General features: G+C 47.6%; 10 protein-coding genes, 1 long non-coding RNA gene and 8 other non-coding genes across 37 annotated transcripts; 10 read left to right on the top strand and 9 right to left on the bottom strand.

Moving 5' to 3' along the window:
• Positions 1-43595: 43595 nt before the first annotated feature.
• METTL16 (methyltransferase 16, N6-methyladenosine) lies at positions 43596-111703 on the top strand. 4 transcript variants are annotated; one of them, XM_043903388.1, is made up of 10 exons: positions 43596-43734; positions 49337-49464; positions 64759-64958; positions 70674-70814; positions 73235-73350; positions 76296-76438; positions 93319-93388; positions 94111-94200; positions 103318-103491; positions 103616-111703. In XM_043903388.1, the coding sequence occupies exons 2-10, from the start codon at positions 49337-49339 to the stop codon at positions 104237-104239; spliced, it is 1686 nt and encodes a 561-aa protein (XP_043759323.1). In that variant the 5' UTR covers positions 43596-43734; the 3' UTR covers positions 104240-111703. The 4 variants fall into 4 exon arrangements, with proteins under 4 accessions (XP_043759323.1, XP_043759325.1, XP_043759327.1 ...); XM_043903391.1 differs by lacking the exon at positions 43596-43734 and adding an exon at positions 57265-57386 and having other exon boundaries at positions 49354-49464; XM_043903390.1 differs by lacking the exon at positions 49337-49464.
• Positions 80260-80366, bottom strand: LOC122695734. The gene has a single exon (XR_006341491.1). It is a non-coding gene; the product is annotated as a U6 spliceosomal RNA (small nuclear RNA).
• A 7026-nt stretch (positions 111704-118729) lies between the features above and the next one.
• On the top strand, positions 118730-134854 carry MNT (MAX network transcriptional repressor). 2 transcript variants are annotated; one of them, XM_043903386.1, is made up of 6 exons: positions 118731-119250; positions 124915-125494; positions 126036-126077; positions 126225-126336; positions 130962-131154; positions 131287-134854. In XM_043903386.1, exons 1-6 carry the CDS (start codon positions 119178-119180, stop codon positions 132039-132041), a joined length of 1755 nt encoding a protein of 584 aa, XP_043759321.1. In that variant the 5' UTR covers positions 118731-119177; the 3' UTR covers positions 132042-134854. The 2 variants fall into 2 exon arrangements, with proteins under 2 accessions (XP_043759322.1, XP_043759321.1); XM_043903387.1 differs by lacking the exon at positions 126036-126077 and having other exon boundaries at positions 118730-119250.
• Positions 134855-139913: 5059 nt separating this feature from the next.
• Positions 139914-177142, bottom strand: SGSM2 (small G protein signaling modulator 2). 3 transcript variants are annotated; one of them, XM_043903374.1, is made up of 24 exons: positions 176872-177142; positions 171253-171328; positions 158197-158359; positions 157810-157971; positions 157472-157539; positions 157227-157372; positions 156826-156960; positions 156250-156374; positions 155791-155858; positions 155498-155658; positions 155208-155334; positions 153481-153615; positions 148458-148608; positions 147619-147683; positions 147381-147517; positions 146806-146934; positions 146394-146576; positions 144233-144610; positions 143892-144016; positions 143394-143476; positions 143142-143251; positions 142427-142523; positions 141733-141900; positions 139914-141502 (listed from the first exon to the last, which is right to left on the bottom strand). In XM_043903374.1, the coding sequence occupies exons 1-24, from the start codon at positions 176926-176928 to the stop codon at positions 141414-141416; spliced, it is 3138 nt and encodes a 1045-aa protein (XP_043759309.1). In that variant the 5' UTR covers positions 176929-177142; the 3' UTR covers positions 139914-141413. The 3 variants fall into 3 exon arrangements, with proteins under 3 accessions (XP_043759309.1, XP_043759312.1, XP_043759310.1); XM_043903377.1 differs by lacking the exon at positions 146394-146576; XM_043903375.1 differs by lacking the exon at positions 153481-153615 and having other exon boundaries at positions 176872-177141.
• On the top strand, positions 167030-167102 carry TRNAG-CCC. The gene has a single exon. It is a non-coding gene; the product is annotated as a tRNA-Gly (tRNA).
• A 1095-nt stretch (positions 177143-178237) lies between the features above and the next one.
• On the top strand, positions 178238-188543 carry TSR1 (TSR1 ribosome maturation factor). 3 transcript variants are annotated; one of them, XM_043903379.1, is made up of 15 exons: positions 178238-178397; positions 178585-178688; positions 179006-179225; positions 179343-179477; positions 179856-180280; positions 180995-181154; positions 181522-181679; positions 181936-182132; positions 182846-183005; positions 183364-183474; positions 184631-184763; positions 185865-185981; positions 186371-186511; positions 186616-186690; positions 186818-188543. In XM_043903379.1, exons 1-15 carry the CDS (start codon positions 178301-178303, stop codon positions 186994-186996), a joined length of 2412 nt encoding a protein of 803 aa, XP_043759314.1. In that variant the 5' UTR covers positions 178238-178300; the 3' UTR covers positions 186997-188543. The 3 variants fall into 3 exon arrangements, with proteins under 3 accessions (XP_043759314.1, XP_043759316.1, XP_043759315.1); XM_043903381.1 differs by having other exon boundaries at positions 178268-178405; positions 179006-179056; XM_043903380.1 differs by having other exon boundaries at positions 178268-178405.
• On the top strand, positions 183613-183707 carry LOC122695926. The gene has a single exon (XR_006341656.1). It is a non-coding gene; the product is annotated as a small nucleolar RNA SNORD91 family (small nucleolar RNA).
• On the top strand, positions 184883-184977 carry LOC122695925. The gene has a single exon (XR_006341655.1). It is a non-coding gene; the product is annotated as a small nucleolar RNA SNORD91 family (small nucleolar RNA).
• On the bottom strand, positions 187288-199618 carry SRR (serine racemase). Of its 4 annotated transcripts, none has more exons than XM_043903383.1 (9): positions 199481-199618; positions 196545-196729; positions 191797-191968; positions 190035-190161; positions 189743-189846; positions 188779-188898; positions 188575-188649; positions 187885-188094; positions 187288-187557 (listed from the first exon to the last, which is right to left on the bottom strand). In XM_043903383.1, the coding sequence occupies exons 2-9, from the start codon at positions 196571-196573 to the stop codon at positions 187357-187359; spliced, it is 1038 nt and encodes a 345-aa protein (XP_043759318.1). In that variant the 5' UTR covers positions 196574-196729; positions 199481-199618; the 3' UTR covers positions 187288-187356. The 4 variants fall into 4 exon arrangements, with proteins under 4 accessions (XP_043759318.1, XP_043759319.1, XP_043759320.1 ...); XM_043903384.1 differs by having other exon boundaries at positions 199476-199613; XM_043903385.1 differs by lacking the exon at positions 196545-196729 and having other exon boundaries at positions 199476-199587.
• Positions 199619-199774: 156 nt separating this feature from the next.
• On the top strand, positions 199775-396351 carry SMG6 (SMG6 nonsense mediated mRNA decay factor). Of its 4 annotated transcripts, none has more exons than XM_043903370.1 (19): positions 199775-199906; positions 202060-203794; positions 204347-204539; positions 205168-205278; positions 207859-207965; positions 208189-208267; positions 214859-214969; positions 215347-215559; positions 245401-245462; positions 252321-252466; positions 290284-290400; positions 291961-292129; positions 303810-304011; positions 374042-374218; positions 377919-378065; positions 387940-388093; positions 390974-391185; positions 391435-391516; positions 394670-396351. In XM_043903370.1, the coding sequence occupies exons 1-19, from the start codon at positions 199819-199821 to the stop codon at positions 394798-394800; spliced, it is 4236 nt and encodes a 1411-aa protein (XP_043759305.1). In that variant the 5' UTR covers positions 199775-199818; the 3' UTR covers positions 394801-396351. The 4 variants fall into 4 exon arrangements, with proteins under 4 accessions (XP_043759305.1, XP_043759306.1, XP_043759307.1 ...); XM_043903371.1 differs by lacking the exon at positions 199775-199906 and adding an exon at positions 200023-200169; XM_043903372.1 differs by lacking the exons at positions 199775-199906; positions 202060-203794; positions 204347-204539; ... (5 more) ...; positions 245401-245462; positions 252321-252466 and adding an exon at positions 269803-269869.
• TRNAK-UUU lies at positions 283358-283430 on the top strand. Its single transcript has one exon. It is a non-coding gene; the product is annotated as a tRNA-Lys (tRNA).
• Positions 321534-321606, bottom strand: TRNAG-UCC. Its single transcript has one exon. It is a non-coding gene; the product is annotated as a tRNA-Gly (tRNA).
• On the bottom strand, positions 347935-348043 carry LOC122695844. Its single transcript, XR_006341589.1, has one exon. It is a non-coding gene; the product is annotated as a U6 spliceosomal RNA (small nuclear RNA).
• Positions 396352-396495: 144 nt separating the features above from the next.
• Positions 396496-401152, bottom strand: HIC1 (HIC ZBTB transcriptional repressor 1). Its single transcript, XM_043903378.1, has 2 exons — positions 400980-401152; positions 396496-399512 (listed from the first exon to the last, which is right to left on the bottom strand). The coding sequence occupies exon 2, from the start codon at positions 399490-399492 to the stop codon at positions 397348-397350; it is 2145 nt and encodes a 714-aa protein (XP_043759313.1). The 5' UTR covers positions 399493-399512; positions 400980-401152; the 3' UTR covers positions 396496-397347.
• Positions 401153-409878: 8726 nt separating this feature from the next.
• On the bottom strand, positions 409879-411317 carry OVCA2 (OVCA2 serine hydrolase domain containing). Its single transcript, XM_043903369.1, has 2 exons — positions 411047-411317; positions 409879-410703 (listed from the first exon to the last, which is right to left on the bottom strand). Exons 1-2 carry the CDS (start codon positions 411231-411233, stop codon positions 410204-410206), a joined length of 687 nt encoding a protein of 228 aa, XP_043759304.1. The 5' UTR covers positions 411234-411317; the 3' UTR covers positions 409879-410203.
• DPH1 (diphthamide biosynthesis 1) lies at positions 410567-420179 on the bottom strand. 5 transcript variants are annotated; one of them, XM_043903362.1, is made up of 13 exons: positions 420037-420179; positions 418075-418227; positions 417886-417949; positions 416137-416258; positions 415596-415753; positions 415356-415477; positions 413616-413684; positions 413065-413221; positions 412850-412950; positions 412083-412161; positions 411669-411809; positions 411405-411512; positions 410567-410703 (listed from the first exon to the last, which is right to left on the bottom strand). In XM_043903362.1, the coding sequence occupies exons 1-12, from the start codon at positions 420095-420097 to the stop codon at positions 411423-411425; spliced, it is 1317 nt and encodes a 438-aa protein (XP_043759297.1). In that variant the 5' UTR covers positions 420098-420179; the 3' UTR covers positions 410567-410703; positions 411405-411422. The 5 variants fall into 5 exon arrangements, with proteins under 5 accessions (XP_043759297.1, XP_043759303.1, XP_043759299.1 ...); XM_043903368.1 differs by having other exon boundaries at positions 419994-420114; XM_043903364.1 differs by having other exon boundaries at positions 417886-418227; positions 419994-420120.
• A 3612-nt stretch (positions 420180-423791) lies between these two features.
• On the top strand, positions 423792-496971 carry RTN4RL1 (reticulon 4 receptor like 1). Its single transcript, XM_043903361.1, has 2 exons — positions 423792-424326; positions 493869-496971. Exons 1-2 carry the CDS (start codon positions 424314-424316, stop codon positions 495194-495196), a joined length of 1341 nt encoding a protein of 446 aa, XP_043759296.1. The 5' UTR covers positions 423792-424313; the 3' UTR covers positions 495197-496971.
• LOC122694524 lies at positions 454214-471106 on the top strand. Its single transcript, XR_006341202.1, has 3 exons — positions 454214-454643; positions 460130-460135; positions 471096-471106. It is a non-coding gene; the product is annotated as an uncharacterized LOC122694524 (long non-coding RNA).
• Positions 484529-484601, bottom strand: TRNAG-UCC. The gene has a single exon. It is a non-coding gene; the product is annotated as a tRNA-Gly (tRNA).
• Positions 496972-498873: the final 1902 nt, after the last annotated feature.

The raw sequence follows: 498873 nt of genomic DNA, 5'->3' as shown, positions 1-498873 counted from the left end.
TACATCTGCTCAGCCTTCTAGCTCCCTTGGAACTGTCTTACTCTGGTCTAATTTCTTCCCAACTCTGGATTGCATGTGCCCACAAACATGCTACCCCATCTTTGATTCTACCTGGCGTTTCCATTAAATTGACTGTCTTGGATTAACAATTTCCTTCTAAGTTATTTCCTGAGAGGACTCTGTTAGGTAAAGCTGATCTTTTCCAACCTGGCCACATAAACCACAAATAGCTGACCTGCTGGTGGGTTTACTCTCTTCAGATAATGTTCCTTCTTTGGCTAATCAGCTTTAGTGCCTTACATTTTCTAGTTAGTAGAAGTGAATATTATCATAAAAATCTACCCTGTTAATTTGACACATGAAAAATGAGATTCCACTTTGATTTGCATTTTTTATTAGGAAGACTGAACATTTCCCCCTCTGTTTCTGTATTTGTAATCTCTTTTCGCTTGTTTAATTTTAATGTTCTTAGTGTATTTTTCTGTTGCTCTTCCCATCTTTCCCTTGTTGATTAGTAAGACTATTAACCATTAGTCTATTATATGTACCACAACTATTTCCCCCAGTTTGCCATTTGTATTTTAACTTGGTGGTGGGATTTGGCATTAAAAAGTTTTTGTTTTTTTTTTGTAGTCAGAACTGTTAGCTTTTCCTTCATGTTCCCCACCCTTAGGGTCATATTTAGAGAGTCCCTCTGCTCCCCAAGATTATAACAATACTCATTTACTTTCTTCCTGGAATGTTTATGGTGTCATTTTGTACATTACTTTGCATGTGGGATAGGGTGGATATAATAATAGCTAATATTTAAGAGGCGTATTTTGTATGAAAGGCACCATGTTTTTATTTTCTAACACCCATTATCTCTTTTAATCCTCATAATCATATGAAGTTGTCACTTTTATTACCTCATTTTTAAATATGGGAGAAATGAGGCTTAAGGAGGTTAAATATCTTGCCTACAGTTACACAGCTAATCAGTGGCAAAAATGGCATTCAAACCCTATGTATATTTTCTCATTTCCTCCTGGAATCATTAGTCATTTGTTGTTAAATCCAGCATTTCCTTCACTGATTGAAATGCCACTCTTACCATCTAGTAGTTTTTGCTAAGTTCTTGGGTCTATTTCTGCCCTTTCTTTTCTGTTCTATTGATTGTTCTGTCTATTCCTGTGCCAGTAACATACTGTTCTAGTGACTGTTGCATTATTTATATATTCTATTATCTGGGAGGCCAAGTCATTCTTAGATGGTCCTCTTTTTCAAAGTTTTCTTAACTTTTCTTCATTATTTTGCCTTCCAGTAAAGCTTTAGAATTATGTTGCAAAATCCTCAAGACTTTCCACTGAGATTTTTGCTGAAAATGTTGGGGGCTGGGGGATATCTTGCATGCTGAGTTGAGTTCATTAGATTCCTCAGTTCAGAGTGAACATGGTTCTGTAAGTAAGGCCGTGCTTATTTTAACCTCTCCCTAGGACTTCCCTGGAGGCTCAGACGGTAAAGCGTCTGTCTGCAATGTGGGAGACCTGGGTTCGATCCCTGAGTCAGGAAGATTCCCTGGAGAAGAAAGTGGCAACCCACTCCAGTACTCTTGCCTAGAAAATTCCATGGACGGAGAAGCTTGGTGCAGGCTACTGTCCATGGAGTCGCAAAGAGTCCGGCACGACTGAGCAACTTCACTTTTCACTCACTTATCCTTGGTATACAACCTCCATCCTCTCCCACAGAAATACCCAGAGTCGTGTGTTTGAAATGAGCCCTTGGATATGTATGTATTCTTATAGAGCACATACTGCCGCTCTTATGTGTCTTAAATTTACGTAATTGTATTGGTCTAAGGATCTTTTTCTGTTTCCTTTGTTTCGGTACTCAGCACACACTGCTGCATGTACATCTAACTCATAGATCCCCCTGCTGAGCAGCACTGCACGGGATGCACAAATACTCCAAGAGTGATAGCACCACGGATGACCTCAACACCTCATTTTCACAACATAGCTTCAGTGAACATCTTTGAACATGGTTCTTTATGGACCTGAAATCTCCCTGGAGCACATCCCCCAGGTTGGGATGGCTGGTTGTTGAGTTTTTGCATCCCTGACGTCCCCAGTTCTGCCAGATTTCCTTCCAGAACATCTGCACCAGTTGGCACTCCCAGCATGACAAAAGGATTTTCATTTCTCTGATTCTCCTAATCACCTGCTAATTTCTAACTCTCGTTTTGTCCCTCTGGTGGATATAAAATGATATCTCATTGCTTTAATTTGCCTTTCATTGATTACCGGTGAATTTGAGCATCGCTTCTTACTTTCGTGAGTCACCTACATTTCCCCTTCTGGGAATTACCCACTGACAGTATTTGCCCATTTTTCTAGTTCATTTCCTTCTCTTCCTCCCTCCCCCCATGGTCTCTTGTCTTTCACATACAGATATTTAATTCTTCTGGAGTGTAGATTAGTGTATGGTAGGTGATAGGAATCATATTTTATTTTTCTCCAAATAGTGAGATAGTTCCTCTGACATCATCTACTGAATAATTTGTCCTTTCCATATTGATTTGTGGTGTCATCGTCATCTAATATCAAATTCCCATAGATATATGGGTCTATTTCTGAGCTCTATTCTGTTCCTCTGGTTCATGTATCTAATCTTGCAGCATCACTATCCTGACTTTATGACTATGGCTTTATATTATAGCATAAAAGTTGATTGAGCTAGTTCCCTCTTGTTCTGTTTCCAAAATGAATTTAGTTACTCTGAGAAGAGTGAGTGTGTCCAATTTCTCAAAAAAAAAAAACCTGATGGTATTTTGCATGGAATTGCATTTAATTTATAGATAGACTTTGGGAAGAATTGATTTTTTAAAGTAATATCAGTGCATACATTTAAAAATAAATTAGAACTACAAGGCTTATAACAAGGTTCAGCAATCCCTTGCTCTATCCTCGAATCTCAAGCCACAGTCCCCACAAGCCACCACTTATACCCTCTTAGCTCTTTGTTCTGGTATTTCTCTCCATATCTCTAAACAAGATGGTTACTCTGTCATTTTAAAAATGTTCCTATTTTAGAGATTATCTATTGCTTTCTTGCTATAGAAATAGGATTTTGCTCTATTTTACAGTAGATGTAGACACATAAACACATCCTTTCTCATCCTCCCAATATAGTTTTACAATTTAAAAAATGGGTACCTGGGGCTTAACTTGTTACAACCATGTAATACAGCTGAGTCATGTAGTAATATGCCACGTTGATGTATCCTTTCTTTAACAACTTTCTCTTTTCCCTGACATTAAAACGACCTTGCTTTGCTCCGTTGGTTGGTTTTCCGCGTACTTATCACATGCTCAAAGTCTGCACCAGCTCTCAGACTGCTCTCAGAGAACAGTTTAGAGAGAGTCTAAAACTGTTCTCGGCTTAGTCAAACACAGCTGTCTTGGCGATGTTGCCTCTGAAGCTTTCCATCCTCCTGCTCCAAAATAGATTAGTGATTCTAAGGATCCACTGAAAAACTGGATGTCCTTTCAGGTCCATCCTTGGTCTCTGTTGGAGCCCCTGTTACACAGACCCACGGTATCATCGTGATGGTGGAGATCATCCTCCTGGAGCTTACTGAGAAATTTCCTTCCATGGGAGATATGTTTTTGGAGGTCATGCATATTCAAATGTTTTTATTATCCCTTCACATTTGAATTACGGTTTGTTTAGACTTTTAGTTTGGAAATCAATTTTTCATCAGAATTTTGAAGGCGTTTTGCCACTGTCTTCTATCTGCCAACATTTATGATAATAAATTTAGTATCATTCCAATGCCTGACACTTTGTGTGTGACCTGTCTCATTTCTCTTAAGATTTCCATTGTTTCCAGTGTTTCAAAATATCATGAAGATTGGCTTGAGCTTGGGTCTTTCCTCAATAATCATGAAGGGCAATTGGTCAGCACTTTTTGTTTGAAAACATCCTTTAATTCTCAAAACTTACCTCATGCTTTAATACCTTCTTCCCAATTATTATTCTCTGTTCTCATACTTCCTGAAACTTCTATTATTTAGTTTTGGACCCTTTAAACCAGCAATTTTTCTCTTTCCTCTCCTTAACCCCACCACCCCGTGCCTCCATTTTAGGAGATTTCTTTAACTTTACCTTCCAATGCATTCTGTTCATATATTTTTAATTTAAAGGAATGCTTCTTACTTGCTAAATATTCCTTTAAAAAATCATCCTGTTCTTATTTCATAAATGTGATATTTCTCCAAGCACTTTGGGAATGTTAATCATAGTTGGGTTTTTTGTAAAGTATCTTATCTGCAGTATCTCTGTTTCACTAGAGCTCCACCAAATGTCTGATCCTTGTCTATCTCTTTATTTCTAAGAGTGAGGCAGAGACAAGGTCATTAGGAATTCTGTGAGGAAACAGACTCACAGACGTAGAGAACAGACGTGTGGTTGCCAAGAGAGTAAAGGGCTAGAAGTTTGGGGTTAGCAGATGTAAGCTCTTACATAGGATGTATAAACAACAAGGTCATTGATTTTCTATTTGGTCTTATTGCTAAATTCTATTTACCTCTGAGAACTTGTTGATTCTGTTGGGTTTATATATAGATGATTATACCATCTATAAATAATAATAATTTGGTTTCTTCTGTGGTGTATTGGTATCCTATTCCTGCTATAACAAATTGCCAAAACTTTCGTGGCTTGAAGCAACTAAATTTATTATCTTATTACAAAGTTACACATTTTCCTCTAATTATTTATTTATTTATATATAAATTCAATATATATTGATATGTAAATTCTCCATTGTTGATTTAAAAGATACATCTATTTTCATTCTCCTTTGGTTACCCGTAAATAGTCTAGTGCTGATAAATATTTAACAACTGAGGGGTGGGGGAAGCCCTTATTTGTAATGTTTTTCAATTTCCATGATGTAAATATTTTCATCATGGCCAATTCAAAGCTTCCAATGTGACATCATTGGACATGGAGAAGGGAAGAGAGGAACGACAGGACACAGTTATATATTTTTATCATGCATATTAAAATAGATGTAAATAACCTCACAAGCATAGATAATAGTAAAATGTAGTGAAATTAGTTTTTAGTATTTTTTACTTTTGTTTTTAATATAATATAACATCATAATAAGGGTATATAAATTCATTTGAATGATGTTTGCATTTAACAACTGACTTACTCAAAATGTAACCATCAACTCTCACAAGCTGGATGAGGCAGTTCCAGCACACCGCTGTCCCTAGATTAGTAAAATCTAAGCTTATATTTATATTCCCTATCAAATTTTTGACAGATTTATTGAGGTATAATTGACGTACAATAAGATGCACATATTTAATGTATGAAAATTTATAAGCATTGACATATGTATATATCTGTTAAACATTATCGTCATCAAACCTGTTTTAAGTCACATTACTTCCTGTGTATCTCAAAGCTGCTAAAAGTATTTTGTTATTGTTGCTGGAATGTTTCATCCAGGGATGTTTTCAAGGAGACTTTTTTGTATGATGAACATCTGATGCTTGATTCTTCTACTGGCCTTTCCTGGAGTCATTCATCTATCTGTAGTCATCTGCGGTCTTAACTGGACCGAATGGTCTAAGATGGCCTTATTCATATGGCTGGCAGCTGGCCAGTAGGCAGGCTGCTGACTGGGCATCCTCAGTTCTCCTACCTATGGCCTCTTCATCCAGCCAGCGCAGGCTTGTTCACATCTTGGTCTCAGGGTAATAGCCACAGCCTAAAGTGGGTAAGCCCTTTTGCACAAGCACTTTTCAAGTCTCTGCTTGCTTCATATTTGCTAATGTCTCATTGATCAAGCCCAGACTCAAGAAGTAAAGGACTAATTCCCACTCTTTGATGGGAGGTGCAAAGTCATTTTGCAAATGGACTTGCATGTAGGGATGGGAAAAATTATTGCAGCCATCTTTGTGAACAAATGATCACTCCTACCAGCTATTCAATATATTTTTATTTAGTAAATATCATGTGCCATATGCTAGGGCCCATGTATAAAAAGAAAACAGGAATATTTTCTGTCCTCAAGAAGACGTGGGGCTTCCCTGGTGGCTCAATGGTAAAGAATCCGCCTGCCAGTGCAGGAGACTCAGGTTCGATCCCTGATCTGGAACAATCCCACATGCCGTGGAACAACTAAACCGGTGTGCCACGACCATTTAGCCTGTGCTCTAGAGCCTGGGAACTGTAACTGCTGAGCCCACATGCCACAACGGCTAAAGCCTGCGTGCCCTAGAGCTGGTGCTCTGCAACAACAGAAGCCGCTGCAATAAGAAGCCCAAGTACCACGGCTAGAGAGTCATCCCCGCTCACCTCAACGAGAGAAAAGCCCACACAGCAACCAAGACCCAGCACAGCCAAAAATAAATACAATCATAAAAAAAAAAGAGAGAGATGTGATTTGGCGAAGTAAACAGGCAAACCAACATCATCCTCCGGTGAAGCTGGAGTCGCAACACAGCTTAGAGGATGCTATGCAAGCAGATGGGAGGCCACATGATTCCCACAGGGTGGAGGACATAGGAAGGCTGCCTGGAGAAAGTGACTGGTGTAAAGAGTCTGGAGACCCTCTCTACTTTGCCTTCTCAATGAGTAGAGAGAGAGGGAATGGAATAGGAGAAATGAAGAACTAGCAGCCTTAAAAAAGAAAAGGAAAGGTAAAAAAGGGACTTCCCTGGCAGTCCAGTGTTTCTCTCCACTTCCAGTGCATCGGTTGCAAGTTTGATCCCAGGTCAGGGAACAAGGATCCCGCGTGCTGCAGGGTGCAACCAAAAAAAAGAAGAACCAGCAGCCTTATGCTATAGCACAGGGAACTACATTCACCATCCTGGGATGAACCATAATGGAAAAGAATCTGAAAAAGAATGCATAACTGTGTATAACTTAGTCACTCTGCTTTATAGCAGAAATTAATGTAACATTGAAAATCAAACTTCTATAAAAAACAGATAAAAAAAAAAGGACTAGTAGCTTTAGTCAGGCTTCAGTCTCCAACCATCCTCCTTTTGCACATAAGTATGGAATCATGAAATCACCATGAAAGTCTGAAGTCAAGCAGAACCAAAGAAAAACACAAGACCGTTTTTCCTGGGGCTCCCCAGTCTCTCGAAGTCTCATCAGATTACATTCTCCATAAAAGATCCTTTGTCAAGGTGACTTTCCCAGACCAGGCTTGTAGGCAGAGTGGCCGCTGCTTACAGCTTTGGGTCTGGAGACAGTCTTTGCCGCTTGTTCTCAGTGATGCCACTTGTCCTAAGTTTCTGCAAGAAGGCATTACCAACATTACAGCCATGATGCCCTACAGTTCTACAGGGGAGGGGGGTTGAAAATGTAACAGGGGTACAGAGGACATAAATACTTTCTGCTTGATAAATGATTGTTGAATTTTTTTGAAATATTTAGAAGGAGGAATATATACCTAAAAATTATCTGTGTTTATCTCTCATCTTGTCGCCAGAGTCTAGGGGGAGCAGGAAATTTCATGATTTCCTATATTTGCTTCTTTGTTAGTTGAATGTTTTACAATCAGCAGAGCATACTGCTAGTACTTTATTTATATATTTATTTTACTGCTAATACTTTAAATTAAAACAATTTTGGGGGGTTCGCACGGCTGGTGGGATCCTAGTTTCCCGACCAGGGATCAAATCTGGGTCCCCAGCAGGGGCAGCACAGAGTCCTAATCACTGGATTGCCTGGAAAGTCCCATCTTAGTTTAAAAACTTTTTAAAAAGTCACAGGTCTGAAACATTTCCAACCGATACTACAATTAATACCAGTAATAACGCTTTAAATGAATCCTTGGTATGTGTTAAGCATTTTACAAGTATTGAGCATATAAATAACTCTGAGTTAGATACAGTGATTCTTCTTGTTTTATAGATTAGGAAACAGAGACTCATGATTTCCCCCAAGATATCATAGCTAAGAAGTGTCAGAGAAGAGTCTGACTGTGTGCCGTTTGGCTTAAGAGTCTATTCAAAAACACTGTGATACTAAAATACCACTCTCATCCGGGGAATGGGACAGAGATTCCTGGAAATTGGAGAGTAAGGCCCAAAGAAGTAAATATGATTTCTTTAAAGCTTCCCATTTTACCCTTAAAATGCATCAGAAGTTACTTTCTGTCTCCTAAGACAAGAAATTCATTTAAAAATAAAAGCATGAAAATCATTTCCCATCAAGTCAAGTAAATGCTCCAGGCAGATGTTCTTTGTCTGTCCTGGGGCTTCAAGTGTCCTGGACACACTACTGCATATTGAGAATTGCTTGCCCGAGGTTGATAGACACAGACAAAATCGGTTCTCTGCGTCGCTGGCATTCTCTGGTAGATCAACAAGGGCAGAATGTTTCCCTAAGATCCTGTTGTTGCTGTTGTTTAGTGGCTAAGTCATGTTGACTCCTTTGCAACCCCATGGACTATAGTCATCAGGCTACTCTGTCCATGGGATTTCCCAGGCAAGAATATTGGAGTGGATTGCCATTTCCTTCTCCAGGGGCTCTTCCTGATCCAGGGATCAAACCCACATCTCCTGTACTGGCAGGCGAATTCTTCACCATTGAGCTACCAGGGAGGCCCTAGAAGGGATCAAGCATCAGTTAACTCTGGTCTACCCAGTTCGGAGAAAAAATTCTTCCTCATAAGTAAAGCACACACCAGATGACCCATCTGGTGACAGCTGATGGATTGGCAAACCTGTTGGCTTGGGTGAAACATTCCTCAGGCTGGCCCCAGCTGTCTCAGACTTGGTCAACTCCTCCTCGCAGCCCACAGCCCACTTTCTAGGAATTCACAGACAGTGACTGCTGCAATGATACAATGCAATCCAACAATCGGTTGTTAAATGATTAACAAGTGCAAAAGTTCAACCTTAAAAAAAAAAAGAGAGTTATATATTGGTAATGGTTGCACAACACTGTGAATGTAACTAAAGCTACTAAACTGCACACTTAAAAATAGTTAAAATGGGAGAAGGAAATGGCAATCCACTCCAGTATTCTTGCCTGGAGAATCCCATGGACAGAGGAGCCTGGCAGGCTGCAGTCCAGACTGAGCACACGTGCATGAGGGTGGAAGGAGATGGGTTGGTAGCAAAAAACTGATAGAACTAAAAAAAAAAAAAAAAAAGTTAAAATGGAAAATTTTATGTTATATATTTTCCCACAATAGTAAAATAATAAAAAATAAAACAAAAAAACAAAACCTAAACATATCCACAAGTAAACAACATTTGGTTCTGGCTTCAAGGAAATTCTGGGGTTGTGCTAAGTCACTTCAGTTGTGTCCAGCTCTTTGTGACCCTATGGATTGCAACCCACCAGGCCTCTCTGTCTGTGGAATTCTCCAGGCAAGAATACTGGAGTGGATTGGCATTCTGGGGTTGAGGGGATGAGAACTATATTCCAGGTGAATATAGTTCACCTGGAATTTGCTGGGGGAGAGCAAATCTAATCCCATAATCCCTCACTGAAACCCGTTCAATGGCTCCCTATTACTCTTGGGGTAAATGCCAAAAGCCTTAACTGGCTTATGAGACTCTGCGATGGTCATCTTTCTGACCTCATTTTGTGCCACTTCCCATTTTGCTTTTTCTATCCCAGTCACCCCACAGACTGTAACCTGCCAGGTTCCTCTGTCCATGGAATTTCCCAGGCAAGAATACTGGAGTGGGTTGCTGTTTCCTTCTCCAGGGGATCTTCCTGACCCAGGGATCAATCCCACATCTTGGGTGTTTTCCTTTCAACATACCAAATTCCTTTCCAGTTTGGGGGCTGTGCATGGGATCTTCCCCTTGCTTGAAAACCTTTTCCATTCCACTCTCTTCTTGGCTAACTCAATCCAAGCATCTCTTCCTCTAAGAAAAACCCAGCATGTTACATCTGCTTCTGGAACTGCTTATCTTCCTGCAAATATAGGTGCAAATCACAGAGTTGCATTTGTTTAGAGAAAGAAGCTCTAATTTAGAGAAACTAATGTTTTGCTCAGGGTCACACGGCTGGGAAGAAGCAGAGTGAGGACTCGAACTAGACTCTGGTTCTGATGTCAGTGCCATTAACCATAGCTCAAGTCTGTTTCAGGACAAGACTGCAATGGTAAACCTCATCTCCCCTATTCCTGCCTATCAGTCTCAAGCTAGCTCAGCATCTCCCAACGCAGCCTTGGCATCTCCAGACAGCTCAGTCTAAATCAACACATAATCTTCCATTATAACTAAACCTCTGACATATGGAGAAAGACTAGGAGAGAAGAGGGGGAAAAATCAGTGCTCACATCCATTAGAGTGGCTAATATTATGGGACTTCCCTGGTGGTTCAGTGGTTGACTCTAAGCTTCCAATGCAGGAGCCGTGAGTATGATCCCTGGTTGGGGAACTAAGATCCCACATGCCACGTGGCGCAGCCAAAATAAAAACGGCTGTTAGTGAAAAAAAAGAAAGAAAAGAAAAATCAGAAATAACACATGTTGGATGGGTGTGGAGAAGCTGGGATCCTTCTGTTATTGCTAGTAGGAATGTAAAATGATGTACCTGCTATGGAAAATGATATGGCAATTCCTCAAAAAATTAAATATAGAATTACCTTGTGATTCAGCAATCCCACTTCTGGGTATACACTCAAAGAAAAGTGAAAGTGAAACTGGAACAGATATTTGCACACCCGTGTTCATAGCAGCACTAATTATAATAGCCAAAAGGTGGAAGCAACCCCAGGGTCTGTTGACAGATGAATGGATAAACCAAATGTGGTATATATGTATGATGGAATTATCATTCAGCCTTAAAAAAGGAAAGACTTTCTTCAATATGCTAAACACGAATGAACACATTATGCTAAGTGAAGAAGCCAGTCACAAAAGGACAAACATTGTATGAGTCCACTTATATAAGGCTCCTAGAGTAGTCAGATTCATAGAGACAGATAGAACGATGATTGTCAGAGGCTGGAGGAGGGGAGAATGAAGATGGATGGTGTGATAGTTGTACAACACTCTGAATGTACTTAAGGCCATCAAGCTGCATAATTAAAAATGGTTAAAATGGCAAACTTTATGATACGTGTATTTTCTCTCTCACACACACACACACAAAATCAGTGTTTCCCAGTAGGACTCCTGGGCTAGGCTTCTAGAGGCAAGAAAGTGGAGAAGCAAGAAGGGAGCTCTTTGGAGTTGGAGGGAGGTTCAAGAGAGAGGGAATATATGTAAACATAGAGCTATTCACTTTGTTGTAGAGCAGAAACTAACACAGAATTGTAAACCAATTATACTCCAATTTTAAAACATTGGGAACAAAATTTTTTTAAAAAGCAAATTTCCTTTACAAAAAAGAAGAAAAAGGGGAGCTTTGTCCAGGTACCTGGTCCTGTCTTCCTTAAGTGGTCTGCCTCCAGCAGCGTCAAGGCAAGGACTGGGGGGAACAGAAGGGCTAGGTGGATGTTGTGAACTTGTCCAGGTCCCTGGGTTCTTTGGCAGAGAGCCAATCGAACACTAGGTCCTGTCTGTCTCCCTGAAGCTCTCCCACCTCCAGCTGCAGCTGGCTCACCACTGGGCCCCACTGGGACACGCAGGGTCAAAGTGATGAGCTAACAGAACCACGCCTGGGCTCCTTCCATCCTCTAGTCTCCGGCAGTGTCCTCTGGCCTTCAGGGTCCTCCTGAGGGTGTCTGTCCCGCTGCTGTGTGAGCCTCAACCATTTGATTTTTTTTTTTTTTGTGGAAAGGGCCTCTGCCACGTGGCCGTCAGAGCCACAGGGATGTGTGGGGGAGTCCTTTCCCGCCCGCTTAATCATTCAGCCTGCATGGGCGAGGTGTCGCATCCTGGTCACAGTGCCCAGCAAAAATGTGGCCCAACCAGGCTGAGAGCAGGAAGCAGGGATCCGCTTGACATCACTGGGAGGAGAGGAGCCGAGGTAGAGCCACACCTGTTTTCTGATCATCGAAGGGAATTTTTAAAATTCTATTAAAATTTTTATCTATGATAACATACGTACAGAACTCAAAAGCTAAAAAGTCAAATAAAAGAAAAAGGCCTAAAGGTGAAGCAGCAGTTCTCTGCTCCCGTACTCTCATCCCAAGTCTAGCTCCTCAGACCCAACCACTTTTAATCCATTTCTGTGCTCTGTCAGTCGTGTCCGACTGTTCGTGAGCCCATGGACTGCAGCCTGCCAGGCTCCTCTGTCGATGGAATTCTCCAGGCAAGAATACTGGAGTGGGAAGAGGAGTTAACTCTTCCTTCACCTCTTCTCCCTCCTCAGTGTTTTTTTAAGCCAATTTTGGTTAAAGCCATACCTTGCGTCTTGATTGTTATGATTCTAAATTCCATTCCCTGACGCCCCGCCCCCTTCCCTGCAGCCGGCAGCCCCTCCCCACCTGGACTGGTTGCCCTCTGGGCCCCTCTGAGGTCCACTTCCCGAGGCTTTCCTTTGCTGACCTCCTGGGAACTCCGAAGAGAATTGTTTTATAGCTATTTTTAAATGATTTCAAAAGGCCTGCTCGTTCACTGTAGAAGTTTTTTAAAGGCCCAAGAAAGAAAGATAATATATTCTTCTATTTAAACATAACCATTAACATTTTGGTGTATATCTTCACAATCTTTCCTATATTTCTCCATACATCAAAGAGGGAAAGTGTTGTTTAGAAAATAAAGGCCACGACTGTTGCATTTCTACCCCTAGGAGAGTAGCTTGATTCCTATCTGAGCGATAATTCTTTCGTGGAGGAAAATAGCTTGTTGGACCCCATGAATCTACAAACATAAAAAATGCCACCTCCTCCTGCCCCACCAGAGTATGGTTAAGAAAAGGGAGAAAGTATTTAAAAAACAAACAAACAAAGTGAGCAATAAAATGGTAGGAATTAAGGACTGTAAAATTAAATTTGAAAAAATTAAGGCATGGATCAAATTGAGATGAGAGAGTTTGAGAGAGGAAAAGAGTCTAGAGCCACATCATCCAACACAGTAGGCACTGGTCACACGAGGCTATTTAAGTTTAATAAAGTTAAAAATTCAGTTGCATTTGCCATGTTTCAAGTACTCAACAGATACACATGGCTAGTGGCTACCCTACTGGTCAGCACAGAGAAGGATGTTTCCGTCATCGCAGAAAACTCTATAGGATAGCACTGGTCTCTAAACAAAGAGCAAAAACTTGCAATACATAGGCCAAATTTAGTTCATAGCAGAAAAGCATGGTAGTTTAAGAGGGTGGTCTCTAGAGCCAAATTGTGTTCTGCCATTTATTATCCATATGACTTTGAGCAACCTAACCTCTGCATCTCAGTTTCCTCATCTGTAAAGTGGAGATAATGATAGTAACTACCTAATAGGCTGTTATAAAGATAAAATAATTAATATCTATAAAGTAATTAGGGGACTTCTCTGGTGGTCCAGTGGCTGGGGTTCCCTGCTCCCAGTGCAGGGGGCCCGGGTTCGATCCCTGGTCAGGGAACTAGATCCCACATGCTGCAACTAAAGATCCTGCCTGCTGCAACTAAGACCCCGCTCAGCCAAATAAATAATTTAAAATAAATATATATTTTAAAAATTCAATATATTGATATTGAATATTTTAATATTTAATATATTTTTAAATATATTGTTAAAAATAATAAACAAAGTGCTTAGGGGAGTACCTGCCATATAGGAAGTACTTAATAAATACCTTGATTTGCCTGTTAGTTACTAACAAATGAAGTTGAGGATTTTTAAATAAAAATCTAGGTTTCTGGCTTTTTTTTTTTTTTTTTTCCTGTAATGCCTAGCAACCCTGGCTGGAATTCCTACAATGCTGCAATCGACTGGAATGGAGTAGCAATTGCCCAGTTAAGATGGAGCACAAATCTCCAGTTGCCCACATGTTCTTTTGGGGCATGTTTTACATCAGCTCCACTCAAAGCAGGTATCTTCCTCTTATTCACACAAAGGCACATGGAGGCTAGTGTGCAGCCCTGGGGGAGGTGGCAAACACATAGGGATCAAGAAGTGTATTAAGGAAGGAGAATGCACTGATGTGTAATGTTGGATTTGGAGCTATCACCCAGATTGTAGAGTGATTCTAAACCTCACATCTTTAGTAAAAATCTGCTGCACACAGTTTGAGGTTGGCGAAGCAGTGTTTTTGGAGAAATGCAGGAATGAGGTGGTTGAGCAAGGAACAAAACTGGGGGTGAAAACAAAGCAAAGATAGAATTTTGCAAGTTTTCCAGGAGACTAATGAGCCCCTTGAAAAATCATAGGAGTTTTTTTGAGGATGGTCACTAGAGGACGTGGAATAGAGGCTGGAGTCATTCTATTTGGATAATCAGGAAAGCATGACTCTTGAAGGCTGAAAATAGAGGCAATCTCTCGAGGCAGACATCTGGGTTATAGACTCAAGCACATTAAGGAAGGAGAGCAGAAAATCAGACTACAGTATTGGTAACTTTGTAATTTCCTTTTATCTCTTAGTGTATCCTGAACCATGTCATTATTCTTTTACATCAGTAATTTTCAGGAAGGCAAGAGGTCATATCAGAATTAAACCATATAGGTGCTTCTTTAAGCCACACAGCTGTATCAGTCAGGGATCAGGTGAGCAAACACAATCACTTCCAGTACTTCCCTGATAGCTCAGTTGGTAAAGAATCTGCCTGTAATTCAGGAGACCCCAGTTCGATTCCTGGGTTGGGAAGATCCCCTGGAGAAGGGATAGGCTACCCACTCCAGTATTCTTGGGCTTTCCTTGTGGCTCAGCTGGTAAAGAATCCGCCTGCAATTCAGGAGACCTGGGTTTGATCCCTGGGTTGGGAAAATCCACTGGAGAAGGGAAAGACTACCCACTCCAGTATTCTGGCCTGGAGAATTCCATGGATTATATTGTCCATGGGGTTGAAAAAAGTTGGACACGACTGAGCGACTTTTACATCACTTCATATATATACATATATATATATATATGTAAATGTGGATCATTTTAAGCAACTAATTTATTTATTCTAATAAGGAAAAGCATTTATTGCACCATTTTCAAAAGCTATTATTGCTATTCAATTTCTGATACTTACTGCAGTGCTGGGTGCAGAGTTTGAAGCAGACCATTTTTAAAGTCTTTCATTGAATTTGTTACAATATTGCTTCTGTTTTATATTTTGTTTTTGTTCGTTTGGCTATGAGATATGTGGGATCTTAGCTTCCTGACCAGGGATTGAACCCACAACCCCTGCTTTGGAAGGTGGTCTTAAACACTGGACTGCCAGGGAAAGTTCCCTCCAGTGTTTAAATAGAATGGATTCAGTAAAAAATTAGCAATAACCAAATCCCTGGATGGGCACATGGAATAGGCTCAGGGGAGTCAGTCCGTCTGTCTTCCTTTAGAAGAGTGAGTCCTAAGACATACTTCTCTAGCTAGAATCCAAGTACCAGAAAGCTGAGACCACAGGGCTGTTGCTACTCACCCCAACCAACCTGGACACTGGAACATGGAATTCTGCCATTGTTGCCCCCACAGTTTCCTCTCAACATCTTTGAACCTGGAGACTGGATGTTGGCATCTCATGGCTTTGTTTGCCAGAAACAAACAGTCCAAAGCAACAAGAACATGGCATGACTTCCGCGTCACTTCCGCTTTTCAAATCTCACAGAAATGCATCTAAGTGGCAGGGCTTAATTTGTACCCAGAATCCTTGCTGCATACAATCTGGGAAGTAAATGTAGCTCTGGTTTTTCAGCCTCTGCAACAGAGGAAGGACCACTGGAATAAATGCTGAGGAGTCCATCAACCCTATCTAACACATGGTCATCTCTAGAGACTCATCAATGTCTCTGTTATAGAAAGAGCTATTTTTGCCTGCCCTGCTGTCTACTTCCCCCAATTTTCCTTTGGAGGATCACCTCTCTCACTTTCAATCCATGTGGCTGGGTGAGGCTGATCTCAGACCTCAGTCCCAAAAGAGGTACATGAACTAGCCCTGGGTAATGAGACTATTGCATCTCCTGCTCTTGCTCAGCATGTAATCCTTCAGAGAATATTTGAAGGGATGTGATATTATATCCCTGGAGACATCGGAAAAAGAAAGGACAGTCATTTATATTGGATTGTGGAGACATATACCAGCCTAGAACCTGGAGGCAGAATACTGACTCGTTATTTTTCTGTGCTATGATTTAGCAATTGTCTGTCCTTGGTGATACAGATGAGCAAATCACTCACACATATCTTTCAGAGTTTCAAACTATCTACAAAGAAAAGAATCTTGATTTCAAACATTCTGCCTTTAATTAAATGAAGCATTAGATCACAATCTCAGTAATATTTGAATGAGGGACTTCTGTGGTGGTCCACTGGTTAAGACTCCGACCGAGCTGTCAATACAGGGGACACAGGTTTGATCCCTGGTTTGGGAACTAAGACCCCACATGCCACTCAGTGTGGCAAAAAATGGAAAAGAAATAATAGTTGAAAAATATCGTTCCCATAACACCTTCAGATTCAGCCTAATTTTCCTCCCCAACACACACACATGCACACTTATCCTAGCTCTACTTCTTATCTGCTCTTACTTCTTTCTTCCTAGTTTGGGATCTGCCTTCCTTAGCACCACTATCCACACAAGCTGGGTCATTTATCTTTCCAAGAATTAAAGACAAGGACATGAAACTAAAGGAAGGAGGAAAAAGAAATGGAGAAGAGTTATCTGTTTAAGAAGTTCCTGTTGACTGTGTGTACCTGGAGACACAAGTCTGCTTTCTGTGGGGTCCAGTCCTGTTTGGCTGGACTGTGGAAACAGTTGTGAATGACTCCAGGGGTCTGGCTCCAGACCTGCACAGCCAAGGGATCCTGAGTAATCTCTCTGGGGGAAGAGACAGTTAAGGAGTTTGGGATCAAAACATACACATTGCTATTTTTGTTTTTAATTTCTTTTCTTTTTATTTATTTTTAATTGGAAGATAATTGCTTTACAATATCATATTAGTTTCTGCTGTACATCAACATGCATCAGTCATAGGTACATCACTGCTACGTTTTAAATGGATAACAAACAAGGCCCTGCTGTAGACCACAGGGAACTCTACTCAATGTTATGTGGGAGCCTGAATGGGAGAGGAGTCTGGGGGGGAATGGCCATACATATATGTATGACTGAGTCCCTTTGCTGTCCGCTTGAAACTCACAACATTGTTAATCTGCTATACTCCAATATAAAATCAAAAGTTTAAAAAAATAAAATGACTAGATTGTACTCACTTATTTTCTAGTTTTGGTGGTTCAGTCTCATACTGAGTCAGTGTTGATTTGAGGGTAAGATGACGCAAAGCACAACAGTATTCTTTAGAAATACCCCATTTGCAAAGGAGACAACCAGTACTACAGTGAAGCCAGAGTTCTGAGTTAGGAGTCAGGAAAGCTGGGCTTTGCTACCTGCTGCATCACACACTGAATAGCTCTGGGCACGTGGCTTGTCTTGTCTGTGCTGCAGAGGGAGAGACTTGGAGCAGGTGGTATCTAAGGGCCTTTCTAACTTCGTGGCCCTATATGAGCCCATTGATCTATGGTCAAGAAGATATCAGCCCTAACATTTCACTGTGAAGCAAATCAGAAGGGAAAGTGAATGCCCTCAGCTGGGGGAAGAGGTTTGATGGCCCCCTGAGCTTGTGGGACGCTTCCCTGCTGTTTGTCCCCGCCTCAGTCCCAATGTCCAGATTAAAGGGTAGGGCTGGCCAGCTAAGTGAGCAGGACTTTGAGTTCTGCTGAGTCCTCCCATGACTAGAGTCCAAGGGTTGAAGACCAGGCCTTCTCAGCGACTTATCAGGACCCATTAATGGCCCAGCCCAGGTGATTAGTTGACAATGAACTTTGGTTGACCTATTAAGTGCCCCAGAAGTGCCACTTTGGCTGGCACCCTCGTTCACGCCAGGGCCCCACAATGCAGAGGACTGTGACCTCCAAGTCTGGCTGCAGTGAAGGTCAGTTAAGGACAACTGTCCTTGGAGATTTTCCAGGCTGAACCACTTCAGTGAGGTATCACGTGGATGAGATAGCGCCACTTCTGAAAAGAACATGGAGTAAGGAAGCCTGGTGGGGACAGAACAGGGGCCTGTGGGAGGAGGCAGAGGCAACCAGAGAGGGGGAACAAGGGTGGGGGATTCCGGACTTAATGCCAGAGGAAGAGCAGGGCTTGAATTGAATGAAATGGAAAAAAGTATGAAGTCCAAGGGAACTTCCCTGGCAGTCCAGTGGTTAAGACTGCACTTCCAATGCATTGGGTGCAGGTTCTATCCCTGGTCAGGGAACTAAGATCCATATGCCATGGGGTGTGGACAAAAAAAATAGTATGAAGCCCAAGAAATTAGTGCAGATAGATTCCAGTGCAGATAGGTCATTATGTGAATAGCAAATTAAAATGTATACAATAACATTCCAAGTGGCCTAATTATGTATGCTAGCTTTCAGTGTTTATTTCCCTTGATTTTATTTTTTTTTCTTTTTTTTTCTTCCCTTGACTTTAAAAGTAATGTAATTTAAGGTAAAAAATATGGAAAAGAATAACCAAGAAAAGAAAATAATTCCACCACCTAGTGATAACCACTACTAATATGTTGGTGTGTTTCCTTCTGGTCTTTTATTTTATGCATATGTACACAATGTAAGGAGCTTCCCTGGTGGCTGCTGCAATGCAGGAGACTTGCGTTCAGTCCCAGGGTGAGCAAGATCCCCTGGAGAAGGAAATGGCAACGCACTCCAGTATTCTTTTTTTTTTTTTTTGCACTCCAGCATTCTTGCCTGGAAAATCCCACGGGCAAAGGAACCTGGCGGGCTACAGTCCATGGGGTGGCGAGAGTCGGACATGACTAAGGAGCTACACAACAACAACACAATATAAATTTAAAAGGGATGATACTATGTCAGATTTTTTTTCTAACCTGCTTTTTTCACTGTGCACTATATCTTGAATATATTTTCCTTCTCAGGCAATACTGATTCTTGTCATAATTTTTTTTTAATTCTTGTCATAATTTTTAATGACTGCATGATGTTTGATCATACAGATGTAGGTTTTTTTTTTGTTAATAATCCTTTATCGTTAGATATTTAAACTATGTTTACTTTTAACTATTATACACATGCTTCTTTGAACCTCCTGGCACATACATCCTGTATATCTAATTATTTCTTGCAGATAAATTCCCAAAAGTGGAGTGCTAGGTCAAACTGTGGTACATATATTGACATGCTGACAAATTTCCCTGCAGAAAGACCATACCAATTTATTCTTTACCGCCAGGGTCTGATGCTTGATCCCCTTTGAGTTAACAGTTTTACACTTTTTGTATTAAGACAGCAAATTATATAACATTGGAATTAACCAAGTTTTATCCTTTGACCCAGTAATTTCACTTCTGGGACAATGTTTAAAGGAAATAAAAAACATAAACAAAAACCAAAAAAGAAAAAACCAAAACAGCTGAATCACATACACATAAAGGGTTTATGTAGATTGTTTGATGGATAAGTGAATGACAGATTGTGAGGAGCAGGGACTGCCTGAATAAACTAGTTGTTTTGGGCAATTATCATGGGCCCACACACCTTAAGCCTTCTCCCGGTCTTTATTCACTGAGGGAGGAGGGGCAGACAATTACTCATAGTTCCCGGGATGGTACCGCCATTGTTCCAAGGGTGGACCATATGTTTATATCTTTCTCTCCACCCTTGTTCTCCAGAACCTCCCCTTGTCTTCCTTAATGACCTCAGGCCTTCATTCACACCTCCTCCACCCTATCTGTCAAAGGTGCCATGATGCTGCCCCAGTATTTTTGCAGCATTATCATGAGGCAGGATGACAGTATAAGAGCATAACTGGTGTGTTCTTTCCCTTCCCCAAAATCCCTTTTAGTCCAAGATCACCAACCCTCTATTTTTTTTTCATCCTCACCTACCTCTGCTCCTCCATTCCTCAAGTTTCACTTGGGGACACCTAGAAAACAAAAAAGAGTCCATAAAATTTTGGCTCTTGGGGATCCCCTGGTGATCCAGTGGTTAGAACTCAGTGCTTTCACTGCCGTGGGCCCAGGTTCAATGCCTGGTCTGGGAACTAAGATCCCGCAAGCTGCACAGTGTGGGGCGGGGAGCTGGCTTTTAAACTCAAGTATAAAACCAAAAAATGAAGGAAGAGACATGACAAACTGCAGTCACCTCCACATTAGAGAAAATAAGACCTATTTAGAGAGGAAGGGTAGGTGGAGAGTTTGAAGAGGAAACAGAACAGCAGGAACTGTGTGTCTGACCCCACCTGAAGTTCAGTAAACCTCTTTTATTGTTTCTGAGGCAAGGTTTAGGCAGGCAACAAAAAAGGCTTAGTAGGCAAATCTCCCTCTGTTATGGTGCAGACACCATGGAGTTGAAATGACAGCTTTGGGTGTCTAGGCTTGGGACCGGAAACAGATTCTCCCAGCTTCTATACCCTACTCCTGGCAGGGGTGGGTGGTGGGGACCCCTGGCTGGGTTAGGAGAAGTCACATGGACAGATGAGATGTGGCTACACGTCAGCAGGTTGTCAGGATACTAGGGGCACCCTTCCCAACTCCCATGGGCACAACACCACCACTGCCCCCTGTCTGTGAGTGAGACAGGGAGGGCCCACCTGTTATCCTGGAATAGGAGGCCACCATGGGACAAAGCAGATGAAGATCAAGGAGAGGTTGGCCCCTCTTCATTTATTCCTTCGTGATATTTGCATAATTCCTTCTGAAGCAGAGAGGTGAAGAACAAGAAAGAGTAGAAAGATTCTGATTATGACTGGGTTTACCTAGAAATGATTATGATTACTGATTATCTTTTTTGTTCTAGAGAACTGGGGTTTAAGAAAGAAATTTAGATGGCTGATTCATGTCAATGTATGACAAAACCCACTACAATATTGTAAAGTAATTAGCCTCCAACTAATAAAAATAAATGAAAAAAAATTTTTTAATAAATAAATAAAAGCAAAAAAAAAAGAAAGAAAGAAATTTAGTTCACTTATAGGAAAATAAAGGAAGTTGTATTTTTCTGTACTTGAGTTCATGCAACTGTGAAATTTTAACCTTCTTTTACTTTTTACAATAGTGAAAAATTGCAAAACCTGGAGTATTCGATAAAAGGGGAACAATTTCAGTGTTGTGCAATCATTTAATGTTTGTATTATTATACAAGTACTGTATAAATACTGTATAATAATATAAAATGTTTATTATAAAATAAGTGACAAAGCAGAATATAAAAATATATGTCTTTTTGATCACAACAATGTTTAAAGGAAAAACTTTATAGCACAGGAAACTATAGTTACTATCTTGTAATAACCTATAATGGAAAATAATTTGAAAAGTAATATATGTGTATACGCATAACTGAACCACCTTTTCTGTGCACCTGAAACTTCGTAAGTCAACTGTACTTTAATAAAATATGTATATCAAGAAAAATTAAAATAAAAAAGAGATAAACCTCATAACATATAGTTGAAATCAAATTCAAGAAGTAAATATACAAAAAATATTAAGTGGCTGTCTTTGGATGGGAAAGCAGTTGATAATTTTTTTTCTTCTTTCTACTTTTTCTTAATTCTCCTCCATCAACACCTTCTTCTTACAGTGAAACTTATATATCTAAAAACATACATGTGTGTATTTTTTTAAGCATGGCTTGTTCTACAGCCGAGAGGCTTAAAGAGATTGGAGAAAAGAGGGGGGAAGATAAAAAGGATTTTCCAGGCCTTGTTTAACTGTTCTGCTGAGTGACTGAATAGGTCATGAGTTGTCTCCTTCTTCTTGCCTGGGAAGTAAATGTTGGCTGATGTCATAGCCAGAATGAGCCAAGAAATGACGGGCCATGATGAATGTAAGTCTATGTTCATGAGAAACAGGAAAATTCATATAGTCTCAGTTTTTTGTCAGTGGTTCTCAAAGTGTGATCCACAGATCAGCAGTCTCAGCTCTGATGATTAGAAGCACAATTTCTCTGGACCCACTCCAGACCTACTGAATGAAAACTCTAAGAATAGGGCCCCATAAGGTATATTCCAACAAGCCCTGCAGGCGATTTTGATACCTGCTAAAGTTTGAAAACCGTGTCCTTCTTTTAAGTTTTATTTCCATTTCTTTTTTAAGTTGTTATTTTTTGGTAAAACTTTGAATAGTTTTGCGTTTACAGAAAAACTACAAAGATAGCACAGACTTTCTTTCTTTTTTTTTTTTTTTTAGCACAGAGTTTCTTATGCCACCCCCTTCCCACCTAACATCTATTAGTTACATCTTACATTAAAATGGCACACTTGGAGAACCACTTTTCTAATGAATACTCACCAAACAGCTTGCTTTAGATTCCTTACTGGGGTAGGTATCAGTCCTCAAGCCAGAAGGAGCTAAGAAAGGTGCTTGTCATCGCCATCACCTCTGTTCATATTTAAAATATATATATTTTAATGTAATATTTGTTAATGTTTAATTGAAGGATAATTGCTTTACAATATTGTGTTGATGTCTGACAGACATCAAGATGAATCAGCCATAGGTTTCCACGTATCCTCTCCCTCCTGGTTATTTCATTTGATCCTCAATAGAAGTCTTAAGACAGGCCAAGGAAGTTCCCTACTTTACAGATGAAAAACACTGAAGCTCTGAAAGATTAAATAATTTTCCCAAGGGAAAATCAAGACTCTGCCCTTCCACTGCAGGGGTCACAGGTTCAATCCCTGGTTGGGGAACTAAGATCCTGTATTTTGAGGGTAACAATCTTAAATAAATAAATACATAATTTGCCTAAGATCAGGGGAAAAAAAAAAAAAAAACCCTGATATTTATTGAACTGTTCCAATGGGCCAAGTCTTATTGATAATATATCAAGACTGTCTCTATACGATCTCATTTAAACCTCACACAAATTGTATAAGTACTACTGCTGTATCTTCATTTTGTAGTCAGAGAAACTAAGCATAGAAAAACTACGTAGCTTACTCATGAACACACAGCTTGAAATAAAGGAACTGTGTGTGATTCAAACCTGGGAAGTCTGACTCTAGGGCCTGAGTCCATAACCATTAAGCTATACAGTAAGTACAATGGCTTTGGAATGCATTAACTTTGCTGGGCTGAATTGAATTTCCCAGAATTCCCTTTCTGGTGTGTTCCCAGTTAGCGTGGGCCACCAGGAGCTTCTTGTAGTAGATTTGGAGGGTGGAGTGAAGCAGCAGCCACTTTGTAGCTGACACATCTTGCTGGTTACCTGCTGCCTCGCCTCATCAGCAAGAGGCAGAAGCCATGTGTGTGACGGCCTCACCTTCCCCTTCCTCTTCCTTGAGCTTCTCTGACTCCTGGGTCAGGTGTGTGCATTTGGTTCTGTGCAAAGAGCCCTGGCTTCTGCAGAATGCCTACACCATCAACATTTGAGGCAGTAAGAATCAACTTGGACTTCAGAGGTCCTTGTGGGCTCCAGCTCATGTTGTAAGTTCTAGCTTAGTCTTGCTCTCCTCCACATGACAACCACTTTCCCCTTCCAACTGCCTGCTCTGTGGACTTCAAGCTCCAGCATCAGACGTGAAGACAAAAGCCTTCCAGAAACTGCTTAACCAGCTCCCAAGATTATGTAAGTCCAAATCCCGGTAATAAACATATACAGACAATCTCTGCTTTGCATGGCAAAGCAGGACCATGAAAATGACTGTGAAAGCTGAAATCATGCATAGCAATCTTAATAGTCAGTGAGAAAAAACATCGGTGAGAAAAAGTATAATTGTTCTGTGACCTTTAATTAGTTTGATTAAAACATTAAAAACTCTACTGTCAGTTGTAACTATTTGTGTGTGTTAGTCACTCAGTCATGTCCAACTCTTTGCAACCCCATAGACTGTAGCCCATCAGGCTCTTCTGTCCCCGGGATTCTCCTGGCAACAATACTTCAGTGGGTTTCCATGTCCTTCTCCAGGGGATCTTCCTGACTCAAGGATCAAACCCTGGTCTCTTGCACTGCAGGCAGATTCTTTACCATCTGAGCTACCAGGGAAGCCCATTTTAACTGTTTAGGAAAATGAAAAAAATAGAAGGAAAGCTAACATTTACTCAGTACACTAATTTAAAATACTAGAAACATTGAAAATTAAAATGGTTTATTTCTTTGTAAAAGATTATCAATGTTTGCCTTCTCATATAATTTGTGATACAAGGCAGGCACATTTTCTATGACTTGGCCAATTGTTATACCCCTTTCTAAGTTTGGATCAGCTTCCCACATGTTACCCTTTAAATGTTCGATGTCATGAGATAACCTTGAGACTTCCTTTAATGGGACCAGCCAGTTAACCTCCTCCCAAATTCATAACCTACAGAAACTGTGTAAGACAAATGTTTATTGTTCTTTAAGCTGTTAAGTTTTGGGTAATTTGTAGTGCAGCATTTGATGCTTTTGAACTGTGGTGCTGGAGAAGACTCATGAGAGTCCCTTGGACTGCAAGGAGATCAAACCAGTCAATCCTAAAGGAAATCAACCCTGACTATTCACTGGAAGGACTGATGCTGAAGCTGAAGTTCCAATACTTTGGTCACCTAACTCAAAGAGCTGACTCATTGGAAAAGACCCTGATGTTGGGAAAAATTGAGGGCAGGAGGAGAAGGGGAAAGCAGAGGATGAAATGGTGGATGGCATTATCAACTAAATGGACAGGAGTTTGAGCAAGCTCTGGGAGATAGTGAAGGACAGGGAAGCCTGGCCTGCTGCAGTTCATGGAGTTGCGAAGAGTCAGACATGACTTAGCAACTGAACAATGGATAAAAACTACAATAACAATCACAATTAGACTAAACACTGCAATTAAAAGAATAAGATTCTCAAACGGATTAACAAGGAAGCATATGCTTCTTACAGTAGGCACACCTTAAATATCAGGATGCAGAAAAGATGGATATAAGATAATCCCAAAAGGTATACTACTCAACAACAACAAAAAAACCCCAAACAACCCAATTAAAAAATGGGCAAAGGACTTGAGTAGGCATTTTTCTGAGTAAAATATACAAATGACCAACAAGCTCAAGAAAATGCACTCAACATCATAACCATTAGAGAAATGCAAATCAAGAGTACCAGGAGATACTATCTTACTATCATTATGATGGTTACTATTAAAAAACAACAATAAAAACAAAAACACCCAGAAAGTAAGTATTGGTGAGAGTTGACTGATTTTTCAGTAAAAAGAAGGAGGGTTTCACCATGCATATGCTAATAGTAACAACAAAAAACCTGCCGAAGGTAAATTTTTTTTTCAAGATGCTACTTTATTTTATTTTTAACTTTTTAAAAAACCATCTTGCTTGGACATTATGCTAAATATACTTTATCCCTTCTTTCCGAAGTACAGATGAACAAGTATATATTCTTTAGCTTTTTCTTCAGAATATAGGGTCATAGTGATGAATATTAAATATTGTTAGCTCAGAGAAATCAAAATACATATATTTATTTGCTTCTACACTAATTAAATCTTTCTAATTTTCTGATTTCAGGCTGTTTGCAAACACCTTGGGTATTATAAATGTGTTTTCTTAATAGCAACATTTCCCATTTTGAAATGTACTCTTATTTTTTCTATGAGTCAAAAAATGAGACTCTGAGGTATGTTAGGATTGTTCGAAAACCGTGCTGTGTGGTGTGCTGTCTGCTCAGTCGCTCAGACGTGTCCGACTCTTTGTGACCCCCATGGACTGCGTGGAACCGCCAGTTTCCTCTGTCCATAGGAATTCTCTAGGCAAGAATACTGGAGTGGGTTTTCAAGCCATCCTCCAGGGGATCTTCCCAACCCAGGGATCAATCCCAGGTATCCTGCATTGCAGGTGGATTTTTTTACCATCTGAGCCACCAGGGAAGTGTGTGTAAATTAGGAGTAAATAAACCCTGATGAAAGGAAAGATGGAAAATTTTTGTTAAGATATTAACCTATGCATGTACTTTCTCCTTCAGTCAAGCAGATACCAAGTCTTGTGCTAGTAGTCTCAGGGAGAGTTTGTGACTCCCTCTGAAGAAATGATGCCAAGCAGGGTCCTGTGGGACTCCTGGGCATGGAAGTCTTTTCATCCCCCTGTTCACGGAAGTCTTTTCATCCCCCTGTTCATGGCAAGACTCCAGCCTCCATGACCTTCTCTCAGTTCCAAAGGCAGAACAGTTGCTAATCAAAGAAGAAAAAGCAATGAAACTACCTGCAGCAAGACTAAAGGACCAGAAAAGGAAGTGAAAGTCACTCAGTCATGTCCTACTCTTTTCGACCCCATGGACTATACAGTCCATGGGATTCTCCAGGCCAGAATACTGGAGTGAGTAACCATTCCCTTCTCCAGGGGATCTTCCCAATCCAGGGATTGAACCCAGGTCTCCCGCATTGGAGGCAGATTCTTTAGCAGCTGAGCCACCAGGGAAACCCAAGAATACTGAAGTGGGTAGCCTATCCCTTCTCCAGCAGATCTTCCCAACCCAGGAATGAAACCGGGGTCTCCTGCATTGCAGGCGGATTCTCTACCAGCGGAGCTACCAGGGACGCCCCTGGTTCATCAGGATTAGGAGACTAGACCACTGAAGGCCCTTTGTTGTCATCGTTCAACCACTCGGTCATGTCTGACTCTTTGCGACCCCATGGACTGCAGCATGCCAGGTTTCCCTGGAATGCTTGCCCAAACTCATGTCCTTTGAGTCAGTGATGCCATCCAACTATCTCATCCTCTGTCGCCCCCTCCTCTTCCTGCCCTCAACTTTTCACAGTATCAGGGTCTTTCCTAAGGACCTGCACACACCCTAATCTTGTAGCAACCCCACCCTTTAAAATTTTGCAGAATATAACTGTCACTGCACATATACCTGCCTGACTATAAAACCTTTCCCTACTCACCAGGGAGGGGGGGTCACAGTTCTTGAGGCTCTAGCCTGCTGTGTTCCCCCGTTGCCTGGCAAAGTAATAAAGTCACTTCTTTCCTTTTCCTCCATGACTCTGTCTCCACGTTTCTATTTGGCACAGAGAGCCAAGATTTTGGCAGCGGAAATAAGGATTGAGAAGAGATGAATTTCTTACGACCAAGGTTTCTTATGACCTGGGACCCTTGAACTTGGATGGGAAAAAAATTACATTTTTTATTTTCACTAACCTGTATCTGAAAAATAGCATTTCCTTCAATTATAAGTGTAGGCCACAAATTGCCTTCATTACCAGAGAAATGAGCTGTTTTCAGATCTTTTTATGATTATTGCAATATGTTGAAATATTGTTTATATATATCACTACCTCAAAAGTATGAAATTATTAGATCTGCCACTAGATCTCAGTACTTCATGTGTTTTTGAGAAAACCCATATGTTACTCTATCATGAGTCTTCTAAAAAAATATTCTAATAATCATACATCACTATTTCCCCTCAGGCTGGTGGAAGGAAAGAAGGAAAGAGCTGTGAGACTGAGACCAGGAAGGCTGGGTCCCTGGGGAGGTTGCAGCCGCTCACTGCATCCAGGGACAGAGTCCCAGGTCACCAGGTTGGAATGGAAACAGTTGACAGAGCCACTTCAACCTGTGGGGATCAATGCCTGAGGACCTGGTGGCCCCCCACCCCCACCCCAACAAAAGCCTTCCCCAAACTGTACTTGGGAGTCCCTGATAGCTCAGCATTAAACAATCTACTTGCAACACATGTGAGGCAGGTTGGATCCCTGAACTGGGAAGATCCCCTGGAGAAGAAAATGGCAACCCACTCCAATATTCTTGTCTGGGAAATCCCATGGACAGAGAAGCCTGACGAGTTACAGTCCATGGGGTTGCAAGAGTCAGATACGACTTAGCAACTGAACCACCATCACCGAACTATACATAATCTATGGGAATGGGAGACTTCCCCAAAACTGAGCTCCAGTTCTAATACAATTGAGTTTGGGAGCTGAAGTCTCTGGCAGCTACAAAGACTTCTCTAGTGACTGAAAGGCATGGCTTCAGTTACAGGACTTCTGTGCACTGTAGACAGGAATGGCATAGAAAAGGTTAATACTTTTTCTAGATCTTCAGATTGGAAGATCTAGCCCAGACTTGCTGTGTATACTGTAATTTTAAACGAAAAAAGAACTCCCTTTTGTGCTATAGTCATGTATGACAGCTGAATAATTTTTTAAAAAATAGAAGAGAAAAAACAACTTCTAATTGGATTGCTGAGTGCCTTTGCTGGAATTCCTGAATAGGGCCTCTGTTTCAGACTGGGGCTGAAGTATGGCAGCCTGAACAAGTCCAGGGCTTGGAGAGTCTGTGCACAATCCCGGCCTCCATATTTGCTGCCTCATGGGTCAGGGGGTCAGATGGGACCCCAGACATCTTTGTACCAAGTCCAGTTTCCACTGCCTCCATTAGAGTCCACGCTGGCAGCCTCACAGACCAACTCGGCTCTCTGTCTCACCTCCTCCTCCATTTTGAGATGGAGAATGTCTTAACCTTTCTCCCTTTCGAAGATAAATTTTCAACTCATGGAGTGAAAGCAGGACCAGGCCAAAAGCTTCTTCTTCCTTTCTACCTTGTCCACAAATTTCCTCCCCCAAACAGAAGACCCATTTAGGGGTGAGGAGGAGGACTAGACCTGCCCCCTTTAGCTCACACAGAAAGCTTGCTTTTCCCACTCCTGTTTCCTCTCCTCAGGTCTCTTTTACCCTCAATGTACCACAACCCCTGCAGGGAGTAGGAAGTAGGATCTGAGGGAAATGTAGAGGTAGTATTCACACTTTTTGTTGTTGTTGCTATACCTCATCTTAGTTGTGGCCTGCAGACTCTTAGTTGCAACATGTGGGATCTAGTTCCCAGACCAGAGATTGAACCCAGGCCCTCTGCATTGGGAGCGTGGAGTCTTAACCACTGGACCACCAGGGAAGTCCCCAACTCTTTTGTTGTTCCCTACAACCTGACCCATCCTACAGCTGAGCCTGGTGTGGGAAGGAGAGTCTCAGGCCTCAACTTGCCAAGTTGTGCAATGGAACCAGCTGACAGGTGAGGCAAGCTCTTCCCACCCCCAGATAGTGTTAGTAGTTTGAAAAGCAACATCTTCTAAGGTTGAACACCTGGACCTTGGATGGAGCTGGGGCAGGGCTAGGCAACTGGCTGTAGGTTCCTCCTGCCACACCTCTGTGTCTCAGCAAGTATCAGGGAGGCAAGGTCATGGAGAGGTATGAGACCTGGGTTCTAGGTACCTGCCAATTAAATATCCCTGGTCCATCCAGCTCTCCTCCTCACCTTCAGCTTAGTTTTTCCATTGAAGACAAGTGGGTGAAACTAGATGAACTTTAACATCCTTTCCATCTTTTAATGGTTTCACACATTATCAGCATCCCCAAAGACAAGACTCTCTTGGACTTCCCTAGTCCAACAACTAAGACTCCAAGCTCCCAGTGCAGGGGGGCATGGGTTCAATCCCAGGGAAGGGAATTAGATCCCACATGACACAAGGAAGAATTCCCATGCTATGACTAAAAGATCCTTTGTGTTGCAATTAAGACCTGCTGCTGTTGCTAAGTTGGTTCAATCGTGTCTGACTCTACACAACCCTATGGACCGTAGCCCGCCAGGCTCGTCTTTCCCTGAGATTCTCCAGGCAAGAATCCTGGTATGGATTGCCATGCCCTCCTCCAGGGGATCATCCCGACCCAGGGATCAAACCTGTATCTCTTCTGTCTCCTGCATGGGAAGGCAGGTTCTTTACCACTAGCGCCACCTGGGAAGCCCCAAAACTAAGACCTAGTGCAGTCAAATAAAGAATTTTAAAAAAAAAAGAAGAAAGAAGGAAATCTTTGGGGACTTCCCTCATGGTCCGGTGGTTAGAATTTCATACTTCCCACGCAGGGGGCAGCATTCAAATCCCTAGTCAAGGAAGTAAGATCCCACATGCTGTACAGTGAAACAAACAAACAAAAATGTCTGTCTTACAGGCAAACCAATAGGATCTGTGAAGATAAAGGGCCTACCCCAGGCCACAAAGTCAGGTAGGAGGAAGATGGGGCACCGAAACCCACCTAACCCATTCAACTGCTTTGGTCAAGGCAAAACCTCCTCTCAGGAGCTCTACCCTCTTCTGACAGATGGGTGGTCTTTGAATTAGGAAATGTGGCAGAAGGAGAACAATCAAGGCCTTGGAGAGTTCCAGATGTGCTGAGCTCACAAGCAGGGAAGAAAGGAAGAGAGAAAGCGCCTCATCAGGGACGCAGAAGGAAGCCTAGAGAAGCAGACAGATGTGAAACCAGCAGATTCAATAGAGTGGCTGCTAGGGATGCATTCAGATAAGAAAAGTAGGTGGTAGGATGGCTTGCTTGTTTAGAAGAACAATGTCCCAAATATAGTCCTGCTGTCAGCAGAGAAAAAATGCTCTATTAGCTAAGCATGGAGTCAGCCTGACCAAGTCTGAAAAAAAAAAGTCATTACTTAGTGATAGACACAGTCTATGAGAAACAGGCTGGGAAGGGGCAGAAGAGGGGCTTGCCCTGGTCTCCGAATGGTGAGATGGAAGTGGGTTCCTTTGGTCTCTTTAGGCCTGACATCTTGCTTTCTGGTCTACAGTGCCTGTTGGAGGAGAGATGGGGGGGACCCAAGAATTAAATAACCTTGAGAGAACACAGTAGTGATTAGAGGATTTAATCTTTCTCTTCATTTTTAAAATTTCAAGATGTTTGACATAGCCAAAAGAATATACGTTATAGAGTCATATCTGCTAAGTCGCTTCAGTTGTGTCCGACTCTTTGCAACCCTACAGACTGTAGCCCGTTAGGCTCCTCTCTCCGTGGGATTCTCCAAGCAAGAGCAGTGGCATGAGTTGCTATGCCCCCCTCCAGGGGTTCTTCCCCACCCAGGGATAGAACAAATGTCTCTTATGTCTCCTGCATTGGCAGGCAAATTCTTTGCCACTAGTGCCACCTGGGAAGCCCATAGAGAGTCATATGCATAATAATAAAACAAACACCTGTGAACTCACCACCCAACTTAAGAGCTAGAACACACCACCATTGTTCAAAGCTCTCATCCCCTACCTTGCCCAGAGGGGACCAATAATCTGAATTTATCCTACAATCTTTTTATTTATTTACTTTTGGCTGCACTGGTCTTCATGGGCTGCACATGGTCTTTCTCTGGTCGTGGTGACTTTTCTTGTTGAGGAACATAGGCTCTAGGTCACAGGCTTCAGTAGTTGTGGCACAGGGCTTAGTTGCCCGAAGCAAGTGGTATCTTCTCAGACCAGGGATCGAACCCGTTTCCTCTGCATCAGCAGGCAGGTTCTTAACCACTGGAGCATCAGAGAAGTCCATCCCACAGTCTTTTGCTTTCCTTTATATTTACCCACAAGTAAATCCCCAATGAATTGCATAGTTTTGCTTATTTTTTAATTTAACAAGAATGCATTTTTTTCAGTGATGACTGTTTCCATTTATTATGTTTCCAAGACTCATCCTGATGTGTGTACAGTTCATTTGTCTGAAATATGCAGTGTTCCACTGTGTGACTATGCCACAATTAATACGTCCATTCTTTTGTCCAAGGGCATTTGGATTCTTTCAAGTTTGTTTTTTTTTTCTCTTTTGGAAATTCTGCTGAGAACATCCTGGATATTTATGTTTCCTGGAGTTTAAGCATACGACTTTCTATGGAGTATATACCCTGGAGTGGAGTTACTGGGTCAAATTGTTTTTCTGAATGGTTAGCCCCATTTATGTTTCACTCATTAGGGTTCCTGTTGCACTCTATCCCCTCACTGAGGCTTGGAGGTGTTCTCCCACTTTCCCGCAGCATCCCTAAGCTTGGTTATCTCTGCTGGTGACCATGGGGCACTCACATCTTTCCCAGCCTGAGCCCGTGATCCTTTTAAAGCCCCAGTGAACGTGGTGAGATGTTTCTGTGTATCCCTATGCTCCTAGCTGAGTAACACTGAGCACAAGAGAGGAAATGACAGGTTAGAGACAGACTGGGGGGGTCTCAGGGTCCATGTGACCATCAGAATTCCTGGATCATTTTGGAGAGTGAACGCCGGTGGGTAGATTTGTCAGTTCTGTCCTAAGGCAAAGCACACCGGAGCCCTGGGGTAACTGAAGAAGGCTGATTAATTTCCCTCCCTGTCTGCCCCCCAACAGCCTCTCCTGTTCTCAAGTGAACACTATTTACCTCCCTCCACTTTCTCTTCCACTCTGTCAGTATTTCTCCAGGTATAGTCTACCAGCTAGCTATGTGAGAATCAGCTGGGATGCTTGTTAAAAATGCAGATTCTCAGAATCTAAAAAAGAGTGGGTATATGTATAGGTACAACTGATTCACTTTGCTGTATACCTGAAACTAACACAACATTGTAAACCAACTGTGATTTGTAACATTGGGGTATTTTCTACCCCAATGAAAGTTTTTTAAAAAGTTATTTTAAAAAGCAGATTCTCAGAGCAGTTCTCCTGCTGAAGCAGATTCTCTGGGGTTCAGCTCAGGAACCTACTCTGTAACAAGTTCCCCAGGTGATCTATGTGCACATTGAGGTTTGAGAACCTGCTGTAAGCACTGCCATCAGGGAGGTCAAGCCAAGGTCATCTCTAGGCAAGTTCAGACACTCTCCCAGTGCCTCCTCCAGAAAGACTGAGTTGAGGGACTTCCCTGGTGGTTCAGTGGCTAAGACACCACACTCCCAATGCAGGGGACCCGGGTTCGATTCCTGGTGAGGGAACTCGATCCCACAAGCCACAACCAAGAGTTTGCGTGCCACAACTAAGACCACGTGCAACCAAATAAATAACTAAATAAATGCTGTGCTGTGCTAAGTCGCTTCAGCAGTGTCTGACTCTTTGCGACCCCCATGGACTGTAGCCCACCAGGCTCCTCTGTCCATGGGATTCTCCAGGCAAGAATACTGGAGAATTGGGTTGCCATGCCCTCCTCCAGGAGATCTTCCTGACCCAGGGATGGAACCCCTGTCTCTTATGTCTCTTTCATTGGCAGGTGGGTTCTTTACCACTAGCGCCACCTGGGAAGTCCCAACTAAACAAATATGTAATATTTTTAAAAACAAAGAGTTAAATCCCATCTTCTCATGACCCTTCTACTTCCCACTGTACCCCAGGGCAGTAGGGATAAGACCACTTAAATTGTAGCATCTGTGTGGACCAGATGTGCATCCCACCACTGTTTACAGTAAAGAGAAACTGCAAACGGCTGCCTGTTGGCAGAGGCCCAGTTTCATTGTAGTACGTCTTTCCAGTGGAATGCTATACAATTATTAAGAGTGACTTTATGTCTTTATCATTGCATCTCCACTTTAATGGAACTGAAACTAAGTATTCAGACAAAATCTTGTGCAGGAATAGTTCAGTACTACTCACAATAGCCAAAACACAGAAACAACCCAAATGTCCATCAACCGATGAATGGGTAAATAAAATGCGGTATATCTGTATAGTGGAATATTATTGTTCAGCCATAAGAAGGAATGAAGTTTTGATACCTGCTGCAACATGGATAAAGGTTGAAAACATTACCCTAAAAGAAAGATGCTAGGCACAAAAGGTCACATATTGTATGATTCCATTTATATGAAATGTCCGGAATAGGCAAATCCATAGAGATGGAAAGTATATTAGTGGTTGCCTGGGGCTAGGGGCAGAGGGAGGTGAGGAGTGACTGCTTAAGGTTATGAGGTTTCTCTTGGGGGTGATGAAAATGTTCTGGTAATGGATGTACAATATTGTGAATATAATAAAAACTGAATTGCAGACTTTAAAATGGTCAAATAGCTTTATGTAAATTTGGTCTCAATAAGGACACGTTCAATTGTAACACCCAATTCAAACTGCCTTAAACAATTAAAAAAAGATGTGTTTTGAGTTGAAGGTACTTAAAAACAACCCGATGTGCCCATTTAGTTCCATTCCTCAAGGGCCGCAAACCCACTTTGCTCCAAGACCCTTGCTCATAAGCTCTGGAGAGGTGCTGTGGGGACAGCACATCGTGGAGGTAAATAGATGCCTGAGAGCCAGATGGTCTGGGGTTCCAGCTCTGGTCCCACCACTAACTTACTGCCGCACCTTCTGCAGAATTCTTAGTCTTCCTCCTCTCTAAAATGGGGCAATCACAGTCCCCATCTCATTCGATGCTTGTGAAGGAGAAGAGGGAACGTCTTTGAAACCCCAGACAGCGCCTGGCCGTAATAAACACCTAGATCAGCTGTTTAATATTAGTAGAGGACAGCCTCCTGAACGTAGACGAATGGGAACGCCCCTCCAGCTCCCAGAGTGAGCAGTTTAATTAAGCCTAATAAGCAGAGCAGGTAGGAGAGGATTTCAGAGAAAAGCAACATGAGCTCATCTTTTCTGAGCGCTGTCTCAGCGGCAGGTTCTCAGGCCCTTCCGCGAGTGAGCTTGTCTCGCTACCCACCCCGCCTGCCCTCCCGCCCCCGGCAGAGATGCGCTGGGGACCAGAGACGCGGGCGGCCGCGGCCCCGCCCCAGCGGCAAGGAGGGGGCAGGCTTGGGGCGGAGAATTGCGGGCAGTGGTCTGCGGCCTTGCCGGCCTTCTGGTCCCGGGCCGGGCGGGGAGGGTGGGCGAAGGCCGGGGAGAACCAGAGGCCTTCGCCCGGCGCAGCGCGGTGCGGCCTGCGGGGAAAACCGAGCTTAAGGGCCTGGAGGACGCAGGAGCTGGAGGAACTTGAGGAGGACGGGGCTGAGGCGGGAGGGAATTGGGGGATGCCAGGGCGCGGGGCGAAGGGTGCCGGGACTTGGGGGGCGGGGCGGGGACGAGGAGCCGGAGGAAGCGGGGACCCGAAAGAATCCGGGGGGTGGGGGTGGATTAGAGGGTTAAGCGAACCAAAGGGGAGTTGGAATACGCCGGCCCCGCCTCCACGAAACGCCCTTGACCAAGCTCTGCGCCCTTCCCTTAAAGCCCACACTTTGGGCTCCGTGCGAACCCTCCCTGTTCACAAGGCTACGATAACTCACTTGTCTCTTCCACTGGTCTGCGATTGTTTTCGAAGTTGTTTTTATTTCATTTTAAACGGTGCACACAGGATCAAAACTGTGTCCCTTTTTTGCACTTCAGCAGAGACCTCGGGGCTCCTTGAGAGCAGGCCTGGTCTATTTCTACAACCCCAGTGCCTGGAACAGGGTAACCTCTCCGCTTTTGTTGGTTGAGTACATAATGAATGGTTGCCTGATTGAACTGCTTTTGCTGGGAGGCATATCGCACCCCTGGGGCTCTAGAAGGAGAGGTGGAGGGACTGTGGGGGCGACCCTGGCTCCGAAGTACCAAGAGCTGCTACAATCCCTTACGTGTGTTGTTGTTGTTCAGTGGCAAAGTCGTATCTGACTCTTTGTGACCCCATGGACTGCAACACGCCAGGCTCCTCTGTTCCCCACTGTTTCCTGGAGTTTACTCAAACTCGTTTCCATTGAGTTGGTGATGTCCTCTAACCATCTCATCCTCTGCCCTCCCTTCTCCTTTTGCTTTCAGTCTTTCCCAGCATCAGGATCTTTTCCAATGAATTGGGCTTTTCGCATCAGGTGGCCAAAATATTGCAGCTTCAGCTTCAGCAATAGTCCTTCCAGTGAGTATTCAGAGTTGATTTCCTTTAGGATTGACTGATTTTGATCAATGGCGAGGCAGTAATGAGCAGTGGTGTGAGGTGTGCTCCTACTTTTCTGCCCAGGAATTGAATCTGGGTAGCCTGAATGGTTGGATGGCATCACCGACTCGATGGACGTGAGTTTGAGCAAGCTCTGGGAGCTGGTGATGGCCAGGGAAGCAGCATGCCCCAGTCCGTGGGGTCACAAAGAGGCTGACGCGACTGAGCAACTGAACTGAATTGAGCCTGGATGAAAACCAGGAATCCTAGCCACCAGATGAGCAAGGGTTAGAGGGTAGAAGCTCTTTTCCCCTGGATCTTTGTCCTCAGTGAAAAATGCATTTATCATAGAGGCAAAAATTATAAATGCAGGTACAAAGTTTATTACTAGAGACATAACAGAACAACAAGTGGGAGAGCACATGGACAAACAATTTGTTAAGACAGAAACAAGACAAAGATGCACACCTGGAGAGAAAGGGTAGGAGGAGCACCGTAAAGAGGCTGTTAAGTCATTTATACAGGTCAGCTCTTCTGGGCCTCTGTCTTCCTTTAGGCCAATTATCTATCTGGTTTCTTTTCCCCTGGGATCCTCTTCTGGGTGTGCCAAGATGGATCTTGAAGTGAAGGCTTCTGGGAGGAGCAAGATTCCTGATGGCCTGGCATTATCCCTTGACTTTTTACCTACAAGGAATCTTTCTGCACATGTATAGTGTCTCCCTTGTCCCAAAAGAGGGAGGAGTGGAGATCCCTTAATCCTTTACTCAAATAGGGTTTTGCCCCTCTTTGTCCTTGCTATGACTACTACCTTAAGGTGTTTGGAAGAGATAAACACTGGCTATTTACCCTGTTTCTGTTGTTACATCCATTTTGGAGATCAAACAAGAGGCTAATTGTAAATGCCTTAACTGGAGCCCATCTATCTCTTGTTTCAGGAAATGCTAACAGTTGTTAAGTATCCAGCCTGGAGCCCACTTCTTCATGCCTCCTGAAATGCAAAAAGGAGGCCAGTTGTAAATGTCTAACCTGGAGTCTCTCTATCTCCCCTCAGCTTGATTTCCTTGCTGTCCAAGGGACTCTCAAGAGTATTCTCTGGCAACACAATTTAAAAGCATCAATTCTTCAGTGCTCAGCCTTCTTTATGGTCCAATTCTCACACACCCATACATGACTACTGGAAAAACCACAGCTTTGACTAGGTGAACCTTTGTTAGAAAAGTGATAGCTCTGCTTTTTAACACATTAATTGTGTGTGCCTGTGGACAATGTCAGAGCACACTCACTGTTCTTCCCTCTTCTGAGCCTCACACTATCCTTGGGGAGTAGGTATGGCCAATGCTGTAATTCTCATTTTACAGGTGAGGAAAATGAGGTTCAGAGCCAGAAGTTAGGTAGAACCCAGCCTTGCCTGCTTTCTGAGGCCAGCCTTCCTAGAGCTCCTGCACCAGGCTTGTAGCTACTGATGCCAGGAGGGCTGGCATTTCTCCTGCTTTTCCTTTTGCCTGCTGCAGATTTCAGGGCTGCAGGGTGCAAAGAGGGGGCCCTGGACTGGTGATTATGGTCAATAGTAGATGGGATGTTGGTAAAGATATTAAAGTAGAGCAAAGTTGTCATTTAATACCCATTCAAGCTTGATTCAATGCAGGTGTACTTGCCAACACTTTATAGGGCTATATACTTGGGGAGGAGGGCGGGCTGATGAATGAGACATAGGACTTGCATTCAGGGAGCCAAAACTTGGTAGGACATTAGCTTTAATATTTATATTTATTTATTTGGCTGTGCTGGGTCTTAGTTGCAGGACTCAGGATCTTTAGTTTTGGTATCCCCACTCTTAGTTGCGGCATGTGGGATCTAGTTCCCTGGCCATGGATCAAACCCAGGCTACTTGCATTGGGAATGTGAAGTCTTACCCTAGACCACCAGGTAAGTCCCAGGACATTAGGTTTATATATAGGATATTTAGGAGTTCATGAGGTTTATCTGAAAACAGCTGTTCTCAACCAAAGGTACACAGCATACCTGTGGAAATTTTTAAGAATATCTGCGCAGAATACTGTTGTCAGTCACACCTCAGACCCACTGGATTAGAATTTCCTGGAGTGGGATCAAAGTATGTGGATTTTTAAAAAAGCTTTCCCTGGATTCTGATGTGCACTCCTAGATAAGACCTGTTGCTTTAATACAGTTTTTATTTTTTTAGTGATACATGGAATTCCCTGACAATCCAGTGGTTAGGACTCTGCCCTTCAACTGCCAGGGGCCTGGGTTTGATCCCTGGTGAGGTAACCAAAATTCCCCAAGCTGTGTGGGGAAAAAAGATAAATAGTCACTGGGCCTCCAGGGAAGTCCCTATGCTAAATATTTTATATATGTATTTTTAATTTATTTCTCACAGCAACCCTATGAGATTTGCACAATGAGCAAATCAAGGCTTGAATAGTTTTAAGTAAATTGTCCATTATCAAAGGGTTAGTAAATGGTGGGGGCAGAATTAAAGCCTTGGCTTTAATTTAATTTAAATCCCTGTCTGCAGAGCTATGATCTTTCTGGTTTGACCCACAGAAGAGTTGGCAATCTGTTTGATGCTAACAGAGAAATTCACCAGCAATCCACTTTCAACTTTACTAGCCATACCTCCAAGGCCATTTTCTGTTTTTACCTTTCCAGAAGCAAGCACTAGATAATTTAAAAATAAAAAGTCACTACCAACTAAAGACTTAAAACTTTCTGTAGTATTCTGTTCCACCAGGGGACCCAGTGAACCATACCTTCCAGTAGTGGAAGGTACCCTGACATAGTCCCCTACTCCTGAATTTGGGCTGGCCCTTTGATTTGCTTTAACCAATTAAATATGGGAAAACACCAGTCCTGAGGCTATCTTGCAGCTTCCACTTTTGCCTTTTTTGGAGGCCACCATGGGGGGCTTCCCTGGTGGCTCAGTGGTAAAAAATATCCACCTGCAATGCAGGAGCTACAGGAGACATGGGTTTGATCCCTGGGTCAGGAAGATTCCCTGGAGGATGGCATGGCAACCCACTCCAGCATTCTTTTTTTTTTTTTTTTCCAGCATTCTTGCCTAGAGAATCCCATGGACAGAGGAGCATGGTGGGCTACAATAGGGTCACAAAGAGTTGAACATGACTGAAGCAACTCAGCATGCATGCATGCAATCCAACACATAAGAAATCTGGCTACTCTGTTGGACACATTATGTAGAAAAGTCACATGGAGAAGGAGACAATTTAAGTCTACAGGAAGAGAGAGGCCCAATCATTCCTGCTGAACCAGTCCCCAGCTGATGCTACAACCTGCAGTAAGGCCAGCAGAAAAATGGCAGGGCTAATCCCAGACTAGATTCCACAGTGAGCTAATTATATGGTTGTTGTTTTAAACTTTTTTTTTAAAACTCTCACTGTTTTTATTTTCAGTTATGCTTCTTTCTAGTTTTATTTATATACATACACACATTTTTCACAGTTGATTTACCAGGCTATTGACAATCCCTTTTTCTCCACAGTTAACACTAGAACATAAACATTTTCCCACATCATTTTAAAACATTCTAAGAACACTGTTTTCATGGCTGCGTTACCATGTCCTACCTAACTGGTCTCCATTTACGACCGATCCAGTTCCCTTAGATAAAATATTTACAATGCTATTTTAATTTTAATTTCTTTAAGATTGATTTGTTGTTGTTTAGTTGTGAAGTCGTGTCTGACTCTTTTGCAGCCCCATAGTCCACCAGGCTCCTCTTTGAATGAGATCTGCCAGGGAAGAATACTGGAGTGGCTTTTTTTAAACAATTCTATTTGTTTATGGCTGTGCTGGGTCATCGTTGCTGTGCACTGGCTTCTCTAGGTCTGGGCAAGCGGGGGCTACTCTTTAGTTGCCTTACGTGGGTTGTCATTGCAGTGGTTTCTCTTGTTATAGAGCATGGGCTCTAGGGTAGACAGACTTTAGTAGTTGTGGTTCCTGGGCTCTGGAGCACAGCCTCAATAGTTGTGATGCACAGGCCTACTTGCTTCCTGGCATGTGGGATCTTCCTGGATCAGAGATGGAACTCATGTCTCCTGCTCTGCCAGGCAGACTCTTCAGCACTGAGCCACCAGGAAAACCAGGGTTATTGTTGGTGGATAACCAACAAAAATCTATTGTATAGCACATGGAACTCTGCTCAATGTTCTGTGCCAGCCTGGATGGGAGAGGGAGTTTGGGGGATATTGGATACATGTGTATGTATGGCTGAGTCCCTTCACTGCTCACCTGAAAGTATCACAGCATTTTTAACTGGCTATAATACCCCAGTACAAAATTTTTGGTGTTAAAAATAAAAAGTTTTAATTAAAATAAACTATATGTTTTGGGGTGTTTTGTTACACGACAGATAATGAAAACACTTCTCACGTCTCCTCTAGTGACAACTGATACATTCCGTTATGCATGAAGTTGAAGTCTTCACTGTCTCTCTCAATTGTATTATTAATACAACAGTTTGCCAGAAGCTTTCACATTAATTACTAGGACCCAGGAAAACTTTTTTTCAAAAGAAAGAGGTACTAGGTAGGGGTCCAGAAGCTCAGCCTTTGGCCCTACTTTTGTTACTAGTTGCATGCCTTTTGAAAGTCATTTATCTTTTTGTCTCAATTGTAAAATGGGGAGACGAATGCTCACTCTACTTACCACAGGAGGTAAAAATTAGTAAAGCCGAGTTGAAAAGTAAAACGAATTTTCAAAATATACACACATCTCAATATAAATATACCCAAACAACTCAGTCAAAAAATGGGCAGAAGATCTAAATAGACATTTCTCCAAACGATACATATAAATGGCAAACAAACAACAACAACAACAAAACACACACATGAAAAGATTATCAACATCACTAATTATTAAAGAAATGCAAATAAAAACTAAATGAGGTATCAGATGGCCATCATCAAAACATCTACAAACAATAAATGCTGGAGAGGGTGTGGAAAAAAGGGAACCCTCCTCCATCATTGGTGGGAATGTAAATTAGTTCAGCCACTTCGGAAAACAGTATTGAAGTTCGTTAAAAACAACAACAACAACACTAAAAATAGAGTTACAGTATGATCCAGCAATCCCACTCCTGGGCATATATCCAGAGAAAATTAATTTGAAAAGATACATGTACCCCCAGTGTTCATTGCAGCACTGTTAAAATAGCCAGGACATGGACACAACCTATGTCCCTCAACAGAGAAATGGATAAAGAAAAGGTTGGGAACTTCTTTGGTGGTCCTATGGTTGAGACTTCTTCCAATGTAGAGGGTGTGCACTTAATCCCTAATCAGGGAACTAAGATCCCACATGCCTCATGGCCAAAAAACCACAATATAAACAATAGAAGCAATATTGTAACAAATTCAGTAAAGGCTTTAAAAGTGATACACATCAAGGAGAGGTAGTACTTATACACAAGGGACTATTAGTTATAAAAAGAACAAAATAATGTTATTTGCAGTAACATAGATGGATCTAGAGATTGTCATGATGAAGTCAGAGAAAGAAAAACATGATATCACTTAAATGTGGAATATAAAAATAAAGTACACATAAATTAAAAATAACGTACACATAAATGTACAGAACAGAAATTAGCATTGCAGATGTAAAAAACAAATTTATGGTCACTAGAGGGGGAGGGGGAACAAATTGGGAGATTGGGATTGACATATATACACATTGTTGCTGTTCAGTCACTGAGTTGTGTCTAACTCCTTGCAACCCCATGGACTGCAGCACAGGAGGCTTCACTGAGTCAGTGATACTATCCAACCATCTAATCCTCCGTTGTCCCCTTCTCCTGCTTTCAATCTTTCCCAGCATTAGGCTCTTTCCCATTGAGTCAGTTCTTCACATCAGGTGACCAAAGTATTGGAGCTTCAGTATCAGGCCTCCCAATGAATATTCAGGACTGATTTCCTTGGGGATTGACTGGTTTGATCTCCTTGCAGTCCAAGGAATGCTCAAGAGTCTTCTCCAATGCTACAGTTCAAAAGCATCAATTCTTCTTTAAGCGTTCAACCTACTTTATCGTCCAATTCTCACATCCATACATGACTATTGGAAAAAACATAGCTTTGACTGTACAGACCTTTGTCGGCAAAGTAAAATCTCTGCTTCTTAATATGCTGTCTAGGTTGGTCATATCTTTTCTTCCAAGGAGCAAGTGTCTTTTAATTTCATGGCTGTGGTCACCATCTGCAGTGATTTCAGAGCCCAAGAAAATAAAGTCTGTCATTGTTTCCATTGTTTCCCCATATATTTGCCATGAAGTAATGGGACCGGATGCCATGATCTATTTTTTTGAATGCTGAGTTTTAAGCCAGCTTTTTCACTCTCCTCTTTCACTTTCATCAAGAGGCTCTTTAGTTCCTCTTTGCTTTCTGCCATAAGGGTGGTGTCATCTGAATATCTGAGGTTATTGATATTTCTCCCAGAAATCTTGATTTCAGCTTGTGCTTCATCCAGCCCTGCATTTCACATGATGTATTCTGCATATAAGTTAAATAAGCAAGGTGACAATATACAGCCTTGATGTACTTCTTTAACAATTTGGAACCAGTCTGTTGTTCCATATCTGGTTCTAACTGTTGCTTCTTGACCTGCATCCAGGTTTCTCAGGAGGCAGGTCAGGTGGTCTGGTGTTCCCATCTCTTGAAGAATTTTCCACAGTTTGTTGTGATCCACACAGTCAAAGGCTTTAGCATAGTCAAGGAAGCAGAAGTAGACTTTTTTCTGGAATTCTCTTTTTCTATGACCCAACAGGTGTTGGCAATTTAATCTCTGGTTCCTCTGCCTTTTCTAAATCCAGCTTGTACATCTGGAAGTTCTCGGTTCATGTACTGTTGAAACCTAGCTTGGAGAATTTTGAGCATGACCTTGCTAGCACGTGAAATGAGTGCAATTGTGCGGTAGTTTGAACATTCTTTGGCATTGCCCTTATTTGGGATTGGAATGAAAACTGACCTTTTCCAGTCCTGTGGCCACTGCTGAGTTTTCCAAATTTGATAATATTTTGAGTGCAGCACTTTCACAGCAACATCTCTTAGGATTTGGTCTGTATAGTCAAAGCTATGGTTTTCCCAGCAGTCACGTACAGATGTGACAGTGGACAATAAAAAAGGCTGAGCACCAAAGAAATGATGCTTTTGAACTGTGGTTCTACCTGAATATTCATTGGAAGGACTGATGCTGAAGCTAAAGCTCCAGTACTTTGGCCACCTGATGCAAAGTGCCAACTCATTGGAAAAGACCCTGATTCTGAGAAAGATTGAAGGCAGGAGGAGAAGGGGATGACAGAGGATAAGATGGCTAGATGGCATCATTGACTCAGTGGACATGAGTTTGAGCTAACTCAGGGAGATAGTGAAGGATAGGGAAGCCTGGTGTGCTGCAGTCCGTGGGGTCGCAAACAGCTGGACACAACCTAGCAACAACAGCTGGAATTCCATCACCTCCACTAGCTTTGTTTGTGGTGATGCTTCCAAAGGCCCACTTGACTTCACATGCCAGGATGTCTGGCTCTAGGTGAGTGGTCACACCATCACAGTTATCTGGGGTCATTAACATTTTTTTTTTTTGGTATAGTTCTTCTGTATATTCTTGCCACCTCTGGCTCACACTACTATAGAAAAAATCAATACATAACTAATAAGAACCTATTGTACAGCACAGAGACCTCTACTCAATACTAGGCAATGGCCTATATGCGAAAAGAATCTTAGAAAGAGTAGATATATTTATATGGATAACTGCTTCACTATGCTGTACACCCAAAACGAACAACATTCTGAAAAAACTTGCTAGCACACCCCCCTCCCTCTAACAGAAAGAGCCGCAAACTCCAGGTCTCGCGACAGTTTCTTCTTTCTGCAGAAACTGCTGCAGATCTCGCGAGAATTACTTGTCCAATCACGAAATTTAATGGAGGCCCAAGATGGTGGCGCACTGGGAGCGTAACATCTGCGTTTCTAGGGTCTTCGCACAGCGGGTGGTTAAGACTCTGGGGTTGTAGAGGTCCACACTATACTAGTCGCCTGGCAGGAACTTTGACTTCAGAGGTGAGTCACTTAATATCACTCTTACGGGTTGCGAGTCCACTTAACCTTTGTAGCACCCAGGTTCCCTATTCCCAGTTTCTGGGCCTGTGAGGTGCTGGCTTTGGGATCTAGGGAGAGAGACCTGATTGTGTGTGTGTGTGCGTGCGTGCGTGCGCGGGGGCGTATGTGTGGTGGGATGGGTGGGAGGAGTTGGCAATAGAATGGAGACTAGTATTGTGTAGGAAAGACCCCCTAGGCGGAGGCGGTTTAGAGAGATCCACAAAACTGAGGCGGGAAGACAGTATGAGTGGGTAAGGTGAGGACGTGAAAGGAGTGGAAGAGATGGAGAACTGGCAGTGGCGGAACTATGGAAAAAGTCGGATTTATGAGAAAGGGAGACGAGAGAAAATAGAAATTAGAAGTTGCAGGGATCTGTGCAGAAGGAATTAGAAGTTCTGAGAGCAGAATATAGATTATTTTACAGAATTATGTATTAAGTAACGAATGATAGTTGAAGAGGACTATTAAAGAGTCGGGAGGAACCAAGGAAACAGAAGCATGGAGATGGGAAAGATTAAAGAAAGTGGAAGCGTCAGCGTACTTAAATGAAGGTCTACCACTTTGACTTTCTGCACTGGTAACCCGGAAGAAAAAAGTCCAGTCCTAGGCCTGAGCCTTTTAGAGACTCAAGATGGGGACTGCTTATCAAGAATGAGAGTTCTGTGTTTTAAGTGCCCTGGACAGTGTAGGAGTTCCATCGTGCTTTCAGTCAAAAAACACTTATTGCTTATCTACTCTCCAGGCCCTAATTTAGGCTCTGGGATATCACAGTGTAAAAGATAGACAAAGTGTTTTCCCTCATGAAGCTTACTGGCAAGGCAAAGTTTAAAAAGTAAAATATATGGAATGTCAGATGGGTAAGTTCTATGAAGAAGACTGAAGCAACTAAGGGAGACAAAGGTGTTCACTCGCTGCTCATTGAAATGGGGGTACTCAGAAGAGGTATCAGGAAGAAAGTGAGGTTTGATCAAAGACCTGAACAAACTGAGGGTACCTTGCATGTATGTATTTTTGGGGGAGGAGCAGCCCGTGCAGACCAGACAGCAAGTACAGAACCCCTGAGGCAGGAGTGTGCCAGACTTGATAGGGAAAGGACAAGGAAGCCTGCGTGACTAGAGCAGAATGAGCCAGAAAGAGAAAAGTTTGGAGGGAAGTGGAGAGTGACAACGCTGATGCCAGGTAAGGGCTGACACTCAGTTAAACTCTGAGGAATGGGGTAGATTTAGCTAAGAACCCATTGCCTGTATAGGGAGCTCTGTTAGCAAAGAAGTGGCTTTTTTTGATTCGATGTGTATCTGTTCTGATCAGAAGGGTTGAATAATGAAGGAAGTGATTCTACCATATCTGTAATTTAATTTGTCCCTGTGTGTTCAGAGTGTCATGTGTGTTCCATGATGTTCACCAGACAGGGAGGAGAAAGTGGCAACAAATGAGTTTGGAGGGATAGATTTAAGTGTGCCTTGTTAATTATTTTGAATTTCATCAGCCTAAAAGTTTTAGGAAGCCGCTGAAGGGATTTACCTAGGAATGTTCAGGTTTGCATTGGGGTGGGAGGAGGGGTATGTTGTCACCAGGATGAAGTGGATTGTTGGGGCGAGAGTGGTTAGAGAGACATCAGTTTGAGGCTATTGTAGTCAGCCAAGAAAGAGATGATTATGTTCTCTGGCCTAGAGATGTGGAGTTGCGAAGGGTGAAAAATTGAAAGTGAAGTGAAAATGTTAGTTGCTCAGTCATGTCCGACTCTTTGTGACCCCATGGACTGTAGCTCCCCACGCTCCTGTGTCCAAGGAATTGTCCAGGCAAGAATATTGGAGTGTCTGTAAAGCAATTATCCTTCAATTAAAAAATAAATAAGATTGAAATTTTTAAAAATGAAATAAAATAAAATTCTGGGGGAAAAAAAGGATACTTTGGAAGTATTTTTTGGAGAAGGAAGATATTTCCTTCTCCAAAAAATGGATAGGGCCAAGAAATAATTAGGAGACAGAATATTCAGGACATAGTGTGTTTGGAATGGAGGAGGTGGGGTAGAAAAGGTGCTGAAGATTTCTTGCTTTTGTGCTATGAGGAAGATCTTGGTATCATTCAGCAAATAGGGAGGATTAGAGGAGGACCTATCTGGGGTGGGTAGACATGGTTTCATTTTGGGCATGTTGTGCATGAAGTGCTTTTGAGCCTTTTAAGTGAGTGGTCTGGTGGGCAGTTAGCTGCGTGATTTCGATTGTCTGTAATGAAGACAATTCTTTTTTGAAAATGGTTCTTAAATGTGAAAAGCTATCAAAAACCTGAGTTAGAGTGTTAACATTTATAACTATGTAAAGTTACATCTCTAACAAAGCCTGCAAAGGAAACGTGCTTATTGCTAGGAGATTCTGTTATTGTTTAGTTGCTAAGTCATGTCGACTCATGCAGCCCCTTGGACGGTAGCTTTCACGCTTCTCTATCCATGGGATTTCTTAGGCAAGAATACTGGAGTGGGTTGCCATTTCCATCTCCAGGGGATCCTCCCGACCCAGGGAACGAACCCGTGTTTCCTTCATTGGCCGGTGGATTCTTTAGCAGTGAGCCACCAGGGACACCCTAAGAGTTTACAGTAGCTGCTGTGGCTGACCTGGGGAAATTAAGGAAGGAAAGACCTTCCTGAAGCAGAGATGCTTGAATTGTGGTAGTAAGGATGAGTAGGAATTAATCAGGTGAAGAGGGAGAGAAAAGAACATTACAGACAAAAGGGGTGATCTGTGTAAAGACCCTATTGCCAGAGTGGAGGGAGAGAAAGAAGACCAACGGTGAGACTTCAGCTGATGCTGAAGCCACACTGTGCTGGGTCTTGTGTGTATGCTGAAGTAATGTTTTTTGTTTTTCTCCTAAAAGTAAAGTTTTGAACAACTGGGCATGGGAGGAGGACACAGTGAGATTTGTGTTTAGAAATGATCACTACACGGTGGAAAAAGGCATGGAGAGAAAAAGTGTGGGTTCATGGAGACCAGTTACGAGGCTGCTGTAGCAGTGTGGGCAGACTTGTGTGAGCTGCTGTAGGGGAGCCTGGGGAGAAATAGATGGATCTGAGAGGGATTTAGCAGGTAAAATCCATGTGACTGGTCCTTTTTTGGAATACAAGAGGGATAGAGAACTATCAGGTGACTCTTAGGCTTCTGACTTACATAGTACCATTTGGATGAATGTTTGTTATGAAAAAAGTAGAAAATGCAGAATGATATAAAGAAAAGAAGAAACTCCTACCATCTAGAGATATACACTAAAGTATTTTTAAAATTACCAACTGCTTAGAGATTTACTCAACTACTGCAATGACTTTTCTTCTGGTTTTTATTTCTGGCTATAAATGTGTTAACTTTTTTCCTCTGTGTATTCTCAAGGAAAACAAAATTATTGTGTTTGTTTTCGATTGGTTTTAGCTACCTAGAAATGGCAAGACTGAAACGTATAAAAGAAGTTGAAATAGAAGATGTTTTTTGGTAGAGTTTGAAATCAGGAAGTTAAAAAAAGAAAACGATGCTTTTTGAAACTTTAGTGACTTCATGGTGCACAACCAAATAGTCCGTTCAAGACCACTGTAAAAACTAACCTCTGACTGTGGTATTCTTGGTGATAGATTATATTGCCTTCTGCCACATTGATGCTTTTATTTTCTGTTTATTTGGTTGCATCAGGTCTTAGTTGCAGCATGTGGGATCTGGTTCCCTGACCAGGGATTGAACTTGGGGCCCCTACATTGGGAGCCTGGAGTCTTAGCCACTTGACCACCAGGGAAGTCCCACTTTGATGCTTTTATTTTTTATTTATTTATTTATTTTTCACTTTGATGCTTTTAAAGGGAATAGTTTCAGTTTTCTTCCCTTGGTTTAAAAGAAAAAGATTCATCATGTGTTGCATATATGTTTTTAAAAATTGTGGTAAAATACATATAACAAAATTTACCATTTTAAACTTTCTTAAGTGTACCATTCAGTGGCTTTAAGTATATTCACAGTGTTGTGCAACCATCACTACCATCCATTTCTATAAGTTTTTCATCATCCTAAACACAAACCATATACCATTAAACAGTAATTCACCGTTCCACCATCCTCCCACCCCCAGTAACCTCTATTCTACTCTGTATGAATTTGCCTATTGTTGGCTCTTCATATAAGTGTAATAATATAGTATTTGCCCTCCTCTTTGTGGCTTATTGCCCTTAGCATAATGTTTTTAAGGTTCATAAATGTTGTAGTGTGTGTCTGAATTCATCCCTTTAGGGCTGAATAATATTCCAATGTATATACTTTCCACATTTTGATTATTTGTCTACTTGTGAATATGTGAGGCTGCATCCCACCTTGTAACCATTGTGAACAACTCTGCCATGAACATTCAGTCAGTTCAGTTCAGTCGCTCAGTTGTGTCCAACTCCTTGCGACCCTGTAGACTGCAGCCCACCAGGCTTCCCTGTTCATCCCCAACTCCTGAGGCTTGCTCAAACTCTGGTCCATCTAGTCAGTGATACCATCCAACCATCTCATCCTCTGTCATTCCCTTCATTAAATCTTTCCCAGCATCAGGGTCTTTTCCAATGAGTCAGTTCTTCCCCTCAGGTGGCCAAAGTATTGGAGTTTCAGCTTCAGCATCAGTCCTTCCAGTGAATATTCAGGACTGATTTCCTTGGGGATTGACTGGTTTGATCTCCTTGCTGTTCAAGGGACACTGGAGGGTCTTCTCCAATACCACAGTTCAAAAGCATCAATTCTTTGGTGCTTAGCTTTCTTTATGGTCCAACTCTCACATCCATACATGACTACTGGAAAAACCATAGCTTTGACTAGACAGACCTTTGTTGACAAAGTAATGTCTCTGCTTTTTAATATGCTGTCTAGGTTGGTCATAACTTTTCTTCCAAGGAGCAAGCGTCTTTTAATTTCATGGCTGCAGTCACCATCTGCAGTGATTTTGGAGCCCAAGAAAATAAAGTCTTTCACTGTTTCCATTGTATCCCCATCTATTTGCCATGAAGTGATGGGACTGGATGCCATGATCTTAATTTTTTGAATGTTGAGTTTTAAGCCAGCTTTCCCCCCATGAACAGTGTGGAAAGGCTGGGAACATTCCAAGTACCTATTTGAATCTCTGCTTTCAGTTCCTTTGGATCTATACGTAGGACTGGAATTGCTGGATCATATGGTAATGTTTAATTTTTTAAAGAACCACCAAGCTTTTCCACAGCAGTCATACCATGTTCATTCCCACCCGCAATGCCTGAGGGCTCCAGTTTCTTCGTATGTTCGCCAGTACTTGCTATTTTCTCTTTTTTTCTTTTTTAATAGTAGCCATCCTAATGTGTATGAATTGATATCTTATTATGGTTTTGATTTGTGTTTCCCTAATGACATAGAACATCTTTTCATGTGCTTATTTGTTGTATACTTTTAAAAATATAGCTTCTTTTTTCTCACTTGATTAGCAAAGATGTGTTAGCTGTAACCGTTGACTTGGCAACCACAACTTTTCTTGTTGATTTTAACTAAATATGCTGATTCCCCTCCCCCCCCTTTTTTTCTTTTTAAAGATGGCTCTGAGTAAATCAATGCATGCAAGAAATAGATACAAGGACAAACCTCCTGACTTTGCATATCTGGCAACAAAATATCCAGATTTTAAGCAACATGTTCAGATAAATCTGAATGGAAGAGTGAGGTAGGTAACAGATGAAGAATTCTTGATACAGTATTATTCTAGTGTAATTTGAATGGACCCCGCATAGTGGAAAGCATACTGGACTGATAGTAGACCTGAATACTAATTCTAGACTTTTCCTTAAACTTCTCACCTGACCTTGGACAAATCCCTTCTCTTGGTTTTAGCTTTTTAATCTATTAAATAAGAAGATTGGACCAAAGGCTTTTAAGTTTCCTTCTGAGTAAAAAAACCCAGAAAGCAACAACAAAAAAGACCTCTTGATGTCCAGATTATTGCTTACTCACCAGGGTAACTGCAGAAACCTTAGGATTGTGCCCTAAGACCTGGTGGGGGTCTGAGGTCCTTATTTTAAGTGTATAGCTATTTTGTTATGAGGTAGGAGAATAATAACCAGGACCTCAAAACTGATTTCACATCAGTATTACTTAGGATGTCACTAAATTCAAGTTTAAAATTTAATTATTAAAAATTAAGAAAATAATAGGTATGATGCTTCAGGAAATGGCAGAGATGATGATAATGGTATGGGAATAACTGATGTTTATGTTGAGAAGGAGATCTTTAAATTCTGCCATCCTAAATTCTATGTGAGTTACAGAGGAGGGTGGAAATTTCAAGCCTGCCTGGGGAAAATGTGTTCATTCACCTGTGGGGAGGAAGAAGAGCAGGATTTGGGGAGAAGTGGGAAGGTCAGGAACAATAGGATCAGAAGGCTTGAGGCATTTTGCTGACCTCATCCTTCCTCCTGGCAGACTTCTTATTGAAGGGGAGGCCCCAGGGCAGGACTTAACGTGGGGGCCAAGATATCCTAGAAATCCTAAAACTATATATATATATATATATATATTGTTTTTCTGGGATATAATCCTTGGTTTTTGCCAGTTTCTCAAAGAGCTCTGTGACGCCACTCCCCTACCAATATGCAAGGTTAAGTCACATGCCCTAGAACTGTGATTTCCAAGCTTTAGTGTCTGTTTTACTCAGTGAAAGTTGAGCACAGCTCCATGTCTGAATGCCTGTATTACTTACCATATTACTATATTAAGCATCTTAGAAAACAAACTTCAAACTGGAAATGAAAAATTTATTTAAATAAGAGTTCTAAAGATTCATCTTTGGCACCTTACTTCAGAGATCACCCTGAAGATACTGAATTGGTGTTTCTATGTGTTTAGATCACCTCTACCTTTGTTTTTAAACCTTTATTTCATAATTATGTCTGGAGGCTTATTTATCCTAGTAGCTTTAGAACAAATACAGTTTTGTTATTCTTTGTTTCTTCTCTATACTTATTTTTGTACTTACTTTTTTTTTTTGTACTTAATTTTTTTTTCTTTTGCTTTTTTTTATTATGTACTTAATGATTAAATATCTATTGATTTTTTAACTATTTTGTGCCAAGTTCTAGGAAAGCTGTAGTAAAGAAGAAAGACCTGGTCACGGCCATATTTGGGGTTGACACACTAGTGGAGGAAGTGGACAAATAAACAAGCAGTTAGCCTTCAGTGTGGCTGAGCCTGTGGAGCACACAGTGGAATCGCACAGAAGGGAAACCTGACCCCAACCTTGGGATTTAGAGGATAATTTGAAACAGAAAGGTGGTCTCAGTTGTGTTCTGAAGAATGAGCCAGGTAGAAAGAAGAGTGTTAATAGGCAGAGGGAGTGGCATGTGCGAAGAGCACAGTCGTGGGGACTGGAAAAGCTGCTGGGGTGTGGACACATGACAGGAGGTGAGGCTGAGAGGGTGATGCTTGCAGTGCTGCATAAGGCCGTGAGTTTGGAATTTATCTTAGGCTCATGTGCGGCGAGTTCTTTTGTCTTCAGAATTACCCATCCCCATCCTTATCTACTAAAGTTTTAAAGCAAGCCAGTAGCATTCAGAATTGTTTCCGTTCAGTTCAGTTGCTCAGTCGTGTCCGACTCTTTGTGACCCCATGAACCGCAACACGCCAGGCCTCCCTGTCCATCACCAACTCCCAGAGTCCATCCAAACCCATGTCTGTTGAGTCGGTGATGCCATCCAACCATCTCATCCTCTGTTGTCTCCTTCTCCTCCTGCCCTCAATCTTTCCCAGCCTCAGGGTCTTTTCAAATGAGTCAGTTCTTTGCATCAAGTGGCCAAAGTATTGGAGTTTCAGCTTCAACATCAATCCTACCAATGAACATCCAGGACTGATCTCCTTTAGGTTGGACCAGAATTGTTTAGATAGATGTAATCTAGGAGCCATGTAGAAGATGGATTGCAGGGGGAATTAAGACTGGAAGTATAAGTAAGTAGGGACTGGTTTCAGTAATCCACATTAGATATATTGATGGCCTAACTCTGTAGAGGGGGGAGGGATATAGATCACTGGATGAATTTGAGAGAAATTGATGAATAAGATTAGCAGAACATGGTAGAAATTAAGAATGAGCCAAGTGACCTCAGTTTAGCAAGAGATTAGGTGGTAGTGCTATTTACTGCAGTAAGGAACAAGGCAGATGAGCTGGTTTAGGGGAGATGATATATTTTCATTTGGGGGCACATTGAATCTGAAAAGTCTATGCAGTATCCAAGGTGGGGTATTGGGTAGACAATTGAAAACGGAAGTCTGAAGAGAAGGACCCACAGTGATTTGGAGGTGGTGTTAGTGAAGGCCTTGGTCTTTGAAGTGAATTCTGATGGCTGAATAGAAGGGCGGAAGAGTTCCAAGTGTAGAGAACAGAATTTTGTGAAAGGCCTGGTACATTTGCAGAGCTGCATTAGATGGGGCTGAAGTGGATATAGGATGACAGCTTAGGGAATACTGGGAGATGAGACTGAAAGGAAGACAAAGAACAGGTCACAAAGAGCCTTTCATAGCATGCAAATAAGAATGAACTTGATTGCTCAGACTTTAAGGAACCAGAGGAAGATTTTTTAAATGGTTAGATTTTTAAGATGGCTTTAAGATTTATATTTAAAAAAAAATCACTCAGAGCAGACCACAAGATCTGTTATCACAACATATCTGAATGGTTTAAGGGTGTCTGACAAGTAATATACATTCAATAAATATTTGTTGAATGCATGAGAATAATTCTTTAAAATCTTAACTATCTGCTATTTATAGATGCCATGCTCAAAACTTAAAATTGCCGATAAAAAATAAAGGGATGGGCAAAATCATGCTAGAAATGAGACTTCCCTCCAAATTAAAGAAAAGTAAAATAGAAGACAAAAAGCCTCAATTTATTAAAAAAAGTAAACACATTTGTCTTTTGTCTTCTGAAAGGAATAACTTTCAGAAGACTTAAGTGTTTGATGTAATTCAGAGACATTTTTCTTTGTAGTTCGAACCAAGTAGATAAAAATAAACAACAATGACCTAGGGATTTTCAGAGGATCGGCGAATGCTTCAAAGACAATTAGGCAAAAATACTCTTTAAATATGCTCTTTTTCTTGGAGTTGTTGTCTAGTCGCTAAGTTGTGTCCAGCTCTTTGCGACCCCATGGACTGTAGCCCACCAGGCGCCTCTGTCCATGAAGGGCTTAAAGCTTTAACCTATAATTTAGAACTTCACTTTTAAAAGGGTAGTTGACCCAGAAACGGTTAAGAACTACTGATAGAGAGCCTAAAGTATATAATCAATGGGTTTGACTTAAATGATATGTTTTGAACTTTTGATCTGCAAATATGAACACACATTCTTTTTAAATAGCTGGCACAAGCTTCTAACACTAGAAGGGACTGAGTTGGAACTCTCTAACTCAGTCTCCTGCTTCTCTTATTTATTGAGTTCAAAGATTAGAAAGAAAAAGAATTGCAATTTTACAGATGGCTTGATTATTGTCTACCTGAAGAAACATTTGAGAATCACCTAAAATTTTTCAAATGATTACAGAATAAAATATACATATATATATTTAAATGTATGTAAATAAATAAAGAAAAATTGATAGCTTTCCAGATACTAGTTGGAAAATATAATTACAATAAAAGATCCCGTACACAGTAGCAAAGAGAAATAGGTAGACATTTGGCAAAGAAATACGTTAAGACCATGTGCATAAAAAAAAAAAAAAGACCATGTGCATAAAACAACAGAATTGCTCTCAGGGATTTAGGGGAGACAGTGAATCTAAGGACACGGTATGTTTCTGGATGGGAGAGCTCAATAAAGTTAATATGTCAATTCTTTCCCAAATCAGAATCCTCCTGAGGTTTTTGGGAGAGAAAATGACATGACATTTCTTTTGTTCAAAAAAAAGATGCTCAAAGCAAATGTTCTAAATGGATGATGGAAAGGTGAAGGAGTGTAAACTCTCCCAGATGGGTATTTAATATACTGTGAAGTTCAAGGAATTAAAACATTAGTGAAGTATTGCCACAGGAATGGGCCCCCATTGTCTGGCACAAAGTGGCGTTCAAGTCTAAATAGCATGTGCACGTTAAATAGTGAGTGAGTCCAGCCTGCACTCTACTCGGTACTGAACCTCCCAGAGGGAGTGTAGTGTGGACAGGGTGAATCTGCCTTTCTTAATCAGTCTCGACTCCTGCGTGTTCCTCATGATGTGGGTTACAGTGCTGTGAATGATTAAAGAGATGTCACAGTGTTATTTTGGATTTTCACTTTACATGCTTACTTTAGAACCTGACTCCTAAGTAAGATGCCACCCCACTGTGTAAAGACTATAATGTAGAATAAGAGCATTTCAGGTTGTTAAGGGTGGAACTAGACAGAAATGTTTTTGTTTTTTTTTTTAAGTAATGGATTTTTATTTATTTATTTATTTTAGTAATGGATTTTTAATAGATGCAGTTGAAACAGCTGTGGGGAAAGTGCATTAGATTCCCTTTCCTATGTATTATGCAAACTAAATTCCTGATGGTTTAGTGATTTCAGTATATTTATTTTATTTAAATACTAGGAAAAAACGTATAGGTGAACTGTTGAACGTTGGGTATAGGAATAGTCTTTCTAAGTGAACTCCAAGGATAGAATTCATATAAGAAATTTTATGGATTCAACTACCTAAGAAATAAAAACTTTTACATATCAAGAAGCAGTAAAACGTGACAACACATATAGTCTAAGCATTTATAACATATAGCAAAGAATTAGCTCCCTTAATGTGAAAAACTCTTAGAAGACAATAAGAAAAAGGAAAAAACCTTAATATATAGCTTAAGGATAAAAATAGGCAATTTACAAAAAAAAAAAAAAAGGCAATTTACAAAAAGAAGAAAGACAAAACGGACCAAATTAGCAAAGGTAAAATATACACTATTCATCAATGGCAAAAATGTAGTTGAATAGGCATAGTGATAAAATGCTGGTAGGATTGCAGCTTTGACAGTTCTAAAAGTGTACTTGAATGAAATAATGTATATTTGAAGATGTTTATTCCAAAGATGTTTATAACAAGGAAAATTGAAAATAATTTGTATTTCCAAAATTGTATATTCTTACAGTGCAGTCCCCTACAGTGGAATACCATGTAGTCCAGGGAATGGGTATTGCAGATTATAAAACAAGATTTTGTTTCAGACTGAAACCAAAGTATCTGCAGATATGCTGTGCATAGAAAAGGACTTAAAATCATGAACCTGGTGTTCACAGTGGTGGTTTTGTGACAGGCAAAGGTAATTTTAAAAGTTTTTGCAAGGTGAAGCAAATTTGTCTGTGAGGGGTTGGAAAGAGGATGAAGCGAACTTGAGGAGAACTTCTCTTACTTTACCAGTGGGAGAGTGTGAGTTTATCTGAAGTTGGCAATAAGCACATAAGGGGTCTGTGATTTGGTGGCTCAGATGGTAAAGAGTCTGCCTGCAATGCAGAAGACCCAGGTTTGATCCCTGGGTTGGGAAGGTCCCCTGGAGAAGGGAATGGCAACCCAGTCCAGTATGCTTGCCTGAAGAATTCCATGGACAGAGGAGCCTGGTGGGCTACAGTCCACGGGTCACATAGCATAGGACACAACTGAGTGTCTAACATACACACACACGATAGAAGTAGAAGAGATGTCCTTTTTTTTTTTTAAGGGTAAACGACCTACCTCCTTCAGGACATCACCCCCCTTCCTGCTTTTTTAGGTAAGAGTCATTTATGATTATATGCATCAGTAGCGTGTTCTTTATTTTTATAGTAGCTTTTTAACTTAACGGGCTTCCCTAGTAGCTCAACTGGTAAAGAATCTGCTTGCAGTACAGGAGACCCGGGTTTGATCCCTGGGTTGGGAAGATCCCCTGGAGAAGGAAATGGCAACCCACTCCAGTATTCTTGCCTGGAAAATTTCATGGACACAGGAGCCTGGTGGGCTGCTGTCCATGGGGTCACAAAGAGTCAGGCACAACTGAGCAACTAACACTTACCTGCTTTAACTTAACTCAAGAAGATACACAAAAAAGAATGGCCAAAATGCACATCCAGCTAGTGTTGATAAAGGAATACTGGACAGAGCATTAGACCTAAAATGGATTGAAGTGTCATTTATTTGCTGAGCCCTGAAGTGCTCTCTGAAGGCAACCAGGGTGTGGTGTGGAAAGAGGGGCACTTCTGAATGAGTCATCCTAAGGACTAGTCTTGAGAGTGCTACTTATCAGCTGTGAGGTTTTAGATGATTTTCTTAGCTTTACTAAGACTGAATTTCCTCATCTAAAAAGGAGGGATAAAAGGGCATACTTTGGATGTTTGTCATAAAGGTTAGCAATGACATGTGCAAAGTGACCGAACACATTGGAGAAACTTAGTAAAGGGTATTTATTCTTACTGTTAGTAAGCCTGGTATACTTGATAAAGTATCAAGGATTGCTGGTGTGATCTCTCTCTCTCTTTCTCTCTCTTCCCTGCATCTGTCTCTGCTTTGTTGTAATCATATCTGACCATTGCAATTAGATTTCAGTTTGTGCTTTTCCACAGTAACCAGCCCCATAGGAACATCCTGCAGTCTACTTGAGCCCTGTCAGTTGAGTCTGAATAGAGTATGACACTTAAATGATTTGTTTTCAAAACCAAAGTCCCAGCATTGAAGGGCTGTGGCATAGTTTATGACTGTACCATTTTTAGCACCCCAGTGAAGACCTAATGAATAGAAACCAGTGTTGGAGTAAGGTGGGGAGGCTTCAGCCTCTGTTGTTACCTAAGGTTCAGCCTGTACAGTGTTACAATGCTTGTTACTTTAACCATGGTTACAGAATGTATCTTTCCAAACTCCATCCATAATGGTGATACTGTATTCATCAATACCAGAGCAAGAGTCATCCTGGGGAAATCAGGCATGAGCCTGTTGACAATAGGCTGTTTTGTTTTATGGAGCTGGATGTGTTAAGCGAACAACAAAGACTGATGGAATAAATTGCTAATTTCCACATGAGAGCTAATTTTAGTCCCTGTGCCTCCCCGTGCTCTCAGAAATGAGAATGAAAAAAGATCTTGCCTGTGTTGAGGAATTTTGAATGTCCCAGGGTACTAAAGTGACCTAGATAATTAACTAGAGAAGTCGGATGACTTCACTTCTGTCCTACAAAAAGATTTCCAACCCTCAGATTAGTGTCTGTATTTTCTTAGAAGTAAGTAAACAACCACTCGTGTGGCTCACAAAGTCTGAGAATCAGCTCTTCATTGACTTTTGTTTATTTTCTTCAGTTAGACTAGCTTCTGCTTGATGTCTTATACTTTTTGGTGATTAGGATATAGTTCCTTATTAATAAGTTATATGTTCTATCCCATCAAAGTAAGTACATTCTTTAAAATAATGAGAATTGTTTATATAAACAACAACTCTGTTTGAAGGCACTAAGAAAATATTAATTATACTGCTGTTTCTCTTGCTCCAAGTGTTTCATGAAGCCATGTAATTAATGCTCAAGCTGTGCAACTATCTCTTGGTAATTGCTGTCAGTGTGGGAAATACTCTGGTTTGGTCTCCGGAAGAATTGGCCCACTTTCACAGAAAACAGGTACTCTGGAACCAAGGATCTGTTTTCCATTTTTGAAAAAGATATTTTTAAAATTATTATTATACAAATATTTATATATTATACAAACATTTCACATTACATTAATGGGGAAATTATTTAAATATATCCTTCCTACCTACATTTATAGTGGTAATGTTGCATACATAAAAGAAAAAAGGTCAAAAAAAAGTTCTTCCACCCTAGAGATCAAGTTACTTTGTCTTTTCTTTTCCAAGCCCTGACTTACTAATATATGGTAATATTTTTGGCTGTAATTTTGATACAAGTATAACCAAAGGACTTTTTTTTAACCCCCACTTGACTTAAGCATTTTCCATATAGTTACAGAACACTTGCTGTTGTTTTGAAGGTGATATTATGTGACATGTATGCAGATAATACAACAATATGAGAATGTCCACATCAGAGGTGGTTCTCACCCTTCCAAATCGTTTTCTGTGTGTATTCATATAGAGGGTCTCTTTGTCTTATTTTTATTTTTACAAGAATGTGATTATAATGTACATATGTGCTTTTTCCCAAACTTGGGGTTTTGTTTTTGTTGTTGTTAGTTTAATATGTTAAAGAACCCTCCTCATACAAGACTGTGGGTCAGCCCAGTCTTACTGCTTTTCACGACTGAAAAGTGTTCTCTTATGTGGATGCATTCAGTCAACTCCCCTGTTGACTGCTTTTAGGTTGTTCCTAATTTTTCTGTAAAGCTTAATTATATTTAACTGTTTCCCTTACTCTTGGACTTTTTTTTTCACGTTTCACCAAATTTACAGTAAGTCACTGGCCTTAGCTAGAAAAATTGGAGTACTCTTAACTGTACTTGGAAAGAGCAAATGAGAGTTTGGATGACTAAGTTTTTCTTCCCTGTCATTTGCTCATCAGCTAAAATAGGAATTCGCATTTAAGAGATCAACTTGATTGATCAAGGTAGTTTCTTACTAGTTTGTAAGTAGGAGTTTGGTTCTTTGGCTAATAAAGGGTTAACAGTAAAGGTCATTTATAACTGCTCCAGAATCTTTGATTTTATGTAATCGTACTGTCTCATTGCTTATTTGACCATAGGTGTGATAAGTTAAAAAAATTCTTAAATTTTGTTGTGGGTAGGTATGAGTTGATGGAAACTCAACAAGAGGCCATACATTTGGCTTTTGTTTCTGTTTGACAACCTGTTATTATTTTTATAACTTCTTATTATATTCTAAATCTAATTCAGTTAAATTTGCCCTGTGTACTTTGGCCTCTCTACCCTCCCGCATCTCAAGAACCTTACATAGTCCAGTAAATTCCTTTACTTAAAGTCTGTCAACTAGCTTCTTCCTTTCGAGTTTTAAAAAAATTGAGATATAATTCACATATCATAAAATCATCATTTTAAAGTGTATAGTTCAGTTCTTACTAGGTTCACAGGTTGTGCAAACATCACCGCTATCTAATTCCAGAACACTTTCATCACCCCCAAAAGAAACCCTGTAACACATTGAGCAATCATTCCCCACTACTGTCTCTTCAACCCCTAGAAACCACTAATCTGCTTTCTGTCTCTAAAACTTTGCATGTTTTGGATGTTTCTTATAAATCAAATCAGAGTATGTGGCCTGTGTGACTTTCCATTGACTTTTAAACATGTTTAAGTCTTCCATTAAAAAATTAATAAAGAAACCTCTCCATCAGCCCTGTCCCTGCCCCCTCTCTCCCTTACATAACTCACCTTCTTGAAGAGTTACCTATTTTTCTGGTCTCTATTTTTTCATACCATACTTAATCTTTAGCACATTTCATGGTAGATTCTAAATTCCACCACTCCAAAAGCAGCTTCTGAAAAGGTGTCACAATTACTGAATCCAGTTTCAGTTTTCATTTGGCTTCCGAGAAGCAGTTTTCTCTGCTGACATGCTTACCCTTCATGGACACCTTCTTCCCTTGGTGTCATTGGCATCGCGTCACACTCTCCCGTTTTCCTTCTTCCACCCTCTCTGTCTCCTGATGTAGCTTCCTCTGTAACAGTTGTCCATACAGCCATTAAAGGACTCTTCAGGCTTAGTGGGAAGCTCTTTTCCTCTCACTTTGTGTTTTCTCCTTAGACACTGTCACCTATGCTAGGGTCTCATTTGTTTGTTTGCAAATAGCTCATACATTTGTTTGTGCAGACCAGTTTTCTGAGTTCTATACCTAGAGATCATGTTTACTCAATATCTGCACTGGGATGTCTCAAACATGGCTCTCAAATATGATATGTTTCCTCAAAAATGGTTCTCTGCCAGAGTTCCCAGATTCAGCAATTGGCACTGTCTATCCTGTTGAACAAGCCAGAACTCTAGGAGACATCTGTAAACACATCCTCCCTCACTTTGCGTATCAGTCCATCAGCAGCAAATCTTGTAAGTTTTCTTTCGTGAATGTGTCTAAATTGCTGTCACTTTTCCCTGTCTTTGCCACTGCTGCCATTGTCCAGCCTTTTACGGCAGTAGCTCTCTAATTGGCATCTTTGCTTCCACTCGGTCCATCTTTATTCCATACTAGACCTAACTCCTTAACATAGATTATAATTATCCTGATGTGATTAATAGCTCTTTCACTTTCAGAAGAGTCCTGAATTAATTGATAAAATTATATGGTTACCATAATTATAAGGTCCTCTGTGATCAAGCTTCTCTCTTCCTCTCCAGCCTCATTTTAAACCATGCATGCTTATCTTGCTTTCTGCATGTTAGACACAGTGGCTGTCTCTCAGTACCAGGGATGCCGCGTAAGTTCTCTCCTGCCTCAGGGTCTTTGCACTTGCTCTTCCCTTTACTTAGGACTCTAAGATGCCATCCACGTTCCCTTCTCTCAGTTCTTTCCTTTGTTAAGTTTTTATTCTACTTTTAGTCCTCAGGGAAGCCTTCTTTGACCTTCCCAAGGCAGTTCCACTTACTATGTAGGTTTCATAGCACAGTGTACCTATGCTTTTATAGTATTCATCACAGTGGCAGTTTTATGTATATTTGAATGATTCTGGGAATTAATACCTACCAGACTGTCAGCTTCATGAAGGGAGAGATTGTATTTGCGTACTGCAACATCTCCAGTATTTTGCACAATGGCTGGCACATAGATGACATATAATATCTGTTGAATAAATAAAGGAATGAAGCAATCACAGCCTCTCAATTCTGACCTAAAAAAATAAAAAATTAAAAAAAAAAAAATTCTGACCTGGTCCATATAACTCAGTTGAGCAAAGTAGTATTTAAAAAGAGTGAAACAAAAATAAAATAAAATAAAATAAATAAAAAGAGTGAAACACTATTATACTACTTTAAAAGTACAGAGTAGCCAGGTAACCCAACTTTGTTATTCCGCTCTCTACAGTAGAGGTTGCCACCTTTCAGCCTGTGAATTGTATGAGACTTGCAGTTATTTATTGTCCACATAGATTTTAAGAATCAGAAAAATTTCATTTAAAGATACAGGTTCCTGGTTTCATTTGAAAATTTTAGAGATGTGGCAAAGGTAAGCTGCAAACCCACTTGATATTAATTACCTGGAGCTGCCTGGTGACCATCCCCTTTGAAATGGTGGTCTGTGTCATCGGGCTTAGTGCTGCTAGTGTAGCCATTGGCCTGACTGCTCGACCACAGACTGTCTGTTGCCGACCGCCACGGCCAGGCCCTGCGCCACAGCGTGGCTCAGCAGACACGTCTGCGGTCGTGACTCTGCTCAGTGTGTTGACTTGCATTCTGGCACAAGAACATATCTTGTCAAGGATTGGCATTTTGCGTAGTAGCTGCTAAATATTTCAGTTTGCAGTTCCTGATTTTCACAGTTTTATTCAAAATGCCAGTGCATAATAACATTGAGAAACCTTAGGTTAGCGATTCTATCAGTAGGTACTGCTCTTAGAGAATACTTTTCATCATTTATTTTATAAGGTATCTAGGTTATTGTTGCTTCGATAGAAAAATTCTGAAATTTTGCATTTCAGGTTGTAAGGCTTGGACGTAGACATCAGAATGGGTTTATATTCCTTTTGTGTGTCTAGCAATGATTGGGCTAGATTAGTAATAGATTGGGCTGCTGTTGTAGAATAAAGAACATGAACTTATTTGAATGTTTTTAGTATGGTACTCTGATGTGAACTTCTTTCCATGTGTAAAACTTGACTGTCATCACTGTCATTGAAGGAAGTGGAGTTCAATTCAGTCACTCAGTTGTGTCCAACCCTTTGCGACCCCATGAACCACAGCACACCAGGTCTCCCTGTCAATCATCAACTCCCAGAGTTTACCCAAACTCATGTCCATTGAGTCAGTGATGCCATCCAACCATCTCATCCTCTGTCGTCCCCTTCTCCTCCTGCCCTCAATCTTTCCCAGCATCAGGGTCTTTTCCAGTGAGTCAGCTCTTTGCAACCGGTGACCCAAGTATTGGAATTTCAGCTTCAACATCAGTCCTTCCAGTGAACACCCAGGACTGATCTCCTCTAGGATGGATTGGTTGGATCTCCTTGCAGTCCAAGGGACTCTCAAGAGTCTCCTCCAACACCACAATTCAAAAGCATCAATTCTTCGGTGCTCAGCTTTCTTCACAGTCCAACTCTCACATCCATACATGACTACTGGAAAAACCATAGCCTTGACTAGACGGACCTTTGTTGACAAAGTAGTGCCTCTGCTTTTTAATATGCTGTCTAGGTTGGTCATAACTTTCCTTCCAAGGAGTAAGTGTCTTTTAATTTCATGGCTGTAATCACCATCTGCAGTGATTTTGGAGCCCAAAAAATAAAGTCAGTCACTGTTGCCACTGTTTCCCCATCTGTTTGCCATGAAGTGACGGGACCAGATGCCATGATCTTAGTTTTCTGAATTTGAGGTTTAAGCCAACTTTTTCACTCTCCTCTTTCACTTTGATTAAGAGGCTTTTTAGTTCCTCTTCACTTTCTGCCATAAGGGTGGTATCATCTACATATCTGAGGTTATTGATATTTCTCCCGGCAATTTTGATTCCAGCTTGTGCTTCCTCCAGCCCAGTGTTTCTCATGATGTACTTTGCATAGAAGTTAAATAAACAGGGTGACAATATACAGCCTTGATGTACTCCTTTCCCGATTTGGAACCAGTTTGTTGTTCCATGTTCAGTTCTTTTTTTTTTCCATGTCCAATTCTAACTGTTGCTTCCTAACCTGCATACAGGTTTCTCAAGAGGCAGGTGAGGTGGTCTGGAATTCCCATCTCTTTCAGAATTTCCCACAGTTTATTGTGATCCACACAGTCAAAGGCTGAAGTGGAGTTGGCCCATCTTTTTCGAACACTTGACTGATTTCAAAGGAGTAAAATAGGATATTCTTGTTAGAATTAAAAATTAAGTTTTTATAGATTTATTTTTTAATTTTTTTGCTACATAATTTATCTTGTTGAACCTGCTTTTGTACTGCTTTTCATTAAGGTAGGAATACAAAGGCAGTGCTAGCCTTCTTTTTTATTTTTTAATGTGAAAATTGATTGAGGCAATTGCTGTGCTATTGAGTGAAGCAAAACTGTGTTCATGGTTGCTTGCCCGTGGATTAACTCTCTTTTATCAGCCTCCACAATTGACAAAATTAATATATATGTACCTCTGATGCCTAGGAATAGACCTCATTAATATCCCGTTAAATAGGCTTAATATATTTTAATGAGACTTTTTATTGCTAGCATTTATTTATGCAGCAAACTTCCACTCCTGCTGTTTTATGGAAACTTGTCTTTAAAAGATCATAAATCCCCACCTAATGTAAAGTCAATCACTTTTGAAGTTATTTATCCTCCTGATTTCGCTCCAGCATTTTGTTGCTGCACAATTACTTCTTCATCTCATTTAACACTTTTCCTACCTCTCAAATAGTTACATTGACACCTGTTCTTAAGAAGTTAAACATAAATACAACATATTCCTCCATATCTACCATTATCTAGAGAAATAATAACCCATCCAGTGTGAAGGCTTGTATGTGGATATTTATTAGCAGCATTGTTCATGACAGCCAAAAAGTAGAAACAATTCAAATGGCCATCAAGTGGTAAGTGGGTAAACAAAAAGCCAATGTGGTTATTCATCCAGTACATGAACTGCAATGTGGTCGTCCATACAGTGGAGTATTATTTGGCCATAAAAAGCGATGAGGTACTGATACATGCTTCACCATTGGTGAACCTCACAAACATTGTGCTAAGTGAAAGAATCCAGATGCAGAGACCACATATTATATGATTCATTTGTAAGAAATGTTCACAAAAGGCAAATCTCTGAAGACAGAAGTTACATTAGTGGTTGCCCAGAGCTGAGGGCAGAAATGAGGAATGACTTGCAAATACGTACAGGGTTTCTTTTTGAGGATGATGGCACTGGATTGGGGTGATGGTTGCACAACTCTGTGAATACACGAGAAATGATTTTGTCTTTATAGGTGAATTTATAGTATGTAAATTACTACTCAGGAAGCCTGCTAAAATTAGTCACATTTAAAATTTAATATTTATAATATTTGTTGTATTTAAATATGTTAACCTGTTTTCATTATTAAACATCTTATACTGGTTTCTTTCCACTTTTAAGTATGATTTTCAGAGAATGCTGCTATCGTATCATGTTAATTGGTGATAGTAAAAATAGCCAACATTTGTGAAACAGTTACTATGTAGTAGGCATTATGCTAGTACTTTTCACAGATTATCACACAGCAGCTCTACGTGTAGGTATTATTATCCCCATTTTACAGTGGAGTAAATGGCCTCATAGAGGCTAAATAACTTGTCCAAAGTCACATAACTAAGTAAGGAGACAACTCGGCAGGAACTGGAACTGAGGTATTCTAGTCTTGTATGCTTCATGTATGAGGATGCAGTATTTTTGGAGGAAATTTATGCTGCCTCTCATATACTGTGACTGTTACACAACCATATGTGTTTGCCACTGCCCTGAATGCTCCTGCTGCTGCTAAGTCGCTTCAGTCATGTCCGACTCTGTGCGACCCCATAGATGGCAGCCCCCCAGGCTCTGCCATCCCTGGGATTCTCCAGGCAGGAACACTGGAGTGGGTTGCCATTTCCTTCTCCAGTGCATGAAAGTGAAAAGTGAAAGTGAAGTCGCTCAGTCGTGTCTGACTCTTTGCGACCCCATGGACTGCAGCCTACCAGGCTCCTCCATCCATGGGATTTTCCAGGCAAGAGTACCGGAGTGAGTTGCCACTGCCTTCTCCGATGAATGCTCCTGCATAACTATTTATGCGTGATCTCCTAGGAAATTCAAATGGATGTTTGGTACTGCCTGGTTGCCATAGAGCTTTTGCAGCATAGTGCATCTTACTAATCAGTTTTACTTCTTTTTCTCCACCTTTCAGTCTTAATTTTAAAGACCCCGAAGCAGTCAGAGCTCTGACTTGTACTCTGCTAAGGGAAGATTTTGGACTTTCTATTGATATTCCACTGGAGAGACTGATTCCTACAGTTCCCTTGAGACTCAACTATATTCACTGGGTAGAAGATCTGATTGGTCATCAGAACTCTGACAAAAGTACCCTCCGAAGAGGAATTGACATAGGTACATGGCTTAAAATTCTTTCTTGGCTAACCATCAAGTTTCATAAATTTTGTGAGGTCTTTGCAAGTTCTTTGAAAACTCCTGGGTATTTGTTGTGTAAAAGAAACTGGCTACAGATGTCATTGTCCTTTTTTGGTACACCTGGGATTTTCTGCTGTCAGTCTCTCTGAGAAGGAATTGTCAACCCCAGACAGAGCACAAGGAGGTAAGAGAGTGCAGAATGAAAGTGGGGCTCCTGTTTTCTTAGCTTTTCAGATCACCATGTTTACATCTGTGTCTGTTGGGCACTATTTTTACTATGAATTATTTGGTGTTAGTACAGAAGTTCCGATATTGGGATGTTGTTGTGATGGCCACTTAATAAAAGATCATGTGGGCCTGAATACTTTTAGAAATCTCTTAGATGATTATTCATAGAGAGTATTTAATCCAAAATTAAAAGGAAGGAAAAGGCTTTAAGATGTTCACTTAATTGTAAACTTCTACAATGGAGAAGACTGTCCTGTTTGATTCATTTGGGGAAATAAGTAGAGAAACAGAATGAAATGAAGCCAGGGTGGGTTTTACAATTATAAATACATGTTTGTCATAGCCAGTGTTTTCATTTTGATAGAGTTTAAAATTTGTTAATCTGTTGGACTTTATTAATTTTTTTTGATTAATTCTTTATAGAAAGAATGAAGAATTAAAAACTCTGTACTCTATTTCTAAATATAGTTACTAGGAGACAGTTTCTAGGTGATAGTAAATGTTCAACATTTTCAAGGCTCATAGTACATGACCTTTCCAGCAGCATTTACCTACCTCTCCTTTCTCTTTTAAATGCACTCCTCCATTGGGCTTCCATGACCCCAGACTCCTCTGGTTTTCTCTTTTCAGTTTTAGTCACTCTTTTCCCCTTTTCAGGCTTCCTTTCTTGTATCTGGCTATTAAATATTGAGAATTTCTGAAGCTGAAGCTTAACTCTTTTCTTATTTGGCACTCTACCTCTAGGCAATTTTGTCCATGTCTACGACTTTATTTTCTACCTTCATGCAGATAGCCTACAGATTGTTTATTCCTCCAGCTCAGATTACTTTGCTTGAACTCTGGTCCCAAATATACGAGAAACTTGGATATATCAAAGACATCTCAGATTTTGCAATGTCCAAGACCAAACTCAAATTCTTCCTTCCTAATCTTGGTCCTCTACCTTTGTTCCTTATTTCAACAGCTCCCTCACAGTCCAGCCTGTCGTCCTTGATTTTTGCTTCTCTCCATTCTCACTGACAGTGTCTATCACCTTTTACCCTTAAATAGTTTTCCTTTCTTAAATATTTCTTACATCATCTACTTTTCGTCATCTCAGTTGCCACCATCCCAGTCCAAGTCACCATCATGTCTCCCTATCTACAAAATACCTTTTCAACTACCCTGTTCTCGTCTACTCTGTTGCCTCTCCATTCCAGAAAGTATGTATAAACCTATGTCTAATTATTACAATGACCATTTTAATGACTTTCTATTGCTTCTGTGATAAACACCCAAAACCTTTAGTAGACCTATTAGAATTTTCATTTTCTGATTCTTGCCCCTCTAGGTCTCTCTAACCCTCACCTTATATTCTTTTTCTTTTTTTTTTTATTTCTACACTTGTCTTTAGTTCTTCTAATCAGACATTACGATTCTTTGTACATGTTGTTCCCCCTGCCTGGAGCTTCCCACCTTCACCTTATTATTTCTCATTTCTACTGTACTTGTCAACTCTTCCCCATACTTGTACTTGTCAAGAATATCCCCAAGAAAAAGAAATGCAAAAAGGCAAAATGGTTGTCTGAGGAGGCCTTACAAATAGCAATGAAAAGAAGAGAAGCAAAATGCAAAGGTGAAAAGGAAAGATACACCCATTTGAATGCAGAGTTCCAAGGAATAGCAAGAAGAGATAAGAAAGCCTCCCTCAGTGATCAATGCAAAGAAATAGAGGAAAACAATAGAATAGGAAAGACTAGAGATCTCTTCAAGAAAACTAGAGATACCAAGGGAACATTTCATGCAAGATGGGCACAATAAAGGACAGAAATGGTATGGACCTAACAGAAGCAGAAGATGTTAAGAAGAGGTGGCAAGAATATACAGAAGAACTAGACACAAAAGATCTTCACGACCCAGATAATCACGATGGTGTGATCACTCACCTAGAGCCAGACATCCTGGGATGAAAAGTCAAGTGGGCCTTAGAAAGCATCACTACGATCAAAGCTAGTGGAGGTGATGGAATTCCAGTTGAGCCATTTCAAATGCTAAAAGATGATGCTGTGAAAGTGCTGCACTCAATATGGCAGCAAATTTGAAAATTCAGCAGTGGCCACAGGACTGGAAAAGGTCAGTTTTCATTCTAATACCAAAGAAAGGCATTGCCAAAGAAAGTTCAAACTACTGCACAATTGCACATATCTCACATGCTAACAAAGTAATGCTCAAAATTCTCCAAGCCATGCTTCAATAGTACGTGAACCATGAACTTCCAGATGTTCAAGCTGGATTTAGAAAAGGCAGAGGAACGAGAGATCAAATTGCCAACATTCATTGGATCATAGGAAAAACAAGGGAGTGCCAGAAAAAAAATCTACTTCTGCTTTATTGACTACACCAAAGCTTTTGACTGTGTGGATCACAACAAACTGTGGAAAATTCTAAAAGAGATGGGAATTCCAGACCACCTGACCTGCCTCTGAGAAATCTGTATGCATGTCAGGAAACAACAGTTAGAACTGGGCATGGAACAACAATAACCTCAGATACGCAGATGACACCACCCTTACAGCAGAAAGCGAAGCAGAACTAAAGAGCCTCTTGATGAAAGTGAAAGAGGAGAGTGAAAAAATTGCCTTAAAACTCAACATTTCAGAAAACTAAGGTCATGGCATCTGGTCCCATCACTTCATGGCAAATAGTTGGGGAAATAGTGGGCTCCAAAATCACTGCAGGTGGTGACTGCAGCCATGAAATTAAAAGACACTTGCTCCTTAGAAGAAAAGTTATGACCAACCTAGACAGCATAAAAAGCAGAGACATTACTCTGCCAGAAAAGGTCTGTCTAGTCAAAGCTATGTTTTTTCCAGTAGTCATGTATGGATGTGAGGGTTGGACTGTCAAGAAAGCTGAGCGCCAAAGAATTGATGCTTTTGAACTATGGTGTTGGAGAAGACTTGAGGGTCCCCTGACAGCAAGGCAATCCAACCAGTCAATCCTGAAGGAAATCAGTCCTGAATATTCATTGGAAGGACTGATGCTGAAGCTGAAACTCCAATACTTTGTCTGCCTGATGTGAAGAACTGACTCATTGAAAAAGACCCTGGTGCTGGGAAGGATTGAAGGCGGGAGGAGAAGGGGACGAGAGGATGAGATGGTTGGATGGCATCACTGACTAAAATAGACATGAGTTTGAGTAAACTCTGGGAATTGGTGATGGACATGGCATGCTGCAGTCCATGGGGTCACAAAGAGTCGGACACGACTGAGCAACTGAACTGAACTGTCAACTCAAGCCTTATTTTCTAAGAAAGCCTTCTCTGACTTTCCAGCATAAGATACGTTCCTTGAATATGAACTTTAGAAAACTGTGTATTTTCCAAAAAAAAAAAAAGAAAGAAAACTGTGTATTTTCCTTCATGGAATTTTTTTAAAACCACATTCACTTGTCTGATTGATGTTTTTCTCTGCCACCCGGTTGCAAAGTACCGAGTCTGTTATTAATACTTTAACATTCAAAGTCCTAGCAAAGTTTTTGGCACACAGTAGGTGTTCAGTAAATGATTTGTTGAATGTTGATGGATAAATACATCGTTCTTTCAATACTCAAAATTCTGAACACATGATATGAACTAAGCACTAGGTAAAAATAATGGAGTTTAAAAAAAGTTTCTTTTATGTTCCTCGCAGAAGATTGGCTGATGGGTTATAAAAAGCTTAAAAAGCTTGAGAGCCTATTTAGTACTAATTTATTTTAATTATGCCCCAAACCCTCTAAAATAGCACGTGGGGATATAGGAGGTTAATGGATTTTAGCTCTTCACAAGGGGCACTCTTGCTGAAATCACATTCATTCTAATTAGGGTTTTATATAAATTCTTCCCCCAGACTCCATTAGTTTGCTCTAATTCTATGGTTATACACTTTCCATTTTTATTTATCATTGCAAGGATTATTACCCATTTAAAAATGTCATTCAGCTTTCTGAGGGGATTAGAATGTTAGAATGCAAGTCTTTTGGTCTTAAGAATTGAGAAACTTGATTTTTTTGGCAGAGAGCAGGTCTTTCACCTTTGTTTATTACCCTGATGGCACCTGATCTTTGGACAGCTGAAAGGAGATGTCCTTTTTCTTTTTGCTTTAAATGAAATTGAAGTATGAAGAGAGGGGCCGTTGTGTGAGACTCAAGGGCCTGGGATCTGCTCTGAGTTTTTTTTTCCTACAGAGCTGGAAGTGCTACTTAAATTTCCTTAATTTCCTTATTCTGAGTGACTGCCTTTCCAGAATGGCTAGCAGGGTCTACATCATTGTGGATTCTGAGAGGAGCTTGAGTGGCTTTTACCAGTCCTTCCCTTACCACCTCCCACATCCCCAGAGATGTTTGCCCAGTAGCATCAGGGCCAGGATGTCACTAGTAAACACGACAGTAAATGTAGCACCACCGTGACTGTCAAAAGAGCTTAAATGTTCCGGCTGTCAGTCATTTGCGTGTCTTTTACTAGCCTGTTCTGAGTATTTAATGAGGAAGCAGTGAGAGGACACTCGCTATCCTCTGGGTTAGGCATTTCTCTGGCCTCTAGTTCTTCCTGCCAAATCCTTCTAAGGCTAGACTGGCACCAAAATGTGGTCCTGGAAAGTGGGCTAACTACTGTGAGGCTCTGAGAAAAACACCAGGTTTTCTTCTCTTGAATATACTCTTTAGGATCTCATTGGCCAAGATCAGTCAGTGGCAATTATTTGTGGTTAGTATATGCTTGTCCAATCTATGTTTAGAGGTTCTACATTCAAGTTTAGGACCAAACCCTAATTGTCAGAGAGAGATTTGCCTGGAGCATTTGCCTTTGAAGGTCTCCCTTGAAACTGTAGTGGGACCAGCCAAATGACTGATGTTTTGGACCTGGATCAAATGTTTTTCCATGCTTCCACATCTGAGAAATAAATCCTTTTTACTTCTGGTTTCCTTCAAGTAACAGCTTACAGATAGATATGTAGGAAATTGGGTGATTTAATATTATAAAAATCTTATACTGTATGTATTTTTTCCTGCTTCTGTAGAATGGGATATGTATGTTGATCTATTTAAGATATTCCTGTGCTGTTTTAACAAATTACATTGATTTCTTTCAAGAAAATTAAGTTTCATGAGAGATTTAAAATGAAGACTTTTTATAAAGTAAATTAAATTGTTTTGACAGTTTTCAGTTAGTCAGTCTTCTATTTCTTGATCACCAGCCATACTTCATTTTACATACAGCATACAATGAGGGCAGGAAGGTGTCTCTCCTCTAGGAAATTTGAAACTAATTATGATATAAGATTAACATACATGAAACCAGTAGCTGCAATATGTGTATAATCAGTACCAGCTTGTTGTTCTAAGCTGTTAAGGCTATAAGGATTCTAAGAAAGGAAGAATGGTGTTTTTGCTTATTCTCACCTTCTGCTCAGGTGTGTGCAATGTGTTTTGAATTCTTATTTCACTAGGTACTGGGGCATCCTGCATCTATCCTTTACTTGGAACAACCTTAAACGGCTGGTATTTCCTTGCAACAGAAGTAGATGATATGTGCTTCAACTACGCAAAGAAGAATGTGGAGCAGAATAACTTATCTGATCTTATAAAAGGTTAGCTCTGCAGAATCAATATTCCTTTCAAGTTTTGTTTGTTAACCTGTTTTTCTAATTTAACACATCTCATTATCTTTTGCTTTAATATACAACCTTTGGTAATTTTTAAAAATTTGGTGCAATTGTAATTGGGTTTGCTGCTTTGTTATCAGAATCAACTCAGAAACAGAGTGAATGCAGCCAATCCTCATAATTTGTAGATTCTGTGTTTGTGAATTTGCCTACTTGCTAAAGTTTGCTTGCAAGTGGCTATTTTTAGCCCCCAAATCAATACTAGTGGTTCTTTTGTGGTCGTTCACAGACATGTGCAAAATGGGAAAAAATTTGAATCACCCAGTGTGTGTGTTCCCTGCTGTCTTTTCTTTTTCTTTTCCCTGCTGTCTCCTTTCAACTCTCACACTGTAAACAAGTGTTCTTTTCATGGTCTATTTAGTACCACGTTTTTTGTTGTTGCAATTCTGTGCTTTTTCTCGGTGATTTTGCTGTTTTTAATGGCCCCTAAACATAGTACTTGAACTAGTGTTCCTAAGGAGAAGGCTGTGATGTGCCTTACAGAAAATACATGTGTCAGATAAGTTTTCTTCAGACATATTATAGTACTGTTGGCCATGAGTTCAGTGTTGATGAGTCAGTAATGTATATTAAATAAGGTGTCTTTAAACAGAGATACATAAAATAGGATATATATTGATCGGATGATGAAAATGTGATCAGAGGCTTGAAGCTACCTAACCCTGTATTTCTCTTAGGAGTCAGTGGTTCAGTATTCACTAATTCAGTGTTTGTGGTGACTTTACTGCTAATGAGAACCAACTGTATATGAAGTAACCTGGTTACCAAGATTTTAAAAGGAAGAAAATCCCACTGTTGATTAAACTCTACCATCTTTTTTATTTCCATATATGGAACTGTGCTACAAATAGTCAGATCTCCTTTGTGCTAAGTTGCTCAGTCATTTCTGACTCTGCAACCCCACTGACTATAGCCCGCCAGGCTCCTCTGTTCATGGGATTATCCTGACCAAAGTATTGGAGTGGGTTGCCATTTCCTCCCTCAGGAGATCTTCGCGACCCAGGGGTCAAACCCCTGTCTCCTGTGTTTGCTGCGTTGCAGGCAGGTTCTTAACCGCGGAGCCACTGGGGAAGTCCCTTCAGGTTATGTAAGTGCCATGAGACTGACAGGCGCCCTGACTTAAACAGTGCATTCAAGTAGAGCTTTTACGTTTATTTCTGTGCTTATTGTCTACGTAAAAGGCAGTTCTTTTTTTTTCTTTAGGCATTAAAGAGACTTTATGTCTCTCTTCGGAAGAAATAGGCTTTTCTTTTTATTTATTTATTTATTTATTTTTTTAAGTTATTTATTTTTAATTGAAGGATAACTGCCTTACAGTATTGTGTTGGTTTCTGCCATATAGCAACATGAGTCTGCCATAGGTAAATATATGTCCCCTCTCTCTCGGACCTCCCTGCTATCGCATCCCACCCCTCTAGTTTGCCGCAGAGCCCCAGTTTGAGCTCCCCGAGTCATGCAACAAATTTACACTGGCTATCTAAGAAATAGGCTTTTCTTACTAGTGTTAAACATATCATCAGGGGAGATATTAATATATATATTAAATATTTATGTATTTGACTGCACTGGGTCTTAGCTACAGCTCACAGGATCTTCATTTTTTTTTTTTTTTTTTTTGATCTTCGATCTTTGTTGTGGCATGTGGGTCTTCTGTTGTGGCATGTGAACTCTTAGTTGCAGTTCATTGCAGTATGTGGTATCTAGTTCCCTGACCAGAGATCAAACCTGGGCCCATGGTCACTGGGAGCGTGGAGTTTTAGCCACTAGATCACCAAGGAAGTCTCCTAATATATTATTAATGAATTTTTTAGTTATCCATTCCTCTATTACAAATTACCCCCAAATCTGGCAGTTTAGACAGTAAACATTTATTATCTCATCATTCATGTGGGTCAGGAATTTGGGTGTGGCCTAGCCAAGTGGTTCTGCTTCAGAGTCTCTCATGAGGTTGTAGTCTGAAAGATTGGGGATAGAGATTTGCTTCCAAGATGGCTCACTTACGTGGCTGTAGGCAGGAAGCTTTAGTTCACTGCCATGTGGATCTCTCCTGAGGGCTACTTAAGCATCCTTGGAGCATGTCAGCTGGCTTCTCATAGAGCAAGTTGTTTAAGTGATAGGGCAAGGAGGAAGCCATATTGCTTCTTATGACCTAGCCTCAGAAGTGATACCCTTTTACTTCTATCATATTCTTTTCAATAAAAGCAAGTCATTGAGTGAAGCTGCACTCAAGGAGAGGGAAATCAAATACCACCTCTTGAAGGGACTAGTGTCGAAGAATTTGTGGATATATTTGAAAACTGTCACAGTATTAATAGTAGTTAAGTCTCTCCTTTTTTTTCTCCTAGTGGTTAAAGTACCACAGAAGACACTCCTGATGGATGCTCTTAAAGAAGAATCGGAGATAATTTATGACTTCTGCATGTGCAACCCTCCCTTTTTTGCCAATCAGTTGGAAGCCAAGGTAAAATATCTTCTCCTTTAAAGTAGTTGAATATTTAAGTTTTCCTTGTTTGCAAAGATAAAAGCAACATTTATTTTGGAAGCTGTATCAGTTAGGACACTTCTGGTATCAAGTACCTGAAAATCTAATTCAGGTTGACTTTCCAAAAATGTTTATTGGTTTATGTATCTGAGAAATCCAGCAATAGCATGAACTTCAGGAACAGTTTGATCAAGGAGTTCATCATAATATCAAAGCTGAGACTTTTTTCAAGTTCCCTTTGACTCTGATCTGACCCTTGGTTGTTTCTGTTCTCAAGTTGGTTTACCTGTGGCAGAGTAATATGTGGGGAGGGGGAGAGGGTGAGGAGGGAGCTCTTTTCTTTCTCAAACCATTGAACATTTGGATTTCTTCTGATTGGACCAACTTAGGTTACAGTCTACTCCTGCATTGGACTTTTTGGCCTAAGGAAAGACCGTCTTTATAGCCAGCTATCATTTGATAGTAAACAAATAGCTGATTTAGTGTTCCAACTTGAAATGAGTGTGTTGATTTTATGAAATAAAATATATTTGCTCATGAAAATGGCTAAAAACAGCTCATACATTGGCTGAAAATAGCTAAGCTGTTGAAAATCAATAAAATATTGATTTAACCTAATTTTTCCTCATCTAAAGAAAAGTTACTAGAAATATTAGTCAGAGGAAACAAGGGGTGGTGTGTATGCTTAAAACTTTGAGAGAATAAATTGTTTTTAGAATCACTCAGATGCTCTAAAATACTATTTACATACCTCATAGCAAAATAAATTCCACATAGATCAAATTCGAGTTGGGGGTGAGGTGGACAGAAATTTATTAGAAATAACACATTCTAGATTGGAGCATAAAGTAAAGCAGGATTTAGGAATTTAAATTTTGGCTCTTGATGCAGATAAATTTAAGAACTAAAATAGCCACATCCTAGAGTACATTTTTAAGGAAAATACTGAGATATTCTATATACACATAAAAATACACATGCCATAAGTATAAGCTGGATTTTCCAAAGTGAATATTCTTGTAGAACGAGCTTCCAGATGAAGAAATAGATTGTTACTGGCACCAGATTTAATATCTTTTTACATCAGCTTTACTGAAATGTAATTTTCATGCCATCAGTTCACCTACTTAAAGGGTAGAATTTTATTATTTTTATTATATTCACAGAATTGTGCAACCATTACCCAATTAATTTTAGAACATTTTCATCATTTCCCCCCTGCTCCCCCCCCCAAAAAGCCCCACATCCATTAACAGTTACTCTTGGTTTCCCTGCAGGCCCCTTAGTCCTAGTCTACTTTCTCTTTCTGGAGTTCCCTACTTCGAACATTTCATTAAAATGGAGTTATAAAATCTGTGGTCTTTTGTGGCTGACTTCTTTCACTAAACATAGTATGTCTTCAGGGTTCACACATATCGTAGCATGTGTTAGTTTCTTTCTATTGCTGAATAATATTCTGTTGTATGGAAATACCCCTTTTATCAATCCATTCATTCATCAATGGACATTTGGGTTTTAGGTTACTTTTTGGCTATTATGAACAAAGCTGCTGTGAGTATTCTTGTACAAGTGTTTGCATGAACATGTTTTCACTTCTCTTAGGTATATACCTAGGAGCGGAATTACTAGGTCATCTGGTAATTGTGTGTGTATTTATTTATTTATTTTTGTAACTATGTGTTTAATTGTTTGAGGAACTGCCAGAATGTTTTCCAAAATGGCTGTACCATTTTTTATTATAACTAGTGTGTGGGACTTCCAGTTTGTCCACATCTTTGTCAACACTGGTTATTATCTTCTTGGTTACAGCTATCCTAGGAGGAATGAAGTGGTAGTTCATTGTGGTTTGAATGTGCATATCCCTGATGGCTAATGATGTTGAACATCTTTTCACATACTTTTTGATCATTTGTGTATCTTTGGAGAAAGGCCTGTTCAGATCCTTTGCCCAGTTGAATTGGGCTATTTTTCTTCTGACTATTGTTGTAAGAATTCTTTATTCTGTATGCAAGTCCCTTGGAGTGGGTAGCCTTTCCCTTCTCCAGGGGATCATCCCAACCCAGGGATTGAATCCAGGTCTCCCACATTGCAGGCAGGTTCTTTACCAGCTGAGCCACAAGGGAAGCCCAAGAATACTGGCGTGGGTAGCCTATACCTTCTCCAGAGGATCTTCCCGACTCAGGAATTGAACCAGTGTCTCCTGCATTGCAGGCGGGTTCTTTACTAACTGAGCTATCAGGGGAGCCCCTTATTAGGTATATTATTTGCAAATATTCTCTCCCATTTTGTGGGTTGTCTTTGTACTTTCTTGGCAGTCAGTATCCTTTGCAGCTCGGTAAAAAATTAAAAGTTTTTACTTTTTGTTTTTAACTTTTACCAGTTTATCTGGTTTTTGTTGTTGCTTATGCTTGTGGTATCATAGCTAAAAAGCATATTTACTCCTATATTCTAAGATTTATTGTTTGAGATATTTATATTTAAATCTTTGTTCTACTTGGATTTTTTAAAAATATGGTGTGAGATAGGAGTGGATTAAATATTTAAAATTTAAAAGTGAAACCGTACTAGAAGAAAACAAAATTCAATGTTTTTATAATCTTTCGGCGAAATATTTTCAGGATATAATAATACCAGACAGAAAATGTAAAGAAAAAATGACAGAATTGTTACATTAAAAAGTACAATGTTAGTATGTTTAATCACAAAGATGGAAGGTAAAGACCCTTTAGGGAAGGAATATTGTTGTTTGAAACAATAATGTTGTTTCAAATGCCGTGGTTATATGATTTTTAAATCCTGAGTCTAGCATGATACTTGGGAATTGAAATTATGTCTAAGCATTCTTACTTAGAACTAGGTTACAGAGACCTGGTCTTAAGATGTAAAAATTTTTCACGAGGGTTTTTGTTGTTGTTGTTCTTCAGGGAGTAAATTCTCGAAATCCTCGAAGACCCCCACCCAGTTCTGTAAATACAGGAGGAATCACAGAGATCATGGCAGAAGGAGGTGAATTAGAGTTTGTTAAAAGAATCATCCATGACAGTTTACAGCTTAAAAAAAGATTAAGGTAAGTTGATAAAAATATTCTCCCGTGTGTAATTCAGAAAGAAACCATGTCACTTAGAGGAAATGAATCACTGTGGTCCGAAGAATTAATAGATAAAAATGGAATTGGTTGAAGGTCCTACAGTCTGCAGAGACCCTGTTTCCGAGGGTGCTGTCATGCCTTTAATTGATTTGTGTTTCCCATAATCATGTGTACTACATGGATAGAAAGGAGGAAAATACCATATGATTGTACTGCTCCCATTAGTGTGGTTCTGTGATGGAGCAAAACTGATTCAAATATGGCTTTTGATTAGAAAACAGATGGGTTCAGCTCTGTCCTGTGAACCAGAATTAATTTGTTGCCCAGTCCTCGAAGCAATTTGTGTTCTTGGAATCAGTCTCCCAAACAGTGACAGATGTGAGGACATTGAGCTGTCAGGAACTTAATGAAGGGAAACTGAGATCCCTAACCAGTTCCAAAGGAGAGTTAAGTCTACTCCTTTTTAAAAGCTAATTATTTCGGACAACACACCTGTCATTAAGCAACCTAAGGTACTCAGAGAGAGCTATTTGTCCTGCTTGACTTCTCACCCTGCCAAGTGTTGTTGAAATGATGGATAATGTGCTGGTTCAAACTGAAAGGACTTTCAGCCCTCGGATTTAGCTTTGTGACATAAAGAAGAATTTTTTGAAATTGTGGTAAAATACATATAATGTAAAATTTGCTTTCATAACCATTTTTTAAGTGTACAGTTCAGTAGCATTAAGTACAGTCATATTGTTGTGCAGCTAACCTCCAGAACTCTTTCTTTTTGTAAAACTAAAAAACTAAACTAAAAAAATTCTATACCTATTAACAACTACTCCCTATTCTCTCTCTTCACATAGTGGTTCCCCTGGCAACCACTGCTTTTTTTCTGTCTCTCTGAATTTGACTGTTCTAGGTACCTCATATAAGTGGAATCATATATGATTTATGACTGGCATCTTTTACTTAGCATCATGTCATCAATATGCAGCCATCTTACAGCAGGTTTCAGAATTTCCTTCCTTTTTAGGGCTGAATAATATTAATATTCCTTTGTATGTATATACTACATTTTGTTTATCCATTCATCTGTTGATGGACACTTGGGTTACTTCCATGTTTTGGCTCTCGTGGATAATGTTGCTAGGAACATGAATGTGCAAATATTTCTTAAGACCTGACTTTGAATTCTTCTGGGTGAATACTCAGAACTAGAATTCCTAATTAGGGAAACCTTTTTTTTTTTTTTTCTTTTGGACTTACAGGCATTTAAAGTTGTTTATTTTAGTAGAAGGCCAATTCCAAAATCAGCACATACCCTGATTTGTTAAATGTGATTTTATTTGAACATGGAAGGCAACTGGATTATTGGATGATCTGCCTCTCAGAAAATTGACAATATTAAAGCCAAAGGTTAATATATTTTTGTCTTAATCGATTTCCTCAATGATACATTAGGGTGTGAGGAAGAAAGAGACTTAAGTGATACTGAGTATTGAGAAGAGTGTGAGTGAGTAAATTAAACCTGAAGAAAGTAACAGCACTGAAACTCATGACGGTAGGTAAACAGGGCCATGTGGCCACCTCAGTGTCTGTCAGCTTTTGAGGGACCTGGAGTCACCCAGGAAAATGGGGATGGTCACTTTCAGGAGCCTTTTAGTCAGTAAATTTCTATTCTTTTCAAAGTTCCATTTGAACTACAAGAAGTATGTTGTGAAGGAACGCCATTCTAAGGCAGAGAAATTGGTCAGTATGTTCCAGGTCTGCCTGTACCTGGCTCTGTGGCTGCCCTCAGATTGAATGAAAGGTGAATGTTTGCTGCAAAGGGTAAATGGCTAGTGCCGGATGATTAGATGGCATCACCAACTCAGTGGACTTGAGTTTGAGCAAGCTCCGGGAGATGGTGAAGGACAGGGAAGCCTGGCGTGCTGCAGTCCATGGGGCTGCAAAGAGTCAGACATGACTGAGGGACTGAAAACAACAAATTATGTTTCTAAAGAGTCGACCATTTCAAGGTTGGTGTCATATGTGGGAAAAGTTACCAGTTACAATCCACTTAAAGAAAGGGTTCAGCAGTCTTGTCTGCTCTGTTAGGACTCGGGCAGGTTGAGAGGGAAGATAAAAGGAAGAAAGGTATCAGTTCATGCCCTCTTGCATATTTTTATTGTTGACATAAAGTTTACACCACTATGCAACTCTCAAATTTTAAAATACTGTGGAAACTGCATATTTTGAAGCTATGAGAAAAGGAGAGATTAAAAATAAGTATTTAAACTCCACCATCTTCTTCTTATCCCTCTTCGTGTTCCCGAGAAGTGCAGAAATTAAGCCAAATGTGTAACATTGCAGAGTGAAATAAGTTGTACTTGTCGGACTGACCTCCAGTGGTGGCTCTCCAGGTGCCTCACCTGAGCAACGCTCAGCAGCAACTGCAGTTTTGTATCTGAGGGAATTTTGCGGCTGGGAGGCCCCTGGAGAGAAGGTTATCCAGCCTATTAGTTGCACAGGTTAGAGATCTGGGCCCTAGATCTAATTCTGCTCTTATCCCCTCTCCACCACCCCACGCAGCCACTGTCGCCCAGCCTGCAGTTAGACTTCTTAAGTGCACAGCCTTTTCTTTACTGTTGAGATGTAATTGACATATTGTCATTATTAGACAGCCTTTTTATCGTTGACGAAGATTTACAAGTGCTTGTCATCTTTACCTTTCATTCTTTGTGCCTGCGACTTGAGCTTAATAGCATTTTCCTTTTTAGAGACTCACTCACCTAACATAAATAAATCAGCAGACTTTATCAAACCCCTCATGGCCTGGGTTCCACTCTTATTACTGACTATAGCTGACACCCTTTATGGCAATGATTCTCTGATTTTTCCAGGAACCAGAGTTACAAAGTTCCAACTTAATGCTGGTTTAACGCCCCATTTTTGCTTTTTCCTTTCCATCAGCTGCCCCCTGCCAAATGGTGGGGACTTCTTGGATGTGGGTAAAATCCACTTATCTGGTGATCATCACCAGGTGCTATGTAATAAATTTAACAATCTGGGCCTTTTGAAATGTGGTTCTTTGATTTTTAAAAGTTGTTTTCTCATTGATAAAGTGAAATAATGATAGCTACATCATGCCTCATAGGGTAGTCATATAATTAAATAAATATATATTTGATGTAATTAATAATAATAGTAAATAATAATAATGAATAGTAAATAGGGTAATTTTAACTCTTGTCCGTTTTAGCTATCCATCAGATTTAACTGCTGTGGTCTGCTGTGTTGAAAGGAAACATTAAAAGTACTCTGTTACTTTATTCTAATGTGGGGCCAGCCTCCTTTTCTGTTTTTTTTTTTTCCATTTATTTTTATTAGTTGGAGGCTAATTACTTTACAATATTGTAGTGGGTTTTGCCATACATTGACATGAATCAGCCATGGATTTACATGTATTCCCCATCCCGATCCCCTCTCCCACCTCCCTCTCCAACCCGATCCCTCTGGGTCTTCCCAGTGCACCAGCCCTGAGCACTTGTCTCATGCATCCAACCTGGGATGGTGATCTGTTTCACCATAGATAATATACATGTTTCGATGCTGTTCTCTCGAAACATCCCACCCTTGCCTTCTCCCACAGAGCCCAAAAGTCTGTTCTGTACATCTGTGTCTCTTTTTCTGTTTTGCATATAGGGTTATCGTTACCATCTTTCTAAATTCCATATATATGCGTTAGTATACTGTATTGGTCTTTATCTTTCTGGCTTACTTCACTCTGTATAATGGGCTCCAGTTTCATCCATCTCATTAGAACTGATTCAAATAAAAATATGGAACGCTTCATGAATTTGCGTGTCATCCTTGCGCAGGGGCCATGCTAATCTTCTCTGTATCGTTCCAATTTTAGTATATGTGCTGCCGAAGCGAGCACTCCTTTTCTGGTTTTAAAAACTAGATGCTAGTATAGTTACAAGATGCTATGAGTAGTTGCAAGGAACAACTGGAAATTTTATAACTGAGCTTTTAGTTAATTTTCCAGCTGATAGACTATTCAATTCTATTGCAAACTTTCTACACACTTGCCTTTATAAAAGGGTAAGCCACTTCATTTTCCTTGTGTATAAGCTGGGATAATACCTTTTATGGTATTAAATGTTAAAAGAACATAGAGACAGCTCAAGCAAAATATGGGACAATATAGTGCAAGGTTAGGGTGAATAATGACAATAATGGATTGTAACACATTGAATAAGGTAAACAAATGAAGTACATAAGGGGTAAAGGAAAAGCTCTTTATTACATTAGAATACCAACTAATAAATGTAGAAAGAATAATCAACTTAGAAAAGTCACCATTTTGCAGTCATTGTAGTAATTGATTCGTGGAGGAGTCAACAATGGAGAATTTGTAGAGAGGATATTTTTCATAGTTTCAAAGTATTTCCCTAATCACAAAGCAGTTCTCAATTACAAAGAAATATATAGTAACTTTATAGTGAAGAGATGGAGGGGCACCACCTTGACCGGTCGATCACCTTGTGGTACAGGTTGCCTAGAAGGACACACAGCATCTCTGTGTTCTTCCGGCCCAAAGTGTTTAACCTGAATCTGACTAAGGAAATTTCAGACATACCAAACTTGAGAGATTTTGTAAGACAATTTTTCAAAAATATTAAGGTCATGAAAGTAAAAAAAAAAAAGACCGCAGAACTGTTCCAGATTGAAAGAGACTAAAGAGACTTGACACGTAAATGAAATGCATGATCCTAGATTGGATCTTACATCAGGGGAGAAAATTGACATGAAGGACGTTGTTGGGATAATTGGTGAAATTTGAGTATGGACCATATTCCAGATAATAGTACTGTATGAGTGTTAAAATTTCTCAATTTGGTCGTCGTTCTGTGGTTAAAAGAGAGAATGTCCTTGTTTTTAAAATGTACATGCCAAAATAAATAAATAAATAAAATGTACATGCCAAAATATTTAAGGTTAGGGGCTTGATAATGTCTAACCCTCAAATGGTTTAGAAAAAACACACAGAACAAGCAAATGGGGGAAAGTGCAGTAAATCGGGGTGAATAGTATGCTGGAATTATTTGCGCTAATCTTGCAGTTCCTGTACATTTGAAATAATTTCAAAATAATTTTTCTTGAAACCTGCTGTCCCGAAGGAATTACTAAATGCTGTAATGAGTGGAGTGCTACTTTCATCATTAAAATAGTATAATGGGTTCAAAGTCTCTTGGGTAACTAGATCATCCTTTTCTTTTTTTTTTTTTCTACTTACATTTTGATTAGTTGTCACAAGATGCCTGTTGAGAGTAGTTAGGATCTAACGGGCAGACATTTTTTAAAAAAGTGAAGCTAAGAAAGAGTTTGCCTGCCACAACTGAAGATCCTGTGTACTACAACTAAGACTTGACACAGCCAAATAAATAATTGTTTTTTTTTTTAAGTGAAGCTGAGGGACTTCCTGGCAGGCCAGTGGTTAAGACATCGCACTGCCACTCACTTCAGGGGGTGCAGGTTCGATCCCTGGTTGGGGATGTTCCCTATACCACACCATGCAGCCTGAAAGGGAACAAGAAAAGATTCATGATACAGTATTTATGTTACAGTTTGGTTCAGTTCAGTCACTCAGTTGTGTCTGACTCTTTGTGACCCCATTGACTGCAGCATGCCAGGCTTCCCTGTCTGTTGCCAACTCCTGGAGCTTGCTCAAACTCATGTCCATTGAGTCAGTGATGCCGTCCAACCATCTCATTCTCTCTTGTCCTCTTTTCCTCCTGCCTTCAATCTTTCCCAGCATCAGGGTCTTTTCTAATAAGTCAGTTCTTCACATCAGGTGGCCAAAGTATTGGAGTTTCAGCTTCAGCATCAGTCCTTCCAATGAATATTCAGGACTGATTTCCTTCAGGATAGATTGGTTTGATCTCCTTCCAGTCCAAAGGACTCTCAAGAAGTCTTCTCCAACACCAAAGTTCAAAAGCATCCGTTCTTCGGCGCTCAGCTTTCTTTATAGTCCAACTCTCACATCCATACATGGCTACTGGAAAAACCATAGCTTTGATTAGATGGACCTTTGTTGGCAGAGTAATGTCTCTGCTTTTTAATATGCTGTCTAGGTTTGTCATAGCTTTTCTTGCAAGGAGCAAGCGTCTTTTAATTTCATGGCTGTAGTCACCATCTGCATTGACTTTGGAGCCCAAGAAAATAAAATCTGTCACTGTTCCCATTGTTTCCCCATGTATTTGCCATTTAGTGATGGAACCAGATGCCATGATCTTCGTTTTTTGAATGTTGAGTTTTAAGCCAACTTTTTTACTCTTCTCTTTCACTTTCATCAAGAGGCTCGTCAGTTCTTCGCTTTCTGCCATAAGGGTGGTGTCATCTGCGTATCTGAGGTTATTGATGTTTTCCCAGCAATCTTGATTCCAGCTTGTACTTCATCCAGCCTGGCATTTCACATGATGTACTCTGCATATAAGTTAAATAAACAGGGTGACAATATACAGCCTTGCTGTACTCCTTTCCTGATTTGGAACCAGTCTGTTCCATGTCCAGCTCTGTTCTGTTGCTTCTTGACCTGCGTACACATTTCTGAGAGGCAGGTCAGGTGGTCTGGTATTCCCATCTCTTGAAGATTTTCCACAGTTTGTTGTGATCCACACAGTCAAAAGCTTTGGTGTAGTCAATAAAGCAGAAGTAGATTTTTTTCTGGAACTCTCTTGCTTTTTCTATGATCCAGTGGATGTTGGCAATTTGATCTCTGGTTCCTCTGCCTTTTCTAAATCCAGCTTGAAAATCCTGGAAATTCTCAGTTCACATTTTGTTGAAGCCTGGCTTGGAGAATTTTGAGGACTACTTTGCTAGCATATAAGATGAGTATAGTTGTGTGGTAGTTTGAGCATTCTTTGGCATTGCCTTCCTTTGGGATTAGAATGAAAACTGACCTTTTCCAGTCCTGTGGCCACTGCTGAGTTTTCCAAATTTGCTGGCATATTGAGTGCAGCACTTTCACAGCATCATCTTTTAGGATTTGAAATAGCTCAACTGGAATTCCATCACCTACACTAGCTTTGTTCATAGTGATGCTTCCTAAGGCCCACTTGACTTCGCATTCCAGGATGTCTGGTTCTAGGTGAGTGATCACACCATCGTGGTTATCTGGGTGGGTCATTAGGATCTTTTTTGTATAGTTCTTCTGTGTATTCTTGTATTCATAGTGGAGAGTTCTGACAAAGTGTGGTCCACTGGGGAAGGGAATGGCAAACCACTTCAGTATTCTTGCCTTGAGAACCCCATTTAGGTTACAGTAAGGATTAAAAGAAATATGAACTCTGCCAAGCCTATATGAAGTACCAATGACATATTATAAGCCTTGTCAAGTGTGTTAGTTGCTCAGCCATGTCTGACTCTTTGCGATCCCAAAGATTATATAGCCTGCCGGGTTCCTCTGTCTATGGAATTCTCCAGGCAAGAATACTGGAGTGGGTCACCATTCCCTTCTCCAGGGATCTTCCCAACCCAGGGATCAAACCTGCGTCTCCTGCATTGGCAGGCAGATTCTTTACCATCTATGCCACCAGGGAAGTTGTATTAGCCTTAATTGTTTATAAATACTTGCTTCCTTTCATCACCTGAGGAGGTTTGTAATATCTTTCTTTTGTCTCTGTTGTTAAACTTTTCTTGGCTTCTGGTGATTCTCATCTCATGTCTTAAGGACATGGATGCAACTAGAGAGTACTTCAACTAAGTGAAGTAAGTCAGAAAGACAAATACCATATGATACCGCTTATATGTGAAGTCTAAAATACGGCACAGATGAACCTATTTACGAAACAGAAACAGAGTTACAGACATAGAGAACAGGATGGTGGTTGTCATGGGGGAGGAGGGTGGAGAAGGGATGGAGTGGGAGTTTGGGGACTCCCCAACTCCCACTATTACAGACGGGTAAACAACAAAATACCACTATGTAGCACAGGAAACTATATTCAATATCCTGGGATAAACCATAATGAAAAAGAATGTAAAAAAGAATGTATGTATGTGTAGATGCCAACTATTACAGATGGGTAAACAACAAAATATCACTATATAGCACAGGAAACTATATTCAATATCCTGGGATAAACCATAATGAAAAAGAATATAAAAAAGAGTGTATGTATGTGTATACCTGAGCCACTTTGCTGCACAGCAGAATTGAGACACTGGGGGCTTCTCTGGTGGCTCAGTGGTGAAGACTCTGCCTGACAATGCAGGACACTCAAGCTCGATCCCATACCCAGGAAGACCCCACAGGCCAGAGAGACTTAGCTGGATTAAAAAAAAAAAATTAAGACATTGTAAATCAACTATACTTCAATGAAAAAATTTTTTTAATCTGTTCAGGAATGCTAATTTTAAAGGAAAGGTGTTAATCAACATATTTTATACTATTACTGTGTGAGCACGAAGTGCTTTTAATTTCTCCATCTTACTCCTAACTTACCGAAGGCTTTTAATTCCTGCTTAATGATTTCTCCATTTGTACACTGCCTTCTTAAAGGGACCATATTTTTTTTCTTCCAAACCTTGTAAAGCTGCCAAATGAAATAGATTAGGCTCTAAGTAAATTTACCCAGGTTTGTTTAAAGTAAGTTTAGGTAGAACAATTATTTATTTGTGTTTTCAAATCTGGAAAAGGATTGATGATATAAAAATAAGGATTGTTACCTCTTTTTGAACCCATAAACAATAAAAGCAAATAAAGTACTAATTAATGCACACTACTTCTAAAGCAGTATAATAATATTTGTCATACTTTTGTAATTAAGATTTTCATTCATATTACTTAATGTATTAGGGTGAACCATATACATTAGGGTTGCCAATCTTCAACCATTTTCAACTTATAAAAATGGCAAAAAAAAAAAGACAATTATTTATAGTTTTAACCCGGTATGTGATTTTAGAGGCTTTTAGATCCACTTGAGTTTTAGTGACTATAAAATTCACCTTCATAGTAGCTACTTTCGGAGAAGGCAATGGCAACCCACTCCAGTACTCTTGCCTGGAAAATCCCATGGACAGAGGAGCCTGGTAGGCTGCAGTCCATGGGGTTGCAAAGAATTGGGCACGACTGAGCAACTTCACTTTCACTTTTCACTTTCTTGCATTGGAGAAGGAAATGGCAACCCACTCCATTGTTCTTGCCTGGAGAATCCCAGGGATGGGGGAGCCTGGTGGGCTGCTGTCTATGGGGTTACACAGAGTTGGACACGACTGAAATGACTTGGCAGCAGCAGCAGCAGTAGCTACTTTGCATATAAACAAGTAAATGTTAAATGTGTATCCCCTTAGTCTGAAATTTCTCTTTAAAAATAATGTGCAGTTGGATGAACTTCAAATGACACAGGAGTAATTATGATGCTTGGTGAAAAAGTGAAAAAAGGAGGATACAGATTATGTATTGCTAGTGTAACTAAGCTATGTTATAAAGCAAGAAATAGGCAAAGCGTTACTGCGGTTGTGTACTAGTCTTTATGTTTGAAGATACAAGGTAGATCATATTTAAGTTTGGATATTTAAATAAGCTTTATTGAGGTATAACTTGCATATGGTTACTTTCTCCAATTCAAGTGTATGATTTGATGCATTTTGACAAATGTACACATCACCACCACCACAGTCAACATATAAAACATTTCCATCACCATAAAAAAGTTCCCTAGTGGCCCTTTGCAGTCTCTTCCTACCCTACCCAACCTCTGGTGGTCACTGGTTTTTCTATCATAGTAGTTTTGCCTATTCTAGACATTTTTTTTTCTTTTTTTTTTTTTTATTCTAGACTTTTAAATAAATGGATTTTTGTCTCTAGCTTTGTATTGTAAATATTTTTACTTTTCTATGTATTATGAGGTTTTGACTGATCTTGCTAGGGTAGATTGCCCCTCCCTGGGCTCACCGATCTTAGATACAGCAAAGGACCCAGCCTGCCTGAGTGAGCCTTGGATCTGCAAGGCAGATAGATCCCTACTCTATCTGCCCCCTCAGCCCAGGAAGCCATCTTCCTTTGCCTGATGATTCAAGGGCCAGATGCCAGGTGCCTGGGGACTCCTTCACAGCCCAGAGCCCTTGGAGGTTATTCACACTAGCTGATCCTAAACTGTACCCCATGCCTTGCCTTGCCTGTCCTGAGGAAACCGCAATAGAGGCCGTGGCCTAAGCACTCCCCTCACTCCTGTTGTCTGCTTCCTGACCACCCTAGTGTCTTCCCCATGTGACCCTGCATGGCGATTTCTGCTGGTCTCTGGGATTTGTTAGTACAATAAACTTTTTTTTCTGAGGCTGTTTCCTCATTACTGTAAATGACCCAATGCAAAACAGGCTTTCATATAACATGCATTGTATCCATAGTGTCTCCCTTTGTATTGCTGAGTATGCCATTGTGTGAATCTACCAGAATTGGTTAATCCACTCACCAGTTGATGGACATTTGGACCCTTTTCAGGTTTTGGCTAGTATAGATAACACCACTATGAACATTTGCAAACAAGTCTGCGTGGACTTAAGTTTTCCTCTATCTTGAGTAAAATACCTGGGAATAGGATTCCTGAGTCAGGTTGCCAGGCTGTTCTCAAGTGACTGTACTGATTCCCATTCTCACCAGCCATGTATGAGAGTTCCAGCTGACTCCATTTGATGTTGCCATTACTTTAAAATTTATCCATTCTATTGGTTTTATAGTGATGCCTCGTTCTAGCTGTAAGTTGCATTTTCCTGATGACCAGTGATGTGGGGCATCTTTGCATGTGCTTGTTGGTCATTCCTGTCTCTCTCTCTGTGTTAGACTTTTTTATATATATACATATATATATATATATATATATATTTTACTGGATTCTAGAGAGCTCCTATTTACTCCTGCTCCTATACCTTCCCCACAGTCAGTATCCCTCATCAGATTGGGACATTTGTTAAAATTGATGAGCCTACTTCAACACTTCGTTATCACCCAGAGTCCATCGTTTACATTCAGATTTATCCTCTGTGTTGTATATTCTGTGGGTTTGGACACATGTATATTTATAGTTATCCATCATTACAATATACATAATATTTCTACTGCCTTAAAAAATCCTCTGTGCTCTACCTATTTACCCATCCCTCCCAACTACTGATCTTTTACCATCTCTATAGTTTTGCCTTTTCCAGAATGCCATGTAGTTGGAATCGTACACTATGTAGCATTTTCAGATTGGCTTCTTCAACTTAGTTATGTATATATGTTTTCTCCATGTCTTTTCATGGCTTAACAGCTCATTTCTTTTTAGTGCCAAATAATATTACATTGTCCAAACGCACCACTGCTGAAGGGCATCTTGATTGCTTCCAAGTTTTGACAGTTATGAACAAAGCTGCTATAGACATCTGTGTGCATATCTTTGTGCGGACATAAGTTTTCAGTTTCTTTGAGTAAATACCAAGGAGCACGATTGCTGGATCACGTGGTAAGAGTATATTTGGAAGACTCCCAGAGTGGCTCCACCTTTTTTGTCTTTCGACTGATAGAATGAGAGTTTCTGTTGCTCTGCATGCTCACCAGCGTTTGGTGTTGTCAGTGTTCTGGATTTTTGCGATTCTGGTAGGTGTGTAGGGGTATCTCATTAGTTTCTGTTTCCTTAATGACATATGATAGGGAGCGTCTTTTCAAATGCCTGTTTCTCATTTGTATTTCTTCTTTGATGGGTGTCTTGTTAGAGTCTTTGGCCCATTTTAAAATCAGATTGGTTGTTTTCATATTCTTGAGTTATAAGTGTTCTTTGTATATTTCAGATAACAGATAGGTGTTCCATATTTTCTCCCAGTCTGTGACTTGTCTTTTCACTCTCTTGACATATCTTTCACAAAGCTTAATGAAGTCCAGATTGTCAATTATTTCTTTGATGCATCCTGCCTTTGGTGTTGGTATCTAAATCATTGTTACTGCCAATTCCAAGTTCATCTAGTTTTTTCCTATATTATCTTCTAGGAGTCTTATGTTTTACATTTAGGTCTGTGATCCATTTTGAGTTAATTTTTGTAAATGATACAAGGTTGTGTATAGTTTTGGGTTTGGGGAGTTTTTTTTGCATATGATGTCCAGTTCCAGCACCACTTGTTGAAAAGATTATCTTTGCACCTTTTCATTTCTGATATTAGGAATCTGTGTCCTCTCTTTTTGTTTTTTCTTTTCTCCTTAGTCTGGCTAGAGGCATATTGAATTTATTGGTCTTTTTAAAGGACCAACTTGTGACATAATTGATTTTTCTCTATTGATTTCCTGATTTCAATTTTTATTATTTCTTGTGTTTGCTTTGGATTTAATTTACTCTTTTAGCTTCCTGAGGTAAAAGCTTAGATGATTGATTTTAGATTTTTCTTTTCTAATGTATTCATTCAATGCTATAAATTTCCCTCTAAGTACTGCTTTCACTACACAAACTTTAACAAATTGTATTTTTTGTTTTCATTTAGTTCAAAATGCTGTTTAATTTCTCTTGAGATATCTTCTTTGACCCATGTGTTATATAGAAATATATTGTTTAATCTCTAAGTACTTGGGGATTTTCTAGCTCTCTTTCTGTTATTGAGTTCAAGTTTAATTCCCTTGTGGACTAAGAGCAGATGTTGTATGATTTTTATTCCTTTAAACTTTGTTAAGATGTATTTTATGGCTCAGAGCAGTCTATCTTGGTGAATATTCCGTGTGATCTTGAGAAGATGAATAGTTTATATATGTCAGTTATATCCAATTGATTGATGGTGTTGTTGAGTTCAACTGTGTCTTTACTTATTTTTGCCAGCCAGGATCTGTCCGTTCTGATAGAGGGTTGTTGAAATTTCCATCTCTAATAGAAGATTCATCTATTTCTTCTTGCAGCTCTATCAGTTTTTACCTCATGTAGCTTGATGCTCTGTTAAGTACAAACACATTAAGGATTGTTATGTCTTCTTGGAGGACTGTCCCCATTTTAGCTTAGAATAATGCCCCTCTTTATTCCTGATAACTTGCCTTGCTCCGAAGTCAGCTCTGTCTGAAATAAGTATTTCACTTCTCTCTCTTCTTGCTTGCATAGTTTCTTAACACAAATTGGATGTAATTCTTATTTATAGGTAAGGTATATCTTTTTCTGACTTCTTTGAGGATTTTTTTTTAAGCTTTGATTTTATTCAAAGTCATACACCTAGGTGCAGTTTCTGAATATTTTTTTCTGCTCAGTGTTCTCTCAGCTTTCCGGATCTGTGGTTCAGTATCTGACCAAATTAATTTGGGGAAATTCTCAGTCATTATTGTTTCAGATATTTCTTCTGTTCTTTTCTCTTTCTTTTCCTTCTAGATTTCCATTACACAGATTTTACATCTTTTGTAGTTGTCCCACAGTTCCTGAATATTATATTCTGGTTGTTGTTGTTTTTTTTTTTTTTTTCCTCTCTGCTTTTCACTTTTGGCAGTTTCTATTGAGGTATTCCCAGACTAAAGTCTTTCCTCAAGCTGTCTCTAATCTACTAATCAGCCCATCAAAGGCGTTGTTCCTTTCCATTACAGCGTTTTTGATCTCTTTCATTTTTCTTCGGTTCTTAGAATCTCCTTCTCTCTGCTTACATTATGCATCTGTTCTTGCATGCTGCCTACTTTATCCATTAGGGCCCTTAGCATCTTAATCATAGTTATTATATTCCTAGTTTGATAACATCCAATATCCTTGCCATGTCTGGTTCTGATGCTTTCTCTGCCTCTCAGACTCTTGTGGGGTTTTTTTGCCTTTTAATATATCTTATAATTAAAATAGGAAGACATGATGTACTTGGTGAAAGGAACGGCTCTTATAGGTCTTTAGCAATGCCATGGTAAGGTGTGGAGGAGGGGAAGCATTCTGTAGTCCTCTGAGTAGGTTTTAGCCTTTCAGTGACCCCGTCCCTCTGGGTTGTGAGCTACACACATGCTTCTCTGTTTTTTCCCCTGCTTTGGTGGGAAAGGATGTCTAGAGTAGGCTGGAGTTGAATGATAACCCCTCCTCTGGGTCAGTCAGGCTCTGATAAAACCCCAAGAGGTCAGGCTCTGGCTAATTAGTTTCTCCTGGGGGCAGACTTTTTTAAGAACAGGATGCCCTAGTCTAATTCAAAATGGTTCCTTTTCCTCTCCCCCAGCCAGAAGCATAGGGGACGGTAAGAGCCTGGTCAAGCTCGCAGATGATAGTTACTAAAGCGCGGGGTCCCTGACGAGTGGGCACCCGGGAGGTTTTATTTCTCAGGCTGTCAGGGCCGAGTCTCTGGCACCTGTTAGTTTCAGTCCAGGTTTCTCCACCTCAGCACTGGTTGTTCCTGTGGGGATGTTTGCAGGTGGGCTTCTGCTTTAGTAAGTTGTGATTCTTTGTATTTGTCTGCCTATCTCTAATTTGGGGCCCTATGAATACTTCTGTCATGGATTTAAGAAGAGTTGATTTTTGGTTTGTTCGGCTCTTGTTAAGACAAAGTGGTGACTTCCTGCTTCTTACACATGGCTTATGGGATCTTAGTTCCCCGACCAAGGATTGAACCTTGGGCCCTTGGCAGTGAGAGCGTGGAGTCCTAACCCTGGACCACCAGGGAGTTCCTCCTTTCTGTCCTTTAAAGATGTTGTTCTGTTGTCTTCTGGTTTGCATTATTTCTGATGAGAGGTTGATATTAAATATTTGTGTTTATCTTTCTTCTTTTGAACAAAAAGTGTCTCTACCCTCTCCCTGATTTTAAGATTTCCCTTTTGTCTCTGATTTTTGGTACTTTGATTATGTGGTTTGGTTTGGTTTAATTTTTATTTTATATTTTATAGTTGATTAACAGTGTTATGTTAGTTTCATTGTCAGCAAAGAGATTCCATTATAGGTATCTGTTTTTTTTAAATTCTTTTTCCATTTAGGTTGTTACAGAGTATTGAGCAAAGGTCTTTGTGCTATACAGTGGGTCCTAGTTGGTTATGTATTTTAAATATGGTTTTATTTTATGTTTCTAATGTGTGAAGTTCATTGAACTTATATACGTTTATAGTTTTTATCAGTTTGGGAAAAATTTTGACCTTTTTTTCCAAATACTTTTTGTCCCCCTTCGCCTCTTTTCTGAAACTCAAGTTATGTGTACAGTTTGATACCGTCCCATTGGTCACTGGTGCTATGTTATTTTTTTCATCTTTTTCTTTTTTCCCCCTCTCTGTGCTTTATTTCAGTTTTTGTTTTTGTTTTTTTTTGCTGTGTCTTCAAGTTCATACATCTTTTCTTTTGCAGAGTCTAATATGCTGTTAATCCAATCCAGTGAATTTTTTATTTGAGATATTGTAATTTTCATGTCTTGTAGTTCCGTTTGGTTAGTTTTTATACCTTCCTTCTTTGCCTCATCATGTCCATGTTTTGTTATGGGACATACTTCTAATAGCTGTTTTGATGTCCTCGTCTGCTAATTCCATCATTTCTTATTTGTTTGTCTATTTCTAATGATTGATTTTTAAATCCTGTTTGTGAGTCATTTTCCTGCTTCTTTAATGTCTGGTAGTTTTTGACTAAATGCTGGACACTGTGTCTCTGATGTGTGGGGGTGCTCTGTTTCATTGTATTCCTTTAATGAGTTTTGGACTTTGTTTTGCTGCTTATATTACTTGTGATCAGTAGGATCCTTTTTCAGGTTTTGTTTTTGTAAGCTTTATTAGTGCGGACACGAACAGCCTCTTGCCCCTTTAAAAGCAGCATCCTTTTCAGGATTCTGCTGCTTGCCCCCCCCTTTTTTAACAAGGGCTTTCTGCTGTAGCTAGTAGAACCACAAACTAGCTGTCTAACCACAAAGCCAAGTCCTGGCTGTCTGGAATCCAGGAGTTGTTCAGCTTACTGTTTTCTGAGAGTTCTTTCCCTGGCCTCCACCCCCCAACATAGACCGTTATTCTGCAGAATATTCCAGGGAGCTCCTCTGCAGACATCCAGATTTCTCTCCCTGTGCAGCTCCTCCTTCTTTCTCTTTTGCTCTTCAGATTCTTACTGCCTCAGCCTCTCTGGGCTCCAGTCTGTTTCAACAATTCAGCAGGATTTTTGGGTTCTATTTTAGTTTCCTTTCCCTGCATTGGAGCTTGGAAATTTCCTCCAGGCAGTAAGCTCTGGCAGTTGTGAGGCTTACCTTGTTTTTCTCTCTGAGATCATAGGTCTTCACTGCAGTTGTCAAATCCTGAAAAATTGTTTCATATATTTTGTCCAATTTCCTTTTGGCAGTTTTCTTACTAATTAATCCGCCATAGCCTGAAGCAGAAGCATATAAATTTTATACTCTGCAAACTTTTTAGAATAATCAGAAGAGATAAAGTCTGTCCTTTTATGTTTTAACCAGTTCACTTCATCTTCATATTCCCTCTCCTGTATTTGCTATAGAGAAAACTGATTTCATGTTCTCTTGAAACTTTAGTGCAATATATATTCTTATTTGCAGGTGAGTGCATATCTCAAAGTACAGGTCATACTGGATTTTACAGTTTGTCTTAATATGATGTGGGGGGGTGTGTATCCTTGTTTTTGTTATTTAGTAACTAATTTCTGTCCCATGAATGGCCTTCATTCTGAGCATTGTAAGTGAGACCCCTCTCTGTTTCTACATACATATATCCCTAAATAATTGGAGAAACTAAGTGACTTTTGTTTAAGTTGCTATGGGCATGTTTTCCTTCTCTAGATTTATTCTCTGTCTAAAGACATTATATACAATTCTTGGTTTTGTCACTTGTAACTTAACTCAGTATTTGTTTGCTACTCTTCTCATCTTGTTGGCTTGAGTAATGCTTGGTGTAAAAATGTAACCACATAAACAGTGTTTCACTTGGCTGCTTTTTTTTATTCTCCTAGATGGTATAGCTGCATGCTGGGAAAGAAATGCAGCCTGGCTCCTCTGAAGGAAGAACTTCGCATACAAGGGGTAAGGCTTTGTCATTACTATTCCGGTGTGTCCACTTTTGATGGTACTTGAAAATAGAATTTTCCTGTATACCAAAAAACCCTAAATGTGTTTTTTGTTTTATTTTTGCTTGTCCATTGCTTGTTTGGTTTTTTGAATGATGTAATTTTGGAGCTAACAGGGAATTTTTGCAAATCACCAAAATAAGGCCTTTTTTTTTTTTTTTAAGGCCTTAAAATGGAGACTACATAGCTATGTCTAGCAGGCTTTGGAGGCTCTCTTTCCTAAAAAAGAAAATAAAAGAACATTTGAATCGTTTCACCAGTAGTTCTCTGAAGGGCTGTGTTTTGAGTGTTTCATATATCTAACCTCGAACCCAGAACTGTAAATTGTCTCTCATGTTTCATGGGAGGAAAAAAACTTACAACTTTGTTGAGATGGCTGGACGGCATCACTGATGCAATGAACATGAACTTGGGCAAACCCCAGGAGATGGTGAGGGACAGGGGGGCCTGGCGTGCTGCAGCCCATAGGGTCACAAAGAGTTAGACACTACTGGGCAACTGAACAACAACAACGATTTACTCATTGGTTATTAGGCAGCTAGGCATAGGTGTTTTTGGATGGTAGCATTCGCTAACTGATAAAAAGAAAGACCAAACTATAATTTAAAATGAGGCAGCAGCCAGAAACATATTAGTAGAACTAATAAAATGATTCGATGCTGTGTTTTTTGGTTTCAGGTTCCTAAAGTCACCTATACTGAATTCTGCCAGGGTCGGACAATGAGATGGGCTTTGGCTTGGAGTTTTTATGATGATGTAACAGTACCAGTAAGTTGAGACCTTCCTTTAGCTTTGCTGAAATCCAGTACATGGTGGGTTTTAGTAGGTCATAAATCCACTAAATCTGTACTGTCTTGTTTCCCTGAAGTTTGCCCCAAATGCTTACATCACAACAGAAAGTGGTTGTAAACCAAGCACAGTCCTGGAAGGCTGTCTGTGGTGACCACAAAATCTTTCTCTCTGAATCTGTGCAACTCAGTGATTCTTTTTTTTTTTAAACCTCAGTGATTCTTAATCAGAAAATATAAATGAGTTGGAAAAGGATCTTTTACCAATTAAAAAATTCAAATACAAACACCTGTGGGTATGATTTTTCTGTTGGACATTCCTCAAGAATTGAAATTGAAGTCTATATTCTTTTATCACTGCTGTTTTCCTAGAGTAGCTGTCTCCTAGGGTTCCTGTGGATATAGAAATTGCCATTTGGGATTGCAGGCTTTTGATGTGTAAAACTCAGAAATCATTCGAGTAAAGGATCCTGTCTTGACTTTCAGATGAGCACTAGAATATTGATGAGTTTTGAAGCTGGGTGATATAGTTCATTATCCTATTTTGTCTACTTTGCATGTGCTTGACCGTGAACATTCTTCTGTAATTTTATGATCCACAAAATTCTTATTGTTCTCTGTGCTTGCTGCTATATGCAAAAGAAAAATGTTTCTGAACTGGTTAGCCGGAATAATTTTTCTAGGCTACATAAGAGGTGGTAATAGAATAGCATCTGTTTGTTCTCACTTCTCCCCTGGAAGAAGGATTGACTTCTTGTTCCCTGGAGCGGTCCACCTTAACGTTCATGCACCCGTTGCTCAGCTTGAGCTGTTGCTGCCCCCAGTATTTATGGAGGCCTCGTACCTGGTCCTGTCCACCGTCTCCAGTCCCCTGTCCACACCATAGGCTTGTCCTGGGTGCTCCTCTCCCAAGGTCTTGGCCACACTTTGTCTCCAGAGTCTCTCTCAAGTGTTACAGGCTCTCTTGCGGGCTCTCTCTGTAACTCTGAGCCTCTTTCCTTCTGTAGGGCAGAGGAGTAGAGATGTGCGGAAGTATTAGGGGGCCATTTGAAGATGTTTCTGAATACGTGAGCTCAGATTTGAAACTCAGCCTTCCCTTCCTATGTTCTGCAGCTAGGTGTGCTGCTGGGTTGAAATAAGTTTTCCCAGTCAAGTCTGCATGGCCTGTCTGATGGAAGCCCAGACTGCCTCTGTGCCATGAAGTAGGGTATCCAGAGGTTAGTGTTTGAAATACTCACTGATTACCAAAGATGGTTGTGCTTTTTTTGACCTCCCTTAGGGATTATCCTTTCTGTCGTCTTCTAGAATAAGAATACCAGGGCTTTCCCACCAACTGGTTAAAATCGTTAATAATGCCCTGGCTTATCCCTATGCAGACACTAACAGCTGCAGGCAAATGGAGCTGCACCTGTTTCCGAGTGCTTTCTGTTGAACCTGCTTTCCACACTTGTTGGCACCGCAGGCAGAAGAGCTGATAATGAGCTCTGGCACCCTCCGGGCCATCTCCAGGACCGGTGACACCCTTGCCCTCTTGGATTAGCAGCTATTTCAGATCAGAGTATCAAAGAGCACTGTGTTTCTGTGGTAGTAAAACCAGCTTACTTTGAAAAGGAATCAGCTAAGCCTTCTTCCCTCCCTCCCTGTCTCTTAGGTCATCCTCGAGTCCTGTTCATAGTTTCAGCCATGAAAGAATGCCTCTTGCTAAGGGCCCAGGCTTCTGCCACACCAGAGTACTCATCCCCCCCAACCCAAAGCTGTTAATAATGCATTCCCAAGTGTTCCATTAGGTGCACTTAAACTGCTACGGGGAAAACGGCAGTTTCTGATTTGTGGTAACCCAGCAACAGTTCCTTAGCACTGGTGCCCTCGCTCGGCAGCTGCTTTCCCAAGGGTAGTCCCAGGGCCCTTGGGAGGGCTTCAGTGGGCTGCCCTCTTGGTTCTCCTTCCCGCCACCTGGACCTCTCCCTGCCGTTTGAATCGGTCGTCTCATTTTCTCCTCTTGCTCCTGTCACTACGGTGGGGAGGGAGGAGCATGTGCTGTAGGTGAGGAGAGGAAGCCAAGGACTGGAGCTGGTTAAGCAGAAACATTGACCTACTTCCCCGCCCCACCCCCATTCCCGCCTTTTTAGGGTAAATGTGCAAGTTACTATGGCAACTTCTGTTTCACTTATTTCAGGCCTACTGGCTTGCTTCTGTTGGTGCTGAATGCTGAAAAATTCTAATTTGCTGCTGATTCAAGTGCCCACACTAAGCCCATTGCTCGTCTGGATTTATTTTAACAGCCAAAAGACGAGTCCTACTGTTGATAAAATTGTGTCTGTTCATTTCCGACTGATGACAAATATAAGGAAGCATATCATAAGGACTGTTCCTTACAGAATTTTAACAGGCCACTGAGAATGCCTCTTTGTCCGAGCTTCTTGCATTGCCCAAGGCATTATTTTAGCTTTGCTTTGCTTTCAGAAGTTTGACACTTGTTAAAAGAAAAAGGGGAAATAATGTGACTCTAGTAAATGGTGTGTACTCTTGGTCTGGGCATTGCCCAGGAACTCTGGTTTTAAAAAATGAGCCCCCTCTGCTCAACACATTTCCTCTGAGCCTGGGTCTTTCTTGTTCAGGGAGTCATAACTAGAGGGCTTTCTGGAGAACAGATGGAGGGAAGGGGTCAGATTAATTAGGTAGCCTTGTTAGTGTCAGAATGGGGTTCTTCTGACAGCGCTCCACTGCCTAGTCCACACGCTTTCAACTCATTTCAGATAGAGGAGGGGTTCCGTGTAGGTGCTCAAGGGGTGACTCTTGGAGACAGGTATCAGGCTGGTACCCAGGGCTCTCTTTCATTTTAACCAGAGCTGATCTGCTTTTGTCAGTTTTGTGTATTGATTTTATTTATTGAAAGGATTCTCCTGTTAAGACATGGTTAGAGGGGTTCTCTGGCAGTCCGTGTTTAGAACTCTGCGTTTTTACTGCTGAGGGTGCAGGTTCAGTCCCCTGTTGGGGAACTGAGATCCCATAAGCTGCTCATTGTGGCAAAGGGCCGGGGGTTGGGGCGGGGGGGGGGGGGGGGGGGGGAAGGACATGGTTCAAAAACCAGTACTGTACCAGACTATAAATTATGCTGTAAAACTGATGTGATGGTTAGGGATCTGAACTGTTTAGCAAAACCAAAGCTAAGGCTCCTTCTCTTGTTACTTTTCTTATTGTGACATTCATTGTGATAATACCAAAGAAATAAGATACCATTTCCTATCGCTTACAATGACTAGTTTTACGAATGAGAAGTATGGATACAAAAGTTTATATGAGTGAGTACTTAAATGAATGGTAGGAACCAGAATGGTGGAGAATTAGGGCATTCAGAAAAGAAAATGGTTCAGCCTGGTAGGACTTCATGGAGGAGGAATTGTCAATGTCTGACTCATAGTTGGTGCATAGTGAGTATTTGTTGAGTGTTAAAAGGAATATGATGTAGAACTTCTACTAAGGAACAGCATTGCAAGCATACTGTTAATCGGTATAGTAGATTTCAAGCACCAGAGATAGTCTTTGTTAGAATGTGAATGCTTCACACACATTATGTCATTTTATTCAAACCTGACAGTAATCAAGTGGGTGGTATTATCCCCACTTTCTAGATGAGGAAATTGGAGACTCTAAATTTAAAGTCAGGTTGAAGCCTTGCTTAGTCTGATTTTGCAGCCTAAGCTCGAAGTCACTGTGCTGCCCGGGGACTGCCCTTTGTTCCAGTCTAACGAGGTGTTACCTACTCAGCAGCCCCTCAGCAGCTTGCTATAAACCCATCCCAGCCACTTTCCATGTAACGGTCACCTGGATTCATCCGGAGCTCACCTTTCAAAGAAAGGATGGCTCCTCGTGGCTCCTTGCTCCTCCCAAATCTGTCTTTGACTTCCCTTCCATCCTGATCACTCCCTGTTTTCCTGATTGTGCTGCCTTCTACGGTATTAGAAGTTACACAGTCTTCTCATGATGCCAGGGTCATCGCTGACTGTCATTACAGCCTTTGCTCACAGCCCTTTGATCCTTTCTGTGAACTTCCTTCACTGCAGTCCAGCTCACTTCCAACTTCTGCATAAAGGCTTCTTAACCATGCAGCCCATAGAAATCTCTCTGGACCTGTCTATATATATTTATGTATTTGTCTGTGCTGCTCTTAATTGCGGTATGCAGGATCTTCAGTTGCAGCATTCGGGCTCTTAGCTGCTGGGTGCAGGATCTGGTTCCCCGACCAGTGGTTGAGCCGTGGCACCCTGCATTGGCAGCACAGAGCCTTAGCTGCTGGACCACCAGGGACGCCCCTGGATTTATCTCTTTCAGTCATTTGGATTCTGCATGAACTTACTTCTGACATAGTTTGTACTGGTATTTTGTTTAACGGTGGCATGGTGGATTACCCTAAAACCATTGCAGAGTGTATAGAAACTATCTATCTTTAGGTTGAACAGGTACTTCTCTAAGTTTTTGTTTCTTTATCTGTAAGTTGGGGGTTACTGATAGTACCTGCCACATCAGGTTTTGAGGATTAAATGTACTTAACACAGTGCCTGATATATATAGTAGGTGCTCGGTAAAATATACTGTATTATCATTTCCCACCATTCCTTCTCACTGCTCCTGTATTTGATGTCCCAGTAATGCTGAGCTGCCCTGATGATTCTAAAGCAGATCTTAGAGTGTATTATTTCATCTATAACCATTTTCGCATTTATTTACAAAAGGTGTTTCATTTTACTTTGTGTTTTTAGAGGTTGCCTTTTTGTGTGTGCATTTTAGTTTTGTTTGGTAATCGTGAAAGATACTCACACGTGGTTTCAAAATCAGATCTCAAAAATGACACTGTTGGAAGTCTAGCTTCATTCTCTTGTCTCTTTCACCCCAATCAATTCTTCTTCTCTAATTTATCCTCCCATTGTTTTTAGTTGGGTTGGTTGTTTTAATATAAGAAAATACACATATAGTTATAGCCACCTACTTTCTTAGACAGCGTTCTACATAAACTTTTTTCCTTTTATTTTTTTTTTACTTTGTATTGTTTTTACATATATCTAGGAATGATTACCGGAGAAGGCAATGGCACCCCATTCCAGTACTCTTGCCTGGAAAATCCTGTGGACAGAGGAGCCTGGTAGGCTGCGGTCCATGGGGTCTCTAAGAGTCAGACACGACTGAGCGACTTCACTTTCACTTTTCACTTTCATGCATTGGAGAAGGAAATGGCAACCACTCCAGTGTTCTTGCCTGGAGAATCCCAGGGACAGGGGAGCCTGGTGGGCTGCCGTCTATGGGGTCACACAGAGTCGGACATGACTGAAGTGACTTAGCAGTAGCAGGAATGATTACAGGACATTTTAAAAACAGCAACCAGTCAGATTAGACAACAACAGAAATGACACTGGGCTGTTAATAAAGAATCCATACTTTTAGAGAGCAAAATACTTAGTCCACTTCATGGCAGCAGAGCTGATACACATGTAAAAAAGGTAAGCTGGTCTGACCGTCCGTCCCAGCGTACCTCTTGTGTGTATTCCAGCCATGTGGCAGTGCTGGCCCCTTGGCCTTGTTCTTCCATAAGTAGTAGCCTGTGCTGAGTAACAGCTCACAGACACTCGGCTTGTTCCTGGAGGACCTGGAGCGGCAGCCATTCAGAATGTGGCAGAGCAGGGAAGACCCCTGTGTGGTAGTCAGGAGCACGCCTTTCCCCTCAAGACCATTCTGGAAGCTGCTCTGTCTTATCAAGGAGGCCGTGGCTTCATGCTCAGCAGATCTTAGTGAATGACCCTCTTCTTGTCCTGCAGATATGAGGGAGATGTGTGTTCTACCTTAGCCGCAGTTAGCAGCAGAGCTTCAGCAGAATGGCAAATGCTACACAGATTTGTATCAGGTTACACCTGATTTGAAAGTCTTCTGACTGGTTGTACACTTAGGTCTAGAAATTAAAGGAAGAGTGAAGATTTAAGCAATTTAAAGACAACTGTTAAGACTCCGCACTCCCAATGCACGGGGCCTGGGTTTGATCCCTGGTCAGGGAACTAGATCCCACATGCTGTAAGAATTCGCATGTTACAACTAAGATATGTGTAGCCAAACAAATATTTTAAAAGAAAAAAAAAAGAGCTCTGCTAGGTAAAGCATATTTTTAAAATGTAAGAACTATTTTTGCCCAATTCGTGGTTTCAGTGTGGTAACACTTGAGGCTCCTCCCATACTGATGATTATTCATTGAATCCTTGCAGTGTAAAAGATACAAAGCCTATATTCTCTGCAGAATTTACAACTCCCCACCAAACTGCTTTCACCCTGTAATTTCAGCTGGGTGATACAGTAGTTCATCTTCTAACACAAAATCGGTTGTAAATTCACCTTCTGGTTTTGTACATTAAACTGAATTAATCATTATTGATTTTTTAAAATTGTGCTTTAAAATGTTAAATTGTTACTTTGTCTTCTAAACTATGACAGTTTGAGTATAGCACTCTTCATTGAAAATATTTGTGGTCTGAGATTTAAAAGCATATTCGCAAATTAAGATCATCTCAGTTGGGGAAAAACAGCTTCTATTTACTGGTGTTGTGACAGCAGTTACCTGCTGTTGAACCTGTGTGGGGTTGAATTTAACTATTAATTTATTAGGACCTGCTCCTGTATTTTACTCTGGCCCTGCCTACTGAGAATTTTCAGTATGAGCAAGAAAGGATGAGGAATGATTGCTATAAGCCAGACTTAAGTTAATCTTTAATCACTTATAAAAGCTTTTAGAGTTTCTAAAGTATAAATTATCTGTCTCTTGAGTGCTTACCTAGTTTCTATAATAAAACTAGGGAATTCCCTGGTGGTCCAGTGGTTAGGAATATGCGCTTTCACTGCCAAAGGTGCAGGTTCAATCCCTGATTGGGGGACTAAGATCCCTAACCTGTGTGGCATGGCCAAGAGTAAAACTAAATCCTGAGAATGTGTGTGTGTGTGTGAAAACAATTCACTAAAAATCTTCAGAAACACCAGATTTGTTGATTGACCATTATATATGGAACATTGGAGCCAGGATGCAAGGTGAAGGAGCCATATATGAGATGGAGAAGTTTTCATTTTTGTTCTAGTGTAACAAGGCAACAAACTGTCTGTTTTGCTGTTTCTGAAAGTGGGTCCTTGAGAGAGCTCTTGTTAAGTTTGATGAGGGTGCATTTCTCTCCTTTAAGTTCTAGAAAAGCCCATTCTTACTTTTGGAGGAGAATATTGCAGGAAATGACAGGCACAGCAATATCTTCACATTGCTGGTTGGAATTTGTAAGCACAAATGATTCCGCCTCTGTCCAAAGAGAGATGAGGCGCTATCCTTCCAGCCATATTTGTAGATGCCCATTGGTGTGCTGTCAGGGATGGCCCTGCGACAGTGACCTTTCCATGGTAACAGCCTTGGATGTCAGGAAGCAGAAAGAATAATTTGATTCTTGTTTCCCATCCTCCTCCTACATACCACCGTCTTTTTTCACCCCCAGTTTAATAATCATATCTCAAGCTCCTCAGTGCAAAGTTTAGGCTCTCAGTAACTGGAGAAATTGTGTTTCTTATGTTGGGCAATTGAGTAATAACAGTGCTGCTGTGTTGGTGCCCATATGAATTTGTCTCATCTTGCCTGAAACATAAATTGAGCAAGTTCAGACCTCAGGGCTTAGAGTCTGCCGTTCATTTCTCAAGAGCAGCTTTCTTACTCATACACACACCCTTTGTTTCTGGTCCTTTTCTTTTAAGCTTGTTTTCTATTCTTTAACTTCCCTTTTTTATTAGTTAATATCTGGTATAAAGAGAAAATGTTGATTGTTTCTAGGAAATACCATCTAAGAGTGTTCTAGCATAGAATAAACTGGCTATTTTCTTGTGTGTATGGGCGTAGGGAGTTGCTAGTTAGTTCCTATAAGGCCTCACCCAGTAACTGGACCTCACTGTGTGTGTATTTATGTGCTCTGTCACTGTTTCCAGGGACAGTCGTAGTTCACAGCCACACAATTATCAAATACTTCTTTTTTTTTTTTTAGAAGATCTTCAGAGCTGACTGGGTATTGTCTCTTTTTGAGCCTTTTTATAATCCTGCTCATTTTGATCCTAACTTCAGAATTAGCCTAAACTCTTTTTTTAAAATTTTGATAAAATTTGTCTACAAGTCAGTCTCTTAAAGTGTCCATAATTTATCTGATCTTAGCTAAGAGTCTAACTTAAAAAAAAAAAAAGTTACCTTTTACTTGAAAGAAATAAGCTTTAAATTGAGCAGTGTCATTTGGTGTTTAAAATGGAACTTGAGTCCCTCTAGTGGTAAGAGTGTAGTTCACTTTTCAAGCTTGAAATTTAAAGAAAGACGACAGTCTTGAGTTACGTGGAATCAGCTTTCAAATCCACTGTTCTTGCGGGTGCTCGTGTCCCCTCTCCCCAGCCAGTAGGCAGTGCATAGGTGGGCACTGGCTTGGCCCTGACATGCTTGGATTCAGCGTCCTCTTCAGCCCATGCGATCCTGGTGCCCTGGTCGTTCCTAGCATGTGATTTCACAAACTGCCACTCACCAGCTGCTCTCTTTCAACAAGTCTCAGCACGTATCAACTCGGGCTCCATGGTGGTGATTTTAAGCCATGCATTTTTTTTTTTTTTTTTTAAATAGAAAGGAACACAGTGCCCTTGGGGTCCTTGAGTTGCCTTGAAAGAAATAGTTGCACAGGCCTGTTTTGGGCATAGCAGGTAGATGAAGGACATTTAGTAACCAGAGGAGTTACATACTGATAGAACACAGGCAGAAAGTACCTGGGTTTGGGATTCAAATCCTAACTTTACAAATACTAACCATGTGACCTCAAGCAGATTCCATCGCTGCTCTGTATCTTAGTTTTTCCCATCTATAAAATGGGGAGATGGTAAACCCATTTTGCACAGTTGTTTTAAGTATTAAAAATAAACATGCCAAGGCCTTTGTTCTTTTTTAGGGCTCTGCAGTTGGTAGCAAAGGTCATGGAGATTCCCCCAGCTGAATTCATTATAATGCATGAGATTTGATTATTTGGATGACCTTCCCCTATTCTCCCGTGCCCTCTTTTTCTTTCAGTCACCACCCAGTAAGCGAAGAAAACTAGAGAAGCCAAGGAAGCCCATTACGTTTGTAGTCCTGGGGTCTGTGATGAAAGAACTAGCCCTCAAAGCCTCATCTCTGGGCCCTGAAACAGTGGAAGGCATTGTGGTTGTGACAACATGGATTGAAAAAATCCTCACCGATCTGAAGGTACCTGGTTGATAAGCACACTGAAGAAGTACTTAAAATAATCTTTTTTCTTTTCTTTTTTTTTTTTTAAGGAGTTTTCAGAGGAGAAAAGTGATCTATAAAATTCTGTTTTTCCTCCAAACAGGTCCAGCATAAACGAGTTCCCTGTGGAAAGGAGGAAATCAGCCTTTTCCTAACAGCCATAGAAAACTCCTGGATTCACTTAAGGAGGAAGAAAAGAGACCGAGTGAGACAACTGAGAGAAGTGCCCCTAGCTCCCAAGAATGTGATCGAAGCCCTGGAAGAGAAAAAGTCTCCCCCCAAAGAGTCTGGCAGTAGCCAGGATGTGGCCCAGGGCCCCCAGGAGAGTGCCCTGGGGGGGCCTGCTCCACCAGAAGGCGAGTCTGCCACTGTGGGGGGCCACAGCCCCAGCCAGGACGCGCTTTTCCAGGAGGAAAACCCAGAACCCACGGAGGATGAAAGGAGTGAGGAAAAGGGGGACATGGAGGTCCTGGAAGGTTGTAAAGGCTCTAGTAATGGAGCCCAGGACCACGAGGCTCCTGAGCCCTTCAGCAGCCCAGTGTCTGAAAAAGGGAACCATCTCCAAGGAGTGGCTGGACGTTACTTATTCAAGTGTCTGATAAACGTTAAGAAGGAGGTAGATGACGCCTTAGTTGAAATGCACTGGGTTGAGGGCCAGAACAGGGATTTGATGAACCAGCTTTGTACTTATATACGTAACCAAATTTTCAGGCTTGTTGCTAGTTAACTCCAAAATTCTTGCACAGTTGGGCAAGTTCTGTAAAGCAGCTTGCTTTGAAGAGTGGCCTGGGGTGGGGGTGGCAAGCTGAATTCCATCATTAGCCCACTGTAACATTATGTGGAATTGTCTTAAAAAAACCAGCAGATGAGTCCATTTTTAAACAACCCCCTCCTTAAAAAAAAAAAAACAAAAAACTACAGGGCATTGTAGTATGGTAATTCAGAGAAAGAACTGTGGTGATCAGCATCAACAGAATGCCATTGGTAAACTCATAAGGGATTTAAACCTGACTTAAGCTGATCACCTTGACTTCAGACTGGTTTTCTGAGGCCAAAAGGATTATTTTTGCAGTCTGATCCTGGTCAGAACTTAACAGTGCATCCTGCCTTCTGTGTCAGCCTTGGTTGCTTCCTGAGAAGGGGTGACTTTCTCACCCCTGCCCTCCTCCCTCTCCACCCCATGGAGGTGGTATACCAGGGCAGATAGCCCTATACCCTCTTCTAAAGTCACTTTCAAGACTAAAAACTTCGGGTATATATGATTGATGACCCCTGTGTCAGTCCTGAGAAAGGAACTAGCCTTTTGAGAGTCAGGGAGAGAAAGCTCAGTAATGCCAGGAAGAAGGCCTGATCAGGGAGCGCCTGGGAACATCGGAGACAATCGGCACATTCCTGACTCTGGTCTGTTTTGGATGTTGCTTGTTTCAGAAACAGAATTAGGTAAGCAAAACTGCCGGATGTAACTGCGATGCAGCAGAATGAAGCCATACCCGTGCCTCCAACCTGTTTAAAGAACTGTTTTGTAGCAGTTTGACTGGTGTGGATTTTTTTTTTTAATTTGTTTTGACATTTGAAGTGGAGCTAATATAAGAGTATTCAGAATTGAAAACTGTCAGTCCTGTTTGAATCCTGGGGTTGGGGAAGATCCTCTCTTGGCTTTGGATGGGTGAGTGATTGGTGACGAAAACGAGAAATGGAGCACGATGTACTTACATGTAGTGAGTTGCTTAAGAAAGTCCCAACTATTGGCAGACAAGTTATCGCTGATAAGAGATGGTTTTGGCAGGGGAGTTTGTAATCCCTTCTGTGTTTACCTGTTACCATTGGAGAATTCTGAGGCCAGGGTAACTGTGTTCTTAAAATATGTTTCTAATTGTGGTGTTAGGGCTCAGCAGGAATACCTCTGGGAAAGGCGTCTCTTTTTTGTCCTCTTGGTGTCTCGGTTACCCTCTGCTGTGCTTGACTTTCACTGCTTAATTTTATACCAGCAGCCGAGGGTTCTATTTATCCTGAAATTTTTGTGTATGGTGCCACTGCTCCTCACTGTCTGCAAAGAAGACTGCGGCGGAGTAGTTAAGCCACATTTTTGAAAGGTGGCTGTTGGTTGGGGCATAAAACTGATGACCTTGGCATACTTTGGCAGCAGCTAGACCAGTCCATCTAGAGGAGGCAGTGGCAACCCACTCCGGTTCTCTTGCCTGGAGAATCCCAGGGAGGGTGGAGCCTGGTGGGCTGCCATCTATGGGGTCGCACAGAGTCGGACACGACTGACGCGACTTAGCAGCAGCAGCAGCAGGAGACCAGTCCTTCAGCAAAGATACTGGAGACGGAAATAGGACCATATCATACCTCCCCGTGGCAGTGGAGACAGAGCTGCAGCAGAGAACGTACGAACCAGCCTGTGTTCTAGCCTGGTCCATGGACCTCTGGAGAGCCCAGAGCCTCCTGGGCTATTTCCAGAAGCTCTGTGGACATGTTTGGGTTTTTTCCTGGAGAGAAGGTTCCCCGACTTAAGAGGAGCTACTGACTCACTGGGGGTTAGGAACCGCTATGCTGGTCCAGCCTCGACTTTGACAGGAAAAGGAAACTTAATGCCCAGGGTCCCACAGAGTCCAAGATTCAGCACAGGGCCTTGAATTCCGGTGGTCCAGTCATCTCCTCCATCCACCCACACCATCCTGCTCTCCTCGCCTCTTATGACACATTGGAGTCATATGCTGGACCTAAGGCTAGTTTCTATCTTGATCAAATTTTAGGATAAGTGAGTTAGGTAACAACTCTTCACTCAATAAAGTCGTCACTGTTTGCATGTTTGTTTCACTATAAAGGAATAGTACATGCTCATTAAGGATTTGGAAAGATGAAAGGAGAAAACAGCTTCAGTCACCCCTCGTCTCAACCTTCAGGAGCATAGCCACTGTTGGTATTTCAGTGTTTCCTTCTAGTCACTAATCTCTCTCTGTAGATGGGGTGTGTGAGTGTTTGGGTTCAACTTTGGTTGTGTTCATTCTGTATATTCACCTTACGCTTTTTTCCTCCATGTTGTCACAGGAGTGTATTATTTATACTCCTCACTTGTTCACAATGTATTTCAGCCACAGTATTAGCCTTTGTTAACTCTAGTACTTAGAGATTCCCAGAGAATCCTCTGTGGACCTGGAAGCACAGAAGAGGTGTCTTATGTCTGTGTATGTTTGGACCCCAGGTTTGAGGCCTGGTGCAGTGGAAGGTGTTTTATAGTTTAAGCTGATGCTCTTAGAATTTAAGAAGTATGTGATGACAGAACCTTCCACTGCTGGAACTGTGAGTAAGTGCCATTTTTGCATTTGTGTGTCTTCAGTTCCTTCTCTGAGAAGAATAGTTTATTTCCATCTAATGAAAGAACATTGAAACATTTTTAAAAGACATTTAAAATCCTTTCACTTATGCATATACTTTATAATTGTGTGATATGGGATAGCCTACACCTCTGATAAAAGGGGAAAATGAAATTTTTTTTTTTTTTAAAGAAATAGATTACTGACCTGTGTGTCATAATGTTGAGTGATAACTGCCTAAGTGTCTGGAGGTCAAGTTCATGTTGATGGATTGGTATGAAATTCAGTCTTTGTGGTATTATCTTAAATTCTGTTCTGGTCCCTGGCTGGGCGTCTGATTTCTTGATAACCAAAGTGGGAACAGAAGCAGGACTTGTTTTCCAAGGAGGGGAATAAGCTGCTTTTGTTCTTTGGAATCTGCTTTGCTTCCAGCAGTGGGTTCCTTCACCCCACATCCTTGCCCAGCTATTCACACACCAGAGCATCACTGCTTGTCCTTGCAGGGTCGGTGTCTCTGTGGTGGAGTTTAAGCTAATCTTAAGGGAGTGTGTGGATGATATATACTTAAAATGTTAGTATGTATTTTTAAAAACATAAAACCTGTCAAAAGCTTACCATATGAGTACATCAGCTTCTAAGCTCTGACGTGTAGTAAAATTGCAAGGGGTGGAAGAGATGCAAAGGCCTTTAGAAAATTCTAGGCCTCCTTAAAGAAGCCCCTCCTTCTTACTTAAACCCAGGTGTTTTCCGCTGCGGCCACACGAGGGCGTATTTGGCTTTTTTATCAGCTCCACGGTGGGCGTGGATAAAATTGTGTCCTTGGTATTTTCTTGAAATATCCAGTCACTACTCAGATAAATTGGAGAAGGAAATGGCAACCCACTCCAGTATTCTTGCCTGGAGAATCCCATGGACAGAGGAGCCTGGTGGGCTACAGTCCATGGGGTCGCAAAGAGTCGGACACGACTGAGTGACTGCCAGGCCAGACTCAGATAAATATTTTTATGTAAGCAAGTACATTTTTACGTTAAAAAACTTAGAGAGATGAAAGAAAGAAGGAGAAACTCACCACCCTGTGGTCTGGGCATAAGTTTTCAACCTTTTTATGTTTCTTTATGGTTCCAGATGATTTAAAAAATTTTTTTCTTTCCACCTGTCCGACTACTATAAAATATACCCAGGCTGTGTTAGTCCTTTGGATCAACTTTTTATTGGCCTCTAGTTAATGGGGGTGCTGGAGGGGGACGTTTCATGATTTTACATAGTAACTTTTCTAAAGCTACTATTTGTGTCGCAGGAAGAACAATAGAGCCTTAAGAAAGAAGCTGCTTTCAGCATTCCTAAGGAGTGCTCTGAGAGAAGGAAAGTCCCAAAGGTGCAGCACTTTCACAGCCACATCTCTTTTGGAGAAGTTGGCGCTCAGGAGAATCAGTTTGCTGAATGGGCATTAAGCCCAGTAAAAACCCAGAGGAGGCTTACTAGTGAGGATGGATTGGCCTCTGCCTCCTGGAGCAGGGCGTTGATGGTCTTGAACCTTCTCATGCTCCCGGGTACAAACCTCTTGGTGCTCGTGCCAGCACCATATTAAGGAAACCTGTGGGGGGCTCACCCTGCGAGCAGTGGGACCTCACACACATACCAGAGGGTTCCTGCTCTGCTCTGCAAAGACATTCAGATCCTCTGCTATGACTCACCCAAATGACTAAAACAGCAGTTTATTTTTTTTAATTGCTGGTTGGAACGGCTAATGCTGCCTTTTGGAGGCTTTGCTTTTATTGCAGGGGACCGTGTTGTGACTGAAGGCCTCGCGCCTCTGAATGCTCTCTGAGGTGCAGCCTTTTCTCTGCCCTCTCAGCCCCCAGCAGAACCGTCAACAGAACCGGCAGACTGTCAGGGACTCTGGGCTCTCTTCAGGGAAGCGGGGGATCACGGGTGCTGCTTAGGAGCCAGGGAACTGAGATAAGGCGGAGTGGGCCAGAAGGTGCAGGGACATGGAAAACAAAGAAGGGCACAGACTTCACAGTTCATCAGAGTCTGCATTCCAGTTCCACTTACAGGGTCAGTCATTCTCACTGAGGCTTGACTTCGACATACAAAAGGTGCTGGATTCTCACTTCCAAGAGTCCTAACAGCAGTTAAGTGAGAGGAATACTAAAGCCCCTTGGAAGAGTCTATAAACAAGGGGTAGGCTCATTGCTTCTTAGTCTCTCTTGAATTTTCAGTTTCTGGTCAGAACATCTATCAAGAGACTCAGGTGAAAAAGCCAGGACCTCAAGTGTGTCAGTGCAAGTATAGATTGCCACTCTGACTGAGAGCAGAAATCCAAACTTCGGTGTAGTGGGAGGATAAACGGAACCAATACTGATTGTCAGTCCTCTATGTCAATTGTCTGACTTAATAACCTGGCAAAGAGGCATGCAGTCCCTGTGTGGTTGTGTAAATAGGTGGCAGCTCAGAGAGCTTAAATGACTTGCCGTAAGGTTGTTTACAGGGACTTGACCTCAGGTCCGAGATAGGAGACAGGGATTTCTTTTTTTTTTTTCTCATTTATTTTTATTAGTTGGAGGCTAATTACTTCACAACATTGCAGTGGATTTTGTCATACATTGACATGAATCAGCCATGTAGTTACATGTATTCCTCATCCCTATCCCCGCTCCCACCAGAGACAGGGATTTCATACCAGTCTCAAGATTCCTCACGAGTGCTACACTTAGGATGGAAATGGACTCCTAGGCCCCGTGGACCCATCTCTAGGGAAGGAAGTTTCAATGATACGACACAGGGAAGAGAAAATCAAGTCTTAACCAACTCTGCCATTGAGCATTTGAAGGTCATATTATTTTCCAGCCTTTGATCAATGAGCAAGCTTTAATAAAATGAAATTGCTTATAATTAGTTCTTAACTTACACTACCAAATTTTTATAGAATTTTGTATTTGGCAGTAGTACAGATAATTAAGTCGATAGTGAAACCACAATCTAGTGCAAGCACACATTGGATCAGAATCAATGTAAAATAACTGATAATTAGGTAATGACTCTTTGACAATGCATAATTGTATAATAAGGGGAAGAAGGTTTTTTTAATCTTAGGCAGCATCAAATATTTCACTTACGGAAAGCAAAGCTGATAGACTTTCAAATCTTGCTACAGAAGGGTAACAGTCATAAAAAACAGCAAGTCACCTTCCCCAGGTAAGGGAATGGACTGTGTGAATCTGGAGAAAAGGAAAGGCTGCCTGCCATCTGGTGGGAATTCAAGGAGTGTGGCTGAGAGTGGAGGAAACAGAGCCAGGAAATTCCCAGCTGGGGGAGCCTTGGCCAGCTCCAGCAGCCAGCCCGCCCCCAGGGGAAGCTGTCCTGCGAGCACCGCTGAGCCTGGGACAGTGGGTAACCTGCCCCGCTACGTGTGTGATTCCAGTGGCTCCATGTCTCTTGCTGGGAAGTGGGCATTCCCAGTCTGGTCAGGATCCCTAATTGAAGTCTCTTTGTCCCAGGATTTGCCTTCAGGGGGCCAGATGCGGGGGCTTCTGGAGCAAATGCTGGCCTCTGTTTCGTTAATGGACACTCATTCAAAAGGGAACTATTTCCTCATCTTCTACCCCAGGGGCCAGATAAGAAGGGCTGGAGCTCCCACTCCCACTGGTGGAGCACTGCTGCTATCAAGTAACTTGTGTTCGATGTCTGCTGGTTACTGCCGTGCAGAAGTAGCTGCCCAGTGATGCTGGATCTTATTTCTTGAGGAAAGCCGGAAATCCAGATTTATGAGAAGTTTACTTGATGGTAAATCTTGACAACGAATTCAGTATTTTACAGAAACCTGGTCGACCATCAGTTTGTGGCCTGTTCTACCACCAAGTGGTAGAACTTAACCTAAATATTTGCTGCCTCCACTCTCCTAACTCGTTTATTTCAGCCACTGAAGTCTGGTTGCTGCTTCCCCACCTCTTTAAAGAGTTCTCACCTCGTAACAGGGAGAATCCCGAAGATTCTAGTAGCCATGGGCCTGGTTTGTGCTTTTCTCTCACTCATGGCCAACCTTATCCACTCCATGACTTTATACTGCACTCCTGCATTCTTCACAGGCAAATCTAGGCCTTTCCTGAACTTTCACTTTCCACATGCCACACCTCCTGCCGGACATCACCCCCGGGACCATGGCTGTGCTAACTCAACTGATCTGCACCTGCGTCTCCAGTATTCACCACCATCCAGCCGCCTGTCCAGAATAGAAATCTCTGCTCCTCCCTCTCCTTCACCACTAGGGTCTAAAAATCTTCCACCTGAGAAAGATCCTCCCAATTCCAGCCCAGCCTCTTCCTCCAGCCCTGGTGCCACCACCTTAGTGCCCTTCTGCGTCTCTCACCTGTATTGTGAGGGTCGCCTGAACCGTTTCTGGGGGGTTGCAGAGTTAAGCAGCAGGAAAAGCGGGTTGGGGAGAGGAGTGAAGAAACAAGAAAAACTAGGATGGGAAGTAGACCCAGCGCCACCGGTCAAGTTAGTTGAGATCAAGACTCGTGTGAGGCTCTTCCTGGTCAAGCACGCCAGAACTTTCCCCTGTTTAACATAATTTCATTTTATAAAAGTGATGTTTTCATTAGAAGATATTTAGAAAAGAAGGAATAAAAGTTTTCAATTCCACTACTCAAATGGAGTTGTTTTACATTTTGTTATCGTAGTATTTTTATATACATGTATATTTTTAAACAGCAAATGTGCAATCAGCGGTCTGTGTTACTGTTTCATAAATGTTTTCATTCAGCAATATGTTGTGATAACTTTTTCCTGGTTATAGAATTAACCTGTGTGTCATAAACTTGTGAAAATAAAAGTTACCAGAGGTTGCACTGCCCGAAGACAAGCACCAGTAATATTTTCGTTTATATCCTGTTTTCTTCACATGCCGTATTGTGTCGGCACTTCATGAAACCAGTTGTTCCTTATTGGAAATCGAGATTTTCTGGTTTTCACTTTTGTACGTAATGCTTTAGTGAATATCTTTGTACAGAAATGTTTGTGTGTTTTCTTCCTGCTTTAGGATAAATTTGCCTAAGAATTACTGAAGCAGAAGAGATAATGTGCTTTTAAAGACTTTTCCATATATTACCAGTTGGCTCACTGAAAAAGCTATTCTCCTTTACCATTTCCACAAGTGCTTGTCTTTACCACACATTTGGTAGCACCAGAAGGCTAATTTTTAAAAATCCTTTTATCAACTGATCGGCAAGAATATTTTCATTGTTTTAGTTTTACTATGGTATTTGCAAGGCCAGACATCTTCAGGTATATATTTATGTTCATATAGTTTTTGTTTTATGAATTATAAATTACGTCCTATGTTCTCTTTTCTATCCAGGTGTTCATTTTGTTGTTGAAATTGCAATGGCACAGCTTGCCAGTATCTTCCTCCATCTTGTCATTTACCTTTTCCTTTTGTTTATGGTGGTTTTGTTTTTACAGTCAAGGAGCTTTTAGAAGGTTTATATAATCAAATGTGTCAAGCTGTTCCTTTCATATTCTCTTTGCCTTTATGGATAGATACCTCTTTCACCACCCTTGGAGCCAAAAAATGTTTGCCTATATTTTATTATGGCTCCTTTGACATTTTGTTTTGCATTTAACACTTGTGTTTATGTTGGTGTGTGGTGGAAGTTTTAAGGACCTAGCTGTGTTTAGTGAACGGTTTAGAGTTACCACAGAGTAACTCTTCTGAGAGATGGTTGGTGAGCTCTAGCCCTGCCTGCCATGTGAGGTGCCTGATGGGAACTGGGACTCAAGCGGGCTGGGGGCCGGGGAACTGGTTGAGTCTGTCCTATCCCTTCCTCCAGCCTCGAAGTGGGGGGAGTCACTGGCTGGAACGAGGCTCCTGGAGGGTGTAGGGTGTCCCCAGCACTGCCCCGTATAGACTCTCCTGATGGGCCCTGGTCCCTTGGTAAGAAATCCTATTGTGGGCATGGAGCTGTGCCCTGGATCAGGGTGGTCCAGCCAGTAAGAGGCCACTGCTGCAGGCCTCACACCCTCTTCTGGCTTGAGGGGCACCGGTCACTAGTGCAGGCAGCTGATACCTTGGGTTTTAAAGACTTGATCTGCAGCCTTCCTTTTACCTGTGAGCTGGGATTGGCTGGGACCTAGACGAGAGTCCTTTCTGTGGGGTGCTGATTGCATTCCAGCCCCTCTGCCCTGGGAGGAGCCTTCGGGTCCAGCTGGCTCCTGACTCACATGGCAAAAACTCCGCCTGTCTTTACTAATAACTTTGCCCAGTCCCACTGCCATGACCTGAATTGACTTACTCTCATGAAGCCGCCTCTTTTCTTCTTGCTTCAAAGGAGTAACCGAAGTCCTCGACCTTCCCCATCTGTCTTTCCCCTCTGATCAGCTTCCTCCCTCCCCAGTCATCCCCAGCCCCCATCTCCCTAGCTGCACAGCTTGCCTGCCAGCCGCTTTGGTTTCTCAGAAAAGCGCAGTGTGTGTGGCTCCTCCCTGTTTGCTTCTGAACTGCATTTCTTTCCTTATTACTCAGTGTCCACACCCAGGGCGGCTGCCTGGATAAAAATCTGCCCCTTTCCCCAGTCACCTTTTGAGGCCAGACAGCGCCAGCGAGGAATGGCTAGCTCTCCGTTCGTCAGAGCACCCTGAGGCAGTTCCAGCGTCCCGGAGGTCATCTGAGCTCCTGGATCCTAAGTTTAATTCTCTCCTTGCCTTCTCACTCACCTGCTGAGCAAAGTCAATGATTCTTTCTGTCTTCAGCCAGCTCCCTATCATCAGCCATTGCTGGGAGGTTTTCGGACCCTCTTCCCTATGCTGGGCTGTCCCACATAGAGGAGAACCAAGCCACTCCTCACCCCAGCTGACACTAAGCAGCATTGTGGCCTTGGATAAAACACCACTTGGGAGATTGATTTAGGTGATCGCAACTCTCCTAGCTCTGACATCACGTGAGCCAATGAAGAGGAAGTTGGTGAACGGGAAGGTTGAACTTGACTGTATCTGTTTCTTAGGTTTAGGAGAGGTCCTTTGACAGCTCACCAGAAGTAGAGGAAGGCAGATGAGAACTTAGGTGAAAACCTCCAGCTCCAGGGAGCCCACTTTACTGCAATTGAACGCATGTCCTATAGGATACACCTCCAAGAGAGTAATTCGGAATCCTGCTCATCATTATTCAGACTGATCTCGTCAGGCATCAGGTTCAGTTTGCTAACCCAGCCTTAAATCCACTTAATTCACTTATTAGAAAAATACGATTATCTGGGAAGTAACTTTCTAAAATAGGTAGATCAGTACCCTCACAGATGCTTTTATGGTCCTAGGATCTCTTGTGCTACTATCCAGCTTGGTGGGAAAGAGCAAAGCTTTACTTTTTCCATGTATCACTGTGGGATTGAGCTCAACTCTATGACCTTTTATCCCACTCTGGCTTACCAAAGGTCCCCTGGCCTTGGCTACAAGGAGAGCCCAGTGTCTGGCACACGTTTGACACACAGGATCTGTGAACATCTTGCAGCGTGTCCCTGAGTGTACTTAGTCTTCTTTCTTTCCCTCTTCATTGCACAGCTGACTTTCTCCCTTTGCTCTTGTTTTAACTGTAGTAGGTGAAAAGCTCTCCTAAGACGACGTGCATAGTTTGAGAAGTCAGGCCTGAAGGGTTAGGGCATGTGCAACTTGGGACCTGGTATATTTGTACTTTGGCTTCACACCTGTTCCCCTATCTTATTACTTTTCTGCTTTGTAGGGTCAGAGAACTGATCCTCATAGCTCTTAGATTTGTGTATATATGTAGAGCTTTGTTGGGATGAATGGTGGGGCGATGGAAGACTGTCTCATTAAGGAATGTCACTAGCTCCACATACTAAAAAACTGAGGGGGTTGGGAATTCCCTGGTGGTCTAGTGGTAAGGGGGCTTCCCAGGTGGTGCTAGTGGTAAAGAATCTACTGCCAATGCAAGAGACACGAGACACGGGTTCAGTTCCTGGGTTGGGAAGATCCCCTGGAAGAGGACATGGCAATCCACTCCAGTATTCTTGCCAGGAGAACCAATCCCATGGACAGAGGAGCCTGGTGGGCTACAGTCCATGGGGTTGCAGAGTCAGACACGACTGAAATGACTTAGCATGCATGCATGCCGGTGGTAAGGGCTGGCGCTTTCACTAGCAACGGACCCAGGTTTGATCCCTGGTTGGGGAACTTAAGATCCCGCAAGCTGAGCAGCATGGCCAAAAGAGGAAAATCAAGGGGGCCAAACTGGGCACTGGGGTGCAAAAGACTTCAGGAAGAAGAGTGGAAACAGAAACCCTCTCATGAGAATTACACAATGACAGATGCGCCAGGTTTCCTCCTGCCCCAAAGATACTAAGCACTGGAAGCCATTTAGGAACAGCTTTTTGGAAATGGCTGGGCTTTGGCCTACACCCAAAACATGCTAACCTTTCTGCTGAAACATCAAAAAGACTTCCCCCTGAATGAATACAACAATGGCCAGCTTCTACCTGAGTTCCACCCTCTTGCAACAGGAAGTTGGGCTAAAACATGAAACAGCCCTATTCATTCCTCTCCTTTTACCCTCCCCCTTACTACCTAAATGGTATCTCTCACCCCTACTGTCCATTCCCCAACTAGGGTAACCTTGGTTGATGAGAAACCCTGTCTGGCCGTTTTCAGGCTCCTGCAGGCAGCAACAAGCCCAGGAAAAGCCTTTCTAAACCCTTGCTTTTGCCTAACATCCCCTGGCTGCTGTCCCCACATGACCCAAATAAACAGATGATCATGTGAAGCCGGGAAGGCTGTTTGTTTTAAACAGTGAGCATCTCCACTAATCTCCGGACCAGATGGGTTATTGGGGACAAGGGAGAGGTTGGCATTTGAATTCTGTGTTCACCCCACTTTTACCTCCTGCTTCCCCACCCCTGAAGGCAAAGCTGTCTTCAGAACACTACTTTTCAGAGGGGTGCCTTTGTGATGTGACAGAGCTGGGTCCCTGATGAGTCAGAAGAATTGGACTTCAGCCACCAGAAGAGACTTCAGGACTATAAGAGTGTCATGACCACTTGAGGAAGGCAGAAGGGTACAGCTGGAGGTAGCTCTCTGAGCATCCCGGGCCACTGGGCAGAATGGTACAGTGCTAGCCCCTAACAAAATGAGAACTTGGCCAAAAAAGTTATCTTAAGTCACTTAGATATCTATTAGACTATTTCATGTATACATATATGTGCGTCCATGCTAAGTCGCTTCAGTTGTGTCTGACTTTGCGCCCTCATGGACTGTAGCCCGCCAGGCTTCTCTGTCCATGGGATTCTCCAGGCCAGAACTGAGCCACCTGGGAAGCGTGTGTGTGTGTGTGTGTGTGTGTGTGTGTGTGTGTGTCCAGGCTAGAACTGAGCCACCTGGGAAGTGTGTGTGTGTCCAGGCCAGAACTGAGCCACCTGGGAAGCGTGTGTGTGTGTGTGTGTGTGTGTGTGTCCAGGCTAGAACTGAGCCACCTGGGAAGCGTGTGTGTGTGTGTGTGTGTGTACCCAGTGGGTGAAGAATCAGCCTGCAATACTGGAGAGTGGGAAGCGTGTGTGTGTGTGTGTGTGTGTGTGTGTGTGTGTACCCAGTGGGTGAAGAATCAGCCTGCAATACTGGAGAGTGGGAAGCGTGTGTGTGTGTGTGTGTGTGTGTGTGTGTGTGTACTGGAGAGTGGGAAGCGTGTGTGTGTGTGTGTGTGTGTACCCAGTGGGTGAAGAATCAGCCTGCAATACTGGAGAGTGGGGTTCGAACCCTGGGTCGGGAAGATCCCCTGGAGGGCATGGCAACCACTCCAGTGTTCTTGCCTGGAGAATCATGGATAGAGGAGATTGGCAGACTACAGTCCATGGGGTCCTAAAGAGTCGGACTGACTGAAGCAACTGAGCGTGTGCGCGCGCGTACACACACACACACACACACACACACACACACACACAGAGTCTCAGGTGGCAGATACCTTAAAAGAAGCAATGTTGGGACCAGCACTGATCTAGCCTTCCAAGGAAAGAAGCATTCATCCTGCAAAGAACTTGACTGTTATTTAATGCTCTGATCCCCTGTTGCTTTTCAACTTCGTCATAAATAAAGCCAGTGTCACCCAGTCACTTGTGTGTAATGGCCTCTCTCTGCTCAGCTACAGGTGCTGGGGCAATAACTGGAAAGATAAGAGCCCTCTGTAAACTGGTGCTGGCAAACACCCCTTTCCTCCTGTTTACTAGGTTCTCAATTTCCAGAGTCTGTGCAGACTTTCTTTCCCTGGGATGCATTATGTCCTCAAAGGAAAGGCACGAAGCCAGCAAGCGTCATCTGTACCAGCTTTATATGTGTCTAGCAATGTTAAGCGGTCAGACTCCTCTTTCCCATGTGAGCAGTGTGATACTCCTCCACCACTGTTTTCTAAGTGGGGACCCTGACCCAGAACTGTCTGTAGAAGAGTCGTCTGTGCGGTCTGGGATAAATGCTCCTTCTACCCGGCAAGGAGCAACTGGACTACTGAGTGGCCTTAGACAAGTCCTTTCTCATCTCTGGACCTCAGTTTCCTTAACTGCAAAATGAGAGAATTTGGGTGTTTTGTTGTTTAGTGACTAAGTCGTTTCCGACTCTTTCTGCGATCTAATGGAATGTAGCCCACCAGGCTCTTCGGTCAATGGGATTTCCCAGACAATACTGAAGAGGGTTGCCAATCCCTTCTCCAGGGAATCTTTCCCCACCCAGGGATTCAACTCGGGTCTCCGGCATTGGCAGGTGGGTTCTTTACCCCTCAGCCACCTGTACTGACCTCAAAGGTCTAACTTGTTAACTGTAACCCCAGGCGGCCCCAAACTCTAACACGAGAAGCCACCGCTGGGCGTGCCAGTCCGGGTCCCGCCCTAGCGGCGAGCGCGGTTGTGGCTTGGCGGAGTGGCCCCGCCCCGCGGCCTCAGTAGTCCAGCCATTGCGAGGGCCGGGCTTCCGCCCTCCACGTTGTTGTTCCCGATTTGCGCCACACCCCCTTGGTCTGGGCTGTGGACGCCTAAGTCGTAACCGCCCTGAGCCCGGCCCCAGAGCAAAGGGCGGCCTCTGGGGAGACACAGTCGGACTCTCCACCCGCATCAGACGCGCGTGGACAAAGACGAGAATCTAGGGGAAGGAAGGAAAGAGACTCAGTTTTAACAGGAGGGTGGCGAAAAGTAAACAGCAGGTAGGGCACAACTGTAGAATTTCCCTCTCAGCGTCCTACGCTATACACAGTGGCCCCATCCGCACCCGCGAATGTGACCCTGCTAGACACTGGCCCTTTAAACACAGGGCTGGCGGCGCGGGGTGTCCATGTGGAGCTGCTCCATGCCGTGTTGTCCTGCCCGCCCATTGGCCCGCGGCCCGGTGACGTCGCCTAATAGGATGCGAACGCACTGCGGGGGGAGGAACGGAGACAAAACGCGGAATCGGATTTCCACTCCGCTCCCTTCGCGGCTTCTCTGGCAGCCTCCAGCCGTCAGCTCCGCCCAGGGGCGGATCCCGGGGGAATTGCGACAGCCGGCTGGTTGCAGGAATTAGGTCACGTGTAGGTAGAAAGCGGAGACCCAAGGGTCAGGCCAGTCTTTACCAACCTAGGTTTCCCTGACCTGGAATATTCTTATTTGAGCTAAACTTAAGTCCTGAATTTTTCACCCTCCTTTACCTCCAGCAGGACAAATTTCGTTGTGAATGACCCAAACACGCAGCCGTTGCTCAACTTGTGGCTTGCAATCGGGGCGGGGCGAGGCGGGAGAGCGGAAATGCAGGGCGCGAACCCGTCTGGAGCTTCTCCCACCCCCACCCAGGGCCACGTGTGCGCGCGCGGTCTCGAGTGGGCGGGGCCAGGCAGCCCGGGGCCCCGCCCCTCCCTTCCTGAGACGCCGGGGCCCTACGGGCGGGGGCTCCGGTCCGGGCTTTGGCTGCGGCCCCGGTGTAGTAGCGGGGGCGGCGGCCGGGGGCAGCGCGGCTCCTTCCCTTGTTGTGTGTGTCTGTGCCTCCTCGCCATCTTGTTGCAAAGCCTTTTCTTGTCGGCGGGACTCCTGGGGGCCGCGGGGCGGGAGGCATCAGAAGGGAGGAAGAGAGGGAGGGGAAGGAGGGAGGCAGTGCCGCCTTTTTTTTTTGCATCAGATTTTTTTAAATTTGCAAATTACATTTTGCAAATATCTGGGGAGACATTGATTTTTCTTCCTGTGCTCCCCCGTTCTTCTCTGCGGAGTGCGCTGCGCCGCCCAGTCCTGTCGCCCCCCGGAGGTGATCCCTCCCTCCTGCCTGCCCGCCAGCCTGACCTGTGCCCGGCTCGCGGGCCGCAGTCTCGGCCCCGGCGCGCCCCCGGCAGCTCTCGGAGCGATGAGCATAGAGACGCTACTGGAGGCGGCCCGCTTCCTGGAATGGCAAGCGCAGCAACAACAGAGAGCACGTGGTGAGCGGCCGGGCTGGGCCCCTGGGGCACCAGGGAAGGGGAGGCGAGCGACCCGGGTCCCCGAGCCTACGCGAAACCGCGCGCGGTACCCGCTCCCGGGCGGCCCGCGAAGCCGGGCAGTGCAAAGATCCGCGCAAGAGCCGCCGCCCGGGGAGGAGGTGTTGTGGGCAGTGAAATTAATTAATGAATTCATTAACATGCAGCGAGGAACCCGGCTCCGGTAGGCGCCACCCCAACTGCCTACCACCTCTTGTGCACCTTTCATGGGGGTCTCTTTTCCTGTGGGCCAGCTGTGCCCTCGGTTGGGATGAAGATGTGCGAGCCAGGGGGGTGGGGTGAGGAATGGTGTTGCGTGGGGGTGGTAGACCAGCGCGTGTATGCGTGTATGCACGGGGGTATGTGTGATGCGAACCTGGATGAGAGCGGATGGACGGACGTGTACACGGGCGAGTGTCTAGTGCACACGAGTGGGCGTGTGTGTAACGGAGTGGGGGTGGAATTACTCTACGCGGAGCAGCTCCCTGGCTTCCCTGGCCCTGTGGGGAGGGTGCGGGGGGCGCTCCCGGCAGATCTACGCGCTGCTTGGGGCGGAGGCGGCCTTTGCAGAATGAAATGACATCGCGTGTCTTATGATCCTGGCCAGCCCCGCCTGACCCCGCCTCCCAAAGCTGGGCTGGGTCGCGCGACAGGGGTTTGGGTGAGAGCCGGGCTGATTGGACATCTACGAGACGGCCCGCAGGTCGCCGGGGGCAGACCCCGGGCCCCCCTTGCTGCGCCCCACTTTAGCCGGTGTGGAATGTGGCGTGTCTACGCGTTCCAAACCCGCTCTCGGCTGGAATGTTGCGTGTGCCTGCGTTCCAAGCCCGTTGGTTACACCGGGTGGTGACGTGGACCGGCCCCGCCCCCGACCACGTGCACGGGGGACACTCCCGCTGGGGACAGCGCGGCCCAGCCCCTCCCCGCAGCCTAGCGCTCGGCCGGGGGCGGGGCCGGGGCGGGGCTGACGAGGGGCCTTGCGCCGGGTTGGGCCCTGGCTCTGGCCGCTGGGCATCTGCCTGGTAGAGCCTTTGCCCTACGTGGGAGGAGCCGAGCTCACCTGTCGGTTCTCGCCCCGACCTCCCGTTTTCGCTCCTGGGGCGAGGGAAACCCTCAGAATCGCCGAGCGACAGGATATATAGAGCTCACATGCTCCCACTAACCGCACCCCCCCCCCCCCGCCCCGCCAAAACGTTCTCACCAGGACCCCCTGGCAGCACCCCTGACCGCGAAGTGAAATGAGCCGGGCAAGAAGGGGCAAACTTTGGTGCTCTCTCGATAAGGGGATTTCAGATGCCCTTATCCCCACGCGCCCTTGTTGGTGGCCCCAGCTTCAGGGTGCTGCAGAAATAGGGGCCAGGGGAAGACCTCCGTTTTCCGGACTGCTGCGAGGGTCGCAGCCCTGGATCGGCGGCGTGTGTGCAGTATCCGGGGACTGCTGCCCCCCCCCCCCCCCCCCAGCACTGCCCCCAGCCCCCGGTCGGGTGGGTTGTGGTGGAGAGAGTGCTTCGCCTCCTCTCCTCTCTGCCTATTGTTGCTTCAATGATGAGTCATGCAGGAGGTAGTAGTGTGGTGCGCGCGCGCGCGCCTGCAGCGTGTACCGCCGCCGCGGCGGGCGGGGGGAGTAGCAGCGGGCAGGGGCGGGGGAGCCGCGGGTCCGCCGGCAGAGTCGGTTCGTCTGGCCTCTCAAGGTCAAGAGTCACTTGAGATACGCGAGACTGAGAATGCTTGGGTTTTCGGAACTGAGGGGTCAGGACGTCGGCTCACGCGCCCCTCCCCCTTTCTTCGATGTCCAGATCAGGGTCAGGCGGTGGACAGTGCAGGTGGCGACCGAGACTGTCCTGCGTGCGGGACCAGCGGCTCAGGGAGAAGCGTGCACAAGATTTGGAGAGACTGAGTCACCTGCTACCGCCATCCACAGTGCAATTCAGGAGTCCCTATTGTGTCCATACTGTGTACCGCCCACTGTGCTGGAGGCAGCAGGACTGACCAAAGGAACACTCCCTTCACCCTCGCTTACCCCGCAGGCTGGGTGGCCGTGTGAGGGAGGGGAGAAAACGCTCACTGTCGATGTCTACCACCCTTTCCGAAATAAGTCAGTCCAGAGCTGAGAGTAAGAATCACAAGGATGACGTCTGCAGCACTTGGAAGGAACCTGGGAAGGGCTCTCTGCTGAGAAGTTGTAGCACCCTGCCCCTCCCTCAGGTGGTGAGAACTAGAGGCAGGCAGTTAAGGCTTCTTGTTGGTAGAGCAGGTGGTCTTAAGGGATGGATGGATGGATGCTGGAAAGCCAGATTTACTCCCCAAACTCATGTACAGATAGCTTGACTTGGCTGCAGCAGCCTAATCTCTAGAATTCATGTTTTGCTCCTATAGGAGTTTTGTTCTCTAAGTTGGGGTGGCGAGAAATGGAAGAGAAGTGGGGGTGCTGCTGGGGAGCTTGCTGACCAGAACTGCTTTCCGGGGGATGTGTACCGGATGGGCAGCCCTGAACAGGGATCCTCTTGTCTGGGCCCCCATTCAACTTCAAGCCTCAGGTGACTGTTTTCTGACCTAGACCAGCTATTTTGTTCACATGATGAGTCCAAGGATGTGTGTGCTCCTTCATGTTGGTACATGAGGGGAGAGAGGAAAGGGCGAGGCCATCCTGGTGGCCAGCATGGAGGCCTGGTCATTTCTATCAATTATAGAAGTTGACTCAAATGAGACCCTCTTCTGAGCTGGTCCCACCCTGTGCCTGCCTTCTGCACCAACCTCGTTATTACATGTAGAAGGGAAGAACTCCCCTGAACATTGGGAGGCCCCTGATATGGTCTCCTCTGGCCCCAGCTGTGTGCTGGCTGAGGTCCTGGGCCACAGTGGCTCTGGGGAAGCTCAAAGCCTGTACTCTCCATTGGGGGCTGTAGCCTTGGCCTCCGGGTCACCTAGAAGGGTGGTGCTCAGTTCTCTGGGGGCAGCTTCTGGGCAGAGCCCAGGGAAGGTGCCAGTAGGTGTGTGCATGTATGGGGACGAGAAGAGGGGTGCACCTAAGGGTGCAGCAGAGCATTAAAGAGCTTAAACCCACATTGCTAAAACTCGTTTGCTCTCCCCATTTTGTTTCCCTCTTCCCAGTGCACAGGAGAAGGGTCGATACTGGGCAAGGGATGGGTCAGAACAGGCCAGGAGGAGGCAGGAGGCTTTAGTGGGCTGGATCTGGCCTGGACTGCCCCCCCTCTTCAGCGCCAGTTAAGCTTTTTCATGCTGATTCAGGTGTGATAGAGCTTGGCCATTCACCTGGGCCCTTCCTGGCACCTGTGAGCCTGGCACCTGCCTGGCTCCGGAAGAGAGGGTATATGAGAAGGAGATTGCCATCTTCTGGTGGAGCTTTGGAGTTGCCTTAAAACATGGGGAATACAGGAAAGGAAATACGGGGAATCTGAGGTTTGCCTCCATTCTGGGTTCCTAGAGCGCCTGACCTTGGGGCCTGAGGCCCTGTCTGTCCCCCTGTGGGAGAGGGGCCCACTTGCCCCGAGGCCAGTGAAAGCCCAAGTCCTGCCTCAAAGGAATGGAGGTAGGGCTGTGTTGGGCCCTGAGCTCCCGGACCTTGTCTTGGGCTTGGGGTCTGGGGAGGTGCGGAGTGGACTAGGGGTGTCCTGGGCTGGGCCTGAGAAGGTCTCCTTGACTGAACTCAGCAGGTTTCTTTCCCAGTGTGGAAAGGGGAGCGCAGAGGGGGGGTTTTCTCCAGGGCCGCAAAGGAAGCCAGCGCTGGTGGCGTAAAGGAGCAGGCCGGAGCAGGCCGGGCAGCTTCCCTTCCTGAGGGGCCGGGGGAGACACGGAAGAGGCTGCGCTTGCTGACTCCAGCCCTTGAATGCTGGCTGCTGGGAAACCACTGAGCGCTTCCCCTCTCAGAACACTTCCCCCTACTTCCTCCTGCGCCTCTTCTTCTCGGCAGGAGGGAGGGGCTCTGAGCAGGCCTGGCTCACACACCAGTGGTTGACTGGCCAAAGGGCCCCGAGGCCGCGTGTTTTCTGGGGTCCCTGGCCCAAAGACCTGTGGAGAGGGTGATGCTGTCCTCCCCTACAGGGGCACTTGGCCAACCTTGCCTCCCAGCCCCACCCCTTGTGGGTGGTGGTGTCTTTGGGGCGTGTCCGCCTTGTGCTGTCAGCTCTGTTACTCAGCAGTGTGGTGAATCGGGCAGGCGGGGAGGGCTGGCCTGCTCCCTGGCCCGCGGGGTGGTGGGGCTGCTTCAGTGGCTCCCCAGGGCCCTGGCCCCAGCCTATAGTCAGGGAACTGGAATGGTGGGGCCTGGGAGGGGATGGGGCAGGGGGGGATGGAGAGGGGCGTCTCGATCAGGAGGGGTCTCTCCCTTGGCCCTGTTCTCAGCCCACCGCTGAGCAAGCCTGCCCTTCTGGTGGGACTTTCAGCAGAGATGCTGAATTGAGGTGTGCAAGGTTGTTGGAACTCATTGTCTTGTTCAACCCCTGCTTTCCTTTCTGCTTGCCTCTTCCCTTTCTAGTCTGCTGCTGGTGGTGGTGGAATAAGTTCCAGCACAACCAAGGGCAGAGAAGGACCAGGTGCATTTGGGGTATAGACCTTGATTGAGGAAACAGGCTTTGGGACCTAGCCTGGCAGTCCTGAGTCCCGGGCCTTGTCTCATGTGTGTGGGCTGAAGGTGATGTCCCCACCTTGCTTGCAGTGTGGGGCTCTTGTGAGACAACCGGGTGTAGGGGGTGTGTGTGTGTTTATTTGCAGTATGACCCTCAACAGATCATTTTGCCTCTTAGAGCTAATCCGTCTCATCTGTGAAATGAAGGTAATGCCTGCCCTCTAGAAGGTAGCTCCCCAGAATCTAGGATTTGAGTGCCTCTTCTCTTCTCCTGTGGGGCTTCCTTGATAACTCAGTTGGTAAAGAATCCACCTGCAATATAGGAGACCCCAGTTTGATTCCTGGGTCAGAAAGATCCGCTGGAGAAGGGATAGGCTACCCACTCCAGTATTCTTGGGCTTCCCTTGTGTCTCAGCTGGTAAAGAATCTGCCCACAATGTGGGAGACCTGGGTTCAATCCCTGGGTTGGGAAGATCCCCTGGAGAAGGCAAAGGCTACCTACTCCAGTATTCTGGCCTGGAGAATTCCATGGACTTTATAGTCCATGGGGTTGCAAAGAGTCAGACACGACTGAGCGACTTGCACTTTCTCTTCTCTTGTGGTGGCCTGTGAGATCATTTGTGGACCGGCCTCTCTCCACCTCATCTACCACTCCTTTCCCTCAGCCTTGTTGCCCCTGCCCATCACCTACTTGACACTTCAACCTGCAGTGTGCCAGGCCCCCTCTGGCACCCTCACTGACAGCTTCTGCTCTGTCTTTCCATAGCCCCTCTTCCCACAACCTGGGTTGTTAATCCTGTGATTTGTCCTATGCCCCTCTTCCCCTGGTCTATGAGCTCCTCAACAGCAAGGACTGGGAGTCTGTTTTATTTGTTCACTGCTGTGCCTGGTGCCTGACTGGGTGTGGGTGAGTGTATGTATTTGCGGTGTCATGGGTGCTGCCTGGCGTGGCGTCAGGATGGGTTACAGCTGGAGGACAAGGGGAGCTGGGGCACCCAGGACAGCAGGCCCCGCTGAGAGACCGCTGTGTTCTCTCTGTGCAGAGGAACAGGAGAGGCTTCGCCTGGAGCGGGAGCGGGAACAGGAGCAGAAGAAGGCCAGCAGCCTGGCGCGGCTGGCCCACACCATGCCGGTGGAGGAGCCCCGCACTGAGGCACCACCCTTGCCTCTGTCACCACCGGCCCCTCCGCCGGCCCCCCCACCACCACTGGCCACCCCCACCCCACTGACTGTCATTCCTATTCCAGTAGTGACCAACTCCCCTCAGCCTCTGCCCCCGCCCCCACCACTACCCCCCACGGCCCAGCCTCTGCCCCTGGCGCCTCGCCAGCCAGCCCTGGTCAGCACCCCTGGACTCAGCATTAAGGAGCCTGCCCCCCTTCCCACCAGGCCGCAGGTGCCCACTCCTGCTCCTCTCCTGCCGGACTCCAAGGCCACTGTTCCGCCCACTGGCAGCCCCAAGCCCTTGCAGCCCCTGCCCACCCCCATCCTGACCATTGCGCCACACCCCGGAGTCCAGCCCCAGCTGGCTCCCCCACAGCCACCTCCATCCACGCTTGGGACCCTGAAGCTGGCACCCGCTGAAGAAGTCAAATCCAGCGAACAGAAGAAGAGGCCTGGGGGGTGAGTGAGGTGTGGCAGAGTGGGGGCTGGTGGGATGGAGAGAACTGCCCACAGCTGGGGCTGTGTGTGCAAGAGAAAGTGCCCTCCCAGCTACCCTATCAGAGCCGCACCCTCCTGTATCTGGATATCTTCTCACTGTGCTGGGACCATCCCCACCCTGGGGAGTGGGGAATGGTCATTGCCCTCAGTTGTTCTCAGGCTTCTCTGACCCCTCCAAAGTTGGGGCTAATGGCATCACCAGGCCTTTGGACCTCCTGGGTGAGGGCCAGGGTCCACTGGCTATTTCTCCCAATCCCAGGAGCCCTTCACAGGTGCACGGGTGAGGTGGAATATGAAGGGGTTGTGAATTATGAGCCTACCCGTGCCCTCCAGAGGGTGTATGTACCAGGACACAGGGCCAACAGTTTTCATGGCTGCTTCTCTAGAGAGAGGATGTCAGGGACAAAAAGCCTGTGGCATTTGGGGAGGGGTGGGGGCAGGGGGTGGGAAGGCCACCTAATTGGGCCCTCCTCCCTGAGCTCCCTGTCTGTCTGGATTTCAGAATCGGAACCAGAGAAGTCCACAACAAGCTGGAGAAGAACAGGTGTGTGTGTGTGTGTGTGTGTGAGCTTGTGACTCTGAGCCCGCCCCGCCAGCTACCCGGAAGGTCCCATCCTTGGTCCCCAAGCTCTCTTTGGACCTTCCCTCCAGCCCCTGGCGCTGGCTGACCGGCCCTGCTCCCTTTCCCCAGGAGGGCCCATCTCAAGGAATGCTTTGAGACCCTGAAGCGCAACATCCCCAACGTGGACGACAAGAAGACATCGAATCTGAGCGTGTTGCGGACGGCGCTGCGGTACATTCAGGTATGCGGGGTTGGGGGAGAGAAGCAAGGCCCAGAGCAGGGCGGGAGACCGCCGCGCAGGCTGCCTGCACGCCCCGCCTCCCCCTCCCGCGGCCCCGCCCGCCTCCACGCGGGCGCCGAGCACATGGCCCGGCTGACGTCAGCGGGGCTCCCCACCCGGGTGGAGGCGGCGTGACCAGCGCGCGTGCGCGGGGGACGCGGCGGTGGCGCTCAGCTCCCCTCCCCCGCCGGGCGGCCTTACGGAGCCCCGCCATCAGCACGGCCCCCGCGACTCGGTGTCAGCCCGGAACCCGCCCCGCCTTACCGCCTGCCGCGCGCTACTGCCCAGCGAATGGGAAGGACGTAGGGCGACCGGTGCCTCCATCGCACCCGCAGTGCTGGGCGGGAACCGGATTCGGCCCGAGACTCTACCGTAGGGGGTGAGGGGTGCTGGGCGTGGCTCGTTTCCCATAGTGGAACCCATGAAACATGCCCCACCCCGTCGCGCGTCCCGGACTTTTGGCCCCAAAGGATCAAGATCCTTGCATTGAACGCACATAGATGCCACCTTCCGACTTTGGGGATTAAACCTTGGGGAAGGGGAAATGCGGCACTCTGGATGACAGTAGTCCTGGGGGGGGCGGTGGTTACTGAACCTAAAACCTGACGTTCTGCCTCCCCCAGGATTTAAAAGAAGCCCTTTTTCAAGGGGCCCTCCTTGCCGTGTGTCCCCTGCCTTTGGCATTGGCTCCTCTCGGCCGTACGGGAAAGGGGGGTGCCCGCCAGATAAGACCGTTGCCATGACGGCCCGAGTTTCGGTTTCCCTGGAAACCGGCCGAGGGTTCCGCGTGCCGGGAAGGAGGCTGTGGGGGTGGGGCAGGCGGACACGCTCGGCTGCCGCGGAGCCGGGAGGTAGCCGTTGAGGAGTGGGAGGGACTTAGGCCTCCCGGGCTGCGGGGGCAGTTTCGGGGTCTCCCAGTCGGCGCTCTAGGGAAGCTTAGGAGATGGGCGGCGTCACGGCTCCGGTGGGCCAGGCCTCGACTGCGGGGTCACAGCCCTGAGGTAACCGGAGCCTGACTTGTCGAAGGAGGCGGGCGGAGGCGCCGCCTCGGGACTACTCCCAGCCGGCAGCTCCCTCCCGGCCTCCCGCGAACGCACGCCCTTCCGCCCGCCCTCCGGACGAGGGGGAGGGGCTGGCGCGACTCCAGGCTGCTTCCCGGCACGGGAGGGGCGGGTCCGGGTCCGCGGATTGGCAGGGCTGGGTAGGGGGCGGGACTCCTGTGCGCGCGGAGGGAGGGTGCGGCCAGTGGGGAGTGACGCAGCAAAGCCGGGTCCGCGTGGGTGCGCGCGTGCCCCGGGAGGGGCGGGGCCTCGTTGGTGGCGGGGGCAGGGGAAGGGGGGAGGGGGCCCAGCGTCGAGTTTCAGAGGATCTCGGGGGGGAGGGGGGGGGGGTTTCTGGGATGTTTCTGCAGAACTCAGGCTGGAGACTTAAGTTGCTACTCCTTCAGCTACAGGAAGTCATGTAGCCTGGGAGCAAACTCCTGCCTAAATTCTGCGACATTTTCTGTGAATATCGGTTTCATCTTGTACTGCGATGATGCTAAAGTGGGAAAAAGTAATAGTATCTTTGTGGTAAGGACGTGAGGAGGATTGGCCATTTGTAAATAGTAACTTAATAGCAATTGTTGAGAAGGAAGAAGGATGGAAGGGCGCGTTCCTCTCTGTATAGATGTACTTAGGGCGGAAAGCTTTGATTGCGAGATGGTGGATTTGAAAGTACATCCAGAAATAAGAGACTCAGTAGAACCAGCAGATTTGGGATACGGGCCTGGCCTGAGTGGGAAGCAAGGTGGACCCTAGCTTTCGGTAAAAGATACTTGTCCTGGGGCTGGCAACAGAAGCAGAAATGCTGGGAAACTTAACAAAGTTCTCCATAAAACTTCAACTTCATTTATTCGTTCACTCACTCAGGTTTTTTTGGACAGCCCTGTGTCTGACTGGGCGGATAAAAAGTGGGGAGCAAGGGAAAAAGTGCAGATCTCTGTCTTTAGGTTTGGTCTTGCTGCACATTACAGAATAACCAAGCAGAGGAATCTGCTCCAAGGGCATAGTCTGGACAGGGGTCACAGCATGTGTTCTGGGGAATTGGGGAAGTTGCTGCTGAGGAAAGGGCCTTTGAGCTGGGGCCTGAAGGCCAGGGTGACCAAGACAAGTGCGGAGCAGAGAACCCAGCACAAGCCAGTTTTTACAGTAGGAGGGAGCAAGATGCGTTTTGGAAGTTGAACGTGGTCAGGAGGGTTGCTATGCTGAGATGGGAGTTGGAAGGGGGTACCAGAGAAACCACAGAGGGCGTGGAGACTGAGGACTTTGGTTGTGTGCTGAGGGAGATTGCGTGCTTTGGGAAGGCTGTAGCCCCCAGCCAGAGCCACAGTGCCTTGGAGGTAAAGGATTTGAAGAAAGTTCTCAGAGAAGGGGACAGAAACAGGAAGTAGGGTAGGCAGGTACCAAACAACACATCCAGTCTTCTTAGAAAGGAAATGGCCTTAAAATGAAACAATAGGGACAAAAGTTAGACCTTGGGAAAACTTTCCAGGGACGTCTAGACCTGTGGAGAACTGGACTAGGTGAGAAGTGGGGGGTCTGGCTCCTGATTAATTCTCTCTGAGCCGGCAGTCAGCTGGCCCTGCTAGCGCAGAGTTCAGGACAGGCCTGAGGGCTGACTCACCCCACACCTCGTGATTGTCGTGGCCCCTTCCGACGGCCCGTCTACCACTGGCCTCTCGGAGAAGCCGGGTGTGTGTGGGGGGAGTGGGGCAGTGGGGGAGCTTTCTGGCAGAAATGTTGGGGGGGAGGCAGGTTAATCTCGAAGCCAGGGTGATAGAGGAGGCTGAGTGTGGCCTGGGACTGGCAACAAGTGTAAGAAGTGTAAAGCTGCCGGCTTTCAGGTCAGTGCACGGCACAGCCATTGTCTGGGCTACGTGTCACAGGCACTCATGGCTTGAGGCATCTCTGACCGATGAGGCCAGGAATGCAAGGAGCGTGGCGGGGGGCTGCAGGAGAGAGTGTGGGGCTCAGGAGGGAGCGTGGGGAAGTCGGGCCTAGTCCGTGTGTGGAGCTGACGACCTGCTGTGCCCAGGAGGTCAGGTGAACAGATGGGAAAGGCTGTTGCAAAACTGCCCAAAGGAAATGCAATCAGGGGAAGCTCAAGTATAATGAGAGACTATGATTCTCCTGTGATGATGGGGAGAGATGTGGTAGAGGTGGGGACTGACACCCTCCAGTCCTCACAGGTGCTTGGCCAAGAGGTCACACGTGGCTGTGTCCTGGCCACCCGCAGTGTCACGGGGTGTAAGCTAACCATAGAACAATGTGTACTCCGCTTACGGGGTTGGACTGGGACAGCGTGTGTTGAGATGGAAAAACAAAATGGAAAATATCTAGGGGGTCGTGAGGGCCAGTGTCAGTCTCATTAAGGCTGGCAGTCTCCCTGAACACTTGGGGTGGGGGGCAGTGCAGTGCGGGATGCCACTCCCAAGACAGGCGAGCCTGGGAGCAGGTGGGTATACCCTGAAGGCGTGAGAGGGCTCTGGGCTGTGGAGGATCTCCAGCGGGTGAGACCTGGAGGGGTGAGGAGGGAATAAAGTTTCAGACAGGAGGTCACAGAGAACAAGGAAAGACAGTGCAGAAGGGAGTTGAGGAACAGGACAGGAGCTGGCCTTCCAGAGCTGCTAACAAGCATTGGGCGAAGGGAAACTGGAGACCCTTGTGATGGGGGAGCGTGCCCCAGTCTGGGTGGCGGGCATCCAGTACCTGCGGGAGGGTCAGCCCGAGAGGAGTGGAAGGGGAGATGGGGCGGTGGACAAGGAGCCCTCCGGTGTTCTGAGTGATGTGGATGGCGTCAGCGTCAAGGGGGGAGGAGCCTCTCCAGGGCAACTCAGATGGAGGTTGCGGAGCTGTCCTCCCAAGAGCTGTTTCTCAGTGGCCGATGCCACTCAGGTGCAGGTGGGGAAGGAAGGCCACATCCTGGGGCCTGGGGAGTGTGGGAATAGAGCGGTGTGCGAGGCGGCGCAGATGGGCACCGTGGGGAGGACGTGCGCAAGTCAGCAGCTATTCAGGAGATGGAGGTGGGGGTCTCAGAATCTGCTGGCCGTCCTGCAAGGGTGTTGAAGTTAAGGAGACGAGTGAGTGATAAAGGGACAAAGGGCAGGATCGTCTGGGGAGCCTTAAGGAATGGGTTCCATGGAGGGTAGCTCGTGGTATCCGCATCTATAGCGACAGGATAGTGTGAATGGCAGTGCAGGCCTTGGGCACCGCCTGAGAAGTCTACACTTTCTGCCCTTCTCTGCAGAATAGAGGGAGATGCTCCCAGGAGGGTGGATGGGGTACGAGGCAACAAAGCCCCTCAGGACAGAGTCGATGTGGGGGTAGGGGAGGGACTGCCCTGAATCTACACCTGCCTGAGAGCCCGCAGTCCGTCTCCAGATGCTGGGCCTCCTTAGGTGGAGCCATGGACCAAGAGACTGGTGTGGTCTCCGGCCGCCTGGGCCCCGATCCGCAGATGAGGGTGAGTGAAGGAGATGTTGGCAGTACCATGGGCCCTGTGGCTCCTGCTCAGGGTATCCTGCTGTTACTTGCCCTGTTCTCCAGTCCCTGAAGAGGAAGGAGAAAGAATACGAGCATGAGATGGAGCGGCTGGCGCGGGAGAAGATTGCCACACAGCAGCGGCTGGCGGAGCTCAAGCACGAGCTGAGCCAGTGGATGGACGTGCTGGAGATCGACCGCGTGCTCCGGCAGACGGGCCAGCCTGAGGACGACCAGGCCTCCACCTCCACAGCTTCCGGTGAGCCCCGCCCGCCCCGGATCGCCCCGACCCTCGGCCGGTGACATCCCCAGAGCCCCGGGGGCATCTGCTTCTCCAGGCTCTCATTCCCCAGCCCTTCTGACCCGTCCCTACCTGCGTGTCCCTCCACAGAGGGTGAGGACAACATAGACGAGGACATGGAGGAGGACCAGGCTGGCCTGGGCCCACATAAGCTGAGCCATCGCCCCCACCCGGAGCTGCCGAAGCCACCGCCCAGCACGGCCCCCGCTCCTCTGCCTCCGCACCCACACCCGCACGCCCAGCCTGTGGCCCTGTCTCCTGCCCACCTCCCTGGGCAGCAGCCCCCGCCACAGCAGAAGACACCTCTGCCGGCCCCTCCGCCCCCACCAGCGGCCCCAGCCCAAACACTGGTGCCCGCCCCGGCCCATCTTGTGGCGGCCGGGGGAGGGTCCACGGTCATTGCCCACACCGCCACCACCCATGCCTCAGTCATCCAGACTGTGAACCACGTTCTCCAGGGGCCGGGGGGCAAGCACATTGCCCACATCGCGCCCTCGGCCCCCAGCCCCGCTGTGCAGCTGGCCCCAGCCACGCCCCCCATCAGCCACATCACGGTGCACCCTGCCACCCTCAACCACGTGGCCCACCTTGGCTCCCAGCTGCCCTTGTACCCGCAGCCCGTGGCGGTGAGCCAGCCGGTGGCCGTGAGCCACATCGCCCACACCCTCTCACACCAGCAAGTGAATGGCACAGCCGGGCTGGGGCCCCCGGCCGCGGTCATGGCGAAGCCAGCCGTGGGGGCTCAGGTGGTGCACCACCCGCAGCTGGTGGGCCAGACAGTGCTCAACCCTGTGACCATGGTCACCATGCCCTCCTTCCCGGTCAGCACACTCAAGCTGGCTTGAGGATGAGGCCGCTCAGAGGCCCCCGGCGGGGGCAGGGAGGGAGACCCGTCCCCGACTCTCCCACCCACCAGCTCCACACATTCCAGCCAGGCCCAGGCCCGCCCCACCCATACCCACCCCCAGGCCTCCTAGGGGAAGGGGGTGCAGAGACTCTGAGCCAGGGGAGGGAGGGGGCCCAGGGAGCCGGGCACAGGGCAGGGGTCACCCCGCTGCACTAGGACTTGACAGAGTGCTGAGACATGCTCTGGCCCACGTGCCGCCTGTCCAGCCCGGTGCCCGCTCCAGGGCCGTCCCCGTCCCCCACCCGCCCCCTGACACCAGTGCGATGTGGACGTCGTGTTCTTCCGCCTGCCCCGCCCTGCCCGCCTTCCTCTGCTGCTGCTGCTGCTATCGCTCTGTCTGGCGAGACGGCCGGGCGCCCGGGCCCTCCCCTCCCGAGCCTCAGCCTTCTCCTTCCAGGGTTCTGAAGGGGGACGTGGGGAAGCAGGACTCAAGCAACTTGGCCGTGATATCCAGGGGGACTGGAGAGGGGGCCGTGCTCTGAGTGCAGGGGACAAGTCCTAGGAGGTGGCTTGTGTGGCGTCCCTCCAGACAGGTGGGTGCTCCGGCCTGGGGCTCTCCAGGCTGGTCGCAGTCATTGTGATTGATCATAACGAGCTAGTTAAGACAGTTCTCTACCAATAGTAAACCAAACCCAAGCCCTTGTCAAGCTTCCAAGCCCCCCCAACCGCCCTACCACTGGGCTCCTGACTTCAGGAGGGCAGATTGAGGGCAGGGGCGAGGAAGGAGGGACTTGACTATCTCCCCCAGCCACCCTGTTGACCTCCAGCCAGGTCTGGCCTGGGAGGAGGGTGCGCTGGACCCTGTCCCCATCCCTGGACTTGACTTTGGCTTCCAGAAGATAGAAAGGAGGCCTGGGCTCTGCTCCGTGCTCTGCACTCCCTGGAGGGATGAGTGCGCCTGGACACCTCCTGCTGCCTAGGAGACAGGACCAGCGTCTGGTCTGGGTTCCAGGAACCTGGCGCCGCGTGGGTGAGGTAATCAGGAGGGTACAGTCCAGGGACTCGGCCCTGGGGACCTGTGGGGAGCGGGCATGGCCAGGCCACGGAGGACTGTTGCTTCCGCCCCAGCTTCCCCATCCCTGGGCTCATCTTTGCCCTGAACGCCTGCTGTCTCCGGCAGGCTGTTTTGCATGTGCCCTCCCCCAGGGGGCGCTGCTGTGTGCCACCACCTTCCTGTGAGGGAAGGCCCTCATTTGGGCCGCGGGCAGGGCTGAACTTGGGGTGGGGAGGAGCGAGGGGGCCTGTGTGTGAAGGCCACTGCTCTCCCTGCCTTCGCCTCAGCAGACTGCTTTGGCTGCTCTTTTTATGTGGGTATTTATTACAAGTGGCCTTGTGTCAGACACACTCAGTTACACACGTGCACACTCGGCTCCCCACCTGGACACTCACCAGTGGCCTTTCAGAGTGTGTGGAGGTGGGGGAGCCAGTGATCCTGGGTGTGAAGTTTGCAATGACAGGCTGGGGCGGGGTCAGGGGGTGGGGGTCCCATGGTTCACAGAGGAGGCTGACAAAAGTCTTGGGTAGATTGAGCCACCTCGGAACTCCCTTTCAGTTTCTGGTCCTGGAGACCTCCCTGGAGACTGTTTCTTGTCTCCCAGGGTAGAGAGACTTACGGATACGTTAGAGGTTTCTAGGAGGCGACGCTGTCCCCCGCCTCCCCCCAACACAAATGCAGCTCCCATCTCACAAGCTTGCTGCCTTTCTGCACCTGCAGCTGCTGCCACTATCACCCTGTTTGGGGGGGAGCTGGTTTTCTCTTCCTGGTGTGATGACATTGGAAAGAGCAGAGAGAGGAGGGCAGGCTGGCCCCCAGAAACAGAAGCACTGGCAAGCCGCCCACCTCTCAGGCCTGCTCACCTTGAAATTGTTCTGTTAGCCAGTTGCCCCTCGGGCCTGCACAGATACCTCATCCGCCCGCCGCCCCCGTCCCTCCCCGCCCCCTACTGCAGCAGTGGGGGGCCTTGGAATCTAGTGCCGAATGACTATGTCCAGATTGGTGACGATGGGTGTTGTTGCTGTTGTTTTTGTTGTTGTTCGTGAACGCTGTGATGCTGTGTGCCCGAGAGGGCAGCCGCCACCCAGCCCTTCCTTGGGCCTCTCCCCTCTGAGCGCTGTGGGGACCATATCTGTCCTCACCCCATGGGACCGCCTGCCCCTCCCCTCCCTAGCCCTTCCAGCCTGGGGGACGCACGTGTGTGCATATGCGTGCGCGCGCGTGCACACACACACACACATATCTTACCTCTCATGCGTGTTTTACTTTTTGATGTTCAGAGTGGCTCACTGGCTGGGAGTCTTTACCTCGGGGAGAGGGGGAGGTTGGTTCCTAGGGGGGCCAAAGAAGGGCAGGGAATTCCTGGAAGGGAATTGGGGGGTCACCATAACCCCTGCCCTCTCCAGGAACAGCTTCTTCTCCCCATCCCAGAGTCCCACCCCCACGCCCCGACCCCCACAAAGAGGTGGCCCTTGTTTACAGTGAGGACTTGGTCACTGTGTCTCCGTTTCCTGAAATATAAATTGTAGCGACCCCAGACTGTAGAGATTTTTATGTGTTTGGATACATCTGCTGTGTGGGAAAAAAAAACTACAAAAACCCTAATTTTGTACATATTGTATTTTTACTATGGAACTGTATTCTAGTGGCTGTTCATGCTCCAAGACGTTAGGTATTGAGACATGAATACTATCCATGTAATAAGCACTTGCCTGGAATAAAATATAAAATTGAAATAAACCTGCACTGAAACCCGAGACGGAGCTGCCATCTGCAGCATCTGGGTCGTTCTGTTGCAAAAGGAGGCAGAGACCTTGAGGGAAAGAGCCCCAGCAAGAAGTGGCGGCGTCTTTTTCCTGTTGAGGGGTTGGGGTCTGGTAGGTTCTAGGCTGGTGGGTTTTGCAAAGACGGCGAGGGGCCTTCCAGTTCTGATCCCTTAGGCTCCATCCTCAGCAGGCTCTGAGAACTGCAGCGCTGGTCTTCCTCATACTTGTGCAATACTTTATACTTCCTCAAACCATTTTTCACAAACGCTATCTTGTTTCATCTCTTAACAGCTTGGTGAAGTAAACAGACCAACAGCTAGCAGATAAGGAAACAAGTTTGAGGGTGGCTGAGTGACTTGTTAAGGTCATGTGATCAGCCAGGGCCTGTCTGGAGCTGCCGTCTGATGTCAGCTGGTTCAGAGCTGTCCCCAAGTGCGTGCCACCCTGCCCCTGGGCCTGTCCCTGTCCCTCAGCTGGGGATCCCAAGCTCCAGAAAGTTCCAGGACAAAAGCTGGAGGGTCTGTGCACAGGAGGGCCTGATGCTTCCTGAGAGGGGGCTGCACTCTTGGGGTTGTAGTTAGAACAGGTCATGGGGGAGGCGGTGTGTGCGATCTATAAGGCTGTCCTTACAGGGTAAGGAACAAGAGGAAGTAGGTCAGGGGTCAAAGAGCCATGTTCTAAGCTGGGCCTTGAAGACCTTTGACCCTATAACAACAACTTTTCTCCCCAGTTTAGAAGATGTCAGCCATCTGGCCGGCCAGCAGGTGGGGAGGTAAGGGAGAGGAAGGTCAGGGAGCAGTCAGCTGGGCCAAGCCGTAGGCCAGCTCCATCCGCTCTCCCTGAAACCACAGCCCGCTTCTCTTCCTGGGGTGGGTCTGCCTGAGGTGTGTGGGGGTGTTATCTTGGGGAAGGGCCTAATGGCCATCAATCACTTGAGGTCCCCTTCTCTGAAGACCTAATCTCAGGAAGGGCCAAGCCCAGTGCCCCTCCCCACTACTTTAACAATCCAGCCTGCTCATTTCATTTGTGAAACGTTGGTTCCCTCTGCTGGTAGCTTCAGGAAATGTTTGGTCACTTGCACTTTAGGGAAGGCCCAGGGCTAGGTAACCCTAACACACCTTCTCAGTGTCAGATGCTGTGCCCAACACGAGGGTCAGAGATGAAGACTCTGCCCCTGGCAGTGATGACCCAGTATCCTCAGGACTAGAGTACCCTGCTCATGCTTCCTGCTCTTCCCCTCCCGACACCGAGCCCTCAGCTGACCTATTTTGGCTGTGGGGGTCCCTCTGGCCCTAAAAGCCCAGCCAGGGGTCTGGGAGTGCCAGCACTTCAGGGTTGAGCAGAGACGGGGTGGGAGTGTGTGAAGGAACCAACCACTTCCAGGCTAGTTCTCAGGGGTCTTTGGTGAGTTTTCAGGTGGTGTCAACAGCAGAGGGAATTTTTTCTTCTGTTTTTAAAGGAGTCATCTACAATGCTGTGTTTCTGGTATACAGAAAAGCAATTCAGAGATGTACACACACACACTTTTAATATTCTTTTTCATTCTGATTTATTACAGGATATTGACTATAGTTCTCTATTTTATATATATAGAGAGAATTTGAATCTGCTAATCCCAAACTAGTTTGTCCATCTCCCATGCTCTTTCCCCTTTGGTAACTTAGTTTGTTGTCTGTGAGTCTGTGTTGGTTTTGCACATAAGTTCATTTGTATCATATTTTAAGTTCTGTGTATAAGTGATAGCATATGTTATTCATTTTTCTCTGACTTCAATTAGTATGATAATATCTAGGTCAGTCCATGTTGCTGCAAATGGCATTATTTTCTATGGCTGAGTAGTACTCCATTGTGTACATGCACCACACCTTCTTTATCCACTCATCTGTCGATGGACCTTTAGGTTGCCTCCATGTCTTGGCTGTTGTGAATAGCGCTGCTGGGAACATAGGGGTGCCTGTATCTTTTCAAATTAGAGGTTTTTCTGGATATGTGCCCAGGAGTGAGATGGCTGGATCATATGGCAACTCCACTTTTAGTTTTTTGAGGAATCTGGATACTGTTTTACATAGTGGCAGCACCACATAAAATTATGATTACATCCCCACCAACAGTGTAGGAGGGCTCCCCTTTCTCCATACCCTCTCCAGCAAATTATTTGTAGACTTTTTTAAAAAACTTATTTTTTTGGCTGTGCCTCACTGCTGCGTGCAGGCTTTGTCTGGTTGCAGAGAGCATGGGGCGCTCTCCGCTGCAGGGGTCTGTAGTTGCTGCTCGTGGGCTTAGTATTGCTCGTCAGGATGTGGGATCTTCCCAGACCAGGAACTGAACCCATGTCCCCTGAATTGGCAAGAGGATTTTTTTTTTTAGCAAGCGGATTCTTAACTACTAGACCACCAGGGAAGTCCTATTTGTAGCCTTTTTAATGATGAGCATTCTGCCTGGTGTGAGGTCTCATTGCAGTTTTGATTAGCTTTTCTTGGATACTTAGTGATGTTAAGCATCTTTTCATGTGCCTATTGGCCATATCCGTGTCTTGAAGAAATGTGTATTTAGGTCTTTTGCCCCTTTTTCAATTGGGTTGGCTTTTTTTGTTTGTTTTTTACTTGTGTGAGCTGTTTGTATATTTTGGAGATTAAGCCCTTACTGGTTGCATCATTTGCAAATATTTTTTTTGTTTATGATTTCCTTTGCTGTATAAAAGCTTATAAGTTTGATTAAGTCCTATTTGTTTATTTTGCTTTTATTTCTATTGCCTTGAGAGACTGACCTAAGAAAACATTGGTATGATTTGTGTCGGAGAATATTTTGCTTATGTTCTCTTACAGGAGTTTTATGGTGTCATGTCTTATATTTAAGTCTTTAAGCCATCTGGAGTTTATTTTTGTGTAAAGTGTAAAGGAGTGTTCTAACTTCTTTGATTCACATGTTCTGTCTTGCTTTCCCAAAACCACTTGCTGAAGAAACTGTCTTTTCTCCATTCTCTTGCCTCCTTTATTGAAGATTAATTGACCATAGGTGTGTGGGTTTATTTCTGGGTTCTCTGTTCTGTTTCATTGATCTCTATATATGTTTTTGTGCCAATACCAGGCTATTTTGATTTATTGTAGCTTTGTAGTCTGATGTTTGTAGTCTGAAATCTGGGAGGGTAATGCCTCTAGCTGTGTCCTTTTTTTCTCATTGCTTTGGCAATGCTGGAATTACTTTGGCAATTCTGGGTTATGGTCCATATAAATTTTAGGATTATTTATCCTAGTTCTGTGAAAAATGTCCTGGGAGACTTGATAGCGAGTCCCATTAAATCTATAGATTGCTTTGGCTAGTATGGCCATTTAACAATATTAATTCTTCCAATGCAAGAACATGGGGTATCTTTCCGTTTCTTTGACCCATCTTCAGTTTCCTTTATCAATGTTTTGTAGTTCTCAGCATATAAGTCTTCTACCTCCTTGGTAAGGTTTATTCCTAAATATTTTATTTAATTTTTTTGATGCAATTTTAAAAGGATTTTTCTTTTCTTTTTTTTTTACTTTCTGGTATTTCATTGTTAGTGTAAAGAAATGCAACGGCTTTCTGTATGTTAATCTTGTGCTCTGCTACCTTGCTGAATGTATTTTTGTGTGGAGTCTTTAGGATTCTCTTTATATAGTGATCATGTTATCTGCATATAGTGACAATTTTACCTCTTCTTTTCCAATGTGGGTATGTTTTAAATTTCTTCTGATTGCTGTGGCCAGGATTTCCAGTGCTCTGTTGAATAGAACAGGTGAGAGTGGGCATCTTTTTTCCAGATTTTAGTGGGAAAGCTTTCAGCTTTTCACCACTGAGTATTATGTTGGCTATGGCTTAGTCAAAAATAGATTTTATTATGTTGAGATATATTCCTTCTATGGGCTTCCCTGGTGGCTCAGCTGGTAAAGAATCTGCCTGCAATGCAGGAGACCCCAGTTCGATTCCTGGGTTGGGGAAGATCCGCTAGAGAAGGGATAGGCTACCCACTTCAGTATTCTTGGGCTTCTCTGGTGCTCAGCCGGTAAAGAATCAGCCTGCAATGTGGGAGACCTGGCTGGGTTCAATCCCCTAGGTTGGGAAGATCCCCTGGAGGAGGGCATGGCAACCCACTCCAGTATACTTGCTTGGAGAATCCCTATGGACGGAGGAGCCTGGCAGGCCGCAGTCCACGGGGTCATAAAGAGTTGGACACGACTAAGTATAGCACATATATTCCCTCTATACCCACTTTGGTAAGAGTGTTTATCTGAACAGATGTTTTAACGGGGAATTCTGATCACTCCGGGCTACACGGTCAGCTTGGGGGGTGGGGAATGGTCCCCTTGAGGGGATTATTTATAAGGTCCTGGTCCCAGAGTTACTGATGTCAGCTGGTTTCTTTGCCTGGACAACTCTGACAACTTTGACAGCAGGCCCTAATCCCCAGAAAGCTAGTGTCCCCTACACCAGACGACATGCCCTCTGCCTGGAGCTGTGGGTGACGGGCTGGCCCCCTGAGGTGGGGCAGGTGGACAGGAGCCTGCTGTTTAGTCCAGCTCTTTCCATCCCTGAGTTTGACCTCTCCTTCCACGACCTTCCTCCCCACTCCCGCCTGAAGCAGGCATCCGGAAGACAGTGCTCAGTGGGCAGGAGGCGCCACGGCCAGAGGGGCAGGGGCCTTTCCCACTGGCTAGAGGGGCTGGGAGGTCTTGTAAATTCCCAGTTGAGCTCCAGCTCATCCCTGTAGCCAGTCAGGAGGGCAGGCAGGGACCCACATGCATCCAGAGGCTGGAGAGGCCATTGGTCAGGACTGCTGGCTCTGGGGTGAGGTCCCCCCAAAGGTTCTCTCCGGGTACTTAAGAGTCTGGCTCTCACCTTCAACCATTCCACCACCAGCGTCCCTCACTTCTGGAAACCTTGGTTCTCTTTTTTTTTTTTCACCATCCTGGCCTTGTGGAGCTAGTCCTCTTTACTGTTCAGTCGTGGAGCTTACAGAATTCCCCAGCACACACAGTCACTCACTGTCCAGTGCCAGCCCACAAATAGCCACCAGAGCCTCGAGCATTGCCAAATGCTGTGTTTATTGGTCTGTTACACTGAAGAGTATAGTTTCTGAGCCAAAAAACATACACATTCTGCTCCTCACAAAACCAGAGTCACTAAGGCAGGCACACAATGGCCACCATACTTGGTGGAGGCCAAGGACTCATGAGCGACAGGTGGGCAATGGGGCAGGCTGCCCCTAAACAGGCTGTGCAGTGCCCGGGGCTGGGGAGACTGTGTGGGATGCAGAGGAGTTGCCGGGCTCTTTCCCACGTTTCTCAAACGCAGGAAGTCTCTAGACCTCAGTGATCGCTGGGCAGGCCCAGCCCCTGTGGCAGAGCGGCCTCCTGGCCCCAGAACAAGGACCATCCTGCTTGTACTGACAAGAGGGGCAGTGGGGATGATGGAGCAAGCGGTATGACTAGGCCTGCCTGGGGTCAGGAGCTGGGGCCCCCCTAGCACCTCTGTGAGTGAGGCTCCTCCAAGGGGGTTCCTGGGTCTCTAGCATCCTCGGCATCCTGAGAAGCATGTGGAAGGAAGAGCGAGCCTTGCTTCTTGCCAAGAACAGACTGGGGAGATCCAAGCACCCTCCCTTCCACCTCAGGGACTCAGCAGATGCCGGGGACAGATGGTGGGCTGCCCAGGGCTCCAGAGCCTGTTCCTGAGAGGAGGCCATGAAAGGACCGCCTCCTTAAAAGAATCACCCTGGGGTTCCTGTGCAGGTGCTTCTGCCACACTCCAGGTTGTTCTGCTGGCGAAAGCATCACTCACACACAGTTTTCAGGGATGCATCTAATGCACGAAGCAGGAGCAGGGTGCTGAGTGACACCGTACAGATACACGTGGGTGCACTGTACAGGCTTGGCGGGTGGGGGATGGTGCACGGGGTCACCTCGGGTGGCCAAAGGCAGTGGCAGTGCTGCTAAGGTGGGTTGTTCCCACCAGGGCCCATGTTGTTGGGCTGTCCCGCAGTCTCAGGGGAGGGCCTGGGCTGCAGCCCAGGTCTCCTGCATCCAGGACACACACCCAGACTGGCAGCTGTTCCTCCTGCCCCCGTTGGGGCCGGTGTGTGCACAGGGGCTCTCAGAAGAGATACGGCCCCGGGTCCCCTCAATCCACCCAGCTGGGGCCCAGGCAACCACAGCCCTCCTAAGTCTACAGGGCCTCAGGGAGGCCACAGGGAGCTGTCCAGGCTCAGGATGCCAGTGGCAGTGGGGCTGTCCCCAGGTATTTGGGAGGGGAGCAGAGTAGGTGTCCCCCAAGGCAGTCATTCCCTGAGGCTGACCCCTCCCTTCCCAGCCCTGACCTTAGGGCCTTCTGGCCCCTGCGTTGCCCTACGGGGCCAGCACTGCCCGGAGTCGGATCCCAGGCTCACAAGCACTTTGTTAGAACACAGTGGGGCAGGCGCGGGGGCTGGGGGCTGGGGCAGTCTTGGCTGCACCGCCCCTGCACCTCGCTGCGTGGGGCCCCGGGGCCGGGAGCCCAGGCTCTGGCGGGCGGCTGCCTCCTGGCCGCGGCCTCACTTGTTCTCTATGAGCGTCTGCACCTTGTGGACTAGGTCCCGGGCGATCCTCAGGATCTCCTGGGCGTCGTGATGCTCAGCCCGCTCTGGGGGAGACATGGATAACAGGCAGGGTGGGGGCAGCAATCTGGGAGGAGCCCAGGGTCCACCCACCCGGCTCTATTTCCACCTGGACTCCTGACATTCCCTTACTGGCCGGGCCAGCATTCCTAAGACACCCTCTACCCTGCCCAGACCAGGCGTAGAGGCACCTCCCCCCCACCCCCCGCCCCCAACAGCCCTGCAGGGGCAGCCGGCACAGCTGAGTGGCTCCTACCGTTGAAGAACTTGATGATGTCGGTGAAATCCATGTTGTTGTCGCGGATGATCTCTCGGTAGGCCTCCACCAGGGCCAGGGCGATGAATAGGACAAAGTGCTCCGAGGAGATGCGCCGGGCTGCCCAGATCACCTCCCACACAGCGAACACATCCTCGTACGGCAGCTCTGGGGATGGCGAGGGGGCTGAGGCTGGGCCTGGCCACCACTGGTCGCCCCGTGCGGAGACAGAGCTCCAGGGCCCAGGTTCCAAGACCAGTCCACCGCAGGGCCCGGTGGGGAGGGTGGCTCCCAGGCAAGGCCCCGCCCTTCCTCTTATAGGTACCGCGCACTAACCAATCGCGCCACTGGAGCTGGGTAAGCCCCGCCCTCCTCCGTGGTTGTTCCTGCACCCTGGCCTCCCGTGGAGGCCACATCACACTAGAGTAGCTCTACTTCTATAGGCTTTGGTGCTCAGGAGGACTTGGTTTGAAAACAGTTCTGAAAACCACTGCCTTTGGGTGATTTTCAACCCGGGCTGCACTCTGGATTCACCTAATGGCTTTTAAAGTCACCACACTTAGTAAGTACGGGGCTTGGTGAGGACCTGGGCTCCTCAGAGGGGTTCCACACTGCGGTGTGGGTTGAGAACCAGTGACTCTGGAGATGTCCCACTGCCCCGACCCCAGGCCTGCCCTCCAAGCCCACCTCTCACCTCTCTTAAAATCCAGCAGGAACCAGCGGTAACAGAAGTAGAAGTGGGTGTAGTCTCCATTCTGATGCATGAGTTCAAACAGCTCTGAGTCCAGGATCTGGTTTGAATGGAGAAAGGGCGCTGGACTGAATAGGTGTGGGCACTGTCCCCAGCGCCCTGTGTCCCCCACCCCCAGACCCCTCAGGTGCCCCCCTGGCAGCTGCATCTGCCCCTCCTGTCTCTCTCCCGGGGCAGGGCTCCACCCTGCGGCCCCCACCCAGCTCTCTGGGATGTCCTCTTTGGAATGATGCCATTTTCTGGGTGATTTCATCATTGACCACACTACTCGCCAGAATGCTCACAAGCATAAGCATTCATACATCAACACTCCTCAACTGGTAAGTTTGAAAATGATGGGGTTTTGGGTTTTTATTTTTAGGTATTTTTTTAGTTCTACCAGTTTATTGCTACAACCTGTCTCCCTCCACCCTCATGCATGGCGTGCTCAGTCATGTAACCCCATGGACCGCAGCCCTCCAGGCCCCTCTGTCCATGGACTTTTCCAGGCAGGAATACTGGAGTGGGTTGCCATTTCCTTCTCCTGGTTTTTATTTTTTAATGAAAGAAACTAAGCTTATATGTAAAACACATTTTGGGAGCACTCCCCAGCCTCCCGTGGATAATGAACAAGCCCAGCTCTGCTCCATCACACGTTCCTGCTCGCTGCGGACCTCACCTGGATAAGGGAGCGCATGTTAGCAAAGTGGGCGTCCATGGCACCCCCATTGGGGAAGTTCTGGCTCATCCTCTTCATGAGGTGGCTGAAACAGCTGTAGGCCAGCTGGTCTGTGGGGGAGGTGGGCGTGAGGCTGGCAGGGAGGGGGGCAGAGCTGGCTCACGTTCCCCACCCCCATGCAGACCACACCATCCCCTGTTCCTTTCCCCAGCTTGGATCGGCCCAGGCCCAGTCCCACTGCCCTCTCCTCACCATTGTCCAGGACGACCAGGAGAGGTGCCAGCAGGTCACACATGCCCTGCACGTAGCCCACGTCCAGATGCTCCCACACGTAGCTGAAACAGCAGAGGGTCTCTGTGGCTGTGCACTGTCCTCCCCTCCCCTCAGGGACTCCTGGGGAGACGACCCCTAGACCAGTCGGCTACCCAGAGGTCAGCCTTTCCTCCACCCTGAAGCACTGGAGTGCTATACCGAACCATCCACAGCCACTGTTCTCCAGGCCCTCGGGGAGAGATGGACAAGCCATCACCACCCCCAACGTGCTGGTGGGGACCAGCTGAGCCTTCCTGGAGAAGCATGGTTAAAGCTGAGATCTGAAAGGCCTCAAGAATGACGGGGGCGGGGGGGACACACAGACTAGGGAGCCGATCACGTGAGACGGGCACAGGGCTGGGGAGCAGGGCACTGCCGGACCTAACTTTGCAGAGAGCAGGGTCCCCACCCCCCGCCCAGCCCGGCCCCCACTGGCACCTGCACATGACGTCTCGGAGCCGCTCAAGGTTGGGGGGTGTGAAGTACCAGTAGTTGCGGTCACATCGCTGCACGTCCTTGTCTATGCGATGCAGGTTTAAGGCCACGGTGTCCAGTAATTCTATCTGGAAGAGTGGAGGGCCCTCAGGGGTAAGTCAAGGGCCAGAGGTGATGTCTGAATAAAGGAATACAGCGCGGGCAGGGAGCCAAGGCCTCGGAGCAGAGTCCTGCGTGACTGCTGAGGGAGGGGCCCAGTGCTCCCCTCCAGGACGGCCCAGGCCACCCCGCCGTCCCCTGCCTCTGGGGCCGCTGAGAGCAACACCTGGGGAACGAGCACATACAGTGTAGGCAGCGGCGCACACGGCCGCCAGCTCCTCCCCCGGCTCCAGCTCGCCGGCCCGCGAGGCCTTCTCCTGGCCGGGTTCTTGGGGCTCGGAGACCTGGGCTTCGGGGACCATTCCGGCGGAGCCTTCCTCCCCAGCACCGTCCTCCTCCTCAAAGCCCATCTGGCCCTCGTCTATGCTCGACTGGATGCCCGAGGTCACGGAGTAGTTGCGGGAGGAAGGCAGGCCCGAGTCTGGAGAGTCGAACTCTACCGACTGCTGCTCCACCACGGCCATGCCTGTGGGCCCCGACTCTGCCCCCGGCTCAGCCTCTGGTCTGGGGTCTTCGGGTCCCTGGGGCCTTGGAGGCTCCAGGTCATCCACAGAGACAAACACCTGTTGGACGGGGGGGGGCGTGAAGACAGCTGGGCTCATGCCTGCCCTCCTGCACCACCCTCAGCTCAGCCTCTCTTCCAGGGTCAGAACCAAGAGGGACACAATTCTCCTCACATCCCCACTCCCACCCTATGGCTCCCCAGCACTGCCTCCCCAGGGGGAGTGCCAAACAACCCCAACCCCTCGACCCAGCCGACCAGGCTCCGGGAAAACATGAAAACACCATCTCCAGCCCCATCTGGCCTCATGCTGGTGAGAAAAAGTGTGAAGGGAAGAAGGAGGACGGAGGCCTGGACACTCGATGGCCAGTGTAAGTAAGTGAGCCTCTACAAACACAGCCGTCGTGGGCTGCCTCGGGCCGGGACAGCTTCCACAGTGTCGTGGTGTGGCCTCTGGGGCAGCCCGGGGACGTGGCAGGCTGGAGGTGTTAGGAAAAACAAGTTCTTCCTTATTTTCAGGACTGAGCGTGCAGTAGTAGAACAAGGCAGGAAACCTCTCTAGCAAGTACCTCATCAGTTAGATTAGCTGAGGATAAGCCGAGGAGAAGGAAGAAGGAAAAAAGAAACATGTTCTACTGATTGGGGAACGGTCCACACACTCCCACAGACAAGTCACAGGGAAAAGAAGAGACATATCTGGACGGTTCTGTCTCATTTTTCTATTTGGACTATGGAGGGAAGGGATGCTTAAAAGGAGTTTTCACTTTAGGCAAGAAGCACGAAGTGCTGTTGGGTTAGTGCCCGCGAGAAAGGCTACTTGTGTCCACAAGCTAAGCAGCTGGGGCACTGGTTCAGACTCGGGGTTTAACAAAACCCAAAGCAGAAAGAGAATCTGTTCATAAACATGGGATTCAGAACAAAGACCATGGAAAGGAGAGGATGCCTCGGCAGTTATATTTCTTTTTAAGTCTTGCTCCAACTTGAGTTTTCAGTTAATAGGAGTTAAGTAACAAGAATATACAGTATCTAAACAGGCAGTCTTAAAGAAAAAAAAAATTAGTTAATAAAAGAATGTTCTGAAAACTGAAACTTTTCAGTTCTAGTTGGGCCCAGCAGCCATAGATTGGGACTTGATGTTTACCTACAAGTCAGGGGTGATGTGGGAAGAACCACACAGGCTCTGAACTGGCTTCTCATGGCCATCTCTATGAGATGGGACTGCTCCAAGTGCACACCCACCCCCAGTCTCAGCTCTAGGAGAAGCCTCTACAATCAGAGGAGCTGAGAGGGGGCACCGAGCCCCAGAGATGGGAAGAGAAGTCCCTCATCCTGTCACTAGTGGACTTAGGACTGGAACCCAGGGAGGCCCAATCCTAGCCTTGAGGTCTCTCTACAAAGAGGGAAAAGTGTTGAAGTATTAGTCGCTCAGTCGTATCTGACTCTTTGCAACCACATGGACTACAGACTGCCAGGCTCCTCTGTCCATGGAATTCTCCTGGCCAAGAATACTGGAGTGGGCTGCTATTTCCTTCTCCAAGGGATCACACCTGCGTCTCCTGCATTGCAGACAGATTCTTCACTGTCTGAGCCACCAGGGAAGCCCCAGAGAAGGAGGGCCTCCCTAATTCCCCATAAATCCACCCTCTTCTACTAGTCCATTAGGACAGAACACAATACGCCAAACGGGCAGCAGGCAGACCGTCATCCCATCTTTCAGTGCAAGGAAACGAGACACACGAACACGTGGAGGCGTGTGCTCCAGGTCCCCACTGCCCGCGAGCACCAGAGGTCAGGCCTACAGCGCTGGTGGCCCCGCCCCAGCCCCCAGGTCCCGTCGGGCTCACATCATTGCTGATGGTGGAGTCTCGGTGGACGAGGCGCTGCACGTGGCTGTCGATGCTGCTGCCCGAGGAGAACTTGGTGAGTGTGGCCGGGTGAGCCTCCCGCTCCCGCTGCCTCACCACCACCTCGCAGGCCTTCCACTCCGCCAACACCTGCTGGTACCTCGCTGCCACCACTGTGTCCACCTGTGCTCAGACCACAGCGTGACCGTGGGGGGGAGGGGCGCACCGGGCCCCCCTCGGCGGCAGTCCTCCTGGGACAGCCGGAGACTCGGGCCGGGCCCGGGGGTGAGGATGGCGGCGCCGCCCTGTATCTTTCGGGCTGGGAAGAGACCGAGGTTTCCGAGGCGCCCCTCCACTCCCCGGGTTCCCCTGGCCTGGCTCTCCCCACCTGTGCCCCCGTCCTCCCCCTCACCTGCTCCATCTCCTTCTTGCTCATGCCAAACTTGTAGTGGCCAAGCAGGAATGGCCAGACGTCCTGGCGGATCTCGTGCTCCACGCCTCCGTAGTAGACCTGCCGCAGCAGCTCCAGCTCCTTGTAGTTCTGAGGGACCCAGGGAGGCAAGACTGTATGGGCCGGCGGGGCGACCCCATGCGCTGGAGAGCCGGGGCTGGGGCCAGGGATGGTTCTGGGACTGTCACATCCCTGCACCGCCCCGCCCCCCCAGGCCAGAGCTGGAGGAAGATCTACTTCAAGCCCTCCAGGGCAGGAAAGGAGCCTGGAGAGATGCAGAGGGTCTCCATGCAGAAGCAGAAAAGACTCCCTGTCTGGTCTCTTTCCCATGGAGACCACAGGCCTGGTTGTCTGAGACTCCACCGTGACCCGCATGCTCCACGGCCACCCGTCCTGGCCCGTCACCTCCGAGCCTGCACCACGTTTCACCCAAACGCCCATTTGGTCTGTGACAGCCACTCGCAGAGCACGGTGGGCGGCTCTCATCTCGGCCTCCTGCCCAGCCACCCCAGAGCCTGGCAGCCCAGAGCGCGCACCTTTGCATCCTTTTGATACTTGCTCCACACGTCCTTGGTGAGGCCCCCCGAGGCCCCCGGGGGCCGGACGATGCTGTGATGCACCAGCGCCGACAGGTGGGTGCGGACGGTGGACAGGTGGCGGCAGTAGGCCAGCCCTGGTGGGGCGGGGGGGAGTCGGGAGGCTGTGACCCCGTGTCCCGGTGCCCACCCCGCCCTTGCACCCTCCCCTGGCGGCCCCACCTCACCCCACACTCACAGCCGTAGAAGGCCCGGGACACGATCTGCCTCTTCATGCTCTCACACAGCAGCCTGAGGGGCAACCTGTGGGATCAGCCTGACTCAGGGCTGCTCCTCCGGTGGAAGGACTAAGGAGGGAGGACCTTCCGGCTCAGGGGGCTGGTGAGGAGCTTGGGTGGTACAGGGAGTAGGATCTACAGTCCGGGAACGTGTCAAGGGCTCCCTGGCCTTGCCAGCTACTCTGGGTAGAGCTGCTGGGGGCCCAGCCTGGTCCCCAACCACCCCGGGGATCTTGGGCAACGAACTTTGCGTTAATACATCTTGGTGTCCTCGTGTGAAAATGGAGAGAGCCATCTGAAGGTCAACAGGCATAACAGGGTTAGGATGAAGTTACAGGTGAAAAAGCAGCCAGTGAAAGCATCAAGGGTGGGCACATGGCCCTCTCACAAATGCCATGCACACAGTGTTCCTGGTAACATGGCAGACGCCCAGACACCTGCTGAAGCATTCTCAGACGTCAGCCTGACAGCGGGATCCAGGTCCACCTGGGAAGAGGAGCTCCAGATACCGAGTACTTGCCCAGTGCCAGGCACAGCTCTGGGCACTCACGTGTGTTGTATACCTCATTCAGTACTCACAGGTACCTTAGGGAACAGGCGGTATTATCCCCATTTCACAGATGAGGAAACTGAGGCTCAGAAACATAGGAGCTCAGAGAGACTCAGTGACTTGGCAGAGCCACGTGAGGAACAGAAGTGAAATTAGAACCCAGGTGTGTCCAACTCAAGACCACCCCGTGTCAGGCAAGTGACACAGGCCCAAACTGACACACACACTCGGACGCACAGGCCCACTCACCGGTCGGGCACACAGCGGCAGTGGCTGGGGGGCGCATACGGGGAGCTGCTGGTGGAGCAGGAGAGGCAGGAGCCCTGGCTCCACAGGGGCTGTAGGTGCCAGGCCGGCAGGCTGGGCCCAAAGCCCTGCATCTCGATCATGTCGCCAGCATCTGAGAGTGGGAAGGGGGCCACAGTCAGGGCCTGGCCGGTCTCCTCCCCCAAGCACCCTGCCGCATGCCCACCTCTGTGCCCAGAGCTGCAGCATGAAGTCGCCCTTTGGTGGAAAACCACAGGGGTGGTGCCTGCCTGGCCCAGGGTCCAGAGCCCAGAGATGGAGGTGGTGGAGAGAGAGAGAGAGAGGGTGCCTGGCTCTTCCCACCTGGCCTTTCTGAGCGTGATACGGTACTTTCACTGAGTCATGGATGACTGTGCCTATCCTCCCCGTTGTGCTATGAGCGATGGGACAGACACTTGTTTTTCTAGAGGGAAGAGAAAGAAAGAGAAGGAACAAGAAAAGCCCGAGCTCTCTGAAATGCTGCCAGCTGGCTTGGCCTGCCAGGATTCAGCCTGGTCCTCTTAAGCAAACTCTCAGATATGCAGGAAGATGCCTGGAACACTGCGATCTCGGAACCTTCCCATGCCAGGAGTCGCCACTGATCAAAGTCCCTGAAGGACCCCTGAGCCACCAGTCCTGGTCCACAGACCTCATCCCTCTGAGGGCTCTAGACCTGGTGGCCAGTGGCTAAGGAGGAGCGGTGCGCCCTGCCTGGGCAGGTGCCCCTGCTGCCAGCTCAGCAGCAGGCGAGTTCTCTGTCCCTGCCCAGCCTGACTGCCCTCGGCACAGTGGCCTCCTGCAAACACGCAGGCGAGCTGGCAGGAAGGGCAAAGCTCCCACACAGTTCCGCCACCCAGAGGAATGTGCTGCGGAAGACAGCTCCTTGGACATGTTTCCACCACCGCAGACCAAGCCTCCTCAGCCGGCCCAGCTGGTCTGAATCAGAACTCAAGATCTTTGAGAGCATCGAGGGCCCTGTGGGGCAGGCACTGCTCACTCGGGGGACTCTGGCAGGTCCGGTGAGCCACAAAGATGAAGCAGAATGAGGGCAGAAAGTAAAAGGACCAGGAGAAGACGCCAGCAGGGAGGGAGAGGACTGAGAAGCCTGAAGAAGACAAGGAAAGAGAGAGAGGGAGGGAGAGTGCTCTGTGTGTGTGTGATAAAGAGACTTCTTTCTGCACATTACGGCCTGGGCCCTGGGCTGCTGTGAGTCTGGGGCAGACTCCAGCTCTGGGCGTGTTCTGGCGGGCAGGACTAAGCTGACCCCCTCCAGTCCCCTCAGAGGTGGCCCTCTCTGGGCCCCGGGGGCTCTCTTTCCAGATCCATAGCTGGGATTTTTTTGATATCTGGCCCTTCAGCTCCACCCGGAGGCAAATTAAGGGAACACACTGGGTGTGGGGGCAGGGGGGGCTGCGGCTCTGGGAGGGAGGGGTTGCAAGCCATGCCTGAGATTCTGGGAAGAAGGAGGAGGGGACAAATGCAGGTGGGATGGGGCAGGAGCCCAGATCAGGTCCCTGCAGCAGGCAGGCAGGAGGGAGGCCCGTGGTGGGGGGAGGCAGGGGAGGGGTGGCAGAGGGCCCAGCCAGGTAGGCAGCAGGCAACAGCAGGTTGGTAGGTGGAGTAGGGGGTGCCAGGTGTAGACGGTGGGCACACAGGAAAACGAGCTCATGCCCAGAAAGCAGGGCCCAACCAAGGGAAGTGTCCTGGGTCAATGCTCTTCACCTTAATTCTCCAGGAAGGAGCTGAGCCAGCCAGCATTGAACACCGCATCTCTGAATTAACCCAGTGCAAACAGCCAGAGCCCTGGAGTGACTGGGCAAGGGGCAGCAGGCTAGACAGGGAGGGTCTGCTGGGCCAGCTTTGACTCTTGACTCTCTCCTCCGAGCATGAGGAAAGTTTGAAGCGAAACAATTAGAGTGGTTGAACCCCACAGCCCCTAAGATTCCGAGTGAAAGGTGCCTGGCCTGGAGCAGAATTAGAGTGAACAGCATCTCTGCTCGGTGGGGAGGCAGCCGGGGGAGGAGGGGGGGAGGGTGGGGGAGGGAGGGGAGGGTCTGGACCCCCGCCACTTGATTCACATGCACAAGTCAAGCATGTCGCAGGCCTGGAAAGCAACGGCTAGCAGAACGGACTCAACAGTGTTGTCATTATGGACTGGAGTGGAGGTGGGGCTCCCGTACCGTCCCCCCAGCCACCTGGTAACACAGCTCACACACCTCCTCCCCCTTCTCAAGGGTGGGGGTCGGGGCTGTACACTGGGTGAGCCTGACCCCTGAGTTCCTCAGGAGGATGCTCAGACAAGCCCCCGAGGCCCCTGGACCCTCTGAGTTTCTCTGACCCCGGAGGCCTCGGTTCTCAGAGCATCCAGGGATGGCTTCCTCATCTCCACGACCACCAAACAGGGGCTCTACTGGGACTCCCAGCCTTCAGCCTGACTACCATTTGTGGGGTGAGAAGGGGCTCCCGACTCTCCTCACTTAGCCTTCCCACGCTGCTCCAAGTCTGCGAACCTGGAAATGAGCACGAGCACCAAGCACGGGTCTGCAAGGCAAGTCCAAGTGGCAGGCCAAGTGCAGGTGGTCAGCGTGGGGGCGAGGCTCCCCCGGTTCCTACCGGCTGGCCTGGGGGGGGGGGTCCCCCTGCAGGGCTGGGAGAGGGGGCAGGCACAAGGGCAGGGATGTGGTGGCCAAGGGGGCAGCTGGCAGGCTGGGTGGGGGTGTGCTAGGTGTGTTCGAGGCCTTGGTTGCCCTTTGCAGGCGTGGTGGCCAAGCTCAGGAACTGGATTCTTTGGTAGACTTTTGTATGAGGAGGGTGTTGCATATTCCTGAATACCCTCTGTGAAAGTGGAAGTGAAAGTCGCTCAGTCATGTCAGACTCTTGTGACCCCATGAACTATACAGTCCATGGGATTCTCTAGGCCAGAACACTGGAGTGGGTAGCCTTTCCCTTCTCCAGGGGATCTTCCCAACCCAGGGATTGAACTCAGGTCTCCCGCATCGCAGGTGCATTTTTCACCAGCTGAGCCACAAGGGAAGCCCAAGGGAAGCCCAAGAATACTGGAGTGGGTAGCCTATCCCTTTTCCAGTGGATCTTCCTGACCCAGCAATTGAACCAGTGTCTCCTGCATTGCAGGCGGATTCTTTACCAACTGAGCTATGAGGGAAGCCCCACATTCCCTGTGTAGGGGCAGGGAAAGGGGAGAAGGAATTACTCTGTGGCCGGCGGGCGAGATAAATTAGGAGTTTGGGATTAACATATAAATATATTACTATGTGTAAAATAGATAAACAAGGACCTACAGTATAGCACAGGGGACTACAGTCAATATCTTACAATAACCTATAATGGAAATTAATCTGAAAGAGAATGTATTCATATATAAAACTGAATCACTTTGCCATGTACCTGAAAGTAACATAACATCGTAAATGGTTTAAAAAATAAAAACAAATAAATAAAAAGAATGGTAGGGAATTGTTCAAGTGGATACAGGGAGGCATAAACAAACTCGAAGATATTTTTGTAATAATCTGCCTCACAAACTGTGTGTGTGTGTGTGTGTGTTTCATAGAAATCTATTGACCTCAAAGCTCTGGCTATACTGTCTGCAGATGAATGTGACCATGAATAGTAATCAAGCCCCCTGCACCAGGGCAACAGAATCAAAGGGTTCCATGTCTGCATTAAGGTCTGATGGAATAGAGACGGGCTGACTTTCATCCTGGACAATGGATTGTCCTAAGTTTTTTTTTTTTTTTTGGATTGTCCTAAGTTTCTTCTCCTACTTGTATAAACACCACCCTCATCTCCTAAAATGTTGGGGATTATATATTTAATTGGTCATTCTTGGAGAACAGAAAGGGCTTCCCAGGTGGGGCTAGTGGTAGAGAACCTGTCTGCCAATGAAGGAGACATGAGTCTCGGGTTCAATCCCTGAGTCAGGAAGATCCCTTGGAGGACGGCATGGCAACCCACTCTAGTGTTCTTGCCTGGGGAATCCCCATGGACAGAGGAGCCTGGCGGGCTGTGGTCGGACATGACTGAAGTGACTTAGCACACGTACAGAGTATAGAAAAGAGATAGAGATGAAGATTTTTCCACTAGCTCCTACATGGACACAATATATATTTTTAATGAAAAAAAGAAGAAAGAAATGAATCTGTGGCATGGGAACGCTTCCCCTCAGATCTGAGAGAGGGGGCCTCAGCCCTTCAGAACCAATCTTACGTGACCTGGGCTTCACTGGTCCCCCGGCCAGTGCCTCTCCACCAGTCAAGCTCTGCGCCAAGAGGACTGGTGACCAGAGAAGCTGTGGGCACTGTCCTGTAATTTCCAGTAAAGGGGTCTTTGCAACCCTGGACTCAGGTCCCTGAAGGCGGGAACACAGCTATCTGATATCTTTGGCACAGATATTTCTAGATTTCATGCTAAAGTGTTAGCTGGGTCAACTGAGCCCTGGGTCTCTCCATGGTGGCCCCAACCCCTCCCCTGACCACAGGTTACTCCTGTTCCCATGAGCTGTCCAGCCCCTAGCCCTGCAGAGGAGGGGCCTGCTCTTCTGCCCTGTTTACGTTAAGTCTGGAGTCAGAGGCACGGGCCGTCTTTCCAGACAGTGGGAGAGAAAGAGACACTGTCTTGGGTTTATCAGCATGATCCACCCCTGGAGCGGGAACAGGGCTCAGAGAGCCATTCATTCCCAGGAGGGAACCAGATAATCAGACTTCCCACCAGGGAGTCTCTAATCTCTTCCCTCTCGGGTGGGAGGCCTCCCCTCACAGGTTCAATGGGGAACTCAGAGCAGGCTGCCCGTGGTCCTTGTCCCTCTGGCTGGCGCCTCCTTCCACCCTCCCTGATCTGCCTCCTAGGTACAAGTCCCGTAATGCCAACACTGCCATCTGAGCCCCTGCGGTGGGTGGCAGGTGGGCCCAGGGGATTGGGACGGGGCGGGAGGAAGGGGTGGATCAGGGAGACGGGGAGGGATAAAAACCTTTCATCGGATTGGGAGCTGTGAGGTTCCGCGAGCAGATCATTGAGAGCATCGCGTGTAGTTTATCCTCCTCTTCCTCATCATCGTCCACCGAGGCCGCGCGGCTGGCCGCTAGGTGGTGGTAGTTAATAGTGACTGCTCAAAGAGAACAGCAGAGACGCAGAGGCGTGAGGACCCTGGTCCCAGGGCAGGAGGGTCCGGACTCCCTCCTTACGGAGTCTGGGGTCGCCTTGAGCCTGCAGGGCGTGGAAGAGGGGACCAGAGAGCCTTTTGATGAGTTACTGGGGAAAGGATGGAAGAAAGTGAGGGCCGGGAGGCAGCTACAGAGCTCACTCTTAAAGGATGCCCTCTCTAGGAAGAACAGAAGAGAGAGAACTGATGGGGGCGGTCAGGGTAGTGAAAGACAGGGGCTCCCCAGCCCTGCACGGCCGAGGCCGGGCATGACTGTTGGCAGATGGATCCCCATCATTCTTCAGCTTGTGTCATGGTCAGGCTGAACCACATCTGAAGGTCACCCTAAAATCCCCCTCTTCAAACTGAAAATCCAACCTTCTCAGGCCTTTCCGGAGCTGCTCACGAAGAGCCTGAGTCATGAGTCACCCTACTGGGCTTCTGCTCCTTGAGGTGACCGCAACTGGGAAGTGACAAGACTTGAAGAGGGCAAGTGGAAGCTGCAACAGCTGAGCCGAGCAAGAGCCCGAGATTAAGTGCCAGGTCGGCAAACACAGCTGGCCAAAGCTGCGTCTCCTCCTCGGCAGGCACACCTGGGAGGCGAGGGGCCCCACACCTCCTGCCCTCCACGCTGGTCGGGAACTTGCGCTATGGCGTGGCTGTGTGTTTGCAGTCTGCACAGTCTGTCCACTAATACAGGGACCACTGGTCAACAACCTGTTGGCACGAGTTAGCGCATCTCGGGAGCAGGTGGTCTGGCTGGCCATGCATGCTGTGGTCTGGCACATTCCCTGACCTTACCCCCAAGCTCAGCGCGTCTGGCCAGGAGAGGCCCGTGGGCAATGCTTGTACCCGGTGCTCCCGTGTTGGTGATGCTCACAGCGGTGCTCTGAGCAGAGAGGGAGCTCGGGGGTCGGTAGATGCTTGTGGCTCAGCCCCCAGGGGCCCAGAGGGGTCACATTTGGGCGGGGCAGGGCCCATGAGAGCCAAGCCAACTTTCAACTCCTGGCCTCCAGAGGCCCCTTGTAGCTCCAAACCTCACCCTAGATGCCCCCGACTCCCACTATTGCCCCCACATCAGTAGCAGGTTGGGGGAGGAGCCTGGCTAGAGCAGAGTCAGGGAACAATCTGCACCCACAAATCGTCCACAAGGCAGCGCTGATCCTGCACCCAGGCTTCCCTATGGGGGTCAGGCAGCAGGCTGAGGCAAAACGGAGAGCTCCCCACCTTCTATTTCTAGTCTAGCCATGTTTTTTCCCCTGGGGCAGGGCATGAAAAGATGGCCAAGAGAATACTGAACAGTGACTTCTGAGCCAAGAGACCTGAGGTTACAAAGTGAGAAGAAGACAGCTAGATAGACAAGAGGCTACTTCTCAGGGGCATGGTTTGTGGGGGGACAGGTCCCATGCGAGGCTGAGCAACAACCTGCCTGGGTCACCCCGACCCGGGCAGCGGGCCCTGCCGGCCGCCCCCAACCCCAGCCCCGGGTGACACTGAACCCCCACCACCCGGAGCTCGCCCCTCTCTTCCTCCTGAGTGAGGTTTGAGACACTCACTGTGCTCATGTCTGTGGCCAGGGTAGATGATCCGGAACACGTAGTCGGTCGCTCGCCCCGTGCTCACATCCTCTGCGTCCACGGACCGCAGGCTGCTGCGCTTCCGTAGCCTGGGGAACACCTTCCCCTGTAGGGGTGGGGTGGGGTGGGTGGTCAGCCTGCCCTGGGTGGGGTCTGATGCAGGAGACCCCCATGCTGCTGCGAAGAGCTCCATGTGGAGAAGGATGGGGGACTGGGGTTGGGGGGGGCGGGAGAGAACCCAGTCCCTATCTCCCCTCGCCTGGAGATACCTTCCCCTGCTGGGTCCAGAGTGGGGGCTCCAGCTGCCCTCGAGGAAGAAGGCCGTTCTCCAGGCAGGACAGGAAGGACAGCAGGTGGCCCCCTTGCGGGAAGTGCAGCGGGGGCCTCTGGATGCCGTCCTGGCTCACCAGCACGAGTGTGCCACCGCTCTCTGGGGGTAAACGTGTGCCAGTGAGGCTGGGGGGAGGGCCCGGAGCCAGGGGCGGCGGGAGGGGGACAGGAGGTCCGTGGGCCACGTGGCCTCTCCCCCCTCACCCCTGCGCCCAGCACAGGCGAGGCTCACTTTGCTGGTGGCAATGGATGCAGACGATCTGACTGAAGGGCACGACCAGGGCGTAGTCCCAGTAGACACTGCGGAGGAATCAGGTCGGTGTCACTGTGCCCTGAGACCTGCCACCCTGCCGAGATGCCGAGAGACTATCCAGAGGATAGCGTGACTGTGGCTGAGAAGTGACCTCGGCCAGCCGTGTCCCCCGGGGCCCCGTGCTGTCCTCATAGCAGAGAGCCTGGCAGTCGCAGCTGCCCAGAACTTGGCTCAGACAAGCCTCTCCGTGCCCAGGCCTGGCTCTGTCTGAGACATTCCAGGAACCTCTCCAGGCAGCCTCTCCCTGCAATTCTTGGCATCGGGTAAGAAGTGAGGCCTGCACCCTGGAGCAGGCTGGGTCTCTCCATGCCCTCCCCACCAGGGAACAAGCCCTCACTCTCTTCCCTGGCTCCTGGGAGGGGGTCTCAAAGCCCTCACCTCTTTTCCAATTCAGAGTCCCCCAGAGTCCCATTCATGAGCTGGTTGGGGGTCCACTTCAGAGTGAGGCTCTCTGCAGACTGGTGCAGGGAGAGGTAGCCAGGGACGGCCTCCATGTCCTCCTTCTACGGACAGGAGACACACAGAGGACAGGGAAGATGAGGGCCTGAGAGGCTCCGGGATGGCCTGTGGAAGAGGAGCTCCAGGTGGGTTCAGGGGAGGCCAGGCCGGGCCAATCACAGGGTCTGGGCCTGGGGACCGGGAGGAAGCAGGGGCGTCATGTGCCACCTGCAGATGTGGGCACCTCCTTCCCCTGCCTGGCTGGGGCCACCACCTCTGCCCCGGGAGCCTCTTGGCTCTCAGATGTATCTGGGTGGTCCCCTCCCTGTTGGCCGCCGTTCCTGCCCCCGGAAGGCCTGGTCTCAGTGGGCCGGAGCCGATGCCATCCTGGCTCGTGACAGCTCAAGGCTGGGCGTGAGGCGTGTGAAATGAAGCCTCTGAAGGAAGGGCTGAATGTGGCTGGAGGTCTGGGCCCCTCGGGAGGAGGGAGAGGTGGGGGGCGTTCGGCTCCCCTACCGGCTGCACCAGCACGTTGTTCTTGCCGTAGAGCAGCCGGGCCCTGGAGTTCTGGTGCAGCGACTCCACGTACTCGCGGGCGCAGGCGGCGAGCCTGTCCTCCGGCGCACTGCCGCTCGAGTGTCGCTTTCGGATCTGCGCACAAAGTCACGCCTCGGCCCCTGGTCTGGGGAGGTTGGCGTGGGGGCCAAGGACCCCGAGGCTCCTTCCTGTCCCCAGATTGCCCTCAGCCTCGGACCAGCTCTGTGCTCCTGGCATCTATGTAAGGGCCAGTGCAGGGAAGGCTCTCCCGGGCTGGCCGCTACCACCTGAATCTGCCAGGAGCACAGAGGCTGGCTGCCCTCGCCACAGGCCCGGGGGCCCATCCTGGGTGAGCACGGGGTGAGAAGAGGGACACCTACTCCTAGGGCTGGGCGCTTCGCGGGGGAGTCCTGGCGATGCGGGGGACCCCGGATACGGTGTCTCTGGACCAGCTCATCAGCAGAGGGGTCGGTCCAGTAGTGGTCGGCTGTCTTGAGCTTGGTATACTCCAAGGCACAGGGTCCCACTGTGGAGACAGGGACCACCAGCTAGGGGGTGGCCCCTTGGCACCTGCCCCGGAGCCCCCACTGTGGGCCAGCACAGGCCTCTCTGATCCCAGGCTTACCTAGAAGAGAGGCCAAGATGGGGCCAAACACAGGGTCAGCCAGTAACGCCTCCTTCTCGTAGTACTTGCTGCCAGGAAAGAGACAGACAGGGTAACCGTAGGGCTCTGGGCCTCCTTCCAGGGCCATCAAGCTCACCAAGGAGACACATCCCCACAAGGACCTAATCCCTGTCCAGTCATCAAGCAGCAACAAGTATACAAGGGCTGAGCTTTGTGGGCGGCCTGGAGCGGTCCGTGCTTTCAGGGCGCTACAGTGAATGGCGCATGCCTACAGACCATGGTGGGCAGTCAGGCATGGGGGCTGGGGTGGGGAGGGGGCGCTCAGGAAGGGCAGTCACCTGCAGTTCTCCACCAAGTACTGCACGACCTTGTCCAGCACTTTCTCGATCAGCGCCGTGCGCACCCAAATGTGCTTCAGGGCCTGCAGGCTGAGGGCTGGGGCCTTCCCGCTGGCGGAGCCCTGTCTCCGCAGGGTCTCCTGGTTGCCTGCCAAGGGTTTCCTGCAAAGAGAGGGATGGGCTCCAGGAGTATGAGGGCGCGGGGGGCAAGCCGCAACGCAGACTGGTGGCTCTGGGAGCCGAGTCTGATGCCACAAGACGAGAACCCAGAGGACTGACCAGGAGGAGGGGTTGGAGATGAAAGGGCCACCCCCCCACCGCCACCCTTAGTCTGGGCCCTCACCTGAGAGGCCCTTGGAAGTGGGACGAGCGGCGGCCCGGGCTCACCTGCCGTCCACCTGCTGCTGCAGCTCCTGTACCTTGCGGCAAACCTCCCCGGCCACCGGGCACGTCTTCCCCACCTTGGTGAACAGGGCTGCCATCTTGTCACTGCGCAGGAAGCCGGCAGTGCGGCGCCTCAGCTGATGCAGGAGGCAAGCCTCCACCGCACCTGGGCCACAGAGGGGACGGCAACTGAGCCTTGGCAAGACGGGGCGAGGGAGAACACCCCCTCCCTCATACCCGTGGGGAGCACAGAGGTGAGGACTGGGGGGTGCGGTTCAGGCTTAGGCGGGCCACGGAGATACACCCCGACCTTCTTCCAAAGTGCTCCCGCCCGTGCCCCTGCTCCTGCCCGCCCAGAGTGGACCCCTGGGGGCTTTGAGATGCCACTCCATCCCCGTCCCCTCCTGCCACCTGGCCTGGTGTGTCATGCCTCCTGTATGTGGCATCATCCTGAGGCTCTGAGGACAAAGCTGCCAGGATGGGTTGGCATGGGTGACTCCACCCCTGCCCACGAGGGCAAGCGCAGACAGCACCCCCAGGACAGGGGCGAGGGGAGCACACAGCCTGGCAGCCCTCCTGGAGAGCACCAATGATGCGGTTGCTAAGGAACGAGGCTCTGGAGAAGGAGCTGAAATATTGATGAAGCCACTGCAGAGATCAGACCTGACAGCGGCCCTGAATTATTGATGAGCCCTGCGGGAGTGAGAGATTTCTCCTTCCCATGCAGGGAGGGCTTCCCTTCATTCATTCATGTTTTTAGGGGCTAGGCCTACTCTCTCTGTCTGGACGCTGCTTATAGCAGACAGACTCCACGGGAAGCAAAGAAGGGCGTGGTGGGGGAGGGTGGGGAGCTGCCCTGGGCACAAACAGATGCTAAAAAGAAATCACTGTGGAGGTACAGGGGGAGGAAGGGGCTTGGCCTTGACTGAAGCCAAGCTGATTGTTTTATAGCTGAGGAAGGAAAGGCTCTGAAAGGGGAAGAGGGCTGGTTCGCATCACAAAGTGGCAGAGATGGGAGGAGGAGCCAGGGCCCCGAACCTGGGCTGAGCCCCTTTCACCTCCTCCAGGTGTGTTGGGGGTGAGGGCTCACAGGTGGGAGGAGGTCTCCCCTTGCCTCCTGGGCTGGAAGTGGGCGTCCCAGGTGGCACTAGTGGTAAAGAATCTGCCTGCCAATGCAGGACACACAGGTGGGTTCAATCCCTGATTTGGGAAGATCCCATATGCCTCAGAGCAACTAAGCCTGTGAACCACAACTACTGAGCCTGTGTTCTAGAGCCTGGGAGCTGCAGCTACTGAAGCCAGCAGGTCCCAAGCCCATGCTCCAAAACAAGAGGAGCCACCGCAGTGAGAAGCCCACACACCACAATGAGACAGTAGCCCCTGTTCGCCGCAACCAGAAAGAAGCCGGTGCGGCAATGAAGACCCAGCACAGCCGAAAACAAATAAATAAACTATCTTTTAAAAAAAAAAAAAAAAAAACAACCTGCATCTTAAAAAGAAAGAAACCTGCACTTCGGAAATAACCACTGAAAGCAGTGGCTGTCACCTCATTTCTGCCTTCACTGTTATGGTCACTGCTGTCCTGTAAGTTTGGTTTGGCCGTCTCTTACATTGAGGTTGAGAAGTTTAGAGGGTCCCTAGGGCCAAGCTGGAAGCCGGCCAGCTCAGTGAGAGTGGTCCCAGGGGAGGGGAAGTTAGCGCCCTTGCCCTCTCCTGGGAGTTCAGGCCTGGGAGACGCAGCCTTTCCCTCCTGCCATATTCATACATCTGTGAGCACGTGTGTCCGCAGACAGGTGTATCTACAGGTGTCATGGGTGTATGAGGCATATGGGGGAATCCTCGCTTCAGGGTCACATGCTCCCCTCTGTGGTAGGTCCCTGGAGGTCCTACGTAGCCCTGGGGCAGGGAGCACAGACGAGTGACCCTTTAGTCCTAGTCTCTTGGTCCTGCTGCAGCTACACGCCCACACCTGGAGGAAGGCGGTGACTGCTTCCCGGGGTCAGTGCCCGTTCAGAGCAGGAGAAAAGCAGAGAGGAACAGGAACCAGAGTGGCAGCAGGTGGCACCAGTCCTGCAGGGGACCGAGCTCCTCGGTGATGTGACTAATTGCCGGGGTAATGAGTCATTAGCCTTCCTACCTTCCCCAGGCGACCGCTGCACGGCACGCGCGAAGCCAGGCTGGGGAGCTGGGGATGCAAGCAGCGGCCTGGCTTCACCCAGCCTGCCAGGCAGCCTCTGAGCACAGGGCTGCGGATTCTCCGGGGGTGGGCGGAGGCATGCCTCCATAATCACTGTGAGTAGGGATCGCTGAGAGAAGAACAGCACATCCGGTGCCCCCACTCACCCCGTGGCCCTGAAGTGCCTCCTGTGAAACCCGGGCAAAGTGCCAGGCAATGTCTGCAGTGGGAGAAATCCCTCTCGCCTCTCTACCTTCCAAGCAAAGTAATCAACCCTCTGCCAAAGTAACACCCTCTGCCAGCTGTTCCTAGTCCGAGTCCCCAGGCTCCTCAGTCAGGACTTGTTAGACCACACTACGCCTCCCCCATTCCCAAAGGGCTGAACCTCGCAGAGGAGGAGTGCGTACAATGAAAGATGTTATCGTGTGCAGTGCGTAGGCAAAATAAGATCATAACACTTATAATAATTGAGAATTACTCTCCTGAGAGGGTCTGTGGATGGGCTTCTGGACTTCCCAGAGAGCTCCTAACTTTGCACACAGAATCATCGGTCTGCTCCCACGTGCATAGGTGGGTGGTTCTTTTCTGGATAAAGAATCCTTGACTTTTGGTTTCTAAAAGGTGTCTCTGATCCCGGAAAATTTTAAAACCCCGCTCTAAGACTTCTGGGTTGAGCAGAATCACAGACATGTCCACTGACCGACACTCACAGAGATGCAAGCACAAAGACCCGCCTGGTCCCTCCCTGGGCGCAGTGCACCCACGCTCAGAGCTGCAGCTGCAGAGCCACCAGCAATAATGTCCAACTCTCCAGCTGTCCACACTCCCCAGGAGGGCCTCTCACAGACCATTAAGCTCCCCTCTCCAGGGGAAAGGCTCTGAAGGAGAGGGGCCTGGCAAGGAGACCCCCATCACAGCCAAAGCACCAAGTCACCCGAAACTACCCCCCTGCTGACTGAGCTGTCCCGGCCCTGGTCCCCCAGCTGTGACATGAAAGCTTCAGAAGCCCTGTCCCAGGGTTCCTAGTACCACCTTTAGCCACTCCGGGTGCCCCCAAAGATGGGAGACACCATCCTGGTAGTCGTTCGGCCCATTTCATGTAAGAAAAACACATACTGATTAAGAACAAATCGACACTGTTACTGTTTTTGGTGACTGGTTGGGAGGGAAGCATTTGGGTGAGTAAACTGAAACAGAGAAATCGAGATGACTCAACAAGCTGGATCCTCTCACTCCCCACCTATGGTGGCCTTTGGAGCTGTGGTAACAGAGGGGCCCAGGGTACCCTCTCTACTCCGTCTTCCTACTCCACTGACGGCAAGGCTCAGGGAACTGCTGTCAGTCATCCAGGATGAGAGTAGAAAGGGTACCCTGAAGCAACTTCGCACGCACACACACACGCACGCACGCACACACGACACATTCATACAGTGTAATTACAATGCCACTCTGAAAAAGGGTGAGGATGCTCTCTAGGAGCTAAGAACAGAAAAGTCTTCAAAAGAGACCTTTGGATTACAAAAAGGGTGGGGTAAACAAAAAACACAATTTTTTTTAAGATTAAGATAAACTCTGGAAGAAGGCACAAGAAGCAATATAGTCTTGATTTTTGAGCCAGGTTACCGATTTAAAACAATAATTGCATCATGAAAGGATGCCAGAGATTCTCTCCATCTGGGAGGTGAATTGTCATACAACTCAGAAAGACTCTGGATCTGTCCGTGGGCACCCCACCCTTCACCAGCTCTCAGCAAATAGGGTCTGCAGGTTAGTTTGGTTCCCCACTCTTACAGGAGCACCCGGGCTCTGCTTAGGGCAGCCACTGGTGATCTGAGCTGCGCAGGGACCGAGAAACAATTCCATGGGCTGAGAGAAGCTCAGGTGTCTCAGGAGCCCACAAGAATGGATTAAAGCCAGTGGGGCTTCTCTGGTGGTCCAGGGGTTAAGACTCTACACTTGCATTGCAGTGGGTGTGGGTTCAGTTCCTGGCTGGGAACTAAAATCCCACATGCCACAAAGCACAGCCAAAAAAAAAAAAAAGAAAGAATGGACTAAAGCCATGGCTGCCCAGGAAACACAGCAGTGGGCACTGAGAAGGGTCCTCAATCAGCCCCAGGTCCTCAGAAACAGCCCCCGCTCTCACACGCACATCCACAATTAAACGGTGTTCAGCAGCCAAGGGGCCTGGACAAGTCCAGTACAGTTATGGGGGGCCCACTGGACGGCCTTCCAAGAATGAGGTGGAGGACACGGCGGCCAGAGTTAGCACAGCCTGATGTGAAGGCTGGGCCCGAGGCTCCGAGGTGCGAGGGGTGGATAACCCCAGGAGCAGGTGTGTTCAGAGCCCTGGCCCCCACCTCCGCCAGCTGCCATCTGTGCATCGGGCGAGTTCAGCCTCCGAGTGAGGAGAGTTAAACAGGTGGCTGGTTTGGGGCCTGGAGTTTTGGGGGACTTGACTCAGAGCAGAATTTTTAAGTCTTGGAGGACGGAACCAAGATTTCCAGGAGAGGAGCAATCCCCTGGAGATAGAAGCCAGGGTAGGATGGGCGGCCGCCTCTCACGCGGTGGATGAAGTGGGCGGAGCAAAGAGGTGAGGCCGGGCATCACACGTCTCTCCCCTCCCCACTTCCCTGGCTGGCTATTTCCACCCAGGGATTTATAACAGCTGCCTCCACGCGGAATGAGCATTTCTATGGTAACGGGGGTACATTTTCCCTCCGCCTGCACTGGTGATGCTGGCTGTTTGCTTCAGCTTTGTATGTTGGGGGGTGGCATTCAGCCTTGTTCAAAGCCCTAAAACAAGAAAGCAACTCTCCCATCCAGACTTTCACTGAGAGGAGACAGTCCTTTCCTGATATTCCAGAATTACACAGGTGAAGGAAATGAGGTTTATCCCGCACATACCCATCTTCCTTGTCCCCCTGGAGATGCAGGGCAAAGTCCATGTGCAGAGCTCACACTGGCTGCCCAGGGAGCCAGGCCAGTGCCAGCCACACCCAGCTCGGCAAGGGACCCACTGTCTCAAGGACATCAATTCAGGAAACGTCCTTTCTCTTCCTTGCATCTTTTGTTTTTCCCTATTAGATACTTTCCATTTGTATATAAGGGCTTCCCAGGTGGTGAAGTGGTAAAGAATCCATCTGCAATGCAGGAGATGCAGAAAGCCAGGGTTCAGTCCCTGGGTTAGGAAGATTCCCTGGAGTAGGAAATGGCAACCCACTCCAGTATTCGTGCCTGAAAAATTCCATGGACAGAGGAGCCTGACAGGCTATAGTCCATGGGGTTGCAAAGAGTCGGACACCACTGAGTGACTAACACTTCCCAGTATTCTTGCCTGCAAAGCACCATGGACAGGGGAGCCTGGTGGGATATAGTACATGGGGGTCACAAAGAGTCAGAGGCGACTGAGCACGTATGCACATTTGTAAATAAATATTCTCTATTTTCTTCAATTAAAAAAAAACAAACCACCACCTCCCTTGGCCCTGTATCCCCACTTAGGTATTAAACCATTTAGCTGCTCCCCTTTATGTAACATCTCTCAAGAATGTAGTGTATGTGCCACACAGCTGGACGGTGTGGTGACTGCTCTGACAGGTCATCTGGGGCTGTCTCCCTGAGGAAGGGCTTGGTCTTGATCTCCAGGGAGAGACTCTGGGTGCCCTCCCTCGGGGCAGTCTCTGTAGGCAGCCTGAGAAGGCGGGACAGGGCAGGGAGGGTGGACATGTGCCGCGGTCCCCACCTCCCTCCAGACAGGCGTGCCTGTGGCTCTGTCAAGGTCAAGGATTTCCCACGGGCACCGACGGATGGGGAGACAGAGCACCGAGAGCTTTTCTGTTGGGACAGGGGAGCTGCAACCGCTCTTGTTTTTCTTACAAAACCAGCCTTCAGAGCCCGCCGCAGCGGTTGTGGTCAGCGCTGAGGTTTCAGGCCTCTGGCCTTCCCTATAGAAGCTCCTTCGTGGTGGTGCAGGGGGGTCCAGTGTCTTGGGTTTCTCTTTTTTTTTTTTTTTTTCAGGTTTCTACCTTTTTTTCCTCTTTTTGGAATTTCACCATGACAGGCCACCACCTGACTGGCCATCCTACTGCCGGGAAGCCAGATGATGGCTGGTCTAGTGTGGGCTGTTGAAGGCAAGAGGGTGAGGTTTGTGCCCTTCTTGTATTTGCTCTCTAGAACTACCCAGGTCCCCCAGCCCAGACCTGTCTCTGGCTTAGAAGACCAAGGATGGGAAGGGGAAGAAGCAGCCTCAGCCAACAACAGGTCCTTCCTGGTTCTACCTGGGGGTCCAGGATCAGGGAGGACCCTTCAGAAACATCTGCTTCCTTCCCTTGTTCCCCCCACCTCCCCTGGGTACCGATTCTAGACCGTGAAGCCCCCACCGCTAACAGATGTCTGTACATGGACTTGGGGAGACAGTCTGGGTCAGTTTGGGAATAGGACTATCTCTGTGTAGTGAGTGAACACAACGTCCTCAGTCTACAAGGCAAATTAAGCTATGAAAACTCAGTGACTAGCATGTAGTGCTGTGAAGTCAAAGTCGCTCAGTTGTGTCCAACTCTTTGCAACCCCATGGACTATACAGTCCATGGAATTCTCCAGGCCAGAATACTGGAGTGGGTAGCTGTTCCCTTCGCTAGGGGATCTTCCCAACCCAGGGATCAAACCCAGGTCTCCCACATTGCAGGCAGATTCTTTACCAGCTGAGCCATGAGGGAGCAGGAATTTAGACCCCTCTCTCCTGTATCTAACATCCAGGTCCAATACCCAGAGGGTGGGACAGATTTGCATAGCTGTTTGTCTCTTCTGTAGGCTTATATGCCCAGAATCCTGTTTAAGGATGCCTTCAATACAGATGTGTTGAAATAAAAATATTTCCTGTAAAATAAGTTACATATACTTGCTATCTCTATCTCTTCTTCCATCCATCCTCTCCTCTGCTTCCTTTTTTTAAAAAAAAAATTTCATTATGGAAAATTCCAAACATATACAAAAGAGGATGATAAAATGAACCCCCATGTACCCATCACACATCATAAGCAAGGCTTGACCAATTTTATTTTAGTTATACCACCTCCAACCACTTTCCCCTTACTCCTAGGTTATTTGGAAACCAATTTTAGACATCATGTATTTTTTTCCCATAAATATTTTAGTATGTATCTCTAAAAGATGACTTTTAAAAACATGTGCCTAATACCTGTACTGCACCTACAAAATTAATAATAATTTCTTAATATCTTCAAATTCCTAGATTGGATTCCCAGAGTTCAAAGTTCTGATTGTCCAGATGCTCCAAGTTCCCAGAAACATGGATTCTCAGAGGGAATCCAGGAGAAGGTTCGAGGAGGCTTTATGGGGAAGGTTGTAAGATCACTTTCAAGAACAAAGCAGAAGGTCACTGGTGGTGGTGATGACACTTACTGAGCACCTACTGCATACCTGGCTCCATACTGTGTGCTTTGCCCCCATCATTCCTTTAACCCCTCACATCAACCTTATGGTGTAGGTTCAGAGTTGCACAAGTGGCCAGGTCACATACTTGGTGACATGGTCAGTCTGTGAAGCCAGGTCAGGTCTGTTGGACTTCAATGTCTCGGCTGCAGACCGCTGCCACCTGCCCTCAGCCATGCCCCAAGGCAGGGCCAGCGGAGCCAGTCCCCCAGAGGGCCTTCCTTCTCACCGGATCGCTTCCCGGTGCAAAGTGGGAGCCAGATATGCTGAGAATGAGCTATTTGTTCAGTGCGGGCAGGAAGCAGAGAGAAGGGATCCCTTTCACTGGAGAGAGACAGACTGAAAACTGCCTGGCGTCTGACTCTCAGAACGAGCAGCAGCATCCCAGGTGGGATGCGTCCTCCCGTCACACCTGCTTCTCTCCAGCTCATTGGTATCCCTGCCATTCCCTAGAGAAGCTGGCTGCTGCGGCGGACCTTCCCCTGCTAATGAAAGCCGCTTAGCAACAGGGAGCTGGTTAATAAAGCCCTGGTGCGGTTCCCAGCTCCAGAGACTCCACCCCTGTCTCCCATTACAGCTCATCCTCAGCCTGAAGTAACCTCAGGTGGAAGGATCGATCGCCTGGCGGAGGGCAGGGAGCCTGGGGACTGACCGGCAGGGCTGGCCCCCTCTGGCCTGGGCCCACCCCCAATGCCCGAGGATATTTACGTGTCTAAGAACCTGCTCAACCAGGCCCGGAACCTCTCCGTGGCCCTCCTAAAGCCCTTCTACCCACCGGTGGTTAAAAATCCAACCTCAGCGCCCAACGGGAATGGAGCAGAGACACTGGGGAGGCAGACACTCCCAGACCTGAGCTGGGAGTTGAAGGGAGGCCCAGTGCTCCTCAGTGGAGCCCTAAATTACCCCAGACCCCTAAATAACCCTCAGAGAGTAACCACGCCCTCTGTGAGCAGACATATTACAAACGCAGAGTTCAGACCATCCACTGTTTGACCCTGAGCTTGAGTTGCTCACAAAGCACCTTGCCTTCTGGAGGAAGGGGTGGCAGGAGATACTGGCCTACACCTGGGGGTTCAAGAAGCGGAGTGAAAACAGGAAGCATTCATTTCACTCAGCACTAAGTGTCCACCGTCAAAAAGTGTCAAAGGCCATATTAGGGAGGAAAATGCAAACTTGACATGACTTTTCAAGATAAAGGGGAGAGGGGCTTCCCTGGTGGTCCAGTGGCTAAGACTCTGTACTCCCAATGCAGGGGTCCTGGGTTCAAGCCCTGGTCAGGGAGCTAGATCCCATCTACCACAGCTAAAGATCCGGCATGCCACAACAAAGACTCAGTGCAGCCAAACAAATAAAAAAATAGATACATAAACTAAAAAAAAGAGATGAAGAGCGGATATCAGAGAACCATCTCCCACAGTGGGGTCTGGGTCTATTCTCTGGGGAGGGGGTGCAGTTACCAGGTCTGGGGGGCTGGGAGGGGGCATCTCGGGGCAGCGCTGCAGCCACGCTCCTTGGTAGGAGGGCAGCACACAGAGACCCCGCCCCTGCCAGCCGGGTGTGCCAGCAGGGCCTGCTCGCAAGGTTTCCACCCGAAGGGGCCTGACCAGCTTCTAGACAGACAGGTTTAGGAGCAAGCAGAGCAAACACACAACAAAAGCGTGTTCCTTGCCAGGCCAGGAGTCTCCCTCCTCCCTTTGAAGAACAGGAACGTTCCTGGGTTTACCCGGGGCCAGGTGTTGACCCAGGGATTTTTCAGTTCCATTTCTAAGGCTCTCCAGAAGGTGATGTTTCTGGTTCAAATGTCTATATTCTAAGGAAGCTTAGGGAAGCTCTTCTAGCTCAGGCCCTGCCCTCTTCAGTCGGACACCCCCTAGCCATCCTCTGCCATGAACAGAGGGGCCAAGGGCAGGGCAGAGGGGCCCAGGACCCCAGGCCTCCACAAAGCTCAAGGGGAAGGGGTCACTCACTGCAGAGCTAATCCAGTCTCCACAGCCTTCACTGCGCTCCCGTTTCCCCTCAGAACAAAGCTGACCTCTGGATGCGGCCAGGACCACTGCAAGACCCAGGGCAGGGGACTTCCCTGGTGGTCCAGTGGTTAAGGCTCTGTACTGCCAATGCAGGGGGCGTGGGTTCCATCCCTGGTTGGGGAACTAGGGTCGGCCATGCCATGTAGAATGGTCAAAAGATTTTTTAAAACAAGACCCAGGGGAAGACTGGATCCACTTCTAACTAAAAATGCACTTCTGAACAGTTTCCCAGTGGGTGAAGGAGCCTGGCGTATCAGAATCTCCAAAAAGCCAGAAAACTGGAGTTTTCCATCAGTACATGTCTGTTCTTCCTGCCCCCCCCCCAACCCTCCAGGAATCCCTGGTTATGATTCTACCATGTGATGCAGGCAGGAGAAATCACTGCTGATAATCACTGCTGATAATCACTGCTTTAAACCAACCTTACTTTGAGCCCAAGCTGGGATCCACCTCACCACTGAACACCACCGTTAGTACAGTGTAAGGATTCCTCTTCCCGTGGGTCTCAGATGCCCGGCTCAACTTAGCTTTATTCTGCTGGCAGCCCCTCCTGCTGGTGTTCCCTTTAGTGACTGTGCACTGAGCCCAAGGCAGAGGCAGCAAACTGGCAGAGGCTTGCAGATGCCTCTTGTTGAGCCCACACAATTTTTTTTTTTAATGGGAGTTAGTTATCAGCATTTAAAAACTGGGACATTTCATACAGAAACCCAGACTGCTGACTTCTCTTAAAATAAAACAAAGGCCACGGCAAGGCCGGGACCACCATTCCTGCAGAAGCTGAGTGGTGGCTGCCCCCTTCAAACCTGGCCAGGGCTACCCACTCCTGACCACTGCCTGCTGTCCCACATCCAGACTTTCTCATCTGACCCTGTGGGCATTTCAGTTTGCGCTTTGACCTAAGGTACCTCCTGAAATCCAGCCAAACCGGGCTCTTCTTGCTTTGGGGCTGGTTTTAGAACCCTGGATACTTGGGTCAATTTCACAGACTCTTGATCTATTTCAGTGACTGAAACTCTCCTTTTGAAGGTGGTATCTCTGCCTGCTGGAAAGAGCCATGGACTTCAAGGCAAGAGGCGGCAGTGAAGGCCCCGCTGTTTCCCGGGGACCCCTTCCTGGACTGATCAGAGGCGAGCAGGCACGTTTCTTCTTACCCTAAGGGACCTGATGGTGGGATGCCCACAGCTTTCTGCCTGCCTCTCTGCCCCCGCTCCCCCACCGCCGCCCACCTTTGGCACCCACGCACAAACCGTTTTCGCTGTTTCATTGTTCTGTGCTTTTTGCCGTGTGTGCTCTGGGCGAAGCCGAGCACCATTGCCACGGTGCCTCTGGGCGACCAGCAGAGCCCTTCTGGTGACCATGACAGACAGTGGCTCATGTCAGGCGGACTCAGCATAGGTAGAAGGGAGTAGGGTTCTCATACTCTTTAAAATCACTTCTTGCGAGACTAGCATGGTTTTTCCCCAGCAGGGCTTCTGCCACAGAAAAGGTGGGATCGGATTGGTCCTGTGGACCTGAGAAGGGCTATATCATCTCAAAGAATCAACTTACCCAAAAGGGAGATAGTAGGACCTCAAATCCTGCAAACCTAGCTTCAGCCTTAATGCCCAGAAGAGGAGGAAAGACGGATGTTTTTCTGAGCTCTTACAAACGTAGGAATGTTCACATGCATCATCTCAATCCCCATGAAAATTCCTTGAGGTGGGAATCACCACCCTGTTTTTAGAGCAGCAGACTGAGGGTGACAGAAGTCAAGAAACGTGTCCAGTACAACTTGAAAAGAAGAGCATCAAGATTTGCCTGAATGCTCAGCCTGTTGCTCGGGCTCTGCTCACAGGCCGCCTCTCCCCAGTCGCCTCCCACATTTCTCTGCCTTTTTTTTTCACAGCTGTTACCACACCTGTTACTGCAGGATATATTCCTGTGTGCTTTTGTTTTCTGTCTGTCTGCCCACAGAGTGTAATCCCCTGGGGACAGAGAGACAGTTCACCTTGTCACTGCTGTTTCCCTGCCTGGAAGAGGAAGCGTCTGGAACCTGGGGGACCTTCAGTGTCTGCTGCTGGACGGACGGGAAGGGTGGCTCTATCGGCCCCACCATGCTGCTGTCAGGGGTGTTCCTCTCTTGATCTGCTCCTTTCATTCTTTCCCCTCAGAAATGCACAACCTCCCTTCCATGAACACCAAACACCAACCTCAAAGGCCACGGAAAACAACACAAAGATGGCAAACGGCGCAGAGCGACTAAGCCCATGCACCACAACTATGTGCTCTGGAGCCCGGGAGCTGCAACTACCGAGCCCGCGTGCCCGAGAGCCTGTGTGCTGCAACAAGAGACGTCACCGCAACGAGAGGCCCACACACCGCAACTACAGAGTAGCCCGTGCAGCCACAAGGACCCAGCCAAAAATACATAAATAGATACTTTTGAAAAAGATGGCAAATGGACAGTCAAATTCCTGGAAATCCAAGAAAACTCAGTAGTGTGCAGAGACAGTCTTGCTGCTACAAAGGCAGAAATGTTCACGCTAAGCAGGAAGAGGTGGTTTATTACAGACTTTCTCTTTGAGCGGGGAAGTCTTAGCTAGCCTTCCTTGATCCTCCTGTGGATTTGCATGCAATTGAGTGTCTGGAGAGTTGGGAATGGTGAAGCAACGCAGGTGGGATTGATTAGAAAACAGATGTAGCACAGAAAGCATTCAAAGGCTCAGGCCCATCCCCAAAGTTAATGCAAGGATAAACCAGCATCGTGGCTCCCCAACCCAACTACTGAGGCCGGGGGTTCTTAAAGTGCGGTCTCTGGACCAGCAGCACTGGCATCTCCTGTGAACTGGTTAGAAATGCAAATTCCTGGGGCCACCCCAGAGATATCAGAATCAGAAACTCCAGAGCTGGGACCCAGGAACCTGTTTTAACAAGCCCGACAGGTGACTCTAGGCTTCCCAAGTGGCTCAGCGGTAAAGAAGCCGCCTGCCACTTCAGGAGACACAGGAGACGTGAGATCGATCCCTGGGTTGGGAAGATTCCCTGGAGGAGGGCGTGGCAACCCACTCCAATATTCCTGCCTGGAGAATCCCATGGAGAGAGGAGCCTGGCAGGCTACAGTCCGTGGGGTCACAAAGAGTGGGACATGACTTAGCCACTAAACACAACAACAGCAGGTGACAATGATGCTAAAATTTGAGCACTACTGTCTTTAGGGACTAGAATATAAAGCAGATTCTTGGGCCCTGGAGATCCTAATTCAGTAGATCTTGGATGGGACCCAACAAGATTTCATAAGCTTCTGAGTTGATTCTGACTTACAACCCGATTTGAAAACTACTAACCCCGAGGACTGTTCCTGTGGCCCCATCACAGTATCCTCAGTTTTTAAACCCCTCTCTCATTATCCTCCAGTCACTCACTCACCACACAGAGCAAGGATGTGGCTGCTATCTTCATGCACAAACTTCCTGGTGACAGCCTCCTCCATGATTTGCTTCACCTGTGAATAAATAGGCAGCACCGTTATTGATTGATTGATTGATCAAAGGCCTGTGAGCAAGTAAATAGCTTGGCTTGCCCACCTGGTCCGAGTTCAGCCACTTGCAGAGTAGAGGATAGGAATGGGAGGGGTGGGGAAGCAAAGTTTCTTCAGTACAAACATTACCAAGTGTCTTGGAAAGGCAGCCAGAAAAAGGTAGCCTGCCAGGCTCTTCTGTCCATGGGATTTCCCAGGCTGAAATACTGAAGTGGGTTGCCATTTCCTTCTCCAGGGGATCTTCCCAACCCAGGGATCAAACCCAGGTCTCCTGCATTGCAGGCAGATTCTTTACCAACTGAACCATCAGGGAAGCTGAAAAAGGTGCTATAAACCCACTAATCAATCAATTCAGATATTCCAACCCAGGAGGAAGGGCCCTGCTGTGGAGAACAGGGATGGGATGCTATTTGTTCATCCATACTTGGCTGCGGAAGGGCTTGTGGGCTGTCCTTCAGGGACAAATTGTCTCAGTACAGGCCGCAGGAAGACACCTAACCTTCCTTTTCTCCCTTCTCCGAGGGGAGGTAGGTCCATCCAGGTATCAGGGACACTCCCCACATGCTCACGAGCCTAGCCTTTTCTCTGTCTAGGTAAAACTCTATGTTCGGGTTCCTACCTGAATGTAAAAGCTTGAGAACACCTTGTAAGGTAAGCAGTCCCAGCTTTCTTTAGAAAGCACTTTAAAAAGCTTTTAAATTGATGTATAATAAACATATAGAAAAGGGTATATATTCATCGGAAGGACTATTGCTGAAGCTCCACCTAATTAGAAGAGTTGACTCACTGGAAAAAACCCTGATGCTGGAAAAGATTGAATGGAAAAGGAGAAGGGGGCAGCAGAAGGTAAGCTGGTTAGATAGCATCACCGACTCAGTGGACAAGAATTCGAGCAAACTCTGGGAGACAGTGGAGGACGGAGGAGCCTGGCATGCTGTAGTCCATGGGGTTGCAGAGTCCGACACTACTGAGCCACTGAACAACAACAGATGTATCATAATTTCACAGCTTGAAGAATTTTTACAAACTGAACACACCTGTGAAAGCAGCATCAGCTCAAGAAACAACACGTGACCAGCACCCTAAAGTAGCCCCAGACTCTGCCATGATTCCTTCTAGTCACTACTCCCTTCCAAGGTACCCACTATCCTGATTTCTAACATCACAGAGCACATGTGTGGGATTTTGTGCTTTTTATAGATGGAATTGCTCAGTGTGTAGTTGTGTGACTCTGAGATTTGCTCATGTTGTATGTGGATGTGTATTTTTCATTCTCCATTGTGTGAACAACTCACAGCTGACTGGCATTTGGGTAGCTTCCAATTTGGGGCTGTTATGGACAGTGCTGCTATGAACACTCTAGATGTGTCTTTGAACACGGGGGCTCATTTCTTTGGATTTATATTTTTAGGCAAGGAATTTCTGATGGGGGTATTTGGCATTATGAGATTTTGCCAATTTACATTCCCATCAGCAGTATAGGAGGTTCTAGTTGCTCCCAACATTGAAGCCAAGCACTTTTGATGCCCTGGGGGAGTGTGTGTGTGTGTGTGTGTGTGTGTGTGTTAGTTGCTCAGTCGTGTTGGACTCTATGCGACCCCATGAACTGTAGTCCACCAGACTCCTGGGGGAGTGTGTGTGTGTGTGTGTGTGTGTGTGTTAGTTGCTCAGTCGTGTTGGACTCTATGCGACCCCATGAACTGTAGTCCACCAGACTCCTGGGGGAGTGTGTGTGTGTGTGTGTGTGTGTTAGTTGCTCAGTCGTGTTGGACTCTATGCGACCCCATGAACTGTAGTCCACCAGACTCCTGGGGGAGTGTGTGTGTGTGTGTGTGTGTGTATTAGTTGCTCAGTCGTGTATGCGACCCCATGAACTGTAGTCCACCAGACTCCTCTGTGTGTGTGTGTGTGTGTGTGTATGTGTGTATTAGTTGCTCAGTCGTGTTGGACTCTATGCGACCCCATGAACTGTAGTCCACCAGACTCCTCTATCCATAGAATTCTCCAGGGAAGAATACTGGAGTGGTTGCCATTTCCTTCTCCAGGGGATCTTCCCCATCCAGGGGTTGAACCTGAGTCTCCTGAATTGCAGGCAGATTTTTTTTACCATCTGAGCCACCAGGGAAGCCCCTGGGGGAACCTGCCAAGAGACAAATACTAATACTGAAGATTAGAGGGATGGATTACCTGAATCCCTGTCTTCAATCTTACTGATTTAGTGAGCTCTGGTCAGACCGAGTCTTTGCCATTCTTTGGACAGTGTCCTGTGTCCAGCATCCTGATGCTGCCCTTGCTCTCCAGGCCCTCACTTCTGTTTGGAAGGTGGTAGAGCTTCTAAAGTCTGGGGAGGATGGAGGAAGGACCGGGAGTCTCCTCCTCACTGCAAAGTGCTCATGGTTAGTGGTTTAGGTAAAGGAGGATCTGATCGATCCTGCACTCTAAACTATTAAAAGCTTCCTAGATTACTTCCCAAGGGGTGTTTGCATTAAACAGAGCATCATGTCACAACTCAAAGACCAGGAGACATCTAAGACAGGCTGCTGGGGCAGATTTTTCGATTAGGAGGACCTATAGATGCTCTTAGTGGCTCAGACAGTAAAGAACCTTACTGCAATGCAGGAGACCCAAGTTCGATCCCTGGGTTGGGACGACCCCCTGGAGAAGGAAATGGCAACCCACTCCAGTATCCTTACCTGGAAAATCCCATGGACAGAGCTGCCTAGCGGGTTACAGTCCATGGGGTCACAAAGAGTCGGGCATGACTGAGTGACTAACACACACACATATCTACACCCTGGGAATTTCCTGGTGGTCCAATGGTTAGGACTTTGGGCTTTCACTCCTGGAGCCTAGGTTCAAACCCTGGTCAGGGAGCTAAGATCCTGCAAGCCATGCAGTGCAGACCATAAAAAAAAAAAAAAAAAAAAGGACTTCAGGTCTTTTGTGAAAAGCCAGCTTTGTCAACAATCACCCCCACTGTCTCTATGTATAGGATCAGAAAGGATATGTTTCTCTCAAAATCTAGCCCTGAAGGTTAAGGGAACTAGGAGCTCAGAGAGGGTCAACTTCTATCAGGTCATATACAGAGCTGTGGCATATCCTGGACATTTCTCACATTTGTTTAAGAATCATTCTCAGAGTAGTACAGACAGCCCTTCTAAACACTGCCTTCCCTGAAATCTTTCCTATCATCCCTGACTAACCCCAAATTTGGAACGCATCAACAATCCTAGCACATGTACCCATAGTTTGGATATAGCTACATTTTTATTCTTGTTTACACTGTTCATATAAGTCTCTGTCACTACACTGTTTCCTGAGGATAATCACTGGGATTTAAGATTTCTTTTTTCCTTGGGGAGACAAGAGTTGGGGCTTAAATGTTAATTTGATATACTCCTGGACTTAAAAAAACTCTTGGCCACTTCATAGCAAAAGCACAATGGAGCTTCTCAAACACAGTTGGAAAGGTGATGGCTTCAACTGCCTGTTTGCCAACAGGAAGGAAGGAACCAAATTTAGGGCACAATAGCCAGGTTATAATTAATGCAGAGCCTTAATTATGAGCCTTCCAGAATTCTATAAGAACCCTGAGCCTTCTCCAGTCCTGAAACCTCTCAGTTCAGTCGCTCAGTTGTGTCTGACTCTTTGCCACCCCATGGACTGCAGCACACCAGGCTTCCCTGTCCATCACCAACTCTTAGAACTTGCTCAAACTCATGTCCATTGAGTTGGTGATGCCATCCAACCATCTCATCCTCTGTCATCCTCTTCTCCTCCTGCCTTTCCCAGCATCAGGGTATTTCTTTTCCAATGACTCAGTTCTTCGTATCAGGTGGCCAAAATATTGGAGTTTCAGCTTCAGCATCAGTCCTTCCAATGACTATTCGGACTGATTTCCTTTAGAATTGCATGCTTTGATCTCCTTGCAGTCCAAGGGACTCTCAAGAGTCTTCTCCAACACCACAGTTCAAAAGCATCAATTCTTCGGCGCTCAGCTTTCTTTATAGTCCAACTCTCACATCCATACATGACTACTGGAAAAACCATAGCTTTGACTATACAGACCTTTGTCAGTAACGTAATGTCTCTGCTCTTTAATATGCAACCTCTAGGAAAGGGGAAAGGTACCAATATGGTAAACTTTTATATATCAGCTAAATATCAGTATCCCTATTTTAGAGATGTAGAAATTGAGACTCAGAAAGGTTAAGTAACTTATTCAAGATCACAAAGAGCTAGGTCCAGACTATTTCAAAGTTTATGCATTCCCATCAGACTCTGCAGTCTCCGAGATCAATAGACTTATTTATCAAACATTTATTGAGTGCCAATGATCAGAGATCAAACCAGTCAATCCTAAAGGAAATCAACCCTGAATATTCATTGAAAGGACTGCTGCTAAAGCTGAAGCTTCAATGCTTTGGCGACTTGATGCGAAGAGCCGGTGCATTGGAAAAGACCCTGATGCTGGGAAAGATTGAGAGCAGGAGAAGGGGTGACAGAGGACGAGATGGTTTTTGGATGGCATCATCGACTCAATGGACGTGAGTCTGTGTAAACTGGGAGACAGTGAAGGTCAGGGAAGCCTAGCACGATGCAGTCCACGGGGTCACAGTAAGACACGACTGAGCAACTGAACAACAACCCGGAGCGCCTACTGTGTGCCAGGCATGGACACAGAGTTCTGGGTAAAACAGGTTTCCTGCCCTCATGGAGTTGACACATCTGGCCGACAGAGGTAGATGGGAAGAGTCCAGAGCTCCATCCAGAGGCCTCATCCATTCTAATCCACTCTGTGGGTTTGGAGCTCTCCAGCGTGCCTGTGCGAGTGAGTCATTCACACGGGCACCTCCCCCCACCTCCGCCCCATGAATTGAAATGGGTTTTAGGGCAGGGACAAAGTAGAGGACATTAGTACGCATAGGGAAGGACTTCTCTTTGTGACATGGGCGGGGGGGCTCCTCAAAAGAGGGAAAAAAAAAAAATCTGAGTCTTAAAAACCATTCTCAAAAGCCCCCCTGGCCTCTGGGTAGGGAGGTGGGCGTGGAGTGAGACGTGGTGTGCTGCGAACCCTCATGCAGCCGAGACTCAGTTCCCAGAAAGGTAACCGAGTGGGGTGTAGCGCAAACCGGAGCTAAGCCCCCAGGTCACCGGTTTAGCGCGGGCCCCGCCCCCTCCCCAGGCGGCGAGGGCAATGAAGGGGCAGCTCGGTTCTCCAGAAATCGCCGCCACCCCTCCCCCTCGGTCTCCCAGAGCTGCTGCTGTCGCAGGGCGGGGAGCTGCGGGATCGCGGAGCAAACAAACCCTGAAGCGCTGGCCTAGCCCCTGGGGCCGAGGGGTGCTGCCCCTGATCCGGGAGTCGGGCGGGAACCGCAGCCAGTCCAGGACCGGCCCCCGTCCGAGGCCCGCGAGCGCCCGCACCCTGGGATGGGCGCAGATCTTTCTGTCCCGTGGGCCGTAAGGACAGGAACGCGAGCCCCCGGAGGTCCGTGCCCCGACTTTACCTCCTTTTTCACGTTCCACAGCAGTTTCTCTTTGACCGCGTCCTCCGCGCTGCCCATCTTGCGGGGGCTGACCCGAGGGGAGGTGCCCAGCGGCCCCCTATGCCCCCCACGCGCCCTCGCCGCCTCCGCGCCTCTCGGCTCAGCGCCCCACGCGCCAGGCGGAGCCCCCGTCCGCCGCGCTCCCCGCCCGCCGCCGCCGCCGCCGCAGCCACTGCCCGGTGCTGGGCTCCGCAGCCATCTTCCGAGCCCCGCACAGACGTCAGGAGCCTGGCCCGGCCCCTTCCCACTGCCGGGGGCGGGGTGGGGGGGGTGCTCTCAGCCACGGGGAGCGGGGGGGGGGGGGGTCGGGCGGGGGGTGACTGCGCGTGCCTGGGGGCGGCGTGCCCGGGCGCGCGCCACGCGGGCCGCTGTCATGGCAACGCGCCTGCTCCAGCCCCGAGGGCGCGAACCCGCATTGTGAGCGCCGGTCGCCCGCCCTGCACAGCGCTGGGCCGGGGAGGCGTGGCGCGCCCCTGGACCCCCCCGGGCGGCTAAGAGGGGGCAAGTCGCTATTGCGGAAGCTGGCCCTCATCCAGCTGGATGTTCCGTGATTCCTACACGTGATTTCCCGACGGGAGGGCCCGGGACCCCCCGGCCTCGAGTCTGATTACTGGGAAGCCCGTGTTGGTCCCCTGGCTGGGAGGCAGGCAGTGGAGCGCCATCGTTTCTTTAAAACCCCCTGACGGCTGGGCGCCCTCTGTTGCAAAGCTTGTGGGAAGAGGAGTGGGAGAGCAACCGCCCCCGTCAGCAGAGGCGCGGCTGGCTCTGAGGGCGCCAGCCACGGTCAGCTGTCCCTCCTCCGAGGGGTCGCCACGACCCGTCTGGCTTTTCTCGCAGCTACTTGGGAGGTGGAGGCGCGGGTTGGGGTAACTGGGACCAGCGGGAACTGGCACGAAAACTGGATGTGAGACAAGCGCCTTCCGCACGATTTGCCTGGTAGGCTTAAGCAGCCCCACCTGGTAACTGAGGGCGACAAACGGTGGCTCAAAGTGACAAGAAACACCTGCTGCGCCCAATCGAGCAGCAGCGTGCGCTAACAAAGCTAGCTGAGAGGAGGGGCTTAGCCCTCTATCGCACGAATGGAGAATCTTCCTAAGTGATGCAACATGACAGCGCAAAAAAAATCAAAACTCAAGGAAACATATCGGCCCTCCGAAACGAAAGACCAAGCCTCGAGCCCACATCCGGTGTTTTCAAGTCTCCCCAAAGCAGATCACCAGTCCGGGAAAAGTTTACGCGGAGGTTTAGTCTAGAGGCGTGTGTAAATGAACCTCGCGAGAGATCGCGAGGAGCCCCGCCCCGCTAGGGGAGGACACGCCCCCGAGGCGGGGACCGGAAGCGATCTGTTCAGCCCGGAAGTAGTGGCGACTTGGTACACGTGAACGGCAGCATGGCGGCCCATCGCTCAGGCCCGCTTAAGCAGCAGAATAAAGCGCATAAAGGCGGGCGGCATCGGGGTCGAGGGTCCGCGCAGCGAGACGGCAAGGGTAAGAAGGTAGGGTTGGAGGAAGAAGAGCTGTTTAGTCGATATTAACTGCTTTTCTTCGTGCCCAGAATGAGTTCCTGCTTCCGGCCTGGACCCCGCGCAAAGGGTCTAAGGAGGGGAGGCAGGGGTCCCCTTTCTTGACCTGCTAGTGCTTTGCGCAAGATCAGAAAGGTCTGATATCTTTCCAGGCCGTCTAGCACCGAAAACCCTCAGCAAGAAGGTGAGAAAAGATCTCAGCAGGGTGGACCAGAGGCATCGCGCCAGCCAGCTCCGAAAGCAGAAGAAGGAGGCGGTGAGAGGACTGGGGCTCGGTGACTGGTGTGGCTTCACAACCTTTATAGGCGGGTGATGCCTCGAACTAGAAAACGTGACCCTGGGAAGGGGGTCAGAGATGGAGGATAACTCTAGAGCACGTGTCAGGTGTGCAGGCCCAGACTCATGCTGTAGCTTTGTGCCTACCTCCTGCCCACCTCCTTGGCATACCTGACACCTTTTAACAAGAGAGATGCTCTTTTGGATGTTGAGGATGGGCCTCTGTACTGTTGGAAATGCAGTACTGGAATAAAGTATTGAAACATTGAGGTGTTCTCTGATCCTTTCTTTCCGCAGGTTTTGGCAGAAAAGAGACAGCTTGGCAGCAAGGATGGCCCTCCTCATCAGGTACTGGTGGTGCCCTTGCACGACAGGATTTCCCTGCCAGAGGCCTTTCGGCTGCTTCAGGATAGGGACACTGGAACTGTACACTTGAATGAACGGGGAAGCACCCATAGCTTTATGCTGTTATGCCCCCGCTTGAAACATCGGTGGTTTTTCACATCGGCAAGGCCAGGTTAGAGTATGCAACAATATTTCCGATCACTATGTTTTGAGCATTAGTGGTAATACTTTGTGAGTAAAATGTCCTGATGTCAACCACCTTTTCCTATGACTTTGTCTTCTATTCCAGGGGATCTGCACACTGTGTTAGACATGGCTAAAGTGGCTGATACCATCCTGTTCCTCCTTGATCCACTAGAAGGCTGGGATAGCACCGGGGATTACTGCCTTTCTTGCCTGTTTGCTCAGGGCCTTCCCACCTATAGTAAGTGAGTTGGAAGTATTGCAGGTCAAGAAAGGAACTGAATTAGCATTTATTCACCTGTAATTTGCCAGACACTATGTCTAACGCTTGATATTATTGGGGGGGTCGTACGAGTATGTGTGGCCTTAACTTGGTCCATTATTTACAAGTCAGGTATCAAGGTGCCTTTTTATTTCTGGACTGCTAGTTGCCCAGAGAAAGAAGAAGATTATGAAGTTTGGTTTTATTGTGAAATTTCTTTAGGGTAACTGAGTGGTGGTGAGTTGCCTGGTGATCTCTGGGCTCACAACTGAACTATTAGCTTGTTTGTAAATTGCAGGGGGAGATTTTCATATAGTGAAGCAACAAGTCATGAAACCTTTTCTCTTTTGCTCACAGCGTTAGCTGTTCAAGGGATTTCTAGCCTCCCGCCAAAGAAACAAGTAGATGCCAGAAGAAAGCTAAGTAAAGCAGTGGAGAAGCGCTTTCCTGAGGACAAACTCCTCCTGTTAGATACTCAGCAGGAGGCAGGGATGCTGCTCAGGCAGTTGGCTAACCAAAAGCAACGGCATCTTGCCTTTCGAGATCGGCGTGCCTATCTATTTGCTCATGCTGCTGACTTTGTGCCTAGTGAAGAGAATGACTTGATGGGCACCTTGAAGATCTCAGGCTATGTTCGTGGGCAGGCTCTGAATGTAAATAGTGTGCTGCATATCACTGGACATGGTGATTTCCAGATGAAGCAGATAGATGCCCCTGTGGACCCTTTCCCTTTAAATCCGAGAGTGATCAGATCCTCAAAGGACTCAGGCACGGCAATGGAGGTAAGTTTGGTGTTCTTAAAAACTATGTCTTGTACAATCATGGATGAGAACTAATTAACTTCAGAGAAAGTAGTATGGCTACACACTTGGACAAATATCCTAGTCCCTGGAGGTAATTGAGAAAAAAGGCAATAGTCAACTACAAATAAGTTGATATATTAAATATTTACTCAGTGCTTTATAGATGCTTTGCATAGCAATTGGCTCTGAGTCTGTAGATAGACACAGCTGTAGTTTCTCTCTTTAGACAACTTAATTAGGTCAGAAAAATGGCAAACACCTGTGAAATAAAGATTGAGAAAGTACACCTGCAGTGGAAGTTGAGAAAAAGACTGGCAAGATTCACGGAAGGGATCGACTTGTGCCAGGTATTGAGAAGGATGAATGTGTTTTATGAGTTGAAAAGTGGTGGAAGAATTTCCTAGCAAATAGAGACAACTTGAGCCTAGGCAAAGTGATAGATCAAAGGGTTTCTTTGAACTCTGAGGATAACAGTGGCTGGGAGTACTAAACAGGTAGGCATGGGATCAGATTATGAAAGGCTTCAAGAGCTAGACTTATAGAGTTAGAATGCTAGGAAACAGAACCATTTGAAAAATCCTGACAAGTTTTGGCTTTCTATTCTATTTGAGGGCTATGCTCTTCTAGATCTTTCTAATTATGTTAGATTTAGTAGATTTTTGGCTAACAGTTAATTGTCGACTGGGTTTTCAGATTTGTTCTTCAGATGCTGTAGCTGATATGGAGGAAGACCCGAAGGTTCTAATGAAGGCAGACCCTGATAGACAAGCATCTTTGCAAACAGAGGTTATCCCAGATCCAATGGAGGGGGAGCAGACCTGGCCCACAGAGGAGGAGCTGAGCGAGGCACATGGTTGGTATTGGCAGACTTCAAATTCTTCTGGCCTGGAATTGTGGGTTTTGTCTAACTGCTCACAGTGAGGACCTTAAAAGGTAGCACAGATGAAGTACTGGAAGTCTGTCTTCTCTTACCTCCAAAGGCTATAGTTTGCACTTGCTCTATCTCTTAAGAATTACTTATTGTTTCCTAATGAATGGGAAAATAACTTCCGATTCACTATGAGACTTGTTTAACCATGGTAGTATTGCTAGTGCTAGTTCTGAGGCAGCTGAAATAAACTTGTAAGTGCCTGCCGGAGTTCCTGGTATTGGTAGCAATATATCCTGTGTCATAGAAGAAAGGAGGAGGTATGTAACTTAACTCATTTGGGCTTTTACAGACTTACTGAAGGAAAGTTCCAAGGTTGTAAAGAAGGTTCCCAAGGGAACATCCAGTTATCAAGCTGAATGGATTCTGGATGAGGATGGTGAAAGTGGTGGGGAAGGAGATGAGTATGATGATATAGAACACGAGAATTTTATGGAAGAGGAATCTCAGGTAAGGAAATGGGCCCTTGGGCACCCTCTGTGTATAGCCCCCAATGCAAGGCAAGGGGGCTTCCTGACCTTAAGGGGTATGTGTGGTCCATTTCTTAGGAATAGCTTTATAGTTGCTGGAATGAGACTCTGTTTTATAACTCAGTTTCTATTAGAGTTAATATTGGTTTGGACTGTGTATCTAGTAAACTTCAGCGTATTGGCCTTTTGTGTAAAGATGTGGGCTTCCTCAGAAACTGTGATCCTTCATTCTATAGGACGAGGGTAGTGAAGAGGAAGAAGAGGAGGAATGTGAAACTATGACTATAGGAGAGTCTGTACGTGATGATCTGTATGATGAGAAAGTGGATGAAGAGGCTGAGGAAAAAATGCTGGAGAAATACAAACAAGAAAGACTGGAAGAGATGTTCCCAGATGAAGTAGATACCCCCCGTGATGTGGCTGCTAGAATTCGGTGAGTCAACAAGTCCAAAACCAATCAATACATTTTTATTTAAAACTTACATGGCTCAGAACTATGTCAGTGTGATATAAAAGAAGAAAAAACATTGTTCTTCCTCCCAAAGGGCTAACCTTATATATGAACAGTTATATATATTCACATTCTACACTGTGTAGTACAGACTAATAATGTTACGGAAATACAATTGGGATTAATTAGCAAATGCTTCCTTTGGAGCTAAGACTCGATTAAAGTATGTAACATTTGGAGATTTGGGGAAGTTTAGGTAGAAGAGCAAGAACAAAGAGTTAGGGGTGAAGGTGATCTTGACCGCTCTAAAGGTGAGTCTCACCAAAACAAGAGTTGTTAGAGGGGTAAGGCTTTTATCAAGGACCCTGCTAGTCAGGTTAAAGAGCCACTCCCTAATATGCAGCAGGGAACCACTGTTAATACTTTGAAGAAGCTGGGGTTTGGTGCTGAAATACTTGTTACTGGCTCTTTTGGAGGGTGGTCCTGATTTAGGCCATTAGGTTATTTTGAAAGGTAGTTAGTTATTTTAAGCAAAAGCCTTAACCATTTTATTTATTTAATTTTTAAAAGTTAAAAAATTTTTTCCTTTTTTTAAATTTTAAGCTTTAGGCATTTTAAGTGAGTTGAGTGAAACAGTTAAGTAGCACCATATAAATGTCACTGTGAATTTCTTTAAAATATCATCTATATTCTAGATTTCAGAAATACAGAGGCCTTAAGAGCTTCCGGACATCTCCTTGGGATCCTAAGGAAAACCTCCCTCGAGATTATGCTCGGATCTTTCAGTTTCAGAACTTTATTAATACCCGGAGACGCATCTTTAAAGAGATTGAAGAAGAAGTTGAAGGAGCTGAGGTATCTGCTTTCCTTTGTCCATCCCTATAATTTGCTTATTTGCCAAGGTCGTATCTGTCCCCCTCCCCCTACTCACTCTCTTGGCATGAGTACCTTAATGAGTGTTACGCTGCCTTCAGCTAACTTAGAGAAGCTACCGAGTTACTGATCAGAGTGATACTGGGAACAAAGAGGTGTCAGAGATGTTAACTGGGAAAGCTTAATCTGGGTAGTTGAGGCATCTGTGCAAGGCAGTCTTGGAGGGTGAACACTGGCTTCATCAATGTCTGGGAGACTGTTAACATAGTTGGAGAAATGCTTCGTCATTATTGAGACCATAATAGTAACTGCATGATCGTATTCTGCTTTCTCCTGGAAGGTTGGCTGGTATGTCACACTTCATGTCTCTGAAGTCCCTGTCTCAGTGGTTGAGCACTTCAAGCGAGGCACACCCTTGATTGCATTTTCGTTACTACCTCATGAACAGAAGGTGAGTTAGTGTCTTGTGGGATGAGTTATGGCACTTTGCAACCAGTTTTATATGACAGCCTAATGTTTTATGTGGCTGACGTTTTGCTCCTTGGGATGTAAAAGTCTGCCTTTATGATGAGGAGTCAGGAGAGGATGACAGAGAAGTCGATGATGGTTTTACCTAATATGTCTGAACCTGTCTGATGCATCTCAGTGATGTCATCTCTGTATGGTTCTGAGACTTCTCTGACGTAAGTATGTTTGTCAGATCAGACTTTAGTCAAGGATTGGCATCCATAAAAATAAGGAGGGCTTCTGCCAAGGTATGGTCTTCCCTTGTGGCTCAGCTGGTAAAGAATCCACCTGCAATGTGGGAGACCTGGGCTCGATCCCTGGGTTGGGAAGATCCCCTGGAGAAGGGAAAGGCTACCCACTCCAGTATTCTGGCCTGGAGAATTCCTTGGACTGTATAGTCCATGGGGTCACAAAGAGTTGGACAACTGAGCAACTTTCACTTTCATGCCAAGGTATAGATCTTTTTTCTCTTGGTGGCCAGCAGTCATGTAGGTTGGGGTGTAAGAGAGCTCTGCCCTTTGGTCAATGTATGGTTGAAGCAAGAAGGGTCTTAAATGAGTGTGGTTTGGTGGTGTGTGGTTAGTGAGTGACTTGTAGTCATTGATTTTGTGGTAGATGTTGAACCCTTACATGTTACACATGGGAAGGTCAACTAGTATAGCAGGGACATGAAAGTTCTGAAAGTCAGCCTATTTTCAGTTTGCATGCTAGTTCTTAGTGAAGGTAAAAGATGGATTTGTGTTTCATCATTTATACTATACCGTAAATTAGTATAGGGCCTCCCAGGTGGCTCAGCAGTAAAGAATCTGTCTGCAGTGCAGGAGATGCGGGTTCAGTCCCTGGGTCGGGAGGATCCCCTGGAGAAGGAAATGGCAATCCACTCCAGGATTCTTGCCTGGAAAATCCCATGGACAGAGGAGCCTGGCAGGCTACAGTTCATGGAGTCATAAAAAGAGTTGGACACAACTTAGTGACTAAGCAACAACATAAATTAGTATTGTCAGTTCTTAGGGTGAACCCAGTCTGCTGGTTTGGTTTGCCTTCTTTTACTTTAGAGTGTTCTATTCCTGATAAGTTCTGTTTCTCTACTTGGTCCCCAGATGTCAGTACTTAATATGGTGGTGAGCCGGCACCCTGGCAACACTGAACCTGTGAAAGCTAAAGAGGAGCTGATCTTCCACTGTGGATTCAGGCGCTTCCGAGCCTCACCTTTATTCTCTCAGCACACTGCAGGTAAGCATCAGGGAAGTTTCTGGGGGTCCATCTTACTGTCTTTTAGGGGACTTTGATTTTGCAGCAGGGGGTGGGAGTATGGGGGTGGGGTGTGCAGAATACACCATTTCAAGCTCTGGTTTAGGAGCCAATGATGTTTCCATTCAAAATGTCTGAACCTGTCTGAAGCATCCCAGTGATGCAACCTCTGTGTGGTGCTGAGGCTGCTCTACCATGAGTATTTGCTGCGGAGTCAGTGTTGAATCGGGGTCAGCAACTTTCAAGAAATGACGTGTCATGGAACCCTTGGCATCTGATGTCCCAGTGGGTGAAGTCTAGGGGGTAGCCCACAGTTGGATAAAGCAGAGGTGTATGGCTTCTGAGATCTTGAGATGAGATGAGATTTTGGACAGTGATGACCAGGGATACTCCTATGAAAAAAAATGATTGTCCTCTTACAGTCTTTAGAGTGGGAAGATACTTGCAGTATGTCGGGGCTTCTGAACGTTACCCACACTCTCAGCCCCCAGCAGTCGCCAGAGGAAAGTGAAAAAAGGCAGTATTAATGTATGCTCTGGATAATTTCTTTGTTCACCAACCATGCTGTCTAAATGAGGGATTGATATTGCTCTTAAAATATTTTATAACTTTCAGTATTAATTTAAAATAATGTATTGTCTGTAGCTGTTTTTGTGCTTTAGTGAGAATTGAGTAGTTATAAGAGAGACTCTATGGCCACAGAGCCTAAAATACTTAACTCTGATTATAGAAAATGTTTGCCAATCCTTGCTCAAGACTAAGAGCTGTTGAATTAGTGGAGTGTTTTTCTGTAAAGCGCCGATTCTCAAATGAGGTAGGGTGATATGTATCAGGATCACCTGGAGAACTTTTTCAAACCCCCAAATACAGTTCAAGCTCCAAGACTCTGCCTCCTACTTGAAAAATCACTCTGCTAGGATAGGGTTGTATTTTTCAGTTGTACAGAGGCCAGAAAATGTTTGGAGAAGTAGTAGGATAAAGAAACATTAGTTGCCCTAGTTCCAGTGATACAGCTTTTCACAGGCCTTTGGATTACCTGTTGTTTCTCAAAATATGTCCTGGTTTTTATTCTTTTAATGGCAGCGGATAAACATAAATTTCAGAGGTTCCTGACTGCAGACACAGCCCTGGTGGTGACAGTATATGCTCCGATCACTTTTCCTCCTGCGTCTGTGCTGCTTTTCAAACAGAACAGCAATGGTAAGTTGAGTTCACAGAAGTGAATAGGCCTGTGGGTCCTTAATAAGATTAATTGCTTTCTGTATTTAAATTGGGAGTCAAATGGTAACAAAAAAGGTAATGATGTTTTTTAAATTATCCCAATTTCAGGATGACAAATGGGGTTTTATCTTGCTTGCAAACCTTAGCTAATTGGTGGAGGCTGCTCAGGGTGCTCTTATTTAGGGCAGGTTCTGAGGACAGGCTCAGCAGGAATATCAGTGATCTTGGCCATGAACCCAGGAGGGGCCTACATAGTACATCCCCACTGGGTCTCCCCAAGCTCTCATAGGTCTTTACATAGACAATAAGTGGATAATAAGTGAAGGCTTTGACCAGAAGCCTCCTGCTGCTCTGCTTTTGCCCCTCAGGAATGCACAGCCTCATTGCCACAGGCCATCTCTTGTCAGTGGATCCAGACAGGATGGTCATCAAGAGAGTTGTTCTGAGTGGTCATCCTTTCAAAATTTTTACTAAGACGGCAGTGGTGCGTTACATGTTTTTCAACAGAGGTAGGTGTGACAGGGGATCCAGTTGCCTTTGTGGGATGAAGGTTGGGTTTATACATTATGGATAGGTGTTTCATTCTGGTCTTCTGTGTGTTTCTTTATCTAAGAGGATGTACTGTGGTTTAAACCTGTGGAACTGAGAACAAAGTGGGGCCGCAGGGGCCACATCAAGGAGCCTTTAGGTAAGAGAATGTGTGATTTGGGAGCTTGTGTAGACTTCCTCAGTGCTGTTAAATGACCATTGGGTTAGGAGACCACTGCTTTAAAGTTTTCTATTAATATGACCAACTCATTCTGTTTGCATTCTAGGTACTCACGGTCACATGAAGTGCAGTTTTGATGGGAAGCTAAAATCTCAGGACACAGTACTGATGAATCTTTATAAGAGAGTTTTCCCCAAGTGGACTTATGATCCATATGTACCAGAACCAGTCCCCTGGGTGAAAAGTGAGATTTCTTCAACAGTGCCTGAAATGGACATGGAGTAATGGATTCAGTGGGATTCTGTCTCACTGCTCCTAGTGAGCACTCTAGGGATGGGAGCCTGTAGGTTGTGGTTGCCCAGTTTGTGCTTTCTACTTAAGCCTACTTAAGGGCTCCTGCTCCTTTGTGCGGAAGACTTTTCTTGGCCTTGAGAAGGTGTCTCAGTTAAGTATGGATGTTTAGTTCAACTTAGTCCAAAAAAACCCATTAAATCTTACTGAAATACACATTCTCCATTAGGGTTTTGAAGGCTGTTTTAGAGGGGAAAATAGAAACTTGACAATGACCAGGAGACAAAATTTCCAAGTGTCTAGACACTTGAGTCCCTTTTCTTCCTTTTGCACATTTTAAACAGAAACAGATTGCTAGGGAGCTGCCTTTTCATCCTGCTTCTTCACCCAGGTTAGGGAGGTTAAGTCTACATTTCCACCACTGAGCACAATACAGATGTTCTTGACTTCTGCGGGAACTGTTTGAAAATGCTGAGACAGCACAGCGGCCACTCCAACACCCGCTGTAGGTTCAATAAGCAATTTCATCCTCTCCCACACCAGCTGGGTTGCATACTGTCAGTATAGAAGGGAGTAAGAATTAGTGACATGGGAAAAGGGGGAAGGAGCCTAGTTGGTTGGCCTCCATGATTAAAGGCCAAATGGGGGCCCAGTCTGAGTTTTGCTGTTTGTGATATGTTTGTGTTTGCCAGTGAAGGGCAGGGCTTTTTTCATTCTAACTTGCTTTACTGTCTTGACACTCATCTAGAGTACCCTCTCACATGTTAAACGATATCACCTAGTCAAGTCCCCTTGTGGGTTATTTGCCATTTACAACAGGAGGGTTTTTGCCTAAGAAGTTGCTCCATTCTTTTGTTGTTTTCTTTCCTCTTGAAGCCTCACCTTAATTTCATCCTCTGTGACAGTGAAGACATCATCCACGAGGTCCCTTATAATAGGCCAGGTGTTTAAGCCAATGCTGGATTTGATACCATCTGCTATGGTTTCTGGAGGATAGGGGTTGGGGGTCAGTTCCCCTTTCAGTTTGGACTGGTAGCAGTCATCTGCATTCAAGGGTTCAGCAGCATATACCTTCACACTAGGTCTCAGAGCCTAGAAAGAGGAATATTAGATACCTTACAACTAGCCACAGCATTTGGCTGCATGTTTGCAGTTAACAGATGGTATAGTTAACACATTTCTGCCCAAGAGCCTTTCTTTTAATCTACGTAATAGAAATAAGGCCTTAAAGCAGTTTAAATTGTTTTCCACTCTGGCCTTCAGTTGCCTAGATCACAGCTGGTTCTGCTGGTGACTTGGGAAAGGGGTAGCTCCTGACCTGGATAGTAAGTTGGTGAGATGGAATTCAAAGGACTGTGAGGGTGCCACTCATTGTAATGGCTTTTATGCTGTAAAGTTTTCATTAAGAAAAGGGTAGTGATGCAGAGAAGAGCCTTCCACCTCAAGTGCCAGGAGATGATACGAAGGAATGGCAGTTTGGGGGGAATGTTGAGCAAGTATTCACAATGTACTATAATAGAAAATAAACTTCTGTGCCTGAAGTGGGGAGTCCTCCAGAAGCTGTTTTCTCACCTTCACTGTAATAGCTATTCCAGCAAGCATTCCTCCTCCTCCTACAGGTACCACCAGTGCATCTACCAAGGGAACCTGCAATGAAAAGAATATAAAGTATTAAAATAGGTGTGTGTTAATAACCAGTTTTATATGTACATAGGAAAGAACTGGTTCTGTGGCCAAACGTCAGCATTCCTGGCAGCTGAGCAGCTAAGCCGTTACCTGGTGTAGCACTTCCATGGCAATTGTCCCTTGCCCGGCTATCACTGCAGGCTCCTGGTTGGGATGTACCATAATGCCTTCTGTTTCTTCCACAATTCTTTTTGTCATATTTTCTCTGGACTGAAAGAGGACATTACTTTAGCTTACTCGAGTCCCCAACAAGTTAGATTCGGTTGTTTAACACTTCATTGGCTGGCTGCTTTTCTCAGACTTGGTTCTGGCACTGAGGATGTGACTGAACAGAGCAGCCCCTGCACTCAGGGGAGCTGCATTCTAACATGATGGGATAGGGTGGGATATAAGTAAATACATGCCTTGGAGAACAATGCATTTGAACAAGTCCTATGTGTCTCCACAGAATACTCCAGGGAAAGAGGAACAGCAAGTACAAAGACCACAGAATAGGAGTGCTTGGCTTTGAGAAACTGGTTGGTGTGGAGTGTTGAGGGGAGAGTAACAGTGGAAAGTGAGATCAGAAAAGTAGTGATGGGCCAGTTCATCTGGGCCACAAGTGATGGCAAGAATTTTTGTTTTGGGACTTCCCTGGTAGTCCAGTGGCTAAAACTCCATGCTTCCAGTGCAGGGGACCAGGTTTCCATCCCTCGTCAGGGAACTACATCCCACATGCTGCAACTAAGAGTTTGCATACTGTAACTAAAGATCCCACATGCCATAACAAAGATCAAACATCCTGCATGCCACAACTGAGACCCATCTCAGCCAAATATTGAAAAAATAACATAATTTCTTAAGTTTAAAAAAAAAAAGTCTGGGCTAAGAGCAAAGGTCAGGACTGGAGTTAGAAGTTTTAAACTAGGAGACCATGAGTAGATCATCTGAGTGATGGGCATGCCAACATTTAAAAAGGAAACAACAAAGGAGACTGGAAGCTGCGCCCAGTGAGGTAAGAGGTTTCATGTGACCATGAACCCTGGGTGGTGGTGCTGAACATTCTCTCCCTTACCTCTTCACTTTGTTCACCGTATACAATAGAGGCTCCATAGGCTTGTATTGCCAGTTTTTTACAGTTGGGAGCTGTTTCTGGCACTATGATATAAGCAGGAATCCCTGGGAGGGAGAAACAACATTTAGTTAGTACAAATCAGAATTTAGGATAGAAACCTCTGTTCAGTTCGCTTGTAATCAGGGGCTGGGAAATTTATTTCCATGGCTATCACCAATCTCACTGAAAGTTAAGGATACTTTTCCACTCCTCTGATGATCCTACCCAGGACTCTGAGAAGTTAATCAAGTACCTTCTAATCTGGCAGCAAAGGAGAGAGCCTGGCCATGGTTTCCACTGCTGTGAGTAACAACAGCTCTGGGCTTCTCTTCTGGATGGGCAGAAATCAAGCCTCTGATTGCATTAAGGGCACCACGAATCTGGAAAAGAGGGATGGTGAATTAATCCATTTGTTTAAAATGTTTCTTTTCAAAAAATCTACCAGCTTTAGATTTTTCTCTTCCAACACTGCACACCCAGTAAATCGTATTGGTTTGTACCTCCTAAATATCTCATGTTCATCTTGGCCACCACCTCGGTGAGGCTTAATTTCTCAACTGGGGGTTACTGAATCTCAGCTGATCCTGCCTCAAGGATCATTCTCATCTAATAGTTCTGCTAGATTATGAAAGTTACCCTTTAAAAACAAATGTTACCTTTTTCATTGACTGCCTATCTTTGTAAGAAAAGCACAAATTCTTTAAAAGCTGCAGCCTTTCTAACATAGCTAATATGTTACTTCCTAACATGTCAGTGTCCTAGCCATCTTAAGTTGCTGCTAGTTTCCTGTCAGGTTAGCTCACACCTCTATTTCTTGACCTGTTGATGCCTCTACCTGTAGTTCTTTCCCTCACTCCCTGATCTGGCTAAAAGTATCATCCTATAAAACTTGGATCAAACATCATCTGGTTCAACCTTCTTGCTCTCCCAGGCAAAATTAGGTACTCCATTGGCTTCCATGTTCCTTGTGTGTATCTTTATATCTTTTTATTTGGACTGTGCTGCATGGCTTGCAGGATCTTAGTTCCTCAACCAGGTATCCAACCTGGGCCTTTGGCAGGGAAAGCACAGAGTGCTAACCACTGGATGGCTAGGGAATTCTCTCTCTCTGTAAGACACTTGTCATCAACCTACTTTTGTCTTCCCCTGAAAGTATGAGTATAGGGCAAGGCCTCCAGTACATACACCTGGTATAGTTAGTGAAAATATGTGCTTGATGTGTGACAAATGAAGAACAAACTGACAGAAGCAAAGGGCAAAAGAAAATAGAGAAGTTTTTGTATTGTTTAAAAGTTCTCAGTTAATGGGTGCCGAAAAAGGTAAATACATGATATCCTAAAGCTACCACTTAACAGGTACTAATACTTCTCAGGCACAGTCCAAAATGTAGCTTTCAGATTTTTACTTGAATGAATCTTGAAGTTCATTCTAATGAATGAAGTTCAATTAATGGTCAGAAAATTCTGATAATGAGGAAACAAAAACCTATTTTTATGCAAAGGAGAGACCCTGACATATATTACAGAAAAAGAAAAAGGTTTTGTTATATGAGGGCTGAGCTAGGTTTAGACCTTTTTTATTCATAATATATAAACACATAGCAAGTGAATGCTTAAACTTGGCTATATACGGTGTGATCACACATGTCATGTTGCAAAGTCATGTTGCAAGGCGTTGGACACGACTCAACACCACAGGTGTCCAAGTTGACAACTGTGCTCTCTGTTCTATCATTAGAAGTTCCCCTTTTCATTCCCAAACATGTCCTAATTTGGACAGTAAGCTGTATGTGATCACCTTAATTATAAGGAATTTTGAGATAGTGTAAAAGTGGCTCTCCGGAACACCATGATGCTAAGTAACCAGGACTTAAGCAAAGGAAAATTTTGACAACCCTTTCTTTAGCTATAAAAAGACATTAACTCTACCTACCTCACTGGGTGGTCAGGAGGATCATACACATTTATGTGAAAGTAGTTTGAAAAGAATGGTATACTATCAAAAAGGATTATTACCTTAAAAGATCCAGTTTTCTGGAAGAGTTCACATTTGAAGAAAAGATTGCGTCCTGTTATTTGATTCAAAAGGGAACTTGTTAGTACTGGTGTGAGGTGGATAAAATCTCGAATGTTGATATGAGCTTTTTCAACATCAGCAAAGGAGATGCAGTACGGATCACACATGGTTCTGTAAGCCAAGAATAAGAAGGGGGTCAAAGCAAGCCTAGATGATATGTTTAATGAAAAGATTTTGAAAACACAGACCCGTGGAATGTACATCCCCAAGAGTGAACCATAATGTAAACTATGGACTTTAGTGGTAATGGTATATCAATGCAGGTTCAACTGTAACAGATACATCAGTCTGGTGGGCGATGTCGATAATGAGGGAGGCTATACATGTGTGTGGGCAAGGGGCATATGGCAAATTTCTGTACCTTCTTAGCAGTTTTGCTGTGAATCTTAAGTTCAAAAAACTAACACTCAAAACAGCAAAGAAAATGCATAACATTGGAAAATAGATTCAGTCTGTGGTATTAATGTGGGAACCATCTTCATTACTGGGGTTCCAGAATTTCTGCATAAGGGAACATGTCTTGAAGCTGAGTTTTTTGGTGTATAAGTTTCTTCTGTTGAAGCTTTATAGGAAATAAAGTTGATTCCTGGTGATTCTGGGAGGCTTAAAGCTCAGTCCTCACCTGTACCATCCATCCGTTGCTACTGCCACTGGTCTCTACTTTTTCATCATTGTTGTGAAGCTTAAATAAACTGGTTTCAAAATCTGCTACAATTTTTATTTTTAAAAATATTTCACCATTTACCAAGGGGAAAAATCACCTACAATCCTACCATCTTAATAAATTCACTTTCTATGTTTCCTTCTTTTTTTTTCAATATGCATGTAACAGTTAAAATCAAACCAAAGATAGTATTTTATCTACTCTTTTTCCATTTGGCTCAGTTTCTTCAAAGTTTTCCTAGTTATAATTTCCAGTAACTGCATTAAGCTTCCACTTTTCACTATTTTTATTGTGATTCTCTTTATTTTTCCTTATTAACAGGCAATGCATGTTCAATGGAAAGAATTTAATTTGCTTCCTCTCCAAAGACAATTGCTACTGAAGTTCTGGTGTCTGTCTGTCCAGGCCCATATATATATATGCAGACAAAACTTTTTTGACAGGTTTGGTAACTTGCTTTTTTCAGACAGTATTATGAATATGAACCTTAGCTTATCAATTGATATTTTATATGACTTTTTAAAAAAGTTTAAAAAATTTTTATTTTTTGGCTGTGCTGGGACTTTGCTGCTGCACAGACTTCTCTAATTGCGGGGAGCGGAGGCTACGCTCTAGTTGAGGTATACGGGCTTCTCATTGCCGTGGCTTCTCTTGTTTTGGAGCACAGGCTCTAGGGCACACAGGTTTCAGTAATTGTGGCACATGGGCTTTGTTGTTCCATTTCATGTGGGATCTTCCCTCACCGGGGATCAAACTCATGTCTCCTGCATTGGCAGGTGGTTTCTTTACCACTGAGACACCAGCCCTTATATGACTTTTTAAATCACTAGTACTTTTTACAAAAATACCATCGGTTTTACATAACTCTGTTGAACATTTAAGTTTTCCTCTTTTTTTGCTATAATGATGATGTAATGAATAGACTTGTTGCAAGATCTTTATACATGGTTTGAGTAGATTCCACCAGTGGCATTTTGCATTTTTTAATGCATACATACTCCTAAGGCATTTGACACCCACTGCCAAACTGATCAGAAGAGTTGTAGATTATGTCAATTTATACCCCATCATCACTTTCTGAGGAGTGACTATTTTCCTTTACGCTTATTATTTTTATCTGTCAATTTACTGAAATATGTCTAGTAGTTTAGATTTAATTACTAGTGACTGAACATTTTTTCTGTATATTGGCCACTTAATTCTTTTGTAAATCTTTAACACTATACTGAATCATCATTTTCCTATGAAATATAATACATTTATAAAAAATTAAATTTCTATTAATGCTTGGGGCTTTTCTGGATTTTGTTCCATTGATTAGACTGCCAATTCCTTTAATAGTATTAATATATTCTTCCCTTTCTAAAATTTATTGGCTTTTCTCATATATCAGTTCTTCCAAAAGAATTTTAGAAATCCTTTACCAAGGTTGCCAGAAATTCCATTGTACAATGTACAAATGAATTGGAGGCATAACTAATATTTGAAAATGTTGAACCTCCTCATCCATTAACAATGGATGTCTTTTAATTTAGTAAAGTCCTTTTGTTTTAGGTTTCTTAGTAAAGTTGTCATAATTTATTCACTCCTTGTATAGCCCTGATTAAATTTATGCCTAAGTGCAACATACTTCTGTTGCTTTTGAGAGAAGGCATTTTTTAATTTTTAAACTGCTTACTGATGATGTATATGAAAACTAACAATTTTTATCATGTAATTCAATACTTTATCAGATTATCTTGTTATATCAAATAGTTTTACAGTTTATTCTTTAAACAATCATGCCATCTGCAAATAATTTGCCTTTACCTTATAAACATACCTCTGGTAACCTTTCAGTGACTTCATAGTTACTGGTTTATATGGATTTGCCATTGCCTGTTGAATTAATTTCAGTAGTTTTTTTGGGTAAAATCACAATTTAAAATTTATTAGTATAAAGTTGTACATATTTCTAAGTTTTTCGTTATCTGTCATATTCCTTCAACAAATATTGAGCACCTTCTATGTGTTTGGGGATACAGTATTAGAAAAGTAGACTTGTTCCTCTTCCCATAAAGATTACAATGTATTGGTCAGGTGTCCTAATAATCCAATTAAATATATATTTGCCAACACTGATGTGTTAACTTAGGGAGGTGTGTTAGGATAGTATATAGAAAGGCTTTATTTTAGATACGTGAAGGAGGTCAATGAAGACCATCTATGTAGAAGTGAATTTTTATTTTTCTGTGAATAATTAGCTTTTTTTTTTGAGAAGTAAAATTAAATTATGACCTATAAGATGAATGGGCAGAGTAGTGGGGAAAAGTGTTTCAGGTAGAGGGAATAATAATAATGTGTGAAGGCTTTAAGGAGGGAAAGAGCTTGGCATTTTCCAGAAACTAAAGGATCAATGGATCTGAAAATGTGATCAATGGGAAATGTAAGAGATAAGGAAAGTGAAGTTGGCAGAGTCTAGATCATAAGGGACCATGACTCATGGAATTTTTTTTAAGAGTAATAAAATGCCACTGGACTTATGATTACCAGGGAGGAAAAGGAGGGAGGAGGGGTAAATTGAGAGGTTGGGATGGACATATACACACTACTATATATAAATTCAATACTCTATAATGTATAATGACCTATATGGGAAAAGAATGTAAGAGTGGATATACTTTATAACAGATTCACTTTGCTGTACAACAGAAACACAACATTGTAAATCCACTATTCTCTGACAAAAAAATGTCATTGAAGACTTTTGAGCAGGTGACATGTAAGAATTCATATTTACAAAAAATCACTTGCTACACTGTGATGAATGAAAAGGAAAGAGATAAGAGTTGGAATCAGGGAATCCAGTTATGAAATATTACAGTTGTCCACATGAAAGACAACAGGGACTTTGATGGTGAAAGTGGAGGCAGAGAAAAATAATCATTCATGATACATTTTGGAAAAAACAACTGAAAAAGGGGCGAAGGACTTGAATAGACATTTCTCCAAAAAAGATATACAAATGGCCAACAAACATGAAAAGATGCTCAACATCATTAATCATTAGAGAAATGCAAACCAAAACCACAATGAGATACTACCTTATGCCTGCCAGGATAGCTACTATTAAAAAAAAAAAAAAACCCAAATGGGAAAGTAACAGGTGTTGGCAGGATCTAGAAAAACTGGAGTCCTTGTGCACTGTTGGTAGAAATGTAAAATGGTGCAGCTGCTGTGGAAAACATTATGGTAGTTCCCCCCAAAATTAAAAGAATTACCATATGACTCAGCAATTCTACTTCTGGGTATATACCCAAAAGAATTCAATGAGGGTCTCAAAGACATATCTGTACACCTATGTTCATAGTATTATTTGCAATGGCCAAAAGGTGAAAGCATCCCAGTATTCATCAAGAGATGAATGGATAAACAAAATGTGGTATAAACACACAGTGAAATATTATTCAGCATTAAAAAAAGGAGATTCTGACTTGTGCTAGAATATGGATGAATCTTGGGGATATATGCTAATTGAAATGTCAATCAGAAAAAGACAAATACCATATGGTTACACGTATGTGAGGTACCTACAGTAGTCAGATTCATAGACAGAAAAGAGAATGGTGGTTGTAAGAGGCTGTGGGGAGGACAGGGGGATGGGAAACTGTTCAATGGGTATAGTTTCAGTTGTGCAAGATGAAAAGAGTTCTGGAGATTGGTTGTACAACAATGTGAATGTACTTAACACTAGTGAACTGTACACTTAAAAATGGTCATGATGGTATATTTCAATGTTACATGTATTTTACAATTAAAAACACACACACACATACATTTTGGAGATTATAATTAGTTAGATTTCTTGGTTACAAGTGATAGAACCCCAATCTGAATCTGGCGTAGGCACAAGATGGAGGCGATGAGAATTTATTGGCTCATGGAATCCAGAAAAGTTGAACCATGGAAAGGGCAGGAATATGGAGCATTAGGAACAAGTGGAACCAGGGACTTGGAGGTTTTCCAAGACTTTCTGTTTCTCACCTCTGCTGCTTTCTGCATGTCGGCTTCATTCTTTTCACTGCAGACCAGCTGGTTCCACATGGCAGGACACATGGCTGCTGACAGCTCCTGTGTTTTGCATTTTATGGCTTCCACACTGGAGGGGGTTTTCTTTTTTTCTTAGTTTCAGTTAAAAAAGTTCTGGGTAGGGACTCTGGTTGGCCCATCTTGGCCCAGGACCAGTGGCCAAGAGTATGAGGTCATTTAAGACAATACCATGCAATAGTTAGAAGTATTTACAGAAACATGAAAAAGAAACAATGATTTTTAGAACACAATATCAAATATGTATGTTTAAAATACATAGATACACAAAACAATATTATTATTATTCAAAGATACATGTATTTTCAAAGGACATATATCAAACACATTAGAGTGGCTTCTGAAGAGGGAAGGAACATGAGTGGGAACTGGAATGTAGGAAAAACGATAAAGGCCTTGTTGACAATGTGAACCAAACAGTATGACTGCCTGAAATCTGTACACCGGAGAGAAAAACAGGAGCAAAGGGAAGGAGTAAAAGAGAAAGGAAAGGAAAAAACAAAATATAAAAAGGAAAAGAGAAAGTACTATCAGTGAGTAAGGGGCAGTTTTTAAGAGAAAAAAGGGGAAAATACTGAAGTTATAAACTCCATACATGTCCACTACAGAGATAGACAAGATGTATCTTGATATTGGATTGAATGGGGTTACTGAGGGAGAGGTATCAAGGATAACTCCTGGGTTTCGACTTAGATGGTGGTATAATTTACTGAGATATAAGGCTGGTACAGAAACATTTTAGGACAAAAATCAGAAATCTGATGAGCTAAGTTTGCTCTTCCTATGAAGCATCTGATAGGATGTCTTTTGGATTTTTAAAAATTTTTGCCAGAAATGTGTCTATTACATAATGTCTACTTTATTTCTGAAGAATGAGTGCTTTGATTTACCAAGTGTTATTCTTTTTCCTTAATTTATGATTTTATCTTTATTTCTTCCTTCTATTTTTATTTTCTAACTTTATTGAATATGTAGCTTATTACTTGTTTTTTAATTTATTAATTTATTTGGCCACACCACACGGCTTGTGAGATCTTAGTTCCCTGATAAGGGATTGAACATGGGCTCTCGGCAGTGAGAGAGGAATCCTAACCACTGGACTGCCAGGGAATTCCCAAGATAACCATTTAAAAAAGTTTGGTATGTATCCTTCCACATCCTTTTTGATATATAGGAACTTATATTTGCAATAAATGGTTTTGCTGCTCTCAGAACCATACTCTGTATCTTGCTCTGCAACTGGTTTAAAAAAATACATCTTAAATATATTAGCACATATTTTAGTTGTTTAAACTCAGCTTTCATTGTGATACAGGTCTAAATATGGTTGTCTTTTCATTTATTTTTACCTGGTATTTCATTAACCCTTTAAATCTGAGAGTTGAAATTAACTTTTAAATTCAAAATTTCCATCAAATTAGTAAATTTTCTTCTATTATATCTTTGATTATTGCTACTCCTCAGTCAGTTCTGTTACTACCTTCTGAACTCATATTTGATTCCCAGTTTTCTGGATCCATTCTCCATGTCTCCTTCATCTCTAATGTGTGTGTGTTCGGTCGTGTCTCTTTGTGACCCCATGGGGTGTAACTCACCAGGCTCCCTGTCCACTGGAATTTTCCAGGCAAGAATACTGGAGTGGGTTTCCATTTTCTACTCCAGGGGATCTTTCCGACCAGGGATTGAACCCAAATCTCCTGCGTCTCCTGCATCAGCAGGCAGATTCTTTTTTTTTTTTGGCAAGCAGATTCTTTACCACTGAGCCACGTTTCTATTACATTTCCCCTCTGAATTCTGGTAAATTTTTTTGAGCTGGTTTTAACTTTTGTCATATCTCATCTGCAGTTCACTGAAACGGCTACATTAATTTAGCGATCATGTTTTTCCTGGGGAAGCTCTGTTCACACTTTTCATCTCTAAAAAAAACACTGTTCCAACATCCTGTCCAATTTCACTGTGATATCAAATTAGTTTTAAACATTTTTTCCTATTCCTTCCATGTTTTTAAAGACTGCCATGCCATTTGCTCTGTCCACTCCAATCATTCCCCTTCTTTTGCTGTCTACTGACTTTTTCCATCTGTTTAGCCCTCTGGAGGGGAAGGGTCTGCCACCTAATAGTAACTGAATAAGTTGTCAGATTGTTTGCATCTTTTATGCCCACTCAGTCTAAGGAGTAATTAGTAACTATTCTTTGATGGTGTAGAGGTCCAACAGGCTGTGTGCCATTGTGAAGGAGCAAGAGGTGGAGGAAAACAGTCTTGCAAGAGGGAGTTTCACCAGCTCTGAACACAGGCTCAGGAACAAACAGTAAAGTACCAGTTACATTTTAAAGATGAAAACAAAAACAAAAAGAAATCAACCTGAGATCCAGGTAAGTCAAGTAATTTTTCCAAAACTTCACAGTGATACAGCAAATTCCCAAATCGCCTTACCACACCTCCTGACTTATTTCCACACAACCCTTCCCTTAGCAAGAGCCATCTATACTGTATTTTTTTAAAAAACGGAAGCCTGGGATATAAATTGCCATAAAGGAAAAGACTTTTGAGTCTCTGGTCATTATCCATTGTGTCATCCTGGGCAATTTGCTATGGTCCTGACATTCAGTTCCATCACCTTTTAAAAAAAAAGGGGGGGCACAACAGTAACTACCCTCCAAGATCTTGAAGGTCCCAAAGTAAAAGCCCGATGCACCAATCCGGGCCTGTGGCGAGGAGACCCTGGCCTAAGACGAATGGAGAAGGCCCGGACAGACTCCGAACCCCATGCCGGCACCGGTGTCCTCGACGGCCACCGCGACAGCAAAAGGAGCCACCGCCGCAAACGCTCGCCTCGCTCAGCCTGCCTCGGCCAGGCCTGACCTCACCTCACCTCCCGGGGGCCGCGCCTCCAACTCCAGCCTCAGCGCACCTTCCCGACCACACCTCTGCGCACGCGCGGCGACCGCCGGCCCCGCCCAGGTTGGCGGCCCGGCTGTTCCCTCTGGAGCGACCGATCGTGCGTTCGGCGCTTTTCCTCCCTGTGCGGCCACCGTCGTTTGGGGAGGAGAGCGGGAGGAGAGCGGGAGGAGAGCGGGAGGAGAGCGGGAGGGGGCGGGGAAAAGGGTGGGAGGAGGGTGAGAGCGCGCGCGCGCCGCCCGGCCGTCGTGGTTTCCTGGCTGCGCGCGCGGCGCTGGCGGAGTAGCTGCAGCTGTAGCAGCAGCCGCGAAGATGGCGGAGGGGTTGGAGCGTGTCCGGATCTCCGCGTCGGAGCTGCGAGGGATCCTGGCCACTCTGGCTCCACAGGCCGGGAGCAGAGGTGAGTCGCGCCGCCCAGCTGCTGGGCCGGGCCTGCCCGCCCCGCCTCCCTCCCCTCCTTTGCCTCCTCCCCGCTCTGTCCGCGGCGCTCCGGAGCCCCCGCCCCTTCCCCCAACAGTGGGGGCGGGGGCCGAGGGCGGGGCGGGCGGGCCTTCCCCGGTCTACCAGTCCGAGAGCCGGTGCGGGGTCGGGCTCCGCCGGCTCAGGCCCCTCCGCGAGAGCCCAGCCTGGGTTCCTGTCTCCGCCCCCTTTCTCACGGCGAAGGTGACTGTTCCCCATTGCCCCGGCCCTCTCACACCAGCCCGTGGGTTCCCAGCTATCCGGGGAAGCGACAAGTAGTTGGGCGCCGGGGTCTGGCTGAGGAGGCCCCCCGGAGTGTATGGTTCCCCGAGGAGTCAGCCGCAGGCCTGCCCCGTCTCATTCCCCCTTGGAGAGTAGGGACTGGAGACCTGGAGAAGAAAAGGTTCAACAGCTTGGTATTTCCTTGCTGAACTTTTTCCCGCAAGGCAGGCTTCTGAAGGCTGCGCCACCGGGGGGATCCAGGACCTCAGAAAGCTGATTGTATTCTGGTTTGGCCTTGGCATGTGTGGGAGCAGTTTTTTGTTTTTTTTAAATCTGAGAGAATGTCCAACTTGCAAATTAAAGCCTCCAGCCACACCGGGAAAACACCGGGGAAGATTCTAGTGTCTCACCTCTTCTTGGTTAGTCAGGGGAGTTCGTTTAGGAATGGTAGTTCTGTTTCTGCCGGCTTATGGCCGAAGTTTGTGAAATTGGTTTTCTTTGGCTATCTGAATTGGATTATTCGGGTTGTTTTCTCTCTCCTTGCTGGAAAGTGGTAGTGGTTCTTCCCCCCCCGCCCCCCCCCCCCCCGCCCCAACTTAGAAAGGCTGCTGAGGGTGAGTTATTCTGGAGTTAAACTGCTTTATCTTTATTCACAGTGAATGAAACAGTCTTTTAACGTTTGGAAAATACTGAAGCGGTATCTTAAACTTCAGGGTTTTGGGGTGTTTTTTTTCAAGTTTGTTACACCCATGGGTGTAAATACTGGAGCATGTGACCCCTGTTAGGAGCTTGTTTGCACTGGTGTTAACAGAACAATACTAGAATTTTCTATAGCATTCCATTTTGAGTACTCTATAGTCTCACTAAGTCCTGTTTCTTCCCCCGCTGGACAGTTTAGTGGCTATTTACAGTTGACTCTCCCCTTAACAGCTAAAGGTAACCGATCAGAAAATTGATACTTGCTTATCTGTCATTCTGCAAGTTCCTGGAGCCTGGAGAGTGGTTTCTTAAGTCCAGTTTTCTTCTTCTTGAGTGCCCCAGTCCTTGGTGTTTTGAGAGCATGTCACAATACTTCCATCATCCTCCAGGGAAAGCTCCTTTATGGAACTTTTTCCTTCTCATATTCCATCATCATAGTAGCAGTTAGTCTCAGTATTCTAATGATGATAGTCTGAGTAGTGTTTCCTTGAAATGACTCTACTGGCTGCTGTTAGAGAATTGGTGAGCATGAGTGGAGATGAAGAATGTGAAAGGAACTGCTTCCTGTTTGCTTCAACCGGAGGTATGCGATTGGGTAGTTGAAAGCCTTAAGAAGAGGATTGTCCTGGCCAAGTTCAGTGACTGGAGTTGCAAACTTTTTCTCCAGAGATGTCCAGAACTGTGGATTGTTACATGCATACCCCTCATTTTCTCCCTCTTCCCCCATTAATATGTTAAAAGGACTCAACCACCCCATAAAAAATGTTAGAGGCAGAAGAGACCACAGTGGAGCTGAGAGCTCTATAGCAGAAAAAAAGTCCAATGCAGAACTGGTCAGAGATCTTTTATTATGACAGTGATGAGGTAGTTTAGGGTCTTGTGGATCTGAGTATGATTTGGGTAAAAATCAAGAGAATATGATTTTTCCCCCCTTGTTTCCCTAACTCAAGTGTAGGTAGCTCCAATATAGTTAAGTTTTTAGTTTTGTCAGTTGCTGTACAAATATCTTAAACCTAGTAGAATTTCCGTTTCTGCAGAAAGTTGCTTCCTTGTCCATCGATATGAACACTTGGATGTGTAATTCTTGCTTTACTTTTAACGACAGTTTTTTTTCCTCTCCTTCCCCTTTATTCTTCCACCTTTTTCTCCCCAACACTCTCTCCAACATGGCAGAAAATATGAAGGCGCCCAGGCAGCGAAAAGATAACAGGCGCCCAGATCTGGAAATCTATAAGCCTGGTCTTTCCCGACTAAGAAACAGACCTAAAATCAAGGAACCCTCTGGGAGTGACGAGTTGAAGAATGAAGTTGTTAATGACAGAGATTCTTCTGCTGTTGGAAATTGTACCCAGCTCATTAAAGATGTCTGCAAAGACAACCCACAGCAAAATGGTCCTGTAGACTCAGAAAATATTCGGGCACAGGAGTCCTTTCCTCGGACTGTTGGACAAGAGGATCGAAGCCTAAGAATTATTAAGAGGACAAAGAAACCGGACATGCAGATCTATCAACCTGGAAGGCGTTTGCAGACTGTTAGCAAAGAAGCCACCAGCCGGGTGGAAGAGGAAGAAATCCTCAACCAGGTAGAGCAACTGAGGGTAGAGGAAGATGAGTGTAGGGGAAATGTGAAAGAGGAGGTGGTGAACAAGCCAGACAGAGAGGAGGCTGAAAAGAGCCCAAGTGGTGACAGAGTAAGGGCTGCAAAGGGAGAAAAAGGAAAGAGGGTAGAAAAGGGAGAGGGGGTGAAGAAGGTGAACGAAGACTCGGCGCAGGGGAAGCCAGGTTCTGCCAAGCGCTACTCCCGCTCAGACAAACGCAGGAACCGCTATCGCACTTGCAGCACCAGCTCGGCTGGTAGCAACAACAGTGCCGAGGGGGCTGGCCTGACTGACAGTGGAAGTCGCCGCCGCCGCCAGGATCGGACCAAGGAGAGGCCCCGACTGAAGAAGCAGGTGTCTATGTCCTCAACCGACTCCTTGGATGAGGATAGAATTGATGAGCCTGATGGACCACGGAGGAGCTCAGAGAGGAAGAAGCACTCAGAAAGAAGCTGGTCTGGCCGAGGGGAGGGAGAGCAGAAAAGCAATGGTAAAGAAAATCGAGGCACTCTTCGAGTCACTTTTGATGCAGAAACCATGAACAAAGATTCCCCAGTGGTGAGGCCGGCCAGGGAAGAGGTGGATAGGTTAAAGCCAGACAAAGGCTTGAGCGGTGGGGGCAAAGGCTCTGAGAAGCCGGAGTCCAAAAACCTGAGACAGGAACTTCGGGGTCGCGGCCGGGGCATTCTCATTCTCCCTGCCCACACCACCCTGTCAGTCAGTTCAGCTGGCTCTCCAGAGTCGGCGCCTTTGGGACCTCGGCTTTTATTTGGAACTGGTAGCAAGGGATCTCGGAGTTGGGGCCGGGGAGGCACCACTCGACGATTGTGGGACCCAAACAATCCTGAACAGAAACCCGCTCTAAAGAGCCAGACGCCGCAGCTGCATTTCTTGGACACTGATGATGAAGTCAGCCCTACCTCCTGGGGTGACTCACGCCAGGCCCAAGCCTCTTACTATAAGTTTCAGAACTCCGACAACCCCTATTATTACCCCCGGGCACCAGGCCCCGCCTCCCAGTATCCTTACACAGGCTATAGCCCTCTGCAGTACCCGGTGGGCCCTACAAACGGTGTGTACCCAGCACCTTACTACCCGGGCTACCCAGCTCCGTCAGGACAGTATGTGTGTAGCCCTCTGCCTGCCAGCACCATGAGTCCTGAGGAGGTGGAACAGCACATGAGGAACATGCAGCAGCAGGAACTGCACCGGCTCCTCCGGGTGGCTGACAACCAAGAACTACAACTCAGCAACCTGCTCTCCAGGGACCGCATCAGTCCTGAGGGCCTGGAGAAGATGGCTCAGCTCAGGTATGGAGTGGGGTGGGGGGGTCCCATCCTGGCTAAAGGGGAGTAGGAATAAGCTGGAGGTGTACAGGGCCCCAAGGCTGGGGAAGGTAGAAGCCTTTCAGGTAAACTCCCGGGTGTTACCTCCCTTTCACATTAATTTTTGTAAGGGAAGGGAAGTTAGAAAAAGAGCGGAGCAGAAAAAATCTGTTTCTAGTCCTAGAAATGATTGTGCTTCCCACTTTTTAAGAAGAAAAAATCTTTTAAGAGAGCATGGACTCTGGATATGGAAAAGGAAAGACTTTCTAAAGTGCCAAGAAATAAACAGCATGTACCCTGTTACTTTGGCTATTAAATTCAGGTAGAGGTATATGGGGAAGAACTACTTTCCTAGACCTAACTTGTCTTTAGAATGACATTCTGCTATGCAGAATGGAAGCTAGAGTGAGAGCTATACCTGGTGGCACTTTGGATTTCCTGCCAAGGAAGGTGTGTGATTTGCAGGAACCTCAGGTCTTGGGTCTAGCCTTTCCTGTGGTGTATTTGGAGCTAGAAGTTGCATGTATTTTATTCCAGAGCTGAACTGCTGCAGCTATATGAGCGCTGTATTCTGTTAGATATTGAGTTCTCTGATAATCAGAATGTGGATCAGATCCTGTGGAAGAATGCTTTCTATCAGGTGATTGAGAAGTTCAGGCAGCTTCTCAAGGATCCGAATGTTGAGAACCCAGAACAGATTCGGAACAGACTTTTGGAGCTCTTGGATGAGGTAAACCATCATCTTTATGTCCTCAGGATAAAGGCTTCAGCATCCTTTAGTTGGGATGAGTTTTTACCACCCACAATACTGTGTTTTATAATAGAACATTAACAACAAACTTTATATGCTCTTTTCTTGAGTTTAGGCCTACCCTGCTTCTGTTGCTTCCTTGACACTCTAGCTTAACTGACAGGTGGAGTTTGTTTTGAGCTTGGAAGCTTTCTGAATGTCTTACCTGGCGTGTGTGTTCCTGTGTGTGTGTTCGTGTGTGTGTGTGTGTGTGTGTGTGTGTGTGTGTGTGTGTGTGTGTGTGTGTGTGACTGTAACTTTCAGCGTGTGGGATCTTAGTTCCCTGACCAGGGATCAAACCCATGCCCCCTACAGTGGAAGCTCAGCCTTAACCACTGGACTGCCAGGCAAACCCTGTGTATGTTTTCATATCTTTAAAACCACGGAAAGGCTTATGCTATCAATTTGTCTTGGGTTTAGTTGGTGGCCACTAAGTACTGCATATACCTCCCTTAACATCTGCTGGCTAAACAATAGCAGAACTGTGAAAGGGTTTCTCGCCCCAGTTTCTGGGTAGAATGAATCAGTACAGGCTGATTTGTCTGATTCTTATTTTTTCTGTTTATAGGGTAGTGACTTCTTTGATAGCTTGCTTCAGAAGCTGCAGGTCACTTACAAGTTCAAATTGGAGGACTACATGGACGGTCTTGCCATTCGCAGCAAGCCATTACGAAAGACAGTAAGCCAGCTTCTTTATGTTAAATTTATTCATTCACTTAGTAAGCATTTATTTAGTGTTAGTTATGTGCTGGGCACTGTGCTGGGTGTTGAGGATGCAAGAATGAAAGATACGGGGGAACAGATGAGTTAAAGCAACAGTTATAAGGTAATGTCATAAATACTGTAGTAATGGTATGTATAGAGTGTAGAGGGCATTGGGTCTGCTATAGACTGATGGGGGGGTCAAAGAAGGTTTCTTAGCGACTGTCAGGTTGAGTTTTGAAACATGGCTAGGAGTGGAAGGGGCAGTTTAGATACAGGGCACAGTGAGAGGACCACACCTCATTGGGAAAGTAGAAGAAATCAGCATGCTGATGTCCGTAATGTGCATTGGGCTGTTGGAGGAGGAAAAGTTAACGAAGTAGGAAGGGATGGATCATAAACTCTTATGTGTCATGCTGAAGAGTTTGGATTTTCTTCCTGAAAGAAGTGAGGAGCTATAGATTGATTTTCAGCAAATGGATGGCATAGATATGTTCTTGGGACTCAGCAATTAGATGAGTTTGGGCAAGACTGGAGGTAGGAGAGCTGGGTGTGGGCGTGAATGAGGTACAGGAAGTGGAGGTGAAGAGGAGACAGATTGGAAAACTGTAGGGAGCAGCGTTGAATTGCTGGCTGGTTCAGTGTGACTGTCGAGATTGGAGGCGTGAGGAGGAGTCCAGATCCTCCCCGAATTTTGTGCCCTAGAAGAGAGGCTGGGAAGGAAGAGGTTAGTTCTGTTTTAATCAGCTTGAGTAGAGGACCTGAAAATGAACAAATGAATGTTCTGATCTGTCTGGAGCTCAGGAGAAAGAGCTGGAGTGGTGATAGAAATTCAGAAGTCGTCAATATGTAGATGATAGTTGAAGCAGAAGTTGGGAAACTGGGAGAGCCAGCCCAAGAGCAGGGAGCCAGATTTTAGGGTGGTGGTGGGTAAAATGGACAAGTGCTATAAAAACCCTCACATGTTATGATTGCTGAAAAGTGTCGGTTGGGTTGGATGGCCTTACCACGAGTTATATTACTTGGAGAGGATGGAAACCAGATTGTAGTGAATGAGAAGTAGGGTAGCAGATATAATGAGAGGGTAACCCAGGCTGTTCTTGTAAGAAGGCTGTGAAGGCAAGGAGGGAAGGGAAGTTAGTAGTTAAAAGACAGTGCCAAGAGAAGTTTGTTTTTAACCTTGGAGAGACTTTAGCGTAATTATATGTTGAGAGGAAAGGGCCAAGGGAGAATAAGAGGTCAATTCATTAGAGAAACGAGTGTGATTTATGGAACAGAGGCTTCCTCTTGCCTTTCTGCTTCTTTTGATCAGTTGCCATGCAGAAGCTCTGTTACTAATCAACAAGTACTTGTTGAGTCCCTCCTACGCACCAGGTGCCATTCCAGGCACACGTAATTCAGCCTGGAACAAGAACGCTGTGGTCCCAACTCTCAGAGTTTAGTTTCATTAGGGGTGAGTACAGGTGTTGGATTAGTAACTGCAGGTGTAGTGACTTCTGCAAAGGGTGTTGTGGGGGTGTGGTGTAGGTGTACAGGGGCCTAGCGGATCATAGAGGCCTGAGGAAGTCATGGTTAAGCTAAGGCTGAAGACCCAAGACGTTAGCCAGGTGAAGTGTTAGTCGCTCAGTCTTGTCTGACTCTTTGTGACCCCATGGACTGTAGCCCACCAGGCTCCTCTGTCCATGGAATTCTCCAGGCAAGAATGCTCGAGTGGGTAGCCATTCCCTTCTCCAAGGGATCTTCCCAACCCAGGGATCAAACCCCGTGTCTCCTGCATTGGTGAGCTGATTCTTTACTGCTGAGCCACCAGGGAAGTTCCTAACAATATGTAGTAACAGCATATACGTGTTATGAAGTGATGTTCCTTAAGAACGTTTTTTGGTTGAGCGTATGTCTTAGGGTAGTTAAAGTTTTACTCATCTTCTCATTGAGGGACAGATGCCAAGCCCATCAGTGAGAAAGCATACATGTAGTATTACCCAATCCTGGATGTTATGGGTGTTTGGTAAAGGGTAACTTACTGTTTTAGGGAATTATTATTGTCCTGCAAAGGAGATGGAGTGCAGTAACACAATACAGTGGTTTTAATAGTTTGAGGAGAGAAAGATGATGGAAGGATGGAAAGGAAAGAACAAATAACTTTTATTACTCTATTTGTATATCACTGTGTGTGGCTTGTGCAATCATAGTTCCCCAACCAGGGATCATACCCAGGCCCACAGCAGTGAACGTGCCAAGTTTTAATCACTGGACTGCCAGGGAAATCCCTGTATATCGCTTTATAATTCATAAAGTATTCTTACACATTTTCCCTCCAGTTTCCCTGTGAGATAGGTATTTTTATATTCCAATGGAGAAGTTGAGTTCCAGAGACTTAGTTGAGGTTCCCCAGCTACTACAAAGACAGGCAGAATGTTTTTTCCATTTGACTGGACTTTGTTGAGGATTGCTGGTCCCTTGTTAATGCTGCTCTGTGATTCTGACCCTCACCCTGCCCTTTGGGGTTGAAGTTAGAGTTTCTTGGGTAGATGCTGCTAACTGGTCGTTTCTCCTGAAGGTAAAATATGCCTTGATCAGTGCCCAGCGATGTATGATTTGCCAAGGAGATATTGCCAGGTATCGGGAGCAAGCCAACGACACGGCAAATTATGGGAAGGCACGCAGGTACTGTTGCTTCTTGTTCATTACTCCTCTTCCCCGTGTGGCTTTAACCTAGGCCCTGTTAAGAGCAGTGGGCCACCTGAGCTGTGTCTTGTATATACGTCCTACAGGTGCTCCCTGCTTTACCACTCTAGGGTTACAGTTTAAGTAGTAAGGGCTATCAGGTGATAAATGGGGAAAGTGTTAATGCAGAAACATCTTTTTTTAAATTGTTTTTCTGTTCTAGTTGGTACCTGAAGGCCCAGCATATTGCTCCGAAGAATGGGCGCCCTTATAACCAGTTGGCTCTGCTGGCTGTGTATACGGTAAGAAATTTTGGATGGGGAGGTATTTTGCAGGCAATATGTAAGATACATGGATTTTGATAGCATCAACTCCTGGAGCTAGAACTCATCTTAACACCCAACCCAAAGTATACCCCCTTCTGTCTGCCATCCTCAAACTCCTTTTGTTAACTGTTGCTTTCAGAGGTAAGTTGTGAGGGACCTTTCACTTCAGTTGAATCCACTTTCACTACACTTACGTGTGCCCAGGGGAATGCTTATGCTGCAGCCAAACATTACTCTTTTTGACCAAGGTTTCTGCTCTGAATCTTGTCTTGTTTCCCTTCCCTAGGTTGAACTAGGTTACTCATCTCTAGAAGGAAAGGAAGGCTCCCTGTATGTCTCCCCTTTAAAGTCCTCAACTAGCCCTAAGTACATTCTTCCTCCCCAGATCATCCCCTTATCTGAGCTTTTTACCTTAGGAGTCTTTTTAGCAGATGCACAGTAAATGCCAAATCATACCTCTCTGATTTTGCTGAACTCCTCTAAATGTGGCTGTCACAGTGAGCCTTGGGATCTGACAGAGCCCCTAGTAAGGGACTTCAAGGGGGAGGGGCCAATTGTAGGTACCAAAGGTTTAAATATAAGGAGCAGTTAACGTGTTCGTTGGCAGGAAGAGTTTTCTTAATGTTGTAAAATTCATTGCCCACATAAATAGTGTTTGAATTGATATTTTTATCCTTTATTCCACAAAAATTAAAAAAAATTCCTAACACTTTAATTATGGATTGACATTGTTAATAAGGAATGTGGTTTAAGGATACACTTCTTGCGGAATCTATGAATTGCTCTCTCTGCTTTCTACCTCTGTCCTATTCTCTTTTTGATATGTGTTGAGATTTTTATCGCCCCTCTTTATGGCTTTTTCTCTCCCGTTTAGTATTATTTGTTAACTAGAAAATGTAAAAAAAATTTTCTCCTCAATGGCTTTAAAAAAAATTCAGATAAAATTCATCCAAGAAAATTAACCATTAATTATGGTCTGTACCTAGGGATGAGACTGCTGGGTCAAATGGTAATTCTATGTTTCACTTTTTGAGAATCTGCCAAGCTGTTTTTTATAGTGATTGCAGCATTTTACATTTCTACCAGCAGTGTAGGGGAGTTCCAGTTTCTTCATGTTCTTGCTGACATTTATTATTTTTCATTACTTTGAATATGACCAACCTAGTGGGTATGAAGTGATATCTCGTTGTGGTTCCCTCCTCCCTACCTGGGGACTTTTTTTTCTTCTTCTTTACTATATTTTTAAAATTTTTTGGTCAGTTTTAGGTTTACAGAAAAATTGGACAGAAAGTACAGAGAGTTCCCGTATACTTCTTCAACTCCCAGTTTTCCCTATTATTAACATCTTTCATTAGTATAGTACATTAGTTACAGTTAATGAGTCAGTGCAGGTACATTTGTTAATACTAAAGTCTGCAGCTTACACTTGGGTTCACTTTTATTATCGTACACTCTATGAGTTTGAACAAATGTAGTGACGTGTCCAGCATTACAGGATCGCAGAATGTTTTCACTGCCCTAAAAATAATACCCTGTGCTCCACACTCACCTCTTTATCCTTCTTCCCTCCCCCAAGCCTCTCTCAGTCACTGATATTTTTTACTGTCTCTCTAGTTTTGACTTTTCCAGAGTGTCATATAGTTGGAACCATACTGTATGTAGCCTTTTCATGTTGGCTGCTTTCATTTAGCACTTAGAGGTATTTTTGTGACTTGATAGCTCTTTTTGTTTATTGATGAGTAGTATTCCATAGTTTATCCATTCCTCTATTGAAGGACGTCTTGGTTATTTCCAGGTTTTGACTATCAAATGCTAGAAACATTTTTGTGCACGTTTTCTTGTGGACATAAGTTCTCAAATTATTTGGATAGCTACTTAGGAGTATGATTGCTGGGTTGTGTGGTTAGGGTATATATAGTTTTGGAAGAACCTGTCAAACTGTCTTCCAAAGTGGCTGTACCATTTGGCATTCCCGCCTATTGCTGTGCATCCTTTTAAGCATTTGGTCTTGTCGGTGTTCTGGATTTTGCTCTGATAGGTTTGCAGAATCCTATTTGTGTTAGACTTTAACTTGCAATTCCCTAATGACAGATGATGTACAGCATCTTTTCATATACTTATTTGCTTTCTGTGTATTTTTGGTGAGATGTCTGTTTAGATCTTTTGCGCATTCTTAAATTGTATTGTTTTCTTGTTGTTGTTTTTTAAATATTTGGCTGTGCTGAGTCTTAGTTGTGGCATGCAGAGTCTTCAGTCTTCCTTATGGCATTCAGGATATTTTAGTTGTGGCCTGTGGGATCTAGTTCCCTGGCCAGGAATCGAACCTAAGCTCCCCTGCATTGGAGGCATGGCGTCTTAGCCACTGGACCACCAGGCAAGTCCCTATTGTTGAGTTTTTAGAGCTCCTATATTTTGGATACCAGTCCTTTATTAGATATGTGTTTTATAAATATTTTCTCTCAACCTGTAGTTTTTATTTTCTTAGTGTTTTTCACAGAAGTTTTTAAAGTCAATGAAATCTAAGAACTTTATCAACTTTTTTTATGGATTGTGCTTTCAGTGTTGTATCTGAGAAGGCATTGCTACACATGTGTTACCTAGATTCTCCTCTCTGTTCTCTCCTAGGAGTTGTAGAGTTTTACATTTTACACTAAAGTCTGTAGTCCATTTTGGGTTAATTTTTGTGAAAGGTGTAATGTCTGCATATAGATTCATTGTTTTGCATGTGGGTGTCCGGTTTTTAACATCATTTGCTGAAAAGACTATCCTTTCTCCTTTAAACTGCTTTTGCTCCTTTGTCAAAAATCAACTGACTGTATTTGTGAAGGTGTGTTTCTGGGTTCTCTATTCTGTTTCATTGATCTACTTGTTTATTCTCTGGCCGGTACCACACTGTCTTGATTACTATAGCTAGCTTTATAGCAAATCTGGAAGTCAGGTAGTGTCAGTATTGTGTAGGCTATCCTGGATGTTTTTTTATTTGCCTTTTCATGTAAACTTTAGAATCAGTTTGTGTGAAGTGGTAGCTCACTTTTGATTTGCATTTCCCTTATGTTTAATTATATTTAGCATCTTTTCATATGCTTATTAGTCTGTTCAAGTCCTTTACCCATTTTTTTTTAAATCAAGAAAATAAAAAAAAATTCTTTTAACTTATTTACTTTTTAATTGAAGGATAATTGCTTTACAGAGTTTTGTTTACTGTCAAACCTCAACAAAAATTTTTCTAACTGTAATCACACATAAAGCAAAGTTTGCTATCTTTAAAAGCGTAATGTTTCAGTAGTGTTGAGTACATTCACATTGTTGTGCAGTTAATCTTCAGAACTCTTTTCATCTTACAGAACTGAAACTCTCTACCCATTAAACAGCAACTCTCTGTTCTCCCCTCCCTCTGGCCTTTGGTCACCACCCTTCTTTCTGTCTCTGTGAATTTGTGTACTCTAGTTACTGAATATAAATGGAATAAAAAAGTTTGTGTCTTTTTGTGACTGGCTTATTTCACTTAGCGTTAAATCCTCAAGGTTCATCCATGTTACAGCTCATGTCAGTTTTCTCCTTAAGGCTGAGTAATATTCAATTGTGTATATACCATATTTTGTTTTTCATTTCATTTCTCAATGGACATGTCTACCTTTTGACCATTGTGAATAACACCACTATGAATATGAGTGTACAAATACCTCTTCAAGACCCTGCTTTCGATTCTTTTGGGCATATACTCAGAAGTGGAGTTGTTGGATCATGGGGTAATCTGACAATAGCATTTTCAGTTTTCTGAAGAATCACCGTACCGACAGCTGTACCATTTTACAGTCCCCCAAGGATTCCAGTTTATCTGCGTCCTTGCTAAAGCACACTATTTTCTGTTGTTGTGTGTGTGTGTTTTTAAATAGTAGCCAACCTAATTGCTTTCAAAGCTGTATGGCATTGTGGTTTTGACTTGCATTTCCCTAATGAGTACTGGTTTTTTTATGTTCTTGTTGGCCATCTGCGTATCTTCTTTGGAGAAAAGTCTATTCAAATCCTTTGCATATTTTTAAACTGAGTTGTCTCTTTTGTTGTTGAGATGTAGCAGTTCTTTACGTAGTCTGACCTTAATCAGATATGTGATTTATAAATATTTTCTCCCATTTTATGGGTTGTCTTCTCACTCTCTTGATAATGCCGTTTTAAAAAGTTTTTAATTTTGATAAAGTGTGGTTTATTTATTTTTACTTTTGTTGCTTGTGGTTTGATGTCATAGCTAAGAAACTTTTAACCAAATTAAAAGTTAAGGTTTCTTATTTATTTAGACGAAAATACAAAAGTCCTTTTTTTTTTTTTTAACAGTTTTAATTCTTCTGTTTAGGTCATTAATCCATTTTTGGTTAATATATGGTGTGAAGTAAGGGTCTAATTTATTCTTTTGCATGTGGCTATCTAATTCCCCTAGCATCATTTGTTGAGATTATTCTTTCCCCATTAAATAGTCTTAGTACTCTTAAAAGTCAGTTGATGTATGATAAATTTATTTCTGGACTCTGAATTCTCTCTCTTGTGCAAGTACTATGTTGTTTTAATTACTGTAGTTTTGTGGTAAATTTTTAGATTGGGGTATGTGAGTCTTTCAGCTTTGTTCTTTTTCAACATTGTTTTGGTTGTCTGGGGCTTTTTGGAATGCCGTATGGATTTTAGGATCAGCTTTTTCTTTTCTGCCAAAAGAGTCACTGTAATTTTGATAAGGATTGCATTGTATCTTTAGAGTGCTTTGAGGTCTGTTTACATCCTTACCGTACTAAATATTTTGTTGCAAAAACACAGGATGTTTTCCATTTATTTAGGTCTTCTTTGATTTCTTTCAGAAATGTTTTGTCATTTTCAGTTTAAAAGTTTTGCATTTCCTTGGTTAACTTTATTCCTAAGGTATAAATAAGGTATGTTGTTATTTTTGATGCTATTATGAATTATTTCCTAATGTCTTCTTCAGATTGTTCACTACTAATATATATAAATACAACTAATTTTTGAGTATTAATCTTGTGTCTTCCCTCAGTGGTTTGTTGCTACACTAATTAAATTGCTGTGCGTTTTTTTTCATGGACCTCTGACCTAAGTTAGAGTTCTTTTCCTCTGTCCCTCTTTTTCTTTCTCTGTCTTAACCCAATTAATTGTCTTTTTAACATCACTTTCTCAACTTTTCTATAGCTTTTCCTTCAGTGGATCCCAAGTATTTGCTGAGAATATGCTGTGCAGTGTTTTGCTAGGTAATTTGATATGGTTTCTGTCCTGAAAAAAAAACATTAAGAAGACAAGTGTATACAGACAATGATACAAATTGCACTTGATAGGATATGATTGTTGGAGACATCATTTTCTATGGCACTAAGAAAGAAAAATGTGAGCTCAAGTAAGATGATGATAGATATTGATTGTGAGTTGTGTCTTGATTTCAGAGATGTTAAAATATGAAAAAAATCATTGTGGGACTGATCAATTACTGTAAAATCAAGGGAGTGGCATAATTAGAATAACATTAAAGATAGCTTCCATTTAACTGACTGAAACCATGTACCAGATATTCCATTAAATGTGTAATTATGTGAATTTTATTCTTTTCAGGAGCCATATATGTTGGTGAATATCTTCATTTTACAGATAAGGAAATTGTTCTAGGTTGACTTTCTTAGGTGTATACCTAATCGGTGGCAGGGCCAAATTCACACTCATGCAGTTGAGCTTAGAATGTGTATCTTTAACCATGTTAGATGATTGCAAGGACTTTTAAAGAGTAAGTAGGTGCTGGGGAGAGAAGGAAGTAGTAGTCTAGGTACATTTCGAGGCAGGGAAAGGGTAAAGACGTATATGATAGAAAGATAGGCTTTTGATTTTCTTTCCTTCTAACCCTCTCCCTTTGATTCCTTATTAATTGGTTATAAAATTGGACTTGAAGTGTTTATTTGCTGAATGCATTGAGTAATAGTTTCCTTTTCTCAGTAGAGTCAGTACGTTGTAGTGAAAACATGAACTTAGGAGCCAGGGAGGCCTTGGTTCAAATACTAGCTTATCAGAGATTTGGCTTTGAGACTTTATTGGCCAAGTTATATAATAATCTTCCTGAGCTCCTGACTCCTCATCGTTAAAATGGGAATAATAATGTCTACGGGGCAGTTTCCTTGGGTTTGGAAATACTGTTTCTGAAGTGCTCATCATTTGCCTCATAGTTATGCTTATTCTGTGATATTGCCATTGTTTATAATTTAAATATAATAATAATTAGTACATGCTGACAATTTTCTTTCTCTAAAGAGAAAATGTAATTGCTTTCATATTTTGTGAGGCTCTTTATTCTTTTTCCCCACTGCTGAGTGTGTGGCTTTAAGAGTAGTTCTACATGTTAGACATAGTCCTGGATGAGAAGAGAGCTCTGTTGTCATCACCATGACTTCTCCTGTGGGCAGCTTTCTCATTTTCTTGTTGGAATTCCTCACAGCTTGGGAGGGATGGTAGGGTTTCCTGGGTCAGCTGACTCAGGCTGGAGTCTGGAAGAGAACTGGTTGACTCAGTGTCTCTGACCTCTTTCTGCAGAGGAGGAAACTGGATGCTGTCTATTATTATATGCGCAGTTTAGCTGCCAGCAACCCTATCCTGACTGCCAAGGAGAGTCTCATGAGCTTGTTTGAAGAGACCAAACGGAAGGTGAGTAGGGATGCAGGCAAAATCATTTCTTCCTAGAAGAATGCATTTCTGTTACTGTCTCTGTGTCCTTTAGGAAATGACTAATAGTGTCCTCAAGGGGTGCCATTGGTCTGTGCTCTAGAGTCAGTCTCTGTGCAGAACCAAACTCATCTTTAGGAGAGCACTCCAGGGCCCTTGGGTGTACGTGTTCCACAGCATCTGGTTTACAGAATAAGTAACTTTTATGAGACAGAACAGATGATATTCTGTACTTCGGAACTATGGCTAAGTCTTTACTTTTTACAGTTCTTAGTAAACAAGCTCAGGTGAGGTGAGCACTTCTCTTTATTGGCTGAATACCAGGAGAGTCTGAGCTTACATGTTTGTATGTCATACAGGCGGAACAGACGGAAAAGAAGCAACACGAAGAGTTGGAGCTGAGCCCTGACCAGTGGCGGAAAGGGAAGAAATCCACTTTCCGGCATGTAGGAGATGACACCACTCGCCTGGAGATCTGGATTCATCCATCCCATCCCCGGTCCTCCCAGGGCACCGAGTCTGGGAAAGATTCTGAGCAGGAGAATGGGCTGGGCAGCCTGAGCCCCAGCGATGTAAGTTCCTGAGAGCGATGTCATGAGCATGACTAGCTGAGTAGGCGTGAGAACCTGGTATGTGCCGCCATGGAGCACTGCACAGGCACTTCCCATTCATCTCAGGGAATCAGACCACTTCAGGCTCCCTGATGTTCTCTTACATGTCCTCCATCTACATTTCCTTTATCTTTACTATGTGCTTCCCTCTCTCACCACTGTGTGGCACTATAGAATTTAGTAAAAGTTTTTCTAGATGAAGATGAATTTAGGATTAAAAGTTTTTTGCTGCCCTGGGTTCGTAGACATCAATATGATGCTTTAGGATTCTGGGTGGGATTTTTGAAACTAGGGAGAGGGCACAGTAGTTGGAAAATTGTGAGTGGCGGGTTTATTGTGCCCTGAGAGCAAAATTTGTACAGTGGATGGCGAGATGAGCTGAGCCCAGGTCTTGAAAGGTCATACAATAAGTAGTTTGACCTTTTACCCAGAAAGTCATAGGGAGCCATTGAGTGCTTTAAATAGGGAAATGTCAGGTGTGCATTTTAGAACTAGAACTCTGGATGTTGTGTGGAAAGTTTGGAGAAGAGTAAGACTAGAAATAAGGAGAGTAGGAGGGTGCAACAGTAATCCAAGTGAGGTGTGAGAAGGAACTGAACCAGGAAATGGCTCTGGAGATGGGGAAAGCGAACAGAGTATATTAATGAGGTTGAATCCAAAGGACTTGATTGGGCATGGGAGCTGAGGAAAGTAGCACTAAGGTTTCTGACTTGAGAACTGGGTAAACTGGTCCGTTCCCTGAGATAGAGAATAAAGGTGGAATTGGTTTTAGGAAAAATATGATGAGTTTAGTTTTGGACATGTTGGAATTTCTGTAGGACATTGACGTGCAGATACTTAGAGACTAGCAAGTATCTGAAACTCGAGAGTGATCTAGGCCAGAGGTGAAGATACTTGAAGGCATCCTCTTATAGATGATACTGAAGTCATGAGAGAGAGTTGATTCAGCTACTTGAGGAACAGACATAATGATAAATAGGTTGAAGACCTATGAAAGAAAGGAGATAGATGGCAGGGAAATGTCCTTGCAAATGATGAGAAAGGAGTAGGATCCAGAGCACAGGTGAGGGGGATAGCTGAAAAAAAAATGAGAGATCCCTCTTTCTTGTGCTTAAGGGAAAAGAGGAATGGATAATTGGGGGTGCAGGTAAGATCGTGAGTATTGTAGGAGGGAGGTGAAGGATGGCCTTTTCATGTTGTCTGTTTTGTCTTTGAAGTTGGAGGCTTGGTTGTCTGCTAAGAATGAGTCAAAAAAAAAAAAAAAAAAAGAATGAGTCAAAGGTGGCAGGATAGGAGGACTCATCCTTCAGGGTTTAATTTAAAATTCCCATTTATCTTCCTCTGTCTTTAGTCTTCAGCTCTTTTCTGGATGACTTGGGAAGGAGTCATTGCTTATAAATGAAACTACCAGCTTCCTGTGAGCCGTGGTACTGCATGGGGCCCCAGGACGTCAGGGTGCTTCAGAGGGGTTGCTACTGTAGCAGAATCCCTCACTGCTACCTCTTCTAGTTTGGATGTTACCACCTCAGACCAGAAGTCTACTTGAATAGGAGACAGATTGTTCTATGGGATTAGCTCCACTATATGTCTTTAAAATGAAAGCAACAATGACAATTTGAGAAAGTATTTTATGGCATGTTTTAGGGAGTATCCCTCATTAAAGTTATAATTAATGTTTCATAGATCTCTGTCTTCCATTAGGTGTTTTATTTATTTTTTTAAGTAATATGTTTGTAAGTTAGTATTTTTATTCTTTTTTAATTAAATTATTATTTTTTTAATTGTAGTATAGTTGACTTACAATGCCATACTTGTTTCTGGTATACAGCAGAGTGATTCGGTTATACGTTTTTATATATATGCTTTCTCATATTCTTTTCCATTATGGTTTCTTACAGGATATTGAATATAGTTCCCTGTGTTATACAGTTGGACCTTGTTACTTGTCTATTCTATGACCATTTGAATTTGCTACTTCTAAACTCTCTATCCATCCCTCCCTTACCCCCTTCCTCCCTTGGCAACCACAGCTCTGTTCTCTATGTCTATGAGTTTGTTTCTATTTCATAATTAAGTTCATTTGTGTCATATTTTAAATTCCACATGTGAATGATATCATGTGTTACTTGTCTTTCTCTTCCTGACTCACCTCACTTAGTATGTAAGTTCTGGGTCCATCCATGTTGCTGCAGTGGCATTATTTCATTCCTTTTTATGGCTGAGTACTATTCTCTCGCACACACACACACACACAGTCACATCTTCTTTATCCATTCATCTGTCAGCAGACTTTCAGGTTGTCTCCATGTCCTGGCTGTTGTAAACAGGGCTGCTGCGAACGTTCGGGTGCATCTGTCTTTTCAATGAAATTAGAGTTTGTCTGGATATGTGCCCGAGAATGGGATTGCTGAATCATATGGCATGTGCTTTTATTCTGCGTGCATCTAGGAGAAGGCATTTTCAGCTACACATTGGAGCCATTACGTTTTATTATGTGTAGTACCTTTTAAATTATGCAAATAGTATATTGATGTATTTTTAGTAAAAATTTCAAAGAATTACATATATATGCAGAGTAAAATGTGGTAATTTGTTTTCTGAACTATTGGTGAAGCTCTTTGTATGTTTTCAGCCTCTGCATTGTCCTGGAGTAATCATTTCCCTTAATTTCTTTTAAAGTTACCTCTTTGGGTTTGGGCTCTTAGTTCTATACTACCAGCACTGGAGAAAGAAGCCTGCAGTCTCATAGCTCTCTGTTTGTCCAGCTAGGAAACCACGCTGCCTTTTTTGCCTGTTTTCTCAGGCCCAGGTCATCTTCCCATATCCTTTTCTTTCCTACAGTGGGCCCCAGGAACTCAGTTCGCTCTCTCTGTTCCCCGGAACAGGAACGTACACTGGATGAGAAGTGAGAGTTTATTCACAGACATTTGAGTAATTAGGCTTTGGAGATGCAGAGATTAAAATAACCAAAGGTGATTTCTAGCCTTAAGGAGCACTCTGTCATGTGGGGAAGATAGAAACATAAATATTTGATTATATTATAATGCGGTATGCTGTGATAAAGGCAAGCATGAGACTCTATGGGAACAGGAATTAAGGCACCTAAGGGGCACAGTTAAGGAAGGCTAGACTGAGGAGGCAGTTTGCAGCTGAAGGATGATGTCAGGGCATTTCTACTCTTGAGGCATGAAGGCTTAGGGAGCTGCAAGTCATTCAGTGTGGCTGGAGGCTAGAATGTGAGCAGTGCTCTCGCTGGAGATGTGAGTCATCCTTTACCCCTTTTTCAGTTAATACCAAGGGTTATTTACTCTACCTCCTAAGCATAATTTTAATCCATCTACTTTTCTCTATTTCTCCTACCACTATCCTAGTCTAAGCTATCATTCATCATGTCAGTAATCCACAGATTATTGAAAGAAGTTCTTAATGGTCTTCCCACATTTATTCCTGGTCCTCCTTAGGCCTTTCTTTTTAGATTGTAACCCAAATGAACTTCCAGGTACACATTTCTGATCATGCCACTTCCCTCTTTGACAGTCTTCAGTTGTTTCTCTTTGCTCTTAGAATCAGGTCCAAAATCCTTAAAATAGTTTACTGGGCCCTGCAAGATTGGTCTCTGCTACTTCTAGCCTTATTTTATACCTCTCCACTGCCCCCGCCCACCACTTTGTTCTTGTTCTTTGGCTATCCTGGCTTCTTCCTTGAAGAGTCCAACCTCTTCTCTGGCCCTTGGCTATGACACATTCTCTTTGCCTGCAGTGCTGGTCTCTCTCAATCAGCACCACTCTGACTCATCCTTAAATTCTCAGAGTAAATATCACTTCCCTTTTCCAGGGAAGCTTTTTCCTGGTCCCTGAGCCTGGCTGCTTCTGCTTTGTGATGCCAGATTTCTAGTTAAGTAGTTATTTATTTATGTATCTTTGGCTCTGCTGGGTCTTCGTTGCTGTGCAGGCTGTTCTCTAGTTGCCGCAGGTGGGGGCTGCTCTGTAGCTGCCGTGCGCAGGCTTCTCATTGAGGCGGCTGCTGCTGTTGTGGAGCACGGGCTCTCGGGCGTGTGGGCGCAGTGATTGCGGCTCCCGTGCTCTAGAGCATAGGCTCAGTAGTTGTGGACCATGGGCTAAGTTGGCTCCTTGACCTGTGGGATCTTCCCGGACCAGGGATCGAACCCGTGTTTCCTGCATTGGCAAGCAGCTGCTTCACCACCGAGCCACCAGGGAAGCCCTAATTAAGTAATTTTAGATGCAGTTTTTCTCTTGTTGGTTGAAGTCTCTGTTGTTAGATTCAAGCCTCTGTGAGAGTGGGGTCCATATTTGGTTGCTCATTGCCTTATCCCCAGTGCCTGCGTATAGAAGATTCTAAATAAATCTTAGTTGAGCAGATAAAGGAGGGGAGGAAAAGTGAGAGATGAAACTGTAGAATTAGGAAGGGCCAGGTTCTTCATAAATATTGAGGAGTTTGAGTATCTAATATTAAGGACTTTTTTTTTTTTAATATTAAGGACTTTAAGCAGGGGAATCACATAATCAGATTATATAATTCTCTTTTCAACACTTTTAATGTTGAAACAGATTTGTTTCTCTTTTTTTTAATTTGTTCTTTGTTAATTTTTTTCTTTGGTTTTTAAAGGAAATTTTTTTTTTAATTGCAGAGATAACACCAATTCACTGTATCTAAGTCAAAAACAAAGTTTAAAATGAGAGTCACTTGTTTTCTTGCCTTCAGAGGCACCACTATTAACTATTTGGAAGTTCTTTCAGACATTTTTCTAAAATTTTACAGGTGTGTGTGTATGTATACATGCATGCAGACACATGAAATGTATTTTTAAGCAAAAATGGGTTTATACTATATATACCAACATACAGTTTGCTTTTCTGAATTATCCACTGGGCATACAGTCACTTCTGCTATAAGGTAACACATGCGTTCCTAAAAATCACTGTGCTGTGCACAATTGCACAATAAAAACCACAGAGCTGATGGGGAAAATGGGGTTAGGAGAATAACACTCAAAAGCTTCCTCAGTGACATAGTTAAAAAAAAAGATAAGAACCTAATAAAACAGTTGTTGTGTTTTCTACACGTTCATTGGTTAAGAAGTATGTAAATACTATCTTGAAAAAGACATAAAGTTTACTTGTAGAAGTGGGTTTTGGAAGGATTGCCGCTTGTGAGTTATTGTGAAGTGATGGAAGGAGAGTTACTTGAAATTGGACCTGTAGGTAGAACACCAGATGGGCTTAGGCGTGGTTCAAAATGTAAGCTCACGTGGTGAACTGCAGTAGCTGGTGAATGTTTGGGGTGTGTGTCTGTGTTTTGTATGTTCCTGTGCAGCTCCGTTCAGCTGGGTGGAGTCTTTTGTGTTTACCTGTTGTTTCTCCTGAACAAAATAAAAGTTTGTGTTAGGCTCACATTGTTCCCTAATATGTTGATCATGATGGAACAGATTTGTGTCTTCAAAACAAGGGTTACAGCAGAACTGTGTTTCCACTTGCCCAGGAATATCTTTTCTTAGTACATCCTTAGTATGGCTGTATGATACTATATTATAAACGTGTATGCCATGTATTTATCTGTGTAATTTAAATATTCGCTTGTGTTTTACTTGCTTATTCACTTCAGTTGTCCTTTTTGAGTGATTAGCCTTGACAGAAGTTGCTCCTTTGACAACTCCTGGAGAGTTTCTAGCACAGACTGCTACAGTTGCTACAATTCAGATCCATGAATAAGAAACAGACAATTTGGCTTCAGGTGGTTGTTAGTAATGATAGTCAGCTCCAAACTAATTTGTTCTCTCTCTGCCAAGCATGAGCTTTGGCTTTCTTTCTGAGTGGCTGCAGGAGGTTAGCTTGTGGGTTGTTGGTTATCAGCCTTGAGATGTGGTTTGGGTTAAACATGCAACCTGGGGAGGGACTGCCAGCCCCAGCTGTAAGTGGCATCCTCTGAAATTATTGCGCCTCACATTTAAACTGTGTCCCTGCCAGCTAGGCCACTCCCAGTTCAGTGTCACTAGGGTTCCAAGCATTCTTTATTTACTGACTATGCCTTCTGCTGGTTCTCAGCTCCCTTTGGAAATCAGGAAAGTGTTCTGTTTAGCAAATGAGTTGTTGCTGAGCATGAGTTAATCTAAGGATATAAAATCATGGCATCAGAAATAGTGTTCACACTGAAAGGTGAGAGTCTCTGATGGAAATGCTGAGGATTTTCTGAGACCTGATTGCTCTGTTATCAACATCTCGAATGCAGTGTAGCATGTGTCCATCTGCTGGTGAAGAATGAGCAGATGATAATGAGAGCCGTTTGTTAGATGTTTGTCTCTTAGACTTAAGTGAGTTCTGTTGTGGCATGATTTGGTTTGCTGTGCTCAGCATTTTCCTCAACCCATTGTGATTGTTGTATGTACAACACCCTCGGTGCTATATGTAGAAATATGTCTTTAGACAAGTTAAATGTCATTGTATATTTGGCCAAGCTCTCACCAGACCTTCTCTTTGGCTCCTCTGAATATTTTTGGAGGGTCAGACTAGACTGAATTTCAGTAGCTACTAATACTTGTCATTAGGCCTTTCCTTATTTGAATCTCATTATTTCACCCACCAAATGATATTGTTTGCCTTGGTCTTTTTCCTTTTGCTCCTCATCCTTCTGTCACATTTCCATTATTTTATTTCTTTGCATAGTATCTTTTTTTTTTCTTTCAGGACTTATTCAGATCTGGAATTTAATGCAGTTACCCCTGAATTTTTAGAGCAGAAGACTATATTCTGGGTCCAGTGCTTAACCAGACTGGTTAACCTGTCCTGTTGTGCCAGTTTTGTGCTAAGATCATAAAGATAAGTGCAACATTGTTATTTCCTCAAAGTGTCTAGTGCATGGGTCAGCTAGCTTTTTTTTTTATAAAAGGCCAGATAGTAAATGTTTTAGATTTTGCAGGCCATATGGTCTCTGTTATTACTCAGTTTTGCTGTTTTGGTGCCAAGGTAGTCACAGACAAAATGTAAATGAATGAGCATGGCTGTGTTGCAGTAAAACTATTTACAGAGACAGGTGGCAGGCTAACTTTGGCCTGCAGTCTAGTTTGCCAGCCTCTGGGTGAGTGGGAGGAATGGCTCCATAAAGAGAATGTTTCCGTCAACAGTTGATTACTGTTGTTTGTGGTAGTTACGTTTTGTAAAGTCAACATAGACACTGAATGAGCAGGTACTGAATGCTCTTAAGGGAAATTCAGGGTTAGGTTCCTATGAGCCTCTGGTTACAAGATTTTCATCTACTGATTAGTACACATGTATGTTTCTGTTTAAAGACACCTTATTTAATATATTGTTGATTCACTAACATTGAACTCATGACCAACAGCACCAGTCATGCCCAAACAAACTCACCTAGCACATGTATTTTCTCCTTAAGGCACATCACAGCCTTCTTGTGTTTAGGAACATTAGCATTTCAGCACTGTGCTTGGGGACCATTTTAATCAGTGCATAAAAATGTGGAAAATGTGGCACTAAATAGGCCCCAGAAAGGACACTTGTTTTAAGTGTGAGAGAATCACCTTGCTCAGTCTCAGCTGGGAATGTGCTTATCAGGCGACTCAAGTTTTTTTGCTGCTCTGTGCATGTTCACAGATGAATGACTGTGAAAGCACCGTGAGTGATGATTTCGGTGCTACTAATAAGTTTTAGTGAGTCGGTGAATTCACAAATACAAAATCCACAGGTATGAGGACCGCCTTTCGTGGTGTCGTGAGGGAGTATGTGTTGGGTGCCACAGAAGCACAGAGAAGGGCATAGTCCAGTCCAAGTGGAGGCATGGGTTGTGGTGGGGAAAGGAAGGGCCAATTCAGAAGGATTCTAGGAAAAGTTAACTAAGGAGAGTGAAAGAGAATGTTCCGAGTAGGAGGAACAGCCTGAGCAGAGACAGGGGCCATGGACACAGCAGAGGGTTTGCAGGGTATCTGAATCTGTGATAATTTGGAGGAGGGTGTGAGAAAGCTGGAGTGGTAGAAAGACTGAACCTTCCACAAGAACCACTTTCTGGTTTGGTGCTGTAGGTATACATGGGTGTGGAGGTCAAGAGGCTGGTCTCATAACATCCTTCAGGATTCTGGAAATAACATTTTGTTTCTTGAATTTCTCATTGTTTCCTTGTCATGTCTGCACTGGTAATTCAACAAAAGCAGTACCATTCCATTCATTAAGTTTGGTAGGGTGAAAGTTGACTGAATTTTTTGCCCCACAGTTTACTGATTAAAAGGACTACTCTTTTAGATTGTGCTTTAGGCATTCCTAATGAACATGGAGAAGGTACTAGAATCTCTTGTGTCTTGGTGGTTGGGGGAAATTGCTAATGGCTTCAATTAGAAGGGCAAAGTTTTTCTCATACTTATATTTTTATTGCTTTTAAAAGTTCACAAAGCCAACACATGTTTATTGTAAAAAGTTTGAACATGCTGATAAACACTGTTTTATCACCTAGAGATAACTATTATTAACGTTTTAGGGTATGCTCTCCCTGGCATTTTTTTTTTTTTTTTTTTTAGTTGGAGGCTAATTACTTCACAACATTTCAGTGGGTTTTGTCATACATTGACATGAATCAGCCATCTTCCTGGCATTTAGATCAGAAATGTCTCATGCTCATTATCCTGGAAAATCAAAAGAGAAAAATCCACGCCTAATTTTTAACCTAGAGTCTGGTTGGGAAAGTGGTATTCTAATTTCTTAGGTCAACAGAGTTATCCATATCTTGGTCTTCATCAAAGTAGCACAATTAGAGTGACAACCGTAATGTCCTCTCTCTCGTGCATAAAGAGAAACTTCTCAAGCCACATGAATAAGGAAGAGTTCAAGAAAGATTAGGCATCTAGGACTGATTATTGTTTTTGAAAGATTGAGTCTGAAAGGATACATTTCGTGGGGAAGCATCTTGAGTGAGGAATAAATTGGGCATAAAGGATTAAAGTGAGGCTCCCTGGGCTTAGGAAATTTCTGACCTTGTTTGGAAAGCTGGATTCTTGTTGGGGAAATTTCTAGGCAGTTATGTTGGGGTTGGTTTTTAGGTGGGTGGGAATAGGAATTGGAAGATCTAGTAAAGGAGTTTTTAGATGTTTTAAAGACTTTTTTGAATGGGGTAATATAGTTTGTATGTCTATATATAAAATATATATTATATACATATATAAGAGGGATTCCTGTGTGGCTCAGTGGTAAAGAATCCTCATGCCAATGCAAGAACCACAGGAGACACGAGTTCGATCCCTGGGTCAGGAAGATCCCTGGAGGAGGAAACAGCAACCCACTCCAGTTTTCTTGCCTGGGAAATTTCTATGGACAGAGGAGCCTGGCAGACTACAGTCTGTGGGGTCGCAAAGAGTCAGACACAACTGAGCGACTGAGCATGCAGGTATTTATCAGGTAGATATATGATCATCTGTTAGTTGTATATCATACACACTGTTATTCATCTTTGCTTTTTTTTTTTTTTTAATATCACTATTGGACTTAGGAGTTAAGTCCATTCCATGAGTGATAGCCTACAAGTCCATTATATCTCTTTAGGATTTGGCAGCTTGTTAGCTTTCATTAATTTAGTCCAGCATCTTACATGTCAGAGGCAGGACAGTGCAGAAGTTAACAGCTTGGGTTTTCAGAAGTCCTAAGTTCAAGTCCTAGCTTTATCAGTTATTAGCTGTGAGACTTTGGGCATGTTCTTTAATCTTACTGTGCTTCGGTTTCCTCGTTTGTAAGGGACTGATAACGATAGACTAAATGAGATAATGCACATAGAGAGCAATGAGTGGCATATTGTAACTTCTCATACAGTGGTAGTAGTTGTTCCTGACGTGGTTTTGTTATAATGCTCTTTTAAGCTGTTAGGTTTGATGTTGCATTTTTCAGTTTCTAACCAAAGTGTACCATGAGGCTTGATAATTCACAGACTGACAGCCCACTGTCTAAATGAAGACTGTCCATCTGATCTGAGGAGTTTTATTTAATTATGGAAAATTTCAAACACATACAGGAAAGCCACATAACGAGCCCTCATACCTGTCACCCATATTTTCCACATTTGTTTCGGCTTCTTCTCTGCTCATTCCCTGCTGATGTATTTTAAAGCAAATCCTAGATATCACATCGCTACATCCATACACATTCCACTTCCGTACATGCCTTTAAAAAAATTAACGAACGTTTTCTTAAGTATCACAGGGCCATTCCCATGCCTTTCCTTGGTGTCATTCAACATCTGATCTATAATTTAATTTCCCAATTTATCTATCAAATGTCTTCTTATAGTTGGTTTGTTCAAATCAAGATCTGTATTATGTTGTCTCCTAAGTCTCTCTTAGTCAAGACCAGTTCTGCATTCCCTTTTAAAAATTTTCTTCATGTCACTCGCTGGTTAAAGAAGTAGGTCAGTTGTCCTGTGGCATTTTCACATTTTTGGATTTGTCTCTGTTTCCTTATGGTATCATCTAACCTCTTCCTCTGTCCCCATATAACTCTAAATGAGAGTCAACACAAAAGCATGGTTTGATACTTTCAGCCTTTTTGGCAAGAGTACTTCACTGGTGGGACTGTGTGCCTCATTCTGTACTGTGTCAGGAGGTGTCTGATTAGTTCAATAACCAGAGTTCAGGTACAAATAGATTTTTTTGGTTTTATTTTAAAATTAAAATGAGTTGCCAGCTAATTCTCAAAAAAAAAAAAAAAAATCAAGATCTGGCAACAATTCGCCAGAGCTGAGCAGCCTGCTCACCCTTAGTTTGTCGCTAGCCTGGTCCCTCTCCTGTGCTTACATGTTGCTTGCTTACACCACCCACCTTGCCTGTGCAGGCATTTGATTTGTGATCCATGCTCCAGAAGGGCCACCAAGGTAAGATACTACAGCCCAGGTTTTTTAGGACGTGTTTAGGTTGTTTATCAGAGATTCCGTTTAAGGTTGCCAGGAGCAGCCAGCCGGGCCTGACTTTGGGCGCAGAGAAAGGCCTTCGTCATTGGGCCATAGGTGTTTTGCTGGGGACGCTGTCACTGGCGCTGACCCATAACCCAGTGAGCAGTATGTCCTGCTGCCTGGCTGGCTTACTGTTTGTCTGCTGCCCAGTAGTGAGCCTGAGGAGTCCAAAGGTATCACTTCTGTTTCCTAATGAAATTTGTGCCTGTGGGAATTGAGGCCTACCTGCAGAGCTCTGGGACAGAGCTCTTTCCTCAGCATCCTGTTGCAGCCAAGCTTGGTGAAAAGTGAGAAGTTATACTGCCTAAGCGTGTGAACTGAAAAGCTTTAGGCTGGTTTTCGTAAAGTCTGAATGCCACCCACCAAACCAGATGGTTAGAATAAGCTTTTCTGATCTCAGGTAGTTTTCCCCTTGCCCAGGCCTTTTAGTAACTATCTGAAATTTCTGGCAGAGTGAGAACCTTGTTTGCCAAGGTTTCGGAATCATCTGCCTGGAATTTTATGTGCAGCCCCTGCCTGCACCTCCTGTGTCCATGTTTCCGTGGTGGTTTTTCCTTCAAGGCTCTGTGATAAGCTCCTTCGAGGCTCTGTGATAAGTTGATGATTTCCTTTCTGACTCTGAATACATGGCTCTGCCAGGCTGGAAGGTATATGAGGTATATGGTTTTTTTTTTCTTGCCTTTAATCAAGAGTCCAGCAATGTGGAAAAAAAAAAAAAGAGTCCAGCAATGTGAACATTGGCCAACAAAGGAGCACAGCTTCACTGTGGGAAACCCAGGCTAGGTGGCCTGTAGCACAGAGGTCTCATGTGCTCAACTTGTTTGATTTGCTTGAAGGCCTTTTTTTTTAAAGTATGCTGTGCAGGTGGCATTTTCTTCAGGCCCATCCTTTGTCTTGCTTTTCAGTGCCCCGTGCATAGCTTGTGCACCCGAGCTGCCGCTCTTGCTGCCACCGCTGCCACCACTGTGCAGAAGAAAGCTGTGATGTGTGGGTGGTACACATCTAATGCCTCCACATTCTCCTTACCCCCCGCCCCGCCCCGTCCATGAACACAGCTGTAGACGAGAGCATGGTTAGAAGGCAGGATGCCTTGCCTTGTCTTGGAGTGAGTTCCAGTTTCTAGTGTTGTATCGTGATCCTTCAGGTTGGCACTTGTAACGCTAGTGCCAATATGAAGTTCAAAATAGCTTTTGACCTGATTTCCTCTGGGTAGTGTAAGCATTGATTTAATTTACAATAATAGAGAAGAGTTGGGTCTCTATGCTGATAGGTAGATGTTTTGTCCTTGGTAACTCAGTTATTTCATTGCCCCATAATTATATCATCATAGCAGAGAATGTTAGCTTGATTTTTTGGCCTCATGTGTACAAAGATTTTATATCTGTAAGGTGGATACCATGTATTTTTTCAGGGTCGCTGTGGGTATTATCTTAGCTTCATGTCGTTGATGTGGCCCTTGCCTTTTGTAAAGTAGTTTGCAGTGTGTACCCCATGTCATTCTCCTCCACCCTGGCAGCTATTTGAAAATATTTTTCTGTGAACTGAGATTTGACAGCGTGTGATGACAGGGGTTCATCTGAGCCTCTTTCTACAGGACGAGGCTACAGCTTGGCTCTTTTTCTCAGGCCATAAGAAAGTTATCTCACCAAGTTTTCTTGGTGAGAGAACTCTCAAAGAAAAGCAGAACTGGGACTGGGTTTTTTCGGATATTAATCCTATGAGTTTGCAGTGAGGAACAGTCCCTACCAGGCAAGGACTGATCCGCCTGCCCGGATCACTGCTGGACTCTCAGGCCGATGTCTGTCTTTGTCTCTTTGTGGTTGGCCGTGAGTGGAAGTTTCTCAAAGTACATTGGCCCTACCTGCAAACCCTTAACGCCTCACATGACCTCGGTCACCAAACCACTTCAGGGCTTTATTTTTATCCTAGCCGTTTCGTTTCAAGATGTGAGGTTGGTTTCTTTCCTCTAGCAGAGCACAGTTCTCTAGGGGGACGAAACAGAGTGCCAGGGTGCAGTTGAGGCTGGTTAGACACCAAAACCACACTCTTCGTCTTTCGGGGCTTGAGACGTGACATAAAGCCATGCTGCAAACACCAGCTTCCACATGGTGAAGAAACCTGGTCAGAAACTCGCTTCATTTAGGGTTTGTGTTCCTTTAATTTATGTTTTTAGACAAGTCCAATGAGGAAGAGGTATGCCTGCCCCATTCTGCTTCAGCCAGAAATCTGATTCTAAGAATGGACACTGGCTTAAAATCCAGTATTTCCCAGCTGAAGGTTTTTCTTCTTCCCCAGGGGCGTTGATGAGAACTCTCACAACTCACCAGGTCTCAGGAAACCGGATTACCAACATATCCTGTTCGCGTGCTTGTGTGTATTCTGTGTTACCCACAGGCCACTTTCCACCCCACGTGACCTTTAGTTACCATCCGGAAAGTCAGGACCCAGATACCAGTCAGATTTTCCAGGCTTTGGTTTGGTTTAGACATTTTAGAAAATGTTAACAGTAGTAATTTTACAGAGACTTTCTCGCGTGGCACGCACGGTAAATGGGAAGTTAGACATCCTGAAAGGAGGAGGAAAGGCTGCCCCTGTACTCTTTTCAGTAACATGTTTGAAAATGTGAACATTCACAAGAAAACTTGCTGCTGAAATGCATGGGAAAGGAGAAGAGAATTATCTGATTGGTTAGAAGTCAAGTCCATGCCCCAGTTCTTAGGTTTCAAGACTAAATTCTGAAGTTCTTGTTGCCTTCTTTGTAAACTTGTGATGTTTATTATTGGAGTTGCTGATAACACACTGCACTGAATATTATTTTAGTCAGCATCTCTCCGTGTAAATGGACTGTAATGAGTCAGATCATCAGACTGCCAGTGGCCTGCAGACTGTACTGTGCTTAGTCCTAAGCTCAGTCGTGTCTGACTCTTGGTGACCCCGGGAACTGTAGCCCACCAGGCGCCTCCATCCATGGGATTCTCCAGGCAAGAATACTGGAGTGGGTTACCATGTCCTCCTCCAGAGGATCTTCCCAACCTAGGGATAGAACCCAGGTCTCTCCCTCCTTGGAGGCAGATTCTTTACCATCTGAGCCACTAGGGAAGCCCTAAGAATTACTTTATTACCTTCCTATGTAAGGAGTTGTTTAAAAAGAAGAACATGTGACAGAGAGATGTACATGGCCCACAAGGCCTAAACTATTTAGTACCTGACCCTGTACCAACTAAAAGTTGGCCCACCACTGCTCCAGAAGCTGGACAGGTGAAGGCAGGTAACCCAGAGGTCCTTTAGGACGTTGATTGTCAACGGAGGTGTTTCCGCCTTTTGGGGACACAGTTCACTTTTTGGGTCTGTCACCATGGGATGTTTAGCATTCCTGGCCTGTCCACTAGATGCCAGTGGCTGGCCTCCACTTTTCCAAGTACCCCCTGGGAGGGGTGGAAGTATTTTGGTTGCGAACTGTTGATTTAGCACCTACTGAGATTAGAAAAACACCTTGTTAAGGTTTCTCCCTTCATTTCCTCTCAGTCAGAGAAACAGACTTGGCGTTTGGTCCTTCACGGCATAGGGATCAACCACAGTGAGAGAATTCCAGTCACTGGCGGAATAAGGAGAATTTTCAGTGTAGAATAAAAAGGTTGTAAGGAAGCCATTTAATGAGTGTGTTTGTTGCTTGTTCACCCTTCAAGATACTCATTCAGGTTGACGTATGATTTGTGAAAAGTTTGTTTTGATGTTGGCCATGCCTTGAAAAGCATGTTCCTCTCTACGTGAGAGGAAGAGTGGCCATCTTTGACCTTAACGTCCAGATGATTGTGAGATCTGTGGGAATCCGTACGGTGTACTTGAGAGACTTGTTCAAAGCCAATGTAAAGACGTAGTTTTGGCATCTCCTGAATAATCTGATATCCAGACTTAAGCCAGAACGCTGGGGTTAGAGAATTTTCCAGCCTGGGAGAGCTGACTGAGAAAAGTCCTCCTCTGGCTGCTCACCAAGTTAGACGAGGGAGCAATCAGCTGCTGATTTCCAGCCAACTGGAACGTATGTGCGGGTGTGCTATAAATCGTCCCCTAGGATCCAGCTCCTAGCCTGCGAAGAAATTCTTATTCCAAGTGAGAATGAGACCCTTCCCCTGCACCCATGTTCAAGCTGCAGCTGCTGTAGGAAGGAATGGAGGAGTGAGACGATGTTACTGGTAGTGAGTGGGAGCGGCTCACTTTCTTTCTCGCATTCTGTCTCTTGGGCGGAGGGAGAGACTGCACTGACCTTTGTGTTTTCTCCATGTTGCCTTTCTCACCAGTTTCCTATGTTTCTTTAAGTTTCTGACCATGCTCATGGGGAGATGTATCTGCAGTCCTGTGATTTGCGATCCCTCTCCACTCTTTAAGGTCCCAGGATTTCATCTGTCTGCTCTTTTTGCTGCCTTGGGTGTGATGTTTGGGCTAAGGTAGAGAATGTGAAATAGCTGTCTTTTTGGCGTGTGATCTTACCCCAGTCGGCAGACTCTTTGTTTGGCTCCAGGGGGAAACTTGGGTTTTTCCCCTCCTGGAAGCCTTTTCCTTTACTCATAAATATTTAATATTGAAGTTACTGCTCAGTTTTATTTTCCCAAGTATTGGTATATAGGCTCCCTAGACCAGAAGGAACTTAAAATACGATCGAGATGCTTTCTGATGCTCTAGTCCCTGTAAAAATCTATTTACCACACAGTTTTATTATTAAGAGCTTCATTGATTTTTCCAGTTGTTTTATTTTCTATCTCTCTACCAATTCAAGGTTTATTGAGAGTCTGCTTTGGGAATCATGAGGCATCTCTCCTCCTCTGTTGCTCTTTCCTTGTCATTCAGGCCTAGAACATGCACCCAGGTGATGTGGTGGTCCCTGGTAGCATTGCTCTTACTGAATTGTACTTTGGTGTAAAGTCATCATTCAGTTCAGTTCAGTTGCTCAGTCGTGTCCAACTCTTTGTGACCCCATGGACTGACTGCAGCACGCCAGGCCTCCCTGTCCATCACCAGCTCCTGGAGTTTACTCAAACTCACGTCCATCGAGTCGGTGATGCCATCCAGTCAGCTCATCTTCTGTCGTTCCCTTTTCCTGCTGTCTTTAATCTTTCCCAGCGTCAGGGTCTTTTCCAATGATTCAGTTCTTGGTATCAGGTGGCCAAAGTATTGGAGTTTCAGCTTCAGCATCAGTCCTTCCAGTGAATATTCAGGACTGATTTCCTTTAGGATGGACTGGTTGAACAGTATGAACAGTAAGGTCATCAGCCTATATTAAAACAATAAAGAGGTCTAGGGAATTATTGCTGTTTGCATTACCAGGTCTCTTTGTGGAAACTGCGGGAGAAATTTTTGCTTTTAGTATCAGAGATAGTTGTGGGGTGGGTTTTTGTTTTGTTTTTTTTTTAAAAACCTCATGCACATTTACTAATTTGTTAATTCAGAATAATTCTCTATTTTAGTTATTCCAGAAGTTAGAACTGAACTTGTAACTGGCTTTATAAGTGTCAAGGGTTTCTGGCATGCTTTTTTTTGTCATGTCCTTATTACTCCTGACCTCTAATCTTTATCTCTCTGGCTCCTCTGTTTTCTTTTTTTTTTAATTTTATCTTGCAGTACAGTATATACCTTTATACATGGCCCTAAATAACTTGCTTCACAGTTTTATATGGACATTTTTCTCTTTTGTCTTGCTTGTTCAGTTGTGAAACCTTTTTCTCAGGTCAGCTAATCATCTCTGAGTGGATCAGGATTTTTCCTGTCCCCATTCAGGTCATTTCCATAAATACTTAGTGAATATTTTTGCATGTTGCTCTTTATTCTAGGCACTGCACCTAGAAAGGCAAATGATAAATAGTAGTCCTTTCTTCAAAGATGCAGTATAGTAAGAAAAATGGATATGTAAATAAATACTTATAGTGAAATGTTACGCATGAATAGAAATCCATACACCATATAGAGGTAGTACAGAGGAAAAGAAATTAACTCATGATGAGCAAGGAAGGCACCCTAGAAAAGTGACGTGTCCTTCATTTTGAAGGATGAAACAAGTTCTTCAGGGAGATGTGGGTAGCAGAATTTTCTGGCCTGGATTAAAATCGTGGTGGTTGCTTCTGAGATTCCTAGTCAGGAGTCTGTCTTTAGAACATCTTAGGCCATGGTACAGATGTCCAAACTGATGCTGTCTAATCAGTCAGCTAGAACCGAAGAGTCATCACAGAGTGGATACTTCTAGGCTTTTGATTTGGCCCAAGCTTAGAAGTGAATCCTTCAAATAGTTCTTCTCTGCTTTATTTTATGCATTAGCAAAGGTTGAGTCATCCTGCAGTCATGCCTTCCATCATTCTGGGAAGCTTTCTGAGCCAAGCCCAGCTTGGCTTGGGAATAAGTTATGCTTTGTGTTGTAACCATTGGCAAGAAGTCCTATTCTTGCTCTTCACATGCATAGTAGGACTGCAACTACTGAATCATAAGGGAGAGAGGATTTGGAATAATACCTCTGCCGATTTGCATTTTTCTGGGGTGTTTCTTTCTTGGTAAAGATACTAGAGTCTTACTCTATCTAATGAGATTTTGAGCTGACTTGTGCCACAAATCTCTGAGATATTCAGCCCTAATTTGTAAAGCAAACTCTTTGTAAGTCAGTTGACATTCTCTTTGAGGAATTTCTTCGGCATATTTTCTTTAAGACTTTTGGACAGATCTGTAAAACAGTATGGCTTTTAAAATACTTTGAAGTGACATGTATCAAAAGGTTGGCTAAGACACTAGTGGATGCCCTCGCTGCCCCCTCAGAAGCTTTCCCTTGTGGCTGATGTAGACTTGGAGTCAGTTCTTCTGGATCATATTCCTAAATTTCTTTTTATTTCTGTGAATGTGTTTCTCAGGCTCGCTCCTTGTTTTTACATCTGAAAAACGGGATCCAGTTTTGCACCATCAACAAATCTGGTGTTTAACACCTGTGTAGCTTTCTTGCACCTGGGTGGAGCCACAGACTTCAGCACGGTCACCTTCATTTTTACCACCTCAGGTTAGAGTTTGATGGGGGTTAGGACACATGGGCAAAGGGTACTGGCATGAAATAAAGGCTTTTTGTGGGACAGCAGAAAAGATTGTGGTAATTTAAAGAAAACTTTATTACAGAGTAGTATACATACAGGAAAGGGCCTACATCAAAGGCATACAGGCTGATGAATTGTCACAGACTAAGCAAACTGTGTTGTCCAGTGTAATTGGTTTTTGACTTGCTGTTTCTGTGCTTCCCTTTCCTTTGAACTCTAAACTTACATTTTCCCTATATATTTAATAGGAACAGTGAGAGGGATAAAGCACTGTAAATAAGTTTGGAAGAAGTTCATGCTCATGATTTCCCTGTTTTCTGGTGTGCCCAGGATTGATTTTCATTGTTAAGAGAGGATAAGGAGAACACAGAGGAGAATTGCATCAAAGATAAGACATTTGAAAGTGTTTGTCATGTCTTTTGAACCAGATATTTTGAGTCTGGGAACCAGCACCAAAAGGATATGACTGACAGAAAACTAGATGGAAGCAGGCCTTCCTCCAGTCACAGTGAAACTGAGTCTGTCACCAAAAGTGCTGTGGTTTTCAGCCTTGTTGTTGAACACTCTGGCTATTGGGGGAACGGTGACATCACAGCCTGTCTGCTCCTGGAGATGCTTGGGTCCAGCTGGGATGTGGGATCCCTCAAGTACTGTGTTGCATGTTTATAGCCTTGTCTTTGGTGTCCAGGTAAATGCCAGGCTACGTCAGCTCATGTTGTCATCTATGTGTAACCCATTTTTATTTCAGCCGTTTTCTTCCCCAGTCCACTGCTGGCTGCCAGTGAGGTGTAGAGGTGCCTCTGCTGATAAAGAACAGATACAGAAATTCACATCCAAACCTGAATAACCGTTTTTAACTTGAAACACTTTTCCTAGGAGTCGATGGGCCAGAATCCTTTCCTTATTTGGTGCCTTGCTCAAATCCAAAGCTCACGTGAGGTTGTCAGAGCTCCCTATCATGCTGGCTATTTGCTTTTTTGGTGCCCACGGCAGAATGGTTTGTGAAACCTTTTTTGTGACCACATCTTTCTTAAACTGAACCCTCGTTCTCCTCCGGGTTCTTAAACTAGTTCTTACTCCTCCCTTTCCTGAGAGATTCAGGGGTTTTCCTGTATTGTGGTAGGTGGGTAGGCTGGGGTGGGTAGTGGTGGAGGGGATATGTTTTCAGACATTTTTTTCCAGACTTTGCACAGTCCCTTGGTGATAGTCTGTAAATGCACTTGTCTTCTTTGACTCTTGAAGAACTACTGCCTTATTAAACAGGCGGATTGAGGATTTGTCTAGAAAAATGTTAGGGTTTTTATTTTACTAGTTTTATTACTGCTATTTTACTGACATGGAGAATAAGCTTTTATTCACTTTTCTCACTTTTCTTTTTTCTCCCTTCTGGCCGGCATTATCCTTGGGTGCAGTTGTTAAGTGCTTCCACCAACATGCATGATATGATCTGGACTAGAAGTATCTACTTCTCTTCATGTGCAATACTTCTCTCTTGGTTTGGACCACTGGTCTCTCAGTGAATGATACCTGAGGCAGTGATGGGTTTTTGTTTGGGGTTGCCTTAGCTTTTGGCCTTTAGAAACATCCTCAGTGTCATTCTTGGTTCTGCCAAAAAGGTTGCCTTTTTTTTTTTTTAAAGGTGAAAGATTAAGAGCTCAGAGTCTGGAAGCAGACTTGGACTGGTCACTTAACCCCTCTGTGCTTAGTTTTCTCATCTGTAACATAGAAATAATAGTAGTACTTACCTCACAGGATTGTTGTGAGGTGAAATGGGCCAATAATCATAAGGTGCTTAGAAATGTGCCTTACACAGAGAAGGTGCTGGGGAAGTTTTGACTGTCACTAAGGCAGTTGAGCATAACACTTGCTTTGTTTGGCTAGGAAATCTTCAGCTCTCTGTGTCTGAATTGTGTCTGAGTAGCTTGAGAGTCCTTTTAACTCCTGAAGCACAGAGCAAGCTCTGTAAATTTAACCTGTCCTTAGTTGGGAGCTGTTCCCAAGCTTCTGAAAGGTGCAGTCCAATAGTTAAAATCAGCTATTAGGCCACACTTCACACTGTGTGGATTATATATGTGGGCAGAAGAGTAGAGTAGGTTCCTCCAGTCCTTTGCTCCCTTGGCTGAGCCTCACTTGTGCCTCGGGATGTGTGTCTTTTCCTCCTAACATGGGGTACACCAGAAATTGTGAAAGTGGGGAATATTGTAATCTTAGAGCAAACTCACATCCATTCATCTCTTCAGCCCGCTGTCCATCACTGTTGATCATTTCTTGTCCTGGGATATAGAAACAAATCATTCACTAAAGGACATCAGTTTAGAACAGAGCTGACCACTGTGGTGGTTACTTAAAAGAAATGAAATAAAACTAAAAATTCAGTTCTTCAGTCACAGGAGCCACCTTTCACTCATTACCCACCTGTGGCCAGTGGCTACTGTATTAGTCAGTGAAGATAAGAATTGTTTCCATCACCATGGAGAAATGCTATGGGCAGAGCTGGTCTAAAGACAGACATGTGTATGTGATTAAGATGTACCGTGAGACCCAGAATCACAGAGGCATGTGAAAGAGTCTCTGTGTCTAGAAGATAAGGTGTCAGGCTCAGCCTGGAGGTGGGGTTTGGGAAGAGGGGTTTAAGCAAGGAAAAGTAGGGCTTTGTTAGATATATTTAATAGAAAGGAGTGCATGCAAAGGCATTAGACAGAGACTGGGCATAGCAGCAGGGAGAACATGGTGCATTTAGGGCACCATGAATAAATCTTCGTTGCTGAGGGCAGGCTCTGTCAGCAGTTAGGGAGGCAGGAGAAGCAGCCAAAGACCAGACTGGACAGGCTGTTTGTTCACCACATATTTACAGGTTATTTTTTATGAGCCTGCTGGCTGTGGTGAATAAAGTCCACAAAGTCATGGTATGTGCATACAAATTGGCAACGAATGCTGTAAAAGCCGTGTAAACCCGAGCAGTGGTTCTCAAACTTTGCTGTACAGTATAATCACCTGGGAAGCTTTTAAAGATCCTGATGCCCAGGTTTCACCCCCTCACCAGTTAAGTCAGAAAGAATATCTGGAGACAGAAGCCAGGCATCGTATTTTTCAAAGATTCATAGGCAATTCCAGTGAATGTGAGGGTGGGGAACCCCCAGGCTAGAGAGGCAGGCTGGCCTCCATAGCCTCCTTCCGTGTGTCCCCAGTGGGGCTGTGTGCGATACAGTTAGGGGTCAGGGAGCTGCCGGAGCAGAGGGTGTAGGAGATGACTACACAGGACTCTCTGTCGGCCATTGTAAGGACTTTGGCTTTTATTCTCATGTTAGCCGTGGTCTCTTCTTGTCCAGTCTCTTAAGCTGGAATATAGCAGATGGAGCTATTACTCAGGATCAAGACCCTTAGTTCCTGATAGTACTGTTTTTCTTTGAATACTTTTGGATCTTTCCAGATTACCTTCCAGAAAGGTGTGTGTGTGTGAGTGTGTGTGTGTATTTAAACTTTTTTTTATGCTGGGGTATAGCAGATTAACAACATTGTGATAGTTTTAAGTGGACAGCAGGACTCAGCCATACATACATGTATCCGTTTTCCCCAAATTGCTCTCCCATCCAGGCTGCCACATAACACTGAGCAGAGTTCCCTGTGCCGTCCAGCAGGTCCTTGTTGGTTATCCATTTTAAATAGAGCAGAGTGTACATGTTGATCCCAAACTCCCTGTCTCTTTCCCCCATTCTTACCCCCTGGCAGCCACACGTTTGTTCTCTTAGTCTGTGAGTCTGTCAGAGAGAGAGATTTAAATTCTCATAGTGATGAGTATGTTATTTCCCTCCAGCATTAATGTTAGTACTGGACTGTTTTTCTTGAGGTTTTTTTTCTGTGTATTACCTGGATAATCTGTCTTACCATTAGATTCTTCAACAGTTATTTACTGAATACGTATTAAGTATAAACACTATGCTGCTGCTGCTAAGGTGCTTCAGTCGTGTCCGACTCTGTGCGACCCCGTAGGTGGCAGCCCACCAGGCTCCCCCGCCCCTGGGATTCTCCAGGCAAGAACACTGGAGTGGGTTGCCATTTCCTTCTCCAATGCATGCAAGTGAAAAGTGAAAGTGAAGTCGCTCAGTCGTGTCCTACTCTTAACGACCCCATGGACCGCAGCCTACCAGGCTCCTCCATCCATGGGATTTTCCAGGCAAGAGTACTGGAGTGGGGTGCCATTGCCATCTCTGAAACACTATGCTAGGCTGTTTAAAAATATTATTGAAAGGAAATAAGAGAATTTCCAGTTTATTTCTGAAGATGACATCTGTGTTTCACTTAGTTTGAGTAAGACTTCTACATGATTCTAAAGACTTCTACTTGGTCTGGGCCACTGCTGGTCTCTGTAAATTGAGTTACTTAGAACTGGAACCATTGGGAGTAGGGACAAAGGATCATTTGAGCATGGAATGATCATTTTCTCTGTCTTCCCTCTTTTTTTCCTGTCTCTGTTGCCACTGGAGGATTACAGCAGTTTCTAAACTGGTCTCCTGGCCTCTGAACACTTTATCTCCCCCCCTCCTCCCCCCCCAAAAAAGCTAAAATTTCTAAACAGCAGCCAGAACATCCTTTTAAAAATAGAGCTTTGCTCATGTCACTACCCTACTCAAAACCATTCAGTGACTTGATCAAGATCAAGCTCTTTAATGAGGACTTCTGCAACTTGGCCCAGCCTATTTCTCCAGCCTCCTTCTTGCAGAATCACTCACCTGGCCAGGCCAGTTAACAGCGTGCCACTCTTGGGAGCATCACTTACGCTCTCTTCTTTTCTTTTGACACATAGACGTGACTCTTTAATCCACTTTTCCTCTGACATCTCTGACGCTTCTACTGTGGAAATAGACATCATCCTATACTTGCCCTATCATGGTGCTTTATAATTGTGTTACCCACTGAGCAGAGATTCTCTCTGCTTTATTCATAGTTCATGCACAGTGTCATGTACCTAGATGATGGCAAGTCAGTTTTTGTTGAATGAATGAATGAATGAGTGGGGTAGACACAGGGTAAGAAGGACCTCACTCACCATCATCAACACACTATTGACCCATTCATTTAAAAGATGGTTTGAACTATGTGCCTTTGGAAAGCTATTTTCTAGTTGCTCACCTGATCACCAAGTGGGAGCTTCAGCCCTTCCTCTTCTCTCCCACTTTGTGCAGATGCACAGTTGTCCCAGTTCCCCCATTTTTTTGGGTGGATGGGCATGAGAGTTCCCAGACTCTGAGAGAGATGAGTCAGAAAGAAGACTCATTCAGAAAGTCACTCAGTCAGAGCAGCAGTGCTGCCCTTTGGCTGAACTTTCTCTCTTTCCCTGTGCACCTTGAGCTTCTCAGTCGGTGGCACCTCTGAGCTCCAGGTCGTCAGGCCACACAGCACAGGCATTCATAAGCCTTAGTCTGGCACTTTCCCCTGATTAGGGCTGTTTTGGGAGAACTCCCGGGGCCCTCTGGCCTAAGTGAAGTACTGATTGGGCTTGGATGTGTTGTGTTTTCGCCCAGCCCCTTAGCCCCATAGTGGCTTCCAAGCTGGAAGCCTTGAGACCCCCATTCATATTTCTCTCTAGCTTTCGGAGTGTTTGAGTTCAGAAGCTATGGGAGCAGCAGTCTTTGGCATTTGGTGTATTTTGTGCTATCATCACAGAATAGGCTGGTGTTTGCTGAGAAGCCGGCAAGAAGGATTCGATTTAGTTAGAACTCTGCATCTGTGGGCTTTTAGAATTGGAAGGAGCGCTGGATTGGTGATTCCACTGCGCTGGTAGGTGGGAGGGTAGCTGTCGGAACTTCCTGGGCGGTGGGGCTTCTTTTAAAACAGCCCAGGAGCATCATTGCTGTTTCCACTGTGTGTGTGGTAGCCCTCAAGTGTTGTGCAGATCCAAGCATTTTTTTGAGACCCCAGTGTTACAGAGGAGCCCAGGGATAAGCAAGCTTTTTCTGGAAAGAACCAGATAGTATTTTAGGCTTTGGGACATACACTCTCTGGTACAGCCACTCAGCTCTGCCTTTGTAGGGGGAAAGCAGCCACATACAATATGAAACAAGCAAGTGTGGCTGTGTTTCAGTAGAACCCTGTTTGTGGACCCCAACATTTAAACGTCGTATGATTTTCATGTGTCATGAAAAATTCTTTCAATTTTTTTCAGTGGGTAAAAAACATACGAACCACTCTTAGCTCATGGACCATGCTAAAAAACCCTTCGGCCATAATTTGCTGACCTATGATCTAGCCCAGGGGTTCCCAGTCTGGCTGTCTTTCAGAATTACCTGGAGACATTTTCAAAATGTTGACTCCCAGGCCCCTTTCTCCCTCCCCGAGGACTCTGATTCTGAAGGCCTGGGGAATCTGTATTTTTTACAGAATCCCTTCTTGTGATGTGTACATACTCAGGGGTGTGGAATTGCTGATACTCATCTCACCCAGCCTTCTCATTTTATTTATTTTTTGTCTGTATCACTAAAAACCTTGATTACCTTTTATACTGAGTATTATTCCATTGTATGGATAGAGACCGCTTTTTATCGACCTGCTCATCAGTGGATGTGTTTTTCCGTTCTTCGGCTGCTGTGAGTAATGACCAGTGAGCATCTCTGTGCCAGTTTTTGTTTCTCTTGGGTATATACCAAGGCATGGGATTGCTGGGTCATGTGGTTACCTCCTCCTTCCTCTGCACACACTTGCATTTTAGGACGTGGCCTGCTCCCCACAGTGCTCACATGCCTGCCTGCCCTGTCACGCTGTGAGCTTGCTTCACCTTGAATACCCTGCTGAACCCAGCACCTGCGTGTGTGTGTGTCCTCAGTTGTCCAGTCACGTCCAGCTCTTTGTGACCCCATGGACTGTAGGGATTGTCCCAACTGTCCATGGGATTTTCCAGGCAAGAATACTAGAGTAGATTGTCATTTCTTCCTCCACAGCCTTCTCATCTTACCGTTGAAGAAAGAGCCTTAGAAATTTTATGTGACTCGTCGACAGTTATATATAGCAAATGAATGGCATAACCGAAATTCAAACCCAGGTCTTGAACCCAGTTCAGTGGTCTTTGTTCAGACTGTTCTATACCACTTCCTACACCCGTAAACAAATAAGCCATAAATACAGAATAGTCACAGATGCGTGATTCTTTCTCTTTTCTTTAGACCTAGTGCCAGTCACCCTCCCGAGAGCCAGCCGGTACTCTGAGCTCGGCTGTCCCCCTGCTCACTGGGTTTTCTGGAGCTGACTGCTGATTTGCTGTTTAGCCCCATTTCCCTCTGGTCTTCTGGCTCTAAGTAGGGGAGATAATGAAGCAATAGCAAGTAAATTGCTTTCATGTAAGACTTTGTTGAGGCAGCACTAAGCTGCTGTGTGAGAGTGAGAACCGTTGTTGAAGGGGTCCCTGGTTTTAAGAGGGCATGTTTTACACTTGAGTTCACATGGCTCCAATCCAGCCATTTAAGTAGGACATCACTACATGGAGCTTGGGCTTAATTAGAGCTAATTGAGCTGTCATCCTGCCCGGAACGGTTCAGGGGAGAAGAAACTGAAGGTGAGGAGTAATTCACCATACCTGCTCCACCTCTGTCTCGGCGGAGCTCTTTGGGATTTGAGGATTGATTTTGTGGTTTGCTCTGTCTTGTCCCTGCAAGGCATCTGAGTCTTGCCACCTGACTTGCCTTTGCATTGTTCGTCATCTATATCCTGGAAAGAGGAATCCTGGATGTTCTAATGAACAATTTGGTTCCTACTGTATGGTGGTTACACTGCGGACTTATCCTTCGGCTTCCACATTCTACATCCTCACTTTCTCTTTCATCTTCTTGGATCTCCCTGCCACAGACTTTTCTGCCCGAGGGAAAGTGACAGTAAGGGAAACACAGTCCTCCTGTCACCTTCATAGTCAGAAGGCCTTGTCCTAGGTTCCAGGGCATAAATGGGGAGGTGGCACGTTCATATGTTATTTGCTTACCTTTTATTCTTGGACTGCAAGGTTTTGGCTTTGAGGACCTGTCTTGTGAGTCTGCTCTTGCTTGTGCCTGGCAGGGCCTGGGGTGAAGGGCAGCTTCATCTCTGTGCTGTCAATCCTCTCCACCTTGTAATCTGAGCACTTTGGGAGGTGATGACTGGGCTTTGATGGCGGGCTCTGAGAGTCCTTGACTATTTCTAACAGGTACCATTGAAACTTGGCCTTCACCCATGTTGTGTCATGTCTAAGAGTATAGAGCCCCCTTTTAAAACACAACGAAGTTTTTTTTTTTTAATTTTTAATACTTGGTATGTAAAAGTAGAGACATTCCAGATGAATAAATTAGAGAGTGATAGTTTATATTTCCCCAGACCCTCTTAAGATGCATGCTGGAGTTCCTCTTAATACCAAGTTTTTTCCTACTGTCCTTAAAATGATTCACTTTTCAGATACTCAGCTTTCCATACAGCTCTTTTGAAGGAGAAACAGCTTTTTGGAATTGAAACTGGGCGTATTTCAGAGGCCTCTCCTCTGGTGATACCTTGCTGCCTCTCAGCAGCTTCTTTCTCCTTCCTTGCTCAGCAGTTCACAGAGCACTTAGGCAGTTCTGAGTGCTGATAACCAGGGCAGGCATAAGACATTTACTCCTCAGAATGCTTTAATCTGTATTATTTCATTTTATCCTTTCAGCTCTGAGTTAGGTGACATCAGTGGTAGAAATTCCATTTTATAGTTTAGGAACAACCCAAGCCGTTTTAACTCATAATCCCATGGTTAATGGCCAGGTAGACTTTACTGTGAGTGTCCTACCCACCGTTAGTGTCTCTTTCAGATGGTATAGACGACTCAGGTGTCCACAGTGAGTTGGTTTTGGACTTTGAACCAAAGAGCCAGGCACCCTTTAATAATTCTAACACCTTCTCTCAGGGCTACACCCAAGAAGCATTTCTGGTTTCTGGTGAACAGTATGTAATTGCACAAGGAAGATCTGGAGACAGATAGCCTCACCACACGAGGAGAAACGGTTCTTTCTCCACCTGAAGGAGACCATCCGAGTGTCCTGTTAAGAACCGAGAAGTTCCAAACGTGAGGCCAGTCCAGGGTGATGTGTTGGAGAGAGGAAGCTCAGACTGAGGCCGTCCTTCCTGTGGACTTGGTGTCAGTTCAGTTCAGTTCAGTCGCTCAGTCGTGTCTGACTCTGTGTCAGTTAAGTTGTCCTCAAGTTCTGCCTCAGCACTTGGTGACTTCACGTTGATATCTACGATGACGCTTAGTCCCGTTTTAATCAACGTGTAACAAATCCACTTCCTCAGAATAGCATACTTTACCTCTCTCTAGAATGTATCTACATTTTAGCTCCTTTCTGCTCAGAATGTTGGTGACAAATAGAGAGAAACTATATTTAGGGTAGCAGGTACTTTCATGCTAAAAATAAAGCAGTGGTTCTCATTAACCAAGGTCAGAGAGACTGTGTGTGTAGTTTGAGTTTGCTAAGATTCCCTTCACTATCACTAGTTGAGAAACAATGCATTGAAATCCGCTTTCTACTGGATACAGTTAAAATACACTCAGGGCAGGTATGAACTCAGGTAATTAAGTCAGAGTCACCTGCTACCCTGAGGGTAAGATCTTTGGGAAATATGTAGCTAGAATCACAGTATTAAAAGACCCCATGGTGCACTCATTTTATTGCAGGAGGCGTTGTGGGTCATGCAGTATGTTTCCTACCTAATCAGTAACGAAAATTTGAAGATAAAACTGAACTGCTGTTTTAGTTGTGCTTCTTCCCTCATCAGCCCTTCATGAATAAGCTCACCAGTTCTTTTCCTGAGACAGATGGCGGTTTAAGGGGAGGAGAACTGTTTTGAAATCAGAAGACCTGGGTTCAGGTTCTAACTCTGCCATGTACTGGTTTAAGTTGCTTCAATTTTTGAGCTGTGTTGCGGCTGGGGGATAATAACTGGCTTGAATGAGATGGGTTAATACCGTTTATCCAATGACCTTGTATGTATAAATATAACTGGTTATGGATGAGTTAACCAATTAATGATTGACAGCTGGAAAAAGGAACAATTGAGTTAAAACAGGAATAGAGAGAAATATATATATTTTTACCTTTTAATTTTGAAATAATCTTATACCCATGGAAAAGCTATAAGAATAAGACAAAGAACTCCTGCTTTACCCGGTCCTCCAGTTGTTAACATTTTACCACCTGCTCCTTGGGAGAGGGCGTCCCGCTGACAGCTGAGTGTTTACAGCATGCCGAGCATGGGGGGTACTGTCATCTCTATCGTGTAGAAGGGAAATCTTTGGGAGGTTCCGTTTGTTGTGTCTCCATCGTGTAAAAGGGAAAACTTAGGGAGGTTACATCTGTTGCCCGAGACCCTGTAGCAGGTAAGTGGCAGAGGTTTGAGGGGTAAGTTTCCACTACCTTCCTTTGCATTCTAACCCTGGCCTTGCCACTAACCATGGCAGAACCATTGGCCGTTAGTGTTGCAGCAGGTCCTCCTCTTTCCCTTCTGTTCATGGAACCCAGTGTCCCCCAGGTCCTGACTCACCTCTCTATAGAGACAGGTTACCTTCCGTAAAGTATCCTTTTTTTTTTTATTTTTTTTTTTTTCGTAAAGTATCCTTTTTAACTCCCGAATTCAGTGTTTGATCTGGTATTGCTGATTAAATGTAATTCGTTTAAGCAAAAATAAAGACTGAAAGACTGAAGATTATATGCAGTTTGTGGTTGAAGTCGCTGGTTAGGTGAGAATGCCCTCCTTTCCTCACACTCAGTTTCCGCGTGAAGTTGGTGGCACTGCCACAATTTGATTGGTTTTCTCTTTTGCAAGAGTATAAACCTTTTGGGCAGAGCATCCAGGGTGCTCGACCGTTCCTTGTCCTAAGCACCCACTCTTGAGGGATTCTTGATCCTTCTTCCTGTCTGGCTGCAAGGCCCTGAGCACATTTCTTCCAGGAGACCAGGGAGGATGATAGGGTTTGATTTTGAGATTACTCCTGCTGGCTTTGAAGTTTTTTCCCTCCCTTGTTTTGCTCAGAAGACTCTCTCTCCTAGTTTTTGATAAAAGTAGATTTTCTAGAACCTTGAACTGAGATTGCAAATTTGGTGACTCATGGATGTGAGCCAGATATGGCTGGCAAATGCGTGTTTTTGGCTTGCCTAATGTTTAAAAAAACTTTTTTATGTTAGTAGCTAACATTTAAAAGCCAGAGGATTTCACATAAAAGATCAGCTCTCAGTTTTTACTTAAAAGGAAAAAAGAGACAGAGAGAAAGGTTTTAACTTTGGTTTTAAAAGCCAGAGAAGTACAATTTGATGAGCTAGTTAGTGGTGGGTTTCCTTACCCTTGGTTTCCAAAGAAGAATTTTGCTTTCGGGGTAGGTAGAAAAACAGCTCGTAAGAAAGAGTATGGCTTTATGCAGGATCATCATTATTCCTGTCTTGCCCTTGCCACTGTTTCATTTCCATCACATGAGGCCAGAGTGACTTCTGGATGGCAGAGGGCGACAGGCGTCTTGGTTTCTACTCAGCTTCGCTGGTCCTCAGTGCTTCGCCCCCTGCACGCCGGCACCACTGCCAGCAGGGGGTGCTGTCTCCTCACTGAGCCCGCTGTCCTCTTGGCTCGGCTGAGAGGCAGCTGTTGGGCATGGGCCCTGGGTCTGTGTGAGAGTTTGGGCATGTTCATTTGGTTCCCATCCCTAGTGCCCACCCCTTAGACCCTGGCCAGGTTATTGTGTCACTAGGGACTCTGCTCAGTAACAGGAAACTGGGGAAAGTTTAATTGTTTTCTCCTCTCTCTTTTTCCCATGCAGCTGAACAAAAGGTTCATCCTCAGTTTTCTCCATGCCCATGGGAAGCTGTTTACCCGGATTGGGTAAGTGTGCAGGATGTTTATTTTATTTTCCTACATTACAAGTCATTTTGGAATTTAATATTGTTAGCAACTAGACTGTGTTTGTAACTGAGGGCACAGGGTGTGAATTCTTAGGGGCCTCCACCTTCCCTCCCCTCCCCTCCACTCACTCTCCTACTGTGCTCATGAAGTTTGGGAAACGTTACTCTCCCTCCCTCTGACTCCCCTTTCCCTACCTTTATTAAAACCCCCTTTAACCACAGTCTTTCCCCACCCCCCACCCCTAATCCCTCTGGGTTTCTCTTTCCTCTGCCTTCCGGCTCAGACCCTAGTGAGCTCCTAAAGGAAGTCATGCTTAGTCCATGGGTGCAGCTGCCAGGGGTCCTTCTTGGGGGAAAGTAGTATCCACTCATTTTCCCTTAAGGAGAAGGGAAAAAGAGTGGACAGTAATTTTTTTCCTCCAATTTCTCTCCCTTCGAACCATACCCCTTCTTCCTGTGCTCTGTTTCTGGCACCATGTTGCTGACCCCGGTAAATGCTAAGACTTTTCTATGGTTTCACTGGCCACCATGGATTTCCGTATTAACCTCAGGGAAGGTGGTATGTGGGAGACCCTGTTATTTAGCCCTGTAAGTCTCTGGGAAGAGACCACGTTTCGAGTGTTCTTTTGGTGGATCAGAGTTTCTCCTGACTGTGTGAAGCCAGTGTCCCTGCGCTAAGTGCTTCCTTACTCCAGGAGAGAAACAGGCGGCAGTGCCCGCAGGTCTTCTCTGCATTTTAATGCATTCTCAGTTGGAGGTTTTCTGGTGCACTACCCTTTGAGGTTCTTGTTTTAGACTCCAGTTCCCCCCGTTGTTGTGTTTCCCTTTCGCTTTCTGTCATAACCTTGTAAGTCTATCTTTTAACGCTCTAGAAGGTTTCCTTAGTGGGAGAAGCTGAAAGGCTTTGTCCTGTTTGGAGGAACACTGTTGAACGTGTTGGTGAACTAGAAACTGTGCCTTTTACATACTCATGTATCATCAACCTGGGCAAGAGTGACGAGGATGGCTGTAGTCTTGACTTCAAAATGACTTGGAAAACTTGGAGCAGTGCAGTAGATGCCTGTCTGCTAGCAGAAACATGTGTGAAGTAATTCACTCAGCAAAGGAGGCTAGGTACCTCAGTAGCAACCCGCCCCCCCCCGTCCCGCCCCCATGTCAGCTCTACTCTGGTGGGAGTTTTTGCTCAACACTGCTGTAACCCTAGTGCCTGGCATGTAGTTGGTGCTCAGTAAATAGTTGTTGTAGGAATAAGTGAATCATTACAAGAAATGGGTAGATTGCAAAAGACTGGAGAGAAGGAATCTAGAATTCTCTTGGGTCATCGTAGACCCAGGCCAGTCAATAGTGAATAATGTGAAGCTGTAGTTTCAGGGTGGGTAAGATTATATTATTTCATAAAATAGCACATCATATCAGAAAAAACTACTGTACTACCCTTAAAATAGGTGCTGTGATTCTTCATCTCTTTATTCTTTAAAAATTCTCATTAAAAAAAAAGCTGTCTTTCCTTTACTACCTTTCTTGTCAGTATCTTCTCTCCTTTCTTCCTTTTGCTCTCTTTGCCCTTTAAATTTTTGTACCATGTTTGCTTTAAGTCAGGATTTCTCAACCTCAGTACTACTAATATTTTGAACCTTATAATTCTTAATTGTAGGGGCTGTCCTGTGTTGAACAGCATCCCAAGCTTCTACCTGCTACATGCCAGTAGCATCCTTTCCCCTCACCCCCAGGTGTGACAGTTAAAATGTCTCCAGACATTGCCAAATGTTCCCTGTGGTGCAGAATTGCTCCTATTGAGAACCACTGCCATAGTTATTGCTTAGCTCTGTTAGAAACTTCTGGGACTAAAAACGTTAAAAATCTTGGTCCAGAATATAGGAACGTTTAAGATATATATATATATATATATATATATATATATATATATATATATATATATAAAATCAGGTTATGCATTAGTTAAAACCCTGTTTTTCCCCCTTTTAAATTTCTCATGTTTAGATATATTTTGGAGAAAGTTTGGAAAAGAGTCGCAATAATGATAAAAAAGCTAGAAATGATTTCTGAGAAGATAAATGAATCTTTAAAAAAGAAGATAACCAAAGGTTTACTTAGAGACAGCTGTTGGGGGTACCCTAACTGTGTTTAACTATTAGAGTCATAAGCAAACAGTTTTGATTTCTGTGGGATGACAGCAAGAGAAAAATAGGCTTATGTTGCAGCTGGAGAGGTTTGGGTTATATGTAAGAAAATTTCACAGAGGGAAGGTGTTCAGGAATTTTCTTCTCTGTTGAAAAATGAGCAGATCATCTCATTTGTCAGAGGTGGTTTCCTGTGGTCCAGATTATTTTTCAAGATCTCTTCCATTCCTGCATATAACCAACTCTGTTGGCAAAAAGATAAGGCCAGTCTAGTTCCACCTTCATGAACACTGAGTTGTAGTAGTGTTCACATGAGGAAAATGCCTGTAAATTCTAGGCACTTCAGCCCCTCAGTGAGTATTCCTCTTGTGCTCTCTTGGAGGTGAAAAGAGAATTGAGCCCCATATTTATTCTGGAAGGCAGAGAAACAGCAATAATTTTTCTATTGGAAATAAAAAAAAACCCCAAACTATAGAAGTCTGTAAGACCAGAAGAGCAATGAGCCCAAGCCACACACAGCAACATGGACTGCTGCCTAATTACCAAGAAGATGTGAAATGTGGGAGGCGTTGAAAACGAATTAAGAGTGCGGAGATTGTAATGGGGAGCAGCTGAAGACACATCCACTGTCCCGCCTGCCTGCTGAGAAAAGCCCCGGCAGCGTGGCCCTCCCAGGCTTTGTCTTCTCTGGGCCCGTGTTCCCTGCTGCATCCGCGTGCACTTGAGGGCCTACTGTGTGCCACACCCGTCTCCTTCCTCTCAGCAGCCGGCAAAAAAAGAAATTCCAAGTGTTTGATGGATTCAGGTGCCAAAAAGTTTGTTTTTCTCTGCCGACTAGTTCTAAGACCTCGAGAGGGAGCGAGTCAGAGCGTCTGTGGTCTCTGGTTTCCTTATCAGTAGTTTAAGCAGATGAGCTCCAAGGTCTGTTCCAGTCCCCCTGTCCTGTAGCCCTGCGATTTTTGTTTCTCATGGCTGCCCTGTCTCACGGTCGAGCTGTTTGGTTTGGTTTGGTTTTGCTACTGGTTTGCTCCTATCTTGGACAGTTTTTAAAAATGAAGATGTTAAGAAAAATTAGGGAGCCTGATTCTTTCCCGCAGAGAATATTGTCAGGCCAGCTGTGCTCCCCAGCATCTGAGGGGTTGGGTCCTGCCCCGTTAGTCACTGTCTGAGTCACTCCCGGGTCTGGTCCCAGTACTGTCTGAAAGATTGGTTTCTTGAAACTGCCATTCACAGGAGACAAGGTGTCTCTTGAGATCCCTTCAGAAAGCGGTCACTTCAGCCAGCGAAATGCACATCCTACAAGTGATCATACAGTTTTAAAAGACAGGGCCAGAGTCCTCCTGGGCTCAGGAAACGGAATTGGGCAGGAGTGCTGTGTGGCTCCTGACAAACACTGGCTCTCCCGGGGAGAGGCACAGCGGACCTGCATTCGGACTCCTCTGAGGGGGTCAGGAAGCCGGCCATCTGTAGACTTCTGACTTGTGACGAAGAGAATAATTTAGCTTCCCATTGTAGCCTAGGTTGAAGTTGCCACTTTAGTTTTTTCCTTGCTTGCCGAGTCATGCTGTTTGCACACTTTCAAGATCTCTTGGAATTCAAAGACTCATGTGTTTATTTTGGACTTCGAATTGTTAAAAATATTATGTTTGTGTCTTGATTTACTTTTTAAAACTAGAAATGTATTATATACAAAAGCCAGAAGTATGCATGCATCGTAGGGGAAATCTTTTTACTGTATACAGTGCTCATTGTAAAATATTTAGAAAACCCAGCAAAAAGAAGAAATAAAAAATTATTCCTATTCTCACTATCCAGAGATAACTATCCACCGTTAAAACAATGTGTATTTTTATCTTCTCTTCCATACATCACACATATGCATTCTCTTATTTATTCTTTATAAATATCTATAAAAGGGATCACATTAAACTACTTTAAAACTGTCTTCAGTTAATATATATTAAACTTAAAAAAAATCTGATACAGTTTTTAAAAAATAGAATTCAGTTGTATGGATATGCCATTTTAATTATCTGGTGTTGTTGGATGTTTTAGGCTGCGTCCAGTTTTTTTCTGTTATAAATTGCCATCTTTTTATGCTTTCTTGCCTTTTTCTCTGTTGCTGCTACTGCTGCTGCTTCTTGTGTAAAACTTTTACAATTATTACATAAGTAATATATAAAAATCTCCTTGTAAAAGTATAGTATGCTTTTCTAAAATTTCTTTCAACTCTTTCCCAACCCCTGTGCCCTCCAAAGAGATAGTGCTAGACATCAGGTTATATATTCTTCAGACCTTTTTATTGCATTTGCTTAATTACTTATGTAGCCATAAAAACCATCATTTTATTTTGTGGGTTTTTTCCTAAACAAATTGTATTCTGTCATTATCCCAGTTTTAGTATAATTTTCATTCTGCAGTATGGGGTGGAGCAAAGAGAAAGAAATAAAACTACTTACAGGTAATTGGAGACCAAAACCAGAGAATATTTTGGCTATGAAATTGGGCACGGAAACGCCGTTATTGAGCTCTGAGGAAGAATCTTTTATCTGCGTGTCCTTCAGTTGTTGCCTCACAAAGCTGATGTTGTCTGAGAACTCCATCTTCCCTCGTATCTCAGAATTGGAGTTACTCTAACTCATACCCTTATGCATTTGATTTCTTTTTCTTTTGTCTTAATCATTGTGAACTAGCTGAAAGGTGAACAGCAAATTTTTCTTTTTTTTTTTTTAACTTAAAAAAGACGATGTGGACATTTAGCCTGGTGCTCGTTTGAGACTTCAGTCTGACCCAGGGAGTGATAATGGCTGTGTTTCAATTCCCGTCCCGGGAAAGAGTCTTCCTCAGACACAGCCTCGAAGCAGGACCGTCCCACGTGACACTTCTGTCATGTCGTTCTGTGCTGGCTCTCTACCGCCTTTCAACACGGAGACACATGGCTCCGAAACTCGCCCAGTGTGGCTGCTTTTCAAGCAGAGTGAACTCTGCGATTCTCGTAATGAGAAGTGCTAGCCCCCCTCCCCACCTCCAACCAGAAAGAGTGCTGCACAGTGTCAAGGTTTAAAATGAAACCTTTGTTACAGCCCAGGGGGAAAAATGGATCCAGTCCAGCCCCAAACATATCACTCTCTGCCATTCCAAACCGACCAAGAGTTTTAATGGTTGTGAAACTTTTCAGAGGTGGAAGAAAATCAGTGTGTTTTGGTTGTTTTGTTGTTGGGTGGCGGCGGCAGGAGTGTGGTGTGGGGTGGCACTTGAAATGGCGTGTAGGGAGAAGAAAGCAAATGCCTGGCATGTTTTGTGCCAATGAAAATGAGGACAGCTCAGCAGAGAAGGGCACTGGAACATAAACTGTAATTGACCCGAAACTGTGGCATGACTGCTGGGTACTGGGGGTCATTCACAGGCGTTGCCTCCAAGGGCAAGGAATGAAACTTGCCAGGCTTTCAGAAGGCTCTGGAGAGGGCGCTCACTACACCCTGGAGAAAGGGTTGAGGTTCAGGTGAAAGCAGAAGCACCCTTCCCTAGGACTCGAGACTGTGTTGTATCCTTTGAGGAGCATTCCCTTCCCTGTGGCTTTCCAGAAGCTATTTATTAATCCAAGCTGGTACTCTTCCTCACCCTCCTCTCTCCCCACCCCAGTACACACGCAGTGTACCACAAGCAGTTTGTTTGTTTGTGGGGGGGCTGTGAGAATGGATGAAAGATACTCTGGTGACCGTGAATTGTTCGGCATGGCCCTCAGGCCCATGTGCCTGGTTTTCTTCTTTCTCTAGCACCGAGTTTGAATTTGCTTTTTATTTCTGAGGACTTCAGCTGTGGTTTGTTCCCATTGCCAGAGGAGCTCCAGGCATGCACCACTGTTCTGTGGCCACGTTTGGCAAGCAGTGGTTTGAATGACCTCTCCTTAGGAGCGCCGGGTCACTGGCTAGATTTCTGCCTCCCTACATTACAGGCTCTTCCTGTATTGGGAGTGGCAGTTGGCCAGGGCATTATATTTCCACAGGCCTGAAAACATACAGACCCTGATGAGCACAGCCCTTGTGAGAGGGAGGAGGACAGCAACCCAGGAAAGGCTGAAACAGGTCATCAGGGCCCCCGATCGAGGGGTTCTCCAGGGGACGTTTGGAGTCCTTACGTGGAACAATTCGTGTGCTAGTCCCTACATTGACAGCAGCAGAACTGCGTCTGAGCACCTCTCTGAAGTGAAGCTTTGAGTACAAGAACCTTTAGATTCACAAACCTCTTCCTAGAATATGGTTTTCATACCAGAGAGTTTGGGGACTATGCTGGCCTTAGAGCTTAAAGGAAATTTGTTCACTATTTAGAAAAACTGATGGTTTCAGAGAGAAACTTTGATTTCAGCTTGAATCCAGTTATTGCCAGAGGTTAGGAAATAGCATACCAAAGCGTAATAACTCATGGTGATTTATCCAAAAAATTGAGTTGTTTCCATCTCTAAACCCTGAACGCGTCTTTCTCTTAAATTTGTTCACAACCTTAGGGTACTCGGAAGGTTTGTGAAGGCAAAGAAACATCCTAGGTGTTAGCTGTCTGCTTTTCTGAGAAAGAAAGAGAGAGAGGGAGGGAAGGAATGAATGAATGAGTGCGTGTGTGTGTGTGTGTGTGTGTGTGCGCGCGCGCACACTGAGTGCTCTCGGGGATGTGCCTCACTGATGGGCTGGCTGTGCTTGTAGGATGGAGACATTCTCTGCAGTGGCTGAGAAGGTCCTCAAGGAGTTCCAGGTGTTGCTGCAGCACAGCCCCTCTCCTATTGGAAGTACCCGCATGCTACAGCTTATGACCATCAACATGTTTGCTGTACACAACTCCCAGTTGAAAGGTAAGGAACATCCAGTTTCTTAATCTAGACAGATAAAGATTAATCTATCTTCTTTTCTGTGCTGCCATACCACTACACAGTCCCCCAAACACACACGCACACAGGCCCCCCAACACACATACATGCACACACACACACCCCTTCCTCTTTTCCTCCATTGCCTTTCAGATCTTTCATGGACTCTCTGAAATCTGTTTGACTCTCTAGTGCCTGGGTGGGATGGTTGGAGGGAATCATGGGTATAGAGCTTAATTTGCAAACCCAGAGATGCTGCTGCACATCTGGCTGTGCTGAAGGCAGCAGCAAGGCCTCTCGGAGGCTGCAGACCCAGAGCCTGTCCCGGGGGGGAGGCATTGCTGAAATGTTTCATTGCAGAGACCATACGCTTGGCAGGGATGGGGAATAGCTGTTTCTGGACTCATGTACCCTGTTTGTTCAATATGGAAAAGTCTAGTTCCCTATGGGATATCCCTTGTGGGAGTCTGCCAGGGAGTAAGAACAGAGAATTGATGAGCTTTGGTGACTCAAATCTGGAAGCAAAAAACTCACCAGCCCCAGAGTTTGGCAGATGTAGTGGTATGCATTCTGAGATGCTTTTCTGAACACTGGGTTTTTGTTTTTTTTTTTTGATGCGAGGTGGGAGGTGGGGAAGGAGAAATGGGGGAGGGGCTGATGGGCAGGACTTGTAAATGTTCTGCTGACCAGGTCACAGTGGAAGGATGTTAACCTGATCCCTTCCCTTCTCTCCACCCCGCTGAGGTAAGGATGATGTGGTTTGACTTGATGGAAATCTGTAGCCTGGAGGTGACATTATTTTGTGTGTTTGTTTGCAAAGGAGACTTGGTCCATGCTGCCAAAAAATCATTTCAGACCTTCAACAGAGAGTGTCTGGTCTCAGGGTTAGAAGGTTGTCACCTGCAATCCCAAGAAGTGGGAATTGCCATACGGAGAGACTCCATTGTATAGCAGACCCAGTGTTTCTGGACGAAGTCTCACTGGTTCTTTCATGGCACCTTTTCTTAGTGATCTCTGTCACTCTGAAGTTGGTTTATTTCCCTTTCCCATTTGTATTTAGAGTTATGCTTCAGCGTGCTCCTGTGGGGTGGGAGGGGGTGTTCTCCCTGATGAGCAGGCAGGCTGCACTTTCCCTTGAGATTTGGCTCCTCCTGGGACTCCGCCAGGTCCTCTGCTGGTTTGCCTGGGTTTTCCATCACATATGAATCCTAGAGGGTGTTCTCCTCTCACGCTGTCTGCCGCAGCATTTACAATTCCTTGCAGGAGGTGAAATGCACAGGTTTAGGTGCCATTTTGAACTTGTCTGAATATGTCCAGGAACAGCACTGAGGAAGCAAGCAGTCCTGAGGGGCAGTGGTGGTTTCTAGGAAGGAGGAAATACAGTTTGTAAAGGGTGGTGAGGCGGTCAGTCCGGAGGGGAGGGAACTTGATCCCTTCCTCATCTCTTGAGGGTCTCGAGGGTTGGGCCACCAGGTGGGAAGCTCGCGGGCTCGGAGGAGTGGAGCCTCCCGAGGTGGCTTCCTGTTCACTTCCCTGCCTCCCTCTAGCAGCATCAGAGTCAGCGAGCCGCCTGTCACAGAGCCCAGCCTCTGCCAAGGTGCTGTTTCCCCATCAGGGGACCTGGAGGTGTGAATGTAAAGGCCCCACAGCTCTAGCCTGCGGAGCCTCTGTTGTCAGCAATTTCCGCTCCATGGAAAGGAAGATGTTGGCCTTTTCATAGGCCACCAATGAGTCCTTTCCTTGGAGCTCTTGTAAAGTTAAAAGTTAAGAAAATGTGGGTGAAAGGAAGGTGAGACAGTGAGAACAGAGAAAGGAGGAAGTAGTGCTTTCCCCTTGGAGGCCAGCATGCTTTTTCTCAGACTCTTCCCCATGGTCGCTCCTCACGAGGACCTGCTCGCCAGGAAGGACACGTCGCAGCCCGTGCATGAGACCCCGCCACCGGCTCCGGCTTTGTCCTGACGCTCACCTCCGCGGGGCAGCTGGGGCCGAGAGCTGAGGTGGTCCAAGGGTGTTTCAGGGAAACACAGCCCGGGCCACAGGATGTAACACTCAGCTAGGACAGAGCGCTCTGTGGACACGCTGCCAAGTACCCGGTGTGCAGCTGAGGCGGCCGTCCAGACCCCACTGTGTGGGCTGCCATTGGGAGAGGGGTGAGCGGAGCACTCAGCGGGGCTGGCTGGTGGGAAGATGCACTTTTCCATTTCCCAGCATGTGAGTCATCTTCGCTGGGCCCCTGTGCTGTGCTCGCACGGACAGTGGCAAGAAGGGGGTGTTGTGGCTGAGCTGCAGCATCTGTGCCGGGGGTGGAGCGGGAAGGGGGTTGGGGAGAGGGTAAAGATTTAAATCCTTCACTAATCAGCAGCAGTTTGAATCACATTTTTATGAGTAAGGAAGTGATAAATCAGCCCTTGAGTGTTCAGCCCCCAGGTCCCGTCAGCCGGTGCCCTTCTGAAGGCTGCCCTCCAGGCCAGCCGGCTGGCTGTCAGAGCCGCCACCCAGCCGCGGGACCCCTGGCTGTCTGCAGCCAGGAAGCGAGGGCCTGCTGCTGCCTGGCCCTCCCAGGTGCTTGGGGTCTGTGGTGATTTGGCAGTCGCTGCAAGTTAACAGAACATCTGGGCCATCATTTTTCTTTCCATTCCTTCTTGGACATGTCCTTCTGGGTGGGTGTTTGCATATGTCAGCTCCTGGACTCTGTGGAGAAGGAACGTTCCAGCCCAGAGCAGAGGTGATCTGTGTCCCCCCCACGGCAGTCAAGATCCTCTTCATCTATGCCTGGCCCTTCCCTGGAGATGTGGTACCTAGGGAGAGCCACAGGGACGGCCTTACGAAAAAGGATGTCCTTTGCTGTTGCCTCTAATTCATTTTTGTATGGGCTCGGTGCTACCCTTGTATAAGTCCTCTTTTCAAAATACCGGAAATGATACTAATAGTGTGATTATTAAAATACTTCTCAAATGTGCTTTCCTTGGGGTCGAGAGACACAGAACTCTTTAAAGAGCTTCAGGCACCCCACAAGGCCCAACAGAGGGGAAACATTTAGATGGTGAAAGAGGCCTTTCCTAAGTTACAGTTTTCCCTGGAGCTCAAGGGGGCAGAAGTCGTGAGATTTGTCCCCCTTCCGATAAAGCAAAGTAAGTTGAGTTGTGCTACATCATTTCACCAGCGAACCTTTCAGGTCTCAGCAGTGATCTTAAAACTCACAAGTTCAAGGCTATTGACAGCTTTATCTCCTCTCATCAGGTGGGCCCTCTGCAAGAAGCCTGCTGGAGTGGGACTGCAGAGAGTTGAGAATCCTACTAGTCTACATTGAAGCGGTTGAGGACAGAGACATTCAAGGGATGTTTGGGTTTCCCTTAGCAGAGGGCCTGCTGTTTATCAGGCACTCAGTAAGCATTCACTGAGCACATGGATGAGGAAGGCCGTGATTCCAGGCCGACTGTCACTGAACAGTGTGTTCCCTTCCTGGCCTGTGTCTAGAATTGCCCTTTGGCGAGTGATGGGTGGTGGCGAGATAGGTGGTTCCCTCAGGGTGATGTCACCGCTGGTCATCGGAGAAGCGGGGCCTTCTCCACGTGCCTCAGCATTTAACACTTCAGCATCCACCCGATTGGCTCATGTGGTGCTGGAGAGGGAATGGTTGACCTAAACCACAAGCACGCCAAGAATTTTAATTTTTTTTTTTTTAATTCTGTAATGTAAGGAAATAAAGCTCTCGTTTCTTGAAGAGGAGTAATCGAAGCAGTATATGTGGTAGGGCACCCCTGGAGCCCAATTGCCTCTCCCATCTGTGCCCAATTTGCTCCAGTCTGGCCCCCTTGTTTCTTCCCCCCGTTTTCTCTCCGCTCTTGCTCTCTCTCTCTCCGTCTTTTTAAAAAATATGTTTTTATAATTCCTGGAATCAAAACCATTGCAGGCACACACTGTTTTATTTTACTGTATTATTGGATTATACTTCCTATAAATCATTGGATGTTATTCATTGGCCACCACTAGAATAACTTCCCTTTTCTGTCCCCTGGCCCCTTCTTTTTCCTCCTCTTTTTCCTCATCTACCAGTTCATAGAGGAGGCCTCCATGTCAGCCTTGCGGAAAAGCCCTGGTGACAGCAAGAGGGCACCCAAGAGACACTGCTCGTGTGTTCGCCGCTGGGGCTCCCTGTTGTTGGGGAACGTTTAGGGGCTGGCATTGAGCTAGGGCTAGGCTGGCATTCCTTTTGTTATCATTTATGCTTGCTTTTATGGTTTGTTAGTAATCCTGACTTGCAGGAGGCGGTGGGTGGGGGTGCCACCTGCCTGCCTCCAGAGGGATAGAGACAAGGCACCTGTCGTCAGGGGACCCACAGAACTTGACCCCAGTGTGTGGGATGCTTGAGATGGGAGCCACTCACCTCAAGGCTGTGGTCATGTATGCAGGTTGACCCTTGTTTGTGAAGTTACAGTCACAACCAGAATTTCTTTGTCTTCAGCAAACCACCGCCTTAGAGACCTTTGGTAAGGCAGGGTGCTGCCCCGTGCAGTTCACTTCTGTCTGAGTCTCTCACCCGAGCAGAATGTATCAAGTGCCTAATCCCCTGCTTATCAGAACAGCTGTACAGGAATCCACCTCTCGGGAGGGGTAGGCCTGAGTTGAGCTGTGTAAACTGGCCCTCTCATCCCTGCTTGTCTGTCTCTGGTGATAGAAGCCCTTGGGCTCTTTCTCCCCAAGGACCTATGCGTAGATTTCTACAGGTAGTCGGCACTGCCTGACCTTCATTTTCAGGACTGCTCAGTTGAGGGCAGATAAACAAAGAAACAGCCAGCTTGGCCCCCAAATTATGTGAGAAATGGATTCGGAGGTCAGAAGAGGCAAGGCTTTAGGAGGCAGACCAGGGGAAGGGTGCATCCCTCTGCTGTGCTCTCTGTCCCTCTGGGGGAGATAGAGCTATCAATAGGCTGCTTAGCATGGATTTCTTCCCTCAGAGTTCCCTGGAAAAGAAGGAAAAGCTCAGGAAGTGAGTTTGTCAGGGGGTCTTCCTCTCTTCCCAATTCTGAATTCCAGGGTCCTTATTTTCAGAATGAATCCATTACTTTAGGCTGAGGGAGGAGAAGCAGTTGTGAAAAGCTAAAGACATGAGAAAATTCACTCGTATCAATAAAATTAAGCCTCTTACCATGTTGTTGAAATGATTTCTGGTTTTGCCCCAGGGTTACTGTGTGGTTTGGTGTCCGTGGCTGCTTTGTGGGGCAGTGGAAAAGTGCAGTGTCCCGTCACCACCTCGTCATTACTATGGGCTAGAGACCTCATCTCTGCTGCCATTTTATAGCTTCTCAATTTAATTTTTTTTTTCTTCCTGAATGGACTTATTCTGAAAGAGAGATGTTATTAAGGGGATGCTGGCAGCAGGACTCTCAGCTGCCTTTTCTGAACTCTCCTTAAACTTTTCCTGGGGAGTAAAATTCTACATGTTACAGGGGGCGTAGGCCAGCTCTCTGCTATTTGTTGAATACTGGGGAACATGAGTATGTTCTGGGAGTGGGAATTAGGGGGAGTAAGTTGCACTTTGGACCCTAACCAACTAAACAATGGTCTGGGGAAGAACTGTAAGCTTTCAGAGGTAGTGGCCAGGAATGACAACAGAACAACGTTGTGGTCATACCTGATGAGATTTTATGATTGCTGTATATGTATTCTCATGTGATGTCTCCCATCAGCCTCTGACTCTTTGCAATCCCATCGACTATATATAGTCCATGGAATTCTCCAGGCTAGAATACTGGACTGGGTAGCCTTTCCCCTCTCCAGGGGATCTTACCATCCCAGGAATTGAACCAGGGTCTCCTGCCTTGCAGGCAGATTCTTTACCAGCTGAGCTACTAGAAAAGGCCCTGAGACAGGTGGGACAGCTATTTTGTGTCCTATTTCGTAGATTTACAGACTAGAAACATACCAGAAAGGCTGAGTAACTTTAGGAAGGTCACAAAGGTAGTAAATTACATGCAGGTCTCAAAGGTCCAGCCTCCTGTGTCAGATGGCATACAGAAATTTCTTTGGACCTGATTGAGACAGCTCAACACAGCAAGCAATCGTTCCCACCCTGCCTCACCACCACCTCCACCCCCCAACCTAAGCAGCTGCATTTTCCCTCTACTAAATAATACAGATACCTTGGCACACTTAAATTCTGCCCTCTTCTCCTTTTCTCTTCCCCAGTTAATATGCTACTGTTGTCAGCTGTTTTAATTCTTTTTTTACTTTTAAACCTTGAAAGACAAATTGTTGTTTTCATTTATATTTTGTTTTCATTATTATCATGATTGTTCTGATGGTAAATATTTGTTTAGACTCACCTGTATATTTACTCCTTTCCTTTCATTCCTTTTTATATTTCAGACCTTCTCCCTGGGATCAGTTTCTTTTCCTTTTTTTTTGGCTGCACCTCCCTGCCTGTGGGATCTTTGTTCCTGGATCAGGGATGGAACTGAAAGCTCAGAGTCCTAATCACTGGACCACCAGGAATTCCCTGGGACCATTTTCTTTCTGCCTCAAGCGTATTCTTTAGAATTTATTTAGTGGCGTTCTTTTGATGACAAACTTTTCCAATTTGTATTTGTCTGAAAGCCCTTTATTTTCCCGATTCCTCTGTATTTACTGGTAATAGAACTCTATGTTAACAGTTGTTTTTCTTCAGCCCGTTGAAGGTACCTTGCTGTCTCTGGGTCATTACTGTTTAAAAGTCAGCCGTCAGTCTTATTATCCTCTTAAAAATAATCTGTTATCTCTGGGTGATTCTTAGGTCTTTTTTTTTTTTTTTTTAATAAACCCTTTGATGTTCTACAGCTTTAATGATTTTCTAGGTTTGTACTTTTTTTTTTTTTTTTGGCTGGGGATTTATAGGGCTTCATGTATCTGTGAGTTGATTTCAGCAGTTTTAGAAAATTCTTAGCATTCTTTTTTTACATACTGCATCTGCCCATGCTTTCTCTTCTCCTTCTGTCTTAAATGTCTCTTAAAACTTCTCTTTCATTTTTGACTCTCTCTCTCTTTTTTTTTTTTTTTTTTGGTGCTGCATTCCTCATAATTTCCTTAACTCTGTCCCTGAACCTTTTCTTAGCTATATCTAATCTGCTAAACATGCCCTGCTGAGAGTTTATTTCAATTATATATTTTTATTTCCAGATTTCTTCCCCCTAAATCTGGTCTTTTCCTATTAGTTTCTTATTTCCTGAACGTATTTGTGAGCTTGTCTTTTATTTATTTTTTAATATAGTAAACGTTATTTTAGGGACTCTGACCAAGGGGTCCTTTTAGGTGAGGTTCTGCTAGTCTCTTATTTCTGCTGGTTGTTGCATATGTGCCTTGTTTCCCGTGTAATTAAAAAGAATTTTTTTTCCCCTGTAATCTGCTAATTTTCTGTGGGAATTCATTAGTGGGAATTCTTGGAGACCTGGGACGAAAATGGGGAAAGGGTTTGAGTTTGCTTTTGTCCACGGTCTGGTGTGAAGAGTCTAAAATAATCATTCTAAGTAAAATGTCTGCTTGAGGGTTTTCAAACCTTTCAGGTAATGGGAATTCAGGGTGTGCACCCCTGTGAGGGCTAGTGTACAGTCTGTACTTTCAGAGCATTATTTTTTTTTCCCTTCTAGTCAGCTTCAGGGTTTGATATAGTCAGTTTTCTAGCTAGCTGTCTTATCATGAGGCTGAGGATGGCTTCTGATTCACCTTTGTACTTGGGTGTAGCCCTGTGGGACCTCAGCTTTATGGCAGGTGTCTTGGGCATCCTCTTATGTCGGCTGTACCCACGAAGTCTCGGAAACCCAGCGCTCAAGTTCAGCAGGTAGCAGATTTTCTTAGGGTGAGGCCTGGCTCTATCCCACGCTTAACAGCTCTAGTTTTCTGTCTTTACTCAGTCCCTGGCCAGAGGATTCCTTTTTAATTTATTAACTCACCACTGCTTTCTAGAAGGATTTTAAAGATGCTCTTTCCAGGATAATTAGTTGTTTCATTGGGAGAGTAGACCTAGGTTCCTAGTCTGCCTGCCGTGTTGCTAGAGGAAATGCTGTTATTCTTTTTTTCTTTGAAACGTCAGACTCAAGCATTTTTTCCTAACCTCTGCCTGTGAGCAGTGTGACAGAGGCACCTGTATGTCAGGTGGTGAGAGCATGGTAGGCTGGGCTTCCAGAGAGCAGCTCCTTTTCCAGCTCCTGCAGCCTAGTTTTATGGCAGATGGTTTATGGGCTCAGACTTTTTTATTTTTCCAAGAGATGGTCAAGGTACACACTACTCAGAGGACTAATTGACAGGTGGGGAAGAAAGGTAATGGAAGGCAGGGAGAGAGGCCTGTCACTGAAATGATAGAAGCCATTTATTGCCAAAAGGGTGTGAGCTAGGGATCTGGACAAGAGTGCTCTCTAGTTTCAGCCATATCACACTCCAGAGCTGGTAAACTCTGTTGGCCCATAAAATCCTTTCCATTAGTCAGGGTGCTCTGTGCCCTTGTTCTTGACTGCTGCCGTCCTTAGAGCTGTTTGGTTGGATTGTATGTCCCAGTTTCCTTTTTAGAAGGCAGATTGTCATATGGTTAGGAATTTATTTACTGTAACTGGAGTTTTCTGGCTTCTCGAGTCCCCTCTTCAGATATCAGACTCCCATCTCCAAGCTTAGTTCAGAAACTGCCCATGTGATCTCTTGCCCCAAGTGCCAACAGCAGATGCAGCGATTGACACGCTGCAGGGAGTTTCCAACTGCTGGGCAGGTTTCTGAAATCCAGACACGTGCTGTTCACACGTTGGCTTCTGAAGCAAGGATCAGCGGTTGGAAGAGGGGAGGGGCTGGCAGGCCTGGAGGGAGAAAGATCTTATAATGCCTGCCCAGGGCTTAAGGCTGTGTCAGCTTTCTTCATTCCTCCTCCAGCTGGCGTTGGCAGGGCAGAGTAAATCACTGTGGAGTGGTTATGAGCCCAGCTCACTAGGGGCTTCTCTGAGGCACACCTGTGACGTCATCCCGTTATCACTGCTTGTTCTGCATAACCTCTTTCCACCTCTCCCCTGAGAGAGGGTGATGCCCAGAACTCGTGTCAGGGCAATGAACAGAGAGAAATGTTTGGTAATCATTTCGAGATGCCTGCTAAGGACACGGTTGCAGGACATTGACACATTCTTCAAGATTCCACACTGAAAGCAAAAACCCTCTTGCAAACATGCCCTGGATACCCTTTGTGAATCAAACTTGTTTTTAAACACGAAGAGAAAGATGATCCAGAAAGACTTGAAACTCCTAACTGTGGTCTCTCCTGTTCCCATTTCCCCTTTGTACAGACACATACACACACACATAGTCTGCTTTCCAGAAAGACTTGAAACTCATAACATGTACTCACACACACACAGTCTGCTCTCCACAGTCCTCTGCTGGCTTCCCATTTCTCTCAGAGCAAAAGCCGTGATGGTCTTCACAAGGCCTTCCTGTGTGGACTCTCCCTTCTCCCCACAGCCCTCCTTGCTGTCTCTGGTCTCATTCAGACCACATCCTGACTTGCTTACTTTGTTTTAGTTACTCCGGCCTTCTTGCAGGTCCTGTGATGAGCCAGGGGCTTCTCCCACCTTTGGGCCTTTGCATTAGCAGTTTCCTGTACTTGGAAGTGCTTTTTCTCCAGCCGTCTGCATGGCCTATATCTCATCTCCCATAAGTCTGTTCAAATCTTAGCTCCACGTGACTTACTCTGACCATTCTGTTAACACTGCTGCACTCCCTCTTTGTTCTCCTATCATTCCCATCCTGCTCTGCTTTTCTTTTCCATAACACTTGTTCTCTAAACACTAGATAACTTACTTGTGTATATCTTTTTTTTTTCATTTTTTGTTGCACATTTTTCAAAAGAATTTATTAAGAAACAGGAAAAAAAGGATATAAAGTATACAATCAAAGAAATGAAAGAGTTTACAGCATGGATTCTTCAGGCCGGTGGCAACTAAGAAATATTTGCTGGGCCGACGCCAAGGGTACGGAGGCCCCAATTCCATTTTCAGTCCCATTTCTCTTGGCTGCTAACCCAACCAGCTCAAACCTCCTCCGAAGAGAAGTCAGATTGCCTTCCAAAATCTCCCTGAACTACTGCCCAGTTGCCCTTACAGCCCTTCTCGGCCTGGTCCCTGATTCCTCACCTAGGCTTCAGGTGAAGTCAGCCAGACCCTTCTCCACTCCTCCAGTCACTTTGTGGTTCCTCAATCTATTTTTGTTCCCATCCAGATTCATTTAATTAAACTACATTCATGAACCAGTTGGGCTGGCTTGTTCTGCTGCCTTTGGTCAAGTTACCTGTTTTTCTAAGCCTACATCTGAACTTGACCTTTCTCCTGTTGGGAACGACTTCTTGAGCAGTGTCTCTGGCAGCTCCCTGCCCCAGTTAGTCCAAGGCTAGTTTCTCCCCCAGACAGAACTCTGCACCCCTGTCTAACCTCCCACTTAACTTCCAGGTGGCTCTGGTTCTCAGTTAACCTGCCTGGGTGGTGGTTTAGTCGGTAAGTTGTGTCTGACTCTTGAGACTCCGTGGAGTGTAGCCTGCCAGGCTCCTCTGTCCATGGGATTCTCCAGGCAAGAATACTGGAGTGGGTTGTCATTGCCTTCTCCAACTGGTGTGTATCTTTATTATTTGTTTTCCCTCATGACTCCTCTGCTAGACTGCAAGTTCCTGCATTTAGGGATCCCTGACTTGTTTTACCCACTGATTTATTAATTGTGAGTACCCAGTGCCTCGTGTGCTGTGAGTTCTCAACAGGCAGGTTTTGTGCCGTGCTGTGCTTAGTCGCTCAGTCGTGTCTCTGCGACCCTGTGGACTGTAGCCCGCCAGGCCTCTCTGTCCATGGGGATTCTCCAGGCAAGATTACTGGAGTGGGTTGCCATTCCCACCTCCTGGGGATCTTCCCAACCCAGGGAACAAACCCAGGTCTCTCTCACTGTAGGTGGATTCTTTACCATCTGAGTCCCCAGGGAAGCCCAAGTAGGTTTTGACTTGAGTTCACATCAGGAATAAAGTTGGTCAGCAGTCAGTCTAGACATTCAAAGTTGAGTGGCAAGGTCACGGGGCATCTGCTCTTTTGGCCATTGCTTATAATCATGTTTTTTCTTGGTTTTTGTTAAGGTGCCACTTCTGAATATGTCGTTTCCAAGTGCCTGTTTTATATTCTGACATTAAATTAAAATACATTAAATGTGTCTTGGTGTTTACTGTTAATACTGGAGTCACTGTCTTCATGGCTCTGGAAGCAGAATTGCTTTGAATACAACATAAGTTCTGTCCCCTTTCGTCTCCTAAATCTTTCATCATTAATTCTCTGTCCTTTCTTCCTGCCCATAAATATTCTTTTATTTTTCCTTGTCTACTCATTTATCATATTTTTTTACCCTCACCTTACTGGAGCAACTGTGTCCTGTTTTTTGTAAGCTAAATAATTTTTTAAAATAAGTTTTCACCTTTTGGGTTTTGTTGAGTGCTGAAAAAAAAAAAAAGAAAAAAGGTGGAAACCACCTATAAACCATCTTCCCAGCCAATGACATTCCTTCCTATATGTATGTGTGAATATTCAAGTTTTACAGTTGAAAGTATACTGAGTATAAAGTGTTTGATTCTGTTTTCACTTGTTTTATAAGTATTCAGTTATAAAATTCTTTGTAAATATATTTAACGGCTGAATAATATTCTCATGTAAATGTGTTAACATTAATGTAATCATCACCCTGTTTTCACATATTTCCCCCACTTTTCTTGGATTATAAATAATGCTTTAATTAACATCTTTTAATAAATAGGGAACATGCTTTTCCTTTTATTTCATTGGACTGTATTTTTAGAAACTAACTTTTAGGTTTAAAAGGTTTGAAGCCTTTTAACGCTTTTGATACATGGTGTGTTGGATTACTTTCTTAAGAAGCTGTGCCAGCTTACAGTCTTAGCAGCAGTGTTTGAGACCGCCCAGTGACCACCTCTTGCTAGCACTGAGTATTGTTAATGTTTTATAGTCCTTAGCACAATGTCGGCATTCATAAAGTTGTTGAATAAATGATAGAAGAAAACCTGTTTTTTTCAGTAGACTTTATTTTTTAGAGAAGTTTTCAATTCAAAGCAAAAATGGAATGGAAATACAGAGAGTGCCATACTATCTCCTGCCCTAAACGTGCACAGCTTCCCTTGCTATCAACATCCAGAACGAGTGGTTCATTTGTTACGGTTGATGAACCTGATCATCATTATTACCTAATGTCCATCGTTCACCGTAGAGTTCTCTCTTGGTGGTGTTCTGTGGCTTTAGACCAGTGTTATCATACAGTATAGTTTTATTGCCCTGAACGTTCGTGCTCTGCCTGTCCATCCCTCCCTCCCTCCCTCCTCCTAACCTCTGGCACCACTGATATTTTTACTGTCTCCATAGTTTTGCTTTTCCAGAATGTCATAGAATTAGAATCATACAGTAGGTAGCCATTTCAGATTGGCTTCTTTCACTTAGTCATGGCTTGACAGCTCTTTTTTTTTTTTTTTTTTTAAAGCACTGAGTAGTATTCCATTATTTGAGTAGACCACAGTTGATTTATCCATTAACCTACTGCAGGATATCTTGGTTGCTTCTAAATTTCGGCAATTATGTATAAGACTGCTATAAACATCTGAGTGCAGGTTTTTGTGGGGACTTAAGTTTTCAACTCATTTGAGTAAATACCAAGGAGTGTGATTGCTGGGTCATATGGTAAGACTGTGTTTAGTTTTGTAGGAAACTGCCAAACCGTCTTCCAACCTATCCTGTTTTCAATTGCATTTCTTTGATTATTGGTGAGAGTGGACATTTTTTCCTGTGTCTTATTAACCATATATAGTTCTGTGTGGTCCTGTTCTCTGCAAATTTTTTCATTCCTCCCTAATATTTTTCCTACCAGTTTACTTGAGCTTTATAGATAGTTAATATAGCAAGTCCTTTCTGTGTTCATTGGTGATTTTCTTACTTGTATTTGATTCTTAATTATATTTGTTTTTTTAATGTACCAAAGTTGTAAAAAGTTTTTATAGTTAAAAATGTTATCCTTTATGATTTACTTCATTGCTCTTAAAGCTTAAAAAAAGAGATGTTTTTAGGCAGTTCTGTGAATGTATTTTCATTTCCATCAGCTGGAGGGAATTCTAGCCCCATTTGTAATTTCATTTAGTTGGTAAGAGATGTGAGGAACCCTACGTGCTTAATGAAATAACACCCGAGAGTTGTGACAGTAGATCTTCTGCCTCAGAAAGTTCTGGACCAGCATAGCAGCCCATTTTTATACATTTCGCGGAGTAAGGTGGCGGTGGAGTCACGAGGGGCTGCCTGTCAGGAGTCAGACCTTTCCCCTCCCCTCACCTCCCCTCACCTCCCCTCACCTCCCCTCACCTCCCCTTACCTCAGGTGACTGCTTGCCAGCTGGGAAGAGCTCAGGCCTCGACGGTTGGCCTGGGCGTGTAGGTGAGTGGTTGTGTGGTCTTGCCATTTCAGGGAGGAAAGAATGATGTTGCCTTTTGTGGCCGTCCTGCCTGTCACTCAGGAATGAATTGTCAGTGTGTAACAGAGTGTTAATAAGGAAGTGCCATCTTTATTTGGTAGCCAAAGCTCCGGGAGTAAACAGTCTATGGAGCAGAATTGCAAGGACTTAAGGCTGTGCCAGTGGGGGTGGTGCACAAGCCACCAGCACATGGAACTAGACTCAGCCAGAGACGTTTGGATACAGATGTTTCCCATAATCTCTGATAGCCCTTTCCATTGGTTAGTCTTGCCTTTGGAAGCACTGTGGGTTTCCCAGGTGGCACTAGTGGTAAAGAACCCGCCTGCCAAGGCAGGAGATGTAAGAGACGCAGGTTCGATCCTCGGGTAGGGAAGATTCCCATGGAGGAGGGCATGGCAGTCCACTCCAGTATTCTTGTCTGGGAAACCCTATGGGCAGAGGAGCCTGGCAGACTGCAGTCTATAGGGTCCCACAGAGTCGGACACGACTGAAGCAGCTTAGCATGCACTCACGTGGGAGGTGTACCAGGGCAGCATCTCTGTGGAATCAGTGCACCTGACTGACTTGGGCTTAAGGATGTGCTGAAGGAGGATAAAGGAGAATGAAATACCTTTGAAATTTCTTTGCTTTAAGAAACTCAGAGAGTTACAGGGCTGGAACAGATGTGCGTGTGCTGCCAAGTCAGGGGAGTCAGATCATCACATTTCTGTTTCCTGGGTGAGTGACTCCTAGGGGTGGGGTCAGCTGCCAAAAACATGATCTCTCCTTCCTCTGAAGGCTGTGTGGTCTCATGATTATGAACTTTGCAGTTGATCACATTTTTGTAAAATAATACATGTTATATACACATTTCAGCAGAGAAGACTGATGGATATACATCAAAACTTAATCATAATTCCCTGGGATAGATTAAAGGTGTCTTTAATTTTCTTTGTTTTCTTTGGGTTCTTGTAGTTTTCTATAGTGATTGCAATATTTTTGTATTAAAGTTATTTTTAGAAATTATAATGACAAAAAAATTGAAGTTAGGTAAAATTAGGTTCTAGCTCTGATTGTGTTATTTGCTGTATCATGCAGATTAGTTAACAGCTTCTAAATCTTGTTTTTATATCTGGTACCTTGAGCATAGAAGACATTTATTAAATATTTACTGATTTAAACCTTCTCACCATAATTGTCTGCCACTGATCGCCAGTATCTCTCTCCTTCCCTTACAGGAAGATCCTATTTCCTCTCTTTAACTTGAGGTTCAAACAAAGCAACTTTGATTTTGAGGGTTTAGTATTTTGTTTTCTTTTGACATTGCTGATTCTTCTCTCTTCTTTCATTCCAGAAGAATCAATAACCTAACAGACCAACTACAGGATATTCAGCTGTTCTAAAAAATGCAATTATTTTAGCTTCATTAGATACATAGATCCCTCAACTAGGGTATTTACTCCGTGAGAACAAGAGAAGAGTGCATATTTTATGAAATCCCTAACAGTATCAAAGCTAGCTTCAGAATTAGGTACTTAATCATTAATTATCAATTGATTAACTTACCAGGGTTTGGGATTATATAAAATGAGTTTATAACTAAATTTTTTTAAAAAAATTGATATCTTTCTTGCAGCCAAGTAAATATGCGTATTAAAAAACTTACACACACACATATACATGTACTCCCCGCTGGCCTCCCCACCCCCAGACCTGAGGCCACCCTGTGCAGCTTGTGGGATCTTAGTTCCCAGACCAAGGATTGAACCTGGGCTCCCTGTAGTGGAAGCCTGGAGTCCTAACCACTGGACTGCTAGGGGATTCCCAAAGATGTTGCTTTGTTTTTAAGACATTCTGTTATGATGGCCTTATGCAGTCTCCATGGTGACAAGGCATCAGTACCTTCCCTTTGAGATGGCAGTGCTACAGTGAACTGCTTTGAGAAACCAGGAGTAAGATCTTCAACATACTTCTCCTCCCTTTTTTTCTTTGCCCCAAACTATGGGGCCCTCCTCTCCCACTGAAGACAGTGGGAAGACACATTTGTAAAGACATTCCCCTTAATTAACTAATGCCCTGTAGCCCATGGCTGGTGCTCCTTCCCACGGGAGGCGGAGCACTTCAGTCAGCCATCGTGGTACCTGCTGTCAGTTTCACCCTTGCTCTGGAGCCCTTAAAGGCGAGGAGTGTCCTGTTGGGAAGTGGTGGAAATGCCTCCACATATGTGTGCTATTTCTTTAAAAGAAAGTTGAGCGGAAGTGATGCTGTGGGGAACATCTGCACTCGGGCCGAGCGGAGAGCGAGATGCGCTGCAGCTGGTGTAAGGCCCTGGCAGGCTGAGGCGCTGCTGTCTGTTGGGGTTTACTTCTGTCTACATTGAAACATGGCTTTGGGAGGGGGTTGGTGGCCCGCTGCCAGCCTCAGTTAGCCTGCCCTTCTCTTTCCTCTTTCCTCCTCACTCCCCCCGCCCCAGCTCCCCTCCCTCATGCTTTAAAGTCACATTTCCAGGCCAGACGTAGAATTAATCTCTGGGCACTTCACATTGCTGGCAGCTGAAAGCAGGATGTGGGATCTTTTTTTCTCTCTCTTTCTCTCTCTCTGCGTCTTGGCTGACTTTTTTACCTCTCGAAGAATTTGGAAGGCCGTGAGACCCCCCCCCCCCCCCTCCAAGTACTGTGGAGTTTTTCAGCACGCTGATCACCCTGCTGTGGCTTCACCCTAATAGACTTCATATGTTGATGCAGTTGACATCAGTATCAAACTATTTTACATGTGATCTGGTGTATTTCCTGAGGAAATCTGCAAGATATTTATTAAGAACTAATAAAATAAACCTCTCCATGAGTTTTTAGGTAGTTTTCAATTTTTCATGTCTCTCTCGTTTCCTCTTATCAATGAGTTGCTATTTTCTCTCTCTACTCTGACCATTGCAAAAAGGAAACAAAAATAAATGTTTTAAACTGTTCCTGAAGCGACAGAGAGGGAATAGTTCTGCCATGATGTATCAGCCAGGGCTGTATTTTTAGTGCCGCATTGTAGAAACTAAAAATATCCTGTTATAGTGGATCCTTTTTATAGGTCTGTGTGTGTGTGCGCGCGCGTGTGTGTGTATGTGTGTGTTTATAATGTTGTACGCACAAGTGCCTTTGTGCATCGACAGCCGCTCTTCCCATTACAGCTGGACTCCATTAGTCCTTGAAAATTAATGTAATCCCAGTTAAGAAAAAAATTAATTACTCTACCAGAGCTGCATTATATCCAAAGCTAGTGTTAGCTCCCTAGCTGGCAGCTTAGTTTGAGAGGCTCCAGGGGCCCACGGAGCTGTGGCTTTGGTGTCACAGCCCTTGCTGTCGGGTTTTTCCCATTGAGATCATTCCTCAGTCCTTCCTTCAGGGTCAGGCATGTGATGTGCTGAGAGTTAGTGCAGACCCCGCCTCAGTGAGCCGCCAGGTTTCAGTCTGGTCGTCCCCAAAAGGCGTGTCCGCCACAGGCTTCACTCACCTGCCATGGCAGGTTTTCTTATCAGGATTCCTTAAAAACGAGGTTCTTTGGCAGCACTTGATTTTTTTTTTTTTTTTTAGTTTTCTCTGGAGGAGAAATACTGTTTATCAGCGCCTCAGAGAGGCACAGGATTTGCCTTTGAGGGCTCTTTGTGGACAATTAAAAATGACAGTCACGCCTTGTTCTTGCTTTCTCTCTAAGCTTGGACTAGTTTGTCTCATACACACCTTCTGTTACAAATGAGCATGTCAGAGTTGACTGCTCGTTTCTAGTCAGACTGCTCTGCACCAGCCCTGGATGAGGGGCCGGCTGGCTCAGCGGGTGAGGAACATTTCCAGCTCTGTAATCAGTGTTCTGGGATGGGGTGCAGGGCACGGCCCAGAAGTCGATGCAGTCGGCCTCGCCTTCACGGTACAGCTCTTGTGCAATTGCCCACATTTGTTGTTGTTTTGTGTCTTTTTCTTCTTTGGGGGCTAGATTGGGGGGTGGGGAGGCAAGGAGAGGGAGAGAGGGATAGGTGGGAAGGATGGTTGTTTATTTCCTTACTGGTCAGACTCTCCAGGCTCTCTGCTGAGAGTCCGGCCAGGATCCATCTGTCTTGGACTGCAGCTCGCTTTTTCTGCTGAGCTGGGGCGTGGGCAGCACAGGCCTGTGTAACCCGTGACAGGCCTCCCCAAATGCCATGATGGCATGGATCCTCTCGGGGCTGTTCAGAACAACAGCAGGGTTAGTGGCGTTTTGTTTCTTTTGGGGCACGGGTTCAGCCTCTTCTGCGGCCCTCCTATCCCCTCCCTCTGGTGACTCCCTATCCTCCCCCGGGCCCCCTCCCCATCCCAGTCTCGCTGACAACTGGTTGAGTCCTTGGCTTCCTGTACTTGATCCCCAGGCAGTGTACTTCAGTAAAAGTAGTAATTAGGCCTTTTACAAATTTATTTTATTAGTGAAGAGAGTTAGTAGGTAATGGGCTGTAATTCTAACACAGCCAGTTTGGAGATTAATAAAAAATTTAAAAAGAGCAGTTTTTACCAGAGGCAGTGGGCCTGTTATTTCGAGTACTCAGTTGAGCCGAAATCAGAGCAGCGTGGGACCCGTGGCGGGCTGTGCTGCTGGGAGGGTGCAGGGCCACGTTCCTTGTTGTTACAGTCTGTGCAGTGCCCGTCCTTGAGGGTGTTTTACGCTGGCATTGGAAAAAAGGAAACCTTGTTTTCCAAGAACTCTGCTCTCTCTCAGCTTGATAAGCATTTAAAAATAAAAGCTGCACAATTGAAATTGGCAGTGCATCCTCATTCTTTTGTCTCTCTGTTTATTTTTTTCCCTCATCCCTCAACATGTGTGCTACAGCCCATGGTTATTACACCCTCAAGAATGATGGCCTGGAACTCAGCAGACTTGCACCAAGGTCTGCCCGCCCTCCATTCGCCGTTTGAAGCTGGCTGAGGCATCGGGGCCCAGCACTGAGAGGCCGGACGGATCAGCCTCCACAGCTCCATCTGTGGCACATTCCCTTTTCCCCTGAAGCTGCTGCCTGGAATTTTTAGCTTCTCCAGAATCCTGATTGTCAAGCCCAATCTTTCTTGTTAGTTTTTGCAGTTAACTTAATTGATTTGTTTACCTCTCCATTGGAGGAGCTCAAAAAGTGCTTTGGCACTAATCAGGAGCAGTCCTGGCTTTTTAAATAAGATTCTTCTGAGCTGAAATTGTATAATACTGACCCAGAGAGAGGAACAGCTCCTATGGCTTAGGCTAGGGTGATGGTAAGTCCTGGTTTGCCGAGTGATTGCCTGCCCCTGTTGATGAGTTACTAATAGCACACCCTTTTGCCCTCCCCAGTATCCCAGTTTAGGAGGTAGATTTTAGCATCACCCTAACTTAAATGAATTTAGAAAAAGACAGGGGGAAAAAAAAAACCCACCCCAAACCAAAAAAACAACTCACTACAAACTGTTAATCCTTTGTCTAGAAATGTAATGGCTTGTAAGTCAGCGCCAAACCCTGCCCTAAGCATTGCATGCGGATTCCACTGGAGTCATGCACATGTGACCTCAGAAAGAATTGCCATATCTCTGGCTCTGTGAGCAAGGACTGGCCTTCCTGCTTGAGTAGGTCCTGGTCAAGCCAACTTTGAAACACCGTGTCACTTGCTTTAGCATTTCTGGTTATCATTGCCTACTTGGTTGAGTCAGAATCTGGAGTTAGCTTTTGGTGGGGTGTGGTTTCAGGTTTGCCGATTTTCCCAGTTGATGCCTGTGAAGGCTTGGTGCCTGATGTAACTGAATAGGGTGTTACTTCAGGTTAGTAGTCCTTGTTTTTGCTTGGCTGGTTGGGCTGAACCTGGTATTACCGTTTCCCAAAGAATATTTTTGGTTTGAAAACTGAAGGTCAGCAGTTCGCAAGCGCCGCACTTGAAGCCAACTCTGTGGTCTGTCTTGTGCCACTGGGCCAGCAGCACTGCAGCCCGAATCGATTGATCTGCGGCAGTATGAGGCCACGAACAGCAACTGCCAGACAAAACTCCATCTCACCCCACTTCCCCGTCCAACCTGTCTCTCTGCCCAGATCCCCTTTCTTTTTCCTCGTATGTCTGTCTCACTCTTAGTTATGTATTTCGCTTTTTTGGGTCTGTCTTTTTCCATCTCCCTGTCTCTTTCCATAACAGTTTTTAATAATGTTTTAGTTAGTTCCAGCCTTTTCCCTGAATGGATCCCATTGGAAAATGCATTTGAAAGGAAACAGTTATACACTTCCCTTCCTTTGAAACTCTGTTGGCACCTTTTCCAGTGCAGTAAACCATACAACATGTATTTTCAAAGTTTCCAAACACAGACACACTGGCGTTAAATTTATGAAAAAATATTGAATTATTCAACTGTATGGTAACTGTGACTTTCAGAGATGCTGATCAGATTTGAAATTGGTGCTGACTTTTGGAATTCCTGACAAGTTTGAGATCTCTGAAGGAAATAGAGCCACACCAGCTCTTGGGCATCTGTGATGCCTTGGCCTTGGATTGCAGGACTCAGGGTAAGGGACACAGGTGTGAGAATCCCTCCAGCCACACCTGCAGGAAAACAGGGAAAGCCAGTGAGCCACTGAATATGATGCCTAGTTATGTTGGGCACAGGAGCAGAAATAAAATTGTTTACTCTGGTCTAGGACTGGAGGTCACATAACACCTGTTTGTGTGAGATGTCATTTACTTTAGGGTGCCGTGGCTAAGAAGAGCTTGTTTATTTGTATTCAAAGCAATGATGATGTCACTGATGTCTGTAAGTGACCTCCCTCCTCCCTCCTTATACCTGTGGCCTTCTGTCCCCACCCTTCAAAAAAGTGTGCTAGGATCAGTCTATTTAAATACTGTGGATTTGACTGAGGTTTGAATTTGGTCCATAGGGACAGTGAGCCTTCTCAAGGATCCCAGCTGTTAATTCAGAGGATCCCTGGGAATATGCTTGAAAGAAGCCTTTCAGAAGAAGGTTTCTTCCAAATTGCTTAAGCAGCTGAACTCTGTCTTGGCTCACTTATGTTCATGTACTGGACCGTTTCAGCTTTTCTTTGCTTACCAGTCCAACAGTGGATCTGCCTCAGGGCACTCAGGTAGAGTCTGTGCCTGTCGCTGTAGGACAGAAGCTGCCTAAAACAACCCAGCAAAAGCTGAGCACCCTGCAGACCATGTGTCCCACTCAGCTCGATTAACCAGGGTTTGTTAAGCATTTGTTGTGTCGTGTCTCGTTCCTCTTAGCTCTTCTGGTAGTATTTGCCTTTGTTGACAGGAGACTTTCCTGAAGTGCTTTTGATGATAATGACTGTATTCTCTGTTCTCCCCTTTCTCTCTGCCTATGTCTTGGGTCTTCCTTTCCTTATCCACACATGAAATAACAGCCCTTTTTATTATCTTGGCCTTCCTCTCTTCAGCCTTTCCCCATTGGTGTATTGTAAAATCCCATGGTTTTAATTGTCACCTTTCTGTGGGTCGCTCCCAAATCTCTTTCCTGCCCAAAACTTCCCTGAGCTCTAGCCCACATTTCTGACTCCTTGTTGGATGATTTTACCTGGAATCTCAAGCTTGCTAAAAATTGATTCATCCTGTTTCTCACATGTTGCAAGTCAGGTTTCCCAGGAAGCATACTCCTAAGATGGAGGTTTGCATCCCCAGGAAGTTATTTGGGGAATGCTCTCAGGACCACTACCCGAGGGGGCATGATGGAAGCAGGATGGGGAACAGAGAGAAGTTGAACTTCACTGCCAATGTAACAGAGGCCTTAGCCAGTCCTCTACGGAGCTCTGGAGCTGCTTAAAGGGGCTAACCCTTCAGAGTAGTCCCAGATTAGGCCAACGGGGCTGAATCATTATATGCCCTCCCTCCATCCACCAGTCGATGAATGTGAGTTATGGCTGGGCAGGGGGAGTGACATTGGAGAAGCGCTTTTCTCCAGCTGAGAGCAGGTCTGGGAGAGGGATCAGCTGAGATCTGCGGCTGCCAGTACTTGCGCCAGCTGGGAGAGCGAGCGTGTTGGTCCTGGGGGGAGTCTGGGCCGTGCACCAGGTCAGCCCCCACCCCGGAACTGCTCCTCCGGTGCCATTGTTCTCTTACTGGTACCAGTGTCCTCCATTCATTCATACTGTCTTGGCCTCACTGTTTCTAAGTTGAGATGTAATTTACGTAAAACAGTTAAGCACAGATTTTAAGCTCTTGGTTTGATGAGCTTTAACAAATGCCAACCCCACTGTCTAGTCTTTTTTACCTTGTGTGTTAAGAGTGTTTGAAAATGACAAGAACCAACTTGAAGTAGCTTAAGCAAGAGAGGAAATGTATTGCAAGGAACTTGAGGACAAGGATATTGTCCTGCAAAAGGGACTGGAGCCAGGAAAGCCTTTTTCTACACCTCTGCTTCCTTCTGCTTGCCCCCCTTCCTGGCAAATGGTAAAGGTTCAGTAAATAGTAGCTCTGTTATATCATTTTTGTATATCGTATTTTTAGTTATCTCACCCTTTTAAATGACTATGTGTTTTATTATGCATATGTCCCCTAATTTATTTAAACAGTCCTGGACACTTAGGTTGTTTGCAGGCTTTTCCTGTCCAAACTTTGTGATAGTGACTTTCTTCATTCATTTCACACATTAGCTATATCTCTTAAGGTAGTTTTCACTTTCTTCTTTGGTTCATAGTTAACTATGCACGGGGGATCCTATTAGATTTCAACTCCTTGAGGGTCCAGCTTCATGTCTGACTCATCTTTGAAAGCTCGGTGCCTAGCTTAGGGCTGTTGCACATAGTGGCTGCTTAGTAAAGACGGACTGTGCTTAAGGAAATGGATTAGTCAGTCCACTGCTTAGTGAGGTGCTACTCAGGACAGATCGTCTCCTTTGACCAGGCACTGTGGCAAGTGCTCGGGATTTACAGGATTCCGCCTGTAGACCCTCCCCTCGTGGGATTTCCGGCCTAGTGGAGAAGCTTGATAAATCCTGTGTTGGAGTGGCTTTGAGCCACCTGCTAGGGGCATGTTATGGATGGAATTGCTTTGAGCCCAGACACAGGAGGCCTGTCGGGGAGCACAGCACAGGTTTAATGTATTTTGGGTCTTGAAGGAAGGACTTAGATAATGGAGAGGAAAGAGGGTGGGCTTCGGAGAGGGAGGGCGGGAGAATGGCCATTCAGGGCCACAGAGGCGGCAGGTTTGCTATTTTATTTCCTCTTGGCTGTTCTCACTTGTCTTTTGGGCCCACTCTAAAGGGTAAGGCAGTGCTCTAAAAATAAATCTGTTAGGTCTTTTGAACCAAGCAGAAGCAGGTCAGTTCTGTCCTCCAAATGGAGGAAATCTCACCAAGAAGATGAAGTTGAGCTGGTGCTTAAAGACTGCCTGTTTGGCAGGGGGTGCTAATCCCAGAATTACTGAGCTTTGTTCTCAGCACCAGTGTTCAAATATAAATTTAGCTTTTAAATCGCTTTGCCCTATAGCATGCTGTTGAATTTTTGTTTTGGAAATATCCCAAAAATGTACATAAATCAAAGTTTACAGTTTAGACCATTTCCCTTTCATATCCACCCATTATGTTTATGCATGTATGTACTTAAGAGCGTATATATTTTAATGTTTCATTTGGTCTTCTTAAAATAAGACTTTTATAGCATATGTCATGTTCCCATTGATCTAAGATTCTTTAGGATTTTAGGATACTCAGCCTTTCATCATCAACTGCAAGTAGCTCTTGCATTTGGTTTTCTCTGACCCTTGGTCTGTGTTGCAAACTGAGTTTTGGGCAGATATGTTAGACATCAGCGATCTCTCTACTTAAGGAAACCCTTTGTGGAGGCTTTTGAAATAAGTATTACAGTCTCCTAATTTAGCATTATTTTAACTTAGTTTTAAAGAGTTTCTTAAAGCATTATATATCTATCAATATATAGAATATTCCTATGTATGTTTTTGGAAAAACATTCTTAGACTGTGATATATAATATATTTTGTCTCACCACACACGTAACTTCAGGATAATATTTATTGGATATCTTTTAATAGTATGTGGTATAATGCCATGTGTTATAAAGGCCTTTCCAAGATTATTACCCCCCCCCCCCCCCCACAGTATCCTTTGCACAGAGTCAGTGTTAAAAAATTATTTTAGGGACTCCCTTTGGTGGTCTAGTGGTTAAGACTCCAAGCTTCCAATATAGGGGGCACAGGTTTGATTCCTGGTCAGGGAATGAAGATCCCACGTGCTGCATGGTGAGGCCAAAAAAAAAAAAAAAAAAAAATTATTTTAGAACTCAGTGCTGAGAAAAGATTTGTTTTTCCTGAGGAACTGATATACTTATTCCTTTCCAATACTGACAAGTATACTATTGTTGGTGTTTCCTTTTCTGCTTTGACTGCCAGGAAAATCCAGAGGCGGATTTTAAGTTCATTCATGAAAGATTGTTAACCTGCATGATTGACATATTTATATTTTTCTTCTTGGTCCTGATTTTCTACATTTAATGTTATTCACTGTAGGTGATTTTGCCCTACATTGTATATACATTGGCCTACGTTGTGTATACTGTTATATACTGTTACACTGTATATATGTATACTGTATATGCTGTATGTATATTGTATTACTGTATATACTGAAGTATAAAAGAGTAAGTATAAACTAAAAAGTTTAAACCTAGTTTAAAGCAGTGTATATAGATTTCAGTCAGTCTTGTTGACAAGCTAGCCAGTCAGCCACCTGAATACAGATTCTAAAGGGGATCTCCTTTGTAGAGCTTCTCAGTCAGGGGACTAGCTGGTGCCTCATGGGTTTCTAGCCACCTTCATGGAGTGCTAACTTTCTCACTTTTCTTCCTTGGCATAATTACTTTACTTAGCTATCATTCTGTTGATCTCTTTTCTGCTTTAAAAACACATGCTCCACGGTGGGTGGGGTTGGATAAAGTCATTACTTACATGATGTAGGTTGGGCATTGATCTTGGATTGTACAGCTTTGAGGAGCTTTTTAGGGCGAGTTGCTGGAGCAGGCTGGGATGAACATGCAGATCTGGATACTCAAGAGGAATCCACCCAGGAATTATGTTTCATCATTGGCCTCAATTTTCAGTACTGACTCCTCCTAATTTGTTTGATGGCTGTAATCTTTGCATTCTGGAAGCTTCTCAAAAGGAGTCCAAGAGATCCTTCCTATTCTAGGTACCTCTCTGCCCTCCTGTCTCAGGGTGGTTTTATTTTTGACCTTGTTTGCAAACTGTCAAACTCTTTTAAAAAATCCTTTAGGAAACTATAAAATGAAAAGAACTTGAGTTAATCTGTTAAAATGAAAGCTGAACACTTCTCTGCCCCGCTGCCTGTCATCTCAAAGGAGCCTCTTCTGAATGAGGTGTCTGCTGGCGTTATTTCTCTCTTACTTTTACCTTGGGCCCAAATTGCTCCTGAAACGTCATACCAACAAAGGTGGGTTTCACGCTGCTTGAATCAGATGCCAAACCTCTGCCTGCTCCACAGAAGTGGTGTAGCTGCATTAGTTCCATCACAGGTTTACAGCAGAAGTGTTCTTCCAGGGTAGCCAGTGGGCATGCCTCTTAGGGAGCCTCTTTCACTTCTTTCCTCTACAACCTTAAGTAACTGACTCAAGGCTCCTGAGATCTCCTGATAGCATTCCACAGGGATTTAGCTGCCTGATGTGAAATCAGGAAGCTGCCACTCTTTTCTATGCCTCCTTTGCTCCCCTCAAATATTGGGGGAGAGACAAGCTTCCCCAAACCTTTGGCAAGCAGTGTAGGAGCAGAGACACTGTCCTCCAAGATCTACTTGTAACTCCTCCAAATGTGACGCTGGAGTGGCAGGCGCGCTTCCGCTGGGCCTCATTCCTGAGAGGCTTGGCTGGTGCCAGCATGCCATTCTGCTGGCAGCAGCTCAGCTTGCCCAAGACGGGATGTGCATTGAATAACCCTGGATACAGGCTGGAAATTCCGAGTGACGGAAATATCAATCTGGAGATATAACTAAGGTGGAAACAGCCAGAGTACGTTTTCATTGGCAATTGATTGAATTTTCCCAGGAAATCTATTGGAATTCCATTTCTAAGATGGCATGGGTATTTCCTGGAAAAAGCTGAGCACTCATTTAGAAGTGTTTTCAGTTTTCCTTGAAAAGAGTAGAAGTGGTTTGCCATCTGTCTTGCCAAGATGTATCAATAGAGTCCCCAGGACATTTCTTGGCTCTAGAGCTCCATGTCGAGGAAGAGGGAAAGCCAAGCTGCTCTCTGGAGAGGGCCTTAACACCTCTGGAGGTCATGTTCGTGCCTTCAGAAGGTAGCAGTTATGTTACAGTGCCATAAAGAGCTTTGCAGTCAACCAGACCAAAGGTTTGATTTCGCCACTCAGCCGCTTATTAATATCAGCTGTGTGACCTTGATGACAAAAGTTAACTTATCCTCTGAAGCTTTGTTTTCTTGTCTATAAAGTAGGGAATTTCATGGCTGCATCACTTTGCTGACAAAGGTCCATATAGTCAAAGCTGTAGTTTTTCCAGTAGTCATGTATGGATGTGAGAATTGGGCCATAAAGAAGGCTGAGCGTCGAAGAGTTGATGCTTTCGAATTGTGGTGCTGGAGGAGACTCTTTGAAGAGTTCCTTGGACTGTAAAGAGATCAACCAGTCAATCCTAAAGGAAATCAGTCTCGAATATTCATTGGAAGGACTGATGCTAAAGCTGAAGCTCCAATACTTTGGCCACCTGATGCGAAGAATCAACTCATTGGAAATGAGTTTTTTCCAATACTGGGAAAAACTGATACTGGGAAAGATTGAAGGCAGGAGGAGAAGGGGATGACAGAGGATGAGATGGTTGGATGGCATCATCGTCTCAATGGACACGAGTTTGTGCAAACTCTGGGAGGTAGTGAAGGACAGGGAAGCCTGGTGTGCTGCAATCCATGGGGTCTCAAAGAGTAAGACGTGGCTTAGAGACTGAACAAAAACAACGAAGTAGGGAATGTGGATGCCAGTTTGCAGTGTTTTTCTCAGTATCAAAGTAATGTGTGCAAAACACCTTATTCAGGGCTTTTGTATGTATTAGACACTCAGTAGATGTCCAGCTTTCTTGATTAAATCAGTCTCTTAAGTTAATAAACTCTGAAAAATCTGAAGAGTTGATTCCCCTAATTTAAAAAATCTTTTTAAGAGTTTTACTGAGATATAATTGTATTTTAGACTACATATACTTAAAGCGTGTAAGTTGGATGAATTTACACACATATATATATACATTTGTGAAACCATCATGACAATCAAGATAGTGGAATAAAAGTTTCTTGTGCTCGCTTGTAATCTGCTCTTCCCTAACAGTCCCCTCCTGGTCCCAGTGATCTGCCGTCACTGTAGATTAATTTGCGTTTTCTGGAATTCAACAGTAAGTTCTCTCCGCTCTTCCTCACCCTCCCTCTTGTCCTGCCTTTATTCCACATTGATTTTGACATTCATCAGCATTGTTGAGTGATACAGTAGTTCCTTTTCGTTGCTGACTGGTCTTCCATTGTGTGGATATACCACAATTTGTTTATTTATCTCCTTGTTGATGGATATTGGTTTTATTTTTCAGTTTGGGGCTGTTAACACATAAAATAGCTGTAAGCATTCAAGTGTTAAGTCTGTGTGAACATATGCTTTCGTTTCTCTTAAGTAGGTACCTAGGAGTGGTATACCTAAGTCATTTGTTTTAACTTTTTGAGACCTTTCCCTATTTTCCAAGGTGATTGTATCATTTTATATCCCTAAAGCCGTGTATAAGGAGTTAAGTTCTCTGCATCCTCACTAATACTTGTTATTTTCTGTTTTTTTGATCATAGACATCCTAGATGGGGTAGAGTTTCTCATGGTTTTGATTTTCCTAATGTTGAGCATCTTATCAGAAGTACATGTTCAGCATGTTCTTATTTGTCATCTGCATATGTCCTTTGCTCATTTTTTGGTGTATCTTATTAACTTGGAAGAGTTTTTTTATATATTCTTGAGAAGAGTCCTTTGTCAGATATGTGTTTTACAAATATTTTCTCCTAGTGAGAAAATTTTTGTGACTTCTCTTTTTATTTTTGTCTTTTAAAAAGTAAGTTTTCTTTTTATGAAGTCCTTTTTTTAAAAAAAAAAAAATTGATCTTTACACATTTATTGGCGAAGGAGCAGTTTAAAATAGTATTGTAGCTCATGCTGCTAATTGAAAAAATCTTCTTAATATCCATCTGATTAATAGTCCAAAGCAGTGCAGCCCTGAAAATGCATAAGCAGTTTCATTTATGAAGATAACAGTGCTAGGACTTCTGTGGTAAAACAACTCCCCCCACCCCACCTGCCCTTGTTTGAAGAATGTACATACCATTGGTGTGAGATTTATACCTTTACTTATTTTTTGAACAGCAAGAACATGTTTAAGCAGCTCACTTAGCTTCTGCAATTCGTTCTTCTTGTCATCTTTCTTCACTTTCTCATCACCTTCACTTAGTGCTGCTTGTCATGAATTTTACCAGTCCGATGAGTCATAGCCTTGCTGATGGCGTTCTCCTGCTTGACTCCTTATTCTTTGGACAGAAGTTCTGTCTTCAGTGAACTTTCCTTTCTTTTTTCTTACTTTACTTTTGGTTGCCCCTGGCAGTTTCTTGCTCAGTCCAGATAAGGAACCACGCGGATGGGCATGTCCAGCATCTCAAGCCAGGCAGCACGTAAGAACAAGAGGTTGAGAGGATTCTCAACTGAGAAGCTGTCCTCAGAATGTCTTAGTCGTCCTTTTCTGTGTAAAAGAGAAACATTGCTGGAATCCTGTGTCCAGTCTTTTTGGGTTCTGTCTGTCGACTTACTTTTGCTTACTTGTTTTAAATTTTTCGTTTTGAAATAATTACAGATTCACAGGAAATTGTAAGAAAAAAATATATATTAATATACACACAGGAGGTCCTGTTCACCCCTCATCCCTCCTTCCCTAATGTTAGCATCTTGCATAACTTTAGTACAGTGTCAACACCGTGAAATTGACATTGGTACACTCATGGACCTTATTCACATTTCACTAGTTATACATGCATTCGTGTGTGTGTGTGTAGTTGTGTGCAGTTTTACCACACAGTTAGTTTGTTTTTTAAATTTTATTTATTTAGCTGCTTTGGGTCTTAGTTGTAGCGTATGACATCTTCCATCTCTGTTGCAGCCTGCAGGGTATTTTGTGTTTTGTTTTGTTTTTTAGTTGCAGCATACGTGATCTAGTTCCCTGATCAAGGATTGAACCCGGGTCCCCTGCATTAGGGACTTAGAGTCTTAGCCACTGGACCACCAGGGTAATCCCTACACAGGTAGTTTAATGTAACTGCTTCACAATTAAGATGCAGAACTGTTCCATCACCACAAAAACTCCTTCATGATGCTGCCTTCTAAGAACCATGCCGCCCTTCTATCCCCAGATGCTAACCCCTGTTTTCCATCTCTGTAATTACATTATTTCAAGAATATTATATAAATGGGATCATATAGCAGGTAATCTTTTGAAATTGACTTTTTTCACTCAGCATAATTCCATGACAAACTGTCCATGTTATTGCCTGTATCAGTAGTCTTTTATGAGGCTGAGTAGTATTCCATAGTATGGATGTTACACTGCTTGTTTAACCATTTATCCAGTGAAGAACATTTGGGTTGTTTCCAGTTTTAAGCTATTGTGAATAAAGCTACTATGAACATTTGCATACAGGTGTTTGTGCAAACATAAGTTTTCATTTCTTTGGGATAAATGCCCAAGAGTATGATTGCTGGGTCATATCATAAGCATATTAGTTTTAGAAGGAACTGTCAAACTGTTTTCCAGAGTGGCTGTACCATTTTATATTCCAATCAGCTATGTATGCTGCTACTGCTAAGTCACTTCAGTCGTGTCTGACTCTGTGCGACCCCATCCCTGGGATTCTCCAGGCAAGAACACTGGAGTGGGTTGCCATTTTCTTCTCCAATGCAGAAAAGTGAAAAGTGAAAGTGAAGTCGCTCAGTCATGTCTGACTCTTCGCGACCCCATGGACTGCAGCCTACCAGGCTCCTCCGTCCATGGGATTTTCCAGGCAAGAGTATTGGAGTGGGGTGCCATTGCCTTCTCTGTCAGCTGTGTATATATGGTCCAATTTCTCTACATCCTCACCACTTTTTGGTGGTGTTACTGTTTGTCATTTTAGCCATTCTAATAGGTGTTTAGTGATGTCTCGTAGTTTTAACTTTCATTTCCCTAATGGGATATAACTGTAAATGTAAAGATGATAATGAAAAACCTTTCATGTGTTGATATTTCACCTGTATTTCCAATTTGGTGAAATGTCTGTTCATGTCTTTTGCCCATTTTCTAATAGGACAATTTGTTTTCTTATTGGTGAGTTTTGAGAGTTCTTAATATAGCCTAGATACTAGTCCTTTGTAAGATATGTAGTTTCCAAATATATTTTTCTAGTCTGTAATTTGCTTTTTCATTGTCTTACAGTAGGGCAACAGATTTTAATTTTATGAGATATAGCATATCAATTTTCCTTTTATAGACTACACTTTCGGCATCAAGTCTGAGAAATCTTCACTTAGTCCTAGGTCCTGAAGACTTTCTTCTGTTTTTCGTCTAAAAGTTTTATGGTCTTTTTTTTTTTTTTTTTTTTTTTTAGTTTTATGGTCTTATGTTTCATATGTAAGTCTTTGATCCATTTTCAGTTAATTTTTGTGTAAGGTGTAAGATTTAGGTTGAGTTTCTTTTTATTATGGCTGAGTTATATTCTATAATATGGATATTCCACAATTCGTTTAACCATTCATCCACTGAAGAACATCTGAGTTTGTGGATATCTAATTGCTTGAGCAAATATATGTTGAAAAGGCAGTCATTTTTTGACTTACCATCGGGAAGAATGACTCCTCCCATTTTGTTCTTTTGCAACGTTGTTTTAACTATTCTAGGTCCTTTGCCTTTTCCTTTAAAGGTTAAAAGTTTTGTTTTAGGGTGAGGTTTGTTTTTGTCTACAAAAGTCTTTGCCCAGATTCTGATAGTAATTGTGTTAAATCTATAAATCTTTGTGGGCAGAATGGATATCTCTACAATATTGATTCTTCCGATCCATGACATGTTAATAAGACTCTCTACTTATTCTGGGTCATCTTTTATTTCTTTCATCAGCATTTGTAGCTTTCAGCCTAGGATCCTGTTCATATTTTGCTGGATTTATACCTAAGTATTTCATTTTCTTCGGCAGTGTTGGTGTTTTTAATTTCAGTTTCCACATAGTTATCTCAGAGCTTTTGGTACAGAACTGTGGAGTAGTCTGAGGTTTTCGTGTTCATAGCAAAGGAGAGAAGAAGAGTTGGAGTTTGAAACTTGAATCACAGGCATTTGAGAACCAGGTATGGGGAATTCCCTGGTGGTCTAGTGGTTAAGACTCAGTACTTTTACTGCTGAGGGCCTGGGTTCAATCCCTGGTCAGGGAAGTAAGATCCTGTAAGCAGTGCGGCCAAAAAAATCCAGAAACCAACCAAAGGAGAAAACCACAAGACGCGGAAACAGTGTACATGTGTGAGAGCAGGCAGACGGGGCTCAATCTCAGGTCTGGGACCAGTCATTTCACTTCTCTGAGCCTGTTTTCTCAGTTGTCCGAAAGGGAGAATAACCTCCTGTGCAGATCTTTTGTAAAGCTCTGTGATTATATAACCTCCTGTGCAGATCTTTTGTAAAGCTCTGTGATTATATATATATATATTTACACACACACACACACACACACACACACACACACACACACACACACACACACAAGATCTGTGATTATATAACCTCCTGTGCAGATCTTTTGTAAAGCTCTGTGATTATATATATATATTTACACACACACACACACACACACACACACACACACAAGATCTGTGATTATATAACCTCCTGTGCAGATCTTTTGTAAAGCTCTGTGATTATATATATATATTTACACACACACACACACACTCTCTCTCTCTCTCTCTCTCTCTCTCTCTCTCTCTCTCTCTCTCTCTGTACAGGTCTCCCTATATCTTAGTTGTTATTTCTGGCCACAGTGGAATCATCGTTTATGATCCACAAATGGAGAGGCAAGTGTACCTGCTGTTAAGAGCAGCAGTCATTTCTTGAACCACTTCGTGGTGCTAATTTTCAAGGATGTGAAATCTTGACATAGCTCTTGTCCTCAAGGGGCTTATAATTTTGTTGAGGAAGGATGCTCTATGTATAAAAACTCCAGGATTAGGTATTCCTTGTCCAGTCCCAAATGTGTGGTGCAGACAGTGGGTGCACCAGAGAGCTTTCTCTTCCTGGGTTTTGTTTGCCCTTTTTGTACCCTATTCATCAGTGTGGCTTCTGGTTGTTGTTGATGAGAGAATGTGTGGAGGTGGGAGGGGGTGTGTACAGATTTAGAGGAAGGGGGTCATGTGGGAATATGTAATTAATTTTTATACTTTCCCCAGTAAACCATCGACCCTTTTTATGATGTCATGAGGGATTCCTTAATTTTGCAGCTGCTTCCTGGTTACGTCAGAGGGGAGCCTCTCACCCCACAGCCTGGAGCTGCGCTCCTACAAGAATTGGAAACAAATGAAGTGCTGAATATCTAATGGCTTCCACAGGGAGAGCCCGTTCAGACTTCCCAGGCCTCCTTCTGCAAGGTCTTCCTCAAGTATTTCTGACCCCCTGAAGTGTCTTTGTTCTGGAAAGACAGGACTGGCCCAGAGCCAAGTGGGCGGGAGCCTGGGGACTCCTTGCTGCACAGCCCCCCTCCCTCCAGGTGTTCCACAGTCCCGCATTTCTGCCCCTCTCCTGGATCTCATTTGGTGGGTGTTTCCCTTGTTGGGATCTCAGGATCCTCTGGAACCTGCCAAGATTATCAGCGAGGGTCCTTCCCTCCCCGCATCATCTCCATCTTCTCTTCTCTTCTCTCTTCTCTTGATTTTCCTTCTGCACCGTTTCTCACATCTGTGCACGCCTTTCAGTTCTCTCCCCCACCTCTCTTCTAAGAAAGATGTTACATTTATTTGGCATTATAAAGTTTATGAAGTGCTCTACATGTAATTCCTCTTCATTCAAGCAAGTTCACGTCCTCTTAGCTTCCCAGCCTGTTTGACTCCCTGTCGCTCTTTTCCAGCTACGCTAATCCATCCTAAATGCTTTAGCTAGGTTTAGCTAGACCTCCTCACTCCTTGCTGGGTCCAGCCTGTGTTTGCTGCCCTGGCACCACAGGCCCTGTGCTTTGGGGTCCCTGTTTTATGACATGCCACATATAGTGCTTGCTGTCAGAGTACGCGCCTGGTGTGCCTCTACCTGCGTGCCTCTTCAGCGCGCTCCATCTTTGTTCATCTTCTGCAGCATGGATGTGTTCTCTTCCACGAAACCTTCCGTGATACACACCAGCAGGAAATAGTTAGAGAAAGCATCTTATTTCCCCCTTCCTTATGGAATGCCGTAATATATGGTCTTGAATTACAGTTATTTGGCTGTCTGTGTAGTATTCTTGTCTTCCTCATTAGAATATCATCTTCTCATGGACAGTATCCTGTTTTCCATTGTATCCTCCACAATTGGACCAAATCAACAACTGTGGAGTCAATGGGAGAGGTCACTTGGTCGGGAGGTTGGGATTTCCTTTGTCCCGACACCTACCCGCTTGCTAAGAGAAAGTTAGTTTATAATCCTAGAAAATCCAGAAGGACAGTAGGGTCTCTGAGAGAAGACACATTCCCTCCCATGTTCCTCTGTCTTGTCTCAGATAGATTTTAACTCAGGGATGCGTCCTGGATTGCCTTCTCCCCAGTCAGCCTGCATTCTGCCACTGTGCATGAATATAGTTTGCTTGGCTGTATTGGTGCCTGACTTCTCTGACTCATTCACCATTCTCTCAAATGATGAGTTTTATTCCCTGGGGAATAAAATGATGCCCTGATGGCGTGGACATCTCTGCTTTTGCTGTGAGGTTTTTGTCTGGTTCCTATAAACGCGACTGCCTCTTCCACCTCCCTGTCAGCCAGCAGCTGCCACAGGGAGCTGTGGCTCAAGCAGCAGCAGTCGAAAGATGCTCTCACTGCCCACTTCCTGTAGACGAGGAGGTTTTGGTGGGCTGCTCAGGAGCGGTGCCAGCTCTGTGTCTGACTGGTGACTGACTCATGAGAAAAGCAGCCTCATGTCTGAAAGATAAGAGCCAACAAATCGCCTCCAGGTGGTGTTAGTTTGGAGGTGACTGACCATTCATTTCCTCTCTCTGGGAGGAGCCTGTGGGGACGGAATCAGTGAATAAGTGGTCTTGCCTGCATTTTTCTCTGGCTGTTAGTGAAGCTGCTGAGTTGGTCCTCTCTGCTGGAATGGCGAGTGGACCCCAGTGCCCTCCGAATGCCCTCTGTGGCCGTGGGGGTATCAGACTTATGTGTCATCTGTACTGTGTCTTCTCTTCATTACTCCTCTCATTCTCTTGCTAGGAAGTTGGCTATGTGCACCAGGCACACTCTGCTTGTCCGTTGCTGCCAGATTATTCCGTGACCAGCCAAACCTCAGCCCTGCTGATCTGATTTCCTCCAGATCTCCCCCTGACCCAGGAACCGATCAGAAGTGATGGTTCTGAACTGCGGTCCCTTGGCCGGGCTCCACGAGTCCGGGCAGGTGGGCCTGCCTCGCCTCCGCGCCGCTCCCCTCTCCCCTCTCCCCCCTCCCGCCTTGCTCCCATTTCCTGCAGGACACCGTTCTGCCATCCTGGAGCCGTCAAGCACAGCTTTGCTTTGGCAGCACCGTCGTGCACACACGGGTGGGAGAGGGGCCGTGTTTATCACTTTTCCTGGAGATTATCTGTTTAAGCACTTCTCTGACAGTTACAATAACAAGGGCAGTGTGTTGTGTTTCCCAGCAGAAGGACACTTGCTGTTGAAAGATGTATAGCACTAATTAGAAATACATAACATCCGGCCACATGGCAGCCTTCTCCCGGCCGCTCCATTTCCTGATTTCATACAACTTTGACGACAGTTGGTTTATGTTTTCCATGAATATGTTCTCAGAAAAATGAGAAGGTCTCTCCATTAATAGGAGCGAGAAGAGTGTTTCTGCTTGAGCAGGTATTTGGCCAGAGGAGTGGCGGGAGCTGCAGTCACCTGCCCCTCTGAGAGCGTGTGGGAGGGGTTCAGACTTCAGGTGACTCTCTGGTACGAGACATTTCTGTCTGACTTCCTCAGCCAGAAGCTTCCCCCTACCCCCTTGAACAGGCCTGCTTTTGGAAAGAAGGGGAAAGGCCGTTTCACAATGTTAATGAGTTCCTCAGCTCCTGTCAGGCTCCAGCCACCTGACACAAAGCCAGAGGAACCCAGGCAAATACCAAGGCGAACAATGCTTTTTCCTTCCCCACCCCACATCACTTGTTGCCCTGGCCCAGCCCCCTCCAGGGATATATATGGGCCTCTGTGAGGGTGGGGCCAGTTTCCTAGGCCTCACCTGGGATGGGTGGGCCTGGGACCCTGGATGCTGCTTTCCTGCTCACTTGCACCAAGTGGGTCCTTCTCAAGGACTGGCATCTTATAGATTCTAGCCCACAGAAACCTAAGTGAGGCAGATAGCATCTCCTGAAGATACCATAGCACTTAATACATTTCTCACTGGAGGCACGGGATCTGAGTCACCATGGTTACTTGGGTGTAATAAATAACCCATTTGGAAGGTCCTAAGATTGCAGGGACCCTGTTTTATTTGTAACTTTGTATGTGTAGGTGCTCAGTATGTGCTTATGTACCACTGAGCCGTGGAGGAGGGCAGGCCTTCCAGAAGTGTTCTATATGCAGAGCTGACCAAGACCCAGGCATTCTGCCCCCCAGAGATAACTGTGGTATCACCACCTGCGTGATCAGCACATGACAGCGTACTGATTTGTATTAATACCTCCCCATCCTTCAGACCCAAACACAGCAGGGAGTGCTGTCAGGCCCTTTCTGGGGAGAAGGAGGGGTGAAGGGTGAAGGGTGAGGTGATGTAACCATGGCCAGGAGCGGAGCCGTCATGCGGCTGCCTTTCAGCCGCAGCCCTGAGGTGGTCAATCCCTTCCAGACATAGCAAAGAGGCTCCAGTTGTTGCTCCTTCACCTGGTCCCCAGACCTTCCTGTAGGAGGCTTAAAAAGGAGCCAGGCTGGACTCCCCAGAGGCCTCAGGGTCGTCATTCCTAAGTAGTTGGTTCTCCCCTTGAGCCTTCGCCTTGTGCACTTTGAGAAGGAGTCTAACCCAAGGCTGCCATTTATCATAAAAATAGAAATGGTCTTGGTGAAAGTCATCTCTCTTCACCCTGTCTTATCTTTATCAAGGCTGATGAGAGTATCTTGTTGTAGTCCTGGGCTTCTGTCAGTCCTTGGAGCTCAGATACCCACTTCCATCTCTTCCGAGGGCCTTCTGTGTGCAGGTAACTTCTGCCTGGGCCCAGGAGTTCCCATGGACAGAGGAGCCTGATGGGCTGCAGTCCACGGGGTCATGGTCACAAAGAGTCTAACACAACTTAGCAACTAAACAACAGCTTCTGCCTAAGATGTTCAGTTGATGAGGGGACGCTAATGTGTACTCACTGTGTCATCCGCCAGGATGTGGCCTCCACTCATCCTCTCCTAACTAGCCTTATTCTCCCATTCTGGGCTTTGTTGCTATTTAGAGGCAGGCTGCTGGCAGTGCTGGGCAGGGGCCTGGACTGGGCCAGGGTGATTCGGACAGTGCCGTTGCCTATTGTGAGCATGGAGGGGAGAAGCTGGCAGATTTCCTTGGGATGGCTTACATGTCTCCCCCTTCCCAGCTGTCCATCCTCCCTCTGCTTGGTCCTTGGACGCTCGTTTCCTGTCTCTCTAGCAGAGGTTTAGGGCCTTACCAGAAGAAGGAGGGAGGCTGGCGATCTATTCTAATCACATGGATTGTTACCACTTCCTTACTGCCTGCCACAGTTGAATTGGAAAGTTCGAGGGTGACATTTGGGACCATTGGGCATCTGGCAGGCTGGTGGGAAAACCACAAGAGAAGAATTGCTACACTGATGCTAGTCATATGTTGGGACCTTCTGAGCAGCAGCCTGTTCCTTCTCACCCCCAGGGCTTTCTAAAGTGGTTTGGGGCTGGCTTTGCATACTCCAGTCATGTTTGCTCCTGTGGCCAAGACGGTTAGGAATAACTGTGGTTGTGTAGCATCTCCTGGAGTAAAGACTTCAATTAGGCCCCATTGAAAAGCAGAGTGTCAATGAAGGGAGAGGCAAGAGGGCTCCCTCTTGACTTCCGAGGTTAAAATGCAAGCAGGGACAGAGATCAAACGTGCAGCTCATTATGCTTTTAACACTTGGAGATTCCAAGAGTTCTCCCGTATTACAGGAGGGATTAACAGATCAGCTGCTGCCAGAGCAAGCGAGCCTGGCCATTGATTCTGCCTCCTGCACATATAGGGGTCTCCTCCCCCGGGGCTGCAGCATGGCCTGCTGCCTTCTGCTTGTCACCTGTTTCTCTCAGGGCTGGATGAGGTGACCATCAGGGAGGGCCGCTGACAGGGAGTGGGTACGGACAGTGGCTTGAAGGTGTATGTGCTTGTAGCTCCTGCTAAAGGATAGGCCTGGCCACCGCCAAGCTCGCTCCTTTCCCTGACCCACAGCGGGAAGGAAGTTGGTCAGGCTCAGGAAGTGAGGGGCATAGACTGCTAGTGTTGGAAGCCAGGTTTATTTCTTAGCTCTAGAGGAATGAATAGGTGAAAATTAAAGCTAATACTTAATTAAGTGCTTATTATGTGCCAGGCACTGTCCTTTATAAAATATGACTCATTCAGTGAAACATATATTATTTCTAAGTGTGTTCCCTGAGGAGGAGGAACAGAGAGAAGGTAAGGCTGGAATCAAAGGGTGGTGCTTCAAGAAAATGACTTCTAAATTTGTGTTTTTCTGATCTTAATTGGTGACTGTATTCCTGCCATCTATACATTAGAGAGACTGAGTTAATATGACTTCCTGTTAACTGTGGATTCATGTCATCAGCAGAGAGCATGCAGTTTGGGCTCCGACTGTGCACCTGGGGGAAGTGGTGCGAAACAGAATTTATAGGAGCCCTATAATAACCATATCGGGCACTTACCACATGCCAGGCATCCTGGTGAGTGCTTCACATATGATACTTTATTTAACCTTTTGACTACCCTTTGAGAGTGGGAATCTTCCAGCCCCAGGCTCAGGTGAGGAAAAGGAACTCAGTGACACGACCAAGGACTTCCGCCTGATGAGGTGGGGAGAAGAGCCCTGAGCCCCCAGGACACTGATGGACTTGCCTTTCCCCTCCCCAGACTGCTTCTCGGAGGAGTGTCGCTCTGTGATCCAGGAGCAGGCTGCAGCCCTGGGCCTGGCCATGTTTTCTCTCCTGGTGCGACGCTGCACCTACTTACTGAAGGAGTCGGCCAAAGGTAAGCAGACGCGGGCCCCTGGCTGGTGGACCTGCCAGCTCCTGGGTCCTGTCCAGACACACTCAGGAGGCCACGCTGCATTCTCTGTGTCTTCTCCCTCTACTCCGGGCTCCCTCTTGCCAGCGTGCCCTCTTCCTTTTGCCTACCTGGCTAGTCCCACTTCCTCTCTGGCCCTCCTTCCGTTTTGTGGAAAGGAGAGGAGACTTCTTTCATCCTCTGTCTCTCTTCTCTTTCAACAGGATTTTCACTGTACCTCTGAACTGCTATGTGTTCACGCACCTTGAAAAATGAGTTTTCCTTGATGTTCATAATTGATGTTTTGGTTTCCCCCTCTTTCTGTATGTCCCTCTTTGTTTGGTACCTGGTAGGGGCCATAACTGCCGTGGACCAACCATCTGCAGGAGACTTACTGGACCAGATCAGGGGTTCTTTCTAGCCCTTGCTTTGAGCAGTGTCCCCATGTCCTTTAAGTCTGCCCTTAGAATTCCAAGTCTGACTTCTGGGCCGTGTAAGGCAGGGCTGAAGGGTACACCTTCCCTCCAGCTTCTGGATCAGTTGTGATGTGTAGTGAGGCCCCTCTGTTGTTCCCCAGCCACATCAGCCTTATGGGAGTGCCTTTAGCCACTGGGGCCGCCTATTTAGAGGGAGGGAGGTTAATTGGAGAGAATCTGAAATTTACAGAAAAGTTTCGGAAATAATACTCTCTTACTTACCCCTCACCCAGACTCCCTAATTGTTAACATTTTACCACACTTGCTTTAAGTTATCTCTCTTTCCATACACACACATATACATATTATTTTCTTTGTGAACCATTTGATTGTAAGTTGCAGACATGGTAGCTTCCCTGCCCTGCCCCTTCCCACACCAGATACTTGACTGTGTATTTCCTAGTCTCAAGGATGTTCTCTTACATGACAGTACTGTTATCACAGTCAGGAAGCCAGCGTTGATACAGTACTATTATTGACTCTACAGACCTTACTGAGTTTGTATCAGTTGTCCTAAAAAAATATTTCTTTCTGGTCTAGGATCCACTCTAGGATCAGATGTTGCATTTAGATGTCAAGACTCTTTATAGTCTCCTTCAACATGGATGATTTCTGAGTGTTCCTTTGTTCTTCGTGCTCCTGACAGTTTTGAAGTGTGCAGGACATTTATCTTGTAGACCACCCCACTGTTTGGGTTTCTCTGATACTTCCTTACCATCAAATTCGGGTTGTTCATTTGAGCAGGAACGCTGGTGCCATGTCAGTGCTGTGCTGAAGGAAGGCCAGAGTGGGTGTGGGTGGGAGGCTGGAGGCCAGGGTGGCGACCCTGTCCCCAGGCCACAGGGGGAGCACAGGCAGCTGTGTGCAGGGCAGACCCAGTGCCCTGGTTCTCTCTTTGTCCTGCTTTTCAGAATCCTCTTAGGTGCTGGCACTTGTCCTTTGCTTCTGGGCCCAGCTGTCCTGTGGACGTGGTCTCCCTTCCCTGGGAGCTGGCTGCCATCCCAGCGCCCCAGGCCGCACACGGGGCCACTGCAGATCTAGGCCCAGCTCTTACCCTTTGCCTCTGCAGCTCAGCTGTCCTCTTCTGAGGGGGAGGAGGATCAAGATGACATCAAGGTGTCCTCCTTTGTCCCGGACCTGAAGGAACTGCTCCCCAGTGTGAAGGTCTGGTCAGACTGGATGCTCGGCTACCCAGACACCTGGAACCCTCCGCCCACCTCCCTGGACCTGCCCTCACAGTGAGTCAGCCCTGCCCGCCCGTGTTCCCACAGCCCCCCTCCTGTGGCCTGCTGACCTGTGTCTCCCCTCTCCATTGGAACTTGGGTGTTCTCCTTCCGTGAACACCTCCCAGGGCCCCTGAGGTGTCAGGTGGTTTCTGCCTGCTCCCTGGTCCATTCCTCCTCCTCCTCTCAGTCTCTCTCTCTCACGTCATGGCTTGCTCTGTTGAGCTCCTTGCCCTTGCCCTTGATCTTGCGAGTTTTCACTGTGCACTGCTCATGCTCACCGTCTCTGCAGCTGCCTCCCAGGTCTGGGTGGGTTTCATTGTGTGAGACCCTCTCCTTCTCTCCCTTTTCGTCCATCGCCGTGCATCTCTCAGGCCCTTGCCGCTTCTCATGCTGCCCTGCACACTCTGTCTCCCCGCCTCCCTCTCATGATGCTGTGGTGTATGTTGGAGGTGAGAGCATACATCGCTTTCCCACTCACTTCATCCCCATCCCCCACAGCACATCCCACCTTGTCTCCCTGTCTCTGGATGTTGGTGTGGGGAAAATGTGTGTCTGCTGGGTGTGTCTATGTAGATCTCTTTGTGTGTCCATACGACTTTTTTCTCTCTGTTATAAAAATTGCGGTAAAAAATATATACGACAGTTTGCCATCTTAACCATTTTTAAGTCTACAGTGCATTCATGTTGTTGCGCAGCCATATAGAGCGATTTCTCGGGTTCGTAGCAGTGTGCGAGTTGTAGCTCTGTGTGTGCCTGTTTGGGTCTGATTGTGTGTGTCTGATGGTGAGGGTTGTTTTGTATTAATGTGTGTGTGGGGGGGGGTTGTCTATCAAAGGCTCTTTTGGTGTGCCTTTCCATGTCTGTGCATGTGTGTGTGTCCACGTGCTGTGTCCACATTGGTGTCTGGGTCTCTGTCTTCATGTGTGGGTCTCTGCAGGGTTCCTGTGTCCCCCATGAGCAATCTGTTTGACTGTGTGTGTGACACCATGTCTCTGTGTTCATATATACGTCTGGGCGCATGTCAGTCCATCTCTGCTTTGGTCCTGCCCGTGTCTCTCTCTATGGGGCTGTGTCCCGTGGGAGTGTTTGTATACGTTCCTGAGCGTCTGTGCCCTGGCCTGCCTGTGTCCCTGTGTGTCAGTTTAGGTCTCTCTGTTGGGGGTGGGGGGTAGTTTTCTCTATATGTGGGTCTTCCTGTGTCCATCCACCTGCCTCTGTCTGTTCCTCCTGCCTGTCTCAGCTTGTTCCCGCCTGCCTCTTCTCCTGCCTCCCTCCCTGCTGTTTGTGTGTGTCTGTATCAGGGGTCAGTAAGCTGTGGCCCGTGAGCTAAGAATGGTTTACATTTTTAAATGGTTGAGAGAAAGATCAAAAGTATGAGACTTCACGACTTGCAGAAAGTATATGAAAGCCCCTTTTCAGGGTCCATAAAGCTTTATTGGAATACAGCCATGCTTGTTTGTTTACCCGCTATCCACGGCTGCTCTTGCACTGCAGTAATAGGGCTGAGCAGTTGTGACAGAGACCATACGGGCTGCAGAACCAACAGCACTTAAACCGTCTGTCCCGTTACAGAGAAGGTTTGCCGGCTCCTGCCCTATATCCATGTTCCTATGCATCTTGTTCTTCTGTGTGTTCGGGTCACCGTGTATGTGTGTGTTTGTGTTTGCCTAAGAGCATCCTAATGTGTGTGCACCCAGGCGCCTGTTTCTGGTCAGCTCTGTTGACTGTCCATCTCTCTCCCTTATTCTTTCACTTTTCCTATCTTGGTCTCTCCCTCGGCATGTCTCTCTGTCTGACCTTTCTGTCTCCCTTTCTCCCCTCCTCCCATCCCTCCCTCTGCCATCGGCTGTATTGTGGTCTCTGGCAGGCGTAGTACATTCACAGTTCTTTCAGGCTCTGTGTTGGGCATATACGTGTGTGTTCGGGAGCAAGCATCCATGCTCACTGTCTTCTCATTCTTGTCTAGTGCTCTTCCCTGGGAGGGGGAGAGTACTGGAAGGAGGAAGATGGATGGCTGGGATGGTACATTACATTTCTAGGCAGTGGGCAGGGGTGCTTCTCTGGGCTGTGGGCCAGCCATGCCATGGGAGTCTCCAGGCTTCTAGGTGACACACACAGGTTTCTGCAGCAGAGGTTTCTGGCCAGCAGTTAACTGACCTTTCCGTGTGGACTGTGGAGCCTGATTCTTTCTTGCCTTTCCTTCCTCATATTTCTCCCTTGCTCCTCACCCCAGGAAGCCACCCCTGGACCATTCAGCCCGCCCTCCCCAGGACCCCCCAACTCTGGCTCTGTAACCCTGTGGGTGACGCTCACAGCACCAAACAAATCTCTGCATCTTTCCTGTGACCCCTCTTTAAGTTTCCAGGATGCACTCCAGGCTGAGGACCCGTGAGCCAGAGTTGAACCCTGAGCTGGTCAGCTGTGGACACACAAAGGAACAGGCTGATCTGGCTTGGGGCAGCCAGTTCTCAGCAGTGATCCCTGAAGGGTTAACATGTCAGCCTCTGACTTTTCAGGCCATTAATCTGCAGTGCCGACTAGGCAGTTTGCAGTTCTGGAAAGAAATTGACAAGGAGGGACTCTTGCTCACCAAGTATCTCCAGCCACTGCTTCTGAGCATGTGCAGGGGTCACAGTGTCTTCCTCACTTTCCCTTGGCCTGGGGGGAGGCAGACTATCTGCTCCTGGAGCTCGGGCCTTCCCTGGGTCACTCCACCACACAGCCTTAGGTGTGGTCCACCCAGGTTGTTTCCCCATATCCTGGCCATCAGGCTGGCTAACCTCTCTGCTGCGACCTGTCTCCCTTCACCCCCCCTCCCTCTCCCACCCTCTTGGCTTTTGTTTGGCCGAGGAAATGGAAAGCTCACACAGGAAGTGCTGGGCCTCATTTGCTCGAGGTGCTGAGTCTGTTTTCTCTGTGGATGCTGGAGCAAATGGACCGTTGCCGGCTCATGCGAGCTGCTGCCCATCTTTGGGCAAGGGCTCAGTCTGCAGCCGGGCACGTGGTCCAGGCTACATCCACCCCCAACTGGCCTTCACCTCCAAGGCCACAGAGAGGCAGAGGGGGCTGGGACATGTCAATCAAATTTGCTCAGTCTTTCCAGACTTTCCTTCACAGGGATAGCAAATCTGACCAAATAATGTGAATCTGATGGCTTAGTAAACAAGTTCCTATAGCTGTTAACTTACTCTTTGATGGGTACAGACTAGGCTGGAAAAGTCAGTGTGGTAGAGAATAGAGTCCTTCCTGCACTGTCTGCCTTTGCAGTCAGAATCAGCGGCTGGTTGTCTTTGGAATGCAAGTTTAAGCATAGAGGAGGGGCCCTGCCATCCCGGGGCCTGACCACAAGGTACAGTGGTTTGAGGGCTGGTGCCACTGGACGAAGCAGACCTGGTCTGACCATCACCCCACCTCATAGCCTTCAGATCCAAGCTGTGGAAAAGTGGAGTAAGAATTTATCTCCCTTCTTTCTGGTTTCTCATGTAAACTGCCTAACACTCACTGAATGGATGCTATAGTTGAGGGATTGGCAGGGTCTGGTGGTTCTTCTCTAGGTTACAAAATGACATCTCCCATCCACCGATCTTCCATACTGTGGAACCTTTTTCTTTTAAGGCTGTGAGGAATAACATACTCCAGATAGTTCTGTAGATGTCAGAACAGAAATCCAACCCTCTGACACACTAGGTCCCTATGCTGCTCTTGACTTTGGAAGGTCTGGGAATGTTCTCAAGAGAGTAGGAACGAAATCGCTTCCACCTAACACCTCTCCTTTGTGTATTTTCATTAGTCTGTGCCTGCATATGTTTTCTGCAAAGTCAGATTCCTCATTGATCCTAAACTAAGGTGACCAGAAAGCCTATGCTTCAGTTTTCTTCTCCTCCAGAAATGCCTACTCCCACATTGTCTCCTTCACACATTTGGACCCTTGATTAATCTTGTTCCTTCATTCCCCTTCTGCCTTTCATTGTGTTACCATCGTTCCTTGCACAGTCAGTCACTGCGAAGCATCCTCCACCTTCTCAGGGGAATTCTAAACCACATCATGAGGTCTCCCTGGTTCTCTCCTCCTGGCCCATATTCCTCCTCTTTCTGGTCACGTTGACTGTTCCTCGCAGGAGCCACTTGGGCACACATGGAGCACTCGTCCTGATGGTGACAGGACTTCCCCGACGCTGCCGAGTGACAGGGGCAGGGCTTCAGAGCCATCTGTGCCTCTGCACACAGCGGCACTTGGTAGGCTGGCGTTGGCACGTGTGCACGTTGACTTCCCATTCGTGTCTGTTAGGAGTTGTAATGGGATGGCTTTGTACCCAAGATTTGGGTATGGAGGATTGTAGCAGGGTGTGGAAAGTTGCCTTGAGCCACTGTAAAAGGCAGTGTAGAGTGCTTTGGTCTGTTTAGAACAGATCACAGTGTTTGGAGGGGCCATTCACATGTTGGGGGTTGGAGGAGGAGTGGGGAGCACAGATTCTGTGCCAGGGCTTTCGTGAGAGGGGAGGGGCAGCCACTCCCGACTCTCATGCCCAGGGAGCATGAGGCCATTGTGAACGTCAGGTGGTGGAGAGGAGCAGAGTGACGGGCTTCCGCGAGCCCACACGTAGCCCCCTTGCATCCCAGGACCTTTGGCAAGGCGAGGGCAGTGGGACAACCTACCTCATTTCAGAGGCTCCGCCAAAGCCAAATCTTCCCTCATCTTGATCTCTAGTTCTCAGTAAGTGAAAGAGTCAGGGGACTTTGAGAACATCCAAACCTAGCCCAGCTGTGGCAGTTGGTTTATTGCTTTCAGCTGGTACTTGAACCCAGGTCCTGGTCTTGGAGGCTTTCCCAGGTTTAATCCCCGGAGCTTTCTCTGCAGCTGTATGACACTGCGCTGACCCCGAATGAGGATAGGAAAATAGAACCGGTGCCAAGCCAGAGTCTCTTTTTCATTTGGAGTCTGGCTGTCTGCCCATGACCAGGGTTACATAATGGGAAACATAGCCGGGGCTCTGGAGAGCCCGCGCTTCACCAGGCTGCCCAGACCTTCGCATTCTGATGCTATATATCTTCCTAATTGTAGCTCGGATGCATTTATCACACTGTTGGATTGGAGTACTGTTAAAAAAAAAAAAAACCTCCAGAAATTCCTGGACTTGCTGCTTTTCCATGGCTTGTCTTGTGTAGTCTACAGAGCATGCTGGAAATGACCTGGAGGGAGCCCCCTGAGGTGCCATCACCTCGGGAGACGTGGGGACATGGAGGGAGCGTGCAGTAAGCTAATTTCCGCAGGGAGCCCGCCTGTGCTGACCCTGTAGACGAGATAGACATTCCTGAGTTAAAAAGAAGCTTGTTCGCTCACCCTCATAGGGCAGCTCTAAAGTAAGAACTAATCCCAAGCCTAGTCGGCACCCCTTCAAGGACGCTTAATACGTCTTCCCAGAAGGGCATTTTAGGAGGTCACTAAGTACTAGTCCATCAGCACTTCCCTGAAGGAAGTGGTGGTGACTGTGGGAAGCCCCTTTGCTACCCTGGCTCCCCACCCAGTCTCCCTGGCTCCGGGTTGGGGCGTCAGCACTCTAGCCTGGCACCAGGGGGTTCCTCTTCCTCCAAGTGCTGAGTGTGGGGCACACGTGATCTCTCCCACGGCAGGAGCCGCCGTCCCCCGCCCCCCACCTCCTCCCTCAGGACTTCTTGTGAGAGGAAGGGGTGTTGGCCCAAGGCTCCAGTCTGACCCCAGCAGGGTACAGCCGCTGACCCCGGGAGAGTACTTTCCAGCTCCAGGCTGAGGTTATTTGGGTCCAGTGTGTGCTAAACTGAGAAGACGTGTTGGAGTGGTTACAGCTCAGAATTCAGAGAGGCCGGAACCGTGAGAATCCGCACCAGGGAGGCCACCGAGGAATCCACTCAGGCCGTGGAGATGTCGAGGTCCCCTGGGGACCACTCTTTCCCAAACACAGTGCTGATGGGTTTAACACACCATCGTCATGCGACCGAGGCCATACGTTTGAGCGTAGCTTGGGAGAACTGAAGTCGAATAAGGCGCTGACCTAGAGAGAGGTTGAGGGAGGCACAGGAGAGGTACTTGAGAAATCCTGGAATGAGGTTACCGTGACCTGCTGTTGGCCATAGGGCTCCAGCTGCACTGCTGAGAACATGAAGTTTATGTTCTCAGAGAAGTGCAGGGTGACTGGGCTGCAGATTGATTTTGCCCTATTGGGCAGAATTAATTTCAGCGGGCACTCTTCCAAGGGCCCAGGTTGACTTGTTTGTGTGAATTAGAAAGGCAGAAAGGATCTTCTTTAACTGAGTCTCGTAGTTCTCAGTGGTCACCTAATAAACAGTGACGTTCTCAGAGGATGGTATCTGGCCGCCCATGTCTTAACTCCTAGAGCAGTGAGAGCCCTGATAACGTTGTCTCCTGTTTATATCATGGTGGCATCTGGAAGATACACTGTGGTTCCCGAGTCTCAGAGAGAGCTGTATAGATCTCCCCCACCCCCTCCCAGGGTCTGCCTCATCCTGCCGAGCTGCCTAGCCTGAGACCAGAACCGGAGCCTCAGCCCACTGAGAACAGAGTTGGCTTTCCAAGGGGCTTACCGAGCTATTTCAAGCCCAGGTACTGTTCTTTTGACTCTACCAGACTGTTGCATTCAGGTCCATTTCTGCTATTACCTGCTCATTTCCTCCAGTTGGGTGGGTGGGGGGGGTGTCCTGCAGGGCTCCCGTGGGGCTTGGAACCCCGCGTGGAGGGTTGTGGGCTAGAATACAATGGTCCGTCAGCAAACAAGTTTTAAAAAGAGGATATAACATATCTTAAGAGCATTTCTCTTGCTGTGGCCTTTAGTCTTTCCCCTTTGTGGCTATAGTCCACAGACCATCTCTTTTTCAGTTTTCTTGTGCCTGGCTTCTGTGCCATCTTAGCCATGTTTCCAGAGCTCCTCACCCCAGGAACCGAAGACCCAACTCGTTTCCCATCTGTATTGCTTCTCTGATCTTCCATAGCTCCAAAACACAATGCAGGGCTTCTTCTCACTCAGCTCTTTCCGGGTTTGTTCTGCAGCTGTGGCGTTTGAATGTTAGTGTTTAAACAAGCTGGTATTACACAGGAAATGGCCACCTCCACAGGCCCCTGCAGGCTTGTAACATGGGGTCATTGTACTTGATATTAATCACCAGTCAGCCTGTTCCCCCAGTAAAAATATGAAGGGGTGTGTGAGGGCTCAGTCCTCCTCAGACTTGCCAGAAGGATGGCCTGAGCCCCAGTGGGGCCTTCATCCTCCATTCTCTGAACTGTCGTCCTGGCCTCGGGTGGAGTTAGAAAAGTTCATACCTGACCTGCTCCCTATAAAACCAGCAGATCTGCCTTCCTTTCTGAAGTTTAGGAAGGAGCTTGATAGATCTCTGTGGTATAACTTGCCTCGCACATCTCACACCTGAATCTTCTGAGCTCATTGTAGTTGAGTGGCATGTCGTATGAGGAAATGCCAAAATTGAAGAAACCAGAAACCCACTGGTCCACCTGAGATCAGGGCTTCTTGGTTCCTTGTACCGAAGCTGCTTTTCAAATGCTATTTGCAGAACTAACCCCAGCCCGAAGGGTTAATCTGATTCCCCGAGTCAATATCCCCCCAAACAACCGGCCAAGAGTGTGCATTGGTTCATTTCTGTGAAATGTGTTTCCCTAGTCACCTGGGCTGGCCTGGGCTGCATTGTATCGGCCGGCAGCTGCACCGCACTCAAACTGACAGCTACATTAAACCTTGGAATTCTGAGGCAATAAAAAGTAAATTAACTCTTATTTTTTTCCTTTCCTGGTGGAGTAAGTGAATGCCTGTCTGTAGGGAAGTGAGCAACCCTTGGTCCTGAGTGCATACCTCTAACTAGCCACTGCTGGTCGGTCCCAAGCTAGGATCTGGTGTGCAGATTCCAGCCAGAGGTCTGCTTTCCCGGTGTGTGGCATGTTCTGCGGGGTTGGACCACTGGGTCACCCTGCAGCCGCCGATCCCTGCTCACCAGTCACATCACAGTTGCCTGAGAGGCTCCCTTGCCGCCATTCTGAAAGCCATAAACAGACTCACATGCAGTTTCATGTTCTCTGGCTGCCTTGTGTCTGTTTGGGGGGAAGATTTTTTTTGGACTCTGGGAGCTTTCCCCAAATATGAGCTGGGACCAGAACAAACCAGAGGGATTTGCCCAAGCAGATAGCGCCCTAGAAGGGTCCATTTAGAACCACTGGTGCCTTGAGCATGTCTGGAAACTCTCCTGGGGAGTCATTTCCTAAGCTTTTCTAGAAGAGTGGGAGCAGTGTAAAGTTCCTCACAGCCACCAGAATTGGACATCGGGCCCCTTGGCCCGGGCCAACCTTGAATCCCTAGCATTCAAGGGCTGCAGTGGGGTGAAGGTTGGAAGGCACTCCCAGCTGGGATAAAGACTAGAGCAGGAAAAGGCTAACTTTTCCCCTTCTACTCAGACAGGAAGCTCTGTGTTCACCCACGGGACTGACCTCTCAGCCCAGAGGCCCGATCAGGGTAAGCTGAGGTGACGTTGCCCAGGTTCCAGGAATTACCTCATCCCCTTGCAGACATCTTAAGTTTGAGTTCAGACATCTCACCTAGTTTTTCAAAGTACTTCTTCCTTTTAGTATTAGTTTCCTGACACTCCCTTCTCCCCCACCCTCTGTGGGGAGTCACCGTATGGTCCATGGGCACCTGATCAGTTGTTGTGTTTATGGGGCTCAGTGAGGAAGGAGAGGACTATCAATGAGCTATGAAGTGATCTGGAGCAGCCCCACTGCGATACCAGAAGAAAGTAGCCACTAGACTCGTACACCCGTCTGGAGGGATCCAGACAGAAATGACCTTTCCTCGGAGCATTTTGTGTATTTGTTCCCTTGGTTCAGCTCAGTCTAGCTTGGCCCCTTGGGCCCCTTGACATTTCGGGGTTGGGAACTCAGGACACTTGCTTTGTCTTTTGGCATCAGCTGCTGTTTACAAATCAATACTAGGGTTGGAACTCCCATCCACTGCATTTCTGCAGTGAGTCTCCAGGTTTGGGCACAAGGTGGGTGGTAATGGGCGAAAGGCAGATGTGGGCAGGGGTCCCTCATGGTGGCCAGCAGTCTCTGGGAGGAGTCCGTTTTGGTTTATCTGAGCCTTAGGGACAGGGAGCATGGTAATGAGAACCACATGGTACCACATATTTCTTCATCTTGGATCCAAGATGGTAGGGGTGGGAGAACGAGAGAGGGATGTGGGGCCTCCCATTGTGGCAGCCATGGGTAATTTTCTGCCGCCTCTCCCTGGCATGAGATGCCGCTGCCCACACCACCACCACCTCCCCCTGCCCCCAAGTAGTTCCTGAAGCAGCCTTGATCTGCACAGCACCAACCAAGGCCCCCAAGCCAAGAATTCAGCTGGGAGACTTTTCACCTTCTTCCTTCTCGCTGTCGTCTTTCCTGTTTATTTTCCAAATTGCTGCTCTGCAGCCGAGCAGTGCCTGTTGGCCGGAGCTCACCACTGCTGTGGGATCAGACTCAGGCAGTGGGCTCAAGTGGCCAGCAGGGCACAGGGGGAGGAAGCGGGGAGCTGGAAGAGCCTCCCTGTGCGTCTCCCATGGGCAGCGCTAACCTCGGAGGCGGCCCTGAGCGGCCCTATCACATCCGGTGCTTGTCTCTGCAGCCGGGACCGGAGGATAAACTATCAGAGCTGTGGGGCAGTGCATCATTCCTCTTATTATTTTCTTCTCTGCAGATGGGGTCGTGGAAAGTTCAGTTCCTTTTAACCCTCCAAGTTCTGTTTATTCTACAGCTGGTAGCCTGAATGCCGCGTTTCCCATTACATCACAAAGGGGCTCAGGCAGATCTCCGCACAGAAACGTGTTGCAACTGTTTATTTTTTTCCATATTTAAACATTTCTGACAGCCAAACTCAGCCGAGCCAAAAGATGGAGCTTTGTGAATGAGTCCGGTCGTCGATGTCTGTGCAGAGAGAGAGGCTTTAGAAAGCTCTCGCCCCTCCGGTGATTCTTCCCAAACACATTCTTGTTCCTGGGCAAAGCCTGGGAGGCGAGTCATTGTGCGGTACACGTGTGTTGATTATGTGCCGTTGTGTGATTAATGGAGCTGTGTTCCGCCTGGTTCCCAGGACACTCTTGAAAACAAGATGTTTCATTTCATGGCCTTTTCCTCGTGCAGCGATTTCAGTAAATAAACCAGTGCAGGCTCCTTCCACCTGGATCCAGGCAAGGAGTCCTCACACCTCCACTCCCCTCTCCTCCCCCAGCATCACCTTCAGTGCCATGGCCCTTGAATGCCCTCTCTTCTGCCATCGCCCCAAAGCTCCCCATCTCTGGGAGAAACACTTTCCTCAGGTCTGAGGCCCCTCCCTGGCAGATGTGGCTCATGCGCAGTGACTCCTCTGGGAAGATTCCAGGATGGAGCTCGCTCTTATGGCTTTCTTCTGCTTCTCGCCTCTCGCCACCCCATCTCTTGAGCCTCATTGTAAAGCTTTTCTTTGTTATTCTGTGCAGCTCACTCCTTTTAGAGTACAGCTTAGCATCCGTAGGGCACTTGCCTGTTCCAGACACCTGGTTAAGGTAGCCTTCTGGAAAAGAAAGCCAAGTCCTGTACAGCCCAGGGCCTATAGACTTGGCGGGTCCCGAATCTGACCACAGTTTGGCTTTTAGAGCTGTGTCCCATACAGACGAAAAAAGAAAGCTCTAAGGATCCTTACCACCCACCAAAGCAGGGATGTGAGCCACAGGAGAGTTTTGACAAATGACAGTATCAGAGAAATGAACCTCCTTTTTCTAATTTGGCTCTGAAGTTTGAACTGGGGCGAGCCGGACTTTGCCTTTTCAGGAGTTCTTACCATGTTCGACCAGGAGCTGGTGATACGCGATCAGGGGTGAGCAGCCAACCCAGTTTGCCCAAGACTGAGGGTTTTCTGGCGACTTGGTACTTTCAGTGCTAAAACTGGGACAGTCCCAGGCAAACCAGAAGAGTTGGTCACCCTGTACGTTACCTTCCACTTGTGAGGGAGAAGAGGGGGAGAGTGGTGGCTGAGACAGTACTGATGTCATTCACTTGCTGAAATGCTTGGGTGGCTTTTCCTTCCCAGGAGGATCTTGGCAGGCCAGGAATGAGGTTTTTGTTGGGTGTGTTTGATTGTTTTCCTCCTTACCTGTAGGAAGAGCTCTCTAAACCACTGTAGAGGACTGGGGTGGGAGGCAACAACCACGTGACTTGTTGCCTGGTGTGTCTGGTCCCTCTGGCTGTGTAGGAGGAGGAGAGATTGGCATGGTGTTGCTGTCTGTGTGGCATATACTTGGCTGGACAGAAGCAGGGGAATTCTGGGAGCCGCCTCAGGCACTGGTTGTCTTGAATGTTTGAGTAAGTGTCTCAGGCACACTGTCTGGAAAGGTGACAGGACCTGCATTAGGCAACTGATTCTCTAAATTCTTTTTCCTTTCTGGTTAGTATTAAAAGCGTCCCCCTAATCAATTTCAACTTTGCAGAGATAGACACACACCCACCCACCAGATTACTGCCACGGGTGCAGTTTTGTCTCCGAGCTCTTTGGGTTAGATTTCCTGGCAGATGCCAGCCATAGACGGCATTTGCCACAAGCATGTCCCTGCCCACAAGTGCTTAGACGGCTTGAACTGGTCCCTCTCTAGAGCTGCTCTTCTCGTCTTCCCTCCTTTCTCGCAGGGTTGCTGTGGATGTGTGGTCGACGCTGGCTGACTTCTGTAACATACTGACTGCGGTGAATCAGTCTGAGGTGCCACTGTACAAGGACCCGGATGATGACCTCACCCTCCTCATCCTGGAAGAGGATCGGCTTCTCTCGGGCTTTGTCCCCTTGCTGGCTGCCCCTCAGGACCCCTGCTACGTGGAGAAAACCTCGGATAAGGTCAGCCCCAGGCCAAACATCCCTCCCCCGTTCACCCCTCCTCTCAATTCTCCATACTTTTTTATTCTTGGGAAGTTTTCTGTGCAAACGGAACATGATTAAGTCATTGAGGAGGGTGTTAAGGGAAAATATCGACCTTTTAGCCGCTGACATCCAGCTCCATGTCCTGAAAAAAAAAAAAAAGCCCTCTCGACTTCCTTTGGTGTGTGTGTGCGCTCGCTGGCATGTTGTATATACGATCATTTCCTCACTTGTTTAAATAGTGCAGCTTGTGTTGGCAGTGCTCTCACTCAGCTCCAAATGGTTTGCATCATGCTTAAGGCACCCTCCTTCCTCCCCCCTTTCATCCTTCCCCCCAGCCGCAAAACTCTGCACTAGGAAAACAGCCAGGGCTTTTTCCCTTCTCTAAGGAGGAGAGTGATAAATAGGTGACTAGAGAGAAGCAGACACCATGTGTTAACTTACAAAAAAAGCTTTTAGGAATATGAAGCATTCCCCGCTGCCTGGTTTCTATTTTTCTTCCTCTGAGGACCGCGTTTTAACCTGAACTTTCTCCTTGTCTGTCTGTTTATAGAAAACAAAGCCCATTGCCTGTTGCCCTGGTGGGGACTGTGGAGCTCTCAGTCTCTGCTCAACATTTGGGTCTGCGGCCAGGTGTGGGGAGTAGGGCCGTCCTTTCCACTTCCCATTCCCGTGCGGCAGTTGCTGGGCTGGGGAAGTCGCGCCCACAGACCCCCTGGAACAGGGTCTCCTCTGCCAAGCAGGGGATCCCTGTGACTGACCCCTGTGCAGAATTGTTGGCGTCACGTCCCCTAGGGGAGAGCCTTTTGGGGACAGTCCCACAAGTGGCTTCTCAGAAGGAAAGCTTTTGAGCTAGATGAAGTATGTATAGAAAGGCAGGTAGATTTTTTTGTCGTTATTTTAATGTCAGATAGTAAAAGCTAAAATCCAAACATAAACTACAAATATGAGAGATTTTATGTTGAATGTAAATTTTTTTAATTCATCTTTGTGAAAAAAGGGTCTATGTTCCTTGTAGACAAGTAAAAAGGAAAAAAATGCATCCACAACTCCTCTACCCAGTGGTAATACAACTGTTGTTTTTTCTGATTATATACAATCATATTTAACTTCCAGTATATGCACACACTTTTCTTTTTTTTTTTAACACGCCTAGGGATCATATTATTCATGTTATTTGTACTCTGCTTTTAAATATTTATTTGGCTGCACTGGGTCTTAGTTGTGGCGTGAGGAATCTTAAGTTGAGGCATGTGGGATCTAGTTCCCTGACCAGGGATCAAACTCTGGCCCCCTGCATTGGAAGTGTGGAGTCATAGCCACTGGACCACCAGGGAGGTCCCTGTAATCTGCTTTTTTCACTTGTATCTTTTAATGTATTCTTAAATGGAATCATGTTTGAGGATCACTTAGTATTCATTTCTATACGAAGATTTCTTTAACCAGTCTTTGCTTTATTGAATCAAGGGACTGTCCTGAATTTTTGAACTACTATAATAAGTGAAGTGATTCCTTATAGTAGAATTTTTTTCATATATTCCCTTTGGTTAAATTTATATAAACAGATAAAGGTCTCAACATTGACATATCAATGAAGTTTAAATGCAGTTAATGACTAATATTGGGAATGTGAGAACCGTTCTCTCTCTAGAGGAATACTCATTTTGTGTTTTTCCAGCAAAAAGTTGAAATAAAGTCCTGCTGTTCTAGTCTCCGAAGGGAATACTAACAGGGAGTTGTCGTGTGTGAGGCTGAGGACAGCTAACACAGTGCAGACTTTATGGAAGATGCTCAGTTGGAAGAGAAACTGGGCAACCGCAACTTGGGCCAGGGGAAACCTAGTACGTCCTGTTCTTCTGTGATCATAGGGTGGTCTTGACTGTGGAGGTTGCTTTTGGAAATTGGCTGTTGGGTTAACTGTCTTTCAGTGAAGAACACAGAAGGAGTCCTAACCAGCTTTAGACTTGCTAAGCCTTTCACTGTGTGGCATGTGGAATCTTAGTTCCCCCACCAGTAGTTGAACCCGTGCCTCGTGCAGTGGAAGTGCGGAGTCCTAACCCCTGGATTACCAGGGAAATCCATCTCCCAGCTTTAGTGTGAGCATATGATACATGTGTCTGGTACAGTAGATGATATACAACAGCATGTGGTAAGTACACGACTGGCAAGAAGAACACAAAGCCCGTGGTCCGCGCCCTCAGCCTGTGGTCGTGAGTCACAGGCTGCCCGGGGCAGTCGCAGCTCACTGAGACTGAGGTAGTCTGAAGGTAGTCTCCACTTCAAGGACTGTGAAATAGGCATGTCTAATGATGCAACATCTCCAAATCCAGAGTTCTGAATTTCCTTCTCCTTCAAACATGATCTGTCTTCAGTCTTCGCATCTTGGTAAATGGCAGCTTTGACTTTGGGGCTACTCATGTCAAAATTCTTGGGGTTATTCTTGGCTCCTCTCTTCTCACACCTCCATATCTAATCTGTCAGCAGTCCAGGTCTTCTTTACCTTCAAAATAAACACATACAGTGCTTTCTTACCACTGCACCCTAGTTCAATTCAGTGAAATGCCTTCTGACTAGTTTCTCTAGCTCCTGCCTCCTGCTCTCCAGTCTATTTCCAGCACAGTATGATCTCTTTATTTTTATTTATTTATTTTATATTTGGTCGCGCTGGCTCTTCGTTGCCGCACACCGGCTCTCTCCGGTTGCAGTGCGCAGGCTTCTCGTTGCAGCGGCTCCTCTGGTTGCGGAGCGCAGCTCCAGGCGCATGGGCTTCAGTGATTGCAGCTCCTGGGCTCTAGAGCCCTGGCTCGGTAGTTGTAGTGCACAGGCTTCGTTGCTCCCTGGCACGTGGGATCCTCCTGGACCAGGGATTGAACCCATGTCCCCTGTATTGGCAGGCAAATTCTTTTTTTCTTTTAATTTAAATTTATTTATTTTTATTTGGAGGATAATTGCTTTACAATATTGTGTTGGTTTGGAAGAGAGGTTCCAGAGGGAGGGGACATAACGTATACCTGTGGCTGATTCATGTTGCTATATGGCTGGTGAATTCTTAACCACTAGACCACCTGGAAAGCCCAGAGTGATGATCTCTTTAAAGCATCAGTAACATCATATCCCTTCTCTCTGAACTCTCTGGTGCAGCTCCTGCTACTCTGCTTGTGCCCAGTACGCCCTAGTCACATTGGCATCCTTGCTGTTCCTCAGACCAGCCGCACACTCAGGGTCTTTGCACTTGCTTTCCTCATAGCCTGGGACACCCTGTCCCCAGAGCACTGTGTTGCCCTCTCACGCCCTTCTCAATGCCATCTTGGTTGGAGAGGTCTTCCCTATGTAAGGTGTACCCTATGTAAGATGCTACATACCTTCCTTTGCCCTTTTCTCTCTTTCTCTCCATGGCAGAGAAAAATAACATCTCTTAAATATCTAGCATGTGTCAGTCCCTGGACAAGCTACTTCTGTCCAGTATTTAAGTCCACACAAAGTGCCCACCAAGTAGGTATTAGTACCTTCATTTTATAAAAGAGACAACCGAGGCTCAAGAAAGGAGCGAAGAATGATGATCAGCTCTTAGGAAACATCTCCACCGCTGACCTGGAAGATCAGTATTGATATGGGGGACTCTTCAGGAACTCTTGACCTTTTGGATATCTGAAGAAGACAGACATCTTCTCCAGCTTCTGGTGTTCACGACTAAGAAATGTAAAGTATCTCAAGGACTTGGTAGCGGCAACATGAGAATTTCATTGTGGTTGAGAGTGGTCACGTTTGGTTCAGCCTGGATGTTCACTAGACAGGTGCTCACTGAGCAGACCTACACCACTCCTGTGTACACAGCAAGAGAGCTCCAGACATACAAGGCAAACGCCCACCTAGTTTGGGAGAGAACTTGTGGCACACACAAAGATGTGACAAGCAAACAAGTTAATTTGCATGTATAGTTAAAGAGGCATTGCTCAAGGAGCACTGATTTGGCATTAACCGATCACTGTATTTCCCAAGCATATTCCAAGAAACTCTAGTTTTATAGGTTCTTAATAGTTAGGTGAAAAAAAGTTCCATAATCATGTAAATTAGAGTAACAGTATTAGAAACTGTTACTGCAGGACTTCTTGGAGCTTCTAATGTAGTGTACATTGCAAGAAGGATAGCCTTTGCTACCCTTCCCAAACTTGCTTCACCCTTGATCTTTTTGATTTGCTGAACATCTTTCAGGATTAATATTCTGCCTAAAAGAAACAAGCTGTAATAGAAAACCCAGGCATGGGATGAACAGGAGGTTGAGAAAACAGGTGGCTGTTGGGATTTTTCAAAAGTGAGATAAAGAGTATGGGTTAGGGTAAAAGCAACAGAGCGGAGCTGGCTACATGTAGACAGAAATACCACAGACGTTGAACACTAGAGCCAGCTAGGAGAAAGTGATGTTAAGTTCATGAATGGCTGCTCGGCACCTTAATTCACAGGTTTAGTATCTTATCCAGGGTCATATAGCTAAGTAAAGTTTAGAATCCTTGTCTGTATGACTTCAGAATATCATATTCTTAAGAATGATTTGACATCTAGGATTTGCTTCAAAATAATCTGGGGAGGAAGGAAAGTGGATAGGACTGTAGATAGGGAAAAAAAGGCCAAATGTTGATCATGATTAAATCTGAAAAACGGGTTTTTGTTGTTGTTCAGTTGCTAAATTGTATGTCTTTTCAGTCCCATAGACTGCAGCACCCCAGGCTTCCTTGTCCTTAACTGTCTCCTGGAGTTTGCTCAAATTCATGTCCATTGAGTCGGTGATGCTATCTAACCATTTCATCCTCTGCCACCCCTTTCTCCATTTGCCTTCAACCTTTCCCAGCATCAGGGTCTCTTCCAGTGAGTCAACTCTTTGCATCGGGTGGGTACATGGAGTTTATTATATTAATAGTATTCTGCTTTTATACATATATGAAAATTTCCGTAAGAACAAGTTTTAAAACGATAAATAAAACCCTGTGTCCTTTTTGCTGCATTATACTGAATAAGCATAAGTGATTGGAAAAGTAATCAAACCATAATAATAGTAAGTTTAAGATTTTGCAGTCAACTGGTCAGGTTCCAGGAGTGCTAAGCTCTTTACACATATTTCCTCACTGAAACCCCAATAACCCTGTGGGCAGATAGGAGAAGTGGTAAAAAGGAAATTATTTTAGGAGAAACATGTTGAGTTCATGTTATATATGTTAGTCAATATCAAAAAAGCGTAATTATCTAAAAAACATGCATGTGACTGTATAGCTATAGGTAATACTGAACAAGGATTTATTTAGTGACAGGCTATTTCTTTTCTTAGGCTCTAAAGCTCTAGCCATTTAATGAGAATCAAATCATTTATGTCATAAGTAGATGTAAGCTATCCTCATTCTAGCTTCCCCAGGTAGGTTAACTTGTGTGATCTTCTGTGTCTTCATTCCCATGTTACGTTATCTAACCGAAGAACTCAGTGAAGAACTTTCCAACAAGTTTATGCTGGGGCAACTTTTAAGCCTGAATAAGAAATATGGATTGTATTATAAGGTGATGTTGTTTAGTCCCCTCAGTTGTGTCTGACCCTTTTGCAACCCCATGGACTGTAGCCACCAGGCTTCTCTGTCCGTGAAATTTTCCAGGCAAGAACACTGGAGTGGGCTGCCATTTCCTTCTCCAGCAGATCTTCCTGACTCAGGGATCGAACCCATGTCGCCATTTCTCCTGCATTGCATGCAGATTCTTTACCTCTGAGCCACTGGGGATGATGTTAGACATCTCACAATCATATCCCATTCATTCTTGCAGTCACCTTTGCTTTCTGTCTGGATGTAGGATCCCAGGAAACTGTCATTAATACATAACTGAGGCTAAAGATGGGATTTAAACTGTCCAACTTTTGAAACCATTGGCTTGTCCATTTCTTAAAGGACAGTTTTGGCAAGTTGCTTGTTGTACACATAATTATGCAAACATTTTAAATAGAAAATGTAGAAAAGCACAGGAAAATAAAAATCACCTACAAACTACCACCTAAAATTAGCTAGTGTTAAGGTTTCATATGTGTCCTTTCAGTCTCCACCCCCCTCCCTCATGCTTATATGTGTGTATTCTTTTCCTTTAATACTATTGGAATCATATAGTATATGCTTCTTGTTTTGTGCTTTTTTTTAAAAAAAATCCTTGTTTTTATATATATACGCACACACACGTATACATACATACATACATAGTTTGGGGACAAAAGTTGCCTTTGTTTTTTGGTGATCTGAAAAATACTCATTTTAAGTGGCACTGAGTTTTTGAAAAACATGACATAATCTTCTCTAAGGATCTACATCAAGAATGAAAGGGGGGAAGAAAGTCAGTTGACTATCCTATATTTAAAATGTAGAAATTAGGACTGCTTACAATATGTATTTTCTTTTTCACACAATTGCATTTTGTTTCTAAATTTATAATTATTTCAAATTTATTTTAAATGTTTTCAGTGCTCAGTTTTTAGTCTGTTTATTCTGTGGCTTTCCCATTTTTATGTTCTTTACTTTGACTCATTTGTTATTTAGATGTGACATTATAGAATTTTTCCCAGCAAAGATAACATGAAGGCTTTTTAAAAATTAAGGTGATTTTTGTAAAATACAGTAATATATATATATATATATATATAATATATGCAAAAGAATCAAACAGTTCACAAAAATATGTAGGCAAAAGTCACGATCTAGGGATAACCACTGTTAACAATTCGATATTTGTCTTTTTATACCACTTCTATGCCCATTGAAATGTATTTATAAACGTATATACATATATGATCAAAATGATAGTGTGGTACACATTCTCTTCTTTACTTTGTTCTTTTCATTAAACAATATATCAATGACATTCTTCATGGCTGCTATCTGAACACTTGTGTTTTGAAAGTGTTCTTATTTTGCCCTTGCACATGAATGGCAACTTAGGTCAACTTTTTTCCCCTTTAAAACAATAGCTATTATTCCATTGCATTAATGGTTAGGAAAAAATGAAGAGAAGTCTTACTTTTCTTCTTTTGTAGGTTTACTCGCCTCCCCCCCCCCATACAGCATGGGTAACTTACAACTTCTTAAATCTTGAATTTCAAATTATATGAGGATTTGTTTAGATGTTGGGCTCTATAGTTTAATGTTGTATGGCATATAATGAGCTCTTTAAGAAGCAGATGCAGTTCTATCTTTGCATCAGAAAAGTTTTCATGTCTCATGTCTTTGATTACTAATGTGTTTGTTCTTTTCTTTGGTAATTTCTTTTCTCCTGACGTGTGTGTTAGATCTCTATTCTTTGTCCTCCGCATATCTTTCTGTCATCATTTTAATTTTTTTTTGCTTTTGCCTCTACAGCCTCAAAAGGCTTCTCAAGTTTTTCCTCTCTGTAGTTGGTTCAGATTTTTATAGTGTTGATTCTATTCTTCACTGCTTCTAATTCAGTTTTTTAAATCTTCTGTTGCATTATTTGTCTCCTTATGTTATTTCCCTGTCTTATCCTGGAATCTTTATATTTTTGCCTGCCTTTTATCCAGGTCTCTTTTATCGTTTTTGTTTTTATCATTTTTTAGCATACTTTACAAAATCTGTGATTTTAAAAATCCAATCCGGTGTGAGAATAAAGCAGATACTCTTTTTCATCTAACCTTTTTCCTCTAAGTGTTCGGTTACTCTGTCTCTCTGCATGCTCTGCTCCCTTTCTTTGTTCTAGGCTCTTTTCCCTGGGTCCCAGGCTTGTATTTCTGCAGTCCAGTGTTGGCCATTTATGTTTCTTTAAACAAAGGTTTACTCAATTCCGATATTTTGTCCATGACAGGTTAGGTAGATTCTCACTGGATGCCTTCTTTATCTACAGATATTATTTAAAATCCCCTTCTCAAGTCTAAAATTGGTTGAAATATGTTTGTACTACCACGTCACCACCCTGAAGGGCATGGGGAGGAGGCCAGGTGGTGTGCATTCTCAACATGTGAATTTATTTTCTATATGTTCTGTCCTATGTATAATGGAGCTACTTACCAGAGCTAGCATCCCATGTCCAGTTTTTGTTTCACCTCAATGATAAGGCAGTTTCTGACCTTCCCAGAGCTGTGGCCTACCATGTCAAGAAAAAATTCCACCCTCTGGCCACTTCCCATTTACATTTTTGGGGGCCTCTCTAAACTGCTGATTGTGAATGGTACTAATCTGTAGCTGTGAAAAGTCTTCTAAGTGGTATTCTGCATCTGCCCCCATATCTTCACATTTTGTGGTGGGCAGAATAATGCCCTCCCCCAAAGATGGACCACATCTTGTTCCCCCAAAACCTGTTAAGTAAATTACGTTACAAGGCAGAAGGGCCTTTGGAGATGTGTTTAAGTTAGGGATATTGAGATGGGAAGGTGACCTTGGATTATCCAGGTGGTTTAACATATTCACGAAGGTCCTTACGAGGAGGCAGGAGGGTCAGGGTCAGAAAAGGGAGACGTGGTGATGGAACCAGAAGTCAGAGAGAGAGATTTGGAAATAGTATGCTGCTGGCCCTGAAGATGGAGGAAGGGACCATGAGCCTTGAAATGCCAGGTGACCTCCAGACACTAGAAATGGCAAGGAAACGGATTTTCCCACAGAGTCTCTGGAAAGAACAGCCCTGCCAACACCTTGATTATAGGACTTCTCATCTCCCAGGCTATAAAATAATAAATTATGTTGTTTTAAGTCATTGAATTTGTGGTATCTTGTTAACAGCAGCAGTAGGAAACTAGTTGATTCTTCGAAAATGAAGAATTTTGCCAGGTTCTTCATAGTTTCTTCTCTGCTTTCTTTTTATTTTGCCTTTTAAATTATGAAATATGCATATGGAAATATGTAAAACAAAAAGACTGATCACACAGTGAACAACTGTTATTACCACCAAGCATGTCAAGAATTAGGGTGAGATAAGAGTCATTAATTACCAGTTTCATTCAGCTTATTTTGAAGGTTCTAGCCAGTACAGTAAGATAAGAAAAAGTACTAAAAAGACAATTGGAAAGAAAAGACAAAAAAAAAAAACACTATATCTGTAAATAATGTGATTCATATGTAGAAAATAAGATTAAATTATTCAGATTAATAAGTGAGTTTAACAAAGTTGTTGGATATAAAGTCAGTATACAAAAATCAATTCCATGTCTGTATACTAACATCAAGCAAAGTAAACTTTTTTTAAGTTGCTCTCTTAGGAAGGGAAGCTGTGGATTGGCTCTTAATGACCTGTTTCTAGCTATCCTCAATCCACCTGGCAGTAATTCCATAAGGTTTGTGGCAGAGGGATAGCATTTTCCCATTTAACAGCTATTGACTGCTATGTGTCAGGCACCATGCTAGATTCCGTGGCCCTTGTTGTGAACATGATAGACAAAGGAGGTGTTGTGGGGAGTGGGGGGTATGCTCAGTGTGGTCCCTTCAGTTGGGATTTTGAAATTAGAGTTATTTAACTCAGAAGCGTATGCTTTTAAGTTTTTTAAAATTATTTAAGTCTTTCTTTGTTTTACAAAATAGATGTTCCTTTGAAGAAATATTAGCAAAATCAATATTAGCATTAAGGAAAAAAAAGATCCCTTGATCTTCTTGTCTTCTATTCTGGTTGGATAGATGGATGGACAGAGATACATGTGAAGTTTTTTGCTTTTTAACAGAACTATAATGAAACTACATATATTGTTTTGCAATCTACTTTGGTCACTTAGCAGTAGATGTATCCTGGATATAATTCCGTATTCACTTGTAATGTGAACTTTAATGACTGCATTATATTAACGTGTATGGACATACCATAATATTTTAGTCCTCAATAAGACATTTAGAAAGTTATTGACTTTTCATTTTTGTAAATGATACTATCTCAGGCAGTCTTTACTTTTTAAAAAAAAATCAGTTCATAAGGTACATTCTGGAGTAGAATTACTAGGTCAGGTAGTAATTCCCTGGTAGTCCAGTGGTTAAGAAGTGCCTGCCAACACAGGGGACATGAGTTCAATCCCTGGTCAGGGGAGATCTCATACACCACCAAGCAACTAAGCCTTGCACACCACGACTCCTGAGCCCGCGCTCTAGAGCCTTTAGGCCCCAACTGCTGAAGCCCACTCAGGCCCTAGTGCTCGTGCTCAGGAATAGGAGAGCAGGGTGCCCTCTCCTCTCCCCAGGGAGAGCCTTACCACCGCTGGGGAAAGGCCCGCTCACAGCCACGAAAGCCCAGTGCAGCCACAAATTAAATAATCTTTGAGAAAAGAAGAAAGAATTACGAGGTCAAAGAGGGGATACAGATTTTTAAGACTTTTGATAAATAATGCCAAATTACCCTCCAAAAAAGGTTATAGCTCTGTAAACTGCAGAATATCATCTCTTGTTATCTAGCATCCTCACTAATCATGAATGGTTTGATTTTTTGTAACTAAGCCAAAGATGGGCGAAAAATGGCATCTCATTGTTTTGATTTTCATTCTTTGTTTACTAATAGGGGTTTTTTTTTCCTTCCTAGTGTTATGCTTACTGAGTATATGTATTGGTATCATATTTTATAAATTATGTTCTTTGCCCATTTTATGATTAGAATGCTTATCCATTTTTTCTTAATGATTTGTAAAGGCTTTTTATGAATAACTTTTGAACTTTCTTTGGTTACCCTCATACAAGAGGTGTTTTATTTTTATACTGAATAAGATAAGAGCTTTTGGAAACTTGGAAGGGAGAGCACTCTCTAGTTTTTAGGCACTACAACATGCATGTTCCTTTGTCGTACCATGCCGGATAAGATCTCTTTTTTTTCACCCTTTGAATTATTTCTCCTTCTCGCAATTCCTTCTCTGTTGGTCTGTAGATATCTAAGGAAAAATCGCTTCTAGTCAGATGTTTAGAAATAAACTTTGAACTGTGTTTATTTCCTTCACTGTTTTGTGTTCAGTCGAAGGGGCCCTTGCTGTTGACACAAGGGGCTCTAGAGTGAGCTCTCTAGTTGTGACTCATGGGCTTTGTTGCCCTGTGGCATGTGGGATCTTCTTGGACCAGGAATCAAACCCGTGTGCTCTGCATTGGCACATAGATTCTTAACCACTGGACCACCAGAGAAGTCCTCTTTCTTTCTTTTTCTTTTTGCCTCTTCTCACTTGAGGTATAATACGTTGATGGGCCAGTTTGTATGATGACTCATTTCACTGGTGGCCCTTTGGCACTAATCTTTTATGTTATGTATTTCTCTCTCTGCTTGTTGTTGCCCTCCCTCACCATTTTTTGTGTGCTCTCTCTCACCTCTTTACTAATAGTATATAAATTTATAGAATTACTAATTACCACTTCCATTTACTTCCATCCTTTCAGATTATATCAGTGACTGCCTGATGTATAGAGGGCTTCCCAGGTATCACAGTGGTAAAGAATCCAACTGCCAATAGATATATCTATCTGTTTATCCATCCACTTGATCATGGCCATTTGGGTTGCCTTATCTTTTAATATTAGGAGTAAAGATGCTGTAAACATTAATGTACCATCTTTTGTGAACAGATGTTTTTATTTCTTTTGGGTAGATTGCTAGAAATATCAATAGAATTGCTTTGCCATATATAAATGACTTTCTTAAACTCCCGAATTATTTTCCAAAGTGGTTGCACCGTTTTACTCCCACTAGTGATGGATGAGAGTTCTGGTTGCTTCGCATCATTGCCGACATTGTATTTCTAGTTTCTATAATTTTAGCCATTCTCATGTATCTCATTTTAATTTTAGTTGTTTTCCTAACGGTGAGCTTTTCACGTGTTCATTAGCAATTCATAGATCTTCATTTAAGAAGTGTCCAAATCTCGTGCCCATTTTTAAAAATTGTTTTCTAATAGGATTATAAAAGTTCTTTCTAGACTCTGGACACAAAGCCTTATGAGATTTTGTCCTGTGAATATTTTCTTTTGTTTAAAATCACTGGACATTGCGGATAATTTGTTAAAGAGATTCTGGACTTCGTTACCTTCCTCTACAGAGTATTCTTTGTGGTCTTTTTTAAGAGGCAGTTATATTACTGCTTGATCCTCTTGAAGGTATAGGATTAGCTTTTATACATCATTAGTGCAACTATGTCAGAACCTAGGATGTTTCTCAAGCCCCACTAACTTGGTGATAGTCAGCTTCCAAGCCCTGTCTCTGCTGCCAGTTTTGCTTTAGGCTGGGTTTTAGAAAGAATTAGTGCACATTCAGGTTAGGTCTAAATCTAGGATGTGGCCTGTCTGGAATCTCAGGTGATTTTCAAGGGATGTTGTTGTTTAGTCGCTAAGTCATGTCTGACTCTGCGACCCCATGGTCTGTAACCTGCCAGGCTCCTTTGTCCATGGGATTTCCCAGGCAAGAATACTGCCATTTCCTTCCCCAAGGGATCTTCTTGACCCAGGGATTTGAACCTGCATCTCCTGCATCAGCGGCAGATTCCTTACCCCTGAGCCACCACCTCTAATAGCTGTCTTTCCCACTTTTAGCCCTGGAGCGGCTGCCATCTGGTGAGCCCTGGTCATCTTGGCCTGCATAAGTACAGTCTAGCCTTCACGTACTTGTACACTGAGGCGTCTCACATGGACTTCAAGCCCCTTCTTTGCACAGCTTCTTTCTGTTCATTTCCTTACTCGCAGATTCAGCCCTTTCAGCTGCCTCAAATTCTGTTCTCTGTCTCCTCAGCTCCTCAGGACAATCGTAATATCCTTGGGATTCAGCTTTCTGTATCATGGTTGGAAAATTATCCCCAAGCAGAGGATGGAGTGATTGCAGGCTCATTTCATGAGTTTCTTTTCCCTCAGGAATCAATGTCTTGCACTGCCTAAAAATAGTTGCCATATATATTTTAGAGCTGTTTATGGGGTGAGGACTAGTCCATTACCATCGTGGTCAGAAAAATAAGATGGACTGTCTTTACTTTTTTTTTTAATGTTTTATTTATTTAGTTGTGGCTGTGCTGGGTCTTCGTTGCTGCGTGGGCTCTTCTCCAGTTGGGGTGAGCACGGGCTCTTCCCTAGTTGTAGTGAGCGAGGGCTGCTCTCTAGTTGCAGGGCACGAGCTTCTCATAGAGGTGGCTTCTCTTGTTGCGGAGCATGAGCTCTAGGGCACGTGGGTTTCAGTAGTTGTGATGCATGAGGTCAGTAGTTGTGGCTCCCGGGCTTTAGAGCACAGGCTTTCGACAGTTGTGCATGGGCGTAGCTGCCGTGGCATGTGGACTCTTCCCGGACTGGGATCGAACCCATGTCTCCTACGTTGGCAGGTGGATTCTTTACCACTGAGCCACCAGGGAAGCTCCTGTCTTTACTTTCTAATTAGAAAAGTAGCTGATGCTCTCTGCAATAATATTAAAATAATATAGACTGTAGAACATGAGAATATAAGTTCCTCCGTTTGAAAGGTGATTGTTATTAGCAGTTTGGTAGCAGAGTGTTGATTTTTCTAATAAATTTCAAATACATGCTATGTATATATTACCAGTATTTTTTGTTTTCAAAATACCTTGAACTGTTTCTGCATCAGTTCATATAAATCTATACCATTTTCAAGTTGCATCTTGTTTGATTGTATCGGTATAATATATTTATCTATCTTTCAGATGATAACTGAGTTATGTCCAATTTTTGTTATTACATACAGTGCTGAAATGAACTTCCTTATGCTTGCATTAAGTCTCTGTATACTTATAGGACTGTTTCTGTGGAATAGATTCCTATAAGTGGAATTACTTTGTCAAAAAAATATATACATAATACCATGTTGACAAATACTGTTAAATTTCTCTTCAAAATGACTATACCAGTTGACACTCCTGTTAACACTATACACGTTGTTTCTTCATGCTCTCACCAATACTCTTTATTATTATATTTCAATTTCTGCTAATTTTCTAGGTTTAAAAATGTATCTCACTTTGACTTGCACTTGTTTACTAGTGGAATAAAGAATCTTTCTGTATATTTATGGTATGTTTATATTTCTTCTTCTCTGACTTGCACATATATATATTTATGACCATGCCCACTTTCATGTTTTTTATTATCCTGTTTGATATGCAGGAGTCCTTAATATACTATAGGTAGTGTTATATGTTGCAGATATTTTCTCCTAATTTGTAACTTATTTTGTAATCTTGTTTATATTTTTTACAGTGTACGACTTAAAATTTTTATAGAGTCAGATCTGTCTGTCTTTTTTTGTGTGGCCACTGGGTTTTCCTGTTATGCTTTCTTCATCTTGGTATATACCGATTATTGTTCTTACTAATTGTTTAACTTGATTTCTCTGAAAAGAAAAGTTTGTGATTAGCGAGCTACGCTGTGATCTACGCAGGCCTCTTTTGGAATTTTGGCTGTAAAGTAAGAACCGCCACTTCTAGCTGCTGCATGTCTTCCAGAACTGCAGTCACTTAGAACAAAGATTTTTGAAAGGTCTGATGTTTTTGTGGACAGTTTTTTGTGATATCACTATTGTCTGTGGCAGGAAAAAGGAATCTTTAGCTGCCTAAGGAAAAAATCCAAGTGTTTCTTAACTACCAGTAAACTCAGAAGTAACCAGATTGAAACAATGTAAAACCTCATTTGTAGTGAATGCTTATCTAGCAATAGTTGGGTTTTATTTTTTTGCTCATGGACACAGCCCCCTCTAAAGTGAAGAAGAGAAAAATGAAAAACTGTTCTTAATTCTAGAGCGCAGTGGAAACGTGGTTTTCATATGTGCAGCAAAAAGCTTTAGAAGGTTGGAATTGCACAATGAGTGTAGGTTGAGCAATTGCTTAACGAGGCATCCACGTTGGGGGGTTGTCCTTTGCTCTTGTGCAATTAGGGAACTCCAGAGCTGCCTGAATAGGGGATTTCCTTTTATTTCTTACATGCCATTTAAAAATTTTACTTTTTCCCTCCTTTTCAGCATTCTCTTTATTTTATTTCTTCAAATTCCTACTTATTTATGGTTTATTTTCCCTGGTATTTTGTTTCCTTCTTTTTTTTTTCCTTTTGTTGTTGTTGTCCTTTGTTTTTTAGGGAAGAGATTAATTAGTCTGACATCCACATGTCACCACCTCTGTGACTGTGAGTAGCAGTGAACCTGGGCCTGATTCTGCAGATGGTGGGAAGTTGGTTACTGATGGCTTAAGGTTTCTAGTTCAGCCTCTTCTCACAGTTGCCCTACTCAGCTGATTCTGAGTGTTTGAAATATGGCGTACTCATCAGCCAGTGTTCCTCGACTGCTCAACACTAGAATTTCACAGACTTTGTAATGAGTTTTCAGAGAGTTTTGCCTGCTTTGCTTTTAATGGCGACTGACACCTCCCGATGATGATCAGCTGCAGACTTTACTAGAAAGTAAAGCCAGACTTTAAGCTTGAAAGCCTGGGAGCCAACCAATGAGAGCCAGAGCTCGACTGGACTTGTTTCTCTCTTGGCAAAAGAAAAGGCCTCGTTTCCTCCCTTCTTCCCTTTAGCCTGTTCAGTCACACTCATGTTAGATGGTACTTAGCATGCTGCTTATTCTGATTCTCTTCCCCACCTTACCTTTGTGCTGGGAATTTTGGAATCTCTTCACTATCCACTCTGCTCCATTCCAGAGGAACAGGAGAGGTAGTGGGGTCAGAGTGCCAGAAAAGCAGAAGTTAAGTATGTGGATTTCATAGCCGCATGTATGAGTGTTTGTGGGGCAAGGAACTTCTAATGGAAAACATTTGTGTTGCATCGAAAACAGAGTGAGGCCTGGTTAGAGTCTGTCTGCTCTGTCAGTCTGTTCCCTACAGCACTAGTCATTGTTCTCCTGGGAGTCTCCGGCGTATTGTGGTTTCTTCTGCTCTTGCCTAGTCCCCTAATCTTGCCAGAGTTTTGTGTCACGGGTGGCCCCATTCTCAGTTGGGAGTAAGACTGCAAGCATGGTGACTAATGGCTTCAAAGGCCCTCAAGCCCACGTATTGGCTTGGAGACCCCTTTTAGGGAGAGCCTGACCGGAGGGAAGGGTCTCAGCGCAGACAGTGGGAGAAGCATGCTTAGACTCACACAGACGCCCTTTTCGTCCCTGCTTTTACTGCTAGCAAAGCTCGAACCAGAAGAATGGAGACCAGAGGCAAAGACTGGCTGTTTGGGCTTGCCGTTTCATTTGTAAATACTCGGAAGGGATGCACCTGGGTGCCTCTGACAGGCTGATGTCAATCAGGTGGCCTGGTGGAGCCCCTTTGGGAAATACAGAAAGGAAAGTGCTAATTCCCCCGAGGATAGTGTCAATCCAAGAGACAAGGGACCTGTAACTTGAGCTGTTTCTTTTTTCCCCCTCCAGACCCTCTGAAATTCACATTTGTTCATTTTTTTTTTTTTTAAAGAAAGAAAGAAAACAATAAAAAGGCATCAGCTCAGAGTTCTCTGGGTCCCCAAGAAGGCACTCCACCAATGTGGTTTTCCCATTTTCAGGTTTTTGGCTGGTGAATAAGATTGAGCAGAAATGCTCCTTCCCCTGATAACAATACATTCACATGCAGGATCAGGAGCGTGTGGATTAAAACCAGACGGTGGATGATTAATATTTTTGCTTATAGAGGTAGACATGGCAGCTTCCTCCATTTAAATGAAAAAGCCCTTTTCTCTGCATTTGTATGTGTGCATATGCTTACAGGCCTGTGCTCTTCGAAGGGAAGGTAGGAGCAGAGAGTTTCTAGCTTAGCTGTTATTTCCAAGTACCGTTTCCTTCCTCTAACCTGAAGCACCCGAGAAGTACTAGAAGGAATAATCTGTGAAGCAGAGGTGTGAAGATAAGCCACTAAAATGAAAGTGGAAATGTAGTCCCTTCTTCAAGCTAACTGCTTTCACAACTCTCCAGGTACCGCTGTAACTAACACACACCTTTATCCACTTGACTTTCTAACTCCCCGTGGTCCTGTGACCACCTTACAATAAGGAGTATAATCTTTCTTTCAAAAGATTGCACCTTTGAAGATGCCCGTAATTTCATTATTAGATCATCATGATATTAAAAGAAACTTTATTATTGCAGTTATGTTGTAGTTTAGTAACAGGTATAATTGTAAGATTTTTTAACTTCACTCACTGGCAGCATGACAAAGATTTCTTCGACAATTCTTGTAATTAGATCTTGGCAAGTGTTTGTTTACTATTTTAGAAAATAACATTTTGGAATTTATTTTTATTTGGGTCTGTGCTCACTAACCCATTCAGGCTGAGAGGCTTCCAGTTAACTTAAGCCTCTGATTTTCCTCATGATTTTTAAACTTGTATACACTTTGCCCTTTGCAGAAACAGAGACCTCTGCCCAAATGAAACAGGAAATGAAAGGGGAGGAGGAAAACCAAGCTGGGAATTGGTATCTTTTAATCTGTATATGGAAGATTGCATTGTCTCTGTAACTGTGAAAAGTCTGGGGTACAAATGGTATAAAATTCCTTGTATTTCAACAGAAATACAGGTCTTTTTAAAAAAATGTTGTGGCCATACCATGTAGCATGTGGGATCTTAGTTCCCTGGTCAGGGATTGAACCTGTGCCCCCTGCCTTGGAAGCGCAGAGTCTTAACCACTAGACCACCAGGGAAGTACCAATATAGGTCTGTTTCAATGTTGTCTCCATTTCCAAGGTGAAAGTGTCAACCCTGTCACAATCTAGCTACATTACATCCCCAGGTAAGCCCACTCACAGAATGGAGTGGAATTCCTCAAGTTCATCCCCTTCCCCAGAGACCAAGATTTGTTTGTTTACATACATGAAAATCCACTCTTTGTTAAACAGTTTTGACAAACATACAGTCATGGAACCATCACTGCAATTAAGATACGGGTTATTTTCATCACCCCCAAAATACTCCCTCATGCAATCAGACTTCCAGTGCCTGGCACCCTCTCATGTTTTACTCTCCCTATGACTGCCTTTTCCAGAATGTCATATTAAAAAACCATACAGTGCCCATTTAACTTTGTGTTAAGTCGCTTCAGTCATATCCGACTCTTTGTGACCCTGTGGACTGTAGCCTGCCGGGCTCCTCTGTCCATGGGATTCTCCAGGCAAGAATACTGGAGTGGGTTGCCATTTCCTCCTGCAGGGGATCTTCCCAGGGATCAAACTCACATCTGTTGTCTCCTGCGTTGGCAGGTAGAGTCTTTACCATTAGTGCCACTGAGAAAAACAGGTTCTCCTATTTAACTTTAGGGTGTATAATAATGTAAAAATCTTGTTTTAATCACATAAATGTCCATTTTATTTATTCTGTTTCAGATAACCACCTAAAGATTTCTTTATTAATTTGAGATAATCCCTTTTAAAAATTTTACTCTGTTGGAAATAGCAGCTAGACTTCCTCTTTTTTTGTTGTTGTTGACATTAATTATTCTAATACTCTTATTAGCATTTCTAAGACCCATTGAGGAGAAACAAAGACCACAAATGAAGCTTCCCAAACCAGATTTTCTTATTTGTTTTAAACAACAGAAGTTTCTTAGGTTAGTTATTTTTTTCCACCATTAATTTGATTTTTTGTTTATAGATACCAATAAAACAGCTATTTATAATGAGAAAAAAACATACAGTAATTAGCTTTTTGAGTTGGCTTCAGTCACATAGCATAAAGCATTTGAGAGTCATCCGTGTTGTCTCCTGTGTCACTAATTCACTTTTGTTGTTGTTGCGGAGTGGGATTCCATTGTATGGATATACCACAATTTGTTCATCTGTTTGCCAGCTGATGAGCATTTGTCTTGTCTGCGGCTTTTGGTACCTGTAGATAGAATGACTGCAAACATTCATATATAGGTTTTTATGTGAACTTGGGTTTTCATTTTTCTTGAGTAAATACCTAGGGATGAATGGACGGGTCATTTGTTAAGTGTAGGTTTAACTTTGTTAGAAATTACCAGACTGTTTGCAGAGTGGCTGTACCGTTTTGTATTCCCACCAGCCACATAGAAGAATTCCAGTTTCCCCACATCCTTGCCAGCACCTGGTACTGCTGTTTTGTTTTGTTTTTTAAAGTCATTCCAACAGGTATCCCATTGCAGTTTTAATTTGCGTTTCTCAAATAGCTAGTGATGTTGAGCATCTTTTCTTGTGCTTGGCAGAGTGTCTTCAAATCTTTTGCCTATATTTAAGTTGGAATGTTTGTTTTCTTTCTGAGTTTGGAGAGGTTTTTATGTATTCTCATTGCAAGTCCTTTGTCAGATATATATATGTTGCCCGTATTTTCTCTCAGCCTGTGGCTTGTCTCTTCACTTCAGAGACTTAAGGTTTTGACTGATTAAATGCTGAGTGTTAGAGGTTTCAGGCTCTCTTGGTAGAAGAAAGTAAGGAAATTGAGACCTTCGTCAGCAGAAAGATGTGAGGACCACCCCTTTTGAAGCTGTTTATTTAAAATACAAGAGGGGGGAAAGGAGTGCCCCAGGACTGAGTTGTGCAGACAGATGTCTGAAGCTTTCATTAATTCCTTCTCCTCTCTCATGTCCCCACCTATGGTGTGGATTCTGGGCTCTTGGCTTCAGTGGGGTTCTTCAGTTCCTCCCATCACTTCAGCCCCACTGAGGCCCCTCCAGCCCCGCAAACACCAACAGAACGCCCGAGAGGGCAGGCCAGCTTCTCACCAGAGTCTATTCCAGACTGAAAGAGGTTTTGATAAGTAATCATTCCCAAGCCCTAAAGTGATAGCCTCTGAGGAGTCACCCACTTTGAAGAGCTTCTTTCATCTCCAGCTGGCCTCTTTTCCAAACAAGCATCGGCAGCGCCTAAGCAGGGCTCTGCCACTCAGGCTTCTGCCATGAGAAGCAAATTGGCAGCAACAGGCCACCCCCTGGGGCAGTGGAATTCGGTTCTCGGAACATACATTAAATGTGGATGAGATATTTATTTATCGTGGGGCTCTTTCATGTTGCATGGAATTCCTTCCACAGGGCAGCCCGCTTAGGTATGGAGGAGAAAATATGTTCTGCCCCTTTGGACAGAAGTCAAGAAAAGGTTCCATGTGGAATCTCGTCCCTTTTTTAATTGCTGACATTCTTAAGGTGTTTTTCTGGGAATTCCCTGACAGTCCAGTGATTAGGACTCTGCACTTCCACTGCAGGGGGTTCATCTCCTGGTCGAGGAACTCAGACCCCGCATGCCACGTGGCACAGTCAAAAAATACATTTTTGAAAAAGGTGTTTTTCTTAAACAGCATTGCCACTAGCCATACTCTGCCACTAGCAGAGTTTCTTTATCCACATGGATCACTGATGCTGCATGTGATGGTCAGAGGAGGGCTGCTTTAGTCTTAGAGGTCTGCCCATTTTTCCAGGATAATGCAGTCTGGTCAAGGCTCTCTGGCTTCTGACCCCAGTAGGAGTGATGTGTGTAGAGAAGAATTTCTGACCCTTTACTAATCTCAATTATTTGAATGCCTTTTTGTAAACAAAGCATCTTTTAGGAAAGCGCAAAACTTTTCCTGCTCATGTAGATACAAATTTCCCACTTTCCTAAAGGACAAACAAATTCAATTAAAGATAAAACTGTAATGTGAAATAAAATGTTGGGCTTTAAAAACAAAGGGAGGGGTTAAAAACAAGTCCTGCCATAAATCTGCAAGTATGGAATCTGAGGGAAATAATCCCATCTGGAAAACTCTACCAGCAGTGCTGTGGCTGGTTTGTGGAGCAGTGTGGATCGTGGAGTGAAAAAAGACCCCGCAGTCTTGAAAGATGACAGCCTCCTTAATTGATGTCCATTTCAGCTGGTGCTGTGCCAGCTTATGTTGGCCCCAGTCCAGCGTGCCTGTAATTTGGGAGCCAGGTGTGAAGCATTTTTGTTCCATCTTGTTCCCCAGCATCTACAGAAGCCTCACGCATCTCACTTGAGGCAGCAGCACTCTGTAGGAAACAGATGTACAGGTAGAGGTGGAAGGAAGTGTCACAGCTGGGTTACGGATATTACAAAACAAACAAAAAAAACACACCTCCTTCACAGACAAGTGAGATCTGGGCTTGAGAGATAGGGGGAAGAGTACTTCACAGCCTCAGTATAAGGTGTGACTCCCAAGTATACTAATTACCCTGATACTCATTTGTGGTTTTTAAAGACACGGCTTATTACTTTAAGGAGATGGCACCCCACTCCAGTATTCTTGCGTGGAGAATCCCATGGACAGAGGAGCCTGAGGGCCTCAGCCCATGGGGTCACAAAGAGTCGGACACGACTGAAGCGACTAGCATGGCATTCATTCTCTTACTTTAGAGTTACATCCTCTTCTTGTGGATAGAGATCTGTAGTGATTTGCCTTCTGGAAAATCAACTTAAGATTTAATTCTGGGAACAGCGAATGCAATATAAAAGCATCTCAAGATGGCCATTGGAGTTGGTTTTGATCACTTCCACAGAATCAAGGAAACAACCCTCTGAAACGTCAGCTGACCCCTTGAGAGGTAGGGACACAGCTATGTTCCTTGGGGGATCCTAATGAACACGGTGAAGACATCTGTCCGGGGCATTCAAGTTGGAACCTTGACGCTCAAGAGCATGGCTGCATCTGGCCCAGGAAGATGTTTTTCCCAGAATCCAACCTGTCTTTTTTCTAGCCCTCAGGCTAACCTGAACATTAAAGAACAGGCAATTCTGCCTTTCAGGATTACAAAACATAAGCAGGATTCTCCCTGTAGGAACATTAGAGTCCTGTGGCTGTGTAACTAAGTGCTAGAATTGATGCTTTGCCACTGACTTGGCATTTCGGTATAAGGCAAGTTTGAGCCTTCTAGAACTGAGAGTCAGCTCTATTTCCTGGGGGCCTAACCTGTAAGCAGATCACTGAAGTAGTACTTTGGTGTTCCTTCTTTTATCTCAGAATCCCACACAGATGGAGCCGAGGATCATTTTTGGCCTTGAGAATCAGACCATGCAGTCAAGGAGTAACTGCCAGCCTGCCTAGGTTGTGTTTTGCTCTGAAGGGACCAGGCTCACAGGGCAGCCTTTGGCTCACTGATCACTTTAATCGGTTCTTCCTTACATCTGGTTAATACCAGAAGCTGGAAAATCCTTATACCAGACTTTTCGAGAGGGTGAGGAGCTAGGAAGGGTGGCTTTCTTCTAATTAGAATCTTACTCTTTAAAAGAGTCACATCCCATTTTTTTAAAAATGTAACTGTTAAAATATATATAGTATAAAATTTACTGTTTTTAAAGTTTACAGTTCTGTGGCATTAAATCCATTCACATTGTTTTTGCATCCATCACCATCCTCCGTCCCAGGACTTTTCATCTTCCCCAACTGAAGCTCTATATGTTGAACACTAAAACTCCCCATTTCTCCCTCCTTCCAGCCTCTGGCAACCGCCAGTTTACTTTCTGTCTCTGAATTTGACTACTCTCTGAGCCTCATATAGAGTGTTGTCATACAGTTTTTGTGTTTTTGAGACTGGCTTATTTTACTTAGCATAACGTCTTCAAGGTTCATGAGTCACTTCTATCCACCTTTTGGCTGCTGTAAATAAATGCTGGATGATACAAATATCTATTCAAGTCTGTGCTTTAACTTCTTTTGGGTATATACCCAGAAGTGGAATCACTGGATCATATAGTCATCTTGTTTAATTTTTTGAGGAATTGCTGTACCATTTTCCACAATGATTATACCATTTTACATTACTACCAGCTGTGCCCAAGGCTTCTAATTTTTCCATGTCTTTGACACTTGTTATTTTCTATTTACTTGGAGTTAGCCGTCCTAGTGGATGTGAAGTGGTAACTCAGTGTAGTTTTGATTTGCTTTTCCATAATGAGTACTGATGTTGAGCACCTTTTCACATACTTATTTACTGTATGCATTTAAAAAAACATAATTTCTGCTTTCTCACTTGATTGGCCTTGGGATGTCTGAGCATTAACTTTTTCCCTTTGAGGCAAAGGAAGGCAGGATGGAATAAAAGAAAGGACCATGGAAACTCCCTGGTTAGGACTCAGCACTTTCACTGCTGTGGCTCAGGTTCAATCCCTGGTTGAGAAACTAAGATCCCACAATTCAAAAGGCCAAAAAAGAGAAAAAAGAAAGAGTCAGTGTGTGCTCTGATTCTAACTCTGCCACAGGCTGGTTGTTTTGCCTTGGACAGTTTATAACCTCTCTGGGCATCTGTTTCATTTTCACTAAAACTAGGAAACCTACAACTGTTCTATCCAACTCAAGAGCTTTTGTGAGGTTAAAAGATCAGGTTTGTGAAAGAACTTTGTAAAGATTTTGTAAAAGTGGAGAAATGTGTATTCAAATAATTTGCCTATTTTAAAAATTGTATCGTTTGTCTTTTCTTTAGTTGTAGTAGTTTTTTAAATGTTCTGGGTAAAAGTCCATCATTGGATATGTAATTTGCAAATATTTTCTCCCATTCTGTGAGTTGACTGTCTTTTCATTTTCTTGAAATTTTTAATTTTGATGAAATTCAGTTCATCTATTTTTTTTTTCCTTTTGTTATTTGTACATTGGTGTTGTAAAAGCTTTTGCGGGTGGCGGGGCATGCAGTGCGGCAGATGGGATCTTAGTTCCCTGACCAGGGATTGAACATGTGCCCGTACGTTGGAAGCATGGGGTCCTAAGCACTGGGCTGCGGGGTAATTCCCATAAAAACATTTTTGAACAATAAAAACTGGGAAGTTGTATCACCGAAACACCCTAATAAAGGAAGTTCCTTCTGCCTCAAGTACATACTTTAGAAAACTATCCCAGATGCAAGAAGGGTTGGTTTGCCATGATAGTAATTATACAATTAGATCAGATTACAAAAGAAACATGGAATTGGGAGGCCCTTTAGAACTGACATCACAGTCAGTCTTCTACCTAATTAAGAAATTGTCTCCCAGAGCCTTCATAGCTTCTGCTTCAGATACTTCCCAGAGTTTACTGTGTCATGAGACAGTCACTATTAAAAAGTTCTCTCTAAAACTGAACACAGTTTGCCTTTCCGTAACTCCCACTTACTGGTTTTAGACTCTCTGAGAGTCACAGAGCCTTTCTTTTTTTTTCTTATGTCTGACACATCTTAATATACTTGAAATTTTCCTTAAGTTTTCTTTTCTCTTGGGTAAACATTTCACCAGTGCACTCAAGTAGATTGTTAACCAGCATGATCAAATAGAATTTCTTCTGATGATGGTGCAGAAAAAATTTATTTCCTTACCATCCTATGTGGTAGCTGCTAGCCATGTGGGACTATTGACTATTTGAAATGTGACCGAGAAACAGACATTTTAATTTTAGTTAAAGTGAAACAGCCACATGTGACCAGTGGCTTCTATAGTAGACACTCCAAACCCAGGTCATTCTTCCTGGGCAGATTCCTCTATATCCCTAGTTGTCAAATTGTGTTGCTGGACCAGCATTGTGAGATGCACCTAGGAACAGGTTTGGTGGGTAACTTTTTAGGTCTTCCTCCAGACCTGTGAATCAGAAACTTTGAGGGTAGAGCCCAGCAATCCATAGTAACCAGCTCTTCTGGTGATTCTAATGCACTGACAAGTTCTACTTCCCAAGGTTTCTATTAAAAAAACCTAGTGCTCAGACATGGTCTGACCAGTGATTCTTTCTACCTGCAGAAAGTTTCAGTGGCTTAAAAATAAAGTTTGAATACTACAACATAGATAGCACATTGACTGTATGTCATAAAATAAATAATACGTGGTCATGAAGAATTTTTAAAAATAAAGTACCAGCTGCCATTCAGAAGAAAAAGAGTTAATGAGAACTTTCCCCTGAATCTCACACATAGTCTTACAGTGCTGGAGTTAGAACCGTGGCTGGATTTGATTCTCGAGCTGGTATGCTTTCCAGTCTATCAGGCTGTTTCATGAAATAGAGCCCACTCTTTGTTTGGTTCAGTGTCTCCAGAAGAGAAAAATCTAGATTTTTGGCATGTATTTCACCCTCCCCCCTTTGGGGGGCGTTCCTGCCTGCTCTTCAGTCACTTCCCCACTGGTTGGGTGCTTCTGTAGTCACACCGATACCCTGGGAAGATCTCCCATTTTTAGGGTTTAACATACTTCACCTATAAAATTATCTTGCTTTAATATTATTTTTGTCCTCTTAAGCTTGCAATCTAGAAGAGGAGCTGACTTGTTTTGTTGCTGGCCTTGAGCCAGATGTCATAACTTTAGGCAGTGCCACGCTACATATCTCCAGCAGTTTGAAATGGAGAACGGAGTTAGAGATAAGATCAGCAGCTTTAGGTGATGGCATTGTTTCAAATAAACCATGCATGACCCAAAGCTTCCACTTCAAATGGGGAATGAAATTGCTTCATCCTTTGACAGCTTGCTCCATGAAAGAAATTTATCTTCACTTAATTGCTTTAGATCCCAAGAGGCTACATACAGTAATTTCTAGGAGATAATTATATCAGAATTTTAAAATATGTGACTGTGAACGTGAATAAGCAACTGCAGTGGACAGGGAGGGACCAAAGGTCCTGCTAAACTTGCTGGTAGGTTTCTGTTCTCATTCCTGGAGTCCCCTTGGGTCCTAGACCACTTACTCTTTGAATCTGCTGGTGGAGAGGCTGGCCTCCACAGATAGTCCTGTGCTGTTAGGGTTAAACCTTCCTGTCTACTCCTCACATAGCTGGGTAGCATTTTGCTCAAACTCCTCCCGAAGCTGGGAGGGATCAGGCTGGCTGGCTGACTTCCGGCTGCATGTCTTCGACTAGTCCGGCTGGGCACAGTCTGTCTACACTGTGGGCCAGAGCCACTGGGGGTTCCGGTCAGTGGCAGCTGAAACCAGCAAACTTGTTGATTTTAAAACATGACTATTTAGATGTTAGAGATAAACTTCCTGTAGATGGGGACAGGCTCCTTAATCTAGGCGTGTTTGAATTTCCAGGCCTCCTTTTCCTGGCCTTTCTATTTGAGTCTAAAGCATCCACTCTGGCATCTTCACTAATCCCAACTACCTGGCCTTACCCCACGTTTTTTCTCTCATTTCTGAAATTCCAGCCTTTTCCCCCCCACCACCTCCTATGAAATAATTATGTTTCCATGTTGTGATATAACAATCCTCAGAAAGACTGGGGGTATTTTCTGAATGTGGACACAGTGGTCTTGGGTCAACTCGCACCTCTTCCTGCCTGCATCTGCCTTTAAGACTGCGTACCGGGACTTCCCTCGTGGTCTAGTGGTTAAGAGTCTGCCTTTCAATGCAGGGGTAGGGGGACTAAGGTCCCACATGCCACAGGCCAACTGAGCCTGTGCACTGCAACTGCTGAGCCCACACACTGCAACTAAGGCCCAACACGACCAAAAGTGAACAAATCAGTAGTCTTTCTTTTAAAAATAAAAAAGACTACACACTGAACTCCTTGAAACCACTCTCTTCTGGACATCCCCCAGGTGTCTTGTGTAGTGCTGAGGATTTCACAGGGGCTTGATAAATACTTGCGTAGTGAGTAAGAGCCAGTGGGCCATAGCTGGGTGACACCGTTAAGGGCGCTCCTGCTGTAAAGACCAGAGAACTGACTTGGAAGTCTAGGGAGGGGGCTTTCAGATTCTGTGCTGAAATCAATGAATACCTGAGCCAAAGTCAGAGGGAAGGAGCTGCTGAAATCAAGTTGGTTCAACTCGAGCAAGAATCCACAGAAATAGAAATTCCCACCTCCCGTCAAGTTCTGCCCAGACCAGTCCTGATGGAGCATTCTGCTCCCTGGGGTCATTCTCCAGGCGTCCTTTGTCCCTTCTTCTCACTTAATCAAGGTCACCCATACTTCTCTGATCAGTCCGAGGGGAGTGTTGCCTTTCCTTTTAAACTCCTCCCCTAGAAGCCTGTCAGCTACAGTGAGTAAGCCAATTTGCATTTGAAAAAAGGTCGCACTGGTTTGCCTCTGAGGGAAATTTGCAGCGAGTACTGTCACATCCTTTCTTGGATTCACATCAAGGAGTTTGAAGAAATTACACTTTTTTTCACATCTAAAACACGAGCACCTGGGCAGCAGCCTGGAGGGGTCATCAGGGTCAGGGTGTTTGTTCTAACGTGTGTCTTTCGAGCTAGAAAAACATCTGTCTGGTACCCTCTTCTTCTAGAGCTTTTTCTCTGCCCTGTCTATCCTCCTGGTCATAGAGAAACCCTAAAAGAAGTTGCCCCCCCCTCAGCTGAGAGTCATAGATCGTAGTTAAAAATGTCCAGGGCTGTCCACACAGATGGAGCAGGCCAGTAGATTGTTGATCCCTCAGTCCTTTGTGGGATTGGGTTAGCATTGTGGAAAACGTATTCTGTCCTTCTCTGAGTTAAATCACCTGTGGTATTATTTTAACCGCCCTCCCATCCCCATCATGAAGATACTAATTCTTCAAGTTGACAGATTGCTTATTTTGACAGCTTTATTTGCTGTACCATGCCTTCTGTGGTCAGTAATCTTGCTTCTGGCCGTTTCTTTTAGTTTGATCTTCTCCTCGGAGCAGAATTTGCGTGTTTCTCCTCCTCTTTTATTTAATTAAAAAGGACATACTAGACTGAGATTGGATACATAAGAACTTATCAAGAAGGACAATTGAACTTAAGATGTCTTCAGACCAAAAAGAGGGTCTGGGCTTTGGGGGGAATTAATCATCTCTGGAGCTTTTTGTTTTTGTTTTTTTTTCTGGTGGATTCCCTGAATCTAGTTATTCTGGTGTATTCAGTAAACTTTTGCCCTAAGGATGTCTGTCTCACTGAGGACTGTGTTTGTATGTATTTTGAACATAATCTGTGTATTCTTCTGGAAAAAAGATAATTGACCCAAATCCCAAATAGGGAAATGGGTTCTCCCCAAGAATTTACTGGCTGTCAGAAGTAGGCTGAGAGAAAGCATTTTCGCATAGGTATTGAGAAGAAATGGGATAGATCAAATAGAAATGAGGAAATGATATTCAATTTGCTTTTCTTTCCTAGAGCTCACTTCATAGGTGGCACTGTCCAATAACAGGAGTCTAGCTATGTGTATCTATTTTAATTAATTAAAGTTGTTAAAATTTAAGTTGAATCTTCAGTTCTTTAGTCATACTAGCCATCTTTCAAGTGGTTAATAACCCGCATGTAACTAATGGCTACCGTATCGTCAAAAGTAGCTTTGGAAAATTTCCATCATTGCTGGAAGTTCTGTTGGACAGCTCTGCTGTGTGGTAAAATCAAGAGGTATGACTTGATTATTAAGGTTGGGGGTAATGACAGGAAGGATGTAGAGAGGGAGATACTAGGATTTGAAGGCCAGAAGTCATCTAGTTAGAAATGAATCGGGATCAGAGATTGTGGACTCCAAAGAGTGGAAAATTACAAGATTCCTATAAAGATAGTTTAGTAATTAATGTTCAGTCACTAAGTTGTGTCTGACTCTTTGCAACGCTATGGACTGTAGCCTGCCAGGCTCCTCTGTCCATGGGCTTTCCCAGGCTAGAATACTGCATGGGTTGCCATTTCCTCCTCCAGGGGATCTTCTCCACCTGGAGATCAAACCTGAGTCTCCTGCATTGGGTAGATTCTTCACCACTAAGCCACCTGGGGAAGCCCCAGTAATGTATTTAGCAGGATTCACGATACAAGGTATTACCTCACCAAAGTGGTCCATTTTCACCATCTTCTGAAAGAAATTTCCTGCTCTCATAAGCACAATGTCTTTTCTTAGATTCTTTTTTTAATCCTTTTCTTAGTCTTTATTTTGGTGCCCACCGCACCCCTCCCCCCAATCATTATCACCTGCTTTTCCTTTTTGAATGCCTCTCCCATTTTCATTGATAAAATATCAGCATTCTGCATAGCGCTGTTTGGATGTGTTGTTTCACTTGATTCTCACAACTCTGTGAGGTATTGCCCACATTTTACGGGTGAGAAAACATAGATGTAAAGAGCCTAGTTTATTTGCGATCATATAGTAATAATAGTCCAGAATCCAGATATATCATTGAGTATTGAGTGAATATGAACCACCAGACACAGAGGCATTACCACATAAGGTTTTATTCTCTTGTGTCACAGTCCAGAAATAGGCAGTCCAGGGCTAGTGTGGGCACTCCACCACGTGGGCAGGTGCACGACCTCTTCTAGCTCACGACTACAACATCCCAGGATGTGGCCCCATCCCAGGTTGGCTGCTTAGAGCATCAGCAGGCAGCATCACAGGGGGAGAGGACAGACTGGGTCCTCCTCACACTTTTAAAGAGACTTCCTCAAGATTTTACGTGAAACCTCTACTTAGTCTCAGTCACATGGCTACCCTAGCTGCAGAGAAGGCTGGCAGTATAGTCTCCTGGTTGGCTAGAAATGTACCCAGCCAAAAGTCAAAGTTCTTTCACCAAAGAAGAGGAGGAGACTGCAGCTCCCCTGGTGGTTCAGGAGTTAAGACTACAGGCTTCCACCGCAGCGGGTGCAGGTTTGATCCCTGGTAGGGGAACTAGGATCCTGCACGCCATGAGGAGCAGCCAAAAAAAAGAGGAAGAGCCGGGGTGTTGGGAGATAACTGGCAATCTCTCCTTCAGCAGCAGTTTGATTTTGTGGTCTAGTGCTTTCCCTCTGTTTCTTGTTGTCTCTATTTCATTAGCTGATGGTTTAGTCATCCAGGCCCCCAGGGCTAACAGTTTTTCCAAAGAACTAAAACATAAGCTCTCTCTCTCTCCCAGTTGAATAATTACACTAAAAGCTACTGTTAATTGAGGACTTGTTATGTCTTAGTTATTACTCTAAGAGCTTTACATGTATTCAAACATTTAATCCTCACAACAACCCTTAGTGGTAGGTACCATTATTAGCCTCCATTTTATATTTAGGGACACCGAAGTGCATAACCATTAATTGACCTGCCCAAGATTACACAGGTAGTAAATAGAGTCAGAATTCAAGCCCAAGAAGTCAGGCCCCAGAGCCCATCCTCTGAACCACTGCTACTCGACACAGCCTCTTGGGGAAGTGCTGTAATTGCCTAAAAGTAGTCAGTGGCCTTCATCACACCACAGACATGCCTTTCTCCTCTTTGGGATTATTCATAAACTGTGTCAAAAGCAGTATGTTTGTTGTGTTGTCTTGCTTTTCCATTCCCTCTTCCCTGTCTTCTGTTCTTTTTCCAAACCTGAGGCTGAGAAAAGAGATTGTAATATGCTTTAGGATTTTAGAAAGTTCATCTCCCTAAACTCCCGTTGGAACTTGCAAGAGAAGATTTGCTAGGTAATTAATTAGGTGTCTGTAGAGAATCCAGAGGTTCAAAGTTTCTTTATCTTGTTAATAGAAATTTTGTCTCCAAATATATTTTAAAATTTTCTCTTCTCTCCCACTCCCCCAGCTTCAGTGGTGTAGTCCTAGCTGTGGCTGGTGAGGGTACCACCCATTTATCACTGTGTCTTCCCCGTGTATGCCCCACAAAGACTGGCGCTTGAACGTATGGTCAGTAGATAGCCTGGGCTTCTCTGCAGGGTCTGACATTTCCCCTTTACTTCCTCTGGCAGGCTTGATATGTACCATTCTCCTAATACTAAATACTCATTCAGACACAGTCTTTTACTTCATGGACCTAATGTTCTAATTGAAGGGAGACAGGCAGTTTAAAAAAAAAGGTAAATAAGTTAAATAAATTCAGCTTGTGTTAAATACCATGAAGGAAATAAACAGGGGAGTTTGATAAGAGACTAATAGTACTCCACCCTGTGCAAATTAGAGCTGTCTGGATAATCGATCCTAATCTCTACCCAGCTGTTTTGTTTTGTTTTTTCTTAAAGCAATGATCCTTACATTAAAAATACAATAGTTAACAAACACCTGGGTACACTCCACCCAGCTTTAAAAGAAATAATACACCATAGATAACAGTGGGAACTCCTTCTATATCCTGTTGGACCCCATTTCTCTTTTTCCTTTCCTAAAGGTAATCACTATCCTGAATTCATTATATCTGTGTATGTTTTTAATGCATCTGTATCCATTAACAGCACAGTATTATTTTGCACATATAGACTTGTGCACAGATAGACACATGGCGCACTCTGGCCATCATCTGCTGTGCTTTCCTAACACTGCAGCATTTAGATTTATTTATGGTGCATGTTTCTTTCACTATAATTAATAATCTAATATGAATATACCATAATTCGTTGATCTCTTTTCTTATAGATGTACAATTTTTTACTACTACTAACATCACTGCAGTCTCTTTTTCCTAATGTATGAGTTTCTCTAAGAAATATATTGGAAACAGAATTGCTGTGTTGTAAGGGATGCTCACCTTCAGCCTTGCTAGCTGTTGCTGTATTGCTTTCTAAGTGATCATACCAGTTTACACACCCTGTGAAGGTAAATGAGTTCAAACTTTTCCACATTCTCATCAATACTAGGCAGTTCCAAACTTTTTAATTGTTACCAAGTTGATGGGTTTTAAGTATCTTGTTTTAGGTTTTCTTTGTTACTAGAGGACTTAAACATTTCTTCATATGTTTATTAGCCATTTTAATTTCCTCTACTTTGAATCCCATGTTCACATTTCTGGCCACTTTCTCTCCTTATTTTGATTGGTTCATATAGATGTGGGGGTCTAGATATAAATTTTCTGTCCACCGTGTGTATTGGAAATCTCCATAAAACCCTTGCACAGCTTTCATGGCTGTTTTGGATGTTGTATTTTCTAGTTGATTATTAATGGTATAATATGAGTGCTGTTCTTTTCTATTGCTGTATCTGCCAACCCTAGTATTATGAGTTCTAATAATAGATGACAGAATAACAGAAATTCTTAGTTTTTTTCTGACTTAAATAGCAGTGCTTCTAAACAGGTATTATTACATCTGCTATTTGCCAGAGATTTCTGATAAATATCTTTCATCAGTTTAAGTATGTTCCCTTCTATTCCTGGTTTGCTGAGGTTGTTTTTCATCGTAAATAAATGAGTTAAATTATAGTAAATATTTTCCTTCATTTGTTGATGATCATGTGGTCTGTCTTTTTTGACCTGTTAGCATGGGGATCTACATTAATAAATTTCTGACGGAGAACTGTCATTTCCTTCCTAAAATAGTTCAGTGTGTTCTTATTCTTACTATCTCATCCCCCAAATGAACATATTCTAGACTAGTTTCATGGGAGATAAATATTTTGATTTATCATTGAATCTGAATATAACTTTGGGTAGTACTATCATCTTAACAATATAAAGCCTTCCAGCCCATGAACATGGGATGTCTTTCTATTTATTAGAACTAAATTTTTATTTGTATTTAATTTTAAGTAATTTAAATAGCCACATGTGGCTAATGACTATTGTATCAGACAGCACAGCCCTAGAGACTCATCTTTAGATTTTTTTTAAATTAATTTTTATTGGACTCTAGTTGGTTCACGATGGTGTGTGTGTTTCTACTGTACAGAGTGAATCAGTTACACATATATACACATCTAGTCTTTTCTTAGATTCTTTTCCCAGATTTTCTTTCTAAAACACTGGACAATGGTGACACCTGCAGAGGCCTTGTAGTACCTGAATCATCTTACGGCTCAAGATGCCTGCACATATGAAAAGCATGGATAGAGAGGCCTGCCTCCATGAGGGCATAAGTCTCTCCCCGAGGTGATCGTGTACGCTCTCCCCCCATCCCCAGCCCCACCCAAGATAGGAGACAACCACAATTCATGCAGCATCCTGTCTCCTCTGTTTTCCTTTTGGAAGTGTCTAGTTTGCTCCAGAACTAAAAAGAACGTACAACTTTAAAAAAATTAGCAAAAGACAAACTGCCTCTGGCAGAAATGGAACTCCTTCTGCCTTTTCTTATTTCCATATAAACAGAAACTATGGTACCCAAAGTGGATCAAATGTTTTAAAATAAATTTCCTTTCTAAATGAAAGTGGTGATTACTTTAAAGCATTTATACCTTGTTCATCTCTCTGATGCTGTTCCCATGGGAACAACAACAAAGAGCAGAAAGTGCCTTCAGGTGCCAATTAACTAGTGTACTTCCAGTTCCATTTTTCTTGAGGGTCAAGAGTCCAAGAGATCCCTGCACATTAGAAACAAAAAACAAATAATACTAAAATTAACCAATCAATTAGGTAATTAGTTAAACAAACTAGAGAACCCCCTTTCCGTGTCCATTCTCTCTTTCCTGCCAGGAAAGAAGTAATGTTAGGATGCAAAAGAGCTGTGTCCTTAGTACTGTCCACAGTGGTCTTCCTGCTCCCCTGCTGAGCATCTCTCTAAAGACTTCCTAGGGAGATCTGCAGATCCTCTCGGAGTAAACTGGAAAACTCAGTAAATAACATTGGGGATCTTAGAGCTTAGAGCCTATCACACACTTTTCTGGAATAAGGTACCTTTGGCCTTGGACAACCAGGAGTAGGTGTCTTTGTATAAACATTTTATTACGGCTGTCTTGCAGAGGACCCCTCCAGTCAGCTTCTGGAGCAGACAGAAATGGGACCTGTTTGTCCTGCTGCTGCTGCTAAGTCTCTTCAGTCGTGTCCGACTCTATGCAACCCCATAGACGGCAGCCCACCAGGCTCCCCTGGGATTCTCCAGGCAAGAGTACTGGAGTGGGTTGCCATTGCCTTCCCCGTTTGTCCTAGCCTGCCCATAACCACTCTCCATCAGCCTCTCCTGAAAAGAGGCTGGAACATTGCCCGTGTGTTCAGAATTCGTCTAGCTCAGGAGCAACTCAGTTCTCTATGCTTTCTCTACCTTTCTGCCCTCTAGCCTACACCCTACCCTCATTGTCATCTCTCTCCTTGTAAACGGATAACTTCTTTATTGTAGCATTTGGTTTTCCCACAGTAGAATTGATCTATCACCACTCTACCCAAATTCTTGTGCTAACCACTTGGGTGTTCTGGTGTCAAAACTCAGTAGTGTCCCAACTGTCCCACCCAGCTTCCTCAGCTCTCCTCTTTCTCTCCTGGGCTTTTGTGCTGGAATGATATTCCTCTTGGATTTCAGTGTGTGCAGTCTTCTTTGGGTGGAGCCTTGAGCTGTTCACAGGAGTGCTGGTAATGTCTGGCCTTCAGTGCTGCCAAAGGCAAAAATCTGGCCGCTTCTCAGTTTAAAGCACATAGTTGGATTGCTGGGGCAGTGTTAGATGGAGGGTGGGGTGAGCAAATACCACTCTCTTCCTACTGTGTTTTCAGGAAATGATTATAAAGCAGCTATAAGTGCGATTGAAGCCTACAGAATGGATTGGCAACCTCCCCCAACCATCCAAAGAAGAAAAAAATAGACACACACTCTCTCGCTTTCTCTGTCTGTCTCTCTCTGTCCCCTCTCTCCCCGCCACTCCTCGACTCCTCCTTTAGGCTTCATCCAGGATCCACACCCTCATTGTTCTGCTGGACTTAACTTGGTACTCTTTCAGAGCAAAGAACCTTTGTTAAAGTATCTCCGTTCTCTTCCCTGGGAAAGAACTCAAGCATAATCTGCTGAACAAGGGCTGAACTTTCCCTTTAGGCAAACTGTGGGTTCCACTTCCCTGTCCTCTCCGCTCCCGAGAGCAGTGTGGGCAGACGCCTGTGTAGATGGAGGAGTAACCAGTGCCAAGACTTAATCCCTCAATTAGGGAGTAGGGTTTTCAGAACTGGTAGTCAAATTGTTTGCAGAGACATTTGTCAGTGAACGGCATCTCTGTGCCATCAGCACACCTCCATTCCTTTCTTCTAGCCACCTGGTTCCCTGTGCAGCCCTCTCTCCCGGTTCCTCCGTGAGGTCTAAGCCACGTGGCTCTTACAAATCTTGTCTGGAGTCTCCTAAAGTGGCAGGCTTGGCTGTGCAGGCTGCGGCATCCCAGAGTCTGCCCCTCCTCTCTCGGCAGCTGTTTGCCACTGACCGAGGTGGCGACTGAGCCTGTGTGTGTGGCCGGAGTCAGTGATGAGCCTCCCACCCAGTCCTGGGGAAGCCCTCCGCCAGTGTGGTTCCTGTGGCAGCAGCCAACACGCCAGAGCTCCTCATACCTTCGGGGCTGTGGTGTAACAGCCAGCTTCATGCGGTGGCATTGTTTAGTGTTGGTTGACTTCACTTCTCTGTCCCCACCCGCTGTGTTTCAAGGCATCTGGCCGTGGCCCAGGAGAGAAGAAGCTGGCACTTGCAGAGTGGCTTCCTGCTGCCTCTCCTGTAGTAGGAGCCAGGACCACCTTCCATCACTGCCTTCCTACCCGTGTGGCAGAGGCAAAGGGCCCCTCTGTGCTCAGCCTCCCGTTGTGGGGTTTCAAGTTGCCTAAGATCAGGACGCGGCTATCTGCCAGGTTATCTGCCCAGATAAACATTTATTGTTTACAGGGACGTGTTTCAGCTGCTCTGGCGGATCCCACTGGTGAGATCTTCTAGTTTCTTGAGGTTTGAAGCCAGTGTGTGGGGCTGACGTCCAGACAGAGAACTGCTGGAGCTGGCGAGGTTCTCCGTGACCAGCCACTTCTGACATCGTTCAGCCATGGCCCCCTCCCCGCTGGCTGCCAGAGCCAAATTTATAGCTCTCAGTTCCCAGCCCTGCCTTCTGGGTATTGAAACTGCCTCTACTTTTTCAACATTTCTAGCCTTTCAAATTTGAAGATTTGTATCAGAGCCACTGTTATGACATAAGCAGCTGAAGACGTCTTCTAGGTGGCAAAACCAACATTCTGACACTTACCCTGTTTTCCTTAATAGCTACTGAGACAGCCATTTAGTGAAGGCAACAAGGATAAAGATAGGTTGTTTTTTTTTTTGATGCAAACAGCCATGTCCACTGCATCCAAATATACATTATCTTTTTGTTTTCTAGTGATAGAATTGGTTTTCAATGTTTTATTATATTGCAAGGTTGAAAGAGTGTTACAGTGAGCTCATGTATCAACATCTGGATTCTGTCACTCATTTTATAATATTGCTTTGTCATCTGTCTATCCATCCATCTCTCCATCTGTCATGTTTATTTTTGATCTGTGTCATCAATATATTTTCTCTAAATCCTTCAGCATGAATGTGTGTCATTAAGAGTTCAGTATTTGCTTATGGTTTTTTCTTTTGAGATAAAATTTACATACAGTGATATGGACAAATATTAAGTGTACCTTTGCTAGGTTCTGACAAATGCACATACTTCTGTAAGCCAAGGCCTATCAAAATTTGAAGTCTTTTTATTATGCTCGCTTAGCTCCACCTTTACCCCCAGAGGTAGTTCTTTGTCCTGACTCTTTTTTCCCATGATAGATGAGATATGCTCTTTCCAGAACTTCATAAGAATGGCATATAGTTTTTTTAATAAGGCTTCTTTCATTTAGTAGAAAACTTTGAGATTCCTTTATGTTGTCATATTTATCAGCAGTTCATTCCTTTTTGTTTCTGAGTGGTTTTCCATTTTATGAATATATCACAGTTTATCTGTTCTCTGATGGATGGACAGATGGCTGTTTATCCACCTTTTTGTGGACATATGTTTTCTTTTGAGTAAGTGCCTAGGATTGGAATTGCTGAGTTACAGAGTAGAGGTGTGCATTTTATTGGAGATGGTTAGACCTTTTTCCAGAGGTGATTGCAGCATATTCCATTCCACCTGTATGCAGGAGTTCCTGTTGCTTCACATCCTCATTTGGAGGAGAGGGGCAGTATATCATTTTGGCTTTTAATTTGCATTTTCCTGCTTACTAATATAGAATTTACATGCTTTTTTCACATCCTTACTGGCCACCTGTATGTCTTCTTCATCAAGGGTCTGTTTTAGATCTCTTGTCCATTTTCTTCAATTGTGTTGGTTTGTTTTCTTGTTGGGTTACAAATTTCTTTATGTACTCTGGATACAAGTACTTTGTCAAATATATATGTTTTGTAATTGTTTTCACTCAGTCCATGGCTTGCCTATTTATTTTCTTAACAGTGTCTTGCTGAACAGAAGTTTTTAATTTTGATGTATTCTAATTTATCATGTTTTTCCTTTATGGCTGTTATTTTATGAGAACTTGAAAACCCAAGTCATATACACTCTCTCCCCCGCCACCCCTCCCCACATCAGTTTCTCCTGTTATTAACATTTTGTATTAGTGTAGCTCCTTTGTTGCAGCTGATGAGCAGATAAACTGGTACATTATTATTAACAAAAGTCCATAGTTTAGGGTTCACTCTCTGAGCTGTACAGTCTTGGGTTTTGACAAATGTATAATGACATGTATCCACCATTACAGCATGGCACAGAATAGTTTCACTACCTAAAAACACCCTGTGCTCCACCTGTTCATCCCTCCCTCTATCGTCTCTAGCCCCTGGCAACCACTGGTCTTACTTCTTTCTCTGTAGTTCTGCCTTTTCCAGAGTGTCATATAGTTGGAATCATACAACCTTTGGAATCATGTGTAGCCTTTTCAGATTGGCTTCTTTCACTTACCAATATACATTTAAGGTGGTTTTTATGGCTTGATAACTCATTTCTTTTTGTTTATAATATTCCATAAAATAATATTTATCCCTGAATAATATTCATGGAAGTGGTATGAACGTATCACCATTTGTTTATGCATTCACCTACTGAACATTTTGGTTGCTTACAGGTTTTGGCAATTACTAGTAAAGCCAGTATAAACATTTTTGTGTGGAGGTAAGTTTTCAGCTCACTTAGGTAGATACCAAAAACTACAGTTGCTCAATCATATGGTAAGACTAGGGCTTCCCTGCTGGCTCAGATGGTAAAAAATCTGCCTGCAATGCAAGAGACTCCGGTTTGATCCCTGGGTCAGGAACATCCCCTGGAGAAGAGAATGGCTACCCACTCCAGTATTCTCGCTTGGAGAATCCCATGGACAGAGGAGCCTGGTGGGCTACAGTCCATGGGGTTGCAAAGAGTCAGACATGACTGAGCGTCTAACCCTGAGTTTCATGGCAAGATTATGTGTAGCTTTGTAAGAAAATGCCCAGCTGCCTTAAATGTAGCTATACCATTTTGCATCCTGCCAGCAATGAATGACAGTTCCTGTTGCTTCATAGCCTCACTGGTATTTGGTGTTGTCTGTATTTTGGATTTTAGCCATTTCAATAGGTGTATAGTGGTAGTTCATGATTGTTTTAATTTGCCATTTTTAAATGGTTTATGATGTTGAGCATCTTTTCATATGTTTGCCACCTGTATATTTAGTTCAGTGAGCTTTTGCCCATTTTTTAATTGGGTTGTTTGTTTTCTTGTTAAGTTTTAAAAGTTACTGGTTGGTTTTTAAATGTTTGAACAACTGTATTACTTAAATAAATCCTGTTTTCTGTATTGGATTTGCCAGTGTTTGGGTAAGGATCTTTGTGCCTGTGTTCATGAGGAATATTAATAATGTTGTTATATCTTATCAGGTTTTGGCATTAGTTATACTGACCTCATCAAATGACTTTGGAAGTTTACTCTCTCCCTCCATTTTCTGAAAGAGTTTGTGTAATATTGGTGTTAAATCTAAGTTGGTGAACTTGTGGCCATAAAGTGGTTTATAATAATGTCTTCTTGTTATTTTGATGTCTATAGGATCTGTATGTAGTGACATATGGGTTATTTAGAAGTATGTGACTTAATTTCCAAGTATTTCAGGTTTTCCTGGATATCTTACTGTCATTGATTCCTAATTTAGTTCCATTGTGATCAGAGAGCATACTTCACATTATTTCAGTCCTTTCAAGTTTACCGAGACTTGCTTTATACTCTCACATATTTACCTGGAAGACCATAACCGTACGTACAATGAAAAGAATGTATTCTGTATGTTGGGCATAGTGTTGTATAAACATCAGTTAGGTCAAGGTGGTCGATAGTGTCGAGATCTCTTATCTTTACTCTTATTTTGTCTTGGTGCTGTGTTAATTTCTGAGAGGGGAATGTTAAAATCTCTTAATATGATTGTGGGTTTTCTGTTCTTCCCTTTAATTCTGTCAATTTTTGTTCTCTATATTTGGAGATCTCTTGCTAGGCACATTATTATGATTATTATAGCTTCCTGATGAACTGACCATTTTATCACTGTGAAATGTCCCTCTTTCATCTCTGATGAAATACTTTGCCTTAAAATCAGTTTTTTTCTTGATATTTATATAGCCATTCCAACCTTCTTATGTTTTTTGTTTGCATGGTATATCTTTTTCTATCCATTTACTTTTAACCAGTCTGTATCTTTATATATAAAAATCTCTATTGACAGGATGTAGTTGGGTCTTACACTTAATAATGAAAATCTCCTCCTTTCTAGTGGAGTATTTAGTTTATTAACACTTAATGTAATTAACCCGATGGTTGAGTTTTAGGTTTACAATTTTGTTAGTTGTTTTCTGTTTGTCCCTGCTGGGTTTTTTGTTCCTTCTTTTATTTATATATATATATATATATATATATATATATCTTCCTTTTGTACCTACTTTCCTGTCTTCTTTTATATTATATGATTTTTATTAAGAATTGGGGTTTTGGGTATTTCTATTTGCTGTTTTTTAGTGGTGGCTCTGTAGAGTATAGTATATGTCCTAAACTTTTCAGACTACTTAAGAGTTGCTATCGTACCACTTCACATAAAATGTAGAGATCTTGCAAGCATACAGTTCCAGTTACCCATTGCTCTGTCCTTTATTATTATAGTTGTTACATGGTATATACTGTATACCATTAACATGCATGTGTATATAATATACTGTATACATTATAAACCCAACATGACAGTGTTACAGGTTGTGTTTGGTTTTTGGTTTTTTACTTCAAAGACATGCAAATTTTATTTCTACTAACTTAAATGTTAGCAAACATTTGAAATACAATGCTAAATTCTTGTGCTGATAAGGCTGTTTGTATATGTGTGGTAAAATATATGTAAGATTGGGAATTCCCTGATGATATGTGTTTGGGACTCCGTGATTTCACTGCTGAGGACCCAGGTTCAGTCTCTGGTTGGGAAGCTAAGATCCCGCAAGCTGCGAGCAATATAGCACACATGTATGTGTATACGTGTGTGTGTATACTTGTGTGCGTGTGTATGTATGTACCTACACGTGTGACATTAACTTTACCTTGTGTCTGTTTTATTCTTTGTGGCATGTGCTTTTGATGTCATGTTCAGAAATCATCACTAAACCCAACAATGTAAAGATTTTCTCCTATGCTTTAAGAGTTTTGTAGTTTGGGCTCATAAGTTTAAATCTTTGACCCATTTTGAGTTAATTTTTATGTATGATGTTAGGTAAGGAACCAACCTCATTCATTGGAATGTGGATATTCAGTTTGTAAAATGTTATGATTTTGCATTAAACAAATCTATGTGTCTTTTTAAATTTAAGAAGGTAGAAAATTATTGTTTGTATTTATCCAGATACTTACCATTTCTTTGTGAAGAGCCAAGTATCCAAGCAGTATCATTTTCCTCTGGCTTGAAGAGCTTTTGGCTTTTCTCATAAGGCATATGCTACAAATTCTTTTAGTATTCTTTTATCAGGAAAAAAATGTGTTTATTTCACTTCCTTCTTTAAAGTTGTCTTCACTGGGTATAGAAAATTTTCAGTACCTTAAATACAGTCATCTATTGTCTTATGGCCTGTATAATTTCTGATAAGACATCAATTAACATTTATTCAGATTGGAGTTCTCTGCACGTAGTGGGGCATTTTTTCTCTGGCTGCTCTCTGGATTTTTCTCTGTATCAGGTTTTCAGTAGTTTAACTGTGATATGTCTAGGCATGATTTTCTTTGTATCTCTCCTGCTTGGGGTTCACTGCTCTTAAATCTGCAAATTGTCTTTCACCAAATTTGGGGGACTTTCAGGCATTATTACTGAAGTTATTTTTTTCTGCTCCCATCTCTCCTGAGATTTATGTACACATATGTTAGGCCTTTTGCTGTTGTCTCCCAAATCAAGGGCTTTATTTATTTTTTTCCTCTTTACCTTGAGTGATTTCTATTCTGACTTCAAATTTACTCACTTCTTTGTCATCTCCATTTCCTTTTAAGTGCATCCAGTGACTTTCTTATTTCGGACATTGGATTGTTGGGTTTGTTATGTTTTGTTGGCGTCCTTTTTTTCCTTCCAGTTCTAGACTTTCCATTTGATTCTTTTTCAGTTTGTTTCTCTGCTGAGCTTCCCTATGTTTTCATTTATTTCAGTCATTTTCCTCTATTTCATTGAATGCCACTGTAGTAACTTTGTCGCTAACCTTGCTGTTAATTTTAACATTTGTGTCATTTCTAAAGTAGTCTCCATTTCCTCTCTTTTCTCTTAGAAACAGGTCACATAAAATAATGTATGATATCACTTATGTGTAGAATCTAAACAATACAACAGGACTTCCCTGGTGATCCAGTGGTTAAGACTCCGTGCTTCCACTGCTGGGGCCATGGATTTGATCCCTGGTCAGGGAACTAAGATCCCACACTTGCAATGTGGCACAGCCCAAAACAAAAACAAACCAGTGACTATAACAAGAAAGAAGCAGACTCACAGATGCGGAGAATAAACAAACTGTTGCCAGTGGGGAGATGGAAGGGAGGGGACAATATAGAGGTAGGAGATAAAGAGGTATGAATTATTAAGTATAAAATAAGCTACAGTGATATTGTACAAAGGGGACTATAGCCAATATTTTACACTATAAGTGGAAGATCTTTGAAAGTTATGAATCACTGTGTTGTGTGCTTGTAACTTATACATCAGCTGTGCTTCAGTTAAAAAATACTTTTAAAAAAAGAGTAGGTCACATTGCCTTGTTTCTTTATACATTGAGTGACTTGCGATTATTTTATCCTATAATGGTAAATTCCATGTGGATTTTGTTTTGCTCCTCCAGAGAGGGTTTTTGCTTTCGTGTGTTAGGCTTTTCGGTTGGTTGGACTCAAATTGCCGTAGGTCAAACATCCATTTTGTTTGTCTGGTTTTGTTGTTGTTACTCTTTGTTTTTTACATTTAATCTACACATACATGGTTCAGAAGTCAGGCCAGAAATTTGAATATTGTATATACTCAGAATATGGGGCTGCTTCTCTGTGGCTATACAGAGATTTGAGATTTCAAATTTACTGACTTCTGTATCATCTCCATTTCCTTTTAAGCACATCCAATGACTTTCTTATTTCAGGTGTTGGATTATTGGGTTTGTTTTGTTTTGTTGGCTTCCTTTTTTTTCTCCCAGTTCTAGACTTAACATTTGATTCTTTCTCAGTTTGTTTCTCTGCTGAGATTTGCTATGTTTTCATTTATTTCAGTCATTTTCATTTATCTCATTGATAAAGGAAATATCAATGAGATATTTTGATTTTTAAAATTAATTTTTATTGGAGTGTAGTTGATTTACAATGTTGTATTAGTTGTTTTTTTTTTTTTTTTAATAGCCAGAACAACACTTGGAATCAAGTAAATATTTTTTCCAATGGGCAGTAAATACAGTGAGCAAATTCAGTTGTTCCTTTTTATTTTTTTTATTCCTTTTTAAAGTGAAAAATAAAATGGGTCTTTGAAATGTTGAGAATTACCACTGTAATTAATAAAATGATCTTGAAAATGTTTAAAAGAGGAATTCTCAGGTCCTTTTGAGCATTGGCATTTTTATGTCTTCTTAAAGAGACCTTTTTCATATCCTTTGCCTGTTTTTTTATTGGAGTATTTTTCACTCTTCTCTTTTTTATTTTAAAGACCTTTCTGACAAGGGTTTGAACCCTTTTCAGTCATTTACATTGAAAATATATTCTAGAGTTTGTCACTTACCTTCCATTATTTATGGGATTCTTCTCAAATGTAAATGGTTTAAATTTTACATAGCCAAATCTTTCATTTTCCCTTTATGAAATTTGTCTTTATGCTTTAAAAAGTCTTCCTAACTTCAAATGAATGTTCATATTTTATTCTCATTATTTTACTTTTTGAAAAATTGTTATTATTGAAAAACTGAAAAAAAAAAACTATTTTTCTGAATGGTGTGAGACAGAGATCTATCTTAATTTTAAAAATTAATTTATTTTAAATGGAGGATGATTGCTTTACAATATTGTGGTGGTTTTTGCCACACATTGACATGAATCAGCCACGTGTGCACGTGTCCCCCCATCTTTAGCCCCCTCTATAAATAGTTTATAAAGTAGCATCATTTATTAAATGACTTATGAAACTTTTAGCTTAACTAACAGTTAAGCTTCGTTATACACTGATAGATGGATACACTGTGCTAGAATCTGTGTTTATACATAGATGTAGATGCATACTAGCATCTGTTTCTAAGGCTTTTATTATTTTTTTGCTAGTCTTACATAACCTTGTGGCGACATAACCTTGCCATTTTAGTTACTATAGCTTTGTAATGTGTTCTAATTCTACTGATGTGAGTTTGCACACTTTCCTTTTATATTTCACTGCTGTATACCTTCGGCTTTTCCCATCTACTTATGCTTTATACAAACTTCAGAATAATTTTCAATCCTATTGCACCCCCCCCCAAATCCTCATGGTATTTTTTAGTTGAGATATAATTAATATATAACATATTAGTTTCTGGTATACAACATAATGATTAGATATATGAGTATATTGTGAAATGATCACAATAAGTCTCAGTTCAGTTCAGTCGCTCAGTCATGTGCGACTCTTTGCGACCTCATGGACTGCAGCACTTCCCTGCAGCCAGGCTTCCCTGTCCTTCACCAACTCCCAGAGCTTGCTCAAACTCATGTCCATTGAGTTGGTGATGCCATCCAACCATCTCATCTTCTGTCATCCCCTTCTCCTCCTGCCTTCAGTCTTGCCCAGCATCAGGGTCTTTTCCAATGAGTCAGTTCTTCCATAAAGTATTGGAGCTTCTGCATCAGTCTTCCCAATGAATATTCAGGATTGATTTCCTTTAGGACTGACTGGTTTGATTTCCTTTAGGACTGACTGGTTTGATTTCCGAAGTTAATAAGTCTAGTTAATATCCATCACCACATATAGATACAAATTTCTTTATTGTGTGAAGAGAACTTTTGAGATGTACTCTCTTAGCAACTTTCAAATATACAATAAAAGAAAAAATGACATCACAAATTTGTATGTCATACTTGTGTGGGGGGGCATGCTAATTTTTTCCCTGTTGTTCCAGTTTTACTATATGCGCTGCCAGAAAGGAGCACTCCTCATGGTATTTTGATTGGAATTGCATTCACTTTAAAAATGTCTTTGAAGTAAATTTGACATTGTTACAAGTTTTCTTATTAAAACAATTTATTCTCTGGACATTAGTACATTTATGTCTCCCACATTTTTTCATTGATTTTCTTGCTATAATGAATGGGATTTTTTTCATTATACTGTCTATATAGTACTTGGGGAAAGCTAATTTTTATATTCAGCTATCACATCAAATTTTCTTACTAATTCTGTTCTTAGCTGATCATTTATTCATTAATTTATGTGATTTTTTCCTTTTTTAATTTATTTTCACTGGGTTATAGTTGAATTGCAATATTGTGTTAAATACTGCTATTCAGAAAAGTGACTCAGTTATACATCCTTTTTCATATTCTTTTCCACTGTGGTTTATCACAAGATATTGATATGGTATATCACAAGAATATGTAAGTTCCATGTGCTATACTATAGTACCTTGTTGTTTATTCATTCTGTATATTCATTCTATATAGCAGCTTGCATCTGCTAATCCCAAACTCCCATCTTTCACCTCATCCACCGGTCTATGTCCCTGATTCTGTTCTGTTTCATAGATAGGTTCATTTGTGTGTCATATTTTAGGTTCCACATATAAGTGATGTCATATGGTATTTGGCTTTCTCTTTCTGACTTATTTCACTTTGTATGATAATCTCTAGTTGCATCCATGTTGCTGCAAATGACATTATTTTGTTCTTTTTTATGACTGTGAGTAGTATTCCATTGTATAGATGTACCACATCTTTATATGTGGTGTGTTTTAAATTAATGTTTTCTAAATTTGACTGGTCCTTTTCTTATTGGGATAACCTTATTCAGGTTGCATTTTGTGGTCTGCCACTTTTGATTTGCTGTTTTTTTACTTAAGGTATTTATATCCATTTCCATAGTGGGCCTGGCCTCTCTTTTCTGTCTTTACTGCTTTTTTTCTTTGGGTATTGGAGTGTTCTGGTGTACTGACCCTGTGCAAAGAAATGGGAAGCAGCTTTTCTTTTTCGGTGACCTGGCAAGTATATAGAGTGTCTTACTTACAGAGTCTTTTTTTTTTTACAGAGTCATTTTTTACTGTCTCTCATACTTTACCTTCAGCCTCTCAGCAGTCTTTTTACTCTGCCTTTGAAATATGTACAGAATCCAGCCATTTAACAATGATTTCTACTAATACCACCCTAATCCAAAATGTTGCTTTCTCTTGCTTAGGACTGTTAGTGTAGGCATGTTGTGATCTTTTCTCCCCTTCAGCCTAGTCTCAACACAACAGCCAGGGTGATCTTAAGATGTAAGTTGGATTAGCTAATACCACTGCTCCAAGCCCCTCTAGAGGATTCCTATCTCACTCAGAAGAAAATATCAAGCCCTTGCCAAGGCTTACATCCTTTCTGACCTCATCTCCTACCGCTCTCCACTTACTCTTCACTGGCCAAACTGGCCTCCTCATTCTTTAATCATGCCAAACAACTCAGGCCTCTGGGCCTTTGCACTTCTGTTCTGCTGTTACCCAACTGCATAGTTTACTTCCTAAAGTCCTTCAGATTCCTGTTCAAGAGCCAGCCTTATCAGAAAGTTCTCTACCAGTAATAAAGGGTAAAGAAATGGACAGTCTACCCCAGGCACTCTGTCCCTTCACTGAACTTTTATTTTTCTCCTTAACACTTTCCATCACCCGCCTGACAAGTTGGATTTTGTTTTGTTTTTGCTTTGCTTGTTTATTGTCCTCCACCAGAATGTAAAAACTTTGATTTTATTTACTGTATACTCCCCAGTGCTTAGAGCAGTGCCTGGAGAATGGCTCCTGTTCCATACCATGAATAAATACTTATTGACTGAATAGGTGAATAAACTGAAGGAGCTTACCTATAAAGGCGCCTCAGCCTCTAGTAGTTTTGAAAATTCAGAAAGCCTCTGACACCTCCTTTTTTCTATTTCTTCCCTTAGTACATGTTTTTTTTAAGGCTTTTTTAGCTCTTGAGTCAATTTTTTAGGCAGAAAAAAAATTTTTTTAGGTAAGATTATTAAGCTATAACAAGTACATATAATAAATAATTTGACAATTTTAAGTGCTTGATTCAAAGTATGAGTTTTGACAAAAATATGTGGTAGTGTAAACATCACCACAGTGAGGATATTTTCATCACTTCTTGTGTCAATTTTCTTGACTGACCTTACCCAGAAATATCATTCGTTTCTCCAAAATCTTCACTTTTTTTTTTTCCTGTGTTCTCTGATTTTTTTTTTCTTAAAATGTTAGCTGTTTACATTTCTTCATTTTCAAAAACTATCTCTTATATTTATTGTCCTCTAATTTATTAACTTTTATCTTTTTTTTCTTTAATTGTTCTTAAACTTGTTTTTTTCTTCTGCTTGTGTTGAATCTTCTGTGTTTGCTTGTTTCTCACTAGTTTGCTTAAAAGCTTTATGACTTTGAACATGTGGTTACTAATACTTTGGCTGTACTCCAGTCCATTTAGATATGTACTCTTCTAATGGTCATTTTTTAAGTAATCTTTGATTATCATTTTTATTTCTTTCTCTTTGATTCTAAAGTTATTTGGAAGTTTTGTTTTTAAAGTTGGATTTCTTAAACTGTTATTAATTTCTGCTTTGGGATTTTTTTTTTTTAGAATTTATTGAGATAAAATTTGTATAACATGAAAATTAACCATTTAAAGTGAGCAATTCAGTGGCATTTAGAACATTCAGTATTGTACAACCAATACTTCTGTACTCATAGCATTTTAATTCCAGTTGTTTATCTCTGATTTTCAAAATAAAATGCATTAGGTTCTTTTTCTCTACTTATCAAGTGGAAAAATTACATAGGATATAACTAGCTATCAGTTTAGTTAGGATCATGATCAGCTGCAAGATGCAGAAGACCCCCCAGTAACAGTAACTTAAATAAGATAGATTTCCCTCTCAAGTGGAGGAAGCCCAGAGGTTTTTGGATTTGACACTTCCATGGTGTCATGGACCAAGTTTCTGTTTTTTTTGCTGGGCCTTTTACTTGGTTTTCATTTCCAACAACCTCTTAAAGTCTAAGATAGCTATTGGAATGCCAGCCACTTCATCTGCCTGCAAGCCTGTGTGAAGTAGAAACAGTTAGAGAAGGAATGCAATTTTTAAAAAAGTTTTAATAAAGGCCTTCCCTGGGAGTTCATACACATTACAGTCTACATTCTACTGGCCAGAACTGAGTCACTTGGCCAAACGTAGTTGCAGTGTAGACTGGGAAATATTTTTATTCTATTAATAGGTAGACTATGAAAAAAAGTGTTAGTCACTCAATTATATCCAGCTCTTTGCAACACCATGGACTGTATACACAGCTAAAAATCAAGGGCTCTATTACAGAGGAAGAGAAGGAGAACAGATAATGGGAAACAACTGGCAGTTTCTGCCGCACACTCCCATGTGTAAGTGCAAGACTTCCTGCTTCCTCCTCTCACCACTCCTCCGTTTCCTAGTTTGTATAGGTATCATAGGTATCAGTGAGATTTTAGTTTATCTGAGAACGTCTTTCTTTTGCCCTTCTGCATGAAGAGGGCAGTGTGGGGCACAGAAGTATGAGGCCAGTCAGATTTGTGTGGGGTTCTTTAGTTTTGTTTTTTAATGCTGCTGGGATTGTTTTTGGAGAAGGAAATGACAGCCTGCTCCAGTGTTCTTGCCTGGAGAATCCCAGAGACCGGGAACCCTGGTGGGCTGCTGTCTGTGGGGTTGCACAGGGTTGGACACGACTGAAGCGAATTAGCAGCAGCAGCAATAGCAGCATTGTTTTTTCTCATTGTCCTTGGAAGTTAAAGACTGAACCACGGTATGTCTTGGTCACAGGTGGCAGATGTCTGATAGGTGTGTTATCATTCTGTGCCAAAGACAGGCATTACTGATTGATTACAGCACTCTTTCCCACCAAATACAAATTTGTATTCATTAGGAAAAAAAACCACAAAGCCCCCCCTTTTTTTTTGCCATCTCTAATGAAGGTGTTGGTTTCAAATTAAATTTTTTAACATGAACTTTGAATATGGAGAAGGAAATGGCAACCCACTCCAGTATTCTTGCCTGGAAAATCCCATGGACGGAGGAGCCTGGTGGGCTATAGTCCATGAGGTCACAAAGAGTCAGACACGACTGAGTGACTTCACTTTCTTTCACTTTTGAATATTCAGGCTCCAAATCTCTCTGTTACTCGGGAAAGTTTGCTTTTCCTTTTTTCCCCTCTTTCCTTTCTCATTTTTTAAGTTATTGCTCTTTTCCTATCAGTCTTGATCTTTCTGGAATAGCGTTTTAAAGATTTACTCTCCCCTGCCCATTATTTTCATCTCTATATTTTCTTCTGTGTTACAGAAGAGACTCAACCAAGTCACCCATATCACTAATTTGCTTTTCTTTTGTTGTATTTAACTGCTGCTTATAGCCTTACCTATAGTTTTTCCTGATCATTTATTTTCTCATATGACTGCCTTATCTAGATTGAAATGCAGTTTACTCTGTTTTTGTGTGTGTGTGTGTGTTGTTGTTTTTTACTTGTTTATTGAAGTATAACCTTCATTAAGTAATATGCACTACTTTTGAGTTCAGTACCTTTTTGCATATGGTTATACCCATGCTAACTGTGACCCCAATCAAGATACAGAATATTTCTAGAATCCCAGCAGGCTTTGTTATGCCTCCTCTCCCCTCTCCCTTAACTCAGGTAACAATTATCCTGACCTTGTTCACTCTCTCTTAGTTTTGCTTGTTTTTGACGTGTGTGTAAACAGAATTATATTGTATTCAGTACATACCCTTTGTTTCTTTTGTTCAACACAATCTATGAGAGATTCATTCAGGTTATTACACATAAGAGTAGTTCATGCTGCATTATTGCTGTGTTGCATTTTGTTGTATAAATACACTACAGTGTACCACTTCTCCTGTTGATGGACATCTCTTTTACCAGTCTTGGTTATTATGAATAAAGCAACCGTGGACATATACTCTTTTTCTCTTTGATGTGTACCTGGGATTGGGCTTGTTAGGTTGTAAGGTCGATGTGTGTTTAACTTCAGTAGACACTGCCAAGCAGATTTCCAAGGAACTTGTACTAGTATACATGACCATCTGCAGTATAAGAGAACTTAAGTTGTTCCATGTACTTGCCAGCTCTTGGTTTTAATTTTGATTTTGGTTTTCATTTTAGCCTTTCTGGTGGGTGTACAGAAATATCTCATTGTGACTGTGATTCACATTTCCCTGGTGAATAATGATGTAGAGAACCTTTTCTTCTTCTTTTGGTCACTTGGATGTCCTCTTCTATGGAGTGCCTGTTCCTGACTTTTGCCCATTTTTCCTTTCAGTGAGTGGCTTGTCTTTTTCTTACCAATTTATAGAATAATTTTTAAAATACTCTGAATGTAAGTCCTATGTTGGGTATACATATATGTATTAAAAATACCTTCTCTCAGCCTTGGCTCATATTTTCACTTTTAATGGTGTCTTTTGATAAACACAAGTTCTTAATTTTTATGAAGTCAAATTTATCAATTTTTTTCTTTAATGGTTAATACTTTTTGTGTCCTATGTAAGAGCTATCTGCCTACAAGATCATGAAGATATTTGTTCTTTTCTTGTAGAAGTTACATTATTTATCATTCACACTTAGGCCTGTAATCCATCTCAAATTAATTTTTGTTTATGGCATGAGGTAGAGAGAAGGTTAATTTTTTCCATACAGGAGCATTTTCCCTTGATTGAGCACCACTGACTTATTATATAACACACATGACTTTATGTTGGGGTCTATCTCTGGACTTTCTGTTCTGTTACAGTGATCTGTTTATCTGTCCTTGTGTCATTACTGTTGAAGATTAAATGAAAGTTTCCAGAGTTTTTGCAATGTCTGTTCTAGAGAGATACTCACTTATTCCTTACATTGGTATCCTTCTATTCAATTTAGTACCTTTTCATATGTTAGGTGATTTTTTTTTCCCCATCCTTTTTTAGGCAGTCTGTACTTGTTCATATTGAAATTTCAGGTGGGGGTCTGTTAAGACTTTCCCATCCTCATAAAAAGAAAAGAGGAACATTTGATTTACCCTGCTGGCGTTAAACACTTCTAGAGTGGAACCTAAAGCTAGAGCTAGTCAGGGCAAGGAGCTGACCCTTCTCTTTGCTATAATAGACCAATCTCGTGTTCTCATTCTGGGGTTCTTGCCTCTTTAAGAAGCCAGACTCAGCTTTGTCTTCCTCCTGCCTCACATGGCCAACCACAACGGTTGTGATCCAGCAGCCACTAAGTTTCTTATGATACCCTGGTGAATCCAGCTGTGCCCTCCTGAGTGGACCAGAACCTACTTTGTCTCTTAGCATAATGTCTCCAAGAAAAGGACATCAGTGGGGTATGGCTGCTGAAGTCTCATCTATGTACTTATCAAGCAGGCAAAGGGTTGAACATCAGTTGTTCTTTTCCTCATTCCAGTCCCATCTGCAGTTTGTCTTACAGAAAATTCCTCATAGTTTCTGGTATGTGGTTGCCTAGTACTGATATATACTTTCTTTTTTCTTTTTCCTTCAGTTATTTCAGTGGAAAACTAGAAGGGTGGACAGAATAACTAGATGCATGTACTTAAAGCCATTCTAATTACAAGTCAGTGTTAGTTGTTTTTTTTTTTTTTTTTAATGTGTTTCTTTGCGGGGCCAGGGCAGGGTGTGTGGTCTGTCGTATGGTGTGTGGAATCTTAAGCTTCCTAACCAGGGACTGAACTGTGCCCCCTGCAGTGGAAGTAGAGTCCTAACCACTGGACCGCCAGGGAAGTCGCCCTTTAAATGAGCGTCTAGCCTTCCAAGTTGAATACTTTGAAAGTTCACTGATTTTCTGAAAGTAAGTGTTGGTCTCTCTGTGTTTGGTCTCAGCTCTGCAGCTTGGTATCTCCCCTCACTGCCCACAGCCGGCGACATGAGTAGAACCAAAGGCCCAGTCAGCGGCTGCAGAAGATGAAGGCATTGACAGACACCCAGAATGAAGTCGGAGGGCTTGTTTTGAAATTCACGGGTTTTCGACGCTCTGCTCACATGCCTTTATTTAATAAAAATGCCACCTCGTGTTTCTTGCCAGCTTGTCAGGAGAGACTGACCCTGGGAGGGGGAATGACCCAGAATGTTGTGCTCTTGTCAAGCCAGAGCCCTTTCCCAAGCCAACTTGTTGAAGACCCAGCTAGGGAGCAGGGACTGTTTCCTATAGTCTTTGTAAGCCTAGTGCTCCTTATGATACTCAGGAATTGCTAAGTAGATAAGAATACATATTTAGAAGCTTAGGGCACTTTACACCTAGCTTTTTTGGTTTGTTTTGCTTTCTAATGTAGCTAAGGTTCATAGATTTTCTGTGTTTTATTTTTATTCTTCATTCTCTTGTGGGAAAAAAAACAGAGAAATTTTATGTTTTCTACCTTGTAATTGAAACATGAGAACCCGGAACAGGAACCGCCCACCCCCACCCCCCCCGCCCCCAGCCCCCAGTAATATTTTTTGAGGCGGAAAGCAGTAATAGGAAAATGTAACTCAGAGGACCCTGAGCTTCAGTGGTAAAGATACCTCCTTTCTCCAAGAATTAGGCCTGATCAGGGTTCAGCCCCACTCATATGGAATGCGAGGGGATAAATCACAACTAAAGACCTTGGCACTTCTGTAAGAAATTTAAATAACAGGCAGACATATAGAGATTCGTAAATATGTACTTGGTGCCAGCTAAACCACAGAGAAGATACTGCATTTGTGGCCCAGGGAAGTTAAATATTTGTGGTCAACTTAAAATTCAACATATAACTCTCATCTGTGATGGAAACTATCCAGAAACTGCATGGAGGGCGTGCTAGCTGCATGCTCTCTCAAAGGCCTCTCCTCTCACCCGGCCGGGCTGGAAGAGCAGGCCCCTGCCCCTTCCTTCACACTGCGTAGCTGGCAGTCCTTGTTAGGAGAGAAGGGATTCCCTGGCGCTCTGGGTACCTATCCCAGAAGGTAAGGCCATCTCTGCTTTGTGGCTCACTCCTTCACATCTGATCAAACAGCACTTGATCTAGGAGCCTTCTTCTGTCCATCTTAGATTAAACAGCCACTCTCTCTGCTAGCCTGTTGCTCTCTGTCCCTCTTGCCCTACTTTATTTTTTCCTAGTTCTTCCCACTACTTGTCCCTGTATTTGCTTGTTTCTCATTTCCCAAGAATGTTAAGCTTCATGACAACATGAACATAATTTTATTGACTATTGTATCCCTTGTGTCTCAAATAAACCCTCCTATGCAGAGCAGATGCTTAATAAATATTTATTGAATGAATTCAGTAGAATACTTGAAAATGTTTGGGGAAGTACAGTCCAGGGAGCCAAAGAGGAGTTGTCCCCTGATCCCTGGAATAGGGCACTGTCACAGCAGCAGTTCAGACTGTGAGATCAGCCGGAAGCCCCTCAAACGCCCTCCAGTTGTGTGGCGTCTGCGTAAAGTCCCTGATCGGGAGATGGGCCCTTGCAGGCAGTGCGCGTGCCTTCAGCTGTACCAGGCGCCTCTTGCCATAAAACCCAGGTTACAAGTGGAGATGGCATTAACACAACTTAATTTTCGTTATAAAGTGTGACAGTGTTTTGTTTCTGGCCTTCAGTTTTGTTGAGGACCCTGCTGATGTTGTTTGCTCTGGTGTGGGAGTCGGGGCAGCACGCAGACTGGAGCACATGCATGTACTGTTCACTTTCTTTTTTACGTATATAATTTTACTTACGTTGGCCGTGCTGGACCTTCACTGGTGTGCGGGCTTTCCTCTGGCTGCGGCGAGCAGGGGCTGCTCTTCACGGCGGCGTGCGGGCTTCTCGCTGTGGCTTCTCTTGCTGTGGCGCACAGGCTTGGCAGCGTGGGCTTCAGGAGTTGCGGCTGCCGGGCTCCGGAGCACAGACAGGCTTGGTCGTTGTGACTCATGGGCTTAAACACAAGGCATGTGGTAAAAAACAAAAATCAAAATGAAGAGTACAAACGGCTGAATTTTAAAAACAACCTTCCCACCTCTCATTTCTACAGCCTCTGCCAGCCTTGTTGCCAGTTTCTGGGGTGGCCAGCAGAGGTATTTACGTACATACTGCCACATATGATTAACTATGGCTCTATTCCTTTTACATATATCGAACCCGTGTCTCCTGCACTGGCAGATCGAACCAATGTCTCCTGCATTGGCAGGAGGATGCTTTCCCACTGAGCCACCAGGGAAGCCCTCGCATTCTTTTTGGATATGTCAGTGCAGTCCCCCTGGCCCAAGCCTGTTGTCATTTGAGACCCTGCCTGGTTGAGGGGTCTGTGGCTGCTGAGCACTCCTGGCGTGTCGGACCTGATGGTGGCTGATGGACTTTACTGATGAACAGTTTTTCTTCAGTCTGCTTTTCCTTGCTGCTTTTGCTGAGTCTTTGAGTCATCCCAACACTGAGAGATTCCGTTGCAATAAACACGGCTAGTTTTCTGGATCTATTCCAGAACCTTACTGTTGATGATCTTTAGCATTTGGTATGAAATGTGCTACACAAATGATGTTGACTATCTCTCAGATGTGCTGTTAAGTGGTTTTTTTTTTTAATGGCAATGTGTATATCACCATTTATATAAATATATGTAAAAGGTGTAGAGCCATAGTTAATCATATGTGGCAGTATGTGCATAAATACCTGGGTAGGCCACCCCAGAACAAGGGTGGCAGAGGCTGTCGAAATGAGAGGTGGGAAGGTTGTTTTTAAAATTCAGCCATTTGTACTCCTCGTTTTGATTTTTGTTTTTTACCACGTGCCTTGTGATTCAGCCGTTACTGAACAGCTTCCATTTGTCCTGGTACTTGAAACCCAGGTGTCACCATCTCTTCAACAGCTCCTAGAAGAGATGCTGTCATTGAACTTCTCTTCTGCTTTGTCAGCAGTAGGAATGACTTTAGCCTACGTAACAGAATTCAGTGACAGGATTCAGTTTTAGCTCTGTGTCGTCCATTTTAAAACAGTTTAGGCTGTGAGTAGGCTTCGCTAGTGCAGGCTGGTACAGAAATTTTGTGTCTCTGTCTTAGCAGCATGAAGCACTGAAACTATACTGAGCAGTTTGTAATAGTTTGTATGTCTCTCTGTGTGTCTGTCAAGTAAACAGCATTCAGAGTTGCTGGCTCACTGTCTCTAAGCCTGTTCTTAGTCTGATGACTTGGAAAGACTTGGTAAAGAATCAGAAATAGACTCCAGGAGCAGCTTTTTTGGTCTTTTTGTCAAATCCTGTGAGGAGAATAGATCAGATGAGACACCATCAATGCTAATGCCATTTTACCAGAATGACCTGTAGAGAGGTCTGATTAAAAGTCTCGTTACGAATCATAATCTTCATTCTGCTCCATTCAGATCATAAGAAAGCTGCATGTAAGTTATTCATTCCCTCTGGGCTTGAGTTTACACTCTGTGAAATGGGAATGCTAGTAAGTCCCCTAGCATGGATTAAATGAGATAACACATGTGAAAACGCCTAGATTCTAAACATAAAAGTCTCTCTCTGTGTGTATATACACATATATATGAAATTGAAAGTGTTAGTCGCTTAGTCGTATCTGACTCTTTGTGACCCCATGGACTGTAGCCCACCAGGCTCCTCTGTCCATGGAATTCTCCAGGCAAGAATACTGGAGTAGGTTGCCATTCCCTTCTCCAGGGGATCTTCAGGACCCAGGGATCGTACCCGGGCCTCCTACATTGCAGGCTGATTCTTTACCATTTGAGCCATCAGGGAAGCCCATATATACATTCTTTATACTGATTGGAGGAGTGGTTAAGACGACTCCAAAGAAACGACCAGGTACAATCCAGTCCTGCATCAGATTCCCGTATATCCTCCCCATGTGCCATGCAGTTTATGTGTTTCTGTTGCTGTTTTCTGTAATTCATAAGGATTCCGCCTGATCCTCCATCATCTCACTTTTCCACTCTTTGAGCTCTTGCCATTATCTTGTAGCTTTGGGTGTCAAAAAACTGTTAGATTTGCCTTTTAGACTAAGTTGCAGGCCCAGGCCCTGCAAGAAATTAGGCAGAACTCAGGTTGTTTTTCAGATGGCAGAGCAGGGGCGCTTAACAGCTGTGTTAGCCCAGGAGTCTCCCATCACAGACACCTGCAAGTGAGGGTTTGTGAGCCCTTGAAGGAGAATGGCAGACACCACTTTGGAAATAAAGTCGTGCTGTCCTGGGTGCCCCAGCACCTCCCGTGCTGGCCTCCTCGGCACTGTTCCTCTGCAGTCCCACCCTCCTCTCGGCCCTGGCACATAGTCCCGTGAACATGCCACCTGCCCCCTCTCTCTCTCTCTGGCCCCATCCTTTGGCCGCCCGATTTATTTTTTCCACATCCTCACTCTCTTCCAGTTCCAAGCTAAATAACCCTCACAGATGGCTTGTTCCATCAAAGCTGTTTAAGAACACAGGACAGTGAACTGAGGTCCAGAGGAGCTGCCAGAGCCCCAGGCTGCCCGTCCCATGGAGGCCCCAGACAGCTTTGTCGTCAGCTCCCTAGAAGTCCACGGGCAGGGAGCAGAGACTGGCAGTTTGGGTGGTGGAGTGTCTCTTGAACACTGTAATCCTCTACAGCTAGCAACTAGTTCTCACTTAGATTTACAAGTCAGAGCCTGGAGCCGGCTATATCACATACTCCATTTTCCACAGGAGGCTGAGCACTTTGCTGTTGGCATCTCTCCCCCACTTTTTTACAGCATGGAAACCCAGCAGGAAATGGCAGTCCCATTTGTGTTTTGGATCATGGTCTGAGTCCTTACTGAACCTCTTGTGAACTCCTGGAGAGGCCTAGATCCCTGCTCTGCCTGACCTGAAGGGCAGTATTCCCAGCTGTCAGCACATCCTTGGGAAGCGGGTGAGCCTCAGATGCCTGTTAGAAATCCTGCCGAGGAGAGAGAATCCAGAATTTCACTCTTTCTTTCCTGTCAGCAAGGACACGGAAGTTTCCTGTCTGCCTTGTCATCAGCTTCAGAGCATTTTCTCCTGCATGTCCCCACGTACCACGCAGTGGTCCGCGAGCTTCTGCCCCAGGCACTGCCTCAGCACCCGCCTTCCCTCCGTCATAATCAGAGGGGTCCGAGCAGTTCTGTCCTCATGACAAGGCGGCCTTTTCCTTGCCTCCCAGTTATTCCAGTGAGCTTTGCGACCTCTCTGGTCACGGTCTCCCTCTCTCTCCCCTCCTTCTCCCACTTTCCTTTCCGACTTCAGCCTTTGTAAGTAGATTCCTCTCTGAGGTCACTGAGGAAGGGCAGCGTGTGCCTTTTGCTGTGGTACAAACTCCTTTCCCTCAGAAAGCAGAGTTCCCTGGAGAGCCCCCCTCCCTTCCTCCGTTAGAAGCCATGCTGGCAGCTTATCTGCTTGAACTTGGGCATAACAGGGCAGGGAACGGTGGTGTGTGTGGAGCGGTCCGGCCAGGCGGAGGGAGGTTAAGTCTCAGCTGGAGAGAGCAGGCAGTTGAAGAAGCATCCCCTGGAAAGAACAGAGGAGAAGGAAAGGGAAAGTTCTGTGAGAACTCAGTCAGAAATCAGCATCTCCTCCCTCAGCCCGGCCTCTCTACTGAGAAGGAAGCTATTGTTTTCTCTCTTCTCCGCCTTCTTGTTGCTCCAGGATCAAGGATTTCTAGATGAACCACGCACGCTGTTGCTCTCACTGTAAAAGTTTCTCAGATTGACAGATTTGTGGAGCCTGTGGGTACCAGGAAGGAGCTTTGACTTCCTTTGTCCTGTCCCCAGGCTTTCTGATGGACTTGTTTCTCTACAGTCCATCCCGAGCCCAAGACTGCAGAGAACTTTCTGGGAATACTCACGTGTGGGTTTTAACTTGGCATCCCATAGTGACAAGTTTCCCATATTCATTCAGCTCATCAGCTGACCAGGTGCGGTCTTACCTGTGCTGTAAATGAGCTGAATGATAGAGCAGGTAGCCCAACAAGGTTTTGATTTGAGTGTCACTGCTCTTGCCTGTAGCTTAGCCAAGGTCCCATTTGGTTCCTGTTCATCTGCATGTGAGTTCATCAGAATTGTTTCTTTTGTTCTGGGAGTGGGCCATTGGGCTACTGCTGAGCTGGGGGTGGGTGGGGCGATATATCCTTGAAGCAGTAGGTCCCTTTCTCCAAAAATACTGTTACTTCCTAAGAGGCTACAGAGTGTAATGGACTTTGGAGTAAGACATGTGCTGTGTGCGTGCTAAGTCACTTCGGTCATGTCTGACTCTGTGCGACCCTACGGACTGCAGCACGCCAGGCTCCTCTGTCTGTGGGATTCTCCAGGCAAGAAAAGAATACTGGAGTGGGTTGCCATGCCCTCCTCCAGGGAATCTTCCTGACCCAGGGATCGAACCCACATCTCTTGCGTCTATCTCTTGCATCAGCAGGTGGGTTCTTTACCCCTGGCACCACCTGGGAAGCCTGGAGTAAGACACAATGGGTTTAAATTCCAGCTTTGCCCCTGACTGGATGTTTGTTTCCTCCAGGCTTCAGTTTCTTCTTCCTCTTTCTGTCTCCCAGGATTACTGTGATAATCAGATGAAATAGCGTAGTGCCTAGCAACCATCAGCCACCACTTCATCTCCAGCACAGCTTTCCCAGTAAAATGGGCTATTTCCGCCACTGAGATGTTGTGACCCATGCAGACTGCAGAAGTAAAATGCTGACTTGGTCTGCATGCTGCTGCCCTAAACCTCCTTAAAGGGCTTCTTGCATGCTCATGAGTTTTTGTTTCTAGAACGTGCCCTGCCCTGAGTTTGTTCAGTTGTTTTCTTTCACTTGTGAGAACATCTTTTCATGATCAGTGCCCAGGGGCTTTAGAATGTCTGGACCGTGGTTCTCCTGGACGGCAAGCCTGTTTCCTCAGTGCCCACCAGAGGCAGACTGGTCCCCTGAGACCACCCCTTCTCTCTTCCCACCTTGGCTTTTCTTAAGCCTCCCTTCCCGGCCTCCACCCTGGTGAGAGTAGTCCAGGAACCTTGTCCTCCGCCTCCCACAGGGCACAGTGGCTTGGCTTGTACCCTCCCAGCGGCCTGGTGGGAGCGGTGGGGTGTCAGAGACGGCCATGGGAGAGAAACGGCTCACAGGACGAGCCCCGTGCGCGGGCCAGCAGCTCCCACTGCCTGCTGGAGCCGGCTCAGTGAGCCGCTGACAGGAGTCTTCAGAACACTAAACAGGTGATTAAAACATCAGTATAAGTCTTTCCAAACTTCACAGAAAGCCAAAAAACTTAGCTTGGACACCACCAGAAATTTTCCGCTCTGGAGCTTTATAAACTGGTCTGATGTTTCTTCCTCTGCTCTGTGGCCAGAGGGGAGTTCTGTGCTAATGATTCATAAAACCCTCCAAGTCTCCCTGAGGGGCCAACCATATGAGAAGAACCTGTACCATCTTTTCCCATCCGGAATTATCTCCCGGCTCTCAGTTAGTTCAGATTCTGAACCTTTAGCCCTTCCTTCCAAAAGGCCAAACCCAGCTCTTGGCACCATCCCTCGTGACAGAGCCAGGCTCCAGCATCAAGGTCAGTGGCAGAACCGTCTTCCTCTCCTTCCCAAGATGACTGCCCAGAGTCAGAGAAACCCCTGAAGATGGAAAGAGCCCTTCGGAATCACTTGCGTCTCTGCACACAGGGTTGGGTGGCTTGCCCACCGTCACGCAGGAGAGCATGCAGTGAATGTCCCTCCTGTCCTGTAGCAGCTTGGCTGCCCCAGAGAAGTGCAGCAAGCCCAAGAGCTCTGTCTTCACAAGACCAGCGGCAGGAGGCTGCCCCGTTTGGATTTTTTTATGATGGGCCCTTTCCCCTGCAGAGGCTGTAAGAGTCTCTGGCTGAAGCACAGGTGATGCTTCGGGCCCATTGAGGGCTGGGGCGGCTGGAGCGCTTCGAGCGGGGGCCCATTCCCAGCTCCTCCACTTACCAGCCGCCCGACCCGGAGCACGTTCCTCCTCTGTGCCTTGATTTCCTCGTCTGTAAAATTGAGGTTCTGACAGCACCAACCTCGTGGGGCTGTTGAGGGGATTAGATGAGGCACCGTGCCTGGCTCTGATGGGTAGAGCCGCACGCAGCGGGTTTTGTTTTTGTGCCTGGGAAGCCCCAGTGGTGCTCTCGTAGGAAGTGGGTCTGGTGAGGTGGCAAGAATGCTGGCCTAGGAAGCCATTGCATCTGGCTTCACATCTCATTAATTTTTCTCTCATCTGTAGTATCATTATCTGAATGTAATAGTTACTGCTTCATAGGGTGCTGAGGGTTTCTAGATTGAAGACTGCCATGAAAAATGTAACCTATTTCTTTGTACGTTCACCGGAGTTGCATTTGAAGAGTGGACTAAGCTTGTGACTGCCTCCTCTTAGTCTTCCAGCCTTTAAAGCAGTGATTCTCCAACTTCAGCATTCCTGAGTGTTAATAGCAGGAACACTTACTTAAAGTACACATTCCGAGGCCGTGTCCCCAGAGGTACTGATTTATTTAGTCCAAAGTGGAGTCCAGGAATCGGTATTTTTAACCAGTTCCCTGTGTGATTCAGTGCAGGTGGTTTTTAAAATGCTTTTTAGCACTCAGGGGTGAAGAAAGGGGAGCTAATATTTATTGAACAGCTTGTGTATGCCAGGCATTTGGCTTACTTAAACCTTATCAAACTATAAATAGACTTCAGTTCCCTTTAGTTATTACCCACGTTTGTCGTGTCTCCAGCCATGAGGCCCTGTGCCACTTGGGACTCAGGCCTCTAGATGTAGAACCTGAAAAGGCAGCTTGAAGTCGCCTCAGGCCTCAGCCCCAAACTCAGGGAAGTTCTCTTCACTGTATTTTTAATATGCCGTGGGGATTCTCGAGATACAGGTGTGATGTTTTCCTCTGAGCATGACATCAGTGCTTTGAAGAGAATGAGTCTCACCTCTCGCTGAGGTGTGTTGTGCCTTGCCCTGCAGTGAAGACAAGGCAGGACGTGCCCAGAGCTTGGCTTCTCGAGGTTTCTTATTTCAAACTAGAAACTCTGTAGGTAGCCTGTCAGAAGAGAGCATCATTCCTTCTAGAGCCTGAATCTCCATGGGGAGCACCACCCAAAGCAGAAAGGAGCATCTCTGAGTCTGTCCAGGGTGTCCTGTTGTGCAGCACAAGGAGCGCGATTCATGGTTATGCAGTGTGGCCGGCACCCCCGCCCCCACCATCGTAATGGCGCCCGGAGCTGTCCTCAGGTCCCAGAGCTGCCGTCAGCCTCCCATAGTCGGCCATCCACGTCATCCAACTACCCATAGTGTATATTAGATGCAGCAGATAGATTTTTCTTTAAATACACACACACACACACACACACACACACACACACACACACACGCACACACGCACGCACGCACGCACGCGCGCGCGCCGCGTACAGATTACATGCCTGTCCTCAAGAGCCTTCCTTAAGAGAGAAAACAGGATAGCCTAATGGGAGAAAGATACTGTGAAGCATAAACAGATGAAATTTATGGATGTCACGAACTTGAGAGGGAAGGTGGCATTCTCAGATGACAAATGAAGGACTCAAAGAGAACTTGATAGGCTCCAATGAAAGAAGTAAATAATTACACGAAATCCAATAGGAATAAACCTAAAATCCTATTTTATCCAGAAAGTCAGCACACAGAGCAAGTAATGTGCAGGACAATACTGAATAATGGGGTTTTTATAGCGTGGGAAGGCCTCAGTGAAGGAATGTGATAAAGGGAAATAGTTAGTGGAGGGCTTGCACGCAGTGGGGGGAGATATTATTTAGCCACATACGTGAAAACACTTTGGGGATTTGTTGATTAAAAGCTCACAATGTGTCACTTGGGCAAAGTGGTGAACAACAGAACATGTGCTTTTTCAGCCGATTTGCAGAGTTGAGGTGTCCAGGATAGAACAAGGAGGAGCTAGCTGTGTGTTCTGTTCTCTGCTGCCAGACCGCACGTGGGCACTCGCTGCAGGAGACATTCGTCTCAGTGAAAGTCTTAGTGACAGAATCCCCAGGATGTTGAGGAGACGGTTGAAGTGAGGAGCAGTGGAAGGAAGTGGGACTGTTTAGCCTAGAGAAGGTGTAACAGAGCAGACTTCAAAAAAATTGGAGGCCAGTCAGACAGAAGCAGAGTTAAGAACTTTGTCGTGGCCCCATAGAACAAAATTGGAAGCACAGGGAGGCAGATCTGAACGTGAAAGGGATAGACATTTCCACTAATGAGAACAGTCCAAAGGTGGAATAGGTTCCCTAGAAGGGAGTGAATGCCCTTGTAGACTGAGAACAGTAATGGACCTCTCATACAGCATGGTCAGGACTGAAAGTTGATAGGAAAAAGAATATGTTAAGTAGGTCATAAGAAAAATTACTTACATATGTCTTCAACGTGAAGCGATAATGGTTTAAGAGGATCTTGAGTCCTCTGCACCTGACATAGGCGGGAAAGGGTTGGCTCGCTGGGAGATGTAGCGGGGGTTCCAGGGCGGCTCTGAGTGACTGCTAGCTCACTTTGTGGCGCCAGTACAGGTGTGGAGGGCTCCCCATGCTGTCGGAGGAGAGGAGGGGGACATGGAGGCCTCGCCTGTAGGTGCCGAAGGGGCATCTGGGGATTTGGAAGAGGTCAGTGCCAGGTTACTGTAGGATCCCTCCGTGGCCTGAAAGTTCTGTGAAGTCAAGGACTGCATCTACCTTGTTCTGTCTTTTTTAAACCATGTATGGTTTGTTTGTTTGTTTAATATTTATTTATTTGACTTCCCTGGGTCTTAGTTGTGGCACTCAGGATCTTCAGTCTTCTTTATGGCATGTAGTGTCTTTAGTTGGAGCATGTGGAATCTAGTTCCCTGACCAGGGATCAAACCTGGGCCCCCTGCATTGGGAATGTGGAGTCTTAGCCACCAGACTGCCCGGGAAGCCCTGCCTTATTCTCTTCTTGCCCAAAATGCTTGGCATGATCCCTGTCACATAGCAGAGCCTTAGGGAAAACGTGTGGGCAATGGGCCAGCAGGCTGGACGATAACTTTTTTTTTTTTTTGGACTATAACTTCTTGAAAAGAAAGAGTTTGTATCACACTTAAAGGAAGGTGAGGGAATGAATTGATTGCATGAAAGTAAAGGCCTGTAGGTCGAGGCAGTTTGGGGAGTAATTTTTAGTCTCAGAGGTACCAGGGGGCAAATGGCATGCAGGGCAGTGTTGAACAGGGGTACCTGGAGTTGGGGGTTAGGGAGAAACGGAGAGGAGGGAGCGAAGCGATGTTTGGTGGGGAGACCTCGCACGGACTGTGGGGAGCGTTGAGAGAGACGGGGATTTCACCTGGTACCAAGGCTGAGCCCAAGGGATTTCTCCGTCCTGACTTCTTCAGGCTCTCTCCGCCTAAAAGGGATAAAGGAGCATGTGCCCGGTCTTTACGAAGGGCTTTTGCTTCTCCTCAGGCTTTCTCTTCCGCTTCCCTTGAAGGAGAAGAAGAGAAGTGAGAATTCTGCCCTTTTGGGTATGGTCAGTCATTGGTGTGGTAGGTATCTCTCTCCTGGGAGCTTGATTCTCCTGCTCTGAATGTGCCCCACCCCCTTCTACTGAACCCTCAGGGTCTAGAATGGGGCCTCCTGCACACAGTAGACACTTAGTAAGCATCTGTGGAGCTGAGCGGTGATTGGGTGTGTTGAATGCTGCAGGCCTCAGCATTCACCCCTACACACATAAATAAAACCAGAAGCAAACTGGGTGATGGAGCCTGCACACAAACCCAAGGGGCGGCCTCCTGATGCTGACTGTGTGGAAGGCAAAGAGGCAAGTGGCTCAGAGCGACCAGAGCTCCAGATACCGTGCTCCTGGCCCAGACTAACCGGCAGTGTAGAAGCCGACTGCATGTGGATATTTGCAGACTGAGACAGACTCAGGCCTTTCCTCCCCAGGGGCTGAGCTTGTAGCCTCCCCTGCTGGTTCAGTGAGTGAGGGCCCCAGCGCTGGAGCTCCAGGTTTCAGAGCAGCTGAAGCCAGCCAGACCTGAAAGGCATGTGTTGGCAGTGCCAGTATCCGCCCAGCCCCTGCCAGTGCGGGTGGCTGCTCTCAGAGCCTCTGCAGGGGAAGCCGATTGGACTGCAGCCCGAGCTACTGCTGCCTATAGCTTGCTCCCTGCAACGCGCTCACTGCTGAGAATGCACCTTGCTCATCCAGTTGGAGCTTAGAGCTCCAGGGGGAAAAAAAGTAGTTTCTTTCCACGAGGAAACAGTTCAAGAAGAGCCAGCTGTCCTCTACCCAGGAGAGCCAGGACTCCTCTCTCGCTTTGGTTAGAATGTCCAAGCTTAGGAAATTCAGGTGGGTAGAAACTGTTTTTCTTGTGTTGAGAGACGTGGAGCAAGGATGCAGCTTGTCTCGTGTAGGGAGGATATCATTAACAGAGGCAGATCTGCCACCCACACCCCAATAGGAGGGGACCAAAGGGTTAAGGCAGCTGTGATTCACCACAGGACCTTATTTGTGATGTGTGCATTAGTGCTTGTCCTAAAGCCCCAGCCCTCGGGGCCCCTCTGGAGTCCTATAGAATGCATCCAGGCCTGTGGCTAGGCCCGGAGTCCTTGTAGAAAGCAGGAAGGGGGGGCCACTGCAGGAAGGCTGGCCCTTCCCTCCACCAGCTGCCTTGTCCAGTCACCTGGATCCAGCACCTTAGCTCAAAATAAACTGTTTCAGCAGCTTCAGCAGCCAGGTGAGCATCCCAGGGCCTTTCCCCTCAGCCCTGAGCCATGTGCCCTTACCTCTGAGCCTGGCTTCCACACGTCTCCGTGGTGTCAGACAGAGTCCCTCCCCCTCCTGCCTCTGAGCAGAGCAGGGCAGCATAGAAGAAAAAGCATAACAGCCACTTACGTATTTAGCACTTTCTGAGCCTAGGTACCTTGCTGGATATTTGAGATGCATTATCTCTCTCAAACAGCTTTGAGCCGGGTCTCAGAGACATTGAGTAACTTGCCTAAGGACACACAGCTAGAAAGGGTCCATCAGCACTTGAATTTAGACCTACAACTATGAAGCCCAGGCTCTTGACTCAAGCTGCTGTATAACCTCAACTTGCCCCTTCCCAAAATGGACCTGTTTTTCCTTCTGTACTTACCTTCTTGCCACCAGGGTACACTCCACTTCTCCTCTGTTCTCCCACCTCTCCTCCTAGTGTGAACATAATCTCTCTGTCTCCCCCACCCTTACCAAGTCTTCCCACCTAACCATTTGCCAGTTCCCACCCACCCCTCTCTAGGAAACCTAAGACCGGTGCACGCACGCGCGCACACACACACACACACACGTACATGGTGGGGGAGGTATGGGTAGGGCTCACAGATGCCCGTTCACTCTGAACAGGCATCTGTGCCCTGCCAGCTGATTGGTAACGGCCCGTGTTGCCTCCACTAAGAAGAAAGCACAGCTGTTGGGACCAGACACGTGGAATGGTATGGCTGCTGCAGGGTGGGTTTGCCCAGTGATGTGAGCATTTTGTCTTGTGACCCATTGACCCCTCAGCTGGCGCAGACCAACCATAGCACTAGGGCTGGCTGAGTCTGGACACTGGGATCAAAAGAGACTGAGGGCCAGGCCTGTGCTGGAAGCAGTGGGGTCCTGCTGCAGCAGGGATGGGGAGCAAGTGACCTGCTGACCGAGCGGAGGCCCTAGGACAGGATACTCGGGGCTTGTTGGGATCTGTGTCTGACACAAGGATCCAGACCTTTTCTCCTTGTCCACTATGTCATTCAGCGCCTGCCAGGTTCTTCCCTCCTCTCCCCTCTGACCTGTGACCCTCTCTCACAATGCAGCAGTACCCATCCGTCCTGATTCAGCTGGGCTGGGAGTATCTGTCTCCCCCTCATCGTGAGTGGCTGCCTCGGTCTTCAGAGGGATTGTGCATCCTCAAAGCCAACTTCCCTCCCCTAGGAACGTGAATAACCCCTTCCCTGTGTTCCTCCAGCTCCAGAGGATTCCCTGTGTCTGAACTTTCATTGGCAGACCTCTTCTCAGGCTGACCCACCCTTGGCCGCTGTAGAATCATCCTTCCAGAATGATAGACCCACCCTTTGGTCTCCGGTGAGGATGAGTCGTGTATCACTAGAGGTTCTCAGTTTGTGAAAACACTGTAGTCTGTGTTCAGTTTCTTGTAGCCAATCGTGCAGGCTTGGCTCATTAAAGATGATAATTAACCCATTGCTAATTGACCTCAGCAGCCAGCCGGGCGGGCCTGTGTTTTACCAGCCTTGGTCGTGGATTTATAGGCTATGTTAAGATTTCTTAATAATCTCAGCAAGACTTCACTTTTCTGTCTGCATCTTATTTGCTCTAAGGACATTCTGTGAAATTAACAAGCTATAAAGTTTGATTGAAGGTTTCAACAAATGTGAAAGTAATTGGCTCCATTTAGAGAAACAAGAAAAATAACCTGTAAACTTGAGTTTGTAGGGGAAAACCCATGTGATTTTTCTCTGTAACCAGAGGAGCAGTAGTAAGCAAGACTTTTTAAAACCAGAAAAGAAAAAAAAATAGAACTGGCTGATAGAGCAAGTTTAAATTCTGACCGCCCCAAACCAGAAGTTTAGAAAAAGGAGTTTTGCAAAATGTAGCCAGCCACTCCAGTGTCTGTGCCTTCCAGGAGGCCTGTCTGGAGAAAACAGGGGTCCAATAAAGATGCAGCGAGTCCCTCATTCCCTGGAGCTTGCATCCAGAGGCCTGGTTCAGCTCTCTGACCCCGCCTCCTGTTCCCTGGCTGGATCAGGGCTCTTCCCCCTTCCCCATGGCTGGTGTTAAGTCTCACAACTTAACGTCCATCTGTGGTACCTGCTGCTCAGTTCCTCGTCTCTCCCTCTCCCTCCACCACCTTCCATAAGACAGCTTAGATCTCTTTTTCTGTTCCTTCAAGGCATTTCTGCACAGTCTGTGCAGATGCTCTGCCGCGTGGCCATGGAGACTCACCGGTTTTCAGACAACACTGTTCATTCTCTGCTCATCCACCGCCCCACCCAAGATATGCCCCAGACTGCCTTCCCTCTTCTCTCTTTACCCTGGTGGTTTCTTCCCGCTTTCCTCAAGACCTCACCTTCCTCCGGGCACCAGCCTCCGCTTACCACATGCATGCTCACATTATCTCTTTCGAAGGAACTGAGCCCGGGACAGGCCAGGCTCCCATATCGCCCAGCCACATCTCACTTTCAGTTTTCCTTTCTGCTGGGTTCTTTGCGTGTGGACCTGATCCGGGTGATAGCTGGAGCCCTGAAGCTCGAGGTTTCAGTTCCCACCGGCAGGGCACGCTGCCCCAGACGGCCTTCGGGGGAGGGGAAGGGGCTTTCTCTGAGTGCCCTTCTTTGAGTTCTTCCCTGACCCGGAGCCCCAGTTTCTTTTCCTTCTTTCTTTTTAAATTTTATTTATTTTTGGGTCTTTGTTGCCTTGCGGGAGTCTCTCTAGTTGCGGCTAGCAGGGCTGCTCATGGCAGTGGCTTCTTTTGAGAGCCCCAGTCTCCTTTCAGAGCTGACTGGAGTGAGACATGAGAGGCATTTTGTCCAGTAACTTTGGAGCTCCTCGTGGTCTCCTGCACCATGAGTCCCTCCAGGAGGACGATGACTGCCCCTAGGAAGCTGCAGGTCTCAGGTTCCCTGGGTGTTCCCTGGCCACCAGGCCTTTTCCTCACCTCCAGCCCTGGACCAGCCCCACCTGTTAACAGCCCAGATCTTTCTCCTGTAGAGAATCTAGAATTTGCCCAGAGCTACAATGTACACACCACTTACATTCTCTGTTTTTCATTGATATAGAATGGAAAAATGTACTCACGAACAGAGCTATTGTGGGGATTATGTCATAGACTGCATCTGGGCTCCTTCCTTTCTGAGCGGGGAGCCCAACTTTAACCCCTCTCCTACCAGGAAATCCTCCTTGGCCAGACAAAGCTCGCCTTGGAGTTGGCTCTTTGTGGGTGGTTTAAAGGGCTTCTTCCATTGTGACAGCCCTTTTTATCCACATTTAAACTTTTCTTGCCCAACTCAAGTGCTGGAGGCTTTGTATAGGAGGAACCTACCCTGCTGGGCTGGTCCCTCCCACCTGAAAGCAGAAGGCTTCAGCAGACAGGCCAGTGGGCTGGAGACCGAAGGGGTCTCTGGACCCCTGGACAAGCCCTGGACTTTCTGCATCTTGGAGTTCCCAGCTCCCTGATCGCCCCAGCCCCACTCCTTACCCCCGCAGTGCACTCTGAAACCTAAGGAGACTGTACATACAGCCTTAGCTCTCCTCCCCCGTAGTTGGATCACAAAGGCGAGGACACTCTTCCAAAAGGCTGGGTGACTTCTCTCTCTCCAAACTTGAGGAATTCTTTTCCACACCCCACTTAGAGACCCCGTTGGATCTTAGAGACCCCGTTGGATCAGAGCTCCTTTGAGAATCATCCAGGAGTTCCTTTGCCCTCGGGGGGGAACTGATGGCCACAGCAGACAGAATCCCCCGGAAGCCAGGTTCCTTCCAAACAGAGTTGAAAACTAAAATGGGGAGGAGGGGGAAGCAGCGGCTGGGGAAGGGAGGTGACACTGCTTTTGTGTGTGTGTCCACGTAGATGACAGTTCCCCGCGATCCTCTAAGGATGTGCTGTGGGCCGGCTCAGGATGTCTGCATTCCTGGAAATCCCCGTCTCCAGGAGCCCCACATCCACACATGTGGCCTTTCTCCCTCTTGGCCAGGAATCCTGCTTTGTTCCCCAGCCACTCGGCGTGCCCTCCGGCCCATGCCCTTACAGCAGGAATTGTCTGGCCCGCCTGTCAGCACACACACCCCTGGGCACACTCTCGTCTCCTGGGCAGGTTTCGGCTGCACACTCAGTGGGAGCGCCAGCACACCCCTCACCCCAGGGTGATGCCAGGGACCACCGTCAGGCTTTTCCTCTGTCCTTCTCTCACTCCTTCACCCCCACCTCCTCTCCATTCAGTGACAGCAGTCTCACACCGAAAAGGAAAGTCTTGGCTCCGTTACATAATTCTCCATAGTGCAAGCAGTAGCTGGGGCAGAAGGTCAGAGGTCACAGTGGGGTCAGGTGGCTGACACACACTGTAACGACAAGGTGGTTAAAATTAGACCACAGAGAGGAAACTGGCAGTCTTGTGGAAATGCAGAAGTTTCCTCTGCAAGTGAGAGGCTGGGGATGCAGGGAGGCCGCTGTGCGTGCTGGCTGCCAGGCTATTACTCATTTCAGCTCTGTTCTTTAATGCCTCTTAGCCCCTGCTTCTGTATTTCTAGCCTTCCTCATCCCATGTGTGAAGACACGCGATGGAACCCGCGGTGACCTGCCCTGGCCCGGCATGCACTTCTTTCCTCCTTGGAAGCACAGGACGAGGCACCCCAAGCTCATGACAGCTATCCTTCCCTCAGCCGCTCCCGGGTAGCCGAGCACCTTTCAGGCCAGCCTCCCAGGTGGTCGAGGTATTCAGCCTTCAATTCAGGCCTCAGTTGCTTCCCAGGCCCTTGGTGGGGCCAGCAGAGGCACTGTCAGCCCTGAGCCGTGTGCCTCCATCCTGGGCCTCCATCCAGGCTGAGACGTGGCCGAGGATGGAGGCACAGGGCTGACAGTCGTGTGCAGTCAGCCTCCCCCGGCCACCCAGCTGCCGGAGCGGTGCTCGTCTCCACCGGCTCCTGGCGGACTTGGGTCATGCCTGCCTCATCTCTCCCTCTGGCACTCAGCCCGGCTTCCCTGCGCCTCTCAGCCCTTCCTATGCACCTCCCGAGTGCCCTGCTTGTCCCTGGCACCCCTTGCCAGGGAAGTGCAAGAGGTAATCTCTGCCACCAGGGGGTCGGGGGTTATCACCCAGGCAAGGGCGATGACAAAGACACCTGTGCACCACTGAGCAAACAATCTAAGACAGTCTCCTCGTTAGTTAGCGTACTGTGCGGCGCAGCCAGGGCAGTCCCCGTCATGTGATAGGATGGGAGGCTTGAGGTTGGTGGCAGGTAGGGGGCTGGAGTCATGGTCACGGAGGGGCTGCCGCCCTGTGGCATGTTTGGCCACTGCAGCGTTTCCTCGTGGGAATGGCCTTCACTACTTGTGAGCTCCAGATCCAACGGGGGCCCCTCTCCTCCCTTGGTGAGTGCCCTCCCAGAAGGGAGGAGAGGACCCCAGAGGCCAGGGAGGAAGAAAAGGGCACAAGAAGGTGTAAAGCAGGTAGGTTTGCAGGTCTCGCAGGAGAAGGACCCCAGGCGGGGTGACTGTGGAAACTTTATCTCAGCCACTTACAAATGTGATGATTGCTCAAGACACTGATTTCATTTCAGCTAAATCAGCCCCAGCTTCTCTGACAGCACTGGCTTGTGTGCTGATGTGGCCACAGGGGAGCGGGACAGCCCAAACCCCTGGAGGAGCAGAGCGTGGTGGAACACCCTGCTCCCACCTGCTCTGCCTGTCTCCCTTCTGCTGACTACAGTTTCCTGCTGGACCCCCGTCTCTTGAGCACGAGAAGCTCTTAGGTGGGGCAGGAACCTGTCAGGGGAAACCTGAAATGATGTGGCTGAAATGAAACAGCCAAGAAAGCCCTCATCATTCATTTCTCACTCAGGCTGAAAGTTCTCCCCTCAGGAGTCTGGCAAGAGTGGAGCTGGGAGCAGCATGGAGAGTGGCAGTGAGAGCACCAGGACTCCGAGTTCTGTGACCATCAGCATCTTACCCTCCGCCCCTCCTCCTGTCCAGCTAGATACCATATCAGGACTTAGGTCACAGAGAGGCAGAACCCCAGAGGACAACGGTCACTGGTGCTGGGGTTGTCCGCCACCCTAGAGATGACCTGAGGGGAGATGCTGGTGACTCAAGGATCTTGGCCTTTGGCCTCATCTCACATACACACGCTCCCGCTCACTCTCTCCACGCACCCCCACCTCCCAGGTGACACATTTCTCGGGTGCCCCTAAGCCTCCAGTCAATGTCTCTCATCTTCCCTTTCAGAAAGTGCTGTTTTTCTTCTCTCCCTCTCGCCCCGTAGGTTATTGCAGCCGACTGCAAAAGGGTCACAGTGCTGAAGTATTTTCTGGAAGCCCTTTGTGGACAAGAAGAGCCTCTGCTGGCATTCAAGGGTGGAAAATATGTGTCAGTGGCACCCGTCCCAGACACCATGGGAAAGGAAATGGGAAGCCAAGAGGGAAAACAACTGGAAGATGAGGTACAATGCGGGAAGAGCCCGCTGTGGCCGAGGGACGGCTCCCCCCAGCCCTGTGCTGCCCAGGGTTCAGCGTTGACCCTTGGTTATTTATAACCACCCGGAGCAGTGGCGATGCTGACGTGACCAGCCGGCCCCTCAAGAGTGCACTCTGCTGGTGCCCCTTCCTGCCATTCCCACCCCAGTGCCTCCATCTCACTCTGCTACGAGTTCCAGATGCTTCTTTTTAATGTTGCATTGGAGGAGAAGGGAGGGAAGAAAGAGTTTAATAATGTGCAGCTCTGGAGGCTTAGAGAAGGGGGTCGGGGGGGTGGGGAGTGTTAGGGTTCAGGCCGAGGATCAAGTTTATGGATGTGTGGAGCCCAGTGCAGCGCAGGCCCGAACTGCAGCCTCCAGCACACGCACAGGAAGAGCTGACATTGCTGGCCCCGTGTGGAAAATCACCCCCTCCCTTGCTCCCTCCCGCCCTCCCTCCTGCACATCCTGATGTGATTAAGGAATTCTCCTCTTGTTTGTTTGCCCTTGGTTGTTCCTGTAGCCCTTGCCTCACTCCAGACAGTGTGTGTGTACGTGTATGTGTGTGTACCAGCCCGAGTGCCCGCCCCTGCCAGACCCCACTGGCGTTTGCCTCACCGTGGATGGAGGTTTCTTTCTGGGGGTGACTCTTACTGTGGTTCTCTGTGCAGGGGGTTTGTGTGTCGGCTTAAGTTGAACACTGCTGCCAGCTGCCCCGCCATCTGTGGGTTGTGAGTTGATGTGAGGTGGGACAGTGTGGGTGCGTGTGTGCATTTACTGCCGCTGCTCGCTGCCCTGCTGTGTGCCTGGGTGTGGATGACTGCTGGGGGTGCACACAGAGTCCACTTTGCCGGATGCTCGTCTCTTCCCTCCTCTTTGCCCCCCACCCCGCCAGTGTTAGAGGCAGAGGGGGCTTAGGTGGGAAGGAACGTGGGGCTCAAGGAGGGGACGGAAGCGACTGCAGCCAGAGGCCAGGTCAGCCGTCGGCCAGCACAGTCATTTGGCCTGCGGCGGTCTCCAGCGCCCGGTGGAGCAGGGCGGGGTTCAGGGATGAAATCAGCAGCAGGCCCGGGAAGCCAGATGTCAGCTGGAAGCTCTCGCTGGTGATCTGAGGCAGTGATAGAGTGGCCACCTTTGCTTCAGAGTCTTCAGAGCAGCACAGTCTTGGACGGGCTTCATTGGAATAGCTGGAGAACCCCACCCCACCCCTGATGACACAGGGCTCCACTTCCAGGCGAGAGGTGGTTCCAGGGATGAAGCTGAGCCCATGATTCCAGGCCCTCCAGATGAAACCTGGGCAGGGAGTAACGGGAAAGAATGAGCTGTCAGTATGGGAGGAGCCAGTGGGCTTACTAAAGCCACTGGGGTGTTCAGGCTCTGGGCAGGGCGGAGCAGTGCCACCCAAGCCCTGGGCACCGTGGAGGGAAGCCTGGGCGGGGTAGCGCCCCAGTGGGCTCTCACCCATGTTCTAAGGCTGAGGCAGGCAGTAGAAGGTGAGCAAGGTAGCTCTCCAGGGTACTGCAGGAGATGTCCCCTGGCCCCAGGAACCTGCAGGACCAGATTCAAGGAGGCAGGCGAGCCCAGAGGGAGGGGCTCCTCCCCTCCCACAGGAAACAGTCCAGCTCCTGGCCCAGGTCTTGGCTGTGCCACGCTGTCTCCCTCCCTCTAAGGCTGCTTGACCCGACGGAGGTTGTGACCCATGCCGTGCTGCCCACTTCTTCCTTTTCCCACGAGCCTCCTGGGTTCCTTTGTGTTAGTGGCCCCTGGGAAACCCTGCTTACCCTGGTCTGTGTAATTTCACAACCCTGCACTTCCTCGTTTGGTGTGAGAGCTGAGCCAACCTCAGACAAGCCTTGCTGACCCTCTTTTGACCTCATTCAGGCTCAGTGCAAGCCCCATGATAACCCTGTGTATCGCTGATCAGAGCAGGCAGGGGCAGTGTCTCCCACAGGCCGGCCAGGGACTTGACTCCACTCACCCCATCCAGGTTAACCCCTAAGACAGGAAGTAAATGTGCAGAGAGAGCCTTCCTCCTTCCCAAGGCCTGGGCTGCTCTGGAAGCGGGTGACACTGCGGGAGCCTGCAGGTTCTCAGATGAGTAGTGACTGCGGACAGCACCCCAGACCCCTGAGACCTCTTAGGTTAGTGGCAGTTCTGAGATCTCGTCTAGTGGCCCCATCCTGAGATCTCGTCCCTCTCCTCCCTGTAAGACTGAGTCACTTAAGGTGATCGAGAGAGGAAGGGGGGAGCCGTCTATTCAGACATCATTCTTCATGAGCAGAACAGAGTCCATTTCCTTAAGGATGCTGCCGACACACCTAACTCCCCACCCCTCAATTCTCCTGAAGCAAAGCACTGCCTACCCACAGACACACTCTGCTCACCACTTTCCGCAGTGTGTCTGTCGGAATGCCGTCGCAGTGGGCAGTTGGAGGAAAGGGCAGCCTGTGTTGAGCAGGATTCCTGTGGGCCTGTGGGAGCACAGCTGGGCCGCCGAGGCTGGCCCTGAGCTCCATCTAGGTCCGGGGCTGCACCTGCACCGTTGGGGGTCGTTGGTAGGAGCACAGACTTTGGAATCAGACTCACTAAGGTTTGAATCCCTGTTCTGCCACTTGCTTGCCTCGTGACCCTGAGCAAATTGTTTTAACTCTCTAGACCTCCATTTGTTCATTTATTAACTAGGGGTGATGATAGCATCCATTCACAGGCTGTTGTATTAAATGAGTTGTTAATTAAATTAAGTGAGTGAAAAATGCTTAGTCGGGTACCTGGCTTCATAGTAAGCACTCAGTAAATGACAGCTGTTACTGTCATAATCATCATCATTATTATCATCCAGTTATCATTCAGACCCAGGAATCTTCTGCTCAACCACCCCCTGTTACCCGTGTTAACGCTGTCCCTCCAAGGGAGCTCTCTCAGGCAGCTGCATGTTCTCCACTGACCAAGGCCAAGAGTGAGGGAGTGAGAAGTGGAGCCCAGGACCACCCGGGGAGTGGTGGCTTCTAAGAGTCGAGGCTGAGAGCAGGGAGGTGCCATCCCTGGGGAAGGCGCCTCCAGCCTGGCAGGAGATTCCTTAAGCTAGCCTGCCTTCTCCCAGTCTGTCCTGGCCCCTGGAGGGCAGCTGTGCAAGGTCATGTCATGTGAATTCCTATCATGGGGCCCCCAGCCCTCACACCGCCAGCCTGTGGTCTTAAAAAGAAACCAGGGCAAGGTCTGCTGAGCTGCAGCATCTGCTCCCTGACGCCGTCTGGGGCGAGGGCGTGTCCACGCCCAGATCCCAGCTGTTGGCCAGAGTGATTCCTATCAGATCATTAGCATGAATTACACTTCAGTTGGGTGGTTTAACTTTCTCTGTCGTTTTCCCCTTTGGTGAGTTTCAAAATGAAAATAGGCCCAAAGTTTGATTTTTGGAGTATGTGCAAAGAAGAAAGGACTGTGAATGTAGGCATGGAAGTAGATACAGTGTGGATCTGTGAGTGTGCAAGAGGAGGACCCTGGAGAGCACAGGAGAGCCAGGGGAAAACGTGACACTTCCCTGAGCCGAGGGGAGCACACACCGTGGGGCCCTGTGCAGGGAGTGGTCAGAGAAGCCCGAGTTGAGACGCGGGAGGGACCAAAGGGTGGGTCTGGTCAGTGCTGTGGGCTCACGGTCTCCTCTCTCTCCTGACGTGCGCCCCCACTGAAGGAGGAGGACGTAGTGATTGAAGACTTTGAGGAAGACTCGGAGGCCGAAGGCAGTGGGGGCGAGGACGACATCAGGGAGCTTCGGGCCAAGAAGCTGGCTCTGGCCAGGAAGATAGCGGAGCAGCAGCGTCGCCAGGAGAAGATCCAGGTGGGGCCCAGCCAGGCACGCGGTTCTGGTGTGGGTGGTGGTCTGCTCAGGGCCCAGGGGAGATGGGAATGGGGGTGAGCAGGACCCTCTTGCTGGGACCTGACTGGTTCCGCCACCTGTGTTGTTCTTCCGCTGCTAAATTCTGGTTCAGCGCCTGCAGTCCCCCTCCTCCTGGGATCCAAGGCAGGGTCAGGTTCTTCTCCAAGAATCTGCTGAAAGCTCCTCCCCCTGTGATGATCTGTGATGCCGCACAGACCGGACCTTTCACACAGTTTCGGGGGTTTCCCAGTTCCCCTGAGCCTCGTGCAGACACTCCTGGAGAAACCAAGGTTCTCTATTGAGAACACCTGTTCTCAGGGGTGAGCTGGTGTCATGGCCACTGTCTGTGTGCATGTATTCCCACTGTAATGGCCGAGCCCCTCTGGATAGGACACACTAAACCCTTCAGAGAGAAATTACTCCCATCTCCACACCAGGATTCTCACATCAGCGGGCCTCTTGTGGACCCATGCTGTCTCTGCCCGCAAGCTTTTCCTTATGGTTCTCCCAGGTCCGACTCTTGTGGTGTAAGCTCACTTCCTCTTATCTATTCCTCTTATCTATCAGGGCAGACAGGGAAGGGCTGGCCACGCTCCTGCTTTAAGACTAGCTGCACACGTAGGGAAGCACCAATCCTCTTCAGGGATGTCTGTCTTCAGCCCTCTCTTCACCTACCTCTGGCCTTTGGCATGGAGTGCAGTGCGTGTGGTCAGGCCAACCTGATCAGGCTGGGCTCCACCACTTACCAACCATGTGTCTTCGGGCACATGGTTTAACTTCTCCGAACCAGTTTCCTCATTTGCACAATGAAAGTAGTGACAGCACCTCCCTCGTGGAGTGGCCAGAGGCCTGCAGGAGCCGGTGTACGCGCTTAGCGTGTGTCACACAGAGTGTGTGCATGGCTGACAGCGGACTGATGGTCTCGTCCGTCGGACGGAGCCCTGCCCTGGGAAGAGCTCTGTCTGTTGGATTCCATGGGCCTTTAGACACATGTGTACCAGTCGACCTGTTGGAATTAAGTGTGTGGTACCTCTACAGCACCACCATCACGGTGGTGTGGCCACTGCCTTCCTCTTTCTGTGATCTCTGTAAACCTCTGTCCTGGCCCTCAGAGCCTCACCCTCAGGCTGTCTTTCTTCCTGACTTGTGGCTCTTTTCTTCCTCACCATCAGTCGTCCCAGAACTTTTCTCCATCCCACCACCTCCATTTCTTGACTCTCACCCCAACAGTCATAGAGTCGACTGTATCAGAGGTCCCCAGGTACCTGTCTTTGATGGTTCTTCATCACACTTGACTTCCCTGTGGCTTTGGGCCCTGAAGCCACCTCCCTGCAGCTCACAAGGACCCTCGTATTCTGTCTGTTGACCACACCAACCTCCTGGGCTTCTAGACCATTGTTCTTTACTTGGTCTCCTCCTTCCTTTCTCTTACTTCTTAGTCTCAGCATGCAAAGTTGACAGTCAGCAGATATTTTTGTTCAATGAGTTCATGAATGATACCAAAGAGAGCGTCATCTTTTTTTAATTTTTAAAATTATTTATTATTACTTTTTGGCTGTTCTGGGTCTTTGTTGCTGAGTTTGGGCTTTCTCTAGTTGTGGCGAGTGGGTGCTCCTCTCTTCACTGTGGTGCTCAGGCTTCTCCTTGCAGTAGCTTCTCTTGTTGCAGAGCATGGGCTCTAGGGCAAGGCTAGGTAGTTTTGGTTCACAGGCTTAATTGCCCCGCAACATGTGAGATCCTCCAAAATCAGGGATCAAACCCATGTCCCCTGCTTTGGCAGGTGGATTCTTAACCACTGAACTATCAAGGAAGTCTGAGAGCATCATCTTAAAGTTCCTCACTAGCTTCTAAGCCCTCATGTCTGCTTTTTAAGTTTTTTTTAGTTTTATTTATTTGTATTTGGCTGTGCTGTGTGTTCATTGCTGCACAGGCTTTTCCTCTAGCTGCAGCGAGTGGGGGCTGTCTACTTGTGATGCATGGATCTCTCACTGTTGCGAAGCGCAGGCTCTGCGGCATGCAGGCTCTAGCAGTGGTGGCACACGGGCTTGGTAGCTGCAGCTCCCGGGCTCCAGAGCACAGACTCAGTAGTTGTTGTAGCGCACAGACTTAATTGCTCCACAGTATGTGGGATCTTCCCAGCCCAAGGATCGAACCCGTGTCCCCTGCACTGGCAGACAAATTCTTTACCACTAAGCCACCAGGGAAGCTCCCTCGTGTCTGATTTCTTATCAGATCCTGTCCACTCATTCATGCCCTCCTCTCCTCTCCATTCCCATCGCCACAGCTGCTGCTGTAGCCCAGGGATTGACTAGATTGGAGCCAGCAACCCTGCACTGCACAAGTCTGACAGGGTCCTATTTACCTTGGAGTCTGTGAATGGCAGCTCCTGGAGTTGTGGTACTGGGTCTGCGAGCCAGGCTTACTGCCTGCAGTTTATCATTATACATAGTTTCATCGTTCCCTTCCCAAAAGAGCCACTCCCCTGCCCAGGAATCGTCAGCACCTTTGCTTGGCTAATAAAGTTGAATTCCTTACTGTGGCATCTGAGGCTGTTCCCAGTCTGTTTTCCCAGCCTCTTCTCTCGTTCCCCATGAGCCCTCACAAGCTGTGTGATGTTGGGCAAATGCTTTAACTTCCTTGAGCCCGTTTCCTCACCTGTCAGACAAAAGTGGTGACAGCACCTCCCTCAGAAGACAGTGCACGCGAAGTGCCTGTCCATCCAGACACTCGGGCCCCGCTGCCTGGACAACACTAACCCTCCTTCCGCCCACCGTCCCCAGACAGCACTCCCCTTCCCCACGCTCACGTCTTGGTTCCTGCTGCTCCCTCAAGCCCAAGTACCCTTTCTTCTGCTCCACATTTCCTATTACCTATTGAAATTCTAGTCTTCCTTCAGTCCCCAGACGAAACCCCATCTCCCCCGTGAAGCCTTCCCCAACTCCCCGCAGGAGGAGTCATCTCTCTGCTCAGTGTTCCTGTGGCACTGATTTATACTTCACTCGTGAAACGTATATCGCGTCTCAGATTACACTTATTGCTGGGCTTGTTCCCCCACCGCACCGTGAACTCCTTGGAATCAGGTCCTGCGTCTTCCGCTCAGTGTGGTAAGCAGTGCTGAGCACCTACCAGGCTGGTTACAAGGGGACATGCAGGTGAACCAAGAGAGTCCCGTCCCAGAGTGTCCACTGGCGCGAAGAAGTCAGTGATGTGACATGCGAGCGAGCCCTGTTACCAAAGGGGAGCGCCAGCTGCTGGTGGAGCACGTGCCGGGGGGCCTGGCCTTGTCCCAAGCGCCGTGGGCAGCCCGGCCTCACCAGTGACGAGCGGTGCCTGACAGCAGTCTTGTGCGGGACTTGACTTCCGGGGCCTGTGGCCGCTCCTGCCTGGGGGCCTGTCTGGCCCGTCGGCTCCCTCGGAGCAGTGTGCTCCGGTCCAGGCACCGAGGGCCTGCTGTGGGCCGTCAGGCTGGGCGGCTGGGGCCCCTTTAAGAGCAGGCCCCACATGCGCCGCTGCTGGCAGCCTGCCTCCTGTCAGCCCTCTTCCTCCAGCCTCACAGCCACAGGAGGATTTCTCAGCAGAGAAAAAATTCCCCCCTTCCCTTCTCCCCGCCCCCCTTTAATGCCCGGGGCCCTTCACTTCCATAATTCTTCATTTTCCAGCCTTGAACGTAAGCCAGACACATCTGTCTGGCCATATGCGTGAACCCTGGAGTCTGTGCCGAGGTGGCTGTAAAACAGGGCCGGTGAAGGCCCTTCTGGGAGAGCACACACATGTGTGTGCCCTCGGGCCATTGGCTCCCTGCCCAGAACTACGGGGCTGCAGCGCTCCAAACCCATGTTAACCTTTTCTTATTTTTCCTCTTTTTGTTTAATTTAAGGGGGGAAAATCCCAAGGAAAAGGTATAAATTGTCCTGGGAGTGGGGGAGAGGCTCCTAGCTGGAGAGGCCATTATTGTTGGCAGGTACCTGGTCACACTAATACAATAAGGAAGAGAGGAGCATCGGGTGAATTAAGATCGGGGAGATGGGCTGTAAATTACACGGCTCCGAACCCCCTCCGTCTCCAGGGGTGTTAACCAAGAGGTGTAAGGCAGGTCCCCAGCTCCCAGCGCCTTTTACAGATGCAGCAAAACAGGAACCACACATGTTTGGGGAAGGGGATATGAAGATGGGGTTGGAAAAAACCCTCCCGGCCCCCATGCTGGCTGTAAAGCCCAACTGAGATCTGGGGCCAGAGCCACACCCCCGCTTCCCTGCTCCCACCTAGACCCCTGGGCCTGCACTCAGCTGCGGGATTGGGGGAGGCGAGGCCTGGCCTCCTCCGCAGCCTGTCCCTCCCCGCTTCCGGCGTTGCACAGAGGCTGGTGAGCGGGGCCGGCTGGAGGTCAGGAAAGGGGTGTGGGCAGCTCTCAGGACCTGTGCAGCTGGAGCCTCGGCGCCCAGGCGGGGCCCTGGACACTGGGGGCCAAGTGCGCCCACCCAGGGAGGGCTTCGAGGCCACCCTCTTGGCTCAGCCCAGCCTTCGCCCGTTGCCCGAGACGGCTCTGCGTCTTGCCCTGGTTGTGCCCACCTTGCTGCCTTCTGCCGAGATCCTTTTGTTCCCATTGCCCTTCTTGGGAGGTGTCAGAGACCAGAGCAGGGGGCCTAGTTTGTCTGGGAAATTGGTCAGAAGTGTTTAATTCCTAACCAGGCCCCCAGGGCAAAGCAGTCGCTGAAAATCCTCCTCCGGGCTCGAGGCGTGGCCTCTTGGCACCTCACCCTGGCCCTGTGAATCCCCCGCCTCCTCTCTGCCTCCAGGAGGCTCTGCAGTGATTTGTGCTGCTGTCGGGCGGGGTCAGGTTTCCTGAGCAGTTGCAAACATCCCACCTGAAACATAACAGGCTCTTCCTCTAGCCACAGCTATTGTTTCTCTCGGCGTTATGGCCGCAGCCTTGCTCCGTAGCCAGCAATGACATGTGTTCTGAAAATAGCTTCGCTCCCCGTCCCCTTCCCGCCCACCCACCCTCCTGAAGATGCGGTCACTCCTTTGTGACGGCCCCAGGAGTTTCATGCTAAATATAGCTGCAGCCCATTCACACTGCCACCCAGCTGCGGGGGGCGGCGCTGTGGAACAATGGGGCATGCACAGAGCCCCCACACCTGTATGGAATCCAGCGGAAGGCGGACACTCAGCCCTGGCTCCTAACTGTCGGAGACGGGGCGGGAGCCAGCGTGCTACCCGGCCAGGGGCACGTTCACGCCAGGACAGGAAGGCACAGCAGCCCGTGGAGCTGGGCAAACGCCCATCCCAGAGCTCGCTTCAGCCGCTCGCACCTCCCTGGCTGCTGCAGCATCCACAGGGGGCTGTCCTCCTGAGAGAGGTCAGGCTTTCTGGCCGAAATACCCTTGGGCTGCTGCTTGGAGCAAGCCCAGGGGTGGCATGCTTGGCCCTGCCACTCCCTGTCCATCTTGAAAGGGCAGCAAGAAGTAGCGGGCAAGTCATCATAATTATAACTTTGAAAAAGATGGCAAGTATATGTTAAGCTCTGTGGTACCGACTCTGGATATTCAGAGAAGGGATCCTGAGCAGAAATGTTCCCGTGAGCAACCCCCCTGCAATGAAGATGCTGAGGGAAGCCAATGACCTGGGCTGCTTTGTGGAGCAGATGCAGAATCTGCACCCGTGGGTTTCTTCAGCTCAAGAAGGAACGCCTGGGAGTTCCTTGGTGGTCCAGTGGATAAGACTCGCAGCTTCCACTGCAGGGGGCATGGGTTCAGTCCCTGGTTGGGGGACTAAGATCCCACATGCTGCACAGGGTGTCCCCCCCAAAAAAGAATGTCTGCCTGTAATGCCAGTGGTTATCTCACCAGCTTTTCCTATTTTATATTTCATTTCCATTTTTCCACCTTTTTAAATTTTTTAAAAAATACCTCCACTTAACTTTAAATACTTAAATACGCCATATAACTTTACACAGTTTAAAAAAAAAAGGAAAAACAAACCACCAAGAGCGCCATGAATCTCATAACAGAGGTCAGCAGTCCACTGCCTCACCGTCCCCAGCTCTGCTCCCTAGTGGTTGCCCCAGATAGTCACCCCCACTGGATGTATAAGAGCTGAAAAATGGACTTGGGCAGGAAGAACGGAAACTGAAATTGGTTGTTACTAATATCAGGCATCTAGCTAGATACTTTCAGACACAGGATGAGCGTGGAAATTCGCTGTTACCACACTTCTCATTTCTGGTGAAGACATTGGTCTGGCCAGAGAGGCCCAGGGATCAACAGTCCCATCAGCCTGTGGCTGCAGTCCCTGTGGAGCCCTGAGCAGAAGGAAGGCCTACTCTTGACCTGGCGCTGCTCTGTGACCCGAGTTCCTCCAGTTCCACGACTCCCGTGTGAACTAACGGCGGTACCTTTATTTGTAACTCTCAGTGTCTCAATTTCTAAAAGGGTCAGCCTCCCCCAGTCATCCCCAGCACATCGAAGGAGGAAGTTAACCTGTGAGGGAGCCCTTTCTGGGGACCCCGGCCCGGTAGCTTCCTCCTCGGATGTCGCTGTGGACCAGCCCCCCTCCCAGGTCCCCACCAGCCTGCTTGCTCCAGGGTGCCTCTGGGCTTCAGAGAAAGTTGGTTACTGAGTGCCTTCCAGACACAGAGTTAAGTTCTTTCCTTCTTCACACTGGGTGTCTTCATGGTCCCTGTCGCCCCTGGTCTGATCCAGCATGTCCACGCTTTCCCTAGGGTTCCCAGCTCTGCATCAGAGGACCACTGCGGCCCAGCCTTCGCCGCAGCAAGAAGGGTTCCTAAGGACCTCTCCTTCCGGGTCAGCACACTTGACTCCGGGCCAGGGCCAGTCTGTCTGAATCACAGCATTCCAGTTGCGCCCCCCTCACCCCCACCAGAGGCTTCTGCAGCTTTTTGCTCATACAAACAAAAATAAATCTCACTACCGGCCTCTGAACTCCGCGGCAGCATGCTTCCCCCTCTCCCCGAGCGTCCCATGGCTCTGAGTGGGGACTTGGCACTCGCCCCACCGACATCACTTTTTCACTCCCTGCGCATCCTGTGTCCTTCTCTCACCGTGCGACCCAGGGATCAGAGTGGGACGTGACGGCCGGCACAGGCGCCGTGCACAGCTGCCAGGAATCTGACGGGTAAAATCTGGAAAAGTTGGGAGGGCAAATGCTAAACACACACACATAGACACACACACACACACACACACACACACACACACACACACCGCCACTCAGAGGGCCGGAAACACCGACACCCACAGACAAGGGCCTGCGATTCCCAATCCTTCCTCATCTGAATTCTCTTAAGGGGACTGGGCTAGTATCATGACCCAGGCATGACCCCCCCTCCAGAGGCCTACTGGTACCCCAAAAGAAGGGGGAGCAGCTTCATTGAATCTCCTGAGACCCAGGAGGGCATGTGGGGAACAGGAAGCAGGCATGCAGTGAGTCACTGGGCAGAAACCAGGTTAAGGGAAGTCGTCCGCGGGTGTCCCGGGACCGGATGGTGGCAGCACAGCCCCGACCACCCTCAGCAGCTCGGTCCCACCCACCCCTGGGGACCCAGCCCGGCTGCCACCTCCCCACGACGCTGTGGCCTCTGTTCACCTTTCTGGCCCTGAGCCAGCGCTCAAGGAACTCAGACGGCGCACGCTTCCCTGGACCTTGTGCCTAGATTTTTCTTCCGTCCTGTCATCAAAACACCCAAGCAGGCTCAGCCCCCCGCCTCCCTCGGCCACCTGGCCTAAGGGCCCTCCCAGTGAGGAAGGATGGTCCGAGGTCTTGGGAGCTCATTGTTCCCGCAGGGTACAAAGGGCAGCCAGTGCCACTTCCTTAGGGTCAGCCTGAGGGCCGGAGGGTCACTTCTGGAGGCAGGAAAACTAAGATGTGATGGGTCCGAGTGGGGGAGGTGGCGGCAGAGATGCTGTGCTTAGGCGAACCTGACATCAGGGCTCATCCTGTCCCTTCTCACCGAGAAAGACAGAGGTTTGGGGGCCCAGGATACCAAGAGAACGTTCCTGGCAGTGGACAGGCTGGTGGAGAACTCAGGCCTGGGAAGAGGAGTGACGGGAGGAGAGGCTGGAGTCCCACCCGTGAGCACAGGCTGGGGTGCTGATGGAGCCTGAGCGGGACCGTTTCTTGTCCTCACAAAATACCCACGCCATCACACGTGTTCTGTGTCGACCCCCTCACAGTGAGAAGTAATATTTAAATGCCCAGGCTGAGTTCGATGGAACGTGTGTCACCCTCTAGCTGGCAGCCCCAGGGGGAGGGCTGGGGACCCAGGTTCCTGGGAAGGTGGCCCACAGGCCAGGTGCTTTCCCTTCCTGAGTGAGAGCCGCAGGAGACTTTGCAGGCGAGCCCGGGCCGCGTTTCTCATGCCTGCCAGCGCCCTGTGCCTTCCACCAGCTGTGGTGGCGGTGGCAGCAGCAACTTACTCAAAGGGAGAGGTCCCCAGCAGGTCACAGGGGAGCCACCCCCGGCACTCGGAGGCATGCCCTTTCAGTTTTACTGTCACTGCCGCTGAAACCTGAACACCTTCCTCACTGACTGTTGGTGGCCAGGGCCCAACCCGTGGGCCCCATCTCAGTTGGCACGCACATCTGCTCCCCTGCTCAGGGCTCGTGTCTGTGTGCCTGCAAGTTGGTGTGTGGCAGGAGGCCACAGGAGGGCAGGGCAGGGCTGGGACCTGCATGCCGGGCCCCTGCCAGGCTTGTTTTGGTGCCCTCCAGCTCCACACACGGGGGGCACGGGGTCTGGGCAGATGCCCACAAACCAGCTTGCTTCCTGGCCATGGTCCCCAGAAGACGAAGCAGCCGGAGAGTGGCCAGGCCCCGTAGTGACAGGTGGACCCAAAGCCTATCTCCCAGGGCCTCCACCACGCGTGCCCTGTCAGACTTGAGAAAATTGGGCTTTTCCAGATGGGTATGGAAGCTGCCGTAAAAGATGCGAATGTATGAGACTGACAGGCTCCAGGCCATGAGCTTTCCGAGGGGTTTTTTTAGTGATGCGTAGGAGACACGCTGACTCTTGACTGCGGAAATTCAGCTTGAACTGGTAAACATGCTTGGGCGCTCAGACTCCTGATACCACGTATGTTATTTGCTGAGCCACAAAAGTGAGTTGATTTGAAGTCCATCTAAAGAAAAACACCAAGTAAACAAACAGTATAGATTGTATAGCGTTGTGGCAAAGCAGCGAGGGTGGATCACAGACGACCCCTGCTTAGGGAGCCCCGGGCTGGTCGGGGGAAGACAGCCTTCGTTCTCGTCCATCCGGATGTCATTCTCTGCAGACATGTGACTTGGGAAGTCATCTGTCCCACTGTGTGGACTCCTGCCACTCTGGGTACCAATTATTAGTTGTCAGCATCACTTTTTTTGCATAGGTTTTGAAGTGGTTCTTTTTTCTTTCTTTCTTAACTACACAGTGAAGTAAATGGAAATGACAAATTCTGTCTGAGTATATGTGTACGTTTAAAGTATCTGAATTAAGAAGTACCTCCTGTGTTCTCAGTAGCGTGTGTGAAACCACTCTCGTGCGCCTCGTTGATTTTTAGCCCCAGGCCTGCCTTTCAGAGCCCCGTTATTTTGAATGCCATCAGGGTCCCTTCTCAGTCCCACGTGGGGTTTTAATCACACCCAGTTCCCCAAGCCATTTGGTCTCCCTGGGTTTGTCTCGGGCCGGCCTCCAGAGGGGCTGGCTGTCCCTCTGGAGCGAGGGGGGGGGGGGGGGGGGGGGCGAGGCTGCGGGGGCAGGGCGCTGACACACACGGTGGAGTCGGGGTCTGGGCTGGCCCGCCGCTGGCCTGCTCATTCACCACTCGGCGTCCCCGTAGGCTGTCCTGGAGGACCAGAGTCACGTGAGGCAGATGGAGCTCGAGATCAGACCCTTGTTCCTCGTCCCAGACACCAACGGCTTCATTGACCACCTGGCCAGCCTGGCGCAGCTGCTGGAGAGCAGGAACTACATCCTGGTGGTACCCCTCATCGGTGAGTCAGGGCCGGGCCTGCCCTGCACGTGCGCAATGAGGCCCCTCTGCACGCACGCCCCGGGGCCCGGCAGACAGAGCCCCGCCGTGTGTGTAAGACGGGATTTGCAGGGAAGTTGGGAATGCGTGGGGCAAGGAAGACTGTTTAATAATCAAAGCAGTTCGAATTATTATGGCTGATCCGTGGCTTAAACTGCTTGAGCAAATGGACTCCTGTGTCCCAGCAACCAGAGGCTGCCCAAGCCCAGCCCTTGTTTTTATCCTTATAAAGCTCGCAGTAAAACAGCAAAGCTGGTTCCCGTTATTGGTAAACACTCAGCCCTGGCAGATAACGGCAGTGCTGCTGGGTGGTCTGGCAGGGAGGCTGGGAGGATTTTGAAGTGGTTAGATGCCTTTGGTCTGATGGGCTCGTAGCTTTTCACGATCATTCTGTTGGTTCGAGGTAGCGTTCTTCTGGCCAGTGTCACCCTAAGGCCAGGCCAATGGAGGCCCTCCAGCGCAAGCCCTTGGCTCTCGCCTGTGGATTCCTGCCACTTGGGCCCTCACCACTGTCTGGTCGCTGTTTGCTGGTACAGGGTCAGCATCTCAGGGCCGCTCGCGTGCTTCCACCCTCAGGCCGGAGGAGCCCAGCTGGGCCCTCTCCAGGGACTGTCTAAGGCACCCCTGGTTCTCAGAGCCCTGTGGTGGGTCGGCTTCAGGAGGGGCCCCGGCTCCTGTCTGTACAGCTCACACAGCCGATAGCGCCGAGAGCTGTCCTCTGGAGGGAGGGGGTCTGGGAGACGACTGGGAAGCCCAGGCTGCCTAATGTCCCCTCTCAGCAGCCACTTGGAACAAGTTTGGAAGCCCTGGCCTCTGGACGGTCTGCCAGACTGGCCGTCTGCCTGCCAAGCCACCTCTGACATCCATGCCAAGATGTTCCACTGGGCCTTCCCTCCCAGTCCCCAGTGCCTGAGTGCCAGATGAGGGTGGAAACAAAGGGCAGGAAACATCCGCCCCTGCAGGGGCTGTAGAACCCTGGGGGGTTGTGGGAAACACGTTAGCACCACCTGAGAATGTTGGCACTGAAGCGGCCCTCGGCCTGCCTCCACCCTCCCTGTCTTCCTTCCCCCTCCCCATGTGGCCTGGCCAGAGCCTCTTCAGCCCAGGCCCTGAGACCCACGGGAAGGTTTTCTGTTCTTCAGAAGTAGAGCAGCTCGTCTCCCCAGGGCCGAGTCAGACCCTCACGTTGTTGCAGCCACCCCTCTGCCCTCGCCGGGTCCTGGGTGGGGCGGCTTTCAGGAGAGCAAGTCCCAGTGCCCACCTGCCCGGGAGATTTTCAGGGGTAAGAAAGGGAATTGGCCGCTCTTTGCTGGATGGTCAGGAAATGGGGTAACTGAGAGAGGTGGCCATGTCTCAGGTTGCTCATCTACGTCTTGGAAGGAGCCTCAGACACCAGCCCAGCCCAATGAGTTCTTGGTCACCAACACTGATGGTGCCCCTACCATGTGCTCAGGCTCCTTGTTCCCGAGGGGGCCCATGAAAGGTAGAGCTGCAGCCCTCGGCCTTGGCGAGTTTATGGGTCAGTGGGGGAAGCCGGATTATGTGGGGAGGGAGCAAATACATAAGAAGACCCAGCGGAGATGGTAGCTATAGGATAGTCAGCCCCCAGGGCACCAGGAGATGCCAGCTCTGTCACGGGAGAGCAGGCCCCTGCCCTGTGCCCAGAGCACAGAGGGTTAAGCCGACAGCCTCCCCGCTTGTTTCTTGTGCTCTTTAACCTGCTCCGTGCTCCTTAGGCCTGACCCCAGCGTCGAGAAACCCCGCCTGGTGCAGAAGCACAAACAAGCTTCCCCTTTGAAGCCTGTTTAATTTGGAAGCAGGAAAGCAGATTTTGGGATAGAACACCAGTTTTTCACGTTTGATGTTCTGTTTGGTGTACCATACACTCAGTCACCACTACTCCGCAACCTCAGCCATACGTTGTGTGGACACTGCAGCCTCAGGTTGCTGAAGGCATGGGTGTGTGTGTGTGTGTGTGTTCGTGTTCCCACATGGGCGCTTTCCAGAAAGTGTCTCTGAATACCCAGACAGTGAGTGCCAGGCTCACCATGGAACAGCGTGCTCACGCCGACTCCCCGAGCCATGAATCACTGTGCTGAGGAGAGGCCTCAGACCCCAAACTCTCCCGGAGCCCCCAAGGAGTGCATATTTCCCACTTGACCTCAGGCTCTTGGCTGGAATTTTGGAAAGAATCTTCACCAGAAAATGAAGCCGTGTCCCAGACACATAGGCAGGCAGACACACACACACACACACACACACACACACACACACGTGCAGTATCAGAGGAGGTAGAAGTGCCAAGGGGAGGTAGAAGTGCCAAGAAGTTCAGGGGACTAGCAGGGTCCCTGCATGTGAGACCATGACCCCACTTCCCACCCTGTGACCTCCCCGCGCTCTGCCAGGAGCAGGCAGAGAACTGGGCCCCTCTTGGACAGCTGTGCGGGGGCCCGGGCTGATGAGGGAGGGTGCCCCTCTCTCTAGCTGCTGCATACCCCTGCCTCTCCCGAGGGACCCTCTCAATTTGATTCTGTAACTGAGGAATGTGATGGAGAGGCCTGGTTTCTTCTTCTGGATACAGCAGCTCCAGAAAATCCCTGTAAATTCCTCCCAGGAGAAGGGTGGGGCCCAGGGGAAGAGGCAGAAAAAGGAGAGAACACTTGGAACATCGAGGGCACTTCTTGCCCTCCAAGGGCCCCCGGTTTCACGGGAAGACTCCTGTGGGGCCACGTGGCCTCCAGGGTCAGGGAGGAGCTACCTGGGAAAGCAAGGCCTCGGGTGCAGACAGACAAGACACACCTGATTGCTGAGTCTGATTCCTTGTGGGACTGTGTCTCCTCAGTGATCAATGAGCTGGACGGCCTGGCCAAGGGGCAGGAGACAGACCACCGGGCCGGGGGCTATGCCCGCGTGGTGCAAGAAAAGGCCCGGAAGTCCATTGAGTTCCTCGAGCGGCGATTCGAGAGTCGGGACTCTTGCCTGCGGGCCCTGACCAGCCGTGGCAATGAGCTCGAATCCATCGCCTTCCGCAGCGAGGACATCACTGGCCAGCTGGTGAGACCCAGGGCAGAGCGGGAACACTCGAGCCAGCCCTCAGAACAGGGGCCCCAGGAGGGAGGGGCTGGAGGCTGGCCCCGCAGTCTGGACCTCTGCCCCCAGGGGCAGCCGCCATCGAGGCCCAGGAGGGGGCTCCTCGTCCCCCGGTCACACTCGGCACAGTGGGACCTGGCCAGGCAGGGCCAGGACGCGGATGGGCGGGACACCGAGCTGTGACCCCACGGCACTCACCCTGTCTTCCTCCAGGGCAACAACGATGACCTGATCCTATCCTGCTGCCTCCACTACTGTAAAGACAAGGCGAAGGACTTCATGCCTGCCAACAAAGGTAGCGTGCTGCCTCCACCTCGAGACCTTCCCTTCCCTCCCTGCCTCCTACCTGCCTCAGCCCCGGGGAAGGGTACCTTCCCTAACTGTGGCCTGGGAAGTGTAAAAATCAGGGATGAGGCCTGAGGCCAGCCCAGTTCCCTCACACACACACCACCCCGTGCTGGAAGTCAGACCCCTCCCCCGGCTCCCCCAGCCTCAGGTGGACCCTCAGCCAGCTAAGGACGGGCCTCGCCCAGGAAGCTGGGCTTCAGGCAGTGAACTTTGCTGCTCTGCATGCATCCACTTCCTTTCTTGGGTCCTCAGTGAGTTCTCTGACAGCAAGAATGTCTTTATGATTCACCGTAGCTTATTCCGGCCATGGTCTCCTGAGCCCAGCTCTCTGCCGCTCTGAGGACAGTCCCTGCGGTCCCTCGGGCCCCACCTCCCTGCCCGTGGCCATGCCCACCCTCTCAGTTCATCCGTGACTGTTTCTCTGTATCAGGTGCAGGTGGAAGCAGTTTCCCAACTAGTAGTGGTCCTTTTCTTCTGTCTCTCTGGTTCTGTGACATAGCACTTTGGAGGCAGGTGAGACCTTGCAGATGAAGCCCTCAGCCCGGTTTTCAAAACGCTTTTGGTGAGCCGGAGCCCGTCGGGGGGGCCAGAGACTCTCTTTGGGGTGCTTGAGCACCTCACCCTCATCCCAGAACCATCTCTTGCCTGAGCTGGCCTCTGAGAGTCAGCGAGGCTCAGGTGTTCTGCCCCTGGCTCCCAGGACTCCAGACATTTCTTCTTCTGGAAGGAATTCCTAGGCTGTCCTAGCTCAGTGGCATCTGCACAGCTGATAATTCTCACCTCTTGGTCTCTTGTCTGCATGTCTGTGGCCTTCTTGTCCTCTTCTCTGCATTGAGGTTGCCCAGCTCGTCTCTGCTCGCTTTTCCCGCCCTGCTGCCAGGCGGGCCTGGGACTGTCTTCCCTCCAGCCCTCCGCCCACCCGCTTCAGCGCCGCGCATGCTGCTCACACCCCTGTACCTGAGGCGGGTAACGCGCCCACAGCTGCTGTTCCTCAGAGGGGTCCTGCTACCTGGTGCGCCTGCACTGTCCCTAAGGGGCGGATCCGGAGCGTCCGAGTGGCAAAGAGGAGCCTGGCTGAGCCCAGCAGGGGGTGGTGGGGCTCTGCCCCCAGGCCGCTTCCTAGAGGGGCACCTTCTGAGGGCGAGGCCGGCAGGACTGCAGAAGGCCTTGTTGGGAAGTATGGTTCAGATACCGCTGTGGCCCCACCCAGGCTCAGAGCTGTTTCTTTCTCCGCAGAGACACATTTTGGCTTTGGCCCTAGTCTCCCCACCCCCCACTTCACCCCCAACAGCCTACAGGAACCCATTGGCATCCTGGGGCCCGCCCCTATCAGAATTACATCAGCAACGGCTGGTGTAATCAAACCCCATTTGTCAGTGTGAATTCTTAGCAGATTAACTTGTCAGATTCACAGAGAAACCATCACCAAATGTTTATGTGTAAACGATGTTGAATTTTAAAATCATGTGGATTATGGCGGATGGGGCCTGACAGGATGACAGTCTCTGGTTTCTAACAAAGTGAAGTTACCAGTGTCAAAACAGAGGATGTTTATTGTTCAAAATGTCTCAAAGTATCCACAGAAACCCCTGCAGACCCCTGCCAGCAACGCCGGGCCTCGGTTGGCCGCCACGAGGCCTGGGACTCTCCTGGTCTGAGTCCCAGGGCAGGAGCAGTGGGGCCATGGACAGACCTGGGCCGCCCACTGCGAGCCCCGCAGGGCACTGCCCGTCACCCTGCCCCGCCCCGCCCACACCCCCAAGCTGCCCATCTCAGAGCATCTCCTCGGCCCAGGGCCGCCTTCCTTGCCCTCTCAGCCCGCCACGGCCGCTCACCTCCCACCACACCCTCCTTCCGCCGCTCCCCTTCTTTCACCGCCATCAGCCCCGAGAGCCTCTCCTCCCTCTTCCCCCAGACTCCTCCCACGGCTGACAGCCAGCTCACAGCCTCCCTGCCTGGAGCTGGCAAGCCTGAAACTGCTCAGGTCCGACATGGATATTTGCAGTCCCCCAGCCCCGCCAGGGCCCCGTGGTCAGGAAGCCCTACAGGACATTTCCTGGGCCTCGCTGCCTGCCTGCCTGAGGATGAGGAGTGGACCTGCCACCCGGGGGGCCTTAATGGGGGTGGGGATGTCACTTGTGAGAGTCCTTGGCCCCAGTTTAAATTCTCCCCGATACATTAGTATTAAAAGGTTAAGGAATTAGGGGGAAAGACATCCTGCTTTAAAAAAAAAAGTCATCTAAAAAGAATGAAGGCGCTCTGTTTGTGCTGACATAGAAAGATCTTTAGAATTTCAGTGAAGTAAGTACGGCTAGTATGACTGTAACATTACAGGAAAAAAGCTTATGTGACAAGTATCTAGACTTGTAAATGTGCATAAAGAAATCTGGAAATATACACAGCTTACCCTGGGACAAGACAGAGACATGAGGAAGATCACGGGGAGGACAATCAACTTTTACCTTCCTTGTTCTGTGCTTAAGAGGTTTATGCCACAGACATGGATTACTTTTATTTAATGGTGGGAATCTTTGGGCTCTAGCCTCAGGGCCATCTTGGCTGGCCTCTGCCGGGGGACCCTTGCCCTCCTCTCCTCAGAGTTAGCACCCCTCCTCACATCCTGGGAGCCCTGGATACGTTTCATATTCCATCTTGCATTTCCTACTTCTGAATACCTCAAGCATCAGTCTGCTGGCCTTGGAGCAGGCAAGATGATGCAGAAGAGTCTTACGAGCCCAGAACTAGCCCTGCAGTCAGAAGGGACAGGAGGCTTCTTCTCCTGCCTCAGCTCAGAGTCCTGAGAAGAGGGGTCTGCGGAAGCTGGCGGGCTGGGGGGCTCACCGGGCATGAGGTGGCCCAGTACCATGCGGGGGGCAGGGGTGCATAGCAGAAGGCCAACCCCAGCCCGTGACGGTCCTCCCTCGGCCCACAGGGGAGGGGTGCCCTCTGCTCATGGTCTGTGAGGGGAAGGCCCTGTGGGAGGGCCAAGAAATGGTTGGCCTTGAGCCCCCAGGCCCGCTTTCCCCTCCAGAAGAGGAGAGGCAGCCAGGGCCTCCGCATCCTGCCCTCAGTGAATCCCCGTGCTCTCTCATGCCCACAGAGGAGCCCATCCGGCTACTGAGGGAGGTGGTGCTGTTGACGGATGACCGGAACCTGCGTGTGAAGGCGCTGACCAGGAACGTGCCTGTGCGGGACATCCCGGCCTTCCTCACGTGGGCCCAGGTGGGCTGAGGGGGCGCAGCTCCCCCCTCACGGAAGCGTTCCCGAGAAGGCCGCCAGGCGCCCGGTGTAGCACAGAAGATGCCCACGTGCCTGAGCCACCAATCCACCCAGACAATAAACCATCCTCTTCCAACCCACGCCGTGGCCGTGCTGTGGGGGAGCTGCTCCTCACAGAGCCCCTCCTAAGGGGTGGGCGGAAGTGCTGGGACCCTCCTGGGCTGCCAGGATTTAGCAGGGAGGTGGCTGGCTACAGTGACGGCAGGCGGGCGAGCCAGATGGGCCGCCCCGTGCCCAGCCTTTCTCCCTCCCTCTGTCCAGGTCAAGGGCCGACGGAAGGCCTCTTAGCCCGGAGATGCAGCCACTTTCTCAGCTGGAGGTGGCACAGGGCGGGGTTAGCATTTCCATCAGATGCAGGTGAAACCATGGGTCCCCTCAGTCTTCAGAAGCCCTGACCCAAAAGTGTCCAAGAGGCCTTGGTCATGCTGTGAGGAGAGTGCCCAGGAGGTCTGTCTCCCTGAGGCCTGGATGCCCCCAGGAGCCCCAGTTGGGTTCTGAACAGCAGCCCCAGGCCCTCCGCTCTTCTCCCCCCACCCCGCTGTTCTTCTCCCTGCTGCCCTGCCGCCTGGGGCCCCTGTGCTTTGCCACCTGCTCTCCCCTCAGTTGGTCCTGGGTCTGTAGGGAAGGGCTGTCTGCCCTCTCAGGCCCGTGCCTCCTGGGTTGCCTTTGCCTGCTCCCTCTCCCCTCAATGGCCTTCCTTTTGCTCTCTTCCTACTTAACAACATTTCTTCCCAAGTCCCCCTCCCTCTCTCCCTCCTGAACCATCCCACTCCTCCTCACCGCCTTTCTAGTCCATCCCTCTCACCTTCCTGGCCCCTCAGTCCCTTGCTGTGGAGCTTCTCTCTCTTCTGTGGTACCTGTGGCAGGAACCTAATGTCGCTTTCCTGCCCCTGACCTCCTTTCCCAGGCCCCTGTGCTCTGAGAAACCCTGAGGGTAGGGCAGGCCAATGCCCACGAGGAGCACTGCCTGACCTGGGGCGTGCACCCCGTGGATAGCTCCGCCCTAGAAGGCACAGGAGCCCTCTGGCTATGCTTGGAGCTCTTTGTTGCTTCTAGCTGGCACCTGTGTTCAGTCTCCCGCCGGAGGCTTCCTGCTGGCACTATGTTCTCCCAGGCCAGGGTCAGGGCTGGAGGAGGACTTAGGGGAAGACAGGGTTTGGAGGCGAAGCCAGGAGTCAGTCTTAACCGGACCTGTGAGGGAGTCCCCCAGAGGCCCCTGACTGACTACACAGCCTGCCCAGACGGTGGGAGCAAGGCAGTGCCCTCCCCAAAGCCCAAGACTATGCCAGAAAGACGGGGAGCAGGAGAGCCACAGCCAGTGATTTGAGGGTACAGGGCTCAGAAGACTGGGCTTTGGGGTATAGGGTCCCTGGCCTCTCCTTTGAGATCCCTTCTGCAGGATGAAGGTTAATGACTGGGTGGGTGGGAGACCCCATCCCTCCTTTCTGTTCCATTTGCAGCCCTGGTTTTGTTTCCTGAATAAATTTTTAGTTATAAAACATACCTGAACTGTTGCTGACCTGTCTCGGGGGCCGGGGAGGGAAGGGCCAAGCCACTGCACCTGTCTGAGGGTGCTGCTTCTGGCCCCAGCACCCGCCCCCGTGCGCCCCACCCAGCTCCTTGTGCAGGGCAAAGAGAGCCGCTGGGTCCAGGGTCCTTGGTTACTGCTTTATTGCTGTTTGGTTCGAGTATAGAAAATGGAAGCGGCTCTGGAAGAGCCTGTGTACAAGGTAGGAAATATACAAACGAGGAGGAGGGAGCTAAAGAGACCACGTTCCAGCCCAGCCCAGCCTGGGCTCGGGGTGGGGGGGCCGCCCAGGGCGCATGCAATAAATATGGTCCGGGGCCCCAGGGAAGGGAGGGGGGACCACCGCGGGAGTGGGAGACCGGGTAGGCCAGGGCTGTCTCAGCCCTCTGACTCCAGAGGGCGGGAAAGGTTAGCCCTGGGGCTAGTGCCACTTGTGCAAAATGAGGAACTTCACATTATCCGTCCCGGGGCGGGCGGGGGCTGGGGCGGGGGGCCCTCCGGCCGGCTCAGTCCCCTCCCCGCTCCCCAGCTCTGCCCGACGCTCCGACCCCAGCGGGGAGATTCACAGTGAGAATGGGTGTGGTCGCAAGGGCCGGAGGTAGGGCTGGGAGCGCCCCAACAGTGGCACCCCTCCCCCCGCCAAGAGCAGCACGGAGCCGGGGGGGTGGGGGCCAACGAACCACAGGAAGAGGCGGAGAAGGGCCGGGGGTCTCCTTTGGTCAAAGCTGATATCAAAAATATAAATCTCCCTTCCCCCAACCCACCCCCGTCCCGGGGCTTCCTCCCCCACCCCCACCCCCGGGCTAAGGCACAAAGCAGTGAGGCCAGGTGAGGCCGCCGCCCCTGCGGCGACGCTGCCGGGGCTGCTACTGTCATCCGGGCGCGGGGAGGGGAAGGGGGCACCCGCCTGCTGGTGGCCGCCGCCGCCGCCTGGGGGCGCGGGCCGGGGCCACGCGGAGGCCAGAGGCGCACTAGGTGGGAGAGAAACGGTCGATGGTCCGGCCGTCGGGGCCGGCGGCCAGGTGCGCGCCCTGGCTCAGCACCTCGGCCGCCTTGTCGGGGCTGAGGCCCAGCTCCGCGGTGAACTTGGCCAGCGGGTAGAGGCTCTCGAGCGCCACCTTGGGGTCGTGCAGGAAGTGGGTGGTCTGAGCCAGCAGCTCGGCCGCAGCCGCCTTGTCCTGCTGCTTCAGGCTGAGCTGTTCGGCCGTGAGGCGCGCCACAGCAAAGACGCCCTCGGGAAAGTCGAGCTTGCCCTTGCCGTCGGGGCCCGGGACGCCGGGGAGCCCCCCCAGCCCCGCCAGCGCCCCGGCCGCGCCGGCCGCGCCGCCCACAGCGTGCATCTTCATGTGACTGATGAGGTTGCGCTGCTGGGCGAACTTGCCGCCGCACACCTGGCACTCGTAGGGCTTCTCGCCCGAGTGGATGCGCATGTGCTCGGTGAGGCGGTACTGGCGCGTGAAGCGCATGCCGCACGCGTCGCACGCGAAGGGCTTGAGGCCCAGGTGGCTGCGCATGTGGCGCGTCATGGTCCCGCGCTGCGTGAACTTCTTCCCGCAGATGGTGCAGGGGTAGGGCCGCGTCAGCCAGTGCGTCTTCTCGTGCTGCCGCAGCGTGGCCGGGTCCTTGTAGCTCTTGTCGCACGACGCGCAGCGGTACGGCCGCAGCAGCTCGCCCAGGCCCCCCGGGGCCCCGGCCACCTTGTCCCCACCGCCGCCAAAGGGGGGCCCGAGGCCGGCGGCGCCCGCGGCCACCTCCGCCGCCTCGGCCCGGCCGTACAGCGCCTCCTCCTCCTCCACGTGCGCCTCCACGTGCGCGTTCAGCTGCTCCGAGCTGGGGAAGCCCTTTCCGCACGGGATGCACACGTACAGGTTGTCGCCGAAGCTCTCGGGCTCGCCGTAGGCCAGGTGCGGGCACGGGTAGCCCTCGAGGTGGCCGCCGGGCGGGCTGGGGTCCTCGCTGCTGCCCGTCTCCTCGCTGCTGCTCTTGTAGTCGTCGCCGTCGCCGCCCGCGCCAGGCCCGTCCAAGCTGCCCGCGTAGCGCGGCGGAGGCGCCAGGCCGAGCGGAGGCCCCCCGGGCGAGACGGACGGGTCCCCGCCGCGCTCCTCGCAGCGTTCGCTGGGGGAGCCGCGCTCACGGCCCAGCTCGTCGCCGTAGCTGCCCAGGCCTGGCTCGTGCTTCATCCAGCGGTAGAGGAGGCTGGGCCCGTCGGGGCGGCCGGGGGGCTCGGATCCCGGGCTGCCGCCGCCACCTCGGAACGGATCCGGAGGCGGTCCGGCCTCCTCCAGCTTCTGGAAGGGCAGTGGCGGCAGCGGCGGCAGGGTGAGCGGTGGCTCCTTGTAGGCGGCGGGGCCGGCGCTGGGAGGGCTGTCTGGGCGCGGGGGCAGCTCTCGCTCCCCCGGCGGTCGCTCGGGAGGCGCGGAGCCCGGCGGGCTTTTCTTTGACAGGTCCAGGCCGCAGAGTGGGGAGCAGCGGCGCTCCGGGGCGCAGAGCGCGGCGGCCGGGCCGGGACCCGAGGCGTACAGCTCGGCGCAGTGCGTGTTCACAGCGGCCTCAGGGCCCGACGGCGGCTCAGCGGTGGGCGGCGGCGGAGGCCCGGCGGGGGACGAGTAGCAGGCCTGGATGACGGGCGTGGCGGCCCGCAGGCCCCGGCCCGGCCTCCCGTAGGGTGCGTAGCCGCCGCCGCCGCCGCCGCCGCCCCGCAGGTGGCAGTACTTGCCGTGGCGCTTGAGGCGTTTCTTGCACAGCGCCACGAGGTCGGGGATCTGCAGGTAGCTGGCGGCGGCCAGCACGGCGCCCAGGCTCGGCTCGGCCCCCGGGGCCACGGCGGCCGCCGCCGCAGCCTCCGCGCCATCCGCCAGGCGGCCGGTGTAGATGAAGTCCAGCACCAGGCGGAACACGGCCGGGCTCACCATGTCATGGTCCAGGTTGAGCAGGTTGTCGTGCACCACCAGGGACTTGAGGTAGGCGCTGCTGGCCGCCAGCACGTTTTTGTGCGCGCGGAAGAGGGCGTTCTGCACCACGATGATCACGTCGCACAAGAAGCCCTTGGTGCGCTGGTTGTTGAGCTGCAGCAGCAGCTGCCTGGAGTGGCCGGGCGCCTCCATCGTGTCCAGCATCGTCTGCCCAGCACACTCTCCTGCGGGGACACACACCGGCTGGGTCAGAGCCGCACCGAGCCCTCGCTGCCTGCACCCAGCCCGGCGCTTCTCCCCGGCACTTCCCCTTCCCCTCAGCTGGGCAGGGGCAGGGGCATGGAGCACGGCGGCCTGGGCACGGGCGGAGAATCCGCGGCCTCCAAGAATGGGCGCCTGGGCCGGCCGGCCTGGACCAGAAGAAGGAGCTGAGACCGGCCGGCGGAGAGGAGGCCAGGCTGGCCGGCACCCCCAGGCCCGGATGCAGCCGGGCACTCTGCCTGGGTTCTGGGGGCTTCCGAGGAGAAAACTATTCCGGCGAAGCGACCCTTGTGGAAACAGTTACCCGATTTGAGGAAAATGTCCGCTTCAGGAAAAGTCATTCAGGGCTGAGAAGTTTGCCCAAGTGGGATACAAGGGAGCCGAGTGAAAAAGCGCCTCCCGCCTCCAGAGAAGTTGCCCCAGTTGGGGGAAGAGGTCCGGAGGAGGGCAATGCGGTGCCCGCCGTGGCGCCGCCCTGGCCGGGGGCTGTCAGACCCTCGGTTGGGGCCCCGGGCGGCGGCCGTGGCGCGGGAAGCGGAGGCAGCGGCTGCCGTGGCGGGCAGAGCACGAAGGCCGGCCCGGCGCGGGGAGGGCGTTATATCGGGGCAGGAGGCTGAGGCAGGAAGCAGGTGGGGGGGAGGGGGGAGCCACGCAGCTCCCAGGGGAGGGAGGGGGCAGCGCCCCGGGCGGGCACGGCGCACAGCCGGCTGCGGCCCTGACCCTGGCCTGCGCCCCACCCGCGTCCCGGCCCCGGCCTCGGCCTCCGCTCTGCATTCGCGGGCTCGGCGCCTCCCTCCCCGGCTCCCCTCGGCCCCTTCTCCACGGGAACTCCGCCGCCCCAAACTTGGGGAAAAGTTTCCCAACTTCAGACAGGCCGGGAGGAGCGCGCCAGCCCCAGTCCCTCGGCTCCCAGCTTTTCCTCTCGGCCCCCAATTTCGGCTGCCAAGCGGCCGCCGGGCCTGAACCGAGCCCTGAGCTCCCCGGCCGTACGCTCGCCCGCCCGACCCCATTCGCTGCCTGGTCCCCAGGGCCTCGCGCGCGGCCCGTTACCTGCGGCCGCAGCCCTGCCGGGCTTCCCTCCCCGCGGCGGTGGCAGCTCCTAGTCGGCGCCCCACCCGCCCCGCTGCCAGGCGCTGCGCTGTGCCAGGGCAGCGCCCCTGCCAGCCCCGCCCGCCAGCTCCCCTTCCCTTCCCCTCGCCTCTCCAGCCCATGTGCGGGCAGAGCCGGCCCCGGGCCGCTGACCCCGCCGTGAACCCGGCGCAGAGCAGCGGCCCGGCGGTCCTGAGTCCTCTAGGGGTGACACCCGGAGCCCTGAACGCCAGCCGCGTTGGGGGCGCCCGCGCCGGAGGATGCGCCCCAGGCGGCCAGCGCGCGAGGACCGGGCTGTTCGGGTCCCCTGTCCCTCCCCGGTCCCCAGCCCTAGGACCCACCTGGGGGGCATGTCGGAAGCCCCGGGCCCGGCTGCCGGCGGATCCAGGGGGGGACGTGGCTGCGCTGCGCTGCCCTCCGCCCGCCGGGCCCCCGGTCGGTCTGTCCTGCTGGTCCGTCCTCCCCGCGTCCTGGTCGCGTCTCAGCCCCGCCGCGCTTTCCGCACACTCTTATCTGGAGCGGCCCGGGCCGGCGGGCGCTGCTGCAGCTATGGCGCCACCTCGCGGCCGTGCGGGACTTTGCGCGGCACAGCCACGGCCTCCTTCCTGCGCACCTGAGATGGAGGCTCGCAGATGCCGAACTGGACTCAGGAGGGGGGCCTGTTCTCAGATTCAGCCTCCCAGATGTGCCCACCTGGAGGCCCCAGCCCCGGACCTGCGAGCCCCACAAAAACCGGGGTTTTGAGCTGAATGTTCCTGTGTACATATTTCTAAATTCTGACATTGCCCCAATTCAGATAAGTCCGGCCTTCAAGGGAGGAGGCTTTCGAAATCCCAAGGAAGAAGATAGACAAGCTCTTAAGGGGCTGTCATTAGATATCCCTGGATGGCACTGTCCATTTGTACACGCCCCCCCCCCCCCCCGCCCAGTACACCCAACCTCACTCAGCCACGTGGGATAGGTATGCACAGAATAGACCCGTTTGCACCCAGACCCCCTCCAGGCATTTACACCCGTGAGAGCTCATGTTTGCAGACACACACCTATCCCCTTCCGGAGTCCAAGACCCGGCTTTCTGTCATACTCAGGGTACTGCCATATAGAGCCCTCCATGACCTGGGCAGAGGTGGTACCCAAAACCCCACCCTGAACTTGCAGGCCTCTACAGGGCCCCCAGGAAAGGTGACTGGAAATGGCTGGACAGCGCCTCTTGGGGGTCCCACAGAAGCGACCCAAGCCCCCAGATTTCCCGTGTGAGCCGTGTTGAGGGACGACCAGCTTGAACGACCTCGTCGAGAGAAAATCACAGGAGGGCCTGGAGCCCGGGATCCCCAGCAAGGTCCTGCACCCCACGTGAAGGTCCAATTCTTGCAGGTGACGCCCCCTCTAGGAGGGAGGGAACCCGGCGCTGGAGCGCGAGCGCTTGCACAGCTAACTCCGGAAGTGTCCCCGCGCCGCCCCAGCACATCAGGCCGGCAGCCAGCGTCTGTGAGGCTGAGTGGGCCTCCGCAGCCCACGCTCCGCCTCTTCCCCGCACCTCCTGACCCCCGCCCACACGTGGAGGGTAGGAGTGGGTCCCCAAGAACGCCTGCAGCTTCTGATTGGCTGCGCCTCGCTCAGCCGCCGAGCGCGAGAGGCTGGGGCGCAGAGTTACCATAGTAACCGATGAGGTTCGCCCAGATCGCGTCTCTCCGAGGCCTTGGAGAGCTTAGCAACCGCGCAGGGCCGCTGGGCCGTGGGGGCCGCATTCACCAACCTCCCTCCGCCCCGCGCCATCCTCCGCCCCCACGCCCCCGCCAGAGATAGTGGCTGAGTCATTCATTGAGGGGCGGCCGGCGCGGCCACCCGCGGTCCCAAACAGACACCAAGGTCTCGGGCGCCCCCCAGAGGCTCCCTTTTCTCAGCTAGGAGGCGGCTCCTGGTCCCCACAGGTTCTTCTGATTTCCATTGCGTCCAGAGTCTTTACCCTGTTTCCCCTCTGTGTTCTGGGTACATCTGATCACAGTCCTCTTTTCCGTCTCCCTAACCGCTGCCTTAGGGTGCTCACTAGGGAAATAGTGAGGTTCCAAAAATGAAAATTGTGGGCTCCGGAGCTGAGAGCCTCCGGGGGAGGTGGACATCCATCGACATCTTGGCGGAGAGATGTGCTGCCATACTGAGGTGGGAAAGTGTACAGAATGCTGGGCAGGGAGGCAGGAGACTCCTGTGAAGTGCTCTTAGATCTGGGCTTTGATGGATGAATAGGAGTTCTCCCCCAGACAGGAAGACATTCCTGGGGAAGAGAACTAGTGGAGGCCCAAAACTGAGAACTCCAGGTGGCCAGATGGTAAAGGGTATGCAGGACCTCTTTGACTCCATTTCTGCTGTCATCTTTCCTCCCCCTGATGAGGCCAGATCCTAGCCCCACAAGGATCCAATCAGCCCGGTCTCCGTGCAGTGGCATCTGTCCACTGTAGACCCACCCCAGGGTCCTCTGTGCCACTGTTTTTTTCTTCAACAATCTTCCCAGATTCCTGTTCCCCCAGTCCCTCCCTTCACACTGTCCTTACATCTGTATGGAAGGGTCTGACATACCTGCCCCCAACCTAGCTGCCTTTAATCTTTGACCTCTCCCTCCCTCCCTAGTTCCACCTGTCCTGGCCTGGCCTTGCCTTCCCTCCACCCTAACCCAGCTCCTCTCTCTGAACACACTCCCCTCCCTCATTTAGAACTTTCCTCAATTGATTGAGCTAGGCTCCGCCAGGACCATTCGTTCATTCATTTCCCTACTCCTGTCCAGGAGAACTTTGCCTAATATAGCATGGACTCTTCTTACCAATTCTGACCTACAGGAACTCTTACTCCTCCAGGAAGGGGTCTCAGCCCAGCTACCCTCCCCCCAGATTCTTCTCTGCTGAGCTGCCAAAGTCCCTCCTTCCACAGATGGGTCCTAAATGAGGTTTGCTGGGAGTCAGGCTCTGAAACTGTGGTCTGGTCTTCCTCCCTTCCACTTACTGAGGCTTCCTTTCTCTCCCTTCTCCTGCCACCTTTCCCCCACCTCCCCCATAGAGCACCCTCTTGCTCATTTCTGGGGAGTCCAAGTCACCCTCCTCAACTTTTCTCCCTTCCCTCGGGTCTCTAGCTCCTGGATTCCCATTGAGCCTTTTCTTCCATGCCCAGCCTCCTCCTACAATCCCCTGGACTCCCCTCTCTTTCCCTCATGTCCCTAACACCACCGTTTTAGGTGATGTCACAGGCCCCTCCGGGGGTCCAGCTTTTTTTCCTCACCCCCCCCGCCCCCGCCCAAGGGTGATGACACCGCAATAGCCTTGCGGGGTATAACGCCGCCACCGCAGGGCATCCAGTGATGTCACAGAACCGTCGAGTCCAGGAATTGAGGAGTCGGAGTGGGGGCTACTGGGTGAGGACCCTGGAAAGCCGGGGGGTGGGCTGGGGTTGAGCCCCCAGATGTCTCAGAGTGAATACATTTATAATGGGCCTGGCCACACTCCCTGCACTGTCCTCGCGCTGGCCCCCAGCCCGCAGTTCCGGAAAGTTAACCCCTTGTAGACCCGTACGGGGGGGCGCGAGCTCCCCTCCCCGTTCCTGCTTCCGTGCGCCCTCCTCCCCTTCCCAGCTCCCCATCGCCTCAGTCCCCACCACCCCACCCCACCCCCCCGCCTCGCCACTATAAATAGCCCCTCTTCCCGTTTCCTAAATTCCCTGCTGACGTCGGCAACGCGTCAGTGTGTAGGAGCCGCGGCCGCATGAATGAGCCGCCGCACGAGTACTACGCGCGCCTATAAAAGCCGCCGCGCCAGCCCGGCTGCGGGAGGCGAGCGGGCGCGGGCGCAACACAGCCGACAGGTAAGCGGGACCGACCGACCAATGGGCGACAGATGGACGATGCACGGACATGGACTGGAAGGTAAGGAGGAGACCAACAGGCAGCAGGTTAGAGGGGACCCAAAGGGGTGGGGTTGGGGACAGGGTGGAGGGCACGAGGGTCCCCCCGCAACTGCTAAAGCTGGAGCCAGAGGCGTACGCAGAACCCCGAGCAGCACCTGCCTGCGCCCGGATGGAGACGCAACCACTTCGGAGGAGCATCGATTAGAGGACCGACCTGAGTCCCTGCGGCTTTTCCTGGGGCTCCTGCGCCATCCTCCCAAGAAAGTGGGACGAAGGTGCTGGCGCCCCAGGAGACGCGCCCCTTCCTCTCCTCCCCGCAGAGCGGTGACTCAGCCTCGCTGCCCCCAGTCTGCTGAGCTGGGGCGCCGGCGAGAGACAGACGCCCACCTACCCGCCCCCCTACCGCAGCTTCTCGGGATCCCTCCCCTCATTCAACCGGGGCGCCCCCTCCCCGTCCCGTCGAGCTGGTCCCTCAGCGCCCCCAACTTCCCGCCTCCGCATGAGGAGCTGTCCTCTCAGGACCAGGCGGGGGCGGGGCCTCGGCCTGACTGCCCCGCCCCGCCCCCATCACCCGCCCCTCCCCCTCCCCGCAGCCGGAAGTGCCTCTCCGCAGGGACATCTTTGACGTCACAGGGTTTTGACGTCAAGGGCCGCGTGCCTGTCCGCTAGCGCCGGGGCCGAGAAGGGTTGGAGACGCGGGGCAGGAAGAGCAGCAGCGCCCCCAGCTGCGGGCGACGGAGCCACCCTGCCCGGGCAGCGCGCCGGCACCTTGGCTCTAGACTGCTTACTGCCCGGGCCGCCCTCAGTAACAGTCTCCAGTCACGGCCACCGACGCCTGGCCCCGCCCCAGGACCGCGGACCCGGCCACCCGCCGCGCCCCCGGCCCCTCGGTCCCCGAAGATCCCTCAGCCCCGCGCTCGCTGCCCGCGCCGCCGCTGTCCGCGGTGCTGATCCAGCGTGGGCACCGCCATTGGACCGTCCCGTCCCCAGTACCCAGGGGCTACTGAGGGGCTGCCGGCCCACACGCACTTCGCAGAGCCCCAAGAGCCCAGAGCCCCGTCCCTGCAGCGAGCGCCACCCTCCTCCCGCACCGCCGCCGTCCCCCCACCGTCCCCCCACCCCGCGGTCCTGACGTCAGCCCAACCGGAGCTGCCGTGGTGCCGTCAGCAGCGCGCGCCCCGCCCCCGCGTCTCCAGGGCAACCGTGGCTTTCGATTGTTACTGTGGGAACCGGAGGTAACAGTCTACAGCCATGGTCGCCCCGCAGCACGCCCACGCGCCGCGCCACGCAGCATACCGCCCGGCGGGATGGGGGAGACTCGGAACAGGAGGAAGCGGAGGCGGCGAGTCGAGAGCCCATGTGTCTGCGGGGGTGGCGGGAGGTGCCGCACAGGGAGGCGGGCTACTCCGGAGCCGGGCATCCAACGAGTCAGAGAAGGAAGCGGAGTATGGTCTGCGGAGTATGTCTGGCTGTCCCCCTCAGTGACCATCCTGTCCTCCTAGCCGAGGTACTGCAGCCAAGGGATCGTGAGAGAATGGGGAGTTCTGGGATTTGGGTTCTTTTTACCTCCTTGGAGGGAGGGAGGGAAGCCGCAGGCACCTGGAAAAATGTTTGCATCCTGGGAACCGAAGGGGGTTGATGGAGGAAAGGTTTTCTAAATGCGCCACGATCTCATTCTTCCGGGAACCCCTAGCTGAGTAGGCAGAGGGCAAAGGGTAAACCTTGAACCCATTGGCTGATGGAGTCACAGCCTTCCCTCCCTCCTCTTCCCTCCGAATCTTGAAGGATAAGAAGGGTCCCCGACCCTCAGGAAGCGTAAAGCTTGTAAAGTTAACCTGTCCGTAAATTGTTGTGTGAACATACCTGCATCCTCACCTCATTCTATCTCTAGGTGCTGGATTCCAATTTTAGACTGTCTCAAACTAGCCATAAAGAGGGAAAGTAAATACCAGAGGAGCTGAAGTCCTCTTGGGCTAGTGAAGTGTAAGCAATGACCTCTTCAAAAATATTCTGCCTGTCACTTGCCGCCACCACCATCACCCACTTCGGGGCTGACTGTTGGATACTGGGTGCAAGACCGCCGAGGGGCAGTGTTGGGAATGATTAATGCAACCCAGTCCTGCCACCCATTAATACAATTTTTCTTGACCTCTCCATGTCCCCTTTTCTAAACTGTTTCTAACACAGTTGGTGATGGTTTCATAGCTAATCAACACCCACACTTTCTTTCTTCCACCCAAGGACACTGAGGGCTTAGATGAAAATGCACCTGATTCTGGCATCCCGTGCACATCGGTGGGCAGACTGTGTGCACCTGGCAAGAGTGCACAGGGAGGCAGGAGGTCCCACCTGGCATCACCAACTGGCTGTTAAGGGGCCATGTTATTTCTGAGCCTTCTGTAAAACGAGATAGTGATCCCTCCTTTTTTGGCAGGCCTGTTGTGAGGACCAAATAAGATCATGTAAGTAAAAACCTTTGAAAACTGCAGAATGCTATTTTGATCTTAAGTATTCTCTTAGGCTACTATGTCCTTGGAAGGGGGTGGTGGTGCTGGGGAGACCCCAGCTCTGGGCACTGAGAATGAACAGGGGAGTGAAGGGTACACATTTCTCTGGGCCTAGGACTGAGGCTGTTGAGGGTTCTCTGCTTAGGGACTCTCTCTCCCAAGAACTTTAGGAACTAAGGTGGAGTGAGAGGTAGAAAAGATAAATGGCAGGGATGTTTTGGAAAGAAGAGATGAAGTCTTTTGCAGTTTGAACCCATCTGCAAGTGGTTGGGGCGGGGGGCGGAAACCAGAGGACTGACTGTACAGTTAGGAGTTCAGGATCTTGAAAATCATTCAGGACAGCACACCCCCAACCTATTTTATGGATTAGGAAGGTGAGGCCCTTGCAGGACACGCTGTCCAGTAGTGAGTGGTGGCCTCTGCTCATTTTCTGTGAAGAAGCAGAGAAGAAAACGACTAGTCAAGGTTAAGACCGGCAGTTCTTGGATCTGGATCCAACTCTGGGGAAGTTAGCCTCTCAGTGCCTCGTCTCAGTTGTAAAACTAGGTTAGCATCTACCTTATGAAGCTGTGAGATTAAACTAGGTAACTAAAGCTTCTGCTTAACACAAGGCCTTGCATAGTTAACACTCAATAGATGATATACCTCTTCCTGTCTTCTGGACCTCATTATCCCTAGTTGAAAATGTTAGATCAATGTTTCTTAGCCAGACCTTGTTTTCCTCTTCCTAGTGGAGTGCCTGAGAATCTTTTTTTTTTTTTTTTTTCAAATTACACATATTTACCAGAGATTTACACTCTACTAAGACAGTGGTTTTCCAGCATTTCATTGCATGACAGTGACCAGGATGGTTTGTCAAAATGCAGATTCCTGGGTCCTAGTGATTGGCTCAGTAAGTCTGGAGTTGGTCCCAGGAACCCAAGGTTTAACATGATCCTGATGCAAATGGTCCATGGAATTGGTGTGGAGGGGAAAAACACCCTAAGATTCCCCATTGTTCCTGGAGGGCACTATGGGGGATGACATATCACACTTGTTGGGAACACGTGGACCATATCATGTTTCCTCCTGTGCTGTGATTAGTTGTCTCACTCTTTGCAACCCCATGGACTGTAGCCCACCAAGCTCCTCTGCCTGTGGGGATTCTCCAGGCAAGAATACTCAAGTGGGTTGCCATGCCCTCCTCCAGGGGATCTTCCCAACCCAGGGAAGCCCAGCAATTTTGATCCTCAGGGGAATTTCCACCTTCTCACTTCTGCTTCACCAGATCCTGCTCTGGTCTTCAACCTCACCCTTCTAACACTGCCTTAATATTCACTCCCCAAATGTCTTTCCCTCTCTCCTTTACTTCTCCCAGTAATTCCAAGTAGCAGCAACTGTGGTATGCAAGACATGTTCATCTCTTGAGGCCTTGCTAAAGAGGGAAGCCTGTGATTGCCTGGAGGGCTTGTGAGTCAACTGCAGACTTACTGCTTTTTATTCCCAACTGCTTACTTCCAGAGAAGAAAGGAATCTGAATTTTTGTGTGACATTCCTAAAATTTTAACTATCACAAACCCATTTTTTCCCCTAAAATTCTATGGGCCAAATCCCACAGGTCTGTAGGAGTAATTCAGAGCATTTCAGTCTCTTCCTTTGCCAAGGAAGGGGTCCCTTTAAAACATCAAGAGCAAGGTAGTAGCACTGAGGCAAAAAACTTTCTTCCCCCCGCCCCCCTTTCTGCCTAGGCATTTAACTCTAGCTTTATTTTTAATATTGCATGGTGCCTGCTAAGTGGCTTCAGTCGTGTCTGACTCTGTGCAACCTTATGGACTGCAGCCTACCAGGCTCCTCTGTCCATAGGATTCTCCAAGTAAGGATACTGGAGTGGGTTGCCATGCTCTCCTCCAGGGGAATCTTCCTGAAACAGGGATCGAGCCATCGTCTTATATCATCTCCTGCATTGGCAGGCAGTTTCTTTATGACTAGTGCACCTGGGGAGCCCCTGTAAGTCTCAGAAAGCTGCTATCCATAGTGAAGAACTCAGGATTTCAGGTGATTTAAGGCTCTTAGTCTGGCTGCCTCAGGATGGGCTAGGGCATTTGTGCTGCAGTTCCCTAACCCCAATTCCTGCTCAGTTACTAAACTACTTGGGGCAGCCATGCTTGTGGGCCAGATACGGCCTGTTGCGATCTTCCAGAAAAGGAACAAACTGATGAATCTGCAGAGGCAGGGCAGCCTGGGGAAGAAGGCACTGGAAGTGGAGGGAATGGTTAAAGCGAGCAGTCTTTAGAGTGCCTAAGAATAACTAACAGCATTTTCAAACCAGATGGGCTGCTTAGGCCTTGGCTGTGACCACTACAGAGTAGCATCCATCTCCAGCTCTGCAAACAGGGTTAAGTTTGGAAAAAGGTTACCTCTGTGCTGTCTTTGTTTCTATCTAGGTCTAGTACCATCCCATCCTTCAAACTCATAGTTCAGAGAAGCTGACAGCTATGGTGGAGAAAACAGAGAATACATGAAGCCTGGTTTTGACAGGCCAACACACAACTCTTAGGGATCAGGATCAAAGGAGCTAAAACTCAATATGGCCCAGGCAGAGCTTTGCCAACTGGTCTCTTCCCTAAACTTCTCAGATGTAAATTCTTCCCTCCTTCAGGGAGGCGTCCTTTCCTTCAGCTTGGGACTTAAGACTTCCACCAAAAATGTGTATGTGCACATATGCGTAAGCTTGTCCTAGGGGTTCACAACTGCAAACACCTCCCAGCTTGGTGCTGCCCTGGAGGCTGTGCTGATGCCTAGGAATCCATGTTTTAAAAAAACATAAAACGGGTTTTCCTGTGTCTCTTTTCCAGGAAAAAGATGCTCAAAATCCAAATCACTTTATTGTGTGGCAGTCAGTGCTGCCAGTCTCTCGTTTTCCTGTCACCCCCCACTCATTCAGGATGCCAAGGTCAAAGTCCACTGAGGCCTCCTAATCCTCCTCCCCCTTTTTTCTTTGAGTGCAGAGCTGGGCTTATATAATTTGAGTCTTAAGTACTGATATTTGTCTCTTAATTGGAGATGGTGAGGTGCCCTAATAGCAGGGGAGATTTCTACGTAGAAAAAAGGCAGGGATTACAGAGGCTGCATCAAGGTCATGGGAAGTGGAATGGAAAGGGGATGCAGAGGCAAAGGCCTTTGTAGAGCTTTCAGTTTGCAAACTGGTCCAAGAACTTGAGGTAGGCCTGGCGCTGGGGTGCGGCTGCTGGAATGAAGTGGCCACCAGAGTGGGTAAGGGTGATGGCTCCATTGAATCGGCTACACAGCTGCACACTCTCCTGAGAGGGGATGACGCCGTCAGTGTCCCCAAAAACATGGAGGGAAGGCAGTGACAAGGGACCCTGCATGATGGGTTCCATGAGGCCAAGGCCCCGCGGGCAGAAACCAGATACGAGGATGACAAACCGGGGCAAAGGGAAGTGGGGATCGCCGGCTTGGCCAAGGGCACACACAAGAGCTGCTAGCGCGGCCCCCTGGCTGAAACCAAGGATCCCATCGAAAGGCCCCAGCTTGTTCAGTGCCTGTGCCACCGTTCCCAGGGCTTCCTCCAGACCTCTGCACGCCGTGGGCTCTTCCAGGGCCAAGAAAACGTCTGCCTCCTGTTCGGAAAACCACCAGCCTCGAGGCTGCTCCTCCGGAGGGCAGGGTCCTACAGAGATTACGGGAAGAGTACAGAGTTAAGGCAAGGGGAAATCTAGGGGGAAAGAAATACAGAGAATGAGGGAAACAGAGGTGGTTGAGGCAGAGTAGAAAGTCTGGGGTAAATGAGGCGGGGAACAGACTGACCTGGAGAGATGAGTAGAAGTCTGAGAGGACCAGGCAGGAGTTTGAGCAAGCGGCTAGGTTGGCAGAGGTGGCATGTAGGGGCAGAATGAAGTGGGAGGATGGCAGGAATGTGGGGAGGGACAAGGGTGGCTGTGTGCAGGCAGGTGTTACGCGGACGAGGCAAGACAGAAGACTCTGGGCGCATTTCCGGGCAGGGCTCCTCTCACCGGAGTCTGGCTTGGCGCCTTCCGACCCCGCTGCGTCCACGACCGGGTGCGGGCCGCTGAGGCACACGAGCTCTGCGCGGCCCCGCAGCGCCTTCCGCAGCGCCCCGGTCTTCTCACGGAAGCCCCGCTCGCTCTGCCGAAAACCCGCCAGACACAAAATCCGCAGAAGCGGCTGCGCAGCCATCATGCATGGCGCGTGCGCGCCAGAGGAACAGGAAGCAGCCTTTCCCCGGGCGGAAGTTGAACACGAGGGGCGGGACCCAATACAGCCACTACCCTGGAGGCGGGCCTCAGAGCAAGCGGACGTTGCCATGACAACGGGAAGAGGGTGCGGCAGGTCCAGAGGTAGGCCTGATACCTGGGAACCAGGAGCGTCTCAGGGAGCGATCGGCGACACCTTCTCGTCTCTGCAGCTGCAAAGCTCGCAAGCCGCGGCTGGAGAGGGGCGCGCGGGACCCCCCTGAACCTGGGGTGGCAGACTTAGGTCACGGTCCCGCTTCTACGACGTTCCCCACCCCGCTGTCGTGCATTTCCCTTAGCGGCCGCAGGGCGGCGGCCTCGGCTCGCGCCGCCTGGGAGGCCGCGCCCAGGCCCCTCGGTCTTCCTTGGTGTCCCTTCCTACCTTCCCCAGGGCCGGCCGGCCTGGGACCTGGAGCAGCCGATCCCGCCCGTGGTTCACCGTCCACGGCCCCAAGGAGCTGCTGGCGTAGAAGTCCATAGGGTAGGGCTGCTGCCAGGATATGTCCCTCAAGGCCACCGCCGCCTGGGGGAGAAAATCCGGACAGTAGCATTTGCCAACATTTTTCTACGCAGGATTATTTAATTCAGTCCTCACGATGACGTACGAAGGTCCTATTATACCCATAGCATAGAAAGGAAATGTGAGGTTCAGAGAGCGGAAGGGACTTGCACAAGGCCACACAGCTAGGAAGTGCCTCCGCTGTAACTTAAGTGCAGCTCCACTGAGGACCCTTTCCAGGACAGAACTAAGGATAAAGCCCATTCTCCCCCAGGGGTTTTCAGAACCTAGTGTTACCTCATAGGGCGTGAGCAGCGGCTTGGGGAAGGCTGTACCCCAGTCGATGGACAGGCGTGGACATGCCACCTGCACCCACCTATAAGAAGGGAAATCAGGTCAGATCCAAAGGCGGGGGAAGGGGGGGGCGGGGGGGGTGCTCTCTGTTCCTGGCAGCATGCTGAAGAACATGACTGTGTCCCCAACACACTCAACGGAGCCTACTATTAATTCGAAAGTAAAGACTGTCACCAACTGCTGTTTAGAATAGCACTATGGTATTGTTTTCTCCTGTTTCCTCCACTGTGAGCTTTTTTTCAGTTTTTATTGAATTTGTTACAATATTGTATATCTTATGTGGGATCTTAGCTCCCCAACTAGGGAATTGAAACATGCAGCCCCCCACACTGGAAGGTGAAGTCTCAACCACTGGACCACCAGGAAGTCCCTGACTATGAACTTCCTGAAGAGAGGGCTTGGGCAGCATGTTCACGATCAGACCCCAGGATAAAATTTACTGCCTGGTCCAATGCAGGTGCCAATCACCCCTCAAACTCATCTCACGCAGAACGACTATGATATAGCTGTTGCCTGTGAGCCCCCAAGCCAGACAAAGTTGAGTTGACCCATAGCCAAAAGTAGCCCCCGCGGAATGAGTGCTCTCTAAACATTAAAATTTCATGGTCATGGAAGCACTGACTCCAGCCTGCAATAGGAGCTGGGCAGAACCCAGATTCTAAGCTTCCTTAGCCAGTCATCTCTAGATAGATTAAGGTGGGGAAACGTACACATCCACCTCGGGAAGGAGGCTGAGCTTGCTGGGGAAGATCTCGGAGAGCAGCAGCCTCACGAAGGGAAGTCCCAAGGCTTGGAGCCGAGATTCCAGGTGCTGTTGGGAGAAGGAGGCAGAGCTGGGGTGATCAAGTGGCCAAAGTAAATCCCTTGGCCTCCTGATTTTCTCAGCCGGGTTCCCAGCTAGTCCCCTTTCCCAGAGCCCACTGACCTCCAGAATCTTGGGACTGCCTTGGCGGCCCAAAGTGCCCAGGATGAGACCCCAGGATTTAGCTGAGTGGGCAGTGGCTATGGCTTCCCGGCGGTTGGCCTGCATGCGCTGGTGGTCATAGTGCTCTCTGGACAGGACCTTGCTGTAAGGGTCGTATCTGGAAAAGAAGCTGTCAGGGTCACTGGGACAGCCACTCACAGGACTTGTGCCATATACACAGCTCCCTCATGCAGCCCCTTGGTCTTCGGAACCCTCAGGCTCCATGCAGGCACTTAGGAACAGAGGCAAGAGCAGAGACTGCTACTGGAAGATCAGTTCCACGGCTGGAGCAGGCACGAGAGAGGGTTCTAGGATCTGGGTGTGGATCCAGTGGATGGGGAGGTGCTGTGTAGCAGCAACCCTACATCTGGTACCTAGATTCAGAACCTCAGATCCTCAGGGCTGGGGGCTTTTAAGTGGTCCCGGGGTGAGGAGGTTTGGGGCTGATTGAGGGTCTCAGGGGCAGGGGACTCCACCCCCTTCCCAGCTGGTTAGCCCAGCCCAGCCGATACCGGTAAGCGGAGATGTTGGGGTTGGCGATCATGACAGACTCCAGGTGGAAGCGGCCATCTCCAAGATACCTGCAGTGGGGAGAAAGGGGGCCATGAGGGTGGGATGGGGCACCAGAAGCAGGCAGTGGCTTGGAGGTCCAGAGGACTGAGTTCTTGGCTGGCTACACTGCGGTGTATGTGAACTGGGACAAGTCATCCTTTAAAACCCCTCCTCCCACATGCAAGGCCCTGGATGTCTCACATGTAAAATAGGAGTCTGAACTGGAGGACCGTTAAGGCCCCTCTAGTTATGTAATGCAGAATCTAAGAACTGCCCCTATCCCCAACTGAACCTTCTAGGGGAAGAGGAAGGAGCCAGCCAGGGTCATGAGAAGGCTCTAGAGAGCCTAACGTGGAGGTGGAAGGACAGACTGTCCCTCACCTAGCTCAGTACGGATGTGGGAAGTGGTGTTCAGGGTGTCATCTGGGCCATAAATGAGCTTTCAGGGTGTATATATAGTTTGACTACTCTTTGCTCAAACTAGCTCTTGGGTCCAGTTACTGAACTGTAATAAGAGCCAGTGTTTACTGGGCTTCTACCTTCCATGTACCAGGCCTGGGCTAAACACCTGACATGTATGACTTTACTCAATCCTAACAGGTAATCCTCCAAGCTACCCATTTCACAAAATCCCCATTTCACAAAAGATACTAGTGAGGTTCAAGGATGTAGAGAAATCTGAATCCCCATTTCGCAAAAGATACAAGTGAGGTTCAGAGATGTTAAGAAATTTGCCCAAAGTCACACAGCTCTCTTAAGCAGTATACCTGGGACTTGATTCTAGGCTTAAACACCAGGCTGTATCAAGCAGGGCTAGGAGATGCTGTCCTTAACTGCACCTTCCCAGATCATGGAGAGGCCACAGCATGGAAGACAGTCCATGTGGCAGCTCCTTCTCTCTTGGGAAACCACACCGAATTGTGATGAATGGCCAACAAACACTCGGGGTGTTCCTCCCTCCAACAGACACCCGAAGCCCCCAGGGGCAGGCATGTATGAGCTCAGAGTTATATATGCCCAGGCAAGAGGGAATGCCCATCAGGGAGCAGGGCTGCCAGGGAAAGGGAAGGCCCTGATGTGGGCCTCTCTGGGGGCAGGGATGTCCTGTGTGGGTGCAGCAAAGCTTGTGGGAGCAGCACCAGCAGCCCCGGAAGTGGGACTGAGTCAGGGGAATGCCCCCCCTTCCCTGCCATTAGCTGAGAATGGGGCTCCCCTCCCCAGTCTTAGCGGGGGGAGCTGTCGGCTCCGAGGCTGGCTGCATTCACACAACATTAAGCATTTCCATTACCTAAAATAATTAGGCGGCAGGAGACACGCTGCTCCTGCTTGTTAGCTGTCCAGATGCTAAATTAATGGGGCTGCAGCCTGGGCGTGCCCATCCATCTTCTCCAATTATATTCCCACCATTTTGAGCCCCACCCTTGTCCCCCCCCTCCGCCCCCCCACCGCCCCCCGGCCAGCATCAGGCCCTCATTCCTGCCCCACCCTGGGGATAGTCTTCTGGATGTTGGCCAGAGCACTGGAGAGGGAGTCGGGGAACCTGAAACTCTCTTTGGTCCCCATCTTGCAGGGTGACCTTGAGCGAATGGCTAAGGAGTCTGAGACTCAGTTTCCTTTCCTGGACGATGAACCTCAGCGTTCAGAGGAACCTAGGGAACTTTTCCTATGTCTCTATGACTGGCCCCCCATTTTCCACTTACACCACAGCCTCCACCTCCTTGGGTAGGCAGGGGGACGTGCAGCCCAGAATCTCCCCAGGGGACAGGGGCTTGCACTGTGGGACACTCACACGATACTCAGCTTTCAGCTCTTGGGCAGCTGCCTGTAGGGAGAATGAGGGAAGGGAAGCAAGTGGACGGGGAGGGAGAGCCAGGCCCAGAGGACCAGCCTGGAGCACCTGACGTGGGGACCCAGGAGGAGCCCAGAGACCAGCCCATTACCTGCAAGGTTGACACGAACTGAATGGTGCTGACCAGCGCAAGGGCGCTGCCTGGGGGAAAGGTGAGGCGGACAGAGTCCAGGAGGTGGGCAGTGTCTATCCGGATGTCCACAAAGACGTACAGCACCCGGAAGTCTTGGGCCGAGGTGTCCATGGGAACTGGGAGGAGGGAAGAGTTCAGGAGACTGTTTTGGAGGGCAAGAGGGGCAGAGGACAAGCAGCTTCAGCCTGAGGACAGACGGGGTTTGGGGAGGTAGGGAGGGTAGTGTCACGGGTCTTTTAGAAGCTCCATCTCTGCCACTCGACTAGGGGGTCCAGCCTGCTCTACCACCAACAGCCTTTCAAACACCCATAACTGGGACAGCAGCATGGTTTCCAAGGCAACCAAGTCCAAAGGCAAGCTCCACCCATGGAGCAGGAAGGCCAAGGCCATCCCAGACACCAGGAGGGACCTGGTGCGTGCCAGCAGCAGCAGGCACTGCAATGGAGATGAGCGTGCAGTTCTGCCTCCCAGCCAGGTCTGGGTGTCCTGGCGGCCGTACCCAGGCAGCTGTGGCCGTAGTGCACCAGAAAGTCAGCCCCCAGGGCTCTCGCAGTGAAGTCGTCCACACAGCAAGCCCCATAGGTCACGTCGCCCATCACCATCACTTCGGCCTCTGTGAACCTGTGGGGGTGGAAATGATGGGACCGTGACACAAGGAGTGAGGTGGTAGAGAGACCTGAATGTGGTATATCTCAGGGCCCAGCTCTGCTCTCCCTGCCTCTCCCAATCCTTTGGGTTGGCAACTGCCACTTCTGCCAACAGAGTAGGAGGGGCCCAGCTGCTACCTCCCCCAGGTCTGGCAGCAGCTCCTGGAACTCTAGCTGTATGCGGATGGACTCTACAGCACCCTGGTTCCTCTGCCCGGACTCCAACTGCAAGAAGGACCCCCCAGGCCTCAGCCTGGCATACCCACGGGTCAACCACAGACCTCTGCTGCCCTGACTCATCCCACCCAGAGCCAGGTGCATGCACATACAGGCAAAGACACACATTTCCACTCCCTGGCACTGTGACACGTGCTGGATGCACATCACCTCCCAGCCGCCCAGAACCCCTGCTGCCTCCCCACCCTTAGTCAAGGCCCTCTGTGCCAGGATGGGGGAACCCACGAACAGCTCCCCCACAGCACATGGCGCCACCCACATGCCTCATGCGTCAGGAAGAGTGGGCTATGGCCAGCGCACTGCCATGGGATCTGCTGCCAGGCCTGAATCACTGGGGGATGGGGGTGGGTGGGGAAGACCCCACATCCCCTAAACTCACCACAGGAAGGGGGTCAGAGGCCCAGCTCTTCCCTGAGACCCACCCCTGGGGCATGGAGTCTGGCTCAGGGACGGGGAGGTGGGGGGGGGGGTCTCCCTGTTCTTCTCCTGGGGGTGTGGTGGCGAACGCTGAGCTGCTGCCAGGCACTGCCCCCTCCCCCCCCACCACCACCCCTTTCCCCAAATCAGGCTGTGCACAGAAGCAAATTATTCAGCTCCTTAGAATGCAGCCCAGGCATCTGAGTCAGCCGGAGCACTTAATTTTTTATAGATTAAAATGTATGCAAATTGGCCCAAGCCCCAGAGAGCATCCCCAAGGGGCAAGAGGGTGGGAGCAGGGAAGTGAGTCTGTGGCTGCGAGATTCGAAGCAGGGTGGGGGGAGGGCGGCAGCAGGGAAGTGGGAGGTTCCCATCACAAGATGACCTCCCCTTTCTTCTTTTGCCTTCCCTGTTCCTGTACTGGTTCCAGATGGCTGAGCGCTCACCCCCCTCCTGAGGATGGCTCATTGTATTGAAGAAACTTAGACGAGGGAGGTGGAGGAACTGAACACCATCTCCTAGGCGCTTCTCCTGCTGCCAAGCCCCTCCTTGCCCCACTCCTCCAAAGGTGCCAGAGAAAAAGTCTCCCCCCATAGCCAGACCCCACGCTGACCACCCAGCCCATTCCAGGGTCAACTCTGGGGGCTCTCAGCTTCTTCCCCAGGCCCCACCATCTGCTCTGCGCCCAGCTTTGAGGACAATAAAATTGACTCATTTCTCCCTCCCAATTTCTTTTTTTTTAGGGAAGGGGAAATTTATAGAGACAAGGAAGGATTGTAGCAGGCTAGGAGTTTAGATTGCGGTTTTTCCCTTGGTGTGTGTATGGTTGTGGGAAGGAACACAGTAAGGCAGAGGTCCAGAAAGGGAAAAAAATGATGCCAATGGCCAGAGCCATAATGGACACGGGGAAGGTCTCGGTTCAGCTTCCACAGTGCCCCAAGGCTCACCTTTCCAAGATATCCACAATGGTACAGGCGAAGAGGAGGAGGCCTTCGGGCATTTGTAAGGCCACTGCAAGATAGAGCAGAGACATGCGAGCAGAGGGCTGGGAAAAGACTGGGATGGGGACACCCCCCTGGCTGGGTCAGACCACCTCTCCAATTGCACTCCAGCTCAGAGCTTGGGGGGGGGCTCACCCTTCTTGGCCTGGGCCTGTTGGATCCTCCAGATGGTCTTGGGAATCTCAAAGTTATAGTTGGAAGGCAGGACTTGGATGGCCGCCTGCAGCTGGGGATTGTTCAGGATCTCAGCGGGGATCTGATTGGCCAAGCGGCCCCGAGGGGCTCGACCTAGGATAAATGTGAGAGGCCTGAGTTGGTGCCTGGCTTAAATCACAGCCAGACCTGATGGAGCTGTTAATGCCACCCAACTTTTAAGGCCCAGATCCCAGAAGTCAAGGGGATTGGCTCAGCCTTCTTCCCCACTGAGTTCATGCTGAAGCTGGAGAGATGACCCATTAAGTGAGGAGGAAATCTGTGTAACTGATTTCCATGTTATGAGATTATTGGGAATCAAGGACTTGAAGGTGTGGCTCACTCACCCTGAGAGTAAAGCTGGCACCAGGTGACACAACTGAGGGGCAAATGGGAAAAACATCCACACAACTGTTCCTCGATAGAGAACAATCCTGAGACAGCCCAAGAGCCCAGCCAGCCCAATCAGTCTGGGAAAACGTCCCTCTGCTCCCAGCCCCTGAGAAAGCCTTGAAGTTCTGAGATCCTAGATATGAGATCTGGAAACAAACTGTTACAAGTACTAATTTAAAAGACTTCCTTCCTTACTCCAGTCCCATTGACTTATGTCTACACTGGTTAATTCTTGCTTCTTCCCTCTCCTCATTCAAAAGGTAAATAAGCACCATACATTTAACTGCCTTAAGTTCCCTAGTTCCATCATTCTATCCCACTTCCCACTCCTGGAAGGCTGAAAAGAACACACTCCAGTCAGGACTGTGGGCAAAGAGGTGAGGACAGAAAAGTGATCTTGCCCTTCAAGGGCTTGTAGTCTAGAGGGCGAAATGCAGGGACACAAATAATTACAACCCCCCACCCCCAAGATTAAAGGAGAAGAAACACTGTAGTCCTTTAGGAAGGCTGCAGCCCTTACTCGGCATCCTACTCCCCACAATTCAGTTTAGCCCAACCTGGGCATCTCTTTGGGCACCAGACAGTTCAAGAGTGTGAAAAGGTGAGAAATGGACTCATTCTGCGAATATTTATTGAGCCTGTACTATTTGCCAGAACTTCTACCGGAGATCCTGCTAGACTGACACTTCAGCCTCTGTGTGTGGGTACTGTTTGGGGCAGCAGTAGACACAGGGGTGGTGATGGTGATGGTGCAGTGGAGTAGTAGAACGACAGGCTGGGACCCTAAGTCCCGATCTGAATGTAACCACTGCTATGGTACTTCTTGAGTTGTTTCAAAGGCCTTGGAACACCAGTCAGTGTCTCTGGGCCGGCCCTCACAGAAGCTCCTCTGACAGGCCCAAGTCCCTAGTGGTTGCAGGGGTGTGGGAGCTGCTAGTCCTAGCAGCTCAATTTGTCCCAAAGGCCAGTAGGCTCCTCCTTTTTTACCATTTGGCTGTGACCTTCTGTTTACGTCAGTATTCCCCGGTAGACGGTGAGATCCCTAAGGGCAGGGCTGCAATCTAGTCCCCGCATCTAGCACAGGCGGCATTCAGGGGGCGCTCCGTAAGTGCCGGGTTAATGAAACCTTGTGCCTCTTACGTGAAGTATTCCCTGAAGGCAGACTTGAGGAATGCCCCGTCCAACACGCCTGGCTCCTTCCCTCCCCGTCGGGTCCGTCTCATCGTTTAGTCCTCAGGAGTCTGTCTGCCCTCCAAGGAAGGGAGGCAGCGTTTCCGGCTTGAGAACTACAAGCTTCTAGGAGGGGCTGCTCCCGATGGTGCCCTAAGGTCGCATAAGAAAGACCGGTCCCCCTGGACTCCAGCGACAGTGACTCGGAGCGAGTGACTACGAGACCTTCCGGATCTGGCGGAGAACGGCACCGCCGCCGTTTAAGTGGGCTGGTCGTGTCCCTGACTCAGGGGCCCTACCCCGAGATGGGAGGTCCGGAGGCCGCAGCGTCGTAGCACCCACCTCTGCCCGGGCCGTTTCGGCTACAAGACTCTGCGGCCTCGGCCGCCACCAGCGCCGCCATCGCCAGCGGACCCACGTTGGGACCAAAAAGACAGCGCTAGAAGAACTCAGAGAGCGCAGACAGTGCGATCGATCGCCGATCTGCCAGCGAGGGCGGGGATTTGCCGGGCGGGGACCGTGAAGGAGAAAGATAGGGGCGGGGCCAGAGTGGGCCGCTCGTCTCAGCCCGGAAGGTCGGGACTCTCGGGAGCCCCTAGTGGTCCTCGACCACGGCGGTTGCGTTCTCCCGGCGACCCAGTCCCCTCCTCCCCTTGCGAGCAGCCTGATCCTGGCTCTCCTGGACAAGTGCCCTCCTATTTGCAGACTCCCTGCCCTAGTTCGGGGGGCGCAGTCTTGTAAATGGAAACACCGCCGGGTCTTCCTTCAGCTCCCCAGCTCCCCTCCTGATCAGCCCTGGACACCTATGGGCGGGGCCGCATTCCCTGCCTCAGAGGACCCCATTGTCCCGACAGGACAGAACTGCGCCCACTGAGCCAGCGTCAAGTTGAGTCTTGATGCCGATTTCCGGAGCGCTGGGATGCCCTTACACCTCTAGAACCCACAGTGTGGAAGGTTCACTGTGAAAAACTGCTACCAGGGGAAGGACCCCAGCTTGAGGATGCTTTCCTGGTAGAAAAGGGAAGTCCAAGGACTTGACTGCCTAAATCTTCGGGATTCTGGCCAGTGTTTACCCTGCCTTGGCTGCCCCTCCGGCCTAGGTAGCCGGCCTATAAGCTCCTGGAATCCCAAAGAGAAGGCAAAGTGGCCAGTGGGACAGCCTTGACCTTTAGAAGAGCAGACTACCTGCAGGACTGGCTTTCAGCAAGGTCTGCCACCAAGCAGTCACCCCTCAGGGCCGTTTGCCCACCCAGCCCTCTGGCACCGTCTTCCTTTCTGCTCTGTGTGAATACAGCTGGCCCTTTAAGGCAGCTCTGTGGCCTCGGGCTCCCCTGGAGGCCCTCCCTGCTTGGAAACTCCTAATTAAGGCGCAGGGAGAAGTGAAAAACAAGCAGCCAGGGACAGGCCCTGCCTGGGAGACTGCCCAGAGAGGAGGGCTGGCCGGGCAGGCTGGGAATGAGCAGCTGAGGGGCAGGCCAGAAAAGGTCAGTGCTCTGCCCCTCAGACCCCCAACGGATGCCCTTAGGATGGTCACAACCTCGGACAGGAATGTGGCCCAAGGAACATCCCATCAGCGTAACGAGAGTCCAGCCTGCGCTTTCTCAATCTCTCAGGTTCTCTGGACCCCCAGTGTGGAGAATCTCAATTCTGGGGTCCCCTTGAGTCCAGCCCCTCCACATTCAGGACACGAAGGCCCAGTCTGTGGGCAGCCTTAGCTCTGGATGCAGCTGAGAGTCCCAAGAGGGAAAGACTGGCTCCAGTAGACAGTGATGGCATTTCCCTAGTGGACCCCACACCCCTTAGGACCTTTCCCTCAGCAGAAGTGGGGCCCACTGGTAATAGAAGGCCCCCATCCTCTTACAGCACCACCCCACAGCCTGTGTCCTGAATGAGTTGTGCAGCCCCCATTAGGAAACAAGCCTGTGCCTGAAGACCCCGCTGTGCAGGACATCAGGGGCCGTCATTCAACTTAGGCCGAGAACACCTCCATCTGTCCGTGGGGGTCTCCCTGCCAGAGTTACTCAGCAGTCTGAGTAATTACTGCCTGACAAGAAGGCGGGCACAGCGCACCCCCACCTTACAACACCCGCCTACAGTCGCCCCCACCCCCTGGCTGGCCTCCAGAACAGCACCCAGCCCTCCAGAGGCCTGAAATAACTCTGCTTCTCACACTCACGCCCAGCCCCAGCCAACTTTGCCTAAGATACTGGAGATTGCGGGGCAAGGGGTCATGGGGAGGCGGCTTGGGAGGTGGAAGGAGGATTAGCATACCCTGATGCAGGCTCATACTTCAGCACTGATCTACTGTGAGATGCTTCGCGAATTGCTCAACCTCCCTGACCTGGGTTTTACTGGCGGAGGGCCTCTGCAGCTCTCAGTGTCCTCAGAGTTCCAGCTAGTGTCTGCCTGGCAGGGCTCAGACAGGATGGCTCAGTCTGGTCCTGCAGCTGGCGGAGGCTGAGAGAATGCCTTACCTGGGGTTTCTATTGCAAGATGGACCAATCTTCTTAAACTTCAGCACAAGCTTACTTTCTCACCTCTAAGCCATCTACACATTCCTTCCTGCCTGTCCTAGTCTTTCCCCTTCTCAACCTGATGAATTCAGCCCTCAAACCAATGGCACCTCTTCTGTGAAACCTTTTTGGATGGTCTTTCAGCCCCTTACAGAGCTAGCAGAGTCCCCTCCCACACTTTATCTCTTCCTAGCACATTCTAAGATAGCTTATGGGTCTTCCCCTACAGAAGCTTGCCATAAGCTTCTGAAAGTCCAAGTCTATGTTATTGTTGTTATTGTTCAGTCATTAAGTCACATCTGACTGTTTGCGACCTCATGGACTGCAGAATACCAAGCCTATGTAGTTAGCACAAACCTTGGTGTTGCTGAATGCATGTATGGATGAATGAATGATACTGGTCTTCTTTTTGAGCTTCCTAACATGTCAAGTTTGTCTCCAAGGTATCACATGACTCTCTCACTTCAGTTAGATCTCTGCTTAGATGTTACCTGCTCAGGGTGCTTTCCCTGATCGCCTCTTATCAGCTCTAGAACAACACCTTATTTTTTCTTCTTCCAAGCAAGATCTCATCTGGACTTTCCTAAATTGGTCCCTGATAACCGTAAATTTCACAAGGACAGGGACTTTGCCTTTTTCATTGACTGAATCCCAGAAGACTAAAGCTCTATACTGACAGTCCCTCAATAAATGTGCCTTTAATGGGTGACTTAGGCCACTCTTTTCCCCCGTTCAGGACCCCTCTTATCTCAGGCCAGTAGGGGGTGCCGGCCTCCACCCGGGACTGGTCTGGCCTTAACCTTCTCTAAGCTCAGCCCAGCTGGTTCCCAGCTGGACCTGCTTTTTAGGCGGTGCCTCCTCCATTTTCCACGAAGCCCCCGGAGGGGTCTGTATAGACCGAGGGACAACAGAGGCCCCCCCCCAAGCAGAGATAGCCTGGCTGAGCCCCACATCGGTCTTCCCTCGCTAGGATATGCAGCTGGGCCTCCCCAGTGCTTGTTGCCAGGTCTAGATTAGCCAGGGAGCACATCGCACTCGCCCCCCACCCCCCACAAAAAAAGAACAGTGTCCTAGGACTCGGGATGCGATGCGGCTGGGTTTGCCGGAGCTGTCCTGGGCAAGGAGGAGCCGTCGAGCCTCCGAGGAAGAAGCGGAGTCGGCCAGGGAGGAGATGGGCAGGGGTGCGGACTTGTAATCGGGGACTCTGGGCGGCGGTCCTCGCATCCCAGCCGGTGGGCAGAGCGCACGCTACCAGCCGCCTGTTTCGGTGACCTCCATCCGCGAAGGGCGCTCGCCCGGAGGGGGTGGGGCTGCGGGTGCGAGCTTCGGGAAGCCGGAGAAGCCCGGAAGGGGCTCTCGAGTGGCCCGACGACCGGCCCGGGGACGCGGGCCGAGGATCGTCCCCGGGGGCGGGCGCGGCGAAAACACCTTGGGAGGCGGCGCCGCGCGGCTGAGCTCCGCTGCCCTGGGAATAGGACGGCGCTTGGCACCGCGAGCTGAGAGCACTTTCATAAATTTTGTATGGGAGGCGCTCCGTGAGCGGGGGCGGGGAGCGCAGAGAAAGAGGGAGGGAGCTAGCGAGCGGGGGAGGGAGGGAAGGAGGAGAGGTGGGGGAAGCCGGGGGGAGGAAGGGAGGCGCCCCGCTCCGCCGATCGCACGGTCCTGCAAACGCGCGCCGGGCGCTTTCCCCGGAGCTCCGCGGTGCGTGCGAGCGCCCTTTTGCAGCAGCCGCGGCGGCGGCGGCGACCCGAGGGGGCGGAGAGTAGGGGGCAGCGGCCGGGGGGACCAGGGGGCGGCGTCCCCCCTCAAAACCGCCTGCAAAGTGCTCGGGGTTGCAGAAGCAGGCCGCCGGATCCGCGGAGAAAGCAGCTCGCCCCGGGGGCTGCCGGGCAGAGCCGCGGTTGCCGGTGGGCGCCGGTGCCCTCGGCGCGGGGCTCGGGCTCACCATGCCCCTGCGGGGCCGGGCCGCCGGGCACCAGCGGATCCCCGGCTTGCCCCCGCCTCGACGCGCACGGATTAGCTGCAGCCGGCGCCCGAGGATTTGAATCCGGACCCCGGGAGGGAGAGCGCCTAGGCCGACCTCGGAGTGGCGGCCCCGCGGCCAACATGCTTCGCAAAGGTGAGTTGGAGCCGCAGGGGCAAGTTGGAGTTGGCTGCGCACGGGGCAGAGCCGCGAGCCTGGGAGCCGCCCGAGAGCCGCCCGGCGCCGGGGCTCCCGATCTGGGAAGCAGCTCTGGGAAGGCTAGAGGGCTTCGCGGGACTCACCCGCGGAGGGAGTGCTGCTGGGGGAGCGCGGCCCCCGAAGGGGGCTAGTATCGAGACTCGGGATCTGCTCCCTGAATCCAGCCGCCAGGCCTAGAGATCTGGTTCGGCGAGGTCATTTGGAGACCACAGTGAACTACCTGTGATGGAAGGGGAGCCGGCCTCCTGGGACCTTATCTTTGCCGGTATAAAGTTTTTCACTTGCAGCCTCCATCCCCCCTCGCGGACCCACGCCGCCAGCTTCCGCCAATTAGGCGGGGCCGGGGCCGGGGCCGGTTCCGACCCGCGCTCCGGTGCAGCCGGCGGTCAGGCGCCGCGCAGCTCGGGCGCTCACTCACCGCGCGTCCCGGCTTCCCAGGTGGGGCCCGGATGCGGGCACCTTCCCTGCACCACGCTTTGGTGGTCCCCAGGGATGGGCTCTGGGCATCCAGCGGCCGAGGGTTGGTGTCTAGCGCCGGAGGTCCGGTTCCTCAAACTTTCCTTCTGCCTGGAGCGGAGGGATTGGAAGGCGGAAGCCGTGCCAGGAGAGTGCGCTGCCGGTGCCAGGCTTAACTTGAGGACAGCTGCCCTCCCACCCCCGCCCCCGACCACCTCACCACGACCCTCGGGCCGCCGGGCTCCTAGCCGAGCGCTGCAAAGTTGGCGCGGGCGCTGGGGAAGTCCCGCCGCGCCCCCACGTGGCTGTCGCACGGGGAGCGGTCCCCAGGGCCCAGGGAGGGCAGGTGACCACGCCGTGAGCCCGCGGGCTCCGCCACCCGCTGCCCGGGCCTCTGCGTCGTCTACCTCTCTCACCTCCCAGGTCCGGGCGGGCTGCGGCGCCCCGCCGGGACCCCCTCGTCCCTGGCCCGGGCCGATCGACCGGTGAGCCACCCGCGCCTGCGGCTGGCTGCCCGGGCCCTGCGGGAGCCGGCTGAGGTGGGACCTCAGGTAGCGGAGGGGCCTGATCCCTGAGCTCCGCGCTCCAGCCTTAATCCGCCCCTGTTTCCATGGCAACAGACCGAGGTGTCGTAAGCACGGAATTCTGACCTCACAGTAGGATGGGAAAGGAGAAAATGGGCAAGGGGAGATGACGGGAGGAGGGGGAAGCGAAGTCCAGGGATGGGCGGAGAGGAGCAGATGTGGGGGTGATGGAAGAGACCCCATAAGCTGGTGGGACAGGTGCGTGAAGAAACCACGTCTGCGCTGGAAGCCCTAAAGGCTGTGTGGTGGTCCCACCTAGCTCAGGCCGTCCGATGAATCTGGGTCGCCCCACTGTGTGAATAGCCACCAACTTGTGTGACTTGTATCCTCCACGTGGGTCGGTGCAGTGCAGGGTGGGGGAACGCTGACTGCCTTTCACTGTAGGTGGGAAGTCTCTGCCGCTGGTTGGAAACACCACTTCAAGGATCCACTCCAGTTCCTTTCCCCAGCTAGAAAGGGACCAAAAGTCTTTTCAGCACCCGCCAGTGCTAGCCAGAGTATGTCTGCACAGAGAAGGTGCCTTTTTTACAGAGCTGGGCGCCTTGGACCTGGATCCTGCAAACTTGCCCCAGTGGGGAAGACTTCCTGGGTAGTTCTGAAGGCCGCCATGTCTGGGCTGCAGGTCTGTGATGGAGATAATAGAGAGCAGCTGACATCTCATTTCCCTTTTGGTCTTTTGTCAGTTTACAGTTAAAAATGAGCCATGAAGCAGCCCACGCATTTTATTTATATGGTTGAGGTGTCCAGGGAGGCTTAAGCAGCCTCCAAGAGCCTTTTCTCCCATCCTCGCTGGCCAGAGACCCAGCTTGGGATGAACCCAGTGCATTCTGGGGCCTGCTCCCCAGCGGGAAGCTCCTTAGCCTGCCCAAGAGATGGCCACTGGAGGCTTGGCAGTCACGTGTGTTTGCCACTTGGGCTATTTTTCCCTTCCTGCATAGCTTGGTTGGTGAGAGAGATTCTACCAACAAAGAGGTTTTCACCTGGATTGGCGGGAAGGAAGCAGAGCAGAGAGGTCCTTTGCTGCTCTGGGCCATTGAGTGGGCAAAGGGCTTTTATTTTGGTCCTGGTCTGGGCAAATCTCTCCCTGATCCTGGTCACCAGGACTGGTCTCTCTTGTGCACACATAACACAGGGCACTCAGATTCTCTGTGTGGATTCTAGGTATGTGCCCAGAGACAAAGATATGCCTAGGGCTGGTGGCAAGAGAGGTGGCCACTGAAGTTTCTGCTTCTCAAGTGTTCCCAAAGGCTCCTGGCAAAAATGTCATAGGATGAAAAAAAAAAAAAGGTCATAGGATGGATTCAGGTATTTGTTGCAATTTCCCTGCCCGTCGATGCAGAACCCTACATGGGGTCCTGGCCCTGGGGGGAGTTTCATAGTTTAATTATGATTTGGAAAAGGGTTTGAAAGATGAAGAAAGAGTAGCCTTTCCTAGATCCTGGGAGGAGAGGGGACCGTGAGCCCTACCTATCATGCAGAGAACCCCAGAGGAGGAAGAAGGTGAGAGTAGGCATTGGACCACAAGAGTCATGTCTCTGATTTCCGGTTGTCCTATGACAGTTAATATGATGTTGTCCCTGGGCAGGACATTTTAAGAACTGGGGGTGCTGCCTGCATCTCTTAATGAAGACTCTCCTGGCTACAGCCCCACCTCTGTGAATCAGAACAGCCTCAGTCCTCAGTGAATCTTGCTGCTGACCGCGCTGCTAGCTGAAGGCTTCAGCAGCTGCCCTGCTGGCTTTTCCATCTCCCAGCCTAGCCTGGCAGAACCAGGATATAAAAAGCAAATCTCTGGTCAGAGATGAGAGGCAGGCAGGGCAAGCGAGGCCCCGAGCCACTCAGCAACATCTAGGAAGGGAGAGTGGCCTGCTGGGTTTTTGCTTGGCCAGAAGTGGCCTGCTTAAGGTCAGGATCTATGGTTTTCATTTTTAGAGCTATAAAAAACAGAATGCAAATCAACAGCCTCTGGGCGAATACAGAACCTTTCCTTAAAGTTTTTGTCTTGTTAAGCAAGGAAATAGAGTGCCAAATAGGCTTTGTTAAGTGGCAGTCTAATTAATAATTTAAAATCGTGTAGCTGTCTTTCATTAGAATTTATGTGTACATCAACCACAAAATCAGTCAAACACACTCATTTATAAGTTAATGCCATCCCTGAATAATTCAGCAAGAACTAGATCAAGGCCTGCAACCCAGTAAGATGCATTTTGTTCTTTTGGTTTCCATAGCCAGATGGGCTGGCCTGGTGGCTGGATTGGGTCTCCTTTGTGGGAAGAAGGGAAGGTAGGAGGAAGAAGGGACCATGGGGTTGTCAGATGCTTGGTTGATTGGCATTCAGAGGTCCCCTAGGGAATCAGAGAGACTTCATGTGTCCAGGTATGAGCAGGCTCCCCTTAGAGCTGTTAATGTGTAGCCCTCCTTAGCCCCAACGGTGAAGGGAAGTAGAGAGTGTTCCACGGACATCCAAGACATTCCCCTTTCTACTAGAGAAAGTGTAGAGAGGGGAATTACAAGAGCCCTGTATAGAGGGCTGAGATACAAGCCTTTTTAGCCCAAATCTAGGTACAGAAGTGGAGTTCCAGTCTTCCCAGCACAAGTCTGTCCCATTCGAGTAAAGCAGCCCAATGAAACCAATGACACCAAGACAGTTTCCTTAACTGGGAGCTTCTGGACTGCTTTTCCCCTCAAAGTTCCTGGTCCTTACACCAGCAAAGAGAAGCCAGGATGAGGAATTTTAAGGAAACACCAGGTCACCTCAAGAGAGAAGAGACAGAGTTGCTAAATAAAGTCCTTGCATGCATTTTCTCACCAGTGCCAGGATAAAAACAAGGAAAGAAATGCAATGCTCCCCGTTTGTGAGCTAAGACGATGTAGAAAATGTGTTTTGGTTCCGCCCCTGTCGTGCCAACACGAGGCCAACTCCTCACCACAGTTTCCAGGTCTAGTTGCTGCCGAGGAACTGTTCAGGACCCAAACTCCCAGCGTGGACACACTGGCTCCTTTACTGCAGGAATGAACCCGAGTTTCTGGTCTCGGACTCAGGCTGCTAAGCTCGACCCCCACCGCCCCGGAGGGTTCAGTGGCTCTGTTTTAGGAGACCAGGTGGATAACCAGAACAGAGAGTGGACTTGACACGGGGAGAGGTTCTCGGCCAAGTCTGGAGCGAGGAAGTCTCATTACGAAATGGAAAAGACAGGGGAGACTGGTAGGAGTTTTTGCCCCCTGACCTGTGGCAGAGTTGACAGCAGATGGGATCCGGGAGGGAGGCTTGTCGGGCGGTGAGTCCAACTCCAAGCTTTGAAGTCAGGGCCTGAGACAGGACAGAGCAGAAGTTCACTCTCTGGAGATGAGAAGGAGGGGGCAGGCCTGCTGAAGGATGTCAAGAACGGATCTGTTTGGTACCATCTGCAGCGAAGTAGTGGTTAAGGTTAAAGCAGAGAGGCGATGACAGGGAGGGAACAGATGGCCGAGGAAGCAAAATAGCTGGTGAAACGGGAACAGAGCCTCCAGGGACAGCAGAAGGCAGGACCTCCATGCAGAATGCCGGAAGCGGCCCTTTCCTCGGGGTGCACTGGCCAGGCCACCTGGGTAGAAGTGAGTCTGAGAGAGGAGTGATGCAGGCACCCCAGGGGGAGGGCTTGCTCGAGGCTTGGGAGAAGACCGCATGTGTGCTTAGATGCTCAGTCATGTCCAACTCTGCGGCTCCATGGACTGTAGCCCACCAGGCTCCCCTGTCCATGGGATTCTCCGGGCAAGAATACTAGAGAGAAAAAAAAAAAAAAAGAATACTCGAGCGGGTTGCCACTTCCTATTCCAGGGGATCTTCCCTGACCCAGGGGTCAAACCCACGTCTCTTGCATCTCCTGCCTTGGCAGGCAAATTCTTTACCGCTAGTGCCACCTGGGAAGCCCAAGCGAACACCTAGGAAGACGTCAACTCCAAGGCGAGGGGGGTCCAGAAGCAGGGACCTCCTTGGATGTCGTCGAACTGGGGTGAAAAGGTACAGTTGACTCTTGGGGTCCATCACTGGAGCAAGGGGAGGCCACTGTGGTCCAAACATGCCTGGCCAAGGCTGCTAGGAGGAGGTATGGATGCGAGCAGGGAATGGGCAGCAGAGAATGGACTGTTCTTCCTCACCTGCCTTGAATCCGATTCCACCGGTCCCTGTCCACATGCTGACAATAGCTGCTTATAATTAGTGACGGGCCAAACTAAGTGGACTCCATGCCTAGCCTCAGGCAGTCTCCACAACCACCCTTCGAGATCAGTCTGTGCTCGTCCCTGCCATACAGATAAGGAAACTGAGGCGCAGACCAAATGAACTCCCTGAGTCTGGGTGATCCCGCTGGCACAGAGTCAGGATGCCACCCCAGGTCTGTCGGCCACCACGCTCTTTGCCTGGCTCTCTTAGCCTCTCAGCGCCACCGCCTCACATGCCCATCTGCCTTGATTTATGTGACATTTGTTTTGCGAGGTGCCGGGCACTGCTGAATCTGAATCACTCATGTCTCATTACAGAGTTCCCTGGTAGTTCCCGTGCACTCTTCTTCTGGTGTTCCTCCAGGAACGTGTCTGGTTAGGACTTGGGGCTCCTGACACCCCGAACCCCTCTCTCAATTGTCCTCCTGCTCTGTCCCCCCACCCTTCTCTCCCCTGCTGCTTCCTGCACTGCTGGCTTCATTGCAGACAGAGATCAGACAATGAAGCATCCTGCCCACTCTCAGGCCCTTCAGGAAGGCGGGGCCCTGGCTTATTAGGGGGCTGGGCACTCTGCATGTGTTGCTCTCCACGGCTCCCCTTCCAGGCTGTCCTGGTGGGGCGACTAACACAGCCATACCCCAGACTAGTTGGTGACTGGGGAGTAATAGCCCCAGGAGGTGGCATTTGGCAGGCTGGATGAGGGGAGGGGGTCCCTCCACCTGCCCCCCCTCCTCTGGAGAGTCCCCATGGCCCAGCCCTGGCCGGTCAGCTGGGCGGTAACTGCGGGTCCTCCACGTAGGTTTTCTCCTGCCCACTTCCAGCCAAGGATGTGTACCTGTGAGACCCGTTCTTCCTGCAGTTTGGAAAAGAAGAGAAGGCGGAGAGTCTAGTGGATCTCATCTTGGAAGCAGAAGAGCACATTCCCCCCTCTCAAGGAGGAGCGCCCCTCTCCTTGGTGGGGTGGGACGGGGTGTCAGAGCTAACAGATTCAGTAGGGTGCTTCAGAACCTGTGATTACGGTCTAATCAGTTGGTGAAGTTGGGATTCAAACCTGCAAACATCCCCTGCTAGGTGATTCAGAAGAGGTGCTGTGGAGGCCTCCAGGCCCGCCCAGCAAGAGAGTTGGCACAAGGCTTTGTGTGTGTGCATGCAGAACCATACCTGGCAAGCGTGCAACAGGTTCAGGGAGTGCTTGCCAGAGATCCCCGATGGCAGAGCTGAGCTTCCCGGGCACCTAGGTTGGCACTCCCACCACTGGGACCCCTGGCAGCATGAGTGGCTGGTGAGCCACTCAGTGGGGGGTGCCCTGGGAGTGGGCGGGCGGGCCAGCACTGTGCATGCCACATATCGGGAACAGAGCTCCAGTGGGTACGTGGCTCGCCCACCCACGCAGGGGGGTGGGCACGACTTGTCATCATATGTCTGCCAAGGGACAAAGCACTAGAGCCCTCAGAGATGAGGCCTCCTGGTAGCTCCCTGGGCTGATTGCACAGGGCAGTGGCTCTGTGGTTGGGGTGGATTTGCAGGAAATGGAGCAAAAAATTCTTCCTCGAGTCAGGAGGAAAGCAGAGTTCCCAACTCTCAGCCCACGGAGGTGGCATGAGAGTTGCTACTGCCTCTGAAATTGTTGGAAGCAGGGTTCGCCATCTCTCTCTCCGGGCACCTGAGCCAATGCGTGCATCATGAAGGGGGCTTTTATGCAGAGATTCATGAGGCCCTAGGGGGAAAATTGGCATTCTTCTTAGGATGATTTATTTATAGGGCGATTGGATGATGGGGATACGGAGGCTAAGGTGCCTCCATTAGTGAGGATCACACAAGGCAGGAAGCCTTGCTCTGCTTTTGACATTTCATGAGGCGACTCCTACCAGGGAGCTGCTTTTTCTTTTAGAAGGTTTTACCTTTAATGTTCTATTCATGGCCTTGTCTGAGCAGGCTGGGAGGAGGAAGGAGCAGGCAGCGCGGGGGGCTTTGGGGGAGACAGGCCAGGGTCGGTCACTCCGTGGCCAGCATGGGGCAGCTGGGGCAGGCTGGGCACGGGGCGAGGGCTGTGGTCACGGACTGGCAGCCCGCTGGCCGGCACGCCGGCCATCTCCGCGGCCTGTGCAGCAGGCAGCCCTCCACGTGGTGTTTACTCTGCTGTCTGTCTCTGTCTTCACTGGCCGCCAGACTCCACCCGTAGCAGCAGCCTTTCACAATCCTGGCTCTGGCCTGGCCAAGGCCCTTTTCTCGCTGTGGACTCTGGGGCTGTGGACAGGATCCCAAACTTGGAGCCCCGGGGCTGCATGTGCTTCCGTCTCTGTGACTGACTCACTAGGACCCCAGACGCTGAGCCTCAGTTTCCCCATCTGTCATATAACTAGGTTGATGGTTTGGCAAATGTTTTTTGGCAGTAGGAGAGTTTCTTCAAATGACGTCCAGTGTCAGAGCCCAGAATATAAAGCAGAGAGCACAGGTGGCCCTGGTGATACCTGGCTCAAGGGGCCTCCTCCTCTGGCCTTAGTGCTGACCTGGAAGCGCCTCCAGTTTGGGAGCTGGGGAGCCCCCTGTGGTCCCCCCCTAGCAAGCAGTTCAGGCAAGAAGGCCACTGGCTGTGTCCTGTGCTGTGCGCGGACCCAGAGGACACCACACGGCCCACAGGCCTGGGTTGGAGCTCGCTCCCATGCAGCGGGACTTGGACCCCTTGTGACCACTTAGCTCGCTGGGAGAAGCTGTCTGCACTTGGTATCCGCTTGCCCTTGCCTACTGCTCACCCCTCAAGGAGAAGAGATTCAGTGGTCACTCCTCTGCTGCCCCTCTGGCCTGATTCTGACCCTACCGGACACTCTCCTCATCTCACCTGACCTGGCGGCCCTTGACTCTGTTGGCTGTAGTTTCCCTCGACTTCCCCCATGGCAGCTCCCCTGGTCTTTCTCCTGCTTCTGTGGCTGCTCCTTCTCAGCCTTCCTTGCCAGCTTCACTACCTCCTGCCATCCTTCCAGTGCGGTGCCCCCTGGGGGCATTGCCCTGGGCCTGCCTTCTGGGGGTGTCAGCTCAGCCCTGGGGATGTCAGCTTGTCTACTGCTGCAGGGTCCATTTACTGACTGCTTCCCCTCCACGTCTTATTGAGAGCTAAGATGTTACTTCTGACCTCCAGGGCCATCCATCCAGCTGACCCCCCCACCCCCAGATGTCTCCACTGGCATCCGCACAGGCCCCTCAAACCTGGCATGTGTGAAATGATGCTCCTACTTCAACCCTGAGCTCTGAGCACCCTTACTTCTTCCCCATTTCTCCCATTTCAGCACATCCTGGCAGGTACCATCAGTCGGAGAACTGGACCCACGGATGAGCCCCTCGCCTCACCCCACCTCTCCCCACGAGTCCATCGAGCAGTGATGCCCCTTCGCCCTCAGCATCCTTCACACCTCCCTTCCCTGCTTCCACCCTAGCCTTTGCCACCATCCTCTCCCGGACCACACCAGCAGCTCCCCTGCCCCTACTCCTGCCTTCACCCCATCCAGCCTTCACATGGTGGTCAGAGTCTACAGTGCCACAGATCTTGTCCTTCCCTTGTTTAAAAACCTTCAGTGATTCCTTGCATTGGCGGTCAAGTCCTCCTCTCTTGTCCCAGCGACAGCCCCACTAAACTCTCCTCTCCCCACTCCCCACTTTGAACTCTGAGGTCCAGGTCTAATGACCTTCTTTCAATCCCCCGATGGAATTGTTCTCTCTCTGTCTCATCTCTAAAGATTTGCACAAGCACCCCCTGCTGCACAGAACACCCTCTGCTGCCTTCTTCCCCTTCACGCTCATCCTTCAGGATTCGGCATACACATCCCTTCTGCTGGGAAAACGTACCTGGGCTAGGGGAGTGGTCCTTGGTGGCCAACTGTTCCCTGTACTCCCGGTCACAGTACTCAGTCTATTTTATTGCAATTATCTTTATATCATTAGCCTTCCCCACTGGAGGGCAAGTTCCATGAGGAAACAGCTTCCTCTTTACCCCTCTCCCCCGACCCCTCCAGATCTGCTCTCCACTCTTCTCCACGTGCTGTCTGTCCTGGGAGCTTGTTTTGTTGAACTTCAGCCATGAGCTTCCAGCCGAGTTCAACCGATGGGTGGGTCACGATGGACTCTCTGTGTCCCTCCATCACAGGTCGCCCAAAATTTCTCCCAGAAGTACAGCCTGAGACAAGGGTTCAAGCGCAAGTCTCTATTTGGGAAGGATCCTAGGGAACACTCGGAGATGAGTGGAGAAGTGAGACAGAAGGGAAGAAGCCAATAGCAGGTGTGTTGTCTGAGCTCTGAGCACCCTCACCCCTTCCCCATTTCTCCCATTTCAGCATCTGCACCATCATCCTTGCAGGTACCATCAGTCGGAGAACTGAACCCACGGATGACCCCCTCACCTCACCCCACCTCTCCCAGAACTCAGACCCACTGGGGAATTTCAGATACAGTCTAGAATATGCACCTCAAAGTTATTTCACCCCAAGGGGAGGGAGCTGGGTGTTTATACACAACCCCAGTCCCTCACTGGGTGAGTGTTGTTCCCCTGAAGGGAGCAAAGAAAGTTTCTCTGCTAGAGAAGGCCCTCAGGCAAAGGAATGCAGGTTCTGGCAGTTGGATGTCTGTCTGGTTTGTGCTGAACCAGTGAAAGTTCTCCCAGCAGCTCTGTCTCCACGCTCAGTAAGAGCTCCCTCCCCTCACTCAGCCCCAGGGATGGAGGGTTGGAGGGATGGGAGAGCTGGGGTTAGGGGAGGGGGTGCCATGGAAGGAGGGAGGGGGCTGAAAAAGACACTATCTATTAGAGTTTCCTGGGGCTTCCCTGCTGGCTCAGTGGTGAAGAATCTGCCTGCAATGCAGGAGACCTGGATTCGATCCCTGGGTTGGGAGGATCCCCTGGAGGAGGGCATGGCAACTGACTCCAGTATTCTGGCCTGGAGAATCCCCAGGGACAGAGGAGCCTGGTGGGCTACAGCCCATGGGGTCGCAAAGAGTTGGACACGACTGAGCCTAAGCACACAGCACACACACCCCTGTTCTCATCATCATGATGTACTCATCAAATTACTCAGTCTGACAGTGCTCTGTTTTTCCTACCAGGACCCGACTTAGTACAGCATCCTGCAAAAAATAAAATGTAGCACGAGTATGACATTGGGTAAACAGTATTGAATCAATAACTAATGTCGTGTCTTTACGAGTTGACTGGCAATGTTGATTGAATGACTGTACACGTACGTTGGAACACAAGGAACCTAGTATCAAAACCCAATTTTTAAATTGCTCTGTAACTGCAAGAAAAATTAAATCATGATAACTTAGGGCTTAAAAAGAAAAGAAAAGAAAACTTCGTATCAGGAACTAGGAGAAGATATTTTTTCTTTCCTTTTTTCTTTCTATTAATTTTTTTAATGTTAATGTTTATTTATTTATTTTTGGCTGTGCTGGGTCTTCGTTGCTGCCCAGGCTTTTCTCTAGTTGCGGTCAGTGGGGGCTACTCTCTAGTTTCGGTGCATGGGCTTCTCATTGCGGTGGCTTCTTTTGTTGTGAAGCGCACACTCTAGGGAGCAAGGGCTTCAGTAGTCGCAGCACATGGGCTCAGTTGTGGCCCCCAGGCTCTTGAACACAGGCCCAGTAGCTGTGGCGCCTGGGTGGGCCTAGCTTGCCCCTCAGTCTGTTGGATCCTCCTGGATCAGGGATCGAACCTGTAGCTCCCGCATTGGCAGGTGGGCTGTTTACCACTGAGCCACCAGGGAAGCCCTAATATTATTTTTTTTAGTGAGGAGGGTGGAGAAAGGTGTCTCACAATTTTCTCTGTCCAATGCTTCATTAAGAGCAGAAAAGGCAGGTAGTATTAGCCCCAAGTTACAGATGAGAATACTGAGGTGCAGAGTGGCCACTGAGCTCGTCAGGGCCCAGGGCTGTTGCTGCCTCACTCCAGCCCTGCTCCACTCCTCTGCAGGAGGAGGAAGCTAACAGGCAGAGAAAGACTGGGCAACCGGGCCACAGAGGACTTCCAGCAGGGCAAGAGCTGCGCTGGGGGAAGAGGCAGCACTCTCACTCAGAAAACTTTAGGGCTGGACTTGGCAGGTTTGTATGGAACAACATTTGCACTATTGATTCCGTGGCAAATGAAAAACCTCTCGTGGACATTCTGGGCTTCAAAGATCTGAAATGTTTAAATGAGGCTGGACCGAACATGAGGAGATAAAATTGCTAGGCCAAGCTGAGCTCAGATGGTGCCTGGGGTGAGAACATGCTGCCTGTTTTGCCTTCTCTCCCGTCTGTGAAAATGACTTTTGCTTTGAACCACTTCCTCTCCTTGCAGGGAGGGCTCCCGGGTTGCTGCCCAAGCCTGTGGTTGATACCGAATCTCTGAGCAGGGGAGAGAGGCTGGGACAGTTCAGGGGGCCACGCTCAGGAGAACACGCCAGCCCAAGGGGGACTTGCACCACCAAACTGGGGGGCGGCAATTGGCCCTGGGGCTGCCTCGAGGTAGCAGTGGTTATCATCTCCCTGTAATTGGCCCACTGCCCCTGGTGGGCTGGTATTTCTGCCTTCAGTGAACAAATGCGATTACAGTGATTCAAGATAGCTCACTGGAAATGGGGAATTATTGCAAAGAGATGCATGGCCTGGACTCCAGAAGCCTCCATGAAAGGGGGTCCCTCCAGGAAGGAGCCTCTCTATGATCCCCCTCATGGACTCTTCTTCCACCCAAGCCAGCTGTTACTGCCCCGACCCCACTGTCTACACTCATAACTTTTCATCTCTCATAAAGCCCAATATGGCCACCCAGGGTGGCTTCTTCCTCCTCTTCTTTTTTAAAAATTTACTTATTTGGCTTAGTTGTGACACATGGAATCTTTGATCTTCATTGCAGCATGTGCAATCTTTTAGCTGTAGCTGTGGGATCTAGTTCCCCAACCAGGGATCAAACCCAGGCCCCCAGCATTGGGAGCACAAAGTCTTAGCCACTGCACCACCAGGGAAGTCTCTGGGCTGCTTACTCTTCAAGATGGCCTTTCACCCGCCTCCTCCCACCACTTAATTCCCCCACATCCTTGGTATTCTCGGCTTTATTTATTTATTTAGGCCATGCCACGCAGCATGAAGAATCTTAGTTCTCCCACCAGGGATTGAACCCCTGCCCCCAGCAATGGAAGTGTTGAATCCTAACCACTGGCCCACCAGGGAATTCCTATTGGTATTCTCAGCTTTATTTCCCAGAAGGAAGACCCCAGCTGAGCCAGCCATGTTTTCCATGTCAGACCATGTTATAGATTGTGGTCACCCATGGATTATCTGTCCATAGATGAGCTGAACACCTTTTATCCTGTCAACCAAAAGAGGTATGGGAGAACTCCCTCTGTTTGACAGACATTAAACATTTATTGAGTGCCTGCCTTCTGCTCGCCTGGCCCTGAGGATGAAGCAGTGAACAAAAACCAAGTCCACTGTTCTCATGAAACTTCCATTCTAGTGGGGAGAACAGACAATAAACAATCAACCAGGACTTCCCTGGTGGCCCAGTGGTTAAGAATCTGCCTGCCCACACAGGGGAATCAGGGCTCGACCTCTGGTCTGGGAAGATCCCACATGCCTCGGAGAAACTAAACCGTTGTTGTTGTTGTTCAGTTGTTCAGTCCTGTCCGACTCTTTGCGACCCTGTGGACTGTAGCTCGCCAGCCTTCCCTGTCCTTCACCATCTCCCAGAGTTTGCTCAAACTCATGTCCATTGAGTCAGTGATGCCATCCAACCATCTCAGCCTTTGTCATCCCCTTCTCCTCTTGCCTTCAGTCTTTCCCAGCATCAGGGTCTTTTCCAGTGAGTCAGCTCTTCGCATCAGGTGACCAATGTATTGGAGCTTCAGTGTCAGAATCAGTCTTTCCAGTGAATATTCAGGGTTTATTTCCTTTGGGATTGACTGGTTTGACCTCCTTGCTGTCCAAGGGACTCTCAAGAATCTTCTCCAGCACCGCAGTTTGAAGATATCAGTTCTTCAGTGCTAAACCTTTTTTTATTGTCCAGCTCTCATATCTCATATATGAATACTGGAAAAGCCATAGCTTTGACTATATATGGACCTTTGTAGGCAAAGTGCACAACTACTGAGTATGCGAGCTTCAACTACTGAGCCCATGCACCCTAGAGCCCATGCTCTGCAACAAGAGAAGCCACCACTCACCGTAATCAGAGAAAGCCCACATACAGCAACGAGGACCCAGCACAGTCAAAAAATAAGTACAATAAGTGGAAAAAAAAACACCCAACAACAAAACCACCAACCAACTATATTCTGTTAGGTGGGCGTAGGTGTTTAGAAAAAGAAAAGTAACAGAGGGTTCATTAAAGAACAGAGGGTGACCAGAAGAACAGAGAGTGGCTGAGAAGTCTTTCTGATAAAGTGACATTTGAACAGAAGCCTAAGGGAAGTGAGGGAGGGCTCTCTTTCACTACCAAAGCTGCTTCTGCTTGGGAAAACCTCTCGAGATGGAGGAAAGCAGCGAGTCAAAGGCCTGAGGCAGGAGTGTGTTTAACACAATACCTGCTGCCTTGCGGGCTGGAGCTGTGAGCAGGGCACACTTTCTGAGATGAGCCCGTGGAATAGTCTCAGGTTCCTTGGGAGAGGACCAGAGCTTCAGGGTCAGCCCAAGCCCATCAGTCATTTGGCCAAGGGGGAGGAGCCAAAACCCAGACCAAAGAGAGAACTATGGCAGATGGGGAGGAGGAGTGGTGGGTCTCGGGCTCCCCCTTCCCACTGAGGTCAGACACCGCTCCTCCTGGACTGCTAATGGGGTCCAGGCACGAGGTCCGAGGTCAGGTCCCATGAGACCTTGCGTTTTACACAGAACTTAGTTTTCTGTAACGTCTTATCTTTTTCACCTGCTGCCTCATTTATACACCAAACTTCTCTCCCCAGAGTAACATTTTTGAACTTCGCAACTAATGCGGACACATGGCAGAAAACACTGGAAACCCACAGATTGGCAAAAAGAAGAAAATCACTGTAATCCCACAACCCAAAGGGTGGGAACGCTTACCCCTCCCAGGCTGTTTGGTGCATCCTTCCTTCTATCACATGAAATGTGCCCCATCTTGATGAATTAACAGTAGTTCTCAAACGCCTTTCTATTGAATGGCTGCAGAAGGTGCCTCATCTGACTGCCATCCTCTGACTTGTGTGTGGAGGCTGTTTGCTGCTTTTTGCTGTTAGAGACCATGCCACAGCCTACATCTTTATATATGCCTTGGTCCATGTGCTGTGTGGGCTTCTGGGGCAGGAAAAGGAGAGAAGGGTGAAAGGTCAAGGGCTTCCTAGGGAAGCCATCCTGGGAGGTCAGTAATGTCCCTTAGGTAGGCGGGCTTGACACTCCCCCAAGCAGAAGACAGCCAGACCCTAAGTCTTTTAGTTGTTCGGAGAGGAGGGTGTGTGTGTGTGTGTGTGTGTGTGTGAGTGAGTGTGTTGAGGCCATGGACATGGCACAGGTCTCCAGTGAAGGGGGCTGTGAGCACATCAGAGGGGGAAGATGAATAGAGGGCATTGGCTTTCCTTGCACTTGGGGTGGCTTGTGGCACCAAAAACTCCTGAGGGTGGAACATGTGAAAGGGTAGGTTCCTAGCTTCCGATCTGGACCAGGGAATTGGTGTGATTTTTACAGATTTGCAGGTTCTTTGGTGCTAGAATAGACCTTATAACTCAGAAAAACCGACGCCCAGAGAGCCCTGGTGGTTTGCCCAGCATCACACAGCATCAGGTTGCTGTGTCCCATAGCTTGTCCACGGCATACTGGCTGGTAAGATTGGTCCCACGCCCCTCATCTGTCCAGGAGCCCTAGGCCCAGCCTTTCCTTGTACCTCTATTTCAGAGGAGCCCTCGTTGGTGACCTCTCCAGCTATGCTAGTGGCTGTCCTTGCTGGATGGAGGCTTGCTTCTGAAAGTCTGGTGGGGAGAGCTCAGTCCAGGGGTCAGCAATCGAGCCCTTTACCTCCAAGTAGGGATCAAGCATGTGGGATCTGGTCCCAAGTTCAAGTCCTGGGAATGACCTTATTTCTCTGAGCTTGACTTATTCCATCTGTAAAGCCAGGCTACTAAGAGTACCTGTCTTGGAGGGTTGTGAAGCTTACGTGAAATGATGCTGATGAAGTCCGTGGCACTTTACTATGACCCAGAATGGGCGTTCAGCCAATGCAGCCGGAGTATGAGTAGCATGCATGGTAACCCTGTGCCCTCCGTCCTGTGGGCCAGAACTGACCGCCCTTTGAAGCTTTGCCTCTCTGTGTCCAGGGCTGAGTCCGCGTGAGTGGACAAAATGACAGGCCAGCCCTGGCAGGGGGAGGAGTCTCAGGGATGGGTCACCTCGTTTAGGGAAGACTGGCCATGTCCTCAACTCTCTGTCCCCTCTGCCTAGAGTCTGGGAGGAGCCCCATAAGGCAGTGCAGGGGGCAGGGCTTTGCAAAGCATCCCCGTGTGGTTTTCGCTGGCTCAGGAAAGTAAGAAGAGGTTGAAAGCCTCCCCAGAAAACTGGGACATCATCCACCAGCCACCGGCTCACAGCCCTGACTTCTCCTCAGCTCCTTCTTCCTTCCCCCCAAAGCAGGTTCTCCCTGATCAGAAAGGAAAACGTCTTCTTGCCTGCTGCTTCTCAAAAGTATCCCTGGTCTGCTCACATTTGCCTGCTGTCTTCGTATATCGAGCTGAGTAGCTGGGAGCTGAGGCTGTGGAGCCAGACAGGCAGGAACCAGGGCCCTGCTCTGCCATTTACCAGCTGCCTGACCTTGGGCAGTTGCTTTTAATTCGCTGGGCCTCGATTTCTTCATCTGAAAAGTGGGGCTAATGCCAGTTGCCTCTCGGGGTTCTGAGAATTCATGACAAGGTAGGAGGAAAGGGCCTTCCCGGCAGGTAGCAAGTCCTCATGAGATGTTGCTGCTCTTCCGTCTTCATCAGCTCCATCTGTTGGCCAACAGTCCTGTACCGAGGCCAGGCTCTGCGAGTCTTCAAGTACCGAAATGAATGTCATGGTCTGCTTGCCAGTGGCTTTGCCTCTTGGTCTTTTTCCTCATTGTAGATCCCCTTCTCCTCTCCCTCTTTATTTATTTTTTTTCCCCTCTGTTTAAGGGCCCCATCTGGCCCTGATGTGAAATCCGCAACAAAAGAGGCTAGGGGTGTATACCTGCTTGGGGGATCAGGCCTAAGTTTGCCCTACAGGACGCCTGGCATCTTTGCACCAAGCTGGTGACCTGCCCCTTGCCCCCTTTCCAATAGGCTGATTCAAAAGGCTGATTCGACCCTGGTGAGAGAAGGGTGTGTCTGGGGAGCTGGCAGTGCCCATGGGCAAAGCCCTCAGAAGCCTCGGGCAAGAGCTGTCACCTCCTTCACAGAAGAAGCAGAATCGATTTCTCTCTCTCTCTCCACTCCCTCGAAAAGAGCAGCAATGAGGGAAGGGGCGGGAGTGGGGGCTGAAATGGTGGAGGGTTTGCCTGAGAGAGTAGGGGGCGGGAAGGGAGTGGAGAACAGCTGGGGACACATGCTTGCCTGGGCCCAGCCCCTGCAGCCCCAAATGAGGGCACAGATCTTTCTCGTCCACACCCTCTCCTCCACTGAGAAGGGGTCTGTCCGGCTCCTCCCAGTACTTGGGGGTACGGAGGCTCCCTGGTCACAGGCTCTTCCCAACCCACTGGGAACTGGCCAGGGAGTTTTTTTTTTTTTTTTTTTTTACTAACAAGCTCGCCACATTACAAGCATTACAATTTCAACAGAAATAACCAAAAAAGAAAAAGAGAAAGAAAAGGGAAAGAAAATAGTCCTTGCACAAATGCCACTGCAGTGTCTGCCAGGACCTAAGATCTGGTACTATCTATTTTTTAATAATTGAGGGTAATAAATATGTATTTCTTTCTCCTCACCCCCCCCCCCACCCTCCGCAGCTTGTCAGCTCCCTGCGTCTCTCCTCTGATCAGACCAAGTCTTCCCCAAGCAAAAAAAAAAAATCCTTTAAGCAAAAAGGATTAAAGCCTAGAAAGTAGGTCTGCCTGAGCTCTTCTCCTTCTCCTCCCGCCCCCTCCCCCAGGGTTGGTGTAGAAAAGCCCCTCAGGGGACAGGAGGGGTGAGCAGGAGGCGGGCTCATGCTGCAAGACCCTGGTGGGGGCCTCAGGAGCTGAGGGTCACACCAGCTCCCTCCCTGCGGCCCATTCAGTTCCAGCTTCAGGCAGCCCAGCCCAGCCCAGCCTTCCACTGGTCTCTGAGGAGGGGCTAACCTGAGAACCAGGGTCCCCCAGTCCCCCACAGTATAAAACATAGAACAGAGGGCTTCAGTCTCTGTTCCAACTTGGCTTTGTGACCTGGCTTTGTGCTTTACGGTCCTGTGTGACCTTAGAGTGAGCCCCTGAGCCTCAGTTTCTCCATCTGTAAAATGGGAATAAATAGTACCTACCTCACAGAGGACGGAATAAAATAAAGATAGCCCAGTGCTTAGCACATGGCAAATACAAAACAAAATTATTATTTTCATCCAGTTCTTCTCAGACACAAAAAGTGTTAAAAAGCAAGTGTTAGTCACTCAGTTGTGTCCGATTCTTTGAGAACCCATGGACTGTATAGCCCGACAGGACAGGATCCTCTGTCCATGGGATTCTCCAGGCAAGTATACTGGAGTGGGTAGCCATTCCCTTCTCCAGGGGATCTTCCTGACCCAGGGATCGAACCATGGTCTCCCGCATTGCAGGCAGATTCTTGAAGAGAGCAGTCTGTAATCTCCCCCATCCTAGTGGCTTTCCAGTTTCCAAGGGCCTGCTAGGCACAGTGGTTTTTCATGCATCACTTCTAGAACCCCAAGAAGAGGGGGTTAAAACTGAGGCTGGGTGGTGTGGTTAGGAGCCTTGCCTAAGGCTGGTGGATCAGAGGAAATAGAACTGGAACTCCAAGTAGGACTTGCATCCCATCCCCCATTCTGGTCCTGCCAACATTCCCTCCAGTGCATGTGACTTCTGAGAGGGCACCCAGTATCCCTGACTCTGGGCCCAGGTACCAAACCAGGAATCAACCCCAGGAGGATCTGGCCTGGCCGGGAAGGGAGGGCCTGGGCAGGGGCAGCTGTGGCCTTCCTCAGCAGCCCCGCCTTCCTCCCCTGCAGCTGCCAGCCTTTGCAGTTTTGCTGAGGCAGCAGCCCCACCAGGCCCAAGTGGGCCTCCCTCCCTCTGAGCTGGGCACATGCACGCAGGGCTGGCTGCAGGTGGCAGGCTGCGAGCTTTTGCACCCACATGGGCCCAGAGCCCCTGGCAGGCCCTAGTGCTCTGTGCTTGGCCACTGGGCCTTGAGGGCCCCCGTGCCCACCCCTGGGGACAGCCCTGCCCTGGCTGCTCTGGGCCCCAGGCAGGAGAGGAGAGGCAAGGCCGCCAGGCCGGAGGGCAGGAAAAGCGGGGAGGGAGGTGGCTATTTATAGCCAGCTTTGCTTTTGTTCCTTTTCCAGCAATGCTTCTCTTTAAATAGGAGCAGGGCTGGAGGCTGCAGCTCTTCCCCAGTTGCCTATATACAGTCAGTGCGCATGTGTGTGTGCCTGTGTGTGTGCGGGTGTGCAGGGGGACACACAAGTATAGGGATGAGATGTCGGTGGATACTTCAGTGCACGTGCATATGTGTGTGTGTGTGCATGTGTGTGTGTGCGCGCGCAGGGATGGGATGAGGGGACAGTCAGCTCTGTGGGCACGTTCACCAACTTGTGTGGAGGTGGAGAGGGGTGTTCTTTGTGTGTGAACGTGTGTGTACTAGCACATGCACATGCATGTGTAGGGATGGGGCAGCTCTCTGTATGCATGTGTGTTTTTATTAGTGGACACACGCGTGATGGGTGCCGCGGCCACTCTTTAGTTGTTTTGTTGGGGGGGGTGATGTGCACACATACACATGTAGAGATGGGGTTGGGGTGGGCTGGGAATTTGTGGGTGCACCTGCACATATAGAATGTGATGTGAGCAGGACTTCGTGTGTGTGTGTGTGTGTGTGTGTGTGTGTTAGTCACTCAGCCGTGTCGGACTCTTTGTGATCCCACGGAATGTAGCCCCCTCTGTCCATTGAATTCTCCAGGCAAGAATACTGGAGTGGGTAGCCACTCCCTTCTCCAGAGGCTCTTCCCCATCCAGGGATTGAACCTGAGTCTCCTGCATTGCAGGCAAATTCTTTACTGCCTGAGCCGCCAGGGAAGCCTGGAGCAGTCCTTTAGGGTGGGTCTATGTCCTGTAACAGGATTGTGGGGGAGTAGTCACCGTGTGTGTCTGTGTGCGCGCGCATGCGGGTAGAGGGCTGGAAAGAGATGACAGCTCTTCTTGTGTGTACAGCAGACTATAGGCTCGCTGAGGGCAGGGACCCTGACTACGCAGCACTCTGCCCCCGCCGCACCTGTTCCGACTGGGGAACACTAAACGGATGACTAGCAGTTGTGTGTGTGACCGAGTAAGCCTCCAGGAGGGTCCTTTCTGGCTGCAGAGGAGTGTGCCAAACCCGCGCATCCAGCCAGCAGTGTTAGAGCACCCCCAGAGCTCCCCGAGGCCCAGACTACTCCCATTTCTCTCCGTTTCTCCGAAGCCCGCCAGGCGGGTGCTGGGAGCTCGCCAGGGCGTTGGCGTGGCGCCGCCTTCTGTAGAAAAGTGAAGCTCGACCAGATGCTGGGCGAGCCTGGTGAGGAAGGGCCCGGGCTTTCGGGCGGTTGTGGGTGCCCAACCTGGCCCCGCGTCTCCTTCTCTGCTTCGGATTTCACATCTGTGCAATGGGCTAGTGCAGCTGGCTCAGGGGTGCTGGGGGGATCAGACCCGGGAGGACTGAAGATGCGGTTTAGCCCAGACCGGCGCTCCGGCAGCGGTCTCCGATCCCGGTTGGGGTCTGCGGGCAGGACGCAGGTGGGCGAGGGAGCGAATCGCCGAGCGCCCGGCCCCTCCCTGGCCGCCGGCCTAGGCGTCCTCGGGGTGGGAAGCGTTTCCAGGGCGGCCCGCCGCTCCCTCGCGGTAACCCAGATCTGTCACCGCGGCCCAGCGGCTCGGCAGCAAATCCCCGCCCCTAGAGGGGTCGACCGGGGGCGGGGTACTCGGGGGTCCTGGGGTCCCGACCCGGCCCGCCCAGGGAGGCTGGGGTGCGGGGCGCCGAGTTTGAGCCCAGCCCCCGCCCCCGGGCCCCGCCCCGCCCCGCCCCGCCGGCAGCTCGGGATCGATGCGACAGCCCTCCCGCCCCTCCCCCAAAGGCCAAACAAAACATAGTAAATATTTAATCCGGGCCAGGGAGCCGGGAGGCCTCCCCACCTCCCTCGGCAGCCGTCTGGCTCCTCTGCCAGCCCCGGCCGTTCTCCCCGGTAATGAGGCCTGAGCAGCAAGGATCGATCGCGGCCCGGGCGGGGTGGGGGTGGGGGGCCCGAGGCCTCGGGTGGCATCACTGTCCGCCCCCCACTCCCCTCCGCCATCCCAGACCCAGGAGACTCGAGCCAACCGGGCGCCTGAGCTTGTCCAAGAAGGCCGGTGAGGGCGGGTTGGGGGGCGGGGGGCGCCGCGCCCCTGCCCACGCCCATCTCAGGCCTGTGTGAGCTTGGGTCCTGGGGGAGGAAGAGATGGGCAGAGGAGAGAAACAGCCCGGCTGAAGAGGGGCCAGTAAGAGTGGGGAGAAGCCCAATCCTGAGCTCCTGCCCTCAGGCTCCACCAAGGCCTGGTGGTCCAAAGCCTGCAGGGACCTTGAGTGAGGCCTGCTGGGGGAGGTGGCAGGGCAAGGATGGCCAGGGTGACCGGCTGGGAGAGGCTGGTGATGTATCTTTATGGTGCTGTCCTCCTGGGTCTTGCCCTGGAGGATACCTAGAGGGGGTGATGACATCCTTGCTACTCATTCATTCATGCAGCAGTTCATGATGGAGCTGTATGCCAGTCCTAAGCTACCAGTAAGGGGACGCACAGGTTGGGAGTCTGCAGAGAGATTGCATTCCAAAGGAGGAAACAGTTAATCAGTCCACACATAAGGTAATTTCAGAGAGTGGTTGGACTCGGTGTAGAGAATATGCTGTGAGGTGATATTGTGCTTGGCCGGGAGAGGACCAACTTTAGCTAGGGTGGGCAGGGAGCTGCTGACAAACTGGGACATAAACGTCCCAGGCAGTTTACAGCAAGTGCAAAGGCCCAGAGGCAGAAATGGGTGCGGCTGCTAGGACTGGAGAGAAGGCCGGGGGAGGCTGCAGTTGTAGTAGTGAGCCGGAAGGAAGCTGGCAGTGACGGATCCCGTAGGATTTTTTTGTAGGCCACAGGAGGAGTTTGGATTTTATTCTAAGTGCAGTGTGAAGGCATTAGAGGTTTTAAGCAAAAGAACGGCATGAGGCATGATCTGATTTACATTTTTAAAAGCTTCTGCTGGCTGCGGTATGGAGAAGAGAAGGTAGGGAATTAGGGGTGGAGGTTGACGGGCCAACTTGGGGAGGGGGTGAAGAAGCAGACAGGAAGGAGGCTGGTGTTCTGCCTGGATCAGACAAGGGCTGCAAAGTGACCATTTAGACATGTACAGAAGGCCCTGGCAGGGCCTCCCAGCAGCTGGAACAGCCTGTTCCTGGACTCCAGGCTGCTTAAATCCCGTGGGGCCTGAGCAGAAGCCGATTGCCTGGATTGCCCCCATCCTCTGTCCTCGACCCAGACTCCACAGAGGGCAACCCAGGAAGTTTTTTCAAGGAGCATTAGAAAATGTTGACATGTTTTTTGAAACAATTTCAGATCTGATATCTTGGCCAGATTGAGTTTGTAACCAGCTTTATTGTTTAAGCCTGCTGGGATTTCATCAAAGGCGTCTGCTGTTTACCCAGAACCATTTCATTGGAGAAAACAGCAAACAGACCTGCATTTCTATCTGATTTCACTTTTTCCCTTTTCTCATGAATTTAAGCGCATGTGAAAAGCAAGGCTGATAAGGCAAAGCAGCTCGGCTCAAACCCTGAGGAGGGGGCTCAGAAGGAACACAGCAGAGGTTTATAATAGAGCCCAAGAAAATTAGGGGTGGCCGGCCTGCACTCTGGCAGGCAGAGAGATACTTCTGGCCAGCAGCTAGCTCTCTGCGGGGTAGGGAGGAGGGGGCCACAGAGGGGGTGATGGAAGGTGGGGAGAGTTGCTGTCCACTCCCAGCCTGGCCAAGATTTCTAGGCCCTCTCCTGGTGTCTTTACCGGTTTCCAGATCACTTCAGGGACTTGCAGCAATAAAAGACTAAACATCAGCTCCCACTTGAAAATCAGCGGTGACCTAACCTCGGAGATAGGTTCAGTGAGACAGACTCCCGCTTTCCTGGGAATGGGCCAAGTGAGGAAACAGATCAAGAGGCAAATGGGAGAGACTTCCCTGGTAGTGCAGCGGTTAAGACTCTGCATGGCCAATGCAGGGGGTACAGGTTTGATCCCCGGTCAGGGAACTAAGATCTGACAAGCCTTGAAACTTGACCAAAAAAAAAAGTCAGATGGGAGCCAGAGTGCCAGGAATACGCTTTCTTCCCCATCCTCTGCCAGCACTTGCGATGCAGCTCCTTCTCCTGCCAGGTGGCTTGAGCCAGGGCAGAGCAGGGCCCAGGGACTGTGGTATCAGGCTCAGCACCCCCTGTGCCTCCCCGAGGAATCTACACTCGTGTTATCGCCACCTGCCTAATAGGATCTGGTGCCTTTAAGCAGGTCTGTGGACTCACCAAGTGTTTCAGGCCGATGGGGGAGATGCCGGCTCTGCAGCCTGTTAGGAGAAGGTGTTCTGAGAAATTTGGGTTCATGTGCCTTGTTTGGTTACTTGAGCAACAGCTAGTTAAGCACACGGGTTGCTTGGCATACAAGCCATCTCTTACCACTTGTACATTAGTCCCACTTGAAGGTCAATTGATCTGAACCAGTTAGCAAGAGGATAAGGACTTGTGTATCTTCAACCAAGGGGAGATCTTGGAACAAGTCATCTAAGAGGGCTGATAGAGATTCCGAGCGCCAGGCTTAACCAATGTGCTGTCCCACCTTCCAGATGGTGCTTCCATCCACAGCAAGAGTCAGCCCACCTCGTCTCTGGGGTGAGCCTGTGGGGAGGAGCGTGAGGGAGCACCAAGGTCTTGTCCTCCCAGAGCCAATTCTAGGTCCTCCTGCTTGTGGAAGCTCCCCTCCCCCACCCTCCTTTCACAGATACACAGTGAGAGTTCAGCAGGCTGAGTTCCATGCCAGTGGGATCAGGGCATCATCCCAGGCTTCCTGTGAGAGCGGGCGAACCACCCACTCCAGATACAGGGCCTGCACCCAGGGCCTTGGGAATATTAGCCGCCATCTGCAGAGGGTCTACGTCATCTCATCTTTATGAGCCCTCCTCCTGAATACCTCTCCCCCAAGCCAAACAAGTGTTACCCCCTTTCCTAGACAAGGGTGCTGAGGCTTGGAAGTGGGAGGCAACTCGTCTGCTTGTGCTGCCTGAGCTATCTGAACCCAGGCCTGGCTCACTCTGGAGGCTAGATCTTTCCGCTTGGCCGCAGTGACTGCAGCCTTCTCCAAGGTTAAGTAGGGGCAGGGCCTTCTTGGGAACTGGGGAAATAGGAGGAACAAACTCACCAGCTGGCAGGGGTGAGGCTGAGGAAATTCAGACCGTGGGCAGCCTTTGCCCTCCTTTGGTCCTAGGAGGGGTCAAGTGGGTCTCCCGCTAGGAGAGTTGGTGGATGTTATTGTACACAGTGGGCGTGGGCACAGGGGGACCCTGCTGTCTGCTTTTGAAGCATCCTGTCTCCAACCCCTGGGCTCAAATCCCTGAATTGCTTTCTCAGTGTCCCCATGAAAGATGGAAGGAGGGCAACTCCATCCTCGATACCTTATCCTTGCACTCAGCGTCCAGAGGCAGCAGTCTGCTGTTACCCCAGGGACTGGAAGTGTGATCCATGAGTGGGACCAGGGAGCAGCAAGTGGACTTTGCTGCAAAGAGGTTTTTAACTTCAAGTGTCCCCAGAAATGGGCCGGATCAAAGGAGACATGGGGGTGGGGAGTGGAGGGGAGGTGGGGACTGGGAAGGCTTTGCCATTATTCCAGTTCTGCTCGATCACAACAGTTCTTGGAAATTGCCTCAGATCTCACATCATTTTCCTCTTAATAGCCTCGATTGTGGTGAATCCTTGGCCACTGAGGGTAGGTTTGATTTTTTGGAAAAGGCCAAGAATAATTTGAAGCTGTGTATTATGAATAAACAGACAAGACATTTTCAGAATGTGGTTTGTTTTGTTGTTGGGAATTTTTTTTTTTTTTTTAGGTTGAAAGCAAGGTGGGACTCAAGAATTGAACCACTTTTGGAATTCCCTGGCAGTCCAGTGGTATGGGGCTTCCCAGGTGGTGCTAGTGGTAAAGAACCCGCCTGCCAATGCAGGTTAGTTGTAAGCAGGTTCAAGCCCTGGGTCAGGAAGATCCCCTGAAAGAGGGCATGGCAACCCATTCCAATATTCTTTCCTGGAGAATCCCCATGGACAGAGGAGCCTGGCAGGCTGCAGTCCAAAGGGTCACACACAATGGGACACAACTGAGCAACTTAGCATAGCACACAGCACAGAAGCTTTATTGTTTCAGCCAGTGGTTAGGATTCAGGGATTCCCTGGTGGCTCAGATGGTAAAGAGTCTGCCTGCAACGCGGGAGACCTAGGTTCGATCCCTGGGTCCCCTTGAGAAGGAAATGGCAACCCACTCCAGTATTCTTGCCTAGAAAATCCCATGGACAGAGGAACCTGGCAGGCTACAGTCCATGGGGTCTCAAAGAGTCGGACACTTTCCTTTCACTTTCCTAGGACTCCATGTTTTCACTGCTGAGGGCCTGGGTTCAATCACTGGTAGGGGAACTAAGATCTCACAAGCTGCATGGTGCAGCCAAAAAAAAGAGAGAGGGAGAGTGAGGGAATTGAAGAAAGAAATTTCCAGAAGTATTTCAAGTGATGGCAGTACTTTGAAACCGAGGTGTGTGTGGAGGTGCTGGGGTCTGAAGGTGCCCACTTCAACAGAAGGGCCAGGGAGGGGAATTGATCCTCTATGGAAGCACTGCATGTGCCAGACACTTTACATACATTATCTCAGCTGCCTGAAATCATTTTTGGAATAAGGCCAGTCTATAAAAAAAATTCATCAATAATCCGTTATCTTGTGTACTCTGTACTTCTCTCTGTAATCCTGTTAGAACAAGTGCTTAGCCCATTTCACAGGTGAGGAAACTAAGGCTCAGGGAAGTTAAATGACTTAAGAGCTTGTAAGTGTCGGGGTCAGGATTCAAACCCAGGTCTGACTGGCCCCAAACTCAAGGCTGATTCTTTTTTGGCTGTGTAAGTTCTGGCGTGCCCAACGCACTCCTCCTCCCCGCCGGCCCCACTGCCAAACACAGATTTAGTTTCATTATGTCAAGGTGACGTCATTTAGGCTACATCCACCACTTTAAAAAAGAAAAGCAGGTCATAAAGGAGTCATACGCTTGGCCGAAATGCTGACTGTGTGCGGTGGCAGGCAGCGTCAGCAGGCGTCAGGGGACGCGTGGGTGACAATGGCAAGGCGTGAAGTATGGTGTTTATTAGGCACTGGCAAAGGCCCGTGAGTTCCAGATGCCAAGTTGTGATAAGTGGAAACTGCCTGTCTCAGCTCCAAACTCGGAGCAGGCTCCCAGGTCTGAGCCTTTGAGTCAGCTGGATGCTTGGACAGACCGACCCTCACCACTGGCAAGACAGGGCCCCCTCTCTCTTGTCGTTATTATTATTATACCAGTGATAACTCATGCTGATGGAACACTCCTTATGTGCCAGGCATTGTGCAAATGCCTTACCATGATGGATTGATCTCTTTGTATAGTTTCTCTCCCTCTTTTTTTTTCTTCTGGCCTTGCCTCAAGACTTGCAGGATCTTTTTTTAATTAATTAATTATTTTGGGCTGCACTGGATCTTCGTTGCCGTACGTGGGCTTTCTCTAGTTGAGACAATGGGGGCTACTCTCTATTTGTGGTATGCGGGCTTCTCCTTGTGGTGGCTTCTCTTACTGCGGCTCAAGGGCCCTAAAACGTAGGCTCAGTAGTTGTGGCCCAGGGGCTTAGCTGCTCCATCACATGTGGAATCTTCCTGGACTACAGATCGAGCCCGTGGCCCCTGCATTGGCAGGCGGATTCCTAAACACTGGACTGCCAGGCAAGTCTGGCTTGTGGGATTTTAGTTGCCTGACCAGGGATCAAACCCACATCTTTAGTGCAGAGTCCTAACCATTGGACTGCCAGGGAATTCCCTCTCTGCACATTTTTAACCTCTTTGACTGGAGGGGGGGTCTGCATTCTCTTAGCTCCCAGTTGGGTCCTCAGCCATGCAAGTTGGCTCCTCCGAATCCAGTGAATAAATGAAAGTCGCTCAATTGTGTCCGACTCTTGGCAACCCCACGGACTATAACCTGTCAGGCTCCTCTGTCTATGGAATTCTCCAGGTGAGAATACTGGAGTGGGTTGCCATGCCCTTCTCCAGGGGATCTGCCCTACCCAGGCATTGAACCCAGAATCCAGAGAACTCTTTCCCAACATGCAGTCCTAACCCTTGCTCTGATATGGCCACATGGCAGTGAGGGACCTGGGGCCTTGTGCAAGGAAGGGGTGCAGGTAGAGGCTCGGTACACGGCAGCTCCTCTCCCGGAGAGAGAGCTCCAACTGGACTTCTCAGCCACAGTCAGTCACATCTATCTAAATATAGCAATTCCACTTCCAGGAAATTATTACTGATTCCCTTGCACCTGTGGGCAGAAATGCACATATAGGAGCGTGCACGTTATCATTGCTTGTAATAGCAGAAACGGGAAGCAACCTAAATGTCCATCAGTAGGGGATCGATTGGGTAGATTACAACAACCCCATACAATCGGATTCTGTACTCTAAGGAATGGGTGACTGTGTAGCGCTGATATGGGCTAGATGCCAAGATGCATTGCTAAGTGAAAAAGCAGTGGTAATACACTGCACTCCCATTTGGATTTTAAAAAGAAAGATATGCTTGTATGTGATAGAAATTTTCTGGAAAGACCACAAAAGAAACTATTAACAGTGGGATGCCTCTGAAGAAAGATGCTAGGGAGTGGAGGTCTGGGAGAGGAAAGGAGACTTGTTTTTCATTGTATTCCCTTTTGTGTTTTTTGGGAAAAAAATTTTTAAACTATGTGCATGCATGATCTTTTTGATTAAAAAGAAAGTATGTAGGGGGGAGGGGGAATTTTAAAAAAATCCCCAGGTTTCATCTGGCTTCTCAGGTATTTTTTCTTCCCTGTCTCTGTGGCCAGGTCCTGCCGTTCTGACTCACAGGCCGTTTCTTAGCTCCTCTCTCTCAACCCCAGTCCATGCCCACCCCTCCCCCAGGATCCATTACCACCTCTCACAGGTACTTAAAACCTACCTTTTCGCCTCGAAATACAAATAACTCTAATCTAGAGAGAAGGTTGAGCTTCATTGCACTTACAGAACAGACAGAAATCAGCTGGCTCTGAGATGCTCGATAAATGTTTGCTGAATTGAATTGAATCTGTGACTCGGTTGGTTACACCGAGCAAGGCACTAATTGGCCAAGGTCAGCCATCCAAATCCCACACAGGTTGACTCTCTGGATCCAGAGAGGGGCTCTTTCCCTTCATGCATTCTGAACCCTGGCTCCAACGTGACCTAGGGGCACTTTTCATGTATACCATTTCTTCTCCTAGAGACACAGCTCAGAGGAACTTGAGGAAGCAGGATAGAACAATGGTGTAATCTATGAGGAAGTCCAGCTCTGGAACGATTCTGACTCAGAAGAGCATCTGGAGAGGGCCCCCAAAACTCTATGATGACATTTTTTTTTCTTTTAAGTATTAGCCGCTTTGATTTTTTTTTTAAATATTTATTTTTAGCTGCGCTGGGCCTTTGTTGCTCTGTGGGGGCTTTCTCTGGTTGCAACGAATGGGGGCCTCTCACTTCGCAGGCATTTGTAGGAGAAGTGAAAGCTTCAGTAGTTGGTTGTTTCAGTGGACTACATTTTTCGTGTTTATGTTGCACATAACATAAAATGTACCGTTTTGAGCGGTTTTAAAGTGTGCCGTTTTGTAGCATTAAGTACCTTCACACTGGTTTGCAACCCATGATGGCCATTTTTAATGGGGCATGGTTGTTAAAAAGTAGAGAAAGGCCACCAAATTCATGGCCACTTGATTTCTGCTTAAGGAGCTCATCCTTGCTCGGGATTGGCCTGTGTCCCACATAAGTCTTCCAGATTCCAGCTTCTGAAGCTTCCATCCAGGGGATTCCTTCTCTGGTCTCTGTAATCATCCACAGGCATTGACACAGTCCAGTAGAACACCAGAGCAGGGAGGGGGTCATGGAAGACTCTAGAAACAGAGATATAGGTATCATAATTTGGTGACATTTCTCCTACTATTTCTTTTTTTTCCCCTGTCTCAAAAATTCTCTAGCCTAGTGAAAGGAAAGAGTATATACCCCTTGCCCATGATCACTTTCTCATTCTTGAAATAAAATCCCCGCCCCCAGCGGTTCTCCAGACCTGGCCAGCGTGTGATGCCCCAACACCTCTCTCCAGACTGTGATCCAGCAGCTTGCCGCGGGCTCCGCCTCCCTCACAGTAGAGACTTCTTGTCCCCATAAGGGTTGTTCTGATGAGGAAGCGATTGCCTGCAAGCGCAGTGAGTCAGAAAGTTTGATGTGCCTTCCAAAAAAAAAAAAAAAAAAGAACCCCAAGCAGCTATAATCTCTGGCCACATTAATAGAAGTGTCCAAATCTAGGACACTGAGGGGCCTGCTTTGCTATCTGCTGAGCACCCACTGAGTCATCCACTTTTTCATCATCTTCCACCAGTCCAGCCCATCCCCTGCACATTGCTCAAACGTATCCCCCTCTCTCCATGTCCCCTGCTTCTACCATCTTAAACCAGGGCCCTGCATCTCACGCTTGGACTATTGCAGTAGTCTCCTGATTGTGTTCTAGCTTCTTCTCTTGTCTTCAGGCTCTGTCCTACAAAAAGGTGATGTTAGGGAAAATGATCTGATCATATCAATTTTATTGTTTAAAATCCTCCAGTGGCTTCCCACAGCTCTGGGATCAGAGCTTTCAGGGCTTTGTGTAAACTGACCCCTCCTGTCTATGCCTCTGATCACACCTCACACAACTTACCCCTTACTGATTTTCTGTCCCTCACTGTGTCAGTCTCCATCCTGGTCGGGATCCTCCCACAAGCAGATGATGCTGCCTGTAATGTTGCCTCTGCCCCACCCCCTCACCTGGGTAATTCCTTCTCTTCCTTTAGAGCTCAGCTCAAATGACCCATCCTCAAGAAGCAGCCCTGAGCCCTCCAGACTACAGCAGGTTCCCCACTTACAGGCACCCAGGGCATCCAGCACTCATTCATTTGGTCCCTGAACAGACATGTAATGACACCTGCCAGATACTAGGAGCCTGGATGGTGAGGACACCGTGGTGAATGAGACAGGCAGAGCCCTGCTGTCATGGAGCCCACATTCCAGGGCGGGTCAGGGACGAGAAAGCAAAGGCAGGCTGATGAGGACTGTGGAGGTGAGCACAGAAAGTGGCCATGGGTAGTCTGAGATAAGGCGCTCAAGGAAACCTTAGGAGGAAGTGACATTGATCAGAGAGCCAGGTGGATGATGGACAGAGTATGTGGATGCTGGGGCAAGAGAGGGACTGGGCTGAGGGGAAAACCAGAGCAAAGACCCTGAGAAGAAGTGTGCCTGGCATGTTCCAGGAACAGCAAGATGGCCCCAGCGGCTGGGCCACAGGGACCAGGCGAAAGGAGTGGGCAGAGTGTTCAGTTCACGCGAGACCTTTTGGGTTGTGGGGAGATCACAGCAGGGTATCCTCAGTGTGATGGAGACCCATGGAGAAAACTGGCTTATATTTTTTTCTTTTCTTATATTTTTTAATTGGAGGATAATTGCTTTACAATATTGTGTTGGCCTCTGCTATACATCAATATGAAGCAGCCACAGGAATACACCTGTCCCCTCCCTCATGAACCTCCCTTCCATGTGCCTGGACATCCTGAGTGAGTGAGTGAAAGTTGCTCAGTCACGTCCAACTCTTTGTGAGACCCCATAGACTATACAGTCCATGGAATTCTCCAGGCCAGAATACTGGAGTGGGTAGCCTTTCCCTTCTCCAGGGGATCTTCCCAACCCAGGGATTGAACCTAGGTCTCCTGCATTGCAGGCAGATTCTTTTCCAGCTGAGCCACAACAAAGGAAGCCCAAGAATACTGGAGTGGGTAGCCTATCCCTTCTCCAGGGGATCTTCCCAACCCAGGAATCAAACCGGGGTCTCCTGCACTGCAGGCAGATTCTTAGGTTGTCACAGAGCACTGGGTTGAGCTCCCTGTGTCACAGAGCAAATTCCCACTGGCTATCTATTTTACATATGATAATGTATATGTTTCCATGCTATTCTGTCAATTCATCCCACTCTTTCCTTGAGGGTTGGGACACCCAGTTTAGAAAGGCCAGAAACTCAAACTGTTGAAACAAAAAAAGAAATCTCCCAGGCTCATAAAACTGCAAGATTCATCTTCAGGTGTGACGTGATCACCAGGACTTGGTTTCTGCTTCTTAGCATCTTAGCATGACTTCTCTTGCGTCGGCACATGCTCAAAAGGCCCAGCAACTCCAAGTTCACGCCCCCCTCCCTCTCAGAAAGAGAAAGCTTATTTTTCTGAATCTGACGTCACAACCCTGGTTTGGCCCTGAACCAGTCACTGAGGCCTGGGAGAGTGTGCTGAAGGGGGACTGTAACTAGAAGGTGGGGACTGTGTCATGGGTGGCCAAAACCCCACAGAAGTTGCAGTCTGCAAATGATTTGCTAAGAAAGGCCTTTTTCTTTTTTGCACTTGATGATGTCCTCAGAACCCCATTTGTCCTTCTTGTCACCATGGCAGCCCCGGAGTCACCCCACTTGTCTTGTTTGACCTCCTCATTTTGCAGGTGAGCAGGCTGAGGCTTAGCAACTTTCTCAAGGTCACACACCGTGACTGCAGTGGAGCCAGGATTGGCATCCAGGCATCATCTGGTGGGCAGACCCCGAGTCTGGGGCCAGCCTGCCAGATCTGAATCCTGGCTCTGCCATTTGTTAGCTGTGGCCCTGTATTCTTTTCCTAGGGCTGTCATGACAAGTTGCTACAAATAGAGTGGCTAGGGAATTCCCTGGCAGTATACTGGTTAGGACTCTGTGCTTTCCTCATATGTGGGCCCAGGTTCAGTCTCCAGTTGGGGAACTAAGATCCCTTAAGCTGTGTGACATGACCAAAAAAAAAAAAAACCAACCACACACACACGCACTCACAAAGAAACAAGCAACAAAGAATCCTAAATTGAGTGACTTAAACAGCAGAAATGTATTCTCACGGTTCTGGAGGTAAAAAAAAGAATCTGAACTTAAGGTGTGGGCAGGACTGTGCTCCTTCCAAAGGCCCTGGGGGGCAGCTTCCGGTGGTGGTTACTAGGCCTCGTGGCTACTCCAGTCTCCGCCTCTGTCTTCACCAGGCTTCTCTCTTCTCTGTCTTTTCCTCTTCTGTCTCTTAGAAGGATGTTCGCCGTTAAATTTAGGGCCCATCTGGGTAATCCAGCATGATCTCATTTCAAGATCCTTAATTACCTCTGCAAAGACTCTTTCCAAATAAAGTCACATTTCCAAGTTCCAAGGATTTGGATGTGGACATATATTTTGGGGGCCATTCACTGAATGGTTTTTCCGGTAGTCATGTACGGATATGAGAGTTGGACCATAAAGAAGGTTGAGCGCTGAATGGATGCTTTCAAACTGTGATGCTGGAGATGACTCTTGAGAGTCCGTTGGAAAGCAAAGAGATCAAACCAGTCAATCCTGAAGGAAATCAACCCTGAATAGTCATTGGAAGGACTACTGCTGAAGCTGAACCTCCAATACTTTGGCCACCTGATACGAAGAGAGGACTCATTGGAAAAGACTCTAATGCTGGGAGAGATTGAGGGCAGGAGGAGAAGGGGTGACAGATGATGAGATGGTTGAACGGCATCACTGACTCAATGACCATGAGTCTGTGAAGCAAACTCCAGAAGATGGTGAAGGACAAGGAAGCCTGGCGTGCTGTAGTCCATGGAATTGCAAAGAGTTGGACACGACTTAGCCACTAAACAACAAGATTGAATCCATTCCAGGGACCTTGGACAAGTCACTTAACCTCTCCGAACCTCACTCTGTCATCTGCAAAATGGGATTAATACCACTTCATAGCGTTGCCTTGAGGATTAATATGAGATAATCTTTGCTGGGTCCTTCACAGAGGACTGAGCACATAGTACTCAGTAAACATTAGTTATTCTGAACCCAGGTCCAGTCTGGTCTTCTTGTGGGTGTCTCTGAAGTGGCTTTCTTTACAGGTAGACTTAGGTCGGCCTGGGTTCCCTCAGCTAGTAGCAGTAGAGACAAGTCAAGCAGTTGGTGTCTTTTTTTCTTTTTAGTATTTATGGATTTGGCTGTGTCAGGTCTTAGGTTGCAGCATCTAGGCTTTCCTTTGCGGTGAGCAGGCTTCTCTCTAGTTGTGACATGTATCCTTAGTGGCAAGTGGGATCTTAGTTCCCTGACCAGGGATCGAACCCACGTCCCCTACCTTGGAAGGCAGATTCTTAACCACTGGTCCACCAGGGAAGTCCCTAGCTGGTGTCTTGATGGAGACACTTTGGCCAAGTTTAAGCCGAGCATCCCCTGCTGGCTCTTCAATTGGGGCCTGTTCTGTTGTCCAGGCTCCCCCTTCCTGAGGCCTGCAGCTGAGAGGTGGAGTGGCTTGAGGAGGTCTCCTGTCAATCAAACTCTCACCCGGGCTCCAGGAGGCCGGCCTGGAACCCTATGATTTAGAGTGATGGAATGTAAATTGCAGAGAGTCCACACTTCCCATTCGGCTGAGGTCCTATCAGCATCTCATTCCCCTTCCCTGGGGCTCCTCTAGGTCTCATCTGGTGGATTCTGTCCGCAGAGCACCTCCACAGCAACCACGACGACGGTTTGCTTCTTACATCTATCACACCTGCACTGTGACAATGTAATTTTTATCTCCGGTTGTTTATTTCTCAGATGGAACTACTTGTAAATTCCAAGAGGAAAATATATCCCCGTGTGTGACAGAACCAGCCCAGGGCGATTAATCTGGGCTTTTAGGCTGGGAAGGCAAACCTGGGTGATGCTGCTCCATGTCTAAGTGTCCAACAATCAACCATGGCCATTAATTGTCCCCCAACAAAGCATTGGCCCCAGGAGGAATCAGGTTCAATAGGATCTGATCCAGCTGGATGGGATTGGGGTCTTCATTTCCCATCTGTTGGGTGGCAAGCAGACCCCTAGGGACAGAGAGAGGGAAGCAGGTGGCTTGAGGCCAAGAGGTAGGGGGAAAGACCAATATTTCAAGGCCTAGTTGACAGTGGGTGTGAGAAGGAAGGGGGACTAAGGGCATCGGTGTGGCCATGGCAAAGGCACAGGCTTGTGTGGTCCCAGCAGATCCAGGTTCAAATCTGAACCTCACTAGCTACCATCACTTTGGGGGAGTTCCTTTACCCCTCATGCCAACAGAGGGGTTTCTAGTCTGTAAAATGGAGCAAAGAATATTTGCTCCATAGAGTAACTGAGAGAATTAAACAAGCAACGTATGAAAAGATCTTACTGCATGGAATGGGTGGTTTGGTTCTTTTTTTTTTTTCTCCCTAAAGGCCTGGGGCAGTGCTCAGGCCGGCAGAAGATGAAAGTCACAGAAATAATCAGAATTCTAGAAGGAATTAGAAGGAATTTAGAGAACACCTCATGCAAAGTTTAGTAGAGGTTTGGCTAATTGAAGAGACATAGAAGCTGGCTGGAACCCAGTTTCCTGACAGTCACCATGCTACATCACCACATCCCACTGCCTCCATTGTAGGGGCTTCAACCTGGGCCTCCCGGCCTCCTGCAGGGCCAACCAGTGAGCCTCAGGGGCCATAACCCCCTGCAAGGATATGCACTATTCTGTGTGTGAGTGCATTTTAATGTCTCCAGAGTTTTCATCAGATTCTCAAAAGGTGCCCCCACTCAAGGATTTCCCTGGTAGCACAGCGGATAAGAATCTGCCTGCAGATTGAACCCATGCAGGGTACATGGGTTCAATCCCTGGTCTGGGAAGATCCCACATGCTGCGGAGCAACCAAGCCCATGTGCCACAACTACTGAGCCTGTGCTCTGCAACAAGAGAAGCCACCACAATGAGAAGCCCATGCACCACAATGAAGAGTAGCCCCTGCTCGCCACAACTAGAGAAAGCCTGCACAAAGGAACAAAGACCCAGGGCAGTCAAAAATAAATGAATAAAATTTTTCCTAAAAAAAGAAAAAGAGAGTCATGTAATATTAAAAAGTTTTCCCCATTCAAAAAGATTGAGGGCTTTTTTGAACTCTGATATTGACACTATTTGGGGGTGGAGGTAGGGGTATTGCCCAACCCTCCCACCTGCATTTGATGTTCTACGCAGCTTTGATCATGATCAAAATCTGACTGTGATCTGGGGGTTTCCTTGGTCTCAGGGCCCCGCCATCCCTTCTCATTCTACCCTGGTTCTTACTGTTCTTTCCCTGGAAAATCAGCTTACATGTGCCAGCTAGGAGCAGGGTGTGTGTATGTCAGGGGATGGGTTCCAGGTTTTGACATTCTGGGCTGGTTCCAGATTTTGTGGAGTTTACACAAATTAGACTCCCCTTTTTATGAAAAAGTATAACAAGTCATGAGAAACTTCCCTGGTGGTCCTGTGGTTAGAAGTCTGCTTTGCAAGGCAGAGGATGCAGGTTCAATCCCTGGTGGGGGAACTAAGATCTCACATGCCAAGGAGCAACTAGGTCCATGTGCCACAGCCATTAAGCCTGTGTACTCCGGGACCCACAACTAGAGCCCTCATGCCTCAAGGGAAGATCCCACATGGTGCAATGAAGATCCCATGTGTTGCAGCTAAGACCTGAGGCAGACAAACAAATAAATCATTGTGGTTCATCTCTAAGTTGTGTCCGACTCTTCTGTGAACCCCATGGACTATAGCCCAGCAGGCTTCTCTGTCCATGGGGTGTCCCAGGTAAGAATACTGGAGGGGGTTGCCATTTTCTTCTCTAGGAGATCTTCCTGACCGATCGAACTGCAACTCCTGCATCAGCAGGCGGACTCTTTACCACTGAGCCACCAGGGAAGTCCAAATAAATGAATAAGTAAATATTAAAAAAAATAAGTCATGAATACAGAACTAGGTGCTCTGCAACTAGGTGCAGGGCCTTGGGAGGGCTGTGTATGCTTTGTTAGGATCCCTGTAAATCTGCCTCTCCTGGTGTTGTTACTGGATAAGTGTCCTCAAGAGAATATGGGGTCTCAGCATAGCTCACCCACCAAAGGTCTGTGGCCTCCCAGGGGTGCTGACCCAGTTTTCTGGATGCTGCTCCACTGGGTGCTTGAGATGGATGTGTGAAAAGACCAGCCTGCCCTCAATGAGCTCCCAGTAACAGAAGACCCAGTTTACGGGTAAATAATGACCCGCTGGCCACTGCAGCTCCCCTGCTTTTGCTTTGCTGCCTTTCCCCAGTGCAGCAAGTAGGGGTGCCTCCCCGGCTTCACTTTCAGGGTTATCCCACAGATAGAAAGGGTCCTGGCCATCCACTTCTGAGCAGGAAGAGGAGAGGGCTGTCTGCAGGACCTCCAAGGAGGGGGTCCCAGTGTCTGTGGCATGGCCTCTTCCCATAGTTCCTGTTGAGATGAGCTGAGTATGATGCTTTGTTCAGGCCCAGGTTTGGGGCAGGCCCATTGGAAGATGGAGGGTTAGGGGACATAGAAGCTACCTTCATCCTTTTTTAAAAAATAAATTTATTAATTAAATTTAATTTATTTGACTGTGCTGGGTCTTCATTGCTTTGCAAGGGCTTTCTCTAGTTACTGCAAGCAGGGGCTAGTCTTCATTGCAGTGCACAGGTTTCTCCTGGCAGCAGCTTCTCTTATTGTAGAGCACAGGCTCAGTAGTTGTGGCAACATGTGGAATCTTCCTGGTCCAGGGATAGAACCCGTGTCCCCTGCACTGGCAGATGGATTTTTAACCAGTAGGCTACCAGGAAAGTCCCCTCCATCTTTTTTTTAAAATATTTATTTATTTGGCTGTGCTGGGTCTTAGGTGCAGCATGAGGGATCTTTGATTTTTGCAGCCTATGAACGCTTCGTTGCAGCATGTGGGATCTAGTTCCTTGACCAGGGATCAAAGCTGGGCGCCCTGCCTTGGGAGTGCTGAGTCTTAGCCACTGGACCACCAGGGAAGTCCCTTCCCTCCATCCTTGCCTTATCTATTCACCTGTATTTGCACAACATTGAAGATATGATGGCAGGAAAGATACTGTTGGGAGCAAGAGGCTGACCCCAGAGGACCCGGATCTGGCTCTTGCTTTGCCAGTTTGTACTTGTGGGCTTTGTGGAGGCCTCTGAACTTCTTTGCGCTTCCAGTTTGTCATCTAGAAGGTGGATAATAACACCTGCCTTGCTGGAGTGTTGAGAAGGTTAGGGATTTCACACATGTAGGGCTGAGCACAGTGCTGACCCTGAGGTCACTAGCTCTAAATTTTCACTTACTGTTATTGTTTTGGAAGAGCCATCCCTGCCCCCTTTTCTCTCTAGCATCTTGGCAAGTCTCCTTTTCTGCTGGGTCCTAGAGCTTCCTGGGAGAAGACTGTTCAAGGCCAAGGCATGGATGGATCTCCCAGGGCAGTGCCTTGGGCAGTATTGGTTGCAACAAATTGGAGGAGGCCAAGCTGGAAGGAGTCGGTAACTCGGGCGGGGCTGGGTCACGATGGGCAGATGAGGAAGCTGCAGGAATGAGGGACGGACAACCCATCTCCCTACCCTGCCCTTCCAGCCTATGTTCCTAATGTGCTCAGTCACTCAGTCAAGCCCGACTCTTTGTGACCCCACGGATTGTTTAGCCCACCCTGCTCTTCTGTCCAGGGAATTTTCCAGGCAAGAATACTGGAGTGGGTTGCCATTTCCTCCTCCAGGGGATTTTCCAGACCCAGGAATCAAAACTGTGTCTCCTGCATTGGCAGGCAGGTTCTTTATCACTGAACCACCTGGGAAGCCCTCCTGGACGCGCAGAGCTGAACAAAGGGAAAACCAGAATTTTCATTTGCCGGTTTCCTAAGAGGGTAGTTTCTGCCTGGTACCACGGGTAGGTGACTTCCAGGAACCTGCTGGCCACTTGCTCCCCAGTAGGACCACAGCCATTCCCTAGAGGGGTCCCAGGAGAATCATTGGGATCACTTTGTCCCACCCGTGCCTCCCTGCCCTTCTTGCCCAGGGTGGCTTCAGAAAGCAGCATGAATCCAGAGACAGAGGCCATTTCTGGCCCTCTGGGAAACTCTGCTACCCTTCCGATAAGGATTTAAACAGGTTGTTGAGCGGGCCCACTAATTAATCTTTTGTTTTTGTTTATTTTAATTTTTTGCTATGAAAGTAATACACACCATCTGTGGAAAATTTGAAAAAAAAAAAAGTACAGAAAACTCTAAAGAAGCAGGAAAAAAAGCCCAGACACCAAAGCAGAGTCAAGCACAACTGTTAACATGTTAATATGTTGGCTGAAAAGCAGAAGCTTTTAAAAACCCCATGTAAACATCAGTGTCAAAGGCTGCCTGGGACTGCATGGAATTAATCTTTTTAAGAAAACACATCTGAACCAAGTGCATTTGGAGTGTAGGGGATTTGCAGGCACCCCCCTCCAGGCTGGGGAGTGTGAACAAAGTCTGGGTCTTCAGCCCCTGGGGTTCAGCAAGTCTTTCCAGGAGCCTCCCACAAGGCGGGGTGGGGTTTGCCTCAATCTCAGAGATTTCCTTCTCTACATTCTTGCCCGGCAGGAGCGCTTTCACACTTGGCCTCTCCGCCTGCCGCCTGGGGTCTGTGGAAGGCAGTGAGGGGTAGAGGATGGAAGAGAGGGATTGGTGGGGGGGTGATACTCTCCGTAAAAGAGAGCTATCCACTGGCCAAGGGGTGAAGTCAGCTGGCCTGCTTCCCCCTTTTCTTTCCTGGTGGTGGTGAGGTGGGGGGAGCGCCCAGTCCTGCCGAACTGCAAGTGAGCAACACCTGCCCTGAGAAGACGAGTCCTTAGTGCAGGCTGCAGAGGACCCCATGGAGAGTGCTGCCTAAGAGGGAGAGTGAAAAGGCAGAGCCAGGAGCGGGTGGAGCCAGGCAGAAACCTTGATTGCCCCCACCCCCTGCCCCTTGACTCAGCACTCCTTTTTATTTATTTATTTAGGCTGCGCTGGGTCTTCTTGGCTGCGTGTGGGCTTCCTCTAGTTGTGGCAAGTGGGGGCTACTCTCTAGCTGCCGTGCATGGGCTGCTCATTGGGGTGGCTCTAGGCGTGGACTCAGTAATTGTGGCACACAGGCTTAGTTGCCCCTTGCGTGGCGTGTGGGAATCTTAGTTCCTGGGCCAGGGATCGAACCCGTGTCCCCTGCATTGGCAGGTGGATTCTTAACCACTGGGTTACCAGAGAAGTTCTTCAGCATTTCTTTAGGGTGGTTGTAAATGGTGCCAGGAGGCGGCAAATGCAGGGATGCTGGCTGGGAGGGGCCACCATAGGAGGAGTGAGGTAGCCAGCCCACCTTTCATCACGGGGACCCACCTCTGAGAGGCCACCTGCACAGGTTACTGAAAAAGGGGTGGGGATTAGAATGCCATGTGCTGAGTGGGAGGCACCCCTGCATCAGTGACTTATGCCTGGTGGCACCAGCTTCTAGGCCCTAATGGAACTATTTTTCTGGGACTGAGGGCTGAGAATTTGCCAAGCACCATGGTAAAGGTTCTATGTTTATTACTGAACCAGGACAACAGCCCTAGGAAGCAGGTGTTCCCCGCCCCCCCACAACTTTTACAGATCATCAAACTGAGATGCGATGTGACTTGCTCAGGGCTACACAGCCCCGTTGGTCACCGCTGGAATTCAAACGCAGGCCTGCTTTCAAACAGCCCTCTTATCCACTATTCCTACTGGTTGTTGGTGCTGGGAGGTCGGCTGCAGAACCCATCTGGAGAGTGGAGCCAACCAAAAGAAGTCCACCAAAACCCTCCTCTGAAAGCTTCTGCTCCCTTAGCACCTTCTCTGGGGACAGAAGAAGGTGTATTTATGTGCCAAAAGAGAGCCTAGATCCTGGGGACGGAGGCCCCACCCGTTCTCATTCTCGGGTTTCTCTGAAATGCCGGCTTTGGGCTGGGCTGGGGTGGGAGGCCAGTCTGTAGCGGGTCAAGGCGCTCGGACACGGATTCTGAAGTCGGTGACCCAACCTGGGCTAGAGACAGCAGTGGAAGCCGCAGCACGGGTGCTGTACCTGGCAGCCGCCCAAACCGCGACCCCCTGAGGCCATAGCGATTCCTCTCTCGCGGAGGGGGCAGCAGGAGGACAGCAGGAGGGTGGCGGCGGGCGCGAGCGGATGCGGGATGCGGATGCGGCCGCTGGCCTGCTCCCGAACCGGCTCCCACCTTGGCCGGCCCGGCGGACGCTGGTTGGCTCCTTGGGAGCGCCGCTCACCCAATCACACACCTGCACAGTTGCCAGGCAACTGGGGCTGAGTTGTAACACCTCGGCGGCCAGAGCCAGGATTCTGTTTTTATTTTCCAGGCTGTTCCAAGTCTCTCCTTAGAAGTTGTAGAAAAATGGCATTCGGTTTACCTCTTCAGAGGGACCACACCCTCCCCCCAACCTCCCAGTTTCCAGCCCCCAGCCCCCAGGCTGGAGGTCTTCCACCAGACTTGCCCAGAGATTCAGATGCCATGGTTCCCTCTTGGGGCCCAGGCATCCCAGGGAGGCAAGCAGGCAAGGGGCCTAGGGAGCTCCTCACAGCACCCTCGTTTTGGGAAAGTCATCCTCAGGGGAGCTGGGGACTTCTGCCTGAGGCAGGGTAGCATATCCAGGGAGGACTCCGAAGGCAGGAAAGAGCAGGCTTCAAGGTCGCTGGCCTCCGAACGACCTTGGGATGGCCTTGGGGTGGGCGTGGGGCATGGCTTGGGTCTGCTTCTGGCTTTACGTACGGCTTATTATCTGGGTGTTTCCCAAATTTCAATTTTTGCTTCACACCTTCTCAGCGTCTCACCCATCTGTGAGCCACCTGCACTAATTTTTCATTTCTTTTCTCTTCTGTATATTGACCCACTTTAGCTTAAATAGATGTATTTAAAAGGGAAACTTGATAACACCTCTGTAAATGGAGACAGTACCACTTGCCATAAATAGAAAGTAACTGCAGAAATAAATACAAAAAAACAAAATGTTATTAAATTTTAGCACATGGAGTCTGATCTGGGAAAGCCATAATGACAACAAAACAATGCTTATTAATGCTTACTCTGTGCCAGACACTAGCTAAACACTTTACATGGATTAACTCTTTTGATTAGATATTATTCACGTTCCCATTTCACAGACGGTGAAACTGAGGTACAGAGAAGCTAAGGGCTTTGGCCAAGGGACATATAGACACTAAATTATGAACTAAGGTTCAAAGATGAGTCCTTGGTGGTCCAGTGGCTGGGACTCTGTGCTCCCAAGGCAGGGGCCCAGGTTCAATCCCTGGTGAGGGAACTAGATCTGACAGGCTGCAACTAAGAGTTTGCATGTTGAAACTAAAGATCCCTGCAATGACAATCAAAGATCCTATGTGCTGCAACTAAGACCAGGCCCAGCCGAAAAAAAAAAAAAGCTGAGTCCCATCCAAAACCTGTGCTGTCTCTGCAGAGTGATACCTCTGGTTCTCTGCCCTGGTAACTAGGTGGTGGCCCTTTCCAGAATTAGGACGATGCTTTGCACCCCAGCTGCAGTGGTTTTTTTCTGGGTCCAGGACATATAGCCTGCTAGGTGCTCTTTTTTTTTTTTTTCCTCATTAAACTTTTTTTAATGGACCTCAAATTCTGTGACAGATTTTTGATCAAGTTGTTTTCATTAAAAAGTACTGATTTTAAAAACTAATAACTTAAACTGCCACACACAACCACATATTCAGCCAACAGTCCTATGCAGTGTCTTGTTTTACAGCTCAGGGAACTGAGACTCAGAAGGCCAAGCCACTTGCCCCAAGTCACACTGTTGCTGAGTGGCAGGGCCAAAATGTGAGTCCTATCACCCTCTGCAGTGCTGACTCCATCTCGAACTTATTTGTAGCTCCGCTTCATGCACCTGCAATGCAAGAGATGTGAGTTGGATCCCTGGGTTGGAAAGATCCCCTGGAGAAGGAAATGGCAACCCGCTCCAGTACTCTTACCTGGGGAATCCCATGGACAGAGGAGCCTGGCGGGCTACAGTCCAGGGGGTCGCAAAGAGTTGGTCACGACTGAGCACACACACACACAAATTCATGTAGAAAAATGAATCTAATGCTTAGTAAACCCTATAGCAGAAATAAGCCTTCTGCCTCTCACAGGGAATCAAATCCCCACCTGGGAAACTAAGCATTTGTGGAGCCCAGGCCAGGCTGTGGATAGACACCTCCTCCAAGCTGAGTCTTGATCTCTGGAACCATGGCCTTCTATTGGTGGGTGAAGACCCCCAGGGCCAGCCCCTAGGCTCTGGGCCTCCCTACACCTCAGCAAAACCCTGTTCCCTGGCCAAGGATGTTTGTTTGGTTTTCTTCTCTACCTCCCATCATCCCCTATCAAAATGAGCAACTGCATTTCTCACTCCAGAGCTGGCTCATTCTTACCTGGAAGAGAAAGAATAAGGGAGCCTTTGGAGAGAGAAGATAATCATATGTTATTTTTAAAAGGCATTCTGAACAAGTGTTGAATAGAGTTCAAGAAAATTGCCTTAAAGACCTGCTCTCCACAGGGAAGGTGTTTCTCCTGGCTCCCTAGTATTTGCAAACTTAATTGCACATTTGTATGGGCTACTGTTTTTATTTCTTCCTGGTCTCAGAGGTGGGCTTTGAAGATTGTGCTCTCTCTGTAATGGTTTTCTTTATCTCAGATAAATTTTGCACACCTGCAAGGTAGAATGGCTTGAAAGAAACTGTGTCAGAATTGGCTCTCGATTTAATAAATCTGCAAATGAAGGAGGGTTTGGTGAGCTGATGTGGTGTCAGCCCACCCTGAGCCTCCTGTCACAGGGGTGCAGCCTGGTCCCACTCTGCCAAAGGGGCTGTGCTGAACTGCAGAGCCTCAGCCCACATCTCTGCTGAAACCCTCTCTCTACCCGAAAGCTGAAAGCCAGGTGGTGTGGGGGAAGACCCGTTTCTGTGTGGGTGTTTGGAGACTTTTAGGCCAAGATGCTAATAAGAGGCTTTTAGGTTAATTGTAAAACCACAGCTCCCCTCTGCTGAGGACTTCTCAAACCTCCCGTACCGTATTTTCTCAAAGAACTAGAAGGTTCCTTTTGGGCTCTGGACCATGTGGGGAATAAATGAGGGGTGAGACCTCAATGCTTGGAGTTGATGGGAGTGCCAACACCCAGAGCAGGAAGGAGCCCCAGACTTGTGCACAAGCCCCTCTGGGTCTCTTTGGCCTCCACCCCATAGAAATGTGCCACTTTCCAGAGGGTGAAGGTGCTAGCCCTTCCCCGACCCCACCCCTGGAGTCTGACCTATTTGTTCCCAACTGTGACCTCCTGCCCAGCCGACAGGTGGCATGGGGAGGGCAGGCGATTAGTGGTCAGGAGGAAAGTGCTTGCTGGGTATTTATCCTCCATCCCTGACCAAATGTCTCAGCTCTTGCCCTCTTCACACAGCTTCTGTGTTCTGGGTTGACTTCCAATCCCCTCCCCTCTGTCCCCTCTTCAGGACTAGGGGTGGTGACACTGGTGGTTCCTTGCCTGCTATTTGCCATCCCTGAGGATTGCCTCGGCCCTAACCACACTTTGGTCAATTGTCCCTTTATTGGACTGTCCTCAAAATACCTAATGGTACCCAATGGACTCAGTGGTCCTGGGCACGTCATTACCTCTTGGAGCTTTGGTTCTCTCACCTGTAAAATGAATTTTATTATTCAACAGTTTGCTCGTGTGGTTGTAACAAGTGCAAAGTGCTTGACCCAGGGCTTGGAGGACAGTAACTTTAGCCCTCGGGGACAAATGATGTGTGTGGGGGGGACTGGTCAATCATCTCTGTCCTTGGTCGTTGTCTGTCCTTGACCTCTGCCTGTGGTGGTCTTACATCCTGCTGTCAGCTTTCCATCCATAAGCCAGGGCCTGTTGACCGATTGCCTGGTTTGGGAGTGGGGCACCAGGAGAGCAGACTCTCATGGAACTTGCTGCTGCCAAGTTGCTTCAGTCGTGTCCGACTCTGTGTGACCCCATAGATGGCAGCCCACCAGGTTTCCCTGTCCCTGGGATTCTCCAGGCAAGAACACTGGAATGGGTTGCCATTTCCTTCTCCAATGCATGAAAGTGAAAAGTGAAAGTGAAGTCGCTTAGTTGTGTCGGACTCTTAGCGACCCCATGGACCGCAGCCTACCAGGCTCCTCTGTCCGTGGGATTTTCCAGGCAAGAGTACTGGAGTGGGGTGCCATTGCCTTCTCCACTCATGGAACTTGGGAAGCTGGTATTTCTTTCTTTTTAGATTTTATTTATTCATTTTTTTCTAATTTTGGCTGTGCTGGGTCTTGTTGCTGTGTGGACTTTTCTCTAGTTGTGGTGAGCAGAGGGCTATTCTCTAGTTGCAGCGCACAGGCTTCTCATTGCAGTGGCTTCTCTTGCAGAGCACAGCCTGAAGGATGCATGGGCTTCAGTAGTTATGGTGCACGGGCTTAGGTGCTCCGAGGCATGTGGAATCTTCCCCAACTAGGGATTGAACCCATGTCTCCTGCTTTCGCAGGTGGATTCTTAACTGCTGAACCACCAGGGAAGTCTGAGAAGCTGATGTTTCTTTTGTCCTGTTTGCTCCATAGAAGCTGTGCATCCGACCGATACATGCACATTCTTTTCAGCCTTTATTTATTGTTATCAGGAAACAAAACAGTCACAGATTTCGTGCAACATGGTGTCCCCTGAGAATGCAAAAGAAAGAAACAGATGATACCAGATATTCCTGCTGGAGCGGCCAGGTGTGGGTTGACCCTGGACTGGGTTCTAAAACTGTATTTCAGCAGCTGCTTCTCTGCGGAAAGGAAACATGTCTGGGTCTCGGCAGTGCCTCTCTGACCTGGTCCACTCTGGAGTCTCATTCAGCCTTTGGGGTTGAGGGTCCAGGAATCAAAAGGAGAGCAGAGGATATGGGCCTGGGGAGGAGTCTGTGAACCGTTAGTGTTTATGAAAGTGTCTATCTAGGAAGGTGAGAAAGACAGGGAGGATGGGTCTCTGCTCTCAAGAGGATCAGAGCTAAGTTGGGAAAATAGCAGTTACTCAGGAAGTGATGAGAGCCCCCAGTGGGAGAGGGATAAGCCAGCACTAGTCCAGGGCAGGCTGTCAAGGAAAGCTCTCGGGAGAAGGGGACTTGACCTTTGGTTGAGGACAGAATGGGGAGAGTGTATTTCAAGGGAGGCCAGCTCAGAGTCTGGGGTAGCCAGGCTGAGGCAGCAGCTAGGTGTGGCCTGGGAGTAGCCAGAAATCCAGGTGTTGGGGGTAGGGAGGGGGATGAAAGGAGTGGGTCTGGCTTATTCAGAGCCTTAAAGACAGGTAGGGTACTTAGATCAGGAAGTAGAACTTTGGAAGCCCTTAGAGCAGGGATTCTTAACCTGGGGTTCCCAGATGGACTGCAGAGCATCCCAGAAACCCCGAAACTGTAGGGTGCAGTGGTTGAAGGGTCTGGGCTTTGTCTTCAGACCTTCCTGCACTGACTTCCAGTGCTGTTTTCTAGTTACTCCTTAACCTTTTTTACTTCCCAATTAATTTTTCTTGGAGTGTAGTTGGTCCACAATGTTGTGTTAGCTTTCACAGTACAGTAAAGTGAATCAGTGACACATATACATACACACTTTCTTTTTTAGATTCCTTTCCCATCTAAGACAGTACAGAGCATTGAATAGAGGTCCCTGCACCATACAGCAGGTTCTTATTAGACTACTGTTTTCAAATAAGTGTTGATCTGTTGCAGATGATGAAATCATTCTCACTTGCAAATGTCTCTGAGTAGTTGCTTCTTGTCACTGTCCATTTTTTCTAATCAGGGACTAAAGCACACAATTACCACAGGGGTCTGTGAAGTTTTTCTTGTTAAGAGGAGGCTTTAGTTTTGAAAGGCATAAAGCACCTGAAGTAGGAATAAATATGTGTGCGCTCACACACTCAGTTGTTTCCGACTCTTTGTGACCCCATGGACTGTAGCCCACCAGGCTCCTCTGTCCATGGGACTTTTCAAGCAAGAATATTGGAGTGGGTTGCCATTTCCTTCTCCAGAACCCTTTTTTTTTAAAAAAAAAAAAAAAAAAAAAGAGTTAGTGTTTGTTTTTATTTATTTGACGGCACTGGGTCTTAGTTGCAGCATGTGGGATCTAGTTCCTTGACCAGGGATTGAACCCAGACCCCTTGCTTTAGGAGATCGGAGTCTTAGCCAATGGACCACCAGGGAAGTCCCACTCCTTAACCTTTTTGAGCTTCGGCTTTCTCATCTATGAAATGGAGCTAAATGGTAGTGTTTAGCCTGCAGTATGTTTGGGGTAATAAGTCCAGATCATGGACATGCTGCATTGCACACGGTCACCGGCTTGCTCTGAAGATCTCGGTAAAGGGCAGCTGCCATTAATATGCTGCAGAACTGTGAGTGACTTCTCCAGGGAGAGGGTCTCCTACAGCTTTCATGAGATTCCCTAAGGGGTCCCTGATTCAAAAAATGTTAAGCACCACTCACTGCTTGAGAGGTTTAAAAATAGCGGCGTGCCGAGCAGCAGAGAGCATGTTTATGTGAATGACACAGGGTGGTGTGGGCCTGGGGGCAGGGCCTCCAGTGCAGAGCCTTTCTGTTCATCTCTTGGACACGCCAACCCTCTGTCGGTTCATACCTGATCATCAAGCCTTGCTGAGCCCTGATTCAGCCAAGCCCGTGTTCGATACCAAACACCCAGAGACCAAGAGCCATGTCAGTGAGAAAGAAGATGTGTGGAAGCCAGTCTCCAAAGGTGGCCCCCGTGCCTCTTGTTATCATAGCCTGGAAGGGTCCCTTCCCACATGGAATCAGGCTGGTACACAACTGGATTTAACCAGTCAGATGCAGTAGAAGTGAAGCTGTGCCAATTCCCATTCCCAGTTCTTGATCAAAGCCAGCGTCTTCACTTTCCCAAGTCTGAAGACGATTTTGGGAGATCTGAACCATGGTTTAAGAAGTCTGCACACCCCCTGGCTCCTCTGAAAAGATCACAGGCAATGACCACATTGAGAGGAGAAGCCCCAAGACCATATGGAGGAGAGAGGGGTTCACGAGTCCCAACATCTTAGTTCTGAGCCCAGAGGACCCAGGGCTCTCCACCATCTGTCTGCAAGCACACGAGAAACCCTGAGTGAGAACAACAGAAGAACCATCCCACAGAGCCCACTCAGCCCACAGACCCATGAGGTCATGGGTTTTGTTTTAATGGCTCAAGTTTGGGATAGTTGGAAATAAAAGCACCAACCGAGTGAGAACATGTAAAGGCAGTTTATTCAGAACTTGCTTTTTTTTTTTTTTTCCAGAACTTGCTTTTTGAAGTAACAATCACTTACATTTTGGCAGAGAGTCCGAGGCAGGCAGAGGAGTGGGAAAGTTTTAGAGTGGAAAAAAAGGAAGGCCTCAATTGTGCCCTGATTGGCCTGGGGAAGCTAGGGATGGACTAATTAGAAGCAGGGCATCCTTGGACTTCCCTGGTGGTCTAGTGGTTAAGAATCCACCTGTCAATGCAGGGGATACACATTCAATCCGTGGTCTGGGAGGAAAGATTCCACATACCTCGGGGCAACTAAGCCCGTGAGCCCGTGTGCCACAACTACTGAAGCCCGAGCGCTCTAGAGCCCATGCTCTGCAAAAAGAGAAGCCACTGACCGCAACGAGAAGCCTGCACATTGCAACTAGAGAGTAGCCCCTGCTCACCGCAACTAGAGAAAGTGTTGAGCGGCAACAAAGACCCAGTGCAGCTCCAAATAAATTAATATTAAAAAAAAAAGTAGGGTATCCTCTATGTGTGGTTAGGAGCATATTTGGTTTTCCCTGCTTGATCTTAAGTTGCAGGTGGGGACAAAAATTAGGGAAGCTAGTCAAGTTCTTGTCGATTGGGGCTGATTGTCACAGGGGTTACTGTTTGGCTTCCTGGACTGTTTGCTAGAGATTCGGACTGATTTCCTACAAGTCTGACTTGTTGGTAGCAGGCTGCCTTCTTGGGCTGGTTACTGTAGGTAAGGGGACAGTTTCCTGGGCTGGTTACTGCAGACTGAGTGTCAGAGTTCTGTTTTTCTATGTGGTTTGGCATTATCTATTTGTATATTCAGTCTCTCATATGACAACAGATTCCTGCAAGTGAATTGATGATAGTGAAGCTGTGTGGAATGAACAGAGCTTTCTAGGTGAGCCCAAAACAAGGAAAATCACACTTAGTTTGCACTGAGTCTGAAGAACAGGTGAGAACTTGCAGGTAGATGAGGGAAGGAGGGACATCTCAAGGGGAGGGGAGCATGACCCAAGGCCTGGAGATGGGAGAGACACTGCACCAGGTGGACCAGGTTGGGCTTATGACAGGAGTTGAATGCTGCCTTAGGATCCAGAGCTTTGGACAAAGAGGGTCACAGCCATTGGAGTGATAGGGTCAGAAGGAGGAGCTGGAAGGGAGAAAGGAAGAAGGTAGGAGATGAGCAGGCAGCTGCTCCCTTGGGAAGGAGTTTTGAAGGTGGAAGCTACAGGGGTGAACGGAACTCAAGGGAAGAGAAGAGAAGAAATGCAGAGTCCAGGTTTTGTGCAGACTGAGTCAATGGTCACTGAGAAGGTGACTCAGGGACAGGGGAGGAGGTTTGGAGGGGGGTGCTACTCGTTTGGGGAATGCTGAGTAGCAGGAGTCTGGGTGATCCCAGGGGACGTGCACGGAGCCTTTGGAGATTCGGATTTGGAGCTAGGAGTCAGCTAAGGTGGGGGGATGAATTTGTGTGGGTTCTGTGGAGAGAATGGGAAGAGGAAGAGGTGCACGTGGGGGCTGAGAAGGAGTGTCTGGAGTAGACCCGAGTTGGTGTTGACCCTGGAGAGAGCTGTGTTGAGGAAATTGGGGCTGGAGGAGATTTCAAGGGGCAGTTGATCCAAGAGTGAGACTGAAAACTGTTGGATTTGGGCAGAAGCAGGGAGTCTGTGCGTGAGAAGCAGGTGGAATCCCAGGGCAGGGTCTGGAAGTGGAGGAAGTGGGCTGACTGTGAGGAGAGAGACTTTTCAAGTGGTTTGCCTCTGACTGGCCTGAGTCTGGAGGAGAGAGGCGGTGGCCGCAGGGCGATGTTGGTTTGGCAGGGTTTGTTGTTCAGTGGGAGAGGCTAGAGTGAGTCTCAGGGCAGAGAGGGAGCAGTCGATAGTGGGGGCAGGGAACTGGAGATGCCGAGAGGGTGCCCACCAGACAAGGAGGCAGCTGTCGGAAACCACGGCCTTGGGCAGAATCGGGCTGCAGCTAGGGCTGTGCAGGCCCACAGCGTGTTTTGTTTGGGGTGGAATTTGCTGCTAAACAATGGCATGTGAAAATTCTCATTCCCACTGTCCAGAAAAATCAAAGCGCTCCCCTCTCCTCCTTTCCACAGGCAGCAGTGGTTGGAGCCTGGGCCTCTCCAGATGGGCCTGGCTTCCAGGTGGCCACCTGTTCATCCTCCCTGCCCTTCTCACGCTTTGTGGTTCCTGTTTGGCCCCAGGAGACATTTCCCAGGTGGCTCTAGTCATAAAGAACCTGCCTGCCAATGCAGGAGACCTAAGAGACGCAGGTTCGATCCCTGAGTGGGGAAAATCCCCTGGAGAAGGGCACAGCAACCCACTCCAGTATTCTTGTTTGGAGAATCCCCATGGACAGAGGGGCCTGGTGAGCTATAGTCCACAGGGTCACAAAGAGTCAGACTGAGCACAGCGCAGACATCTGAACTGAAACCTGGGGGCGAGCAGAGGTGAGAGGGCAGACCGGAGCCAGCCTCAGCAGGAGGTCTGACGTGGGAGGGTGCTGAGAAGGTCAGGAGGCAGGCCCGGAGGCCAAGGGTAGCGATTTAGGGAGAGTGGGAAAGGTTTGGAAAGGCCACTGAGGAGAACGGGAGAGGAGGCTGTGAAGGTCACGTGGAGTGAGGCTGGGGGGCAGGGACCTGCAGTCCAGCCTACACCCCCGGGTGATGGACAGAAGCTGGAGGGAGGGGAGGGGAGGGCGCGAAGGAGGCCGCTCTGTCCTTCAGGAGCCTCCACACCCATTTCTGCATCCTTTGGCTCTGTTAGTGGGTCTGAGCTGTCCCCAGGAGCCTGCCGTCTTCTGTCCTGGGGACCCTCCCAGGCTGGGAGCACGCTGGGAAGCTCAACATGGCACCGGGAGGGACTCAAGTCCAGGGGAGCCCTGCGTTGGAGTGCTCCCGAGACTCCGCATCAGAGCCATCTCCGATCCTCTGCGGCAGGCCCTCAGGAAACACACGTCCCCTCCCTACAGCTGTCCTCTCTTTGAAGTCCCTTCTGTCTGCGCCTCTGTGGCTGGTTCTCTGTCGCCTGGGATGGGGCTTGCTCTTGACAGGAGAGGGGTGGGTATCATCCCCGAGCCTCCCCAGGTAACAGCTCTCAGCGCACACCTCGAGATGAAAACATCCCGTCCGCACCCTCTGCAGGGATGCTCCAGTCTCTGTCGTGTGGGGAACAGTGCGCGCTTGCACACATGTCACCGTATCACGTAGAGCCGGAATGTAATTAGGTGATGTTGGGGAAAATTCCATCTGTCTCCTGGGAATATTGGAATAATGAGCCATCACAGAGGACCCAGGAGGCTGGCGGGGGGCTGCTGACCTGAGCCGAAGGCTCGGATCATTCATTAGCTCTGGAGGTGCTCCTGATTTGTTCCTCGTTCCGGCTGCCTAAATGAGCTGGCTCGATCCTGAGCAGAAAGCGGCAGATTCAGTGGAAAGCCTGAAAGGGTACTCTGGGCTTTGAGACAAGAAAACGAGCAAGTTGTGTGTTTCTGGGCTGGGGGGAGGCAGAAGCCACGATCATCCATGGTGGCATGCAGCCATTCGATAAACTGAGCCCAGGAGGGGGCGGAAAATCATGGGGTAAAGGAGCCAGACTTTCTGGAGTGTGGACTGGGTGTGTGGCTGGCAGGGCAGTGGGCAGGAAGGCCCGCCAAGGCCTGAGGTTGGGCTGAGAGTGGCCCGGGGGTCTTCACTGGGAGAGCCACCTGGGAGAGGTGCAGGCCAACCCTGCTCTGAGCGAATTCCTCTGCACCCTTGAGGGGCAGGCAGACCCACTCAGAGGGCTCCCAGCCCACCCTCCCACATAATGTACTGGGTATCCCTGCCAAGAGGAGCTTCCCAGGTGGCGCTAGTGGTGAAGAACCAGCCTGCCAATGCAGGAGATGTGAGAGACTTGAGTTCAATCCCCAGGTCAGGAAGATCCCTGTGAGGAGGGCACGGCAACTCACTCCAGTATTCTTGCCTGGAGAATCCCCAAGGACAGAGGAGCCTGGTGGGCTACAGTCCGTGGGGTTGCAAAGAGTCGGATGTGACGGAGCATGCACACACAAGGGCAGATTCCACCTGGAAGTTTGAGGGGCACGAAGCACCAAGATACAGGCTTGCCTCTGACTACGGAGTGAGTTCCACATGGATTGGTTTTTCTTCTTAGCTCAGAACCTGCTCTGATCTTAGAGGCAGGGGTGATGGGAGCTATGGGGCACCAAGGGACAGAAAAGGTTTTGCACAGCCCCGGGGCAGCAGGGGGCCTTCGGGATGGTGGGAGGCTGTTTTCTGGCAGAGGCAGCCTGAACAGGCCTGGCTGGCCAAGGGGAGAAAGGGTGGGGGCACTGCAGTCCACAGACAGGTTAATGGCTCCTGCCTTGCACACAATTGAATTTGCCCTCCTGAGCCTCCTGGCTTTGGGGAAGGGCCTCTCCTCTTGGGAGCTCAGCTGGACTCCCAGAGCCACAGGGCCTAGGTTGGCAGGGCTTGATTGGATCAGGAGAAATAAAGGACATGGGACTCACAGACAGTCCAGCACCCAGAGGGGCCATTGGCTCAGCCCCATCTTCAAAACACAGTTGCAAGTGTCTGTAATATACATCGCCATCTCCTCCCACCTTCCCATGTCTCTGAAAGGTAGCTGCGAATGACTCAGAATCAGAAAACTTGGAACCAGTCTGTTTTTCTCTGCATCTGTGCCGGTGTCCAGCCCATGCCATGACCAGGCTGGGGGAGAAGAAACATGAAAAAGACTCCCTCTTTTCTTTCTTCTCAGTACCTTGCATCTTGTATCAAACCCAACTCCTAGACATATCTTGTGTCTCCTTGTTGCGGGAAGCTAGTGAAAGAGTTAGGGCAGGAGCCCCCAACCTATGGGCTGCAGACAGGTACCTCCTGTCAGGTCAGCAGTGGCGTTAGATTAAAGTACAATAAATGTAATGTGTTTGAATCATCCCAAAGCCATCCCCTGCACCCTGGTCCAGAGAATAACTGTCTTCCATGAAAGCAGTCCCTGGTGCCAAAAAGGTTGGGGACCAATGAATTAGGGGACAAATTGCAAACCAGAGGAGACGTCATGGACTCCAAACTAGGCAGGCTGTCTCTTGCCTCCAGGCCTTTGCCCGTGTGGTTCCTTCCACCTAGCATGAAGGCCAGGGGGAGCTTCTACTTGCCCTTGGAGGCCGCCTTTCCACTGTGACCCTTCCACTCCCCGGCAGCACAACTGGCTCCCACCCTCACCCGTGTCTCTAAGAGCATTTTCAATGCTCCATCATGGCGCTGATGCTGCCCTCATTAACTTAATCCACAAATAATTGTTCAGTGCCTCCCAGGTGCCTGGCACTGTCCTGGGGGTTGGGACATGACAGGGAACAAGCAGATGAGAGGAAAGACAATAAACATGTAAACAAATAATTAAGTGAGAGGACTAAGAGGTCAACAGCGAGATGTACTTCTGCGATCAAGAGGGACTGGGGTGGGCTGGGGCATCTGCATTAGACAAAGAGGTGATGCTGGAGCTGCGGCTTGAGTGCTGAGAGGGAGGTGGTCCCACAAGGGCCTGGGGCAGCGTGGTTCATGCAGGAACAGTCAGCGCTAAAACGCCAAGGCAAACATATTGTATCATTCCATTTGTATGAAACTTCCGGTATAGGCAAATCAGAGATGGAAAGCAGTTTAACGGTTGCCGGGACTGGGGGTGGGTGTGGGGGGAGGCAGGATGGGAATGACTGCTAATGGTTATGGGGTTTTCTTTTGGAATGCTGAAAAGAATGAGCTTGCTGGGACTTCCTTGGTGGTCCAGTGGCTAAGACTCTAAGCTCCCAGTGTAGGGGGCCCAGATTCAATCCCTGGTCAGGGAACTAGATTCCACTTGCCGCAGGTAAAGAGCCTGCATGCCGCAATGAAAACCAAAGATCCCACGTGCCACAAATAAGACCCAGCACAGCCAAATAAATAAATACATTAAAAAAAAAAAAAAGAATGAGCTTGCTGTATTCTAGGAACCGAAAGGCCAGTGTGGGAAAAATGGTAGAGGACGGGGCTGAAGATGTGATGAGAGGCGGTCATGAGGAAGCGCTGGGTTGGTAAGAAGCTTGCATTTTATTCTGGTGCTGTGGGGGAGCCACTGGGAAGCCTTCAAGCAGGAAAGGAACAAGATAGCACTTACCATTTTTAAAGATGCTGGTGGCTGCGTGTGGGCTGTGGGTGGTGATGGGACCTAAATAAAAGCAGGGAGATTGGATGGAGAGGCCGCTGCTGGGGTCCGGGGGAGAGACGGTGGTGGCCTGGGACAGAGTGCGGGCGGTGGGGATGGCGTGATGAGAACCAACTTAAGATTTATTTTGAAGGTAGAACTAGTGGGACTTGATGGATTAAAGGCAAAGAGACTGAGGGCTAGGGAAGAATGGAGAATGCCATTTACATTTTCAACTTGAGCAACTAAAAGGATGGGGCTGGCATTTACTGAGATGAGGAAGCCTGGGCGGGGAACCCGCTTTGGGGCACAGAGTTTGAGCAGCTTATTAGATATCCACGCGCAATGTCAGGGGAGCTGTTGGGTGGACTGCTCTGGAGTTCAGGACTGAGACACATGTCTGATCTTCATCCCCATGGAGACAGTATTTAAAACCTGAGCCTGGGTGAGCTCCCCCGGGGATAGGTGTGGGTATGGAAGAGAGAAGATCCCAGGGCTGTGCCTAGGGAGTCAGGCTATGTAGAAATCAAGCCAAAGAAGACCCCCCAGCACAGCAGACCAAGAAAAGCAGCCATCGAGGCAGGAGGAAAAAAACGGCAGTTCTACCTCTGCAGTGAAGAAAGTGTTTCCAGAAGAAAGGGCCCACACTGTTCAATGAGTGCTGCTGAGGGGATGAGTAGATGGGGACAAAGGAGTCATCTTAGGATTTAACAGTGTAATTAGAGGCCGGGCTCCCTGTGAGTCCGACTTCCCTGATAGTTGGTAAAGAATCTGCCTGCAATGCAGGAGACCTAGGTTCAATCCCTGGGTTGGGAAGATCCCTTGGAGAAGGGAAAAGCTACCCACTCCAGTATTCTGGCCTGGAGAATGCCATGGACTGCTCGGTCCATGGGGCCACAAAGAGTTGGACATGACTGAGTGACTTTCACTTTCACGTTTCCCTGTGAGTCTGAGCACCCAGCACATAGTAGATGCTTATTTAAAGGTTGGAGGACTTGAAATGAGTGTGTTCTGGACTATGCAGCATAAACTGCCCAGAGCATCAGAGTTCGAGCTAGAAATCAGGTATCTATCAGGGGGAAGTGGCTGAGGAGCATGGGCCACCAGTGAGCCCATTGTCACAGGGAGGCTGAGGCAGGCAGGGAGGCTGGGAGGCTGGTGGAGGCCCAGGAGCCCAAGGAGCACAGGATGCTGGCTTGCCCATCCGCACACTTGGAGAGGGCCTTCCCTCCCCGTCTCCCCTTTTCCTTCAGGAGGTGATTCATATTTCAATATATTCCAGCTGAAAAAGGATCCGATTTTGAGCAGGTGGTAAGTTAGTACACGGAAATTTGATATATTTTGACTAATGCAGTTTGAAATTTGAAAACTGCAGACGATTTTATTCAGGATCCATTTTTATACCAACTCATTATTGGGGGGAAAAGGCAAGATTTCAGGTTTCTGGGGGAGGATGTGTGAACCCAGGCCTGTCACCACTAAGCTTCTCAAAGCAGGCTTGACCTGGCCGGCTGGCTTGCTGCCTGCCTCAGCTGCCTCGTGTTCCTGCTGGAAATGCTTTCTTTAGCTACCCCTTTCAAGCATCCCCCTGGGGTTACTAGCCCAATTTAATCTGACCTTCGGCCCCACCTCTGTTGCACCAACTCTGGCAAATCCCTAGAGTTGGCACTTAAGACAAGTTTTGTGATAACAGTCAACGGTATTACACAGAATTTCTACTTCTTTCCCCATCTGCCTCCTCCATTTCCCCAGCCTTGCAAGTGAGGAGCACCAGGAGAGGAAATAAATAATGAAGATGGGGTGGGTTGAGGGTGGGTGGTGAAGTTATCGGCAAGGGAGCCGAGACACTGTCCGTGGGATGTGGGTGAGGGTCCCTGAGGCGGCAGTGGTCTCAAGGAAGAGAGAGAGCTGTCTTTCCATCGTTCAATGCCAGATCCATCTTCGTCTGGATCTTGGTTCCACCATCTCGGGTGAATCACTGCATTTTGTTGAGCCTTATTTTTCTCAGCTGTAAAATAGGGCTATGAATACCTTCCTAATAATTTTTTGGGGGAGGACTTCCCTGGTGGTCCAGTGGTTAGGAATCTGCCTTGCAACGCAGGGTACGCAAGTTCGATCCCTGGTGAGGGAACTAAGATCCCACATGCCAAGAGGAATCTAAGCCCACATGCCACACTAGAGAGTTAGTGCACCGCTACGAAAGATCCAACATGACTCAACGAAGATCCTGTGTGCTGCAACTAAGGCTGGATGCAGCCAAATAAACAAATATAAATAAATAAACAATCTTTGGGGGGGGTAGCTAATGGGTGGGCTTCCCTGGTGATGCAGTAGTAAAGAATCTGCCTGCCAATGCAGGAGACGCAAGAGATGAGGGTTCAGTCCCTGGGTTGGGAAGATCCCCTGGAGGAGGAAATGGCAACCCACTCCAGTATTCTTGCTGGAAAATCCCATGGACAGAGGAGCTTGGCAGGCTTCAGTCCAGGGGGTCGCAAGGTGTCAGACACGACTAAGCGACTGAGCACACACACACACACACACACACACACTTCTAAAGAGTATATGTGGATATTCCCAGGATGGTAGATCTGTCACACAGAAGGGATTCAACACGCATTAATCTTTGCTTCCCCACCCTAGAGGTCTCCTCTTTGTAGGAGGCACACAGCTTTTGTCTCCTGAGTAGCTCACAGCCTAGATGGGAAGGCAGACAAAGGAAAAGTTCAAGTCTCTGAAAACCCCATGGTTGGTGACTTCCTGGGCCCTGAACGTGAGGCTCTATGGACTAACCTTTCTGGGTGACTTGTCATAGTGTATCAGGAGGACTGATACTGAATCTCTGATTTAGGGAAAGAGTAAAAAAAATTTTTTTTGGATAAAGTGTTATGCATAAGGATGTTCATTTCAATATTACTTAGTTTTAGCTTAACTGACTTAAAAGAATCGATAGGTACGTTCACACGGTAATAAATCGAAAACTCCTGACAGGTATACAAGTGAATTTCCCTCCACACCAGTCCCTAAGCTTCCAGGAGAGTCTCCCAGGAGGCAACTGATATTACCAGTTTTGCCATGATAATTTATAGCAGCGAAAAACGGAAAACAATCTAAATGTCTCAGAAAAATAACTTATGGTCTGTCATACAGAAGGATCCTCTGTAGTCTCTGAAAACCTGACCTGATCTTTTGTCACTTGACTGTGTGTTGCCTCTGACAGCATCTGCTGTTCCCTCTGCCTGGAATGCCCACTCACCCCAGTGGAGTCCTTCTCAACCTTCAGACTCCCAGCCCTCCCACCTCCACGGACTAGGGGAGACCACAGTTCTCCTGGCTACCTGGATCTCTCTCCTTATACTCCTCCTTCAGTTCAGTCCAGTCGCTCAGTTGTGTCCAACTCTTTGCAACCCCATGGACTGCAGCACCCCAGGCCTCCCTGTCCATCTCCAACTCCCGGAGTCTACTCAAACTCGTGTCCATTGAGTCGGTGATGCCATCCAAGCACAGGGTGTGATTAGATATGGCTATGGCCCTTCGATGAGTGTCTGTTTTCCCATCAGACTGTATTCTCCTGGAGGGTGGGGTCAGTCTGCCTGCTGGGCTCCCCAAAGCTGCCTTAGAGCAGAAACTCACAGATGGAGGCACCTGGAGAGCAGCTGAACGAATGAATAAGTTAGGCAGAAAACGCAGGCTACAGAGCTGCATATATAGCATGATCCCAATTTTATTGCTTTAAATAAAATTTTTATTTAAATTTTATATATCCCTACGTAAATGAAGGAAGTCTCGTAAGAAGTTACAGCAAGGCCCCATGGATGATCGTCAAGGATAATGGGATTGTGGTGATTTTTCTCCCTTTTTAGTTCTATACATTTCACATTTTCCACAATTGGCAAGTATTATTTTAAAGCTAAAACAAGTGAGGAAGAGTGACTTTAAAGAAAAACCTTGTAGGGGAAAATAGGTAGGGTTTGGGGACACTGGGAAGCCCCCTGCCATCTGGACTAAAGCTCTATGGATAAGGGTCAGAGGCTCCCCTGTGCTGGTGGCTGGCCAGACGAGGGTCCCTGAAGAAAGTTCCGGGGGCTCCTCCAGCAGGGAGGAGACAGCAGTTCAAGGCCTGGGACCTAAGATTCTCAGCTAAACTCAGCAGGGTATTTTTTTTCTGTATGATTTATTTCTTTTATTGAAGAGTAAATGTAAGCAAATATAAGGTATAAAGAATAAGAAAGTTAACATCCCTGAGCCCGCTGCTCACTTTAACACACAGAACACCGCAGATCCATTTGAAGCATTCCCTGCAGAGGGTCTTAAGGAGCCAATCAAGAGAGATTCTGCAAAAGGGTCAAAAGAGAAAGGTCTGTGAGGTGAGGCCTGAAATGCCTGGTAAATTACCCTCTTCGGCATGAGGTCTCTCCTGCTGCTAAAACTTACTGTAAAATATATATTGTATATATTTGGACTTTCCAGGTGGCTCAAGTGGTATAAATAATCCGCCTGCCAATGCAGGAGATGCAGGTTCGATCCTTGAGTCAGGAAAACTCCCCTGGAGGAGGAAATGGCAACCCACTCCAGTATTCTTGCTGGGATAATCCCATGGACATAGGAGCCTGGCGGGCTACAGTCAATAGAGTCACAAAGAGTCAGATATGACTGAAGTGGCTGAGCACGCACGCCTGTGTTTACCCGTAAAAAGCCATCTCAGCCAACTCTAGCACCTGGTTTCCTTGCTTTGGGCTAGAATCACATCAGCGAAATCATTCATTCATTCACTCACCAGACATGCTTGGATAAGCTCCACACACCCGGCACTAGTTGGGGGGTAGTCCCCCCTAACCCCAAGGAAACTTAGGGCACTGCTCCCACAAGAAGAGCAGGAACTGGGGGAGCAGGGCCAGACCACGGAGGGCTTGGGAGCCATGCTCAGCAGGGGGGGCCTCACATCTGCGAGGATTCTTATTTGCAAGCAACAGACACCTGCCTTGACTAATTTAAATAAAAGGGCAGTTTTTTTGGAAGCATACTGAGTCCTTCACAGAATCTCCCAGAGGGCTGGGGACTCCACAGGTAGGAACAACAGTCCAAGTGAAGGCAAAGACACCTCCAGGGAGCACCTCTAAGGTTCTCACCACAGCCTCTGCCCGCGTTGGCTCTGCCGCCGCTGCCGTCCTGGCAAGCATGGGTCCTGCTCAGCCCCCGTGTATCTGCCTCATTAACTCCAGCTCAGAAGTCTGGGGTAGTCGTGTCGAGTGGCAGAGCCCCGACCCTGGGTCTTGGCGGAGCTTCAAGAGAGGCTGGGAAAGTGAGGGCTGGACCTTTTCAGCTTCCACGGGGAAGGAAAGGCTCATCTCCATAAACTGGAAGATCTCCCAAATACAGGAAGAAGGTTTAGCTGCTGGGTGGCTGACAAGAATGACAGATATCCACAACATGCTTTCCTGAAGGCATCTGGGGAGGACTGTCAGTTCATGGAAGCCAGGAACTGGGTCTTTTATTCCCAGAGCCCTCTTGGCATGGTGCCTGGTCAGAGGAAAGTGGGGGAGTAAATATTTGCTGAGCTAACGTGCCGTCGGGGCTTCCAGGTGGTGCTAGTAGTAAAGAACCCACCTGCCAATGCAGGAGACATAAGAGACACAGGTTCCATCCTTGGGTCTGGAGTAGAAAGTGGTATCCTTGGGTCTGGAGTAGAAAGTGGCAACCCGCTCCAGTATGCTTGCCTGGAAAACTCCATGGACAGAGGAGCCTTGTGGGCTACAGTCCATGGGGCTGCAAAGAGTCGGACACGACTGAGCACACACACACACACACACACACACACAGCACACACACAGTGTGATGTCAGCAGGGGAGTGGCCTGAGCAAGTTTCATGGGAGGGGCCAGGCAGCCCCACCTGTGCAGTGAAAGGTAAGGGGACCTCTGGCAGAGCCTGGGGCATGGCCGCGGAAGCCTGGGTTTGCAGGCACTGTGTCTCCTCATCCCCACAGACCTTTTGTGTGACCAGGGTGGCTTGATTTCTCACCACACAGAGGGCCTGTTTCATTCCGTTTTCTTCCTCCTCAAGCTCCCACCCACTTCCCTCCCTCTGCTCTCAGCTGATGACCCCACTTACTTCCGGGAGAAAATAGAAGCCCTCAGAAGCTAACACATCCTCCTCTCTTCAGGAGGAAGGAACAGCTGCGCGGGAGGTGTTCCTTTGGACCTCTGGATCTTGGTCTCTTTGGTCCTCTCACTCCTAAGGCATCAGTTTCTCTCTCTCTTTCCTCCTGGATCACCCCCAGGAACATGCAAACAGGCTCTAGTGTCTTTTCTTCCATCTTAGAAAACAAACAACCTCCCTGGACCCTACACCCCTTCGGGTCCTGCCCAGACTCTCTGCTCCCTTCGCAGCCAAGCTTCCCTAATGGGTGGCCTCTGGGTGCTCCCAGCTGCTGGCCCCAGAGTCCCCTGGGAGCCTTCATCCTTCTCCTACCGATGACAGGCTGGGCCCTCTGAAGGACCTTGACCAGTGAAGCGTGAGCCGGAGTGACATGCACCCCTGGAAACGAAAGCCTCAAGTGCCAGTCCTCTGTCCCCTCTGCCAGGAGACCAGCAGTGTCCTGGGTAGAGGGTGAGCTCTCCACCTGCGTCCCTGAGCAGAGCGGCGGCTGCCCTGCCTCAGTGAGAAGCCAGTCTCTGTTTTCGTGGCCGTGGAGATTCTGGGTCCCTTGTCACATCAGCGTGCCGCAGCCTGTCCTGACTGATACAGTGCTGCCTCCCTCCTCAGCTCCCATCCACTCGTCATCCCATTCCCACATGCTTCTGCCCCTTCCTTTCTACCAGCAACGAACTTTCCAGCATCACCTTTCTACCAGCAGTGAACTTTCCAGCATCACCTATTACCTCCACGTTGTCAAACACACTCTCCAGTCCTCACAGAAACTCTCAGCCACTCTCATCACGACTGATTCCTCCTTCCTTCTTGACACACTCTTGGCTTCAGTCACGCCACACTTTCTGGGCTTCCCTCTGACCTCATCGCCCATTCCTTCTCCTTTACACACCTTCAGAATTGCTGTGTTGCCACAATCCTCCATCCTCTATCTTCTTGCACTCTCTTTTTTTTTGGCTGTGCCATGCCTCATGTGGAACTTCCCTGACCAGGGATTGAACCTACACCCTCTGCATTGGAAGTGCAGCATCTTAACCACTGGACCACCAGGGAAGTCTTGACTCTAAATTCTCTCTTAACTCTCAGGGGTGACCTCATCCATTCCCATGGATGGAAATACCATCTCTATGCCGATGCCTCCCAAGTGTGCGTCTTACCTCTGGGCTTCAGTTTTGTACAACCAGCTTCCAGCTAATCATCTCTCTAAGACTTACAACTTTGTTCATCCTAAGCGGAGCTCTTCGCGGCCCCGATGCCTATTTTCCTAGGCTCCTCCCATCTTGCTGTATTCTTGCCCTCTGCAGCCTCCTGTCTCCCTCACAACGGTCCATCCGTATGTCCTGTCAGTTCTGCAACCCAGATGTTTCTCAGCCTGTGCACTGCTGTCTGTCTCCATGGCCCCTACCCCTTCTGAACCCTTCATGTCTCATGGATGACAGCCGTAGGCCTCCCTGCCTCCCTTCTTGCTCCCACAAAGCCATGATCCCTCCAGATCTGATCAGGTTGCTACTGCTTTAGTTTCCTGCCAGAAACAGAATCAGATCCAAACTCTGTTTATTTACGGCTGTGCTGGGTCTTCCTTGCTGTGTGCCGGCTTCCTCTAGATGCGACAGGCAGGGCCTACTCTTCAGTGTGGTGCTCCGGCCTCTCATTGCAGTGGCTTCTCTTGTTCCGGAACGTGGGCTGTACGCGCACAGGCTTCAGTGGTTGCAGCACATGGGCACAGTAGTTGTGGCACGCCCGCTTTGGAGTGCAGGCTCAGTGGTTGTGGAGCACAGGCTCTGGGTTACACAGGCTTCCCTAGTTGCAGCTCCCGGGCCCTAGAGCACAGGCTTAATAGCTGTGGCACACAGACTTAGTTGCTTCGCAGGCTGTGGGATCTTCCCTGACCAGGGATTGAACCCATGTCCCCTGCATTGGCAGGTGGATTCTTATCCACTGAGCCACCAGGGAAGTCCCAGAACCAAACTCTTGACTGAGCCTTTTAAAGCCTTTTTTGACCCCATCACATGTCCCTGTCCCCTCATCCACACCAAGTTCAGTTCTGCCCCAGGACCTATGCACCTGCAGTTCCCACTGCCTGGAAAGCTGTTCTTCAGCTCCTTCTTAATCTTAGGTGTCAACTCAAGTGTCACCCACTGCTCAGAGAGGCCATCCATTCATCTATCTTAAACCCCCTTCCTGTGTCCCCAGTGCCCCTCACCCTGTGTCAGTTTGGGCGTTTCTGGTTGTTTAAATCATCTCCTCTAGATTGTAAACTCCATGAGGGAAGGAGTCACATCGCTCACTGTTGTAGCACTGAGCATGGAGCTGTTCCTCTCATGAATGAAAGAACTGGAGGATAGATTCAGAACGGGGTGATCGATAAACAGGACATGCTTTCCGAAGACCTTTCACAAACAGTAAGACAGGGACTCAGAACAAGGGGTCCTGGTGGAGAGCTCTGCACCCGCTTCTCAAAGGCTGGGTTCCATCTTCTGTTTTCCTTCAGGGATTGGTAGGACACTCCCCCAGCTCCCCTCTCACACACCCTCAGGAGCTCCCTAGGAAGGCATCTCAATGGACACTTGCCCCTGAGGACTGTCCTACCCCCGCAGAGGTTCCCAGCCCAGTAATCACACCATGTGGGTGTCAGGGGGCCTGTCTGTTTGCAGGTGGGCCTACAGTTTTCTGGGGTTTGTGGGGACAGACAGTTGGTTCCAGATGGAGGAGACAGGGCCCAGAGTCTTCTCTGAAACCCCTGGGAAGGGCTGGCTCTCAGAGGCCCTTGTCCTCAGCCTTGGAGTCCTGGTGACCACAGCCCAGGTTCTGGGGCCCACAAACTGAGAAGCAAATTTGAGTAGCAGTGAACACATAAGCCCCGGGACAGCGTCTCAAAGTGAAGATAGAGCTCATATGACCTGGGCTTTGTGCAGAGAGCTGGCAGCTCCAGGTGTGCGGGGATGGACTGAGAGAGACAGGCAAGTACAAAGGTCAAGACCTCATCCCCCACCTGCTATGCCCTGGGGCAGCCAAGGCTTGGCAGGAACTTGAGGTTGAGCCCTGACTTGGTATCTAATCCATCAGGTGCCTCTGCCAGGCCTCTGGGGTCCGGGAGCACTAGGGTGGGTGGGGTGAAAGCCATGGTCCAAGGGGTGGGGGATGGGGAGGCAGCAGCTTCCTCTGATGGAGTAGCAGTAATGGTAATGCAGTCCTCAGCCTTGCGGATGCCCCGCCCTGCAGCCGGTCTGGGTATGAGTTCAGAACACAGCATCAGTGAGTGCTGCCAACACCCAAGAAGGCAGGGGCTCTAAGTCCCCACTCCCGAACTGAGAAACTGAGGCTGTGGAGGTTTACTGACCTGTCTGAGCTTGTCCAGCTGAAATGTGCTGCCTTTGGGACTGGTCCCAGGCCCAGGCAGTTCATGGATAAAGAGCTGCCTGTGCCGGCCTCCAGTGTACCCCTCCACCTCTCCATCCCACGCAGGGGCCCCCGCAGCGAGGAGGTGATAGAGACGGGTAGGCAGAGGATAGAGGAGGCTGAGTTTGCTCCAACAAGGCCTCCTGAGAGCTTGGCGGCCCAATTAGCACAGCGTTCCCAGCCAGGCCCGCTGGGGGGACTAGCTGCGGCAGATGAAAGCTGAAAGGTTATTCCAATAAGGTGCCGCCCACTTCCCAGCTGAGAGTGATCCTGGTGTGCTGGAGGGGCTTGGAGTGGGTACATAATTCAGCGTGTCAGGAGGAGAGCGGGAGCTATAGGCAAAGCCAGAGTGGGCGCTGAGATAAGACGGGGATGTCACGGGCCTCTCCTCGGAAGAGGGCCCTGCCCCCTCCCTGGGGTGGGGTTCAGGAACGCTTAGGATGAAAGGGTGGGTGGCCAGCCCCCTCGATGGTCTCCGAGACAAAGGCGTGCTGAAGTATGCACATGTGGGCACGCAGGTATGTGCACACAGCCATGTCCACACACACAGATACATACATGTAGATGTTCAGAAATACACACCCACAGAGGCTCTGTCTAGGCCCCAGGCTGCAGCCACAGGGCCTGAGGTGTGGGTCTGGAGAACAATCATGCCTCATGCCTGCCCGTTAACTCGCTCCTCATCCTGTGGTCAGAAGTTTTTTGGGGGGCCTCCACACTCCTAGCCCCCAGATAGGGTGATTGACATTTGTTTGGGACTTTCAGATATTTGCACTAAAAGTCCTACATCCTGGGAAACTCCTGAGTCCCAGACAAACCTGTGCTGGTCACCCTGCCCCAGGCCCCAGGCAGGCCCGGTGGGTCCCCTCCCTCCCCAAGACCTCCTCTATCACCTCTGTGCTGGCCAGGGCCCCTTGAAAGAGAGCTACAGCGGAGTCTCTGCTCACCCCGGAGGCCCGTGTACTAATCAGAACCATTATGTTTATTGAGCACCTACTGTGAGCCAGGCTCTGGGCCTAGGGTTTTCTTCCTGAGTACCTACTGTGTGTCGGGCACTGTTCTAGGCCCTGAGGGTACAGCAGCGAACACTAGACAAAATCACTTCTCGTGGAACTGCCCCTCAAGTGAGAGAAGACAGAAAATAACATCAATTTTTAAATGACGGGAATTTATTAGGAAAGAAGAAATATTATGGGGAAAAGTAAAACAGGGAAGAGGTCATTTAAAATAGGCTGTGGGGGGGAATTCCCAGGCTGTCCAGTGGTTAGGACTCTGCACTCTCACTGCTGAGGGCCTGGGTTCCATCCCTGGTTGGGGAACTAAGATCCTACAGGCTGAGTGGTGTGGCCAAAAAACATAAATGGATTGCAAGTGTTAGTCACTCAGCTGTGTCCAACTCTTTGCCACCCCGTGGACTGTAGCCCACCAGGCTCCTCTGTCCATGGGATTCTCCAGGCAAGAATACTGGAGTGGGTTGCCGTGCCCTTCTCCAGGGCATCTTCCCATCCCAGGTCTCCTGCATTGCAGGCAGATTCTTTACTGTCTGAGCCACCAGGGAAGCCCCTAAATAAATCAACAAATATTTTCAAAGGCTGCTGGGGAAGGCCTCCCTGAGCAGGTGACATGGGGAGGGGCTTGAACGGAGAGGTGAGGGCAGGAGCCCTGCACGTGTCCCAGGGCAAGCCTCCAGCAGAGGGGACGGCATGGGCAGAAGGCAGGAGGCAGGACACACCTGGCATGGAGAAGACAAGAGGAGGGAAACCCAGCTCTGCCCCAGCTGGCTTCTTTGTCTCCAGGAGTGACCTGGGCTTGGGTGTGGCTCAGAGGGGCAGTGCCGCGTGGCCGGAGGCGCCAGTCACTCTGTGAGCACAGCCGGCCTGGCCTGAGGCTGTTGTTGGCAGCAGAGCCATCCTGTTAGCATCGATTGGCTTAGAGAGGAGCGCCAGGCCAGCTAGGGCAGCAGGGGGGCCAGGAGCTGAGCCCCGTGCAGGGGGGTGGCAGGCTGCAGACGCAGAAGGACTGACCACAGGGCTGACCAGTCTCTAAGCCTCCAGAGCCCCATGGAGCTGCCTGGCGGCTACTGGGGATATCAGCCCACTGGGCTGGCGCCCTGCATGGGTGTGGGGAGGGGGAGGGGCAGGCGCCAGAGTCAGGCCAGAGTGAGGCCCGAGACCTTGGGGCCGGGCAGGGCGGACCAGCCCTCAGACGAGGATGCCCCCACTGTCCTGCTGGCCCGTGGTGTGGCCCTGGCTGGCCCCTCCCCTCTGTGCTTCCCACCTGTGGGGTATCAGGAAGGTGCCACGTAAGGAACATGCTACTCGGTTCTGGTACAGGGTTGGGTCCCGTTTGGTTAGCTCCCTTCCTGTTTCTGGGGGCAGGGAAGCTGCAGGGCCCCTGAGACAGGAGCAGGGGCCCTATCAGTGGTGCTGGTCCCAGTGGGGAGCTCTCTGGCCTCCCCAGCCCTGGGTAGCCCTCACTCGGCTTAAGCCGTAGTTACAGCCTCTTAGGGAGTTCAAGCTACTTAGAGGCTAAGAGAAGGGCTAAAACAGGGCCTGCTGCCTACTTCCCCACCTCAGTACCTTGGCACGTGCTGCCCTCTGCCTGGAATGCCCTTTCCACCCAGCCCACGAGGTCCAGCCCCTATGGAACCTTTCACAGGCACAGATTATGAATGGGCTGCTGAGTCTGGGTGAGTGGCCTGCCCAAGCCCTGGCTACTCACCGAGGCCCTCACAGGTCCCTGCTTAGCAGGTGAGGGATTTGGGGATTTGAGGGAAAGAGGACATGAAGACTGGCTTCCCAGGTGGCGCAGTGGTAAAGAATCCACCTGCCAACGCAGGAGATGCAAGAGATGTGGATTCAATCCCTGGGTCAGGAAGATCCCCTGGAGGAGGAAATGGCAACCTGCTCCAATATTCTTGCCTGGAAAATTCTATGGACAAAGGAGCCTGGTGGGCTACAGTCCACGGGGCCGCAGAGTCAGACACGACTGAGCACACACTAACACACACACACATAGGACATGAAGACAGTAATGGCTCTCCTTTTCTGCACATCCTTTGTGTGGGCAGGGGAGCAAGAAGACTTCATGGAGGAAGCGACACAAGGCAGCAGTGCCTTCCCCATGCACACACCACGGTGCCTACTCTGGGCCTGGCACCTGCTGGACAGCCTGGTATTGAGACCCCCATCTGCTTCTGTGTGTGTACTCAGTCACTCACTCGTGTTTGACTCTTTGTGACCCCATGGACTGCAGCCCACCAGGCTCCTCTGTCCATGGGATTCTCCAGGCAAGAATACTGGAGTGGGTTGCCATTTCCTTCTCCAGGGGCATCTTCCCAACCCAGGAATTGAACCCACCTGCCAAGTTCTTCCCAGGCCCCTCCCTACCCTGGCATTCTGCATACTCCAGGACTCTGGTGGCAAGTGTTGAATGGAAGAAGGAATGAATGAGGCTGCAGATCTGTATGTGGGGGGCTAGGAGGTCTGGGAGCAGCCGAGTAGACAGTCAGGTGGATGCCCCTGGAGTAGGCGGGGAGCAGCGGGAGGAAAGGGGATCAGGGGAGGAGACAGCAGAGGACGAGAGCCAGAGGAAGTCCAGAATTTGAGTCCGCACTTTACTTTCTCCAGCCCGCTCAGGTAGAGTGACCTCCTTGCTCCCCACGAGGGGCAAGGAAGCTTGTGGGAGGAAGCATAAGGCTCCTCCATGGAGACTTGTATCCATGCTAATTTGCAATCTTAAAACGCACAGCAAAGGCACCAGTGTCATTGTTAGTACATTAATCAGTAATCAGTGGGTCGGGGCTCCCATGGGCCACACGAGCGGGCACGGGGGCACAGGAGGAGCTGTGGCGAAGCAGTGCCAGCCTCCCTGGGAAGAAATAGGCAGGGTGATGATCCATGACCAGGGCACATGCTGGCTCGGGCAGAGGAGCGGGGGGAGGCTGGGAGAGCTGGTCCAGGGCCTCGGAGATGGGACCAGCTTCCAGGTTGGAGAAGCAGACACGGTTGAGACCCACTGCAGTGCCCAGTGGGACGGGGCAGGGGTCACTGGCCCAGGTCCCCTGGCATCTGGATGGTACCAGAGGATGGAGAGCAGGTCTAAACATTGCCTGGGGTCCCTGCCTCCTCCTGGGCCCCTCTCAGGGGAACAACTCCTCTGAGGCTCCTGACCCGAGTGCCGCCTTTATACCCCTTCCCCCACCCCCGATATCTGACCCCTCCCACCTGCCAAAATGTGTTCATATGCCAAACGCTAAGGCCACACCTACATTTTTGGACTTTTGGCTCTTTTACCCAAACCAGGGTCTTTGCCCAGCTTCCCCTGTACCCCAACACCCCCAGGGGCACCTGCCTGAGGGAGGGTGTGGCTTTCATGGAGCACCCCCAGCTTCTCTGAGGATGACTTCAGAGAACCCCCACCCAGGGCCTTTCAGAGACAGAGGCACAGTGGCAGGCAGAAGGGCTGTCTTCCCCACCCCAGGTCAGGGGGCAGGAAACCTTCCCCCCCACCCGCCCACCACACAGGGTAGTTCTGAGGCTCTGAGGAGCGTGAGCAGAGCCCTCTGTAAACTCTATAAGCTGCACAAATGTCGGTGGTATTAACACTGAGCCTGCCAGGGTTCAGCCTGCTCCCACTGCGGGCCGCGCTCCCTGCCTGACTTAAAGGAAGGAAGTGCCTTGTCTTTGCAGGACCCCAGGGGGTAGGGGTGGGGGTCTTTTGTGGCCCTGTCCCCTTCAGCACAATGAGCACCCTGAGCTAGGAAGGGGACCCTGGGCTCCCTCGGAGTAGCAGGGTGGGGGCGCCTCCCTGGGGCCATCTGGGCCGGGCAGAGGAGCAGAGCTGAGCGAGGGGAGATGGGGTGGCGGGCTGTGTGGAAGGTACAACCAGTGTGTGCTGGGCCCTCCTCCCAGACCGGGTGTTGGAGGCTCAAGGCAGTGGGCAGGATCCCTGATTATCAGCGTGGGATTGGGGGCCAGGCTCCTAGGGGGTCCTCCCACTGCAGAGTCTCCTGCAGGGCTGGGACCCCCTGGCCAGACCTAGGTGGGCAGTAATGGACTGGAAATCAGACGCCACTCAGGGAGTGCTGGTGTAGCAATCCTCTCCTACTCTTGTTACACACAGGGAAACTGAGGCTGAAAAGGCCCCCCTGCCTGGGGCCAGGGCTGCAGACTGTTCAATGGTGGCGATGACTAAAGCAGGGCAGGAGCCGCAGAGAGCATGGCCCAGCCCAGAATGGGAACTCACAGCTGCTCTGCCACCATCGCCACAACCGCCGAGGTCGTAATTGCTCTGAAATCGCAACCCAACACAATTATGCAGAAACCGAATTATGTGCGATGATTTTTATGTGTTGGAAACGTTGTTGAAGCCGGGTGATTACAGGGGGACAGGAAGCAGCTGCCACTCTCTGGGAGCCCATAACTCCCAACAGCTGGGAGCTGTCACTTATTTACGACGCAGTTTCTAGGAGGAAAGAGAGGGGTGTCGGGGGTGGTGAGGTCCGCTGGAGCCGGGGCAGGCGGCTCTGGGGCAGCAGCCGGCCCGAGGCTGGGAGTAGGGGCCAGCCCGAGAGTGGCCGGGAGGGCTGGTTCTCTCATCCAACATGCCCTGGGCACAGCTGGCAGCCGGAAGAATCAGCCGAACTGCCCCAGGCACCCAGCTCTCCCCAGAGGCCTGATCGGCCAAGCTGGAAGGGAAGGATCAGGAAGCCAACCCCGGCAGGGACGAGATGACGGCCTGGCCCTGTAGGGCGGGGGTCTACAGGCCTGGAGCCGGTCCCCACAACACTGGCGCGCCTGCCAGGCTGCCTGGGGCAGCTGCGACCCTGGAAAAAGGCAGGTAATGACGATCATCCATAATGAGGCTGCTGCGATAATGAGTGCGTGGCTGTTATCCGACCACAGGCTGGACACATCCGAAAATAAATTATTTTAAGGATCCATTAACGAATGCCTAATTAATGCCCAATTAGACAGAAGCTTCAGAGGAAATGCTCGGGACAATCGAGAGGCAAGGCCTGATTTGCAGTGGTAGCCTGGGATCTCCAGAGAGGCAGGGAGAGGGAGGGACCAAACGGTGGAACGCAGTGGGGGGCAGTCTCTCTCTGGCTGCTCCTAGGACCCCAGAACCATCAGTCCTGGTGCCTCCTGCAGTCGTCCTCTCTCTCTGTCTCTCTCTCTCTCACACACACACACACACACACACGTGTCCTTTGCAAGGAACAACTATTATTACTTAGAAATGAGGAAACTTACGTCATGGGGGACGATGCATGCTTGAGGACATGGAAGGTACTGTAAATGAGAAATCTTTTAAGATAAACTTTGGTGACATGCCTGCACACTTTGTTTGTTATTAGGAAAAATTGAAATAAAAAGACTCTTCAGGAGCCCATATGAGATATTTACTTTGTTAGAACAGGAGCCTGCCCCACTATCTGCTCATGCAGATAAAGGCAAGTTAGTGACAGAGCTGGGACCCCGGGGGGAACAGGACCCCCGAGGCTGGCTGCTGGGTCCGTGGGCGGTGACCCCAATCCTAGCCAGGATGACAGAGCCTAAGGGGGCGGGGCTCAGAAGCTGGGGGCGGGGCTCAGAAGCTGGGGGCGGGGCTAGGGGTTGCTAGGTGGGGCTAAAGAAGTCCGCCCGGTGTAGGGGGACCGCAGCCTCTACACCAACCCACCTCACAACCCCGGCTGGAATAGAAACCCCCAGAAGAGGTGGGGCGCCAGGGCGTGGGAAGCCATCAGGAATCAGGGGCTATGACCCCAGACCCCAGATCGCTGAGTGCGGCTAAGATGAGGACAGAGCCCCGCCGACCAAGGAGGCGCACATATCCATGGAGTCCGACTTCTCCGAGTGTCTCCCACCTCCTGGGCAGCCCCCCGTGACCTGGCTGTGCTCTCTCTCTCCCCTCCAGGGTGCTGTGTGGAACTGCTGCTGCTGCTGCTGGCCGGGGAGCTGCCCCTGGGCGGTGGCTGTCCGCGGGACTGCGTGTGCTACCCCGCGCCCATGACGGTCAGCTGCCAGGCGCACAACTTCGCCGCCATCCCCGAGGGCATCCCGGAGGACAGCGAGCGCATCTTCCTGCAGAACAACCACATCACCCTCCTCCGGCAGGGCCACTTCAGCCCCGCCATGGTCACCCTGTGGATCTACTCCAACAACATCACCTTCATCGACCCCAACACCTTCCAGGGCTTCGTGCACCTGGAGGAGCTAGACCTCGGCGACAACCGGCAGCTGCGGACGCTGGCCCCTGAGACCTTCCAGGGCCTGGTGAAGCTCCACGCCCTCTACCTCTATAAGTGTGGGCTCAGCGCCCTGCCGGCCGGCATCTTTGGCGGCCTGCACAGCCTGCAGTACCTCTACCTGCAGGACAACCACATCGAGTACCTCCAGGACGACATCTTTGTGGACCTGGTCAACCTCAGCCACCTGTTTCTCCATGGCAACAAGCTGTGGAGCCTGGGCCAGGACACCTTCCGGGGCCTGGTGAATCTGGATCGGCTGCTGCTGCATGAGAACCAGCTGCAGTGGGTCCATCACAAGGCTTTCCACGACCTCCGCAGGCTGACCACCCTCTTCCTCTTCAACAACAGTCTCTCTGAGCTGCCAGGTGACTGCCTGGCACCCCTGGGGGCCCTGGAGTTCCTCCGCCTCAACGGGAACGCCTGGGACTGTGGCTGCCGGGGGCGCTCCCTGTGGGAATGGCTGCAGAGGTTCCGGGGCTCCAGCTCGGCGGTCCCCTGCGTGTCCCCCGAGCGTCTGCAGGGCCAGGACCTGAAGCTGCTGAGGGCCGAGGACTTCCGGAACTGCACGGGGGCGGCGTCCCCGCACCAGATCAAGTCTCACACGCTCACCACCACCGACAGGGCCGCCCGCAAGGAGCACCACCCGTCCCCCCACGGCCCCACCAGGGACAAGGGCCACCCGCACGGCCATCCGCCTGGCTCTCGGTCGGGCTCCAAGAAGCCGGGCAAGAACTGCACCAGCCATAGGAATCGCAACCAGGTCTCGAAGGCAGGCTCCGGGAAGCAGGCCCCGGAGCTGCAGGACTACGCCCCTGACTACCAGCAGAAGTTCAGCTTTGACTTCATGCCCACGGCGCGGCCCAAGAGGAAGGGCAAGTGTGCCCGCAGGACCCCCATCCGTGCCCCCAGCGGGGTGCAGCAGGCCTCCTCGGGCAGCTCCTTGAGGGCTTCACTCCTGGCCTGGATACTGGGGCTGGTGGTCACTCTCCGCTGAGGACATGGGGTGCTAGCACCCAGCACTGCCACATGCCCACCAAGGAACAGGATTTCTTTTCTGTTTTTACACGTGGAGGATTTGCTGGGTTTCAGGCAAAGGCTGGTAGAGGCTTCGGCTGCTGTCTGGGCCCTGGCCGGTGGATCATAAACCCAAAGTGTACAGCCCCAAGCAGAGGGGGGTTTAGTGCATCCCACCCAGCTGTTCCCAGCCAGCCCCCTCGCCGAGCACCCACGGACAGCATCCACCCAGCAAGGCAGTTAAAGCCGAGAGGTGAATCCTTCATTAGTAACAATGGGACAGTGCCCCACAGGAGCTGAGCTCTGCGGAATCCTGGTCATTTGGAGATGTCGGAAGGGGCCCCGCCGCCCCTGGAGGAAGCTCGACTCAGCAAGCAGACAAGAGGCTGGGTCCGCCAGCTATGTGCGGGCACGTGAGCAGGTGGCGTTTTGGCTCCTGCCTGAGGCCACTTAGACACCCTGCCCTGAATCCAACCATGTGCCACCTTCAGTCCTTCCTTTGGGGGTAACGCCTCTCATTCCTGATGTCTCAGGCAACCCTGGCAGACCAGGCCCAGCTGCTGGGCTCCAAGAACCAATTACCAAAGGCAAGATCATCAGAGGCTGAAATTTAAAACTTCATTGTGTGCAATGGGGTTCTCACAGGAGGTGCAGTTTTATAGCTATGTTCACTTATATATATATACACACTCTCTACATATATATACACAAATGCACAGGTCCTTCCCTACTCCCTTACCTAACTGTATGTCTTATCATGTTTATGAACTATACGCAAAACTATATCTGCGGAACTAAGGGTTGTATTGGTGATTTCTAGCAAGAAAGGAGTTCTAGGATTTTTGTCTAGAATCCCAACCTGGCAACAGTAGTCCCCGTGTAACCTGGGCTTTCCCGGGCCTGGGGCCAAGAGACAGTGGGGAGGGTCAGGGAGAAGGGGAAGCCGCAAGAATCACTTCAGGGGACCAATATTCTTAGATATTTAGAGCATCACCTATGTTTTTATATGCAACACAAGACCGTCTGCCACCCCAGAGCACCCGATCACTCCCAGTACAGCAGCTGTCGGCATCAGGGTGAGAAGCTAGAAGCAGCTTGTTGGACATCAGGGAGCCAGGCCCTGGGAAGGGGCTGGAAGGAGAAGGGGCAGGAAGGCGATTTGGGTTTCTTAGGCTGGCGGGCGAGGCAGCATCCACAGTGTTAGTCCAACAGGCTGGGCAGTGTTGTCAGCCTAGGGCTTTGCCAGCAACAGTCTGGACGGGCCAGGGAGATTCTGGGCGTGAGCCCAGGCCTCCAGTGTGGCTCAGCTGCTGAATTTTTCCTTGAGGCTCTTTGGTGGGCATCCCAGCAAGGGTCCTGGGTAGGGTGGCAGGAGGGTGGCATCGGGCAGCCTTAGCAAAAGGGGAACAAAGAGGGCATTTCAAGAACCATCTCAGGCACTTTTGCATTATGGAGCCCCATCCCTCCTGGACCCTTTGAAGATGCCCCGGGGACAGGGAGAGGTCAGGAAGGTGGCCAGACTAGGGTCAGGAATGGGGACGTGCAGGGAAGGGAGCAGGACAGCCCAGAGACAGCGGAGAGGGGCTCAAGTCAAGGTCAGCCATACTGCTGGCTGGGGTCCGATTGGGCACAATTGTTTTTGGCTTTGCACAAACCCGAATTCCCCACCAGAGAGGCTGTGTGTCAGGTGCAAGAAACATTGAATCCAATTAAGAGAGAAAAATAATAATAATAAAAAAATTCTCTTGGAAAGAACCCTGTTTCTCAATTCCTAACCCCGCATTCCTAAAGGAGTGGCAGATCCCAGGCTTTCATGGGGGTGGGCGAGCGTGGCTAGGCTCAGCTCTGAAAACACAAGCACGTTTGTTGGTGGGAGGACCTGTTTGGAGCAGGGGCACACTGACTCACTGGGACACGTGTGCCTGCACACGCACACACACACGCATGCACACGTTCTCGGTTCTTCACTCACAGACACAGGACGTGATTCACTTGCCATGCTCTGGCTGCACTGGGTCAGCACCATTTCTGTGGCTGTCCCCGGAGCAGGCCGGCCCTGGATCACTCCTGGCCTGTTCCTAAGAGCTTCACCCGCAGCAGCTGAGCTGTTGATTCTTAAGTGGGCTCCAGGGGGTGGTTGGAAGGGAACTGCCAGTTCCCAGGACCCAGAGGGTGTTCCAGGGAGCCAGGGACTGACCCATGGAGTAGTGGATGTGTGTGGGGTTTGAAGGTTGCACCCACCTCCCTGGCTTTGGAGAAAGGACCAAGTTCCCCCAAATAGAGGAAGGAGGCTGTGTTTCCAGGCCTGGACAAATCCTCCTAATTACAGGGCTGGAAATGTGCCCTAAAGGGAGTCTGGTGGCGGCAGAACAAATTATCTGCGTTTGCTCCCAGTGGTCTGCCTGCTCTTACCCAGGCCGGTGCCAGGGCCTAGCTGTCCCCTTTAGAACCTGAGGATGCTGTTATGTTGTTGATTTCATTTCCAACTTTAGACAGCACAGCCCTCGGCGGGAAAATCAAGGGTCCAAGCACTTTATTAAATTTTTTTTTTTTAAAGACTTCGTAAGTCCTGTAATATGGGAGTGAAATGTCAGGACAAGAAATGCTAATGTTTTATAAATGACCTGCTTCTGTCGAGCACGGCGCAGTCTCTGGTTGCCGACTGTTATTAAAGCCGAGGCAGAGAGGCCCAGGATGCCAGGTGAGTTTCAGCAGCTTGCTCCTCTAAGAGTAGAGGGAATAAAAGCAGCTGTATGGTGGATGACATCACTTGTCACTCAGCGGCTCATACGCTACGCAGGCACAATGACACCCTTGTGCAGAGCATTGGAGCAAGCTGACACGTTGGGAGCTAAGCCAAGGCCCCTCAATTCACCAGACCCGGCGTCTCTTCTGGGTGGTTCAAGGCAGGGAGGGCTGGGTTCCTGCCTGGAGAGCTCCATCCTCCTCCCAGAGGCTAGGGCCATCCCCTACCCCTTTGTTCGTGGTGGAGCCGGCCCCTCTGCCATCTTTACTCATTGCTGTCCCCAGGCCCCAGGAGGGAGCCATCTGCTCATCTGCCACCAGTGGTCTCAGCATTTCTCTCCACAAGTTCCTCCCCAGACCCCAGAGCTTGGCCAGCTCCCTACCCTTCATTCAACAAGTTTTAAACAAGGATCTACTCATGCCAACTATTGGCCCAGGCTCTGGGGACATAAAAGTGTGAAGACGTGGCTCTGCCAAAAGGACCTCAGAGCCTAGATGTGGAAACAAGTATGGGATGGGTGAAACCAGAGTGGGGTTGGTGTCTCTGTAAGTGCACCCCATTACCACCACGAGAAACTCAGGCTGGGTGAGGGCTGTCACGGAGGGCTTCCGGGAGGAGGTGACACTCAGATGGGTCTCAGAGGATGAGGAGGCAGCCAGAGAAGAGGGTGGGGAGTATTCCAGGCAGAGGGCTTGAGGCATGCAATAGCACCATGTTTGGGATATCTGCAACCAACTGTGAGTTGAAGACTGGGAATGCTGTTTGGGGAGGTGCGGGAGGTGAACCTGGGGAGGGAAAGGCCCAGGGATCCTACTTGGGGAACCTGGATTCTACTCCAAAAGTGGAGGTGTGAGCCCCCCACCTTGGGGGTCCTCGTCCCTGCTCCAGACCCTCAGTGCCTCTGCAAGCAC

Source organism: Cervus elaphus, chromosome 5, assembly GCF_910594005.1.
Source record: "Cervus elaphus chromosome 5, mCerEla1.1, whole genome shotgun sequence".
NCBI lineage: Eukaryota > Metazoa > Chordata > Mammalia > Artiodactyla > Cervidae > Cervus > Cervus elaphus.
The sequence above is the reverse complement of the archived record's forward strand: the minus strand, read 5'-3'. Positions and strand labels throughout refer to the sequence as shown.

Coding starts and splice junctions, on each gene's coding strand:
- SRR (XM_043903383.1), bottom strand. CDS start 196,573: ATGAAGCCGACATGCAGAAAGCAGCAGAG. Junction 191,969..196,544: donor ACATGCAGAAAGCAGCAGAG/GTGAGAAACAGA, acceptor CTTGGCTTACAG/AACCATGTGTGATCCGTACT. Junction 187,558..187,884: donor TCACAGAGGATGAAATTAAG/GTGAGGCTTCAA, acceptor CTATACTGACAG/TATGCAACCCAGCTGGTGTG.
- SGSM2 (XM_043903374.1), bottom strand. CDS start 176,928: ATGGGCAGCGCGGAGGACGCGGTCAAAGAGAAACTGCTGTGGAACGTG. Junction 148,609..153,480: donor AGCTCCCAATCCGATGAAAG/GTTTTTATCCCT, acceptor TCCCACTCTCAG/ATGCTGGCGACATGATCGAG. Junction 144,611..146,393: donor ACTCCACCATCAGCAATGAT/GTGAGCCCGACG, acceptor CCCGTCCAACAG/GTGTTTGTCTCTGTGGATGA.
- HIC1 (XM_043903378.1), bottom strand. CDS start 399,492: ATGCTGGACACGATGGAGGCGCCCGGCCACTCCAGGCAGCTGCTGCTG.
- DPH1 (XM_043903362.1), bottom strand. CDS start 420,097: ATGGCGGCGCTGGTGGCGGCCGAGGCCGCAGAGTCTTGTAGCCGAAAC. Junction 412,162..412,849: donor CTCCTTCCCGAGGTGGATGT/GTACGTTTCCCC, acceptor CCCTTCTTATAG/GTGGGTGCAGGTGGCATGTC. Junction 411,513..411,668: donor GCCGGCCGGCCCTGGGGAAG/GTAGGAAGGGAC, acceptor CTGCCACCCCAG/GTTCAGGGGGGTCCCGCGCG.
- MNT (XM_043903386.1), top strand. CDS start 119,178: ATGAGCATAGAGACGCTACTGGAGGCGGCCCGCTTCCTGGAATGGCAA. Junction 125,495..126,035: donor CAGAAGAAGAGGCCTGGGGG/GTGAGTGAGGTG, acceptor TCTGGATTTCAG/AATCGGAACCAGAGAAGTCC. Junction 126,078..126,224: donor AACAAGCTGGAGAAGAACAG/GTGTGTGTGTGT, acceptor CCCTTTCCCCAG/GAGGGCCCATCTCAAGGAAT.
- TSR1 (XM_043903379.1), top strand. CDS start 178,301: ATGGCGGCCCATCGCTCAGGCCCGCTTAAGCAGCAGAATAAAGCGCAT. Junction 178,398..178,584: donor CGCGCAGCGAGACGGCAAGG/GTAAGAAGGTAG, acceptor ATATCTTTCCAG/GCCGTCTAGCACCGAAAACC. Junction 179,226..179,342: donor TTTCACATCGGCAAGGCCAG/GTTAGAGTATGC, acceptor CTTCTATTCCAG/GGGATCTGCACACTGTGTTA.
- SMG6 (XM_043903370.1), top strand. CDS start 199,819: ATGGCGGAGGGGTTGGAGCGTGTCCGGATCTCCGCGTCGGAGCTGCGA. Junction 208,268..214,858: donor CTCTGCTGGCTGTGTATACG/GTAAGAAATTTT, acceptor CTCTTTCTGCAG/AGGAGGAAACTGGATGCTGT. Junction 245,463..252,320: donor AAGCTGTTTACCCGGATTGG/GTAAGTGTGCAG, acceptor CTGTGCTTGTAG/GATGGAGACATTCTCTGCAG.
- METTL16 (XM_043903388.1), top strand. CDS start 49,337: ATGGCTCTGAGTAAATCAATGCATGCAAGAAATAGATACAAGGACAAA. Junction 73,351..76,295: donor CCAATCAGTTGGAAGCCAAG/GTAAAATATCTT, acceptor GTTGTTCTTCAG/GGAGTAAATTCTCGAAATCC. Junction 93,389..94,110: donor AAGAACTTCGCATACAAGGG/GTAAGGCTTTGT, acceptor TTTTGGTTTCAG/GTTCCTAAAGTCACCTATAC.
- OVCA2 (XM_043903369.1), bottom strand. CDS start 411,233: ATGATGGCTGCGCAGCCGCTTCTGCGGATTTTGTGTCTGGCGGGTTTT. Junction 410,704..411,046: donor AGGCGCCAAGCCAGACTCCG/GTGAGAGGAGCC, acceptor TAATCTCTGTAG/GACCCTGCCCTCCGGAGGAG.